Below are 427,287 nucleotides of genomic sequence, written 5' to 3' on the forward strand. Positions count from 1 at the left end.
ATTTGAAGGGGATAAATTAACTGTGGAAAGGGTACAAAGACGGATGACAAAGATGGTTTCAGGACTGTACAATTTTGGTTATGAGGATCAGCTGAGGGAATGTGGACTGCAGAGTTTGGTGGATAGAAGAAGGAGAGGTGATATGATTGAGACTTTTAAACTGTTGAGAGGTGGTTACAGGGTTGACACTGGGGAGTTCTTTCGCTTGGTTGAACAGCGGGAAGGAGTGATGACAAGAGGCCATCCCTGGAAGTCACGAAAGGAAACTGTGAGCAACAGTGTGAAGAGTGGTTTCTTTGCATGGAGGGTGGTTGAACCGTGGAATGCATTGCCTGATGGAGTGGTCAGAGCGAGAACGGTCAATGAGTTTAAGGAGTGGTATGATAGACTTTGTGTTTCTTGGGGGGGGGACCTCCCCTCGATGAGTCTTGACAGACTTTATGTTCTTAGGAAGGACCTCCTGCGATGAGTCTTTTGACTCCATGGAGGCCTGAATAATAATAATAATTAACCATGAAGACAGAATTTAATATTTTAAAATAATTTTTAAATAAACTTCTTTGACAGTAGAAATATTTAATTATTTTATTATTCAGACATTGCCAAAAACAGTCTAGTGGCTAAGACTGACCTACTAGTTCATAGCTTATCAAATGCCAAACTACTGTTTGACCACAGATCCAAGACCCTAGTCTGGCAACTTGCCAAGAAGAGTCAATTCATGTTAAAGGGGAAAAAGAAATAAGCTGAGGTATGAATTGCTCACCAACATGCAAAATCACATGCTTTATATGTAAAATTTTCCAACTGTTATACAAGCAAAACAGTTTAAAAACTACAATGTTCATAAAAGAAAAGTTAATTTTCCGACGTGTAATAATAAACAACTCATCCCATGAGACAGATTGATTACCCTATTATCGGAATGGATTCTCCTTCTTCTGACATGCACAGAAGTGTCAAAGGGTCTCGTATCTGTGGGCATACAGTAATGATATTTGAACCTAGTGTGGTAGTCATCCTTTTCATCGGTGTGCCAGTACTGAACATTATGTAGCAGAGTAAAAAATCCTGTGCTCTTAAACATAACACCAACATATTATTGAATGCTCAGACAAAGGAAAAACATTGGTATTCATCAGCATTTCAGGTTATAACCAAAGGATAAATAAAATGCTGAGTGAAGAGGTTACTTAATGTAAACTGATACAGACCAAATGTGGAACAAACATTTGAAGACCAACAATATCATTAATAAATGTGAACATGTGAATGGCAGAATTAAAAATGAGATTAAAGTCTAAATACCTAGTGACTGTGGATACAGATGACCTAAATACACATGGAAAACAATGTGCTAATGTACAATGTCCAAATACTTAGCTACTATATGCAAGTCATTGGTGGGAAAAACATCATCTTTTATGAAAAACATCATAATAATAAAATGTCAGTTGATTATCGTAATTATCGTGTAGCAGCTGATCTTGTACGGATAAAACGTAATAATTTTGAGCAAGACTTTCCACACCATGGAATAAAGCATATCCAATTGTCGTGATGGGTGCTGACAGCAACATTTTCATGTGATCTGTCAACAATCATGATGGCAATTTCTTCAATTACCCATGGTGGCACTGGTTTCCATCCTGTACCAGGTCGAACTTTCGAAGACCCTGTTTCTTTGAAATTCTGAATCACCAATCTAACTGCATTAGTTCACAGAAGACCTTTATGCAAGTTCTGGCAGGTTATAAATTCACAAAGAATGGCTGATAAGCATTCATAAAAGTAAAATAACTTTACAGGTGACATGCAATAAGGTAATGTGAAGCACATGCTGAACACAACTATCAGTAGAAATGCATTTGTGAAGTTTTCCCTTTATATCTCTTATGATGTGCAAAACAGGTGTTCAACTTCATTTTATGCAAATTTTCAGCTTCCTGGACAATAACAGTGCCATATTCCCCGTGTCACTGATTTTTTGAACTAAAATTTTTTTTCATAAAATTCTTTTCTGATGCCCTGATTAGTCTCCCTACCAAATTTGGTGACATTCTGGTTGTTAGATTGGGATACATAAGGCTCTGAATAGGAGAAGTTTAATTATGGCCATCCTACACTAGTAGAAAAAATTCTCTTCCATCCCTGCCATGAACACTGAAGACAATAACACAGATACATCCTATTTATAAGATGAATCTATCAACACATGATACAGAGGTATGGTATCAAAGTGACATACAACCCATTCAACTATACATGATCATAACCACATTCAAAAAGAATCCATTAACAGTACACATATTCTGAAGTTTATTAAATCAGTTATTATTATTATCATCCCAAGAACCCCATGTAGTCACAGACTCATCTAGGAGGTACCTTTGTCGTACACACAGCTCATCATACTGCACCTTAAACAAATTCTCCTTAAACATTCCAATCATTCACAACTCTGCATACAGAAAACCTGCTTCTTACTCTCCCCCTGCTCACACCATCCTTATATAATTTACAGGGATGACCGCTTGTTCTCTGCCAATCTCCCATCATTTTATGAAAAACCTCTTCAACGTTAATCCTATAGCAGCCAACCCTTACCAAATTGTGCATCTCTATAATATATCATGCTTCTTCCTCCTATCCACTAGACTCTGTAAATTGCATCTTCTCAACCTTTTTTCGTATTCTACATTCCAGAGATCAGAAAGTAACTGAGCCAATCACCTCTGGACTTTTTCAACATCTCTCTATCCTTTTGAAAACCATGGGGCCAAATCTGTGCATAGGCCATAATCAGAGGCCTTATAGCACAATTTTGGCAATAAATCCTCTACATTTCAGATCCTTATCCACAATCACCCCAAGATCTATTTCCTCCACCTCAAACAATATATCCCTGGCAAACGAAATAGCCGATACACGCGGTTGGCAACTTTTCTCGGCTGAAAGGAAATAGGCACAAGATTGTCTAGAATCTATATTCGGTTGTATTTATATGTGAAACCAAAATTCAAAATCAATTTTGGTGCAATAAACAAAAGATTGTCACAGACGTCTTTGTATGTTAAGAGGTTAAAGACATGAAAGCATGCTCAGAAGTGTCTTTAAGATACAGCATAGAAATCCTATGGGAGTCAGCTCTTCTCGTGAATTTGAAGAAAAATGGTTGAAAATTTTGTTAATGTAGCTACTGAGAGCAAAGGTTTGCTTGATGGTAGAAATTTCAATGCAATTTCCCACTGTTATCCATCTATCAAAAAACACCAGCTAATTGATTTCCAGTAATGTGGTAAAGAAGCCTGAAACACCTAGAGGGCATGTCCCCAGGTACTGGATAGGAGAACACCTCTCAGATATGAGTAGCAAGTGGGAAATGATATACCTACTATGGACTAATAGGCAACAGCAGCATCTGATCCATACTGGATGGCTGCTAACTGCATCTGTTCCCCATGTTAGGGGCAGCTAAAAGAACCATTAAGGTTGGCCAGATGAGTACTGATGAGCTGACTGTAAACATAAAACATGATTGAAATCTGGTGCAATATGGAAGTGCAAAGGAAAAGTACAACATACTAGCTCAGACATACTAGCCTGGATAAACAAGATCTGCATACCCAACTTTGTGATAGGAGTTGGATCACTATGAGATGCCTACTGAAAGAAGTACAATAAGATTAAAGCCAGCAAGAGAAATGCTATCAGTAGGAAAGTGGAATGTTCATACTTTATGGGCTCCTGGAAAGGCAAAAAAATGGAGCAATACCGATGTGACATCTGTTGGATTAGCTGAGATGTGCTGGACAGAGCCATGGGAGAAGTATAAATAATAATATTTATATAAAATTAATATAATGGTATTAATAATAAATACTGGTAATATTTATGCTGGTACTAGTATAGAACATGGAACAGGATGGGATTTCTTCTTAGTAAAAGAGGAAGAGAAGCATTATTAGGATACAACAAAGTAAGTGAACAAATAATAATAGTAAGATATGCAGCAAGACCATTTAACCACAAAGTAGTCCAGGTCCATTCACTACAGAAAGCACTGAAAAAAAAACAGAGTTAGTCTACAGGGTGTTTCAAAAAGAATGACCTGATTTCAAATAATTATATTTAATAATGAAAATGCGGTACAGTTACAAAATAAATTACCAAGTATGAAGGTAAGGCCTAAAGTTTCACTCACCACAATTACAAATGCTCAATGTGCCCTCCACCTGCTGCATGGACAACATCAAGCCGATAGCTGAATCCATCCCAAAAGTGTCTGAGTGTCTTCTGTCACAGAATTTACTGCAGTTGTGATTTTGGTTCTGAGCTCATCCAAGTCAGCGGGTAATGGCGGAATATAAACATAGTCTTTTACGTATCCCTATAAAAAGAGGTCACAAGGTGTGATGTCTGGAGATCTTGAAGGCCAAGAGTGTAGTGCCAAGTCATGGGGTCCCATGCATCCAATCCAACACTGAGGCAATGTTTCGTTTAGAAACCGACGAACTTGGAGGTTCCAATGTGGCAGTGCTCCATCTTGCTGAAAAATGTAATCTTCAGATTCTTCATTCAGCTGCGGAAGTAGCCAGCCGCGCAGAATTTCAAGATAGGAGTTTCCCTTAACAGTGTTTTCCTCAAAAAAGAAAGGGCCATAAACCTTTCTAACAGAAACCGTGCAAAATACATTAAGTTTTGGTGAATCACGTTCATGTTGTACAATTTCATGTGGATTCTCAAGTCCCCATATGCGAACATTGTGGCACGAAACTTTACTGCTTAGATGAAAGGTTGCTTCATCACTAAAAATCAACCTTTGTAGGAAGGTGTCGTCCTCCATGTCCTCTAACAGATTAGCACAAAATCTGTTAAAAAAAAAAAAAAAACTCTGGGCCAAGGCCATTTACATGGTACAAGTCACATTCTTTTGTGGTTCGTGGTTGCAGAGATATTCAATTTTCAAATCGGGACATTCTTTTTGAAACACCCTTCGGAAATAATCTTGAAATCAGTACCAAAGAAAGATATTATTATTATTATTACGTGACACCTCTAGGGAGTCCAAAGACTCATTGATGGTGGGCACATACTCAACAGCTATCCATCTCCACCACTCCATCAACTGCAAATACCTGCATCTACACCAATGCCATCTACCGCCGACCACCACTAGTATTTTCACAGACAATCACAAATATCCATGTCCACAGCAGGATTCGAACCCGCAGCCTTTTGGCTGGAGAGCAGATACGCTAACCACTCGGCCAGCCAGGCCAGCAAATATACTAATATACTAATCATTGGAGGAGATTGGAAAGAAAAAAGAAAGGATGGGAAAGAATAATGTGTAAATATGGATATGGAGAAACAATAAAAGAGGAGAAAGAATGCTTGAATTTGCCTTGAAGCATGACATGGTAATTTGGAACATAAAATTTCAGCAAAAAGAACTGCAGGAAGTGGACATGGTCATTACTCAATGGAAGAACAAAAACATACTAAACATATCCTGCTCATGATAAGCATGATATGGGCCACATCACTTCAGCAATATCAAATATTTCAAGAAGCAGACATGGAATCAAATCACAGATTAGTAATTGCCAATATCAAGTGGAAATTAAAACAACAAGTGATGGCACAGTTTTAGAATTAGAGAGATATGTGGACATTAAGTGAGAAAATCACAGGAAAAGTGTATAGGAAAGTGCTTCAGAAGAACTAAAACCCATTATGGAAAAGGAACTGGAGGATAGAAACAACAAAGTGGTGTGTGTGTGTGTGTGTGTGTGTGCGCACGCAATCAAGACAGTAGCAGAACAGTCCCAGAGACACAGGAGCTAAAGAGGAGGTGGATCGTAAAGGAGACATTAGAGACGATTCAAGAAAAAAGGAGCATTAACCACACAGCCATATGGATAAAATACACACTCCTCATACACTTTGTATCCATCATATATTTCAATGTAATATCAATGGTATTACAATTTTAATGTGCACTTTGCATCCATAGTAACCTTTATGTCTACAGATGTCTTGGCTGGTTGGATGGTTAAAGATTAGAAGAAAGAGCTCTGTAGATATGGATAAACAATATAGAGCAAAATGCAATGAAGTAAAGAAGGTGGTTAGAAGAGATCAATCAAAATTGTTATAGGAACAGTGTGAGGATAGTAATAAATACAATGGTGAATTCAGAAAAAAAGAAGTACCGTATTTGCCGGCATATAAGATGCACCCCTTTTTTGTACACATTTTTTAGGAAAAAAACTTTATCACTGAATATTATAATGAATTTACAGTATTTCAAATATAAAGTAATAAGTAGGTCTACTTTCAACAAATACCTAATCTAACTAGGAAAGAGTACCCACCTTTTAATCTTCTTCGTCAAAACCCAGAAATTCATCTCCAGAGCTAAATAAAAGACACTAGAAACCTCTTTTAAATCAGAATCTGAGTCCTCATACAACAAATTGTCCTCTGTACCATCCACTGCATTACTAATGCCACACTTCTTAAATGATTTAACCACTGTCTCGGTTTTCACAGTGTCCCATGAAGCTTTGACCCACTCACAAACTTGCGAAATGCTAGGCCTCTTCCTTCTTCCTGATGGCGTAACCTCAAAATCTGAAGATTCATCCAGCAGTCTTCTGGATGCAGTTTCCACTTCTCCTTCATAAATCCCTTAAATGGTTTATTAATACAGACATCTAACAGTTGAAACTGACTAGTTAGACCTCCTGGAATTACAGCTGAGTTTTCAATTCCTTGAGTTTATTTTTTCTTCTTCTGTTCTGTGATAATGAAACTGATCCCATACTAGCAGGGCAGGCTTCTTCAACAGAGCACTTAGACCGAATGTTATCTATCCATAACTGGAATACTAGAATGTATTCCAATAACTGGAATACATAATTAACGTAACTGGCATGCTCTAACACACCGCAAGGAAGCAAGAAAGAAATCGCTTAGTTCGGAACAGAGAAAATTTCCAGAAATGAAAGTGATAAAAAACTGAGTATCAGCAAATGAGACATACCCTGTTTTTCAGACCTATTTTCAAAGAAAAAAAGTGCGTCTTATACGCAGGCAAATACGGTATATAAGATGATCAGAAATATCAACACGAAACGGAGCTCAAAGCAGAGAACCATAAAAGAAGAAATGCTGAAATCTTGATGAACACAAAAGAAATGGGGGGGGGGAGAGACAGAGACAAGATACAGCTCAGAGTTATATAAAACACAGGGAGATGTGTAAGTTCAAAAGAAGTTAATTGAGGGAAATATCACTACCAAATACAGATGGAAAAACAAACATGTGAGAGTGTGTTGAGAAGTTGTGATAATCACCATGAAGGAATTGAGGTAGAACCATGTAACTTACATATTATTCTACATATTCCCCATGAAGTGTTATACACTTGTTAACAATGCTGCTGCATCATTTGCAATCCTCTGATAAAAGTTTTTCCCTTGTTGCACAAACCAGTCATCTTTGTTCTAGGTGTTTATCAGAACTTCATAGCCCCCCCCCCACTTGTGTACTGAAGGTTGTAAAGGCAGTAAAACATCTGAGAAAACCATAAAACCATAAAAGCCCCAGGAATGATGAGATCATCACTGGGGAGATGCTGATACATGGCGGTGAGGAATTGACATGGACAAGATCATCCTAATACTCATTACAAAAAAAAAGAAAAATAGATTGCAAAAACTAGAGAATAATTGCTCTAAGTTATTCAGCAAATATAATTATGATATTAACAGAAAAAATAAGGAAACTAATGGAAGAAAATCTGAAAGATGAGCAAACAGGATTTACAAGAGACAGGACTGTGTACCATATATTAATGTTGAAATTAATTGTGGAGAAAGCTCTATATAAAAATATTTATACCTGTTTTATTGACTTTCCAAAAGCTTTAGACAGTATAGATCAGAAAGTAGCATAAGTTGCACTTGAATCTTATGAAGTGGACAAGAACCTGATATATCAGTCTATTGCAGAAGATCAATGATATTGCAGAGGCTGCTGTGAGAAATTGTGGAGAAATAGGAACAAAAGCTTTTTGGACATATCTACAAAATGGATAACAGTAGAAAGATAAAAACCTCAAAGCTTGGTACAATGGATGGTAGAAACAGAAGAGGAGAGTCAAAGCAAGAGTGAGTAGATGATGGGAAAGAGTGGCATGGAAAGAGTTTGAAGGATCTGAGTCACCTGGCAATGGACAGAGAGAAATGGCAAAGAAAGGTGAAACAAACATCAGACACCAACGAGTATTGGACCCATGGACACCGATAACAAATGTGGCTTCTGCCATTCTTGTTCCACAGCAGATCTCCTAACCTTGATCATTACCTCTGGATGAAGCCATACAAGTTGATTTGCCAATTTCCTCAAAGTATTTGCTATTTTGCTATGCATCATCATGAATTCTTCCTTCTTGAGATTTCCCTACAGTGCAGAGTACTATAGGAATCTGTACTTTCATCTCCTCTCTTCCTTCTAGGAAATAATCTTCTCTCACTGACCAAAAATCCTGTGTTGCTATGTTGATGATGACAGTACAGCCAATTCCTGTTCTGCCTTTGACATACCTGGTAGTATATGATCATTCCATGGTTCAATATTTTCAATAATCAATGCCTGAAACTCTGATCTTCTTGAATATTCTTCAGTGTAAGAAGACAATCATAGGAACTATAATGCCACTAAAATGCAGTCCTATTTTATTTCTCACAAGAAAGATCTCATTTTACTTTCTCTTAATTATGATAATATTCAAACTGCTAGACAATTTCTGGAACAAATGTATCTCCATCAGAGACTTCTTCAACTTTAAAAAAGCATGCTATTGTTTTTCAATGAAAATACTACTTCTCACCTGTACAACTAAGACCATAAAAATCCCAAATCTGGCCAACCTTGGAATATTGTTCCCGTATTTGGGATTGACTAAAAGGATAAATGGTACTAAGAAAGCAAATCTGTTCAAAATACTATATAGCATAGAAAGGACATTATTCTAAGCAATAATTTCTTTCTATAGATATAAATCAGCTGTGAGAACTGAAGACTGCACAAGAAGACAGTTTGAGATATGATCAGATGCAAGGTAAAGGATGTATAATAAACACTGTTTTTCATCATCATCTATATGAAGAAAATAGCATTAAATCTGATATCAAAACTGAAGATATTAAACTCAGACTGAGAGAGGAAAGGTTAACAAAACAAGTGTGTAATAATGGCAGAAAAATGAAAATCAAAATATAAGATCTAATAATGTGAATCAAGCATGGCACATGTGTGTAAGAAGAGCTCCAGATTGAGATAAGTATTCTCGGAATAATTAAGTATATATGAGTTTGAGTAAGAGCCTGTAAAAGTTGTGCGCTACCATTATTATTAGTGTGGGGGATTTTGTTTTGTTAAACTTAATTACAAGTTCGTTGTTATTATTAGACTTTAGAGTGTTAATCAGCAGATTAAACATGGCGGCTGCTTTGTCATTCCATGACTTTAACTTAGATTTCAGTTGTTTTGTTAAGTGTGAGGTGTGTTATATGTATTCTTTTGATTACATAAATGATTTGTGGATATTTAGGGTGGATGGAAGGAGGGTGTGTGTGAAGTGTGACCTGAACGAGGAATTGATGAATGCAAATATGAAATTGATGACAGAAAGTGTTAGTAGCGAGAATGTCACGAGAAAAATGAGTGCCCATTCGAAAGAGAAGGATGGTGTGGAAGAGAGGTGAAAGAATGTTAAAAAAATCATTAAAAAAGAAAACGAGTGATTTAAAAACCATAACGGATGTCAATAAGGATGAAAGTGAGGCGAGTTTCAGTACTGAAAGTACGGAAACACAGAAGGATGAATGAGAGTGAAAGTGAGAAGAGAGTGTCGAGAGTTAGAAAATTAGAAAGAATGAATGATAGAGAGAATGTGACGAGAGATTCGGAAGTTCGATTGGATTGGATGAGGAAAGAGATGAAATGGAAGCAGAATGAAATTAAGAAAATTTGGGTAAAAACTATTAAAACTAATCATGATGGCAAGAAAGAGTTAATCAAAGATGAGCAAGTGGCGTTATATGGCGACTCCATTATTAAAGGTGTGCTGGATGATAGGATGCATAAGGTATGATTACCAGGCGGTAAAATGAGTAGAGTGATTGAGGCATTGGATATGAGGAGGGAGCGAACAAAGGAGTTGATGGTTTTAATCAGCACGAATGATTTGACAGAAGACAAAGAGCAAGTCAGAATAGATGTCAGGATGCTGCTTATCCTTCTAAGCAGCCTCCTGAAGGAACGTGATTATGAGGCAGAGAGCAAGGATTATGAATGATATGCTGGCTGCAATGTGTGAGGAGATGGAAGTACAGTTTATTAATGTGTGGAATGAGTTTGAAGGAAGAAGTGAACTGTATGGGAGCGATGGACTGCATTTGAGTGGTTATGGTGTAAGTCGCTTGCAGAGACTGCTGCTGGAAGGTAGAGAAGTGAGTAGAGTGAGAGAGAGAATGAATCAGATCAAGCAGGAAGTGATGTGGAAGAGCAGGAGAGTAAGACAGGAGAGATTGAAGAAGTGGTTATGAATGAGGAAGTGAGTGGTATGAGTATAGAAAATGAGAGAATGGGTGTGCAAGAGGAGCAGGGAAATGGGGAGGCTCAGGGTGAACAGAGGTACACAGCGTGAGAAAGGTGGATGCTCCAAGAGAAGGTGAGAGCATGTGTAGACAGGAAAGAAATGGGATGACCTGGGATCAAGAGGAAACAGTTGGAATTGAAAAGAGTTTTAAAATGAATAAGCAGAAAGGGAAATGGCCCCAGTCGAGCATGGAGAGATCACATCGAGTGAGTGGTATCAGTGGAACTAGCTGTAGATCCAGATATGAGCTGTTGTGTTTGTATACAAATGCTAGAAGTATAAGAAACAAGGCAGATAAAATGGTTGCATTAATAGTGTCTGTTCACCCAAAGATTGTCGGAATAAGTGAGCATGGTTGGAAGAGGACGACATCCTGACAGGAATAGAGATGGAAGGGTATGATGTGTTTCATGAGGATAGAAGGGGTAAAAAAAAGGAGGGAGAGTGCTATTGATGATAGAGAAAGAGTTATGTCCATATAAAGTAGAGATGCAAGAGGGAAATAGTGCTAGTGGTTTTGAGGCAGTATGGTGTGAGATACAGGTGAATGGAATGAAATACTTGGTTGGATGTTGTTATAGACCAGGTAATGTGAATGGTGGCGATAATGAAATGTATAATCAAATTAGTCAAGCAAATAAGCAAAGGGTGATCATTATGGGCGATTTTAATTATGGCAATATAGACTTGAATGATGAGATAGCAACTGGAAGTAAAGAAAATGAGTTTGAGTTTTTGAGGGATAACTACCTCAGACAGTATAACAGAGGACATGCGAGGATTGAGGGTCTTGGATTTGGTCGTCTCATCAGAGGATGTAATTATAAATGAAGTGTCAAATCATCCACGAATTGGTGAGGGTGACTATGAGGTGATTACCTGGATGGTTGTGAGCAGTGCGAGGACCTCAGTGAGAAAAGGGTATATGTGGAATTACAACGGGGGTGATTATGAAGAGCTCAGGAGACAGCTTGCAGGTGTAGCATAGAATGAGGAGTTAGTTGGAAAAGAGATCAATGCAGCTTGGGGGATTTTCAAAGACTATCTAGTAGATACAATGTCAAATAATATTCCACGGGAGAGAAGGTTAAATAAAGTAGGTGTGAGATGGATGAATAAAGAGATTAAGCATGCAATACAGAGAAAAAGGGCATTGTGGAGGCAGCATAAGAGAAGTGCAAATAACCAATTCCATGAGGGCTACAAAGACCAGGCAAGGAGGGTGACTTGGTTGGTGAGGGTAGTTAAAGAGAGGTATGAACAGCAGTTAGCTAATGAAGCCAAAAAGAATCCTAAGAAGTTCTTTCTATACGTAGCCAGCAAAAGAAAGAATAATTATGGAAGGATGACATTAATAGGAGAAAATGGTATAAAGACAGCTGTTGCAGAATGTGTGATGGAGATACTTAATGAGCAATTCATAAAGGTCTTTCAATCTTGAGAATGTGACTGGAGAGATTGAGAGCAGTAGATGATGGGAATGAGAGACTAACTTTAAGTGAGCAAGAGGTGTATGGGGAGTTGAGTAAACTAGATGTTAATAAGGCTGTGGGACTTGATAATATATCACCACATATTCTGAACGAATGTGCCAGGGAATTGATACCTGTCTTGACATATTTTTTTTAATACAAGTCTTGCACTTGCTCAAGTTCTTAAGGAGTATAATGAGGGCAAGATTGTGCCACTTCATAAAGGAGGTGATCGAACTCAAGCATCAAACTATAGGCCTATCTGTGTCAGGCGTTGTGGTTAAGTTGTTGGAGAAGCTTGTGAGAACTAGGATCCAGAGTTGGGTTGACAACAATGGTATTATCTTTTATGGACAGCATGGATTTGCTAAAGGGAGGTCATGTTTTAGTAATCTACTTACTTATTACAATAAAGTGACCACTTCCTTGGACAGAGGAGAAGGATACACAGTAATATACTTAGTTTTCGCAAAGGCTTTTGATAGAGTACCGCATGATAAATTGATAGTCAAACTAGAGCAGATGGGGTTGGATATTAGATTAGTATTGAATTGGAAACTGGCTATTTGATAGGTATCAACAAGTTGTGTATGAGGGAGCAATATCCAGGAAAAGGAAAGTCACTAGTGGGGTGCCTCAGGGGTCTGTTTTGGGGCCATTACTGTTTAGCTTGTATATTAAAGATATTGGTGAAGATTTGGATGGAGATATTCAGTTGTTTGCAGATGATGCAAAGTTGGGACGAACCATGAAGAGTAGTGAAGATGTTGTGGCCTTACAAGAAGACTTGAATAAATTGAGTGATTGGGCATGGAAATGGAGATGTGAGTTCAATGTTGCAAAATGTAAGGTTTTAAAATTTGGTAAACAAAGATGGGATGCAGAATTTATGCTTGGCGAGGATATATTGTTGGAGGTGGAAGAAATAAGAGATCTGGGGGGGATAGTGGATAAGGATCTAAAATTTAGGGGACACATCCAAAATTGTGAAGACAACACAAAGGCTTCTGGGAATGATGCGGAGGACACGGACGTGTAGAAGTAGGGAGATTCTGTTCCATTGTATAAGGCTTTGAATAGGCCACACATGGACTATTGTGCACAGATTTGGTCACCTGGTTTTCAGAAGGATGAAGAGATGTTGGAAAGGGTCCAAAGGTGATTCACTAAGGTAGTTTCTGTCCTCTGAAATGTCGAGTATGAGGAAAGATTGAGGAGATGTAATTTACAGAGTCTGGTGGACAGGAGGAATAGGGGAGATATGATAGAGACCTACAAGTTGGTAAGGGGTTGTTATAGGGTCAGTGCTGGAGAAGTTCTACAGAAAATAGTGGGAGATTGGGGGGAGAACCAGAGGTCATCCCTGGAAACTGTATAAAGAGAGTGTGAGTAGGGGAGTGAGAGGTTTTTTTGAGCAGAGTTGTGAATGATTGGAATGCCTTGCCTGAGAGTGTAGTGTCTGCAAGGAGTTTGAATGTGTTCAAGGCACAGTATGATGAGCTGTGTGTGTGATAAAAGGACCTCCCAGATGAGTCTTTGACTCTATGAGGTCTTGTCGTAATAATAATAATAATATTGGAGATTTGACAAATAAATGGATCTGAGAAGAAAAATAATAATAATTGGGTGCCAGTAATATGTAAACTTAATTAAATAGTGCTATCAGGAAATAATGATTTATTTATAACTACTTATAGAGGTTTCTTAACTTTACCTGTCTGGTTGATGGGAATTATTTAAATTCCAAATGCATATAACAGTTTTCTCTTCAAGTGCAGGTATAGAAAGCTATAATGGTTAACAAAAATATAAAAGCTATGAAAGTTGTAAAAATCTCCTATTTATATACCCACCCATCCATCCAAACACATATATGTTACAACTCGGATAAAATCACTAAGCAGATGTTTGTAATAAGTATAGATTCATAATATTATCCATATTAGCTTACCACAAGAAATAAATGTTTGACCTAAGTTGAATTCTTCAGGACAATTAAGAATAATATATCATACATTTTTTAAACATCTGTTTACAAACACAAATGAAATAGCTACAATTACTAGATTTGGAATGTTTGAAATAATCACTGAGGCATCATTTTAAGTTTATCAATCACTGTGTGTGCGCGCGCGCATGCAGGGAGGATTCTGTTGCTTCTTTAAAGTTATTAATTAGCATCAGTTTCAAAAAAAATCAGGAAACTGCAGAATTCAAACAATGTTTTTCCACTTGAATTATAGAACATGATCTTGAATAAATAATGGCCAACTCACATAGTGTGCATGCGTGTGTGTTTTGTTGCTGATAAAGTAGCAGAAGTAGATAGCATAACTTGTATTATATTGCCTGATGATGGTAAACCAAGCTGAAGGTCACCATCATTTTATATATATATATATATATATATATATATATATATATATATATATATATATATATATATAAACCCATTAAACAAGTAACTTCCTTTCAATACTTGCGACAATTATCACAGCAGATGCGCAGAAGAAGTGAAACCAAGAATAGGCAAAAAAATAAAGCATTTTATGATAAATATCACATACTCACATCAAAGCAAAGTGACATCGAATGAAGAAAAAGACTAGTAAAGACCTTTGTCTGGGGTAGTCGCATTATATGTGTCAGAAACCTGGACAGACACTCCTTAAATAAGATCAGAAATATATAAAATCTTTCGAGATGTGGTGCTGGAGATGATTAATAAAAGTGAGTTGGAAAGAAAAGAAAACCAATGACAAATTTCTCAAAGAAGTTAGAGAACAAAGAAGTATATTGGAGACCATACAGAAGAGGCAACTCAAATGGATAGGACACCTGTTTAGGCATAACAATTTCCTCAAAACAATAATAGAAGGGAAAATTCTGCATAAAAGAATGAGGGGAAGATCAAGAATGAACTTCAACTATGTGAAGATTCTGGAACAAGGAGATATGAAGAAAATTGCCAAAAAGAGGAACAAACAACACGAACAGTGTGCTACAGCCCCAGTCCATGAACCGAAGGACCACACAATGATGATATTGCAAAGGATAAGAAGGTAACTGATGGAGATCTAGCATTTATTCAGTAGCAGAATCCAGTAGGTCTCTAACTGGCAGCATGCTGCAGGACTCTATATTTGGGCTACTGCTCTCTACATTAATGATATAGAAAATGTTCAGAGGGGAACTATTCAGTTCCAGTCAATGATGCAAAACTGGGGAGAGCAACAGTCAATTCAATCAACAGCAAGCCTGGTTGGTCGAGTAGATACCATACCTGCTTTCTAACCAATAGGCTGTGGGTTCGAATCCCACACTGGGTGGATGTTTGTACTGCTCTGGACAGAGCTTGTATAGCTTCTTCAGTTTATAAGACTTGTCTTTTTTTTTTTTTTTTTTTAAGGGAGAAAAATCGCACCAGTTTAATGTAGCGCAAAGTGTAAGGTTATGCATTTTTGGAGTGAAAAGATTACAGCTATGTTCCACATTACACTCCAGAATTTTGGGATGTTGACAGACAGGGAGTTGAAGTTCAGAGCACATACTACAAAAGTGGCTAAAACAGCTAATAGAATTACTTTGATAAGAAAAGTATTATACCTCTTTGTAAGGCATTATACATACCACTGTGCACAGATGTGACTACCTGTGCTCCTTAGTGAGGAAGAGGTGGAGAGGATTCAGAGGCAAGCAACCAAGATAGTGATAGGCTTATGGAATGTTCCTTATGAGGATAGGCTGAAGATTTGTGGGTTACAGAAGTTGGCTGATAAGTGAAAAGGGATGATATGACAGAGACATACAAAATATTGAAAGGTTTTTAAAAGGATTGATACAGAGAAAATTTTTCAATACAGATCTGGTTGGGAAGAATTGGGGGGGAGTCATCTCTGGAAATTGAGCAAGACTATGGTTAGCAAGAGTGTAAGGACTTGATTTTTGCTTGGAGAGTGGTGAACGAGTGAAATAGGTTATCAGAGTACATTGTGGGTGCCATTTGGTGAAAGAGTTCAAAGCAAAGTATGACAGATAGTTTGTGAATGTTGGTCAGTGCTTGTTGTAATGTTCAGCACCTCCCTCAATGAGTCTACAGACTCCATGGAGTTGCCTGTGGAATAATAATAACTGAATGATTACACAGTGCTGAGGAGAAAAAAAAATTAAACACTATTTAATGCTACTACTTAAATTCCCTACTGGCCATGTCTTATGTATCCATCAACCAAACATGGATTAAAAATGCAAGATACTGTTAAAAACACATGGATACAGAGTATACGATGCTTGCTATATTTCATCCAATGTGGCCTGCTAGGTAGATAAGACAACTTTTGTAATTGCAACAGAGACATCATGAGTTTTCTTTATGCACAGGGCCATGATGGGATGGCAATCATGCAACATATAGCTTCTCTCAGCCAAATCATCTCCAACTTCCTGTAGTATGGCATTTTTTTTACAAACAAGGTTCTGGTGAGGCAGCAAATATTGCTGCCTTAAAAGCATATCTATCCTAATTGGAGGAAATACCAACTGGACAGCTAGGTGATAGATGTCTTTCATCGCACAATGAAGCACCACTAACCAGCTTACTGGAGGCATGAAGTGACATTGATGTGTTTCATCTCTAGAGTAGACCTGGCTTTTTCCCTTCTTCCTACACAAGTGGTTTAGGGCTTTCTAGTTTAGGGAGCCAGTGCCTCCTCCATTTGAGGTACAGCAATAAAGCAGTTTCTGCAGGACAGTTGCCAAAAAACACACAGGACCAAACCTGTTGGTAACTCATCAGCAGGCTTCCTGATCAACTGGCAAATAATCAAACTGCTACTTATTTTGCCAATTTGTGCCTGAAGGGTGTCTGTCTGTCTGTCTGTCTGGGATAGCAGCTTGAAGGGGGGGGGGGGGGGGCACTGTCTGAGCCCACACTTGGATTAGTCTCAAATCCTTTACTTCTGCTGCATGCCTTTGCTCTATAAATTTACCTATTATTTTACAGACTACTATAAGGGGGACCGGAAAGTAATCAATTTTTTGAACTACATTTTTAATATAAATTTTATTAAAGAACAAATTAACATTATTCAATTCTATAATCGCCATCGTCAATTATAACCTTATTCCAACGATCTACTAAGTTTAGAATTCCTTTTTTTTGAAAAAAGTTTTTTCTTTGGAGGCAAAATATGGTATCAAACTCCTTTGTATATCATCTTGCGAACGGAAGGTTTTATTTCTTATGCTGTGTTCTAAGGACCTGAATAAGTGATAGTCACTAGGGCAATATCCGGCGAATATGAAGGATGTGTTAGAAGTTCCCATCCCAACTGCCTAATTTTTTCTTGAGTCATTCTTGCAGAATGTGGTTTTGCATTATCTTGCTGCAAAATTACCCCTTTTCGATTGACAAGTGCAGGACGTTTGATTAACAATGCTTGATGTAGTTGCTCTAATTGTTCACAGTAGATGGCTGCTGTGATAGTCTTACCTTGTTCCATGAGTGAATAATTCCATGAATATCCCACCAAACACACAACAGAACCATTTGTGGATGAAATCCATCTTTAGGTGTTGGAATTGGAGTTTGATTTGGAGAAAGCCACTGTTTTTTGCATTTATTATTCTTATACAGCACCCATTTTTCGTCACCAGTTATGACTCATTCCAAAAAGGGGTCATTTTGTTGTCTGGTCAACAATGAATTGCAAATCGCCCATCTCTGTGCTTTATTGTTTTCTGACAGTTCATGCAGTACCCATAAACCATGTTTAAGAACCTTGCCACTCTTATGTAAGTGCTCTTGGACAGTTGACCATGATGATAAGTTTCTCTGCTAATTCTTGAATGGTTTGTTTTGGATCTGATTCAACGAGAGTCTTAAGAGCATCAGCATCTAGAGTAAGAGGTCTTCCAGATCAAGGATGATCAGAGAGATCAAAATTTTTTTCTGCAAATTTCCTAAACCATCGCTGACATTTGTTAACCTTCAATACATCTCCATAAGTTGAGCAAATGATTTTGGTAGCCTCGGTTGCATTCTTTCCTTGGTGAAACAAAAACAGCATACAATGACATAAATGGTGCTCTTCAACTTTAAAGTCTGCCATGTTAAAAAAAATAATCTAAAATTAAAAAAAAAAAAAAAAAGATTTTTTAAATAGAAAAGTAATGCTAATATTTAAATAAAAATCAAATTTAATAATTTATGTGTTATTTAAGAAAAAACAATTGGCTAAAAATTACCTATTAAAAATAATTGATTACTTTCCGGTCCCCCTTATATGATAAGCAGCATAAAAAATTCTGACATGGTAAAAAAAATAAAAAACTTCCACTAAACTGGGAAAAAAAAATCCCCAAAAATACCAAAAATGTTCCAACAAATTGAATTAAAAAAAAGTCCAACAAAATATTATAATTCCATGTAATAAAAACTTCCAGATTGACATCACCAAAATCTGATGTCTCAACACCAATATCAATGATTTGCACTACCACCTAGACATCCAAACCTGATATGTTATTCACCATTGAACGACAAATAGCATCCTCTGATATCCCAGTGTCTAAGATTATAACACTGAGAATCCCCTTTATATGATCTACTTCACTCTTCCGCCACTCTGACATCCTGATGGTATAGTGGTAACATCTCCTAAAGATAAGAGACCCCTCTTGGCATCAGTTTTTCAGTATAGAGAACCGAGGTAAATCTCCTCCCACTATTCTACAAACTATTTACAGTCTCCCATGAAATTTCAACAGAAAGACATCAAATAAGTATGGCATTTATCCTACAACATGGAAACAAGCTTTTATCAAGCTGGTTTCCAAAAAGGGAGATAAAAGTCAACCATCAAACTACTGTCCAATCATTCTGACCTCAGTACTCTCAAAAATAATGGAAGCACTCACCAACAGCCAACACACTCTCTCTCTCACTAATTCTAATCCAGTTTTCCTATCTGCAACCATCCTCATAATACTTTAATTGTCAACAATGCAATAATGCTTTTAATATAATGATGAAATTATTTATATCATCATTGTGGGACAGATTTTAAAATGTTTTCAATTTTTGTCTGTTTAATTCTTAGCCACCACCACAGGGATGAGTACTGAAAGGTAAAACGAAGTGTAACATATGCCATTCAACGATAAATGAGGGATTTTAACTGTTCCGGAATATGTAAAATATTTTGCAATTTCTTGTGCATTATCTGATATTTACATTCACTCTGTGCAATGAAAGTGGGTTTGTTTGTTGCCTTACATGATTATTATTATTATTATTATTATTATTACGGGTATCTCCATGGAGTCAGTAGACTCATCGCGGGAGACCCAAACTAGCAAAACAATATCTGTCATATCTCTTCTTGAATTCATTTACAGATGAAGAGCTCACAACAAAGTCAGGCAATGAATTCCACTCATTCACCACCCTCCAGGCAAAAAACCTTGTTCTGACACCTTTGTTAACCACACTCTTCTTTAATTTCCAGAGATGACCTCTTGTTCTTCCATCACTATCACACAGCTGAAACATTTCCCCTGCATCAATCCTATAAAAACCTTTTAGTAATTTGAATGTTTCTATCATATCCCCTCTTCTTCGCCTATCAACCAACCTCTGCAATCCACAAGCTCTCAATCTATCAATGTAGGGAGCATTTTTTATATCACTCACCAACTTGGTCACTCTTCTCTGAACCCTCTCCACAGCCTCCTCATCTCCAAGGAATCCAGGTGACCAGACCTGAGCACAGTAATCCAAATGTGGAAGTATCAATGCTTTATAAAGGGGAATAATAACCTCCTTATCTCTGGATGTCAGTGTGTTCCTCAACAACCAAGTAATCCTATGTGCAATCTTGGACACCTTAGCAATGTGTCCTCTGAACTTCATCTCCCTATCTACCAATACCCCTAAGTCCCTAGCCTCATCAATCTCTTGGAGTACCTTTCCATCGATGTAGTACACAGCTGGTAATCTTTTAATCCCAAAATGCATGACTTTACACTTTTCCACATTGAACTGACATCCATTTTCTTTTGCCCATTTTACCAGCTTATTTAAATCCTCCTGCAAACTTTCAACATCAGCTTGATTTTTTATTGCACTACACAACTTTGCATCATCAGCAAACAACTGAATATCTCCCTTTAATCCGTTTCCTATATCATTTATATACAAATTAAACAACATTGGCCCAAGCACAGAGCCCTGAGGCACACCACTGGTCACCTGCCTCATTCTGGACTCGGCTCCTCCATACACCACCTTATGGTATCTCTCCCTGAGCTATTCTCCTATCCATATCACCAATTTAATATCCATTCCCATCTGCTCCAATTTGCGTAACAGTGTTCTATGGGGTATCCTGTCAAAAGCCTTAGCAAAATCCAGAAGTACCACTGTGTAGCCAGTTCCTTTGTCCAACTCTGATGTTATTCTATTATGAATAGTTAATAGATTGCTAAGGCAGGATCTACCTTTAACAAAACCATGTTGGCCTCTATAGAGTATCATATCCTGATCCACCCATTCTTGAATTTTGTCTTTAACCAACTTTTCCAATACTTTTACCACTACTCCTGAGATGGTGATTGGTCTGTAATTCAATACCGCAGTTTTAGAGCCACCCTTATGCAAAGGAACCACTTTGCCTAACTTCCACTCCCTAGGGACCATACCAGAGTTCAAACTTAAATTAAATATCCAGGTAAGAGGGGTTGACAATTCATTTGCACATTCACGCAACACCCGAGCTGATATTCCATCTAAGCCTACCGCAGTGTTGGCATTTAAGTTTTGCAATATATTTAATACTTCTGATTCTTTAGCTTCAATTCTCACATTAGGTATTGCTATAGGTATAGAGATATCCTCACTTGGGTGATAGACTTTTGAGAAGTGATCACTCAGTAACTCGACTATTACATCTGATTTTGTCACCTCAATACCATCAGCACCCACTAAGGTTATCCTTCCGAAGTCATTCTTCCTCTTACTTGCCACATAGCGGAAGAACTCTTTGGGATTACCTTTGATCTCTTTGGCTAAGGTCTTCTCATAATCTGATTTAGCTTTTCTTACTATGCTGGTAACCTTCCTAGCTTGAGCCTTGTACTGCTCATGGGTGTTCTGATCGCCCTTCTCCTTGTAATTTCTCCATAACATTTTCTTTTTTTGCAGTTCAAGCTTGATACTACTGCTCATCCATCTAATGCCTGCCTTGTTTGACCTCCTGACCATGGGGACACAATCTGATATTGCTTTCCTCAGATACCCGCTGATTTTATCCCAAGCACTGCTAACATCTTTCCCTTGCAATATGTTCTGCCATGGGATGGCTGCAAGCTCACTCCAAAGCTTGTTATAATTGCCTAACCTGTAGTTCCGTACATACCCCTTCTTAATAGAAAAATCCACAGATTTTGCAACCTCCCAAGTCAATACCACATGATCGCTTTCACCAACTGGAGGTAACGAGGACACCTTACTTATGCATATAACCTCTGAACCAATAACCAGGTCCAACACTCTCACACCACGTGTCCCTTCAGTTACGTGCTGTTTCAAGTAATTATCTCGTAGAAGATGTATGAACTCCATTTCCTTTTTGCTACGTGATATTTCCTCCTTCCAATTGATATCACCATAATTAAAATCCCCCATAATAATCACTAAGCCTTCACTCATTGCACTAAGTTGCTGATGCATGAATTCAATATCTCCCCCCGTACTCCCTGGCCTATAGCAGCATCCAACTGTATATTTGGTTGCGTTGGTCACTATTTCGCACCAGACTGCCTCAAATGAACTCTCATTTACATGTCTATCATCATGATATACTACTTTCTTTGGCTGCAACACATCAGCTATCATCAACAGTACTCCTCCTCCTGTTCTATCTTCTCTATCCTCCCTGAAAATACTGAACCCATCACATTCAATTCCAGTGACCACATCTTCTGCTGACAGCCAAGTTTCACTAATGCCTACAACTTTTGGTGAAATTTCACTGACTAATGCCAAAAATTCTTCTCTTTTTTCGAATGCTTCTAGCATTGGTATACAAAAATTGCAGATTCCCTCTAGATCTTGTACCGGCTTTAGAACTGATATATAAGTCACTAACTACCGTAGTCCTATGCCGATTTTTATCCCCTCTCTTCTGCAATTTATTCTGCCTATAAGGATCAAGAAATACACAATCAGTGCTAAAGTTTCTCTCTCTTACACTCAGCCTTTTCAATATTAGTTTCCCTGCCCAATAACTTCAACCTGTTCAGAAAACAATAACTTCTTCAATCGCTTATGTCCTTCCATGTTAAGATGCAGACCATCTCTAGCATACAACTGCCTTTTCCCTTCAAACACACTCCAAACATCAACAAACTCCAGACCTCTTTTTCTGCACATTCTTGCAATTATATCATTCATTATCATTGCTCGTCTACTTAACTCGTAATTGTCAAAACGAGGCAGCACACACACTATTCTCCCATTGACACTTTTCCTCTTCACAATATCTAATAATGTTCTTAAATCTTTTCCTACCCGATTTATACTACCTCTCAAGTCATTCGTACCCACCATAACTATCATCTTGTCTGTTTCATGCCCTCTCTTTATTGCTAAAGCCACTCTTTCTATTGTCCTATCAGCCAAGCACTCCTCATGCATACCACTCTCCATACCCTTAATTATAGAATCACCATATATTTTACCACTCTTAACTTCATTCAAGTCCACACGCATGGCCTCATTCTCTACACTATTCAGCATGACTCTCCCAGCTTCATTACTCAACTCTCTATTACTTACCCCCCCACTCTCACTACATCTCATTTCTTCTAGGCCACTTGTGGTTTTATTATGTTGACTCCCAATCACTCCCATACTATTTATTACTGAATCATTCACCAAAGACTCACCCATATGTAATCCTGTTCTAGTTACTTCAGCTAAAGTAATCTCTATAGTCCTAATTTCTCTGTTTAACACATTAAACTCAGCTTTAACTTCCAGTATCTCCTTACCGATCGCTTCCACTTCCTCATGAAGAAGATGAAGGTCATTTTTCATTTTCATAAACTCCCGCCGAAGTTCTTCCGCTACGGTCCCGATGTCAGCTTCCACTGTATTTACATTGTATCATGTTCGTTTTACAAGTTTTGTCTAAAGAAAATATATATAAAGAATTGTCATCATTTGTGTAATTACTAAAATTTCTTTATATGTAATAATTTTATTACATCATCATCATACGTATCAAGGATTTAGGCCTAGCAGCATGGCCTGTTCCAGCCTTAGAAGTCATTGTTGAATCGTTTAAGAGGACATCCTGGTTTTCTTTTTCCTAATGGCTTGTACTTTAAGGCTTGTTTTGGTAATCTTTCTGTTTTCATTCTTTGAACATATTCCATCCATTTATGTTTATATTTTTTAATTTTTTCTATTACTGGTTCTTGGTTTAATTCTTTCATAATATCTTCGTTTCTTTTGTGATCAAATAGGGTATACTTTGCAGTTTTTCTCATAAACTTCATTTCTGCTGTTGTTAATCTTTGTTTGTCTTTTTGTTTTATTGTCCAGATTTCGCTTCCATACATTAAGACTGGTAAGGCTAATGTATTGTATACTTTTAGCCTGGTTTGTTTTTGAACTAGGTTTGGTTTAAATATAGAGTTAATTACACCTGTTATTTTTAAATATTTTGCAATTTTTACGTTTATATCTTTTTCATTTTCATATGTGATTATACATCCTAGGTAGTTAAATGAATTCACCTGTTCTAAGATCTTGTTATCTATTACTATTTCAGTTCTTGCTGGATCTTGTCCTTTAAAGGCCATAGTTTTTGATTTTTCCGTTGATATTATCATACCATAATCTTTGGATATCTCATTTAGATCTAAAATAGCTTTCTGTAAGTTATCTTCAGAATTTGTAATTATTATTTGGTCGTCTGCAAAGAGGAGAGTGTTTAAGTTAACTGTAGGTGAAAGTTTAATTCCTTGATGTAAATTTTTACTCCATTTTATTATTACTTCATTTAAGTAGATATTAAAAAGAGTTGCTGAGAGGGGACATCCCTGTCGGACCCCTTGGTTTATCTCTCTTGTATATGATAGCTCGTGATTTAATCTTTTATAAAATGTAATAAAATTTGTAATTTTATTACAAAACTGTATTAATCAATGTGTTGCATTAAGATCGATGTGATGCATTAACATCGAGACATTATCATGTCTCGATGTTAATGCATTTCCAAATATGGGAACTTCGAGAGACATGCATGTGTACTACATGAAGTCCAGGCCTGTATAAGCTCTCATGTTAGAAAGGAGATCGTCTTAGGGTTCTTAGCTGTCTCTTCCCTCAGTCTACTGTCATGTGAAATCTAATGTCGGTCATCGTAGCATCTAGCATGTGGAGGTCAGTACAAGCCGCCATGGAGAGTTCAAGGAAGAAAGCATTTGTCAAACGGTCGAGGCCACCACATTGCTGAATAATGGAATTCAAAGAAAATCGACGACAAAGACAAAGAAAAATGTTGTGAAAGAAAGAACAGGCATACAGACAGAAGAAAGGACTGTACTGAATGAATATAATGCATGGAATTCAACTCGTTGTGAGTACTTAGAAGCAAACTGCTGTATATAGTAAACGTAAGTTATTATTCATCAAGTAAATGCTTAGCTAGTTAAATGTTTGGTGAATAGGAGTTACTAGTAAATTGTCTTAACTTGTGTTTAGGTTATAAGATAGAAACACTTGTAATTATCTATGACTTGTAACTTCATTGAATCCATGTTCATATGTGGATTGAAATGTGTAAATAAATTTCTTGGTTTAATTAAATGGTTTGTGAAACAACAAATTGAGACTGATGCATCAATGCACTAATCCAAAAACTTATGAACCTACATGTATTTGATGAATGAGAAGCAAGATATTTATAATATGCTAAGTAATAAGTTTAAGCCACGACTGATATAAGGTAAAAGTCAGAGTTAATGGGGAATAATATCTGCTTTGTCTTAGCTCAAGATTCTTACAAACTTGCACTCAACGAGTAGTTTAACTGGTGCTGTTGTTAATCAAATAAATTTGTTGAAAGCCAGAGCATAAAGTAACAGTTAAATATAACTCAAAGGTGCAGACAAAGTAGATGTTAACAGGAATATGTGCATGTGTGCTGGCCAATGTCTATGAAGATCCATTCTTCCTCCATAATGTTTGGTTCTCGGATGAAGCACATTTCCATCTAAGTGGTCATGTAAACAGATGAACAAGCAGGTTTCTTGGTTTCTCAAGACCTGGATTTGTTCAAGAGAAACCTCTTCATAGCAAGGTCACTGCCTGGTGTGCAGTTTCAGGCCATGGATTATTGGGCCCCTACTTTTTTGAAGAGGGTGATGTAACCATAATCTTGAATAGCAAGCACTACATTGAGAATGTGTTGGACGGAGCAACCTGTCACACATCACATGGTTCTAGAGCCTATTTATCAGAAAACTGAACCCGGTAAGCTCATTTTGAGGTTGACAGAATTTCTGTACCCTTCACGTTCTCCTAATCTCATATCACTTGATGTCGTTTGGGGGTACATTGAAGGAATGGGCATTCCACTATGACCTGCTTTCAAACCTTGATGAACTAAGGGCTAAAATTACACAACATATACGGCCGATGTCCCAACCCTTGTTCTCCAAGATGACAGAGAACCTTTGAATGTGCTACTAAACCTACCTTGAAAGACAAGGTGCCCATTTTGAGCACATAATCTACTGTTGTTAATGTTTTATTTGACCAAGATTCCACCCATAGTTGTGGATGTACATGTCCTCATGAAACATATATTTCTTTTTTAATAAACCCATTTACTCCATAACATATATCACTGTAGCCATACTGTATAACACAAAGATAACACTAAAGTTTATTTTTTTTTCTTTTGGAAACTCCTTTGTTATACTTGAGCACAAAAAATTTCATCTCTTCCTTGTTAAAAGCATTTAACTGAAAAAAAAAAAAAAAAAACTATACAATCTTTCTTAACAATTTTATTGGTGCCAGTGCAGAAAACATCAATCCTTACAAATTTCAAAGTTTTTTGGGTTTTTTTTTGCTTTCTCTTCTTTGTAGGTTCACATACTTTGAAACTACTGGCACGATTTGAGCCATTCCTCCCTTGGAGACAAAGAAGAAGAAACGTCATTTTTTGTACATCATTCCTACATCACACTAGCATCATTTCCTGTTCATCATCAGAAATGTCATTGACTCATTTATGGTAGAGGAGAGGAAGATGAAAGATGGCCAGGTGACAGTTCATGTAGTGATGCATGTACAACATTCCTTCCATAAACTGTTATGTTAAACTAGATGGCTGTTGAAAGAGTCCAAATTTTCAATGTCTGATATTTCTAAAACTACAAAAGAGTGACAAATTGTTCTGTTGTTCAGAAGGTAAAGAATTACATGATATAAAAATTTTGAAATTTCCAGGGGAATAATGTTTCCCATGGTATCCTAGCCTGATACCAATAAATATTGTGATTTACAATAGACCATAAGCTATACACATTTCTTTATACAAATAATTATTAAAAAGACAGCCACAAAAGAATGTGGCAGTAGATTTGAGCAGCGCTAAAAAAAGTGTTTTTTAATCAGTATATAGTGTAGCTTTTGTCGCAAATTGTGCTATATTTTTTCAGTGATACAAGTGCCTTTCAGTAGTCTTGCTATTGGAGTTCAGTTGTTGTTTATTGTGTTTATTTTTTGGTTTATTCTTACCTAGAGGGCAAGGTCAGAGTCAGAAGTGTTCGGAGGCAGCAAAGAAGAAAAATATAAGTTTTCGTTATTTAGTATAGTTGTATAGTACAGTTTATACTTATAGCTTATACTTACGTGATATTAGTATAAGCTATACTTATATCATGTAAGTATAGCTCACAGTAGAGGGTATAATATAGTAGAGCGTTTAGTATAGTTGTAATCAGTGGTGAGCTATGGGAAATTTTAACAAAGGGCCCACATCGTCGAGAAAAAAAAAAAAAAAAAAGTCCTAACTTAGCCCTTATAATACTTATATTGTGACTTTGTAGAGCTTCTGACAGATATGATAATTCCTGTAGGATATCAATCGTTAATGCTAGATCTTTTAAAAATTCCAAACTGAGAATTCGGTTTAAAACGCCCTTATACTTATTGTTGGATGCAAAATGCTTGCATAAAGCTGAGTAATTTCTCCACACAGCAAGAGCCATTCATAAACTGCAAGTTTCCCATCGTGGTCCAAACACACAGCCGATCTTTAAAATTTCGATACCAAGGTCTTTTGCAATCGTATTTAATTCTCGTTGATTTTTTGGTGATTGATGATAAAAAGCATATAATTTATCCATAAATATTTCAAAACAATTTATTTCTTTAATGTTTTTTATCGAATTGTGTAATGTAAACGATGAGCGCAATACCAAATCACGATGTTGGGAAATTTTTGTAGAAGTTGGATTGCAACAACTGATTTGTTTCCTAACATTACACCAGCTCCATCAGAACAAAATGCAATGAAATGATTTTTTATATAGTTATCAGAAAAGCCATATAAATTTAAAGTAGCATGTATACATTCCACAGTGGTATTTTCTAGTTCTACAAGATTATTAAACAAGAAGAACAAGGGAATCGCAAATTTGAGAAAAATTTAACAAAGGGCTCGCATGAGCCCCTGCTAGCTCACCACTAGTTGTAACAGTTCCTAGTACTCGGCACTATTTGAATGATGGCGGCAGCCACAGCTCAAATTACTAATAGCATGTCACCAAGAACTCCCCCATTCAAGGACTACATTTTACACAGCAAACTACAGGATTGTGTAGTATGCAGCCCAGCAGTTGGATATGTAGCAGGTGAGAGAGAGAGAGAAAGAGAGATGTGGGAGTACATATATACAGAAAATGTAGGAAATGGGAAGAACTTTGTCAGTTGGAGATTAGTGTAACAGACCTTGTCAGCAATGCATCAGAGGTGGGAGAATACAACCTAGAGAGACAAGTAGTGTGATAGAGGGTGAGGATAACAAGTGAAATATAAATGAAAAAAAAAAAAGTGGTGAGTGTGGAAAGTTTGAATCATTATGAAGTTTTTGGAGATGGTCTTAGCTGGGAGAATGAATGGTGAGTAAGAGTGAGCAGCTTGCAAATGCACTGAAAGAGGTGGAATGTCTCAGGAATGAGTTGGGAAGTGTGAAAGATGACATTAAGTGAATGGAAGTGATGAATGCAAGGTGAATCAGAGTAGGAGTGAGAGAGAGTCATGGGAATGATAGAAGAGGAGAGAACAGAAACAGTAGAAGAGAGGGAACAAGAAGAATGCGAGGGAGTTCTGGAACCAGGGATAGAGATGCCAGGACAGCAAGTAAGTAGGGGAACACAGAGAGAAAGTGTTAGAGGAGGGAGAGAGAGAGAGTTAATGAGGGATACAGGTGAGCAATCAAGGAATAGAGTGGTAAGAGGTGTGATGTATGGAGACTCAATGATCCGTGGTGTGCAAGATAGGATGCCTGAGGAGTGTTTGCCTGGAGAAACAATAGAAAGTGTGGATATGTGGCAAGTAGGCAATATGGCAATTAATGCCATATTGCCTACCTGATATATGGCAATTAAGCAGGGTGAAAGGGTGGATGAGATGATTGTGATGGTGGGCACCAATGACATGAGAGGCAGTGTGAATCAGGTGGTGAGAGATCTGAGATTCATGCTTGAGGTTGTACTGAAGAAAACTCAGAGAGGAGAGAGGAAAGAGTGTGTGTTGTCCAGGTATGATAATGATAAGCTGAGTAGAAGAGTATTAATAATGAATAGCATGGTAGCCAGAATGTGTCAAAAGATAGGCTTGGAATATGTGAATGCTTGGAGGGCATTTGAGGACAAAAAGGAACTGTATGCAAGAGACTGCTTGCATTTGAATGAGAAAGGATGTAGGCATCTGGAGAGTTCGATGTTCTCTGAACGAGTTACAGAGAAACTAGAACTATCAGGGTGGATGGTAGTAGGAGGTGGCCCCTTGTGGGAATAGGTGCTTGGGAGAAGGGGGAATACATCAGGTAATGCTGAGTCAGTGGATAATGATAGGTATAGAAAGAGTGACATTTTTATTCTTTATACTAATGCCAGGAGTATCTGGAATAAAGGAAATAAATTGGTGGCACTGATAGCATCAGCCTATCCGAAGATTATTGGAATCTCTGAGACATGGTTGATGAAAGATGATATAATAACAGGAATAGAAGTAGCAGGGTGCAGCATTTTTCAACAGGATAGGAAGGGAAAATGCAGTGGTGGAGTACTACTTATGATAAGTGATGACTTATGTCCTCTCAGAGTGGAAGCTCTGGATGCCCCATGTTCTGAAGACAGGATATTTAGTGGAGTATTGCTACAAGCCAAGGAGAACAGAGGGTGAGGAACAGGTGTTTAGACAGTTGAGCTTGGCAAGTGCAAGAAGAATAATTGTTATTGGAGATTTTAATTATAGCAGTATAAGTTGCAAAGAGGAAACTGCACAAACAGCTCTGGACACCCCATTGTTAAATCCTGAATGAATTGTTTCTTTAATAAAGAAACAATTCATTCAGGATGTAACAAATATGTTATACCCTGATAAGTTGGAACATAAAATATTTCATCTTATCATTGTATAACAGAGCGAACACACAATAAGAAACATTATACCATGCTTGCCTCTGAGTATAAAAATAATGCATTGTAAATATATCAAATATTTCATACTATGAGAAAACAAATAAGTATGCATTTTGTACCACTCACAAATTGGATAAATAATAATGAAAGTGTAGACCTTTAGCAAAGTTTAATAGAGCATTGTGTACTAAGAGATATAGAATGTTAGCACATGTTCAAGATGGGGGGAGGTGAAGTCCAAAGGTCACGGAGCAGCAACGCGAAGGAGCTGTTCGCCCCAAGCAATCACGTGCCGTCAGCGCACTCGGGATATAGCGGAGAAAGCTGGATGCCGTGATGTGAACCCACATGAGTGCATTGGGTGGACATCGCGGAATGCGAAAATCGCTGAGAAAGAAAGGTGAAAATATAAGGGTCTAGCACTCCTGAAAAGAGGCTTTTTGTTCCTGGATCTCCTGGTGTTTGTCTCGCGGTGTCGTGAGCAGGTGAAGGGTGGCAGTGCCTCCATTCCGGAGGGTTTCAATAGAGGCAGCTGCGGAACTAGATGTAGTATCTCCATGGAAGGAATAAGCCCGGCCGTCAATAGAAAGCCAGATTGGAGCACATGGACATTTCGTCTAAGAAGAAGCAGATTCCGGTAGGCCTTTAACGTGATGCACCAAGGAGAGATAAGTAGACTTTATGTATATTTTGTTGATTGTGAATGAATGATCTGTGCCACATTGTTAAACCAGAGGAAGGAACATTAATGATAATAATTAGGACTGAACTGCAGTGATCTAGAGAGGGTTACCTTAAAATCTTGCCGTCTCCTATTGTGATAGAGTTACATAATATGTTCTAGGAGGTTAAGAATATGTTTAAAGTAAGGAATTGCTATCAATGAAGGGATTGTAAAAGATATAAATGCTATCTTGTGTGGTTTGATTGAACTACTAAAAAAATAAAGAGTTACTGTGATAATCATGCATGATTAAGGTATTTAAGGGAAAATATAAGAAATCTTACTTCGGAGATTTACAGTTTAATCAGTTTGAGTATACTTATATTATTGTATTGTTCTAATTCTATCCTGACTGTCAGGAACTCCCTTAAAGTGGGAATTAAGCTTATTGTATTGTATGTACACATTTATGATATTGAATAAATCTTACTTTTGTACCCAACTAAGACTATCTGTGATTTCTGGAATCCAATGCACCGCTTATAAAAAAGTACTACGAACCTAGGTGGGAGACTAGAATAAGAATAGATTTTGGCCACCTCTGCATAATTACGTGGTATCACTTAAGTACTGTCTTGAGATCACCTCTTGATTGACAATATTGTTTAATCTAAAAGTGCTAAGTGGCTCAGCGAAATATACATTTCTTAGTATTTTACGAGGGGTTGATCTCAGACAATCTGATACTCTGGTATTGGCTCGATCTCGAGACAATTCGTTTGTCCCCCAGATGTACCATGTGATACCCGAATGAGATTTTAACGGGGATTTGACCCAAAGACCAAAGGATAGATATATGAGTAGAAAGTACGACATAACACCATGTCCTGAAGACAGCATATTTAGTGGAGTATTGCTACAAGCCAAGGAGCACAAAGGGTGAGGAACAGGAAATGTTTAGACAGTTGAACTTGGCAAGTGCAAGAAGAATAATTGTTATGGGAGATTTTAACTATGGAATAATTGTTATTGGAGATTTTAACTATGGCAGTATAAATTGCAAAGAGGAAACTGCATGTAGTAATAAGGGAATGGAATTTCTAGAATGCTTGAGAGATAAATGTCTTAGGCAACATGTAGTAGAAGGAACATGAGGTTCAAGAGTTTTGGATTTGGTCAAAGAATCAGAAGAGCTGATTATAACTGAGATGGCATCTCTGCCCCCAAGTTGGAGAGAATGACCATGTGGTCTTGACTTGGAAGATCAATAAACATGCAGGAGTATCAAAAGAGAAGGGAATGTATGTGGAATTATAAGGCAGATGATTATAATAGTCTTAGATATCAACTTGGGGGCAGTTCCATGGAGGGAGGAATTGGAAGGAAGAGATATCATTAGTGCTTGGGAAATTGTGAATGAATATTTGTTAGCAGCAATAGCAAAAAACTCTGTCATGGGATCATGAGGGGATCTCATGCCAGTCCCAAGCCTGGATAAAGGAGGAGGGTCGGTCAGATGAGTGTCGATGCTATGACCGTAAAGAAAAAAAACAACTGTTATCCGATGCCTATACAATCAACAGCTACAACATGCTGGCTCGGGCATCGCCCGGATAAACAAGGCCCGTGATACCAATCGAGCGATCGGGGTTGGATCGAAAAGTGGGATACCAAAAGGAAACAGAAACTGAAACTAACAGAACTGTTATCAGTAGGAATGTGGAATGTGCGGACAGTCTGGATGTCAGTATTTTCTATTCTTTTCAAAGGAGAAGATAGCATCTTACATTACAAAATAGATGTTTCCTAAAATGCTTGACCGAAACAAACAATCCCAAAGGTGATAACCCAACAACCAAAGTCTTACAGGCAGGGTGCTAGTCTAAAGAAAATTATTATTATTAAGTGACACCTCCAAGGAGTCCAAAGAATCATAGAAGGAGGGTCACCTATTATACAACTCTCCGTCTCCACCACACAATTGACTGACTACGGCGAACTGCATCACCAACACCATCTACTACCCACTACCACCATTTTCAGAGACAATTTCAATATTTTCAGAGACAATCACAAACATCCATGCCCATGGTGGGATTTGAATCACCAACCTTTTGGCTGGAGAGCAGATACTTTAACGATTCGGCCAACCAGGCCAGCACCAAAATTCACCAAAACAAACCAATAGCTATAACAAACTATTCCTGTGGTCCTTATGAGTTTGCAATTCAGAGAGTCAACTGTAATAATGATAGTTTCTGAATTTAAAAATATCTATTTTTAATTTTTGTTATTCTTTTGTCTCATGATCTACATTAATTCCATCAAAATAATAACCTAGATACAGATTTTATTTCAGACATTTAAATTATATTTTCTAGTTACATTAGCCAGGTTAATTGAGATGAATTCGTTACTGCTACTTACAGAAGATATAGAACCATGTACTGTTATCAGATAATAAGGCTTAACAGAAGAAAAGGATAACAAATTGACAGGAAGTCCTAAGGAAAAGAAATAGATAAACATTATTAACCAAATACTGATTTATTACTGAATATAACACTCTAATTTGATATTTACATTAAAACACTTACTGTATCTGCTGTAGCCGAAGGGCAAGTTTTGAAAAATTTTATTTAATACAGAATAAAGTTACTTTTCTTCACAGAGTATTTATTTATTTATTCTTTTGAAAATAAATACAAGGGTGGTCTGAAAAGTTCTCGGCCTCGACCATAGATGGCAACACTATCAGCAAGATTTTTTTTTCTAAGTTGGTAGTACATCTGTGATAAGCATCCATGTGAAATTCCAAGTCATTCTATCAACTAGTCTGTTTTATACAGTTGTCTGAAGGAAAAGTGTTGTCTTTATCCCTTGAAATGGATAAAATTCAGTATCGTGCGGTTATAAAATTCTTTGTAAAAGCAGGTTTAACGGCAAAAGAAATTCATTCGAAGTTCATAATAGTTTATGGGTACTCTTCACCTTCATTTTCGACAATTAAGAATGGGCTGCTGAGGTTAAACATGGCCGTACCAGCCTTGAAGATGATCCACATGAAGGATGTCCAAGAAGTGTAACAACACCAGAAATCATTGTTCAAGTGCACGATATGGTATTGGATGATCAGCGAGTCAAAGTGCATGAAACTGCTGAGACTATAGGTATTTCAAAAGAATGTGTAGGATATATTTTGCATGAAGAATTGCAAATGAAAAAGCTTTGCGCAAGATGGGTGTCGTGCTTGCTCACAGTAGATCAAAAACGCACTAGCATGAAAATCTCTGAACAGTGTTTGGAGCGTTTTAACAAGAATAAAACTGATTTTGTGCATAGATTTATTACTATGGATGAGACTTGGATTCACCATTACACACGAGAATTCAAACAGCAGTCAAAACAGTGGACAGAAGCTGGCTGTTCAGTACCAAAGAAGACAAAGTTGGTTCCATCAGCAGGAAAGGTCATGGCATCAGTGTTTTAGGATGTTAAAGGCATTTTGTTTATTAATTATCTTGAAAATAGTAAAACAATAACCAAGGAATATTATTCCGATCTTTAAACCAGACTAGACAAAAAAATTCGTGAGAAAAGATCCGGTTTGCAGAAGAAAAAAATCATCTTTCATCAGGACAATGCACCTGCTCACAAAGGTGTTTTGGCAATAGGAAAATTAAGGAATCTGCACTATGAATTGTTGGAACATCCACCCTATTCCACAGATTTGGTTCCCTCTGACTTCTATCTCTTTCCAAAACTAAAACTCTTCCTCACTGGTTAGCGTTTTTCTTTGAATTAAGAGGTGACTGCAGTTGTAGAGGAGATATTTTGCAGATCTTACTGAGAACCACTACAGGGAAGGGATAATGGTGCCGGAGCATTGCTGGAATAAATGTATTAGTCTTAAGGGAGATTATGTTGAAAAATAAAAATCATTTTGAAATTATAAATTCGCTTTTTTCATTGTTAGGCCGGAGAACTTTTCAGACCACTCTCGTATACTGGAAGTATGGGTGCTGAGAAGTTAAAACTCTCAACATCTGTAAAGAAAACTGAACATTGCCAACAATAAATGAGAGATGCTAATCTTAGTATCATATATTTGAGAGTGGATATCAATGAAAACTTATCAATAAAGCAATTTAAAAATAAATAAATAAAATGGACATTTTATCTCTCTTTAAAAAATTATGATTTTGATTTCAAAGTAAGGACCCATTTATAAGTTATATTAACTTTCAATAAAAACTACTGCAGATGCCATGTCTTTTAAGCATAGCTAATGCTGCTTTAATATCACTTTCGTAACTCCTTTACAATTTTTTTAATGTAAACATCAGGTGAGTAGTACATAGGTTGAACAGCTTAAGCAATGTGAATTTTTCAAGAATTACTGAGTTCAAAGCAGTTCTGCTAGATGTGTAATCTTTGATCAACACCGAGAAAAGCAAATATACATAATCTTCAGATATGTCTTTTAAGTATAGCTACTACTGTGACATCACTTTCATAACTCTTTTGGAAATTATATTTTCTAATGTAAACATTAGAAAATGTAAATGAATGAAATAAGATACTCGCTGATGTTTACTATGTAAACATAGTAGAGTGGAGAGTAGAAGCTTTTCAGTAGCAGAGAACAGAATGATGAGAAAAAGAGTAAAACGTGAGGATACACAATTAGTGTACAAGTACTGGTAAGCAAGTGATAATTACTTGATAGTAGGTAATGAAAGAGTTGAAAGCAGAGTTGAGGTTAAGATGGGAGATAAAAGTGTATGCAGAATAAGATTAGATAAAGGGTGATGGAAGAGTACAAAAAATCAACTGAAAAGACAATGAGGAAAAAACAGATAATAAATTTTTTAGCAGTGGAATGGAAGTGTACAGATATTATTAAGAGTTAGTGAATGAGAGGGTGCACAATATTTGTTTTCCAAGAAGTAAAAGGATAAGTCAAATGAGCCTTTGAATATGAGTGGCAAACAAACAGGAGAGTTGGCAGTTTGTAGGAACAAATGATTTGGATCAATTAGAGATTAAAAAAAAAAAAATGTGAGAACTGATACCAGAAGGTCCTAAGAGAAGAAAGAAAGAAAGATGAGAGAGAATGTGCTACTACCTATTATAGTAATGGGTTCATGTGGTAACCAAAGAAATTAGTCATGTTGTTAGAGCCACATAAAGAGAAAGGAGTGCAGTTTATTAATGTGTGGGATGAATCTGAGACATAGATAGCACTGCATGAACATGGCGGACTGCGCACTGGAATGGGTGTGTGATAGCTGAAAGGCTAATGATAAGATATGAGAAAGCTAAAGGTAAATGAGAAATCTCCAAGGAAAGAAAAAATATGAAAGAACAGGACAGCAAGATAGATGAGTGGAAGGAGTAGTATGAACAGAGCATGATAGTAAGAAGAGTGAAAGATGAAAATGAGACAAAAGGCATACAATATGGACAAGAGAGAAAGAGAAGGGAAGAGAGTTGATGAACAAAAGAAGCAGTAGGGAATGTATGCATGAGGGTTATCAACATGATGATGAGGGTGGCTCAGGATGCATGGATCAGTTCGGGACTGGCAAAACCAAAATGGTTGTGATAAAGGGAAGGAGTGATAGATGAGAAGAAACATGGGGTTTGGAGATTGGTGAGTGCTCAGAGATTGAAAATTGAATTACTATATTTATTTATGAATGGAAGAAATATCAGGAATAAATGGGAGGGAAGGGGGGAAAAAGCCTTATAAACTATACAAGCTCATCCAAAGTAGGCTTTGGATCTCCCCCCCCCCTTTTTTTTTTTTCGAAAAGTCCTAGGTTTGAATTCCATCTAAGATATGAAGAACCTTTATCAGAGCTTTTTAAAAAAGTGAGTTAGCAGGTTTCATGTGGAAATCACAAGGTTTTGCCTCACAGAAAAAACCTTATATCATGATTTTTTCATCCCACAACTGGGAAAACTAACTAGGAAAAAGAACACACACTATTTACAATAAAAATATATATCTAAGCAAAGACCTAACCATTACCTTATCCTAAAATTATGATTATGAAAGCTAATCTTCACGGGCCAGTAAATACTGACAATATATATATATATATATACACATATAAAGAGAGGGCGTCAAGGCTATTTGTTATTTGTTCTAGTGATGGAGCCCTTGCTGTAGAACCTTTGTCCACACCTTTTTTTTTTTTTTTTGGCCAATGACCATGATTCCTACAAAATAGATAAAATTTGGATCAATTAGAGATTTAAAAAAAAAAAAAAATGTGAGAATTGATACCAGAAGGTCCTAAGAGAAGAAAGAAAGAAAGATAAGAGAGAATGTGCTACTACCTATGAGAGCAATGAGTTCATGTGGTAACCAAAGAAATGAGTTATGCTGATAGACCACATGAAGAGAAAGGAGTACAGTTTGTACTGCAAATCGCCCTACTTGCCCCCTCCTCAAACACACAAGATCAAAGCACCTCTATTCCTACCCCATACCATATTTTTTGAATAACGGCTTCACACAAGTAAGAGAAAGCTAAATATAATTTATTACTCCTCTAAATTTCACTCAATATATCATGAACTTCTTTCAGGGAGAAGACAAAAACTGGTAACAATATTTAAGTTCTATATACAAAAATGAGCCTACTGCATGCATATAATATCATGTGCCTCAGTCACAACTGTCCAGTAGGAGAAAACACTATTAGAGTTCAGAGACATGAGAGTAGACATATAATTAATTAATTTTAAAATAATAAATAAATAAAAATTGAAAAAATTGAAAAAAAAAAATAAAGAGAGAGAGGTATGGGAATGCTAGAAGAGGAGAGAATGGAAACAGTAGAAGAGAGGGAGGGAGAGAGAGTTATGGGAATGATAGAGGAGTGGAGAATGGAAACAGTAAGAGAGAGGAAATGAGAAGAATGCGAGGGAGTTCTGGAACAAGGGACAGAGTGATGCGAGGACAGCAGGTAAGTATTGGAACACAGAGAGAAAGGGTTAGAGGAGAGAGAGTGAGGGATGCAGGTGAGCAATCAATGAACAGAGTAGTTAGAGGTGTGATGTATGGAGACTCGATGATCTCTGGTGTGCAAGATAGGATGTCGGAGGTGTGTTTGCCTGAAGGGATGATAGAAAATGTGGCTATAGCAATTAAGAGGAGTGAAAGGATGGATGAAATGATGCTGGGCACGAATGACTTGAGAGGCAGTGTGAATTGAGCGGCGAGAGATCTGAGATTCTTGCTTGAAGTTATGCAAAAGAAAATGCAAAGAGGGAAGACTGTGTGTGTGTGCTGCCCAGTGTCAGAAGAGAGGATTGGAATACGTGGATGCTTGGAGGGCATTTGAGGACAGCAGAAAACTGTATACGAGAGACTGCTTGCATTTGAATGAGAAAGGACGAAGGCATCTAGAAAGATTGCTGTTTTCTGAGAGAAACTAGAATTTCCAGAGTAGATGGTAGCAGAGGTGGCCTCTTGTGGGAATGGGTGCTTGGGGGACGACATCAGGTAACATTGAGCCCAGGGGGGGGGTCGAGAGGGGACAATGATAGGTATAGAATCAGTGACATTTTTATGGGCTATACCCGTATTTCTCAAGATGTGGTCTGTGAGGATGGGACAGGTGGTCTGCAGGCAGACTTAAATTAATTAAATAAATATATATATTTTTAATTATCCAAACAAAACAAATTAAAATTGAATAAGTAAGTAAAAATTACTGTGTTATAAAATGTGAGCAAATTACTGAGGCATGATCTACCCTCACAAAACCATGCTGTCCCCCATACAGTATCCAATTTTCATCTATCCAATCCAGTATTTCCCTCTCGACTATTTTCTCCAAAACCTTGACAACGATTCCTGATATATTGATCTTTCGGTAATTTACAACAGCAGTCTTGGAGCCTCCTTTATGCAGTGGAACTATTTTCCCTTCTTTCCACCCCCTTGGGACTAACCCAGACCCAAGACTCAAATTAAACGAAATGGTCAAGGGCACTGACAATTCTTTACCCGCTTCAAGTATGACACGAGCTGGTATACCATCCAATTCCACAGATGTATTGACACTGAGGTTTTGTAATAGACTATTCACCTCCACTTCATTCACCATAATTCCCGTATAAGCTGTTGGTTCTTTCATTCCTGCAATGTTACCACCTGGATGATATACTCTTGCAAAGTGCTCACTCAGTAATTCTGCTATATCAACTGATTTGGTTACCTCCCTACCATCAGCATTCTTTAAAATCATTCTGCCGTATACATTTTTTCTTTTACTTGCAACATATCGAAAAAACTGTTTGGGATTCTCTTTAGCCTGCATGGCTAATGTTCTTTCATAATCCGCTTTTGCTTTTCTTACTACACTCGTTACCCTTCTAGCCTGCGCTTTATACCGTTCATGTGCCTGCCGATCACCTTTCTCCTTAAATTCCCTCCAGAGTTGTTTCTTTTTTTTTGCAGCTCAAGATTAATGGTGTTATTCATCAATATACACGTATACAATAGAGTATACATTTAACCCCTACGTGATTTATTATTTGGACTCTAGGTATACAGTCAGCCATTGCCTCCTGCAAACACTTCGTAACCATCTCCCATGCACTATCAACATCCCAGCCCTTGCAGTTTTGCATGCCATGGCACTGAACCAATCTAACTCCTAAGCTTGTCATACTTACCAGCCTGATAATTCACATGTACCCTGTCTTAATTGTAAATTCCACACCTTTAGCCACCTCAAAAGTCAAGACCCTATGATCACTCTCACCAATTGGTGGAAACGTGGTCATATTCATTATGGCCTAATTCTTAGATGCAATTACTAGGTCAAGCACTCTCTGACCCCTAGTATTTTCTATTACATGCTGTTGCAGATAGTTATCTCTTAATAACCACATAGAATCCAATTCTTTCCTCCCATGTGTCCTCTCCTCCTTCCAATCAATGTTATCATAGTTGAAATCTCCCATAATAATTCCCTCCTTCCATTCATTTCTTCTATTTGCTTATGCATACTATCTCCACCATCTATTCCATCACCTGGTCTATAGCAGCACCCAACTGTATATTTTGTTCTGCTAGCCTGAATCTCACACCAAATAGCCTCAAATGTGCTCTTTTCTCTATCCTGCAGTTCAACTTCTATTCTCCTTGGCTGCATCTCATCAGCTATCATCAATAACACTCCTCCCTCCATTTTATTCTCCCTGTCACTCCTGAACACACTATACCCCCTCACATTCAATCTTGCTAGCTATATCATCTTCTGTCAGCCATGTTTCACTAATGCCAATAACTTGTGGTCTGGAAGTGCCAATCAAGGCCAAAAATTCTTCCTTCTTGTTTCTAATACTTCTGGCATTAGTATACATGAATTGCAGAAGCCCATTTTTCCCATCCCTATTTTGATGTCTTATACTAGCTATCCCATTCTGATTTGTATGGCCTTTGTACTCACTCGGGCATATTACACACATTCATACACTCAATTATCTCCCTAAAGTCTGCATATCTACTCCTCCCCCCACACTTAGTAACTCTAGTTTCCCTGATTCTGCACATCCACTTCATTCAATAACACATTTTCAAGTCTCTGTACACCAAATCTATTCAAATGCAAACCATATCATCGTCGCTTAAGTCATTATCCATAAGCAATTCGGCTACATCATTCTGGCTAAATGTATCAAAACTTCCACCAGTTTCATCTGCCAAAGTAATGATTTCTGCTGATAATGTAGGTGTTTGAATGGTTGCATTGTTTGCAACACATCCAGGCCAAGCTGCTTTCCAGCAGGCATTTAAAGTTTGTGGTCTTTTTTCAGTGATAACATATGCAACATGATTTAAGCAGTCCGAAATAGAAAAATTTTTCCAAACATCAGTTATGTTACTGTTAATGATTCGTTTTCTAGTTTATCTAAAATAAATTGAAAAGTGTGCTTAATGTAATATTTTTTAAAAGTAGCAATTATGCCTTGATCTAATGGCTGAATAATGCTTGTTGTATTCGGTGGAAAAAACACTACCTGTGGAAATATAACAAGATTCTCTTTCAGATAGTTTTATATCAAATGCAAGGATGCATATTACTCTATTCTAAGTCATCATCTACACGAATCACATTATGAATTGACATTAACCGCCCAACCAGCCTTGACATATATACCTCAAGGTTGCCATTGATGTGACCTGCCCATTCAAATTGCAATGTCAATGATATTCCATTGAAATAGCATGAATACAATGCACATGGATATTTCAGTGATGAAACCAGATATCAAAATCAAATATATTCATAACTCAGTACTTTATGCATACGTTGTACTCATAAAATACTTCAAGCCTTTAGGACTATTTAACTGCATTGGATAACTACTGTAACAAATTTAGTAGTAGGAAAATCAACATGAAAAGACGAAACTATCAAAACAGAGTGTGGCAAACATCAACTGTATTCTCACTAGAGGACCTGCAGAACAAGTAAAATGTTTTCCAATATATGGAAATATGAGGGTCATTTCAAGTTCTGCACACTGTACTCCTGTTATTAAAACGAACATTTATTAAACAAAATACATGTACAGGTATCAAGACACTTCAACAAAAACCACAACAATAGCACTGAATCATAGTCATCATCATGCATATCAAGGATTTAGGCCTAGTGTGGCCTGTTCTGGCCTTAGAAGTCATTGAATCGTTTAAGAGGTCGTGCTGGTTTTCTTTTTCCTAATGGCTTGTACTTTAAGGCTTGTTTTGGTAATCTTCCTATTTTCAATCTTTGAACGTGTTCCATTCATTTATGTTTATATTTTTTAATTTTTTCTATTACTGATTCTTGGTTTAATTCTTTCATAATTTCTTTGTTTCTTTTGTGATCAAATTATTATTATTATGTGACATCTCCAAGGAGTCCAAAGACTCATTGAGGGAGGGCACCTACTCTTCAACTCTCTGTCTCCACCACTCAATCCACTAACTACAGCAAACCGCATCATCATCTACACCAATGCCATCTACTGCCCACCACCACCACCAGTATTTTCACAAACATCCAAGCCCATAGTGGGATTTTCGAATCCACAGCCTTTTGGCTGGAGAGTGGATACTCTAACCATTCAGCCAACCAGTCTAGGTAGTGGCCCTTCCCATAATGCCTAGCATTATACATGTCCAAAAGTGGGAGGGGGAGAGTGCTTTACATTATGGGACTAATACATGATATGAAGTCATTAGTCTCTATATAGAAGTAACCCAACTGTGAAGATAACTCATGCACACCTTGTTTGCTTATGCTTGAATAAAGGCTTAAACCAAGAATACAACTTCCTGGCATCTTTAATTTATACTATAACCAACTAAAAAAAACTTTTCAAAGTGTGTGTGTAACATTTTTTTAAAAAAATTCAAGTTCATCCCTAATTATCTCAACACATGAATCAGTCTGACCATTTTATTAGAACTTTCTTCTAAATAGAATGTTGACACACTATTTTTATGGTGGTAGCCATGATATGTGGCCCAAGAGTGAGTATATGTGTGTGTTTGTATATCTAATGAATATTTATTTCTGTTCAAGTGGAGTAATCCTACCAGTAAAATGGAGCTTATCTAATATTAAAGTTCATGCTTAACATGTTCAAATGGACTGTGTAATACTTTGATCTCAAATACATTTAAGAGAAATAATTATGTCCCTTGGGAAAAAAAAAAAAAAAAAAACACTTCATCTTAAATTAAGGTTAGTCTTTGGCTCTTGAAAGTTAAAGCAGAATGTTTAACTTGAGTATTGATACTTGGCGGTAATATTGAAGTACATAGTGGTTTAATTAACCTTTATGTTGTGGCAATGATAAAGCCGCCATTTTGGAATAACAAACTATAATTAATGAATACTCCAATATTTTACCTTTATCATGAAAGTATCTTTAGGCAAGCAAAGGGAAATGACAAATAACAGACTGTATATACTGCATAACTATATAGGCAGCCTTCAGACAATTGTTTATAATTTAGGAAATGTTGTAGAGCTATAATGAATTCCAAAAAAAATCTTTCACTAATAAGTGGTATATTATTATTACCCCAAGACCTCATTAGAGTCAAAGACTCATCTGGGAAGTCCTTTTATCACACACACATCTCATCATACCGAGCCTTAAACACACTCAAACTCCTTGCAGCCACCACATTCTCAGGCAAGACATTCCAATCATTCACAACTCTGCACGAAAAAAACCTGCCTCTCACTCCCCTACTCACACCCTCTTTATACAGTTTCCAGGGATGACTTCTGGTTCTCCCCTGATCTCCCACAATTCTCTGTAGAACTTCTCCAGCATTGATCTTATAACAACCCGTTACCAACTTGTAGGTCTCTATCATATCTACCCTCTTCCTCCTCTCCACCAGACTCTGCAAATTACATCTTCTCAATCTTTCCTCATACTCAACAAATAGAGTATACTTTGCAGTTTTTCTCATAAACTTAATTTCTGCTGTTATTAATCTTTGTTTGTCTTTTTGTTTTATTGTCCAGATTTCGCTTCCATACAATAAGACTGGTAGGGCTAATGTATTGTATACTTTTAGTCTGGTTTGTTTTTGAACTAGGTTTGGTTTAAATATAGCGTTAATTACACCTGTTATTTTTAAATATTTTGCAATTTTTACGTTTATATCTTTATCAATTTCATATGTGATCATACATCGTTAAACGAATTCACCTGTTCTAAGATCTTGTTATCTATTACTATCTTAGTTCTTGCTTGATCTTGTCCTTTAAAGGCCATAGTTTTTGATTTTTCTGTTGATATTATCATATTGTAATCTTTGGCTATCTCATTTAGATCTAAAATAGTTTTCTGTAAGTAATCTTCAGAATTTGTAATTATTATTTGGTCATCGGCAAAAAGGAGAGTGTTTAAGTAGCAGAAAGTTTAATACCTTGATGGGAATTTTTATTCCATTTTATTATTATTTCATTTAGGTAAATATTAAAAACGTTGCTGATGTTGGATTCTGATTATATAGAGATTGGAGTAATTATTATTTGTATCAGAATCCAACATGATCTTCCATCACATAGGCTAGACTTGTAAATATTATTTAATGTAAACAACTTATTTTACAATTTAATATTCATATACCTACCTTTAATTTTATCTAATATTTAATTATTTAATCAAGAATATATGTATTAATAGTAGAAAAACTCTGTGTTAAAATATTATCAAGCTATTTAGCTTATTTCTATGTTAATATAGAATTTATATTTGATAATTTAACTGCACATTAATTGAAATGTAAATATTCTCTATTTATTCCTATTTGTAGAAATTTAACGTTATGTAATAGCTCAATTTTATTATGTTTTGTTTTGTTGTCATGGAGATGCATGTAAGTAAGCAGCACGTTTTTGGAACACCACGTGAGGAGAAAGCTTATTGAAAAGAGTTTTAGTTAAAGAAATCATGAGAACAATTTAGGCAGGAAGAACAGATATATATAAGCGATGAACGCTGAAATTATAGGGAATAAGGAAACAGAGAGAGAGAGAGGATTGGCATTAGGTTGGAATCGGAGCATTCGGGAATCACAGTGCGATAATAGAGAGTCGGCAAGTCACTCAAGCAGCTAATTAAAGTCTACTAGTTGAGAGGCGGTTAGCTAATAAGTTGTAAAATAACAATTATAGCTACGGAAGACAGCTGAATGACTACTAAATGGACTAGCGATACTTGAGTTGAGATTTAAATTCAGGGCCGACCTTTCAAGGACATACAGAACCTTGAAGCAAAGCACAGAGTTATTAGCGAATAGTAGAGGCTGTAAGTTGAAATTTACCGTTAGCTGTGCTTAGAAATATATTGCCTAAAGAATTAAATAAATGCAGGAAGAATTAACAGCTGTGCATATAAAACCTCAAGTTAAGGAATTATTGTGTATTGCCTTATTTCATGAGTGATCAGTAGTACTTTATGCAACAACGTTTGTTTATGTGTGTTTATTGTGACCGATGATTAATTCAGTTATTGCTTAGAAGATTTATTTTAATGAGTGCCGTATACTGCTCAAAGTGTCTACAGTTATAAAGAAATGTTTGTGTGTGAGTTTATGAAGAAAGAAGATTATCAGTAAGGTTATTCCAACCATTAAGATTTCTAAACAGAGAAGTGTGTGAGTTTCATCCTAGAATTTCCTTATATTAACAGTAATTATTGGTGAGAATTAACTGAAGCGTAAAATTAAAAGTGTTTGTTTGTGAAGAGGTGTTACTGCAATTTTATTGTATTTGGAACTTAAGGAACTGTGAGAAAACTGTAATAGAGATAGCAGAATTACCATTGTATGACTGTATTGTCAGGAAGGCTGAAGTGTTTCTAATAACTTAATTAGTGATTTGAAGTTAAGTGTAAAATTTGTGATTTTAAAATTAAATGTTTGTTTTTGTTAATCAAAAGTTGTATTTTGCCTGAATCTCTTTTACTGCACCATTCATAAAATATTCGAACCAAAGCGGGAGTGATAAATAAGTTAAATATACTCAGCCAGTACATATAATATTAACACCTAAAAGGAGAGATAGTTGTGAGTTGGTTTATCTTCAATTCTTGAACTAATTCAGATATAAAGTGGCGCAGTCTTTAAATATAAATTTTCTTTATATTTGAATTAGAAATCAACTAGCAACCTTCTATTTTGTTTAAGAACATCATAGTAAATAACATGTCGGATCCAAGGTATAGATTAAGACGAAGTGGGATCCAACACTGAGTCATAGTGCATGATTCTATGCACTATGGCCACTGAACCTAATTCACATCATAAGAAGCAAATCCTCACATCCAAATTTTATGCTGAAAAATCCATGTACACATAACAATGTCCATCATATTGGAAGAGCATATAGCATGACATCACTTCATGGTCCAGGTTCAGTAGGCCTTGGCCATTGTCTTAGTCAAAGATGTCTTCTCATGGAGGAATCAGCAGTTGGCAGTGTTGGCTAGTGTCAATCCATGGATAGTGTTTATTTATTAACTAGCTTTCTCAAGATTCATCAGCAAATTGTCAGTCAGATTTTAGGCTTATCTGGTCATATCTTGTGCTCATAATATCATTTTTGGTCTATCATTTCTTCAAAAAATTGTCAATACTGGATCTGAGAATGCTTAATTGCTACATAATAGTGGGCATGTATTGCTACAATATGTAGCAATACATGCTGTTAGACTGCATGACTTCTGAGTGAACTGGTGATCTATTTTACAGACCAGAGAATTTGCATGTCGCATCCATTCCCATGTGATAAGAAGGATGTTTCCATGACTTCTGGTAAGACAGTGTAACCTACTATCATCACTTGCTGATGTATATCCTCAAGTGTTGCACTGGATGTTGTGATATCTAACACAATTAATATTTCATGACTAGTTTCTGATGAACAATCCTACATAAACAATAAGGAATGCAGAGAATCAATTTAGGTCATTTTGATCCACTGTCCAATCTTCACTTTCTCATGGTATGCAACATTATTAGGTATCCACATGGATGATGAACAAATAAGAATAGACTGTCACTTTAGGAGTTAGTCAACCAAACTGTATTCTATATTGGTTGAAATCTCATATGTGCATATACATTATTATGATATATTTCTTGAGGTATCATATTCCTGCTAATAATGATGTCTCCTGTTTCCCCTCCCCTCCCCCATGTTTTCCTGCCAATTTCTAGAAATAATTTTTTTTAATCAAATAAATCTGATATTTCATCCAGTAATGCCCTAATTTCTAATAATCAGTTTAAATTGCCTTACCTGGACAAAGAGGAATTGAATCTAAAACAAAATATCCTTTACTGAAAGAAATTATGCTTGGAGAATCAATTAGCTTCTGTGGACCAATTTCAAACAACTCTTCTGCTAAGAGAACCAGCAGCATCTTTCAGGGTAGGAGGAAAGAAAGAGAGAGAAGGGAAAAAAAGTAAACATGAACAAGAGAAAACTATAATTATCAAATAAAAGAAAATTAAAGTATATTTATTTATGTTATATATTGGCATAGAGAATCATGAACTCATTGAGGAGGGCACTTTGTAGGTCAAATGCCTAAATGCTTATATCTCTTCTTGAAAATGTTTACTGAAGACCCACTTACAAGCCCACTGACAGGCTATACCATTCACTAACTGCACACCCTGTAAATATATATATATATATATATATAACTACACACCCTGTAAATATATATATGGCATCATGTGCCCATTCCGGATGGGTGCGCTGTCTTGGCTTACACAACCCACGTTACAAAATTCACATCAGTTTGACCGCATGATTGCATTTTTATCAATGTATGAAAGTTTTAAGAGTGTACAGCACATCAGTGCTCATCTTAATTGGTCTAATGCAATTAATTGTAGGATAACTTTGAATATTTTAATTTATCAATTAATTCTAACCAAATCTGCACAGAGTGGGGGACAATGTGATTGTTTTAAGATGCTGTATATTAGAAAACAATAATGAAGGAGAATGCTATATTTAGTTGATATATTTGAATTCTTCAAAGGTGTAAAATCTGAAAGAGGAGGACGAGGCTTATCTCCTTCAACTACAATATTGTTTTCCATTGTAAATATGTCAGTTCCTTTAGACCAGCTGTTTTGCTTTGGAGTTCATGGATACGAATCTGTAATTCATTTGCAGTTGAAGTAAAGATAACCATGTCATCTGCAAAGTGTAAATGAAATATTCCAACTTCAAATCAAGAAGTTTGAATATTTCTTCTAGGCACACTGAGAATAATTTTGGAGATATTGTGTCACCCTGTCTTATACCTCTTTGTATTTCTATAGTAGAGATGTTTCCATTGAAATGAATTGCTGCTGTGGTATTGGTGTATGCTGATTTCGTGGTCCTGATGTATGGCTCCTCCACATGTTGGTTTCATAATGCTTTAAGTATTCAAAGGCTTTCTCATAATCAATAAAACCAAGACATAGCGGTATCTGATATTCATTGCACCAGTCAATAATTTGTCATACAACTTGAATATGATCCATTGTACTAAAGTCACTTCATATATATATATATATATATATATATATATGTAGAAAGTATTTTACCTTGGGTATAAAATGTTAAAGATACCAAGCTATTTTAAACCTGGTTTTACTCCATGGAGTAAAATTCCTATTTAAATCTTATAAAAATCTTATTTAAAATTAAAATTCTTATTTAAATTCTTATAAAAATCTTATTTACATCTATATCTCCTCCAGAGATATAGATGTAAATAAGATTTTTTTTTACCTTGGGAATAATGTATATTAGGGTTACCAAGTAATTTTATAAACTTGGTTATTTTACTCCTAATCCCAAGTAAGCAAACAGTTAAGTTTGCGCCTGAAACGTAGTTCAAGTCTAAAGGTGGTGCAACACCAGGGCAACTCATTGTAAAGGTGGGTAAAGCTCTGATCACTATTCTTAGTATTTTCCATAATGTAAAGCACATCTCACTAAGAGATGTATACTGCAATACATCTTTGCACTACGTTCAAGTGTAAATTATTCCAGAGATTATTCGAGATAAAAACACCTTTTAGCAATTTGCATAGGGAAAGTTGATAAGGCTCTGTATTACCAAAACCTTGGTATTTAGGGTCCAGCTACTCACTGAGGAGACCTCAAAAAAGGTTGAAACCAGTCTGGGTAGTGATCCCACCCATAATGTATTGCAGTATACATCTCTTAGTGAGATGTGCTTTACATTATGGAAAATACTAAGAATAGTGATCAGAGATTTACCCACCTTTACAATGAGTTGCCCTGTTGTTGCACCACCACCTTTAGACTTGAACTACGTTTCAGGCGCAAACTTAACTGTTTGCTTACTTGGGATTAGGAGTAAAATAACCAAGTTTATAAAATTACTTGGTAACCCTAATATACATTATTCCCAAGGTAAAAAAAATCTTATTTACACACACACACACACACACACATATATATATACATATATACTAATTAAGTAGAATTTTCATAGTACAATTATTTTCACGAAATCCTTTAATTACAAAGAATTGGATTCAAAAGAATGCAAAGAACCTTTTTCATGGCTCCTCAAATGAATTAGCTGATCTTATATGGAGGGCAAGATTTTTCATCCTGCGACCAAACAAATTAGTCTGGAGAACACATGTAATTTATACATAAAAATATATTTCAGTCTAAGGCTAACTATCTTATCCTAAAATTATGGTTATGAAAACAAATCTGGGTAGCCTGTGAGTCTTAAGCACCTGTAAGTAGGGCTTCTTCCCAAGAATTCGAATTCTGAGGAAAATTTGTAATTTTAAAATTCCAGATTGCCAGGAATAGTAGAAATGTTTCCTGCAAAACTGAAGATTTTTAATTAATCTTTTCTGAATTGAAATTCATTGTTCTCACCAAGTAAGAAATAAAATAATTGGAATATTCCCCAAGTTCACTATAATCCCAGTCTACATGTGTAGTGTGAAATTGAAGTTAGTATGACAATTATATAAATATTTAATTATTAATTATTATTTCTGAATAACCACTAATTTTGCTTACAAGGAATGGGTGCAATATTTAAAAAAAAAAAAAAAAAAAAGGGAAAAATCAGACAGCACATTATCAAATGTGTTCCAAAACATTGCAGTTCAAAGTATTATCATCAACAAGTAGACTTCATCATTTTGAACATATTAATGGCACGAAAAGAATGAAAAGCAGTGAAGATGATGAACAAATGCTATTCACTTCATGGTTGTAATATAAATTTGAAAGACAATACAATTTTCCAAAATGTTTCATTGCTGCAGTGCCCTCACTTGTAGTTGCAATTACATCTGTTTCAAAACAAATCTTGAAACATGTAATTGTAACTATTATTGAGGGAACTGCAGTAATGTTTCGGAAAATTACCTTGCCTTGCAACATTTACGTTACAACCACGCACCTCATCTTGCTGTGATAAAAGTACTTTATGTTAAAAAATAAAAAGATAGAAATAGCAATGATGTTAGCTAAAGTCTCAATGAAGATGATGATGTAAATACAATGATGATGAAGAAATAAAACAAATTAGATTCAGATAATGTAGAATATGCTTTATAGGATAATGTTTCATCTTCAATATCTAGCATAAGAAAAACTTGTTCAATTGTTTAAATATACTGAAGGTGATGCAGAGATTCTGCAGGAAGATTGAAATAGACTAGCAGTATGCAAAAAAGGTAAGTGGCCTCCTTAATGTGGCCAAGTGTAAGGTGATGTACTTTAGGAAGAGATCAAGAAGCTGTATACACAGTGTGTACTATACTGATAGAACTGAACTGCAGGAAACTGATTCAGGCCAGGGACTTGGGTGTGATTGTGAACAGGGAGTTGAAGTAGGTAACCAAAACAGCACATCAGATTATGTTTGTTGAAAAACACACTAACTAGCAGGGATGGAGAGGTTATTGTTCACCTATATAAATCTTTAATAAAGCTAAATCTAGACTACCGGATTCCGTAGTGATGAAGAAGTTGTGGAGAGAATCCAGAGGCAAGTGACAAAGATTCTGACAGGTCTGTGGAATGCTCCCTATGAGAATAGAATGAAAAAGAAATGAAAAAAAAAACCCGTTGATAGTTTGTAGGCTTCAAAAATTAGCTGATAGATGAAAAGAGCAGACATAATAGAAGCATTTAAGTTATTAAAGAGGTTTTATAGGAATGACACTGAAGACTTTTTTTTTTTTTCAGTACATGGCAAGAAGGGAAGAGAACAAAGGTCACCAGTGGAGTCTGTGTCAGAATGTGGTTAGCAAAGGTGTTAGGACTAGATTTTTTGCTTAGAGGGTTGCGAATGGGTTACCAGAAGTGGATATGGGTGGGTGCTTCATCAGTGAATGAGTTTAACTCCCCAAATGGCCATGACATCTATAGATGTCCAGCTAAATCTGGATACGATTCTGTAACACCTGTTGAATAACATGGATAAGAAGTGCAATTTAGTCTCACTATTTCATCCACCTCGGCCAGTAGGAAGGTTAAAGAGAAATATTATAGGTATTGTGTGAATGATGGCTAGTGGGTGAATAAAATGATTTCCCACAATGAATCTTCCGACTTCATGGAGATATCTGTATAATAATACTCCAACAAGAAATAATAAAGAGTGAAAAAGTACTACAAAACACACTGGAATATGTTAAAGGACATATTCCAGATAAGGGACACTCTCTTATTCCAAAAATTGCTGAAATATATATTAAACAATTTATTGTTTAAAACCTGTATGACTTGCATGCAGTTGAGGCACTAAGCAATCATAGCACAAATCTACTAACAAGTGAAGTAATTTTTAGATTCCTCTTTGGTAATTGGAAAAAAAATTCTGTTTCGAGTAAGAAAGTTTTGAAAGAATCTAAACAGCAAATTTTTAAATGTAGAAATGAAGTCTTGGTATCACTTATTGCTTCATGAGCTTAATAATGCTTTTTGTGTTATAGCAAATAAAAATGAAATTACATGATCAGAAAAACTGATAATGGAACAAATATTTCAGATAAAGGGGGTGCAGCAGCAGAATTTGAAACAGAAAACAATACAAATGAAAAATCCAAAATTATTAAAAGGAGATCTAAAAACAGAGTTAGTGAGAGATATATTCATTTTGAGGGAAAAAATAAAACTAATTCAATCGAACAAAATATTTTCATCATTAAAAAATGAAGTGAATTTATATAAAGCTATAGGTATACTGACATTGAACCCAAAAATTCTGTTAGATGCATTACTAATGGTTAGACCTACATCTTTTTTTTTTTTTAATGGAACTTGCGGCACAGTACAGATTACTGGAAACATGTATTCACAAGATTAAATAATAATAATTAGTTTATGAGCCTCTCTACCGGCCATGGTGGAAGAAATAGTGATACAAAATTGCACTTCTTATCAATATTATTCAATAGGTGTTAGAGAACCGTATCCAGATTTTGCTATAGACATCATGACTGGTTGGGGGGGGTGGTAACTTAAATTATTTTATTAATAAAATAATAATTATTATTTAATCTTGTGAATACATGTGTCCAATAATCTAGACTTACTTCAACCAGAAATGAAAAAATTATTCTACTTCACATTTATGTGGAACTAAAGGTTAAATAAGGAAGGTGTGAGATGGATGAATAAAGAGAAAAAGGGCATTGTGGAAGCAGCATAAGAGAAGTGGAAATAACTAATTCCATGAGGTCTACAAAGACTAGGCAAGGAGGGTGACTTGGTTGGTGAAGGTAGCTAAAGTGAGGTATTAACAGCAGTTAGCTAATGAAGCCAAAAAAAAAATCCTAAGGAGTTCTTTTGATATGTAAGCAGCAAAAGAAAGAATGATTAAGGAAGGATGGCATTGATTGGAGAAAATGGAATAAAGACAGCTGTTGCAGAATGTGTGGTGGAGATACTTAATGAGCAGTTCATAAAGGCAGTAATATAATATAATAAAAGCAGTTCATAATTTTCAATCTTGTGAATGTGACTTCATGGAGAGACTGAGAGCAGCTGATGATGACTGTAAGTGAGCAAGAGGTGTATGGGGAGTTGAGCAAACTAGATGTTAATAAGGCTGTGGAACTTGATAATATATCACCATGTATTCTGAAGGAATATGCCAAGGAGCTGACACCTGCCTTGACATATTTTTTTAATACGAGTCTTGCACTCGGTCAAGTTTCAAAGGAGTGGAAGGAGGGCAAGATTGTGCCACTTCACAAAGGAGGTGATCGAACTCAAGCATCAAACTATAAGCCTATCAGTGTGTCAAGTGTTGTGGTTAAGTTGGAGAAGGTTGTGAGAACTAGGATCCAGAATTGTGTTGACAACAATGGTATTATCTTTGATGGACAGCACGGATTTACTAAAGGGAGGCCAAGTTTTAGTAATCTACTTACGTATTACAATACGTAAGTATAACGTATTGTAATACTTCCTTAGACAGAGGAGAAGGATACACAGTAATTCACAAAGACTTTTGATAGAGTACCTCATGATAAGTTGATAGTCAAACTAGAGCAGATGGGATTGGATATTAGACTAGTGCATTGGATTGGAGACTGGATATCTGATAGGTATCAACAAGTTGTGTATGGGGGAGCGATATCCAGGAAAAGGAAAGTCACTAGTGGAGTGTCTCAGGGGTCTGATTTAGGGCCATTACTGTTTAGCTTGTATATTAATGATATTGGTGAAGATTTGGATGGAGATATTCAGTTGTTTGCAGATGATGCAAAGTTGGGACGAACCATGAAGAGTAGTGAAGATGTTGTGGCCTTACAAGAAGACTTGAATAAATTGAGTGATTGGGCATGGAAATGGAGATGCGAGTTCAATGTTGCAAAATGTAAGGTTTTAAAATTTGGAAAACAAAGATGAGATGCAAAATTTATGCTTGGTGAGGATATATTGTTGGAGGTGGAGGAAATAAGGGATCTGGGGGTGATAGTGGATATGGATCTGAAATTTAGGGAACACATAGCCAAAATTGTGAAGACAACACAAAGGCTTCTGGGAATGATGCGGACGACACTGACTTGTAGAAGTAGGGAGATTCTTGTTCCATTGTATAAGGCTTTGATTAGGCCACACATGGACTACTGTGCCCAGATTTGGTCACCTGGTTTTCAGAAGGATGAAGGGATGTTGGAAAGGGTCCAAAGGCGACTGACTAAGGTAGTTTCTGACCTCTAGAATGTCAAGTATAAAAGATTGAGAAAATGTAATTTGCAGAGTCTGGTGGACAGTAGGAAGAGAGGGAGATATGATAGAGACCTACAAGTTGGTAAGGAGTTGTTATAGAATCGATGCTGGAGAAGTTCTACATAAAACAGTGGGAGATCCCTGGAAACTGTATAAAGAGGGTGTGAGTAAGGGAGTGAGAGGCAGGTTTTTTCATGCAGAGTTGTGAATGATTGGAATGCCTTGCCTGAGAGTGTGGTGTCTGCAAGGAGTTTGAGTGTGTTTAAGACACGGCATGATGAGCTGTGTGTGTGTTATAAAAGGACCTCCCAGATGAGTCTTTTACTTCATGAGGTCTTGGGGTAATAATAATAATTAGTTGAATGGTGAGAGGATAAGGAACCATCCATTATCACACATAGTGTGCATCTAGTCAGAAAGCTGGCAATCCAAATATAGAAATCTTGAAAGAAAAAATCAAACAATGGTGGTTTGCTTAGTAAGCCGTTGTTGCAGACCCAGTCAAAAGCTTTGGAGATATCAAGTGCAACAACTTGATATTCAGCAAACTTCTCCATGTTATTTGTCCAGGGATGGGTGTCATATGTGAGCAGATCTCCTGTTGATCAGTAGCAATGGAATCCATACTGGTGGTCATTGATTAGTTGGCTGCCTTTAAGTAGTATAGGAGTTGGGAATTGACGATTTTTTCATTACTTTAGACAGGACCGATATAAGTGAGATAGGGCAGTTTCCAGATTGTGGGATAGATACCAGTGGAGTAAGAGAATATATACAAGTGACATAGGATAGGAATCAGTTCTAGTGCATAAACTTTAAGGACAATTGGAGGAATGCAAATATCAGGGGCAGGAGACTTTTTTGTGTCTAATCACTTCCTGACAAAAGGATATAGTGGTATATGTAGGGCATCTGGGATGGCTTGGGGCAGGGGGGGGGGGGCATTTACCATTGTCTGTTATGCATGCATTGGAAGCAAAGTGTGAAGCCAGAAGGTTGTCTTTTTGTATGGGTGGTGATACAATAGAGCCATCTGGGTATGATAGGGGTGGGAATAGTGTTGGGAAGAAGTTACGGCCAATTGCTTTGGCGAGAAACCAAAAGGCTCAGCTGCCATTTGGACAGGCTGCTAGTTTTCTGTTTTTTGTTCTTTCAAACTCTGTTTTGGCCCTTCTGGAAGCACTGATTGTTTTTTTTTTTTGTATCTATTTTGGGCTTCAGTATAAACTCTAAAGGAGGATGGGGATTCTTGATTTGAGCCAGTTATGGAATGTTTGGTTTTTCATTTGTACAGCCTTGGCACATCTTTTGGAGAACCAGGGTTTAGGGAATGGCAGGTCAGAGTACTGTGGGGAATGTATGATTCCATGCCAGTGAGGATTACTTTGGTGATAAGTTCAGTGCATATGTTTGGGTTGGATGGCTGGAAGCAATAGTCCAACCATGGGAATATGGCATAGAAGTTGTGGAGGCTGTCCCACTTGGCACTGCTATAATGCCAAACTACTCTTATATGGGAGTGGCTCTGTAAGCATTGTTGCATGGGGGAGGAGATGAGCACTAGATTGTGGTCAGAATTACCAGGACCCACTACTTTCACTGTGTATTTGGAAGGGTGATTGGTGAGGAAGAGATCTAGGGTGTTGGAGGAGTGATTTGGGTTATCTTCTATTCTGGTTGGCATCTGAACAAGTTGTAAGGTTGTTAGTGACGGTAAATGTTTCAGCATCTCTGCCTGCAAGATCTGTACAACTGGAGGAGGAGGAAAGCCAGCTGGTGTTGTGGACATTAAAATCTCCTAGGAGGATAATTTTGCAGTTGGGAAAGTAGGACTGGAGAAAATCAATTTTTAAGGAGAGGAAATTAAAGAGTTCAGAGTGGTTGGTTGCATTCGGGGAGCGATAAAGACAGCAAATGAATTTGACTGAGTGGGTAAGGGATATTTTCAACCAAAGAAGGCCAAAAGTTGGGCAACTGTAGGTTAAGTGCTCTATGGCAAGGCATGTCAGAGCAGATGTATGCACAGACGCCACCCTTGGGTCGAAAGGCATTACAACGTGTAGTTTGGAAGGTTGAGATAAATAGTGTTGGGGGAGGTGAGATTTGAGTTTCTGCCAGAAAGAGTAGGTGGGGTTTGGTAGACTGAAGGTGGTAGTGGACACTATTAAGGTTGGAGTTTAGGCCACGGATGTTGGTGAAGTGGATATGCAAGGTTCTGTGAGGCATATATTTGACTGCAAGGGTCTTGAACATTTCCTATGCAGTGCCTGCATATTGGTTTCCATGGTAGCTACTAGTGGCATCACTTGATTTTTGCACCAATTTAATTTGCTTGTAGTTGATAATCCAACTATGTCTCCATTTTGATGATTTTCTTCAGGTTCTCTTTGAAGATGACATCTTTTTTCCCTCTGTGCAAATGATAGGTCTGGTCGAGCACATATCTGCGATTTGGGGCAAGTGTCTTTGAACTTGTTGCTGATTGCTTTTATTAATTTAGATGTGCTTGTCGGAGTGTCACAAGTCACTTTTATGAGGCGTGGGAAGTTCATTCATTCCTTTTTCTTTTTTTTTTTATTTATGTGCCCGAAACGATGCCACATTCTTCTGCTAATTTGTTGATGTCTTCTTTTAATGATTTACCATTTTCCATCAGAAAGTTCAGAAAGTTTGTAATATTGTAGAGTTTATTCTTTGTCTTACAGTAAGTACAGTACATGTTGAGAGAATATTTTCTGTTATGAACAGTATGGGGTCAAAAGAGAAATCTAGATTAAGTGTTGAGACAATGAGGGCTATGCTAGTTGTAAGACAAAATTGTGTCATGAAGTGTGAGAAGTTTTATGATAAGGTATTCAAAGACTGAAATTTGCTGCATAAGATCACTTCATCAGAGAAATATTCATGCTATGATCATGGTAATACAGTCCCTCTCTACATCTACCTATTTATCATCTTACTTTTTTATGAATACAGAATATTACATAACTCCTGTCCTGTTTTTGCCATCCCAATGTCCCATTTTTGTCTCAAGGAAATATGATCAGTCTAGTTATGATGAACAATGAAGCCTGTAAAAATAATGTTCTCACTGGTTGAGTAAACTAACTGTAAAAATTCAACCTTCAGAGATAAATAATTAAAAACAGGTTAGAGTGTTTGGTGGAATTAGGAAAAATGTTAAAGGCAGAAGTTCAAAGTGTGGTAAGGAAATTTTGAACTAGAGTGGATCATAATGACGGTTTTCTAGGTTTAATAATCTCTGAAATTGACAATGCACATGCTATGAAAGGAAATGTGGAGATTGCAGTTTGGACAGTTAAGGCAAACAACAGTTGCTGAAGCTGGCTGCCAGTAGAGATTATTATTAAGTGACACCTCCAGGGAGTCCAAAGACTCATTAAGAGAAGGCGCCTACTCCACAACTATCCGTCTCCGCCACTCAATCCACCAACTACAACAAACCACAACTGCATTCATCATCATCATCTACACCAATACCATCTACTGCCCACCACCACCACCACCACTAGTATTTTCACAGACAATCACAAACATCCATGCCGAATGCAGGATTCAAACCTGCAGCCTTTTGACTGGAGAGCGGATACGCTAACCACTCGACCAACCAGTAGAGATTCTTTGAATAACAGATTAACGAAAAATTCACATGTATACTACAGTATCATGAGTGTGTACAGTATCATGTCTGAGGAATTAAAAAAAAAAAAAAAAAAAAAACGGCTGTATTTTAAAATTAAATTAAAATATATCTGATAAACTTATTTTATACAATCAAGGATAATAACAATTGAGAATAGTTTATACAACTGAGGATACTGTGTGTACAGAGGGATTCCAATGTAAGTATGTGCACTAACTGTTCCTTTGAATGTAATTCCTAGTATCGTTTGTAATAACTGTACTGATGACGTCTTAAGATACTTAGGATGGAATAATCTGCATATTATTAAAATTTCATTACGGTGGTATACGTGTGAATTTTTAGTTATGAACACTCCACAGGTTTCACTATATAATAGAAGAGCAAATTAGGTTTTGATGCCTATACATAATTTAAGTTTGAATTAAGGCTGCAAATATTGATAAAATGGAATGCAATTTATTTTTATTTTAACAGATTTGTTTTTAACCTCCCCACTTGCTGAAGTCAGCAGCCATCTTAGGATTTTCATGGATCAAAACATCATTGACATTTTGCTTTTCATGATGTAATTACCCTCCTCTGTTGTTAATCCCATAAATGGTAATTGTAGCAGATTAATGTTAGTGGATAAACTAATGGAGAGCAACCTTTGTGACCTTGACTTGAAGTATACTGTGTTACTTGGAATTTCTTCATTGTCCTTCAATATTTGAAGTTTTTGTCGCACAATTTATTTTACTGTCTGTTCCCAAAGATGAAAAAGAATTTCATATGTGTAAAAATAAATAATCAATCCTAAAATAAAACAGCCTTTGCAATGAATTTTCAGCAGTAGTGTTAAATTTGCTGTGTTTTATTTTTAAAATCTGTGCAATGGAACAAGACAATTTATTGTCTTTCATTTTACTGACAATAATGCAGAATTTTTTTTTTTTTGGCACAATTTTTAAATGCCTGCATTGAAAATCATTATGGTAAATGTTTAGAATTTTTTTAAATCATATTTATTAAAATAAATATGAACTTTTTTTTCTTTCCTTGCAAAATATCATTATATAGATCATAAACAGATCATTTGTAGAAATGAGTTTTTCTATTTTTATGAACAACAAATGATGTTAAACGGCATTACTTGCATTCTGATTGTGAGACTTTAATATCAAAAATTTATATGTAATATTTCATTATGAACTTGTTTGGCCTTTGCTCACTTAAAATTGCAACAGACCATTTTTTTAGTTTCTTTGCTGAACATTCCTATAATATATATCCAGTCTTAACCACTGTAGATATGATGAAAATAGAAAAAAGACATCCTATATGGATGAATTGAAACTGTATACTCATTTAGAAGATTTCCAATTGTATGCCCCCCCACACACACACCTCCTCTCCTAGAACTGAATTATAAACATCACAGACAGTATTAAAAATCTTTTACTTCGTTTTACCATCTTGACAAAAGAAATAAGGCAATAATATTGTTGTATCTGTCAAAGCAGGTACTTCATATTCCAGACTTCCTTTATAGCAGTTTTTTCCTACTTGGTGCAGGGTCTACTATGATTATGCAACTGTACAAAACCCCAAATGGCTTGTCGCAGAGTCTGATGGAAGCAATTTTTATGACTGTAGAAGTGTGTGTTCACGGGGCTCACATCTTGGAAGGGAACTGAATCCAGGTCTTTCTGACCAAAGGGCTTCATCTATACTGAATGAGCTACAGAGGCTCTATTTTTCATATTCCAGACTATTTCTTTGCAATCTACAATCAGCTGTTTGCTGAAATCATTCTAAGTTTTATAAATACTGTGCTATATTTTCAGCATATAAAAACTGTTTATATGTATGCCACAAAAAAAAAAGTTCAATAGTAGTGTTACTGCTGCTTAGTTGTCATTTCTAAAATAAGCTGTGCCACAGAAATATTAGATAATAATCATCTCAGCTAGAGGAAAAGGCTAAAAGCTTAGATTACTCTCACAGAAGCCACACTAAAAAGCCTCGAAATTGATGAGGCACGAGATTTAGGAGTGTTGGTGGATAATGAATTGAAATTTAGGGGACACATTGCAAAAGTGGCCAAATCAGCTCATCAAATCACTTGGTTGCTGAAGAATACGTTGACAAGCAGAGACAAGCAGGTTATTGTTCCTCTGTATCGAGCCTTGATAAGACCTCATCTCGACTACTGTGCTCAGATTTGGTCACCTAGGTTTCTTCTTGATGGGGAGGAGGTGGAGAGGATCCAGAGGCGAGTGACCAAGATGATAGCAGGTCTGTGGAATGAACCGTATGAGAACAGGTTGAGGATTTGTGGGTTGCAAAAATTGGTTGATAGGCGGAGGAGGGGAGATATGATTGAGACATTCAAATTACTGAAGGGTTTCTATAAAATTAATTCAGAAGATATTTTTGAGAACAGGGCTGGTTGTGGGAGGACTAGGGGACATCCATGGAAACTGGGCAAAAGTGTGGTTAGTAAAGGTGTTAGAGCTGGGTTCTTTACTTTTAGAGTAGTGAATGAGTGGAATGCGCTCCCTGAGTCTGTGGTGGATGCTGTGACAGTGAATGAGTTTAAGGCGAGGTATGATAGATACTGTATGAATGTCGAATAGTTGTGATGAAAATGATTTGGGGCCTCCCTCGATGAGTCTAATGACTCCCTGGAGTTGCCCGTAATAATAATAATAATAATAATAATAATAATAATAAAGCAGTGCAGAAGGCATCAACAATGTCTTGTTTTAAGTTAAGAGGATAATAAATCCCTCATTATTTTAAAGCCGGATACGAAACTTGGAGATCGAAATCTAAGAGTTTCATGCCAAAGAACTATCGGCGAGTCCAAGTGTAAGTCAACACCTGGGTAGTACAACACTAGGGAAACTCAGAGCAAAGGTGGAGCAAGCTTCGTCACTATCCTTAATATTTTCTCATAATGTAAAACACAGCTCCTCGGAGATGTATTACTGTTTTACATTATGAGGAGAGGTCACTACCCAGACCGGTTTCAACCTTTATTGAGGTGTCATCAGTGAGTAGGTAGACCTGGAATACCAAGGTTTAAGTGAACCGAACTTACATATACCCCTACTAACAACTTGCCAGACCAGTGTACCCATATATTATTATTATTACTACATTTCACATACGTTTATACGTTTTACATTATGAGAAAATATTAAGGATAGTGACGGAGCTTGCTCCACCTTTGTTCCGAGTTGCCCTAGTGTTGTACTACCCAGGTGTTGACTTACACTTGGACTCGCCGATAGCTCTTCGGCATGAAACTCTTAGATTTCAATAGAATTCGATCTCCGAGTTTCGTATCCAGCTTTAAAATAATGAGGGATTTATTATCCCCTTAACTTAATTTACGCCACCGGAAAAATAGCCTCCTGGCTTTTATCGTAATGTCTTGTTTTGTTTTCAGATTGATTAGCAGACATCCTAAACAGAAATAGATATTTCTATTACAGGATGATGCTGATATAGTATTTATGTTAAAATAATTATTTCTTAATTTATAATAATTAGTTTCACTTTTATTATAGAAAAATTATAAACTGTTTGATACATTTTTCTTGGAAACAAAGAAGGATTTGATTTTTAAAAAAAGGTGCATATGTAATACATACATAAGCATTCACCTTTTTTTTTTTTTAGGGGGGGGGTTATCAACCTATTCAACCTGCAAATATTTCAGATAATTTCTTTTCAAAACCATTCAATATACAATTGTTAGAAACATAAACACATTTCAGTATAAAATAGTAATAAAATATAGCTACTTCAAAATGGCCTATCTAAACTAGCAGTAAATGCATTTTTCAAAAGTGCAGTGATTTCTTCTTTGTACTACAAGAAAGTACCAAATAACAATAATAAGAAAAATATGTCATATTTTTCTTTTTCATCAAGGTTTAGGATGAAAGGTTATTTATAATGTTATTGGTTGCTTTTTGAAAAAAAAGTGCATATGACTATTTTTTTTGCTATTTTTGTCAAGTGAACATCGGAAATTATAAGAATGACATTAACTCAAACGTAGCAGAGTTGCAACCTTTATGACCTCTTGACTTGAAGAGTGAAATGTTTTACTGGAATTTCCTCTATTACAGAATTCCAAGAAAAATTTTGATTGTTTCTATGAGATATATTCACGTTGAAAGATTTGTTACTGAAAATATCATAGAACTTATTTTTGCACTAATTTCCAAAGCTTGTGTTAAAAAGTTATTTTAAAACATTCTGAAAAAAAGATGCTATCAATCAACATTTATTAAAATAAATATGGTTTGAATGTTACATTTTTTTTTTTTTTTTTTGCACTATTCCGATATATGGAAATATTCATGTCATTATTCCTACAAATTTAGATACACTCTTGTATCTAAAAAAGTTGTTCATTCTTGTTGTTTGTGAACAACTTTTCTGCTATTTTTAACAAGAAATTATGTTAAATTGCATTTGTTATTGTTATGAACCATTGAGTCATTTTCGACTCCTGGTGATTCTATGAACATACATTCTCCATTCAGATCTGTCCCGGACCATATCTTTTAGAATTTCCAAGTGCATTCCAGTTGCATCTTTAACTCCATCCACCCATCTAATTCTTGGTCTTCCTCTTCTCCTGCTTCCATCAACTTTAGCAAGTATCATCTTCTTCTCCAGACTGTCATTTGCTCATAATATGTCCGAAGTATGACAATTTTTGCTTGATAATCATAGCTTCGAGGGAGCAATCTGGCTTTATTCTGTTTATCACTGATTTATTGGTTTGCTTTGCAGTTTCATGGTATTCTTATTGAGCATCTCCAAATCCATAATTCAAATGCATTTATCTTCCTTCTTTCACACTTTCTCAGGGTTCAACCTTCACATCCATACAGTACCACAGGGAATACCATTGCTTGCAAGATTTTGATTTTTGTTGCGAGGCTAATATCTTTATATTTAAAGAGCTTGCTTAAATTTGTCATTGCTTTCTTTCTGAGTAATAATCTTCTTCTAACTTCTTCAGTACAATAACTATCTTGATCAATTTGGGATCCTAGGAGCAAAAAATTGTTAACTGCAACCATTTTCTCCCCATTTACTTCAAAATCATTAAGTTCACATGTTGCCATAATAAAATAAAATAAAATAAAATAAATATGGTTTGAACATTACATTTTTTTTTTTTGCACTATTCCGATATATGGAAATATTCATGTCATTATTCCTACAAAGTTAGATACACTCTCCTATCCTATCTAACAAGTTGTTCACTCTTGTTGTTTGTGAACAACTTTTTCTGCTTTTTTTTTTTAACAAGAAATTATGTTAAATTGCATTACATTCTTATTTTGAGGCTAATTTTTAAAGCATCACAAATTTATATTCAGCAGTATTTCAAATGAACTTGCAGTTGAAAAATGAAACAAATTATTATTATTATTACTGTTATTATTTATAGACAGCTCATTTTGCTAATAATAATCCAGTTTCTTAACTGTTATAAAACATATGGTGAAATTATCTGAGACATGTCCTATGTGGAACTGATTTAAATTTTTTGTTTATTTTAAAGTATTTCAATCACAACCCACACACACACATACACACAATTGCTAAGATCGTTCACAGTAACTGAATTATAAATATCCACTTTTTTTTAATCATTTCATATTCATACTTTTCACAGTGTATTTCACATTTTAGTAAATGAAATACAGCTAATTCTTGTTTTATGTTTTTTTTTTTTTTACATGGTTTAGAAAACAAAAGCAATTCTATTGTTACACTGTATATTTTGATTTAATACGGTTCAAATGGCACTTATTTTTAAAATTTCTGTTTGAATTCAGTTCTGTTAAAAAGGGTATTTCCATTATAATTATCATTTCCTAGTAGGATACATATGTACTTAAACTTGAATTTTTGGGAACCCCCCCCCCCTTGATGTTTTAAATATCAGGGATTACTCTACACCAGCGTTTCTCAACCTTTCTAAGCCCAAGGACCAGCAAAATGCATAAAACAATTCTACGGACCAGTGAGTTACAGAGGCGTAGCTGGGTGGGGGGGATCACCCCGGGACGGCACATTTTTGGCATTTAAGAAATCTTGCTATACTGTCTATAAAACAGCAACTGAGTGATGAAATAGACTTCAACAATGTCATCGAGGATTTTGTGAACAGTAAAGCAAGAAAAATAACATTTTAGAATGTTGGAATTAAAGTTTTACTTCAAAAATAAACAGTGTTTTTAATTTATTTCCCTATATGTCGTTTTGACTTTTTGTAATTTTTTTTAAAAAAAACCTATGTAGGAATTACCAACATTTTGGAAAACCTGGGCCATTTATAACATAATCAATCTAAAAGCATGTTTTGAATACATATGGAAACAATTTTGGAAGTAAACGATTAAAAATGTATCATCATTGAACAAAGTTTTGATTTTAATTAAACAAATAATATGATATACTTATGCTACTACTTACTTTAAATGAGATGGTTGAGCTTCTCGGCCCTTGCAGAGTTGCTGGATATCTGGCTCAATATTGGTCAACTTCAGTCAAAGATCGGCATGCACACTAAGACGATTTCTGTATTTTGATTTTATTTGAAGGAGCGATTAAAATCTTTTCTCCCAAAGATGGGTTGTAGAAAAATGCATGACAATTTTCAGTGCTTCTTCAGATAATTCGGGAAATTCACTTCTCACTGAAGGCAGAGATCCAAAATCGAGGCAAACCAAAATCACGGAATTACATTTTAAGCCCACTGTTACTTGGAAGCTCAATTAACTGTTCTTTTTTCAATAATGAAAGGTCGTTCTCGTAACAGCAAGCCTGAAATGGATCGCAAACCCACAGAAATTTCTTATAAAAGTTATTCGGAAAATATGTTTCAAAATTTCGTTTCAGATTTTTGAGGTGGTCACAAACCCCTTCCAGAAACTCAGAATCAACAAAAATATAATTTTCCACTAAAAAGGATTCCAAAATTGTCTGTCTATTACATAATTAATCCATAAAACCAGTTTTTTCTGGAATGCCTTTATTTTTTCGTAGGTATCCAGAACAGTTAAAGAATTCCCCTGAAGGGAGAGATTTAGTTCGTTTAATTTCAAATAAATGTCTGAAAGATAGGATAGTGTTGATAACCATGCTTCGTCAACAAGGAGTGATGCAAAATCAGAATTACGTTCATTTACAAATAATAAAACTTTTTGCCTTAATTGAAATAATCTTGTTAGTACTTTGCCCCTGGAAAGCCAGCGAATTTCAGAATGAAGCAAAAGTTGTACTGTATACATTCACTGCCCATTTCATTGCAGAGTACTGAAAATAACCTGTTATTTAACAGTCGAGCTTTAATAAAATTAACTAGCTTTGCAGCGTTGTATAGTACAGTTTTAAATTCTGGTGGCATTCCTTTGGAGGCTAACGCTTCCCTATGTATGAAACAATATACCCGATTCATATCCGGAGCTACTTCCTTGACCTTGTTTCTATGGTCAACTTCAGTCAACCCACTATGCCTGCCTGTAAGGGCACGAGCTCCATCCAAACAGAAGCCTATAAATTTTCCCCACTGGATCCCTTTGTGTATTATGTACTTATTGAGAGCATGAAATATTTCTTTTCCAGTTGTTCAGGATGGCAAAGTTCTACAAAACAGAATATCATCATGAATGTTGTTATCATGCACGTATCTTACGTAGCATATTAACTGCGCATCATTTGTAACATCGGTAGTCTCGTCTATTTGTAACTCATAATAAGGGCTCTTCTTAACTCTTTCGATTAACTGAGATTTCATGCCACCTGCCACATCATTAATTCTGTGATCGACAGTGTCATTTGAAAGAGGAATCAAATCAACATCTTTTAGTAACTTGTTACCAAACATAGTTTTTACCACATCTTTTATAGCTGGAAGTAATACATTTTCCCCGATAGAATGAGGTTTCCCTGTTTTCGCTATGCACAAACTTAAGAGATAGGATGCTTCCAGTGTCTTGCTATTAATGGAACCCATGGCCCGAAATAACATCTTTCCCATGATTTAATGTCCCTAAGCGTCGCTGAAAAAATTCAGTCAGCTTATTTTTCACATCACAATGTCTAGTTTCTAAATGTCTTTGGAGATTCACAGGTTTCATGCACTCATTCGACAACACTTCATAACACAAAACACATTGAGGTTTCTGTTCGCTTTCATCTCCACACCAAGTAAACCCGAATTCCAAATATGAACTGTTATATTTACTACTGTATTTTTTCTTTGAAATGCTTGTTTCTTCTACTTTAATAGTATCAGATTTACTCGCCATTACAACATGTGCATTACAATTATTGTTAGCATCATCTGTTTCATTTGCTCTTCTTTTCAAAATCCTAGTTCTAAGCCACTTTTCCATTATTAAAAAACGTTTTCGAAAAAATATAAATATATAAATACTGGGGTTAAATCACGACACACTTTGTCCAAGTATCACTTAGCACTTCTGAAGATATACCGAGCCTTGGATGAAGGAAGGAAACCTTCAATAATAAAAATCAATAAACAACAAGCAATTGGTTGAAATGTGGATAACACATGTTCACTTCAAATCTGACAAAATAGCAAAGGAAGGGGGAAGCAATAAAATTATATTGTTGTTCACTTCACCCATCTTTTACTATTCGTCACTCTGCACTACAAATTTAGCGACAGAATGATGAATAATAAAAGAGGGGTGAAGTGAACAACCGTACTGTTTTATGGCATCCACCTTTGAACATTCTGATGCTATTTGTTGGTTTTTAAGTCTCCATTTGATTTCAATAATTTTTACTTACTTATTCAATTTTAATTTGTTTTGGTTAGATCACTAAAAAATATATATTTATTTAATTAATTTAAGTCTGCCTGCGGACCACAGGTTGAGAAACACTGCTCTAAACAATAGAATGTAGACAAATGCCAAGTAGAACTTATATAGCAAAATCACAAAAAGTATTGGTGGCTTTAAAGCAGCTACGGATCATGTGACTATAATTTTGCAGCAATGCTTCAGGAGATTGTATATTAAAACCATTACTCATTAATCGATCCCTAAGACTGCAGGCAATGAAAGGCGTGGATTTTAACATATTACCAGTGCTGGAAGGCAAATAAAAATGGTTGGGTTACAAAAGAAATTTTTAATGAATGGTTTCATCAATGTTTCGTTCCAAAAGTTAAATGCTATTTGATGGGAAAAAAATCTGGACTTTACAGTTATTGATGTGAGGAAGAAATTTTCTATTTTGGATTGCATCAAACTTGCTAAGTTGGCATTATCAGAATTGAAACCATCAACTTTAAATGCATGCTGGAAAGCTACTTGGCCAGAGTGAGTGTGTGAAAAAGAAAAGCCATATACCTTTGCATTCAACTGAATATCCCAATATCATCAGATTAGCACATGCAGTTGGCAGAGCAGGATTTGATGATTTTTCATCTGCAGATATTGAAGAATTGATGGTTGACAAGGCTGTTACTGATGATGATGAGATTCTACTGACTGCAGGATTAATTAAAGGGCTTCAAACGGCTAGTAAAATTGCAAAATCGTTTTCTTACACATGATCCAAATACTGAATGAGCTGAACAGATTAAACATGAACTGATGTCGTGTGTGGTGCGATATGAATAATTATTCAAAGATCTAGTTCAAAACAGGATTTCAACAATTAATTATAGAGTTCATGGTAAAAAAAAAAAAAAAAAAAAAAAAAAAATCAACCTTCAGAATTATTGGAAATTAGTGCTAATTTAGTTCCTTTTACTGAAGAAAATGTTTCGCTTTTGCAGTATGAACAGGATGGCCATAGTGTTTCAAGTGATGGAAGTGATTTAATTCCAGTCTCACACCAAAGAATGCAGCTACTGTCAGAAAGTGATGGCAAATAAAATTTAACTAATAACCATATGTGTGAGTGTATTTGGACCTTTTCGAATTTATGTTTTATTAGCGACACACTATTTTATTTAAGAGATGCATATATATATATATATATATATATATATATATATATATATATATATATTAGGGTTACCAAGTAATTTTATAAACTTGGTTATTTTACTCCTAATCCCAAGTAAGCAAACAGTTAAGTTTGCGCCTGAAACGTAGTTCAATTCTAAAGGTGGTGCAACATCACAGCAACTCATTGTAAAGGTGGGTAAAGCTCTGATCACTATTCTTAGTATTTTCCATAATATAAAGCACATCTCACTAAGAGATGTGTGTGTGTGTGTGTGTGTGTGTGTGTGTGTGTGTGTGTGTGTGTGTGTGTGTGTGTGTGTGTGTGTGTGTATAGAAAGAATTTTACCTTGGGTATAATAAATGTCAAAGATACCAAGATATTTTTAAAGCTGGTTTTTACTCCATTTCCCAAGTAAGCAAACAGACAAACAAGTCAAGTTTGCGCCTGCACATATTGCAAGTCTAGCTGACCCTCAAAGAGTAGTGCAAGTCAAGGCAACTCATGGTAAAGGTAGAATAAGCTCTGATCACTATTCTTAATATTTACCCTTAATGCACAGCCCATCTCCTTGAGGAGATGTATGATGCTATGTATTAAAGGCAAGGGGTCACTACCCCCAGACTGGTTTCGACCTTTATTGAGGTCTCATCAGTGGGAGCCAGGATAGAAATACCAAGATTTTAGTAATACAGAGCTTATAAGTATTTTACCAGAACAAGTTACCATAAGGTGTTTTAACCTTATTAAATAAAAATCTCAGGATAAGATATAAATGTAGAAAGAATTTTACGTTGGGTATAATAAATGTTAAAGATACCAAGCTATTTTTAAAGCTGGTTTTTACTCCATTTCCCAAGTAAGCAAACAGACAAACAAGTCAAGTTAGCGTCTGCACGTATTGCTAGTCTAGCTGACCCTCAGAGTAGTGCAAGTCAAGGCAACTCATGGTAAAACTCATGGTAACTCATGGTATTACTAAAATCTTGGTATTTCTAGCCTGGCTCCCACTGATGAGACCTCAATAAAGGTCGAAACCGGTCTGGGTAGTGGCCCCTTGCCTTTAATACATAGCATCATACATCTCCTCAAGGAGATGGGCTGTGCTTTAAGGGTAAATATTAAGAATAGTGATCAGAGCTTATTCTACCTTTACCATGAGTTGCCTTGACTTGCACTACTCTGAGGGTCATCCAGACTTGCAATACGTGCAGGTGCAAACTTGACTTGTTTGTCTGTTTGCTTACTTGGGAAATGGAGTAAAAACCAGCATTAAAAATAGCTTGGTATCTTTAACATATATATAAATATATATATGTGTGTGTGTGTGTGTGTGTTTTGTTTGAAAATAACTTATTGTTCATATTGGGCTTTCATGTCTGGAACCAATCTACCATGTAAAGGGAGAATTGGATGTATATATAACTTCACTTTACCTGTCAAGACATGCAATGAAATAATTATTCTCTTATCTATATCCATATTTCATGGAAGAGAAAGACAAGGAAGATGAAGAAAATCTTGGCTGGCAGACATCAGTCAGTGGACTGGCATGAGCTCTGAAGGACTGTTCAGAGTGGGTGAGGATTGCTCAAAATTTGCCGAGTTGGTCGCAGACCTCCGATAGGAAATTATACTCAAAGAAGACGATATCCATACTATTTCCACTAGTATATCCACTACTTTCTTTTCTTTCTGGGTCCCAGTATTCAGTTGTTTAGGGAATAGTGATCACCTAATATTATTGTACTACTGTATTCTGAAGACATGTATCCTCATCAGTGGGAAGTAGACCCATGGTGATACAGATAGAAAACTCAACAAAAGTTATGTGTCCATATATAAGAAACAACATGGTTCATTGCCATATTATTACAATATTCTAGATTAGAAAAAAACGTAACAAGCTTTTTCCTGTTGAGCAAGAAAGTAAATTATACTTGACAAGAAATTAATATTCTTACTTTCGTTATCATTTTATTTAAACATGAGCAAAGAAAAGTTGACTTTACATTAAGTTGCTCTAGTATCTCAAAACACACATTGAAGATATAGCTGTAAATATTTTTCCCATGGATAACTTGATGTTTCTGATGACCTGTGCTTTTTGTGTTAGATGATAATATGAAACAGTAATATGTGAATAGACTTGATAGATGGCAATGAGTAGGCTACAATAAATAACCTCATGACATTCAAAAGGAATCGTTCAGTATGCAAAAAGTATAATTAAAAAAGACTTTCATTAAATGGCTAGAAAATATAGCCTTCTATCTGTTTTCCTTAATAATTCTACTTTCATGATGAAGATTTTAAGATTCAGTCTTCAAATTAAGTAGAGATGAAAACAACTTGAAATATTATCTGAAGTGATTATGTGCACTTATTCTTGGTTAGACATTGCTATAATATTAAATTTTGAAATTTAGATTAACATTCATCTTGACATTAATTTCAAAACACGAGGGGAAAAAAAAAAAAAAAAAAAACGATATAAATACTCACTTGTCCAGAATTTAATATGAAATTATTTAGCTGCAAAGCATCTGCTTTAACATGCGTTTTCCAGGTTGGCTGTTCGGTAGGTTCAGTACCTAAATCTCCTTAAAATAAAAATAAAAAATTATACAAAAGTCAATGAACAAATTGTGTCCATATATCTTTAATTGCCTTTCTCTATATAAGGAAAAAAAGTTTAATTTTGTGACAAACATGGCTGTGATGATATAATGTTTTTATGATAGTCAAAGGTTCTCCATTTAGTGGCCTACTACTTGCAAATATTCTAGATTCAAGTCCAACTTTTGCAAAAACATTCTTTATAATTGGGGGGGGGGGTATTTTAAAGCACCAAAGGCTAAACATAAAACAACTTATTCTGATCTATCACTTTGCTGCCCTCTCCCAATTCTCTCTCTAACTATCTATCTACCTACACACACACATACATCCATCAAAAATCATTGAACACCTTTCTGATCACAAGGAAAATGGATATGACAACAAAACACAAATTCTATGTTTATAACAGACATTGGCAGTTTACTGAAACATCATTTTGATTTTGTATTCTAAATGCTGAGCACATGAAAGAGATAAACAGTTTCAAAAAGAAATTACAGTCAAATGTCTTTTGTAAAAAATGAATGTAGATTTACTACAGCAGCAATTAGCAATGTGTTGAAGAAGTGGAAGGCTATAGACGGTACTGAACAAACCTAATAAAACAATAAATGAGAGGAACCAAAGCTCAAAAAGGCTGCTTACTTTACTTAGTATAACATATCTGAATCATCCAAGTTTGAAGATGCTAAAAGTCAAGCAATACCCATACATTTTTTCACGATGTGTAGAAAGCTGTGTGCATGAATTTCCAGGAATGCTGTAAGCACACAAACCTTTGTATAAAAATAAAATAAATAAATAAAAAACATCAAATGGCACAAATCAAGGCAAACAGAACCTAGACTGGAGCAGTGGACCATGGTATATGCTCTTCCAGTCTGATATACCTCCCAGAATATGGATCATGTCCCTTATACCTTTAAACTGGTTGAATGAGAATGATATACTGACTTGAAATGGTAGGATATAGAATTTTCCAAAAGGATAGAAAGATGAGGAGAGGAGGGGGGAGTATTGTTATAGTAGCAGAGGAATGGTGTCCTTCAAGAGTTGAAGTGGAAAATAGTAGTATATGTGAAGATTTTGAAGCTGTGTGGTGTGAAGTTGAGATCAACAGAATAGTATATCTAATAGGATGCTGTTATAGGCCAGGGAATATGGAGAGTATTAATTGTGAAATGTTTAAACAAATTAGCTGATCAAGTAAAAGGAAGATGATCCTAATGGGAGATTTTAATTATAGGAATGTGGATAGGAAAGAAAACATAGTGTATAGTAACAAGGAGAGTGAATGTGTTGAGTTTCTGTGGGTTAACTATCTGCAGCAGCATGTGATGGAAGCAGCACAAGGTTTATCAGTGTTAGATTTGGTGATATCCTCACAGGATCTGGTTGCGAATGAGGTATCAACACTGCCACCTGTTGGTGAAAGTGATCATAAGGTATTGGTTTGGAAGGTAGTCAAACAGGAAAAAGTTGTTATCAAGAAGGTCTATATGTGAAACTATAAGGTGGGTGATTATCAGAAGCTCCGTAATCAACTAGCATCAATACATTGGGTTCATGAATTGTGTAGGAAAGATGTTAAACAGTGCCTGGGAAATGTAAGGCAGTATCTAACACAAATAATGCATAACTGTATACCAAGAGTTAAGTGAATAAATAGAGTAGGGGTGAGATGGATGAACGGTGAAATCAAGTAAGCAGTGTTACAAAAGAAGTTATTATGGAGGAGGTACAAGAAAGTTCACAGTGAACAGATGCATGAAGAATATAAAGCAAGGAAAGAAAAGCGACAAGCATGGTTAGAAAAAAAAAGTAGAATATGTGAGAAGATTGGCCAGTCAAGTCAAAGCTAATCTGAGGGATTTTTCTGCTATGCAGCATCATCATCATTAAATTCCTGCCATGTACCCTCAAGGGGTGTACAGGATATGATAGTACTACATGAAAAATTTACATCATTACTAACTTTCAATCTATAATTTTCCTCCAAATCAGTCTGTTACTTGTCAAGACTTCAACATTATCAGATTTTATATTTCTATCGTCTAAGGCACTTTGTACCATATCAATCCACCTCTATTTTGGTATTCCTCTGGGTCGTTTTCCTGCCAACCTGGCAGAGAACACTTGTTTTGCTAATCTTTCCTCGCCCATTCTGTTTAAGTGACCATACCACCTGAGATTAGCTCTGCTAACACATTTCTGGATGCTGACAATGTCAAGTTCTTTCCTAATATCCTTGTTTTTAATATGATATTGCCATTGATGCCATTTGTTCACCCCTCTAACTCTCATATCTGCTGTCTCTAGTCTTTGGTAAAGTGTTTTACTTCTGGCCCAGCTCTCAGATTCATAAGTTAAAACTGGTTTGAACACTGTTTTGTAAACAACTAATTTAGTGTTCCGACTAATTTCTCTCTTATTCCATATGAATTTATGGAATAAATTTTGTTGATCCTGTTGTCTATTTCCATATTTAATTTACCATCTTCACTAAAAATTGTGCCTAAGCAGCTGAAATATTTTATTTGTTCCACAGGTTCTCCATTCACAATGCAGTTGACATTTTCAATGATTCTGCCTATTTTCATTTTCTTTGTCTTTTTATTGCTGACCTTCATATCATATCTATTACAACAGTTATTCAATTTAGTCAGAGAATCTTGTAGACTTGTAACGGATTTATTTAGAAACATAACATCGTCTGCATAAAGCAAAGAGCTGACATTAACATATTCATTTTTGATATCATGTTTAATACCACTTTCCTTCATAATGTGATCCATATAGATAATAAATAACAGAGGGGATAATGTACATCCTTGTCTCACACCAGATTTAACATTAAACCAACTTCCTGTACTTCCTTCAATTCTAACTGCTGACTTACAACTCAAATAAAGACTAAGTATTGTTTGATATAATGCCCCATTGACACCATATAACTGTAGCGTATTGAATAGCTTCTCTCTTGGCACCTTGTCACATGCCTTTTCCAGATCGACAAAACTTAAATACAGATCTTTGTTATATTCCCATGATTTCTCAACTATTAGTCATAAAGTGAGGATCTGATCCTCTCAGCTTCTATTTGGCCTGAATCCAGCTTGTTCTTCACCAAGCTTTTCTTCCACAATTCTTCTCAACCGTTTCTCAAATATACTTGCATAAATCTTACTCAGTAGGGAAATACCTCTGTAATTATCACATTCAGTTTTTTTTCCCTTTTTATATATGGGTACTATGAGAGCTCTACTCCAATCATCAGGAATTCGTCCCTCTGTCCAGGCCTTCTGAATTATGCAATGCAGCCACTGTAAGACTTTTTTGTATTTATTGCTCAGAAATATCTCACCAGTTTTTTTCTTTTTTGTTTCAGTCACCTCTATTATGTCGATCTGGTACTTATCTAATTCCTTAGCTAGCTCCATTTCTTTGCCATTCAGGTTTCTTATGTTCATAGTACTGATCTTCAACTCTGGTGATGTTGAGTTGGGGTGTGTTTTCAGATTTTGCTATGTAGCAAGCAAGAGGAAAAATAATTATGACAGGTTGATGCTGGTGGATAGTTATGGTAGCAGAGTAACCATAACAAATGATATAGTGGAATTATTTAATGAACACTTCATCAGTATATATCACAGTGGCATGAATGATGCTATGCAACATGTAGAAGGGAATCAAGAATTAGAATTAAAAGGTGAAAGAATTCGAGGCATATCAAGTGTTGCTCAGGCTAGATGTTAATAAGGCTGTAGAAATGGAAGACATATCACCATGTATTTTTAAAGAACATGCAAAAAAGTTAGCTGTGCTCTTGTGCTGGTTATTTAATGAGAGTCTTGCAGTGGGTCAAGTTCCTAAGGCATGGAAAGAAGGCAAAATAATACCTCTCCACAAGCATGGTTCGAGAACATAAATTTCCAATTATAGACCAGTTTATGTGTCATTATTATGTGTCATTATGATGTGGAAACACTAGAGAGGACCCAAAGACGAATAACCAAAGTGATATCAGGACTCTGGAGTGTCAGTTATGAACAGCGTTTGATAAAATGTGGATAACAGAGGTTGGTGGATAGCAGGAAAAGAGGCGATATGATAGAGACCTTCAAGTTAGTTAAGGGATTCTATCAGATTAATATAGAAGAAATAATAAAAAGAGTGAATGTTAAGATGGGAAGAATGTGAGGCCATCCCTGGAAGTTGTATAGGGATGTGGTGAAGAAGGGAGTGAGGAGTAGATTTTTTATGCAGAGAGGTGTTAGTGAGTGGAATGCATTTCCTGAGTGCATTGTGAGTGCAGGTAGTGTAAGTAACTTCAAAGCTCATTACAATAGACATGTTGCTGGTTGAGTGGGCCTCCCACAATGAGTCTATTGACTCCATGGAAGTTACCAGTTAATAATAATAATAATAAATCAACCAACCTTTGCTGGCAAAGGTTGGTTGATTGGTAGAGCCTCTGCTACTAATGACTCAGTTAAGTAAGTTTGAGTGCGGTTAGTAGTTGGAAGGGGACCAATCATTCGATGCTGTTGGCACACTCTCCCTCGATGAGTCTTTGGACTCCCTGGAGGTGTCAAATAATAATAATAATAATAATAAATATGGTAATTCTCCATGTAACAAATCAACAATTATGAACATACATACCAATACTCAAGACATTCATACCAATAAGCATTCATAGCAATGCTTATTGGTATAAACAATATCAGAGGAATACGATGATAATTATACAAAAATTTGCTGAATTATAAATATTTTGTTGAATATCAAACAGCATCTTCAGCACACAAATTACAACTACTGTAAAACTCACAGCACTTAATTAGGTTGTAGCAGAAACAATTCAAATTCTAACTGAAAAGGAACTGATGTCCTATTGAGGCATCCCTTAATAAGACAAGAAGAGACAGTTTATTAAGGCAGAAACAGCTTCATGGACTAGTCATTCAAACTTACATTTGCTTTGGTGAAGTTTGAGGGCCTTTTTCCTAAAGATCTTTAGGAAATTTCCTACAATCCCTAGAATTATCTGGTGCCTACCACTACCTTGCAGTTGAAACTTATCCTACTATAGTTAAACATGCAGGATAATTAACATCTGCTACCATTACTATTGTCACTCAGGACTAGCAGACCATGCTTTGGATACCCACCAAAAGATCCAATGGAAAAGGCTAATTTACTTTACCTTTAAATCAAATGAAAGATGATCTAGAAAACACTCATCTTCAGACAATGACCAAGAACACCAATCAGGTAGTACAATGTAGAACTTTATGCCTTCCTTTAATGTAAGTGCTGCATGTGAAAGTTTGCAAACCTACAGTATGATAGTTCTGTAGGTTCCGTAGGGCGACGTAATGTTTTTACATTTTTTTTAATTTAATTTTTTTTTTTTTTACATAATCTGGAAACCAGCTAAGACTAAACATAAAACTTTTCAAGCCATTTTAAGCCTCCAATAACTAGTGGAAACAATTCAAATCATACCAAAAGTGAGAATTAAAGTCCAAGTCTAAACATGTACCCTCTGGACTAGATAAATATTAAATTAGCCTTATGGACTGAAAGGTGTGTTAAAATAATGATCTTCCCAAATTTTTGTTAAATTAATGCAGATTGGCTACAAAGTAGTAGCATTATTTTATTCCATTTAATCACATGTGAAACTATCACATAAAACAGAAATGGCATCATAGTTTAACAGTTAGATTCTAAATATAGTTATCAAGTTATTAAGTTTAAAAACAGTTATCAAACCACATCTTAAATAGTGGCCAACTTACACTACTTGGTAAAGGCCTTAACTATGCAATAGCACCTAAAACAGTCAATAAATTGGAGTTTATTTGCCACATAAAAAGAGGCATTAGGTCCCTACCCAACAATATAGCCAATAAAATACGATTAGAAACCAGCAATGTTCTGAACAACAAGAAAACCATACATAACAATCTTACAAAAATGGAACTAGCAGCAATCAAGTCATTGAAAACCAATCAAGACATAATTATAATAAAATTGGATAAAGGCAATGCCACTGTTGTCCTTGACAGGTCAACATCCATCCATCAGATGAATCAACTAGTCTCCGATAACAGCACCTATCAGCTAGTAACCTATAACCCAACAAACAGGATAAAGAATAAAACAGAGAAATTACTTAAGTCCGTCACTTCATGGCCATCAGACACGGTTAAAAAACTTATACCCCATTATGCCTGCTCTCCCAGAATATATGTCCCGAAAGTACACAAACAAAATGTGCTGCTTCGACCTATTGTGGAAGCAATAGATAGCCCTAATTACCACTTAGCCAAGAAATTAGAGTCAACACTCAAGGAGTCGGTAGGTCATTCCCCCCTCCTACATAAAGAACGCACAACACTTTAGAAACAAAATTAAAAACATAACACTCGACAAAGATGACTTATTAGTCAGTTTCGACATTTTGCCCTTTTCACAAATGTCCCAATCAATGATGCAATTCTTCTCCTACGGAACAAATTTCTACCTGACATTACAGCCTCTTTGTCCATGTACTATGTTCCGGTTACTTCGTGTGGCAAAATAAATTTTACCTACAAAAAGGTACGGCCATGGGCTCACCACTATCTCCCCCCCCCCCCAATTGCTAACTTCTATACGAAAACTTTTGAGCAAAGTGCTCTTGATTCCTCCACTCTAAAACCTATAGTGTGGCTTAGATATGTTGATGATGTGTTTGTTATCTGGCCACATGGGCGACAAATGCTAAACACATTCCTTAGCCACCTGAACAAACAACATGAACGCATACAATTTACTATCGAAATTGAAAATCAGAACTCTCTCTCCTGTACCTGGATACACTGGTCACACATCTTCTTTCAGGCAGTCTATCCTTCACGATCTACCGCAAACCAATACACACTGGCCAATACATACATGCTAATTCATACCACCACCCATCACAAAAGTATGGAGTCATTAACACCCTTCAAAACAGAGCTATAACAATTTGCTCTAACCAGCAAGCTCTGAAACAGGAACTAAAAATCATCAGCGACACATTTATAAATAATGGCTATAACAAAAATACTATTAATAAAGTACTTCATAAAACATCATCAAAAAAGAATCTAGACTGCAGTAAAACCATAGCCATCCCATACATTAAAGGGTAATCAGAAAAAATCAACAGAATCCTACACCATTATAATCTCAATGCCACCTTTAAACCACCTACAAAACTTAAAAACATATTCAACTCCTCTAAGGCTCCTCTCCTCCCATTGGGCACATCCTGGAGTTCATTGCATCCACTGCACCTGTAACTTACTGTACAGTGGTGAAACAGGATGTACAACCCCTATACATAAGAAAGAACACATAAAACACATTAAATATAACCATTTTGGTGAAGCAGGCCTCTCAGATCACGTTCTCACCACCTTACACCAAATCAACTGGAAAAGTACCCACTCTTTACACCATACAAAAACTTGGTATGAAAGAAAATTTAAGGAAGCCTGCGAAATTCTGATAAACCACCCAAATATCAACAATAACAGTGACATGAAAATTCCAATAATCTGGATGGCACACATTCAGCCTACCTAATATTTAGTATCCAGCATACTTCAGGACTCTAGGCAACCTTCAGCTAGTATTGGAAATCATTCCATACCAACAGGTTGGAATTTATATGTATAATCATGGTGTTAATATACATATATACAGATTTGTTGTTGCTCTCAATTTATTTTACAACCAATTGGTTGATAAAGGAGAGAATCTGTCCTTAAGTGAACGGATGAGAGTTGCCAATTTCACATGAGGTTTAAATACAGTGCATAGTCGGTGTTTGTTAAGCATCCTAGATATCTTTTCAGATGTGCCTTTAATGTATGGGATGGTGATAGTTTTGTTGTAGTAGATGGGGGGGGGGGGGGGAAAGAGAATTATTTTGGGAGCATTTAGTATTTTATCTATCTTATGAGGATTATAGCCATTGGTCAGGAAGGTGTGACGCAGGTGAGAAAGTTCAGCAGTGAAAGCAATGCCATTGGAACAAATTGCTCTAGCTCTATGGGTTAGTGTTTTTAAGATACCATATTGTTGAGAAGGTGATGGTGTGATTGTTTGTGTAAATATCTCCTTGTATGTGTGGGTTTTCTATAAACCGAAAATGATAAGGAACCTTCTGGAAGATGTGTGATAAGTGCGTCCAGGAAGGGTAGACAGTCATTGGCTTCTAGTTCCATTGTAAAGTGGATTTTAGGGTGTTGGCTATTTAGATGCACTAAAAACGTATTCAATGTGTCTGGGCTATGTGGCCAAATGGCAGACACATCAACATAGCATAGCCAGAGACTAGGTTTGAGAATGGTTGTGTTGATAGCTAGCTTTTCCAGATGTTCTATGTAGAAGTTGGCTAAGGGAGGAGAAAGGGGGGGGGGATCCCATAGCTGTCCCATCTAATTGTTTGTATATTTTCCCTTTCCATGTAAAATAACCTGCCTGTACTGTGAATTTAAATAGCTGAAATATATCAGGGGGAAATTGTGAATTTAGTAAGTTAAGAGTTTCAGTTAATGATATCACCTCACCTCATATCAAGTCTCCATGAAGAATACTTAATCGTGTGGAAAGGCTTATGTGTTTGTCACACATGTTGATTGGATTTTAAGAGTATAGATGTGAACACAGATTGATAATAAATTAAGTTAATAAATAGTTTTTTTTTTTATCAATCTGTGTTCACATCTATACTCTTAAAATCCAATCAACATGTGTGACAAACACATAAGCCTTTCCACACGATTAAGTATACTTCATGGAGACAATACCGTACACAAGGCACGACAATTCGGTAAGTGGAAAGTAAAATTGGCGCGGAAACTGAACAGGTTAGCCTTCTTAAAAAGGTGCCGAGATACCAATTTAATACCAAACTGTATAAAAATTAAGAACACGTTTCACTTGGCCAAAGCCCAACGTATTTATAAAAGAGCAAGTTTAGCACTATTACGGGAACAGTTATATGCTACTTGCCGAGAAATATCAAAAATAAATTCTTCTATCAGTGCACTATGTGATATGCTATCTAACATTTTGAAACAGGAACTATGGGATATCTTGGATAGCATCTCCGACTCTACAGCCAGCGAAGAATTTGCCAAAGTTAAAAACCAGCACCAGAAGAAATTTAATATTCTCCAACAATGTTAATGCTACGCAGTGGCCGCAATTACATCAACATGGCATCATTGTGAACTTATCATCAGTAACCTTAACCAAAGAAACCACGAGTCGGGGACACAATTTTGCTGTTACTCCTAAAGAAGTTCCAAAAGCCAAAATAATGGCTTCCATTGAATGTGGGATATACGACCTGCCTCCAGCAATAGCCAATAATATTCGATTAGACATGGCTAACATCCTAATCCATTCTAAGACTGCCAAAAATAATATCCCACATAAAGAAATCATGGCTCTAAAAGAGCTACGCAATAATAACCACATTACCATTTCCAAATCAGAGAAAGGAAATGCAACTGTAGTGATGGATACAACAGAATATGAAAGCAAAATGCATGCACTTCTCCAAGACCAGTCAACATATCAAATTATTGATTGAGATCCCACCAACTCACAAAAGAATAAGGTGTGCAAGTAATTGAACAAACTCACTTCCTAGCCAAAAGAAACAGTCAACAAACTCAAACCCCTCCACGTTAAAACACCCAGGATATATGGAGCTCCAAAAATTCACAAACAAGGTACACCTTTACGCCCTATTGTAGAAAGCATAAACAGTCCCACATATAAACTTGCTAAACATTTAGCCAAATTACTAGCCACTTGCACAAACAATTCTCTCTCTTTTGTTAAAAATTTTACCCACCTAAAAAGTATTTTAGAAAACCATACCTTAAAAAGCTCAGACTTAATGGTGAGTTTTGGTAACACCACATTATTCACAAATAATGAGGTGATATGAGGTGAGGTGATACCATTAACTGAAACTCTTAACTTACTAAATTCACAATTTCCCCCTGATATATTTCAGCTATTTAAATTCACAGTACAGGCAGGTTATTTTACATGGAAAGGGAAAATATACAAACAATTAGATGGGACAGCTATGGGATCCCCCCCCCTTTCTCCTCCCTTAGCCAACTTCTACATAGAACATCTGGAAAAGCTAGCTATCAACACAACCATTCTCAAACCTAGTCTCTGGCTATGCTATGTTGATGTGTCTGCCATTTGGCCACATAGCCCAGACACATTGAATACGTTTTTAGTGCATCTAAATAGCCAACACCCTAAAATCCACTTTACAATGGAAGGCTCTGTACACACTTATCATCTTCCAGAAGGTTGCTTATCATTTTCGGTTTATAGAAAACCCACACATACAAGGAGATATTTACACAAACAATCACACCATCACCCTTCTCAACAATATGGTATCTTAAAAATACTAACCCATAGAGCTAGAGCAATCTGTTCCAATGACATTGCTCTCACTGCTGAACTTTCTCACCTGAGCCACACCTTCCTAACCAATGGCTGTAATCCCCATAAGATAGATAAAATACTATCTATCTACCACAGAAGATTACAACACAACTATCACTATCCCATACATTAAAAGTACATCTGAAAAGATATCTAGGGTGTTAACAAACACCAACTACGCACTGTATTTAAACCTTATGTGAAATTGGCAACTCTCATCCATTCACCTAAGGACAGATTCTCTCCTTTATCGCATGTAGAAGTCTATGAAGTGCCCTGTTCATGTCATCGAGCCTACTATAGACAGACAGGAAGAAGTGTGGACATCTGCCTAGGTAAACACAAAAAATATATCCGACACTTTTGCTATGGCAAGTCGGGTCTGGAAGACCATCCTTTGGATACCCTTGCACGCAAGATCAATTGGAAAAAAATAAAGGTACTGCATAGAAGCTTTGACAAGTCAGAGAGGTTGTTCCTGGAATCAACAGAAGCCCTGAAACATACTCCAAACCTTAACAAGTATGGCTGTATAAATCTACCAAAGATTGGGACAGTCATCCTAAGACCAAATTAATATCTTTTTTTTTTTTTAAACTTAGATGGCACCTAATTTGGACTTTAGTCTTTGTGTTGCAGGCTACAATTACTCATACTAGGTCCCAGTGTTACGCCAGATTGCAGTCGTCTCGCTAATGTAACAAACTTTGTTTGTATGCTCTAAAGATGCTGGATATAATACTAGCGAAATATTAGCGTTTAAGTTAATAAATAGTTATTTTCTTATCAATCTGTGTCCGCATCTATATCGTTAAAATCCAATCAACATGTGTGATGAACACATAAACCTTTCCACACGATCTTTGTCCATCATCACACTCAGGTCTTTTGTCTTGATCTCTTCCAAAATTTCCCCACCAAATATATAATTGGCATCCCATTGTTGCCTACTAAATTTCAGAACTTTGCAACACTGAACTGACAGTTACACTTACTTGCCCACTCACACAATCTTCAAGTCCATCTGTAAAACTACAACATATGCTTGATTCTTCATCACTCTCCCCAGTTTTGCATCATCTTCAAACAGTTGTCACATATATAAAATTCAACTGCATCTACAAAATCAATAACAAATATGAAATTTCTTGTAAAAAAAAGGGAATTATACAAGAAATATCATTTCATCTAAACTATTTAGGGCAGTCCTAGAAGAAATATTTTAAAATATTGAATGGAAAAATAGAGGAATTATAGTGAATGGAAAAGAAACTAAATAACCTACAATTTGTTGATAACATTGTTCTTTTAGTCAACTCGTAGAAGAAAAGAAATTATCAATGAACTGAATGCAGAGAATAAAAAAGGGATTAGAAATAAATAAAGACAAAGCAAAAATAATGTATAATAAATGCATAACCAAAAAGTCAGAGGAGATGGAACACTGGGAAATTGATATAGTAACTTCCTATATCTAGGATAAAAGGCTCATCGTGGGAGGCTGTGAAGAAGTTTCATGAAGAATTCAACTGGCTGGATAGCCTTTGAAACACTCAATCTGTCTTAAAAGTAACATGAAAGTGAAAAAAGGACTCTGATTAAAAAGCTCAGGACTATCTAAAGGAGAATGGAAAGATCATTGCTTGATTCACCTTACCCTTTTTCATCCTGAGTGCTTTCACTATTATTAATTTTTTCACCAGGAAACAAGATTTAGTCATGCTCTCATCAAGTATTTCTCTTATCATGGACCAAAAAATGTTTCTTCTCACTATATTCTCTCACTTAATAATGTGTTCTTGTTTCTTACCTCATGCTAGCTACTATTTTCTCTTCTAAGCTCTACAAATCAATAAGAATTCTGTAATTTCTAAAAGAAAGTGTCATTTTTGAAACTATAACACATTTTAGGAATGTTAGTCAAGTGAGTAATATTTATTATCCGACTAGTTTCACCGATTTTTGTTATCGGCATCTTCAGGGATACAATTGGTAAGCGATATGAAGGTGACAGACTAGGTTTTAACTGGCAGTTCTAATTCATACAAAATTAGTACTGTGCGTGAGACAAAACGCGTGTCGCGGGTACATGATTTATTTGTTGAGAGACAATGTAATTGGCATGAAAGTTCATTTCTTTGGTGTTTAGTGATCTAATTAAAGTTTTCCAAATCTCCAGCAGGATTACATAGGAGAAGCACATAGGCTATGTGCTTCTCCTATGTAACAGACAAGATATTTCAGGCCTTTCTTCCCACTTTGCCACTACCAACCATCTTATTCAGTGGGATAAGAGTCATATTCCCTATATAGAAGAGAACTACCATTCCAGAACCTTCAAGGAAGTTGCTATACTCGCCTGTTCAACAGGAAACCTAAATAAGAATCAAGGTCTAATCCTACCGTAGATTTGGAAAACTTTAATTAGATCACTAAACACCAAAGAAATGAACTTTCATGCCAATTACATTATGTCTCTCAACAAATAAATCATGCACCTACAACACGCGTATTGTCTCACGCACAGTACTAATTTTGAGAGTTTATTTTTCACTTGGTTAGACTATAATAAGTTCAGTTTAATCCTTTATCCAAGTGTGAGCAAACAAAGTTTGCGCCTGAAAGTATCTTCAGGACTGGGGTAAGGTAGTGCAACACCAGGCACTCGTTGCAAAGGTGGAGAAAGCTCTCTCATCACTCCTATCTCAGTATCTCCAATAATGCAAAGCGCATCTCCTTGCGGATATGTGTAATGCTATGTATTAAGGCAAGGGCCACTACCCATACCGGTTTCGACCTTTATTGAGGTCTCGTCAGTGGGAGCCAGGCCCAGTAGTGGAGATACAAAGGCAGAAGCAATGAGAGGTCATCCTAACCTATAGGAGTTGCCAAAGGGTGTGCCACCTTATTATTAAATTACTCCGGATTCAGAGACAGATGTTGAGAGTTTATTTTTCACTGGTTAGACTATAATAAGTTTAGTTTAATCCTTTATCCAAGTGTGAGCAAACAAAGTTTGCACCTGAAAGTATCTTCAAGACTGGGGTAAGGTAGTGCAACACCAAGCAAAATAATACTCTCAACATCTGTCTCTGAATCCGGAGTAATTTAATAATAAGGTGGCACACCCTTTGGCAACTTCTATAGGTTAGGATGACCTCTCATTGCTTCTACCTTTGTATCTCCACTACTGGGCCTGGCTCCCACTGACGAGACCTCAATAAAGGTATGGGTAGTGGCCCTTGCCTTAATGCATAGCATTACACATATCTGCAAGATGTGCTTTGCATTATGGGAGATACTGAGATAGGAGTGATGAGAGAGCTTTCTCCACCCTTGCAACAAGTTTCCTGGTGTTGCACTACCTTATCCCAGTCCTGAAGATACTTTCAGGCGCAAACTTTGTTTGCTCACACATTAAACTAAACTTATTACAGTACTAATTTTGTATGAATTAGAACTGTCAGTTAAAACCTAGTCTGTTACTTTCATATCGCTTACCAATTGTATCCCTGAAGATGCCGATAGCAAAAATCGGTGAAACTAGTCAGATAATAAATATTACTCACTTGACTAACATTCCTAAAATGTGTTATAGTTTCTAATACAAGTAGTCAAGAAAAAAAGTCACACAAAGTGTCATTTTGTTTTTAGAAGAATACAAACTATTATGTTTCAGTGTTGTGCAAGAATAATTAAGAGTGAAGTTATTTTAATGCAACCAGCCAAAACTTTAGGACATGATTACATTAGGAGAGATTACATACATTATAAAAGAGCATATATATAAGAGAGCATACATTATAAAAGAAGTAAACATAATGTATGCATACATTATGTTCCCTTCTTTTAAAGTGGACTGATCTAAAACCAATCTAAAATATTGTATTATTCTTTCTGATTGCTTTCATTATTCTTCTGTACTAACAATAAGCAGTACAACAACATGCACTTCAAAGTTGGGATTCTAAACTTATTTCAAATAAAATGTCCTGAAAACAATGAAAACGGACAAATTTCAGAAATTATGACTCTAAATACAGATCATTATAGGCAATTCATCTAAATCAGTAGAATGGAAAAAAAACTATATTTCATTAAAAAAAAAAAAAGCATACTCGGCAACAATATACCAGTAGTTTTTGTAAAAATCAAGTGGATATTAGATCCAGCATTATTTCAGAGCCGAATGTAGAAACTATGAAAGTTTCATAAAAATAAATTGACTATAGAATACCGAATATGCACGCCAGCATTCACGAATCGCCCTAACACGGATCACTTTAGAAAACATGCATGCTGCCCAGACATCCATATATTCGCTTTCTAATTTGGTCAATTTTTTAAGGTTTCACAGGCCAGTGATGGAAAATGTCATATTTTTGTGAATGATTATTTTGATATGAATATTATGCTAAAAAACAAACAAAAAAAATGAAGATGGCTGAGCAACCACAACAATCAAATTAAAATGGAATAAAATAGTAAGAAAAGCTTATACTGGAGTTTCATAATATTCTATGTCACATGTGAGAAGCTTTTTATGAAAATGATGATGACGGTAATTCTTATGTGAAACATAATTATATCACTTTAAATGACTATTTAGTCACTTTAGAATTTACCTTTATTAAATCAATAATTATTAAAATAATTATTGAAAAGATATGCCTCATGTTAAAACAAGAATAATAAATTAACATTAGTATTTAAATAAAATTACCTCCAACACATGCAGAATCATGAGGAGGTTGTTGGGTCCACTTATCTCTTGAATCAATCTCATTGGTTTGTATCTCTTCCTCATCATAATTTTCAGTCTGGATATGAACCTAAAAATAACACAAGTTGCACTTTTTACAGTTAATGGTGAGAATTACTGTCATAATCAGTTCAGATTGAATTTATGAATAATAAATTCCAATAGCCATTTTTAATTTAAAAATTCCTAGCTTATATATTATTATTATTAAGAGAGACCTCCAGGGAGTCGGGAACTCATCAAGAGAGGCACCTACTACACATACCAGTTATCATACTTGTTCCTGAATTCATTCACACTGCTTGCACACACAACATCCAATGGCAATCTATTCTGATCACACACCACTCTACGAGAGAGAAATTTAGATCTCACCCCCCCCTTCTTAGTGGCATTCATTCTTAGCCTCCAAGGTTGTCCTCTGTCTTTTTGTCACCCTCCATAACATAAAAAATTCCATCAACTGAAATCCTGTATAACCTTTTCAGAAGTTTGTAAGTCTCAATGATATCACTCCTCTTTCTCTTGTTTGCTAGTCTGAAGTCTACACATTCTCAATTTGTCTTCATAATCAATATTCTACAATCCTGATATTTTTACCACTCTCCTTTGCACTCCCTCCCTGTGCACAACAGTCCAAGCGAGGTCTTATCAAATCCTTGTAAAGAGGCAAAATGACATCCTTATCTTAACATGTCAAGGATTGTTTCAGCATTGTAATTATCTTTTGAGCTGTATTTGCAATCTTTGCTACATGGCCCCCTGAACTTCAACTTCCTAACAGTTCAAGATCCCTGTTAATAGTTCAAAAACTGTTTGTTATTAGTATTACAATCATAGATCTCAACTCTAACTGGATTCAAATTATCTGATATCATTTGCAGCATTCCCCCTTCTCTCCTATCTTGTCTATCCTTCCTAAAAATATTCTATCCATTACACTTTATACCAGTCTGATTCTGATAGTCAGGTTTCACTAATGCTTAAAATCTGAAGTCCCAACATACTGACTAAGGCAACAAACTCAAGCCCTTCATTTCTGATACTTCTAGCATTTGTGTAAAGAACATAATAAGGTACCTGCATGTTTGTTTGTATACTCTTGTCTGTAGCCTGCATGACACAGTTGGACAACTTGCAGATCTCTGTTCTTCTTTAGTGCCTTAGACCCTCTGTCCAAAAAAGAAATCAAACTTTTGATAGAAAATAAAACATAGGCCAATTATAATTATTCAAATCATTTATTTCAATCGATATACTCTCCCTCAGCTTCGATACAGCATTTGGCATGGTCAATTAATTAATAAGCTTTTATATTGGTTTTTGGGATACTGTTGAGGGTCGTGGTTATTGCTGCTTGAACATTTTCAATGGTGTCGCATCGCTTTCCTTTCATTGGCAAATGAAGTCGGGGGAAGAGAAAGAAGTCAGAGAGTGCTAAATCAGGTGAATACAGTGAGTGAGTGAGCCAACACACAAACTTGGTTTTTGCTCAAAAACTGTCTCACAATGTCAGAACAATGAGATGGTGCATTATCATGCAAAAGTGACCAGCTGCCTACATCATGATATTCATGGCATATGCGACAAATTCTTGCTATCCATCGCTTCAAAACTTTGAGATAAAACTCACCATTGACTGTTTGGCCAGGCGGAAGGAATTCTTTGTGGATAATGCCCTTGGAATTGTAGAAACAAATCAGCATTGTCTTTACTTTTAACTTCCCCAAACGACTTTTTTTTGGATGCCCCTTATCTGGTGGTCTCCACTCAGCACTCTGGCGCTTTGTTTCAGGCTCATACTCAAAACACCACGTTTCGTCACCAGTAGCGATCATTTGAAGGAAGTCCTTAAGAGCAGTTTTAATGAGGTCCTTGCAGCGTTCAATTCGATAAATGTTTTGGTCGTCGGTCAACTTGTGGGGAACAAATCACGAATTCAATTTACGAAAGCCCAAACTCAAAATATTGTGCACAGTTGATTTTGGAATTCCCAATTCATCTTCAATCAATCTCATGGACAATTTTGGGCTTTCTTTGATGAAATCACACACTTTTTGGATGTTTCACTCAGTCCAGTTTTTGGAGAGCCCAGCTTTTCGTCTTCCTCAAGCATCTCACAACCACTTTGAAATCACTTAAACCACTCGTAAACTTGAGTACGGAATAAGCATTCATCAACGTATGCTTTTTGAAGCATTTGATGTGCTTCAGTAAAACTTTTACCAAGTTTAACACAAAAGTCAATCGCAGCTCTCCGTTTGAAACTCATTTTCTGACCATTCATCAAAACACACTGTCACTCTTAGAAGCCGTGTTATAGAACACGGCTTCTAATGAAACAAATGTCATAAACAGTTGACACAACACTAATGAAAGTTACCGCTTTTGACAACAAAAAGATACAACAGGTGGCGCCACCAGTTTCTTCTATTTTCGAAAAGTTCAGTTTCTTTTTGGACAGAGGGTGTATATATGCAGACATTCTTGCACAGGTTTGATGGGCCTGAACCAGATGCACAGAAAGTCAAAATTGTTTTCTCCTCATAGTCATTTCCATGATAATGTCCATTCCCATCATTAACAAAGTTTTATAACATTGTCACTCTTACACACATATTCTCATTATTCCTTGCATTATAATTTAGCTTCCCTGACTCTCTGTGTTAGGTCTCATACCAGTTATTAGTTTTTCAAGACCCCTGATATCAAACACATTCAAGTGCAGGCTGTTCCTCTCATACAAATCCAATCTTCCCTCAAACTCACTTCACACATCCAAAAACTTGCATTCTTTCCTTCTATAAAGCTTACTTTCCTTTTACGAATTGAATCATTTGCTATCATATAAAAACATTTCTTTTAGTATGATATATAAGTTCTTGCATTTGAAAGAACTAATGATTAAGTGTATTATTTGGTTCCACCAAATTGTGTTTTGTTCTTATTTCAGCAACACATCCAGTTTGTTCATAATAATTCAGGCCATAAGAACAAGAAATTCCATAAACACCTGAGAGAAATCATGGATGAATTTTATCCTATATATGAAAGATTATTATTGTTATAATGATATCATTTGGCCAAAGGAGTCCAAAGACTGATCGAGGGAGGACACCCACTCTACAACTCTTCATCTCCACCAACCACAACTAACTTCATTTACACTAACGTCAATTCCTGCCGACCACCATCACTAGTATTTTCACAGACAATCACAAACATCCATGACCATGGCAGGATTCGAACCTGCAGCCTTTTGACTGGAGAGCGGATACACTAACCTCGGCCAAACAGGCCAGCCTGTTTGGCCGAGGGATATTTTTCTCGCAGAATATACAGAAGATGAAGTTCTTGAAGCACGTTTCTCTCAGATGCTTACTTAAGAATTCCTTGTTCTTGGCTTACAATAATTTTTTTCAAGTATACCATATATCATACCCTCCGAGAAAGAGAGAGGTTTAACTTGATGTGGTATCAGTAAAAAATTGTCCTTATAATAAGAAATCATTACTAGAAAAAATGTGTTAGATGCATGAGCCAGAGTCTTAATGATGGCCAAGCTTTTGACTACCTGTAGAAGCTTTCCATCTGGAAGAGTAATGTCTTGCAGTTTATAAAAGTTAACTATTTTAATTTCCTTTTCAAGAATGAGCTTTATTCTTAGGTAAACATTTTTTCAGTTCAGTTTCTGAGAATGGCTATAAAGAAAGATGTCAACAAATCGGTACCAACCAATACTTGGCCAGAGGAAAGATGCTGGAAAACTATTATTCAAAATGAACAAAAAAAAAAAAAATTGAATTAGGTAAATGGAAGTGTGAGTATAAAAAATAAAGGGTGGTTCCTTGATTTGCATGCAAATTCCCCTCTCTATGTGAAAACTAGTGTGGATTGCAAAATCAAATACATGGATGATATCTAAAAATTGAAGTGCAGCACCTAATGGAGCATTAGTAAAGGTGCTACATCAAAACTCATCACAGCTTTGATTGTTTAGTTGTGTTCTTTATTTTTTAATGCCATTTCCACTGATAAATGGTTGAACACTTATAACACATTAACAGACTAAGTGGGGTAGGGATAGATAATCCAGGAACCTTGCTCTCAAGACTAAACATGGAACTTATTAAAGTCATAATTAAATGACTATACACACAAAATTATGTAATGAAATAAAGAATTTAACATAAACGACTAATATTTTGTGACGAGCAGCTCATCACATCAGAGTGAAAACACAATGAGAACTGAAGCTACATGAAACAAGAAAGAACTTAAAGGTTACAAAGTGCTTCTGCTTGAATTTTCACTGATAAAGAGGGAAGTGGATGACACTCTCAGCTTTTCAGTTTATAAGAAGCCCATATTCACTAGAAAATACATTTTTCAGGACTCCACATTATGCACCACCCATCACAAAAGTTCAATGCCAAGCACTCTTGCCCATAGGGCAAAACACCTGTTCCTCTGAGGGCACATTCAGACAAGAATTACAACCTATAAAAAGAAAACATGATTCTGAATGGGTATTTTCCAAATTACAACACATCTTGGTCAGTTATTCTCCTATTAATAACCCATCATCATATACCAAGAGAATCACCATTGCTTACATAAAATCTATCTCTGAACTATCTCAAAAGTCATAAAAGAAATGTGAATTCCAGACAACCTTCAGGTCAATAAACAAGAATTCCTAAATCCTATTTCCATAAAAGACAATCTTCCACAACTAGCTCATCTGGGAGCGTACCAATTTCCTTGTTCCTCCAATCTTTCCTATTTTGGCCAAACTGGTTGTACAATAGACGTTCAACAATCAGAACATATGGAATAGATCCATTTACTCCAAGCTGAGAAATCTGGTCTTGCAGAATACAGTGTTTCTACTAGCCACAGATCCTATGGGACAATGCAAAATTTCTTCACACAAATTCTTTCAAATTTCTTCAAACTTAAGACTAGACTCTTGAAAGAATGTTATAAAGCTCTTCGGAATCAACTCAATCTTTATCAGAATAAAGGTCTAAAAATTTCTAAATTCTGGGAAATATTGACTGAACTCTCACCAATAATCCTACATTCAAATTATAACATGTATTTGTAAATGTGCATGTGTGTGTGTGTGTATAGGGGTGCAAAAGTAGATAAGCCTCCTAGTGGTGCACCCCGGGCAACGTGAGTTTCACGGCAAAATAGCCTACAATATCTAGAATATCTGGTAGTCAGACAATCCCATAGAATCTCCTGTCTAATTGATTATATTGCATTTACCCAAAATGTCAAATCAAATAAGAAGCTCAGGCTCTTTCCAGAACCAGCAAATGTGGCAACCCAGACCTTCAGCCCATATCTACCAATTAAATATTGAAAGCATCAGCTGGCCTAAATGTTAGTGTTTTTCTAAAATACTCAAAAAAAAAAAAAAAATGAAATAGACATAATTGTTATCCAGGAGACATGCATTGATAAGGAACAGGATTTTCAGAATAGGGGTAAAATTCCAGGGTATGATCTAGTGGGTGCAACACTCCACCAAGTATATGCCGTTGCCACATATGTTCAGAGTAAGATTGATAATGTCTGCCTCATATCAACGTCAACCCAAGGAAATATCCATACTGTGACTGTAAAAATAAGAGAGATCACAGTCAACGTATACAAACCTCCGAGTGTGATGTGGCCAACACATGTTAAAGACTCAGGCCCACCCTTCAGTTTATATAGGAGACTTCAACAACCACCATGAAACTTGGAAATATAGGACTAATGACTTGAATGGCGAATCTCTTGTCGACTGGGCTGAAGATCATAACTACCATTTGATCTTTAGTGCACCTTTAAGATAGGGGCACCTTTAAGCCTACGGCCTGGGATCAAGAATACAATCCAGATCTGTGTTTTGTTTCCAAGAGTATTAATGGTGGGTAAAAGAAAAGTCTTGGAGGACTTCCCCATAGTCAACATCGGCCTATATTCATTGAAGTGGGGATGCAAGTACCGCTGATCTCCTCTTTTCCTTGTCCTCGTTGGAACTTCAGCAAAGCAAACTGGAATGCCTTTGCTGAAGATCTGGACAAATGTCTCAGTTGGATACCACCCACAGCAAGGAACTATAGCAGATTTGTAAATGCTGTCACTACAGTCACCAAAAAATATATCCCGAGAGGTTTTAGAAAAGAGTATATTCCAGAATGGGATGAAAAGAGCGAGACCCTTTATCAAGAATTTTTGGATAGTGGAGAACAAGAAATCACCGAAGAATTATTGCATAGCCTCAATGATGCTCGTTGACTCAAGTGGACAGAGACGGTTGAGTCTCTGGATTTTAAGGACTCTAGCCACAGAGCAGGGGTCTACTACGAAAACTGGGCAAAGTTTCACCGATAGGACGCCAGGAAGTCAAAGTGTCTCCTAATCAAGTTGCAAATCGAATACTATCAATTGTCAACAGCACCCTGAAATAATAGCCATTATACTCGAGTTAAAAGAGATCTTGATAAATTGAAAGAGACATGAAATCAAGAATCTTGCTATTCTTTCCCCTTTCTTGTTACAGAAGTGATGGATGCACTGGAGGAAATGAAGCCAGATAAGGCTCCAGGGTTTGATGGAATGCACCCTAAGTTTCTATGTCATTGTGTTGAACATGTGCGTTTCTGGCTATCAAAGTTTTACTCTGATATTTTACAGACTGGACATTTACCTTCAGAGTTTAAAAGATAAAAAAAAATAGCTATTTTGAAGACAGGTAGAGAGTTATCGACCAATTGCTCTGTTAAGCACGTGTCTTAAATTATTGGAGAGACTTTTACTGAACAGAATAAGCCCCAAAATACTGGAACATATACCTATTCAACAGGCAGGATTCAGACCAAACAGAAGCACTATAGACCAGGTCCTATCTTTGACTACATATATAGAAGTAGGATTTCAGCAGCACCTTAAGATTTCAGTTGTCTTTATAGATCTCACTGCCAGCTATGATATGGTTTGCAGGACCTCATTTACAAAACTACTTCAAGTTACATGATGCAAAACAATAACTGCACTTATCAATAATATGCTCAGTAATAGATTATTCCAGGTTGTTATGGGAAGCAAAACAAGTAGAAGTAAATTGCTGAATAATGGGCTTCCCCAGGGTTCTGTCCTTTCTACGATGTTATTTAGCTTATATATCGCCGACATGCCAGACACCATATCCAGAAAATTTGGCAGATGATTAGACTCTGGCAACAAGTAGTGGCTCAAAAGAAACTACAGAGACAACACTGATGATTGACCTGGACTATCTTGGTAGATATTTCAGGAATTGGCATCTTCAACCAAATACCAACAAGTCCGAGACCTGCTGCTTCCACCTTGATAACAAATTTGCCAATAGAGAGCTTCAAGTTTATCTTAATGGACAACTTCTTCGACACAACAGTGTCGAAGAAGTTGTATTTGGGAATAACTCTTGACAGGTCTCTGACATTTAAAAAACACCTCGAGTGGCTGGCTGAGTGTGGTTAGTATCCACTCTCCTGCCAAAAGCTGCGGGTTCAAATTCCGCCATGGGCATGGATGTTTGTGATTGTCTGTGGAAATACTAGTGGTGGTCGGCAGTAGATGGTGTTGGTATAGTTGCGGTCAGTTGGTGGATTGGGTGGTGGAGACAGAGTTCTAGAGCAGGTGCCCTCCCTCAATGAGTCTTTGGACTCCCTAGAGGTGTCAAATAATAATAATAATAAAATGCTCCTAGAATTAATTTACATAAAATGAAATAGTCCCCTAGACCCACTGCTGCCCTTATGCCTTATAATTACTATCCCATTCTGGTTTGTTACCAGTTGTTACCAGTGATAACAAACCACTGGTACCTAAGTTGTTACCATTGGTAACAACTTAGGCATTTTTTGCACATCCTTACACTCATTTGCCTCACTGGTATTTGTGTACCTGCTTAGAAACCCCCCCCCCCAATAAAAAACTCTAGTTTCCCTGATTTCACATCCAATCTCACTTCATTCACCAACACTTTTTCCAGACTCTGAACACCAAATCCATTCAAATTTAAACTCAACTACCTAGTTTAAGTCCTTTCATCTATCAAATCCAATTCCTCGTGAATAACCTATGCATTGCCTCATTTGCTATCATGGCCCTCCTCCTTAACTCAATTCTGTCATACCATGGCAACAGACTCACTGTCTTAACTATCTCACTCTGTTTACTCAGTAAAGTGAGTGAGATAGTTAAGCTACTTTTAGCTGCTTTCAGTAACTCTTTCATATCATCCCCTCATACCATACGTGTCTCCTTTCAAATCATCATGCTAGCCAAAATAATCAACTTTAATTTTTACCCTTTCGCATTCTAATAGCCTTGCTAACATTGTTAATCTTTGAATTGGGGAAGCATGATTTCATAACTCTATCATCAACTCTTCATTCTTCACATATATCATAGAACTGTTCTTTTGATTATCACTTTTACTTTTTCTCTCTCTCTCCCTTGATCATGTCACTTTCAATTTTATCTTCCACCATGCTGTTGAGGTTCTTTCATACATTCCTAGAAGGAGACTGCCTGGAAGACCAGCCAAGAGATGGTTTGAGAATGTAACAGGCCACTAGGACTACTACTAGATATAATTATAATGAAAAACAAAATATTATTACGAATGAAACATCATCCTAGAGCCTGTGTGGCTCAGTGGATGTGGAGTTTGCACACCACAGTGCTTGACCACACAAAGGAAGACTTGTTTTCGAATCTAGACGCGGACTAGAGGAAATTTTTCTAAGCCTTTTTTCAATTGGTTCCTGAGTTAGTTGATTTCTTGCAAGGGCAAGTGAGTTTTTTCTCCTGGAAACTTGGTTTTTTGTCCCGTAAACATAGAACCCACACTATGTCAGGCATTAAATATATTTTGTCAGGTTAAGAACGACGAGATGCTAGCACATATTGAACCGTCTCTCTTCACTGCGTGCTGCTTAACTAGTGATAGCCTTGGGCCAGCTATCTCTGATTGGCTACCAGTGGAGATTGAATTGCACACTCAGTCTCAAAAAGTTAGATGGGGCTAAAACAGCCTCGCCTACTCCCTATATGGGAATAAAAAGGCATTAGCTGATTTGAGAACATCATCAAAAAAAAAAGAAAAAAAATTATGATTTCATGGAAATATTCAGATAATCTGGATTTGTCCAAAGTTTCTTGATATTTGAATTTACCTGAATTTGCTGTGCCTAAATTTTATCACAGAAATAATATAATGAATAAATTACTCATATAAATGAACTTTTACCAGAACTGATGATTTAGATCATGAAATTTATTCAGTGTGTACTAGTACCAGTAACCATACTATTAATTCCTGCCCCTATTTTATTACTATCATCATTTCCGATAGTCTCCATGAGGTAAAAGGCTTGAAATTACTAAACCAAATGATATATATATATATCTATATTAGACAAGCAAAACAAACTTAAATAAATAAAAAGGAAGATTGAATGCATAAAAATATATTTATTTATTTTATGAAGCTAATCAAATAAACTACTTACTTGTTTTGTATTAGAATGACCATAATGTTGAATGTAAAAATCATATTTAGCTGGTGGCATATCAAATAGATCAAAGTTCATCTGATCCAGATTTATTAACTCTAGTAATTCCATTCCACGTTTCCTATTCATAAACAGGGATTGCCTATATTCTACCTAATATTACTTTCCAAAAATAAATAATTATATACATGAAATATAAAATATATTATTGCAATTGAAAGAAAAAAATAACAAATATCCAATGTTATTTTATAGCCAACCCTGTAACCACCTCTCAACAGCTTAAAAGTCTCAATCATATCACCTCTCCTTCTTCTATCCACCAAACTCTGCAGTCCACATTCCCTCAGCTGATCCTCATAACTAATGTGTTGTAATAGATTTAACGGTATTGATATGAACACAGATCGATAAGAAAATAACTATTTATTAACTTAAAAGCTAATATTTCGTTGGTATTATATCCAGCATCTTCAGAGCACACAACACAAAGTTTGTTACAATTGCAAGACAACCACAATTCAATGTAATAGTGGAGCTAGTATAAGTAATTGCAGCGTGCAACACAAGACTAAAAGTCTTGTGTTGCATGCTGCAAAGTCCTAAGAGAGTGCCATCTAGGTCAAAAAAAAAAGTAGTTCAAAGTTTTGAAAATAGTAGTCCAAATAATAGTCTTAGAAAGTTTGAAAAAAATAAAATAAAGGTAATAAATATTAATTTGGTCTTAGGATGACTGTCTCCCAAATCTTTGGTAGATTTGGGAGACACAACCTCTCTGACTTGTAGAAGCTTCTGTGCATTACTTGATCCTGTGTGCTGGGGTATTCAAAGCATGGTCTGTCTGCCAGACCCGACTTGCCATAGCGACACTGTCGCTATGGCAAGTCGGGTCTGGAGGTGAATATTTTTTGTATTCACTGAGGCGGATGTCCACAGTTCTTCCTGTCTGTCCATGGTAGGCTTGATGGCAAGATCAGGGCACTTCATAGACTCCTGGATGTGATAAAGGAGTGCAAATCTTCCTTAGGTGAGCAGATGAGAGTTGCTAATTTCACGAGGTTTAAATACGGTGCACAGTTGGTGTTTGTTAGCCTATCCATGCCTCATAACTAACATTGTACTGTCCTGAAACTGTCTTTGTTTTCTGCCTCTGTATCCTTTCCACAGTTAATTTATCCCATTCAAATTCTGGGGACCAAATCTGAGAACAATAGTCTAAGTGTGGTCTGATCAGGGTCTTATACAACGGAATGATAACTCTTTTATCTCTGCAGGTCAGCATCCTTCTCATTATTGCAGCAATCCTCTGTGTTACCTTCACCACCTTTGCAATATGTCCCTTGAATTTCAGGTTTCTGTCAATCATCAACCCCAGATCTCTTGTCTCTCCTACTTCCTCCAGTATATCTCCTCCAAAAGAGTATGCAGCATCGCATCAATGTGTCCTAAACCTCACGACCTTACATTTTGCTGCATTAAACTGACATCCCCATTCATGTTTGCCTTCTAAAACAAATGTTTCAGAAGTATGAGAGAGAGCTTACAAGAATACAGCCTTCAGGATGAATTGTCTGAGGTTTTTTTTTTTTTTTTTTTTTTTTTTTTTTTAACTAGTACACTACTTAATTATTATTATTTAGGCCTCCAAGGAGTCAAAAGACTCATCGCAGGAGGTCCTTCCTAGGAAACACAAGTCTATCAAGACTCATCGCGGGAGGTCCCTCGTAGGAAACACAAAGTCTATCATACCACTCCTTAAACTCATTGACCATTCTCACTCTCACCACTCTATCAGGCAATGCATTCCACAGTTCAACCACCTTGCATGCAAAAAAACCACTCCTCACCCTCTTGCTCACAGTTTCCTTTTGTAACTTCCAGGGATGGCCCCTTGTCATCACTCCTTCCCGTTGTTCAACCAAGCAAAAAAAATTCCCCAGTGTCAACCCTGTAACCACCTCTCAACAGTTTAAAAGTCTCAATCATATCACCTCTCCTTCTTCTATCCGCCAAACTTGGCAGTCAACATTCCCTCAACCGATCCTCATAACTAACGTTGTACACTGGACTTCAGCAAACAGGAGAAAGAGATGATATGATTAAAATTTACAAACTTCTGAAAGGATCATATAACATATCAGTAGATGGAATTCTTGTAAACTTATACATTGGTTATACATAGCTTTTAAATTTTCAGGAAATGACAGTGTATACTAGAATATTAATTAAAACTTTAATTAAGATTTTTGTTAGTTTTTCAGATATACTCCAGATATAAGGAATAGTGATAGATTTTGAGTAATCTCTATTATGAAGGGGAGAGGGGGTTGGGGTAAATTGGTTTTAATATTTTTTGAATTTTTTGGGGGGGTTGTAGCCATTGGCTAAGAAGGTGTTAAGGATATGGTTAAGTTCAGTAGTTAGGGCATTGTTACCTGAACTGATTATTTTTGCCCTGTTATATTAGGGTTTTTATAATCCCATATTGTTGGGAGAGGGGTGGTGTGACTGCTGGTGAATGTATCTACCTGTGTGTGTAGGTTTTCTGTAAACAGAGAAAGCCAGGGATCCATCAGACTGGTGTGTAATCACAGTATCTAGGAAAGAGAGGCTGCTGTTGTTTTCCTTTTCCAAGGTAAACTGGATGCTGGAGTGTTGATTGTTTAAGTGTGTTGAGAAGTTGTGGAGTGTATCCAGTCCATGCAGCTAAATAATGAACATGTCATTCACGTAGTATAGCCAAACAGTGGATTTATGTGAGGCAGAGTTTAATGCTTTTTCTTCAAAGGTCTCCATCAAGAAGTTGGCCAGGGATGGAGAATCCATGGCTGTCCCCTCTATCTGTTTCTAGAATTTTCCTTGCGAAATGAAATAGCCTGAGTTCATGGTGAACTGAAATAGGGCTGAGATATTGGGAGGAAATTTGGCTTGGATGAGGTCTAATGTATCTTTGAGTGGGACATTGGTGAATAAGGAGGAGACATCAAAACTGACAATTATGTTAGTCTGTTGGAGTGAGAGGTTTTCTACACCGGCTTTAAAGTGGGCTGAGTTTTTTATATGTGAAGATATTGTCAGTATATTGTTTGAGCACTTTGGCTAAATGTTTGGCTAATTTATATGTGGGGGGAATCATTGCCATTCACAGTGAGATGTAATGGTACATTTTGTTTATGGGTTTTGGTAGTCCATATATCCGGGGATTGGGGAGGGTCTAGAGTCGAAAGGTTTTAGTCTGTTAGTCACTTCCACAGGCCAAGAGGTGACCTTCTTAAGGAGTCTATGGAGTGTTCTGATTTGGGAGTCGGTGAGATCATATTCTATAAGGAGGTGGGTAGACAATCTAAAAGCAAAGAGGCAAGCTTATCTGTGTAGTCAGTTTAGTTTAGAACCACACTGGCATTTCCCTTATCTGCTTTAGTAATTATTATTTTACTGTTGTTTTTCGTTTCCTGCAGAGTTTTGAATTCTTCTTTTGATAGGCAGCTATATGGTTGGCAATATGGTTGGGAAGAATACCAGATACCACGTTCTACCTGAGAAATAGAAACAATACAAGAATACAAAAACAAAAGCAGAAGTAATTTAAGATAAAAATGTTACAGCAAGACAGTATCAGAGACCAATATCAAAGACGACTTACAAATCATAGAAAGAAAGAAATGAAGATACAGATCTAGAAAATGGATGGCAAAACATTAAACAAATAGAAAAACAAGCAGCTTATAAAGTCATAGGAACAAAACTGCGAAGAAAAAGGAAAGGACTCAGAACCTGGAACCCAGAAATAGAATCTTTAATAAGAAAGAAAAAAGAAATGTACCTTAAATAGTTAAACGACAGAACCATAGGAAATGAAATAGAATATAAAAGAATTGCTGTTGCAGTGTGGTATATTTCCTGGAGGAGGTCCATATATTCTCCAGGAACTCCCTGATTCTTGAGTGCTTTGATTATTGCATTAGTTTTGATGGAATCAAATGCTTTTTCATAATCAATAAAGGTTAAACAGAGAGGCAATTGGTTTTCTTCTGCTTTTTCTATTATTTCTTTTTCTGGCCATCAAATCCCTAAAAAATAACAAGGACATTATTATCACAAAAGCAGATAAAGAGAATGCTACTGTTGTTTTTGTTTTAGATGGAACAACTTAAATAGAAAAAATGAACCATTTGGTATTGGACCACAACACCTACCAAATGATAGACTGCAACCCCACGAAACGCATCAAAAAACAAAAAGAAAACAACTGAATTAATTAAATCCATTAACACATGGCTAGAAGAAATTACCAAAAACTAATACCTCATTATGCCCATGCACCCAGAATTTATCACCTGCCAAAAATACACAAAACAAACACTCCACTATGTCCGATCGTTGAAGGAATCAACAGCCCGAATTACCACTTAGCCAAAAAATTAGCGACCACATTCAAGGAATTGGTAGGCCATTGCCCTTCCTACATAAAAAATACACATTTCATAAACAAAATTAAAAACATTACACTCAGCAACCAAGATTTATTAGTCAGCTTTGACATAACTGCCCTTTTCACCAATGTCCCGATCAATGATACTATTATGCTCCTACAGGACATATTTCCACATGACATCACGGCCCTGTTTGCACACGTACTCCACTCCGGATATTTCGTGTGGTAGAACAATTTTTACCTTCAAAAAGAAGGTACAGCCATGGCTCACCACTTTCCCTCGCAATAGCTAATATGGAAGACTTTCAGCAACAAGCTCTACAGTCAGCATGCCTAAAGCCTAATATTTGGCTCAGATATGTCGATGATATTTTCACCATTTTCCCCCACGGCCGCTAAGCACTAAATACATTCCTTAGCCACCTGACCAAACAACACAAACGTATCCAATTCACCATTGAAATTGAAAAAACAATTCTCTTCCCTTCCTAGACGCACTCATCATACATCTTCCCTCAGGCTGTCTCTCCTTCATAGTCTACCTCAAACCTACACACACACACACACACACACGCCAGTACATACACAAAAATTCTTACCATCAACCCTACACAAAAACTAGGTGTCATCAAACTAGGTCACCCTTAAACACAGAGCTCAAACTATTTGTTCAAATGAGCAAGCTCTAAACCAGGAATACAAGATCATCAACCAAACATTTATAAAAAATGGATACAGTAAAAAGACTATTCACAAGATCCTCCACAAAGATACCAGTAAGAACAAAAAAGATTTCAAGAATGCTATTGCCATACCTTATGTTAGTGGCATTTTGAAAAAAATATGCAGAACACTACACAAATACAACATAAAACCACCTTCAAACTCCCGACAAAATTAAAACACCCACTCAGTTCTTCGAAAGATCCTCTTCCACACCTAGCCCACCCAGGGGTTTACAAAATACAATGCACATGTAACCTACCATACATAGGGGAAAACAGAGCAAACCATCCCAATTAAGAAGGACGAACACAAATGACACATTAAATTCCTCCATTTTCGAAAAACCAGCCTTTCAGACCACCGTACCAAGTCCCTACATTGCGCCAAAACCTGGTTCGAGAGGAAATTTAAAGAAGCATGTGAAATGATCAAACACAATCCTAACCTGAACAAAAATTATGGTCTAACCATTCCAAGAATGTGGAGGACCCATTTGCAACCATTACAGCAACCAGAACAAACCAAAGTAAAATCTCCATACAAGAAGACTTGGTGAAGTTTTTTTTTTTTTTTTTAAACATTCAATATCAACCTGAACTGTACAAGTCCAGAAGAAAATCTTAGTATGGAAGGACTTTAGCAGGGTTTAGTGTGTAGTGCAGTTTTTTTTTTTGTATTTTTTTTACCACTAGAGGTAAGGCTACATAAAAGATCAGTTAACAGCATAGATTTAATTTACATTTTGTAGAGCGCAAGAGCATGTAGCTTGTTTTCATATACACATGTATTTTTCTGATGACGACCTTAATGCAGGGGTCGAAACATCAATTGTTATTTTATTAATAATAAGTAAAATAATCATTTCAACACGTGTGTTTTGTGTCTCTAAATTCGTAAATATGAATGGATTTTCTATTATCTGTTTTACTGCATGAATATGATCATTTGTGTTAAAGTCTTTATGGAATCCTACTTGTTCTACTGGTTGATCTGAGTTTAGAAAAGGGGTTAACTTGTTATTACTTTTTTGAGAATTTTGTACAGATTAGAGACAATACTAATTGGTCTATAGTTCTTTACTTCTTCTTTGTCTCCTTTTTTAAATAACAGTATCAGAGTAGCATTTTTCCAGTTTTCTAGTATCTTCTCCTCTTCTAGACATAGAGATAGTAAGTTTGTGACATGGTGAATTATGTTGTTTTCTTCCCATTTAATTAATTCTATGTGAATTTACTACTAGCAAATATTAATAGCATAGGAGCTGTTTCACATTGGTTTGATGATTTATTAATTATTATTATTATTACGGGCAACTCCAGGGAGTCATTGGACTCATCGAGGGAGGCCCAAATCATATTCATCACAACTATTCGACATTCATACAGTATCTATCATACCTCGCCTTAAACTCATTCACTGTCACAGCACCCACCACAGACTCTGGCAGCCCATTCCACTCATTCACCACTCTAAAAGTAACGAACCCCGCTCTAACACCTTTACTAACAATACTTTTGCCCAGTTTCCATGGATGTCCCCTAGTCCTCCCACAACCAGCCCTGTTCTCAAAAATATCTTCTGAATTAATTTTATAGAAACCCTTCAGTAATTTGAATGTCTCAATCATATCTCCCCTCCTCCGCCTATCAACCAATTTTTGCAACCCACAAATCCTCAACCTGTTCACATAAGGTTCATTCCACAGACCTGCTATCATCTTGGTCACTCGCCTCTGGATCCTCTCAACCTCCTCCCCATCAAGAAGAAACCTAGGTGACCAAATCTGGGCACAGTAGTCGAGATGAAGTCTTATCAAGGCTCGATACAGAGGAACTATAACCTGCTTGTCAACGTATTCTTCAGCAACCAAGTGATTTGATGAGCTGATTTGGCCACTTTTGCAGTGTCCCCTAAACTTCAACTCTTTATCCACCAACACTCCTAAATCTCGTGCCTCATCAATTTCCTGGAGTACAGTTCCACCAATGTAGTAATCTGCTGCTAATCTTTTCACCCCAAAATGTATAACCTTACATTTTGCCACATTAAATTGACATCCATTCTCCTTAGCCCAGACCTCCAATCAATCCAAATCTTCTTGCAAAATTTTGACATCATCTGCATTCACTATTGCCATTACCCTACCCAACTTTGCATCATCTGCAAACAAATGAACTGTTCCTCTCAGATCCTTTCCTATATCATTAATGCACAAATTAAACAGCAGTGGTCCAATAACAGATCCTTGTGGCACACCACTAGTCACAGGCCGTCTTGTGGACTCTACTCCTGAATAAACCACTCTCTGATATCTCTCAGTCAACCACCCTCCTATCCATCTCACCAACCCTATGTCCATATATGCTGCAATTTACTGATTAGAATTCCATGTGGTATCCTGTCAAAGGCCTTAGCAAGGTCCAGTAGAATCACTGTAAACCCATTATCCTTATCCAGTTCAGCCGTCACTGCGTTATAATATGTGAGCAAGTTACTGAGGCATGATCTACCCTTCACAAAACCATGCTGTCACCGATACAGTATCCCATTTTCTTCTATCCAATCTTGTATTTTCCTCTTGACTATTTTCTCCAAGACCTTGATAATGATTCCTGTTATGCTGATTGGCCAGTAATTTTCCACAGCAGCCTTGGAACAACCTTTATGCAGCAGAACTATTTTCTCCTCTTTTCATCCCCTTGGGACTGACCTAGACCTGAGGCTCAAATTAAACAAAATGGTCAAGGGCACTGACAATTCTTTAGCTGCTTCACGTACAACACGAGCTGGTATACCATCCGATCCCACAGATGTATTGACATTGAGGTTCTGTAATAGACTAGTTACCTCTACTTCAATCATCACAATTCCAGTATAAGCTGTTGGTTCTTCCATTCCTGCAATGTCACCATCTGGATGATATACTCTTGCAAAGTGCTCGCTCAGTAATTCCACTATATCAACTGATTCGGTTACCTCCCTACCCTCAGCATTTTTTAAGATCATTCTGCCATGAACATTTTTCCTTTTACTTGCAACATATTGAAAAAACTGTTTGGGATTCTCTTTAGCCTGCATGGCCAATTTTCTTTTGTAATCCGCTTTTGCTTTTCTTACCACCCTTGTTACCATCCTGGCCTGAGCTTTATACTGTTCCTGTGCCTGCTGGTCACCTTTCTCCTTAAATTCCCTCCACAATTGTTTCTTTTTTTTGCAGCTCAAGCTTAATAGTGTCATTCATCCATTTAACCCCTACTTGATTTATTATTCAGACTCTTGGTATACAGTCAACTATTGCCTCCTGCAAACACTTCTTAACCACCTCCCATGCACTATCAACATCCAGCCCTTGCAGTTTTACATGCCATGGCACTGAGCCAAGCACACACCTACGCATGTCATACTTACCAGCCCGGTAATTCCACATGTACCCTGTCTTAATTGTAAATTCCACTCCTTTAGCCACCTCCCAAGTCATGACCTTATGGTCACTCTTACCAGTTGGTGGCAACATGGTCATGTTCGTTACAGCCACATTCTCAGTTGCAATTACTAGGTCAAGCACTCTCTGCCGCTGGTATTTTCCACTACATGCTGCTGCAGATAGTTGTCCCTTAATAACCGCATAAAATCCAATTCCTTCCTCCCATGTGCCCTCTCCTCTTTCCAGTCAATGTTACCATAACTGAAATCACCCATAATAATTACCCTCCTTCCACTCATTTCTTCTATTTGCCTATGCATACTATCCCCACTCTATTCCATCACCTGGTCTGTAGCAGCACCCAATTGTATATTTTGTTCTGCTAGATTCTATCTCACACCAAACAGCCTCAAATGTGCTCTTTTCTCTATCCTGCAGTTCAACTTCTATACTCCTTGGCTGCAACTCATCAGCTATCATCAATAACACTTCTCCCCCGTTTTTATTCACCCTGTCACTCCTGAACACGCTATACCCGTCGCATTCAATCCCACTAGCTTTATCATCTTCTGTCAGCCATGTTTCACTAATACCAACAACCTGTGGCCTGGAAGTGCCAACCAAGGCCAAAAACTCTTCCCTCTTGTTCCTAATACTCCTGGCATTAGTGTACATGAATTGCAGAAGCCCATTAGTCCCAACCCTACTTTGATGCCTTATACTAACTATCCCATTCTGATTTGTTGTTCTTCGTACTCGCTCGGGCATATTATACTCATTCATACACTCAACTGCCTCCCTAAAGTCTGCATATCTACTCTCCCCCCCCCCTTAATAAATCTAGTTTCCCTGAGTCTGTACATCCACTTCCACATCATTCATCAACACTTTTTCAAGTCTCCGTACACCAACTCCATTCAAATGTAACCCATCCATCTTATATAAATCCTTTCGCCCATCAAACTCACTCCACACATCCACAAATTCCACACCACTCTCCATGCATAACCCATGCATAAAGTCATTGGCAATTATGGCCCTCTTTCTAAACACTTCACTGTCATACCGCGGTAAAATACTCACCAACCTAACTCTCTCACTCTTCTCTTTTGCTACCTCAAGTAATTCCCTCACATCCTCTATCATTTCCATTTTGTCTTCTTTCAAATCATTTGTTCCTGCCACGATTATCATCTCTTTCACCCTCTGTTTTTGTATTCGAATAGATTCGCTAACGTCCTTTATGTTCGCACCCGGCTGGTACAATTTCATCAAACTCTCAACTATCACACCTCTTAATAGCGAACCCATACAGCACTCGTTCCTTCATTTTATTGACGTTTACGAACATTCTATTATTTGTCGTCACAGACTTTCGCCGTTTATTAGTCGGTACATTCATCACACATTTTTCCATACGCTCTAGTTGCCTTTTTGCTCTGTGTATCGCTCCGTTCAAATGTGCAATTTCACTACTCGCATTTATCTCACCATTTTCATTATCAATCAAATCATCCATTCGTTCTGTATTTCTACCCTCATTTACACTTTCAATGACGCTCTCACACCTATCTGGCACTACCACGCAATTCTCTATCACACCGCCATTTTCTACATTCTGACTATCGTTAACGATATCACTCTCGCCACCCGAAACACGCTTCAGATCCTCATTCTCCTTACACTTTCTGCACATATTAACTCCACTATCACCACTATCCCACAGCACATTGCATAAATTCGTTTACATCAAAACTCTTAAACATAACAACCTGGCCGCCACATGTACGCTATCTTATCTTAAAAATAATAATGAAAATAACACAGAAAAACACACAAAAACTGCACAGATACCAAGAAACAAACGCAAACAATACTACATAAAATTCTAGTAAAATTGCCAATTTTAACACAAAATTACTACTAATCTTTTCAGGAGCTCTCAAAAGCCGACCATGATACAGTACTTCTAATATTTGCCTAATCAGTATAAGGAAAATAATAAAATGTGTTTCTATCTTTTGCGATAAAAAGATTGCAAAGTTTATTATTCTGAGAGAATGTAGATGCATTTAACTGTCAATCAGTAAACTTTTCATACTAAAAATCAATTATTTACCAGACATGATATTACATCTCTGAGGTCATAATTGGCACATATGGAACCTTTACTGTTCATCTATTATAAATACAGAAACCACAACTGCGGGAAAGTATTTATAGTGTTTGGAAAGTGTGTATAGAATGCCCAGTTCTACCTACCATCAAGAGGTAGCTGGCATAAACACACATTATTGCTCAGCTGACTTCAAAAGATAAAACTAAAGTGAAAATATCAGAAGACCATAAAATTTTAGCATTCTAAATCATTATAAATGCCACCCCTGATATTTTTAAAGATTTGTTCTGCTTTCTATAGAGAAAAACTATATAAGTGCAAAAACTAAGCATTCATTCTGCGAAGTATTTTTAACTAAAATTTTGAATTAACAATAAACAAAACTTAATTTAGAACATATGGCAAACTTTTTAAAACTTGGACACAAATGATTAATTGTTGGAAGTTTTACCACTTGGTTATACTAAAAATTAAAGATACAATGAAATTATATACTTAGTTTAATCCTTTATCCAAGTGTAAGCAAACAAAGTTTGCACCTGAAGTATTTTCAGGACTGGGGCAACTCATACATAGAAGCTAATGACTTCAGATCACTTGCCTTTAATTTGCAAGTGATTAATTTGGGACATAAAATAATTCTTTCATAATTAACTGAAATAAAATTCTTTAGCAACAAAAAATTGACCTTTAGCTAAGTGTAACTAGACAAAATTACCACAATATTATAATAATAATAATTTTTAGATGAATTTTCTTTTCTTTTAATGCCATTAATAAATTTCTTTTGCCATTAATAAATTATAATTATAAAAGCACTAGGAATATAAAAATATATGGTATATGATTTAGTCTAATATTTGTATTTAAAATTAGTGGTATATTGTAAGGAAATATACATTTCTTGTTTGCCAATAAATTGTTTCCACCATTTCATCCATTATTAATAATAGAGAGCATACCTGATATTAGTACTCAGTTTGAAATGAGCAAGCAAATGTTTATAATTCCAGCTTAAAACTGTAAATGTGTTAAATATGTAGTACACTAACATTGAACAGATTTATATCTTAGTTTACTGTAAAATACAAAGTGCAATACATGGAAATTATTCTAAAATATACATGTAACAGGCATGTAAGTAGCAGCTGCTGCTATCAGCAAAAATCTGAATAGTATTACCAGGAATATTGTTGGAGTATATGCTGCTCCTACATAAGCAATATTTTGTCACCTCTAAATTCAGGGCCGTCGCCAGATTAGATCGCACCCTGAGGCAAACAATTAAATATCACCTGTGATGAATTATAAAACAAAAATATAAGAAAATCTCTAATTGCTATTTTGTTTTTATCACAAGAGAAACATTAATGAAAAACAATTACATAATAATATTAATTAAATGTTTGCTCTACGGGGATATCACACAATAAAAGTGTTTATAAGTTCTTCTAAATTTTAATTATAAGCTATGTCTGCCTCTATCGATATAGTTGCTAGACCGACCAATCTTTCTTGGGTAGTTGCTGTTCGGAAATAATTTTTAATCAGTTTAAGCTTGGAAAAACTTCTTTCCACACTTGCTACGCTAACAGGAATTGTTAACAATATCAGGATGGTGGTTACTTGAGATAAATTTCTAGAAGATTTTGGTCATATATATATATATATATATATATGTTAAAGACACCAAGCAATTTTAAACCTGGTTTTACTCCATTTTTCTTGGGAAAAATGGAGTAAAACCAGGTTTAAAATTGCTTGGTATCTTTAACATAATTATACCCAAGTTAAAAATACTTTCTACATATATATATATACGATAAAATTTGGTGAGGACCACTTTTCTCTTGTATTATTTTTGAGAGAATTTTTAATTCTTCAAATAAATCTATTGTATCTACATCAGATGTTGTAAAATATCTTGTTACCCTAATACAGCACCTATCGCAATATGGCTGAACGAGAGCCCTTAAGCAGGACTATGAGGCAGGATGCTTCTATGCTACACCCTATCAACAGTACTGTCTAAATTCAAGGATATATGTTATAAAAGCAGTGTTTTTATAGTTGAGATACAATTCATTTTAACATTTAAAAATATAAGATATAATTTTTACAGTAAGAATATGATCACAATATAATTTTTAATAACACAGGCCTGAAAAATTCGAGTAATGAAAAGTTGTCTGGAAACTATTAATTGTTTCTAATTTATTTTTAAATGCTGATTTCAAATATCTCTTCCATTGTTCTCCATCATGTAACGATTTTTCACAAAATGGATCTCAATATTACAGTAAAATAGCTTTAAAATGCATTATATTAAGTAAAATAACAGTATTTAAAATTATCCGTAAATATTTTTGGAATGGAAGTATTGGAAATTTTTTTTTTTAATTAAAGTAATTAAAGATTAATCTTTAGTACATACTTTATATTTTGTTGTGGTGTCTTTTTCTTTTTCCTTCAAAGTTTCTTTTTGAGCTTTTTCTGTGAAATTCTTTACCTGGGTCGTCTCTATGCAACATCCAGCAATAGTTCGTCATCATGTTGATATTCCACCTGTCCTGATACCTTCTTTCCATCTCCTTGATGTCTTGGTTGAATCGCTCTCCTTATCTAAATGAGAGTTGAGAAATTGCACTTTTAAGCTCATGGAGCATCCCGAATCCTTGAATTTCTGTAGCATGTCTTCCACAATCATTTTATAGTTGGGGGTCCTTGTGATTTCCTAAAAATTTGATCACCACCTCTATGAAAGCTTAAGCTTTCCACACTTCTTTTTCAACAGTTGCCATTTCTTCTTCAAACAGTTTATCCTTCATAAGTTTCCTGATGTCCAGACCGATAAAATACCTTCTTTCAATTTTCATTATTATTATTGCATGATCCCTCCTGGGAGTCCAAGGACTCATCGAGGGAGGACACCTACTCTACAACTCTGTCTCAACCACTCAATCCATCAAATACAACGAAATGCAACTACCTTCATCAACTACACCAATGCCATCTACTGCTCAACCACCACCACCACCACTAGTATTTTCACAGACAATCACAAACATCCATGCCCACAGTGGGATTCGAACCTGCAGCCTTTTGGTTGGAGAGCAGATATGCTAACCACTCGGCCAACCAGGCTGGCTGTAGATAATCCCAGAAATTTTGCAGCAATGTATTTAAAACACTTTCCTTTTTTTGACAAAGCCTTGACAAATTGCTTCATCAATCCCAGTTTTATGTGAAGCCGGGGTAAAAGGAATTTTACCCGAGCAACCAAAGTTTCGTGTAACACATTTGTAGTTCCAGGTTCTAATGTAACTCTTTCTGGCCATTCCTTCTTGATCCAATGTTGCTCTTGATCCACTCGCATAAAAAGCACGGGTATTTGGTGTATCCTCTTTGCCGTCTCAAAATCATAGATACAGACAAGACAAGAAAATGTGTCTGTGACAACAGGAAAGTTATCCGTTATCTCGGCGAATCAGATTCAAAGTTAGCCACCTGCACTTTATCTGTATTCCTCCCTCCCTCTCCTATCTTAAGAATGAGAAGTTTCATGGAAATTTCTTTATTTACCATAAAAAGGCATTTCAAAAACGCACTTATACAATTAATTAGCTGTAAATAAAGGAGAATGAAAATAAATACCAATGCACCAAATTTAAATCCAAATACTACTAATAAAAACAATAAAATTAGAAATTTGGTAAAATTGGTGGGTGATGGAATTTTCTTACTATTATTTTTTTTTTTTAACTCAGCACTTAAAAATCTATAAGAATCAATTATTACCTCTCAAGACAACTTTTCCATCGCAGGCCGGTGTAATTAAACAAAATATAAATAGAATAAATAAATAACGAAACCGTTCAAGTGGCTTGGAAGAATCCCCTGTCTGAATATATCATTAGCATTAAAAAATGAAGTGAAAAGTTGCAATCTACATAAACAAATCACAGGAATTATAAATGATAAAAAAAACAGAACTAGTCTGCTCAGCAGTTTTATAATTTGGTTATGTGAGGCACTTGATTAATTGAAGTTTTGATTATATAGAGTTCACTGTATTAGGTACTAATAAGATATATTTGCCTTACCAGCAAAGGGAAATATTTAGTTGAAGATGTGGAAGTCAGGGATAAACTATTACAGGGTTTTACATTCTAAGGTAGCACAGCAGTACCAGTAATGGTAAGAAGTGAAGTTGAGAACTGTCTCAGTAAAACAGAAATCTCTCAGTAAAAAACTGAGAGATTTCTGTTGGAATCTATAGAAAGCAGAATGAAATCATTATCTACACATTCTCAAAATGGAATACGAATTAGTAATGTAGAAAAGGGTATCTCAAATAAAGATCCCAACTAGTTCTGATGAGGTCTTCACACTGGACATGAAGTTGCTTGTACCAAATTTTGTCAACACTGGTACAACTCGAGTTATAGTGAACTATCCAGAGGGTGCAGAGACAGTGCCACATTGTAGTTAATGCAATCACTTAGGGAAGAAACTGCTCCAAGGCTGAATGTTTTAACTGTGTAGAGAATCAGACATATTGCATCAGTGTCCAAATCCACCTGGAAATACAAAAGTTCTGAACATTGCATTACTACCCATCTCCCTCAGAACTTTTGCTGAAAGAGTGGGAGCATAATTAGAATATGTTAGGAATGCATATACACTGGAGTCCAGAAAAGAAGAGTTCCTGGATCTTTCAGAATTATTAATAATCAGAAATTAACCCAAAAGTTAAAACAGCAGGAGCCACCTTTTGCATTAGCTATGGAAGGACCATCAGTAGTTAATACTAATATTAACAAAATCCATCTAAACAACTGAACAGATAGAAGACCAAATGCGAATAAAGGAAACTCTTCGAAGTAGAAATCAGAGAAGAGGAAACAGAAAAGTCAGTAAGGCAAGATCACTGATAAGGAAAGATGAATTAATAAAAAAAAAATTGAGGATAAACAGAAGAAATTAAAAGACAAGGTTAAAAAAGGTACACAATCTAAAAGGCGAAGAAGTGATTTATACTGAGAGAATTTTGCTATTAGTATACCTTATTATTTTTTAAAAAGTTCTGAAATTCTAGTTTCAAAATCAAGAACAGCAACCATAATATAACAGCAACTATATACCATACCTCTCAAACAAAAATTTGTCTGAGAGGTATGGTATATAGTTGCTCTTTCATGGATTCACAATATTATCAGATTCATCCAAAATTAGAAGTTAGACAAGTACAAAGATTTCACAGCTGTGAAATTCTAGTACATCTGAGGAAACTTATATGCATTTTATATGGCTGAGACATGAAATTAGGTTGCTGTTTCTCCATGAGACATACTTCTGCAGTTATAAATATATAAACATCTTAACAGATACATATACCCACTCCTATCTTATTGGAGCTTTTAAAGTCCTATGTCGTGGGGAGTTCATATTCTTGTCCCTCCCCAATTTTTCCATAATATCTTAAGGGACATAGAAGGGTGAATCTTGATAGTATATAATAGGGTGTAATACATTTTATAAATGTAAATGCTCCATGCAACAGAGCAATTAAATTATGATGATTCAAGGAATTGCAACCATAGTTATATGATGCCCACTATATTATAGCAGTCAGGTACTGGAACTTTATTGAAAACTTCACATTGGACAAAATAAGAAATTATCCCAGAAGCGGAAAAGAAAGTTATGTAAAATTACAAGTTTGTCTTCACAATGCTCTAGAACCCAGATATTGAACTTTTTCAAGCCACTTCAGGGCTCCAATAATCTTGACTGTGGTCTCACACTGGGCAGTAAAACTATCTCCTGCCTAAAGATATTTGCAATATCCGTTCCCATTGATTGTTGGTTGAAGAGCAGATACATTAACTACTTGGCCAATCAGCCAGCAAACTTTTTCATCTAAGCTCCAGACCTAAATGGAATAATATTACCAGGGACTGCAATATATGGTTGAAATTCAAAGAAGCAGTAAAACAGACAGAATTGGATGTCGAAAAGAATGTGCTTTCATTAAAATGAAGAAGTTAAATGACATGTAAATAGAGAAGCTGGTCCTTAGAAAATTATTAAATATTGATTCTCGGAAAGAAGTCAACAGACACCATAGTGCAGGAACAAACAGCCATAAGATTTAGGATCTCCTTTTGTTGTAATGACTGCAGCATATACAGGGTGTTCGGGATAAATTTGACATATTTATAATTAATTATATTTTTCCGTAAGTTACATGTATTAACACACACTTCTCTTCATTTAAAAGTTTGGACCCTTCTTCATTCATATACAAGATGTCAGAAAGGATGGATAGCTGGAACCCACCTGAATCATGGAAGAGAATAACTTGTATCATGATGATTCGTGCCCGCCATCAAAATAAGGATATTACGACTGCTGCCCAATGCTCCCTGAATACAGTAAAAACAATCAGGCATGAACTAGAGACTTGCAATGGTGACTACGAGGATGTAGCAAGAAGAAAGATCCCTAGCAGACGATCTGATTGCGTTCGTACAGCAGAATTCCTCGCAAATCTGCAGGAACAGGTGTTGAAGAACCCTGGCATTGGAATTCGGGCTTTGTTCGTGGAGTTGCTAACTGTAGTCAAGCCCTGGATAACAAGGGTAGCCAATGGTAGGCCGTATGTATGGCAGCAGGATTCGGCCCCTTGCCACACCTCTGGGAAAAGTCAAAAATGGTTGTCTGAAAATTTCTACGACTTCACCAGTCCAAATGTTTGGCCTCCAAACTCCCCAGACCTTAACCCCATGGATTATTTTGTATGGGGCGCAGTTGAAAAAGACACCAATCGCACTTCCAGTAATACAAAAGCCCAGTTAATGGATAAAATTAAAACAGTTTTTGCGGCCCTTCCCAGGGAGACTGTAGCATCAGCTTGTTCGAGGTTCCGAAGCAGAATTGAAGCTGTGATCGATGCTAATGGTGGTTATTTTGAGTAAATCTTGTTGATAGTATTGTAATTAACTCTGCCTGTAATGTTTTTTTGTCAATTCATTAAATTTAATAGATACAAAGACGATTTTCTTTTTCCTTACGAAACTGTCAAATTTATCCCGAACACCCTGTATATAATAGGTCAGTCAAGTCTGTTGACTTCTTTCCAAGAATCAATATTTAATAATTTGCTAAGGACCAGCTTCTCTCTTTATATGGCATTTAACTTCTTCCTTTTAATGAAAGCACATTCTTTTCCACATCCAATTTTGTCTGTTTTATTGCTTCTTTGAATTTCAACCATATATTGCAGTCCAAGGCCAAACCAGGGAAAAACAAACCATACCATCACATCTCTTCTTAAGCTTCACGAACCCTTAAGGTTCTTAGCTGCAAAAACCGCAGTTCTCCAATTTTTCTCTATCCCTAGCCAACTCCTTCCAGTTTTGCAGGTTCAGCTCTTTGAAGTCCATTTTAGTGTTATCCATCCATCTTCTGTGGGTCTTCGTCTAGGACATCTTCCATTTGGGTGATACAAAAAGGTTCTCCTCACTAGCCTGTTATCCTCCATTCTTTCCAGGTGACCTAACTGTCTGATGTGACTAGCTCTGATTTCATTTTTTATTAGTAGCTTCTTATAAAGTTTTCTTTATTTGTTCGCCTTCTCCATTCATCTGTCACAGGATCTTTAATCGAGTCAAATATTTTTCTTAGGATTTTGTTTTCGAAGCATGGTAATTGATCTTCATCAGCTTTTATCATATTCCATGTCTCTGCACCATATAATACAACTGGTCTAATTAGCATTCTGTATATATTTATTTTAGATCATATGACCGATTTCTAGATTAGAGGAGATGCTGAAGTGAAAAATATGATTTATTACCTGCTTGGATTCTCATCTTTATTTCTGTTTGGATCTTACTATCTTTAGTTATTATAGAGTCTAGATATTTAATTGTACAGTGGAACCTCGGTTGTCGAACTTAATTTGTTCCCGAAGGCTGTTCGGAAACCGTATTGTTCGAAAACTGAAACCATTTTCCCATAAGAATTAATGTAAAATGGATTAATCCATTCCCGAACCCCAGATGATTGTTTATTTAAAGCTTTACAACAGTACTTCATGCATTAGATCGTATATAAACATAATGAAAATGCATAAAATCTTACATAAAAAGAATAACACAATAAAGATAAAATACAGACGAAAATTGATCACCTCTTTATTTTTGAGTATTGTACAGATTGTTGATTTTTGCCATACCAAACTGCATAGCAAGATCTGAGACACGAATGCCATTTTCATGTTTGGATACGATTTCTTTTTTCACCTCTATCTCGGTTCTAACAACTTTTCTTTTCACTTTGCTGCTATCACTATTCTTCTGCGGTCCCACGGTGGCTTAATTAATAATAATTTATGAAAAAAAAAAAGAAAAGAAAATCAAGAAAACTCACTGCAAATTCGAGCAGGTGTCTGCACTGAACGAAGGCTGCCACGTATCTGATGCTTTCCCTTCCCGCCTTACAGGTCAGCACGCAGAGCATGTGGCTGCCATTTGCCTGTTCGAAATTCTGTTCAGAAACCGGGGTGTTTTTTGTTCGGAAAATATCTTCGGAACAGAGGTGTTTGACAGCCGAGGTTCCACTGTATTGCGTTTTTCAATATCATGTCAGCAAACTGAATAGTTAATAGCTTATTGCGATTATTATCTCTAGATACTTTTAAATATTCTGTTTTATGTTGGTTAATATTAAGACCTATTTTTTCAGAAGAGGTTTTAAAGTTTATAAAAGTTTCAGTTATATCATCTGCATTTTCTTCTATGGTATATCAGTATTGTCTGCATACCCCAGGAACAATGCAGAACATGATACAGGACTTCTAATTGTTTCTTGTATTACCTTTTCCAAAGCTATGTTGAATACTATAGGTGATATTGCATCTCCTTGTTTTAAACCTGTGGAGATGTTGAATGGCTCTGACAATATGTTGTTAGCAAGGACTCTACATTGATTTTCCTGTACACACACGTTAACCAGTCTGATTAATTTTTCTGGTATTCCAAATTCCTTTAAGATTTTCCATAGACTTTCTTGATGTATGCTATCGTATGCTTTTTGGAAGCCAGTGAAGAGATTATGACTTTCTTTATTGTATTCTCAATTTTTCTCTAGAGTCTCAAGTTAAAAAAGTGATCAATGGTTGAATGACTTCTTATGAATCCTGCCTGATATTCGCCAAGAATCTCTTATGCATATGGAATAATTCTTTTTAGAACAATATGAGATGGATTTTGTAACTAGTATTTAAAAGTGAGATGCCTCTGTAGTTTTCACATTTTCTTTTATAACTTTTTTTTTTGTGGATGGGGATTATTATTGATTCTTTCTAGTCTTCTGGAAGTTTTTCATTTTTCCATATGAGTTTAATTAGTGTGAACAGTTTGTTAGTTAATTCTTTTCGTCCATATTTAATTTATTCAGATGTGATTTTATCAAATCCTTAATTATTTAAGGATTTGATATATTCTTAATTATTATTTTTAAGAGTAATTATTTTTAAGAGTTTTAATGCTTGTTTCTATTTCACTAAATGATGGCTTCGACTTCTGGTTCACAAGTAGAATAAATCCTGGGTAGGAATGTTACTTTGGAATTTTGGCAGTTTAGCAGCAGTTTGAAATATTCCCTCCACCTTTCAGCCATTTTGGTTGTCATTTGCAATAACTTGTCCTTTATTATCATTAATTATTGCAGTTCTTAATTGATAGCTTGTATTTAGTTTATTTATGCCTTGAAAAAAGTTCCTTGCATTTTTGTATGTATTCTCTATTTCAGTTTTATCAATTAATTCTTTTAGATAGCATCTTTTTTCTTGCCTAATAATTTTGCTTGATTCACTACTAGCAGAGCTATAGTTTTGATAGTTATTGTTATTCTGTTGGTTCTGAAGCTATTTAAGCTTAGCTTCTTTTTTCATTTCTATTGCTTCTTTTTTCATTTCTATTGCTTCTTTGCATCTATTGATAAACCATTTATTATAGTATGAAATATTTTGGAATCCTAAAACTTTTTCAGATGCTCTGTCTATACAACACTTAATTCCATTCCACAGAGTATCAATATTTTTAAATTTAAATTTAAAATTTCTATTTAAATTTAAATTTAAATTTCTAAATTTAAAATCTTTTAAGACCAAGTAGATTTTTTTTTTAATCTTAAAGAAACATATTTAATTTTTATGATTTATTATTTCTTTTTTTGTTATTTTTTATTTTGTTATAATATTATGTTATTGTTTTTCAGATTATCAATATTGAGTTTAGGATGTTTTTTTATTTTTATTGAAATAGTTTTTAAGTTTTATTTTCATTACTGATCCTACCAAATAATGACCTGAATCACAGTCAGCACCTCTATAACTTCTAACAGCTTGAATGTTGGTTATATTAAAGTTAAGTAAGTTTGAGGGCAGTTAGTAGTTGGAAGGGGTTCAATCATTCAATGCTGTTGGCATACTCTTCCTCGATGAGTCTTTGGACTCCCTAGAAGTGTCACATAATGATGATGATGATGATGATAATAAATCTTCTTTCTATTAAAATATGTTCAATTTGGTTGTGAGTTATTCCATCAGGTGATGTCCATGTTTGCTTATGGATGTCATTCCTCATAAATGTTGTACTACTTATTATCAGGTTCTTGGATATTGCTTCATTTATTAACCTTATACCATTATCATTTGAAGTTTCATGTAGGCTGTTATTTCCGATTGTTTATCTGTAGATTTCTTCTATTCCTATTTTTGCATTAACGTCTCCTGAAAGTATAATTATGTCATTATTTGGTATGTCATTAATTATTCCTTACAACAGCGGTTCCCAAACTGTGAGCCGTGGCCCCCTTGGGGGCCATTGGTTTTGTTGAGGAGGGCCATGAAATAATGAAAACAAATTTAAAATCTTTTAAGACCAAGTAGATTTTTTTTTAATCTTAAAGAAACATATTTAATTTTTATGATTTATTATTTCTTTTTTTGTTATTTTTTATATTTTAATGGAAAAAATCACACATTCATATAAGTTTCTTTTCATGCTTATTCATATAAGTTTCATTTCAAAGCAGAAATCTAAGAATTGCAGTTACAAATATTTCACCTGATATTAGTGTGTAGCTTGAAACACATTCAATTGTTTCAAAATGATACATCACATTAAATTGTTATTAAACTTCTTTAATGTTTTTAATTCTTACTTTGTTTATTACTAATCGTTTTACGTTTCATGTGCTTGTACTGCAAATGTACAATAACAATATATCCATCTATATAAAAATATGAGATAATGTGCCATGTCAAATGTGTATGTAAGATGCTAAAAACGTAATATTTGCATTTGATTTTTGCAATATTCGCTGTGTATGTTTTGTATTGAATATAAATACAATAAATATTATAATAATATATGTCTATATTATGATTTTTTTCCCAAGGGGGCCATGAAATATTTTAATTTTTCCAAAGGGGGTCCTGACATCCAGAAGTTTGGGAAGCACTGCCTTACAGAGTATCATAGAATTCATTCTTGCTATCTTGATCAGTTTCCTCTATGGGTGCATATGCATTAATTAAGACTATTTTGAACTTTTTTTGTTAGCAGTCTTATTTTACACGGCCTAAACTTATGAGTCCCATAGCCTTCCTTGTATCATAAATCCTGTTTCTAGTTCATGTCTTCCTGTGATATTTCCACCATATAATAACAAATAATCTCCTAATTTATGTTCACCACTAGGAATCCATCTAATTTCCTGAATTGCCACTATATCCATTTTATATTTTTTTAAGTTCATCACTTAGATTTTGAAGTACACCTGCTCTATATAAGCATCTGACATTCCACATTCCAAATCATAATCCTTTATTCCAAGCCACAGGTTGAGTTCCATCTGTATAAGATGGAACTCAACGAATCAGATATTGAGGCTTTTTTGGTACTTGGTTCCTAACAGGTAAGGTTTTTACAAGATGCGATTGTCGGCCTCATTTCAATCGCATCTTGTAAAAACCTCCTCATTGTCGGTTTTTACAAGATGCGATTGTTCATCACCTAACCTGGAAGACTTACACACTCTGGTAAGAGATGTTTATTGGACATCCACCACATTCAACATGTTGGCTGACAAATGGAGGTTTTTACATATTATCCTTGATAGCACCCTATGGTCACCTTTAGTGAATGTGGTAGGTCATCCACTGCTGACTGCTCTTGCAATCGACTCCCTGCACTTCCATCTCAATATGGTATTACTGATTTTTGACCTGTGATGGCTCAATTTTTCAACAATCTGTCAAACAGACTTGCAGTATGGCATCCTATCACAACGGTTCTTTCAAACTCGGTCAGTTCCCTTCTTGCAGCTATTTCACCCAGACACAGTTGCACTAACATGAGAGCATCATATTCTTGCAATTATACCGGCTACAAATACCTGACTCGTAATATGGCGTGATGCACCTTGACCATAGGGGTGTGTCCTGTGACTTCTTTCCATGTAGTGTATGTTACATTCCTTAAATGCTGGCCATGAGATAGTTGTAGTATACTGTGATGAAATACTCTGATCTTCTATATTTTAATAATATAGAAATGGTTTATTTTTGAATGGAGTTTTTATGACTAAAAAAAGTCTGCAGTAACAAGGATTTTAATTATTTTTTACTAGTTTTGCTCACATCCAAAAACTGGTGGCTTTTTCTAGATTTATATTTAGCACACAAAAAAAAAAAAAATCATTAAAAGGATCTTCAGTCTTGAGCTGATGACAGTGAACTGCATGCCACATGAATTTGCATTCTTATTTAGGATGGGTTTATTTTTCTTTTGTAAAAATATTTTGCCATTTGACACCGCCTTTGTTATCTCTCTCTCTCTTGATATCCTTCTTTATGCTACTTATAAATCATGAAGAAGCCACTAATGTTTTTTGTGTGAGCAAAACTACTTGGTTTTAATTAATGAGTTTTAATTAATGACTAATAAAAAAAATGTTTGCTAATGCCCAATATGGATACACCATTTTATTACTTGTATATGAAAAATATATGACTTCTGCACTGATTTAACCTCAGTGTTTTTCTGGGTCTAGCTTCGATAAGGCCTCAGTAAAGATTAAAACTGGTCTGGGAAGTGATCTGTCTCATAGCATTGTATATAGGAGAATCACTGCTCATCTAATATCTTGGTTTTCATGTTCATCTGATCTTACAGGTTGACATAGAATTTTCCAATGCATTACTTAAGGAATGCATACAATACACAAGATTGGAGCTTTAACAAATTGATAGCCAGTCTTTCAGCCTTCACACAGAATTATATTCTTCCCTTCTCTTCCTGCAAACATCTGGAATAGTTTAGACAGACTTTCCTATGAAAAATTGGAGTACATACACAGTGAGAGCAAAGAAAGAATGAAGAAGAAATTATTAATCCTAATCAAAGAAAAAAAAAACAGTCTAAGTGACAGATTACCACTTAATAAAATAGTCATTAACAAGTTTTCAAGAACATTATCTGATTTTGAAGTCAACATCTTTTTCACAAGGTTTCAATTTTGCAATATCGCCTAGTAGGATTCTGAAATTAAATATTATGGCCAATGGAGAAAAAAGCCTTCAAAGAGTTCCTAGAGATGTTGCAGATTTTCTTTGCATTCAAATAGCAACCATATTTCTACAAGCAAAATTATCTATTAATAACACCATGAAAACATTAAACAAGATAAGAACATCGTTGTACTGAATGCTGACAAAGTCAAATCAAGAGTAGAGTTAAATTCCATAGAATATATAGAAAAAATACATATCACTTCTGTACAATACTAACACCTATGAAAAATTGGATCACAACGCTATGGGACATTTCCATAATAAGACTAACAATTTGATTAAAAAAATATGCTGAACTTGTCTGAAGATACAAAAAAACATCTTAAGTCAAGACACCCTCTGGTTCCAGAATATATGGGGTTTCTAAGGTACATGCATAAACAGGACTTGCCATTGGGACCTATTGTTTGATGCAAGATATTCTTCAACTTCATCGCTATACTAATAACCAGAAAACCTGCCAAGCCCCCACATCGGTTAAACATCCTCTTTTATAAAGAATACCACACACACACTTCACAGAAAGCAAAGACAATACAATAAAATCTACTGATCTACTTGCAAGCCTGACATAATAAATCTGTTTGTTAACATACCAAGAATAGAAATTATGCAAATAGTATAAGATCTCTTTCCACAGACACAGATCTCTTTAAATATTACATTAATAGCACATTCTTCAAATTCTAAGAGGAATATTTTGAAGAGAAGGAAAGACTAGCAATAAGGTCTTACGAACCTCCCTTGTTAGCAATTTGGATGAAGAAAAAAAAAAGGCTTTCAATACCAAGGTACACAATCTAAGTTAGGTGGATTTATGTTAACAATATTTTCTCATTTTACCCTACTCTATTATCCAATTTGAAGAATTCGCCAAGTCCCTCAACAACCTTCACCCTCGAATTAAAGGCAAATAGGTCTCTGCCATCTTCAGATACACTTGTTGAGGTACTCGAACAGAACACACCCAATTTCTCAGCTTATAGGAAACCAACACATGCCAAACATTGCTTACATACCACATCCCATTACCACCTGGTGCAGTCAACAGACATTATCCATTCCAAATATGCAATAGGCTTACAGAATTTCCACTACTAACACAGATAAAAGAAACCAAGAGTTAGAACATCTGAGTTCCATCCTACCAAAGAATGGTTACAACAGAACATTAAGCAAAAAAAAAAAAAATATCGACATTCAAGACAATTGGATGAACATGAAATACAAAACTTTAAAGGAGCAGTAATTTTCCTATATATATATATACACAATTGGCCACACATAAAATAGTAAGGATGCTGTGCTAACAAAATATAAAGGTTGGTACAGCATCCTTACATCCTTCTATCCAATCAACAAGATTTAACAACTACCTGAAACCTCCCTGTTTGCTTCTTAAAAAACCAGATATCTAAAAGATCATCTGTAGGTGTGGTTTACACTACATAGGACAGACAAGCAGGCCAGGAGAGATACGCCAATCTGAATACTTCAAGGATGTCGAGAATGAAAGAAATACAAATCAGGAATGGCAGCACATACAACTGAAACAAAACATCAAGTATTATGGCAAGAAACAAAACTGCTCCACATAGATCACAGATTTTTTTTTCAAAAGTGTTCAAAGAATCAGCCAAAATGAAGAAACATCCTCTATGGTACAGCAAAAAACAAGGGATGATTCTACATCAGATCTGGTCTCCAATTCATCACAACATGTATGTAGTTACTAACAGTATACAGCAGTCCACGAACCAGTAAACAACATTATAGCAAATGTGTGCTTTCCATTGTTATTCATATTCTAAGATTTTTTTTAATGTATTTTAATTATTATTTTTTAGTTTATTCACACAATTCTCTTGATGATGTGAAACAAAGGATTTTCACAAAACTGGTTGAATAATCAATAAAATTAGTTTACTATCCCATCTGATTCATTAATCATGCAATAATACTGGCAAAAACATTCCTAGCATGTCTTCTCTCCACAGAAGCCTATACAATAATAACTGTAGAATTCTGTAGGGTTTGCTTCACTGCTTCAGCCAGTTTCTTTTCATTCATTCATTCTCGGCCAGAATGAATGAGGAGACTGCTAACTAATTTTGAATTGATCCTACTATTTTATATAGACCTATCAAAGGATAGAGTGGTGCAGTATAATAGAAATTTCTCTACCCTTGAATTGGTGATCAATTTACAATTAGTTGTGTTTTATTTTATGAAAGTGACTTATAACAAGATGGCGGATTCGAGCATGAATTTAATTACATTAATCGTAATTAAAACTGTGAATGAAACTATGTTGTGTATTTTGTTTTTTTTTATTCACATTTAACATTGCTTATTATATATTAATCATGACTTGTATAAAAGTTATTTATTAATCCTTATTTAAGAATTATTATTTAAGTATTTATTCTGAATTTAATCAGCTATTAATTTATTAAACAATAATATGTGTACATTTTATTATAACTTATATATATATTGTAACGTGAATATTATTATAGTTATCTGTATACGAAATGAAAGAGTTGATTAAGTAGCTCTAATATTTTATTTATTGTGTTTTTATTAACTCAATGTAGTGGTATAGCCTTATGTAACATTAACGAAAATGTTTACGTTTATTTGTTGTTATGGAAACGCATGAAGTAAACGAGCGCGAGTGGAACAGAGCATGAGCTTGGAGAAGCATAATAAAAAAAAATAAGAGGTAACAAGAGGGAGTTGAGACGGAATTTTTGAAGTGAAAGGAAAATGTTTACGTTTATTTGTTGTCATGGAAACGCATGAAGTAAACGAGCGCGAGTGGAACAGAGCATGAGCTTGGAGAAGCATAATAAAAAAAAATAAGAGGTAACAAGAGGGAGTTGAGACGGAATTTTTGAAGTGAAAGGAAGCAAGGGTATAAACTAGAGAAGTGGAAGTAAATGAAAGGTTCTCAAGGGCAGAAGTTAAAAAGGGAGAATATTTATAAACGAGCAAAGACGAAGTGAATATTATAGTTAGCTGAAGGTGAAGTCAGCAGCAATAATAAAAAAAGGAATTAATGCCGTAATCGGATAATATAAAAAGCTGGACGTTCAGTGAAGAATTCTGAATAAACCTAGTTAGTCTAGAATTGCGACTTATTTCTAATTTGCCCTAAGGAGAACTGCACAGTGTTTAATTGGTTAATAAGTGATAACAAGGATAATTAAAGTACCCTACAATTGATATCTAGTGAAGTGCGATTAATAGTGTTTTAGTTATAACTGTGGATAAGTCTTATGGATGTGTTCTTAAGTGAAATAAATATATTTTGAAAGTATACTCACAACGTAATAGATGTACTAGGAACTATTTCTGGTAAGAACTATCATATTGAATTATTTCAATGCATGAAGAATTGAGTATTAATTACGCTACGTTTAACCTAACTTTAACTGTGGAAGTTCTTCGAAATTGAGAATTGAAGATAAGAATTGCTTGAGAGATATTTACAGCTATTAGTGCCTGTGATGTTTTTAAGCTTATAGCATGGCTGAGAAATGTGTGGACACTGATTAGATAGGAAGTTCTATTATGTTTAATTAAGTGTAGGAACTTTGTGACTCAGAAACTGAGAAAGTGTATGTGAAGGTTTGGAAAATTGAACTAATGTGACTGACTTGACCTAATGTTTAACTTGATTCTATTGTTTAAAATTAGAAGTAGAATTTATGTATGTGTTGTATACCTTATATTAAATGTTTCATTTTGTTAATCTAATTATTGTGTTTGCCTGAATTCCCTTTTATTGCACCGTTCACAAAAATTCGAATCTTGCGGGAATCCCAAGTGGAAAACAAATACTTCAGCCAGAATGAACGAGGAGACTGCTAACTAGCTTTGAATTGATCCTACTATTTTATATAGACCTATCAAAGGATAGAGTGGCGCAGTATAATAGAAATTTCTCTATCCTTGAATTGGTGATCAATTTACAATTAGTTGTGTTTTATTTTATGAAAGTGACTTATAACAAGATGGCGGATTCGAACATGAAGAGAACAACGTCACGACAGTATGAATAATGAATTAAGAATAAATAATACGTTCTTTGATCATAAAATACAACATAAAATAACATGGGAGAATACAAGAGGACAAAAATCTGTAAATAAAGATGTGAAAAGCTTAATGAAAGAAAAGAAATCCACATTTCACAGATATCTATAAGACGTAGGTATCTGTGAAATAGATATATACATGAAATACTTCAATATATAAAGAATATAAAACTATATGAAATAAAATAAATAGTGAAATTAAAAAAAAGTAAACAGAACTACTAGAATAACTACTCCAAAGAATTAAAACATGATTTTTATGGTACTCAAAGAAAAATCTGGAGAATAATACATTGAAAAGAAAAAAGCAAATGAAAGTACAAAATTAACAAATACTGGATTGGATAAATAGAAAGATTATTTTCGAAATCTATAGGCAGAAAAGAATAAAGATAATATAATCAAAGATAATGGTTTATACATTAAAGTTGCCAATCATTCATATTCTTGGTTTCATCCTTTATCCAAGTGTAAGCAAACAAAGTTTGCATATGAAGTAACTTCACGACTGAACTACTTGTATATAGAGGATGATGACTTCAGATCAAATGCCTTAGTATCCCATAATGCAACATATATACTTTTGGACATGTATAATGTTATGCATTATGGGAAGGGTCATTACAGACTGGTTTCAACTTTTGAGGTGAAAAAGTAAAGGGGTGCACATCATAGGCTTAGGATAGTTTATATAGGGGAGCAAGAGAGCCTGATAGTATTAGGAACAAGAAAAGGCAGATAGATGGTATGACAGATAGAGAAAAGGCCTCAGCTCTTACATTTACTTAGCCAATGGCTATCAGTCTTCCTTTTTCACCAATCTCATATAGATGAACAACCAAATAGACCAACTGAAACTAGAGAGCAAAGATGACTGATACCCAAGTGGTTAGCTTTATCTGAGTTAACTGCCTTGAATTAACCTTCTCTGCCTGGGATTGCTCTCCAGTCATCCCTGAAAATTGACCATAAGACCACATTGAACTAAAAGGAACCATTTAAAAAACCTCTCATAGTAAAAATAGACAGACTTTTATCTCACCCTGGTGAATATTGTGTAATGTGGGTGGTCTACACTGCCTAGCCAAAAATTTGACATCTTCTAGAATCCTTCTTTCTAAATGCAAAAATCATCTGACTAAACAATAAAATTTCCACAATACAGTACTATAAAGCATTTGTATGTTATATTGCTGGTTTTCATATCCATGTTTCTTTCTAACCTTCCATAAATGGTATTTTAAATCACCAATTATAAAAATCAAAATTCTCTTCCCACTGCTGATAGGTAGTTTACTTCAAAAAAAGAACTTGTTCTGTTGTAAATTGCACAACACATTACATAATCTGTTCCACATACACAAGGCAAGAGTGTAGCTGTAGAATGAATGTTCTACTGTTTCCAATTGGTAACAGATGTCACAGATTGGATCTCTGATGTTAAAGTACCTCCACATTTGATGATATTGACTGGAAAGAGGCCATATGCAATTCTCCAAGCAAGATCCCTCCTGTTAGGGTATCCTTGGAACTTTAATAAGTTATTAAACAAAGTGTTGTCATCAGTATCCGCTGTGGAAGTTTGCAGAGAAAGAGGTTAAAGATTTCTTTATACCAAATTTTACATTTTTTAATGGAAAGTAATGTCAATGCCGGAATGTTGTAGCAATCTTAGAGTTAAGTAGAGAATATTACAGTATTCAAAAACAACCTCAACTTTTGAACCTTTATAATTATTCACTCCAAACAGCGGAAGATGAAAATCCAGATAGTACTGGAGAAGGTTTGCAAAATGTGTGATTGGTCTGTAACATTCTATGGATTTTTGAAGCTGTATTGCTTAAATAGCAGAATTTTAAGACTGGAAGCCCAAATTCTCCATGTTTCTGATAATTGAAGAAATTCCTTTTTTACTTCTTGGTATTTGGTGGACCAAAAAAATTGCATAGGCTTACTGTATAATTCTTTTCTTCAGCTTCTGTGATGTTAGTAATATTTATTATGTACAACTGAGCAAGGAAGATTATGGTTTTAAGTACTATGGCTTTAGAAGAAAAGGAAAGTGGCCCAATTTTCCAGTCTTCTAAGCAATGTTCTTGTATATAAATTCTTGAATGGTAATATTGGGTAAGTGGAGAACGGAATTCCAAGTATAATGAGGGGTTTCTCTTAGGGGTTGGTCCAAAAGGAATGCCTCCAAGATACCACTTTCCAAAAACTATATAACTGCTTTTCTTCAGCTTATGTGATGTAAAGGAACTGTTATTTCTTGCACAGCATGTGTCTTGTCTGCATTAGCAGTTAATCCACTGATCTTACTGAATTTTTCCAAAATACCAAAAAAAGATGTATACGGAATCATTATCCTTCAAAGTGCCCACTACATCATTAGCATATGCTAATACCTTATTTTCCTTCACAGTTGAAGGAACTGTTATTTCTCGCACATGTATATTGTTGATTTCCTGTAAGAAAGGTCCAAGAACCAATGCTGTTAAGTTCTGAATGAAACTGAAATGTAATACATTTTATGTTTCCTTCAGACTTAACATGCATTAACGTTTCCGGGGCCAATATTGAATTGATATATCAGATGAATAAAGCTAATTGTAATTTATCAGCAACACTAATAATTTGAGAAAATACTTTTCTGTATATCGTGTTGTAAATAATTAATGTAAATTTTCGAATGTTTAAGCTATGTTAACTTTGTGTAAATTCTTGTGTATTGCTGGGAGAAAGATAATCGGATTAGATACTGATGGCCAGAAGCTAAACACATGCACCGAGTAGGACACGCATGCAGGTTCCCCCCCCCCCCCCCCGTACAGCACGCTAGGGGAGAGTGGCACTAGGTGTGCTGGGAGAAGTAAGGTGTCGTGGGCAAAGGGAGAGAATATGATGATGTAGAAAGGAAGCATCAGGCACGGGATTTAAAAGGCTTTGCGGAGCCAGCTCGAGGCTTTTTTCCCCTTCCCCCTGCATTGGAGAGGTCTTCGAGCTAGAGGTCCTTCGGAGGTCATTGTAACATGCTAAAATGTCTATGGGCAGTTCGCTGGTCAACAAATAGCCCAGCGGAGCGGAGTTCCCGATCGCCATGGAGATCGCTAAGACATGCCGAGCCAGTCTACCAGAGAGAAGCGAGCACTTACCTTCTTCGGCAGAAATATGTCTAGTCTGGGCCTATCAGTAGAATAATGCAGATAAAGTCAACTGAAGAAGGATCCAAGAATCGGAAGTTCTGTCGTGATATATGTGAAGGCCAAATAGCTCCCCATCTTTGGTAATGTAGAAACTTTGATTTGTTTAGTAATTGTGTTAAAGAAGGAAATCTGTAATTGTAAAAGGGACATTAGGTTTTGAAAGCTATGATTAATGAAAGGACTTTAGAGATTATGTTTAAGAAAGTAGTGGAACTTTAAGTTTTGAATGAAGGAATTAGTGTGGAAGCACATAGAGCTAACTTTGTTGTTGATAAGTGAATAACCTTTAGCATTGTAGTGTATAAAATGCATGGTTGACCTTAGATAGAGTTTTCTACGTGAATTAATGTCTTTACATGTTATGGGAGAATTAGAAAAGTTGGATAATTATACTCATTCCTTAAAGTCAGTACAATTATATGTCAGTATTTGTTTGTAATGTGTAAACTGTCTGATTTGTGATTAAATGTTTTTCTTTAAGTTTAATTGATGACTTGCCTGATTTCTTTTCTATTGCACTGCTCATTAAGTTCGAACCACGGTGGGAGGGTGAATTACAAGGGAGGCTACGACATGCCTCCCTTGTAATTCATGCTGTGAATTAAGTTTTAGTTGTTAGATAAGGTTTAGAATTTATCAAAGGTGTTAAAGAGATTTAAGACAGTGTGCTAAACTGAGTTCTGGTTCCTTGATTTTGCACTGTTCAACAATCTAGGATTCAGGGTGGCACAGTACAATAGAAATTTTCCCTGAATCCGAAAAAGGAATCAGCGCCAGTATTGAAACAAAGGAATTGGTGTTATCCAACAGCAATCCCTTTGTCTTCTATCCACGTACACTACTCTTAACCATTGTTAAGAGTAGTGTACGTGTCTTCTATCCACGTACACTACTCTTAACAATGGTTAACAGTCCAGATTCAATATTGAGACTGCTTAAGCATTTAGATATATTAACTTGATGCACCGAGCAAGATATTTTATTGAAGTTAGGATAAGGAATTTATATGAGGGAATAAGTCAGGAAAAGATCATTATAAAAACGACGTATATATACATATAGAAAAGCGTAGGGAGATATTACAATGCAAAGAGCAATAGACTAAAAGGCCAACCTTGCTTGACTCCTTTTTATTTGAATTTTGACTGGATCTGATAGGAACCCATTAACCAGCTTTTTATCCACACCAATTCTACTGCTCAGAACTAACTCCATACACCTGTGTACTTTTAATTATGTATCTCATTTCTACTTAGAGCCTGTTACTGATAATGCAGAAAAATATTGTAGTCAATATTAGATAGAGAAATAGGTCTCTAGCTGCTGATTAAGGTTTGGTTTGGCTTGGTTAATGTGTGATCTCTATTAGGTTTTGGAATGAGGACAGTATGGCTTGCTACAAATTCTCTTCGTATGTGTCCTGATGAGAGAAAAGAATTAAACAGCATAACTAGAATGGGAAGAATAAAATCCCAGGCCTCACGGTAAAGATCTATCCCTAGACCATCAGGTCCTTGAAGTTTTCTTGTCTGACATTCTTTATAGGCTCTGGTAACTTCAGAAGCTGTAATGAGTCTGTCAAGCCCCATCTTGGATATGAACAGGAAAGGAATTAATGTTCCAAGAGTTATAATTTCCCACAGTACTATTGTCTTCGAACAGATTTTTATAGTGTTTTCGAAAGGAGTCAAGGATGTTTAAGGAAATGGACATGTCTTTATCATCAACACAGATTTGAGTGATAGTCCTTTCTTCGTGAAATTTAGTAAATTGAAGAATGCAACTGAAGGGCTATCTGCTAAGTGCTGTGTCTCATCAGTGGGAGCCAGACCCAGAAGTGATACCAAAGTTGAAGTAATGTAGAAGTCATATTTCCATATACAAGTAGTCAAAAAAGTGTCACACCTTATTACTACAATACACTGGAACTAAAATACTTGCTTATACTATAAATTAAAGATGTCAAGAAGTTATATTCTTGGTTTTATCCTTTATCCAAGTGTAAAGTGCAAGTGAAGTAACATGAGCAGGCTACTTGTATATAGAGGCTGATGACTTCACATCAATTGCCTTAGTATTCCATAATGCATAGCATTATACATGTCTTTAAGGATAGATATGTGTGTTACATTATGAGATACTAAGGCAATTGCTACGTATATGCATAGCATTATACGTGTCTGTAAGGATATGTGTGTTGCAGATATACAGATAACAGATCTATAATAAATACAAAACAGACTGAAGAAATTAAAATAACCAAAAGAATTAGACTCCCGCTTTATTTAATTTAGTGATGGATGAAATAATAAATGAAGTAAACAAAATGGAAAAGTATGAAATACAAATTAAAAATTAAGAATAATTCAATATGCTGATGATATAATCTTACTAGCGGAAAATGATTTGCAAAGATTACTAAATATATTCAATAGTGCAGCAGAAAAAATAAATATAAAGATATCAACAGAAAAAAATGAAAACCATGACAGCTGCTCAAGAACTCATATGATGAATACCAGAAATCAAAGAGAAAATAATTGAAGTTACTAAAATAAAATATTTAGAAACAGAATTAAACAACTATAGCATCACTGAAAATGAAGTACAAGCAATAAAAGCATGTAGAATATCTGGATGTCTCAACAGTCTCATCTGGAAGAATAAGAAACATAAGAACAAGAACATGAAACAAAAAATTAAGGAAACCGCAGAGATAGAATATTAAGAAAAATTGAAGGTGTAACAATATTAAACAAAATCAGAGAAAATTTCAAAATATAGCCAATAATGACTAGATCCAAAAACAGAAAGAATGAAGGATAACAGATGGGCAAGAAACATAAGGAGCTGGATGACAAAAAGAAAGGGAAGCAGACTGAACAGAAGATGACAGGATAGTCTTGAAGATAGCAGGCACTATAAGAAACTAGATTTAATATTGAAAGAAGAAGATAATCTCACAGCCAATATATTATATCCAAAAATAGAAAGAGAAATGGAAAAATCATATAGAAAGAATGATAACAGACAACACATGAAGAAAGGATAGCAGATGGTCTTGAAAATAGCAGCACTACAAGAAACTAAATTTAATAGTAACTTTAATAATAAATTTAATAGTGAAAGAAGAAGATAATCTCAGAAGAAGATAATCTCAGTTTCATTGTTCAACCTTAGTGTTCAATGTTGGTATTCTGTACAGGATATTAGCTATAAGCTTGAATTTAAAATTAACAAAACAAATATACTTACGTTACTTTGCTTATATTTTTTGCTTTCTCTTGTTGTTCTTTTGCCTTAGAAAAATTTATAAAGCTATGAGATGTTTTTATTTTCATCTCACTTTGTTCTTCCACTTTTGAGATATAAGATTTCTCAGGAACATACTGGGAAATACTAACATTTCCTGCCCTATCCTAAATTTTTAAAGAATATCATAAATTAATGATGATCAAATTTAAATTTAATATTCTGATTGCTTTTTCAAATAAATCAGTTAAATATGTAAGATATAATATAGTTCCTTGGTTCAGAAAAGAAAGAAAATGACACTATAGTTTACTTCTAAATAATGTTTACCTGGAAATTTAGAAATATTTCATGCAATCAAAGTACAAAACTTAATATGTTATAGCAAAAAAAAAGTAACCATCGTTACATGAGTTTACCATCTCTGATTTTCCTATTGTACTCTGTTTAGCATTAATCACTGTAGTATTCTGTATAGAATGCTCTTCATCACTGAATGATGACTCTGAAAATTCGTTACTTTCTTCATCTTCAGTTTCACTCTGTTCTGCTTCTTCAAAATCAGATTCATAATCCTTTAAATAAAAATAAGATATATTAGGAATTTTATTATTATTTGGCTATCTTCATAAAGTCCTAGAACTTACTATGAGAGGCCCACACTAAAACAAGTATGCCTTTCATTCCTCTTTTTAATCACTAACAGTGCACTCACAACTTCTATTAGTCACTCATTCACCACTATTGTACGCCCACACTACATGGAACCTAGTTTGGCAGATTGCCAAGAATAGTCAATTCATGTTGAAGGGAGAAAGAAATAAAAGATGTACAAATTGGTCACAACATGCAAAATCATGTGCGTTATACATAAATTTTCCAACTGTTGTACAAGCAAAATAGTTATTATTATTATTCCTGATACCTCCAAGGAGTCCGAAGACTCATCGCGGGAGGACATCTTCAACTGTCTCTACACCTTACCTCTACTACGAATCAACGCCATCTACCGCCCACCTCCAACACCACCACAACTAGTAATTTTTGTCTGTAAATTGCGTGTTCTGAAGGTCCGATTTGTATGTATGTGGGATGAAAAACCCGAGTTTCCGGGAGAAAAAACCCTGCTACCTCCGTATGAGATCGGCTAACTCACCATCGATTGAAATCGACCAGATAAAGATTCCTCCCGTCGTGACGAGAATCGAACTTAGGCCTATTCCAATCGAAGGGCGCAATGTACTGTCGTTCTTCCAATAGTTACTACTTTAAGAACTAGAATTTTTATAAAAGAAAAGTTAATTTTCCAGCGTGCAATAATAAACAACTTATCCCACAAGACGGATTGATTACCCTAATATTGGAATGGATTCTCCTTTTGACATGTGCAGAAGAGTCAAAGGGTCTCACACCTGTGGGAGTACAGTATCTGCATTCTTATTCAATCTTCAGGGATGATCACTATCCATCCCCTACCCAATTTTGCTGCATACTGAAAATTTCTTCTGCATTCATCCAATAATTATGGCTCTCTTTGTAATGCATATGCTTCTATCACGAGGTCACATCAAGACCACATAAAGAGAGACAATGACATTCTTATCCCAACATATCACTATTTTTAAACAACTAAATAATCTTTTGTACCATGTTTTGTGATATTATTATTATTATTATTTGACAACTACAGGGAATCCAAAGATTCATCGAGGGAGGGCACTTACTCTACAACTGTCTCCACCACTCAATCTACCAACTACAATGAACCGTAACCACACCAACGCCATCTGCCACCCACCACCACTAGTATTTTCACAGATGATCACAAACTTCCATGCCCACGGTGGGATTCAAACCCACAGCCTTTTGGCTGGAGAGCGGATATTTCAACCACTTGGCCAACCATGCCAGAAATATCTAGGGTAGTCAGAGACTCAAAAAGTGAAGCCACACCACTGTCATACCTTCTCTTGAATTCAGTGACACTACATGCATTCACCACTCCCAAAGACAATCTATTGTAATCATGCACCGCTCTATATTCATAGAGAAAAACCTCTCCCCCAAACCTCCATAAAATGAAAAATTCCATCTACTGATACTCTGTATGAACCTTTCAGAGGTCTGTAAGTCTTTATCATATCATTCTCTCTGTTGTTAATGTCTGTAATCCACAAATTCTCAATCTCTGCTCATAAACTACACTCTACAGCACCAATGTCATCTTAAACACTCTCCACAGTATCTACGTCACCTCAGAAACTAGGAGACCAGATATGCACACAATACTCCAGATGAGGTGGTACCAATGGCTTGTGAGAGGCAAAATAGCTTTCTTATCCTTACATCTCAATGTCAAGCATTGGCATGTAAGTAAATTTAGGGAGACAAAAACACACATGTTGAAAAGATTATTTTATTAATTACTAATAAAATAAAAATTAACGTTTTGACCTCTGTATCGAGGTCATCATCGGAAGTATATAAGTGTATAAGGAACCAAGCTACATGCTCTAGCCCGGTATACCGGTAAACTAAATCTACGTAGTTAATTAATCCTTTTCCCTAGTCTGACCTCTAGTGATAAAAAAATAAATAAATAAAATAAAATAAAAAATTAAAAAAAAAAAAATTTAAAAAAAAAATATATATATATATATATTATATTTACGGCTATTTTGCCTGCCCCTGTTTAAATGTCATTGGCTTTTTTACTCACGGATTCTTAGGGCATTATAGATGTATATTTACCAATAAATATATGTAGCATAAAGGAAGAGAAATTTATACATACCTCTTTCTGGGTGTTGTGGCTTTTCTTCTTTCTGAAATGTCCAAACTACTGTGGGCGGGGGGGGGGGGGGTAGGCAATGTGGGAGAATTAAATAGAAATGGAAACCCCGGGTTTTTTGAATAATATATATATATATATATATATATATATATATATATATATATATATATTACATTATTAGGGATGGGCAGAGCATTTTTTATATTTATATAGGGTGGGAAAGGGTGAAGGGGTTGAAAACAGCAACTGATTTTTAGAGGGGGGAAGGGGGTTGATGGGGTGCGGTCCGTTTCGACTATGCTTGGTCGTCGTCTGAACCTGAAGGTTGTTCAGATGACGACCAAAAATCCCACTACAAGAAGACAACCTGATGAAGTGTTGTAACATTCAACAGCAACTAAAGGAAATCATATTATAACAATCAGAACTGTACAAATCCAGAAGTATATTAATACATGAGGACTTTAGCAGTTTATTGTAGTTGTATTTTTTTTATTTATTTTAATTTTTTTTATTTATTTATTTTTAATTTTTTTTATCACTAGAGGTCAAGCTAGGGAAAAGGATTAATTAGCTATGTAGATTTAGTTTACCGGTATACAGGGCTAGAGCATGTAGCTTGGTTCCTTATACACTTGTATCCTTCCAATGATGACCTCGATACAGAGGTCGAAACGTCAAGTTTTATTTTATTAGTAATTAATAAAATAATCTTTTCAACATGTGTTTTTGTGTCCCTAAATTTATAAATATGAATGATGATCACTGTGTAACCTTAAAATAAAGAATTGACATGTAAGGATAAGGTACAACTCAGAGATAAATTGCATTGCCATTTATCTCTGAGTTGATGAATTGGATATGAGGTCAAGAGGTCAAAATGTCGAATGTTACTTTCTTAATGATAAGTAATTATTCTAACACATGTGTTGTGTCTCCATAAATTCTTCACTATGAATGCTGACCACCGTGTAACCTTAAAAGAAAGACTTAAGGTAGAGACATCAAATGTTACTTTCTTAACTACGCTATTGGCCAAGACGTCTATAGACGTCAAGGTTATCATGGATGCGAAGTGCATATTAAAATTTTAATACCATTGATATTACATTGAAATATATGATGGATACGAAGCGCATGAGGATGCGTATTTGATCCATAATGGCCAGTAAGGTGGTTAATAATATAAGTGAATAAGTGAAGGATAAGTATAAGTACAAATAAGGATAAGTGAAGTAATTATTCTTGCTTAATAAGATTGCACATCCATTACAATCCAACCCTATTTATTCTTAGAAGTCTAGAGATTGATCATTTGCATCTATATTGCATCACTGAAGTATTTTTAAATGCATCTCATGCATTGCTGATATCCTTCCCATATAACAACCAACACCATGGGACAAAAATTTATATACTCCTCAGTTGGTTATAATTTATTGCTTTGTAGTTCAGTATGCAACATTTTCTAAATGGAGTTTAGAAACATCTTTGTTCATATACTTAGCCTTCCTAGGTCAGTACAGCATGATCACATCACATCTTTAGCTGAAACCTTCTCTGACACTTAATCTGATGTAATAACCAGGCCTGCCTGGATGGCCGAGTGGTTAGCGTATCCACTGTCTAACCAAAAGGCTGCAGGTTCGAATCCCGCCATGGGCATGGATGTTTGTGATTATCTGCAAAAATACTAGTAGTGGTGGTTGGTGGTAGAGGGTGTTGGCATAGATGCAATTCATTGTAGTTGATGGACTGAGTGGTAAAGACGAAGAGTTGTAGAGTAGGTGCCCTCCCTCAAATAGTCTTTGGACTCCCTGGAGGTGTCACATAATTTTTTTTTTAAATTAATAATAATAATTTATTACATATGATACATACATTACATAGTTTTGGTTACATGTGATACAACATTACATACATTTGCTTACAAATGTAAGCAATTATAATATTAATTATCAGAATACACGTATCATACATGTATTCTGATAATTAATAATTTTTTTTCTTCGCAATAATTATTATGATAATTTATAACATATGATACATGCATTACATACTTTTGATTACATATGATATAACATTACATATAACATTACATACATTTGATTACATGTAATACATATTTTTTTATTTTTTTTTATTTTTATCTTGGATGAGATGTTATTTCTCAGCTGTTATCCTCGAAGCTTATTTGTAAGCTTATCTAAGGATGACACCAGTCAGTTATTATTTATTGGCTTGTTTGCTGTGTTGGGAAGCTATGAAATTAAATCTATGTTTTATAATTAAGATGACAAGCCAAACAGCTATATTTTCTGGCGAAGTTAATTAAATTAAGGGGATAAAAATCCCTTATTTTACTGGGCTGTAAAATAATAAGGGATTTTTATCCCCTTGATTTAATTAACTTCGCCAGAAAATATAGCCGTTTGGCTTATCATCTTAATTATAATATAATATATAATATATATGGGCACACCACTCTGGCATTCGTATAGTGAAGGTATGTAAGTTCTTTTCACTGAAACTTTGATGTCATCCAGGTCCACCTACTCACTGATGAGACCTCAAAAAAGGTTGAAACCAGTCTGGGAAGTGACCTCTCCTCATAATAATGCAAAGCAGTATTACATCTCCTAGGAACTGTGTTTTAACATTATGAGAAAATATCAAGGAATAGTGAGGGATCTTGCTCCACCTTTGCTTCGAGTTGCTTTGGTGTTGTACTACCAAGTGGTCACTTACGCTTGGATTCGCCAATAGTTCTTCAGCATGAAACTCGTAGATCGTAGTTTTCGATCTTAGAGTTTCGCATACTGGCTATAAAATAATAAGGGATTTTTATCCCCTTAATTTAAATCTATGTTTAATAGGCTTGATTTCCTCTGCAGCCGTTGACTGAGAAATTCGCACGCATGCACACACACACATACATGACAACTTGGAATGTCTTGATGCATCGCTGAACTGGAAGCCTGAACGAATATATTGTGTTCCATTGAGTTTGTATGGTATTTTGGGTGTGTGTTTCTTGTTCATAGTGTGTCCTTAGTGCTCTTTTCAGGCTATTGTAGTTTGTAAGGTTTCTGTATTCAAAAGGTAATTTGTTTATCATGTCTGGGATGTAGAAGTTTCGTGTGGCCTTTCCGTAGCGATTATTGTATTTATATGTGATATAATTAGTTGTCTGAGGTCTTGTTATATGGTATGTATTTCTGACTGTCCTGTAGTTGGCATCGAAATAATGTTTTAGCAAAGCTGCATAGTGACAAATGTTTTGCTGTCAGTATTTTGTGTTCTGACAGTGCAGAGTATATAAAGTCGTTATTGTCTTTTTGTTCCCAAAAGATCAGTTTTATCATTTTGTACTGTAATGACATTAATCTATTTAGTTTGTAGGGTGCACAGAAAGCATATATTGTTATAGCATATCTTAGTATATTTTGGCATCATCATCATTATCATCAACAACCATGGGTCCAATGTCCGTAGATGTCTGCTGCCATCTTGATATGATTCTTCAATTGCATTGTTTTGTGCAAGATGACTCAATTTGTGTATAGAGTTTCTGCACCATTTGACGATGTCATCGCCCCATTCTCTGTTTGGTCTTCCTCTTTTGTTCTTTCCTTCAATCATTTCAAACAGCAACATTTTTAATTTTCTCTCATCATTCCTTCTACATATATGGCCAAATAGAATTTCCTTTTGATTATTTTCTGGATCAGGTTTTCTTTTGGTTGTATTCGTAGATTTCCTCATTGTTCACTTTCTGTATCCAGCTTATTCTCAAGATCTTTCTATAGCACTTCCTCTCAAATGCCAATATCCTCCATTCAGATTCTCTCAGGAGTACCCAGGCCTCGCATCCATAGAGCATGCTGCTGAAGATACAGGCTTCTACAATGCGCAGTTTTTTGGCATAGTGCTTTGTATATTAGTGTTTTTAGGCGTGTGGGAACTGTGTCTTTTAACCTGTAGAGTTTGTCAGTTACTGTTCGGAGTTTGTTGTGTAGATGGTTTATGTGGCTATTCCAGTTCATATTTGCATCGAAGTAAATTCCAAGGTATCGTATTGTTTCAATCGGAGTGATTGTAGTGGTTTAGCTGTTCTGTGTGTTTTTTATGTTGGAGAGTGGACGTTGGATAGTTATATATTTGTTATCAACTGGTCGAGTCAGTGGATTTCTGAATATCATTAATTTTGTCTTATCTCAGTTTAGGTGTATGGAGTTTTTCGTAAGCCAGTCTGTAATCAGATTTATGTCATGTTGCACATTTGTTTGGGTAATAATAACAATATTCTTTGACTTCTATTCCTTTTATCATGAGATGCTTGAAAAAGTTGTCTCACAACAGCTCAATAAATTTAGTTTCTTTTTTTCCTGAGATTTCATTGCTATCTAATTCAATGTTCGTATAAAGTCATCCATGATGATTACTCATTTAGCACCTATCAGGTTGATTGGTGATGCATTCTGTTGTGACCAGTAACCAATCCACTAGATATGTAACAACACCCTACTAAGTATATGATCTTGTTAGAATCGACTTCACACCAGTTTGTTATATGTATTCCATATAACAAATTCACTGTTATATGGAATACAAATACTTATTGTCATAGCTATTTTCTGCTCTAACTGGACTCAAATCATTCAATATCATTAGCAGCACACCTCCTATGTTGTCTATCCTTCCTGAAAATACTGCACCCTTTACACTTGAGTATATCTGCCTCTAAGAGCTAAGTCTCACTAATACCTACAGCCTGAAGTCCCAAAGTATTCACCAAATCAACAAACTCTACCCTTCCGTTCCTGATACTCTTGGCATTTGTGTACAGACACGATAAGCTACCTTTAGGATTTTTTATATGCTCTGCTCTTTAGTCTACATGACCCAGATGGACAACTTTAGGATCCCTGTTCATATCTAATGCTTAGCTTATATAGATCTCAACTGGACTCATAAGTTCCAGTTTGGACTTTATAAATCCAAACAGATGAACACAGTCATCCTTTCATCATAATCACGTCCATTTAGATAACGTAAATGTTTTTATCATATCCCCTTTTTTTTTCCATTTCTTAACCAACTTTTGCAATACACAGACCACCGACCATCTTGGTCATTCACCTCTGATCCACTCTGCCACCTCCTCATTCCAAAGAAACCCAGGTGACGAGACCTGAGCAAAGTAATCCAGATGGTCATATCAAGGCTTTATAAAGAGGAATGATAACTCAATTATTTCTGCTTGTTAGTAGTGTGTTCTTCAATAATCAAGTAATCCAGTGAGCTACCTTAAAGTAGATACTTTAGCAATATGTCTTCTAAACTTCAGCTCTCTAACTACTACTACCCATATCCCTAGCTATCAATTTCCTGTAGTAAGAGGTTTGTCTGGGAAATTCCAAACTTTTTTTAAATAAAAATTTTCCTGTCTAACTTAGAAGCTATTCAGTCTTGTCATCTTCAACGTACTCTCCTCCACTTTTTATACACCACTGCCATCATTTCATCCATCCTTTGAGCATTTCTGCTTCTTTCAGGATTGGCACAGTTCTGCTAGCAATTTTTTCTTTATTGAGTCAAATGCCAATTTCAGGAATAAAATAAAAAGAGTTTGCTGGTGCAAAGTCAGGTGAGTAAGCAGGTTGTGGAATGACCGTTGTTTTGTGTTTTGCCAAAACTTGATGGATTAGTAATGATGTGTGTGTGTGTGTGTGTGTGTGGGTGGGTGGGTGGGTGGGTGGGTGCATTATCATGATGAAGCATCCATCGATTTTCCCTCCAAGCATCAGGCCTTTTTCTATCAGATAGCCTCACGAAGACATTGCATTAACTGAAGAAAATACTCCTTGTTCACTGTCTTGCCTTGTGGAAGAAATTCATCATGAACAATGCCCTAGGAATTGAAAAAAAAAGCTGTCATTTGACTGCGCTTGTCTTGATTTTTTGAGTTGAGGTGAACCTTTTGACGCCCACCGTGATGGCTGAGCTTTTGTTTCTATGTCAGAGCTGTAAACCTACATCTCATCACCGGTAATGATGTCTTTTTAAAAAGTTTTCATCCTCGTAAGCTTGACTAAAAAGCTCTCAGCTCACATCAACTAAAATTTTTTTTTATTGTCAGTCAAAAGACGAGGCACAAATGTAGCTGCAATGCGAAGCAAGCCTAAATTTTGGATAAGAATCTCATGACAAACAGTTTTAGAACTGTTTACTTCTTCAGCTACTTCACAAAACAGCAGTTAGAATGGATGACTTTGCTAACTTTTGCAACATTTTCATCAATTTTCAATGCTGACAGTTATCCTGAACGAGGATCATTGTCATCGACTGAAATTCAGTAATGTTTGAAATGTTTCCACCACTTGTATGTTTGAGTCCAGTCTAAAGCCTCATTCCCAAATGCTGTTTTAATATTTCAAATGTCTCTGTGAAAGATTTTTCCCAATTTGACACAAAATTGCTCATTTTAAAAATTGTTGATCATGAAAATTGCTCAACAAAAAATTGCCAGATGCACTGAGCACATGTCGACTCAAACAGACATGGTACAATAACTAGGCGAAATATCATTCTGGATTTTTTCGCTAGGCTATTATCCAAATGTTGCTGCTAGATTGCAGCATATGAAGCATGCAGCTACTAGCGCTTGTTGGTGCGATAATTCAAAAGTTTCCCAGACAAACCTCATACACTTCTCTCACTGATGTACATGACTTGTAATATTTGTATCTCAAAATGCACACTTTTCCACATTAAATTAACATCCATTGTTTTGCCATACTTTCACAGCCTATTTAAATTATCCTGCAAGCTCTCTACATCACCTTGATTAACTATTATCTTACCTAACTTTGCATCATCAGAAAACAAGTGAATAGCTCTCTCTTCAATTATTTCCTATATCATTTATGTACAAATTAAACAGCAGTGGTCCCAGCACAGAGCCCTACAACACACTACTAATTACCTGCCTTCTCTTGGATTCCGCTCCTCCATATAACTACTTTTTGGTATCTGTCCATCAGATAACCTCTTATTCACCTAACCAGTTTCATATCCATCCCCACTTTGTTGCAGTTTGCATAACAGAGTTTGCATAGCAAGCACTTTTGTAAAATCCAGCAGTATCATAGTGTAGATATTCCCTTGATTCAACTCAGCTATCACTCTATTATTGCATAAAAACAGTAAGTAGATTACTAAGGCATGACGACCCTTCCCAAAGCCATGCTGCCCCCTCATAAAATATCATATTCTTATCCACTCATTCCTGAATTGTTTTTTTGACCATCTTTTCCAGTACCGTCACTCCTGTGCTACCACAGACTTAGATCATCCTTGATACAAAAGAATTATTTTGCCCTCCTTCCACTCTCTCTTTCTTGGGACATTGCCAGTTTCCCCACATATACTCTTAAAATGCAAGCCAATATCCCATCAAATCACACAGCTGTATTTGCATTCAGATTCTACAATATATTAATTACCTCCAGTTCTTCAACCTCTGTTCTCATATCAGTGCCTGTCACCTCTGTCATAATAATATCTTCACTTGGATGATATATCCTTGCAAAATAATCACTCATTAGTTCAACAATTTCGTCTGTCTCTATTATCTCTCAACCATCTGCACTCATTAAAGTTATCCTTTCATAGTCATTCTTCCTCCTATTCCTATTTGCAACATAATGAAAAAAACTCTTTGGGATTTCCTTTTGCCTGTTCAGCTAATCTCTTCTTATAATCTGATTTTGCCTTCCTTACTATGCTGCACCTTTCTTGCCTGATTCTTGTACTGTCCATGAGTTAGGTGGTCATCACCTTTCTCCTTGTATACCATCCACATTTTTTTTTCTTTGTCTGCAGCTCATGCTTAATGATATTACTCATCCCTCTAACTCCTACCTGATTTACCCTCCTGACCTTGGGTATACAGGGACATTGCTTCCTCCAGATATGCTGTGAACATCCTTCCCTTACAGATCTTTATGCCATGGTACTGATTCAAGCCGCTTCCTAAGTGTATCATAATCACCAGCCTTGCACTTCTACATATACCCCTTCTTAACAGAAATTTCCATATGTTTTGCTACCTCCCAAGCCGACCACATGATCTCTTTCCCCCAATCAGAGGCAACATAGTCACTTTAGTTATGGATGGGTCTTCTGATCCTATAGCTAGATCCACTACTCTCATATCCTAAGTCCCCACCATCACATTCTGCTTCAATGCTGCAAAACATTCTTCATTCCTGAACTAATCATTTAAATCATTAAATGATTTAATATTAAATCATTTTTATAATTTAATCATTAATTAATACCATCTTTCAGCAAGATGGAGCATTATGCCATTATGCTGTGCATGCAACTGTTTCTTAATGATAATTTCTCAGATAAGTGGGCAGTAGAGGAGTGCCATTTTCTTGGCAATTGGTCATGTAATCTTAATGCCACTGGACTTTTGTCTATGTATCAAAACTTCATTCTCTGGATGATCTTAGGGTTCAGATTACAAATGCAATCTATTTGGTCACTAAGCAGCAGCTGATGAATGCTTTTACAGAGTTTGAAAGTCAGCTTGAACAATGTATTACACATGATGGCAGTTAGGTCACACTTTGAGAATAGACTTAAACTGCACAAAAAACTTCAATATTTAAGCTTCCGAATGGTGCTTACTATACATTTATAACATTTAAATATCCTATGTCATAAGTTTAAATACAGAAACACACACAAACTCAGTGTGTGTTTGTGTGTGTTTCTGTATTATATATATATATATATATATATATATAATATGATATAATATAATGTCATTTCTAGGAATTTGGCAATTCTTAGAAATGGCATTCAATCCAAAACATATAGATATTAAACCCAAGTATCAACTTGTTGGAATACATCCCAGCCATAATTAGTCAGATGTGTGTACACAAATGCATAAACATACTCAATAATGCAATGCACAATTAGAAATATTTTAAAAACAAACTCATTATTATTATTATTTTCTTGACCCCCATGGAGTCACAACCCTCATTGCAGGAGGTCAATAATAGTGAACACAAAGTATTATACCACTCTTCAAAATTATCCACAGTCTGCATGTTCATTACCCTCCCAAGAAATGTATTTCATGCTGATACCACTCTCCATGCAAAAAACATACTTCTTACTCTTTTACTCACCACCTCCTTTTGCAACTTCTAGGGATGGCCTCTTGTCCTTGTTCCTTTCCCTCATTCTATCATATGAAAAATCTCCTCAGTATTATGATAATAACCCTTCAACAGCTTAAATGTCTCAAGTAGCAAAAAAATTAATTCGAACAAGCTGAATTTTCATCACGTTTTTGGTTTTGGTTCAGTTTTTGTTTCAGCTCACAATAATTTTGGTTCTGGTTTTAGTTTCGGTTCACTATTTTCGGTTTTGGTTTTAGTTCACTATTTTGGTTGATTGCTGTGTGTTTTAACTGCCTCCATGATGTTTATTAATATTGTTGTGCATTTTCAGTAGTGTAAGCAAGTTGACATTCATAGCATTTATTTTCCATTTTGTGTAGCTAAAAAATAGATACATCTCCAAGAATGCACTCAAAAATATGTACTCTTTCACAGCACACACACACACCATGACTCAAAGATAAACTGCCAATGAGGGTGGTGTCGATTTGGGTACTGTTAATGTGATTTTAAAAACGTTTAAGGAGACAGGTGCCTTTTCTCTTGACAGAAAAGGAAAATGTCGGTGAAAAAGGAAAACTACACTTACTCAAGATTGTTTACTAGTTAGGAAAACAAAACAAATCCAAGATAGTCTTCTGCAGACTTAAATAGAAACTTGGCAGCTAGTGGGATTAATGTGTCTGACATGACAGTCTGTCGAATAGTGTCAGAAGCAGAGAGGACTGCCCACAGATCAAAAAAGAAACAAATGTTGACAAAGACTATGCAGAAAAGAGGCTCCAGCAAGCAGAACCGTACAAAGACTGGACTGTTAAAAAGTGGAAGAAGTCATATTCTCAAACGAGAACCATTTCTTTGTCCAAGGAGAGTGAGTACCCTATGTTTGCAAATCAGCAGCTGAGAAAACTTCTCCCCCCACCACCCCACCTACCTTCAACAAGCTCCTAAACTCCCAACTGACAGACCCTGGACTGTCGTGTTTTACACATGACAGTCTTGATGATATGATGAAAAGTGACCAATACATAAACATATTGGAGAAAATAATAGTCTAAAAGATCCAAAAAGACAAAACAACTCATCTTCCAACAGGATCTCACTCCAAGCTACACTTCAAAAAAAAAGTGAAAGAGTTTCTCAAAAATCACAACATCCAATTGCTTCAGAGACAAGGTAACTTCCATGAGATTAACCAAATAGATAATTTGTGGGCCACAGTGAAAAAGAGACTTTGAAAATTAAATTGTGATACAAAGGATAACTTAATATAATCCATTATAAAAGTATGGTTTCCAGATGCAGAAATAAGAAAAATGTGTTCTACATTGGTAGAGTCCATGTTTAAGCAAATTAAGGAACTTATTAGGAACAGAGGAGCACATAAATTATTAGATAAAGTTGGAGTTTAATTTTTGTACTTTTTTATTGCAAAATTAAAATTTTTCTTTAAAATTTTCTTTAAAAGGAGGGCACTAGGGTCGCTGAAGCATGCGGCAGGGGATTTGAGCTGTTGTTAAAAAAAGTGTTTTATAAAAGGTGTATAGTGTGAATTCTTTTGTGAATTGTGCTCCATTTTTTTTCTCAGTAACCAAAGTGTTGTTTAGTGGTTCTGCTTTAGAGTTTCGTTGTTACATATCGCGTTATTTTTGAGTTACTGAAAATGAGAGGTCACAGTCAGGAGTATTGGCGGCGGAAGAAAAGATAAGTTATTTGCTATTTGGTATAGATGAGCATACCGTTTATATATATGTATATATACATTTAGCATTTATATATATGTAAATATACATTTAGCGTTTATATATATATATACATATAATACAGTGTTTATATAGCATTTATATATAATTAATGATTACTTTAGTAGTTTCTCGGCAGTAAGGAATGATGGCGGGTTCAGCTGCATTCGCAAAAGGCATGTCACCAAGTCCTCCGCCATTTAAGAACTCTATTATAAGTAATATAATAAGGGACTTTGTGGTATGCAGTGCTTGCAGCATGTATGCGTCTCGGGAGTTTGATATGTAGCTGGTAAGAGAGGAGGGAGTGCGTATGTGTGCAAAATGCAGGCAGTGGGAGGAAATAAATGAATTAGATATATCGATAACTGACCTAGTTGCTCCAGGAATGGCCAATGAATATTGGAAGATGAGTAGTGTGATAGGAGGGAATGAAGAAAAAAATATGAATGAGAAAATAGTCGATCGTGTGGAAGGCATGAGTGACTGTGAAAGTTTCAGAGGTGGTTTTGTTTGGGAGAATGAATTTCGATTAAGAGTGACTGACTTGCAGAGAGAGAGAGAGAGAGAGAGAGAGATGAGCTTCTCATCTCATCTTGTGAATGAGATGAGAAGTATGAAAGATGAGATTGGGAGAATGGAAGAGATAAATGCAAGGCGAATCAGAGTAGGGGAGAAAGAGTGTGTTTTGGGAGTGAGAGAGTGTTATGGGAATGATAGAGGAGGGGAGAATGGAAACAGTCAGAGAGAGGAAATGAGAAGAATGCGAGAGAGTGCTGGAACCAGGGACATAGTGATGTGAGGATAGCAGGTAAGTAGGGGAACACGGAGAAAAAAGGTTAGAGGAGAGAGAGAGAGAGAGAGGGATGAAGGTGAGAATCAAGGAACAGAACAAAATAGAAAGAACACAATAAAAATAAAACTTTCAACATCAAGGAACAGAGTGGTTAGAGGTGTGATGTATGGAGACTCTATAATCTCTGGTGTGCAAGATAGGATGGCAGAGGTGTGTTTGCCTGGAGGGATGATAGAAAATGTGGCTAATGCAATTAAGAGGGGTGAAAGAATGGATGAAATGATTGTGATGGTAGGCACGATCGACTTGAGAGGCAGTGTAAAGCGGGCAGTGAGAGATCGGAGATTCTTGCTTGGAGTTGTCAAAAGAAAATGCACAGAGGGAAGATTGTGTGTGTGTTGCCCAGGTATGACAGTGATGAGCTGAGCAGAAATACTGAATCGCATAATACCCAGAATGTGTGAGAAGACAGAATTGGAATATGTGGATGCCTGGATGGCGTTTGAGGACAGAAGGGAACTGTATGCTAGAGACTGCTTGTATTTCAATGAGGAAGGACGAAGGCATCTGGAAAGATTGCTGTTTTCTGAAGGAGTCAGTGTGCCAATGCAGGGAAACTAGAATTCCCAGGATGGATGGTAGCAGGGAGGGTGGTCTCTTGTTGGAATGAGTGCTTGAGGGAATCGGGACGACATCAGGTAACATTCAGCCCAGGGAGTTAAGAGGGGACAATGATAGATATAAAAACAGTGACATTTTTATTTTTTATACTAATGCCAAGAGTATCTGAAATAAAGGCGATGAATTGGTGGTGCTGATAACATCAACCTGGCCAAAGAATATTGGGATCTCTGAAAACTGGTTGACGGAGGATGATATAATAACCGGAATTGAAGTGGTAGGGTACAGCATTTTTTGGCAGGATAGGAAAGGAAAACGTGGTGGTGGAGTACTGCTTATTATATGTGATGACTTATGTCCTCTAAGAGATGAGGCTTTGGAAGGCAGTGACAGGTGGTTTTGAAAGCATATGGTGTGAGGTAGAAGTGGCCAAAATGGATCTTTAGTTACTATAGACTAGGGAACACAGAAGGTGGGGACCAGGAGATGCTTAGGCAGTTGAGCTTGGCAAGTGCAAGAAGAATGATTGTTGTGGGAGATTTTAACTACCGCAGTATAAGCTAGGAAGAGGAAAATGCAAGTAGTAAGAAGGGATAGAATTTCTGGAATTCTTGAGGGACAAATGTCTTCAGCAGCATGTAATAGAGGATACAAGTGGTTCAAGAGTTTTGGATTTGGTCATAGCATCAGAAGAGCCGATAATAAGTGAGATGACATCTCTCCCACCAGTTGGAGAGAGAGTGACCATGTGGTTTTGACTTGGAAGATGAACAGACATGCAGGTGTATCAAAGAAAAGGGAAAGTATGTGGAATTATAAGGCAGGCGATTATAATAGTCTTAGGTATCAACTAGGGGCAGTTCCATGGAGGGCAGAATTGGAAGGCCAGGATATCAATAGTGCTTGGGAAATTGTGAAAGGTTATTTATTAGCAGCAGTAGTAAGCTGTATTCCACGGGTGAAGAAGAGGACACAATTTGGTGTAAAGTGGATGAGAAACGATATCAAACAGGAACTGCAGTTGAAAAAGAGATTGTGGAAGAGATATAAAGAGGGGGGGGGGATGGAGGACAGATACACGAAGAATATAAGATACAGGCTAGGAGAGTGACCAGAATAGTGAGGAAGGCAAAATTGGAATATGAGAAGAGATTGGCACTAGGATACAAAGAAAATCCTAGGGAATTTTTTAGCTATGTGGCCAGTAGGTGGAGAAATGATTGTGAAAGAATGACATTGCGGGATAAAAACAGGAACAGAGTGACTGATGCAGAGGACATAGTGGAGTTGTTCAATGAGCACTTTATTGGTGTATTTCATCCTGGAGGAGGTTTTCGTACTAGAGGGATAGGGCAGGTTCAGGGTTAAGAGGTGCAAGAGGAGAGTGTGTTCCAAATACTGAGTACTCTGGATACCAGTAAAGCTGTTGGACGGGATGGAATTTCACCACGGGTTTTGAGAGAGTGTGCTAAAGAACTGACAGCTCCGTTGGCCTGGCTTTTCAATTAAAGTCTGGCTGCGGGAAAGGTACCCAGGGAATGGAAGAAAGATAAGATAGTGCTGTTGCATAAGGGCGGTAACAGACTGCAAGTGTCCAATTATAGGCCTGTTTGTGTGTCATCAGTAGTTGTTAAGGTCTTGGAGAAATTAGTGAGGGACTATATACAGTGTTGGGCAGATGAGGGTTGTCTGTGAGAATCAACATGGATTTGTTAAGGGACACTCTTGCTTTAGTAATATGGTTGCCTATTATAATAAAGTGACAAGAGCAGTTGATGAGGGAAAGGCATATACTGCCATTTTTTTGGATTTTGCAACGCCATTTGACAGAGTGCCATATAATAAGCTGATATTTAAGTTGCAGCAGATGGGTTTAAATTTCGGGTTAGTCAAATGGATTCAGGATTGGCTGACTGATTGGTATCAGAGAGTTGTGTATGGTGGGGGATTATCAAGGAAGCAGAAGGTTACAAGTGGGGTTCCACAGGACTCAGTACTGGGACCTGTATTATTCAACCTTTATATCAATGATATTGTCAATGGATTGCAAGAGGACAGTCAGTTGTTTGCAGATGTGGCAGCCCTGCAAGAGGATTTGAATAAACTAGACAGATGGGCAAATGAAGGGTGGTGTCAGTTGAATACAGCAAAATGTAGTCTTGGAGGTTTGGGATCCATCGATGGGAGATGCATACTCGATTGGAGGAGCTGTACTGGAGGAGGTAGGGGAGACAAGAAATCTGGGGGTGATGATTGATAGAAAACTGAAATTCAGGGAGCATATTGCAAAGGTGGTGAGGGTAACTCAGAGGATTGCTGCAATACTGAGAAGGACGCTGACCTGCAGAGATAAAAGAGTTATTGTTCCACTGTATAAGACCCTGATCAGACCACACTTAGACTATTGTTCTCAGATTTGGTCCCCAGGATTTGAATAGGATAAATTGACTGTGGAAAGGGTACAGAGGCAGATAACAAAGACGGTTTCAGGACTGTACAATACGAGTTATGTGGATTAACTGAGGGAATGTGGACTGCAGAGTTTGGTGGATAGAAGAAGGAGAGGTGCTATGATTGAGACTTTTTAAACTGTTGAGAGGCAGTTACAGGGTAGACATTCTAGAGTTCTTTCACTTGGTGGAACGGCGGGAAGGAGCGATGACAAGGGGCCATCCCTGGAAGTTACGAAAGGAGGTTGTGCACAAGAGGGTGAGGAGTGGTTTCTTTGCATAGAGGGTGGTTGAACCTTGGAATGGATTGCCTGAGAGAGTGGTAGGAGTGGGAACGGTCAATGGGGTCAAGGAGTGGTATGATAAACTTTGTGTTTCCTAAAAACAATCTCCCACAATGAGTCTTTTGACTCCATGGAGGCCTGGATAATAATAAAATTGAGTTGTTTGCAGATGATGTGAAGTTGGGAAGGGTTATTAGTAATAGTGCAGATTTGGCAGTCCTGCAAGAGGATTTGAATAATCTAGACAGATGGGCAAATCAATGGCAGTGTCAGTTTAATACAGCAAAAGTCAGTTTAATAAAGTCTTGAAGTTTTGTATACATTGATGGGAGGCTGCATATTCAATTGGAGGAGCTGTACTGGTGTAAGTAGGGGAGACAAGAGATCTGGGGGGGTGATGATTGATAGAAAACTGAAATTCAGAGAACATATTCAAAGGTGGTGAAGTTAACCCAGAGGATTACTGACCTACACAGATAAAAGCGTTATCCTTCCATTTATTAGACCCTGATCAGACTACACTTAGACTGTTCGTTTTTGTAAAAAAAAAAAAAAAAACACTTAGACTGTTGTTCTCAGATTTGGTCCCCAGGATTTGAAGAGGATAAATTAACTGTGGAAAGCGTACAGAGGTGGATAACAAAGATGGTTTCAGGACTGTATAATGTTGGTTATGAGGATCAGCTGAGAGAATGTGGACTGCAGAGTTTGGTAGATAGAAGAAGGAAAGGTGATATGATCGAGACTTTTAAACTTTCAGTGGTAGTTACAGGGTTGACACCGGGGAGTTCTTTTGCTTGGTGGAACGGCAGGAAGGAGCGATGACAAGGGGCCATCCCTGGAAGTTACAAAAGGAAGCTGTGAGCAAGAAGGTGAGGAGTGGTTTCTTTGCATGGAGGGTGGTTGAACCACAGAATGCATTGCCTGATAGAGTGGTGAGGGCATGAACGGTCAATGAATTCAAGGAGTGGCATGATAGACTTTGTGTTTTCTAGGAAGGACCTCCCACGATGAGTCTTTTGACTCCATGGAGGCCTGAATAATAATAATAATAAATGTGAGTGTTTGGATTAATTTGTTTGCTACTGTATCACCACTTTGCCTTCTATCCTCCAAACTCTGCGATCCACATGTACTCAGCATATCATCAAAATCAATGTTGTATAGTCCTCACATCATTTTTGTTATCCATCTTGGCACCCTTTCCAAGGTTACTTCATCTTCCTCAAATCATGGATACCAGACCTGAGCACAGAAACACAGATGTGGTTTGATCAAAGTTTTATACAATGGGACAAGCACACTTATCTCTCATGGTCAATGTTCTCTTCAACGGTGCCAGAATTCTCTGAGATATCTGCACAACCTGTTACTGGAACTTTAATCTCTATCCACAATCACCCAAGATCTCTTGCTTCCTCCATTTCTTCCACCATAACTCCATCAAGTCATCATCATCATCATCAAATTCCTGACATGTACCCTCAAGGAGTGTACAGGATATGATAGTACTACATGAAAAATTTACACCATTACTAACTTCCTATCTACAATTTTCCTCCAAATTATTCTATTACTTATCAAGACTCCAATATTATCATTATCAGTTGTCATTACCGTATCAATGCACCTATATCTTGGTCTTCCTCTGGGTTATTTTCCTGCCAACCTGGCAGAGAACACTTGTTTGGCTATTCTTTTCTCACACATTCTGTTTAAGTGACCATACCACCTGAGATTAGCTCTGCTAACGTATTCCTGGATGTCGACAATGTCAAGTTCTTTCCTAATATCCTCGTTTTTAATATGATATTGCCATTGATGCTCTGATCACGCCTCTGATCATCTTTCTCAGGACTCTCATATCTGCGGTCTCTAGTCTTTGGTCAAGTGTTTTATTTCTGACCCAGCTCTCAGAATACACTATATTGTGTATTTTGTTTTTTTCGTTCACATTTAACATTGTATATTATATATTAATCATGACTTGTATAAAAGTTATTTATTAATCCTTATTTAAGAATTATTATTTAAGTATTTATTCTGAATTTAATCAGCTATTAATTAATTAAACAATAATATGTGTATAATTTATTGTAACTTATATATATATTGTAACGTGAATATTATTATAGTTATCTGTATGCGAAATGAAAGAGTTGATTAAGTAGCTCTAATATTCTATTTATTGTGTTTTTATGAACTCAATGTAGTGGTATAGCCTTATGTAACATTAACGAAAATGTTTACGTTTATTTGTTGTCATGGAAACGCATGAAGTAAACGAGCGCGAGTGGAACAGAGCGTGAGCTTCGAGTAGGATAATAAAAAAATAATAATAAAAGGTAACAGGAGTGGGAACGGAAATTTTGAAGCGAGAGGAAGCAAGGGTATAAACTAGTGAAGTGGAAGTAAATGAAAGGTTCTCAAGGGCAGAAGTCAAGAGGGATAATATTTATAAGTGAGCAAGAACGAAGCGAATCTTATAGTTAGCTGAAGGTGAAGTCAGCAGTAATAATAACAAGAAATTAATGCCGTAATCGGATAATATAAAAGACTGGACGTTCAGTGAAGAATTCTGAATAACCCCAGTTAGTCTAGAATTGCGACTTATTTCTAATTTGCCCTAAGGAGAACTGCACAGTGTTTAATTAGTTAATGAGTAGTAACAAGGATAATTGAAGTACCCTACAGTTGATATCTAGAATTGTGAAGCGTGATTAATAGTGTTTTAGTTATAACTGTGGAGAAGTCTTATAGATGTGTTTTTAAGAATAATAAATATATTTTGAAAGTATACTCACAACGTGATTGATGTACTAGGAACTGTTTCTGGTAAGGACTGTCATATTGATTTTTTCCAATGCATGAAGAATTGAGTGTTAGTTACGCTACGTTTAACCTAACTTTAACTGTGGCAATTCTTCGAGATTGGGAATTGAAAATAAAAAATTGCTTGAGAGATATTTACAGCAATTAGTGCCTGTGTTGTTCTTTAAGCATATGGCATAGCTGAGAATTGCGTGAAAACTGATTAGATAGGAAGTTCTATTATATTTAATTAAGTGTAGGAACTTTGTGACTCAGAAACTGAGAAAGTGTATGTGAAGGTTGGAAGATTGAACTAATATGATTGACTTGACCTAATGTTTAACTTGATTCTATTGTTTAAAATTTGAAGTAGAATTTATGTATGTGTTATATAGCTTATATTAAATGTTTTATTTTGTTAATCTAATTATTGTGTTTGCCTGAATTCCTTTTAATTGCACCGTTCACAAAAATTCGAATCTTGCGGGAATCCCAAGTGGAAAACAAATACTTCAGCCAAAATGAATAAGGGGACTGCTAACTAACTATGAATTGATCCTGCTATCTTATATAGACTAATCTAAGAATAGAGTGGCGCAGTATAATAGAAATTTCTCTACCCTTGGATTGGTGATCAATTTACAATTAGTTGTTTTTTTTTATATGAAAGTGACTTATAACAAGATGGCGAATTCAAACATTAAGGAAAGACCGTCATGACACCCAGCTCTCAGATTCATAAGTTAAAACTGGTTTGAAGACTGTCTTGTATACACCTAATTTAGTGTTCCGACTAATTTCTCTCTCTCTTATTCCATATGAATGTATTCAATTGACTTCCTACCATACCAGCTTTGTTGATTCTGTTGTCTATTTCCACATTTAATTTACCGTCTTCACTAAAAATAATACCTAAGTAGCTGAAATGTTTTACTTGTTCCACAGGTTGCCCGTTCACAACACAGTTCACATTTTCAACAATTCTACCTATATTCATTGTCTTTGTCTTTTTAATGCTGACCTTCATACCATATCTATTACAACAGTTATTCAATTTAGTCAGGGAATCTTGCAAACTTGTAGTGAATTTATTTAGAAGTATAACATTGCCCACATAAAGCAAAGAGCTGACATTAACATCTCCAATTCTGATATCATGTGTAATACTCCAATTCTGATATCATGTGTAATACCACTTTCCTTCATAATGTGATCCATATAGATAATGAATAACAGAGGGGATAATGTACATCCTTGTCTCACACCAGATTTAACATTAACCCATCTCCCAGTACTTCCTTCTGTTCTAACTGCTGACGTACAACTCAAATACAGACTAAGTATTGCTTGATGTAATACCCCATCGACACCATATAAGTGTAGCATATAGAATAACTTCTCTCTTGGAACCTTGTCATATGCCTTTTCCAGATCGACAAAACTTAAATACAGATCTTTGTTATATTCCCATGCTTTCTCGACTATTTGTCGAAAAGTGAAGATCTGATCCTGACAGCCTCTATTTGGCCTGAATCCAGCTTGTTCTTCACCAAGCTTTTCTTCCACAATTCTTCTCAACCGTTTCTCAAGTATATTTGCATAGATCTTGCCAGGAACACTCGGTAGGGAAATACCTCTTAATTCTCACATTCAGTTTTATTTTCCTTTTTATATATGGGTACTATTAGAGCTCTACTCCAATCATCTGGAATTCGTCCCACTGTCCAGGCATTCTGAACTATGCAGTGCAGCCACTGTAAGACTTTTATACCACCATACGTCAGCATTTCTGGTCAAATATCATCAACTCCTGCTGCCTTTTCACATTTCAAGCCGTTGATGGCTTTTTCTACTTCAAGTATGGATATGTATTCCTGACTGTATGCCTATTGAGTGTTTTTTTTTTATCACTGTGCTATCACTGCTTGTTTTATTTAGCAATTTTTCGAAGTAATTACTCCATACTTCAAGGATATCTTTTTCTCCTGTTTTCCTGTCACCTTTATCATCTCTAACTCCTTTTACAGCACTCTTTCCTCCATTTCTAAGCTTCTTCAACCACCTCCAGAATATCTTACCACCTTCTTGATATTTATTTTCTATGTTCTTGCCACAGTTCTCCCATGACTTTTGTTTAGCTAGTTTTACACAGTGTTTCGCTTTCTTACATTTGTCTCTGTATTCTCTAAGAGCACAAGCTGACTAATTTGCCAGGAACTTTTGATATGATTTCTTCTTTTCCTTCACTGCCTCTTTAACTTCCTGTGTCCGCCATGGAGTCCTGATTTTTCTATCCGTGCAGACAACTTCATGACATCTCTCTCTCTCTGGCTGAATCAATCAATGTTTTCTTCAAGGCTTGCCACTGAATCTCCAAGGTTTGGTTCCTGTTCTCAAACTTTTTCATTTTTAATTCAATAATATTTGTGTAATTTAGTCTACACTTAACATTTGAGAGCTGCTCAACTTTTATTCGCTTTAAAACTTTCTTACATGTTATTCTTTTCAATATGAAATTCAATTTTATCCTGCTCAAGACTAAATAAATGGCTTCCAATTTCAAATCCTCTGTACACTCTGGTGTCCTGCACCAGGGAGAAAACATCACTATCAACAATAACATAGTCAATGAGACTTTTCTTATTCCTTGCCTCTTCTCTCCATGTGAATTTGTGCACATTTTTATGTTGGAACATGGCGTTAGTGATAACCATTCCATGTCCTGAGCAGAAATCCAACAGGTACTTGCCATTATGATTAGCTTTGCTCTTTTCTCCAAATTTTCCCAAAATATTTTTGTATGTCTGACAATCATTTCCTACTCTGCTATTCAGATCCCCAACAAGGATCAACTTTTCCTTTTTCATTGTGTCAGTTGCTTTTTCTAAAGAATCAAAAAATTCCTCCACTTCTACCTTAGTAGAACCTTCTGTGGGACCATAGGCACAGATAAGTTTCATTGTCCAGTTCCCCATTCTCATATTTACCCACATCACTCTACTTGTGACAGCCTGCCATTCAAGAAGATTAGCCTCGTATTTTGTGTTGAATACCATGGCTACTCCTTCTTTTCCTTGATTGTCATTGCCTGAATATAACATTTTGTATTTATTGCTCAGAAAGATCTCACCAGTTTTTGTTTTTTTTGTTTCGGTCATCCCTATTATGTGAATCAGGTACTTATCTAATTCCTCGGCTAGCTCCATTTCTTTGCCATTCAGGCTTCTTATGTTGATAGTACCGATCTTTAACTCTGGTGATGTTGAGTTGGGGTGTATTTTCAGATTTGTTCCAGTAACTGACTTTTCGCTGTTCGCCCTGGTTCCCTGGCGAAAACAACAGGGGCCTTTTTAACCAGGCGACGCCCCAGCCGGCATGAAATTTTGTCATGTTGTACCATCATTTTTTATTTTGGTTTAACCAATAAGAAGATAATTTGGTCGGCTAAATCCCAAATTGCCAGCCCTTCTTCGTTTGTTCAGTATCCAGGTAGATACCTAACAGGGTACACCAGAAGAAGGTGAGGCTTGGACATTAGGTCAGAAGCCCTGGTCAGTTCTCCACATTCCTTTAAAGGCTATGTGGAGGTCTCCTCTCAGTTATACAGCTTTGACCCTTAAGAACTCTGTCAAGTGAGTATGAAAAATCCCTTCTAAGGATCCCAAATTTTAAAACCTTACATTTAGTTGCATTAAACTGGCATCCCCATGCCTTTGCACAAACTTCCAGCTTATTCAAATCCTCTTGAAGAGCCAAAACATCAGCAATATTACTAATAACTCACATCATCTACAAACAATCAAAGATCTCCCTGAAGTCCTATGACAATATCATTGACAAAGACCGAGCAGCAATGCTCCCAGGTCTGAACCCTGTTGAACTCCACTTGTAACCTTCCTACTCCCTGATACTTCCCCCTCCCCACAGAGCTGTCACCAGATTAGATCGCACCCTGAGGCAAACAATTAAATATCGCACCCGATGGATTATAAGACAAAAATATAAGAAAATCTCCAATTGCTATTTTGTTTTTTTACTACAGAAACATTAATGCAAAACAATTACATATTAATATTAATTAAATGTTTGCTCTATGGGATATTGCATAATAAAACTGTTTATAAGCTCTTCTAAATTTAAATTATAAGCTATGTCTGCCTCTATTGATATAGTTGCTAGACCAACCAATCTTTCTTGGGTCATTGCTATTTGCAAATAATTTTTAATCAGTTTAAGCTTGGAAAAACTTCTTCCTGCACTCACTACACTAAACAGGAATTGTTAACAATATCCTTAGGGCGGTGGTTAAGTTGGGATAAATTTCTACAAGATTTTGATTATATATATATATATATATGATAAAATTTGGTGAGGACCACTTTTCTCTTGTATTATTTTTGAGAGAATGTTTAATTCTTCAAATAAATCTCGTGCATCTACATCAGGTGTTGTAAAATATCTTGTTGCCTTAATATGGCACCTATTGCAATATGGCTGAACGAGCACCCTTAATTAAGCAGTGGCATGAGGCAAGCTGCCTCTATGCTACACCCTGTTGGCGGAACTGCCCCCCCCCCCCCCATACAACTTTCTGACGTCTATCAGAGAGCCAATCACCAATCCAATCCACTAATCTACTTGTCATGTAAGACCCTGTCAAATGCCTTGAAAAAAAAAAAAAAAAGACAATGTATGCCTTATCTTCATCCACTGCTCTTGTTACTCTAATGTAAAAGGTAACCAGTGCACTTTACTTTAACAAATGCTGGCCTATATAAATAATATTACCCTCATCTTCCCAATTCTGTATATGAGTTCTTATTATTTCTCCAAAATCTTAACACTACAAAAGAAATAGAAACAGGCTTATAATTTGATACCTGCATTCTACCACCACTTTTATGCAATGGTACTGTCTTACCCTCCTTCCACTCTCTAGGAACCTGCCCCATTGTAAGACTTTCATTAAACAGCCAAGTTAATGGTACAGTCAGTTCCATAGCACATTCCCTGAAAACATGTGGTTATAAAAATAATCATAATTTATAATTATGAATCTTTTTACAATTATTTCTCTGTTAGTATATTATTAGTTTTAGTTTCATAACACATACATTGGCACTTGTGATGTGCCTGAGGGTACATGGCAGGACTTTGATGATGATGATGATGAAGAAATGAAATATAAACCACTGAAATTGATGTACTTACTAGATTCTGATAAGTGTTACTTTCAATCCTGTTATTGTAATTTAAAATTATTAAGTGTCGTGTTTTGAAAAGACATTCCCATTACACTAACGGAGACGACATGTCAGCCATGATACATAACTTCTTGCTTGCAACTTACATGGAGTATGCATGCTCACCGAGGAGTTTGATGCATGATTGACAGCTGACAGAGAGAGCTTTCGATATCAAAGTAATGGAAAAAAACAAGAGAGAGCTAATGGAAGTTTAAGAACGGAGACCGGAGAAATTTTGTTCTTATGAAAGTAAGTTTTTACACGACAGACAGGAGAATATTAATAGAAGATTCCGAAAATGAATTGTAGAACTGTGAGTCTTTAAACTGGATGAGTTGAGATGTCAATTAGTATTTGGTAAATAAAAGAAGATATTGCAATTGACATTCTAAAGGAATGTTCGAGGAAATGCTGATTGGAAAGTTTCATCTGTCTTAAGGACGCCAGATCTATTTGTTATTTCTACTGGAAAAGGCAATGGAATTAATGCAACTTAGATATGTTGTTTATAAAGTAATAGAAGAATTGTGCAGAAAATATCAAGAGAGCTTGCATTAATACACTGCTGCCATACTACGAGTTGCCCTAGCCGAACGTAATAGGAAAAGCATGAACACTAAAAGCAGCCATATTGGTCCATTTTGATAGGTTTCACTAGTCTTTTCCTATTAGGTTCAGCTAGGGTAACTCGTAGTATGGTGGTGGTGTATTTCCACAAGCTCTCTGGTCAATTTTAGCACAAAACTTTTATAGTTTCTGTATTTGGCTTTGAAATGATGTTGGATTTAATCTCCACTTAATTTATATAATTTTGCATTGCCAAAATGAAGCCTTTGGCTCTTTATTTTAGTAAATACTTTAAGCACTGACTGAGAGTTTGCTTATGGAAAATACACCTCTCAGACGCTTCAAATTCCCTAGTACTGAGAGTTTTTTCTCTCTTATGTTTCTGCCTGGTCTCTGACGAAAACCAAGACTAGTGAAACCTATCAAAATGGACCAATAGAAGGCAATATACAGCTGCATTAGTGTCCGTGCTTTTCCTATTAGATTCGGCTAGGGCAACTCGTAGTATGGTGGAGGCAGTGTATTCCCGCAAGCTCTCTAGTCAATTTTTGCAAGAAACTTTTATAGTTTCTGTATTCAGCTTTGAAATGATGTTGGATTTAATATCCACTTAATTTATATAGGAAGCCATTGGCTCTTTATTTTAGTAAGTAGAAGAATCTTTTTTTTTTGGTACAAAAAATTAGTAAATTGTGCGTCAAATTAAGCTGAGGTAAGAGTATTTATACTTCAGTGAATTCAGAGTATTTATGCTTCGGAGACAGGAGGAATAATATTGTGTGCTACATAAGGGTGATAAGAAATGGACCAATAGAAGGCAATATACAGCTGCATTTAGTGTCTGTGCTTTTCCTATTCGATTCGGCTAGGGCAACTCGTAGTATGGTGGAAGCAGTGTATTCCCGCAAGCTTTCTGGTCAATTTTTGCAAGAAACTTTTATGGTTTCTGTATTCAGCTTTGAAACAATGTTGGATTTAATATCCACTTAATTTATATAGGAAGCCTTTGGCTCTTTATTTTAGTAAGTAGAAGAATCTTTTTTTTTGGTACAAAAAATTTGTAAATTGTGCGTCAAATTAAACTGAGGTAAGAGTATTTATACTTCAGTGAATTTAGAGTATTTATGCTTCGGAGACAGGAGGAATAATACTGTGTGCTACATAAGGGTGATAAGGAAGGTTCCTATGGAAAAGAAAAAGAGAATTTTATATTTTCGGAAAAGGCCCTAAAAAAGAAACTGACTATGAACAGTTTGTTATTGTGAAAAACAAGGTGTTTAATCCAGTTGAAGTGATTAAGTATATGTTAAACAAACCAGTAATAGAATGAGTCAGAGAATGGGTGATCTCTAAAGTGTAGGTTTATTTTAGAATGCTTTGTATCCAGTTAATTTTGTAGTTAGTTATGTAATTTTATTTGAAGTGTACATATTGTTTTAGTTTTATTAAATGTTTTTTTTTTTTTTGTCTTTGGCCTCGAGTCAGTGATTTTCCAGATTCTAAAAAAAAAAAAAAAACAGTTAAATGTCAATGCACCAATCTGAATTGAACCCTTGTGAAATAATAAACACTTGGAGTATAAAAATAATCTTTACAGAGATTAATCTTCTTTACATGGTGAAATGCCATCTAGTCCTGCATTATTGACATTTAGATTATTCTGTATTCAGAATACATCCTCTTCATTCAGTTCTAACACTTCACCTCTAACTATCCTTCTAGGAATAAAGTCTGCAGTACTAGGATAGAACACTCTAATAAAGTGATCAATAGCTCAGCTATGTCATCTGCTTCGGTCACCCGATTTCCATCTCCATCCTGCAAGATAATCTGTCCACTATAATTTTTACTCCTACTCACCACATAGTGAAGGAACTCCTTGAGATTCTCCTTGGATTGCAGTTCCAGTCTCCTCTCATATTCTAATTTTTTCTCTCTTTACAATATCAGTCACTTTCCTAGCCTGAGCCTTATATTCCTCATGCAACTGTTCTAAACATCTGCCTTTATATGCCTTCCATAATCTTTTTTTCTTCTGCAATTTCCCTTTTATTCCTTTTTTGTCATCCAATTGACTCCAAATTGCTTTATCTTTTTCACTCAAGGCATACAATCTGTCACTGCTGTCAACGATTTTTTCTTATGTATCTCCCATACAGTAGCAATTCCTCTTCCTTTAAATTCTTTCATCAATTGCACTGCTGCAAGTTGGTTTCTAAGTCTATGATAGTCACCCCTTTATAATTCCACATAATTTCCTTCTGTTTTGATATCTCCTCCTGCCTAATTCATTCTCCAAGTCAGAACTACATGGTCACTCTCACCAATGGGGGGGAAGGGCAATTATGTGCCCTCTCAGTCACAATCAGATCCTCTGATGCTATGACCAAATCCAGAACTCTCGATCCTTGTGTTCCCTCCATTACATGCAGCCTAAGACAGTTGTCCCTCAAGAAATCCAAAAATTCAGTTCCCTTATTACTGCACGCTGTCTCCTCTGCCCAGTTTATATAGTTGAGGTCTCCATAATGATCGCACACTTTGCACTTACCAAACTAATTTGCCTAAACATTTCTTGCTCATCACCATCTATATTCCTTGGTCTGTAGCAACATCCTACTAAATATCTTGTGTTATGAAGATCTGTCTCACACCATATGCTCCCAAAGACGTGTTATTTCCATTGAGAGATAATATTCTCCACTCTGAGAGCACACAATTCATCTCTTATCATGAGTGACAATCCACCACCATGTTTACCTTTCTTATCCTGCCAAAATATGCTATACCCTTCAATTTCTATCCCTGTTAGAATATCCTTTTCAGTTATCCAAGTTTCACTGATACCAACCTTTGGAGAGACTGAGTCAATCAATGTCAAACTCATTCTCTTTATTCCTAATACTTCTATCATTTGCATACAGAAAAACCAGTGTATTGCCAACCTTCTTATGGGCATTGTTACTCCTGAAAATTAACCCAATGAAGGGTTAATTTTCATTTTCAGGAGCAAATAAAAATCATCATTTATTCTGCTACTTTCATGAGCTGAACATATTCTCCATGTTTTTGTGTTTTCTTTTGACATATACAATTTTATTAAACACACTTACTCAGCAAATAAATATGTTTAATTCTTCCTTAATTTAGTTGCCTTCGAGTCTTTTGCATTAAGTCTTATGCAATATTTCTGCATTACAGTACTTTATTTCTTGTTTAAGTTTAGTGAGTGAAGAGTTATGAAAGATGGTTATTCCATTTTTTTTTTTTTTCAAAGTTCTTAGAATTCAACTTTATTTACATATGTAAAACAGTTCTTGTATCAAGCATTAAACAACACTGACTTCAGTTTAATGTTTATACAGACATGTATACTGTGACAGCTCATTGGCAGGAGGAGGAAGAAGAATAAGTTCGACCCACCACTGAAAACTAAATAAAAGTATAATTAAGAAGCATGTAAGATGGGTTCTTCTCTCATAATGTGTGGCAAAAGTTTAGAATAGGCTACCAGTGAATGCTATGAGTGTATCTTCAGAGAATATTTTCAAAGAAAGAAAAACTAGTGAATTTAGATACTGTGTGACCTGGAAAAAGCTCCCACAAAAGACTCTAGAGGAGGCTGTATAATAACAGTACGTACTATTAATTAACACAGAGAAAAATTAATTAATAGAGTGATCAATGCTGAGGAACAACTAATAAATTTTAACACCCAAAGATAAATGGAAAGAGTTTCCTTTCTTTAAAAGGCTCCAGAAACATGAACTATTCTATAACAAGAAATTTTTTTTTTCTCCTTTCAATAGTGATCAGCAGGGTCACATGTTTTATATTAATTGTAGTAGATCCCTGGTCTGCATCATGTTGCCCTCTTATATTTTGTGCACAAGTCAATATGCTTATTTGTGTATGATCGTACTGTTGAAAATATTATTATTATTACGTGACACCTCCAGGAAGTCTATGGACTCATCGAGGGAGGGCACTTGCTCTACAACTCTTTGTCTCCACCACTCAATTCACCAACTACAACGAACCGCAACTACAACAATGCCAACGTACGTGTGAGATTGAGGCTAGCAGAACAAAATATGCAATTGGGTGCTGCTATAGGCCAGGTGATGGAATAGATGGTGGAGATAGTATGCATAAACAAATAGAAGAAATCAGTGGAAGGAGGTTAATTATTATGGGAGATTTCAACTATGCTAACATTGATTGGAAGGAGGAGAGGACACATGGGAGGAAGGAATTAGATTTTATGCGGTTATTAAGGGATAACTATCTGCGACAGCATGTAATGGAAAATACTAGGGGTCAGAGAGTGCTTGACCTAGTAATTGCATCTGAGAAATTGGCTGTAACGAATATGACCATGTTGCCACCAATTGGTGAGAGTGATCACAGGGTCTTGACTTGGGAGGTGGCCAAAGGTGTAGAATTTACAATTAAGACAGGGTACATGTGGAATTATCGGGCTGGTAAGTATGATAAGCTTAGGAGTTTGATTGGTTCAGTGTCATGGAATGTAAAACTGCTGGGGCTGGATGTTGATAGTGCATGGGAGGTGGATAAGAAGTGTTTGCAGGAGGCAATGGCTGACTGTATACCTAGAATCGGAATAATAAATCAAGTAGGGGTTAAATGGATGAATAACACTATTAAGCTTAAGCTGCAAAAAAAAAGAAACAACTGTGGAGGGAATTTAAGGAGAAAGGTGACCGGCAGGCACATGAACGGTATAAAGCGCAGACCAGAAGAGTAATGAGTGTAGTAGGAAAAGCAAAAGCAGATTATGAAAGAACATTAGCCATGCAGGATAAAGAGAATCCAACAGTTTTTCGATATTTTGCAAGTAAAAGAAAAACTGTATATGGCAGAATGATTTTAAAGAATGCCGGTGGTAGGGAGGTAACCGAATCAGTTGATATAGTGGAATTACTGAGTGAGCACTTTGCAAGAGCATATCATCCAGGTGGTGACATAGCAGGAATGAAAGAACCAACAGCTTATACAGGAATTGTGGTGAACGAAGTGGAGGTGAATAGTTTATTACAAAACCTCAATGTCAATACATCTGTGGGAATGGATGGTATACCAGCTCATGTTGTACATGAAGCAGCTAAAGAATTGTCAGTGCCCTTGACCATTTTGTTTAATTTGAGTCTTGGGTCTGGGTTAGTTCCAAGGGGGGGGAGGATAGTTCCACTGCATAAAGGTGGTTCCAAGGCTGCTGTTGAAAATTACCGACCGATCAGCATATCAGGAATCGTTGTCAAGGTCTTGGAGAAAATAGTCAAGAGGAAAATACAGGATTGGATAGATGAAAATGGGATACTGTATGGGGGCCAGCATTGTTTTGTGAAGGGTAGATCATGCCTCAGTAACTTGCTCACGTTTTATAACACAGTGATGGTTGAACTGGATAAGGGTAATGGGTTTACAGTGATTCTACTTGACCTTGCTAAGGCCTTTGACAGGATACCACATGGAATTCTAATCAGTAAACTGGAGCATATGGGGATGGATATAAGGTTGGTGAGATGGATAGGAGGGTGGTTGATGGAGAGATATCAGAGAGTGATATCTCTCCATCAACCACCAGGATTATTCAGGAGTAGAGTCCACAAGACGGCCTGTGACTAGTGGTGTGCCGCAAGGTTCTATTCTTGGACCGCTACTGTTCATTAACGATATAGAAAAGGATCTGAGAGGAACTGTACATTTGTTTGCTGATGATGCAAAGTTGTGTAGAGCAATAGTGAGTGCACAGGATGTCAAAATTTTGCAGGATGATTTGGATAGTTTGGAGGACTAGGCTAAGGAGAATGGATGTCAATTTAATGTCGCAAAATGTATGCATTTTGGGGTGAAAATATTAGCAGCAGTATATCACATCGGTGGAACTGTACTCCAGGAGATTGACAAGGCCAGGGATTTGGGATGTTGGTGGATAGGGAGTTGAAGTTTAGGGGGTACATCGCAAAAGTGGCTAAACCAGCTCATCAAATCACTTGGTTGCTAAAAAATACTTTAACAAGCAGACAAACAGGTTATTCTTCTGTATCGAGCCTTGATAAGACCCCATCTAGACTACTGTGCCCAGATATGGGTGCCAGGGTTTCTTCTTGATGGGAAGGAGGTGGAGAGGATCCAGAGACAAGTGACAAAGATGATAGCAGGTCTATGGAATGAACCTTATGAGAACAGGTTGATGATTTGTGGGTTGCAGAAATTGGTTGATAGGCAGAAAAGGGGTGATATGATTGAGCCATTCAAATTACTGAAGGGTTTCTATAGGATTAATTCAGAAGATATTTTTGAGAATAGGACTGGTGGTGGGAGGACTAGGGGCCATACATGGAATCTGGGCAAGAGTGTGGTTAGCAAGGGTGTTAGAGCTAGGTTTTTTACTTGGAGAGTGGTGAATGAGTGGAATAAGCTGCCAGAATCGGTTGTGAGTGCCATGACTGTAAATGAGGTCAAAGGTGAAGTATGATAGATACTGTGTGAATGTCGAATAGTTGTTCTTGAAATGATGTTAGGGCCTTCCTCGATGAGTCTATGGACTCCTTGAAGTTGCCCATAATAACAATAATAATAATAACGTTATTTAACTTTAATTCTTAAAAGTTATTTAACTGTCAAATTTTTTTCCTTTCAACAACTCTTATTTCTATTCATCCTTTGTTTTTCAGTTTGAAACAAAGGAATGATCATTTCTTCTGTTTTCATTTTTCATAATAAAAGTTATTTTGCATGCATTTTACAAAAAAATAACATTTACCTTAAAATAATTTATACAGAAAATGCAAAAATACAAGTATGAGCATTCATATATGGTTGTAAAGAACTAATATGAATTATGCATATGAGGCACTAATAAAACATGTAAATTGGTAAAGAAGAAAAAGTCTTCTCTACCTGCCTTCATGTGCACCAGCAAACATTTTTCATCTGGATAATACAAGTGTAATAAAAAGGGAAGAGAGATTTAGATAAATCTGATTGCAAAGAAAGAAAGCATAATTTCTTTTCAAAATAGTAAGCATATCAAACACTTTCAACTGAAATAACATAATTTGAATCAGATTTTTAAGCAGCAAATTGAAATAATCAATCTGAGATACTCATCATCATCATACGTATCAAGGATTTAGGCCTAGCATGGCCTGTTCCAGCTTTAGAAGTCATCGTTGAATCGTTTAAGAGGACGTCCTGGTTTTCTTTTTTCTAATGGCTTGTACTTTAAGGCTTGTTTTGGTAATCTTTCTGTTTTCATTCTTTGAACGTGCTCCATCCATTTATGTTTATATTTTTTAATTTTTTCTATTACTGGTTCTTGGTTTAATTCTTTCATAATATCTTCGTTTCTTTTGTGATCAAATAGGGTATACTTTGCAGTTTTTCTCATAAACTTCATTTCTGCTGTTGTTAATCTTTGTTTGTCTTTTCGTTTTATTGTCCAGATTTCGCTTCCATACATTAAGACCGGTAGGGCTAATGTATTGTATACTTTTAGCCTGGTTTTTTTTGAACTAGGTTTTGTTTAAATATAGAGTTAATTACACCTATTATTTTTAAATATTTTGCAATTTTTATGTTTATATCTTTTTCATTTTCATATGTGATCATACATCCTAGGTAGTTAAATGAATTCACCTGTTCTAAGATCTTGTTATCTATTACTATTTTAGTTCTTGCTGGATCTTGTCCTTTAAAGGCCATAGTTTTTGATTTTTCCGTTGATATTATCATACCATACCAGAATTTGTAATTATTATTTGGTCGTCTGCAAAGAGGAGAGTGTTTAAGTTACTGTAGGTGAAAGTTTAATTCCTTGATGTAAATTTTTACTCCATTTTATTATTATTTCATTTAAGTAGTTATTAAAAAGAGTTGCTGAGAGGGGGCATCCCTGTCGGACCCTTTGGTTTATCTCTCTTGTATATGATAGTTCGTGATTTAATCTTATTTGTATTTGATTATTTTCATATATACTTGTGATAGCTTTTAGGATATTATTTGGTATTTGTCTTTCTTTTAATATGTTAAATAATATGTTTCTTTTAACTGAGATACTCAAATTCAAAATAAATTGTGAAAGATGTGAGAAACAGGAAATAACACTAAGTAAATAACAACATATGGTATTTATAATTTATATGGTGTTGTGTGTGGGAGAAGGGGGATAGAGAGAGAGAGAACAACTTGAATGAAATACTTCAAAGCAAATATGTATAGATATTCACAGTTGATATGAATATTGAGATCACTATTAGCTAGCCTGATAAGGCAAGTGGTTAGCTTACCTGTACTCCGACAGGTCGGAGATTTGAATCCTGCCATGGGTGTGGATGTTTGTGATGGTCTTTAGGTGGAAGATGAATTTCATTACCCCGTGTGAGAGCACCCTGCTTATGCTCATAATATAATAGGTATGACATTGGTGAGATGAGGTGGAGAGCAAGGATTATGAATGATATGTTAGTGGAAATGTGTGAGGAGAAAGGAGTGCAGTTTGTTGATGTGTAGAATGAGTTTGAAGGACAAAGTAAACTGTATAGGAGCGATGGACTGCATTTGAATGGTTTTGGTTTGAGCCACTTGGAGAAACTACTGCTGGAAGGTAGAGGAGTGAGTGCAGAGAATGAATCTGATCAAGTGGGAAGTGATGTGGAAGAACAGGAGAGTAAGGAAAGATTGAAGTAGTGATTATGAACGAAGAAGTGGGTAGCATGAGTTTAGAGAACAAGTGCACAAAAGAAGGAAATGAGGAGACTCAGGATGGCCAGGGAGAACACAGAATGAGAAAGGTGCGTGTGTAGATAAAAAAAGGAAGGAGATGACCTGGGATCAAGGGAAAGCAGTTGGATTTGAAGAAGATTTAAAATGAATAAGGAGAAAAAGAAATAGCTCGAGTTAAGCATGGAGTAGTCACATTAAATAAGTGGTATCAGTGGAACTAGCTATAGATCCAGGAATAAGCTGTAGTGTTTGTATACAAATGCTGAAGTGTAAGAAAAAAAGGCAAATGAAATGGTTGCATTAATTGAGTCTGTTCACCGAAAAATTGTTGGAATAATTGAGACATAGTTGGATGAGGATAACATTCTGACAGGAATAGAGATGGAAGGGTATGATGTGTTTCGAGGATAGAAAGGGTAAAAAGTTAGAGGGCATACTACTGATGATAGAGAAAGAGTTATGTCCATACAAAGTAGAGATGCCAGAAGGAAATAGTGTCGATGGTTTTGAAGCGGTATGGTGTGAGATAGAAGTGAAGAGAATGAAATATTTAAATAAATGTTGTTATAGACCTGGTAATGTGGACAGACCATAAAAGTCATTCTTGTGAATGTGAAATCATGGAGCATTTGAGAGCAGTTGATGATGGGGAGGAGAGACTGACTGATGAGCAAGATGTATATGGGGAGAATTGAGCAAACTTGATGTTAAAGCTGTAGGACTCGATAATATATCACCACATATTCTGAAGGAATGTGCCAGGGAGATGACACCTGCCTTGACATATTTTTTTAATACAAGTCTTGCACTCAGTCAAGTTCATAAGGAGTGGAAGGAGGCAAGATTGTGCCACTTCATAAAAGAGGTGATAGAACTCAAACATCAAATTATAGGCCAATCTGCATGTTGTGGTTAAGTTGTTGGAGGAAGCTGTTGAGAACCAGGATCCAGAATTGGGTTGAAACAATGGTATTATCTTTGATGGACAGCATGGATTTGCTACAGGGAGGTCATGTTTTAGTAACCTACTTACTTATTACAATAAGGTGACAGCTTCCTTGGGCAGAGGAGAGGGATACACAGTAGTATACTTAGATTTTGCAAAGGCTTTTGATAATTACTACATGATAGGTTGATAATCAAATTAGAGTGGATGGGGTTGGATTAGTGCATTGGATCAGAGACTGGTTATCTGATATGTATCAGCAAGTTGTGTATGGGAGAGAAATATCCCAGAAGAATTAAGTCACTAGTGGTGTGCCTCATTAACCTGTATGTTAATATTGGCGAAGATTTGGATGGGGATATTCAGTTGTTTGCTGATGATGCAAAGTTGGGACAAACTAAGAAGGGTAAAGCAGATGTTGTGGCCTTACAAAAAGACTTGAATAGATTGAGTGAATGGGCACAGAAATGGGTATGCAAGTTCAATGTTGCAAAATGTAAGGTTTAAAATTTGGGAATCAAAGATGGGATGTAGAATCTAAGCTTAGTGGATCCTATCCACTATCATTCCAAGATCTCTTCCTAAGAGATCTTGGGGTGATAGTGGATAGGAGCTGAAATTTAAGTGACACAATGCCAAAATTGTGAGGAAAACAAAAAGAATTCTGGGAATGATGTAGAGGACACTGACTTGTAGAAGTAAAGAGATTCTTGTTCTATTGTATAAGGCTGTGATTAGACCACACATTGACTACTGTGCACAGATTTGGTCACTTGGTTTTCAAAAGGACGAAGAGATGTTGGAAAGGGTCCAGTGGTAAACTGACTAAGGTAGTTTCTGATCTCTGGAATGTCGAATATGAGGAAAGATTGAGAAGATGAAATTTACAGAGTCTGGTGGATGGGAGGAAGAGGGGTGATATGATAGAGATCTACAAGTTAGTAAGGGGTTGTAAGAGGATCAATGTTGGAGAGGTTTTACATAAAACGGTGGGAGATCAGTGGAGAACCAGAGGTCATTGCTGGAAACTGTATAAAGAGGGTGTGAGCAAGAGAGTGAGAAGCAGGTGTTTTGCATGCAGAGTTGTGAATGATTAGTATCCTTTCTTTTAGTGTTGCACGGTGATCAGCATTCATTTTAGAAATTATGGACTTTATAACCGTTATAAATAACTATTTTAATTTCCTGATGTTTTGACCTTCATATTAAGGTCATCATCTGGAGTATATACAAATATACAAGGACATGTGAACTGTAACTCAGCTTGTCCTTGTATATACTCCAGATGATGACCTTAATATGAAGGTCGAAACGTTGAGAAATTAAAATAGTTATTTATAACACAGTTGTAAAGTCCATAATTTCTAAAATGAATGTGAATGATTAGAATGCCTTTCCTGAGAGGGTGGTGTATGCAGAGAAGTTGAGTGTGTTTAAGGCACAGTATGATGAGCTGTGTGTATGACAAAAGGACCTCCTAGATGAGTCTTTGACTTCATGGAGTCTTGAGATAATAATATTGAATGCAAGGAGTTCCAATATGAGTCAAACAAAAACATTTTAGTTTACACGGAAATCAAGTTTTTTTTGTCACAATGGTGGATGTGTCACAATAGAATTTCCTGAATCTTCTGAATAAAAGCATGTTAAAATACTGTTTACATAAAAGATTAAATTTTCATAGATATTCTGTTTGGTATTTATAATAGGCAGACAAAGGGGGAAAGCATTAGTAGTTCAAGACTGAAATGAATACTATAGAAAATTAACTTGAATGCTACATGACTACTCTATATTGTCCTCTTGCTAATGATCTTGCTATGAACCAGATTAGGAAATTGAACATGCATAATTATAGATAATGTTTCTAATTGGGATGAAATCAAGTGTTACCATGGGCATCCTCCTTATTTATATGGACTACTAAATGTCCACAAAACAAATATTCCATTACATCCTGTGGTGCACTGCAATGGCTCTCCATGTTACAAAATTACAAAATATCTTTCCAAATTGCTTTCGGCATTCACAGGAAAATCCTCTTCATTTATCAAAAATAGTTCTCATTTCAAAGAAAAGATACTAGAGCTTCATCTTTGCCCAGGTGGTCTCCTTTTTAACATCCTGTTTGACACTGCCATTCATTGTGGCTACTCCACATGCCAAAACACACTTTACCAACAAACTGAAGCTGCATCACATACTAGCTAACTACTTCATGGAAAGATTTGAACAACAGATACTGAATGGCATCCTTTCTAACCCGTGATTATGGTTTAGACAAGTTGATGATGTTTTTGTGGTTTGGTATGGGTCCTGTACAGATCTACAAGAGTTTGTCAATAAGATCAACACCTTTCACCATCATCATATCTAGTTCACTCTTGAGCTAGAAGAGAACAACTGGATTGCCTATTTAGATATCCTATTACTTCATCAGCAGATGGCAGCCTTCATTTCTCACTATTCAGAAAGAAAACACATACTGAACTTTACATTCATCCTTTTCCATACCCTCATAATTGTCAAAAATTGGGCACCATTAAGACTTTGGTACATCGTACATTCTCTCTACTCTGTTGAATTGCTGCTCTCTCAAGAAATAAATCACATCACGTCTACCTTCCTTACTTAATGGCTTTACTGAATCACATGTCAACAAGATAAGTATAGAGCTTCCTTGTTATCTGCTTCTCATCATAATAGTGATACAAAAGTGGTTCATCATGTCACCATTCATTAAAGCATCTCAGAAGGTATAGCCAAACTACTTAGATCTGTTGGCCTACAAGTATCCTTCAATCCTATCAACAAAATATCTACTTTTCTACATTCAGCTAAAGATAAACTTCCACCTTTAGCACATCCTGGAGTATATCAAATTCCTTGGCAGTGCAGATTAATATTTCAACCACACAGGTAGTTCTTGAGTTGTGCATCACGATGATCATTGAGACTACATTAAGTTCAATGAGCCAGAGCAATCAAAACTTGCAGAGCACACTATCACTCCCAAACACAGAGGTCTTTGGAAAAAAAAATGAAGATTCTCCATAAAAGTAATAACTTCTTAGAACATTTATGCAAAGAGAGTTGTGGGACCTTGCTACATCGATCAAATCTAAATAGAAACAATGGACTTAAATTATCCCACTCATGGGAAATAGTTCATCACAAATTTATTATAATTATTTTTTATTTGTTTATTTATTTTTAATCTTGTCAAAGTTATTTTTACTAGAAATTTAATGTAATTGGACTATGACACCATACTTCACGTACATGCAGTTTGTACATTTCGTTGTTGAATGTACTGGTTTGTTTTCTTGTTGTTCAATTTGAAACTCATACTAAAGATGATCTTGATAATAGGGCAAAAATTTTATACTAATAAAAAATATATATGCAAGTTAAATCCATTTTAAGTTATTATCATCTTCGTCAAATTCCTGATACATACCCTCAAAGGGGGTGTACAGGATCAATAATTTTCCTCCAAATTAATCGGTTATCTGTCAAGACTCCAATATTATCAGATCTTATAATATATTATTTTAAAATATAAGATGTTATTTATTAATTATTATTTATTAATAGAGGTTTATAGGGCAAAATATAAAACTGAATGCTGCTACAGACCAGGATATCATCCGAAGAGAACTTTAATGTTTCTGATATTAGTGTATGCACATAACTGTTTACTGATTACATTTCTAGTCTTGTATTTCTTAAGATCTCATCTAACAAGCTATAAATTCTCATATAAGAATTCAAAACTAAAATAAAAACAATGATCTTTTTATTCTCTCTCTTCCACTTTTATAGGGGCAAGTCTTTTCTAATATTATTTAGAGAATGTCTATGAAAACAAAAGTTTACATATTCAATCCACAAAACACATAAAATTCATGATGAAGAGGTAACTGTGTTGAATCCATAAAAGAAACATAAAATACATGGGAACAACATAGAGAGAGAGAAAAAGAGATTTAATTAACTATAATTAATTATATAAATATTTTGGTTTTGCATCAACAGCATCATCAGAAAATATAATATAAACTGTAACACACATAATATAATATAAACTGTAACACACATTAACTAAATCCTAACTTCCTAGTTAGGATTTAGTTAATGTTCTAGTCAGAAACCTAGGATAACATGAGAGCCTAAGAATTAATGTTTACTATAGTTTAGGAAGTTTAATACATTCATATTTATTTAAATTAGAAAAAAAAAGTTTCACTTTTTTTTAAATGAAACTTTTTTGAACTTGCGGCAATGAAGTATGTATATATATATATATATGAAAGAATGATCATTAACTCGGTTAACATACATATTTTTATAAAGAATTGAATGACTAGAACTGAGATTTAAGTAAAAAGGTTTTAACATAAAAACACGACTAGTTTCAGCTTGTAACAGCCTTCATCAGGTGACATTATAAAAGAAAGAAAAAACACTAAAACACTGAAGCTTAAATAAACTATGAACATCATAGAGAGTCTCTATACACAATTGACATTAAATCGTTGTGGTTGTATTTAAAGCTGTTCTTTCGTTAGTTGTATTGTTGGGAAAGTGCATGCTAGTAGCATCTCGTGAACGCCAGTACATGATTATAGCTGAATGACAATCTGGGAGGTTGTAGCTCAAGTTATTATTTAGATGAACAGGACTGAAGATGATTTCTCTAGATTCTACGATTTTTCTCTCTAGTTCATCATTGCAACAGAAGATGTTAGTAGATTTTTCCCAGCAGACTTTGTGACTTTGGCTTTCATCATTAGGATTAGCCGAGAAAAGGATATGACTTGATAATGCACTGGCTCGTTGTCTCTTGTAAGTAATGTCCCTCATGTGTTCTTCCATATGTAATTCGACAGATTTGTCTGTCTGCCCAAAATAAGGAATATCACAATCACACAATATTTTATATACACCAGGGTATTTGAGTTGATAATGACAAGGTTTTGGGTGGCTTATTAAGAAACAGATCTTTGGAAGTGGAGTGAACAAGGTTCTGATATTGTATTTTCTTAGAACTTTTGCTAATTTATGTGAAACTGTAGTACTTAAGTAATAGATATATTGGCTTTGAATCTATTTGTTTCTTCTGAGTGATGTCTAGGAGCATTAAGAAGGAATCTTTCAACGATTCTCTTGGAATATCCATTAACTTCGAAAGAAGTTTTGAGATGGTTTATTTCTGTAAGAAGTTCATTTGGGTCATCCAGAAGAGAATGGGCTCTATGTCCCAAGGTAGAAATTATTCCAAGCTTATGAGGAGGGAAGTGATGGGACTGACTATGCAGATATCTGTTGGTATTTGTGGGCTTTCTATATATCGATATTTTGAGTTTACCAGAAGAGCGAGTCAGTTTGACATCAAGAAAAGGCATGGAATTATCCATTTCAAGCTCGGCAGTAAACTTAATAATATTTTATGTCGGCTATTGAGATGTTTGAGGAAAACCATAACGGAATCATGTCCAAGGCTCAAAATAATGAAGACATCATCTACATAGCGTTTCCAAACTTTAGGTGTTAAAATAAAGGAAGAGATAGCCTTGGTTTCAAAATCCTCTAAGTAAATATTTGCGAGTACAGGGGATAAAGGATTACCCATAGCCAGTCCATGATTTTGCTTGTATATAGTATCTTGAAATTTGAAGTAATCGGACCTGATGCAATGTATAAGCAAGGCTAACATTTTTTTGGATAACTTGTCCTTGAGTAATGTTAGGACTTCATTTGTTGGGACATTAGTGAACAGAGAAGTTATGTCCAAGCTAGCCATGATTTCATCTTCATTAACTGTAATATCTTAATCCATTCCTCTTTGGCTTTCCTGCATTCTTTTTTATTTCTTTATTCATGCTTTTATATTCAGGTTTGGTTCTTTAACTTTGCCCTTTCTTCGCCCTGATAGGTATCAACAAGTTGTGTATGGGGGTGCGATATCCAGGGAAAGGCAAGTCACTAGTGGAGTGCCTCAGGGGTCTGTTTTAGGGCCATTACTATTTATCTTGTATATTAATGATATTGACGAAGATTTGGATGGAGATTTTCAGTTGTTTGCAGATGATGCAAAGTTGGGACGAACCATAAAGAGTAGTGAAGATGTTGTGGCCTTGCAAGAAGACTTTATGGGCAAGCAAATGGGGATGTGAGTTCAATGTTGCAAAATGTAAGGTTTTAAAATTTGGAAAACAAAGATGGGATGCAGAATTTATGCTTGGTGAGAATATATTGTTGGAAGTAGAGGAAATAAGAGATCTGGGGGTGATAGTGGATAAGGATCTAAAATTTAGGGGACACATAGCCAAAATTGTGAAGACAACACAAAGACTTCTGGGAATGATGCAGAGGACACTGACGTGTAGAAGTTGGGAGATTCTTGTTCCATTGTATAAGGCTTTAATTAGGCCACACATTGACTATTGTGCCCAGATTTGGTCATCTGGGTTTTCAGAAGGATGAAGAGATGTTGGAAAGGATCCAAAGGCGACTGACTAAGGTAGTTTCTGAAATGTTGAGTATGAGGAAAGATTGAAAAGATGTAATTTGCAGAGTCTAGTGGAGAGAAGGAAGAGGGGAGATAAAATAGAGACCTACATGTTGGTAAGGGGTTGTTATAGGATTAAGGGTGGAGAAGTTCTACAGAGAATAGTGGAGATCAGGGGAGAACCAGAGGTCATCCTTGGAAACTGTATAGAGGGTGTGAGTAGGGGAGTGAGAGGCAGGTTTTTTTTCGTGCAGAGTTGTGAGTGATTGGAATGCCTTGCCTGAGAGTGTGGTGTCTGCAGGGAGTTTGAATGTGTTTAAGACACGGTATGATGAGATGTGTGTGAGATAAAAGGACCTCCTATATGAGTCTTTGACTCCATGAGGTCTTGTTTAATAATAATATCCTTGATGTATGTAACAAATTCTGTAGTGTTCTTGATAAAGGATGGTGACTTGCCTGAAAAACTTTTTAGGTATTTGGCAAGATATTTTGAAAGGTTGTACGTCGGAGAATTGATACCTTCTACAATTGGATGTAGTGGGGTGTTCTCTTCATGGATTTTAGGAACACCATATATGCGAGGAATTAATGGATGGAGAGAGCGTAGAGATAAGCGAACGTTTTGGGATAATTCAGTTGTTGTTTTTAATAAGTTGTTTGTAAGATTTTGAAGTTCACGAGTTGGATCTCTCTCTCGGGTACTGAGTAGGTATCATTATGTAGTAATTCAACCATTTTATTCTGGCAATCTTCAGAGTTGAGGATGACTGTTGCATTGCCTTTATCCCCAGGAAGGATAATTATATCTCTGTTGTTTTTAAACTTTTAATAGCCTTGCGTTCTGTTGAAGTAATGTTATCTGCAGGTGGTTTTGCGTTATTGATAATAAAGATTGATTCAATACATATAAGTTTTGCATCTTGTGGAGGGAAAAAAAGAAGTAGCCTTTTCTATTTTTGTAAGTAGTGTCTCCTTTGGTATAAATTTTGGGGAAGGAATAAAGTTTAGACCTTTACTAAGGATGCTTTTTTCTACATCTGAAACTATATATTGATGTGTGGTTTTGAGAAGTTCCTATTATTTTGTATTCTTTTTAATGTTTCAAATTTACTTATAAGATTTACTTTGTTATTATATTGTATTGTAGCTGCTTGAGATTCACAGTATGTATTAAAGGTGTGCCAACTTTCATTATCTAGAGATTCTTCCAGTTTCTCAGTTAAAGTTCTTTTTTTTATTGAAAAGAAAAGCGAGAGTTCATTTAGTATCCGAGATTCTTTCAGACAGTAAATCTAATTTAGCTTTATGATAGATTCTCCTCGCACGTTCAGTTATTATATATATACATACTAGCACGCACTTTCCCAACAATACAACTAACAAAAGAACAGCCTTGAATACAACCACAACGATTTAATGTCAATTATGTATAGAGACTCTCTATGATGTTCATAGTTTATTTAAGCTTCAGTGTTTTAGTGTTTTTTTCTTTTTTCTTTCTTTTATAATGTCACCTGATGAAGGCTGTTAAGCCGAAACTAGTCATGTTTTTATATTAAAACCTTTTTACTTAAATCTCGGTTCTAGTCATTCAATTCTTTATAAATATATATATATATATATATATATATATATTTTTTTTTTTTTTAATCTGATACTGTGGCAGTGCTCATCTTTCTCTTTTTTGTTTCAACTTTTTATATTAGTTCTTTAAGGTAGCAATAATTCCAATTTTTGATGAGAATCAACTTTACTTTCTGTTTTTCTCATTAGAGCATCTATAAATGGAAATCTATTATCCTTTTCAATATCCAGAGTAAACTTAATTTTCGAGTGACACTATTAAGAAAACCAACAAATTCATCTAGGTCTTTAGAATATGTTTCCAAACAATAATGCCAGCCCCTGGTTGGCTGAGTGGTTAGCATATCCACTCTCCAGCCAAAAGATTGCGGGTTCGAATCCTGCTGTGGGCATGGATGTTTGTTTGTGAAAATACTAGTGGTGATGGTGGTCGGCGGTAGATGCCGTTGGCGTAGATGATGAAGGTAGTTGCAGCTGGTGGGGAAGGAGAGTTGTGGAGTAGGTACCCTCCCTCAATAAGTCTTTGGACTCCCCAGAGGTGTTATATAATAATAATATCATCCATGCATTGGCTTTAAGGTAACTTGTGATAGGACTTCTTCAAATTTTTCCATGTTTAAATTGACAATAGGAGGAGAAAGCAGGGAGTCCCTTGCAAAACCATATTTTTTTAAATCACATACATTTATAATTCTAAACAACTGTATATTACACATTGCAATTTAATATATTAGAAATACTAAAAAACAAAACAAAAAGTATAATATTGTCCTGATTTTTGACATACATTAAATAACTATTTAAAATAATTAAAGCATGAATCTGATTGTGTGAAATCAATTATATATTTAAGAAATATGAATAGGTTTTAATTTTTGCTTATAAGCAAGCTATATTTATTAACTTACCTCAAAATCTTCTTCATAGTCATCATTAGCACCACCAGGTTCACTACTGATATCTAGTTCTCTGTATGATTTCTTTGGACATGGAATAAAACAAAACTTTCCATAAAATTAACAAATTACTTTATAAACAGAATTTTTCAAAGTAAAATAAATTAATTATTTACTCTCTTCTCTATACATCAATCTAATTTGCTTCTTATTATTAGCCTGTTATTGCTATTTAGGACCTCCATAGAGTCGCTCAACTCATCATAGGAGGTCCATTTTAGACAATACAAAGTCTATCATACCACTCCTTAAACTCATTCACCACCTTACAACACAATTCTATGGTCCAATCACCCTACACACAAAAAAAGCCACTCTCGACCTCCTACTCACCTCCTTTTACAACTTCCAGGGATGGCCCCTTGACCTCTTTGCATTTGTTATATTATATGAAAAATCTCTGCAATGTCAATGCTATAAATACCCCTCAACAGTTTAATTATCTCAATCATGTCAACCCCATGATGATGTCTTATTTTGGCCAAACAGGCAGGACAGCGAATATCAGAATTTCAGAACACAAGGACTACATCGGTTTCACCAGTATAGCCACTCTGGGATTGCAGACCATGCTCTGGATACTCGACACAGAATACGTTGGAAGAAAGCCACAGTAATATACCGCAGAAATTTAAATTTGAAAGACAATTCATAGAATCAGCCTCAGCCCTAAAAAAACGTGTCAAACCTCAACAAATTTGGATGCATGAGGCTGCCCCAAATTTGGTAGATGTACATCATGAGAACATCAGCCCAATGGCCAAGAATATCTAATATAGTAGATGGTGCTCCCTAGCAGACTAATATAGTCTGCTAGGGAGCACCATCAGGACTTTAGGAAAAACAGTAGTCTCCTCTCTTCGACCTCATTTGCTGTTTTAGTGCCTGCGTGCACGTGTCTTAATCTTAAGTTCCCATGAAGATGGCAATGTGACGTTGTCGAAATATAGGAGGTATATATTAAAGTTTATTTTAATTTATATTCCAGTTTATGTTGTGAATTCCTTAAGTAATTTAATAATCATGTACGGCCAACGTATAAGCCTTTCCACAAGAATGTCACCTCTTTGTCTTCTATCCACCAAACTCTGTAGTTTCGATGCCCTCAATCTATCCTCATAGCAGTCCAGATATAAATTTTGCTATGTGCCACTGTATCCTCTCCATGGTTAATTTATCCTCTTCAAATCCCGGTGACCAGATGTGAACACAATAATTTAGGTGTTGGTCTGATCAGGTCTTTATACAATGAAATCCCCGATCTTTTATCACTACTGATCTATTTTTTTTTAATAATGCAGAAGTCCTCTGGATTACCTTTACCATCTTTACAATATGCCTCCTAAATTTCAATATTTTACTAAATATCACCCCAAGATCCCCTTGCCTCTTCCACTCCTCTAGTATATTATTATTATTATTATTATTCAGGCCTCCATGGAGTCAAAAGACATCACAGGAGGTCCTTCCTAAGAACATAGAGTCTGTCAAGACTCATCGAGGGGAAGTCCTCCCCCCCTAAGAAACAAAGTCTATCATACAACTCCTTAAACTCATTGACCGTTCTCACTCCCACCACTCCATCAGGCAATGCATTCCAAGGTTCAAACACCCTCCATGCAAAGAAACCACTCCTCACCCTCTTGCTCACAGTTTCCTTTCGTAACTTCCAGGGATGGCCTCTTGCCATCACTCCTTCCCACTGTTCAACCAAGAGAAAGAACTCCCCAGTGTCAACCCTGTAACCACCTCTCAACAGTTTAAAAATCTCAATCATATTACCTCTCCTTCTTCTATCCACCAAACTCTGCAGTCCACATTCCCTCAGCCAATCCTCATAACTATCATGTACAGTCCTGAAACCATCTTTGTTATCCGTCCTTGTACTCCTTCCACAGTTAATTTATTCCCTTCAAATCCTGAGGACCAAATCTGAGAACAATAGTCAAAGTGTGGTCTGATCAGGGTCTTATACAATGGAATGATAACTGTTTTATCTCTGCAGGTAAGTGTCCTTCTCAGTATTGCAGCAATCCTCTGTGTTGCCTTCACCACCTTTGCAATGTGTCCCCTAAATTTCAGATTTTTATCAATCATCAACCCCAGATCTCGTCTCCCCTACTTCCTCCAGTATAACTCCTCCCATAGAGTATGCAGCATCCCATCGATGTTTACCAAACCTCAAGACCTTACATTTTGCTGCATTAAACTGACATCCCCATTCATTTGCCCATTTATCTAGCTTATTCAAATCCTCTTGCAGGGCTACCACATCTGCACTATTACTAATAATCCTTCCTAGCTTCGCATCATCTGCAAACAACTGAATATCCCCCCTTGCAATCCACTGGCAATGTCATTGATATAAAGGTTAAACAATATAGGTCCTAGTACTGAGCCCTGTGGGACCCCACTTGTAACCCTCTGCCTCCTTGAAACTGCTCCACCATACACAACTCTCTGATACCTATCAGACAGCCAATCCTGAATCCAGTTGACCAATCTGACATCCAGACCCATGCGCTGCAACTTAAATATCAGCTTATCATGTGGCACCCTGTCAAATGCCTTCTCTAAGTCTAAGAAAATAGCAGTATATGCCTTTCCCTCATCTAATGTGCTTGTAACTTTATTATGAAAGGCTAGCATATTGCTAAAACAAGAGCACCCTTTCACAAATCCATGTTGACTCTCACAGATAACATTACCCTCATCTGCCCAATGCTGTATACGGTCCCTCACTACTTTCTCCAAGATCTTAACAACTACTGATGACACACAGACCGGCCTATAATTAGACACTTCCAGTCTGTTACCACCCATATGCAATGGCACTATCTTACCTTCCTTCCATTCCCTGGGCACCTTTCCCGCAGCCAGACCTTCATTAAAAAGCCAGGTTAAAGGCACTGTCAGTTCCCTAGCACATTCTCTCAAACCTTGTGATGAAATACCATCCAGTCCCAAAGCTTTACTGACACATCCAGAGTACTCAGTATCTGAAACACACTCTCCTAATTTAATTTAATTTAATGCCTCCATTATACCACTAACGTTATGCTATGGTGCTATCTTATCTCCCTTCCACTCCTGCTTGGGAAGGCAAATAACATACACATTATCAGTAGCCAGGCTTTCAGCAAAAAGCCAGGTCAATGGAGCTGTCAGATCCTTAGCACATTATCTTAAAAGATGCAGTGAAATTCCATCCAGTCCCAATCCTTAAAGACTTCCAGAGTATTTAGTATTTGAAATACATTCTCCTCACACCCTTCTAAACTTTAATCCTCCCCATCCCTCTGAGAATAAAATCAGATTTTCCAGATGAAATACCCAAATAAAGTGATCATTATACATCTCCACTATGCCAACTGAACTGGTCACTTGAGTGGTCCATTCCACTTCTTCCTAACAGGATCATTCATTCACAATTATTTCTGCTCCTACTGGCCACATAAGAAATAACTGAATTTCCTTGGACCATAGTGCTAGGCTCTTCTAATATTCAACTTTTGTCTTCCTTACTATACTATATTAGTCACTTTTCTGGCTTTGATCATATTCCTCATGTAACTTCTCTTCACCTCTCTCTCTCTCTCTTTATACTTTTACCACAACCTCTTTTTCACCTGCTGTTTGTCTGATTTCATTAGTCATCACTTTACACAAAACTGTGTTATCTTTTTCACTTGAAAATACAATTTGTAACTGCTGCTGATAAATATTTTTAATTACTCCCATGTACTACTGATATTTATCCCCTTTTAATTCTTGCATCCATGGAACTGTCACCAGCTGATTTCTAAGATTATTATAGTCACTTGCCTTATAATTCCATATAAATCCCTTTCTCTTTAATACCTCATATTTATTTAGTCTCTGAGACAAGACTCATCAACTGGAGATAAGACTGACACCTCAGTTACAATCAGATCCTCTGATTCATGGATCCAAAATTCCTGATAACTGTGTCCTTCTAATACATGCTGCCTGAGACACAGGCCTTCAAGAAGTGCAGAAATTCCATTCCCTTATTACTGTTGTTTCCTCTGCCCACTTTATATTGCTAGAATTAAAATCTCTCATAATGATCACTTGCTTTGCATTTGCCAAAATTATGTGCCTAAACATTTCCACTTTCAAAAGTAGAAGGCCTTCATCAGGCCTCATATGGATTATTGTGCACAGATTTGGTCACTGGTTTTCATGGTGATGAGGATGTGTTAGAAACGGTCAAGAGAAGATTTACAAAGGTGGTAATTGGTCTTTGTGGAGTATGAAGATAGACTGAAAGAATGTAATTTGCAAAGCATCATGAATAGGAGGGAGGGGTATGATTGAGATATATAAATTGGTCAGGGATTGTTAACAAGGAAGAAAAGTTTCATAGAATGGGAGAGAGGTAAAACAAGAGGCCACCATTCCTGTAACCTGTAAAGGAGTGGGGAAAAGGTTCTTTTGCATGAAGAGTTGGTGAGTGGAATGCATTGCCTGTGTGTGTGTGTGTGTTGTGAATGCGAACATGTTGAATTAGTTTAAAGCATGATTAGATGAGTTTTGTGTGCAATACCTCCCACAATGAGTCCCTGACTACATGGAGGTCAAATAATAATAACATAATAACAATAACATTTCCTGATCATCACTCGCTGTGTTTCTTCCCTAGCCCATTGCAAGATCCCACAAAATATCCTGTCCTGCCCGCCTTACACTTTCAAAATTATTAGTGTCATTTCCTCCAAATTCTTCACTCCATGAAGACACAACTCATCACTTATCATAAGTAACACTCCACTATTCTATTTGCCTCTGCTGAATTGTGTTTATTTGTTAAACAAAGACAGTCCACCTAAGATTCAACAACAGCCATTATATCAAAAGGTAATACAATAAATTATTTTAAAAAACAATTGGGATATGCTATTGCATTCGTAGAAGAAAAAAAGTAAATGAAAATCCTCTGTGCTTTTTCATTCTCCAAAAGGTATAGGTAGTGCTCTTCTGTCTCAAACTTTTGGGGGAAAATCAGTAGGTAGTTTGTTCTACCACTTGCAAGTACTTCCATTTGCCAATCTTGAGTACAGTTTGTAAAAAGGCAACTTTTACTAATATTAGGAAAAAGAATTATTTATGAATAGAAATAAGAATTCAGATAAGTTGGATGGCTTTTAGTAAACTGAAAAAATCCCGTGCAGTAAAATAAAAGCAGAAAATAGAGCCAAACTTTTCAACCAGTGTGTCATCCCAAGATCAGAGATATGGACAAACTGAGTGCACAATGGAGAGAGCTGTGATAAACATAAGGAATGAAGGAATGAATAAGGAATGAAGATATAAAAAAATATAAAAAAAAGAAGTGTAGGATATTGCAGAAGATATTTTAAAATTAAAATGGAGATGGGCAGATCATATTGCATGGATGAAAAGCAACAGACAAAACAATCACCCAGTAGTATCATACATATTCCATATTAATGTAACCAATGTTACCATGAATTTTGTGTAGTTACTCTTATAAATAGGTTAGCTATGAAGGAAAACAAATGCCTAGACAACCAGACAGAAGATGGAAGGATGCAGTAGTAGAGACAGTTGGAGAATGTTGGCATCAGGAAGCCTTCTACAGAAAAAGATGGAGACAAATGGGGAGGTATTCTTTTTCTTCAGTAGCTTCTCTAAGTTGGAGGTTAGTTATCATGGTAAACCAGAGTGTCTGTTCTTCTGCCATCCTTTTGATTTCATAATAGCTCTTGTTTTCCATCCATTTCTATACATCATCAACCCGAGAAGTTACTGGTCTATAAGGAAATCTTCTTCCCTCTAATTTTCCCTCCAATATTTCCAGAGACATTTTCCCTGCTGATCTGTGTCCTGTCATATTGCAGTTTTTTCTCTTTATAAGGTCTTCCATGGGTGCTCTTTTGGTTCCCATTAACTTTATTATTCACTATTTTAACCTCCCATTAACCTCTTCATTACTTATTTTCTCTTTCCAAGAAATCTTCAGTGCTGACCTATAGCACCACATCTCAAAAACCTGCAATATCCTGATTATGAATACATAGATAGTATTATTAGATAGTAATCCATACATAGGATTGTATTATTCTTATTTTAGTCTGTTTATTTATTCCAGGGGTCATTAGTAATTTATTATTTCAAAATGCTTCTTTTGCCTTAGCTATTCTTGATTTTATTTCCATAACTGTTGTTCCATCTTCTGTAGTCATTATTCCTAAATAATCATTAGCCTTTACGCTTTGAATGAATTCCATTCATGCTTTTAATTTGCATTCTGTTGCTGTTTTTTGCTTATTACCACATACTTGGTTTTAGCTGAATTTAATACTAAACCACAATTCTGACTCTTTTTTGGTCAGTATTTCAACCATATTTTGTAACTCTGCTTTTGATTTTGTTATGAACACCAAATCATCAGCAAAAATATTTCTACTGCCATGTATTTTTATTCTCATTTCAATTTCTTCAAATTCTTTCATTATCACTTTATTAAAAGGATAGTGTATCTTTTGGTTATGGCAGATGATGGAAAAGTTTCAAGAGAAGTAACGGGAGCTACATCTGGTGTTTACTGATCTGGAGAAAGCGTACAATAGAGTGCCAAGGCAAGAAGTCTGGAGGTGTCTGAGGGAGAAGAAGGTACTGGAGAAATATGTCAGGTTGTTGCAGATGTACAGAAATGTGAAGACAAGAGTTCGAATCTGCCTGGGGGAGAGAAAGTTTTCAAGTGACAGTTGGCTTGCATCAAGGGTCAGCATTAAGTCTGTTTCTGTTTAATATTGTGATGGAGGTGGTGAGAGAAGACATGCCTTGGACAATGATGTATATAGATGACATAGTGCTGTGCAGAATCAAGAGAAGTGGCAGCTAACATGGAAAGATGGAGAAAAGTACTCGAAGAGAGAAGTATGAGGCTGAGCAGAAGTAAGACAGAGTATATATGTTGCAAAGTGGATGGCAGCCAAGAGACAGATCCGGAAGGAAATGTCATCAGGAAGGTTAGGAACTTTAAATACTTAGGTTCAACGGTGAAAAAGAATGGAGAGGCTGAGCAGGAAGTGGAATGCAAGATAGAAGCTGGATGGCAGAACTGAAGAGAGATGGCTGATGTGCTATGCGATAAGAGGGTGCTGATCAATCTAAAAGGCAAAATCTACAGGACAGTAGTGAGACCAGCTATGGAAACTGTGGCCCTGAGGAAAAATAAGAGATGAGAATGCTTAGGTGGATGTATGGTGTGACCAGAAAGGATCATCTGAGAAATGACTATGTAAGGGGAATGGTGAAAGTTACGGACTTAGGAACGAAGATACAGGAGGCAAGATTGAGATGGTTTGGTCATGTGATGAGGAGGGAGGATAAGTATGTGGGAAGAAAGGTCATGCAGATGGATGTGCAGGGGAAGAGGAAGCGTGGGCAGCCTAAGAAGAGATGGACAGAGCTGGTGGAGGAGGACTTGAGGATGAAGAATTTGGATGTGGTTACAGCCCAAGACAGGAGGATGTGGAGGAGACTCAGTAAAAAGAGCAATCCTACTTAAGTGGGACAAGCTGCAGAAGAAGCAGATTGAAATGATAGTGTATATTGAAAAGTACAGGGGATATTATACACACTTGTCTCACTCCTCTTGATATCTGCTGTTTCATTATTAATTCCATTTATAATTTGTATCTTCAGATTCCAGTATAATTCTATTATTATTATTCTGAGGTCTTTTGTATCAATTTGAATGCCAATGTCTCTCCTCATGAACTTTTCATGGCTTACTATGTCAAATGCTTTTTGAAAGTATAAAGCATAGTTAAGGCTGATCATATGTTATATTTCTACTGATCATTCAATAATACTTTTTAATTCATAAATTTCATTAATTCCAGTATCTTATAACTGCCACCTCAAGCATGGCCTAGCAACTTATATCTGGCCTGGTCTCAAGGATATAACCCAAAGTGTTACTGATACAGAATACTCCATAGGCATTAAAGTTCAAAATATCACCATCTAAATGTCTACAAACCTCCATCGCAATCCTGGCCTGATCAGATGGACCAACCTCCTCCTCACCCTACTATCTATGTTGGTGACTTCAATTCCCATCACACTATGTGGGGCTATTCCTCTAACAACCGGGATGGTAATAATCTAGCTAACTGAATGGACACATATAATTTGTATTTGAATTATGATGCCAAACAGGACGGCACTTTTTACTCAGCTAGATGGAACAGAACCTACACCCCAAATCTGTGCATAGTCACTAAAGACTCCGAAGCAAACCTTCTTCCATCAACCAGAACCATCCTCAACAGATTCCCTAATAGTCAACATCATCCTACATTAATAGAGATAGGAACATCAATCCCAATCATCAGCGGAACACCAATTGTTACATGGAATCTCCGCAGATCCAACTGGTCTGCATTTCAGAAACAAATCGAGCAAACCATTAGAGCAATTCCACCCACTCCTAATTGCTATCCTAGATTTGTTAAACTACTCAAATCTGCAGCAAAAGCCTCTATCCCTAGAGGCTGCAGAAAACGATATATCCCATGTTGGAGTAAAGAAAGTGAGGAACTCCTAGCCAAATATGAGGAAACTGAAGATCCAGCTATTGCTAAGGAGCTCATATCAACCCTGGATAAAAACAGAAAGGAAAGATGGATCTCAACCATCAATGAACTTGATTTCGTCACATCTAGTCGGAGAAGCTGGTCACTTCTGAGAAAACTAGGTGGATCAGAGCCCACGACACACAAAACAACAGAAATAACTCCTGATCAAATGGCTAACCATTTACTGAAAACCTCAGTAAATGGTTAGCCATTTACTGAGGTTTCAGTAAATGGCTTGGTCAACATGGCCAAAAATGGCTGGCTTCCCTTTTCTTAGAAATCATCATGACTGGTGAATTATCAAAGCTGTGGCAAGAAGCCAAAATAATTGCTGTGCCCAAACCAGGGAAAGATCTAAATGAAGTGAAAAACCTAGGACCTATCTCTTTACTTTGCACCACCATTAAGCTCTTTGAAAGAATTCTCCTTAAAAGAATTCCACCACTCATTGAAAGAGCACTCCCGACTGAACAAGCTGGCTTCAGGCCAGGAAGAAGTTGATGTGACCAGGTCCTGGCCCTAACAACTCAAATTGAAGCAGGCTTCCAGAAGAAACCTAAATCGGGAACCACTTTCATTGACCTAACATCTGCTTATGACACTGTCTGGATCAGGGGCCTCCTCCTAAAACTAGGAAATATTATAAAATGTAAAAAAACTCTACAACTTTTTGAATCTATTCTCTCCAACAGAAAGATCCGGGTCCATATTGGTGGAAAAAAGAGCAGGCCCAGATTCCTTCACACGGTCTTCCTCAGGACTCTGTGTTATCCCCTACACTTTTTAACATCTATGTGTATGATCTACCACATACCAGATCAAGCAAGTTTATGTACGCCGATGACCTAGCGATCTTACATCAATCCACCTCCTTTACCAACTTAGAATCAACCTTGAATACAGACCTGAACACTCTGGAAGAGTACTTCAAGCAGTGATACTTGAAGCCAAATCCAACGAAAACAGTGTCCTCAGTATTTCACCTGTACAATGCAGAGGCGAATCGACAACTCAACCTCTCTTTCTGTGGAAAAATGGTAGAACACGAGCCTCACCCAAAATACCATGGAGTGAGCTGGACAGAAGCCTAACCTATAAAAGGCACATCATCAACCTCTCCAATAAAATTAAAACCTGAAATAACATCATTTCAAGGTTTGCTGAAACAACCTGGGGTTGTGGTGCAGAAGTCCTAAGGTCATCTCCACTAGCCCTCGCATTCTCTGCAGCAGAATATTGTGCCCCTGTCTGGGAAAGAAGTACACACACTAACATTACCGACACCCAGCTGAACTCTACCATGTGCACAATTAGTGGGACAGTGAGAAGCATCCCTCTCTCCTAGCTACCTGTTCTATCTAACATTGCTCCACCACACATACGGAGAAGACAAGCCTCGATTAAGGAATTTAATAAAGCAATGAGCAACCCACTACTACCCCTACACCAAACTCTCATAAATCCACCTAGTCTTTGCCTAAAATCTAGAAAGCCTCTCTGGTCAATGGACGAACTCTCTTCAGCTGCGCTGCCATCAATATCTGACATATGGAGAGAATACTGGTCCAACAGCTTCCTGGTAGAAGATCCCTGTGCTCTGCAGCCTGGTTTTGGTCTTCCTAGGAAGATTTGGTCATCCATAAACAGGATCAGAACTAGTCAGGGCAGATGTGGCTATCTTCTACATAAATGGGGGCTGTCAGATCATCCTTATTGTGATTGTTCTCCAGTGGCTCAGACGATTACTCATATTGTGTACGACTGCCCAAGGCGCCAATTTCACGGTAGTGGCCTACAAGACATCCACAAGATGACAGATGAGGCCTTGAATTGGCTTTCCAGCCTGGACCCTGTAGTTGGTATGGTGGTGGCGGCGGTGGTTATGGAGGAAACAGAAGATCATGGTCCTGTCTCACCACGAAGACGTTATTCTAATAGTCACTCTCATATTCCTCATCATAGTATCAGCAGAACTCCTGATGTTTGAAGATGATGATACAGTGTGAAATGAGCCTCCTCTAATGGATCAAGTTTTCTTACATAAGACACAGCTGCTCTCTACTTAAACCTCGGATACAGCCACTTTTATGTTGTGAAGTGTTGTGAGAACATGCAATCTTGTTATACTTGGTGCAGCAGGACAATAATTGTCCCTGGCTTAATTATGACAAGTTACTTTTGCTTTATATTTAAAAAAAAAAAAAAAAAAAAAAGAAAGACTTAGTAAGCAGGTTGTGCCTTTTATGTAATGAACTTTTATATGTTAAGATTTTCATCATTTGTTTCAGGAAATTGTGATTGTATTTTTCACTTACCAGTTTCATGTAGCCATAAGAATAAATAAATTAATTAATTTACTTCTTCCAGGAATGAATCTTTTTTTTTTTTTGTTCACTTATGTGGCATTTAATTCTAGAAAACATCTTTTTTTTACTATTTTCAACAGTATTTTTGAAGCATGGGATAAAATACTAAAAATACTAACTGTTCTGTTATCTTTACATTCTGCTGCATTATTCTTTTCTGGTATTGCCTGCAACAGATATCAATAACCCTGGAAGAGATGGGGAGCACAGAAAAGTTCCTCAAATCAGTGACTAGAGTGAAACTTATAACAAACTTTTCTTATGCAAACCTCACTACAAGACCACAAAGGCATTTTAGATACAGGTAATACAATTTAGGTATTACGTGTATTACCTAAATTGTATTATTATTATTATTCAGGCCTCCATAGAGTTAAAAGACTATTACTTGTATACAATACAAGTAATACAATTTAGGCAACAGCAGTTACTTAAAAGTTAATCATTACTGAGCACAACAAAATAAGCAACCAAGTGGGAGAACACAAACAATTAATAGACATGATATAAGTCTCACAACCTGAGTTGCTTTGACAACAATCCCAACCAGTGCCTGAGCATCTCATAAGTACTGGCTGGAATTACTGTTTAGTAAATTTATCTCTCCCTACTTGATAATTCTAGTAGTATTGTAGTGGCCAAAAATGGCCATTTGGTTAATAAATGATTCATCTCTCTCTCTCTGTCACACACACACAAAGGACTAGCTTCAGCTGCAGTGTCACAGATGCCTTTTCTTCGGGTACTTCCATGGGTGCTTTTCCATAGAACTGGCATCCATAATTTCTGCCAAGCCAGCAGCAGCTTTCCAATAACTTTTCCATCTCTGATGGCTTGAATAGACTTCCCCATGAAACACTGGCCATGGACTACGACCTTCAGTTGTTCAGTATATTAACAGATTATATACAAAACATTAACAGATTTCTCCTCTTAACTGCTACCAATCCACACACACACACACACAGAGTATTAATATGCGATGCTAAAGTAATACTTAACCTCTAAGTGACCACTCTTATATTTGTAATCAGCAAATAACTGTGAACATGAAGACTGGAGGAATTTAAATGACAGCAATATACACTGCTTGGTAAGAAGTCAGTGGACAACCCCATGGGCAAGATGCACCATGCCATGCCATGTAACAAGTCATGTGTTTGTAGCTGATATAAGTTTGAGGAATATGATGCTCCCAAGTCAGTGCAACTGTGTGCGAGTGAAATGGCTATGAGAAGAGAACTAACAGAGTTTGAAAGAGGCATTTTAAGAGACCTGTATGTTTGGAAGATTGTTGACAGACTGAGCCATCCCAGGTCAAGTAATTATATTCCAGTATACGTTATGAATTCCTTAAGTTATTTAATTATCATGCAAGTGCTACTTGCAGTGGGTGACACATCACACTCACCAAACATGACCATAGGGTGCTACGAAGGATAATATGAAAAACTGCCATTCATCAGCTGACACGTTGAATACGGAGCTCTGAACATCAACTAGAACACAAATCTGCACAAAAATATTCAGAACCAAGGCTTACCACATGGGTTTCCATAGTAGGACTGCAATATACTGTACAAGATCTCAATTACCCGAAATAACATATAGAGTGATCTTGAGTGGTTTCTATGCAGTGGTGCAAAGAGCATGTACAGTGGGATGTGGAAGCTTTGAAAGCCATGTTATGGAGCGATAAATCGCACTACATCCTTTACTGAGCAGATGGATAGGTGAAGCAGGTGCACATGAACGTCTCTTACCAGAGTGCATAGCACCAATGATGAAATTTGGAGGTGGCTGTGTGAGGGTATGGTTCTGTTTTTTCCTGGTTTGGCCTCAGACATCTGCGCTGCAATGAACATTGAACTCTGAGAGGTATCTGAACATTCTTGGACAATGTAATGCTTCCTACTTTGTGGAGTTTCAACAGAACTGACCATTGTCTCTTTCAGCAAGACAAGGCACCATGTCATAAGGCTGCTGCTGTAACTGCAAGGTTTGTGGACATGAATGTCACTCCCCCCCCCCCCTTGAATGGCATTCATAGAGCCTTGATCTCAGCCCTATTGAACATATCTGTTGGAGTGTCAGATAAGGTCAAGGGATGTCGACCTCACAACAGTCCAGGGCCACATTACATGCCTACAGGAAGAATGTTCAAAAATTCCCACTGATCGCTTTCGTACACTTGTGGAAAGTATGACCTGCAAGATTGCTACAGTCATCTCAACAAAAGGAGGTCCTACATCTTATTAAGGTGGGGCACCATGGCTCGTGGTTCCTCACACTTTGGTGTCTGCTGACTTCTTTCCATGCAGTGTATATATGAGAGATGGGGAAGGGAAAAGAGAGAGAGAGAGAGAGAGAGAGATACACATAAAAATTCAATCATCCTAAAATCATTTATTTTTGAGCCAAAATTATATACACAAAGAATAGCAGTAGAATTAAAAGAGTCAAAATATTAAAATAAGCAATTTAATAAATAATTGCTGTAAAAAATTATAGCATATGTAAAATATATAACATACACTATATAGCATATATACATATATTTAAAAAAATTTTACCATGGCTCCTCTGCAGAAGAGCAAATGGTAAAATCTTACCATCCACAAAAACTGTTACAACCAAAGAACATTATCAAATTCAACGAACTGAAAGAGCCCAACAATGATGTTGGGCTCTGTCACTTATAGTTAAAATGTAAGAGATAAACAATAACTATGGAGAAAAGAATATTTGTTAATTTTCTCAACGTTTCATTTCTTGTAACAGGTTAGGAAAAACACAAAAACATATAAATTAGTTGAATACAAATTTTACAACAAAGCTGACATGTCTGGGAATTAAAAAAAAAATTATTATTCAGGTTTCAGATGATTATCTAGATAGATTACACTTAACATGCTGATGTGAATAGCTTGAATACTGTATTCTAAATTCCTGAAGGTATAAAAGTAATGAATTTAAGGCATCCTAGAATTACTGGAAAAATAAAACTTTAAGAAAGTCACTTTGCTCTTTGTTAAATGTTTTTAAGTCAAGTATAAATTCCACGTGGAGACTATTTGTTGATCAATTATATAACTGAATTTAAATCTGTACTAGTTTTGCATACATTATAATACATTTCATCAGGAGCAGGAAATAAAAATTGCAACTGAAGTAAGCAATATAAAGGTTAATGTAACAATAAAATACAATATTTGGGGGGGGGGGGGGGGGGGGAACTAACAACAGCGAGTGCATACAATTCATTATTATGGCTACTGACATAATTAGAAGAGTTTCTGAGATCCACACATACCGGGTTTTAGACAAAAGATGATCAATCTAGGATAATACCTTATTTCACTCATCTGTTTCTTTTTTTCTTTTTATTTTTTTAACATTTCCAATGGCACACACACTCTCTCTCTCTCTCTGAATGCTCCAACAAAGAAATTATAGTCTATTTTTGTATACTACCAAAGTACTAAATGATCTGGATGCGCTCTAGTCCTGATTTATGTTTCTGATCATTAGCCTTGATGTGTCGGCATATATTTCATAACATAACAAATTCTCTCACATAATCTCACATAACAAATCCACATGAACAAGAAACCCTGTATACTCCTGGTTTTTAGAATGGTGACGTTTTGGAAGTCGAAAGAGAAAGCTTGTCCATAAGACCATATCTAAGAGAACAATAACTGCCCCCCCCCCCTCTCTCTCTCTCTCTCTCTCTCTATATATATATATATATTTATTTATTATTATTGTCATCATTTACAGCATTTCCATGGAGTCCAGAGACTTAATGCAGGAGACCCAAATCAACCATCATACATACAAATACTATCATACCTCTATTCGAATCCATTCACTGTCAGACTACTCACAACCAATTCTGGCAATCAATTCCACTCACTCATCACTCTCCATGCAAAAAATATGGTCTGCACACTCCTACTAACCACACTCTTACTCAACTTATGTGGATGGCCCCTAGTTCTCTATTTGTCATATATTGAAAAATTTTACTTCCATCGATTTTATAAAACTCCTTTAATATCTTAAGATATAAAGATTCACCATTCATCAAAACTTCACCATTCTAAAAACCAGGAGTATACAGGATATAAGATATAAAGAAGAAACAGAAGAAGAGGAAGACAAAGAACAGATAGGATGAGAAATATTAAGGACTGGACCTTTTTGTCCTATGAAGAATGGAGAAGCACAAAACTGTACATGGTGGAAGCTCATGGTAGTCAACCTCCTGGAAGGAGATGACATCTGACAAGACAAGAATATCTTAAAAGTTCTATCATGTCCCCTCTTCCATGAATATCAACTAAACTTTGTAAACCACAAACTTGCAACCTATCCTCATAGGGAGTATTCCACAGACCTGTCACCATCTTGGTCACTCTTCTATGAATCTTTTCAACCACCTCCTGGTCCTCAAGAAACCCCAGGTGACCAAATTTGTTTGCAGTAGTCAAGATGTGGCCAAATCATAGCCTTATAAAGAGAGATAACTTCCTTATCTTTACTTGTTAGCATGTTTTTCAGCATCCAAGTAATTCATTGAGCTATTTTACCAACTTTTGCAATATGCCCTCTAAACTTTAACTTTTTGTTCACCATTATCCCCAAGTCCCTAGCTTCATCAATTTCCTGCAATCCAACACCATAACAATATGATACACCATATGCAACCTTTTTAACCCAAAGTGCACAACCTTACATTTTGCAACATTAAATTGACAATCATCATACTTTGCCTACAATGCCAATTTATTTAAATCATCCTGCAGAATATCTACATCACCTTTATCAACCATTGATCTCCTCAGTTTTGGATCATCGGCAAACAACTGAATATCCACTCTTAAATCTTTCCCTATGTCATTGATATACAAATTAAGAGGTAGTGACCCTCGTACTGAACCCTCAGGTACTCCACTAGTCATGATATACTTCTTAGACTTCACTCCACCATATACTACTCTCTGGTGTCTGTCTGTCAGCCATACCCCTATCCATGCTAGTAGCCTCCTATCTATTCCCATCTGCTCCAGTTTTTGTAATAGTTTTCCATGTGGTATTCTGTCAAATGACTTGGCAAAGTCAAGCAGTATCATGGTGCAGCCATTACCTTTATCCAATTCTGTTGTCACTTTATTATAAAATGTGAATAAGTTACAAAGACAGGACCTACCCTTTAAAAAGCCATGCTGCCCACTATAGCATATCACATCCCTATCTACCCACTGTTATATTTTACCTTTCACCAACTTTTCCAATACTTTAACAACAACTCCAGATATATTAATTGGTCTGTAGTTTGCTACTTTTGTCTTGGAGCAACCTTTATGCAATGATACTTAGATTGAACAACTTCATCAGATGCAATGCCACTTCTCTTGCACATTCACGCAGTACACAGGATAATATGCTATCCGGTCCCACTGCTGTGTTCACATTCATATTTTTTACTATGCTAAATACCTCTTGTTCATCTACCTCAATGTTGATATGTATCTCTGTAACATCAGCAACTGCAAAGTCACCTGGACGATACACCTTTTCAAAATGATCACTCAGATATTTCTTTTGGTTCGGTCATCTTCCTACCATGAGCATTGTTTAAAGTCATTCTACCATAGTCATTTTCCCTTTTACTTGCTACATAACAAAAAAACTCTTTTGGGTTTACTTTGACCTGTTTCACCAATTCTTTCTCATAGTCTGATTTGGCCTTCCTTACCATACTAGTCACCCTTCTTGCCTGCACTTCATACTGCTCATGAGTATGCTGATTTTTTTTTAATATATTTCCTCCATGATGTTTTCTTTTTTTTGCAGCTCTTGCTTTACATCCTTACTCATCCACTTAATTCCAACTTGTTTTATCCTCCTGACCTTGAGTATGCAGTCTGATACTGCTACCTTCAAGCAACCTCTGACAACTTGCCATGCAATACTGACATTCTTTCCTTGCAGCTTCTCAAGCCATGGCACTGTTCCAAGATGGCTCCTAAGTCTCTCATAATCACCAGCCTTGTAATTAAACATAAACCTCTTCTTGACAGAGAATATATATATATATATATATATATATATATATATATACACTTTTTTTTTTTTTTTTCCCTAGTGCCATCTGCTTGTCTTAGAGAGTCCTTTTAGAATGTTCTCAACCATGTTTTTTTTTTTTAAAAAAAAAGAACAAAGAAAGACAAGACAGATATTTGATGGAATTGTAAATAATACCAATTTTTTGTGACAGATGACCCATATGCATTGGTTTTCTATAGACTGAATAGCCAAGTTCATCTTATTTGGAGATCTCCCAGAGAGTGTTAAAAAAAGGCAGGTATTTATTGTTTTTTAATTTGATAATGAACTTAATGGAGAGATGAATGTTGTAAAGATGGACAACAAAAACAGTCTCGTAAACATTTCAGAGTTGGGTCATATGAAGAACACATCATCCACATATTATAGCCAGAGTTTAGATAATTCGTAATTTTCAAGGATCTGAATTTTTCAAACAATTCCATGAACAGTTTCTCTAAAAAGCAGAGAAAGTAGTGAATCCATTGCTAGACCTTCTTTCTATCAGAAGAATTTGTCTTGAAAATGGAAGCAGGTGTTGCTGATGCAGCATTCAAATAATGTCATAGTATCCAGTGGAAATAGTTCTAGTAGTCCTATGGTTTGTATGGTTACTAGTAGGTCAGATAGTTCTATTACAAAATCCTTCATTTTTTTTCAATAAATCGTGCTTTTTTTTTTATGTAGGTATCTCTCTTGTCTATATGTAGGATTATGCTCTACAAGGTATTTAGAGAGAAGAGGGATGAGTGAATATTGCATCCATAGCAGAGGTACATCTCACTCGGGTATCTTAGGAGGTGTGTAAATTCTGGGAATTATAGGATATCTAGATGTGAGACTTTTCTTGATACCATTAAGCCAGACAAGGTCTTTAAGTTGTCAGTCATGCTGTGGGTGTGCTAAGTAGATTGCAGATGCTGGCAACATTGAGTAAATTTTGCATTGTTTCAACATACTCTTCCATCTTCATGATTACCTTTGTCCACTTTTAATACTATGATGGTCTTGTCATGTCATTTTTCTGGGGTGCTAAACCATTTCATTTTCAAGATATTTCTTCATAGCCACTTAGCTCGGAGGAGTACAGGCGTTGTTTGGATAAGGATTAAATCTGCAGTCGCTTTTGGTAATTTCCATAGTCCCTTCATATAATATCCCTGAGATTGACACAATGATGTCAATCTCAGGGATATTATATGAAGATAAGGCAAAGTTGAAACATGAATGATAGTAAGTTCAGTACTTGTAAGCATTTGCAAAACTGTATTGATCAGCTAATAGTTTCTGAATTTCTTTCTTTAATTTACTCTTAATGACCATGGAAAGTGAATAAGCTTTGTTTGAGAAGAGTCTACCTACAGCGTTCCTCCTGTACAGTGGGACAACCTCCAAACTTCTATTCCTCATTCCCATGGTCCTAATACTGCTTCAGTGCTCCTAATCTAAACACCTGCTCAGATTTAATAACAAAAATTATCCTCACAGGAATGAAGGACTTCATCCCTTATTTCACTCCAAATTCACAGCCTACTATCCAAGTTTTGGTCCTCAAAAAAGTATGCCAACATAGTAACAGAAAAAATTTTGGTCTTGGGTTCATATACCACAAATGGCTAAAGACCAAAACTCCAGCTGCTCTCACTATGCCTATGCTGCAATTCACAACAGCTGTAAAAGAATCATCACCCAATCCAAATCAGACTTCGAAAGGATCAAATGTTACAAACTTGCTGCCTACCCAAATGGCATTTGCTCCTTCTAGTCTCTTGCCAAGATCATTAAGTACAACTGTTACCCATCCAGATTTTCACCATCCTCACATACAGATAGTACTGTAGTCACTTCACCTAAAGACAAGGCTGACTTATTGGCATCACTCTTCTCTTCCAATTCCTGTACTGATCACCTGGGCAAAGTTCCCTCCACTCCACCAAAAACTGATCTCCATGTGACTCAGTCTTCTGCCAGAAAGAAATTTGAAGAATCTTTAATAGCTTTGAACATAAACAAGGCATCTGGTCATGATGGTATTCCAGCTACTGTGTTAAAAACTCATGCCCAAGAACTAATACCCTGGCTGTATTGTCTCATCAATCTATCCTATTCAACTGGCATCTACTCTACAACATGGAAACAGGCACACATCCACAACCCATACCAAAGAAAGGAGATAAAAGTCAACCAATGAACTACTCTCCAATTGCTCTCTAAAATCATGATCATCAACAACCAACTCTTGAGTCACCTAGAGGCCTAACAATTAATCAGTGACCAGCAGCATGGATTCCACCACTCACAATCTACAGCCTATCATTTAGCTTTTCCCACCCACCTCTGGACTCAAGCCATGAAAAAATTTGAAAAAACTCACTAGGTTACCCTCAACATTTTGAAGGCATTTGATCGGATTTGATCTATTCTATGATCTGCCCTCCACACTGTGCAACTGGATCACCAACTTTCTCACTGGTCGCTCACTGCATGTCATGACAGATGGGTTCCTCTCCTCATATTTCCCCACCAATGTAGGAGGTACCCCAAGGTTCCATTCTTTCACACACACACTCTTCCTTTTGTATATAAATGAAATGCTCTTACAGACTTCCAATCCTCTCCATAGCTTTGCCAATGACAGTACACTCCATTCCTCCTTTTCGCTTGACAAACCTTGTAGTGCTAAGTATTAGAATCCTCAAGATCCACTATGACCAATGTCCTGAATCCTGATCTCCTAGCTAAGGATAACCTTGTAGACTTCAATGCCCCCAAAACTCAATGCTATCTGATCTCTCTTAAGAAAGAGTGCATATCCCTCCTCCTTACCTTCAATAATACCCAGATATCAAAACACGATCAGATTTCTCTTCTTGGAATGACCCCACCAACCTTGCCTTCATAGCCACTTGGCTTGGAAGAGTACAGGTGTTGTTTGGATAAGGATTAAATCTGCAGTCTCTTTTGGTAATTTCCATAGTCCCTTCTCACGGCTCTTAGCACACTCTCTTAGCAATGATGTCAATCTCAGGGATATTATATGAAGATAAGGCAAAGTTGAAGATAAGGCACAGTTTGACTATAGCTTCTACAGCTGCCAAATAACATAGTGTGCTTTTTTACACAAAACGCCACTTTACAGCTACTATCTCTATACAAATCCCGAATCCATTCAACCATATAATACTGCTTTCATATTTGGATTGGTGCACCAAAATTCTCTAAGATTGCTTGATTCTATCCTGAAGAAGGCAATCCAGTTAATTGATGATTCTCTTTCATATATCCACTTCAATCCCTTTCTCACAGATGCTCACTTTTTGGCTGGTGCGAGTTCTACAAATACTTTCATGGACAGTGTTCTGCTGAATTGGTCACTATTATTCCTTCACTTTCCTCCAAAATCATTAGAACAAGAGCCACTGCAAACCATTACCCTTTTATAGTTCACCTTGAAACTCACCGAATCAACGTCGCTGATTCCTCTTATCTACTTCTGTTCTTTGGAACAGTCTTCTCCTCCTCCACTCTGCCTTCCTCAAAGAATACAACCTTCAGCTGTTAAAAAAAAAAGGGTAAATAGATTCCTCCTTTCTTCTCATCCTCTTGCCTGATCTGCTATAGGTCTTGTGACCTTTCATATGGGGGTCATATATATATATATTAAAAAAAAATATTTCAATTTTTTTAAAATATAAAAAAATTGATTTCAGTAAATGGAACCTAGTAGCACTTATACATTCCTTGAAGAGGACAAGGAGTGATAAGTGCTGGTAGATTTGCAAGGATCGCCTCAAATTAAATTTATGGTGTGATCTTAAAAACTGAGGGATTGTGTCATTATCTCTACATCTGATGAGGAATATCTGTGTCTTAGTGAATATTTTTTACTTGATGTGTAGCTTCTCAAATTCATTCACTTTTTAGTAGCATCAACTCACCATGAGTTGATGGGGAACTGGACTTAAGCATTTACATTTAAGTCTGATTTAAATTCCACATGGACTATATGTTGATAGATTATTTTATTGAGTTTAAATCTCTAATAGTTTTGTATACATTATAGTACACTGCATCAGGAGAGTGAAAAAAAAATTACGGTGACTGAGTTATCAACTGAGTAACATCCAGCTCACCATGAGTTTTGCAGTTGTAGAGCTGACCACAATCAGACAGACCCATTGGTGGTGGATAGTGGATCACCCCCCCCCCAGATATGGTGGGAGGAGATAAGCAGGGGTGGTGGAATAGCCTTTGGCAAGGCCTCTCAAATAAAACACCACAGAACCCTAAGATGACAATGTATGCCACCATTAAATAAGCATGCCCCTGAGGAGGTACCTGAAGATAAAACCACAGCAACTGTCCACCAGATAAGATGCAGCTACATAAACGTCTGCTCCATGTCAGGAATGGCCTCTGTTTCGTGATTGATGATAGTCTGCACCAGCCCCCAGCTAGGAAGTAGCAACTTCTGATTAAAATCTCACCTTCAGGGGTCCATGTGCCAGCTATGGTATCCTGGACACTACAAGAAATAAGTGTACCAAGAGTTTCAATCTGACATTTCTGTGGATGGAGAACTGGACTTAAACATTTACATTTAAGCTTGATTTAAATTCCACGTGACTATTTGTTGATAAATTATTTTATTGAGTTTAAACCTCTACTAGTTTTGTATACATTATAGTACACTGCATCAGAAGAGTGGGAAAAAAAAATTACAGTGACTGAATTAAGCAACCAGAAAATTAATGGTAACAGTAAAGGAGAATATTTGAAAAGGACTAACTATAATGAGGATGTGCAATTTGTATTGCAATATGGCAGCTAGTGGCATGATGAGAAGAGTGCCCACGTGTGCACCAGAATAGAATGTTGCAAAAAAAATCAGGAGTAGTAGCTCATACAACAATCACAAATCATCAAATACTTTTGGCAGTGCAGAAAAATGCCTTATTGACTGCAATTTCTTTGTCAGAGCATTCAAATGCTGGGTATATAACCGTGGGGAAGAGGTGGAAAATATAAGAGATTTGGAGGTGATGGATAGATAAGGACTTAAAATTTAGGGGACACACTGAAACTATGATGACAACACAACAGATAATGACAATGACGAGAAGAACACTGATGTGGAGGAGATTATGGTTTCATTGTATAATGGGGATTGATCAGGCTACATATGGATTATTATACACAGATATGGTCACTTGGTTTTCAAAAGGATGAAGAGATACTGGAAAGGGTGCAGAGACAATTGAATAAAGTGGTTTCTGGTCTCTGAAATGTTGACTAAGAAGAAAGATTGAGGAAATGCATTTTGCAGAGTTTAGTGAATAGGAGGAGGATGGAGAATATGATTAAGATATATAAGTTGATAAAGAGTTATTATTAATGTGGATGAGGGTTTTTCATACAAATTGATTTTTGCACAAAGAGTGGTTAGCACAAAGCCAGTGAATGCATTTAAGACACTGTATGATAAGCTATGTGTGTAATTGTGAGACCTCCCAGAGAGAGCCTTCTGACTCCATGGAAGTCTGATGATAATTATGAACTGCTATCGTTGATTAATGTATATTTTACATGATCACTGATTTTAATCTACTAATATACAGGGTGATTCAAAAAAGATGGACTCAATTTTGTAAGTCTATATATCAAACACAGAGCTAGTGACAAATATGATGTAAAGTATATATGATTATACTCACAATAAAGTTTATAGATGTTCAATGTGCCCCCTCCCCCTCCAGCCACACGGATAACATCAAGACAGTAGCTGAATTCATCCTGTACCCAAAGAAAGTTGTTTTGCATCACTGAGTTCACTGCAGTTGTGATACGGTTTTTTAGGTCAACCAAAGTTGTTGGCAGACATCATTCATAAACTGCTTCTTTTATGACCCCCCCCACAAGAAAAAGTCACAGGGTGTGTGAGATCAGGAGATCTTCAGGGCCAGAATTGAAGTGGCAGGTCTTCATTCCTGATGCGACCTATCCATCATTGAGGTAGAAATTCATTGAGAAAATCTCAAACATCAAGGTGCCAATGGGGTGGAGCTCTGTCCTGTTGGAAAATGAAGTCTTCTGAATCTTCATTTTTGAAGAAGAAGCCAGTTTTCAAGCATGTCCAGATACATTACCCCAGATACGTTACCTCACGAATGCAAAACATTTGGTGCTGCATAGTAGCCATTTTGCTCACAACTGATGCTGCTGCACGGCTGTGCACTATCAAGCACTCTAACGGTAGTATTTTAAACTTTAGGACCTCCTCTTTCAAATGTTATGTATATCATTCACATACAATGTATAGTTCAGGAAATATAGCCGTACGAAATTGAGTCCATCTTTTTGAATCACCCTGTATTAGTAACAACCAATTATCACCAAACATGATGTTATCACAGATAATTACTATTGTTAAATGACAAGAGTTATTATAAAGGAATGCTAAGTTATACTTTACATGAAATTCTATCCGTTACCTAATTCATGAAAAAACAAAACAAAATTTGGCATATGAAGTAACTTACCAACTAGATTACATGTGCAGCGTACAGAAATAGTTGTTACTTCACATCTAGTTGCCCAGCATTTCATAATGTGAAGCACACTTCCTTTCAGACACGTATACTGCCTTTAACCCATCAATGTTCTTAGAGGAGCAGTATAAAGCCACCAACATTTTGTTAAACATTAGTTAAATTGTTAAATATTTTCAATGAAATATGTCTGACTGCTAACTGTGCATGGTGGCAATTTGATGATTTAATTATCTCTGTTGAATAACCATTTGTGTTGCATGTGTCACATTATATGTAATCTAATACAGCATGCAAAACAAATAATGCCAGATTTAAAATCAGGATACTTTTAATTTTTAATTTACTAATTAAAAGACAGATACCTTGGTATTCAACTGATGAATAATTTCATATGTTCCCAAATCACCGTTATTCTATATTACAGCAAACATTAAGATTTTTAAAACCCAAATAACTCTAGGTTTTATATATTTTACTTCTGCCTGATGAAACTGCATCAAAAAATTAGAATTTTACTGTATCAGGTTAAGAAATGTAATTTTGGTCATGCATAACACAAACCTTGCTAGTCACTTGCAGATCTTCCTCTTCTCTGTAAATTAAACAGTAAAATTATTTAACATTCTATCTAAAGATAACTTTCAGATTAATTTAGAAATTATAGAACTGTAAATTGCAATTCAAAAGATATTGATCAGTTAACTAAAATATGTGGTTAGCATTCAATATTATTATTGAAAATCTCTTCAGAAGAAAATTTTAAAATATTATGATAATCAACATTCTTGCAAATGGCTTTTATTCTCTTATTTACCAACCAAAAGAGAGAGATGGGAGAAGAGCATAATAAAACTAACAGGGAGTGATAATCATTGTACATATGCATCGGCCATACAATCATAGAAGAATACATAATTACTCTTTGGTCATCCATAGATTCTTTTTTGCTATAATATACACTGAATCTGCAGCAAATAAATTAAAAGAAGTTATCTTGGTAAAGTTCCAGCTGAAGCTGTTTATAATTCTTCAATATGTCTATTGGGCATATATTAGGCAATGTGTAAGTCATACAATGCTGATTTTCAAATGATGATTCTATCTCATGTGATTCCGATGTTACTGCTTCTGTTTGAATTTTTTCTGGCACCTCAGCAACTCAGATATATAAAGATCCATGACAAGAGTTAAAAATTATGCAAAACCAAGGTATAAATTATAAGTCGAGATTAAAAGTATATACAAAAAATATAGTCGGAATAATGTGAAATCAGTAAATAAAAGATTTCACTTTAAAAGATGTATATATATTTACATGAAATTATACAGATTAATCTTTTGTAAAAATTTAAATAAAACATTGTACATCAGATGGCCCAGGGTGGTGATTAAAAATGCTAAAATAATGAAATATAATTACTTATCTCATACTTGTTTTTCTTCTAAAACAAAATAATTTTTTTCCGAAATAAAATAATGTGCAACTTTTAAAAAAAAATTTATTTCTTCTTTCATATCTACTCAGCAATATCAGTTCCTTTTCCATTTCCTTGAAATATAAAGATAATTTTTAAAGTTCCTTTTTTCCTTGCAGAAACCTCTTCCTTATCCTTGAACATAAAAAGAATTCATCTCTTTCAGGTTTATAGCGCTTAACCAGAATGTGTTTTCTGCATAACGCATCAGAAGGAACTGTCTGATGCGTTATGCAGAAAAACTATATATCACTTTTATATGCCACAAATCGGCTCTATTTAAAAGAAATTCATCCATTATTTTTGAGATAACTCTTCATTTCCCTCATAATATTCTTTTCCACCTTTTTGGAAGAATTACTTTAAACTATATTTCTTTCCAAAACTTCCAACTTTTGAGAACATCATCTGTGTTCTGCAACAGCTTTTCTATTATTCTCTTATATTAATTCAACTTTCTCTTCAGAAGTACAAACTTTGTGTGAGAATGCTACTGCCTGATGTCGAGCAATATGGAGGTGACATGAAAGTCACTTGTTGTAAACAAGATTACAGTTTTTATAATGGTAAAAATGTCATGGGAAAATTCAATACTTTCATCTCTCAAGGTTTCATTATGAAATAAAAAAAGCTAAATTAGAGTCCTTTTCATAAATAAATATCACAATCAAACAGTTTGCAATGGGCCATAACTATACAAACATATCTTTTATATGTAACCTTAGTAAAAAAATTTCTGATTACAAGAAATAATGAATTTTCATTATTATTATTACCCAAGACCCCATGCAGTCAAAGACTCATCTAGGAGGTCCTTTTATCAAACACACAGCTCATCATACCGTGCTTTAAACACACTGAAATTCTCTGCAGACACCACACTCTTAGGCAAGGCATTCCAATCATTCATAACTCTGCATGAAAAACCTAATTCTCACTCCCCTACTCACACCCTTCTTATACAGCTTCCAGGAATGACCTCTGGTTCTCCCCTGATCTATGACTATTTTCTGTAGAACCTCTCCAGTATTGATCCTATAACAACCCCTTAATAACTCATAGGTCTCTATCATATCTCCTCTCCTCCTCTTGTTCACCAGACTCTGCAAGTTGCATCTTCTCAATCTTTCCTGATACTTGACATTCCAGAGGTCAGAAACTACCTTAGTCATTCGCCTCTGGACCACCTCCAACATCTCTTCATCCTTCTGAAAACCAGGTGACCAAATCTGGGCACAATAGTCCATGTGTGGCCTAATCAAAGCCTTATACAATGAAATAAGAATCTCCCTACCTCTACAAGTCAGTGTCCTCTGCATCATTCCCAGAAGCCTTTGTGTTGTCTTCACAATTTTGGCTGTGTGTCCTCTAAATTTCAGATCCTTATCCACCATCACTCCTAGATCTTTATTATTATTACATCACACCTCCAGGGAGTCCAAAGACTCATCGAGAGAGTGCATCCACTCTACAACTCTTCGTCTCACTACTCCATGAACCTTCATCATCTCCCACCACTAGTACTTTCTCAGGCAATCACAAAACATCCATGCCCATGGCAGGATTCAAACCCTTTTGGCTGGATAGTGGATACGCTAACCACTTGGCCAACCAGGCCGGCATTATTATTTCCTCCACCTCCGACAATATATCCCTACCAAGCATAAACTCTGCATCCCATTTTTGTTTTCCAAACCCTAAAACCTTACATTCTGCAACAATGAACTCACATCCCCATTCCAATGCCCAATCACTCAATCTATTCAAGTCTTACTGCAAGGCCACAACATCCTCTCTACTCCTCATGGTTCATCCCAACCCTGCATCATCTGCAAACAACTGAATAGCCCCATCCAAATCCTCACCAATATACTAGTCAAACAGCAATGGCCCTGAGTCACACCACCAGTAACACTCCTCCTCCTGGACATCACTCCTCCATACACAACTTGCTGACACCCATCAGACAGCCAGTCCACACTCTCCCTCAATGAGTCCAAAGACTCATCGAGGGAGAGTGTGCCAACAGCATCAAATGACTGATTGCCTTGCAACTACTAACTGCACTCAAACTTGCTTAACTTTTCGCTTGAGCCATTAGTAGAAGAGACTCTACCAATCAGCCAACCTTTGCTGCCAACTTAAATACGGATCTTTGTTATATTCCCAAGATTTCTCAGCTATTTGTCATAAAGTGAAGAACTGATCCTAACAGCATCTATCTGGCCTGAATCCAACTTGTTCTTCACAAAGCTTTTCTTCCACACTCCTTCTCAACCGTTTCTCAAGTATACTTGCATAAATCTTACCAGGAACACTCAGTAAACAAATACCTCTGTAATTCTCACATTCAGTTTTATTTCCCTTTTTATATATATAGGTACTATGAGCACTACTCCAATCATCTGGAATTCGTTCCTCTGTTCAGACCTTCTGAACTATGTAATGCAGCCACTGTAAGACTTTTCTACCTCCATACTTGAGCATTTCTGGAAACTGTATATATGACATGACCGAATATCATCTACTCCTGCTCTTTTTCACATTTCAGGCCTTTGATACCCTTTTCTGCTTCAAGTATGGATATGTATTCCTGACTGCATCCTTGTTGAGTGTTTTTTACCACTGTACTATAACTGCTTGTTTCATTTAGCAATTTTTTGAAGTAATTACTCCATACTTCAAGGATATCGTTTTCTCAAGTTTTCATATCACCTTTATCATCTCTAATTCCTTTTACAGTACTCTTTCCTCAATTTCTGAGCTTCTCCAACAACCTCCAGAATAACTTGCCACCTTCCTGATATTTATTTTCAAAGTACTTACCAAAAGTCTTCCCCATACTTCTGTTTAGCAAGGTTTACACAGTGTTGTTTAGCTTTCTTATATTTGTCTCTGTATTCTCTAAGAGCACAAGCTGACTTATTTGCCAGGAACTTTTGATATGCTTTCTTCTTTTCCTTCACTGCCTCTTTAACTTACTATGTCCACCATGGAGTTGTGATTTTTCTATCCTTCCAGACCTCATCACATGCCTCTCTGGCTGAATCAATCAGTGTTTTCTTCAGGGCTTCCACTGAATCTTCAAGGTTTGGTTCCTGTTCTCAAACCCTTTCATTTTTTATTCAATAATCTTTGTGTAATTTAGTCTACAGTTCACATCTGAAAGCTGCTCAACTTTTATTCGCTTTACAATTTTTTTACATGTTCTTCTTTTCAATATGAAATTCAATTTTATTCTGCTCAAGACTAAATGGTGATCACTTCCAATTTCAAATCCTGTGTACACTCTGGTGTCCTGCACCAGTGAGAAAACATCACTATCAACAATAACACAGTCAATGAGACTTTTCTCATTCCTTGCCCCTCTTCTCTCAATGTGAATTTGTGCACATTTTTATGTTGGAACATGGTGTTAGTAATAACTAATTCATGTACTGAACAGAAATCCAACAGGTATTTACTTAGCTTTGCTCTTTTCTCTAAATTTTCCCAAAATATTTTTGCACGTCAGACAATCATTTCCTACTCTGCTATTTAGATCACCAACAAGGACCAACTTTTCCTTTTTATTATTATTATTCATGACACCTCCAAAGAGTCCGAAGACTCATCACGGGAGGACACCTATTGTACAACTCTCCGTCTCCACCACTACACCAAACCTCTACTACTAATCATCAACATCAGCGCCATCTACTGCCCACCACCACCACAGGTAATATTTTTTGTCTATAAATTACATGTGTTCTGAAAGGCCGATTGGTCTGTATGCAGGATGAAAAACCCAAGTTTTCCAGGAGAAAAAACCCTGCTACCTCCTTATGAGATCGGCTAACTCAAATTTTTCATTCTGTCAGTTGCTTTCTCTAAATCCTCAAAAAAATTCCTCCACTTCTACCTTAGTAGAACCTTCTGTGGGACCATAGGCACAAATAAGTCTTATTGTCCAGTTCCCCATTCTGATATTTGTCCACATCACTCTGCTTGAGACTGCCTGCCATTCAAGAAGATTAGCCTCGGATTTAGTGTTGAATACAGTCATTCCTCGATTAACGAAGAGGATGCATTCCTCGAAATTACTTTGTTAAGCGAAACTTCGTTCTCAGAGGTAAAAATACTATGGCCATAACAGGGATATGTTCGCACGTAAATAAAATGAAAGACTTTTATTTTGAAAAAAGAAAAGCTTTATTAAATAAAAAGTCAATATTACATACCTAACAAAGATAAAATCACGACATTTTAAAATACAAATCTTAAGCTGATTGTTTATGCTTTTTTTCTCTTTCATTTAACAATTGCCTACATGGATTTATTGCAATTAACACTGATCGCTTAACAATAACACTTCTTCCTAAATCAGAATCATTTTCACTAAAAAAATTTTAAATGTTTTCAAAGTCATTCAAGCACCTTTTTAAATCTTTGGTTGCTAGCACTTTTTCAATAGGAACTTCTTTAATTTCATCTTCATTTTCTTTGGCTTTGTTGCTAAGTTTTTTTAAATCTTCTACTGAAAAACCATCATCTTCTGCATTTAATAAATTTCTTACATCCTCTTTTTCAACATTTTCGAAGCATAATGATTGAGCCATCTAGATAACTTAATTTCTAATCTTTTGAATGTTATTTTCTTCTTCTATATATATATATATATATATATATATATATATATATTAAAGATACCAAGTATTTTTAAACCTGGTTTTACTCCATTTCCCAAGTAAGCAAACAGACTAAAAGTCAAGTTTGCGCCTGCAATTGATGCAAGTCTAACTGATCCCACAGGTAGTGCAGGAACTGTTCCTGCACTACCTGTGGGATCAGTTAGACTTGCATCAATTGCAGGCGCAAACTTGACTTTTAGTCTGTTTGCTTACTTGGGAAATGGAGTAAAACCAGGTTTAAAAATACTTGGTATCTTTAACATATTTATACCCAAGGTAAAAATACTTTCTACATATATATATATATATATATATATATATATATATATTTTATAAAGAATTGAATGACTAGAACTGAGATTTAAGTAAAAATGTTTTAATATAAAAACACGACTAGTTTCTGCTTGTAACGGTTAGTAGTTGGAAGGGAGCCAATCGTTCGATGCTGTCGGCACACTCTCCCTCGATGAGTCTTTGGACTCCCTGGAGGTGTCAAAATAATAATAATAATAATAATAATAATAATAATAATAACTTCTAGCCATAATTTGCACCAAACTGCATTTAAGCATTTCTGAGTGACTTCTTTCCAAGAGTTATTAATGTTTTCAATTGTGTCTTTAATGGTGTAGTTTTTCCAAAAAGTTTTAATTGACATTTGCTCTTTTCCTTCTAGTTCAATTAAATTGCTTAATGTACCACGCAGATAATAAGCTTTAAATGTTGCTATTACTCCCTGATCCATCGGATGAATCAAAGAAGATGTGTTTGCTGGAAGAAAGACAACTTTGACAAGAATGCATGTGTCTAACGCACTATTAAGATCAGTAGGATGTCCTGGAGAACTGTCCAACAACAACAAAAGAGCTTTTTCTTTAAAATTATTTCTCTGGCAATACTGTTTCACTTCTGGGACAAAAATGGTTAACAAACAAGTAAATAACTCCTTGGTGATCCACACATTTCTATTAGCTTTCCATATTACAGGTAAATTCATTTTTATGTTACCTTTTAACGCCCTCGGATTTTTCGAATGGTAAACTAATAACAATTTTAATTTAAAATCGCCACAAGCATTTGATCCAAAGTAACGTTAAATGGTCTTTGGCTGCTTTGAACCCAGCTGCTGATTTTTCTTCAATAGAAATGAAGCTTTTTGATGGTAGCCATTTCCAGAACAAACTGCTTTCGTCAACATTGAACACCAAATTTGGTGAAAATTTCATGATCAATTATTTCCTTTAGTTTTACTGGAAACTTATTCGCATCTTCAACATCTGCACTTGCAGCTTCTCCTGAGTTTACACTATGAATTCTGGTCGGTTTTTTTAAATTTCTCAAACCAGCCATGAGAAGCCACAAACTTTTCTGCAATTTTTTCAGTTTGTTTAGATTTCAGGTGATTAAACAAAAATAATGCTTTTTCTTGAATCACCATTTGAGTTAAAGGCATATGACGTAACATATCATCTATCCACAAACTTAACATTTTCTCCATTTTTTCTAAAATTGGACTCCTTAAGTGAGCTAAATTTGCTGCTGTAACATCTGTACAATTCTGAGCAGACTGTTTTATTTTTTCTGATTGACTAAGTATGGTTGTTAAAGCTGACTGTGCTAATCCTAAAGAATGTGCCACATTGGATTTTCTTTCACCCTTTTCAACAAGTTATATGATATGTAATTTAGTTTCTAAAGAAACTGCTTTTCTTTTCTTTGATTCTGACATTTTAACTAAATATTAATATTTACAAAATCTACAATAATGCTATCAGAGAACATACATCATTTATTGCAATGCACCACACTGAAACACGCCCTACGAAGTGTAAGCAATGACTAAATTATGCAGATGGCACATGAAACAGTTAAAACAGACACACCCACTGCTTGGGAGTAGGCGACGAGTAGCCGTTGTTTGCCAATCGGATGATTGCCAGGCATTGACCTTAAAATTTTAATATTTTTAAGTAAAATGGGGCGTGAAATTGCAGACTTCGTTACCAGAGGTAATGTTAATCAAGGTATGACTGTACTATGGCTATTCTTTCTTTTCCTTGATTGTCATTGCCTGAATATAACATTTTGTATTTATTGCTCAGAAAGATCTCACCAGTTTTTGTCATTTTTGTTTCAGTCACCCCTATTATGTCAATCTGGTACTTATCCAATTCCTCAGCTAGCTCCATTTCTTTGCTATTCAGGATTCTTATGTTGATAGTACCAATCTTGAACTCTGGTGATGTTGAGTTGAGGTGTGTTTCAGGATTTGTTCCAGTAGCTGGCTTTTTGCTGTTCGCCCAGGTTACCTGGTGTTTTTTATTTATTTATTTTATTTATTATTTTTTTTTTTTTTCGTTTCTCTTATTATCAGTCACACTCCGAGTTGTAATCGTTGCTTGAGCTAGTTTTATCACCTTTTAATCCTTTAGTCTACAATTTCATTCACCCCCCTCTCAAGGTCCTAACTATGCTGCTTTCACGTGTGTGTAGTATAGATTTAGGAGTTGCATCTGGCTGAAGCCAATTCCTTTGTCTAATTAGCTGGCTTTCTCTAACACTGATCTTTAAAAATTTATTTGTGTAACGACTGCACCATTAAAGATCGCGCAAAGGAACTGTTTTTCTTTCCTAAATATGTAAGAGAAATGCTCAGCGGAACATGGAAATATTCAGCACTAAATCAAGCAACATTTGAAACTTACTATTAGTCAGTCATGGCTACTTTTAACTCTAAGGACACACAGGTTCTAACTTTTATGAGAAGTGCATTGGTAAGTCGAAATCAGGCAAGTCATTTAACAAACAAAACAATTTATTCAATGGCATCAATGGCAATATCATATTAAAAATGAGGATATTAGGAAAGAACTTGACATTGTCAGCATCCAGGAATGCGTTAGCAGAGCTAATCTCAGGTGGTATGGTCACTTAAATAGAATGGGAGAGGAAAGATTAGCAAAATAAGTGTTCTCTGCCAGGTTGGCAGGAAAACGACCCAGAGGAAGACCAAGATATAGGTGGATTGATAAGGTACAAAGTGCCTTAGACGATAGAAATATAAGATCTGATAATGTTGGCGTCTTGACAAGTAACAGACTGATTTGGAGGAAAATTGTAGATAGGAAGTTAGTAATGATGTAATTTTTTCATGTAGTACTGTCATATCCTGTACACCCCTTGAGGGTACATGGCAGGAATTTGATGATGATGATGAACAATTTATTCATACTAAGACACAGAAATTACAAACTAAAGGAAAAAGGATTTCACACACATCAAACTTATCAGGCTCTTATCAATTCTGCCAAGTAACAATGGAATGCATGTGTCTGGTTCTCGAATTACTTAAATCAGCACTTCTAGCCTATAGCTTAAAGACAAAGACTACTATTTACGCTCACATATATATGTCAGACATGTGGTTAGTTTCATACACACTTTAAAACAATTCAACTTAGACCATTAACAGATTATGCATAAACAAGCTTCACAATTAATCTCCCTTCCAACATTAACAAATGCTCATAACTCTGTAGATAACAATCTCAAAATAATTTAGAAGTATGGTTTTCCGACTTCACCTAGATACATTATGCTAGCAAGTATATAATCAACATTCCCTGCTGTAATGTTCACAATCCATAAAAGTTCTACATTAATCTTACTTATCTCTTTGTTTGTACAAAGAGATAGCCCAGATTACATATTGGTGGTTAAATAATTTAGCAATTCATTCTAATATTCTAACAGGTTACATAAAACACTTATGAAAAATTGTTAATTTAACTACAAGTATTTTGCATCGACTTTCTTTCTCAAGTAAAATCGGTATATAAGAATTTTATACAAAATTCTTTCTATATAAGATTTTACACTGCCGAAAACAACGGGGGCGATGTTTAACCGGGTGACGCCCCAGCCAGTATGAAATTCTGTCATGCTCTACTATCATTTTATATTTTGGTTTAAGCCAATAAGAATACAATTTGGTCGGCTAAATCCCAAATTGCCAGCCCATCCTTGTTTGCTCAGTATCCAGGTAGATACCTAACGGAGTGCACCACCAGAAGGTGAAGATTGGACATTAGGTCAGAGGCCCTGGTCGGTTCTCTGCATTCCTTTAAAGACTATGTAGTGGTCTCCTCTCAGTTATACAGCTTTGACCCTTAAGCACCCCATATATATATATATATATATATATATATATATATATATATATTTTATAAAGAATTGAATGACTAGAACTGAGATTTAAGTAAAAATGTTTTAATATAAAAACACGACTAGTTTCTGCTTGTAACAACCTTCATCAGGTGACATTATAAAAGAAAGAAAAAAAGAAAAACACTAAAACACTGAAGCTTAAATAAACTATGAACATCATAGAGAGTCTCTATACATAACTGACATTAAATCGTTGTGGTTGTATTTAAAGCTGTTCTTTCGTTAGTTGTATTGTTGGTAAAGTGCGTGCTAGAAGCATCTCGTGAACGCCAGTATATGATTACAGCTGAATGACAATCTGGGAGGTTGTAGCTCAAGTTATTATTTAGATGAACAGGATTGAAGATGATTTCTCTAGATTCCACGATTTTTCTCTCTAGTTCATCATTGCAACGGAAGATGTAAGTAGATTTTTCCCAGCAGACTTTGTGACTTTGGTTTTCATCATTAGGATTAACCGAGAAAAGGTTATGACTTGATAATGCACTGGCTCGCTGTCAATTCTTTATAAAAATATGTATGTTAACCAAGTTAATGATCATTCTTTCATATATATATATATATATATATACAGCAATCCCTTGATTAATGCATTCTTTAAAACAGGCACATTAATCGAAAACACACTAATCGAATATAGTAACCTATGGGAAAATGTATAATTTCTTCCTCGGATTTCTTTTTTGACCTTTAATTTTAGAGGGAATATCCTTCCCCATCCTTGGAATGGCTGGACCTAGGAACCTTTTTCGAAGTGACACCGGAACAATTCAGGAACAGAGAGCCAGAGCCAAAAGTCTAAAAATTAGGGTATGTCTCAGGACCTAGTTAAAGGAAAACCATGAAGCTGAAAGTCAATAAAATATATTCAGAATATAAATTTATTATTCTGCTTCTTAACAAAGAATTGAGCTAACGTAGTTTGGTGGGCATTCTGTTTCTATTTTTTCATACAACTGACGGTATGGCCCTATTGCCTCTTCTGCAAATTTTACAGGTTCTCTCTTCACCAGGGTCAGTCTCTAAGCATTGCTGCTTATAAACCTTGAAAAACTATTTTCAAATTTAACTGGTAATTAGTTTACAGAATTAACAACGCATATAAAGTATATTAATTAAAGGTAACTTTAATGAATAACTTCTATATTTCGGCAACGTTGCATTGCCATCTTCAGGAACATAAAGATATGGTATGTGCATGCAGGCACTAACACAAAGCAAATGAGGAAGAAAGCAAGAAACTAATATTGTTCCTAAAGTCCTAATGGTGCCCTCTTGCGGGCTAATTTGGTAGTCTTGGCAGTTGGGCTGAAGTTCTCATAATGTAAGTCTCCCAAATTTGGGGTAGTTTCATGCACCCAAATTTGTTGAGGTTAGGAACGTTTTTTAGAGCTGCTGAAGATTCTTTGAATAAATCTTTCGTATTTAAACTTGCTGCGATGAATTATTTTAGTTTTCTTTCAACGAATTTTATGGTAGGTATCTAAGGCATGGTCTGCCAGCCCAGAGCGGCTGTACTGGTGAAACCGGATGTAGTCTTGGTGTTCTGAAATCCTGATATTTGTTGTTCTGCCTGTTTGGCCAAAGTAGGACAATTTGCAGCTGCAAGGGACGACCTGGTATACACCAGGTAGGCTAGGGAAGTGGTTGGTCTTTGGTAGAGCGAATAAGGGATGCCAACATTTTATATGGTCTGTAACAGGAAGTAAGGTCATATTTTTTGAGGATATTGGTTATTTTCTCAGAGGTGCCCTGGATGTAGGGGATGGTGATAGACTTGGTGTAATCTTTATTGTGGAGGGGGGAGGGGGGGTTGTGATTTACTGATTTTAGAATTTTTTGGATTTTTTGGGGGTTATAGCCATTGGCTAAGAAAGTGTTGAGGATGTGGTTTAGTTCAGTAGTTAGGGCCTTGTCATCTGAGCAGATTAAATTTGCCCTGTTATATAGTGTTTTTATAACCCCATATTGTTGTGAGGGGGGGGGACTGCTGGTGAATGTATCTGCCAGTATGGGTGGGTTTTCTGTGAACAGAGAAAACCAAAGATCCATCAAGCTGGCGGGTGATTAAAGTGTCTAGGAAGGGGAGGGTGTTGTTCTCCTCTTTTTCTAAGGTGAACTGGACTCTGGGGTGTTGGTTGTTTAAGTGTGTTAGGAAGGAATGGAGTGTGTCTGAGCCATGTGGCCAAATAGCAAACACATCATCCACATAACGAAGCCAAATAGTGGGTTTTTGTGGGGCAGAGTTTAAGGCTTTCTCTTCAAATGTCTCCATAAAGAAATTGGCGAAGGGTGGGGAAAGCGGTGAACCCATGGCTGTCCCCTCTATCTGTCTGTAGAACTTTCCTTGCCAAACGAAATAGCCTGAGTTCATTGTGAACTGAAATAGGGCTGAGATATCGGGAGGAAACTTGGCTTGGATGATTCTAGGGTTTCTTTGAGTGGGACATTAGTGAATAGGGAGGAGACGTCAAAACTGACCATTATGTCAATGTGTTGGAGTGCGAGGTTTTCTATACTGGCTTTAAAGTGGGCTGAGTTTTTTATGTGTGATGGTGTGTTGCCAGTGTAGTGTGTGAGCGTTTTGGCTAAATGTTTGGCTAATTTATATGTGGGGAAATCAATGCCATCCACATGGGACGCAATGGCACATTTTGTTTATGTATTTTTGGGAGTCCATATAATCGGGGGGGGGTCTAGAGTTATAAGGTTTTAGTTTGTTAGTGACTTCAACAGGCCAAGAAGTGACCTTCTTAAGGAGTCTGTGGAGAGTTCTAATCTGAGAGCTGGTCAGTTTATATTCAATGGGGAGGTAAGTAGTACGGTCTAGTACTAAAGTAGTTAGCTTACCTTTGTAGTCTTTTTGATTGAGCACCACAGTGGCGTTTCCCTTATCCGCCTAGGTGATTACTATTTTTTTGTTGTTTTTCAATTCTTGTAGGGCTGCATATTCGTTTTTGGATAAGTTGGTTTTTGGAGGTTTGGCTTTAGTGAGAACACCGACTACATCCAGTCTAACGTTGTTGGCGATATGGTTAGGCAGGTTGCGCATGATTTCTTCGGCAGGTATTCTTTTTGGAGCTAGGGCGAAATTGTGACCACGTGAAAGTGAGGTGAGTGCTTCAGGCTTTAAAACTTCCAATGAGAGGTTGACTACAGTGTTGAGTGGTGGCTGTGGTAAGGAAGTAGAATTCTTTGTCAGATATTCGTATTTTTTCAAGTGCCGACTTCGTATTTTTTCGACTTCTTTTTTGCCGATGCGCATGAGACGTCGTAAAGTATCGACCATAGATCACGGCTGAGTGTATCCGAAAGCTCTTCCTCTAGTGCCCGTAAGGTTTTGTTTTCGTCGGCAAGGAGAACGGCATGGTCTGCCAGCCCAGAGCGGCTGTACTGGTGAAACAGGCAGAACAACAAATATCAGGATTTAAGAACACCAAGACTACATCCGGTTTCACCAGTACAGCCGCTCTGGGCTGGCAGACCATGCCTTAGATACCCACCATAAAATTCGTTGGAAGAAAACTAAAATAATTCATCGCAGCAAGTTTAAATATGAAAGATTATTCAAAGAATCTTCAGCAGCTCTAAAAAACGTTCCTAACCTCAACAAATTTGGGTGCATGAAACTACCCCAAATTTGGGAGACTTACATTATGAAAACTTCAGCCCAACTGCCAAGACTACCAAATTAGTCCGCAAGAGGGCACCATTAGGACTTTAGGAACAATATTAGTTTCTTGCTTTCTTCCTCATTTGCTTTGTGTTAGTGCCTGCATGCACATACCATATCTTTATGTTCCTGAAGATGGCAATGCAACGTTGCCGAAATATAGAAGTTATTCATTAAAGTTACCTTTAATTAATATACTTTATATGCGTTGTTAATTCCGTAAACTAATTAACAGTAATGTCTGACCAACGTATAAGCCTTGCTACTAGAGTCGTGATAATCCACGGAGATGCTATCGCACGAAAGGCCCGTCAATACGGCAAATTGAGGTTGAAGATATCGAGGCAAATAAATCGACTGACGTTCCTAAAACGCTGCCAGGATAACAAATTGATCCCTAATTGTGTTAAATTGAAGTACCGTTTTACTTCCGAGAAAGCTCTGCGCATTTATAATCGCACTAGCTTCGCCCTGTTAAGAGAACAAATTACCGCGACGCGTGTTCTCCTTGCCGACGAAAACAAAACCTTACAAGCACTAGAGGAAGAGCTTTCGGATACACTCGGCCGTGATCTATGGTCGATACTTTACGACGTCTCATGCACATTGGCAAAAAAAGAATTCGAAAAAATACGAAGTCGGCACTTGAAAAAATACAAAATCTGACAAAGAATTCTACTTCCTTACCACAGCCACCACTCAACACTGTAGTCAACCTCTCGTCGGCAGTTTTAAAGCCTGAAGCACTCACCGCACTTTCACGTGGTCACAATTTCGCCCTAGCTCCAAAAAGAATACCTGCCGAAGAAATCATGATCCAGATAGAACGTGGGATTCGCAACCTGCCTAACCATATCGCCAACAATGTTAGACTGGATGCAGTCAGTGTTCTCACTAAAGCCAAACCTCCAAAAACCAACTTATCCAAAAACGAATAACCAGCCCTATAAGAATTGAAAAACAACATAAAAATAGTACTCACCAAGGGAAACACCACTGTGGTGCTCAATCAAAAAGACTACAAAGGTAAGCTAACTACTTCAGTACTAGACCGTACTACTTACCTCCCCATTGAATATAATCCGACCAGCTCTCAGATTAGAACTCTCCACAGACTCCTTAAGAAGGTCACTTCTTGGACTGTGGAAGTCACCAACAAACTAAAACCTTATAACTCTAGACCCCCCCCCCCCCACGATTATATGGACTCCCAAAAATACATAAACAAAATGTAAATGTGCCATTGCGTCCCATAGTGGATGGCATTGATTCCCCCACATATAAATTAGCCAAACATTTAGCCAAAACGCTCACACACTACACTGGCAACACACCATCACACATAAAAAACTCAGCCCACTTTAAAGCCAGTATAGAAAACCTCGCACTCCAACACACTGACATAATGGTCAGTTTTGACGTCTCCTCCCTATTCACTAATGTCCCACTCAAAGAAACCCTAGAATCATTCAAGCCAAGTTTCCTCCCGATATCTCAGCCCTATTTCAGTTCACAATGAACTCAGGCTATTTCGTTTGGCAAGGAAAGTTCTACAAACAGATAGAGGGGACAGCCATGGGTTCACCGTTTTCCCCACCCTTGGCCAATTTTTTTATGGAGACATTTGAAGAGAAAGCCTTAAACTCTGCCCCACAAAAACCCACTATTTGGCTTCGTTATGTGGATGATGTGTTTGCTATTTGGCCACATGGCTCAGACACACTCCATTCCTTCCTAACACACTTAAACAACCAACACCCCAGAGTCCAGTTCACCTTAGAAAAAGAGGAGAACAACACCCTCCCCTTCCTAGACACTTTAGTCACCCGCCAGCTTGATGGATCTTTGGTTTTCTCTGTTCACAGAAAACCCACCCATACTGGCAGATACATTCACCAGCAGTCCCCCCCTCTCACAACAATATGGGGTTATAAAAACACTATATAACAGGGCAAAATTAATCTGCTCAGATGACAAGGCCCTAACTACTGAGCTAAACCACATCCTCAACACTTTCTTAGCCAATGGCTATAACCCCAAAAAAATCCAAAAAATACTAAAATCAGTAACCCCCCCCCCCTCCACAGTAAAGATTACACCAAGTCTATCACCATCCCCTACATCCAGGGCACCTCTGAGAAAATAACCAATATCCTCAAAAAATATGACCTTACTTCCTGTTACAGACCATATAAAAAGTTGGCATCCCTTATCCGTTCTACCAAAGACCAACCACTTCCCCTAGACCTACCTGGTGTATACCAGGTCCCTTGCAGCTGCAAATTGTCCTACTTTGGCCAAACAGGCAGAACAACAAATATCAGGATTTCAGAACACCAAGACTACATCCGGTTTCACCAGTACAGCTGCTCTGGGCTGGCAGACCATGCCTTAGATACCCACCATAAAATTCGTTGGAAGAAAACTAAAATAATTCATCGCAGCAAGTTTAAATACGAAAGATTATTCAAAGAATCTTCAGCAGCTCTAAAAAACGTTCCTAACCTCAACAAATTTGGGTGCATGAAACTACCCCAAATTTGGGAGAGTTACATTATGAAAACTTCAGCCCAACTGCCAAGACTACCAAATTAGCCCGCAAGAGGGCACTATTAGGACTTTAGGAACAATATTAGTTTCTTGCTTTCTTCCTCATTTGCTTTGTGTTAGTGCCTGCGTGCACATACCATATCTTTATGTTCCTGAAGATGGCAATGTGACGTTGCCGAAATATAGAAGTTATTCATTAAAGTTACCTTTAATTAATATACTTTATATGCGTTGTTAATTCCGTAAACTAATTACCAGTTATGTCTGACCAACGTATAAGCCTTGCTACTATTTTCAAATTGTTTCTGTGAAACCTCTTTGGGCTTGTAAGTGATTAAATTTTCTTCATATTCTTCAGGATCTTCCCACTGTGCATCTAAATTTAAGGCTCGCATATTGCTAGCAGTAATTTCATTCAACTTTGAAACTTTAAAACCAGACTGAGATTTCTCTGATTTGGCTAGAAAAGTCTAGGAAGGCATTCACTTCCAAAAAAGGCCGGTTTTATTGATATTAAATATTCGTTGTTCACAACAGTCTGTAAAAATAACCATAATTAAAATTCTGAATATTTTTATGAATTATAATAAATTTAGTTTAATCCTTTATCCAAGTGTGAGCAAACAAAGTTTGAGCCTGAAAATATCTTCAGGACTGGGGTAAGGTGGTACAACACCAGGGCACTCCTTGCAATGGTGGAGCAAGCTACCAACACTCCTATCTCAGTATCTGCCATAATGCAAAACACATCTCCTTGCGTATATGTCTAATGTTATGCATTAAGGGAAGGGCCACAACCCAGACTAGTTTCGACCTTTATTGAGGTCTCTTCAGTGGGAGCCAGGCCCAAGTGGATATACCAGGCAGAAGCATTAGCAAGTCATCTCTACCTATAGGAGTTGCCAAATGGTGTGCCACCCGTTTTTAATAAATTACTCTGGATTTAGAGAAAGATGTTGAAAGTTTATTTTTCACTTGGTTAGAGTATAATAAATTTAGTTTAATCCTTTATCCAAGTGTGAGCAAACAAAGTTTGCGCCTGAAAGTATCTTCAGGACTGGGGTAAGGTGGTACAACACCAGGGCACTCCTTGCAATGGTGGAGCAAGCTACCAACACTCCTATCTCAGTATCTGCCATGATGCAAAACACATCTCCTTGCAGATATGTCTAATAATTTTTATGAATTGTTTATGTTAAAATGTTTATTAGTTTTAGTTTCATAACACGCAGCATTGTCGGCACTTGCAATGTGCCCGTTATGGAAATTATTTTGTCAAAAGTGATATGTAAAGCAGTTAAAAATTTATGTATTTACTGGATTTGATATTTGTATTACTTACAAGAATTTCATTGTAGTTTAAAAATATTAAGTTTTGTGTTTTTATGAAGACATTCTCTCTTGTCACTAACGGAGACAACGTGTCAGCCATTATTTATACCTAACTTATTGCTTACCAGTTTCATGGAGTGTGCATGCTCACCGAGAAGTTGGATGTGTGATTGACAGCTGACAAGGAAAGTGTTCAGTATCTGAGTAACGGCTGTAAACAAGATAGCGTTCAGAAGGAATTTAGAACACAGGCTGGCAGATATTTAGATTCGGAGAAACTTAAGATTTTTATGTGACAGTCGGAGGAAAATTAATAGTATATTCCGAAAAAGGAATTGTGGAACTATTAAGTTTTAATGTGGAATGAGTATGTGGATAAATAAAAGAAAATATTGCTATATGCGTTTTAAGCGGAATATTGGAGGAAACACTAATTGAAAGATTTATAGTAGATTCCGAAAAGGGAATCGTAGAACTGTAAGTTCTTTTTTTAATTGGAAGAGTTAAGACTGTCAATAAGCAGTTAGTGAATAAAAGAAGTTGCTATTTACGTTCTAAAGGAATGTTCGAGAAAACTCTGATTAGGAAGTTTCATCTGTATTAAGGACACCAGATCTGACTATTATTTCTACTGAAGAAAAGAGACAGAATTAAATCAGGAAGAATTAATGTGTGCTACATAAGTGATGGTAAAGGATCCTGTGAAAATGAAGAATAGAGTAGTATAATCTTCGGAAAAGGGCCTTGACAGGAAAGAAACTGAATGTGAACATTTTGTGATTGTGCAAACAAAATGTTTAGTCTAGTCTAAAGTGTAAGTTTATTTTTAAAAGGCCTTGGATCCAATTACTTTTGTAGTTATGTAATATTTGTTTGAAGTGTATATATATTGTTTTTGTTATATTAAATTTGTTTATTTTGTATTTTGGTCTTGAGTCAGTGATTATTTGGATTCTGAAAGAGTTCAAGTCATTGCACCAATTGGAGTGAACCCTTGTGCATATAATAATATATAAGTACACTCAGAATAAAAAAATAATAATTGTTAGAAACAGAGATCATCTCTATGGTAGGATTAATATTAAGATAATATCTATGAATATTCTCTATATAAAAATCCACACATTATTAACAATGGCGCAGTCGACAGGATATTGCTAGCAGTAATTTCATTCGACTTTGCAACTTTAAAACCAGACTGAGATTTCTCTGATTTGGCTAGAAAAGTCTAGGAAGGCATTCACTTCCAAAAAAAAGGCTGGTTTTATTGACATTAAATATTCGTTGATCACAACAGTTCCCTTTTTACACAATTTTCTTCAAAATCTCTGGATATCTCCTTATCTGCACTTGCAGCTTCGCCTGTTATATATAATATGTAGACTATTTCTTTTTTTGAAATGCTCAAATCACCCAGCACTAACGTGGAATTCTTCTTTTCCATCATTGATAGCCCCTTTGTTTCCAGGCTACAGAAACAATCTTTTTGATTTAATAAGGCCAGTGTTTAGCAGGATTCGTTTTTGGTTACAATCTTTGATCCATGTAAAAAGAAGTCTCTCCAATTCAATCATTATAATACTTTGATTTCAAGTGCATGCATGATGAACTTGAAGCAGCCTTACCTTTCTCTTTGTATTCAGCAGTTGATTCACCCATTTTTGTGTTCTTGTCCTATCTTTGCTTTGGACTTGCCTTGTTCATTTTTCTTTATTATTTCAAGTTCTTCTTCCAATCAGATTACTTTTCAAATCATTTTCACACTTCTATTTTTTGCTCACTAATTCTTTTACTCATGATTAAAGGTTAGGAAAATAATTTAAAATAAAAAAGTATGGAAAACAATTGCACGAGATATGATCAGCAAAATGCTGCAAAGCAGACGCCATAAATTTTGGCAGTAAATTTGGAACATATTGTACGTGGAAATAGTGTTGTATGCCACTAAAAAATAACTCTGTAAAATGTTTCAAATCGGTAACTAAATTATTTCATCCTGGTGAGTGACTTTTTTAAAATAGTTATCCATAAAAAATGTATATAAGCGCACTAATCGAATTTGGATATCGAAAAAAAATGATGCAATATTATTCAATCATTATGTCACAAGTATCCTTAAAATATCAAATAATTACTACTTCCCAGAAAAGTATGGCATGATCACTGTCACCGACTGGTGGTGAATTAGTTATATTCTTAATAGAGACCCCTTCTTATGCTATGAACAGATCTAATGCTTTTTGACCTCAAGTTCCTTCTTTCATATGCTGCTTGAGAAAGTTGTCCAAGAAATTAATAAATTAATCAAAAACGCACTAATCAGGGGCCCATTAATTGAGAGATTGCTGTACATGCTAAACCCTAGTGATAAGCACTGGACATGGCATCTCTTGTTGATTGATAACTAACTGATAGCTAATTCATGAATAAACAACTTTATATCTAAGGGAGGAATGAACTTGCATTCAACTAAGTTGCAAATGTTCATCTCAGAAGGTGAAAACATTATTAACCATAACATTACAAATGGTCTTGTCAAAGGATCATATCATCACTCATCAGGCATTTAACATAATGATAATTTCATTTGTGTGTGTATTAATCCTTAGTGATAAGCATCTCTTCTAGTGAACAAAACTTTGTTCACCAGAAGAGATACTGTGTCCAGTGGCTTATTACAAGTATTATCTTTGCAAACATCACTATTAGCAAATGCTTGTGTTGACTAACTCATCTCTGACTGAGAAATTTTACCTATTAATATATATATATATATATATATATATATATATATATATATATATATATATATATATATATATAGTTTGTTTGTTTTTCCTAACTGGATAGAGGCTATGATTCTGTATTAATGTAGCCTGGAAGAGGAAGTAGAAGGATGGCCATATATGTACAGTACAATGGCTGAAGTCAAAAACTCCAGCTTATCACTTGGCCTATACCACAGCCCAAAACAAGTGCAAGAAAATCACCAACAAATCCAAAGCAGATTTCATTAAATGCTAAATGCAATAAGCTTACCTCCTATCCAAGTCAAGCCTTTCTGGTCCCTTGCTTTGGCTGTTCACTTCCTGATAGTATCATGGTAACATCACCTAAAGTAAGGCAGATCTTTTGACATCAGTCTTTTCCTCTAACTTCTACACAGATAACCAAAAAAATCAGCTCCTATAATATTGCAAAACTGTTCATGGCATGCCTCCTCTTATCTTTTATCAGAAAGACATAAGAAAAATCCACAATAGTCTTGACATAAATAAGTCTCCTCGTGTAAATAATATCCCTCCAAACATGCTCATGTGCTCCAGAATTAACATTCACCTTGTATTACCTATATAAGCTGTCATCTACCCAACACTACGGATGCAAGCCTTTATCCAGCATGTCCCTAAAAAAGGGGAGATAAATATCAGCCATCAAAACTATCTTCCCATCCTCACCTCAATTCTCTCACAAATGATGGAAACAGTCATCAACAACCAGCTTCTTTGCTATATGGAGATCCATCAATCAATTAGTGATCACTGTGCCTTTTAAATTCAATTCACATCATGAGAGAGGAATCTTTACATGTGTTTTTTTCAACTGAAAGTGAGTTAGCTAATTTCATACATAGGTAGCAGGGCTTTTTCTCCTGGAAACTCAGGTTTTTTCATCCCACGTACAGGACAAATTGGCCTTCAGAATATACAATTTACAGACAAAAAATACAAGTGATGGTGTTGGGCAGTAGATGCTGTTGTGTGTAGATGATGATGGTAGTAGTGGTTCTGTGTAGTTGTGGAGAGGGAGAGTTGTAGAGAGTAGAGTGCACGTCCTCGATGAATACTTGAACTCCTTGGAGGTGTCACAAAATAATAATAATAATCACCAATATGGATTCCACCATTCCCATTCTATAGCAGACCTCACTCACATTACACATTGACCTTTGGACACAGACCATGGAAAGATCTCGAGAAATATGTGATTGCTCTTCATATTTCCAAGGCATCTGATCATGTCTGGCATCACATCTTATAGTCTACCTTCTGCCCTCTGTAACTGAACTGCAAGTTTCCTGCATAGTTATTGAGGCATGTTGCAGATGGCTATCTCTCATCATAATTCCTTATCAGTGCTGAAATACCCAAAATTCTGTACTCTCGCCCATGCTTTTCCTCCTATACACTAATGACTTCTCTTGCAAATGTTATTCACAGTTTTGCAGATGACAGTACTTTCCAGTCTTCTCCTTCTTCATTCAGGAAACCTTTTAGTATTCAAAAGATTCAAATTTTCAAAATCTTCCATAACCAATGTCATAACACTAATCTCACTCTTCTGAAGTGTAGTGAAGACCAGGGCGATCCATCTAACAATGAGCAGTCTCTCACACTCCAGTCACTTTTCTGATGTGCATTCCTGTTTACACCATTTTACTATGATAGCTATGAAAAAATTAATTACATAGTGGATAAAATGTAACAAAAAGGGAAAAGATTATGTTGAAAAATAGCATATGACAATATATTAGAGACCTCAAACTATCTTTTATTTTTTCATTTTTTACTGACATCTCTCTTTTGGATTGAAGTTATCATGATGGCCACATTGCTTTCAGAATGCTCTTTGTACATATTAAAAGATAGACAAATTGCTGCATGAATATAACCTTCATAACAACTTTAAGACACATATCAAATTAGTAACTCTTATCTATTTTTCTGAGAACAATATTAACACCCCAACCAGCCACGAGGTCTATAGACGTCCAGCAAAATCTGGATACGAATCTGTATCTCCTATTGAATAACATGGATAAGAAGTCCAATTTGGTATCACTATTTCATCCACCATGGCTGGTAGAGCAGTTTATCAAAGGCTCCATTTCAAATTACAAAGTTATCCTTTACAAATTTCTACATTCATATTATAAAGAAATAACAAATAAATCAACCTTGATTCAGTATTCTGAATCCATTTATCATCCTTTGTTGCATAACAGACATTGGTAATCTAGTAAAATATTCAAATTATTAAAAACTAACTAATAAACTAACCTTGTTTCACTATTCTGCATCCACTGCTCATCATCTGGTACATAATGGGCACTGGCAATCTAGTAAAATAAAAGTAGGATCAACAAAAATTTCTCTAAATACAAAATTTGTTATTCTTGATTATATCACTGGAAAATAAATGGTTGGTAAATTATAGGATTTTGTTCCACTTATTTTATTGCTTTTTTTTTAAATCTTTATTCACAACCTGAGATGACTGGCATAATATAAATTATCAATAAAACAAAACTGAATAAAAATAACATGAATGATACAAAATGCAACAGTGTTTAAAAACTTAACTGTTATTGCTGTTAATTAGGAAAGAGAAATGTGTTAAAATAAACTGTTGTTTAACAACACAATAAAAGAAATTTGTAATATACTGCAAACCCAAGGTAATGAAAATGTGTGACAGTTTGAGGGGGAAGGGGGGCCTACAGGTAATTTTGTAAAGAATAAAAAAAGTGACAAAAAGCTTGATTTAGTCCGCATGGTTAGCCTAGTAGCTGTGCACTTTGCAACCACATGCCTGGGGAAAGAGTGTCCTAGGTTTGATTCCCGTCGATGACATGAGGAACTTAAGGATCTTCCTCAGCCATAGCTAAGTTAGCGGGTCATGGGCGTGGACAGTAGGATTTTTTCCCCAGTTTATCCCGGGGTTTTTCATCCTGCAAAGCAGGCAAACCGGCCTTGATAACTCAACACTATGAACATAGGATACACCGGGGTGTAGGGCTGACCACCTTATCCTGTGAACGGTTTGAGGTCCAATGCAAAGTAAAAGAGGGTAAAAGGAAGATGAGATGAGAAGCTTGATTCAAGGGAATAAGAACTCCACATGACAAGGAGAACCAAGATACTAATAATTTGCATCTGAATTACTCACTACATACTACTTTTCTTAGGTCCATAAATGATTTCACACTTTTAGAGTACAAAGGGAGAGAATAATGAGAAGGATATATCTTGAATAATGTTATGCCAAAAAAACAATAAAATAAAGCAAAGCATTTTCTAAGAATATTCTGACTACAAAAACACAGCAGTACATATTTTAAATTCCCAAAATAATCTGAAAAAATTTATTAATGTAAAAAAAATTCAGTTACTGAATTATAGTTGACTTGTTGATGAAGAATAATACAGAAATAGAATGTAAGGTTGTCTAGCATTTTCAGTGAATAAAAAGGATGAAAGAACTGCAAATGGCAAGACTAAAAGTTTAACAGGAAGATCGAGATATTTTTTATATATATTTTTAATTTTGCATATTTTTTTTCATTTCATTTCTCATTCTCATCAACTCACCTTTCAAGTCTTGCATCCTGGCAATTACAGTATTTGTTAGTCTATTATTCATTTCCCCATTCCAACATTCCTTTGCTTTCACAGTGCTGCTGGCTTTTGTTTCTTCAGCTTCTGTAGTTCCACTCACGTCTGCATGGTCAGCCAGTACCTATGCGCTTTGCAACCATATGCCTGGAAAAGGAGTGTCCTGGGTTCAATTCCCATTGCTGACGTGAGGAGCTTAGGATCTTTCTGACATAGTCAAGTTAGCTGGTCTTGGGCATGGATTGCAGAGTTTTTCTTCCTAGTTTATCTGAGTTTTTTCATCCCGCAAGTAAGCAAAATGGTCTTGAGAACTCGACGCTTCTACAGACATAGGATACACCAGTAGGCATAGGGCTGACCACCTTATCCTTGTGTACGGTTGCAGTTAAATGAATTGAAAAAACCCTTGACACCACAAAGTAAAAGAAAGAAAAACGAAGAAGTTCCACTCACTTCCATTCCATGATTTATGCAATCATTTGCTCCTGCAATTGCTTCTGTTCCATAATTCATATGGTCATTTGCTCTCACAATTATGTACTCTTCCATCATCAGCCACTTTTGCATTTAACAATAACTACTAGTCCAACAGAACATCATACTTTCAAAATATCCATATCCTCTCTCATGTGCTGATCAATCTTTCTACAAACACACTCTTCATATTCTGCCATGTATACATGTAGCATTCATGATAACATCCATCCTTGAAAAATTTGATTTTCGTGCAGATAAATTTTTCCAAATTCCCGATCTTGCTTGTATTACCATTTTGTCGTCATTTACCGCAAGCTTCAAAAATGGTAAAAATAAAAGCCTGTTTCAAACACAGAAATCTCCACAATCACTCAGTTACGCTAAGCTATAAAGAATAAACAAAACTACACCGAAACACAAATCCAAATCGCTACCTTACTACAAAAATAAAACATATTTGCAACAGCAACTTTTGCAGCTTTCACGAAGTGGCACTCTAGCACTCTTATTGTGGTCACGGTATTAGGTATTAGGTCAAGGTATAAGGACTGGATTGATGGATACCAGATTCTTTATGATGGTCAGCATAGGTTTGTGAAGGGCAGGTGTAGTTTAGCAATCTGCTTGCATTTTATGATAAAGTGATAAATGTGTTGGATAATAGATTATTTTTGGTTTGCAGTCGATGGCATTGGTGTAGTTGTGGTTCGTGTAGTTGGTGGAGACAGGGAGCTGTAGAATAAGCCCTCCTTCGATGAGTCTTTGGACTCTCTGGAGGTGTCACGTAATAATAATCTGCAAATTTTATTTGCCAGCCTGGTTGGCCGAGTGGTTAGCGGATACGCTAACCACTCGGCTCTCCAGCCAAAAGGCAGCGGGTTTGAATCCCGCCATGGGCATGAATGTTTGATTGTCTGTGAAAATACTAGTGGTGGTTGGCAGATGGTATTTGTGTAGATGATGAAGACAGTTGGGGTTGGTGAAATGGATGGTGAAAACAAAGAGTTGTAAAGTAGGTGATCTCCCTCAATGAGTCTTTGGACTCCCTGGAGGTGTTATGTAATAATAATCTCTTGCCGGCCTGGCTGGCCGAGTGGATAGCGTATCTGCTCTCCAGCCAAAAGGCTGCAGGTTCGAATCCCACTATGGGCATGGATTTTTGTGATTGTGAAAATAGTAGTGGTGGTGACGGACGGTAGATGGCATTGCAGTTGGTGAACTAAGTGATGGAGACAGAGTTGTAGAGTAGGTACCCCTCCCTCGATGAGTCGTTGGTCTCCCTGGAGGTGTCATGTAATAATAATAATGCCCTAAGGCCTAGTCTGCATCCTTTGATCCACAGCTTATCGTAGCATGTTTTCAGTGGTATTGTATCCATAAAAATCGGACAAGATACCAATGGATTAATGTACTCTTTACAAATTAGAGTTGCTTTAGTCTTTCCTCCAATTCCAGACAGTACTTGATCTGGCATGAAAGGGCTTCCGAGAATGAAGGAAAGGGATACTGCTTACCATTGCGAGAAGGTTCTTGAAAGGGATAGATACTGCAATGCTGGGTAGTGGTGCTGGGAGGTATTATGCTTAATGGATATGCACTGAGCTACAAGTGCTGGAAAAAGGAACTACGACTGATGAACAATATTGCAATGTAGCTCTTCAATGTAATGTTTGATTGTTCCATGATTCTGCAGGAGAATTTATTTTGATGGATGACAATGCAACATCACATTGAACATGAGCAGTGGAGACACTTCTGAATATTGAAGATATTAAATGATTCATGTGGCCAGCACGCTTCCCAGATCTAAACCCCATAGAACACATTCAGGATGCAATAGGGAGACATAATGGTGCTCGAAATTCCCCTCCGGAAAACAAACAAGGCTTTATCCTTGCTCTGAAGAAGGAGTCAGCCAGTCGGCATGACAATGTGAAAGCTGCATCACAGTTCGGAGTGGACATATTTCATACTGAAATGTCTCTCCACACAGTTTTCTGTAAGCACTGTACATTAATTCCTTGACCCTGTCTTCAGAAAATTTGTAACTTTTGCCAAAAATGCATTGCAATTTATTTTCTATGAAATTTATAACACATTTTTTGTGTAAAATAATTTTTTACTATGCTGGCAATAAATTATGTCCACATTTGGCTGTAGTCATGAAAATCTTTTCATATACAGGTTACATTTTTTTCAAAAAATATAGTTCATCCTTAGCTTTTGGACAACAGCATATTTGTTAATGATATTTCACATGGATTGACTGGAGAAGTTCATTGATGATGCAAAGTTAGGTAGAATTATAAAAAGACTTTTAGCTTGGAGAAATTATTGGGGGTTGTAGTTTTAATATTAATAAATGCACTTTGGGATGTAGAGATATAAGGCTGTATACAGTATTAGTGGCGATGTGATTCTGGAAGTAGAAAAGATTCGGATCTTGGGGTAATGATAGACAGTAGACTAAAGTTCCAAGAGCACATTTCAAGTGTTATTATGAAGACGGAACATCCTATTGTTGCTATGATAAGATGTACATTGACACGTAAAGATAAGGAGGTGATGGTGGTGGTGCTTCTGTAAAAGGTATTGGTGATCAGATCCCCACATGAACTGTTTTACTCAAATTTGGTCACTTAGTGTTCATTATGATGTGGAGATACTAGAGAGGAACCAGAGACAAATGACCCAAGTGATCAGTATATCCATACAGATGTTCTACAGAATTTTGTTTATGTAAATTAGTGTAAACTTAAATATTCTGTTTCAAATTACCAGTTTTGGTTGTTAGTGCATTTATATCTTGAGAATTGCATGATTAATTGCTTATTTTCGTGTACACACACACACACACACACACACACACACACATATATATATATATACAGTTGTGCACTGTTTACATATTACATTTATGTGTTAACATTAACATTTTATTAAGTGAATGTAATAGAAGATTTGCTTGTTGTTTACTGTATCCAAAATAAGTATTATATCAGTGCACCAATTATATTATATAATTATATTAGGTCATTGCATTAATCGAACTGAATTCGTGTATATTAACACTTAGTAATAACACGTTCTCATTACAGAGATATAACATAATTACAAAAAATAAGTACGAGGGTGGTCTGAAAAGTTCTTGGCCTAACAATGAAAAAATAAATTTATAATTTCAAAATTATTTTTATTTTTCAGCATAATCTCCCTTAAGACTAATACATTTATTCCAGAGATGCTCCAGCACCATTATTCCGTCCCTGTAGTGGTTCTCAGTAAGATCTGCAAAATACCCCTCTACAGCTGCAATCATCTCTTGAATCGAAGAAAAAAGGTGACCAGCGAGGAAGAGTTTTAGTTTGGGGAAGAGACAGAAGTCAGAAGGAGCCAAATCTGGGGAATAGGGTGGTGTTCCAACAATTTGTAGTGCAGATCCCTTAATTTTCCTATTGTCAAAACACCTTTGTGGGCAGGTGCATTGTCCTGGTGAAAGATTTTTTTTTTTTACTTAAATATAAAGAGCCAATAGGCTTCATTTCAGCGATATAAACATTTAAATTAAGGGGATATGATTCCAATCTTTGAGTTTCTTATTCAGTTTTAAAACAATGTGGGATTTAATATCCCCTTAATTTAAATTATGATTTTTTTTTCTTCTGCAAACCGGGTCTTTTGTCATGAATTTTTTCATCTAGTCTGGTTAAAAGATCAGAATAATATTCTCTGGTTATTGTTTTACCCTTTTCAAGATAATTAATAAACAAAATGCCTTTAGCATTCCAAAACACCAATGCCATGACCTTTCCTGCTGATGGAACCGACTTTGTCTTCTTTGGCGCTGTTTGGATTCTGACCGGCTTTTGACTGCTGTTTGGATTCTGGTGTGTAATGGTGAATCCAAGTTTAATCCATAGTAATAAATCGACAAACAAAATCAATTTTATTCTTGTTAAATAACTCCAAGTACCATTCAGAGATTTTCAGAGTTCCATTAATAGTGATCTTTCAGAAAGAAAGATGTTTTTAAAAGAGTTTAAATTAACAGTTGTGGAAGAAATTTGGAGTAACTTTAGGGTTTAATAAATTAAGTTTCTCATATAGGAAGAGAAATGTATACTGGATATTAAAAGTTCCATTAGTACAGTACTGATTTAATGGCTGTTTCAGAGAAAAGATACAGTTAGTTGATTTTTAAGTGCTTTATAACTTTTCCTTGAAAATTCATCGTACAAGAAGAGGAAAATGATTGTGAATCTTGAAGAATAAAGTGAGAAGAAGAAACACTTATGTGCAATCTTTTTTAGATACTATTAAAGAAGGAACGATAGATAGTGTTCAAATTTGAGGATTTTATTGTCAGGTTTGAACGTTTTGTATCTCTACGAATTGGAAATCAGCTCTAAGAATAGGAAGACTTTTTGACTCTTCATGGTTACTGTTGTATTTATTCATCTGGAGTTATTTCTTTGCATTTGGTTGACTTTCTTAAGCCATCTTACAAATTCTTTGCTGAATCTTCTCAGAGGTTTTTTCCTCTGAATAAAGAAGTCTATGAGGTTTGTTTGTTGATGAAAAATACTAAGGATACCGAAACAGAAGATCTTCCTCCTTTGGATGCTCTGTCTGAAAAGACCCTCAGCAGAATAAATTCTGAGGATGATAAGCATATTGTATCTAAATGCTTAAAGCATGTGAGAAGGAAATTCTTTGATACTGTTACTGAAAGCATACTTAAGTTGTCTTGTAGACATGTGATAAAACACTCTGTGATAGTTATTTCAGAGAAGCCTTTTTATTATTATTATCCCATGGTATTATTACACCAGATCATAGAGGTCAAATTCATGTACTTTATACAGCACCTTTTCTGGGTTGTTATAAAGTTCCCATTTGGAAATATTCATACAATTTAGTAAATGCATTGCCGATGCTTCCTCGATGTTACAGATTTTGCAGATGGGGAAGACTTTCATGTCAGTGCTAAACTTGATTGGTCTTGTGTAGCCGGTCTTGAGGCAAGAGATCATGGTAGTGGCACAGCGATTAAACTTGGAGTTGATGGTAGCCCCTGGTTTTTCTGCTGGATGCCAATGGTGTGTGTCATGTTCTGGAGAATCGTTCTTTTTATGTTTTCTTTTTGAGTGGTTTTAAAAAGATCGAAATCTGTGGTATCACTTGATGTTGCAGCCATTTTTGCTACTTCATCTGCAGTTTCATTTCCCTTTAATCCCACATGGGATGGGATCCATTGGAAAATTATTTCGGAATCCTTATGCAGTTTATGTTTTTTGCTATGTCTCTAAGTATTTCTTGATGGCTAGTGTAGCAGTTCTTAATAGTTTGAAGGGCTGCTAAGGAATCTGTGAAAAATATAAACTCCTTTGGGTTTTGTTTATCCAAATGTTGCAGTGCTGTGTTAATGTCTATTTATTCTGCATGGTATGAGTTGTATTCCCAACATGGAGAGAAGCCTATTTTTATAAAGCAGTACCAGAGCCCTCTCAAGGTACACTAAAAGGTTTAAGACCTTGCTTCTAAAATATTTGGAGGCTGGTATTATTCAACATTCTCAGTCATTATGGAACATTACATTTATTTCACTGGAGAAACCTAATGGAGATATCAGATTTGTTCTTGACATAAGCGCCATAAACCAAGCAACTGAGTCCATTAATTTTCTATTTTGTAACATTCAAAAATTGTGCATGGTGCTAAAGTATTCTTAAAGACCTTAATAATGGCTACTATCAGATACCATCGAGAAAAGACAATAAGAAGTACTCTGCATTTTCTATACCTTAGTCCAAGTATGAGTTAACCAGAATACCTCAAGGTGTAAGGAACTCTGCATAGTCTTTTTGGGCACTAACGAATTTAGTGTTCTTGGATTCTTTTTTCAAGAGAACATCCAGTCTGTCCAAAATAGGAGAGATCACAGTTGCAAGGAATTTGATAAACTCCAGGAAGAGATAAAGTTGAACGTTTGTCTTTAGGAGAAGGAAAATGAGAAGACAATTTAATAGAAAGGGGGAAGGTAAATCCCTTTATGTTTTAAAAACATAAAGGGATTTACCATCCCCCTTTCTATTAACATGTTCGCCGGTAAAATAGCCTTTCGGCTTATTAAATTAGAGAAGACAATTTGTTAATAGATGAATACGTAGCTGTTAAATCATATTTCTTTAAAATTCTTGCGATAGGTTCTGAAATACCGGAGATATAAGGAATAGGCACTCGACGTATTAAAACTTTGTTGTTTTGTGGAGGATTATAAGAATTCAGAAGACGTTGAGTACTTTTTTCAGAAAAGCCATTGAGTTTCATGTGTTGTTGGATAATAGAAAGTTCTTTCTGTAGATAATCAAAAGTAGAACAATTAGTTTTGGCTCTTCTGATGAGGTAATTTATAATTCCTGTTTTTTGACATGGATGATGGGCTGATTCTTTAAGAATATAACGACCTGTGAACGTTGGTTTCCTGTATACTGTAGTTGTAAGAATATTTGAAGGTGACCGGATGAGGAGAACGTCTAAAAAAGAGAACTGGTTGTTTTCTTCTATTTCCATAGTAAACTTTATATGATGATGCAAGGAATTAATACTGTTTAAAAAAGAAGGTAAAGAGTTTTGCTGTGAGGCCAAATAGTAAAGATGTCATCTATATATCTTACCCAAAAAGATGGTTGAGAGAAAATAGATGAGAAGAGGACTTTTTCTAAATGTTCTAAATAAAAGTTGGCTAAAGCAGGAGAAAGAGGACTTCCCATGGCCGTTCCTTCTACTTGGCTGTAAAATTTATTTTGACATAAGAAATATCCAGAATGTATTACGAAATCGAATAGTTTTATAATGTCTTGAGGAAAGATGTCAGCAAGTAATTTTAAAGTTTCCTTGATAGGTACATTGGTATATAAAGATTCAATATCAAAGCTAACCATAAGATCTGTAGGTTGTAATGAGACATTTTTTAATTTTTCTAAGAAATCTGAGGAGTTTTTTTAAAAAAGAATTAGAGTTGCCAATGTAAGATTTCAATAATTTAGCTAGATATTTGGCTATACGGTAAGTAGGAGAATCAATACAATCTACTATTGGACGAAGAGGATAGTCAATCTTATGGATTTTTGGAAGGCCATAAAATCTAGGAGGTCTTGCAAAATGAGTTTTAAGTCTTTCAATTGTGTCTTTATCTAAACTGATGACTTCATCTAAGAGAGAATTTAATTTCTTTAGTTGTCTGTTGGTTGGATTATAATCAATTTCATCACTTCTGATAATATAGTGGTGACTTTTGCTTTGCTCGTAATTGACAACATTTCATAAGCAGTGTTTGTTTATGTTGTTTTAAGGATACTTGTGACATAAGACTGAATGATATATGCACATAAACACAAGAAAGATATTTAATTAACCAAATATTTCGGTCTGGAAATAGTAGACCATCCTCAGTGGTATTAGAAGAACAGTTTTTAAAAAAATAATAAATAAATAAAAAATACAAGCTAGAATACTATTATGGATTTTTGGAAGGCCATAAAATCTAGGAGGTCTTGCAAAATGAGTTTTAAGTCTTTCAATTGTGTCTTTATCTAAACTGATGACTTCATCTAAGAGAGAAAATTTAATTTCTTTAGTTGTCTGTTGGTTGGATTATAATCAATTTCTTGATATGTGGAGCGATCTCGAAGCAAAAGAGAAAGTTTTCTTCTGTAATTTGCTGAGTCCATAACTACTGTTGCTTTTCCCTTGTCAGCTTTGGTGATAATGAGGTGAAAAGGAAAGTGTGGAGGCCTTGCTCCATCGTCCCAACCTGAATCGTAATGACTGTATATCTGTATCAAAAATCTGGGAAAGTCTAATCAAGATTACTCATTAATTTTTTTTTTTTCCAATCATGTCTCTACTTCAAAATATTCCGTTTTATACTTAATACTTAGTGATATAACATCACGCGGCGTGTTCTATTTTTAATGATCTATTGTTAGTATTCTAGCTTGTATTTTTTTTTTTTAAACTATTCTTGTAATACCACTGAGGATGGTCTACTATTTCTATTATGAGCAAAACAAAAGTCACCACTATATTATCGGAAGTGATGAAATGAGCTTACCCCAGTGTTGAGAAGATTGGGATATCAAGAACTGTTCTAAATTCTAGTTGTTTCATAATGAAATTATAATTAAATAACTTTTTCTGCACTGTGAAGAAAGAACTTCACAGGTTCTTTCTTCTGTTGGACTTCTGCTCAAGTCCAACACTGGAAAGAAGTAATGGTTGGCACATGATGGTGGTGTTAGATCCTGAATGAAAGAATCTTACAAAGAAATCATTCATTCAGAATCTAACATACTAAACTTCACAGACAAAGAGAAATACCTGCACATCAGCTGAGATTAAATTTTATACATATGATTTTATACATATGTGACCTCTTCACATATGTATAAAATTGCATTGATTTATGTACCATATAATTTAATCTATTGTGATTATTCTAAGATCAAATTAGAGAATGTCTTAAAAGAGGAATTTGTTAATATTATTTAAGCCTCACTTTAGCTGTATAGAGTGATTGTGAGTCACCAGATAGAAATTAAGTAACAATTCTTAGAAGGTATACTACTACACGGTAACGCCGGCGGCAGTAGCTTACACGGAAGGTACGTCGACGCGAGTTCCATGAATACAAGAGCATAACAGCAAGGGATGAACCCATGGGGAGAAAAGATATAAGTCATGTGCAAAAGGGACTCCAAAAAGGGGGCGCTCGATCGAAGAATATAAGGAGATGAGCACCATTTCGGCTCCTCTCTTGTCTATTTGTTTTCCTGGTTCATGGTTCGGAAGTTAGCTGGTGGTTCGAGTAAAATTACAAGGGGATGAAGTGTCAGTGCTATGATGTCGGATGGCGAGCTTTCATGAGAATGCTGTAGGATTCCACGCAGAGTTGAAGATAAAATTTCCAGCCCTAGCAGAATCGAACCCTCGCTGAGAAGTCCCATCGAGAGGAATAGAGATGTTTCCTGAGACGCAAAGAATCGAGTCCGTGATCGACAGTAATTATGAAGATAGCGTAGCCTCTACGCTGCTGTAAGGACAGCCAATAAACAAGAGGTGACCAGACGTATACGTGGTGCTGAAAGACATCAGGAAAAAGTTCGGCAAAGTAGAGTTACTCTATTTTGTGTTTAGAATTCCTTAGAAGAGAGAAAATTATATGTGAATGTAAATTATGAACATTATTCTAAAGAACTTTGTGGACAGACTCTAATTAGATAGTTAACCTCCTTCTGAGAATAAGAAGAATTGTTTGGAAGAAGTCTTTTGTGTTGTATGTGATTGAATTAACTTAACGAGATTAGGATTTGTATTTTTAGTAACTGAGTAACGTTAAAATGTTTGTTTATATTATCTTATGAATAGCTTGCAGAAGGGAATTTTAGCTTAACATACCATTTGCAATCTATCCCATTTTGCAGTTACTGTGTTTTACGATGTTTTTTAACCTTTGATTTAATTTAGAGTATGTTAATCTCTTAACTCGAGTTTCCTTATTTAGTATTCAGTCAAATTGAATGTATGAATTTTTTTAGTGTATTTGTTTTGATATTCCAATAAACATGTCATATTTACCTAAACCTGAGTCATGCCTGATTACAATTACAAACTACCACTTATAAAAATAGAACCTCTTTTGGTGGGAAGGAATTAGAAAGTGTATATAATTATAGATTTAGGTCACGACTGCAGTCTGAATCTATACGGCCATGTTAAAGTAAGATATTGTGCAAGAACGCCTCAGAATCTAGTATTGTCTCCCTGAGCAAGGATCTTTTCTGCTATAGGCTACTGGCTGGCGCAGCATAATATAAATTTGCCAGTATCCCAAGAGAAAACAATCCTAGATGTAAATATATTAGGCCTGATATCTGAAGAAGTAAATTAGCGATTGAAAGATAGAATAGGAAGATATAAATCAGTAAAAAATAAAAGCAACGACGCAACAGTGGACTTGAGCAGAAGCTTTTCAGTTGCATTTCCAAACATGTGAAGAAGTGAAAAGAACTGTCAAATAGAAGTTTTATACATGTTAGTCTTTCTCCTATGTCTGAAGAAAGAATAAAAGTTCTGTAGCAGGCAAGAGACTAAGATTCCAGTTTTGTCCATATAGGAAAATAACTGTTGATAATAATGTTGTTGGAAATTGTAATTTGAAGAACACACTGGCACTTGCATAGTTAAGTAGTTGATTTGATGTTGTATATATTTGTGTTTTTTGCAAATTAAAGATTTTTATTTTGGTTACAAGAGTGTGAAAACTCAATCTCTTAATGAACTAAATGAGTTTAAAAAGGGTAATTTAGATTTTCCCCCATATACTTTGAGTGTATGAGGGAAAAAAAAGAGATTCAGTTCTCACACCTACAAAGATACACAACTGCTGACAGGATTTTTAATAAGAGAATTTTAGGTAATTAAGACACTGAGTCTTGTAAATCATTTTGTGTGATATTAGTATATTTAAGTGATTGAGATAATGAATAACTCAAGTGTAACAAGGGAAAGTTCTGGATCTTCATTAAACTTGGGTTATGTTATATAAAACTTTAAAGGTGAATCTAATGAAAATATACCCTCACTCACTCACTCACACACACACACACACACACACAGGAAAAACTAGAGAGGATCCAGAAACAAATGACCAAAGTGATATCGAGACTCAATTATGCAGAGCGGTTGAGGGAATGTAGATTGCAGGATTTCGTAGATAAGAAGAAAAGAGTTGATATGATAGAGACCTTCAAGTTAGTTAAGAGATTTTACCAAATTAATACCGAATGATTATAAAAAGAGTGGAAGATAAGATAGGAAGATACAAGAGGCCATCTCTGAAAGTTGCATAAAGTTGTGGTAAAGAGGGGTGTGAGGAGCAGTTTTTTAAATGAAGATTGGTTGGCGAATGGAATGCACTGCAAATGTAGGAAGTGTAATGATTTCAAGGTTCATTTTTAAGAGAAGTGTTGCTAGTTAAGTGGGCCTCCCATGATGAGTCTACTGACTCTGTGGAGGCTACTGTAATAATATGGTAACTTGCCTGTCAACGATATATCATGTGGACTGACTGGAGATCTTCAGTTATTTGCTGATGATGCAAAGTTGGAAAGAATTATAAGTAGCACTGATGATGTTAAATCCCTTCAGAAAGATTTGAATAGCCTTTTTTACTTGGACAAAAGAGTGGGATTGTAGTTTTAATATCAATAAGTGCAAGGTGCTGCACTTTGGAGTGCAGAAATATAAGGCTGTGTACTATATCGATGGTGCCGTACTGCAGGAAATGGATAAGAGTAGAAATTTCGGAGTGAAGGTTGACAGTAGACTGAAGTTTAGAGGGCATATTTCTAGTATTGCAAAGGTTGCACATTGTAGTGCTGCTATGATAAGAAGTACTCTAACATGCAAGAATAAGGAAGTGGCCACTTTATAAGACATTGGTCAGACCACACTTGGACTATTGTGCTCAGATCTGGTCAACTGGTTTTCAATGTGATGTTGAGACATTGGAGAGGATCCAGAGACGAGTGACTAAGACAATATCAGAAGTTTGGAATGCTGGCTATGGAGAGAGGTTGAAGAAATGTGGATTGCAGGGTTTGGTGGATAGGAGGAAGAGAGGTGATACGATAGACACATGTAAGTTAGAGGATTTTATCAGATTAATCCAGAGGGAGATTATAAAAAAGAGTAGAAAGTGATAGGGGAAAAACTAGGGGTCATTCCTGGATGTTATGCAAAAGTGTGGTGAAGAGGGATGTGAGGAGTAGATTTTTTACATGGAGAATTGTCAGTGAATGGAACGCATTACCAGTGTGTTGTTAATGCAAGGAATGTTAAGGATTTTAAGATTCTATATGATAAATATGTTGTCAGTTGAATGAACCTCCCACAATGAGTCTGTTGACTCCATGGAGGGTGTAATAATAATAATATTAAAGAAACTTTGCATTTAATTAATAGAATGAAAATTTAGAGATGTGGATATTTTGATCAGAAATTCAAAACTTTAAATACTCACTAGTTCTTTATAATTCTTGCTTTCCCTTGATGAAACAGCTAAAAAAATAAATTTAAAAAAAAACAGGAAAAATGAAAATACTTAATCCATATAAATGTAAAGAAATAATTATTAGCTGATGCTAGAGATATCAGCCTGATAACCAAATTAGATAATATATTTGAAAACTGACTGCTATAGTTAGTCCAGCATGCTATACTCTAAAATACAGCAAGGTGAAAGTAGTACAAAGCAATGCAAAAAGTAAGTCAAAGTGAAATAAATCTTTCTGAAATGCTATCATGGTAACTGAATAATGTAAATATGATTTTTGGCATTTAACTACTGCATTAACTTCAGTGTGAGAGAGAGAGAGAGAGAATGAAAGAAAGAAAGAAATGTGTAGGATATCTGCTATTTAGTGTTAACAGAATAGTGATGGCTAATTTTAAATGAATAAATAAAATGCAAAATAATCTGATATCACTAAATAGCAGATATTCTACACATTTTCTAAGGCATACCCTTAAAAAAACGACAAGCAGTTCAAATAATAATAAAATTATATTATGAAGGACAAAACCTACAAGCATTTTTTTTTATTCTTCTGTGTATATTTGACCTGAGAAAATATTTCTTCCAAGATGTTTCATAACAACAATTAGACTCAACTGATTCTGATAATGGCATACTAATAGATATGGAAATATTATCTTCTAAATCCTGATTTACAAATGTGCTCACCATCAGGATTACTGTCTAATTGTAAATCCTCCTCAAAACTTTTCTGGGTAACAGCATCAACAGAAGGGATTTCTGTAGAAATCACCTACTCCTTATTAATACTTCTCAACTCATGAATTATATTCTGAACCCTTTGATTAAAAAGTGTCTAAATCATAATCTTTATTCGAATCATTCTCAAAGCTTTATAACTTCCAATTATGATTTCTTTTATCATGATGCTAATTATTACACTTTTGACTCCAGTTAACATTACCACCGTGTTTGCGTTTTATAAATAGGTTAAATTTATTGTTACTAGAAAAGGAAATAGGGCTAATGTACACATTAGGAGTGGCAACCTTCTCAGGTTCATAATTGAGTTTTCCACTGAGTCTTCTATTGTAACAGCTCAAGACAAACAGTCTACTACAATATTTTGTAGCATTTAAATTAAATTCTTGTACTTCTAATGCACATCCGAAAATCTCTCGACTCTTATCCTTAAAATTGTTCAGAAAAGATTCTGAACATAAAGTAAATATTTCATCTTCTTTAAGGGATAGCAATGCAAAATGGTGCAGTCAAAATGATGCTAATAATATAGTATACTAATAATACTAATAATACGATCCAAAACAGAAGCAGCAAACTATAGAGAGACCAATTAATATCTCAGGGATGGTTAATAAAGTATTGGAAAAGTTAAAGGTAAAATCCAATTGTGGGTAGACAGGAATACAATACTTTAGTGGGCAGCATGGTTTTGTAAAAGGTAGGTCCTGTCTTAGTAATTTATTCACATTTTATAAAAAAAAAAGTGGAGGAAATGGATAAAGAAAATGGCTACACCATGATGCTGCTGAAATCGCCCCCCCCCCCGCATCCAGGTACTATGAAGCTAGTACCATGGATGGGGGAGGGAAATAGTTGAGAGAGACAAACACCAGAGAGTAGTATATAGTGGAGAAGAATCTAGGAGAATGAGAGTGACTATTGGAATGCCTCAGGGTTCTGTTCTATATTATTATCCCAAAACCTCATGGAGTCAAAGACTCATCTGGGAGGTCCTTTTATCACACACAGCTCTTTATACCATGTCTTAAATGCACTCAAACTCCTTGCAGACACCACACTCTCAGGCAAGGCATTCAAATCATTTACAACTCTGCACGAAAAAAACCTGCCTCTCACTCCCCTACTCACACCCTCTTTATACAGTTTCCAGGGATGACCTCTGATTCTCCCCTGATCTCCCAATATTTTCTGTAGAACTTCTCCAACATTGATCCTATAACAACCCCTTACCAACTTATAGGTTTCTATCATATCTCCCCTCTTCCTCCTGTCCACCAGACTCTACAAATTACATCTTCTCACTCTTTCCTCATATTCAACATTCCAGAGGTCATAAACTACCTTCGTCAGTCGCCCTTTGGACCCTTTCCAACATCTTTTCATCATTCTGAAAACCAGGAGACCAAATCTGGGCACAACAGTCCATGTGAGGCCTAATCAAATCCTTATACAATGGAACAAGAATCTCCCTACTTCTACACGTCAATGTCGTCTGCATCATCCCCAGAAGCCTTTGTATTGTCTTCACAATTTTGGATATGTGTCCCCTAAATTTTAGATCCTTATCCACTATCACCTCCAGATCTCTTATTTCCTCCACCGCCAACAATAAATCCTCACCAAGCATAAATTCTGCATCCCATCTTTGTTTTCCAAATTTTAAAATCTTACATTTTGCAACATTGAACTCACATCCCCATTTCTGTGCCAAATCACTCAATTTATTCAAGTCTTCTTGTAAGGCCACAATATCTTCACTACTCTTCATGGTTTGTCCCAACTTTGCATCATCTGCAAACAACTGAATATCTCCATCCAAATCTTCACTAATATCATTAATATACAAGTTAAACAGTAATGGCCCTAAAACAGACCCCTGAGGCACTCCACTAGTGACTTTCCTTTTCCTGGATATCGCTCCCCATACACAACTTGTTGATACCTATCAGATAGTCATTCTCCAATCCAATGCACTAGTCTAATATCCAACCCCATCTGCTCTAGTTTGACTGTCAACTTATCATGAGGTACTCTATCAAAAGCCTTTGCGAAATCTAAGTATATTACTGTGTATCCTTCTCCTCTGTCCAAGGAAGCAGTCACTTTATTGTAATAAGTAAGTAGATGACTAAAACGTGACCTCCCTTTAAAAAATCCATGCTGTCCATCAAAGATAATACCATTGTTGTCAACCCAACTCTGGATCCTAGTTCTCAAAAGCTTCTCCAACAACTTAACCACAACACCTGACACACAGATAGGCCTATAGTTTGATGCTTGAGTTCTATCACCTCCTTTATGAAGTGACACAATCTTGCCCTCCTTCCACTTCTTAGGAACTTGACCCGTGCAAGACTTGTATTAAAAAATATGTCAAGGCCAGCATCAACTTCCTGGCACATTCCTTCAGAATACGTGGTGATATATTATCAAGTCCCACAGCCTTATTAACGTCTAGTTTACTCAACTCCCCATACACCACTTGCTCACTTACCGTCAGTCTTTCCTACCCATCATCAACTGTTCTCAATCTCTCCATGAAGTCACATTCACAAGATTGAAAGACCTTTATGAACTGCTCATTAAGTATCTCCACCACACATTCTGCAACAGCTGTCTTTATACCATTTTCTCCAATCAATGTCATCCTTCCATAATCATATTAGGGCCAATACTCTTTAATTTGTATACTAAAGATATAAGGAAACATTTAAGGGGGAATATTCAGTTGTTTGCTGATGATGCAAAACTGGGGAGGGTAATAGTTGTTGCTAAAGGATTGGAAATTAGGTAGATATCCTGAAGAATGATTTACATAAGTTGGCATCGTGGGCAAATGATAATGATTATCAATTTAATGTTGCAAAGTTGTAAAGGTTACATACTGTGTATCAAGATGATACTGGATTGCAGGAAATTAGTGAGGCTAGGGACTTGGAGATAATGGTGGGCAGAGAACTGAAGTTCAGAGGATATATTACAAAGTTGGCTAAAGAGCTCAAAGGATTACTTGGATGTTTAAACTCACAATAACAATAAAGATAAGGTAATTATTCCTCTTTATAAGGCTACAATTCGGCCACATGTTGACTAATATACATAGATTTAGTCACCTTGGTTTCTAGGGTATCGGGATGATGTGGGAGGAGAGGATTCAGAGATGGATTACCAACTTGGTTACAGGTCTGTGGAATATTCTCTATGAGGATAAATTGAAGGTATATGAGTTGGAAAGTTTAGTTGATAGGTGGAAGAGAGGAGACAGGACAGGAACTTGTATGTTACTAAAGGAGTTCTTCTATGAGATTGACACAAAAGAAATTTTTCAATACACTCATCATGCATTGAAAAATTTCTTTTAAAGGAATACGTATAAGGGTACGCAGGCTAGATTTCTTGCTAAGAGTGAGTGGAATGAACTGCCAGAAGTAGTTGTGAGCATCCTGACAGTGAATGAGTTTAAGAAGAAGTATGATATGTACTGTGTGTATAAAGGTTAGTTGGGTCTCCACACGATGAGTGTTCTGACTCCATGAAGATATCCATGTAATAATAATAATAATAATGAGTGCTTTGGGGAAGGGGAAACAACATCAGGTAACATCGAGTCCGGGGGGGGGGGGGTCGAAAGGGGACAATGATAAGTATAGAAGCAGTGACATTTTTATGCTCTATACTAATGCCAGGAGTATCCGAAATAAAGGAGATGAATAGTGGAGTTGATAGCATCAACCTGGAAAAAAATTATTGGGATCTCTGACACGTGGTTGATGGAGGATGATATAATAACCAGAACTGAAGTGGTAGAGTACAGCATTTTTCGGCAGTATAGGAAAGGAAAACATTGTGGTGGAGTACTGCTTATGATAAGTGATGACTTATGTCCTCTAAGAGTGGAGGCTTTGGAAGGCAGTGACACAGGTGGTTTTGAAAGCATATGGTGTGAGGTGGAAGTGGACAAAATGGATATTTTGGACACTTCTACCTCACGCCTTATGCAAGAAGAATGATTGCGGGAGATTTTAACTACAGCAGTATTAGCTGGGAAGAGAAAAATGCAAGTAGTAAGAAGGGAATAGAATGTCTGAAATTCTTGAGGGACAAATGTCTTCGGCAGCATGTAATAGAGGGAACAAGAGGTTGAAGAGTTTTCGATTTGGTCATAACATCAGAAGATATGAACTATCAGAAGAGCTGATAATAAGTGAGATGACATCTCTCCCACCAGTTGGAGAGAGTGACCATGTGGTTTTGACTTAGAAGATGCAGACATCCAGGTGTATCAAAGAAAAGGGAATGTATGTCCAATTATAAGGCAAGTGATTATAATAGCCTTAGGTATCAACTAGGGGCAGTTCCATGGAGAGCAGAATTGGAAGGCCAGGATATCATTAGTGCTTGGGAAATTTTCAAAGGTTATTTATTAGCAGCAATAGTAAGCTGTATTCCACGGGTGAAGAAGAGGACACAATTTGGTGTAAAGTGGGGGTGAAAAATGATATCAAACAGGAATTGCAGTTGAAAAAGAGATTATGGAAGATATACAAGGAGAGGAGGTGGAGGACAGCTACACGAAGAATATAAGACGCAGGCCAGGAGAGTGACCAGAATGGTGAGGAAGTCAAAACTATATGGAATATGAAAAGAAATTGGCACTAAGATCCAAAGAAAATCCTATGGAATTTTTTAGCTATGTGGCCAGTAGGCGGAGAAATGATAGTGGAAGAATGACATTACGGGATAAAAATGGGAATAGAGTGACTGATGCAGAGGACATAGTGAAGTTGTTCAATGAGCAGTTCATTGGAGTACTTCATCCTGGAGGAGGTTTTAATAATAGAGGGATAGGGCAGGTTCAGGGTTAAGAGGTGCAAGAGGAGAGTGTGTTCCAAATACTGAGTACTCTGGATAACAGTAAAGCTGTTGGACTAGATGGTATTTCACCACGGGTTTTTGAGAGAATGTGCTAAAGAACTGACAGCTCCATTGACCTGGCTTTTCAATAAAAGTCTGGCTGTGGAAAGGTACCCAGGGAATGGAAGGAAGGTAAGATAGTGCTGCTGCATAAGGGTGGTAGCAGACTGGAAGTGTCTAATTATAGGCCTGTTTGTGTGTCATCAGTAGTTGTTAAGGTCTTGGAGAAATTAGTGAGGGACTATATACAGCGTTGGGCAGATGAGGGTAATGTTATTTGTGAGAATCAACATGGATTTGTTAAGGGGCGCTCTTGCTTTAGTAATATGATTGCCTTTTATAATAAAGTGATAAGAGCAGTTGATGAGGGAAAAGCATATACTGTCATTTTTTTTGGATTTTGCAAAGGTGTTTGACAGGGTGCCACATGATAAGCTGATATTTAAGTTTCAGCACGTGTGTTTAAATGTCGGGTTAGTCAAATGGATTCAGGATTGGTTGACTGATAGGTATCAGAGAGTTGTGTATGGTGGGGTAATATCAAGGAAGCAGAAGGTTACAAGTGGGGTTCTGCAATGATCAGTACTGGGACCTGTATTGTTCAACCTTTATATTAATGATATTGTCAATGGATTGCAAGGGGAAATTCAATTGTTTGTGGATGATGTGAAGCTGGGAAGGGTTATCAGTAATAGTGCAGATGTGACAACCCTGCAAGAGGATTTAAATAAACTAGACAGATGGACAAATGAATAGGGGTGTCGGTTAATGCAAGAAAATGTAAAGTCTTGAGGTTTGGGATCCATCGATGGGAGGATGCATACTCGATTGGAGGAGCTGTACTGGAGGAGGTAGGGGAGACAAGAGATTTAGGGGTGATGATTGATAGAAAACTGAAATTCAGGGAGCATATTGCAAAGGTGGTGAGGGTAACTCAGAGGATTGCTGCAATACTGAGAAGGACGCTGACCTGCAGAGATAAAAGAGTTATCATTCCGTTGTATAAGGCCCTGATCAGACCACACTTAGACTATTGTTCTCAGATTTGGTCCCCAGGATTTGAAGGAGATAAATTGACTGTGGAAGGGGGTACAGAGGCAGATAACAAAGATCGTTTCAGGACTGTACAATATGAGTTATGAGGATCGACTGAGGGAATGTGGACTGCAGAGTTTGGTGGATAGAAGAAGGAGAGGTGATATGATCGAGACTTTTAAACTGCTGAGAGGCAGTCTCAGGGTAGACATTGGAGAGTTCTTTCACTTGGTGGAACGGCAGGAAGGAGCGATGACATCCCTGGAAGTTATGAAAGGTGGGAGGCCTGGATAATAATAATTTATTGTTTAACATGTTTTCTCTCTCTTAATTACTATGTAACAAGTTCCAATAAAATTAAGATTTTTTTTAATATTTCTAATTATTCTAGATTTTTTTGCATGCTGTTAACATGCTTTTGCCATTCCTTTTTCCTGTTTGCCATCCACTGATTTAGTGGCAACAAGGCAAGCTTTAATGTTCATCTCTTGATTTCTTATCAAATTTTGTTTTCCCCACAATTTTAATAAATGTTTTCATTTGTTTCAGATGCATGAGTTAAAACTGGTCATATACATTTATACAGGGTGTTCGGGATAAATTTGACAGTTTCGTAAGGAAAAAGAAAATCTTCTTTGTATCTATTAAATTTAATGAATTGACAAAAAAACATTACAGGCAGAGTTAATTACAATACTATCAACAAGATTTACTCAAAATAACCACCATTAGCATCGATCACAGCTTCAATTCTGCTTCGGAACCTCGAACAAGCTGATGCTACAGTCTCCCTGGGAAGGGCCGCAAAAACTGTTTTAATTTTATCCATTAACTGGGCTTTTGTATTACTGGAAGTGCGATTGGTGTCTTTTTCAACTGCGCCCCATACAAAATAATCCATGGGGTTAAGGTCTGGGGAGTTTGGAGGCCAAACATTTGGACTGGTGAAGTCGTAGAAAGTTTCAGACAACCATTTTTGACTTTTCCCAGAGGTGTGGCAAGGGGCCGAATCCTGCTGCCATACATACGGCCTACCATTGGCTACCCTTGTTATCCAGGGCTTGACTACAGTTAGCAACTCCACGAACAAAGCCCGAATTCCAATGCCAGGGTTCTTCAACACCTGTTCCTGCAGATTTGCGAGGAATTCTGCTGTACGAACGCAATCAGATCGTCTGCTAGGGATCTTTCTTCTTGCTACATCCTCGTAGTCACCATTGCAAGTCTCTAGTTCATGCCTGATTGTTTTTACTGTATTCAGGGAGCATTGGGCAGCAGTCGTAATATCCTTATTTTGATGGCGGGCACGAATCATCATGATACAAGTTATTCTCTTCCATGATTCAGGTGGGTTCCAGCTATCCATCCTTTCTGACATCTTGTATATGAATGAAGAAGGGTCCAAACTTTTAAATGAAGAGAAGTGTGTGTTAATACATGTAAATTACGGAAAAATATAATTAATTATAAATATGTCAAATTTATCCCGAACACCCTGTATATACTTGTCTTAGTTAAAATGTTTAAATTCTTATTTTCCGATGTAATTCTCTATAAACATTCAGAAATCTTGTCTTATAATATGATTGCTCTTTTACTGCAATTTGTTTTATCACTTGTTCTATTATTTTTCTGTTTATTTCTAACTTACACCACCTGATTGATTGGCTCACTAACCACAAGTGTCTATTATTCTTTCATCCATTAAAATACTGAACAATAGTGAACTTAATCTTATCAAATTATCTAATTCCTTTCTTCTTCTTATCATTATTATACAGGTATCTCCATAGAGTCAGATGACTCATCACAGGAGACCCATTATTCACACAAAACCTATACCTCTCCTTAAACTCATTCATTGGCAAAGCACTCACAACCATCTATGGAAACCCATTCAAAGCTGATCAAATCTAGGCTTTAACAGATTATTGACCAATTCGAAAAAAAAAAAAGTTTATTAGAATCTAATCATGAAATATTATTATTATTATTATTATTTCGGGTGACTCCAGGAGTCCTTAGACTCATCGAGGGAGGCCCTAAACATCATGTCCACACAACTATGCGATTACGTTCTCAGAGTATCTATCATACCTTGCCTTGAACTCGTTCACCGTCATAGCACCCACAACAGACTCTGGCAGCTTATTCCACTCATTTACCACTCTAAAAGTAAAGAACCCAGCTCTAACACCCCTGCTAACCACACTCTTGCCCAGCTTCCATAGGTGTCCCCTAGTTCTCCCACCACCAGTCCTGATCTCAAAAATATCCTCTGAATTAATCCTATAGAATCCCTTTAGCAATTTGAATGTCTCAATCATATCTCCCCTCCTCCGCCTATCAACTAGTTTCTGCAACCCACAAATCTTCAACCTGTTCTCATATGGTTCATTCCATAGACCTGTTATCATCTTAGTCACTCGCCTCTGGATCCTCTCCAACCTCCTCCCAATCAAGAAGGAACCGAGATAACCAAATCTGGGCACAGTAGTCGAGATGAGGTCTTATCAAGGCTCGGTACAGAGGTACAATAACTTGCTTGTTTCTTCTCGTCAAGGTATTTTTCAACAACCAAGTGAGTTGATGAGCTGATTTAGCTACTTTTGCAATGTGCTCCCTAAACTTCATCTCCCTATCCACCAACACTCCCAAGTCCCTGGCCTCATCAATCTCTTGGAGTACAGTTCCACCAATGTGGTATACTGCTGCTAATCTTTTCACCCCAAAATGCATAACCTTACATTTTGTCACATTAAATTGACATCCATTCTCCTTAGCCCAGAACTCCAATCTATCTAAGTCATCCTGCAAGACTTTGACATCTTCTGCATTCACTATTGCCCTACCCAACTTTGCATCATCAGCGAACAAATGAATTGTTCCACTTATATCCTTCCCTATATCGTTAATGAACAGATTAAACAGCAGTGGTCCAAGAACAGAACCCTGTGGCACACCACTAGTCACAGGCACACCACTAGTCACTAGTCACTCTACTTCTGAATAAACTACTCTTTGATATCTCTCCATCAACCAACCACATATCCATCTCACCAACCCTATATCCATTCCCATATGTTGTAGTTTACGGATTAGTATTCCATGTGGTATCCTGTCAAACGCCTTTGCCAGGTCCAGCAGTATCACTGTAAACCCATTTCCCTTATCCAGTTCAGCCGTCACCTTGTTATAAAACTTGAGCAAGTTACTGAAGCATGATCTACCCTTCACAAAGCCATGCTGTCCCCTGTACAGTATCTCATTTTCATCAATCCATTCCTGTATTTTTCCCTTGACTACTTTCTCCAAGAATAGGAGAAATATTAACTGTGTTAAACTGTTATAATATATGGTATCCCACATCATATAACAGAAAATATACCAAGGGTATATATATTAGAAAACTATGACAAAAGAGAACTTGCACATTGTTATTACGAATACTGAACATGTATCCAGTTCATGTGATGTAGATTGCCGATTCCTGAAAAAGTCATCAAAAGATTGCCATGCTTCTGAATTAATAAGGACTTGATTTGGTATACTTATTTTAATATTTATGTATGGTTGGATTTGCTACAATGAGTCAATGCATTTCATGGAATGAAATTTAGGAGCCTGCTTTAGGAGATCAAATAATATGCCAAAAGTAAAGACAATACCCACCCACTCAAAAATTGAAAATTAATAATATATTATCTGTAATTTATATGATGGAAGGAAAAAAAAGGTACATTTCACAGAAATGACACTATTAATTTGTTAAAGAACTAATAAAATAGAAATCAGTTACTCACTCTTTGTCTGAATGTCTTCTACATTTTGATTATCAATTTTTTCTCTCGATAACTTTCTGATTGTACTAGTACGAGGTCTATCCGTGAATTTTCGTTCTTCTTCTTTAGATTTTTCAATTTTTCTTTTTATTTCCTCCTTTTCTTTATGTTTAGACTTTTCAGTATTATCACTTTTTGACTGTTGTTTAGTAAAATTTCTATTCTTTATGTTATCAGATTTCACCTTTGAAGAACTTTTAGAATTACCTTTACTAGGATTGCTTTTTGGAGATTCTTTTGATTGACTCTTCTGCTTTACAAATGTAGCTTTGGAGCTATCATTGACTGTAGGCACCTTTCCTGCCTTAGGCTTTCCATAATTTTGCTGGTCTCTCTCACTATTTCTAGCTTTATCTGGAACTTTATTTCCTGTTCTCTTTGTCAAGTTATCTTTCCTGTGTGGAGATGGCTGTGGCTGTTTTGTCCTGTCAAGACTGCTAGTAGCATGTCTAGACTGGACTTTTGATTTATTTTTTTCATTATGAATTAATTTTTCTTGCAACCTTGATGATCTGCTCTTTGAATCATTAGTTACTCTATCTGTACTTTCAGATCTACGATTCTGTACTTTATTAGTAGCAACTGAAGAATTAATATTTGCTGGTCGTGTAATACTTGCACCTCTCTCTGGTCGTGTAATACTTGCACCCCTCTCTGGTCGTGTAATACCTGCACCCCTCTCTGGTCGTGTAATACCTGCACCCCTCTCTGGTCGTGTAATACCTGCACCCCTCTCTGGTCGTGTAATACCTGCACCCCTCTCTGGTCGTGTAATACCTGCACCTCTCTCTGGTCCTGTTTTTCTACTACGATCTCTACTGTTAATTCTCTATGCAAAATAAAATAATTCAGTCAAATATAGCAATCTTATACACTATTACATAATGTGTTCTAAATACAAATGTTTATTAAAAATTGTTAATTCTTTACCACAAAGATTAATGAAAATTAACTATTATTTAGATTATTATAATAATGGCTATTATAGCCTGTTTTTGTTTAGGAGTGTCCCATATTTTAAATACATTGGCTATTATTACTCAAAAAAGGGGTATATATATTTTAGGGCATTATGGGTGAGTATAGAAGGCAATTATAGCAGAATAAAAAAGATGGAAAATTTTTTTTTACATACCTTGTTTTGCTTCCAGGATGTCTTCCAATTTCATGATCCTGCTTAAGGTTGTTTAAAAGGGGGGGGGGGGAGCATGGGGTGTGTTTTGATGTGGGAAAATAAATTTGGAAACCCGGGTTATGTATTAATAACATATGTATAAATATATATATGTCATTGTGTTCAAGGGTGCATTTTGTGGGGGGAAGGGTTTACTTATGTGGAAACTGGGACAGGAGAGGGGTTAACAGGGTCCAAATTTATTTTCCCATGTCAAAACACACCCCCACGCTCCCTTCCTCCTTCCTCCCCCTCTTTTAAACAATCTTAAGCAGGATCATGAAATTGGAAGACATCCTGGAATCAAAACAAGGTATGTACAAAATTTTTCCACCTCTTTTATTCTGCTAATTGCCTCTATACTCACCCATAATGCCCTAAAATATATATACCCCTGTTTTGAGTAATAATAGCCAATGTATTTAAAATAAGGGACACTCCTAAACAAAAACAGGCTATAATAGCCATTATTATAATAATAGTGTTTAAGAGGAGTAGCATGGGAATTTTCCCAGAAACTATACCTAATATATTCATTTTAAAATTTTTTATGGAATTTACAACCGTGTTAAAAGACATTTTATTATCCCAATGTTTCAATCTTCACATCAAAATCATCATCTGGAGCGTACATAAATATACAGGACAAGCTGAGCTACATCATTCACTGTAAGCTAGAGAAACAATGATCTGATCACATGTTATTCTACTGGCATGACCTCTGGTGAAAAAAAAAAATAAAATAAAAAATAAATTTTTACATCAAGCTAAATTCTATTTTACAATGACAGGAATAAACATTCTTTAGATGGTTTTCTTTCAGAAACAATTGGCGTCCTATTTTTTGTATTACAATTCTTATTTCTGATTTACAATGCTGGATTTTCTACAGTCCTGTTTATAGTTGTTCTTGTTGAGTAAGGTCAAATATATACCCTCCATATGTTTGGGATTTTTAGACCATCATTGTTGTTCAGATTGCGGTGGTTGATAATAATCTCACAGGCTTCCTTGAATTTCCGTTCATACCATGTTCTAGTGTGATGTAGACAGCTGGTGGTTTTCCAGTCAATTCTGTGTAAGGTATTCAAGGGCATGATCAGAAAGGCAGCTTCACCATAATTATTATATTTAATGTGGCATTTATGTTCTTTTTGTCTAATAGGAATAGTGCGTCTTGTTTCTCCTATATATGGTATGTTGCAAGCACAATAAATCCAGTATACTCCAGAGTGAGCTAGTGGAGGGAGTGGGTCTTTGGATGAGTTGAGTAAGCTTTTTAATTTTGCAGGAGGTTTAAAGGTGGCTTTGAGGTTGTACTTTTGTAGTACTCTGTTTATTTTGTCTGATATTCCTTTAATAGGGAATGGTTATAGTTTTACTGTAGTCTGGTTTGTCTTTGTTTTTTTGTTGTGATTTTGTAGAGAATTTTGTTAATAGTGTTTTGGCTATATCCGTTTTTTGTAAGTTATTACTGATAATTTTAAATTCGTCTTTCAGTGCCTGTTCTCTGGAACAGATCGTCTGAGCTCTGTTTTTTAGCGTGTTAATGACACCTAGTTTTTGTGTTGGGTGGTGGTAGGAGTTTATGTGTATATATTGTTCCGTATGTGTCGGTTTTCGGTAAACAGTGAAGGAAAGATTGCCCGATGGAAGACGTGTGACAAGTGTATCTAGAAACGGAAGTGTGTTGTGTTTTTCAATTTCAATTGTGAACTGTATGCGTTTGTGTTGTTTGTTTAGGTGGCTAAGGAATGTGTCTAATGTCTGGCAGCCATGGGACCAGATCGCAAAAACATTGTCAACGTATCTAAGCCAGACTTTGAGTTTTCGAGGGAAGGAATCTAGGACAAGTTGCTCAAAATGTCCCATGTAAAAGTTAGCAATGGGGGGGGGGGGATAATGGCGAGCCCATGGCTGTGCCTTCTTTTTGTAAGTAGAAGGCATTTCGCCATACAAAATAACCCGACCGTAATCCATGCGCAAAAAGCAGCGTGATATCTGGAGGGAATTTGTTCGGTAGGAGAAGGATTGTGTCATTGATTGGGACATTCGTAAAGAGGGCAGAGACGTCAAAACTGACTAATAAATCATCTTTTTCTAATGTAATGCTTTTGATTATATTTATGAAGTGTTGTGTGTTTGATATAGGAGGGGGAATGACCTACCAACTCCTTGAGTGTTGCCGCTAATTTTTTGGCTAAGTGATACGTCGGGCTATCAATTCCTTCAACAATAGGTCTTAGTGGGGTGTTTTCTTTGCGAATTTTTGGTAGCCCGTAAATTCTTGGGGAGCACACGTAGTGAGGAAACAGTTTTTTGACTGTATCTTCGGGCCATGTGGTAATTGACTAAAGTAGTTTCTCTGTTTTGTTTTTTGTTCTGTTAGTTGGGTTGTAGTTAACTAATTTGTATGTGTTATTGTCAGAGACCAGCAGATTCGTTTTTTCTATATAAGTGGTATGGTTTAAAATGACAGTGGCATTTCCTTTATCGGCTCTGGTTATTACTATGTTCGAATTTGTTTTAAGTGTTTGTATGGCAAAACGCCTTCTGCTTACAAAAAGAAGGCACAGCCATGGGCTCGCTATTATTCCCCCCCCCTCATTGCTAACTTTTACATGGAACATTTTGAGCAACTTGCCCTAGATTCCTCCCCTCTAAAACCCAAAGTCTGGCTTAGATACATTGGCGATGTTTTTGCGATCTGGTCCCATGTCTGCCAGACATTAGACATACTCCTTAGCCACCTAAACAAACAACACAAACGCATATAGTTCACAATTGAAATTGAAAAACACAACACACTTCCGTTTCTAGATACACTTGTCACACGTCTTCCCTCGGGCAATCTTTCCTTCACTGTTTACCGAAAACCGACACATACGGAACAATATATACACATAAACTCCTACCACCACCCAACACAAAAACTAGGTGTCATCAACACACTAAAAAACAGAGCTCAGACGATCTATTCCAGAGAACAGGCACTGAAAGACGAATTTAAAATTATCAGTAATAACTTACAAAAACACGGATACAGCCAAAACACTATTAACAAAATTCTCTACAAAACCACAATAAAAAACAAAGACAAACCAGACTACAGTAAAATTATAACCATTCCCTACATTAAAGGAATATCAGACAAAATAAATAGAGTACTACAAAAGTACAACCTCAAAGCCGCCTTTAAACCTCCTGCAAAATTAAAAAGCTTACTCAACTCATCCAAAGACCCACTCCCTCCACTAGCTCACTCTGGAGTATACTGGATTTATTGTGCTTGCAACATACCATATATAGGAGAAACAGGATGCACTATTCCTATTAGACAAAAAGAACATAAATGACACATTAAATATAATAATTATGGTGAAGCTGCCTTTCTGATCATGCCCTTGAATACCTTACACAGAATTGACTGGAAAACCACCAGCTATCTACATCACACTAGAACATGGTATGAACGGAAATTCAAGGAAGCCTGTGAGATTATTATCAACCACCGCAATCTGAACAACAATGATGGTCTAAAAATCCCAAACATATGGAAGGTATATATTCGACCTTCCTCAACAAGAACAACTATAAACAAGACTATAGAAAATCCAGTATTGTAAATCAAAAATAAGAATTGTAATACAAAAAATAGGACACCAATTGTTTCTGAAAGAAAACCATCTAAAGAATGTATATTCCTGTCATTGTAAAATAGAATTTAGCTTGATGTAAAAATTTATTTTTTATTTTTCACCGGAGCTCATGCCAGTAGAATAACATGTGATCAAATCATTGTTTCTCTAGCTTACAGTGAATGATATAACTCAGCTTGTCCTGTATATTTATGTGTGCTCTAGATGATGATCTTGATGTGAAGATCGAAATGTCAAGATAATAAAAAATGTTTTTTAACACGGTTGTAAATTCCATAAAAATTTTTAAAATGAATGCTGATCACCGTGTAACCCTAAAAGAAAGGAATACCTAATATATTATTTAGATACTGGTCAAGTGTAGATGAATAACTAATTTAATTACCAACTAGTTTTGCCAGCTTATGCTGTCGGCTTCTTCAGGGTACAATCATGAAAGCAAAGAAACGAAAATTACAAGCTATACGTTAACTGACAATTCTATTTCAATAACAAAATAGTAGTGAGCATGAAACGATACCCATGTTACGGATATATGATTTACTTGTTGAGATGCATTTTGCAGTTTGCACTGAAGTTAATTTCTTGTGTGTTTAGTGATCTGATTAAAGTCTTCCATATATCTGGCAGGTTCAAACCCTGGTTCCTGTTGAGGTTATTTGTGGAACGAGGGACTGTAGCAGCTTCTTTGAAGATTCTGGAACAGTAGTTTTCTTCTATATATGGCATAAGATTTTTATTCCATTCAATAATGTGGTTGGTTGTAGAGAAGCGGGAACAAAGGCTAGAAATATCTTGTCTGTTGTTTCTAATATAGCTGATGTGTTCCCTTTGTCTCACTTCGAAGCTTCTAGACATCTGACCAATGTAACTTAGACCAGGAACAAGGGATGTAATAAACTCCTGCATGTTTGTAGAAAGGATTGAAATCTTTTGGTGATCTTAGAAATTTCTGGATAGTTTCAACTGGCTTGAAGGTCACTCTAATATTGTGTGGTTTTAGCAGGCGAGCTAGTTTTTTGGAGATGGTACCAAAGTATGGAATAGTTATAGTGGTTATTACTATTACTATTATTACGGGCAACTCCAGGGAGTCATTGGACTCATCGAGGGAGGCCCCAAATCATATTCATCACAACTATTTGACATTCATACATTATCTATCATACCTCGCCTTAAACTCATTCACTGTCACAGCATCCACCACAGACTCAGGGAGCGCATTCCACTCATTCACTACTCTAAAAGTAAAGAACCCAGCTCTAACACCTTTACTAACCACACTTTTGCCCAGTTTCCATGAATGTTCCCTAGTCCTCCCACAACCAGCCCTGTTCTCAAAAATATCTTCTGAATTAATTTTATAGAAACCCTTCAGTAATTTGAATGTCTCAATCATATCTCCCCTCCTCCGCCTATCAACTAGTTTCTGCAACCCACAAATCTTCAACCTGTTCTCATACGGTTCATTCCATAGACCTGCTATCATCTTAGTCACTCGCCTCTGGATCCTCTCCACCTCCTCCCCATCAAGAAGGAACCAAGGTGACCAAATCTGGGCACAGTAGTCGAGATGAGGTCTTATCAGGGCTCGGTACAGAGGTACAATAACTTGCTTGTCTCTGCTTGTCATCGTATTCTTCAGCAACCAAGTGATTTGATGAGCTGTTTTGGTCACTTTTGCAATGTGTCCCCTAAATTTCAATTCCTTATCTACCAACACTCCTAAATCTCGTGCCTCATCAATTTCCTGGAGCACGGTTCCACCAATGCAGTAAACTGCTGCCAATCTTTTCACCCCAAAATGCATAACCTTACATTTTGCCACATTAAACTGACATCCATTCTTCTTAGCCCAGACCTCCAATCTATCCAAATCATCCTGCAAAATTTTGACGTCATCTGCATTCACTATTGCCCTACCCAACTTCGCATCATCCGCAAACAAATGAACTGTTCCTCTCAGATCATTTCCTATATCATTTATGAACAAATTAAACAGCAGTGGTCCAAGAACAGATCCTTTTGGCACACCACTAGTCACAGGCCATCTTGTGGACTCTACTCCCGAGTAAACCACTCTCTGATATCTCTCCGTCAACCACCCTCCTATCCATCTCACCAACCCTATGTCCATTCCCATATGCTGCAATTTACTGATTAGAATTCCATGTGGAATCCTGTCAAAGGCCTTGGCAAGGTCCAGTAGAATCACCGTAAACCCATTACCCTTATCCAGTTCAGCCGTCACTGTGTTATAATACGTGAGCAAGTTACTGAGGCATGACCTACCCTTCACAAAACCATGCTGTCCCCGATACAGTATCCCATTTTCTTCTATCCAATCTTGTATTTTCCTCTTGACTATTTTCTCTAAAACCTTGACAATGATTCCTGATATGCTAATTGGTCAGTAATTTACTACAGCAGTCTTGGAACCACCTTTATGCAGTGGAACTATTTTCCCCTCTTTCCACCCGCTCGGGACTAACCCAGACCCGAGACTCAAATTAAACAAAATGGTCAAGGGTACTGACAATTCTTTAGCTGCTTCTCGTACAACACGAGCTGGTATACCAGCCAATCCCACAGATGTATTGACATTGAGGTTATGCAATAGACTACTCACCTCCACTTCATTAACCACAATGCCCGTATAATCTACTGGTTTATTCGTTTCTGCAATGTCACCACCTGGATGATATACTTTTGCAAAGTGCTCACTCAGTAACTCAACTATCTCAACTGATTCAGTTACCTCCCTACCATCGGCATTCTTTAAAATCAATCTGCCATGTACATTTTTCCTTTTACTTGCTACATATCTAAAAAACTGTTTAGGATTCTCTTTAGCCTGCATGGCCAATGTTCTTTCGTAATCCTTTTTTGCTTTTCTTACCACACTCGTCACCCTTCTGGCCTGTGCTTTATACCGTTCATGTGCCTGCCGGTCACCCTTCTCCTTAAATTCCCTCCATAGTTGTTTCTTTTTTTGCAACTCAAGCTTAATGGTGTTATTCATCCATTTAACCCCTACTTGATTTATTATTCGGACTCTAGGTATACAGTCAGCCATTGCTTCATGCAAGCACTTCTTAACTACCTCCCATGCACTATCAACTTCTAGTCCTTGCAGTTGTACATGCCATGGCACTGAACCAATCAAACTCCTAAGCTTGTCATACTTTCCAGCCCGATAATTCCACATGTACCCTGTCTTAATTGAAAATTCTACACCTTTAGCCACCTCCCAAGTTAAGACCCTATGATCACTCTCACCGATTGGTGGCAATGTGGTCATATTTGTTACAGCCAAATCCTCAGATGTAATTACTAGGTCAAGCACTCTCTGACCCCTAGTATTTTCCATTACATGCTGTCGCAGATAGTTATCCCTTAATAACTGCATAAAATCCAGTTCCTTCCTCCCGTGTTGGGAGGAAGGAACTGGATTTTATATTGGGTGTCATCATGTTGTTTTTGTGGTATATCAGAGAAGAGAATCTTTTATATAGAGAAGAGAATTATGTTAACAAGTCTTCTAGGGTAGCCATTTAGGAGTAGATGCTTTGATATTTTATTTAATTCCTCTTGTAGATCATTATGGTCCGTGGTGAATTGTATAGCTCTTTTCTTTAGCATATGAATAATGCTGAGTTTTTAGGAGATGTGGTGTGATGAGCTAAAGTTTAGATAACATCTAGTATTTGTTGGTTTTCTATAAACTGATAAGTTGACACTGTTATTTTCTTTTTTCTTTATTATGATGTCTAGGAATGGTAGTTGTTTGTCCTTTTCAAGATCTAGTATGAATTTGATAGTATGGTGGAACATATTGCTTTTGTTTAGGTAATCTAATAGCTCTTCCTTTTTGTGGTTCCAAATGATAAAGATGTCATCAACAAATCTGAACCATGCCTTAGGTTTTGAATTAATTTGAGATAAGATTTTATCTTCAAGATCTTCCATAAATAAGTCAGCACAAGAGGGTGAGAGGGGGCTGCCCATGGCCAATCCTGTTAATTGTTTGTAAATTGTATTTACAAACAATTAACTTCTCTACAACCAACCACATTATTGAATGGAATAAAAGTCTTATGCCATATATAGAAGAAACAACTGTTCCAGAATCTTCAAAGAAGCTACTACAGTCGCTCGTTCCACAAATAATCTCAACAGGAACCAGGGTATGATCCTGCCAGATATATGGAAGACTTTAATCAGATCACTAAACACACAGGAAATGAACTTCAGTGCAAACTACAAAATGCATCTCAACAAGTAAATCATATATCCGTGACACGCATATTGTTTCACGCTCACTACTATTTTGTTATTGAAATAGAATTGTCAGTTAACATATAGCTTGTAATTTTCATTTCTTTGCTTTCATGATTGTACCCTGAAGAAGCCGACAGCATAAGCCGGCGAAACTAGTTGGTAATTAAATTAGTTATTTATCTACACTTGACCAATATCTAAATAATAGTTAATTTTTACAAATGTTTATTATCAAAGAAAGAGCCATGAAGCTTCATTTTAGAGCTTTAAAATAAATAGAAATAGTAAGATATTAAAGATCCAACCTTATTTCAAAATCAAACAGATGTAGAAATTCTGAAAGTTTCAAAAATTTGATAAGGTAGCTTATGAAGATATAGTTCTCATCATCAGAGTTTCCTTAGCTTGCACTGTTTAAAAGACACAAGCAATGCCCACTGGGCATTTCCCAGGTGTTCATACATTCACCTTTTATTAGTAAAGCAATCCTATGTCAGAGAGTTGTATTTTTCATAAGTGAATTCTTAGACAGTGTGTAATAGTAATTATCTAAGAAAGCACCATATGGCTTCATTTGGGTGATGTTAATAAAGAGAATTATGGGATATTAAGGATCCAAACTTATTTCAAAGCCAAATATATATGTAAAAAATGAACGTTTCAAAAAATTGACCAGAGAGCTTATGAGAATATAATCCTATTAGATTTTTTGTAAATCTCCCAAATTTTTGGTAAATTAACAAAGTCATACTTTTTGAGGTCACAGAAATGTTTCACAGCTGGTACTGATTACAAAAACATTCTCTCCAATTTATGACTTCAGTTTGGTTTTCTTCAATCTAATCCTTTGTAAAGGGACATCTAAAGAATGCTCTGTCAGTCCCACTCCACATAAAAAGAGGTTCTCAGATGTCAACAGATTTTCTTACCTGTCCATAGTACAGGGCACTTCATACATGCCTAGATGTGAGAATGGAAGGCGTTTGTCCTTAAGTTCTAGCTCAGCAATACATTATCCTTACAGCACACACACACAGATCCATCTATCTTTGCCACAAATTTTTAGCTAATGGCTATAACTCCAAAAAATAGATAAAATATTAATCCTCCCCTCCTCCCTCTCTCCCTCCCCTAATCCACATGACCACAGCATTACTGTTATCATCTCTTGTATCTTAGGGCACATCTGAAAATATAGCCAGAGTATTCAATAAACATGAGCTCCACACAACATTCAAATCATATATCAAACTAGTAACCATCATCCATTCACCTATGGACGAACTCCATCACATTCAAGAATGTATGAGTGCCCTGTACTTTTGAATTGACTTATTACAAGCAGATGGGAAAAGAAAATCTGTTGACATTCAGAAACATAAGAAATGCATTCACCACCATCGTTATAGCAAGTTGGGACTGGCTGATGACCATTCTTTAGACACTCCTACATACAAAATTAGATGGAAGAAAACCAAACTATTACAAGTCATAAGCTATTATTATGATTCAGGCCACCATGGTGCCAAAGGCTCATTGTGGGAGATCCTTCCCAGAAAACACAAAGTCGATTATACCACTTCTTGAACTCATTGACTGTTCGTGCTCTCACCACTCTTTTAGGCAATGCATTCCACGGTTCAATCACCCTCCATGCAAAGAAACCACTCCTCATCCTCACAGCTCATTTTGTAACTTCCAGGGGGGTGGCCCCTTGTGCTCAATCCTTTCCCCTGTTCAACCAAGTGAAAGAACTCCCCAGTGTTAACCCTGTAATAACTACCTTTCAACAGTTTAAAAGTCTCAATTATATCACCTCTCCTTCTATCTACCAAACTCTGCAGTCTACATTCCAACAACCGATCCCCATAACCAACATTGTATAGTCCTGAAACCACCTTTTGTTTTGTTATCACTTCTGTACCCCTTCCACAGTCAATTTATCCCTTCAAATCCTGGGGACCAAATCTGAGAACAATAGTCTAAGTGTGGTCTGATCAGGACCTTATACAACGGAATGATAACTATTTTATCTCTGCAGGTCAGAGTCCTTCTCATTATTGCAGCAATCCTCTGAGTTACCCTCACCACCTTTGCAATATGCTCCCTGAATTTCAGTTTTCTATCAATCATCACTCCCAAATCTCTTGTCTCCCCCACCTCCTCCAGTACAGCTCCTCCAATCGAGTATGCATCCTCCCATCGATGGATCCCAAACCTTAAGACTTTACATTTTCCTGCATTGAACCGACACCCTATTCATTTGTCCATCTGTCTAGTTTATTTAAATCCTCTTGCAGGGCTGTCACATCTGCACTATTACTGATAACCCTTCCCAGCTTCACATCATCTGCAAACAATTGAATTTCCCCTTGCAATCCATGGACAATATCATTAATATAAAGGTTGAACAATACAGATCCCAGTACTGATCATTGTGGAACCCCACTTGTAGCTTTCTGCTTCCTTGATATTGCCCCACCATATACAACTCTCTAATACCTATCAATCAGCCATTTGACTAACCTGAATCCATTTGACTAACCCGACATTTAAACCCATGTGCTGAAACTTAAATATGAGCTTATCATGTGGCACCCTGTCAAATGCCTTTGCAAAATCCAAAAAAATGGCAGAATATGCCTTTCTCTCATCAACCACTCATCACATTATTATAAAATGCAATCATATTACTAAAGCAAGAGCACCCCTTAACAAAACCATGTTGACTCTCACAGATAATATTACCCTCATCAGAGACTGTTTTCAGAATCACCAGTAGCTATAAAATATTCTTCTAACCTCAACAAGTACAGCTGTATTATAGTAATCTACTGTTTATTTGACCCTTCAATTATCAAAATGCCATGTTCTGACAATTAAAGAATCAGATAATTAAAGTACAATTACATGGTGTTGTACCAGAAGTCAGTTGACATGCAAATGTTGGTTGTTTGAAGGGTTGTTGTTGTTTTGAAGGTCAGATAAACAACAGATTACTGCAATTTATCAAAAATCTGAGAGGTGGAGTGTTGTTATAAGGCAAGCAGATGAGTTAGGTGATGCACAAAAAATTATTCTTATGGGAGATTTTAACTACAATATAAATTGGGAAAATAAAACTGTATGTAGTAGTAAGGAAATGGAATTTCTGGAATTCTTGAGAGAGAGAGAGAGATAAATGTCTTAGAAAGCATGTAGTAGAAGAAACACAAGGTTCAAGAGTCTTAGATTTGGTCAGAGCATCAGAAGAAAGATCTGATTATAACTGAGATAGCATCACTGCCCTCAGTTGGAGAGAAAGAGACCATGTGGTTTTGACTTGGAAGATGAATAGACATGCAGAAATATCAAAGAGAAAGGAATGTATGTGGAATTATAAGGCAAGTAATAATAATAGTCTTAGATATCAGCTTGGGACAGTTCCATGGATGGAGGAATTGGAAGGTCGAGATATCATCAGTGCTTGGGAACTTGTAAAGGAATATTTGTTAGCAGCAATTGCATGCTATATACCACGAGTGAAGAAGAGAACACGATTTGGTATAAGGTGGATGACAAACAATATCAAAAGGGAACATGAAGGTAAAAAAGAGATTATGGAAGAGATATAAAGAAAGAGGTGGAGAGCAGAAGAATATAAGATCAGAACACGATAGGGACTAGTATGGTAAGGAAATAAAAACTGGAATATGGAAAGAGAGTGGCCCCGAGATCCAAAGAAAATCCTAAGCAATTATTTCATTAGTAGGAGGAAAAATTATTGTGGAAGAATGAAATTGTTGGATAAAAATGGGAATAGAGTGACTGATGCAAAGGACATGGGGGAGTTGTTCAATGAACACTTTATTGGGGTGCTTCAACCTGGAGAAGTAGTTTAAATACTAGAGGGACTGGGCAGGTTCGAGGTTAGAAGTGCAAGAAGAGAGTATGTTTCAAATACTGAGTAATCTGGATGTCAATAAAGCAATGGGAATGGATGGGATTTTGCCACAGGTTTTGAGAGAAAGTGCTAAAGAACTGACAGGTCTGTTGACCTGACTTTTCAGTGAAGGTGCCCAAGGAGGTGGTAGCAGACTAGAAGTGTCAAACTATAGACCAGTTTGTAAATCATCAGCAGTTAAGACTCTGGAAAAATTAGTGAGGGATAACATTACCAGATAAGGGTAATGTTATCTATGAGAGTTAGTATGGATTTGTTAAGGAGTGCTCATGTTTAAGTAATATGATTGCTTTTCATAATAAAGTGACAAAAATGGTTGACGAGAGAAAAGCATATTCTGCTTTCTTTTTCTTTTTTTTTTTTGATTTTACAAAGGCATTTGACAGGATGCCACACAATAAGTTGATATTTAAGTTGCAGCACAATGATGGTGAAAATGTCAGGTTACTGAACTGTATTTGGGATTGGCTATCTGATAGGTATCACACAGTTATGTATATGGTGGAGTGGTAACAATAAAGCAGAAAGTTACAAGTGGGATCTCACATGGCTCAGTACTGGGAGGACATTAGTATTGTTTAACCTTTTTTGTATTAATGGCATTGTTAATTGATTGCAGGGGGATATTCAGTTGTTTGCAGATGATGTGAAGCTGGGAAGGGTTATTAGTAACAGTGCAGATGTGGTAGCCTGTAAAAGACAATAAACTGAAATCCACGTTCATTTGACTATTATTATTATTAAGAGAGACCTCCAGGGAGTCAAGGACTCATTAGGGAAGGCCACATACTACATGCACCAGATATCATACTTAGGCATATAATGCCATTTTTTTGGATTTTGCAAAGGCATTTGATAGGTTACCACATGATAAGCTGATACTAAGTTGCAGCACATGGGTTTAGATGTCGGGTTAGTGAACTGGATTCAGGATTGGCTGTCTGATAGGTATCAGAGAGTTGTGTATGGTGCGGTAATATCAAGGAGGCAGAAGATTACAAGTGGGGTTCCACAGGGCTCAGTACTGGGACCTGTATTGTTTGACCTTTATATCAATGACATTGTCAATGGATTGCAAGGGAATATTCAGTTGTTTGCAGATGACGTGAAGATGGCAGGGTTATTATTAACAGTGCAGATGTAGCAGCCCTTCAAGAGGATTTGAATAAACTGGACAGATGGGCAAATGAATATTGGTTTAATGCAGCAAAATGTAAAGTCTTAAAGTTTGGGATACATCGATGGGAGTCTGCATACTCAATTGGAGGAGCTGTACTGAAGGAAATAGGGGAGATAAGAGATCTGGGGGTGATGATTGATAGAAAACTGAAATTCAGGGAGCATATTGCAAAGGTGGTGAAAGTAACCCAGAGGATTGCTGCAATACTGAGAAGGATGCTGCCCTGCAGAGATAAAAGAGTTATCATTCCATTGTATAAGACTCTGATCAGACCACACCTAGACTAGTGTTATCAAATTTGTTCCCCAGGATTTGAAGATAATTAACTGTGGAAAGGGTACAGAGGCAGATAACAAAAACAGTTTCAGGACTGTGCAATGTTAGTTATGAGGATCAGCTGAGGGAATGTGGACTGCAGAGTTTGGTGGATAGAAGAAGGAGAGGTAATATGATTGAGATTGCATGGAGGGTGGTTGAACAGCGGAATGCATTACCTGATAGAGTGGTGAGAGCAGGAACGGTCAATAAATTCAAGGAGTGGTATGATGGACTTCGGTATTTCCTAGGAAGTTCCTCCCATGATGAGTCTCTTGACTCTATGGAGGCCTGAATAATAATAATAATAATTCTTGAATTCATTCACACTGCTTGCTCTTACAACATCCAATGGCAATCCATTCGAATCACACACCATCCTATGAAAGAAAAATCTAGTCCAAACCTCCTTCTTAGTGGCATTCATTCTTTGCTTCCAAGGATGCTCTCTTATCCTTTCCTCACATTATATAATTAAAAAATTCTATCAACTGAAATCCTGTATGACCCTTTCAGAAGTTTGCAACTCTCGATCATATCACTCCTCTTTCTCCTGTTTGCTAGTGTCTGCATTCTACAAATTCTGAAACTGTCTTCATAATCAGTATTCCATAATCCTGATATCATTTTAAACTTATCTCTTAATAATAACATTCTCCAATATAAGAGAATCATAACGGAAACCAGAAGACCAGACTGTGTACTATAGTCCAAGTGAGGTCTTATCGAGGTCTTGTAAAGTGGCAAAATGATATCCTTATCATACATGTGAACATTTGTTTCAGCATTGCAATTATCTTTACAATGCTACATCACCTTAAATCTTGCAGACTCACATCCCACATCATATACCACTTTTTGATATATGTCAGTCAGCCATCCTCTTATCCATGTTAATATTTTATAATCCAAACCCATATTCTCCAATGTATGCAACAGTCTACCCTGCTGTATTCTGTCAAAAGCTTTAGCAAAATCCAAAAGTATCGTTCTCTTTGTCTAGTTCGGTGATAACATTGTTATAGAATGTGAGCAGTTGCTAAAACATGATCTTCCCCTTAGTAAATTCATGTTGCTCATTGCAAAGTAGAGATTCACTGTCAACCCATTTCTGAATGCAAGCCCTAATCAATTTTTCCAGAATCTTCACTACCACTCCTGAGATATTAATTGGTTGACAGTTGGATACATCGGTCTTTGCACCACCAATGCAATGCAATCTTATGCAATGGAATTACCATACATTTTTTTCCATTCCTGCAGAAACTTTCCTGTTTTGAGACTCATACTAAACAGCCTGGTCAAAGGAATAACCATTTCAGATGAACACACTTTTAGAACACGTGCTGATATCCCATCAATCCCTATTGCTGAATTCTTATACAGTTTGTGCAACAGCTCTAATACATCGTCCTCACACACCTGAACTTCTTCATCCAGTGAAGAAGTAGCAGTGAGCTCAATGTCGCATACACCAGATTGATAGCTTTTAACAAAATGGGAACTCATTAGTTGAACAACCTCTTCTGCATCTGTAACCCTCACACTATCTGCATTTAAAACAGTTATTCTTTTGTATTCATTCTTTCTTTTACTTGCAGCATATCAATAGAATTCATGTGGGCTGTCTTTAGCACACAGAGCCAGTTTCTTTCATACTCAGACTTTGCTTGTTGTACAACAGGTTGTGACTATTCTAGCCTGCTGATAATTTTCATAATGCACATCATCCTTATGCACACGGTATTCCTTCCACATCATCATTTCTTGCGAATCTCTTGTTTAACAACATCACACATCCATTTGACTCCATGTCCTCTAAGAGTGGAGACTTTGGAAGGCAGTGACACTAATGATTTTGAAAGCATATGGTGTGAGGTAGAGGCGGGCAAGACAGGATATTTAGTGGGGTGTTACTACAAAGCAAGGAGAACAGAGGGTGGGGACCAGGAGATGTTTAGACAGTTGAGCTTGGCAAGTGCAAGAAGAATGATTGTTATGGAAAATTTTAACTACAGTAGTATAAACTGGGAAGAGGAAGATGCATTTAGCAATAAGGGAATGGAATTTCTAGAATTCTTGAGGGAGAAATGTCTTAGGCAACATGTAATAGAGGAAACAAGAGGTTCAAGAGTTTTGAATTTGGTCATAGCATCAGAAGAGTTGATAATAACTGAGATGACATCTCTCCCACCAGTTGGAGAGAGTGACCATATGGTTTTGACTTGGAAAATGAATAGACATGCAGGAGTATCAAAGAGACAGGAACGTATGTGGAATTATAAGGCAGGTGATCATAATAGTCTAAGACGTCAACTTGGAGAAGTTTCATAGAGAGAGGAATTGGAAGGCCGGGATATCATTAGTGCGTGGGAAATTATGAAAGAATATTTGTTAGCAGCAATAGTAAGTTGTATACCACGAGTGAACAAGAGAACACAATTTGGAGTAAAGTGGATGACAAACAATATTAAACAGGAATTGCATGCGAAAAAGAGGCTGTGGAAGAGATATAAGGAGACAGGAGAAGAGAAGATGCCTGAAAAGTATAAGACGCAAGCCAGAAGAGTGACTAGTATGGTAAGGAAGACAAAACTGGAATATGAGAGGAGATTAGCCCTAAGATCCAAAGAAAATCCTAGGGAATTTTTTAGATATGTGGCCAGTAGGAGGAGAAACGATAGTAGAAGAATGACATTATGGGATAAAAATGGAAATAGCGTGCCTGATGCAGAGGACATAGTGGAATTGTTCAATGAACACTTTATTGGAGTATTTCATCCTAGAGGAGTCAGTTTTATTGCTAGAGGGATAGGGCAGGTTCAAGGTTTAGAGGTACAGGAGGAGAGTGTGTTTCAAATACTGAGTACTCTGGATATCAGTAAAGCTGTGGGACTGGATGGTAATTCACCATGAGTTTTGAGAGAATGTGCTAGGGAACTGACAGTATCTTTGAGCTGGCTATTCAATGAAAGTCTGGCTACTGGAAAGGTGTCCATAGAATGGAAGGAAGGTAAGATAGTGCCATTGCATAAGGGCGGTAGCAGACTGGAAGTGTCTAATTATAGACCAGTTTGTGTGTCATCAATAGTGAGTAAGATCTTGGAGAAAGTAGTGAAAGACCGTATGCAGCATTGGGCAGATGAGGGTAATGTTATCTGTGAGAGTCAACATGGATTTCTGAAGGGACGCTCTTGTTTTAGCAATATGCTAGCCTTTTATGATAAAGTTACAAGAGCATTAGATGAGGGAAAGGCATATACTGCCATTTTCTTAGACTTAGCGAAGGCAATTGACAGGGTGCCACATGATAAGCTGATATTTAAGTTGCAGCGCATGGATCTGGATGTCAGATTGGTCAACTGGATTCAGGATTGGCTGTCCGATAGGTATCAGAGAGTTGTGTATGGTGGGGCAGTTTCAAAGAAGCAGAGGGTTACAAGTGGAGTCCCACAGGACTCAGTGCTGGGACCTATATTGTTTAACCTTTATAGCAATGACATTGTCAGTGGATTGCAGGGGGATGTTCAGTTGTTTGCAGATGATGCAAAGCTGGGAAAGATTATTAGTAATAGTGAAGATGCAGCAGCCCGGCAAGAGGATTTGAATAAGCTAGATAGATAGGCAAATGATGGGGTGTCGGTTTAATGCAGCAAAATGTAAGGTCTTGAAGTTTGGGAAACATCAATTGGACACTGCATACTCTATGGGAGGAGTTATACTGGAGAAAGTAGGGGAGACAAGAGATCTGGGATTGATGATTGATAGAAACCTGAAATTTAGGGGACATATTGCAAAGGTGGTGAAGGAAACACAGAGGATTGCTGCAATAATGAGAAGGACACTGACCTGCAGAGATAAAACAGTTATCATTCTGTTGTATAAGACCCTGATCAGACCACACTTGGACTATTGTTCTTAGATTTGGTCCCCAGGATTTGAAGGGGATAAATTAACTGTGGAAATGGTACAAAGGTGGATAACAAAGATGGTTTCAGGACTGTACAATGATAGTTATAAAGATCGGCTGAGGGAATGTGGACTGCAGAGTTTGGTGGATAGAAGAAGGAGAGATATGATTGAGACTTTTAAACTGTTGAGAGGTGGTTACTGGGTTGACACTGGGGAGTTCTTTTGCTTGGTTGAACAGCAGGAAGGAGTGATGACAAGAGGCCATCCCTGGAAGTTACTAAAGGAAACTGTGAGCAAGAGGGTGAGGAGTGGTTTCTTTGCATGGAGGGTGGTTGAACCGTGGAATGCATTGCCTGATGGAGTGGTGAGAGCGAGAACGGTCAATGAGTTCAAGGAGTGGTATGATAGACTTTGTGTTTCTTAGGGGGGGGGACCTCCCCTCGATGAGTCTTGATGGACTTTGCGTTTCTTAAGAAGGACTTCCCACGATGAGTCTTTTGACTCCATGGAGGCCTGAATAATAATAATCACATCATTTAAGTATTGTTTAAATGCTTCCCATGCATTGCCAATATTCTTCCCATATGGTAACCGATCCCATTGCACTGAACTCAGTATACTCCTCAGTTGGTCATAATTTCCTGCTTTGTAGTTCAGCATGTAATCTTTTCTGAATGTAACATTCATAAACTTAGTCACTTTCCAAGTGAGTACCACATGATCACTGCCACAACCAGAGGCAGAATAGTTACAACTTTAACTGAAACACCCTCTGACACTATAATCAAATCTAACACTCTTTGACCTCAAGTTCTTTCTGTCACATGCTGCTCGTGGAAGTTGTCCTGCAACAGCTCAATACATGCATTTTCAATTACTAATTACATGAAGAGCCAAAGCCTTCAATTCGGCGACATGAACTTATTTAAGTTACGGGATATTATATCCCATATTGTTTCTTAGCCGAATAAGAAACTCAAAGAGTTTCGTGCTGAATATAGAGACTATATAAAGTTCGGCGATTCCAAGCGTAAGCAAATACCTGGATAGTGCAGAACCTGACCCATTTGGTAGTGCAAACTGAGGCAACTCATAGTAAGAGTGGAGCAAGCTCCGATCACTATTCTTGGTATTTACCCATAATGTGAATGGAGCTTGCTCCATTCACATTATGGCCTATGCGCCATAACGTGAATGCGCCATAATGTGAATGTCCTATGCGCCAGATAACAATAAAGTTAATTTGGGAAAGCCAGGCTACTTCAATTATTAACATCAGTTAATATCTGCCTTGAAAAATACAAAAACTGCATCTGCATTCATTTGTATGGCAAGTTAGGCTTAGCAGACCATGCTCTGGATACACCTTCACATTCATATTACACAGAAGTCAATAATGGCTCTGACAAACTATTTTTAGAATCAGCATCAGAATGAAGAACTCCGCAAATCTCAACAAGAATGACTACATTAATTTGTCAGAGCTCGGGGAGAGTCATTCTGAGAACTAATAGCCTCACTTCTCCAAATTAACTTCATGGTTATCTGGCCCACAGAAGGCACCATGTGAGAACATCAGTTCTGTTTTAGTTACAGTCTGAATTGTTTTCACAATTATTTAGTTCAGAGTTCAGTGCTTGTCAAACAGTTATAGTAGGTGCTCTGAAGATATATATCTTATTATTATTATTACTATGTGACACCTCCAGGGAGTCCAAGGACTCATCGTGGGAGGACACACTACTCTACTTCGCTAGATACATCTCATCCTCTCCACTACTACCTAATTCTCCAACTACGACACTACTACCATCAATGCCATCTATCGCCCATCATCACCACCAACAACAGTATTTTTTATCTGTAAATTGTGTGTGTTCTGAAGGCCAATTTGTCTGTATGCGGGATGAAAAATCCGAGTTTCCAGGAGAAAAAAACCTGCTACCACTGTATGAGATCGGCTAACTCACCTTCAACTGAAAAAGCCCATATAAGGATTCCCCTTGTCACGACGAGAATTGAACCCAGGTCTTTTCCAATCAAAGGATGCAATGTTCTGTTCTTCTTCCAAGATCCTGGGTAGAAAGCCAACAAAATATCAGTAAGCTCAATAATGTATTTTTTTTTTTTTTTTTTTTTACTCTCTCAGTGTTGTTTATAGTGTGAAGTGCTATTATGAATCATCAACAACACCTCAGCCTTTCCACACATATTTAGATGTGGAGTGGCATTTATAGTTAGCAGGAATATGAAAAATACATTTTAGGATACAATCCAGTGTTGGACAGAATAATCCGAATCAAAATAAAGGCATATCCAGTGAATGCCATATTCATATATGTGTATGTACCCACTACAAGTGTAAGTGGAGGGAGAAGAATTTTATGGTAGATTGCAACAAGTAGTATATAATACTGATAAGGTAGATAGGCAAATTTTCTATTGATAATTTGCAATTTGAAATAGAATGCAAAAGTTGGAGAAAAAAAGAAGAATGAGATACTACAGGAAATTCAATTTAAAACTGATGATGTCTCAGGGGCATTTCAGAAAAAGTGGCAAAGATATTACAAAAGCACAATCTTGTGACCACCCAAAAACCACACAAAAAAGATAGCAACCCTTATTTGCCCCCCCCCCCAGATACCCTACAGCTGCAACCTTTCCTATTATGGACAAACAAGTAGGACAGCCAACATCCAGATATCAGAGCACCAAGATTACATCAGATTCCACCACTTTGGCTGCTCAGGATTGGCAGATCATGTCCTGGGTGCCCAAGCACAGAGGAAAAAAAAAAAAAAGCCACCTTACTCCACCAAAGCAAATTCAAGTTTGAGAGGCTTTTCCTCGAATCAGCTGCAGCTCTCACCAACTATCTCAACCTAAACAAATATAGTCGTATTAGACTCCCTCTCATATGGGAACCCCACATCCGCAGATAGTCAGCCAAGCAACCAAGAACACCTAACCGAAGCCAATAGGTGACGTAATTGTAGGACGTCTTCCTGTACCTCTCCAGTTTTTCTTCTTTATTACTGAAGTGTGCCTGCTTAAACAATATATGTTACTTGGATGTTGCTATAGACCTGGTAATGTGGAAGACAGTGACAAAAAAATGTATAAGCAAATTAACCAAGCAAATAGGAAAAAGATGATCAATTACGGGTGATTTTAATTATGGCAATACAGACTAGGATGCTAGAATAGCATCCAGAAATAAAGAAAGTAAATTTCTCGAGTTTTTGAGGCACGTAAGGCAGAATGTAACAGTCTTGGATTTGATCATCTCATCAGAGAAGATCATTATTAATGAGAGGTCAAATCCCCCCCCCCCTCCACAGACTGATATGAAAGACATGAAGAGACTGACCTCATATAGCTGGCAACCACCCTGGTTACCAGCTATATGAGGACTTCTGTGAGGAGAGGATATATATGGAACTAAAAATGTAGTGATTATGAAAAGCTTAGAAGACAGTTTAGAACTATAGTGCAGAATGTGCTGTGAAGCAAGGAGATAAATGCTGCTTGGATGCTATTCAAGAACTATCTAGCAGAAGCAATGTCTAAATGTATTCCAAGGGTCAGAAGGTTAAAATTAAGTAGGTGTGAAATGTATGGATAAATGAAGCAAGCAATCGGTAGGAAGAAGCATTATGGAGAAAGCACAAGATGAGTGGTAATAATCAGTTCCATGAGGAGTACAAAGAACAGGCACAGAGAGTGACTGGCTTAACCACCCAACCAGCCAGGACGTATATATACGTCCAAGTTACCATGGATGCGAAGTGAATATTAAAATTGTAATACCATTGATGTTACATTGAAATATGTCATGGATACGAAGTGTGGAGGAGTGATGTATTTTATCCATATTGATGGCGACATGGTTAATAAGGGTAGCAAAAGTGCAGTATGAGCAACAGTTAGCTAATGAAGCAAAAAAAAAAAAACTAGGGAGTTCTCTCTCGTTATGTAGCAGCAGAATAAAGAATGATGATGGAAGGATATTGGTTGGTGGAAATGGTAAGAGGATAACCAATGTGGAGGATATAGGTGAGATTGGCTATCTGAATGGTATCAACAAATTGTGTATGGGGAAAGCAATATTTCAAATGAGGAAAGTTACTAGTGGTGTGCCTCGATGGTCTGTTTTATTGCTGTTTAAATTATATATTAATGAATGATATCGGGGAAGGTTTGAATGGGAATATTCAGTTGTTTGCAGATGATGCAAAGTTAGGAAGAACTATGAGGAGTAGAGCAGATGTTGTAGCTTTATAAAAGGACTTGAATCAACTGAATGAATGAACATGGGATTGGGATTTCCAGTTCAATGTTACAAAGTGTAAGCTTTTAATTCAAAAAACAAAGATGGGATATATTGGAGTGTGGAAGAATAAGAGATATGGGGAACAGATGGTGGACAGGGACCTGAAATTCAGAGGACAAAAATTGTGAAAACAGCACAGTGAATTCTGGTAATGATGCAGGAGACAATACCTTATAGAAGTAAGCAGATTATGATTCCATTGGATAAAGCCTGATTAAGCCACACACGGACTACTATGCACAGATTTGGTCACTAACAAGTACGGATATGGAAGTATTGTTTCTCTTTATAAGGCTTTGATAAGGCCACATCTGGTCATCTGGATTCCATGAGTGAAGAAGTAATGGAAAGGATCCAGAGAAGTGATGAAGACTTCTTTGGTCTATGGAAAAGTTCCCTAAGAAAGAAATAGTAAAACATGAGATTGCGTGGTTGGAGAAATGCATGTCAGATGTATTAAACGGAAGCAAAAGAAGGGGAGAGAAATCAGAGTATGAAACATCGAAAGCATGAGAATAAGGATTGAATTTTGAATCGTGATTCATTGATAAGAGCCTTCATAGCTCAGTCAATATAGATGAAGCCCTCTTGGAAAAACCTGGGTTCAATTTCGACATAAAGTGAGTTAGCCAGTCTCATACAGAGGTAGGGGATTTTTTTTGTCCCCCAGAACAGGCAAACTGGCCTGTAGATCATGTGTTCACAGACACATGCATCTACAGATATAGGACACACCGGGGAGGAATAGGGCTAACCACCTTATCGTTGAGTACAGTTTCAGCTGTAAAGTCTAAGAACAACCTTGACACCATAAAAGGTAGAAGAGGAAATATATTAAGTAAGAAAGATTCATTGATAAGAGGAGTGCTTCAGGAGAGTGACGAACTTGTTCTCCTCCAATGTTAAGGATTATTATTATTATTTAGGCCTCCAAGGAGTCAAAAGACTCTCGTGAGAGGTCCTTCCTAGGAAACACAAGTCTATCAAGACTCATCGTGGGAGGATCCTCTTAGGAAACACAAAGTCTATCATACCACTCCTTAAACTCATCGACTGTTCTCGCTCTCACCACTCTATCAAGCAATGCATTCCATAGTTCAACCAGCCTCCATGCAAAGAAACCACTCCTCACCCCTCTAGCTCACAGTTTCCTTTCGTAACTTCCAGGGATGGCCCCTTGTCATCACTCCTTCCTGTTGGTCAACTAAGCGAAAGAACTCCCCAGTGTCACCCTGTAACCACCTCTCAACAGTTTAAAAGTCTCGATCATATCACCTCTCCTTCTTCTATCCACCAAACTCTGCAGTCCACATTTCCCTCAGACGATCCTCATAACTAACATTGTACAGTCCTGAAACCATCTTTGTTATCCGCCTTTGTACCCTTTCTACAGTTAATTTATCCCCTTCAAATCCTGGGGATCAAATCTGAGAACAATAGTCTAAGTGTAGTCTGATCAGAGTCTTATACAACATAATGATAACTGTTATATCTCTGCAGGTCAGCGTCGTTCTCATTATTGCAGCAAACCTCTGTGATACGTTCACCGCCTTTGCAATATGACCTCTGAATTTCAGGGGTCATATTGCAAATCACCAACCCCAGATCTCTTTTCTTCCCTACTTCCTCCAGTATAGCTCCTCCAATAGAGTATGCAGCATCTCATCGATGCGTCCCAAATCTCAAGACTTTACATTTTGCTGCATTAAACCGATACCCCATTCATTTGCCCATCTATCTATTATTATTTATTATTACATGACACCTCCAGGGAGTCCAAAGACTCATCGAGAGAGGGTACCTACTCTACAACTCCGTCTCCACCAACTACAACAACCCCATCTACCAACCATTACCACCACCACTAGTATTTTCACAGACAATCACAAACATCCATGCCCACAGCGGGATTCAAACCCGCAACCTTTTGGCTGGAGAACAGATACGCTAACCACTCGGTCAACCAGGCCGGCAGTCTATCTTATTCAAATCCTCTTACAGGGCTACCACATCTGCACTATTACTAATAACCCTTCTCAGCTTCACATCATCCGCAAATATCAGCTTATCATGTGGCACCCTGTCAAATGCCAAGAAAATTGCAGTACATGCCTTTCCTTCATCTACTGCTCTAGAAACTTTATTATAAAAGGCTAGCATAACTAAAACAAGAGCATCCCTTCACAAATCCATGTTGACTCTCACAGATGACATTACCCTCATCTGCCCAATGCTGTATATGGTTCCTATCTGATTTCTATAAGATCTTAACAACTACTGATGACACAAACTGGCCTATAATTAGACACTTCCAGTCTGCTACTGCCCTTATGCAGTGGCACTACCTTCCTTCCATTCCCTCGGCACCTTTCCCATAGCCAGACTTTCATTGAAAAGCCAGGTCAGTTGTTTAGCACATTCTCTCAAAACTCATAGTGAAATACCATCCAGTCCCACCGCATTACTGACATCCAGAGTACTCAGTATTTGGAACACACTCCCTCCTCCTGCACCTCTAAACCTCGAACCTGGCCTATCCCTCTAGTATTAAAATTTACTCCACCAGGATGAAAGACACTCCAATAAAGCGTTCATTGAAAAATTCCACTATGAAATTGCATCAGTCACCCTATTCCATTTTTATCCCACAATGTCATTCTTCCCCAATCATTTCTCCTCCTGCTGGCCACATAGCTAAAAAATTCCCTAGGATTGTCTTTGGATCTTACAGACAATCTCTTCTCATATTCCAGTTTTGCCTTCCTTACCATTCTGGTCACTCTCCTGGCCTGCATCTTATATTCTTCCTGTAGCTGTCCTCCACCCCTCTTCTTATATATCTTCCATAATCTCTTTTTCAACTGCAGTTCCTGTTTGATATCGTTTGTCATCCACTTTACACGAAATTGTGTCCGCTACTTCACCCGTGGAATACAGCTTACTATTGCTGCTAACACTTACACAATTTTCCAAACACTAATGATATCCTGGCCTTCCATGGAACTGCCCCAAGCTGATATCTAAGACTATTATTATTACTTGCCTTATAATTCCACATACATTCCTTTCGCTTTGATATTCCTGCATGTCTATTCATCTTCCAAGTCAAAACCACATGGTCACTCTCTCCAACTAGTGGGAGAGATGTCATCTCAGTTATTATCAACTCTTCTGATGCTATGACCAAATTCAAAACTCTTGAACCTCTTGTTCCCTCTATTACATGTTGCCTAAGACATTTGTCCCTCGAGAATTCTAGAAATTCCATTCCCTTATTGCTACATGCATTTTCTTCTCTCCAATTTATACTGCTGTAGTTAAAATCTTCCATAACAATCATTCTTCTTGCACTTGCCAAGCTCAACTGTCTAACCATCTCCTGGTCTCCACCCTCTGCTCTCTCCTTGCTTTGTAGTAACACCCCACTAAATATCCTATCTTGCTCATCTCTACCTCACACCATATGCTTTCAAAATCATTAGTGTCACTGCCTTCCAAAGCCTCCACTCTTAGAGGACATAAGTCGTCACTTATCATAAGCAGTACTCCACCACCATGCTTTCCCTTCCTATCCTGCTACTTCTATTCCTGGTATTATATCCTCTTCAGTCAACCACATCCAAGTGATCCCAATAATCTTTGGCCAGGCTGATGCTATCAGCACCACTAATTCCTCTCCTTTATTCTGGATATTCCTAGCATTAGTATAAAGCATAAAAATGCCACTGTTTCTATACCCAGCATTATCCCATCTAGACTCCTCTAGGCTCAGTGTTACCTGATGTCATCCCCCTTCTCCCAAGTACCCATTCCCACAAGAGGCCCACCACTACCATCCACCTTGGGCATTCTAGTTTCCCTGCATTGACACACCGACTTGTTCAGAACAGCAATCTCTCCAGATGCCTACGTCCTTCCTCATTCAAATTCATGCGGTCTCTCACATACAATTCTCTCCGTCCTCAAATGCCCTCCAAGTATCCACATATTCGAATCCTCTCTTCTGACACATTCTAGCTATTATGTTATTCAATATTACTGTTCTTCTGCTCAGCTTGTCACTATCATACCTAGGCAATGCACACTATCTTTCCTCTCTGCGTCTTCTTTCGTACAACCTCAGGCAAGAATCTCATATCTCTCGCTGCCCAATTTACATTATCTCTCAAGTCATTTGTTCCTACCATCACAATCATCTCATCTACCCTTTCACTCCTCTTAATTGCCATAGCCACATTTTCTATCGTTCCTCCAGGCAAACACTCCTCATGCATCCTACCTTGCATACCACGGATCACTGAGTCCCCATACATTACACCTCTTACCACCCTGTTCCTCGATTGCTCCCATGCATCCCTCACTCTCTCTCCTCTAACACTTTCTCTCTGTGTTCCCTTACTTACCTGCCTTACTGACATCACTCTACTCCTAGTACCAGTGCTCCCTCACATTCTTCTCATTCCCTCTCTCTCCTGCTGTTTCCATTCTCTCCTCTTCTATTATTCCCATAATTCTCTCATTCCCTCTCTTCCACTGTTCCTATTCTCTCCTCTTCTATCATTCACATAATTCTCTCTCATTCCCTCTCTTCTACTGTTCTCATTCACATCTCTCTCTCTCTCTCATTCCCAAACCAAACCTCTCTCATTCCCTGTCTCCTACTGCTTCTATACTCTCCTCTTCTATCATTCCCAAAACTTTCTCTCATTCCAACTCTGATTCGCCTTGCATTCATCTCTTCCATTCTCCTAATCTCGTCTTTCATACTTCTCATCTCATTCACAAGACATTCCACCTCCTCTTTCAGCTCATCTATTACTCTCTGCAAGTTAGTCACTCTTATTCGTCATTCACTTACCCAATCAAAACCATCTCCGAAAACTTCACAGTCATTCAAGCCTTCCACACTCCTGACTCTTATTTTCTCATTCATATTTTGCTTGTCATTCTCTCCTATCACACTAACTCGTCTCCCAACATTCATTTCCTGTCCCTGAAGCAACTAGGTCGGTTATCAAAATATCTAATTAATTGATTTCCACCCAATGCCTGCATTTTTCGCATATACACACTCCCCCTTCTCTCACTCGCCACATACCCAACTCCCGGGAAGCATACATTCTGCAAACACTGCATGCCACAAAGTCCTTTATTAGGTTACATATAATAGAGTTCTTAAATGGCAGAGGACTTGGTGACACGCCATTTGTGATTGCAGCTGAGTCCGCCATCATTCCTTACTGTCAAGTAACTACTAAACTAATCGCTAAAAATGCAGAGTGAAGGCTCATATAAATAATTTAGAAGGTGACAAGCATTGTATGTCAGAAGATATGAAAGTGTTGTTAGTACATGTGAAAAAGAAGAGTAAGAATGTAAAAGTTGAGAATCTGTTGCCATGGTATGATAGCGGCAAGCTGAGATGGAAGGCTATAATCACAAATCAGTTAGTGCAGACTGCGCTGGAGGAATAATGTGAAGTTTGTGTGAGATGAGTTGATGAAAGGAAGGATTTGTCTTGACAAAGTGTTGCTCGGTGAGGGTTCAGAAGTGCAGAGTCAGAGAAACTAGAATTCTTGGATGGGGGGGGGGATGTAGGTGAGCATTCCAGGCAACCTTCCTCTTCAAGTATCATCCATCCCCCTTAGAAGGAGGTTAGCAACCATGTCACAGAACTTTCTTCTTTCATTTGATGTTCTGGAACACTTATGGTAATTCAAGCCAGTCCAGTCCTTAATGTCTTCAAACCACATTCTCCTTGGTCTACCTCTACCTCTTTTTCCATCCAGTCTCGCTTCTAATATTAACTTTGAATGTCTTCTTGTCTAGTTAGATACATATAATATTTAAGTTTTCATTCTTTAATGATTTTCATTAATGTTCTTTTCATTTTTGCTTTCTTTAAAACACCTTCGTTTTCTCTGTCCATGATATTTTCAACATTCTTCTGATGGTCCACATTTTGAAAGCTTCTAATTTTTTTTCTGCTTCTTTATTTAGAGTTCAAGTTTCACTGTTATAGAGCAGGCCTAACCAGATATAGAACATTATTAATCTTTTTCTTACAAAATTAATAACGGAAAACTCATGTACAAAGATTATTTAATAGTATAATCTTTGCTTGTGTGTCACAGGCATCTTCAGTACATTTTAAGCTCAAATTAAACAATAACTAACAATTCCAAAAAGCACTGGTGTAAGTAGCTGGAGTAAGATAACTAAAAAGGTGAATAAATTTCCTAACAAGAAAAAAAAAAATACATACAATAAAAAGTTAGGAAAGATTAGTTGATTTATAAAGTATATCTCCCATAAAGGGGATAGACGTAATCCGTCGGATCTGTTTAAGTTAAGAGAATGAAGTAAAGTTTCACATGTTTCTTTATAAAGGCGTTCCATGAGGAACCGACTTTTGTGAAGGACTCTTGTCTTTCTCCAATGAACTCAATGGCTAGTGAAGATGGCATGTTCTGCATGTCCAGACTTTTCAGGTTTAAAGTATTCAATATAAGATTGGTGTTCTTCTAGCCGAATAGAGGCAGCTCTTCCTGTTTGTCCGAAATAAGATAATCCACAGGAGCACGGAATCTGGTAGACACCTGGATAATTAAGATGTGGAAGCTTGACCTTAGGAGAAGTGAGAAAGGTGGAGATTTTTCTAAATGGTCGAAAGGCAACAAAAATATTCAGTGGTTTTAAAACTTTTGCTACACGTTCACTAATGCCTCGTACATAAGAGAGAAGAATGCACGTTATTTCTTCTGTATTTGAAGAGGAAGACATATTAAAACTACTCAAAGCTCTTTTAATGAAGCAATTCTTATAACCATTAGTTAGAAAGGAAGAAGTTATATATTGCAGTTCTTTCTGTAAAAGTTCGTCTGAAGAACAAAAGGAGTGGCCCGATGAACTAGTGTTTTAATAATTCCTGCCTTTTGACTGGAATGGTGATGAGATTCAGGATGGATAGAATAGCCTGTATGAATCTTCTTTCTATAGACTTAGAAATGTAGGTTATCATCTGGTTGACGAAGAATTAGATCTAAAAAGGCTAACTGCTTATTTGATTCTACTTCTAGGGTAAACTGGATCCTAGGATGAAGTGCATTTAACTTAGTGAGAAACTGTTGAAGTTCATCAGAAGAGCCATTCCACACAGCAAAAATGTCGACATATCTAAACCAATGAATAGGTCTGGGAGAAATGTTGTCAAAGATACGTTGTTCAAAATGTTCCATAAAGAAATTGGAGATAGCAGGAGAAAGAGGATTGGCCATTGCTGTTCCTTCAATTTGTTGATACAACTTATTTTTAAAGGAAAAATAACCAGAATGTATTACAAAATAAAATAATTTTACAATGTCTGAAGGAAATTCCTGTTGCAGTAATTCAATGCTTTCAGAAAGAGGCACATTTGTAAATAAAGAAACAACATCTAAACTGGTCATGATATCAGAAATGTCCAAATGAAGATCTGAAATTTTATTTTTGAAATCTGAAGTATTTTTTATATAAGTATCAGTTCTTCTAGTTGAAGAGGAGAGTAAATTTCATAAAAATTTTGAGATTTTGTAAGTGGGGCAACCTATACAATCTATGACTGGTCTCAACAGAATGCCTGGTTTATGAATTTTCGGAAGACCATACCATCTAGGTGGATGACCGAAGAAGGTTTTAAGTTTTTTCTTTTGATCTTCATTCCATGTAGATACATTATCTATAAGAGAATTAAGTCTCTTCAATTGACTCCTGGTAGGATCCGATGTAAGAGGCCTATAAGTTGAATAGTCGCGAAGTAATAGAGACATTTTTCTCTCATATTCCTTCCTATCTTGAATCACTACAGCCTTCCTTTTGTCAGCTTTCATAATAATTAAATTATGGTTGTTCTTCAGTGATTTCAATGCTTTAAACTCAGAGTAAGAAAGATTAGGACGAGGAGGCTTGGCCTTAAAAAGAATTTTCGCACATTCAAAATGTAACCTGTTGGCTGTTTTTTGGGATAAGGATTGAATACCTCTGTCTATATTATGAAAAAAATCCATCAGGGGCACCTTATTCGGCGTAACGTCGAAATCATGTCCGTTTGATAAAACAAAATGTTCACTGTCTTTTAGTGGACGTCCGGAAACGTTTATAACTACTTTATCTATATCAATAGCATTATTACTGGATCTAGGTAGGCCGACCAGTGATTCAAATTTGCGTTTTAGCTTGTCACAAGAATCATTAAAGACCTTTAGGTAAGAATTCGAAGATATGCGCACTATAGTATTAAAAGTTTCAACCGTTAAAACAGATTCTAGAGCATTTTTGATGTCCATAATTTCTCTATTTAAGAGGACAAGAGATTTTTTAGCTTCGTGTAGCTGATTATTTAAAAGAGACTTACTAGCTTTTAAGTAGATCCGATGAGCTCTTGGGGACCTAAAAGCTTCTTTTACTTTACAACAGGTAGGAAAAACCTGAGCCATCTTACATCATTTAAGGAATATTAATCTGTTAATGCATTTGGCCTTCTTTACTGATACTTTACCGTGTCTAGCAGATTGTTTGGAAATAGACTCTCCGTGAAGTCTAGCAATAAGTTTTAAAAGAGGTATACCGTGAGTAGACATATCGATACAAAATTAATAATGGAAAACTCGCGTACAAAGATTATTTAATAGTATAATTTTCGCCTGTGTGTCACAGGCATCTTCAGTACATTTTAAGCTTAAATTAAACAATCAATAACTGACAATTCCAAAAAGTGCCACCTAAGTAGCTGGTGTAAGATAACTAAAAAGGTCAATAAATTTCCTAACAAAAAAAAAAAAAATGCATACAATAAAGATTGAGGAAAGAGCCGTTGGATCTGTTTAAGTTAGGAGAATGAAGTAAAGTTTCACATGTTTCTTTATAAAGGCATTCCATGAGGAACCAACTTTTGTGAAGGACTCTTGTCTTTCTCCAATGAACTCTATGTCTAGTGAAGATGGCATGTTCTGCAAGTCCAGACTTTTCAGGTTTAAAGTATTCAATATAAGATTTGTGTTCTTCTAGCCAAACAGAGGCAGATCTTCCTGTTTGTCCGAAATAAGATAATCCGCAGGAGCACGGAATCTAGTAGACACCTGGATAATTAAGATGTGAAAGCTTGTCCCTAGGAGAAGTGAGAAAGGTGGAGATTTTTCTAAATGGTCGAAAGGCAACAAAAATATTCAGTGGTTTTAAAACTTTTGCAATACATTCACTAATTCACTACTCAAAGCTCTTTTAATGAAGCAATTCTTATAACCATTAGATAGAAAGGAACAAGTTATATATTGCAGTTCTTTCTTTAAAAGACTGTCTGAAGAACAAAAGGAGTGGGCCTGATGAACTAGTGTTTTAATAGTTCCTGCCTTTTGATAACATAGACAGAGGTATTCGATCCTTATCCCAAAAAAGCCAACAGGTTACGTTTTGAATGTGTGAAAATTCTTTTTGATGCCAAGCCTCCTCGTCCTAATCTTTCTTGCTCTGAGTTTAAAGCATTGAAATCACTGAAGAACAACCATAATTTAATTATTACGAAAGCTGACAAAGGGAAGGTTGTAGTGATTCAAGATAGGAAGAAATAGGAGAGAAAATTGTCTCTATTACTTCACGACTATTCAACTTATAGGCCTCTTACATCGGATCCTACCAGGAGTCAATTGAAGAGACTTAATTCTCTTATAGATAATGTATCTACATGGAATGAAGATCAAAAGAAAAAACTTAAAATTCTTTGGTTGTCCACCTAGATTGTATGGTCTTCCGAAAGTTCATAAACCAGGCATTCTGTTGAGACCAGTCGTAGATTGTATAGGTTGCCCCACTTACAAAATCTCAAAATTTTTATGAAATTTACTCTCCTCTTCAACTAGAAGAACTGATACTTATATAAAATATACTTCAGATTTCAAAAATAAAATTTCAGATCTTCATTTGGACATTTCTGATATCATGATCAGCTTAGATGTTGTTTCTTTATTTACAAATGTGCCTCTTTCTGAAAGCATTGAATTACTGCAACAGGAATTTCCTTCAGACATTGTAAAATTATTTGATTTTGTAAAACATTCTGGTTATTTTTCTTTTAAAAATAAGTTGTATCAACAAATCGAAGGAATAGCAATGGCCAATCCTCTTTCTCCTGCTATCTCCAATTTCTTTATGAACATTTTGAACAACATATCTTTGACAACATTTCTCCCAGACCTACTAATTGGTTCAGATATGTCAATGACATTTTTGCTGCATGGAATGGCTCTTCTGATGAACTTCAACAGTTTGAATCTACCCTAGAAGTAGAATCAAATAAGCAGTTAGCCTTTTTAGATCTAATTCTTCGTCAACCAGATGGTAACCTACATTTCTCAGTCTATAGAAAGAAGACTCATACAGGCTATTATATCCATGCTTAATCTCATCATCACCCCAGTCAAAAGGTAGGAACTATTAAAACACTGGTTCATCAGGCCCACTCCTTTTGTTCTTCAGACGAACTTTTACAGAAAGAACTGCAATATATAACTTCTTCCTTTCTAATTAATGGTTATAAGAATTGCTTCATTAAAAGAGATTTGAGTAGTTTTAATATGTCTTCCTCTTCAAATACAGAAGAAATAACGTGCATTCTTCTCTCTTATGTACAAGGCATTAGTGAACGTATAGCAAAAGTTTTAAAACCACTGAATATTTTTGTTGTCTTTCGACCATTTAGAAAAATCTCCACCTTTCTCACTTCTCCTAAGGTCAAGCTTCCACATCTTAATTATCCAGGTGTCTACCAGATTCTGTGCTCCTGTGGATTATCTTATTTCGGACAAACAGGAAGCGCTGCCTCTATTCGGCTAGAAGAACACCAATCTTATATTGAATACTTTAAACCTGAAAAGTCTGGACTTGCAGAACATGCAGTCTTCACTAAACATAGAGTTCACTGGAGAAAGACAAGAGTCCTTCACAAAAGTCGGTTCCTCAATTAAAGCCTTTATAAAGCAACATGTGAAACTTTACTTCATTCTTCTAACTTAAACAGATCAGATGGCTTACATCTATCCCCTTTATGGGAGATATACTTTATAAATCAGCTAATCTTTCCTAACTTTTTATTGTATGCATTTTGGGGGGGGGGGATTTATTGACCTTTTTAGTTATCTTACACCAGCTACTTAGGTGGTGCTTTTTGGAATTGTCAGTTATTATTTAATTTGAACTTAAAGTGTAGTGAAGATTCCTGTGACACACAGGTATCTTCACTACGCTTATGTGCTTACTCAGTAATTGAATTACTGAGTAAGCATTTTGCAGTGTACCATCTAGATGGTGATGTTATAATGCCAGATGTGATATTGACTGATGGAAGAATAGAGAATGAAGAAATGAAGGTGCTTAGAATATTGCAGAACCTCAATGCAAACACAACCATGGGATTAGATGACACATCTCCACTATACTGTAAGAATGTGCAACAGAATTATCACCTCCTCTGAGAAGACAGTTTAATTTAAGCTTCCATACTGGGAGGGTGCCAATGGAGTGGAAAGAGGGAGCTTCTTTTATGCAAAATAATCCCATTGCATAAAAGAAGCTCCAAGACAGAAGTGGTAAATAATAAGCCCATCTTAGGAATGCTGATTAAAGTACTGTAGAAATTGGTAAAAGAGAGAGAGAATTCAGAACTGGATGGATAGAAATATAATATTTTCTAAGAGGCAACATTATTTTGTGAAGGGTAGGTCATACCTTAGTAATTTGCTCACTTTTTATAATAAAGTGACAGTTTAGTTGGATAACAGAAACAGCTACTCAGTGATACTGCTGAACTTTTAACAGGATTCCACATAAAACTCTGTTGCATAAATTGGAGCAAATCCAGATAGATATGAATCTGTTGATTTATTATTATTACTACCCAAGACCCCATAGAGTCAAAGACTCATCTAGGAAGTCCTTTTATCATATACACAGCTCATCATACCGTGCTTTAAACACAACACACTCAAATTCTCTGCAGACACCACACCCTCAGGCAAGGCATTCCAATCATCCATAACTCTGCATGAAAAAAACCTGCTTTTTACTCCCGTACTCACATCCTCTTTATACAGTTTCCAGGGACGACCTCTGGTTCTCCCCTGATCTACTATTTTTCTGCAGAACCTCTCTAGCATTGATCCTATAACAACCCCTTAATAACTTGTAGGTCTCTATCATATCTCCCCTCTTCCTCCTGTCCATCAGACACTGCAAATTTCATCTTCTCAATCTTTCCTCATACTTAACATTCCAGAGGTTAGAAATTACCTTAGTCAGTCGCCTCTGGATCCTTTCCAACATCTCTTCATCCTTCTGAAAACCAGCTGACCAAATTGTAATAAGTAAGTAGATTACTAAAACATGACCTCCCTTTAGTAAATCCATGCTGTCCATCAAAGATAATACCATCGTTGTCAACTCAATTCTGATTTCCTTAGGATTTGTCAATCCCAGAAAAGAATTCCTTAGGATTCATTTTGGCTTCATTAACTAACTGCTATTCATACCTCTCTTTAGCTACTCTCACCAACCAAGTCATCTGCCTTGCCTGGCCTTTGTAGTCCTCATGGAATTGATTATTTCCACTTCTCTTATGCTGCCTCCATAACGTCCCTTTTCTCTATATCACATGCTTAATCTCTTTATTCATCCATTTCACACCTACCTTATTTAACCTTCTCACCCTTGGAATACATTTACACAATGCATCTACTAGATAGTTTTTGAAAATCCCCCAAGCTGCATTGATCTCTTTTCCAGCTAACTGTTCTGACTAAATTTAACACATGTGAACCACAGTAGTAGGTTTTTTATTATGTAAATATTTCATCCTAGGTATCTTAGGACATCATCAGTACAGTATGGCAATACTAGGAATGACAAAAAAAAAGGGTGCATACGTACAAAGGAATCCAAATTGCATGCAGTGGTGCGTTGCAGCCTGAACTTAAATTAAATTAAATTGAATTAAAGTACTTAAATTAAATTAAAATTAATTACAGTTAAGTTATTATTTTACACAATTTTGTATGACAATTTCCCATACTTTAGGGATGGCAAGAACATCATTGAGGTTTAGATTTGGTCTGTGGAGTAGAGCTTCAGCACTTTCTTTACATAAACGTTCATATTTATATGAAGATCTGTGTAGAAGTTTTGTAAAAGATAAAACTGTCTAAAAAAGACAAAACTTCTACACAGATCTTCATATAAATATGAACGTTTATATAAAGAAAGTGCTGAAGCCCTGTTCCACAGACCAAATCTAAACAACAATGATGTTCTTGCCATCCCTAAAGTATGGGAAATTGTCATACAAAATTGTGTAAAATAATAACTTAACTGTAATTAATTTTAATTTAATTTAAGTAATTTAATTCAATTTAAGTTCAGGCCGCAATGCGCCACTGCATGCAATTCGGATTCCTTTGTACGTACGTGCCCTTTCTTTTGTCATTCCTAGTATTGCCATACTGTACTGATGATGTCCTAAGATACCTAGGAAGAAATATTTATAATAAAAAACCTACTACTGTGGTTCACGTGTGTTAAATTTAGTCATGAATTCTCCACAGGTTTCTCTATATAATCAAGCTAACTGTTCATTCCATGCTACACCTGCAAGCTGTCTCCTGAGCTCTTCATAATCAACCCCCTTGTAGTTCCACATATACCCTTTTCTTACAGAGGGCCTCACACTGCTGGCAACCACCCAGATAATCACCTCATGGTCACTCTCACCAATTGGTGGATGATTTGACACTTCATTTATAATTACATCCTCTGATGAGATGACCAAATCCAAGACCCTCAATCCTTGTGTGCTCTTTGTTATATACTATCTGAGGTAGTTATCTCTCAAAAACTCAAGAAACTCATTTTCTTTACTTCCAGTTGCTATCTCATCATTCCAGTCTATATTGCCATAATTAAAATCGATCATAATGATCACTCTTTTCTTATTTGCTTGGCTAATTTGATTATACATTTCATAGTCACTACCATCCATATTTCCTGGTCTATAACAACATCCAACCAAGTATTTCATTCCATTCACCTCTATCTCACACCATACTGCCTCAAAACCACTGGCACTATTTCCCTCTTGCATTTCTACTTTGTATGGTATGGACATAACTCTGTTTCTATCAATAGCACACACACACAAAGCACATCATATCCTTCCCTCTCTATTCCTGTCAGGATGTCGTCCTGTCCTCATCTAACCATATCTCACTTATTCCAACAATATATATTTGTATAGAGAGTAGGTCATCATCATCATCAAATTCCTGCCATGTACCCTCAAGGGGTGTACAGGATATGATAGCACTACATGAAAAATTTACATCATTACTAACTTCCTATCTACAATTTTTCTCCAAATCAGTCTTACTTGTCAAGACTCCAACGTTCTCAGATCTTATATTTCTATCGTCTAAGGCACTTTGTACAGTATCAATCCACCTATATCTTGGTCTTCTTCTGGGTCGTTTTGCTGCCATCCTGGCAGAGAACACTTGTTTCGCTAATCTTTCTTTGCACATTCTGTTTAAGTGACCATACCACCTGAGTTTAGCTCTGCTAACGCATTCCTGGATGTTGACAATGTCAAGTTCTTTCCTAATATCCTCGTTTTTAATATGATATTGCCATTGATCCCATCTATAATCTAATCTTTCTCAGGACTCTCATATCTGCGGTCTCTAGTCTTTGGTCAAGTGTTTTACTTCTGACCCAGCTCTCAGATCCATAAGTTTGGTTTGAACACTATCTTGTATACAGCTAATTTAGTGTTCTGACTAATTTCTCTCTTATTCCATATGAATTTATTCAATTGACTTCCCACCATACCAGCTTTGCTGATTCTGTTGTCTATTTCTATATTTAATTAACCATCTTCAGTAAAAATCGTGCCTAAGTAGCTGAAATGTTTCACTTGTTCCACAGGTTCTCCATTCACAACACAGTTGACATTTTCAATGATTCTGCCTATTTTCATTGTCTTTGTCTTTTTATTGACCTTCATACCATATCTATTACAACAGCTATTCAATTTAGTCAGAGAATCTTGCAGACTTGTAGTGGATTTATTTAGAAGTATAACATCATCTGCACAAAGCAAAGAGCTGACATTAACATCTCCAATTTTGATATCATGTTTAATACCACTTTCCTTCATAATGTGATCCATATAGATAATGAATAACAGAGGGGATAATGTACATCCTTGTCTCACACCAGATTTAACATTAAACCATCTTCCTCTACTTCATTTCTAACTGCTGACTTACAACTAAAATAAAGACTAAGTACTGCTTGATATAATGCCCCATCGACACCATATAACTGTAGCGTATTGAATAGCTTCTCTCTTGGCACCTTGTCATATGCCTTTTCCAAATCAACAAAAACTTAATTACAGATCTCTGTTATATTCCCATGCTTTCTCGACTATTTGTCGTAAAGTGAAGATCTGATCCTGACAGCCTCTATTTGGTCTGTTTCCGGCTTGTTCTTCACCCAACTTTTCTTCCACAATTCTTCTCAATCGTTTCTCAAGTATACTTACATAGATCTATTTGCCAGGAACACTCAGTAGGGAAATACCTCTGTAATTCTCACATTCAGTTTTATTTCGCTTTTTATATGTGGGTACTATGAGAGCTCTACTCAAATCATTGGGAATTCGTCCCTTTGTACAGGCTTTCTGAAATATGCAGTGCAGCCACTGTAAGACTCTTATACCACCATACTTCAGCATTTCTGGTCGAATATCATCTACTCCTGCTTCCTTTTCACATTTCAAGCGTTTGATGGCTTTTTCTACTTCAAGTATGGATATGTATTCCTGACTGCATGCCTGGTCAGTGTTTTTTACCACTGTGCTGTCATCACTGTTTATTTCATTTAGCCATTTTTCGAAGTAATTACTTCATACTTCAAGGATATCTTTTCCTCCTGTTTTCATGTCACCTTTATCATCTCTAATTCCTTTTACAGCACTCTTTCCTCCATTCTAAGCTTCTTCAACAACCTCCAGAATATTTTGCCACCTTCTTGATATTTATTTTCTATATTCTTGCCAAAGTCCTCCCATGACTTTTGTTTAGCTAGGTTTACACAGTGTTTAGCATTCTTGCATTTGTCTCTGTATTCTCTAAGATCACAAGCTGACTTATTTGACAGGAACTTTTGATGTGCTTTCTTCTTTTCCTTCACTGCCTCTTTATCTTCCCGTGTCCACCATGGAGTTCTAATTTTTCTATCCTTGCAGACAACTTCACCACATGCCTCTCTAGCTGAATCAATCAGGATTTTCTTCAAGGCTTGCCACTGAATCTCCAAGGTTTGGTTCCTGTTCTCAAACTCTTTCATTTTTATTTCAATAATCTTTGTGTATTTTTTTTGTGTCTACAGTTCACATCTGAGAACTGCTCAACTTTTATTCGCTTTAAAACTTTCTTACATGTTATTCTTTTCAATATGAAATTCAATTTTATCCTGCTCAAGACTAAATAGTGATCACTTCCAATTTCAAATCCTCTGTACACTCTGGTGTCCTGCACAAGGGAGAAAACATCACTATCAACAATAACATAGTCAGTGAGACTTTCCTTATTCCTTGCCTCTTCTCTCCATGTGAATTTGTGCACATTATTATGTTGGAACATGGTGTTAGTAATAACCAGTCCATGTCCTGAGCAGAAATCCAACAGATATTTGCCATTATTATTAGCTTTGCTCTTTTCTACAAATTTTCCCAAAATATTTTTGTATGTCTCACAATCATTTCCTACTCTGTTATTTAGATCCCAACAAGGACCAAGTTTTCATTTTTCATTGTGTCAGTTGCTTTTTCTGAAGCCTCAAAAAATTCCTCCACTTTTACCTTAGTAGAACCTTCTGTGGGATCATAGGCACAAATAAGTCTCAATGTCCAGTTCCCCATTCTCATATTTGCTCACATTACTCTACTTGAGACAGCCTGCCATTGAAGAAGATTAGCCTCGTATTTTGTGTTGAATACTATGGCTACTCCTTCTTTTCCTCGATTGTCATTGTCTAAATATAACATTTTGTATTTATTGCTCAGAAAGAGCTCACCAGTTTTTGTCCTTTTAGTTTCAGTCACTCCTATTATGTCGATCTGTTACTTATCTAATTCCGAAGCTAGCTCCATTTCTTTGCCATTCAGGCTTCTTACGTTGATAGTACCGATCTTTAACTCTGGTGATGTTGAGTTGGGGTGTTTTTTCAGATTGTTCCAGTAGCTGACTTTTTGCTGTTTGCCCTGGTTCCCTGGCGAAAACAACGGGGACCTTGTTTGACCGGCGATGCCCCAGCAGGCATTAAATTCTGTCATGTTGTACCATCATTTTTTATTTTGGTTTAACCAATAAGAATACAATTTGGTCGGCTAAATCCCAAATTGCCAGCCCATCCTCGTTCATTCAGTATCCAAGTAAATACCCAACAGGGTGCACCACAAGAAGGTGAGGATTGGACATTAGGTCAGAAGCCCTGGTTGGTTCTTCGCATTCCTTTAAAGGCTATGTGGAGGTCTCCTCTCAGTTATACAGCTTTGACCCTTAAGCACCCTTAGAGAGTAGGTGATAGACATATATCACAGAGTTGTTTATGGAAGAATCCAGTCCAGTCCAGAAGGCAGGTGACCAGAGTGTAGCACAGAGCTCGGTACTTAATTTGTTTAATTTGTTCAGCAATGATGTAGAAGTGATTTGAGAGGAAATATTCAGTTGTTTGCTGATGATGCAAAACTGGGTAAAGCAATAGTAAATGAAGGTGTTGTAGAGATCCTGCAGAATGACTTAAATACATTAGCGGCATGGGCAAAGGTAAATTCCTGCCAGTTTAATGTGGCCAAGTGTAAGGTTATCCACTTTGGGAAGATGAGATCACAAGCTGTGTACTATGTTGATGAAACTGAACTGCAAGAAATTGGTGAAGCTACGGACTTAGGGGTGACTGTGGATAGGGATGGGACTTGAAGTTTAGAGGGCATACTGCAAAGGTGGCAAAAACAGCACATCAAATTATGTGGTTATTGAAGAACACACTAACAAGCAGATATATGGAAGTATTATTCCTCTTTATAAGGCTTTGATAAAGCCATATCTGGTCATCTGGATTCCATGGGGATGAAGACGTGATGGACAGGATCCAGAGGAGTGACGAAGACTTCTTTTGGTATATGGAAAAGCTCCCTATGAGAACATATTGAAGGTCCATGGACTTCAATAAAAACTAACTGACAGGCAGAAAAGAAAAGACATGATTGAAGCATATGTTGTTATTAAAGGTGTTTTACAAAACTGAGACTAAAGAATTTTTTTTTCAGTACATGGAGAAGGGAGAATGAGGGATCACCCATGGAAATTGTGTGTGTAGTTAGCAAAGGAGTAAGTTTTTGCTTGGGGGAGGTGGTGAATGGGTAGAATGAATTGCCAGCAATGGTTGGGAGTGCTTTGTCAGTGAATGAGTTTAAGGAACATTATGACAGATTTGTGTGAATAATGGATCTCCCGTAATGAGTTTCCTGATTCCTTAGAGGTACCTGTATAATTATAATAATATTGGAAAGGGTTCAGAGGTGATGAAAATAGTTTCTGGCTTCTGGAATGCTGATTATGAAGAGAAGTTGAAAAATGCAATTTGTAGAGGCTAGTGGATAAGGGGAGGATATGATATAGACATATAAACTGGTAAAGAGTTTTTATAAGATTAATGTTGTTTCCCCCATCCCACCCCAGCCTCCCAGAACAGAGGTGAATGCCTCTAGAAGCTGTATAAAGAGGGCGTGAGCAAGGGAGTGAGAAGCTGAGTTTTTGGAGAGTGATGAATGACTGGAATGCACTGCCTGAGGGCATGGTTGACTATAGGGAGTGTGAAGGTATTTAAGGCATAGTATGCTGAACTCTGTGTATGAGAGAAAGGGACCTCCTACAATGAATCCTTGATTCCAAGGAAGTCTGAAGTGAATAAAAATAATAATATCAGTAAAGCTAAAGTGATGGTCTGGCAATATAGATGAATTTATGATTGATGAAAAAACAGATGGCTGAAATTTGTGATTTACTTGGGTACAGAATAAGAAATGATGGTCAACGTGAAGATGAAATTTAAAGAAGGATAGCCATGACGGGAAAAAAAGAAAAGAAAAAAAAACTATGTAAAACTTGAGAAAAATTATGAAATGTTAGACAGAAAACAGGCCCACATAAGAAAACAACAATAATCAACAACAGCAATGGTCAAATACTAGCCACTAGAGATGAAACAGCAAACAGGTGGGGAAAGTACTTTTAATCCCTAAATTGTGATGAACCTGCTGAGTCTTTTAAACAGAATTATTATTATTATTATTCGTGACACCTCCAATTATAATTACAATTATAATTATTACACCCTGCATGGAGTCGACAGACCCATAGTGGGAGGTTCATTCAAATGACCACATATTTATCATATAGAATTTTGAAGTCCTTAACATTCCTTGCATTAACAATGCACTCTGGTAATGCGTTCCACAGTAATCAACAACAGCAATGGTCAAACACCAAACACTAGCCAATAAAGGTGAAACAGCAAACAGGTGGGGAAAGTACTTTTACAAATGCCTAAATTGTGATGAACCTGCTGAGTCTTTTAACCAGAATTATAATTATTATTACACCCTGCATGGAGTCGACACACCCATCATGGGAGGTTTATTCAACTGACAACATATTTATCATATAGAATCTTAAAGTCATTAACATTCCTTGCATTAACAACACGATCTGGTAATGTGATCCATTCACTGACAATTCTCCATGTAAAAAATCTACTCCTTACACCCTTCTTCACCACACTTTTACATAACAGGAATGATCTCTGGTTCTTCTCCTCTCACCTTCTACTCTTTTTATAATCCCCTCTGGATTAATCTGATAAAATCCTCTTACTAACTTAAACATCTCTATCATATTACCTCTCTTCCTCCTATCCACCAAACTCTGCAATCCACATCTCTTCAACCTTTCTCCATAGACAGAATTCCAAACTCCTGATATTGTCTTAGTCACTCATCTCTGGACCATCTCCAATGTCTTCACATCACACTGAAAACTAGTTGACAAGATCTGAGCACAATAGTCCAAGTGTGGTCTGACCAGTGCCTTACACAGTGGCACAACCACTTCCTTATCCTTGCATGTTAGAGTACTTCTATCATAGCAGTACTACGATAACCTTTGCAACCCTAGCAATATGCCCTTTAAAGTTCAGTCTACTGTCAACCATCACTGCCAAATCTCTAATCTCATCCACTTCCTACAGTATGGCACCATTGATATAGCGCAACCTTATATTTCTGCACTCCAAAATGCAACACCTTGCACTTATTGATATTAAAACTACAACTCCACTCTTTTGACCAAGTAAAAAGCCTATTCGAATCTTCCTGAAGGGATTCAGCATCAGCAGTGCTACTTATAATTCTTACCAACTTTGCATCATCAGCAAACAACTGAAGATCCCCAGTCAGTCCACATGACATATCATTTACAAACAAATTAAACAGCAGGGGGCACGGAGCAGAACCCTGAGGTTCCACTGGTTACCCTTTTTTTTGAAACACTGCTCCAGCATACACAACCTGCTGGTATCATTTAGAGAGCCAATCTCTGATCCATTTAACCAATATACTGTCTATTCCCATCCTCTGCAGCTTGTACACCAACTTATCATGATCAAACGCTTTTGCAAAGTCTAAAAATATCACTGTATATGATTCCCCCTTATCCAACATACTCATTACCTTATCATAAAATGTGAGTAAATTACTGAAACAGGACCTACCCTTTACAAATCCATGCTGACCTTCATAAAGAATGCCATGTCCATCAACCCAAATCTGTATTGTATTCCTTATCTATCTTGAATTCCTTGAATACTTATCACCCAGAAATATTTAAACCTATGACCAAGCTGTTTAATTTAAGTCTCAACTCTGGTAACATTCTGAAGGAGTGGGAAGGCAGATGAAGACTATTAGAGTTCAAAGGAGCAAGCAAATTGGATAGTTTCTGTAACAAAAAATTCTGAGATTAGAATCCAAGAATATTAGGATTACAATTTTAGAGGTCTGATAAGCCTGGTCTTGTTTTCCATGCTATTCACACTAGATGCAGGAATAAAACAATTCTTCATTCCTATAGAATTCATAAACAGGTCACCTGTTTCTTGAAATGTAAATCTTACTTTCTCATCCTAACCTTAACCACTCTGACTGCATACAATTTTAATACTGATTTTTTAGTACCGATTTAATACTGAATTTAACGCTGATTTAATACAATTTTTAATACTATTAGGGGTTTTTTTTTTTTATAGAAACTATACAATTCATTCTTTTGAACTTGAATTGTACATCCTTCTTTCAGATGAGCTCTAACCAAGACATCCAAACTAGTAAGCAAGCATATGCTACATGACTTCTATCTTGTAACTCACATTTTTAATGTAGTTAAGTGATCTTTTCTCTCTCTCTGGTGATGCCCATGTAGCACTGGATGAAATATATTGGAGTTTTAATAAATTATGTATATACTTTTGTACGAGTATTAACTAAGATAATAATATGTCCAGTACATGTTCCTTTAAAACATCTGATCACTTTCAGCTGTATAGCACTTATTTTCCACATCTCTGACAGAATTCAAATCCAAACTTAGTAACAAAATAGCATGTGTTTCTGAATACATTATATATTTGTTAATTTTACCACAGAAGAATTGAGAACAGTGTAAATTAAATAACATAAAACAGAAACTTTTGACAGCAGCAGCATATGAAACGAGCTCTATCTTCAGTCTGAAACGTGCTACAGAAACGAAAATCAATTTTATTGTTAATCGACAAAAACAAATCTAACTGAAAGCACCTGTATCTTGGAACTGAAACATGGTGGGGAAGCATAAATGTTTCTAATATAGCCTAGTCAATGTAATGAAATTGTGCTGAATTTCGATTTGAAGAAAAGGTGGTTTCACTCCAATATGTTGATATTCTCTACCTTAACTTTCTAATCATTTTCTGTTAATAATTTTTTTAAAAAAAGGAGGGGGAGGGGTACAAATGAGTTAGATGCAAGTAAGAAAATGTGTGTTACAAAACCAATATGCTTTATTTATTTTATTGACTTCTTTGAATACGAATCAAATTTTCTAACGGAATTTTCCGTTTATTATGCATTTCTGCGATTAAAAAAAATCTTTATTATGTTCTTGTATTCAAACTATTTCCTAGACGATAATCACTAATTTCTTGTTCAATTATAGCAATAGTCTAAAAAAAAAAAACGGCGTTTCTAATTATCATTGGAGATCCAATTTCTTTCAGGATTAAATTAAAAATCTTCGTATAATAATATGAAACCGTAATATTATAACTTACATGGTCAGATGGCATTGCTATAAATTCAATAGCAATACATAATCACGATTGGAAATAGCAACAAACATTCACAACATACGAGCGCAATTATGCTTAGTAATAATTTTTCAGATTATGCTCTACTTCATCTTCGGCTATTATACTATATATACCTCCAAGTGACATTTTATTTTATTTTATTTTATTTTATGTTATTTTCTTATTTTTGCAAGCCACCCGTTACCAACAGCAACCAAACTACACAATCGAATTTTTACGCAGGAAAATATGAGAACATCTTATACGAAGTAAGGCCCCCTCTCTGAAGCCAAACCACTATCTTCTCAAAATGGTGCTAAATAAATTAAAATATTAAGATTTTGCGACTGTTCACAAAGTTTACTATTATAAATGCAATGAGCATATTTCACGTCAGGATTAAAACTACATTTTTCGACTGCATTCGTTCATCAGTTCAACTACTAGCTATCCAAGAGACTTAAGAATCAAGATGAAATCCTCATAAAAGGCAAGCAATACCGAGGAATGTTGTCTTTTGCAGCTTTAAGAAAGAAAGATTTTTTTTAATAAAAAGGGGTGGGGGTATTTCTAAGATATCTAAATCATTGTAGGTATTTTCAAAGTCGCTTGAAGTTGGATGCTGCGAAATTATACTTTTTTTTTTTTTTTTTGTATAAATTCCAATATAGGAGACTGGAGATCACCCTGTCATTATTTGAATCTAGACGCTTTTGCTGTATACTCGAATTAGATAGTCCACTGTTCCTTCTTTAATTTTATACATTTACTGGTTTTCAGAGATTTTCCAATTATGTCAATTCATAAATCATCCACCTACCAGTAGGTGGCTGATTTATTATTTTTCAATCTACTCTCAGTGGTTAATTTTTATATTCTAGCCTTGCCTTGCTTCTGGTGTTGTCAATAGGTTTGGAACGAAAATTCTCCGCTTGACTTCGTTTTACCATCATTCAAGTTTCTCTTCTTCTTCTTCCATGATTGTTTGCCTAACTTACAATAATCCGTTCAGCAACTTTCACAAAATAAATACAGGATTTTTTTTTTTTTAATTTGATACATCCGTTTTTGGTGTTCTCAAAAGTAACCAGCTGATTCATAGTAAAATTAGATAGCATCGTTTTGCATAGTTTTTATTCCTTTCAAGGATTTTTCTTCCAACTGTTTGTAGAGGTCCATGCTGTAGTTGCTCAGTAAGGGAAAGTGAACCCTTTAACCCATTTATTGCTTAGTTTCTGTGAAGTATAGCATCAAGCACTCCTTGTTCACCAAGACAACAACCAATCAGACATAGTGATTTATTTAGTTCACACTATTTTGAATAGCGTAAGGCAATGTTATTCTATTATTATTATTACATGACACCTCCCAAAGACTCATCGAGGGGAGGGCATCAAGACTACAACGCTCTGTTTCCAGCACTCAATCCACCAAATACAACGACCTGCAACTACTTTCATCGTCTACACCAACGCCATCTATTGCCGATCACCACCACTAGTATTTTCATAGACAATCACAAACATTTATACCCACGGCGGGATTCGAACCCACAGCCTTTTTGGCTGGTGAGCGGATACGCTAACAACTCGGCCAACCACACTTCCACCTATCTGGTTGAGGCCTACTGGATAGACTGTAGTAAATCACCAAAATGAAATCATGCCTCTTGGAGAGGTTTATTGTTTTTATTATTAACGTTTTTGTGGTCTGAATCAAGATAATTGGGATGGTGTACTGCGCACAATTTTTGTGTTGCTATACAGTTAAATCGAAAACAACGAAAGGTGTGTGTGTGTGTGTGTGTGTGTGTGTGTGTGTGTGTGTGTGTGTGTGTGTGTGTGTGTGTGTGTGTGTGTGTGTGTGTGTGTGTGTGTGTGTGTGTGTGTGTGTGTGTGTGTGTGTGTGTGTGTGTGTGTGTGTGTGTGTGTGTGTGTGTGTGTGTGTGTGTGTGTGTGTGTGTGTGTGTGTGTGTGTGTGTGTGTGTGTGTGTGTGTGTGTGTGCCTTCTACCAATTGTTCCCACTTACCCCAAAAGATCACTTTTAGATTCAAGATAGGACTCTGAGCTGGATCAAATGTTTATTACATTCTATCACTTCAACTCCTGAATTATTACTATTGTGATATGTACATCACCCATGTCGATATCATAGTGATAACAATACAGTTCGTATTAGTTATTAGAATATAGTGATCAAAATACGCTATCACGATACAGACTTGTTCATAATGTCAAAATAATGTGTATTTTGTAAAGCCAATCGTACAAAACATACGCCATTGCACGTAACGGCGGGAATGATACACTTTAGGAATATAGTGATTTTCCAACAGCTGCCATATCAAATCATCTGATGTGGAGAATGTAGTGGTGATGTATTTCTCCATTCCATATATTACCTGCAATCCACTGTCCAAGTGGATAAGGTTTCTATCACATCACATCACACAGTTCGAACATCTGAATTGACTGAACTGTTTTATGTACACAACAGCATTTGTGTGGAAATCAAAACTGTATTTCAGTATATACACTAATTTAGTACAAACCCCAAGTGTTCTTAACGCATGTTTAAGAAACAGAAATGGATACCCAACTCTTTTTCTATTATGTATTGTTTGTTGTGGTTTACCAGCCTTTTTTCATGGATTGCTTTTCACCATTTTTTGTGATTTTACAATGCTTTATCTTAGATACTGGCGCACGAATGATGAGTTGCATTTAAAAATAAACTATGCATTGCTTTGTATATAATGTTCCATTTTATCCAATATAAATGAGACGTTTTAGACAGCTTTTGACAACTTTTCTCATTTTTTTCTTTTCAGATTTACAATATCTTAAAATACAGACAATTATATTTTCCATGATTTCACATCTATATTTCTCACTGTAAAAATCTGACAGTAACAAACCCTATTTGGACTGAACTCGGCTTGTTCTTCTCTAATTCTCTTTCACAAATTTTCAAAATATGAAACATGCTTGTATAAACTTACCTGGAACACTCATATAGAAATTCCTCTCGATTTTTACATTCAATTTATTTACCTTTTTTTTAGAGATGAATACGAAATTTTCACATTAATCAACTGGAACTTGACCCTCTGACCAAGTCTTATGAATGATGCAATGTAGTGACTGTAAAACTTTTAAACATTCCATAAGCGTCGCACAACTGAAAGAACAGTCACTGCGCACTTTGAGTTCATTTCTCGTCGTGAAGACGAAAGTCTTGATATAAGCCTTTTTAATTGAATGTCAGTTGACCAATCACATAAGAATGTTTATTCTCCTGGAAACTGTATACCAGAAAATTGGTCCCAGTACACAAACAGTTTACAGACAAAAATTACTATTAATGGCGCAAGATAATGTTCTGATTGATGGATTGTGGTATTGCATATGGACAGAGGGTTAAGTAGAGTGGATGGTTTGTTCTATGGAGTGGGCTTCCCTCCCGCATCCTTGGACTTCTTTAAGATATCATATAATATTATTGTTATTGTTATCACATTGTGGAACTTTTGTATTTCTAGTAACTTTTTCTACCTTTTCCATTAATATGTACTCTTGATTAGGTGTGGTTCAATTTTGATTTAAATGGGCACATTTTTAATGACAATTTTTTTAAATACTTCAACTTAGATTAATAATTTCACCCAGCTGGATGAAAAATTAAGATCTGTTATTTATTTATTTATTTCAAAATGCTTAATATTGGTGTCAGATGAATAATTTACTGTGGCAAAGTTAGGCTAAATGAAATTATGTCTGGAGTACATCAGCCGAAAACGGTAGCTTGTAAATCAAAAGACGAATCAAATTAGCTAGCTAAAGCATTTAAGCGCATGTAACTTTTGATTCGCCTATCTATTTTTTATTAAGGTACTACCATTCTTAATATTTATTTGAATAACATTAAATTAGTTTCACGAAAACCATCATGATGTTAGAGAAACACAATATTGTATATAAACATTTATAAGGGTTACTTGAGTGACTGAGTCAAGTAAATGGGAGAAGATATCCACATAGCCTTTTGAGGAGTGTTGACAATAGCCGAGACTTCTAACTTAATGTCCAATTCCCACCTTCTCATGATGCGACCTTCCCACCTTCTATGTGGATATCTTCTCATGGGAGAAGATATCCACATAGCCTTTTGAGGAGTGTTGACAATAGCCGAGACTTCTAACTTAATGTCCAATTCCCACCTTCTCATGATGCACTCTCGTTAGCAGGTATCTGCCTAAATACTGAGAGAAATCGGATGGGCTAAGAACTGAGATTTAGACAATCAAATTGTTCTTATTGGCAAAAACCAATATACAAAATAATTATGCCACCGGTTTAAGCTCATGTATTTATGTGAAATAAACACATGCGCTTTTTTCTGCCGGTTAGTGCACTTGACACCGCCAAAGAGTCAAAGGAGTCATCATGGGAGGGCACTTCACACCACACAACACATTGTCTACAATAAGACGTCCAGCTGCAAACAACGTAATGATCTAAACGCTACGCCACTATTCATCAATTACACAATATGCTATCTACCGCCACTAGTCATATTTTTGTCTGTAAATTGTATTTGTGCTACGGCTGGTTTGCCTGTTAGGGAGACGAAATTCCTCAGTTTCTGGGAGAAAATAAATTGCTAACTGCATGTGAGATTGGCTAACTCACCTTCAGAAGAAAAAGTCTATATAAAACTTTTCTCGTCAAGATGAGAATTGAAAAAGGCGCATGCCGCTTTATTCTCCCAATTGTAAAACAGACATGAAATTGGAAGGACCACAAAGGGGAGAAATATTTCTCACTCTCCAATGAAACATCCCAGAGTAGTCGAAGTAGTTTCTATTCAAGTCAAATTTAAGACTGGATGATATTACTGCGAAGGTAATTCCGATTTCTGTATTTTCTCTTTAATCTGTCGTAATTTGTTAAAAATCCCAAGTAATGTGTGTACTTGATGTATGAAGGTGGCAATCGTTTAGAGTAGTGGTTTTATTAAAATCTTGCAAAAAATGTAAAAAAAAAAAAAAATCAGCTAACGACTTTTATTCCAGTATAGGGAATAGGCGAGGCCGTTTTAGCCTTATCTAACTTTTGGAGACTGATTGCACATGACGGTGGACAGCGTGATGTTGGAAAACAGATAGTGTTGCATACTGTCCTCCACTATTGAGTAGATGATTCAATAGTGGATTCACCATGTGCATCCATTATTGAGTCATAGGCTTGCAACTTCTTGCACACACATTGGAATCCATCCCAATAACCACCAGTTTGTGAGAGAAAAATTTATATATCATCCCCTTCTTAGCGGTATTCATTCTCAACTTCCAAAGATGTCCTCTCACCCTTTCCCAACCCTCCCTGAAAAAAATACCATGAAGAAGTTTGTGGGATTTTCTGTCTGCTGTTGTCTGCAGTCTACAAATTATCAATGTATCTTCATATCAGTATTCTACAATCCTGATAAAATTTTTACACTCTCATTTGCACTCTGTCCACTGTATCAGAATCACAACGGAAACCAGGAGAATAAACCTGCGCACAATAATCCAAGTGAGGCCATATCAAAGAATTGTAATGAGATAAAATAACATCCTTATCTTTACATGTCAAAGTTCGTTTCACCATTGAAATTATTTTTTGTGTTGTATTTATAATCTCTGCTACATGGCACCTGAACTTCAACTTCCCTTCTACTGACACTCCCTGATCATTTTCTTCTAGCATAATCATACCAATATAATACACCATTGGATATCTAATCATGCCAAAGCGTATGGTTTTACATTTACTGATAGTGACCAGACATCCATTTTCCAAAGTCCAAAACTCCAGCTATTCAAATCATTCTGCATGTACTACATATTAGCCGCACTAGTAATGTAGTTACTCTGAACAAGATCAAGATAAGATAAGGAATCGTGACGTCATTGTGTGATGCTGTTCATGACATCATGGGTTTGGAATGTTTGGAATTTTTCTGGGGACCATCTGTGTATGTGACGTCACGCTGTTTGTTTTGTTCGCATAGGAATAGGGAATAGTCAAGATCATTTAGCTTTGTGTAACTTTTGGAAATTGGACGGGACGCCAACGCTAATCTTATCCAATCAATAATAGATGGTCCATAACCTCAACATTACATATTATTGTCTGAATTAATGTGATTTCTGCTGTATTTTTTTATATGAATGGAAAATATAACAGGGACACAATCGAAATCCGTCACTAGCATTTTTGTATTATACGTTTTAATATTTAGTTATTCCTGTAAAGGTCCAGGAAAACTATTGCCTAAATAAAGTTATTAGAAACACAGTCTGTGTTTAATTACGTTCATCATTAAAAAACTACAAGTCAAAGGAGATGTTTTGCACGTGATATAAAAGCAAATTCATCAATAGTATTAGATCATTTGCCTTATTATTATTATTATTATTATTATTAGTAGTAGTAGTAGTAGTAGTAGTACGTGTAGGCAGACGGATGCACATAAGCTGTATCGCTGCTCCTGGTTTTATAGGTTTAAAGTGTTATTTAACTCATGTTTCCAACTTGAAAATGCTACTATTTAATTCTACTAGTCACGCTGAAGGCAGGGACGTTCAAATTACCAAAATCGGAAAAGTAAGATTCAAATTTTCAGTGTTGGAAGTTCATACAGTGTACTGCAGTCACCAGCCAACGAAGAACAAAGGACGTTGCCATTTTAAAAGTCGCACTATAGTCGCTAACGGTAAGAAAGGCTAAAGGTCACCGAGACAGCGAAGTTCAAGCAAAATGAGCAATAAGCCATTAAGCGATGAAGGGGACGGGCCGCATTGTTCCGGATGTAACAAAAAACAACACTTCCACTGTTCTGGAATCTCAGAAAGCATGTGGAAAGCAAAAGGAGCCGTGAAACGGACCGAATGGCGATGTCAACAGTGCCGTGAGAAAACGAAGAACAAAGACCAGACACCAAAGAAAAGTAACGACGTACATCAAGGTAAGCCGCTTCCAGATCCTAAAATTACAGATAACTTTGATTCATTTAAACTCATGGTGAAAGATTTATTAAATGCACACATGGAACAAATTAACAAAAAATTCGAGGAGTAGGAACATTACATATAGTTCAATAACGAGACCTCTGAAGAAATGTTAGGAACCGTGCGAGAAATAAAGACGAAATTAACGATGGTGATAGAAAAACGCAAGAAACACTCCAACGCGAAAATCAAGAATTGAGGAAAGAAGTAAACATACTCAAGTGTCAAATGGAACACATGCTACAAAAAGAAAGAAAAAAAGAACTTCAAATTGAGGGAATAATGAAAGAAAATACAGATGACTTAAGCAACATAATGCAACTGATCGGCAGCAAAATTGGAATTCAAATCGCAACCACAGATATCATCTATATCAACCGAGGCCCACAAAAAAATAAAGAGAGACCGCCACCAATCATCGCTCGTTTTACCAACAGAAATCTGAGAGACTCCATTCTTACAGCAAGCAAGAAATCAAGGCCGACAACAACGATCCTAACTGAAAAGAAACTCCCAACACCAATCTATATAACGGAACACTGGACTCCATACTTCAAAAATCTTCTATACCAAGCAAGGAAGACAAAAACAGAGAAAAACTACAAGTTCCTGTGGACAAAGAATTCCAAGATATTTTTGAGAAAGAATGAAAACACTCGAGTATACATAATTACAAGTGAATCCGACTTACACAGCCTACCAATATAAAACACAAGCTTTTCACATCCTTAAGAATAAGATTAGAACTTATTTAAAAACTATATAATGGAGATCTCAAACATAGGCGAACATATCCAGTCAGACGACATAAACTTCAAGGTCTTTGACTCTTTGAAGAAATGGTCAGACAATATTTCCACCAACACGAACTTCACTATCATACACACAAACATCAGAAGTATAAAAAAACACTGGCTTACATTGAAAACACAGCTCAATTATACCATGATAAACATAGATGCGCTAATACTGACCGAAGTTGCAATAAACGACACAGAAATTTACGAATACAACATAAATAATTATCAAACCTACAACTTATGTAGACCAAACAAAAGAGGAGGTGGCATTGTGGCATTTATCAAAGAAAAATACAATGTGACAGAAAAACAAACTCACTTCAAACATGCGGAAACACTAATTTTGGAAATCACAAATAGCTACAATAATATCAAATACACAATAAACACAATATACAGACCCCCCAGATAATAATCCACTCACTTTTCTTCACGAGTTAGAAACATGGCTAAGCGGCATCGAACTGCGTACAACACACAGGCTCATCCTAATAATATTATTATTATTATTATTATTCCTGATACCTCCAAGGAGTCCGAAGACTCATCGCGGGAGGATATCTTCAACTGTCTCTACACCTTACCTCTACTACGAATCAACGCCATCTACCGCCCACCTCCAACAACACCACAACTAGTACAGGGTGTTCGGGATAAATTTGACATATTTATAATTAATTATATTTTTCCGTAAGTTACATGTATTAAATCACACTTCTCTTCATTTAAAAGTTTGGACCCTTCTTCATTCATATACAAGATGTCAGAAAGGATGGATAGCTGGAACCCACCTGAATCATGGAAGAGAATAACTTGTATCATGATGATTCGTGCCCGCCATCAAAATAAGGATATTACGACTGCTGCCCAATGTTCCCTGAATACAGTAAAAACAATCAGGCATGAACTAGAGACTTGCAATGGTGACTATGAGGATGTAGCAAGAAGAAAGATCCCTAGCAGACGATCTGATTGCGTTCGTACAGCAGAATTCCTCGCAAATCTGCAGGAACAGGTGTTGAAGAACCCTGGCATTGGAATTCGGGCTTTGTTCGTGGAGTTGCTAACTGTAGTCAAGCCCTGGATAACAAGGGTAGCCAATGGTAGGCCGTATGTATGGCAGCAGGATTCGGCCCCTTGCCACACCTCTGGGAAAAGTCAAAAATGGTTGTCTGAAATTTTCTACGACTTCACCAGTCCAAATGTTTGGCCTCAAAACTCCCCAGACCTTAACCCCATGGATTATTTTGTATGGGGCGCAGTTGAAAAAGACACCAATCGCACTTCCAGTAACACAAAAGCCCAGTTAATGGATAAAATTAAAACAGTTTTTGCGGCCCTTCCCAGGGAGACTGTAGCATCAGCTTGTTCGAGGTTCCGAAGCAGAATTGAAGCTGTGATCGATGCTAATGGTGGTTATTTTGAGTAAATCTTGTTGATAGTATTGTAATTAACTCTGCCTGTAATGTTTTTTTGTCAATTCATTAAATTTAATAGATACAAAGAAGATTTTCTTTTTCCTTACGAAACTGTCAAATTTATCCCGAACACCCTGTAATTTTTGTCTGTAAATTGCGTGTGTTCTGAAGGGCCGATTTGTATGTATGCGGGATGAAAAACCCGAGTTTCCGGGAGAAAAAACCCTGCTAGGAGACATTAATATAAATACTCTTGACCACGCTTCCTCAATCGCTAACACATATCTTGATATACTAAGTCAGTACAACATAAACCCTACCATTAACTGCCCAACAAGAGAAGAAATACTCAATAACTCACTAACACAATAATGCATTGATCATATCAATATAAGGGCTCCCATCCATACATATACATCATCAGTAATTAACGTAAAAATTGCCGATCACTGCGTTGTCTCAACTTAGTTTTATTACGTTTCCTAACCCCTTCCCACCACCAAAGAAGTCGACAAAACTGGATCATACTAAAGAGCATTGTCTACAACCAAGTAAAAAATTCAGACCGGAATTCCCTACTTAAAATAAACGATCGTGTAACATTATACGAGAATTTTCAAATAAAGTTCACAGAAATATACAAAAAAGCAACTAAACCTACACAAACGAGGCGACAAACAGACAATACTCTATGGATAAATCACGACATACTAAATACTATTACTGTAAAAGAAAATGTATGGAAAAAACTTAAAAGTCACCCAGAAACACCCATTTACAAACCTTATACAAAAACACAAGAAATCAACTAACAACAAAAATTCGTAGGGTAAAAAGACGCTACTACTTCCAAAAATTCATGGAATATAACGACAACAACAGTAAGCAAACATCGGCTACACTCAACGAATTAGTAACCCGAAAAAAGAAAACTTCAGCACAAGATTTTATTGCAAAAAGCTTCGGTCAGGACACAAACCAAGAGGAACTAGCAGACTCATTCAACCATGCTTTCACAAACAACATCACACAACTCAAAAAAGACAAACTACCAACGATCAACGAAAAACTACCGTCACAAAGTCAAGAACAAAAGATGTATTTTCCACCCATAACAAAACAGGAACCGAAAGAAGCAATCCTACAACTAAAACCAAAGACCACTCTAGGAATAGACAAAATAAGACTCACAGACCTTATGACACACTTTGAACAAATAAATGCAATACTTCTGAAACTCGTGAACATAATATTCGACACAGGCATTATTCCACAACAACTAAAAACTGCAGTAATTACGCCAATATACAAACACGGCAAAAGAAACGATACTCAGAACTACAGACCAGTAGCTACATTACCAGTCATCTCAAAAATTCTAGAAAAAATAACACACAATAGACTACAGAACTATTTACAGAAGTACAACTTCATCTCACAAAACCAATATGGCTTTCAGAAAACAAAAGGCATCATTACTTTATTAGAAGACATCGCCGACACAATAAACAAAGCTCTCGACAAAAACAAGTACGCCATCCTTATACTGCTGGACCTTACCAAAGCATTTGAGTATAGTTTGGTGAGTAGTATGTCATGTTCAAGTGTGTCAAATGCTTTGGTAAGGTCCAGCAGTATAAGGATGAGAGGTAGTTCTTGAACACTGCATACATGGTTCAAAAACTACCTCTCAAACAAAACACAAGTAACAAAAATAGGTACATGTCACAGTCGGAGTATACAAGTATACAAGTAATACAACATATGCATTAACGATGTTCATAACATATCCATAAGAAGTCAAATATTTCAATACGCAGATGACACTGCACTACTAGCAATCCACACAGACATTAACACAGCTCTCTGCAAAGCACAACAAGACCTAAATGAAATCACAACATACTTCCACCAAAACGCAATTCTAATCAACGGCACCAAAATACAGATGTTGATAATACACAACCCAAGAATCATACTCCCTGCATCACTATCGATACATTGTCACACATGCCACTGCATTAACAACAAAATTACCTGCCAATGTTCCGAAATCAAACCTGTAACACACGCAAAATACCTCGGTCTCTATATAGATTCCCACCTTAAATGGACAAAACATATAGAATACCTACATACTAAACTCCGGATCATCGCAGCAAAACTCTTCCAAGTTAAAGACATTATTCCGGCCAACATAAAAAACCTCCTATATCACAGTATCTGCGAATCCCTACTCAGATACGGAATAACAGTCTATGCAAATACATCACGCAGCCACCTAACAGAATTAGAAACACTACACAGGAAAATCGTGTCAACAGTGATCTGGACACCTTACACGCAACAGTCAATATCTGACAAGTACATGGCGATACACAGAATTCTGAGCATTAAAAACCTGAAACACTACATGACATTAACAAGGAATTACTTCAACATCACCTATCGAAACAACAGAGATACATATCCTATAACACGACCTACAACAACTCTCTACATCCCCACACCCTTCAACAACTAATACGATTCTTTTGTGAGATCACATCAGATACCGACGCAACTCAACAACCTACCAAGAAAGTTAAAACACGTAGATAACTACAGAACATTAAAAAACGAGCTCTGGAAAATATACCAACAAAGTTAAGAAACCATTAACACTAATATACACATCGCAAATCACCAGCATCCAATGCCTACATCCCATACATAAACAGTAGCAACAACACAAATAGTGAAGGTAAATCCCATTCTCCTCATAAAAGCTAACCCAAGCTTCGAAGTAGGTGGGATTAACTTGCCTCACTCATCTACAAGTTCTCCTTATAAGTAAATGCAGAAATTTGTATGTTTTATCACTCTTTCTCAATTATTATTATTATTCTGTATACTCTGTATTCAAAAATTCTGTATAGTCTTTATTGTTAATATTAGAAGAACATGTGTTGTAAATACATAATATAGAAGTAAAAAAGTATTATTAAAAATTTTAATTGAAATCCAATGTAGAAAATGCAGCACTTAGTGCTGAATTCTGTAAAATTATAAGTTGCTATGTCACTCCAGATGTTTATTGTATGTGTAAATATTTTAGCAATCAATAAAATATTATCATTATCAAGTCTAAAAAAATAAAAAATAAAAAATTATTATTCCTGAAAAACACGCCATACAGATTACCGAAAAATTCAACCAATAAGAGGAATTTATTAAATTTAATAATAACTCGTTAGACGATGTATTACAGACAGTTGGAGAAATTAAAAACTGCGTTAAAGAGCTAACGGAAACACAGCATAATCTAATTAAAGAGACAACGGAACTACGACAGGAACTAAACTCTTTAAAGCAACAGTACGAACTCTTAAACCAACAGCAGTATAAAAATGATCTCCTGATAGATGGTCTCTCGGAAATTCCGTAGAACATCTTTTAGATGTTCTACGGAACATCTAAAAGACACCGTAATATAACTAAGCCAAAAAATTGGCGCTCCCATTGAATCAAAAGATACCCAGTCAGTACATCGGTTACCACAAAAAAGGATAAGAGAAAATAATTCTTGTCCTCCTCCCATTGTGGTGCGACTCACTAACAGCCCAACAAGAATTACACTTATAAAAGCAAGCAGGATAAAAAAAAAACCAGTAGTCAAAGATCTGAAAGGAGTCCATGACAATACCCCAATATTCTTGTCTGAATACTTAACGCCATATTATCAGAAACTATTCTACCAAACAAGGAAAGTAAAATTACAGAAAAAAATTACCAGTTTATATGGATAAGAGACAGCAAAATATTCCTTAGAAAGACACAAGACGCAAAACCAATCGAAATAAAATCCATAGAAGATCTCAACAGGCTGCCACATTGAGAGGAATTTTGACAACTCGTAAAGAAGGAACAGTACACCAACCAACATGAATGCAGACCATCAAGCAGACGTAATCACCTCGGAACATGATACTTGCCACATTCTGAAATCAATAACAGATGGAAACAAGTGACAATCCCCAAAAAAGACTATCTATTCAAAACATCAACATCAGAAGCATTCAAAAATACTGGCTGACCCTGCAAGCTTATCTGAAGGATGATATAGACGACATTGACATTTTAATAGTGACTGAAGTATCTACAACAAACGAAGAGGCAACCATCTACCAAATGCCACACTTCCAACAACGCAAACATTGCAGACAAACAAAACGAGGCGGTGGTATAATAATATTTACCAAACATAAACTAGAAGTAACAGAAATAAACTATAAATTAGAATACGCAGAAAACATATGCATCGAAATTAAAAACATCAAACAAGAAAACTCCTTGATATTAAACGCAATATACAGACCACCCAACTTAAGCACCACAAAATTCCTAAACAGATGGCTTTCAGCCACGGAAGTAGGCGCCTCAGAATCCCTGATAATAATAGGAGACATTAATATAAACATTAGAAACATAAATAACAATACCTAGACCTATTATCGGCATATAACATAACCTCATCCATACAGTCGTATACACGAGAAGAGATAGTCGGAAATACACCTTCATCCTCTATTGACCATATATACGGGCCCCTCCAAACAGCCGCACTGCGGCCGTCATAACATGCATACTGGCACACCATTATTTCACAGCATTACAGTTAAACATTGAACCAGAACCCATAAAACTCACTGATACTACAAAACAGTATTATAGCATTCTAAGCGAAACAATAGTAAATAATGAAATCAGAAAAACAGACTGGGTGCAGATAGCATCTTTAGACTCTGCTGAAGCTGTATATAATAATCTTAAACTTGCATTTAACAAAATATATAACAAAGTATTAACAAAAATAAGAATACGCTCCCAAACGAAACAGAATCCATGAATAACAGACATACAAAGAAAAGATGCCCGATGGAAACAACTTAACAAGTCGCCAAACAATATCGCTTTAAAAGCTGAATACAAAAGAAAAACGGAATCTCCTAACAAGATTAGGACGGCAAAAAGAAACTATTACAGCAACAAGTTAACAACAGCTCAGAATGACATAAAGGAAACCAGGCACCTGATTAATGAAATGCTGGACAATATACACAGAATCACTGCCTCAGAAACAATAAAACACAGCTTTGCCTGCGACCCCAAATCCCTCAAGCAGTTGGCAAACAACTTTAATCAGCACTTCGTGAACTCTGTCCAAAAACTACAAGAAACAACCTTTCCTCACACAAACGCACATTCTCCACTAGGTCCACGAGCAACCCAGTCGATGTGGTTCCCCACAGTAACAAAAGAAGAACTATCACTGGCAATTCAACAAATTAATCCTAACAAACGACCGGGGATAGACGGAATCAGACTCAAAGACATCGAGAAACACTGAACCAACCTACTTCCAGTAATACAAAAACTGTTAAATAAAATCTTCGAAACGGGACATATACCTGAAACGCCAAAGACTGCATTAATCACACCCATACACAAATATGGTAAAAGAAACATTATAAGTAATTACAGCCCATCGCCACGTTGTCTGTAATCAACCAAATCATGGAACGCATCGTGCATCACAAACTCTCCACATACGTTGAAAAATTTCAAATCATACCCAAAACACAATATGGCTTTCAAAAAAATAAAGGAACAGTAACACTCCTGGAAGATTTCACAGACCTAATAAATGCTGAATTGTATAAAAAAAAAGAATAACATTAGTGGTATTCATTGACCTAACAAAAGCATTTGACACACACTAACACACAAAACCTTGTTAACGAAACTAACGCATATGAATTGGTGGTCGTCCACTGCAGTCTGTTTAAAGCATACATGAAAAACAGAAGGCACACCACACGTATAGGATAAGCGTACAGCAAAGATGTATTGGTAACCTGTGGAGTACTGAAAGGAGCTGTCCTATCTCCCATTCTATTTAACATATACACACACGACATAAGCCACCTTCCCATGAAAAGTAAAATCTTCCAGTACGCATAGTATCCATTCACAACAACGCAAACATCGCTTACACAAATATGCAACATGACATCAATCAAATCACTAACTGGCTAACCGAAAACGGCATATATATAAACCCTGGAAAAACAAAGGTAATGATATTCAAAAACCCCCAAACCCTAGAAACTAAATATCTCACTATCTGACATTCATCCTATCATCCTATACACAAAGCGCAGAACCTAAAACCACAACTATCACACAGGTGAAAGCAACATGTTATCTCGGACTTCACTTCGATGCTGATCAAAGTTGAAACAGTCATACAAACTACCTACGTACCAAGCTTAGGATAATAGCAAGCAAACTATATAGATTAAAAGACATTGCCCCAATCCACATAAAAATAGTAATGTATAAAGCATTATGTGAAAACATTTTAAGATATGCAATCACATCATATACATTCTGTGCAGAGTACAGACTTAACAGATTACAATGGTTACATGATAAAATGATAAAACTGATATTCTGGGAACAACCCACACTTATGCAGGAAGCACGAACACAACACAAAATATTTAAGGTGAAACACTTATGCCACTACACAGTCATGTGAAAGCATTACTATAGCCCAACCTATAGAGTAATCAGAACAACATATCACATAACAAGACCACAGTCAACAAACTGCATAACATATAAGTACAACAATCATACGGCAAAGCCACCTGAAACTTCTACGTACCTGCCATGATAAACAAACTGCCGTTCAACGACAGAAACCTATGAACATAGAGAGAGCTAAAACAGGCGCTATATAAATATTATAACGAGAATGAAAATTAGAGAAATTCCTGTTTCTCTCTCTCACCCTCACACACACAACCTATGGCAACCCCCCCCCCCCCCTCTCAAAAACCATCACTACAAGAACATAAACAAACAAACACACCATGTCTAAATCCAACCCTACTTGCACAAAAAAGAAAAAAAAAGTTACACTGTAATAGCAGTTGAATTCTTCCAAGCACGTATCAACAAACAGCAAAATCAACACCTGGCTTGCGACCAGTATAGAAACATAACCATGAAACCACAGCCATCTATTATCTTCCTGAGATAAGCGCTGCTAAGCTTCGAGGAAGAAATCAGAAATGCTTGATAATGAAAGAATATAATACATTATACAGAAAAGAAAAAAAAAGAATTAAACCTGTTGTAAATATGTAATATTATGTGTTGTAAATATGCAATCAGAATATACAATCATAATTTCAATCAAAATAATAATAATAATAATAATAATAATAATAATAAAATTGTTATTTAAAAATATTATTAACTGCAAGTATCTGTTATGCACAATTGTAATGTGTTATAAATATATATATATATATATATATTTATATATATTATTTTGTTTCTCATATTAAAGATATTTCCATCGACGAAAATGACATTCTAGATAGTTTTGACATTATATCTTTGTTTACTAACGTTCCTACGGACGAGGTACTTACATTACTACAGGATAAATTATCCAAAAAAATGTTCACTTTATTAAAGCATTGCATTCATTCTGGTTACTTCAGATATCAGGACTCCATTTACCAACAAAAACAAGGCCTGGCAATGGGCAATCCTTTGTCCCCAGTGCTAGCTAACATCTTCCTTGAAGATTTTGAAAAGAAAGCCATATCTTCCTTCTCATTTAAACCAAAAGTTTGGAAAAGATATGTTGATGATATATTCATTATTTGGAATCACGAGCACACATCTCTCACAGATTTTCTTCGTCATCTAAACATCCAACATCCTAATATAAAATTCACTGCTGATCTAGAAAATAATAACTCCTTACCTTTCTTGGATGTTATGCTTACACGATGCTCTGAAAGATTAAAAATCTCTATGTACAGAAAACCTACGCATACCAATAGATATCTGCATAATCTTTCTCATCATTTCCACCACAAAAACTTGAAACTATATCTACCTTAGGACACAGAGCACGTTCTCTCTTAAATGAACAAGATGAACTACAAAAAGAAATGAATCACCTCACTCTTATTTTTAAACAAAATGGATACTCTGAAAAAACACTTAAGAAATTTCTTCTGGATCCTCCTAGGCAGTGCACAACAGAGACTATTAATTTTAAAGGTAGCATCTCCATTCCATACATTAGCACAGTCTCCAAAAAAATAGTTAAATTCCTTAAAAAATATAATATCAAGACCTTCTTCACCACACTTCCTAAAATTCGTTCTCTAATCAGCCATCCAAAACCTACTCATCACAACCTTAAGTACCCTGGAGTATATAAATTGTGGTGCGATTGCAATATCCCATACTTTGGACAAACAAACAAATCTATTGAACAACGGATAGAAGAGCATAAGAGAGACATCTCTTACAAAAGAACTCATGCAACTGCGTTATCCAGTCATGCTCTTTTTTCAAATAATCCTAATGATGACCAACAAAGCCACTCCGTTTGCTGGAATAGATCAGAAAATATCTTTCACTGTGATGATGAGTTTGAGAGGAAAATTGTAGAATCAAGGGAAATCCTGCTGAACCCGGTCCACTTAAACAACAATTTAAGTTATAACATCCCAGATAGCCATGCTGCAGTTGTCAATATTGGCGTTCACGTGAACCTGCACGCACAATTGCAATAAACAATGGCACGCCAGTTGGAACAACTTGAAAAAATACAACGTTTTTATGTATCGATTATGTGAGGCAATTTGTACCTGTAATTTCAAGTTTGTTTAGATAATTCAATGTTTATTAGTATTCCTTTATAAATATCTGAAGAAGGCTGCTATATGCCGAAACTAGTAGTATTTATCATTAAAATCTTTATATGTTATCTCGGTTTTATAGTCATTAAATCTATATTTTTTTCAAATGTACAACAACCGAGTAAAAGCTGATCACCATATACAGTATATATATATATATATATATATATATATATATATATATATATATATATATATATATATATATATATATATATATATATATATATATTCATTTTTCTAAATTAATTGACTTAAAACCCGAGAATTATAACACAATGACATTTATTTGAAAAAAACGCAACATGTTTCGGCAAGAATGACTTCATCAGGCGATAAGAACATGGAAAGATATTAAAAGACACGAAATTAACATTGACACACTCTAAAGCTATACAATTATAAAGCCATAATATTCGACTGTAAATTACAGTTATTATGAGCTTGAACTACAGTCCGAGTTAAAGTTCTATTGTTGTACACCTGTGCGTGTGTGGAATCACGCGATCTCCAGTATCTAATAGTAGAGTTGAAAGAGTCAGGCAAATTATAGCTAAGATTGTTATTCATGTGAAAAGGGTCCAAGGTGATTTCTTTTGACTCGACAATGCGGCGCTCTACTTCATCATGGAAAATGTGTAGGTTTGAAGTTGATGTCCAGTTTATTTCATGTTGGTGGCTTTCGTTGTTCGTGTTTATTGAAAACAGGACATGGCTTGACAGAGCAGTTGCTCTGGTTCTTTTATAAGCAATGTCACGCTGGTGCTCTTCGCGTGTAGTAAGATAGATTTCTCTGTCTGCCCACAATAGAACTTTAACTCAGACTGTAGTTCAAGCTCATAATAACTGTAATTTACAGTCGAATATTATGGCTTTATAATTATATAGCTTTAGAGTGTGTCAATGTTAATTTCGTGTCTTTTAATATCTTTCTATGTTCTTATCGCCTGATGAAGTCATTCTTGACGAAACATGTTGCGTTTTTTCAAATAAATGTCATTGTGTTATAATTCTCGGGTTTTAAGTCAGTTAATTTAGAAAAATGAACATATCTCAACCCCGAGTTAATAGTACTAATCATCATATATATATATATATATATATATATTTTTTTTTTTTTATGAAAAAAATTGAATGACTAGAACCGAGATTTAATTAAAAAGGTTTTAATATAAACACACTACTAGTTTCGGCCTGTAACAGCCTTCTTCAGGTGACATTATAAAAGAAAAAACACTAAACATTGAGGGTTAAAAGACTATGAACAATATAGACAGTCTTTATACATAATTAGCATGAAAACGTTGTAGTTGTATTTGAAGCTGTTCTTTCATTTGTTGCATTGTTGGGAGAGTGCGTGCTTGCTGCATCACGTGAACGCCAGTACATGATTACAGCTGAATGACTATCTGGGAGGTTGTAGCTTAAGTTGTTATTTAGATGAACAGGATTGAAGATGATTTCTCTCGATTCCACAATTTTTCTCTCTATTTCATCACTGCAACGGAAGATGTTTGTAGATTTTTCCCAGTAGACTTTGTGACTTTGGTTATCATCATTAGGATTAGCTGAGAAGAGGATATGACTTGATAATGCTCTTGCTCGCTGTCTCTTGTAAGTAATGTCTCTCATGTGTTCTTCCATATGCATTTCGACAGATTTGTCTGTCTGCCCGAAATAAGGAATATCGCAGTCACATAATATTTTATATACGCCAGGGTATTTGAGTTGATGATGACAAGGTTTTGGGTGGCTAATATATATATATATATATAGATAGATAGATAGATAGATATAGATATATATATATATTTTGCTTACTTGGGAAATGGAGTAAAAACCAAGTTTAAAATTGCTTGGTATCTTTAACATAATTTTACCCAAGGTAAAAATACTTTCTACATTTATATCTCCTCCAGAGATTTTTGTTTAATAAGGTTAAAACACCTTATGGTAACTTGTTTTGGTAAAATACTTACAAGCTCTGTATTACTAAATCTTGGTATTCTAGCCTAGCTCCCACTGATGAGGCCTCAATAAAGGTCGAAACCGGTCTGGGTAGTGGCCCCTTGCCTTTAATACAAAACATCATACATCCCCTTCTTGGAGATGTGTTTTGGCATTAAGGGTAAATATTAAGATTAGTGATCGGAGCTTGCCCCACCTTTACCACGAGTTGCCCTGGTCCTGCACTACCTGTAGGATCAGTTAGACTTGCATCAATTGCAGGTGCAAACTTGACTTTTTGTCTGTTTGCTTACTTGGGAAATGGAGTAAAAACCAAGTTTAAAATTGCTTGGTATCTTTAACATAATTTTACCCAAGGTAAAAATACTTTCTACACACACACACATATATATATATATATATATATATATATATATATATATATATATATATATATACATATATTATATATATTATGTGGTGATCAGCTAATGATAAATTGATAATAACTCCTTACCTTTCTTGGATGTTATGCTTACACGATGCTCTGAAAGATTAAAAATCTCTATGTACAGAAAACCTATGCATACCAATAGATATCTGCATAATCTTTCTCATCATTTCCACCACAAAAACTTGGAACTATATCTACCTTAAGACACAGAGCACGTTCTCTCTTAAATGAACAAGATGAACTACAAAAAGAAATGAATCACCTCACTCTTATTTTTAAACAAAATGGATACTCTGAAAAAACAATTAAGAAATTTCTTCTGGATCCTCCTAGGCAGTGCACAACAGAGACTATTAATTTTAAAGGTAGCATCTCCATTCCATACATTAGCACAGTCTCCAAAAAAAAATAGCTAAAGTCCTTAAAAAATATAATATCAAGACCTTCTTCACCACACTTCCTAAAATCCGTTCTCTAATCAGCCATCCAAAACCTACTCATCACAACCTTAAGTACCCTGGAGTATATAAATTGTAGTGCGATTGCAATATCCCATACTTTGGACAAACAAACAAATCTATTGAACAACGGATAGAAGAGCATAAGAGAGACTTCTCTTACAAAAGATCTCATGCAGCTGCGTTATCCAGTCATGTTCTTTTTTCAAATAATCCTAATGATGACCAACAAAGCCACTCCGTTTGCTGGAATAGATCAGAAAATATCTTTCGCTGTGATGATTAGTTTGAGAGGAAAATTGTAGAATCAAGAGAAATCCTGCTGAACCCGGGCCACTTAAACAACAATTTAAGTTATAACATCCCAGATAGCCATGCTGCAGTTGTTCAATATTGGCGTTCACGTGTGTATATATATATATATATATATATATATATATATATATATATATATATATATATATATATATATATATATATATATATATATATATATATATTATATATATATATATTTATATTATATTTATATATATTTATATTATATATATGTATATTTATATTTATATTTATATATATTTATATACACACACGTATATTTATAACTATTACTGTATCTATGTATGCAATTTATCTGAGACATAATAAAAAATTTAGAAACATTGTTATTTCATACATAAGATGTAAACATGCAAAAAAAATCTGTAATAATCACTCTCGAAGTAAAAAACCAGTCTACACACCCTTGCTAACCACACACTTAGACAACTTCCAAATGTAACATCTTGTTTTCCCCCTACTCCCCATGTATTGAAAATTTTCTTTTTTGCCAATCTATAGAATCCCTTTATTAGTTAATAAAGGGATTCTATAAGTTTATAAGTTTCTATCATATCCCCTCTCCTCTGTCTGTCAAGCTCATTAAGGAAGAATTACCTGTCCTTCAAAATGACAACTTCTCTTCATTTTTTTTAATCTAAAAACTTAAGTTCTAAAGTAATTGTAAATATTCAGGTGAATATCCTTTAAAAAAAAAAAAAGAAAAGAAAATATAAAAGTGCGTTTTAGACCAAAATGCAATTACGAATTGTTCGTGCTTGTTTTTTAAATTATGCAGCGCTAAACATAGTTCGTCTGTTTGACTTTTATACTTGTCCACTTCTCCTGTTACCTGACAGTAGTATCACATGGAGAAAAGCACCCAACTAAAGCTGGGAATGGAGAAAAAATGCAGATATATTTGTAGTGCAGAAAATAAAATAATAATAATAAAATCTTTAGTACGTATACCTAGTGCTGGATTTACGTATAAGCTAAAAAAGCTACAGCTTAGGGCCTTCGCAATCTGCCGGGGTCTCAAATAAAAAAACAAAAAGACCAGCTGATGTAATTTAAAACAGCAGGGGGCCTCTGAGTTTTGTATAACTTAGGGCCTCAGCAAGTCTAAATTCGGCCCTGCGTATACCGCAAGCAGATATTTGTAAATAGATATAATTGTCGGTAGAGTACTATACTACAGAATTGGTTAATTCGTCTGTTTAGTGAAGGAAAAATCTTCTTTTCTGAGAAAAAAAAAAGCCTGCTACCTCCGTACGAAAAGCGACCAATTCATCTTCAGTTTAAATATCGTTTTAATAACATCAATAAATATGATTTTAATTTAATTTGCACGTGTCTCCTTCTTCAACGAAACAGCTCCTCTTCCACAGAAGTTTAAGTCAACGTTTCTTATTCATTAATGTTCTTCAAACATATCGAATATTCTTCAGATAGCTCTATTCTATAATAGTAAACAATAAATACACGAAACATGTTTTTCTGCAGAGAACTGCAATTTCTATTTTCGAAATAAATTACAAAGATTTGTACAGCATTTAAATTGTCACTTAACTCCACAATCCTATCATGTACTCCATCATTCAATATGGCACTAAGATGAAATTTCAAAATGTCCTATTTTTGATGGAGAATGGGTGAATATTATAAACGCAGAAAACGTTCGTTGTCATGCTGGAAAATCAGATGCTAAATCCACAGTACAAGCCAATAAATTAGGTTGAACATAAGAAACCCTGCAGGAAATATAAACCTGCATTTTCGGTCAATACCATTTGCGATATCCTGAGGTGTAAGTTTGATTTCGTCCAATGGCCAAGGACAAGTGATGTCACCAGCATTGCTGCCCAAACTCTGAAGTTCAGCTAGAGACATGCATGATCTGCTTGTGGGCATCTGTTGGCCTTGATTCCGTGACTCGCCTTCTTTTCCTTTCTAGGAAAGAAAAAACAGAAAGTTACAAATTTAACATTTCATGAAGTTCAATTAAAATTGTGAAGGAGAAGAATTTGCAAGAGTAGAATTTGGGAAAACAGTAGTTGGCAGTTCCTGCATTCAACTTTGATAAGAAATTATCACCTCAAGAAATTACTGTATGACCTCTTTTCATAAACATTTAAATGTTTATGAAATTTGTGTGTGTGTGTGTGTGTGTGTGTGTGTGTGTGTGTGTGTGTGTGTGTGTGTGTGTGTGTGTGTGTGTGTGTGTGTCCTCCCAGTAGTATCCTTGTCAGGTGGAATTTCATTCACAACATAAAAAAATTGTAGTGGTAGGTTGCATATGTCATCTATGGCATTAGACCGCCCGAAAGAAAAGCGCCGCAAGTTCTATTCTAGTCACTGACTAGAGGAACTTTTACTAATCCTTTTTACGAGTTCTGGAACGGGCATGCGGGTTTTACTCCCCTAAACTCGTGTTTTTCGATCCCTATACTCAAGAAAATCGACCATAGAGCCCACACTGTTTTCAGCCAGTAAAACATAGTGTTAGGATTAGGGACCACGAAATTTCGGCACTTGTCAGCCGCATTGGTGTCGTGTATAATTAGTGATAGTCCTGGGCCATCTATTTCTGATTGGCCACTCATGGAGATTGAACTGCTCCCTCAGTCTCCAAAAGTTAAATAGGACTAAAACGCCTTTTAGTCATCTCACCGCCTTTTTCATTGCCCTATATTGGGATGAAAGGCGTTAGCTGATTTTTTAAACATTTACATGGGTGTCAGTTTAATGTGGAGAAATGTAAAGTTATGCATTTTGGGATAAACAGATTACAAGCTATGTACCACATTGATGGAACTGTACTCCAAGGAAAAAATTAAGCTAGGAATTTAGGGGTGGTGGTAGACAGAGAGTTAAAGTTTAGAGGATATATTGCTAAGATTGCTTGGCTATTGAAGAACGTACTAACAAGTAGCGATAAGGAAGTTATTATTCCTTTTTATAAGGCCATCCAGATTACTGTGCTCAGGGATGAGAAAGTGGTGGAGAGGATTCAGAAGCGATTGACCAAGATGATGAGTGGTCTGTGGAACGTATGAGGATAGATTGAGGGTGTGTACTGTAAAAATTGTCTGATAGGTAGGTGAAAAGAGAGGATGTGATACATTTAAGTGACTTAAAGAGTTTTATAAGACTGATGCAGGGGCAATATTTCAGCCTTGACTAGAGGTGGCAGAACAAGAGGTCATCCTTGGAAGTTAAGTAAAAGTGTGGTGAGTAGGAGCGTGAGGACTAGATTTCCTGCTTGGAGAGTTGTGAATAAATGGAATGGGTTGCCAGAGTCAGTTATGAGTGCTTTGTCTGTTAATAGGTTCAAAGAGAGGTATGATGAATTGTGTGGATAGTTTGGGTCTCCCCAATGTTTTCCGACTCCATGGAGGTTCCCGTACAATAATAATAATAGTAATAATTGCAAGGAGTACACGCTAAAATTGATTTCACGTCAATGATTTCACAAAGTAATTTTGTCTCATTGATTACGTCTGGAATTTCGTTGTTCAAGCACACCATAATCGATCGCCTTAATTACGAAATTTGAAATAATTATTTATTTAACGTTGCTTCTAATTGTAATAAGTCGTGCCTTCTAATTATGATTGTTATGTCACTTACAAACTATACTTTTCATTTCGAGTGTTATATGAAAGTCGCGATAAGGAATCTCCAAATATTTTAGATTCCGTTTACTAGAGCTATTCAGCTCATTTTCTGTTAGAACGAAAAATGACTAAATGAACTAAAATGAAAATAATCAATATATGTTATTTCTTTTATTAACAAGAGTTATTGATTATGTAACAATATAATCAATAACTCTTGTCACTCTTTGACTGTGAATCCTATTAATCTAATATAGAAATAACAATAATAATAATATTTTTTAATCACCGAATCCCAAAGTTTACTTATGAAAATGCTTCGATCCTATTTCTTTATTGTTCTACCTCATATAAAAATTTATCGAGGCAAGAGGAATCTCTCATGATATCAAAAACAGCTGTAAGAAATGACTACAGACTCACCTTTGAGAATATGCTGAATATCGAGCCTCCTCCTTCAGTATCCACAGAATACATTGTTGCAGTGCTCTCAACCCTCTTCATGCCACCTCTTTTTCTCCGCTTGTCTTTGTGATAGATGTAATTCACCATGGCATATTCAACGAGGGAAGCGAAAATGAAAGCTGACAAAGGGTGATAAAATTGAGTTATTTTATTACTACTACTACCGCATATCACTCCTATCAAACATAAATAATAAAGTACTTGCCAGACAAATATCTCTTTCATCACTATCAATAAACAATATCATCAATTATTAAAGATACCAAAAAAGTATATACTTAATTTAATCCATTATCCAAGTGTAAGTAAACAAAATTTGCGCCTGAAGTATCTTTCAGAACTGGGGCAACTCGTGGCAAAGGTGGTATAACTTCTCATCACTTGTCTCAGTAGTATATAATTAGTATATAATTTCTTGGTATCTTGAATTTATAATTTCCAATATCATTGCTGTTTTAGTAAGAGAGTATTGTAATAAGTATCCCGTAAAGTAGTCTGCGACTAATCTTTACAATAATGTTTAATTAATTTAAAGATGGTTAGTCAAGAAGCTCTCCACTTGGGTGGAGAGTGATTAATATGTTGGTAAATTTATCAATAAGTTAAGTAAATAAAAAGATCACTGATTGGAAACCTTTATATGTGGCTCTCAAGCTGCATGAGTTTCCAGGCTGGGTTGTCATACTTGTCGTGGGGGGGGGGGAGAGAAACAAGATGAAGTTACCTGTAAGAAAAAAAAGTTCTCTTCCTCCCGTTGTATTGAATAATAGCTAATTCAGTCTTGACCAGTGGTTATCGCTTTAGAGACGATCAAGAAATACGGAGGACCGGAGTCCAAAAATGTTTCAGACGTTCTCCACTAAAGAAATTCGATATTGAGAGCATGTATCATTATTCAGTAATATGGATTTCAATAATTTTTTTATAAAGGATTAAAAAATATTTCTTAAGAAATAAAGATAGATCGCAGGCATGGGCTTGAGTTAATAGCATTTAAAACGAAATGAAGCTAGTGTATTATGCCTGTTAATTGCGTGTGCTCTTCTGGATTACCTGTTTTACTGTTGAAGTCAGTAAGGCAGACTTATTTTTGCGACCAAAGGCATGGAGCTTGCTATTCACCAGACTGCGAATCCAGTATTGGTTTGTTGTTTATGACAACAATGTGTGTGTGTGTGTGTGTGTGAGAGAGAGAGAGAGAGAGAGAGAGAAGGGAGGTATTCTGATTTCTGTCTTACCTCATCGTTACTCGAAAAAGACATCGGGAACGTTCTGCGAATCCTTGATCCTTGGCGGAAGGGAAATGCAGATCATTATAACCATGATCACTAAGTTGCCGTGGCGGTTCATTTTATTTGATAAAAATTGCGATTAATTGCTTAAAAATAAATGACGTACTCCAAGAAATCTTAGCCAGAACACACGATTGTCCAGAAACTTACATGATCAATATAATAGTGACTCTGAATATTTCCCTAGCAAAGACATAAACAAGCTCTGCTTAAACAGGAAATGGCAATCGACCCAATCAGTATGAGCAAATGTATAGGTCACAGAAATTAGGACCTCCGATTATGAAAAAGTAACATTAAGAAATTCCCTGAAAATATCGTATAACAACGTATCGTCACAATGAAGTTTACAAAATGTTTTCTAATTATTTTAATAATAATTATGCCACGGTATTTGTGGAGAACTGCTTTGCATGATTCCGAATAAGATCATTAATCAAAATTAGTCTTCACCCTTGACTAACACGCCATACATTTAGATGGGACAATTCCTACTACCTACACAGGTAAGTTGATGGGATTAATCAGGTAAGGACAAAAAAAAAAAAAAAAAAAAAAAAATTCATGCAACAAAGCAGAATACAGTACATAATAATAATAATAATAATAATAATAATAATAATAATAATAATAATAATAATAATAATAATAATAATAATAATAATATTCTGTAAGAAGAATAAAAAAAAAGATGCATAAAATAAATTAAGCAATCTGTACCCCAGAAAATTAATGCAGAAATTAAAGTGCCCGTTAAGTAATGAAACAACAATTATATCAAAACAAAGAACTATATTGGAATTGTCAATTACACAGATTCAAAATAATCTCCCTCCAACTCCACACAATGTTTATATCCGTGGTACAGGCGTTCGAAGGCAGTGGAAGTCCTGAACGGGAACCTCCTCCAGTTATCTAGGTCACACAGCGTTGGATGACCTCAATGTCGCTGATGCGCTCCTCTTTCAAGGTACTCATCATCTTTGGGAAGAGAGAAAAAGTCTGCGGGAGCCAAACCTGGCGAATAGAGGGGGGGAAGAAGGGGGGGACGTTTGATCACACAGATCAACTTCGAAGCCAGAAACTGCTTCACAGGCAGCGCACAGTGCATTGGCGCATTGTCGTGCAACAAAACTCAATTGTTGTTGTGGAACAGTTCTTTCCTGACACGTCGTATGCGGGCGTACAAACGTTGGATTACTCCTAAATAATACTCACAGTTCACTGTGGTACCCTTAAGAACAAATTTGCGGTGGATAATTCCAGCAGCGTCGAAAAAGCATAATGATGACTGTGTTGATACGAGATTTTTGCAGCCTGACTTTCTTCTGTCGGGGAGTTCCACGCCATTCCATGCTCTGGCGTTTCGTTTCCGGATCAAAGAACTGTCATCGTCAGTAACAATTCTTTGACACACATCACGAACTCGATCAACTTCATGGATCAAATTTTAACAACATGCAACCCGGTGTTCTCTCTGTTTGTGTGTCAATGCGTACAGCACAAACCTCGAACAAATCTTCCTGTTGTGCAAATCTCTTTCTAACATTAATGTGGTCGTTTCCTTACCAACACCATGCCGTACAACGAATAGCATAGTGGTTATTCCCCTCTCGTGAGCAACAGTTTCCCTAGGTCTCACCACATTTTCATTTGTCCATGGAGGAACTGGCCATCCACAGTGTGGTTTACCCTCCAGGGACTCCCTCCCCTCTTTAACTGTTGAAAATCAGCAGAATACCTGTGCACGGCTCACAGTCATCGCTGTAAACTTTCTTAAATACATTTTTGTAGCCGTTTTTCTTAATATACAGTAAAATTTTATCACAGCTTTTTACTCCATGACACAACTTCTGAGACACACTCCGCTCATACACTCTTACTCAGGGCCGTCGCCAGATTAAATCGCGCCCTTAGACAAATAATTAAATATCGCCCCTGATGGAGTATACGACAATAATATACGAAAATCTCCAATTGCTATTTTTTTTCCATTACAAGCGAAACATTAATGCAAAACGATTACATAATAATATTAATTAAATGTTTGCTCTACGGGGATATCGCACAATAAAACTGTTTACAAGCTCGTTGTTGAAAGATTTTTAACTGGTTATATTATAAATTAACGATACCAAGAAATTATATACTTGGCTTTATCAATTGTAAGCAGGAAAATTTGGACCTGAAGTATCTTTCAGGACTGGGGCAACTCGTGGCAAAGGTGGTATGACTTCACATCACTTGCCTTAGTATCCCATAATGCAAAGCACATCTCCGTGCGGACATGTATAATGCTATGCATTGTGGGAAGGGCTGGGTAGCGAAACTGATCTGGGTAGTGACCCTTCCTATAATGCATAGCATTATACATGTCCGCAAGGGGATGTGCTTTGCATTATGGGATACTAAGGCAAGTGATATGAAGTCATACCACCTTTGCCACGAGTTGCCCCAGTCCTGAAAGATACTTCAGACACAAACTTTGATTTGCTTGCACTTGGATAATGAATTAAACCAAGTATATAATTTCTTGGTATCTTTAATTTATAATTTGTTTATAAGCTCTTCTAATAAATCCTTCTTGGGTCAATGCTGTTCGCAAATAATTTTTAATCAGTTTAAGCTTGGAAAATTTTCTTTCCGCACTTGCTATGCTAATAGGAATTGTGAACGTAGCAACGGCGCCTACCTCAATATGGCTGAACGAGTGCCCTTATTAAGCCGCGTCGTGAGACATGCTGCCTGTATGCTACACCCTGTCGACGGTACTGCTCTTACTTCAACGGTTACCACACGAAAATGCTGCGTCACCCAAATCGAAAGTTGAGCCTGAGATTACAAGACACTCTAGCGGTCAAAACTATAAACAAGTTTGTTACTTTTATTCAAAGGGCTGTCCTATAAAACTCAATCTCATTACTTAACAGGCACACTGTGTAATTTAAATGGAAAAAATATATTTCTTTAAAAAAATATATTGTTGTGTAACAGAAGAGCTTACCCGTACAAACGACATTCCACACATCGAGTGCATGCACGTATGACACCTTTGGCAGTTTTTCTCTCAACGCTTTTTCGCTAGTGACTAGAGTAAGCATACTGGTCAGTCCGAGAGTGACACGAGCAGGAGCTGCAGGTATCTCCACCCAGAAAGATGACCAGGAAGTTACCACTATAAGAATACTCGGAATATAAATGTCCATCAAAAAGTGACCAAACTCTCTTTTAAGGTCGAATTTCGCTACAATTCGGCTAAAATTACCTAAAAATTTAAAACAATGAAACGGTTAACAGGTCTGAATATAATTATTTTTAAAAAATAATATAATAAAATAAAATAAAAAGCAAAAGATAAAAGAACCATTGCCTTTATGTTATTAGTGAGAATGCCTGACTTTATTCACGTCAAACAACAAGTTAGTTAAACTAGGGTGATGTCTGGGATGTTTTTATAATGTTTTTCCATTCAAGGTATACATTTTATGTTCCTTTTAATTTGCATTTACTTTCATATCTCCGTAATACCTTGAAAAAGCCAGACAGTTTGCTGGCGAAACTGGTAGGTTTTAATAAATGTTTATTTGTAAAATACTGGTCTGTATTAATAAAAGTGTATTTCTAATGTTTTTCCATTTTAATTTCAAAAACTTTTTCAACTGTGTATTCCCAAAGGGGCTTCGTAAGTTAGGAAACCGGAGTTTCTACAGAAGCTCAAGTGTCCAGCTTTTGTAATTCTATCATGCTTTTGTTTGTAGTCTGTATCAATAATCAAGCTGCAAGAGCTAATCACGTGGTCCAATGTCACTTCTTTATCTCTGCACAGTCGACATTTACTATCATTTGAAATTTTTTCAATCTTCACCTTGACTGCATTCGGTTACAGTGTTTGTTCTCGAGCAGCATGTATCAGATACCCTCTGTCTGTTCCTTGATCGGGCCTTGCTGAACGGATTATCCTGTTAAACTATTGCCAACTTTCTCTTTACTGTCCTTTAAATATGAACCACGGAATGTTTCATTTTTCCAAACTGATTTTCCCCTTTTTTCTCCTTATATTGCTTTTTTGAATCTAGTGTGTACATTTACTGTATTTCTTTGTGAGCTCAAGTTAGCATCTTTTCTGTGCTTACTTTGATGCTATCTTCAATCTTTGTTGTTATCGTTATACAAATTTTTTTGTGAACGGTGAAATCAATCTACAGATATCAGTACGCAAATGACAAGCTTGCCATACACGAAGACCCATCAACAGCTTTGCAACATTAAAAGGCAGACTTTAACATTATCACTAATTGGTGTATTAATAATTCTGCCATATAAAACAATAATAAATCTCAACTTATCATCTTCAGAAACTTCAAATGACTATAGATCTCTCAAATGTCATATCTCATATTACCTAAAGCAGGGGTCTTCAACGCATGGCCCGCGGAGCTGTTTGCCGTGGCCCACCGGCCATTTTGAAAAAATAACTACTTAACATTAAAACGAGATTAAATAAAAAATAATTTCAATGAAGCCCGTGGGCCACTAAACTATACTGCGGTATTTAGAATTGTAAGATGCTTTCCAGATTCACAAGGAATGCTGTGCATTTGATACCTTACATGAAATCTCCTATAAAATAAATATTAAATAGACATGCTTCTTCTTCAGCCATCTACCAGCGCCAAGCGGTACTTCAGTACTAGTATTAACATCTCAGGTAGATGGCTGAAGCAGTAATTCGTTCGAGTGCGCTGCCTAGTGCCTTCCAGATATATCTCGAAGGTTCTCGATACTTCGTTATTTTCATATAAATACAAGAGGATCTCATCCACAGTCAGTCAGTCAGTCGTGAAAAGTGTGGTATTCATGTATAAACGCACGCAGGTTCGTCGTGTCAGCCATAGCCTATTGTGGTTTTATTTGCCAGACTTTTTTTTTCATTAGTGTGAGACATATTCAGTGGATAATAACCGTTACACGGTCATTTTGGATAATTTTTTGGGTTCACCTGCCATCACCATGGCATCTACGAGTAAAAAGCGTAAATCAAGTGATTCTTGTCGGGCTTTTAATGAAAAGTGGACCAATTTGTACTTTTTTATGCCAATCGACGATAAGCCAGTTTAATTTGTCGTGAGTCAGTGTCAGTATCGAAAGAATACAATGTAAAACGACACTATGAGACAAAATATGCATCCAATTTCGATCACTTTGAAGGGCGACTTCGTGTGGACAAAGTGAACCGTGTCCAAATTGATTTAAAATGCCAGCAGGGTATGCTTAAAAAGAAGAGGGAAGAGAGCGTAGCGTGAGTCAAAGTAAGTTATGTAATAGCTGAAAAAATTGCTAAAAAATCAAAAGCCTTCTTGGACGGCGAGTTTGTGAAACAGTGTCTCATCGTTGCTGGGGATATTCTGTGCCCAAATAATAAGGAAGTGTTTAAAAAACCGAGTTTGTCTGGGGTAACTGTAGCACGACGTGTCGAACAACTTGCCAATGACATTGAAGGAACTTTAAAAAAAAACAGTCGTCCGAATTTACGTCATATTCACTTGCTTTAGATGAGAGCACAGATGCGAAGGACACAGCACAACTGGCTATCTTTGTCCGTGGCATTGATCAACAATTCAATGAGAAAGAAGAACTGCTAGCGCTCGTACCTATGCAGGGAACGACGAAAGGCACTGATATTCTGGAAGTCGCCAAGAAAACGCTCCTGCGTTTCGACTTCAGCTTAGCCAACCTCGAGGGTGTGGATCTGATGGTGCTCCTAATATGGTGGGAAAGAACGAAGGGTTTGTTGCGCTGCTACGGAAAGAACCAGAACTAGAATGAAAAGATTTCGTCCATTATCACTGTTTAATCCACCAGGAGAATTTGTGCGAAAACTATTGGATTTGAGAATGTCATGCAAGTTATTGTGACTGTCGTCAACATTATTAGGGCAAGAGGATTGAATCATCGTCAATTCCAAGAGTTTTTGACCCAAGAGTGCGAAGCGGTACACGGAGATGTGGTTTATTATAGTGATATGGGTTGGTTGAGCAGAGGGAAGGTTCTTAAAAGAGTCTTTGACTTATGGAGCGAAATACAGCAGTTCATAAAAACCAAGGGGAATCCGATTGCGGAATTTAACGATCCGAAATGGATGACAGACTTTGCCTTTGTGACCGGCATCTCGTTGCATATGAATGACCTAAATACGCGGCTGCAATCCAAAGATAAACTGGTGCACACTCCTTGATCACATCAAGCTTTTGTGGCCAAGCTCAAATTTTTGGAGGCACAACTCGCAAAAAAAACGTAACTCATTTTCAGCTTCTCATTGAGTCCAACTGTTCGTCTCTTGATGAATACGCTACAAAATTAGCCGTGTTGCGAAGTGAGTTCGAAGAGAGATTTAGTGATTTTCGTCTTCTTTAGATTTATTTTCAATGCCATTCAGTTTCAATGCTGCCGAAATGCCAGGCTCAGTGCAAATTGAGCTGCTTGAATTCCAAAACAACTCTTTTTTGAGAGAAAAATTATTCAATGTGTCCTTGCTTACATTTTACAGAGATTACATTTCTGAGGACGCATTCCCTCTTCGCCGGCATGCTTTGAAGATGTGCGCTTTGTTAGGAAGCACATACTTATGTGAGCAGTTTTTCTCCAGAATGAAGAATGTGAAGTCCAAAACATAAACTCAGATTACGGACCAACATCTCGAGAATACTCTTTTTCTCGAGATGTTTAAAAATATTTAAAAATTAGAAAAAATATTTTAAAATATTTTTAAAATTTAAAAATATTTACTCTGCATATAGCGACTTCCAACATTGATGCCAACATCGAAAAGCTGGTCAAGGAATAGCATTGCCAAGTTCCCATTGATTGTAAAAAATGAATGTTTTCTTCATTTAATTATCTTTTTTCAAGTATTGATTGTATTTAGTTATCATGAACCCGACTCCTACCTACGCTCTTAAAGCTGAGTTTGTTTATTTTTATAGGATTTTAAGTAAAGTATCAAATGCACAGGGTTCCTTGTGAATCTGGAAAGCATCTTACAATTCTAAATACCGCAGTATAGCTTAGTGGCTCGCGGGCTTCATTGAAATTTTTAATGCGGCTCGCACTGTCTGAAAGGTTGAAGACCCCTGACCTAAACCGAACATAAACATACCCTTGCCCAGCGATTCAGGAAATAACAACCCTCAAATACTTAGGCTTGCAGGCAGTGCAAGTGACTAGGCAAACCATCTACATCTGAGAAAAATCCATACTGAGATATGGTATGACTTCCTACGGTTCTCACCATAATACACTATTTAATGAAGAAACTAAACTCATTACAAAACAGGCTGACGGTAACTACTAGAACTGTGCATTAATAAAATAGCTCTGCTCATTTCCAACCATCGGTATATGCCGAGGTAACTCGGCAGTTCTGTGTTCCAGACCTATTAAACAAACTTTCCTGCATCATTAAAAATAAATAAATAAATAAATAATAATTTCATATGCTGTCCTAAAGAGGGCTTTGCGATCTATCTTTTTGTTTTCCTTTGACTGTAATTTTGAGCATTTATTTTCGCATTGTTCTAATATTTTGAACCAAGTTAAAAATTATTCTAATTTTGTGAATGTTTTCAAATAACAGTTTTCTTATAATTTATACTACTCTTTTATATGCTTACACGGTTATATAATCTAAAGTACGTAGATTTAGATTATGCTAATTCATATTTGGTAATAATTGTTTTCTATGCAATAAATTACAATTGCAAATCATTCAACACATTTTCTTTGATTATCCTCATTTGATTTTCTTTCCTCCCTAGAGCTGGCGAGGAGTGAGGGGTCTTGGGTGATATTGTTTCTCTAAGTCTTACCTAGCACTTTCCAGAATCATTCACAAACTTGGAATACGGGAATCAGGCCGAGCAGATACACACTGTGAAATCTGCTTTTCAAGCTGCTATGCCTGATAGCATAACGGAAGAGGAGCTCAATCCTTCTGACACAGAAGATCTGGTGCCTCTCTTTTTGATAAAAAACCAACAATGAATGGGAGAGACTTAAATCCTGCAATATGAACAAAATCTGCAGCAATCTAATACAACAGTCCAACCAAAGCACTTCCTTGGAAAATCCTACATCATCCCACCAAACACTATTTCACCGGGACCTACCATATCGCACAAGAGCGATCAAACCGTACGCAGATATTCAGCGGAGAATGTGGCATAATGCACTACCCACTCCAATCATATTAGGAAAATTCAACCTAGATGTTTCAGATAATTGTCTGTTCTGCTACCGAGCAGGAATAGTACGATATACCTACTTAGAATGTTCCGTCAACATCCAGTTAATCCGTTCGTCCTGGCCTGGCCAGGACGAACGGATTAACTGGATGTTAATCCGTTAACTGGATTAACCAGAATTGGGTTAACTGGGTTAACCCAATTCCGGTTAACTGGGTTAACCGGAATAAGGCCAGTTCCGGTTAACCCAGTTAACCGGAACTGGCCTTAGCCTGCGGTTGTCTTCATACAGAAGAGGAATATCTCACCTTGTCCACGATGAGTCGAAAAAAAAATCATTTGATCTGCAACTGCCTCTTCATCACTGCAAAAACAGTAATATACAGTTTTTATCTTCGACACACAAGACCAAACAGCACAACAGTTTCAGAGAGACAGAGAGGAGGTGGACCATCTCCTTGCAGCCTTCAAACAAAAATATCATTGATCATCATCACCACATGCATTACAACGCCCTAGACCTTTTCCACGAAGACTGGAATCTACGGAATAAACTCCCGGCTAAGCAGGGCGACTGCATCGCAATCCACTTTTCAACATAGAAGTGATATCATTGCTCCCCCTCCCAAAGAAAGGGAGAAGAAAGAGATTTTCGTGCTTAACGTGAATAATGATCATCCCTTACTTTCATGTAAATATGTAATATTGTCTTATAACAACTGTTATTTTCGTGTAAGGTATAGTATCATGTCAAAATAATTGTGATTGGTATGAAAAGTAACATCGTCTTATAACAACAGCTACTCATGTTATAGATTACAATCGTTGCAAAATAAAATGATCAAACTGATATTCTGGGAACGAGAGGAGCCTGCATTCAAACGGGTCCCCAAGGACAGAACACAAAATATTTAAGGTAAAATACTTACGCCACTACACATTCATGTAACAAGACCACAATCAACAAACTACATGACACATAAGTATAATAATAACAATCGAAAAGCCACCCGAAGCTTCTACATATCCGAAATGATCAACAAGCTGCCATTCGGGAAGAGAAACCTAGGGAACTAAAAGTATCAGGTACCCGTTTGTTACTGAATTTAACTATTTATTTACACTTTTTGTGACGCTTCTTTCACATCTCATATTATACAGCTTTTCACCGAATTTCATAAAAATTCATCGTACAGTTTTTGCGTTATTGTAATTTTTCTTTTTGTTCCTTAATTTATGAAAACCAGCTAGACATATCAGTATATTTTTAGCATTGTATAAATATTCGTTGTACCTTAAATATAAAGAGCCAATAGGCTTCATTTCGTCATATAAACATTATTTAAATTAAGGGGATATTAAATCCCACATTGTTTTAAAACCGAATAAGAAACTCTCTGATTCCAATCTTTGAGTTTCTTATTCGGTTTTAAAACTATGTGGGATTTAATATCCCCTTAATTTAAATAATTCATTGTACCGCTTTTCAAATCACTATTATTGTTTAAAATAAGAATATGCTGTATTTATTATGAATTGATTTTAAAAAATATTTCATTCTTTAAGTATTTATTTATTTAAAGAAAATAATCCCACCAATTTGCCAATATTCTTCACGAGTGATCTCCAGAGAATAATTAGTGAGGTCAAATCCTGTCAAATAAAAATTGTTGTTCAGTTCCATCGGTTGATATTCGGACCATTTCAAAAGGAGATGTTCCTCGGATAGCGTACCTGAAATGAAAACAACAAAAAAACAGTAAAACTTCCTTCAGATTTCAAGAAAAAAAATCCAATTAGATTTTCAATATAAATATTACGTTAGCAATTATATATAATAAATTTGCAACATTCTTTCTTTTAATTATCTGCTTATGTCACAATATTTAATTTCCTTTTCCGTAAAAGAAGTCCTGTAACTCAATATCGTCAATACCGACATAAAAAGTCTGGAACATACGGCATCACTTTCCAGGTTGTCATGATAAGATCTCTCACAATCTAAACCGAGCTAACAATGCAAGTTGAACTCGAGACAATGCCTCGAGTTCAGCTTGCATTGTACAAAGCTCTCCGTCAACAGACGACAATAAGCCATTAGAAAAAGTGTGGTTTTGGAGTGATGCATCGCGATTCTCTCTCTCTCTCTTTCTGTCTATCGATTATAGATGGACTCGTCCAGGAATGTAACTTCCATTATTATTATCATCATCAGATCTTTACTTAATCTTCACTTAAGGATGAACAAAATGCTGCCCAGGAGGACCCAATCACTTCAACTTTGGAAATCACCAGACTGTCAAATGCTAGGTAGACTAGAATGGATTAATACCAGGAAAACGTTTTCATAAATATTAATATGTGTTTACATAATTCCATATTCTTGTGATCTACCTTACATAACTCAGGCTTGCAGAAGTTTTGAAATAAGATATAAAGCTCATTTTAGAAATGGCATACAAAAGAGAAACAAAATCGGGACTTGCTAATCATTATTCCCACACAAATCACGTCATCATAGATTGAGATAAATTCATCATGCCTTAGCTTGATTCTCTAAATTGAATAACAGCTCTAACAAATTTAGCATGAAAATCAGCGCTATAAAAAAACTAGAACTATGAAAACGGACAGGAGCATAGAAAAATTAAAACTTAAAACTTACAGAAGCATAGGAAAAAAACGCTTTTTTTTTCCTCCAAAGTTATGAGTATCAGTTGGAGGTGACATCACTAAAAGATATCTGCAAATGATGAGCTCATCTCCACTAGCCTGAGCAGACATCTTCTGGAGGAGAGGGTGATGAGGGAGAGCATTGCAGGGAAGACCCCTGTCACCCTCTTGACTACCCTTTCACTTCCACCACCTAATGCTATTTTTTTTCCCATCCCAACAATTTCGGACATATGAGTGAGGGAACTTGTCACATGGTCTAACATTAAAAACTCTGTTTGAGGATAAAATACTTAACATAATAAGGACAAATAATATAGAATACCCTTTGTGCCACAGAGATAAGGTTTGCCTAATGATGTCACAAAGTAAGATAATCTCACATCAATATCATACCCAAGAGCATGTCCGTGAATCATCTGCACGAAAGTTTCATTTTAGAAGGAACGGTCAGGGTTAAGGGTCAGGTAAACTATAAGCAAAAACAAACGAGTCAAGTGTCTTTGCAGTTATGGGAATTCGTTCATCCAGTGTAGATATCGTATTGTGTTGTGGTGTTTTGTGTCCAGTAAAGTAAAGTAAAATAATGTGTGAGCCACAAAAGTCATTGAAATTTTCTTTCTTCAGGAAAATAGCACGAGATAAAACTCTTCACATAGCTCTAAAAGGATGGAAACTGATTATTATTTTAGAAGACACATATATTGTGATGTATTTATCCAGGACCACTTGGGAAAAGTTATGCAGGAAGTGGTCTGATATCCTCGGCTACTTGCAAAGAAGAGTTGACTATGAAATGGACCTCGGTGAGTGTTATATTCTGAAATGCCAAGATGGGGAACTAATACTTGATGATACAGGAGCTGATGGAAGTAAATTTTTTTCTATTAGTTGTGAAGAAGCTGAGAGATTTTCACCAAAAATGTACGACATTGATAATCATTTACTGTTTTTGGAAACTGAATTACCATCTATTCGTATCATGGGGAAAATTATCGCTAATCATTTAAATTCATCAATTAGACATTCAAGATTTTATCCAATTCGATAAAGATTCTTTATATTGGGACATTTACGAACATTTTACAAAAACTGTTTGTGCATATTTGCTGACAAAAGAATACACAAAATGTTTAGGGAGACATGGTGTCATTTCCAGACTGACACAATATCAAATGTATGGAAGTGTGGTTACCATGGTATCCGATTTAAAAACTCTTTTGCATGACCAGCTATTTTGATGTAATGTAACCAAGAAACAGTGAGTAATGAAAATTTTATTCATTGAACTCTTTGGAAAATGTTGAGTGTAAACTAAATATTGTGAAATATTTTTAGGTAATTACATGTTTCGAATTTTTTTCTGTGAATATACTTGTAAATAGTATTTCAGCAAAATAAAATATGCATTTCTAAACTTAAATGAACAAAGATGTGTGCTTTTGTTGTTGTGTTTTTCAACAGTGAATTTTTACTCCGTTATTCTGATTAGAAATTGATATTTAAATCCATAACTTTATACCATAATGCAATTCTGTTTAATTATCGTAAAAAATCACTACTGTGAAATTAATGCCAGGAATGGGGGGAAAAAGTAGTGAAAACTAATATCCATGTAATTGATTATTTTAGAAATTGTCTAATTCTACCTATTGACATTGTTTGAGTTATCTGAAAACATTTCTTTCACATAATCAAAAATCCGAACTGTTAGAATTTGGTGGTTTTACAGAGAGACAGAAGATAATTTAACCCAAAAACGTGACTCAAAGTCTTAAAGTTTGGTATAGAAAAAATGTTTGTACTCTCTAGAAAACACAAATACAAATTTTAACTTTCCCCACACAAAGTAAGATAAATACACACCAACAGTATATCCAATAGCATGTGAAAACATGTCATTGGGTCATCTGCGCAAAAGGTTCATTTTTGAAGGAACGGTCAGGGTAGGGCATAGTAAGGGTAAACAGTACCATAAGAAAAAACCATAGAGTCAAGTAACTTTGGACTTAAGATAATCGTTCATCCACTGCAGCTGCTGTATTGTGTTGTGGTGTTTTGTGTTTCGGTAATGTAAAAATAATGGGTGAACCACAAAATTCTTTGAACGTTTCTTTGTGAAAAGTTCTAATTGTTTAGAATTTTTTAACAGAAAGTTAACATAAAATATAAGATCAGAGCTAATAATAATAATAATAATAATAATAATAATAATAATAATAATAAAATAACTATTTATTTGTGGTGCCATATAAATTGATCTAAGAAGAATGAAGGAAAACGAATATGAAAAATCGACATTGGGTGAAAAATACGAATTTTCAGTTATCATTGGGATAATTGATTGCCAATTTCTTTTGCATAAGACTTCAAATTTATTTCCTAAAGAAATTTGTATTTCTGATAGAATTATTTTAAGATATGCATTGACAAAATCACCTTGTAGTTGGAATGAATTACCTGAAAGAGTTAAAAAACAGAATTCTTGGTTAATAAAATATAACCATCAGCTGAAGTGGGAAATTGGTTCACTAGCTCTGGACAAACTAAGAAATTGGATAATAGAATCAGCATGCAAATATCAAATATTGCTTGCCAAAGGAAGACAAAAATCAAAAACATTAACAAGGTTAATAGGGAGGCCTCTTCTTGATTTAAATGAAATTGGATACCCAGAACGTGAAAACATAAGGTGTACTTTTAAATGCTTTTGGAAACATAGCGAACGTTTCTGAGCTTTTAATAATGCTCAAAAATATATGTATTGGTTTCAAAATAATAAAAATGTGACCCTTAATTTTACTGCAGTAACAAATTCCCAACAATCACAAACGAAGAAACTTTCAGATGAGAGTCACATTGTCAAAAACTAGATGATGGCAATTCTGCAACCATGAGAAGAACCTTTGAACAACAGTGCAAATTTAATAATAAGAAGATTAAGGAAGGAACAAAAAAAATTGCATTTTTCACTTTATTTATTTTCTGTATGCTAGAGTCAGTAAATACAATTTGTAAATAAAATTTTCACTCAAATAAAATGTGTAAATTAGAATGAACAAATTGGGTGTAATTGATGTGTTATACAAATTTAAGTAAGACCTTTTTTTGTGTGAAATTTCATGCCACAAACTAACCGGAGACTTCTTTTTTTGAAAATCCACTCAGTGAATTAAAAGTCTTATTTGTTCATGCAAGCCCTCAAATATTTCAAGAAGCTGTCAACTCTTGGAAGCAAAAGGAATTGGGTATTAAATTAATAGCTAGAATTTTAGTGGAGAAGATTTCACAGGAAAAGTCATAATTTTGCTATTATAGCTATAGATACCTCCAACAGACTAGGAAAAACAGTCATACTGATAGTACGACTGCTAGAATTTGGTTATTTTACAGAGAGAGAGACATTAGATATTTTAAACCAACACGTTACTAAAACTCTTAAAAAGATTGCTGTAGAAAAAAGGTATTGTAGTGTGCAGATAACATCAAGTGAATCAACATGCATATATCAAATAGTACTCGTCATTGGAAGAGAAAAATAAAAAAAACATTAACGAACTTAATAGCCATACGTATTCTTCATTTAAATGATACCAAATGATGAAAGCAATATTTGCATGAATTTCAAAACTCTGAAAAAGCAGATGAATGTCTTGTTTGCTGTGATCATAAATATTTATTTGAGGGTAAACGTTTTTTTTTCTTTCTTTCTCTCTTTCTGAGCTAATTTTCATTTGAAATAAGAATAATAATTATTTATTTGTATTGGAAAGAATATCTAATGTAATAATTGTGTTAAAATATATTTAAGAAAAATGTTAAGAAAAATATGCAACGCTATGGTTTTTATACTACTGAAAGTCGGCAAAATATCCTAAATGACTAAATTTGATTATTATTGCTCAATGTCTGGATGTTCTGTTGATAGACCGGCGATGTTTGGATGAATAATAAAATAAAGACATAATTTATAAATTATTACATATTTATTCCATACAATTTATTTTCCCAGCTGATTGATTCTGAATAGTTCATTTTTTACCTCTTATTTAATAAATGTATTCTTTTATACGTAATAAGCAGCTTCTATAAAGCACGAGGCTCGGAAGCTGTACCTCCTTTTGCCAAGGACAGCACCGATTATTGCCCTTATTTTTGTGTGGTATTCTTATCAGGGTCAGTAGCTTGCTGCAGTAATCTCCAACATAGTAAGGGATACCATCATGAAGACTGGAATTTTTTACAAGCAGTATAGGTATCTCGAGAATCTGTCTGTTGATAAGGTACCTTATTTGTCAAAAAAACCAACAGAAAACATAACACGTCGTGAAGAGAGGAACTTGCTTCAGGCTTTTTCATTTGAAGGTGAGTTAGCCGATCTCACATGCAGGCAGCAAGTATTTTCTCCGGAAGCTAAGATTTGTCATTTCATCCCGCAAGCAGTTTACAGGCAAAAATGCACTATTAATTGGGGGAGGGGGTAGATGGCATTGTGTTTTAGTTGACGGATTGCAGCGTTATTAGTAGATGGAAGATTAAGGTGCAGGCGGTGGGTTGTGTTACTTCCCTCCCGTGATAAGTCCTTGGATGCCTTTTACATAATAATTATTAATAATAATAACGTATATTTTGTTTTGTTTACATTTATTTCGAGGCCATTATTATGAAACCATTTATTTAATTTTATTTTTATAAAATTTTATAATATTTTTATAAAATTTTCTATAAGTTTAATTTAAACTTACAGAAGCATGAAAAAAAACATGCCGCAATCTCACGAAGCAACTGGTGAATCCTTTGATAGTATGAAATGATTTCTGAAATCATCAAATTTCTCCTACTCTAAGAATCATTAAGACAAAAGAATTAAATATACCATAACTGAGTTGAAAGTTCTCTACTTTTATTCGACAAAATTATTCTGAAATCTTTATTAATAGTTATGATTTTCAAGCATCAGTTGTAAATCTACAACTAATTAAATGTCGAGCTCCTAAAATTATGATTTGAAGCAGACAATTTAGACCAGAGTTATTGTGAATTGTAATCACTCGATAGTTTTCCATTTCTTTCATTGCTTTTTGAGGATTTTGAAAGCTAGAAAGCTGTAAATTATGAAAATTCGCTATCAAATATTTGCTTTATCACATCTCTTTCGAAATTCATGAAAGTACAGTCTGTATGTTAATTATAATAATGAAGTTAATAATGATAATTAAGGCTTAAAATTTATTAGCTTAATTATCATGTGTGAATATTTTTGATTGATTTTAATAATAATAAGAAGAATAACTGACTTACTACTTTCAATTTCAAGCCTGCATTGCTGCTTATCCAATGGATATCGATAGAATTCCATTTTACACAAAGGTCTCAGCTTTACTCTAGTTAAAATTTAAATAAAGAAATAAATAAAAGTGGAATGAAATTATATAAATTAACACTACATTTTTTCTTAGATTTTACCTATTTTCATTGAGAAATAAAGATAACAAATTTGTTCTATTCGTTGCAATACATCTATGATAACTTCCACCACACTCACCTTTTCGTGAGCAAAACTGTACCATTTGGCTCGATGCTCACCAGTACTGTTCCCTCAGCATCCTTGGATAATGAAGCAATTTCTTTATTATTCACTACGTGCACTGTCGGTGCCCAGATTTTTTCTGCGTGAAAATCGTCTCCTATAATTCTAGGAATATTCGGAGTTGAAGTAAAGGCAAGTCTGGGATCTAACCACATCTGGCGATAAAGAAGCTGCATCGTGTACATCTGGATATTTTAGGTGAGAAAAGTATTTATTCACTTTATGTAACATTGCTAGAAAAATTAGAAATTTTTATTAGAAATTAGAAGGAAAATAATTTTTCTACTGTAAATGACAACACAAGAAACAATGACTTACAACTTTCCTGTGGATTCACGAAAATGTTTATAGTGCGTATTACATTTAGATTTAGATAATTTAGATTATTTTAAACACATGCTGAAAGAAATACTTCATTCCCACATGGAGCAAAACAATCAAACATTTCAGGAATGGGAACGCTATTTAATGGAAGAAGTGCTTGGAACTGTGCGCGACATCAAATCTAATCTATTGGCTGTAATGGAAGAGCAGCAAATTCTTTAAGTGCGAGAATGGAGAACTACAAAAACAAAATCTCAAATGGAAACACAGAAAAAAGACTGTAAATTGACAGGATACCTCAAAGGAAAGTGTATTGAAGAAAAAACAGAAAAAAGACTGTAAATTGACAGGATACCTCAAAGAAAAGTCAGATCTAAACTCTCTAATACACTCGATTGGCACAACAATCAATGTATCGGTCACAACCACAGACATCGCCTCCGTAAATCGAGAACCACAACCAAATAAAGAGAGGCCATCACCACCACCAGTAATCGCACGTTTCACCAGTTAAAGCCTGAGAGATCACATCTCAGCTACAAGCTAGAAGACAAAGCCAACAACATCAACCCTCAACTCCAAGCTACATGACAGCATGGACCCCATATTTCCAAAACCAAAAATTCTTGTATTTGTGTATTCCTTACTCGATAAAATCAATCAACTAAGAACTGACAGGTGTTTATGAGAAAGACGAAATATCCACATTCATGTAATCTCTTGAATCCGACCTAACCAGTGTGTAATCCCCTCCCCCCCCCTCATCATACAGAGAGTACGTTTTGCACCATTTCTGACACTCACGTGGCTACCATAAATCCAGCAAACATATTCAGCTGGAAAATGTTAACTTTGCTTTTTTCGAATCGTTAATTAACTGGATAGACAATTTTTCTACAAAATCCGAATTCCCCTTATTATACACTAATATAAGAAGCATAAAGAAATACTGGCTTACGATGTCATCACTGCTCAACTACATGCTAACGAATATCGATGTTCTAATCTTAACCGAAGTTTCTATAAATGATACGCTGCATATAACATTATCAATTTATGTAGACCACGAAAAAGAGTAGGCGGTATTATGGCGTACATAAAATGAAAAACACAGTGTGACTGAAACCATAACCTCTTTCGAACATGCAGACACATTACTCTTGGAAATCACGACTAATGACAGATGGATGCAACCACAAATACACGATAAACGCAATATACAGATCCTCCCCAAGACACAAATCCACACAGCTTCCTTCAAAAATTAGAAACGTGGCTAAATGACATCAACAATCGCACAACAGAGACTCATCCTAATAAGTGACATTACCATAAACATCCTTGACGATGGTTTTCCAATTACTAAAGCATATATTGGCATATTAAACAACTTCGTCCGAGGCACTGCCATTTCATTTGTAGTTTCTCGTAGTGCACGAGTTGACATACTGACCAGGCCCACTGCTGTATTGACATTAATATCTTTCAATATACTGAGTACCTCCAGTTCATCTATCTATCTATTCTCACATTAGTCTTTGTCACCTCAGTAACTGCAAAGTCACCACCTGGATGATATCACTTTGCAAGGGATATCATCTAGGTGGCGATATCACATAGTAATCGAATTATTTCTTCTGCTTCTGTAACTTTCCTGCCATCAGCACTGAGTAAAGTTATCTTTCCATAATCATTCTCTCTTTCTTACTTGCTGCGTAGGTAAAAAAAAAACTCTTTTGGATTTACTTTAGCCTGCTTAGCTAATTTTCTCTCGAAATCTGATTTAGCCTTCCTTCTTGCTTGTGCTTTATACTGCTCATGGCATGCTGATCACCCTGTTGTTTATATTTCTTCCATAATGCTTTCTTTTTTTGCAGCTCCTGCTTTATATTGCAAGTCACCTACTTAATCCCTACTCGATTTATCCTCCTAATCCTGGGTATGCACTCTGATACACTCTCAGTTTAACTTTAAATCCCAGACAAAGAACCTTGATAACAGCTTTTCCACTGAATATGAATTTAAAAGTCTTTATCAAGTTTCTTCGCAAAGTTTCTCTTCCCAGAAACTATGGTTTGCATTAATGAAAAGAGGTGATGTGGCCAGGAGAACACACGCACACACGCACACACACACAGAGAGAGAGAGAGAGAGAGAGAGAGAGAGAGAGCAGTGAGATAAAAACTGAAAAAGACAATAAAGAATATTTTTGAAAGCTACTCTTGTAAGTAGCTTGACAATTCAGACCTATGACTGGAGGGATCGCCTGACTGTGTATATGTGTGTGTTCACGAGGCCGGTTTGCCTGCTTGCGGGATGAAAAACCCTGCTGTCCACGTATAAGACCGGCTAACTTGGCTATGGCTGAGGAAGATCCTTCAGCTCCTCATGTCACCGACGGGAATCGAACCTGGGACACTCCATCCCCAGGCATATGGTTGCGAAGCGCATAGCCACTAGGCTAAACGCGCGGACTAGGTTGAGATAATAATAATAATAATAATCACATTTATTAATCGAAGGCATTATACATTATGAAAGAAATCGTTTATTCTGAAATGCACCATAGGTATTTAACAATTTCATGAGCCTCGGCATTGCACTTTCAAATTTCCATTGAGAGGATTATTCTTCCCTTTATTTGCTTTTTTTCTTTATGTTGCTCCTACAGGAGATGAAATTCGTCTCTCACCTAAAGACAATCGAAAACATCCATGCTCAAGTGGGATTCGAACCCGCAGCCTACTGGGTTTATGTATTTATTTCAACCACATATACTTAATTAAATTTAAATATTAAATTAAAAAAATAATTAATTAAAGATTATGAATGGTTTAAAATATTTAAAAAAGAGATTTAAAGAAGTACTTACGGTGTGTATTTCATCAATTGAGGCTATGCTATAGACAAAGACGCTGGTATTAACTACCACAACTTCACCTGCAAAAGACAAAGAAATATTGGATTAGGGAATAATGTATTGTTTTTGACAAAAGCTGCAATGCGGAACCTAAAGTGATGTTAAAAAAATATGTCGCAATATTTTCTTTATAGTATGTGGTCGAAACTAATTCCCTGCTCTCTAATCTGCTATGATGTAGCTGCGAGTACTCCTATTTGGATGGTATTTCGAAGATAATTAAAAATGTTAGCCAGAACAAACTGGCGACATTTATTTCTTCCTCGGCTAGAAAGGCCTGATCTGAATAAAGTCATTCTACTAACGATGATGTAATCGGTCTCATGTGGAGGCGGTGTGAAGAAATCCTAAAAAAAAAATAATAATAATAAATTCAAAATTTTCATTCCACAAACTGGCAAGCGAAAAGCAATTACCGTAACAGGTGTAATATTCTGGCCTCATAGCTTTAATTGTTTTTGTTGTAATTGCAATCAGATCAAATCAAATAGAGATGAAGGAATCTCATTTCAAAACCACTAATTATACAAGAATTCTTTCTTTTAATTGGTTTAAGAATGACATGCTCATGTCATGACGGTCGGTATTAAATAGATCTTTAAAACACACTGCGAAAGTTCTACATCAGTCCTTTAATTTTTTTTTTTTTTTTGAATAAAGAAAAATAGCGGTGGGGGGGTGAAAAGCTGAGAATCAACTCTTGAATGACGATCTGGTTCCAGCACATATTCTGGAGAGAGAGAGAGAGAGAGAACGAAGACATTCAAACTTCTTGCACGTCAGTTTTATTGTCCACACTTGTCATTCCACTGTTCGGATGTTTGCTGTTCAACCAGATGAATTCGTCGACAGCGAAATGCGATGTCGTCGCGTCCTGTATAAAGGTCTCTTCGCAAGCATTCCATCACCGAACTCAGTTCAGAAAGAAAAACGATTCTAATATTCCAAAGTAACACTGATTGTCTTATATGTCACTTCAAACTTCTTTTACTTCTGAAATCACCAAAGAACCAATAATTTGGTTCTGTTTAAAATGTTTCTTCTATCCTAAATCACTCCTCCGTCTGTTTGTTGTGTAAAAAGTCTGACCAATACATACATCGGAGTACATCCTCAAAACTATTGCTCCACTGATTACAGCTTCCAAACATAAGGCGTGTTTATTTATTTTTTTTCCCTTAATTCCAATTCCATGGTCAGAACTATTCTGCGTTATATGAAATATATTATATATACACCCTCTGTCCAAAACGAAACAGAACTTTTCGAAAATAAAATAAATTAGTGGCGCCACCTGTTGTATCTTTTTGTTGTCGAAAGCCGCAATCTTCATTAGTGTTGTATCAACTGTTTATGACATTTGTTTCATTAGAAGCCGAGTTATAGTGCCAAGAGTGACAGTGTTTTGACGAACGGTCGGAAAATGAGTTTCAAACAAAGAGCTGCTGCGATTGACTTTTGTGTTAAACTTGGTAAATGTTTTACCCATTGGCGCACCCAGGGAGGGGGCCAAGGGGCCCTGGCCCCAAAAAAACGAAAGAGGAAAAAACTTAGAAAAATTTCCAAAAATCTTTTCCTAATTAAAATTCTTTTTTTTTTTTTTTTTAAATTTATGTTGTGTCGTGTCTTCTATTTCTCTGCTACTGATGAATTAGCGGTCACATAAGGTGGGAATACCCTCTGGCTCTCGGGAATCACGGCCGTTTTGAACGCAAGGCTAAGAAGTAGTGCTCGGGCGATACTTTGTTTGCCCGAGCCGGAGGACCAAAGATCACGGATATCATATATTGGCGATCATTGCAGATGCTCAGTCATAGGTCGTATGCAATGCGTAGTGTGTACTGTATTCTCAAATCGTCTACTCAACTCGCCCCCCCCCAAGATTAAATCCTGAGTGCGCCACTGGTTTTACCAAAATGCATTAAATGTTTCTAAAAGCATACGATGATGAATGCTTATCCGGTACTCAAGTTTACTAGCGATTTCAAAGTGGTCGTGAGACGCTTGAGAACGACGAAAAGCCAGGCCATCCAAAAACTGGACTGAGCGAAGTTAACATCCAAAAAGTGCGTGATTTCATCAAAGAAAACCCAAATCGTCCGTGAGATTGATTTAAGATGAATTGGGGATTCCAAAATCAACTGTGCACCACATTTTGACCGAGAGTTTGGACCTTCGTAAATTGAATTCGCGATTTTTTTTTTTTTTTTTTGAATTCGCGATTTACACCATCTCATCGTTCGAACATTGTGAGACAGTTTTTGAACAAAAACCAAGTTTGTGTGTTGGATCACTCGCCGTATTCACCTGATTTAGCACCCTGTGACTTCTTCCCCCCCCCCCCCCCGACTTCATTTGCCGATGAAAGGAAATCGATTCGACACCATTGAAAACGTTCAAGCGAACAGTAACCACGACCCTCAACAGTATCCAAAAACCGATATATAAAACTCATTTAACGAATTAATTGACTGTGTCAAACGCTGTATCGAAGCTGAGGGAGAGTATATTGATTCAAATAAATGATTTGAATAATTATAATTGGCTTGTGTTTTATTTTCTATTAAAAGTTCGGTTTCTTTTTGGACAGAGGGTGTATATTACGCGAATGTATGCCAACTAGATAGGTTGGCTCCCACGCTTGGATTCTCCATGTATTTATTCTAACTGGTTGGCAGTCTTTCTGAATAATTCAAGTTATGAACTTTTTCTTTCTTTCTTTTTTTAATTTTTAATTTTTATTTTCCTGTATACTCGGGAATATAAATAATACAGTGATATTTGGGACTTACTCTAAGGTAAACAGATTTTTTTTTTTTTCCTGGCGATTTCGAAGGAGGGAACGCTATTCTTAAAAGATGTATTTTTTAAAAAATAAGTACTGAATTGGTACATATCTCATTTACAAAAGACGGATCTTTACACCACTTAAATAGACGCGTTAATCAACAGGAAGTGCCATTTCTCAATGAGTATCTCAAAAAAAAAATAATAATAATAAAAATAATAAATAAATAAATAAAAAAACCCAAAAAATTTATTTAATTGTTGTAATAGCTCAAAATGGCGAACATAATCCAGAAAATTAATTAAAAAATATAAACAAATTAGGAGAAAAATAGACTGGAAAAAACTTGCTACCAAAATTTTTCTATAGGAATTTATGAATTTCTTATACATGCATTGGCGTATTTCTTTTAGACATTTTCATGAGCAAAAACCTGAATTACGTTCATTGAAATTATCATCTTACCTGTGTCTACAAATGGTCGTACTCGACGATTATATTTGTCGGTGTGGGTAAGATTATCAAACAGTTCCTCCTGGTGTTTCCATGTGTCATTATCGTGGTTTAAGACCAAAGGTGATGCCGAGCTGCGAAAAAATGAAAACAAAATATGTTCATAATATGAAAAACAGATTACTGAAATGAAATGAAATCCAATTCGCATCTGCTAAACAGCAATTTTCAAACCATTTTTGCATTATTCTCTATAATCATAACGATTTAATTTGTTTGAAATTAAAATCAGGTTTGAAGACTTTTATGCCGCTATGCATGCAAAATCTTTCTCTCGTCAGCATATATTTGTTTCGCAGATAACAACTGCGACAAAAGATAACCATAAATCCTTATTTAGCATAGAGATAAAACCTGAAATATGAAAAAAAAGTAGAATAAATATTATGTGGATGACAGTTGTGTTGAAGATTTAATACCATTTTAAAAACGATCGCTGATTTCATACAAAAGCACCTAATCTTACCTCTCTTACGTTTAGTTGTTTTATGCCACAAAAGTGGAGCATACCCTTCTTCCTGAATTTTATATTTTTTATGTCGGAAATATTCATAGAGAAAACATAATTCAAAATACGATATAGTTGCACAAGAGAAGAAAACAAAAAAGAGATGCAATTTGATGGTATACGCGTACACAATTCTATTAAAATTATAGAGAAATTAATTCCGATATTATACTCGTAATGCTAAATAACTGTTCTACACATAGACAGCCACTTTAAATGGACTAAACATGCAGAATACCTTCATAACAAACTATGCAAAACTGCTGCAAAACCCTTCCAAGCAAAAGTCATGAAGCCAACCGACGTAAAAAATCCAAATATCAGAATTTGCGAAACAATATTAAGGTACAGCATTACTGTCTACACAAATATAGCAAATCGTCACTTATGAAATTTAGAAAAATTTCAGCCAAGAATCATTTCAACGGTGCTTTGGAGACCACACACACACGCACGCACACACACACACACACACACACACACACAAAACGCAAAATCCCGAGCTTAAAAATCTAAGACACCATGTACTATTACTTAGAAACTATTTAAATAACTCTTACCATTTTTATTTTATTTTTTTATTTCGTATGGTGATTCAACGGCCGTGAGCCCCTATTACGGGGAGGGACCTCAATCATCAAATCATCACCTCAATCCCCCTATTTCTATCCAGGATTAGGACCGGCATAGCTGAAAAATTCAGACCTATGGCTGGAGGGATCCACTTAGGCAGTGCTTTTTCTGACAGGACGCAACGGAACGCAGTACCGACACCTTTTTCCTTAAGTTTTTAAAAATTTGCGATGTATTGACAGCAAAATGTATTATAAATATTCCGGTAGGTGGTACTGTGTTCACGAATTGAATTTTCAGTTTTGATTACTCATAAGTTGGTACCCTGCTTTCCTGTTTCACAGGTTGGTACGTAACCGGAAACAGGAAGTTGTGTTCACTTCCGATTGCGTCCAATATCAGTTTATCAGTTCTATATTCACTCTGCAACAGGCAGGTTCACTTGAGTTTTTAATTAATCTAAGTTAAATCAGTGCAATCATTGTTCAAAATGAGTAAAATAAGTAGTTACTTTATGCCAATGAGTAAAAAAAAAGGAAGGCTGAAGAAGCAGAAATTGTTGAATCTACTTGTGATCCTGTAAAACAGAAAACCTGCACCGAAAATACACTTGGTGAAGAGAATCACGAAACCAAGACGAAGATCCACGTGGTCAAAAGGAAGCGGATTCTGATAATGACTGGCCAGAACGTTGGACATTTTTGCAGAAAAATGACTTCCGCGAGAGAAACGAGTGGTTGTATTCAAGAAATGAATGTTGGGCTGCAAAGCGTGTCGTGATGTTGGAAGTCTTGCCATCGATAAACTCATGGGAACGAAAATTTCAGCGGAGTGGGCAAATGGTAAAATCAGTCATTTTGGAGAATCTCGCAAACAACAGTTAATGTCATTAAGAAAAAAAAGATTTATAATCATAAAGAGAGTGCAGCGCACAAAGCGTGCCAAAAAATAAAATCTCAAAAAAAACCCGAAACATTAGAGAAAGTTATCCTAAATACTTTCTCTCATAATAAAGACGTAACAGGAAAAGTATTTCGAACCGCTTACAAAGTTGCGAGGAGAAATCAACAATTTATGAACTTAATACGAAAGAGATTTACAGGAACTTAATGGCCTAGACATGGGATATATTCTTCATTCTGCAAATGCTTGCTTTAACATTGTGAGCTATATCGCAAATGAAATGAGAAAAACATTAATATACAATACAGTGAACTCCAAGAACAAAATACTTATTGATGAATCGATAATTGTGAGTAACACAACAACATTGATTATTATTGTTCGCGTAGTTCTTCCTGAACTTTCGGCTTCTGTGAGTCCTTTCCTAGGTTTGATCGAATTATCAGGTGTAACTGCTAGAGGAATTCTAAACTCTTTAATTAGTCATCTTGAGTGTTTAGGATTATCTGAAGATTACGTAAAGGAGTATTTATTGTCTGTAACTTGTGATGGTGCAGCCGTGTTGTTTGGTGTGCGTATTGGTGTACAGAGGCTAATGCAAGAGAAGTTTCCTAGTGTTATTTTCTGGCATTGTGCTAGCCATCGCCTTCAATTGTCTGTTAGTGACACAGTGAACAATGTGGCAGGAGTGAATCACTTTAAGAGTTTCATGGACAAACTTTATGTGACTCATCGTGCTTCACCTAAGAATGCTAGGGAACTACAGGCAAAATGGGCAATAGATAATGGATGTCAGTTCAATGCGGAAAAGTGTGAAGTTATGCATTTTGGGATTAAAAGATTACCAGCTGTGTACTACATTGATGGAACGGTACTCCAAGAGATTGATGAGGCTAGGGACTTGGGTGTGCTGGTGGATAGGGAGTTGAAATTCAGAGGGAACATTGCTAAGGTGTCCAAGATAGCACATAGAATTACTTGGTTATTAAAGAACACACTAACATCTAGAGATAAAGAGGTTATTATTCCTCTTTATAAGGTGCTGATACGTCCACATCTGGATTACTGTGCTCAGGTCTGATCGCCTGGATTCCTTGGAGATGAAGAAGTGGTGGAGAAAGTTCAGAGGAGAGTGACTAAGTTGGTGAGTGGTGTAATTGATAGATTGAGAGTTCGTGGATTGCAGAGGTTGGTTGATAGGCGGAGAAGAGGGGATGTTATAGAAACATTTAAATTACTAAAAGGTTTTTATAAGATTGATGCAGGGGAAATGTTTCAGCTGTGTCATAGTGATGGAAGAACAAGAGGTCATCCCTGGAAATTAAAGAAGAGTGTGGTTAACAAGAGTGTGAGAACTAGATTTTTTTGCTTGGCGGGTGGTGAATGAGTGGAATGCATTGCCCGACTCAGTTATGAGTTCTTCGTCTGTAAATGAATTCAAGAAGAGATATGATAGATATTATTTTGATAGTTTGGGTCTCCCGCGGTGAGCCTACTGACTCCATAGAGATAATATAAGACCCGTAATAATAATATAATAATAATAATAATGATAATTTATTGATTGCTAAAATATTTATACATACAATAAACATCTTGTGTGACATTGCATCTTATAATTTTACAGAGTTCAGCACTAAGTGCTGCAATTCCTACATTGGATTTCAATTAAAATTTTTAATAATACTTTTTTGCTTCTATATTATATATTTACAACACATGTTCTTCTAATGTTAACAATGAAGATTATACAGAATTTTTTGAATAATTTTTTTTTCAAAGTTTGAGAAAGAGTGATTATACAAACAAATTTCTGCATTTGTTTATAAGGATTACTTGTATATAATAATAATAATAATAATAATAATAATAATAATATCATAATATTGTAATATAATTTATGAACATTATTATGCATAATGTAATAATATTACTATGTAATATATGAAAATATAATGTAATAAAAACATTAATATTACTAAAAATGTGTGGAAATAATGCAGTGTTTGCACTAAATAGGAAATATAATATTTTAATTCTATATATTTAAAAAAATAGATGTGAGCAGAATGTTAAATGTAAAATACATTATTATGATTATTATTTTTTTTGTTTGTTTGTTTATTATTGTTCTATGTGTTTATCAGAACTTTTCTGTTCTCCCCCTTCGTAAGGTACATAAGCCAAAAAATGACTCTACATTCAGTTGTTGTGATAATAAAGCAATTATATAATAATGCTATGGTAAAAGGTACCATTTTATGATTGTCTGATCATTTCCTTATTATAATTACAATTATAATAGCTTGGAGGTATTTAGTTATTTATGTACCTGTTATGTTATATTTTCTTATTATGTTGCATAGCAGAAGCGTAAAATAATACTTTATGCTTCGATTATGAAGCACGTGATGCTTCGATCGAAGTATCAACAAACAGTTCGTACTAAACTAGTGACGGAATCCTCTACGTCTTTATCCATTGCAGTGAATGTACCTTGTTTCGAGTGAAATGATCCTTCTCGTGTCTGCGATCTTCACTGCGACATGAGATTTGTGACAGAACATAATAAAAATCGCCCGTTGCATATTCATGAGAAGTCACATTGAAGTACAATATCCATACTTTATGCTGATTCAGTCAAGAAAATGTTGACGAAGAAAAGCTTCCAGTGTTAAATAGAAGTTCGTATTTTTATCGCTATTTTTGTAAAAAAGTTGTCTATAATAATTACTAATCAAAGTGTCCGTAGCGCAATTGGAACGACGGTATATTGTGTTCTTCGATTGGAAAAGGCCTAAGTTCAATTCGCGTCGTGACGAGAGGAATCTTTATATGTTTTTTTCTTTCTTTCCTTCTCAACTGAACGTGGGTTAGCCGATCTCATACGGAGGTAGCAGGGTTATTTCTCCTGGAAACTCGGGTTTTTCATCCCGCATACAGACAAATCGGCCTCGAGAACACACGCAATTTACAGACGGAACACACTAGTGATAGATGGCGTTGGTGTAGGTGATGATGGTGGTTGTAGCGGTTCGCTGTAGGCAGAGAGATATGGAGTAAGTGCCCTTCCTCGATGAGTCTTTGGATTACTTCGATGTGTCATGTATAATAATAACAATCTATACTTTTTCAGCAATTCTAGAATTCTTATCTGATTTCAGTAACTGATGGTGTTCATTTATTGTACAACTACAAGAGGGGAAAAAATGATATTTAAATGAGTGGGAAAAAACTGTTTCGACACCAACATACCGAAATAGATGAAAAGGCAACAGCCTTCGAATCAAAATCTAGATGGCTAGCAGAACGATTGAATAATATAATTTGAGTACACTTTGAGTGAAGTTCAGAATACCAGGTGTGCATTTGATGGTGTGCAGTTGTCGCCAACTGCGTACCATCTACTAGAGGGCGATAAGGATTCGAACGATACAAACAACGATTACTCAAAGTGAACACCTTTATTTATAAAGGGATTCTCTTTGAGCAATCGTTATAAAGGATATAGTTGTATAAATAAGACATAGTTTCCGACCTGGTTTGCCAATTGGTTAGAGCACCGAAAATCTCCAACCAACAGCTGCAGGTTCAATCCTGCTTTGAGCATAGTACTGGAGAACGGTTTAGGTGAGAGATCAAACATCGCCTATATTTGGTCTCTAGAGCGGGGTTCCCGGGTTTTATAATAAATAAATAAACAACCTTAATGCACCCTGCTGATATACTATAGGTTCACAACCTTTCGTCGATAGGGATCACATAAAAATGTCACTTCCTTCAAACATCTTGGCAAATTGATTACTCGAGATAATAAAATTAGCATGGAAATGCAAGTTAGAATCTATACTTACAATGGATTTTACCATTTACCATCATCCAAAATTCTCTCAAAGAGAGCTAAAATAAAAATGCACAAGATAATTATTAAACCTGGTGTTTCATATGGAGCCAAAACCTGCAGCATAACAGACCAAGATGCAAAAGTCATACAGATTTTTGAAAATAAAATCCTTACGAAACTTGTAAGACTTGTAGGACTTGTAAGAGATAACACAACACGTGAATGGAGAAGAGGATATAATCAAGAACTGGATCGACTCTACTAATTACTGAAATCAGAGCTTGCAAATTGAGATGGCTCGGACATGTACAAAAACTGTCGGTGAGGCGAGAATGGCTAAACAAGATTTCAAGATGAGGCTTGATGGAAAGCGACCTAGAGGATACCATCCAAAAAGACTTAGAAATCCTGGATTTTACTGAAATAGCTCAAGAGAGAAAAGATGGAAGATGCTGTGATGAAACAAATAACTTTAGATGTTCAGTAAGCTGGAAAAATAATTCCAATCATTTAATTGAAAATCTACTGTACAGTAGAATATCTTGAATTTTTAGAGGGAAAAAGCCAAACCTAAAACACTTAGTTTTTATGTGGCTTTTCTGCTTTCGTACACGGCATTATTCTTGTAATGCTATTACACACGGCATAACACAATCCCTCTCCCCAAAGTATCCAAAAGTTCATGTTACAATTTATTTTGAGTTTTGGATATACTTAAGCTATTCAAAACCACCTTCCTGTCCTATGAAGTTTCTTGTACTTAACCGCTGGAGTTTTGAGCATTTGTTGCCATATTAATTTTTCTAAATGACAGGCGGGGGGAGGGGGAAGGTAAGTAATAGCTGTTTGAATAAGCACAATATTAGGATATGACGGGAAATGGAACAACCACCAGATCTGTCAGAAAGAGGATGTACAGCGTGTATGCAGACATATTCAAGATCATCATAAAAATTATCATGTAAATTCAGTTTTAATCTGTACTTAAACAAATTAGATTATCACTTTAAAGGGTCTATTATACGAAATCCCCCATCTTTTTTGTTCATTAAGATTAGTTTTATTGACCACGAACAGCGAAAGATTTGACTTGAACTAGGGACCTTCTTAGGGAACGATACAAAAAATGACAACACACCGATATAGGTCATCCTATGTATTACACACGCTCCGGGCTTGCTCCTAACTTGCCAGTTGTTAATAGGCTACTATGATACACAAAATGGTTTATGGCATATAGTAAAGTTAATAAGCGGCGCAGATAAGATTCAGATACTGTGATTCTAGCAAATATGTCCTCTTTAGCTGCAGTCATTATCATAAAATGTCACAGGAGTCCCAGTTAAATATTAACTGTGGCAATTTTACAGCGATAGAAATGATGTGTCGCTAATGATATAACCGACTTGTTTATAGTTAAACAGTGAGGACTGATGTAAACACCGGAGCGACAACTAAAATTCATAAATTATATAGGCTATCAGGACAGGATATGGACTTTGCATGGAGATGTAAAGCAACAGTTCTTTAATTACATAAAAACACGACATTATTGCCCGCGTCTGAGTACAATTACCCAGAAACAACGCATCTGGAGTGCGCTATCAGTAACTAAAGGGTTGACAGTTGCAGTTGCTCCAGAGGTTGACATCGTTTTTGGTGACCTGATTTCTAGATTTTGCTTTGGGCAAAACAGAGGATCAAGGGCGTGATATCGACTGGTAATAACATCAGTCTGTACGTTCGAAGTTGTCGATGAAGAAGTTAGAAGAAGATATAGTTTCAAAACTATAACATACATCCACCCGGGACTGGGGGGGGGGGGGGAGAAGAAAAGCAACTCTCATACCTAACGATAGTATCCAAGGTCTGTGTTTCTGCACACTATCTGACAAACAGCAACCACTGGAACGTGCAACGTATGCTCAGACTTGGCTCAGATTTTCAATCAAGGCTTTTAGATCTTTATCTGTTGACAGCTTATAGATTAGGGATTGGTAAATTGGTATTTTTAGTCTAAAATAATGGTATACGCTATTCGCTTGATTAACCATGCTGGCAAGTGCAAGAAAAACACAAGAATGTTTCATTACAAATTAATTCAGCCCGATTACATGTTTTTTGTGTAAAATTGAATTTGTAATGCACGTAAGGTGATATATATCCTCAAGAAATCTGTCTTAGATTTGAAATACTGTACATGCAGACAGGTATGCTGAGTCAACTTTTGTGTTCAAATATAAATGGATTTAATTCGTGCCCGATGAGAGGATAAATAAGTAAAAATAAAGCTTTTCACATGTAAAAAGTGCAAATATTTTTAAGTGCGCAGCAATTTTTAAGTATTATTTTAACCTTTCGAATGTTTCGGTTGGACACTCGCCACTTCAGCACTATTCCCCGAATGAATATTCACCACTCGCTTTTCTTTAGGGATTCTAAATATAAAATACAATGCAAGAAATGCATGAAATTTACTTTTTAAATGTAAGCATAAAAGAAAATTGCTTACGTAGCACGGTAACGTACAGTTCTGAAAATTTTATGTAGCCTAAATGCATTTCATTGTGTTCGGGGTATTTTTGAAGAGGTCAAGTTCCTGTTGAGTGCTTATCTTTTTTAAAATAAATACCTGATTAGATTTCAGAAGCAGTTTGTATTTCCCATATGATGTAGATAACCAGGTAACGTCTGTTAAGAAGGTATATGAAGGAAACAACACGATGTGAAGCTTAGCAGAGTGTTAAAAAAAAAAAAAAATCGAATAATGTTGACTGTTCGTAAATTTTCACTGGTCATAAATTCTCATTCCAAAAATAAAATAATAATAATAATAATTCTCGGTAATCCTCAAGCCTCACGAATGTTTCCAGGGTGGGTTCTATAACCTTTTTTTTTTTCCGGAATAAAGTGCTTATCTTATGTCTAAATATATATTCCCTGTGTGTAAATTGCGTGTAAACAACGTATTGAACAAATACGAAACTAGCTGGAACTGAAATGTGCATATTTCACTAATCACATGCAGTTTGTTTCTTGCTGCTAGTGCTCATTTCGTATAAATGTTTAAAATTGCAACCAAATTCCAGAATTCCTATGATGCAGTTGGAACTAAGAGAATAAAGCTATAAGGCCAATGTGTTATATATGTTAAGCGCGCCTATTTTCTTTCCAGTTTGCCTGGCGGTGGAATGAAAAATCTTTTCTGGAAAGAAAAAACCCTTCCACTTTCGTATGAAACCGGCTAACTCATCTTCAAATGGGAAAAAAAAATCTTATAAAGATTCTTCGCGTCCTGGATGGCATTCAAACTTAGGTCTTTCTGATCCATGGGCAAATGTTCAAGTTATCCTGCTCTACAGAGGGGCTCCTATGCTGTATGTACAAGTATTATTATTATTATTATTATTATTATTATTAACACCCTACCTCCGTGGAGTCAGAGCCTCATCGTGGGAGGTACTCATCCAACCTCGTCTTAAACTGATTCAATGTGTCCACATTCACAACACACCCAGGCAATGCATTCCACTCACCAACCAAATTCCATGCAAAGAACCTGCTTCTCACTCCTTTGCTCACACCCTCTTTATACAATTTCCAAGCAATGGCTTCTTGTTCTACTTCCCTCTCCAATTCTATGAAAAATCTCTTCCATATCTACCTGATAACAACCCCTGACCAGTTTATATGTCTCAATCATATTCCCCACCCCTCTTCCTCCTATTCACGAGGCTCTGCAACTTACATTCCCTCAATCTGTCCTCGTACTCCACATTCCAAAGACCACCGACTACCTTTGTGAATCTTCTCTGTACCCTTTCCAACATATCCTCGTCACCATGAAAACCCGGCGATCAAATCTGTGCAGAATAATCCATGTGAGGCCTGATCAAGGCCTTATACAATGGAATCATAACCTCTCTATTTCTGTATGTCAGGGTTCTCCGCATCATTGCCATTATTCGATATGATGTCTTCACAACTTGTGCAATGTGGCCCCTGAATTTCAGGTCCTTGTCCACCATCACACCTAGATCCCTGCATCATCATAGAGCCAAGGCTCCTCCCCCCCCCTCTGGGTGCATCACTGCATGAGATCAGAGTGTTATATTAGAAAAAGGGGGATGTCTTCACACTCTTGAAGTCCAGAGTAAGACACAAATAAAGTTGAAATCAATTCAGGTTATTCATAACAACGAGGGATGCTTCTACATGGGAAATTTAATATTGGTTAGTGTTAATGACAGACACATAATCTCGATACGCGATGTTATTAATACTGATTGAAAATTTTGTAACCATAACAGGTTCATAGGAGAGTGAGTAACCACTAGAATTTCATAGCTGTTACCTCTGTAGGCTTATTGGATGAACTCTCAACAGGAAGATAATACAAGTTTATGTATATTCTTAATTACCGGTATTTATTCATCTCCCTGCGTCATCAGGAATTTGAATAACTGACAGACTCTATAATAACTAAAACTTGGATTTCGTATTAATTTATGTCTTTCCTGATATTACGCGTCTTAAGAAGCCACTTGGTCATAATAATTCAGCGTCTACAAGCAAAAAAGGCAAGCGATATTCCTTTCCATACAGAAAACCTTATTTTTCTTAAAAAGAAACTGCATACGTGGCCTTTCATTTTTATGTGAAGGAGTGTTTATGAATAAAAATCCATGATCAGTGTTCGACTTTTTTCTTTTTCTTTCTTTCTTTTTTTTTTTTTTTTTTTTTTTGAAAAAAATAAAATAATAATCTAAAGGTCATCACAGCAGATGGTGAATTCTTGCTGGAAATTTTCACCTGCGTTTGCCCTTTTCTGGTCTTTTATCCGGTACTGTTTTACGGCACATACATATACATGTAAGAAAGATAATTTTCAGGGGTAAGAAAATACAAGATTGCGTAACTTTCAACAACCTTGCTCAGCTTCACGGTATCAAAAATATCACAGAGATGGAAACTAGAATTGTTGTTGTGATGCAATATTACCGACGTATGTTAACAAGGCTCAATATCAAATAACGTCATCCACCGGTGCATTAAGCCTTTCTCACATTGCTAATCACGAGCATGCACCATCACTTGTCTTTATGATCTATATTATCTGTGAAAAGCTTCAAAACTCCCACTTCGAAGAGATCTTATTTTTTTTAAACTGCCTTATATTATTTTATTTCAAGTATATGAAAACTATTACAAATAATTCATTTATAAAAATATAAGTCCGGAAAAATTTTCAGGTACTTCTGCATGCGTTTCACAACTATATAGTAAAGGTGGAATAATTGAAGCCATATAAACCAAGAGTTTGCATGCAGCATGAATATCCCATTGATCAAGGACTCTTTAACTGACCAGTCCAAAAGCTGCACTGGTGGATTACAAAGAATTTTCATATCGTTTGCTGAGAGTACCGACGTACGGAAGATGGTTCACAGTTTTCTGGATTTCTCCATCCAGCTGCATTATAAGCACTTTCGCTGAATATCAATTGGGTGAAGTGTGTGTCTTTTTGATGCTAGCACTTACTCCAATTCGTTTTCATAAGCTTCTTTGAGACATTAACGATGACTTGAAAAGTTCAGTTTTGGAATAGCGAAAATTCTATTGCATGATGGAGTTCTCGAAGTGTAGCGTTGATTGCGGTCTAAAGCTGTCAAAACCATGGTTGCCAAGTGAATAGCAAAGTGAATAAAACGACAGAAAGAGAGGTTGGTTCGGACGGGGGGGGGAATTAAAGCTAGATATTGATCGTGTCCTTGAATATGGCTTTGATATACAAATAGGTCTTTTTTTTTTCTTTTTTTTTTCTTCAAGAAACTGTTATAATGTGACCAAGAGTAAACCTGAGCAGGGAATGAAATTCTCAATACCTTAAGTGATAAATTTTAGCTTAACCTTTGAGATTAAAATCATTGTCAACGACATAAATATACAGTTTGTCCGAAGTTTCCTTTCACCTGAATTCGCATCCATTACTGAAATGGAGTATGATTGAAAATAATCTACAAATGAGAAATTGATTTCTTAATAAGTTTCGAAACACTATCTAAAACATCTTACTAAAATTTGCTTCTATCACATATACGAATGAACAAATGCTATAGTAATAAAAATATTGATAGGGTTGCAAAATCACATCAGTGACGTATGTGCAGGGAACAGGTTAAGGGAAAAAACAGAAATCTGTTGATGTGCTTCTTGAACTTCTTGGAGATTGTGGTGAGATTTCTCTTTTGTCTTTGTCCTTACCAAAGACAGCATAAGAGGAATCTGTTCTAAAGAAAGCAGAAGCAAAGTGAATAAAACAAAAGAAAGAGAGGTTAGTTCGGACGGGGGGGGGTTGAAGCTAGATATTGATCAGATGTTGACCAGTAACTGCTAGTGTTCTCATCTGTTTCGAAATATCGAAATATTAGAAGAAAGTGGAGGATTGATGGGGTGGGCTTTTCTATCCAAGGACGAGTTGTCTCCTGGTTAGAAGTTTGCATGCATTGTTAATACATTCAGTATGATTGTGTGTGTGTGTGTGTGTGTGTGTGTGTGTGTGTGTGTGTGTGTGTGTGTGTGTGTGTGTGTGTGTGTGTGTGTGTGTGTGTGTGTGTGTGTGTGTGTGTGTGTGTGTGTGTGTGTGTGTGTGTGTGTGAGAGAGAGAGAGAGAGAGAGAGAGAGAGAGAGAGAGAGAGATGTGTCTCATATAAACACCATCTTATTTACAAACTTACTTATAAACACCATAAGATGTTTATAAACACCATAAGATAGTGTTTATAAGATGGTAAATAAGATGATTACAATGTATTTCTGTCTGTCAGTTGGTGTGCTCTCCTGGCCAATTTGCCTTGCGAAGCAAAACACCCCTCCATCTTCGCATGAGACCGATTAACTCTCCTTCAGTTGAAAAGTCCTGATAAAAGTTTTTCGCGTCCTTGACGGAATCCGAACTCATGTCTTTCCAATTAATAGTATTTTGGAGAGAAATTCTAGCGAATTTGTAAGTAATATTACTATTGCGTACACCAATCTAAAACAATCTCTTTATTCTCGTCTAAAACAGACCAATCAGCCAGATAAGACTCTCAGTAAATTATGGAAATATGATTACCATACATTAATTCATTGTGAAACTTTAGTTTTGAACGTCAATAAGAGTCACTTGGTCAAACTTAATACGTAAAGGAATACGATGGAATGAGATCTTGAATATAAATAATTTGGAAAAAAACAAAGCGAAAAAGAAAGAAATATTCAAATAGTTTCTACATTTAAGAACGGCTGTAAATGTGATAGTGCATACAATGCGACTACTTCATTAATATCAAATAAAGTCAGTACGTTGTTTACGAAGCATTTTCTATTTTTAACTAGTAGTCTACTATCATCACGAGCGTGCACCATCACTTGTCTTTATGATCTATATTATCTACGACATTTTCCAGATCACATCTCGGGTCAGTACGTTCGAATCAGTGTACAAAGTCTCGGGAGTTCAATCACCTACATTTGCTACTAAATGTCATCATTATTAGGGAAGTTAATCTTCTTATCTAGGATGTGATGCAAGGATTGTTTTACAAATTTTTTTTGAAGGCAACGTACGTGCTTCTCATTTTGCGTCGTTCTTCTCCCTGTTTGCAACAGAAAATCGACGTCAAGCTTCAGAACTGAATAATGAATAAATAAAGTTGCCACATAACTTTATTTATTCGAACTTAATTAGTTCGAATCACATCAAGATTTCTCAGATTTCTCAAAGCTAGCCTTATCCAAAGCGTTTCTGGGTATGGCTAGATCGACTAGCGAAATTTATTTATTATTTTTAATTTTAATCATGCCAAGAAGAGTTCAAAAACGCCATCGTACAGCAATCAGAAGCGTGCGTACCTTTTATTTTGAAATATCTACTCTCGAATCGCATCTAGGACTCCCGGAATATGACTTTTTTATTGAAGGTGAAATAGCCGATTTCAGCCGGGGATATCAACGTTATCATCTGCAGACAAAGCTGGCAACATAGGCTTGTTCTCTCCCACAGTTTTAAATGTCTCTTCGTGATCCACCATGATGAGACTCCTTGATGGATTAGTCGAATGTAAAACATTTCATGCAATACTAATCATAATATCCGAGGGCGGTGGAGGTATCCCCGCCTTGGAGATACATATCAGGAATTGATGATGATTATTATAAATAAGAACTATTGCTTATACTAAAAAACTGAATGAACTAAGAAATAATATATTAGATGGACGTTTGCAGAGCCATGAGGACCCTTCCCTCCATCCACATTTTCTAATTCACAAACCTGAAGGTATTGTTCAATGCATAGAATAGCAGTGGTATGGACATGAGAAGACCAGCAGACATAAGGATGGAGTGGTTCCACTGTATACGGTCTTATCAAATCACATTTGCACATATTTAGTCACCTGAATTTTGTCGGAAGGGGTGACGATTATTATTTTTTTGGGGGGGGGAGGGGAGAGATTATAAAGACTGGTAACGAAGATCATATTGTGAAGTTTGGTATGCTGAAGAAGAGGTGCTAATATGATTAAGACATAAACTGCTGAAGATTTTACCGAGGGGGTAACAGGACAAAGGATTATCTCTAAAAGTTGCACAAGGAAGCAATATGGAGGGTGGGTTTTTGCATAGAGACAAGTGGCTACATGAAACTACATGATGAAATGGTGGAAAGAGACTGTAGACGGTGAACGTGTGGAAGGACTGGTACGATAGATTTTGTGCCACCCAAATTGATCTTTTACGATAGGTCGTATGACTCCATGGAAGTCCTACGATCATGGGGATGATGATGATTTTCATTTTCATTGCTGGTGTTTATCAAACTTGAGTGTTGAAAGTCTGAAATGGTATAACTCTAAAAATATTGAACTTCTGAATGGAGATCCTTTATTGAGAAGGTCAATATTTTTAGAATTATACCATTCTCTTTATGACTAATCTCTTTTTCACGCTCATAATACCATGGTATATCTTTTCGCCTTTTCGTGAATGGAACTGTCATTTAAAAATATATGAATATATACTGAAAGTATCTTCAAAGTGAAATGAAAGCATTGATCGAGACGGGAGGAGTTAAATGCATTATACAGCAGCATCACCATTATCATATGTTGTGTGATCTCATCGTTGCCTCACACTTTTGTATTAGATTGTACTGTGTCATTAATATATCAATTAAACAGGAGAGACCCAAATGTCGAACTCGATATTTGGCACCTTCACTTATCACCCTTGCTTCTCTGAGACTGGCTATGTTTTGATTGATTAAATCATTTCCAAAGTAACTAAATATAACATCCAAACCGGCCAGGTTAAAAAGTGGATAGTATATCTCGCATCCAGTCAACAAGCTATGAGTTCCAATTTCTCTGCTGGAATGGATGTTTGTGACTGTCTTTAGGTGGCAGATGAATTTCGCTCAGAGTGAAACCACTTCCCTGCTTACCGAAGGAGCGAAGTGGCTTCAAGAAGTGTTTGGTCTCTTGAGTACGGTTTTCATTATCTCATTATTATATAAGAATTATATAATTAATTATATCAATTAATCATGCTGTGAGATTAGTATATTATGTCTGTTAACCGTGTGTGTGTGTGTGTGTGTGTGTGTGTGTGTGTGTGTGTGTGTGTGTGTGTGTGTGTGTGTGTGTGTGTGTTTCCAGTTTTTCTGTTTTGGGGAATGAAAAGTCCAAGTTTTAGGGATCAAAAACTCTGTCCACATCAATCTAAAACCGGTTAACTCGTTTTCATTTGAAAAGTGTATTAAAAGTTCCTCGCTTCATAGAGAGAATTCGAAACCAGGTTTTTCCAACCGATTTACAAATATTGACACCTATTAGAACTATCGGAGCCCATCAATCTCTTATTTGTTTCCATTCTCCTTAATTTCAAAGGGAGCAGCTTATCTACTGCTTTTGAAAAGTCCAGAATTATCTAAATATAAATATTCACCCCCCCCCACACACACACACACCTCCTGGTTGTTGCCACCTCATTGCAAGCGTAATAAAGCTACCACAGTTAACTAACGTCTCCTTTCACAGAGATCGATTCCTTTTCTTTTTCTCAACTATTCTGGACTTCATTTATACTAAATTTATCCTAAATCTTTGCCACTCTACCATATCTTTTAAACTAAACGACCTTGGTTGGTCGAATAGGATGGATCTCTGCTTTCCACCCACTAGGCAGTGAGTTGAAGAATCGATTGCTAATGTCTTTAGGTGCCAGACAATTTTCGTTTCCCGGCATGAGGCCACCACCATCAACAGCAACATCTTGCTTACTGAAGGCCTGGAATGGCTTGAAAGAACATTATGCATGTCTGGGGAACAAGGGAGACGAATTATGTAATATTTAGCTCACCAACGGCGCTAAAGATTCCACACTCATACAGCCTTTCATGAGTATCCAGAGAGTTCACCGAAAAACAGTTAACCGAAAGACAATTCATCGAATGCAATTCATCGAACGACAATTTATCGAAAAAGTAATTCACCGAATAAACAATTCATCGAAAATCAGTTCATCGAACAACAGTTAATCGAAAAAGCAATTCCTCGAAAGGCAATTCCACGGAAAAGCAATTCACCGATCAGCAGTTAATAGAAAACACAATTCATCGAAACGCAATTGATCGAAAAACAACAATTCATCGAAAATATAGTTCACCGAAAAATGAATTATAAGGCATGTGGGGTGAAGATGTGTGTGCAATTTTTTTTTTTTTTTTAATTGTTTTTGTTTTTCATTTAGGATATGGAAGAAAACATGTTAATGGTTTTGAAGAAATTCGAAGACACAGAGGTGCGGGTCATCAGGTTTTTCGTGCTGCAAAAAAACGTCTGCAACTCAGATTCACCAAGCATTGTGTGAGAATTTAGGGGACTGTGCTTTCCAGTATAACCAACAATTGAAAGCTGGGCATCCTGAGACACAGATGCTCCCAGGTCAGGGAACCTTCCACAGCGATCACACCTGAAAACTTCGATGCAGTGCATGCCATAATCCTTGATGAACAAATGCCAGCCAAAAACATCTCAAAGACTCTGGAGACATCCAGAGAACGAGTTGGTGTTATTATCTACCAAACTCTGGACATGCAGATACTCTCAGTAAAGTGTCCCCAAAGGTTTGAATGTTGATCAAAAGAGAAATCGTGTGCTGTCATCTCAAGGGATTTTTGATCATTTTGAGAAATCAGGTGCAAATATTTTAGCTCGTATTCTGACAGTTGATGAAACATGGCTTCGTCACTATGAACAGAGAATATACAACAGTCAATGGAGTGGAGACACAAAGGTTCTCCATGGCCAAAGAAGTTTCGAACCAAAAAGTCAGCAGGCAAAGTTCTTGCCATTGTCTTATAGGATATGGATGGTGTAATCCTTACCAAGTACCTCAAAAAAGGTGAAACTATTACAGCAGCCCTGAAACTAAGCAGAGGCGTGTTGCTTTTGCAGGACAATGCACCTGCTTATGAAATCCAACAGACAATATACAACTTGGGATTTCAATGTCTACCTCAAACACAATATTCACCAGACCTGGCCCCAGGGTTGGCCCTAGAAATTTTGACGCCCCATGCGGTAGCATATTTTGCCGCCCCTTCCCCTTAAAAAAAAAAAAATAAAATAACTCTTTTAATGACGTCTTAGAAGCCATGCTGTTAAGCTAGGCTTGAACATCTCTGATCATAAATTCTAAATAGCAGCATTAGCTAAAAATTCATAAGTTAATGAAAAATGATCATAAACTATATTTTTTGAATATAGTATTACAATAACTCGCTAACTTAGCAGAACTCGCAGAAGTTTTCAATACAAGAAGCTGTCTGCACGGTTCAGTTACAAAATTTGGTAGAACGAAATGTCTTAATATTTGAAATATTTCAAAAATATATTTTATTTATTATTTATTTTTATATTAATTACGTTTTTGGTTTTGCTTTTCTTTGCAAGTATATTTTATTCATCTCTTTGAAGTTCTGTGTCTGTTAATGCTTTTTGTGAAAATATAAATTAACTATAAGACATTAAATAATCCATATTAATACCAATCATGCTTCAATAATGTGACAAAAAAAACTTACCTGTTGGCCAGCAAACACCAAAGCACGAAGCAAAACAATGACAAAACAACCACATTAAAGATGATTGTACCACAGTTGGCCATTCATACACGCACCAACACAGAATTAACCTCAGCAACACAAAATTCGAACACCGAGGCTATTCCAACTGCTTCTAAGCAGGGGCTAACGTATTCCCCTAACTTCTAACTGAAAAAAGAAACGTTTGAAACATCGTGCTCCCTCAGAGTTCGCTTATCACTGGTGCCTGAAACAAAAGGCTAATGTGCGCATGCACATCTGGTACCTACACATGCTGACTCAGATTAAGAAGTTTTTACAAGAAATTCCTATCTAAGCCATTATTTGTCAAGTTGTGTAATGCAAGAGTTAAACCTTTATCAGCAATTCGTAGTTTGAAGAATAAATCAAGTTTTAATATGCGCTTCTATACGGCTTGGAGAATTAATCCCTGGATACATAAACCTATAAGGCGTACTCTATCTAGTAGTACTGTAAAGATCAACGCTGACGTTTAGTGCATTTATTTATATACAACATCACTTGGAGTTAACTGTAATATATGAGTAATTTTTCAACCCTAAGTCATGAAACTGTAAACACCTTAACGCTTTTGTAGGGATGCTCACGGAAACGGTATACTTCGGATGACATACAATTTTTGTTTCCAAATCCCCGGAGTTTTTCTTGTCAAGAAATGCGCTGATATAGAAAGTTGTATCCTCAAAGTCAAGTTTTGTTTCTGTGCACGCAAAAAAAAAAAAAGGTGTGAAAGCTTAATTAATTTAACTTCGTGATTTTAATTATTAATAACTGAATTATTAAAAAATCAATTTTATCTTGTTTTGGAAATGAACAGAGGTTTTTTTTTATTTTCTTTTTTAAATAAAGACTATGTAAGTTAATAAATTTAATACTTTTAATATTTCATTTCAACTTCTGATTGAAATATTATGCGATACTTAGCAAACACATGACGTTGAGTTAGCCAGTCTCATGCGGTGGATAGTTTTTTTTTTTTTTTTCAGGGAAACAGCAAACAGGCCAGACATACATGCAGTTTATATTATAGTCATAATAAGTTGGCCTCGTAGCAAACGCTCCCTATAAGCTATGGGGCTGAGCATTGCCGTTCGCATGCCTGCACACGAGACTCAATTTTTTAACTTACTTTCAAAGACGAAGCGCTAACAAAATAAGTCCAAAGACAACACCAACAAAGACTGAAAGGAACCGACAGTAGTGCATTGTAAGTAGTGCATTTAATTACATAAAATATAATATAAAAATACATATTATATTTTATGTACAATTATATTTTCTGTTGAAATTATTACTCAATTTATTTTCATAATTTTGAGTGCTTATCTTTTATCTTTTATCTTCTGTGGCTTGATGGATGTCAGTCCCGTGGACTTTACTCCCTACATCGCTCTGAAATTCTCTGTTTAATGGAGAAATTTTTGAGCACTTGGCTCGCCCTTATTAAGGCTGTGTTGAAGGGTTTCAATCAGTGATCAGGGCCGCCTTTGGGCGTTTATGTTTCCATTTGTCTTTTTCATCATAATCTGATGACTCACGAATGAGCAGGTTGGGGTGGAGTGATGCTTGAGTAAAGTACTTGGTTGCTGTCTTGCAGGTTTCCATCTTGATGGAGAATGGTGTTTCTTACAAACCATGGGGCATCAAAGATCATTCGGAGGCATTTGGTTTGGATTAATTGCAATCGTTTGATGTTGCTAGGAGAGGTGTGACTCCACGCCGGGGAACCATAAGACAGTATAGGTCTGATGATTGTTTTGTATATTCTTAATTTGTTTTCTGGACTGACTTTGCTTATGCGGTTGAGTAGAGGGTAGAGCTGAGCTATTGTTGAATTTGCTTTATTGCAAGCATGAGAGATGTGGGAGTTGAAACTGAGACGGTTATCTAGTATGATTCCCAGGTATTTTACTTCTGTTTGCCATGGGATAACAGTGTTGAACATCGTGATTGCTCCATGATGGTCTGCTTTCTTCCTTGTAAATAGTATGGCCGTATTTTTATCTGCATTAACATCTATTCTCCATAATCGAAACCATTTTTCAAGATTTTTAGCTGCAGTCTGTAATCTTTGGGTGGCCAGGTATGGTTTGAGCGTCCTGGTGAGTATTGCCATGTCGCCCGCATAAAATGCCATGATGGTTGATGTCGTACTTGGGACATCAGAGATAAAAATGTTAAAGAGTAGTGGTGATAACAGGGAGCCTTGTGGGACACCTGCTGTGATTCTTCTTGTAGTTGATTTGAGTCCACGAAGTTTCACTTGAAATTTTCGGTCTTTTAGGTAAGAGTCTATGATTTGAATGAGGTTTAGTGAGTATTTTGCAGTAATTAGTTTGTGGATGAGGCCTTTGTGCCACACTTTATCGAAGGCCTTTGCCACATCTAGGAAGATTGCACCTGTATGCTGTCTCCAGTTGTATCCAATAGCGATGTATTCTATGAGTCTGTGGATTTGTTGGGTTGTACTATGTCCAGTTTTAAATCCAAATTGTTCTTTTGGGATTACACCTAGATTCTCTGTTTCAGTTTGGAGGCGTTTAAGAATTACTTTTTCTGCTATTTTCCCCAGGCTCGACAGGAGGCTGATAGGTCTGTAATTCTGGGGGAACTGGGGCGCCTTCCCTGGTTTGTGTATAAGGATTACATCTGCTTGCTTTCATCGAGTGGGAAAATAATTGAGTCTTAGCGTAGCATTAATGATTGCCACAAGATGCATTAGTTTTATGAGGAAGTACTTTAATAATTTTGTTTGAAATCTGATCAGGACCTGGTGCTTTCCTGTTATTGAGGTTCTTGATAATTTGGTGTATTTCATTTGGTGTAGTGTAGTTTGAGTTGTCACGGGTGGCGGGACGACGAAGTGCACAGCGTACTTGCTTGTGGATTTTTTCAATGAAGCGCAAGTCCGCATGGGTGTAGTTTGGTTGAAATTGCAGCTCCAATGAGTCTGCAAAAGCTTCAGCTTTTTCATCGTCTCGGTAGACTATACCTTTTTCTCCATGTATTGGTTTTATGTTGAGGTGATCGCTGCGAAGGGCTTTAGTCATCTTCCATAGCGAGTTATCTTCAATGCTTAAGGAGCTTAGTTTTCTCTCCCATTGCTGATTTTTATGGTCTTTGATTGCATATCGGACTAGGTTTATTGCTCTGTTAAGCTCTTTTTTATCCTGGGGTGATAGTGTTGAATGGTACCGTCGCCTAATTTTGTTTTTGCTTCGGATAAGTTTTAGGATCTCTTCAGGGAGCAGGTTAATTTGGGTTGGAACGGTGACGGTGGAGGCTGTTGTAAGGCCAGATTGGATTGTTCTTTCTAGTTTATTGATCGCTATGTCTACTTCTTTGGGTGAGGAGATAGTTGGAACAGGGCCTGTGGTGTTACTGAGAATTAAGTTGAGCTTCTTGAGGTTTATGTAGGATTGTTCGGGGATGGTTACTGCTTCTCCGCCAAGGCTAAGCAGAACTGGATTGTGGTCGGAGCTAAGATCATTAATAACTTGCAACTTGAAATGATATGGGGTGTTTCTGAAAATGGCGATATCTAGCACATCAGGCCTGCCCATTGGTCCATAGTGAGTTGGTTCGACAGGACCTGCTATGGTGATGTTTCTTGACATAGCAAATTTGCGTAGGCTCTTCCCGTTGTTGTTGGTGTTTCTACTATTCCATGCAGGGTGTTTTGCGTTTAGATCTCCTGCCACTATTGTTGCTTCGTTTGTGTCAAGGAGTTGGGAGAGGTCTGAGGCTAGAAGTGATTTGCCTGGAGGGTTGTAGACTGAATATAGTTTTAAACTGCCTGTGTTTTTTGTTTGTATTTCATTTCCTGTTTCTTCCAGGTTTATGGTTGCTGATTTCTTGATCTCATTGTATCTAATGCTATTTTTAACAAATATAGCAGTTCCGCCCCCTCTGGCATTAAGTCTATCTGATCTTAGTAGTGTGTAGTACTTTATTTTGGGGTTGTCACAGGGTCTAAGGTGCGTCTCATTGACCAGAAGGATGTCTATCTTGTATCTTTCAGTAAATTCTTTTAGTTCTAGGAGGTTGTTTTTTAGCCCGTTAGCATTCCAATAAGCAATCTGTAGTGAATTATTTAAATTGACCATGTTATCCATTAATCATAGAGAAGATGACTTGTGTGCTTTTGAGGAATTTATTGGTGTCAGCCTGACTGGGATTTGTTTTGCTAAAGGTTGTCAACATCTCTCCTAGTGTGGCAGCTAGGATTGTTGCAGTGGCTTGGTTGCAAGATGCCGGTTTATTATTAGTATAGACGGCAGAAGCATATGACTTTTCAGGAGTAACAACCCGCGTTTTGCTTTCCGGTGTAATTCTCTTCTGATTGGGCATGGGTAGAACCTCTCTAGTTTTCTGCAGGTTGAGTGGATAAAGTGAGCATCCCTTGTAATTTGCTGGGTGTGGGCCGCCACAGTTTGCACACTTAGCAGGTGTGGTTCGTGGCTTGACGCAAGTGTGCGAAGGGTGGTTGTTGCCGCATTTGAATTCTGCTTTGCATAGCTTTTGTGCATGTCCATACTTTTGGCAGTGATGACATTGACCAGCTGAAGCCTTTCTTCTGAGAGGCTCAATCTTGATGACCAAACTGCAAACTACTTTAAGATCGTAAATCTCTTTATGCTCTTTACTGATCTCAACCAGGACCAGAGGCATAGGGCGATCGGTACATCCGTGAAATTTTAATCGGCTCTAGGCCTTGTGATTTCAGATCAGTAGCTATTTCTTCGGCTGGAATGGTCTCAGCCAGCCCTCTAATTACTACTTTTAAGTTCTTTTCGCTTTTAAGCTGAAATGTGTGATAAGGAGCATTGAGATCATCCAGCAATCTGGTGAGTTGGCGGTAGTCCGAAATACCTTCAGGTTGAATTCGGATTCCTTCATCTGTGCTCTTTGCTGATGTAAATTTGATGTTTACGTTCTTCATCTTGGTTGTTATTAATGACCATTTTTCTTTGGTTCTCAAGATTATAGGTGGGATCCTCTCTTTAGGTTGTGCCCTGGATTCGGTCTCTATTCTTACGTCAGGTTGTGCTGTTAACTCCATTGGAGTTGTTTTTTCCAGGGATTGAAGGACTATTTCAGGCTCTGTTGCTGGCGAATCTTTCTTACGTTTTTTCCTGCTGACAACCTGATAATCTAATGAGTTATCTGAGTCCACTAGGGTCTGATCATTAATCGGTGACATGATCTCTCTAATGTTATCTTGAGAAGTGCAGGGGAGAGGGCCAGGGGATTGGCAGTCCTCTGTTTCTACCTCCTCAACCTGGTGGATTGCCACCTTACCTGGCCATTTCCTTTGTAGCAGGCCTCCTACATGTTTAAAGATAGCCAATAGCTGTTTGAAATCAAGCTCGTCATATGGAGACTCCATAGTTGAGAGAAACTAACAGTTTCCCAGGTAATCCTGTAGACTGAGAGTCTACTAGCAAATCCCGTAGACACACAAAGGTGTCTACCAGCAATAAGATGTGGCGGTATAAAATACAACAATGGCTATACTAGCGGCAGTAGGCCTAGCGTATCGCCCTTGTAAATTCAATAGACTTACCTCGGTAAACCAGTATTGAAAATAAAGTGCCTGTTTATGGCAGCAAGTAATTAACTGATATTATTAATGTATATGAGCATAAATCTCTAAAAAAACATATCAGTCAAATTCACAATTCACCATCAAAAATACACGGCACAAAACACTAACACGCGAGACGCCATCTTATCTAATCATTGAGTGCTTATGTATGAGTATGTTCTTTTTATACCCTGGTGTCCAAAACCTACACTATTTCTGAAGACTACGACCACAAATTCAGACGAATCAGCTTGTGGCCATTTGTATAACTGACAGTTTCCAGTAGAAGGCGGGTACACATTGAAATTTTCGAATCGCGCGCAAACCGGTTACCTGGTATCACTCAATAAAATAAAAAACAAAAAGTCTGAAATTAATTAATTGTGTTTGAAAGAAGGTTTGTTCATGAGGGAATAAAGTTGCAAGCGCGGATGTCCCGTATTGTCTCAAAGTCATCATCCAGATGATTTCACTCGGGGAAGAATTATTGGAAAGCTTGAAGAAGGCCGTAGAATTACTGATATTGCCAGAGAGTTTGGAAACTCACATAGCGTTGTATCCAGGCTCTGGGCAGAGTTTCAAACCAACGGAATGGGTTTCAGATGTTCGCTAAGAGGTCGCCCTCGCTCTACCACGGAACATGAAGACAGATTTCTGGTTATAACAGCAAAACGTAATCGACTCAACACAGAAGGTCAGCTTACAAGTTGGCTGCATTCAAGCACAGGTACGCGGATATCTCGACAAACTGTGGCAAGACGTCTGCGACAAATAGGCCTATACGCCCGAAGGGGCATGTAGTCCGCGTCAAAATTGGACAAGACACCAGTTGGCTAATGTATTCTTTACAGATGAGAGTCGTTTTAGTCTTTCCTCTGATTTTAGATAACATTTGATTTGGCGTGAAAGTGGTACTGCTTACCATCGCGAGAATATTCTTGAAAGAATAGATATAGCGGTGCTGACGTCATGGTGTGGGGAGGCATTATGCTTAATGGACGCACCGATCTCAAGTGCTGGAAAAAAGGAACCATGACTGGTGAACGATATTGAAACGAAGTTCTTCAACGTCATATTCGTACGGTACTATAAGCGAAAAATTTCCTTTTTATGGATGAAAATGCCATGCCACATCGTACATGAGCAGTGGAGATACTTCTGAAGCCCAAGGATATTAATCGAATCGAGTAGTCTGCAAGCTCCCTAGATCTTAGGCCCATAGAACACGTTTGAGATGCCCTAAGGAGACGTATTGCTGCTCGAAATCCCCCTCCAGAACATAAACAAGGCAGGGTTGTCCTTGCCCTGCCTTGTTTATGTCCTTGTCCTTGCCCTACCTTGAAGATTGAATCACCAAGTGATTCAATCTTCTCACTGAATCACTTGGTGCCAAGCAGGGTACGATGTTGTGAGAGTTGGACATATAGAATTGATCGCGGTGGACATATTCCATCCTGAAATGTTTCTCCACATAGCTTTCTGTAAACACTGTACATTAATTCCTTAACTACGTCCTTAGGAAATTCGTAACTTTTTCCTAAAACGTATTGCAACTTAATTTGTACGAAATTTGTGACACATTTTAGTACAATAAATTTATGTCCACATTGGGCTGTAGTCATGATTTTTTTTCCATATACAAGTAAAAAGATAGTTCGTTCTTAACTTTGGGACACCAGTGTATATGTATCTACATGTATGTACTATTTAGTTTATGTAGGTACTGTTTTTTTTTTTTTAAATCCAGTCTATGATTTTTCAGACCAACTCAACTGCTACTCAGAAGACATCATAACTTTCGTATTTCCTTCATGGCTTAGAAGGAACGCTGCTCATTACCTTGCTTGCTTCAGCTATGATTGAAAAACAACAACATTAGCTTGACAAACGTATTTTGAATCCAGAAGGGAAACGAAAAATAACACTCTCGGATTATAGCTGTCATTTCTATCCAACGGAAAGTGAGTTCACTAGTTTCTGACGGCAGTGACAGAATTTTTTTTTTTTTTTTTACTTCTGCAACTCGTATTCCTTTCCTCTCATATATGAGTATAAGTAAGTCGTATGTTAAACATATGCATTTGAGGACAAAACCCACTCGCCCACTGGCCTCAGATGTGGCATGCACACCTTTTGTATAAACAGACCTAAGCTTGAATCTTCTCATTGATATGCAGAATGTTTCTATGAAAGTAAAAGGACTTTTTCATTGGGAATTGCATTAGCCACTCGTGTATGTAAATAAAAGGACTTTTCTCAGGGAAACTCAGATTTTTCAAACAAACAAAAAAAGGCTCGGAGAATGCCTGCTATAACAGTCACAAAATCAGACGTGCACAAGATCCCGCAACACGTGTCAGAGTTCAAGGGCCTAGGAACTTATATGTGATCTGAGGGATTAGGAATCTGGATCTAGATAGACTTACGAAGACTTATCTGAGGAGTACATAAGCAGAGATGAAGTATCCTCTTTGCTTCTGTGCCCGTAAAAATTACAGCCCCCCCCCCCTTCGCTCTTGCATAATACTCGTTTATGTACAGAAGATAAGACTAAAAACGTATCATTTGCTATTAAAAAAAAAGAAAGAAAGAAAGAAAAAGAACAAATGAAAGAAAGAGAAAAAAATTACAAGAAGGGATAAATATCCAATATTGTTTCGTAGTCAAGTAGAAGAATAATGTTGGTCTATTCGAACGTCAAAAATTTCCAAATTGACCAAGAGTTTATTAGAAGGCATAGCTTTCGTGAAGTACTGTGTTACTACTTTGTTAAAAAAACAATAATCAATACTCTCTATAGCGCTAATTAGAAGAACAGCAGGTTATTGCATCCTTTGACTTGAAAAGACTTGAGTTCGATTCTCGCGAAGAAGTAGGATCTTTATAGGGACTTTTTCAAAACAACATTAGTTAGCCGATTTCATAATGATAACAGGGTTTCTCCTCCAGGAAACTAGGATTTTCCACCCCGCATACAGGCAAATCGACCAGAGAACACACACAATTTACGTACAAAAATACTATTAGTGATTAGTGGGCAGTGGATGGCGTGGTGTGCTATAGAGAGAGTTAGCAAGTGCTGATGGTGGTTATGTGTGGTAAAGCAGTGATTCTTAACCGGTGGGCCACGGACCACTAGGGGGACGCGAAAAATTTATAGAACGTTTCTAGTTTTTAAAATTTTGAAATCTCTTCAAATAATTATTTTTTGCTCATTATTTTACTTTGTTCCAAACTTGTATCGTGTTGTATTAATAATCTGAATTATGCAGTTTAATGCAGTAAATTCTTTTGTGGTGGCGCCACAAGTCGACTTTTCGCTGCTGCCTACTGGATGTGTGAACGTCCAGTAGGCAGCAGATTTAAGATTTAATTCCTTGACAGAAGTGATTCTCTGGTTTTAAACAATACTAGTACGAATGCACAGAACTTAAGTGTTACTTGAGTGCAATTACTTTTCGAAGCTTTCAGTGCTAATACTGATTTGTTATTTCTTAAAATTCATCCCCTCATAACATGAGCAAACAAAAATCATTATTTGATTTCCTAAATATAAATACAGTAATATTTAAGTAAAGTTAATTTCTGTTTTCGGATTTTTTTTGTCATCATAATCAGGAAGTAAAATCATTATTTTAAAAAGTTTAACTATTATTATTATTATCATTATTATTATTATGTTACTACAAACTCGGGGAACGCGACTACTAAAAGGTTAAGAACCACTGTGGTAGAGTGCTCTTTCGCAACATACCCTTGGACTGCTTGGAGGCGTCGTGTAAAATTTCTTATCTTTTTCTATTAATATGTATTATCATAATACTCTAGCTTACAGAAACGTGATTTCTTTTTCGTTAGCCATTCAGTTTTTGTTATATGCAAAACGAAAATTATTATTATTATTATTATTATTCAGAATCTGACGATGAACTGAACAGACAACAAAATACCGGTGAGTTTTATAATTTGAGTTCCGTAAATTTATTACTAGAAAAAGGTTTAGAAAATATAAAAGCCAGCTTGGTAGATCTTGTCCAAGAACTATTTGATAAACAGAATAAAGAAATAACAAAAAAAATTAGCGAATATGAAGAGTTTGTTAAATTTAATAATTCAACAGTCGAAGAAGTCTTACAAACGGTAAAAGACATTAAAACCAGCATTAATGCATTAACTGAGAGGCAGCACAAATTGATAAAAGACACATCGGAACTCCGTCAAGAATTTAATTCCCTGAAACTACAATACGAAGTTTTAAATCAACATAAACCAACATAAAGAAGACCTTGTCATAAACGGTCTTCCAGAAACTGAATCTACAGAAAATCTCAGAGACGTAGTTTTAAAGTTAGGCATGCAATTGACATCCCCCTAGAGCATAATGATATTCAAATCATAAATCGGTTTCCCAGGAAGAACAAAACACAAGGCTCGCCACGACCCGCACCAGTCATAGTACGTCTGACAAGCAAGGCTACAAGAGACAATCTCATAAAAGCCAGCAGACTGAAAAAACCAGTAGTCAAGGATTTAAATGCATCGCAATACAATACGCCAATCTTTCTATCTGAGTATTTAACACCTTTCAATCAGAATCTTTTGAACCAAGCAAGAAAAGAAAAAACAGAAAAAAAAGTATCAATTTTTATGGAACAAAGACGGCAAAATATTCTTGAGAAAGTCACAGACTTCAAAGTCTATACAAATAAAATGCTCGGAAGATATAGATAGGTTGCCAGAGTGAAACAAAAGACTCCAACTTAGTTCAATAAGAAGATCTCAGCACAACAAAAATGAATGTGAATCATCAGATAGATGTAATTACACCAGAATACATCAGTAATTGTACTTTCGAATCGCTTGATGCATGGAAACAACACACAATACAAGCGAGAGGTCTCTCAATCTTGCATATTAACATCAGAAGCATCCGAAAACATTGGTTATTATTATAGGCTTATCTGAGGAATTACACTAATATTATTGATATATTGATTCTTACAGAAGTATCCATAACTAATGACGAAGCGACTGCTTTCCAAATTCCAGGCTTCCAACAACATAGATCATGCCGCCAAACAAAAAGAGGGGGTGGAATATTAATATTTATCAAACAAAAATTAATAGTAAAAGAAACGGCCTATCAATTTGAGCATGTTGAAACCCTTTGTCTCGAAATCACTAATACCACCAATACACAGCATCCCATAATACTAAATGCTATTTACAGGCCACCAAACCTAAACATGATAAAATTCTTGCACGAACTCAATCGCTGGCTTCCAAGCCAAGAAATATGCTCAACCGAATACCTAATGATAATTGGCGACATAAACATAAATATTGCAAACGAAAACCAGAACAACACTGTACAATACCTAGACACGCTATCCATGTATAATCTAATACCAACAATAACATCATGTACTAGAGAAGAAATATTCAGAAATACTATAACTGCCTCCTGTCTAGATCATATAAACGTCCGAGCACCACCAAACAGTTACACTGCATCAGTCATATAGTGCAAAGTAGCAGACCATTACTTCACCGCTCTAAGCCTGCACACCAAAACAATGTCCATGCAATTCCCCACAGAAGAAATGCAACAGAAAACAATAATAGACGAAGAAATAGTCAACCACGAAATCAGAAAAACAGACTTGGAACACCTGGCATTAGATTCAGCAGATACCTTATACAACAACATTAAACTCACACTGGAGGAAAATATATAAGAAAGCTACAAAGAAAGTCAGAATTCGTTCAAAAACAACACAAAATCCTTGGATAACACAAAACTTTATCCTAGAAATACACAGAAAGGACGCTTTATGGAAAGAATTAAAGCGATATCCAAATAACACAGCTTTAAAAACTGAATATAAGATAACAAGGAATGGCCTTACAACACAAATCAGAAATGCAAGAAGAAGCTACTACAGAGACAAACTAACCTCTGCACAAAACAACATGAAACAAACCTGGCATCTGATCAATGAGATGCTAGACTTTGTTCCCAACACCACCGCCTCCAAAACCATAAAACACAGCTTCATGAAAGACGCAAAACCTATCCAACAACTAGCAAATGACTTTAACCAATACTTTGCAGACTCCATCCAAGAACTGCACAGAAATATACCCCGAATCACAAAACGAGACCCTTCACTTGGACCACAATCAAAACAGACATTATGGTTCCCAACCATAAAAGAAGCAGAACTTCTCTCAGCAATACATCAAACCAAACAAAGGCCCAGGAATAGATGGTATCAGACCCAAAGATATAAAGCAACATGCAACTAGTTTAAGTCCAATCCTACTAAAACTAATAAATAAAATATTTAAACAGGAGAGATACCAAGTATGCTAAAGACCGCCATAATTACACCCATATACAAACAAGGAAAAAGAAATTTAATCAGCAATTACAGACCCATAGTAACATTACCAATTATCAATCAAATTATGGAGCGGATCATACTGAAGAAACTCACAGCATACACTGAGATCTTTAATATTATCCCCAAAACGCAATATGGTTTTCAGAAAAATAAGGGAACAACATCTCTCTTGGAACACTTTACAGACGTAATTAATAGCGCCTTAGACAAAAACAAAATTGCCATGGTAGTCTTTATAGATCTAACCAAAGCATTCGATACACTCACACATCAAACCTTGTTAGAAAAGCTGAGGCATGTCGGAATAGACGGGCCTCTTCACAGGTGGTTTACAAACTACCTTGAAATTAGAAAGCATATCACACGTATCGGGTCAAATCGAAGCAGAGATCTACCGGTAACCTGTGGAGTACCACAGGGAGCTGTACTTTCCCCAACTCTTTTCAACATTTACACGCACAATATTAATCAGTTACCACTCAAAGGTAAGATATTCCAATATGCAGACGATACAGCAATAATATCCATCCATAATAACGCAAGCATAGCCCAAACAAAATGTAACATGACATAAATCTGATCATAGACTGGCTTACGAAAAACTCCATACACCTAAACTCAGAAAAGACAAAATTAATGATATTCAGAAATCCACTGACTCGACCAGTTGATAACAAATATATAACCATCCAACATCCACTTTCCAACACAAAAAACACACAGAACAGCAAAACCACTACAACCACTCAGGTTAAAACAATACTAATACCTTGGAATTTACTTCGATGCAGATATGAACTGGAATAGCCACATAAACCATCTACACAACAAACTCCGAACAATAAGTGGCAAACTCTACAGGTTAAAAGACATAGCTCTCACATGCTCTAAAAACACTAATATACAAAGCACGTTACATCGTTAGATGCACTGCCGCTTGTGCAGTGTATCATAAGCTTGTGCGCGTTATTTCTGTGAGATATGAAACGTTTATTATTGGTGTATGTACGTGGTCAACTATTTTTTGTAAATGTTATTTTATTTTGTAAAAATAACATATAATTATTTATTTATTAAGATACAAGGCTGAATTATGACGAGTGTCGCTGTTGAAAATCTGAAAATAATTATATTTTTTCAATTATCGTTACACGAAACAAATGCACTGCGATCTAACGCCGATATTCGTTTGCGCTTGTCATTGCTATTGATACGAAACTTTTATTATTGGTGTTTGTTCGTGATGAGGATGAAATATTTTTAATATGTAAATTTATTTATTAATAAATTCGTTGCTGATTAAGAAAAAAAGTTTTTTGTTTTGTTTTGTTTTGTATATGCAGCACCCCCACTTAAAATTTTCACCGGCCGCCACTGCTACTGACCAAACTATACTCAGTCGGGATAAGAGGAACACTGCATACTTGGTTCAGGAACTGTCTCTCAAACAGAACACATGTAACAAAAATAGGCGCATGTTACAGCAGGGGTATACAATTAAAACACGGTGTCCCACAAGGCGCCATATTATTACCTACCCTATACAACATATACATTAACAATATTCATAACCTTGCCACACGAAGTCAAATATTTCAGTACGCAGATGACACTGAGCTACTAGCAGTTTGCACAGACATGAACACGGCTCTCGCCAAAATACAAGACCTAAATGAAATCACAACATACTTCTACCAAAACCCAATTGTACTCAACGGCAAAAAGACACAGATGTTAATAATACATAATCCGAGAATCACGTGCCCCGCACCACTATCGCTACACTGTCACACATACCACTGCACTAACAAGAAAAATACCTGCCAATGTTCCGAAATCAAACCCGTAACACATGCAAAATACCATGGTCTTAACATAGATGGCCACCTTAAATGGACAAAACATATAAATTACTTACATACTAAACTCGGCATCATTGCAGCAAAACTCTTCCAAGTAAAAGACATGATTCCACCTAACATAAAAAAAACTTCGATATCACGATATCTGTGAATCTTTACTGAGGTACGGTATAACGATCTACGCAAACACATCAAACAGCCACCTAACAAAATTAGAAATATTACATAGGAAAATTGGGTCAACAGTGATTTGGAGACCTTATACACAACAGCCAATATCCGACAAGCACATGGCGATACACAGAATCCTGAGCATTAAAAATCTGAAACACTACATAATGTTACTAAGAAATTACTTCAACATAACCTATCGTGTCAACAGAGACACGATAACAACAACAGAGACACATATCGCATAACACGACCCACAACAACTCTTTACATCCCTAGACCCTTCAACAACGCATACGGTTCTTTTGTGAGATCGCATCTGATACCCATGCTACTCAGCAATCTACCAAGAAATGTACCATATAGACAACTACAGAACCATAAAACGCGAACTCTGGAAACTATACCAACACAGTTAATATACCATTAACACTTATATACATACAGTGGTTAAATTCCAAAATAATGTGCTCTGAGACCCTTAAAGTAAGGATCATAAATGTGTGGCTATTGCTAGATTGTTGCAACATTTTTTTTTTAAATTTTATTTATTTATTTATTCTGGTGCAGTTAAAGTCATCAGGCCTTCTCTTCCACACCACCAGAAACATTAAATACAAATACAACGAATTAATATTATCGCATTTCAACTGATGGGATTCCTGTGTTTCTGTGGATTCGTTCAAGACGTCTTTCTCTTCAGAAACTACACACAAACTATCATTACAAACTCGTTTTGTATTATTGCTGTCATCCGAGCTATTTTTCCATTTAAAGAAGATACCAATGTACTTATGCATAGAAATAGTAGGCCTACATAAACACAAAAATATTACACGATTTGCTTTGTGCTTGTCCCAATCACGAGCTCTGATAAACAACTGTGAATCTGCTGTTCTGTTGTTGGTTACACATGACTCACCACTGGTATTCAGCAGAAAAACCAGGAGCTACCATCAACTCCAAGTTTAATCGCTGTGCTACTACCATGATCTCTCGCCTCAAGACCGGCCACACACGACCAATCAAGTTCAGCAATGGCATAAGTCTTCCCCCTCTGCAAAATCTCTAACATCGAGGAAGCATCACCAGTGCATGTACTAACTTGTGTGAATATTTCTAAATGTGAGCTTCATAACAACTCGGAAAATGTGCTGTAGAAAATATGTGAATTTTACCTCTATGATCTGGTGTAATAATACCATTGGATAATAATTAAAAAAAAAAAAAATGTTGGTTAAGGACTGTTGCTGACAGTGTTGCCAACCAGAAAAGACAAAATATCGGTACGAGTCTGTCAAAATTCCGCTGCCCTACGCTGCAATAATGTTTACTTGTCAATCGCTGCAAGTCAACACATTACATGAAGCTCCAAACCTCCCCGTCCCTTTCATCACGCGTTCGTAAACAGGAGAGGGTACGATCATAAATCACCAGGAGTTCAAAACTACTCGATGGAACATAACAAAGAATGTATTATAAATATTATATATATATATATAAATTATTATCGTACGTATGTATGTAATTTATCTGAGAGATAATAAAAAAATATTATTATTATTATTCATGTATGTATATAATTAACAGTACCTTTTGTAAATTCGTTTTTTTTTTTTTTTTTTTTTTTTTTTTTTTTTTTTTTTTTTTTTGTCGCTGGCTGGGTGGATTTTTATTGAATTATTATTTGCGACTCGTACAAAAAATTGTCGCGTCATTTCGGTTTTCGTTTTTTTACATGAAGGAACAACTTCGTGCTGGTGAGAAAGAATTTTATAATTCAATACGCAGTGTACTGAAATATATCTGGTTATTCACTTTTCGTTTCACTTCAGACTATTTTATTGGAATATTCGCGATTATAGTGATGATTTCAATTTGGCTGAATGCAATTTATTTTATTTTATTTATTTTATTTTTTTTTTCGCGTGGTGGTCTCAAACATGTATGCGACTAGAAAATATTAGTTGATTGTGTAGTAAGTCTGAGTATTGGCTATTCTTCTTTGTGTATATTTTCACGGTATTAACTCGTAATATCATTGCGTATAAAATAAACTGTAATTTTATTAAGCGGCTAATATTTCTCTGGATTCAAACAGGCATTCTCGGAGAATAAAAGCACTTCTTAGGCAACACGTCACGACAATAACTAGCGGAAACAATTCGAATTTAAATGGGAAAGCCACAACCAACATTCTAGCGTAACTGTGCCAACTGGCTAAGGTAGACATAGGCTAACGGTCTTACAAATTGTCATTTGATTAAATAAATTTTTCTAAAACTGCGAATAAATTAATACAACCATACTCTCTCTCTCTCTCTCTCTCTCCCTCTCTCTCTCTCAAATCCTGTGTCCAAAGCGTGATCTGCTAGTCCTGGCTTGTCATAATGGTGATAACTGCAGATGTATTTCTAGGTGGAGGTTAAGTTATCCTGTCTATCCAAAGTATGGCATTTTAGAGGTGGGCTACATTTATACACTTCTGTAAGTCAAAGGATGGAGTTGTTCCTTATAAAGATGTTTAGAAATGTGCGGTTTAAAAGCGGATTGGGGATTTATGTAGATAACTTTTTGGGGATAACTTTCAGACGTATATAACTGTTGAGGAAGAGTTTTGCGATAATCTTGTAATAGGTGATTAAAAAAGTGTTGTGTTGTATCTGTTTTATAGGGTTTATAACCATTAGCTTGGGGGGGGGGGTGACGTAGATAGTCGAGGTCAGTAGGAAAAATCATTATTATTAGTATACGGGCACCTCTATGGAGTCCGAAGGCTCATCGCTGGAGACCCAATGTTATCCGCTCGATTCAGCATACCTCTCCTTACAAAGTATTCACAACCGACTCTGGCAAATCATTCCACTCGTTCACCACTCTCCAACCAAAAATTCTAGTCCTAACACCCCTACTGACCACACCTTTATTCAACTTCCAGGGATGACCCCTTGTTCTGGTCCTTCTAGCGAAGGCCTGAAACATTTCCCCTGCATCAATCCTATAAAATCCTTTAAGCAACTTAAATGTTTCTATCATATCCCTTTCTTTTTCTCCAATCAACCAACTTCTGCAATCTGCACATCCTCAATCTATCCTCAGAGGACACATTCCACAGGCCATTCACCATCTTGGTCACTCACCTCAGAATCCTCTCCACCGCTTGTTCATCCCCAAGACACTCAGACTTGATCCCCAAGTTCATCCCCAAGACACGGACCAGACTTGAGCTCAGTAATCTAGATGTGAGCGTATCAAGGCCTTATAAAGAGGAATAACAAAATAATAAAAAATTCTAATGCTACAAAATTGTAGTATTAGAACAAATTGGATCTCTATATTAATATTTTGATGATATGTTGTTGGGAAACATAATGATCAGATCATGCTCTCTCTCTCTCTGTGTGTGTGTGGGGGGGGGTGTTAACTTTCAAATACTCCATTTGCGCCAAAATTTGTCTACTCCTCTACATTTCGGTTTCATTTGGATCATTTTAGGCACAAAATGATGCCTAGAGTACGAATGCCAAAATCGCTCTCGGTTCAATTTTTCATATAATGAATGCGGTCACGATATAATAATGCTCATACGAAATGCACTTTTTTTATGTGATTTTCTGCAATCCTTTTCTTGTTGAATACAAAAATCAAACAACAGAAGTTGTACAAAATGCTATGATATTTCTGTAGCTAGATCTGACCTGTGGCTTTTATTTGGTTATTTTTGTTTTAGGCTATTTCGTGAATTCTGCACGTCGTTAACGGTGCTGCTAAACCAAATGGTCGATTGTGCGACTTTATTGTAGGCTTAGCTAATATTCAGTGACAGGAAATACTAATGGTGCCATCTCTTGACTAATCATCAAAAACATTAAATTATTTACCGATTAGTCTCTGTTATTATATGTGATTTGATTCTCCCTTATTTCCATAGAAGGTTAAGTGCCTCCATCATGGTATATCACTTGGCATTATTAATGCAATGATTGCCATTTCACTGCAACATCCCTTAAGGAAACTTGCATTACATCTGTAAACTGCATGTGTTCTCGGAAACAATCTCTGTGTGAAGCAGACCAACTCGACGCACATCTAGTTGAAAAGCCTTTATAAAGGTTCCTCGCGTTTTAGATGACATTCGAGCACAGCGTTTCCAACCAAAGTGGTTCCACAAAGGTCAATAGCATAGCGATCAAGGTCAATAGCAGTATACAGTATACGCATTCATCGAAATAAGCATTTTAGCATGCTCTTATAATTATTTACATGCAACTCAGTTGGAAATTGCTTAAGGTTGAATTTTGATATTGTGGATATTGGCGTTTTTTGCAAGCACCATTATATCTGTGATAAATTGTGTTGTTTTACAAAAAGTTCTTTGCGTGAAGATGAATTTGGAATAATCCGACAAATATGCCCAACGTTTTTGGGCTTTCATGAGAAGTCAATCCGTTTTTGGATGAGACACTCTAGACGTACTTTTCTTTGCCCTAATCTGCAATGCAAATGATGCGAAAAATTTTAATAAAGCTCATAAATACAATCCTTTGCCAATAAATATGACTCCGAAGCAAAATTAAAACACATAGATGTCGTGCATACTGAAACACGTTTTCAACATATCTTTTGAGTTGTATTTGCAATCTTTGCCACATGGCCCCTGAACTTCAACTTCCTATCTACTAACACTCCAAGACCCCTAGCCTCGTCAGTTTCTTCAAGCATAATCCCACCAGTATAATGTGATATTAGATATCTAATCACTCCAGAGTGATTGATTTTTCATTTACTGGCATGGAACTGACATCCATTTTCAAATGCTCATAATTCCAGCCTATTCAAATCATCTGCAAGTACTGCATATCAGCAGCATTCCTGATTACCCTAATTATCTTCGCATCATCAGCAAATAGCTGTATGTCGCATTTCAAATTCTTCCCAATATCATCAATGCACAGATTGAATAACAGTGGACTAAGCACTGATCCTTGTGGTACACAACTAGTTATCTTAAATCTTGCAAACTCACATCCCCCATATACCACTTTATTCCATTCCCCTTATCTAGCTCAATGTTGCCATTATTACAGAATGTGAGCAAGTTGCTAAAACATGGACTTCACTTAGTAAATCCATGCTATTCATTGCAAAGTAGAAATTCTCTGTCAATCAATTTCTGAATCTGAGCCCTAACCAACTTTTCAAAATCTTCACCAACACTCTTGAGATACTGGTTGGTTGATAGTTGGATACATCGGTCTTTGCACCACCCCTGTTCCAAGGCAAAGGGATTACTATGTCTTCTTTCCACTCCTGCGGAATCTTCCCTGTTCTGAGACTCTCAAATTATATAGCCTAGTTAAAGGAATAGCCAGTTCAGCTGAGCACACTCGTTCTGATATCCCATCAGTCCCTGTTGCTGAATTCTTATTCATTTTGTGCAACAGCTCTAATATCTCCTCCTCATACACCTGAGTTTCTTCATCGAGTGAAAAGGTAGTAAGAGTGAACTCAATGTTGCACACACCAGGTTGATAGCTTTTAACAAAATGGGCGCTCATTAGTTGAACACCCTCTTCTGCATCAGTCACCGTCGCACCAACTGTATTCAGTAGAGTTATTCTTTCATATTCATTCTTTTATTTGCATCATATCGATAGAATTTCTTGAGCAAGTTTCTTTTCATACTCAGGCTTAGCTTTCAGTACAACAGTTGTGAACCTTCTGATCTCCTGCTTATAATTTTCATAACAGACAGACATCATTCTTATGCACACGGTATTCCTTCTACATCATCCTTTTCTTACAAATCTCTTGTTTGATAAGATTACACATTCATTTGTGTCCTACTGTATTTATTCTTCGAACTCTTAGGACACATTTTGATATTGCATCATTTAAGCATTTGTTAAATGTTTTTCCATATACTGTCGATATTGTTACCATGCAGAAACCGCTACCATTCCACTGACCTTAGTATGCTCTTCAGTTGGTCATAATTTCCTGCTTTGTTGTTCAGCATGCAACCTTTCTTGAATGGAACATTCATAAACTTAGCCCCTTCCTAAGTGAGTACTGTATGGTCACCGACTGGAGGCAGAATAGTTACATCTTTAACTGAAACGCCCTCTGACACTATAATCATATCTAACACTCTTTGACCTCGAGTTCCATCTGTCACATGCTGTTTGTGGAAGTTGTCTCGCAACAACTCAATAAATTCAGTTTCTTTCTTCTCATTAGATTTTACTGCTACCCGATTAATGTTTGGATAATTAAAGCCTTCCATTATGATTATTCTTTTCACGCCCATCATCTTTATTTGGAGATGCATTTTTTCATCACCTAGCAACCGAACTACCAGGTCTGTTGTTACAAACCTGGTAGTTCGGTTGCTAGGTGAAAAACACCCCACTATATATTTGATCTTGTTAGATTCCACCTCATGCCAATGGCTTCAAACTCACTGCCAGAAAAACTGTTACTGGTATAACAGGCATAGGTCTCAATAATAACTGGTTCCAGTCATCCGATATCATTCGCAGCAGACCCCCTCCTCCCCTGTCTATCCTTCCTAAAAATACTGTACCCTTCATACTGAGGGAAACATACTGCCGTTATTGGCAGTGAATCCACGCATTAGCACATGGAAAGATGGTGGCGGAAAACGATATTGGCCAAGCAGTTGTATGAAAGGTTCTATATGAAACAGCTTTACTTATACGATTTCAGTGGATCATTGGCTTTAATCATACCATATCAGAGGATCATCATCGTGGATTGGTATTCTGACAGTGATTTCTGAAAACAGTGTTTCTGTTTCGTGTGTTTGTCACATACGAGGCGATGTTCATTCGAAACGGTAATATCAATTATCGGAACAGTTAGACGTAGCCCATTCAAAATCTAGATGCAGCTACTCAATCCAAACAGTATCAGCAATTTGCAATCAACATCTTTGAATACGGATTAACAGGGACGTAGATTTAGCCAGAGTATCCATCCATGAATGACCCAACGGTTCATTTTGGACTACGGGAGAAGAAGGTTTAGCCAGACAAGTGAAAAAGAAAAACAAGTGATTTCTGCATGATGGAGATCTACCGCACTTCATTTGTGATAGGCCCGAAGATATCTTTGAAAGATCGATTGGTTGAGGTGGACCAATTACATGGCCTCCTCAGTTACTTGACCTAAATCTTAAGGATTTTAATATGTGGGACAATGTGAAAGCGTTGTCCTATACCCTAGAGGAGTGGTTCTTAATCTTTTAGTAGTCGCGACCCACCTAAGTATCATAAAATATTTTCGCAGCCCTCCTAGTTTGTAGTAGTAGTAGTAGTACTACTACTACTACTAATAATAATAATTATAAAACTTTAAAAAAAATAGTGGTTTTACTTACTGATTATGACAAAAAATCAGAAATTTAGGAAATTTATATTTAGGAAATCAAATAATGTACTTTGTTTCCTCATTTAATAAGGGAATAAATTTTAAGAAATAATAAATCAGTATTACAGCACTGAAAGCTTCGAAAAGTAATTGCACTCAACAAAGTTGAGTTCTATGCATTGGTACCAGTATTGTTTAAAACCAGAGAATCATTCCTATCACACGTACACACGTCCAGTAGGTAGATGTCACTACTTGCAGTAGGTGCCAGCAACGAAAAGATGACTTGTGGCGCCACCACAAAAGAAACTACTGCATTAAACTGCATAATTCAGATTACTAATACAAAACGATACAAGTTTGAAACAAAGTAAAATAAAGAGCAAAAAATAATTATTTTAAGAGATTTTAAAATTTTGAAAATTAGAAACGTTGTATAAATTTTCTGCGACCCCCCCCCGGTTAAGAATCACTGCCCTAGAGGAGAATATTGAACAATGTGTTGAACAAGCACACGCTGTCATCTCACCGCTAAAAAAGCACTAAAGTTAGTAACGGTGAATTGCGTTTCGACGATCACGTGAAGCAGTAGAAGTCATTTTGAACACTTGTGAGATACGTTCATCCTATATTTCTTTTGCCATTTACCAGGAATTTACTGTGTACACTTTCCTTTTCACAGAGAAAACCTTATTTTTCTTAAAAAAGAAACTTGCATGCGCGGCCTTTCATTTTTATGTGAAGAGTGTTTATGAATAAAAATCCATGATCAGTGTTTGACTTTTTTTTTTTGAAAAAAATAAAATAATAATCTAAAGGTCATCACAGCAGATGGTGAATTCTTGCTGGAAACTTTCACCTGCGTTTACCCTTTTCTGGTCTTTTATCCGGTACTGTTTTACGGCACATACACATACATGCAAGAAAAATAATTTTGAGGGTTAAGAAAATACAGATTGCATAACTTTCAACACTGCAGATTACAGACGTTCATGATGCAACTATAAAAATCTGTACCGCGGAAATTCAAGTTTTCCGCAACCCATGTTTATTGGGACCATTTCGTAGTTTGATTTAAAGATGTATTGTTCATCTCCGAAATGCGAGATTCTGGATTCATATTTATTAGGACCTTATTGTTAGCTTCGAGATGGACAATACGCCTTTAAAGTTTGAATAAAATTGCAGAATCATTCTTAAAAAACAGAGAAAAAAACATTTAATAAATTAGCACTCGTTATTTCGTTCAGTTAATTATATGACATATACGAAAGTTTCAAATGTACCACTGTTTTAGGCCAAACATTGATTTAACAAAATATGTTTGCAAGTTCTCAATGTAATCTACATTGAGAACCTGTCATTGCCGGTCTCATACAAGAATAACATGGCTGTTAACAGACATATTAGATTGGCCTCATCGACCATAATTCAAAATACCCAAATAAACAGCCATAGAGGTGCTGCACAAGATTATTGGGCAGCATCTTGACAGGTATCATGCGCTTGATAAGTTAGATAGTTTCAAAACAGAAACTTCGTCAGTGGTAAAAAGCGTTTCCCAGGGAGTGGTTCTCTCAACTCATGGAACAGGTAGAAATATGTAGGGCTCATGTCAGGACTGTAAAGAGAAGAAGTGGAGAAGTACTTACCATGCATAATTTCCATAAGATCAGTAACAAGTATTGCCATGCAAAGTGTCGGATGTTGCATCGCTCGATATCCTATTTGAGTCAGAGTCTATCTGTATAATGTTTTATTTCGCTGAAAAAAAAATGCCAGAAATAGAAAACGAGCACAGAATGTTTTTACTCAGACCTTGGTTTATAATCGATGTGGAGATTCAAACTCTTATAACTGGTCGTGTATGCGCTGTTCAAAAATTTAGAAATGATCCTCGTCTAAACATGCGTATTCTTGCAGTCACAAACTGTAATGGCGAAACACAAGAGTTAAGTATATTAAATGTAGCAATAACGTCGGATGATGTGATTATGAACAAGGCCGATCATCTGTACTCTTAGCCATAACGCAGGATTGCAAGATGGCTGTTTTCAGAGCTTGGTAAATAGAGGGAGGTGGGTGATGTGATATATGAAAATTACCAGCCCAAGGAAAATTTTCAAAGGGTTGAAGAAGGGGATGGAACAGGAATAAGTGACCATTTCTGGAAAATGAATAAAAGTGTGGTGCACAGGAAGGTTATTCATTACTTATTTGCATGAAAGTGGTCTATGAGTGCAGATATTTAATCCATTTAAGCCAAGGCATAGTAGATATTGTACCCATTAGATGACTTCCTATTCTCCAAGAGCTGTTTGGGAAATAGTCAATAGTCGTTTGTACTATTCATACCGGTGGCGTACCCTAGGGGGCCAAAAGAAAAAGGGAAAAAAAACTAGAAAATTTTCCAAAAATCTTTTCCTAATTAAAATTCATTTTTTTTATTTATGTTGTGTCTTCTATTTCTATACTACTTATGAATTAGCGGTCACATAAGGTGAGAATACCCTATAGCTCTCACGAATCACGGCCGCTGTGAACGCAAGGCGGACGGAGTAGTGCTCGGACGAACCAAGCGCTACTTCGTTTGCCAGAGGAGATCACGAGTATCATTGTATTTGCGATCACTGCTGATGCTCAGTCATAGGTCGTGTGCAATGCGTAGGGTGTATTCTCAAATCGTCTATTCAACTCGGTCCCCCCAAGATTAAATCTTGAATGCTCCCCCCCCCAAAGATTAAATCCTGAGTGCGCCACTGATTCGCACAAAAACATGAAATCTGCTATTGTATTTTTTATGAGAGGATATTACTAGGCATAACGCATATTCCTATGCCAATCAGAAAAATACATTTTTTTAAAAAAATGCAGCATAGTTCATGAACAACAACAGTCATAAATAGTTATGATTGTCTACATAAATGTAGACAATCATAACCCTGCTTCATTCAGGCATCGATCCAACAAATACCCACTAACAGTTGCATTTGATTAAATTTTATGTTACTTTAAGGAATGCTAGAAGTATTTTCGATATTGCTGTGTAACATTAAATAAATAAATTAACTCTTGATATTTTTCAGGAAGTCCGTAGAGTAAATCTTGCTACTTGTATTTAATTATTTATATAGATTAAAATAAGTATCGAAATGTATATTTTAAAATATTCTTACGACATCAAAAGAGTCGTTGTTACTTCCGCAATGGATAGTGCCATCTAGCGACAGTAGTAGTAGTTACAAATATATTTACATAGCACATTTACTGTAGTTGGATATGAAATCATATTAAAAACAAATGCGCACTAAACATCCTTCCAATAATAATAATAATAATGAACTATTGTGTATGTGTGTGTGTGTGTGTGTGTGTGGTATTTTAGAAAATGAACTTAATGAAAAGAGAGAGAGAGAGTACCTTAATATAGCACAGAAATATTAGTTCTGACATGTCGTGGGTGGGCTTACCCTGTTAATTTTACTGTTGATGATAACTGGATGTTTTCCAAAGTAGGAAGGCGAGAAATGTATCCGGTTAAAAATATAAATTTTCTAAAAATAAAGATGTAGGATAGATTCCCCGCAAAGAAATCTTTTAAAGCCCTACCTTTCTTACCGATGGTAGCGAAGTGCAACCGAGTGGCTCTGGGCCAATGAATAGGCGATTTTGGTGTGGGAAGAGTAACGTGCAACTTGGATCACTTCCGGTGTTGGGAAAAACATGAAAATCATTTTCAACAGGATACAACTAAAAAAAAGTGGCTTTCGTAATGAAAATGTTTCTGCATGAGCAGTGTGCTTTATAAAGTGATTAACGATGACGTTGTTGGCGGTTAACATGTTCATTCATTTCAAATAGAGTTTAAATAAAGAGAAAAAAAAAATCCTAAATACTGAGCCAATAAGAAATCCGAGCAAGAAGCAAAGTGACGCGCTGTGTTCTAACGTACAGCCTTAGTAACACGTATGATGTAATGGTGCAAGGTGGCAAAAGGAAAGAAATGTGTTTTGTTTGTATTCTCATTAAATTACTTGCAACATTCCTTAGGGATTAATACCCACCTTATAAATGGAATACGAAATGCAATTTCAAATTAATTAATCAGTTAATGAAACTTTTAAAATTCTCTGGGGAAGATAATTTTTTATTAAGCCATATTTTCTTTTGAGAAAAATAAATACGCTTAGAAACTTCAAGCGTAACGTGTTAGATATCTGGGGACTAGTTATAAAAATTTTCTGCTGAGGGAGAATATGCTGTTTGAGGATAATAAATTCTAGTGCGTTAGGGACATATTGATATTCAGAACATAATAATAATGATAATAATAATAATAATAATAATAATAAGGAAGGAATCTCGAGAATTATAGGGAACTTTTTATGGAAAATATCATTGTGCATATAGGTGAATGTGGTTTAATGAAATATTTTAACCACGGAGCAGACTAGATTTTAAGGAAATAACGCTTTTAAGAAAGTTAGCAACCATAGGAGTAGCGAAATCATTTTTTTTTTTAAATCAAAAAAAGATGGGAAAGACAAATTGATTAAAAGTAAAACCTTCTCTATCGATTTACTAAATTAGGGGGAGGGTGATCTAAAAAGAGAAGGAGAAAAGTTTGCTAGCTTCGATATGAATGAACACTTTGATAAAAATTACCAAATAATAACAAAAACTATACAAAATAATACCAGAGACTGGTGAATTAACTAAAGAAAGGATAAAAAAAAATATTCGAAGAAATCTTAAACCTTCTCAGGAAGAGAAGAGAAGAGAGAGGGGGAAAAAAAAACCTGTACAAGATAAGTAGAATAGAGTGAGATATGCAAAACAATAAGGAAATGAATGACATAAGAAATGAAAAATTTAGAACAAGTAAAATGAAACTTAGAATAGCAATGGGTAAGAGTATAAAAGGATTGAGAGGGGGAGATGACAAAATAAATTATTAGCCCTTAAAGATGAAAACGGAGTACTGATTAAAGACAACAACAACAAAGGGATCTTGAGAAGGCCAGGAACGTTTTATATCAAAGTGACCCCCAAAACCTGAATCAATAGGAAAGCAAAAATTTAATACTCCAAATGGAGGAGAAAGAAATACGTCCTGATATTTTAAAGATGCTGACTGGGTACATATTTTTGTAATGACTGATAATGATTGTTGTAAAAAATGCATATACGTGTATGTTGGGTAACTGTTTTAATATATTCCTTGTCACCCTTTTGAAAAATAATAAAAATAAATAGCCTCATTCTAACTCTTTTGTATTATCTTACGTTTTAGGCAGAATGCATAAACTTTAGCATAGTTACAAAAAAAAAAAAAATAGCATAGACAGGTGGCAAAGCAGGACACTGATATATGTTTACTTCCTATGTTTACTTAAATATAGTAGAAGAAGAAGTTAAATGAAGTATTCAACTTAGCTGGATAGCCTTTAGAAAATATCAAAAAGGCTATACTCCAAATGGAGTATTTCGAAACAGCACATTTCGATCTGCGTAAAAGAAACATATTCCACAGCTTTATGCTTCCGATCATGATATATGGAAGCGAAGCATGAACTTTGACCAAAGATTGACCGACCAGTTCAGGATTACCTGGAGAAAAATGGAACGATCACTGCTTGGCAATACCATTCAAGACAGAAAGTGCAATATTTGTTTAGAGTCTAAACCAGAGAGAGACTAACAGCCATTAAAAGATCCAAGCAGCAATGAATAGGTCATACTTCGACAAAAACAAAAATGAACGAAAAGATACCTGAATGTTATTCCAGAGATGGGAAGACCAAAGAGACGTTGGGAGAATGGGGAGTAAAGAGATAGACAGAACAGCTTATGATAAGAATTTGGGTGGGGAAGTCTTCGGCTAGCAGTGGCTGATAGAGGAAAGAAGATTTATGAAAAAGTTTGAAAACATATATATATATATATATATATATATATATATATATATATAAGAATATCCCAAAATTAATATATATATATATATATATATATATATATTAATTTTTGAATATTCTTCCCTATGTCACGATTCTATAAAAAGAACACTTTTGTATAAATACGAGTTTATCTTTAAATATTTCATAAAAATTCATTATATATACATATCCATACGTATATTTCTTAAGACCGTAGTTTCTAGGAAGGGATAATCATGACATAAACACTACATACTCGGCCGTGGTGTTTATGTTATGAACCATGAAAAGCATTTACTTCTACCATCAGCTGAATAGGAATATAATATTTTTCAATTGAAAAAAAACTTAAGTTTTTTCTTAAGATTGACAATCATTCAGACTTCGCAATAAATATTCCCAGCAAAACATTTTTAAATACAGTAAAACGTTTTAAGTGTTGCTTTAAAACATGTACCATGTTTTATTTATGGATTATAATAATTCATGTGTATTTACTATTTCGTGGAAATATTTTTGAAGAAAACTAAACATTTGAGAAATTTCTAGATATGTTTACATATCATTAATTGGACAACCGATAGATGGCAGGACCTTCTGAAGAGATAATGGAGTCTTTGAAGGTTCATTTCATGCGAAGGCAATGAATGAATATTTGATATGAGGATTGGTCCACAGCAATGAAATATGTAAAATACGTTATTTGCAATGAATGAAAGATTTGATAAAAAAGGCACATGTGATACTTATCTAAACTTCATATTACGAACCTAGATAATCAATTTCAGTGGCGGCCGGTGAAAATTTTAGCGGCAGTGCTTTAAAAAACAACAACAAAAAAAAATCAGCTAACGCCTTTTTATTCCCGTATACGGGAGTAGGCGAGGCCATTTAGCCCTATCTAAGTTTTAAGTGGCAGTGCTGCATATACAAAATAAATAAATAAATAAATAATAAAATAAAATAAATAAATAAAATATTTAAAAAAATTCTAAGCAGTAACGAATTTATTAATAAATAAATTTACATATTAAAAATTGCTTTATTAAAAATATTTCATCCTCACCACAAACAAACACCAATAATAAAAGTTCCGTATCAATAGCAATGACAAGCGCAAACGAATATCGGCATTAGATGGCAGTGCATTTGTTTCATGTAACGATAATTAAAAAAATATAATTCTTTTCATATTTTCAACAGTGACACTCGTCATAATTCAGCGTTGTATCTATAATAAATAAATAATTATATGTTATTTTAACAAAATAAAATAACATTTACAAAAAAATAGTTCACCACGCACATGCACCAATACTAAACGTTTCATATCTCACAGAAATAACGTGCGTAAGGATACTAAAAATACACTGTGTGGGAATGACGTAACGTGCAATGACAAGCGCAAAGGAATATCGGCGTTAGATCGCAGTGCATTCGTAATCAAAATCGTTAATCGAACAATTCCAAATATTAACTATTCAATCAATGTCAAAACATAAGCTGTAGACAGGGCTGGCAGAAGCGGGCATGCAGAGCATGCAGTGCATGCGGGTGCCGCTACGAAGGGGGGAGCCGCCGCAGGGGCACCATTCATAAGTTCATTTTTAAGAAACAAAATTTTTATCATGAAAACAAAAAATTATTTGAATGATCAATATTAAAATAAATAAGGTCGGATACACTGAATAAAAATTTTAAAAAATTGTATATTGCCGCCTCTTTGATCAGCCGGCTGTTTACAATTTTGCAGCAAGAGCAGGCTAAATGCTTGCCTGCAGAATGTTGTGTCCACTACAGTTTATCTAAAGTGAAATGGTGAACGGTTTTTATGTGCAGAAACGAATTTTAACAAAACATTTGTTGCTAGTTAACCAGTCATATGGTACGCATCTCAGTAGGCTACTGACAGTAGCGCGGTGCGGACTATTATTTCGTCTCTGTGTCGTCTTGTGTAATAATTTCTTGTGGGTATAAAATATAAATGGAATCAAAAATTTAAAAAAAGGTTTTTCCGGTGCACAAAATCGTAAGCGTCATGCTGCGAAAGTAGCAGATGTTAAGAAACAAACTGGGGCTCTTAATAAATGTGTTAAAATATTAAAATATTCTGATGCAGATTGTAACCAACTCGATATATCAGAAATCAGAGTTGAAAAACCGTGCACATCAACCAGTTTGCATGAAAGTACTATTGCAACTATTGAACAAGATAACAAGACGCAGGATTTAAGTGAAAAACAGGAGAAGATTTAGTTGTAGTTGATCACGAAACTAACACATTGTTAGTCTCTGTAAATTTAGAAGATCCAGGTGAATGGGGAAATATTGACGAAAAATTACGAGTTGTTTTAATTGAAATGGGGCCTGTTCAAAAGAAAAATATAATATATCCCAGAGATGCATATGGTCGTAAATTTGGCGACACGTATTATAATAGAAAAATGGAAAACGGGGAGCTCGTGCCAAAAACATGGCTTATTTATTCCAAAACTTTAAATTCTGTTTTTTGCTTTTGTTGCAAACCTTTCACACTTGTCGAATTAAGTAGTCTTGTAGAAGGTTATAACGATTGGAGAAATGTAAGTACAACTTTGCATATACATGAGACTAGTTTAACTCACATGAAATATTTCTTAAAATGGAAGGAAGTTGCTAATAATTTAAAAAACAAAACTACTATTGATTGAGAGACTCAATGGAAAAGAAACATTGGATGAGTGTTTTAGAACGCTTGATTGAAATTATAAAATTCCTTGGTAGCCAAAATATAACTTTTCACGGATCATCTGATAAATTATATGAAAGAAATAACGGCAATTTTTTAAAATTAGTTGAACTGTTTGCGAAGTTTGATCCCGATATGGAAAATCATATTGAAAGGACCCTACAACGAAACAATAGAGTACACTATTTGAGTAAGACAGTCAAAATGAAATATTGGAAATTTTAAGTAACGCAATCAGGGATACAATTTTATTATCAATTCGAAAATCTAAATATTATTCCATAATTTTAGACTGCACACCTTATGTAAGTAAAACAGAACAAATGACCATTATTATTCGCTTTGTTTCCTGTGACAATGGAATTATTAAGATCAGGGAAAACTTTTTAGGTTTTGCAGATATATCAGATTCCATTGAAGACATGCGAGATCCAGGGTATGACAATGGGACAAATATGAAAGGGAAAAAATATGGTCTCCAAAATATGCTTTTGAACAAACATCCTCGAGCTTTTTTATACGATGCAGCCAAAGTGAATGCAGATACAATTAGTTTCTTTGCAATTATTCAAGAAATATACAATTTCTTTTCATTCTCTTACAAACGTTGGGCAATCCTTTTAAAGTTCGTAAAAAAAAATTAACATTGAAACAGCCATCAGAAACGCGATGGGAAAGTAAAATAAAACGATATCAGTTAGGAGAAATTTATGATGCACTTTTTGAAATTTTAAATAATGAAAATTTTAATAAAGAATCTCAGCATGAAACACAAACAGTATGTGCTAAAATAAAGGACTACAAATTTATTTGCTCTTTTATAACTGGGCATGATTTACTTAACAGAATAAACCCTGTGAGTAAAATGCTTCAAGACAAAAATATGAACATTACACTTGCTTTAGAATCTATCGAAAACTTAAAAATATTCTTACAAGAGTATCGATCAGATACAAATTTTAAAGAAGTTCTAAAACAGCAAAAGAACTGAGTGAAGAGGTGGACGGAGAACAAGAATTTTTAAAACTGGTACGGAAGTCCGACGACGAAAGAAGACACGACAATTTGACTACGAGCATCATGACGAAACGTCACAATCGCCAGAAGATAAATTTAGAGTGAATGTGTTTTATACACTTCTAGACGTTGAAATGTGTTCGTTAATAGAACGTTTTGAACAACTAAAAACATATTATGATAATTTCAATTTATTGTATAGATTACTACAAATTAATAACGAAGATTTACGAAAAAATTGTGACGATTTAGAGATTCTCTTGAATGACGGCGACAATAAAGACGTAAATGCAATAGAATTATATGACGAGTTATGTGCTTTCCGAGATATTTTTCGGAAGGATAATTTAAATATTCAAAACCCTTTCGATAATCTTAATTTTATTGTGTCCAATAATTTATCTTTCCCTAACTTTTCAATTGCTTTAAGAATACTATTAACCTTACCTGTTAGTGTAGCGAGCGGTGAACGTTCCTTTTCCAAGTTGAAATTGATTAAAAGTAGATTTTAATTTAAAACCTACTTAAGAACAAGTATGTCACAAAAAAGACTTGTTAGTTTGGCGTTAATAGCTATTGAAAATGATGTATGTGCGGAATTAGACGTTAAGACCATTATTTCTAATTTTATGAATATGAAATCAAAAATCCTAAAATTTTAATTAAAAAAAAATTCAAGTATATTTATGTAATTTAATTTATTTTCTGTTATTCTGTAAAGATGTTATTTTTCGAATACTTATATTAAATGTTCTAATTATTTCCGAATTATTTTCTTATTTTCCCATCTATCTTGAGTTTCTTTTATTTTCCTAAAAGATAGTTCCACTTATAAAAATTGTTACAAGTTACTAAGAATTTAGTAACTTGTAAAATGCAAGAATTTTTTAAACTTTAGTTCAAATAAATTTTAACTTTAATTAAAATTCATTTCAATTTTGAAAGCGATTCGGATCGGTGAGAAGGCTATAATCCCTGTATCATTATATTCAACGATTAAAGTGAAGTGGCTTTATCAAAATTTGCTTTAACTTTTGAGAATTTTTTGAATATAACAGGGGGGCGCTTAGATAGACATTGCATGCGGGCGGCAAAGACCATAACGCCGGCTCTGGCTGTAGATTTTAACATATTGTATTGCATTTATATAATGTTGTAAGCATTGTTATTATTTATAAACACAAACAAAATTTAAATTTTTCATTTTTTCCTTGGGGGGGGGGGGGGGGGGTGCTGCAGTGTCGCAGTGCTTCTGTACGGGCCGCCACTGGTCAATTTAGAGTCTAATAAAACCTGAAATTTGTGTATATGAATGTGTCAAAATGAGATGTTGCAATAACTCTTAGTTGGATAGAATTTAATAAAAGTGGGGAATTAAGATGAACACATTAAGCATATCCATCGTGGTTCAGTAATATTCAATGGAATATTTCTTGACAAAACTTGAAAAACGGATTCCAATTAATATTAATAATTTCACACTGAATAGATAGAATTTAAAGAAATGCACTGCTTAGGCTATTGCAATTTGTCAATTATTTGATTTGGCTTCAGTCAGATCATTTGGCCATTCAGTCCGTACATAAACCAAACACTTGATGTATCTCTCATGTACGTGCTATAACTGGCACATTTGCCTGAAATATAATGTTAATTTGTTACGTATTATACATCGTGAAAGTTCTCGAGAAAACGATGGAACTATCAAGAAGTGAAATTCAACTCTGAGCAAAGAGGAATTAGTCTTCTGGTATGCAGTAAATCTGGTTGGCAAAACTAGGTACGAAATTGTTTGATAAAAAATTATGTCTAACGTATGGCAAAAATCGCTAAGTTCAATGGTTGTAATAATTAGCGGTGTCACTATACAAGAAGACTATTACGAAACACGCTTTTTAATTTATTTATTTATGTATGTATGATTGCAATCATTTTTTTACTTGTTATGAGTTCTTAGGCAACAATTGTGCTGAAGGTCGCCATTACTTCCAGGAAGGCATTGTTTTAATAGGATCCATGCAATGTTTTTTTTTTTTTTTTTAATTACAGTTAAACATCGGTTGAATTGAATTTCAAGAAAGAGATGACTCATGTGTCCTTGTCTTTTTCACCTGGCAAACCAATTTTTTCCCTTTTTCTTTCATTTTATTATTTTTCATACGTTTCACGCCTCGAGGGATTATCTGAACTAAGTAATCTCTCCCTTCGGTAAAACCACGATAACCAGACAAACTCATGCGATTGTAGAGAGGGAACATAGTCCAAATATGTTTACGTAATATCTCCCCCCCACACACACACATCCCCACAATGGGTGTGTAGATAGGAAACATTGCCAGTAAAAACTTATTTAGCCACGCAGTTAAATGTAGCAAATCAATTTTATAATATTACACACTTTTGCTTGCTTTAACTGGAATTACTGCCGAAACAACTAAAGCTGTGACACCAGTTTAGTATATCTATTAATTGAGGGAAGGGGGGGCTCCATTCGGTTTACCTTTGTGTTGTGAAAAATCAGTTCCCCAAAGGAGAAAAAAACCCTTCGGTACAAATTCACTTGACCTTCTATTTAACTTCAGTCGCAATCTCATAAGAGGAAACGTAATGCATTTGGGGATTTATAAACCCATAACAGATACGAACAGAAAACGGAAGTTTGAAAGTATTTTGGTGTTCTTTATATTCCATGTTCACCTACCCACGATCCATTAAAGAAATTAATATATTATTATTATTATTATTATTATTATTATTACGAGACACTCCAGGAAGTCCACAGACTCATCGAGAGAGGGCACCTACTCTACATCTCAAGAATTAGTAGCACGCTAGCATAAGAATATTTTAATATTTGCCAAATCTTTCAGTCTGAAACTAACAGAGTATCCTCAGTGGCTTGATAGGAACAGTTTTTAAAGGTGGAATACCAACAATCGATCATTCAAAAGCAGAACGAGCCGCGTGATGTTACATTGCTAAGCACTAAAAAGAGGTAAATTTCATTAGAGGGATGAATAAATTATGGGTATTAATTCACAATTTCATATATAACAATCTTAATTTATAAATTTAAAAATGCTTAGCAATGTAACATCACGCGGCTCGTTCTACTTTTAAATGATCAATTGTTGGTATTCCACCTTTAAAAACTGTTCCTATCAAGTCACTGAGGATACTCTGTTAGTTTCAGACTGAAAGATTTGGCAAATATTAAAATATTCTTGTGTTAACTTGTTGATAATTCTTAATTTCTTGTCACAAGTGTCTCTCAAGAATAGTACTCTACATCTCTCTCTGTCTCCAGCACTCAATCCACCAACTACAACTAACCGCAACTACACCAACGCCATCTATATATATATATATATATATATATAAACAAGAAAATATTTTATAGAAAAGCTAATTCTTACTGCAGTAATTTTTCTATGCCCATTGGTATAGCTGAGGGGGGAAGGCACTTTGCATTTAAGAAATCTTGCTATAAGAACAGCAACTGAGTGATGAAATAGACTTCGACAATGCCATCGACAATTTTGCTTAAGGAAAAGCAATAAAAATAACAATTTAGAATGTTGATATTAAAGTTTTACTTCAAAATAAACATAGTGTTTTAATTTATTTCCCTATACGTTGTTTTGACTTTTTTGCAGTATTTTTGGGAGGGGGGGGGGGAAACTTAGGAACCGCCGCGACGGCAAAAGCTCTAGCTACGCCACTGTCTATGCCTGTAGTTATATGATAACTAAATTTTGATAAGATTCAGGAATTGGTCGAGTCTAAACTACTGTGGTATTGATGGCTAACTCAGACGTCGTTAGAATATGCTTATCATTAGAATATGCTTATCGAGTCTTGTATTGGAATGAAGTAAAATGGCAATGCAGTCGGTATCATACGGGTCAAAGTTCAAAGATTTTTTTTTTTTAATTTTGATCACAATTTAACTTTGAGTTCAATGAACGTTAAAATATACAAAAAATATAAATTTTTTTTCCATTTTTATATTTCTCTCAATCATAAAAATATCTCATAAAAATATGTGTGATGATTTCGCAAAGAAATATTCAGTTTTGGTCCTTTAACTCACCAGATTGTAGGTCACATGTGACACATTGTAAACATCCATTATGAGATACTCCCGTGACAGTTCTATCCAAAAATAGTTACGTTGACCCCTATAAATAAATCATCGTAAGTCTATCCGTATTTAGCGATCCGTAGCTGCCTCGTTTCTCAGTAAGTTCAAAAATGAAATTGTATCCATCGCATGTTATTCGTAGTCGTGCGTGTGCCTCCTCTGCCTTGCGGTAAACAAAGTTCCACCGAAGCCATAGTGTTAAAATTGTCTAAAGAGGGATGAAGAACTGTGTAATAACTCTTACTTTTTTTTTTTTTCTTGGAAGAAGGGGAAGTGATAGCCTTTCTAAAATTATTTCATTACATAAAAAGTCATTGGAATAGTCGGATTCATTACATTTTGTGTATAATTATTTGCAAAACACGTTGCAAAATATTTATTCGTCAGGCTCTGTCTTGGATCCCTAGTGAATTAGCAGAAGTTCTCAAATGAAAGATAACGAAAATGACACACGTGATTGTTATTAAAGTAACAGACACTCGCTTATAATTTAAGAGGCAGAAGTATTGCCCCGACAAGAAAGCAAAATTTCCTTTCAACAGGTTCAACTTACGAGAGTGGCTTTCAAAAATATTTTTTATTATCTTTTTCAGTTTTTATCTCTCTCTCTCTCATTCAATCTTGATTCGTACGCGCTTCACATTAAGAAACGAAAGTCGTGTAACACTTTTCCCAAGTGTGCTGTCGTTAATGTTTCATCACGTTAATAAAATGAGTGCACTACATTTAAATTAAACTTAAATATATATTTAAAATCCACTGGAACTTGTAAAATATATTATACAACTATTATTATCATCGTCTAGTGAGGATTTCCCATCCTTTTTCTTTTCTTTTTTTTTTTTTTAAATTTTTTTTTCAGCAAAAGTTCTTTGGCGTAAGTTGAACTCGAAACGTCTGGAAGCGGTAGCAGCACACCTTAACATGACTTCTTAAACATGAACACTAATTTTAGCTGCTAAAAACGAAACCTGTTGTCATGGAAACACATCATATGCATCTCGAGCAAAGAAAACTATTTGAAGAGAAAGAGGAGAGATGGATATAGCATCTTACGCTATACAAAAGTCGAGTCGAATACTTAAAAGAAGCTGCTTTTTCTGTATTTCATATACTGTGTATATATATATATATATATACCCAAGGTAAAATACTTTCTACATCTATATATGTATCACGTTTGTTGATAATTCCTTATTAAATCTATACTTTTTCAATATAATGTAACTTTGTTCTTTAAATCCAAGAGCGAAAGATACAACTTACCATATTTCGAGTGTTACATTCACTTAAATTTTTTTTATTATTATTAAATTATTTCGATAGCGAAAAACGCCCAAATAACGTGTTCTCGCAAACATACATCTCTGCAGGTCACCTCGTTCAATTGATTTCGATTAAATTTGGAACATAATAATGTCTAACGATTCTTAGTGTTCTCTGAAAAATTTCGTCAAGCAGTCTTTCTCAAAAGATTGTGAAGATGTGGGGAAGCGGGGGGGGGGAGAAGATCCATCTTTTGCCGACATTTACAGGAAGTGTCGTTCATCCGATTTTGATCAATCTGGAATAGCGACATATTACGGTGTTTGTGCTCCAGGTAGAATTTCCGCCCAAATCTAATAACATTTTCCGAACAGATTTGGAAACACAGTCGTTTCTTGCGTTGTTTGAATTTCTGCACAATTGAGCAAAATGGAGTAAGGAAAGGAGGTGAGGATAAAAAAAAATCCCTCAAAAGCTGCTACTGGTGGCGTTATTTTTATGACTTGACACTTCTGAGAAGTCCAAGGACTCATCTTGGAAGGGCACTCCACTCCTCACAGCCCATCCTCTACACCAGCGTTTCCCAAACTTTTCCTACGACGGAACAATTCACAAATCCTGAAATTGTCACGGAACACCTTGGTTATTTTGTAATGTACGAATTAATAATGAATTGTTAATTTAGCTGATTTTTTATTATTAATTAATCATTACTTAAATATCAATTAAACATAAACATCATTATCCTTTCTTTTAGGCTTGCACGGTGATCCGCATGCATTTTTGGAAATTATGGAGACAACTACCGTGTTTGAATAAAAACTTTAGTTTAATATTACTAAAATTTTACAATTCGACGTTTCGACCTTTATGTCAAGGTCATCTTCTGGAGCGTACAAATATACACAGGAAACAAGCTATACTACAATCATACTGGTTCGTTAAAGACACTGACTAACCGCTTCGACTAACGAACTGACTAACGAACCAGTATGATTGTAGTATAGCTTGTTTCCTGTGTATATTTGTACGCTCCAGAAGATGACCTTGACATAAAGGTCGAAACGTCGAATTGTAAAATTTTAGTAATATTAAACTAAAGTTTTTATTCAAACACGGTAGTTGTCTCCATAATTTCCAAAAATGAATAAACATCATTAAATTAATCTGTGCTGATTTTCATTGGCATATCCGATTCTGATCACAAAACTTTATAATATTATTATAAGTACTTAAGAGTGAATGCAGACTTTAGCTTTCCCCTCCTTTTGTACATCTTGGAGATCGCTTTGTAGGCTGGTGGTGGATGAATCACTATCTGTTGCATCACAAACACCTTCAATAAGAGACGGTATATACAAAGTCCCTTGTCTCTTATTCATATTAAAATTTAAATCTGCAGGCCTATTACTTTTAAAAAAGTAATAGGCCTGCAGAATAGCAGTACGGATTCGAAACTTTTCCCCTACAATACGAACTTGTGAAGAAAGTATTCAGTATTACTAGATTTGAGAACCGGATACAGATTACCTTGATGTTCAATTTTAGTGGAAAATTTTCTTTCTACTTCCTTGCTGATTGGTCACTAACATTTGCAACACAGACGTTATTTCTTCCAATTTTGAGAGCAGAGGTTACTCCGCCCATTGTTGTAATCGGCTTGCAGGCAATTTTTGTGATCGGTCATAAACAGCGGTATTCTCTTTCCCGATTGTTGAAAGGTTTTGATGTGTGAAAATTAACGATAATTCATGAATACTTCCACGTTTAAAAATACACGGCTTGGTCACTAACATTTAAAAAAACTACTTATTGTATGTTATTAGGCGTTCTGGGTCTGAGTTTTTCGACATATTCACGAATATTATTCTCCTCAGAATATTCCCGCTATAAAATATTTATTCATGAAAAATGCTTAGAAAATGACAAATTCCAGGAGAACTTCTCGCGGAACACAGTTTAGGAAACCCTGCTCTACACTAATTAACCTCAAACACACAGCGCCATCTACCAGTCACTAATAGAATTGTGATTGCAAGTAAATTGCGTGTGTACTGTTGGTCGATAACACTTATGCTGGATGAAAATCCTCGATTCAGTAAGAAAATACTCTACTGCCTCCGTATGAGACGGAATAACTTATCTTTAACTTAAAAAAAAAAAAAAAGCCCGCATAAATAATCCTTTCGTCAAGATGAGACTTTCCTAATCGAAGGGCGCAACGATGTCCCATTATTCTTTCAACTGCACTATAGCCGCAAGTTATTTCTCCAATAATTTATTCTTCGAATGTTTCATTTACGTCATTTAAAAAAAATAATAAGTGGTAAAAACATTTCATACTTAAAGAAGTGCTAAAGAGACAGCAGTGGGTGCGATTATTGTTTTGCTGCTGAGAATGTAATTCCTCTCTAAAATTCGGGGAATCATAACAGCAAAATGCAGACTCCTAAATTTCAGCCAACTTTCTTTCTTTCTTTCTTTCTTTTTTTAAATATTATGCGCCTCTTGGTACTAGAATATGTAATTATGGACGCTGTGTGTTTTCTTTGGCTTTATTGACCACAAGATTTGACAGGGTAAGGATTGATGATATGGCATCTGGTTTAAAGAGAGAAATTCATTTTGCAGATGAAGCAAAGTTGGGAAGAATTATGAAAAATAAATATATAAATAAAAAACTTTAATGTAAGATCACTTCAGGAAGATTTGGATAGGCTGGCCCTGTGGACAGAAGAAAGTGGATGGCTCCTCAACTTCGAGAAGTGTAAGGTTTGGCATTTCGGACCAAGGAGACGGAATGCAGCGTACTATATATTAGTGGAAATGCACTGCAAGAGTTGAAGATGGTGAGGATTTGGGGGTTGCTGCCAAGAGAGGAATGAAGTCGAGAGGCGCATCAAAAAGGTAGCAAGACGACATGGATGACTGCGAGATTAATATTAGTAAGTCACGACAAAGAGGTGACTGTACCACTATATAAGACATTGGCTGGACCCCATTTGGACCACTGTGTGCACAGAGTTGGTCTCCCTGCTTAACTAAACACATTTCAGGACTGCGAAATGTTGACGATAGGAGCAGATTAAGTAACTATGGGTTGCAGCATCTGTCAGAGACAAATGGTGGAAGTAGGGGGGTGGGGTAAAGATAGAGGCATATAAGTTAGTGAAGGATTTTTATAGGATAGATAAAGGAGAAATTTTTCAGTAGATGGCAGGAAGGAAAAAAACAAGAGGTCATTCTTGGAAGTTGAATAGGATTCGGTAGGGAGTGAGGAGCAATTGATTTCGTGACGAGTGGTAAGCGAATGGAATCCAGGAGTTGAAGGAGTTGTATGGCAGCTTCGTGGGAGCGTGACAGATTATCCTGAAAGTTGTTCTCATTCTTTTAGTTTCTATTCAGAGTAATCTGTTTACTAAATAGATTTTAAATGTAAATATGATGTAAGTAAGCTGATGTTATGTGTCGAGAGAACAGAACCCTCCCACGACTAGTCTTTGACTCCATGGATGTGCCAATAATAATAATCACGGATGGGAATGAGAAACAAATTTGCCATTCTGGCCCATTCAGCATCGCGTCTCCGAAACGCCATCATTGGTTTCGATGACCTGTTGATTGAATTTTTTATTATTATTCCTTATTATTATTAAATATCATTAATTAAGTAATTATCGATGATTGTTAATAATTATTGATTAATTAATTATTAATATTAATAATTATTATTAAATAATTTATTGTTTTTAATTTTTAAGGGATAAATAATAGTTGATTGTTCGAAAGCGTCACTGATGGGAATTGAGTGGTCCCTAAAACTGAAAACCTGCGTCAATTTTCAACTCTAGTTAAGAGTAAACACTTTATAGTAGTGCGTGCGTGTGTATATGTGTGTAATGTCGATATTATCGCGTAGGTGTTATTGATTTCGATATAAACGGATGAAATTGCTATCACGAACTTAATATCATCACTATTCTTGCATTGTAGATAGATCAGGCCAACATGAAAAAAAAAAAAAAGCAGAAAAAGAAATAAAAGAAGTAAAGAAATTTTTGTATTAACAACAATAGCAAAAAAGGAGTATTAAATAAGTAGATGAGGCCATACGATAAATTAATATCACTCAATTATTTAACTATACATTAGTAAATATTCTTGCGAGAATCAATCACTGTCAGTTATTCATTTTTTAGTTCGAAAAATTTCAATTCCACTTGTTTCTCCTCCTCAGTCTCATGCAGAGATAACGAAACTTTATTATTATTATTAAGAGAGACTTCCAAGGAGTCAGGGACTCACTGGGGGAGGCTACACACTACACGCACACCAGCTATCATACTTATTCTTGAATTCATTCACGCTGCTTGCACTCAACATCTAATGGCAATCCATTCCAATCACGCACCACCCTCTGAGAGAAAAATCTAGTCCTCACCCCCCCCCCTTCTTAGCTTCCGGGGATGCCCTCTTGTTCGGGGATGCCCCACCCTCCATAAAATGAAAAATTCCATCAACTGAAATTCTGTATGACCCTTTCAGAAGTTTGTGAGTCTCAATCATATCTTCCCTCTCTCTCCTTTTTGCTTTTCCTAGGAGAAACTTAATTTTTCATTTTGCCGCAAATACACACTGACCTCATAACCTTAGTTGCTTCGGCCGTCGTTCGAATCAGCCATGAAACCCAAAGGGTTTTCCCCTCCACTTTGGATCCTGCTTAAGGATAGGTTTGTTCAGAATTTATACTGAAGCAGATGTGACCATACGATGAATGTTCCGCCCGAATTTAAGAATTTCGAAACTGAAGTAGTCAGCCATATTGATGCATTGGAATCAGGAGCTATCTGGCAGAGGCAATGAGTGAGTGTATTCCAAAGGTCAGGAGATTAAATAAGGTAGGTGTAAGTTGGATGAATGAAGAGGCGAAGCATGTGATATCGAAGAAAAAGGCGTTGTACAGACATCACAAGATGAGTGGAGATAATCAGTAACATGAGGAGTACAAAGAGCAAGCCACACTTGGTAAGGGTAGCGAAAGTGCACTAGGAGCAGAAGGTAACAAACGAGGCTAAAAGAAATCAATCCTAGGGAGCTTTTTCGACATGTGAGCAGTAGAAGAATGATTATGAGAGGAGGATGTTGGTCAGTGATAATGGGATAATATAGTCGAGGTGTTCGATGAGCAGTTCATTAAAGTATTCCATCCTTGTGATTGTAACATAATGCAGAACTTGAATATATCGCTGAACATAAGAGTATCATTAATAAGATCAACATAGATCTTATTAATGATATTTTAACTTAATAACTGGCTTTTTTAAAGTTAAAATAATAATTAAAAAAAAAAAGAATGTGACTGTTGAGTGGCTAAATGAATTTAGACTTCATTCGAAAGGGACAAACAAATATTGCTCAATTCTTGTCGCTCTGCATTTCCTGTGAATTGTAATACGATCTGACAAGAGTGTCGTCTCATAAGAGCACTTGTAAGCTGGTTTTTGTCAATATACTTATCTTCGAAGCAGGAAGAGCATTTTAAAGTTTACATTCTCAGATATGTCATGGTTTATCATAGTGGCGATAATGAATGCCTACAAAATGTTTTTTCCAAGTACGTGAAAAACAAAAACAAGAGAAAGTATTAACATCTTAAACAAGAAAAAAGAACAGGTTTAGTGATAGTAATACTCAATGCTACTGTTTAATGTAATGGAATACATAAACCGCGGCATTACATTACGGCACTATCTTCCCATTGGAATAAAAATTAAAAAAAAAAAAGAAGAAGTGAGAACTGGTTCATCTACAAGCGTCCACGAAGCACCCTAAGGTCTGTTGCTTACATGGGAGGCTTACATCTATGGGAAAAAAAAAAAAAAAAAAAACGGACGCCTGTATTCAAAGTTGTTTCTATTTGAATTATAAAGAAAAGTGCTTCAATACTGATGCTGATAATTCACTAAAAGTGCCGATTGAAACACTGTGTAACTAGTTATTTATCGGAATATGAGTAAGGTTAAATTTTATTTTTATAAAGCTGAATTTTTGATTTATCATATTCAAAGTTTTCGCTAGCTTAACGATCAAGCCGGACATATTTATCTAGTTAAATAGTCGAGATTTTTAAATACTACTCTAACTACGTATAGTCAAACAATTTATACTTACTTTATGTATCGGTCACATAAATTATTCATTTATTATCATTATTACAAATTCACACGACAACATGCTTATTACAAATACTTCTTTGAGTCAAACATTCACTGAAAACATAAATACCAAATTGATATCAACATTTATCACTAAGCGTGAAAAATGCTTTGAATAAGTGCCCACATTTTTAAGAAGTGACATATTTTATAGATAAACTTCAATTACCAAATTCACTTTTTTCGGTTCAGTATCATCAGCCGAAATAGCTCAGTTGGGAGAGCGTTAGACTGAAGATCTAAAGGTCCCTGGTTCGATCACGGGTTTCGGCATTGTTTTTATTTTATTCATTAATAATCATTGTTTACAACTTCGTGGCAGTTTGAAACATTTTACGTAGAAAATGTTAATTGCTGTTACTGTAAACATTAACTTAATAGTTAAATTTTCTTTTTTAATATTTTACTCCAGAGTTTACAGCATTTCCACTGTAGCTCTAAATAAATTTCTGTTAAACCAGGTCATCTAGATATAATGCATTTAAGTGACGTTCAATCTACTTATTTAAATATATCGAACATTTATTTGGTACTGTTCCATAAACTTAACCCTTCCTTTAACTGAAGATTAATATATTTGCTAAAAATATTAAAGCTATTATAATATTTTTTATAAAAAAAAATATTTTTTTTATAAAAGAAAGAAAAGATTGCCGAAACCCGGGACCTTTATATCTTCGGCCTAACGTTCTCCTAACTGAGCTATATATATATATATTTTTTTTTTTATTAACAACTGTAACAATTATTTACATCGTAATGAATTATATATACAATATATACATCGAAATATGGGTTGTTATACCATCATTTATAAAGAAGTTTCATCTGTTATATTACTATGTGGATTTTTTTTTTTCTATTTTGTTTTCTTAAATTCGAGGTGAGGCAAACGACCTTAATTTGACGTCCTTCTTGGAAGCACATGATTCACGGTATTTCTGGCTACAACCTATGGAAAAGTGCTCTAACAAAGAGGATATTGCAACATCCTTTTCGCAAAAATCAAGATCGTTTGCTGTCATCAATGTTTGCCGTGCTTTGTTTCCGTCTTGTTATATTTGCGTCCGTTGTGATCAGCATCCGCTTGTATAACGCGCGCACACACACACACGTGTATATAAAACGAAGCAAAAGTGAACTCATATATCCTACTTCATCCAAGGAGCTTTCTTAGTTAATTATATTTTAAATTTAAAATAAGTCTTTATTTATACAAAGAATATCTATTATTATTATTATTATTATTATTATTATTATTATTATTATTATTATTATTATTATTATTATTATTATTGTTATTATTAAAATATTTAAAAAAATATAGCCAAGAAGATGTTGAGAAACAATTATAAGAAACCATACCTGAAGACCAAACATGTTTATTTATTTATTTATTTATTATTGTGCCATTCACGTGTGACATCACTTACCTTAGTTAGCAGGCTTCCGAGAAATCGAGTAGTAATGTCACGCATCACACCCCCGCCACAATCTTATTAAAAGAAGTATAGAATAAATAACTGAACTGTCCACCATGTGAATCATTAATCTCACAAATGGAGTTTCACTCTAACACTGAATATAATCATATCCACTAATGCTGAAGTCTTGTTTTCAGTTTCAGATGACTCATATTTATTTCCGTCTTCATCCTGTGCATCCATCTTTGAATTCACTTCTGGTACGAACTCTCCTGCTCTCTTGTCCATTCCTCATCTTTTGTAGTGCGTCGTTTTTGAATACTTTGACGAAGTAACGAGCTTTCAATTTCTTGATGTGTATTCTCCATTCTTTGGTTCAATTCTTAACTAGTCTGTTGCATAATTCCTTCAATGTTTTATTGTTAGTGTCGTTACGTAATATTAGTCTCAGTAGTTCCTGTTGGTATTGATGAATGCCTTGTGATTGGAAAGACTTGTGTTCGAATTCGGTATAGCACACCAAGAACCTTTATAAGGGCTTTTCAGCTGAAAGCAGAGATTCCCCCCCCCCCACCCGGAAACTGGGAATTATCATTTCACAAAAATTAAAAATAATAAATAAATAACATAAGTAGTAGTATACCTGTCACTTTGAACAAGATCAAGATGTAGATAAGATAAGAAAACATGACGTCATTGAGTAGAAGTCGAAAGGTGACATCCTTCTTATCTTATCTACATCTTGATCTTGTTTAAAGTGATAGGTAATTACATGTTCGAATTTTTCTCTGTGTTTTGTGTTGTTGGTGTGTTTTCCACAGTAGTGGTTACTCAGTTATTCTGTTTAGAAGTTGATATATCAATTCATAATTTTATCCCTTAATACAATTCTGATACTAAGAACCAAATAAGAATAAGGGTAGAGGAGAGGGGATGGAATGTCATTGTCATCCCTGTCTGTTCTTATCAGATGCAGATATGAAATATCACACACACTAAAATCACCAAATCGTACTGCTATCACTGCTGTGAAATTAATGCAGGGAACAAAAGGAAAAACGCGTGGAAAATGATCGGAAACATAAAGATTTGTGTTTATTTATGCATGGGGAAAATATTTACGAGTGCAAATTACCAAGTCGTAGTTCCCATCTGTTCGCTCAACAGTGTGAAATTAACAGAATAGGATAACAGGGCCTTTATAATAAGAAAACGCTAACACCTTTAGTCAAAACTTGCTAATGCTAAAGAAAAATACGACAGTTCTAAAGTATAATTTTTGGAAGTTGTAACAGAGGAATTAAGTTGAAAATTATAGTACCAGACCTAATATGTAACATAATAAGGGTGAAGCAAATAAAAACCATTCAAATGTAGATTCTAAAAAAAATAATAAACGTCTATTTTTGAATTAACAGTGAATTTACACACAATTTTTTTTTTTTTTTGCTAAGTTATTCTGGTTAGAATTTGTAATAAAGTTAACACTTAATTAGAAAAAAAAGTAATGAACTTTTTAAGATCTTAATTCCCACAGACTGTGAATACTCTCTGCCCAGATGATGTCATTATGTACAGAATGTTGCTTCGAGGTCACATCCACAACCTTGGGACATTGCCATGAGCCACGGTGCGAATGTTACAATATATTAAAGAAATGACCAGAATCCGATAAAGAAGAAGAATCGAGTGCATTTTCAGTTTATTTACTACAATTCGTTCTTTCAGGCCGCAGATCGTCTTGAGTGTGTTTGCTGTACTGTACTGTTTTGTGTATCCTGTAAAGTAAAATTTAAAAACGAGCGAATCCAAAACCCTTTGAAATGTTCTCTCTTCAGGAAAATAACAAGCCATAAACAGGAATTTGGAAATAGGTGTCTCTCAAGAGTCTCCATGAAAGCATGTATGAAATAATAAAAATATATTTCACAAAAAATTCAAGTGGATTTCAATGAGAATGTCCAAGCAGCCCACATACTCCACAATGCACCAAAACAAGCAAAACAAATTATTATAAAATTCAGCTCTAAGGAAATGAGAGATAGATGGCTAGAAGGAAACAATAACATAAAGTACAAAATAAGTACTAGAGATATAAATAGTAATTTTAAAGATGGCAAAATATACTTAAATGAACATTTGACTGCGAACATGAAGCATCTGCTGTATGCAGCAAAAAATATAACCATGATAAAGACTGTAAGTATCTCTGGATCAAGGAAGGCAAACTCTTCACGAGAAAAGATGACACTTCGCATATATGGAGGATAAAGTGCGAAGATGACTTCCAGAAACTTTAAAAATAAGGAAAGAATTCCTATTCATTGTAAAGAAATATTTTACGGTGGATAATAAAACATGGATATCAATAAAATTGCTTTTAGCTTGTGAAAATGAATCTAAAAAAAAGAGCTAGCGCCTTTTTTTATTCCCGTATAAGGAGTAGGCAAGGCCGTTTTAGCCCTATGTAACTTTTGGAAACCGAGTGGGCGGTTCAATCTCCACTGGCACCCAATCAGAGACAGCTGGCCAAAGGCTATCACTAATTAAGCGGTATGCAGCGAAGAGAGACGGCTCAACAAGTGCCGCCATCTTGTGGTTCCTAACCCTAATAGTCGTATTTAATGTCTGAAATAATGTGGGTTCTACGTTAGATTTTCTTGAGTTTACGGGACGAAAAACCCGAGTTTCCGGGAGAAAAATCCCGCTTGCCCATGCCAGAGATCGACTAACTCGGGAACCGGCTTAGAAAAATTTGTTCCACTCGCCGACTAGATTGGAAACCAAGAAATCTTCCTTCGTGCGGTTAAGTGCCGTGGTGTGCAAACGCTCGTCCACTGAGCTACACAGGTCTACAAAAATGAGCCTATTCTAATTTAAACATTAGAAGTATAAGAGATAAAATGGAACATCTAAAACATAATGGTGCATAAGGGATACATAAGGTTGGATAGCCTGATCTAGGTCATTAAATGACTTAGATCAGGCTATCCAACCTTAGATATCCTGAGGGCCTCATGAAAAAAAATTTATCCAAGGGCCACATCACAATGCGTATCTAGTAATTGGGTGAGCAGCAGCGCCACAACCTCGAAAGCTAAACAAACGAACAACACTAATTGCGCGCTCACGTTCCCCGTGAGTGCCCGGAGCATGCGCGTTGAAACAAAACGGTGTAAGAACGCTTCTTTGACACATCTAATATTTGTAAAACAAGTGGGTATATACAATGGCGGCTCGTGCATAAGCACTGGAGAACTTCAGCACCCCTAATTTTTCTCGATATATAAATATATTTATTAGTTTATTTATATTTGCTTGTAATATTTAATTTTATCATCAACAATCCTATACAATTCTCTTATTTTGTATAAAAAATAATAAAAATCCATCTTGTAGCACTTAGGAGAGTGCAGGATGCTAGCAGCACTGTGTTTACCACAGTGTCATATTGCTACGCGCGCAAGCACATGCACGTCATAGTGAGATGTGAGCTATTAGCGTAATGCGACCCTGTCCGACACGCAGTTCCACTGTTGTTTATATACATTTTGCGCCATTAGTAGAGTGTTGATAGTGCTTATCGTGTTTACTCCTTCTCTTTAAATATTTGGACATTACAATTAAAGACATAACAATTGTTATAGTTTTTATTTTAGAACATTATTGGGGTTATGATAATGGATTTTATTTTTAAGTAATTTTGAATAATACTGAAGTGTATAATTTTATCGATAATAAACAATATTTTTTCATGTTTAATTTTTTTTTTTTTTTTACCATAATTTTGATATTTTATCCAAACACGTATACACTGTAGTTACAGTGTGTATGTGTATTTCGAAAGTTGCAGCACTCCACGATTTCAAGCCACGAGCCGCCACTGGACCGTATATAGTTAAAATTATCAGCATCGAGATTAACGATTAGTGATAAAATTTAAATATCTAATACACATTTGATTCAAATTGTTAATTTATTTTTTCGCTTGTGAAAATCAAAAACCGCAGGCAGGCCGCATGCGGCATGCTGGCAGTGCTTTGGACAGCTGATAGATTATACTATAGATAATATATTCTGTGCTGCTTAGCGCAGAGGATGCAGGCGCCACTTCACTGTGTAAATTTTATTAAACCAATAACAAATAAATACATAGTAGTAAAACTACTTTTAAAAATACTAATCAAATCACGATGTGTTATAAATAGATACATCATATACAGTGGAACCTCGATTGTCGAATTTAATTCGTTCCCGAAGGCTGTTCGGAAACCGAATTGTTCGAAAACTGAAACCATTTTCCCATAAGAATTAATGTAAAATGGATTAATCAGTTCCAGAACCCCAGAAGAGTGTTTATTTAAAACCTTTACAACAGTACTTTATGCATAAGATCGTATACAAACATAATGAAATTGCATAAAATCTTACACAAAAAAAAACAATAAATAGATAAAATATAGACGAAAAAATTGATCGCCTCTTTATTTTTGAGTATTGTACAGATCGTTGATTTCGCCATATCGAACTGCATAGCAAGATCCGAGACATGAACGCCATTTTCATGTTTGGATATGATTTCTTTGAGGTTGGATAGCCTGATCTAAGTCATTTAATGACCTAGATCAGGCTATCCAACCTTATGTATCCCTTATGCACCATTATGTTTTAGATGTTCCATTTTATCTCTTATACTTCTAATGTTTAAATTAGAATAGGCTCATTTTTGTAGACCTGTGTAGCTCAGTGGACGAGCGTTTGCACACCACGGCACTTAACCGCACGAAGGAAGATTTCTTGGTTTCGAATCTAGTCGGCGACTAGAACAATTCTTCTCTGGCCCCATGAATAATAATATTAATTATAATTAATTATTATTAATTAATATTATAAGGATTAATATTATAATAATTAATAATATTTAATTATTATTATAGTGTATTATTATATAATATGTAATTATTATTAATAATAATAATAATTAATCATTAATAAATAATTATTATTAATTAATTAATAATTTATTTATTTTTATTTTTTCCATAAATTAATAATAATTTATGGGGGAAAAAACAAAGAAAATCAAGAAAACTCACTGCAAATTCGAGCAAGTGTCTGCACTGCACGAAGCCTGTCGCGTAACTGACGCTTTCCCCCCTTACAGCTCAGCACGTGGTTGTCGTTTGCCCGTTCGGGAACCGAAATTCTGTTCTGAAACTGTTTTTTGTTGGGAAAATATATCGTAATTTGTATCTCATATTATTATCATTATTATTATTATTGTTATTACGTGACATTTCCAGGGAGTCCAAAGATTCATCGAGGGAGGACACCTACTCCACATCTCTCTGTCTCCACCACTTAATCCACCAACGTCATCTACCGCCCGCGGCGGGCGGTGGATGACGTTGGTGAATTAAGTGGTGGAGACAGAGAGTTTGTGATTGTCTGTGGAAATACGTGGTGGCGGCCACCACGTATTTCCACAGACAATCACAAACATCCGTGCCCACAGGCGGAATTCGAACCCGCAGCCTTGGAGAGCTAACCACTCTAGCAACCAGGCCAGCATTATATATTCAGTTATAACACTGAAGCATACATTCTAAATAATACTAATAGGTAACAAGTAACGTTGATTTCATAATGAACTGTTGGAAAGACGAAAGTTGAATATGTACGAGTATAGACACTTTTTTATTTCCAAAAAAAATCATCCTTTTTTGATCAAAGCAATTCGTAGGGCAAGGCATTCAGCTGCTAAAGTTCTTTACTTAGAATGAAGTCTTACAACAAATTCATTTAAATAATAAAGAAATGCACAGCACCTGACAATAACTTTTGCAAGATGAAATATTGAATTAATCGGAGAAAAAAACGAAATTCGAATGACTATTCGAATTTCATTTTTTTCGTTCATTATCTGATTTTGCATTCCTGAAAATTTAGACGAGACCAAAGGTTTTTTTTTTTTTTTTACTTCAGTTCTCCTCTATGCAGGATAACCGGGATCATTAAATCCACCAATCATCATCTGAATTACTACGTATACTTAGTATGTATATACAAAGCGCTGTGGAATATTGTTTAATATTTTCCCCCCTCCCGGCACGTGAGAGTATTGGAATATTTTTTTTATATAAAGGATAAGGATATCTTCAAATGTAAGCTTCTCTATGAAAGGTTTTATTCTTTTGACCTCTCTTACCAGTCCCTGTCAGGCAAAAGGAAGCCCTGAAACATGTTTGAAAGCCTTTTGAACATCACATGGTTGTCATTAAACAATTATATTTGCTAGCACTGTTTAAGGAAGCAATGAATTTCGCCGTAACCCTGACCCTCTTTCTGAGGACGGAAGCCAGCGAATCCATTGCGGATACCATCCCCTGTGTGTGTGTGTGTGTGTGTGTGTGTGTGTGTGTGTGTGTGTGTGTGTGTGTGTGTGTGTGTGTGTGTGTGTGTGTGTGTGTGTGTGTGTGTGTGTGTGTGTGTGTGTGTGTGTGTGTGTGTGTGTGTGTACGTTTTCCTTCCAATAGTAACCCTACCAGGAGGTAATTATTTATATATTTATATAATTCACATGATATCAGTATTTATGTTACATTAGAACGCCTGGAAGTTGATCTTATTGGCAAATTTAATTAATTCTGAGTAATACTTTTTGATAAGTTGGTTTTGACACTGGCCACTTGTCTCCAGAAGTGATGACGTGTTGTATTAGAGACATCCGGATGGAGTCCGCTAGCTGACAGTCATAAAGTAAGTGATTCAACAGTCTGTTGAAGGTGCCGACAACAAATGCATGATGAGGATGCCAGGATATGGAATCTGTGCGGGTAGTGTCTTAGTTTTCCGTGTCCCATTAGTAGATGGTTAAACCTGGAGAAATGGCGTGTTTTTTCAGCCGCATCTGCTTCTGATACTTGGCAAGAATTCTTTTGTTGTTGATCCGTTTTTTTTGATGTTTTCCATTCTTCTTCTTCCCGCAAGTTTAGGCTTTCTTCTGTAAGTGTTTTATAACAGATTTCGAGTACTTTTGGTAACTTGTTTCTAGCCACTTCTTTAGTCTGCTGATCCGCTCTCTCTCGTTTCGTTTCGGGCGATCACCATTACGTATTAAGTCCAATAGCTATTTACAGCTAAGGAATTTGACTTCGTATAAACCTAATTAATGATTGATTTTGTCTTCATGGCTTGCTGTCTCTGTCAATTTGCCTGCTTTAAAGTAGTCAACAGTAGTTAACCAAGAACTGAAAACGGTACGAAGTTGACTAGTAGAAGTGTCGTTGTTGCTACTGTTATTATGTTGCTGGGATTTCAGGAGGAATTTGCATTCTCAACAGTTCAAACCACAATGTCAGTCAAGTAGCCGTTTATAAACTCCAGCCAATTTCCTACTTTATTTTCATTTTTTATATTTTTAAAAAAAAAAAACAGAATATGTTATTGTCTGAAATAGTGTGTTCTATTTCATTGAGTTTATGGGACGAAAACCTCGAGTTTCCTGGAGAAAAAACAGGCTTGCTCGTGCAAGCCAGAGATCGACTAACTCGTGAACCGGTTGAAGAAAGGCTTAGGAAAAGTTCTTCCAGTCAGCGACCAGATTGAACTTAAGTCTATCTTCAGATGACTTAGCGCGGAGGACGCAAATGTCACTTCCATTGAGCTATTTTCATTAGTTTTATCTTTTTTATTTCATTATTTTTATCTTAATTTTTATTTTAATTACTTTTATATTTATCATCTTGTTTTATTTATTTATTATAACAGAAAGTAAGGAAATCAGTCGACTAATAACCATTTAGTATTAACCCGTTTCCATCCTAACATCATTTTCGTCTGATTGCACCTCCAAAATTCTTACAACTAAAGCAATGTAAGAAACGCTTATATTCTAAATTTAGTAGAAATGAGTTGGACGACTTAATCTGCAAAGGTATCTGGAGAAGTGGAGAATTAAATGAGAAAAACACCTTATGTCAATTTTTACTGTTTTCAGTTCTAGGACAATTGGAGACGGATTGCCAAATTTGATTCACCCCCTTCGAATTTGGAACGCTGTGTCCTGTTGAATACCTCTTGTGTAGTAAAAGTAGCGAATCAATGATATTGAACCCGGAGAGTTACAATTACATGTCTAATTTTTGGTCTTTACTATTTTTGTAATACGAACAGAGACAGCTGTAACCCCGTACTGTCAAGAGTGGTCCACAGTACTTGGCTGAAGAGTCGTTTCCATCATCCTTAATACGTATCTAATGGTGAAGTAAAATTAAAATGACTGACCTTATTGGTATCTCTGTCGCCAATGATACACCAACGCTGTAATGACGATTTATTAAAGCAAGGTTTCTAGAAATACAGCGCAATAGCTGTACTTAATATGAATAATAATAAAGGGGGATCTAGCTAAATATTTGCATAATCATGATGTTTCAGTTAACTATTTTGCAATTATGTTGAAACATAATTCACAATAGTAATTCACAAATATTCACAATAGTACTATACTTCTACTATATTTACGGCTATTTTGCCTGCTTCTGTTTAGGAGTGCCCTTGATATAGTCTTATGACTATACTTCTACTTTTCCTTGAACCTATGCCTACGTGTTCACGCCACTGTTTCCATGACAACTGTCTGCTGTTTCGCCATGTTAATATGATTGCTACATACTTTTGAATCAGCAGGTAAATTTAATGCACTTCTAGATTTAAAAACTTCCGATTGTTATTAAAATAACAATAAAAAGTCAATTATAAGTTTTATCATTTGAAACTCGTATTAATAAAACGGTTTTAGCGAATATTTAGTTGTGATTATAAAAGCAATGACACGGGTTTAACCTAAATGCAGACGAAAACAGCGTAGTAGTATCAATGACGTAAATGATGTCATAATTTACGTGTGTTTCTAGGACGTGTAAAAAAAAAAAAAAAAAGGCGGGATGATGTAATAATAGAACAAGTTCTTCATAGGTGACAGCTGGGAGTGAACGAAATCATTACAGCTTTGGACTACTAATATTAAAAAGTTCATTTAAAAAAAAAAATCCTTTTTTCTGAGAAAAGAGGAATATTTTCCTTTCAAATTATTCTGAATAGCATGTTTTTTTTAAACTTTCACCACTTACACAAGGGTAATTTCCCTTGTTTCCATCGTGTCCTTAACGTTAAGGTTATCTCCTAAAATTCATCTCATATTATTATTATTATTATATCAACTCTCCTGGAGTCAAAGACTCATCGAGAGAGAGAGAGAGAGAGAGAGAGAGAGAGAGAGAGAGAGAGAGAGAGAGAGAGAGAGAGAGAGAAGCTTATACTATTAACAATTACATATTTAAAAATAATGAGTAATAGAATGGAAAAAACCAATTGCGATTCCTATCTTTAAAACAGGTAGTAGAGATGGCCCTAAAAACTATAAGGTATCAGTATACTAAATTCCTGTTACAAAATATATAGCAGAATTTTAAATAACAAACTAATAAAATATTCGGAAAACTTTATTTTAGAAGTACAGAACGGATTTAGAAAAGGAAGATCATGTATAGACACGGCCCTTTGCCTAAAATTAATAATAGAGAAAAGAAGAGAATACAATTTAGAAACACATATTGCATTTATTGACTTTGAAAAAGCATTTGACAAAGTTAAAAGAAACATTTTATTTAGCATATTAAAAGAAAGACAAATACCAAATAATATCCCAAAAGCTATGACAAGTATTATATGAAAATAATCAAATACAAATAAGATTAAATCAGGAGCTATCATATACGAGAGAGATAAACCAAGAGGAAACATCCGACAGGGATGTTTCCTCTTAGCAATTCTTTTTAATATTTGCCTAAATGAAATAATAATAAAATGGAATAAAAATTTCCATCAAGGTATTAAACTTTCTTCTACTGTGAACTTAAACACTCTCCTCTTTGCAGACGACCAAATAATAATCACAAATTCTGAAGATAAACTACAGAAAGCTATTTTAGATCTAAATGAGATAGCCAAAGATTATGGTATGATAATATCAACAGAAAAATCAAAAACTATGGCCTTTAAAGGACAAGATCCACAAGAACTAAGATAGTAATAGATAACAAGATCTTAGAACAGGTGAATTCATTTAACTACCTAGGATGTACGATCACTTATGAAAATGAAAAAGATATAAACCTAAAAATTGCGAAATATTTAAAAATAACAGGTGTAATTAACTCTATATTTAAACCAAACCTAGTTCAAAAACAAACCAGACTAAAAGTATACAATACATTAGCCCTATCAGTCTTAATGTGTGGAAGCGAAATCTGGACAATAAAACAAAAAGACAAACAAAAATTAACAACAGCAGAAATGAAGTTTATGAAAAAAAACTGCAAAGTATATTCTATTTGATCACAAAAGAAACGAAGAAATTATGAAAGAATTAAACCAAGAACCAGTAATAGAAAAAATTAAAAAATATAAACATAGATGGATGGAACACGTTCAAAGAATGAAAACAGAAAGATTACTAAAACAAGTCTTAAGGTACAAGCCATTAGGAAAAAGAAAACCAGGACGTCCTCTTAAACGATTCAACGATGACTTCTAAGAATGATTCAAGAATGAAAACAGAAAGATTACTAAAACAAGTCTTAAGGTACAAGCCATTAGGAAAAAGAAAACAGGACGTCCTCTTAAACGATTCAACGATGACTTCTAAGGCGAACAGGCCACTCTAGGCCTAAATCCTTGATATGCATGATGATGATGATGATGATGATGATGAAAAATAATGAACCAAGTTTATGGGAAGCAGGAAGCTGACTAGTTTAGAAACGGTTAGTTGGCTGACATTTCTCAAAGATTCGTGTAGTTATTTTGGTTATTGTGTTGTTAGAATTTCAAAGAGACATTTACGTTCACATCAATTAAAGCAATAATGCCAACCAAGTAACCATTTCTAAATTAAAGCCAATCTTTATGTCCTTTGATTTTTTTTTTCTGTACGAAGGGGGAGTTGGAAAGTTCTGATAAACACCTAGAACAAAAATGATATTAAAGCAGCTGATATAACCCAAAGAAAGAACATAAGAAAAGTTACCTTCATAACTCTGTTACTAGATTGTTCTTTCTTGTGGTTATATCAGCTGCGTTAATATTATTTTTGTTCCAGGTGTTTATCAGAACTTTCCAGACCCACTCATATTTTTTTAAACTTTTTTTGTTCGATAATACTATAAATTACTTCACGCCCACATTTTGTTTGCTTCGGTTGAACAACACCATCTGAACCGCTGTTGCAATTCTCCTTCAGTTTGAGTTCGATACCTTTTTGATCCAATTGTACCGAAATTCTCAGGGCATCTTAAGCAACAAAGCGACTTATATTTAAGTTTGAAGGAAACGGTTAATGATTTATCCTATAGAAGCCCTTTTATTCTCGAATATTTAGTAGATTTTACACTTCAAATTTAGCCACACTGTATCGTCATGATTACTTCTGTTGGAGATAAAATTTCTTGATCAATAAAAATATTCAACCTTAAACGAGTTAGATTAGGTTGGCTTTAGGTCCTAATAATTTTGAGGTGGGGGGATGGGAGTAGTCTGTGTAGTTTCTTACAGTGCTTAGTCTGGTAATTGCTATGACCGCTGAAAAAATTCTGATATAATAAAAAAAAAATCACAGTAATCAGCCAGTTAAACAAAAAAAAAAGAAAGAAAAGAAAAGAAAATGGCATTGAAATGTTTAGTAAAGACGCTGCATGTTACCGTACGATAGGCTTATCTGGAATTAATCTTTCCATATGTGCATAATCATCAAATTATTCTAATAATAGGTATAAACGTGTGAGTTAAGGGAAATGAGAGTCAAGGCAGTTTCGATTTTGGTGAATAATATGTAATTTTGGAATTCGTGCTATTGATGAAAGTCAGATATTTTTTCTATAAGCGTCACAGAATCATCGATTCCGTGACTAGTAGCCATTAATGCTATTGTAGTCACGGAAAACTGAAGGTTTCGTAGTACGGAAACCAGCGAAATTATAAATAGCCGAGCAGGTCTGCGTGTTAGTAGGATATTAAGGAAATCGTTTTTTTTTTTTAATTATTATTATTATTTTAATCTTAAATGTTTGGTTTGTTTCTGAGCATGTGTTAATTAACAGTATCCAAACATTTTATGAAAGATTTTTTTCGTTAAATATGAGAATTTTAATCTCAAAGACAATTTTTATTAGTAAAAACTATGTACAATTTAAATTAAAAATGAACGTTGCATGTTACAACTCCAAAGTTTTAAATTTTAAACATTTTACTTTATTGATGCACCTCAAAGTTTAAAAATGAGTGTTAAGTCCTATGGCAGAGTGGACATTAAGTTATTTATTTTTATTTTTATTTTTTTTTCTACCAGCTGGCTGTGGGTTCGTATCCTTCTGTGATGTTTCTAAAGTGTAGGTGGTAGGTGATCATTATTGCCCAATGTCACACTGTCACTTCTTATTGGTGACTGAATCGGCTTGGGAAATGACCACATGTGGTCTCTAAAGCAAGATTCCCAATAATAATCTTATTATTGGGAATCTATTATCCATGCAGTGGAGGATCCGAAGGAGAACGGATAGGACCTATCGCCCCCTCTTCTCTCGAGGAAAACGAGCAAAATAATAGTATAAAGTTTCGGTTAAATAACTAAAAAGACACGTATCTGCATGCTTTTTTTTTAATTATAATAAATTTGAAATTAACTATTAATTATATGAAGAGCCAGAGGCTTCAATTCGGCGACGTGAAATTATTTAAGTTAAGGGATATTACATCCCATAATTTTTCCAGTGTTCATAAACATATGACTGGTAAATACGGAAAGTGGATAAACATAGTACGCAGTAGAATAAGTGAGAAAGGTTACGAGAGAGAGAGAAAGCGCGCACTGCTAATTTAGTAATAAAGAATAAAAGAAAATGTTACAATAATGCAGCAGACAGCAATTGTTACAGTGCCCGTCGATTATTCCCGTCATGACGAAAAGAATGTTATATGAATTTTATTTTTTTTTAAATTGAAAGTAAGTCAACTGATCTTATGCTGAGATAGCACAGTTTTTTTTTCAGGAAACTCCGGTTGTTCATCCAAATTCATTCAGAGAAATCGACCAGAAAACACGCGCAATTAACAGACGAAAATACTATTAATAGGCTGAAAAGGCTACCAAGGGGTTGCGTGGCATGGAGTGCCCTCCCCTCGACGAGTCCTTGGATTCCCTGGAGATGTCACGCAATCATAATAATATTACCTGGAATGATAAGCATTTAAGTTTTAAATAAAAATCCTAAATTTTTGAAAAAGTATTTGAAAAAAAAGTTGTAAAATATATTAATTAAAGCTAAGAAAAACAAATATCTTAAATTTGCTCAAAATATATAATTTAGAAAAAATTTTCAACAAAATACTCAACGCTTTGAGCTGTGGCACTTTTCTTTTCTTTTTTTTTTTTTTTTTTTTTTTTGGAAATATATAATATTAATTTTTATTTAGTTCTTAGCGATCACATAATGCTAAACCTAATGTTAAACTCGTCTCGCTTTTCTTTATCTTAAATATACGTTGATAAGTTTTATATTGCATTACAGTTTAAAAATACTTCTAGACACAAAACGATATCATTTTCTGTAATGGTTTCAACTTTCATTTGTGATTTCACTGCTGAAAACAAAAGTGAAAGTTAAGGAATTTCTAGTTATGCTTCAGGTGTTAACAAATAAATTGGCTTAAACCTCCCTTGTGAAAACTTTTTTTATTATTAACTTCTGTCAAGAAAACAAACTAAGAAACTTCGTACTTACACTTGTCCGGAGGTGGGAGGGGCCCGAAGTGCTAGAGTGCTCCGGGGTCCCTACTACATTGTTTGAGTGAGGGGGCCCTTAAACTGGCTCCATTTTTCGGGACCCCAGCTAGAGCCTTGTGCGCCTGTGCATAAGTACTGCCCTGTATCTGTGATCACTAAATCATATTTCAAACCATAAGTTCAATAAATAAATAATAAAATCCATTTGAATCGTTCTGCATGCTGCTGGTTCGAACAGATTTATTGAATTAGCACTACACAATTCTAGCTTTGCTATTCTGTTATCTACTTTCCGTATTCTTACAGTGTAGAATCAAGGATGTTATGGTTTCCTTGTATAAGGCTTCGATCAAGCCACATATAGATTACTGGGCACAGATTTAGTCACCTGGTTTTCAAAAAGATGAAGATGCATTATAAAAACTCCAGATACGATTGACCAAGGTGGTTTCTGGTCTCTGGAATGTTGAGTATGAAGACAGATTGAGAAAATGCTATTTGAAGAAATTGGTGGATAAAAGAAGGAGAGAGAGCATGATCGAGACATATAAGCTGTTAAGAGGTTATTACCAGATTAATGTTGGGGAAGTTTTGCATAGAATGGGTGAAGATGGGGAGAGAACAATGGGATCATTCCTGGAAGCAGTATAAGGAGAGTGTGAGCAGGGGGGGGGGGGTTGCATTGACCGAGAATGTGGTAAACGCAGGCGCGGTAGAATAAACTGTGTGTGTAACAGTGGGACCTCCCACGATGAGTCATTGACTCCACGGAGATTTTTTTTTATAGTATTTTTTTTTTAACATTTTACCATTTTATTTATCATCATACAGAGTATTTACATATATATACAATAAAGTATACTATTACATTTTCTGTTCAGTACAAAATGTAGAGTACAGTTGTTGTTTTTTTAAATATAAATGTATATAATTTTTTTTCAATATCAAATTTTCAGTATCAGATGTTCAAAAATTTTGCTTTTTGAACATATGTATGATGATTAGCTTATTATTATACAGCCTTTTTATATATACACATTTTTTTTTAATATCAGTATCTTCATTATTGTTGTACACCTTACTGACTGTTTTGTTACATATGCTGCAGTCTTTGATTACTATAGTATAAAATAAATGTAACAATAATTGCAACATATAATTACGACAGTACATAATAATATTGTACAATGTTTAATAGCGATGTAAGTCTAGAATTAATAATCATCATATTAAATATTTTTTTTGTGAAATAAAAGCGGTTAGAAGTTTTAACTGTTTACATGAAGAAAGAACGTTATTATGTTACCCCAACACATCTGTTTAACTACTATCTAGTACTATATTCTTCGCTAACAGTACGCATGCACGTACGCGCTTTCATATGAGCACGTATGCATGCGCTTGCATGCTAAACGACGGGCACATGAGTAGTTAAACAGATGTCGGGTGGTAACATAACGTTCTTTTTTCATGTAAACAGTTAAATCCTCTAACCCCTTTTATTTCTCAAAATAAACAAGAAATATTTATTATGATGATTATTAATTCTAATGCAGCGCCTCAAATCGCTATTAAACATTGCACAATATTATTATGTACTGTCGTAATTATATATATATATATTATGTTGCAATTATTGTTACATTTATTTTATACGGTTTTTGGCGTGGACAAGTAGGGTTCCCCCCCCCCCCGGTTTATCCTGGGGTTTTTCATCCCGCAAAGCAGGCAAACCGGCCTTGAGAACTAAACACTAAAGGACACAGGAATATAATAATATTCCTAAATATTATATAATTATAATTTACCTGATTACAAATATTGAATTTGTAAATTATTAAATATTGAAAGTTTTTTTTTTTCATATGTATTCATATGTAGAATGGGGACCGAGCCCACCGAGTCAGCTGTGGAATAGTATTTATTTGTTATTATTATTTTTAAACGTTGATACTTGAATTTTGTTTACACGTGAATTTTAAATATTACCGTCTCGTATTTATATGATTTTTTACACTTTTAACGGCTTCATTGCCTTTTCTAGTTGGGGTAGTGAACATTGCGAATATATTATTCAAAACTGTTATATATTATGTGCATTTTCGGGTTTTTTCGTCCCTTAAACTCAAGAAAATCAGCCGTCGAACCAAGACTATTTTCAGACATTAAAAATATTGTGTTAGGGTTGGGGACCACCAGATGGCGGCACTTACTAGCCGCCTTCTTCACTGTGTGCCGATTAATTAGTGATAGCCTTGGGCCAGCTATCTCTGATTGGCTACCAGTGGAGACTGAACTGCCCACTCAGTCTCCAAAAGTTAGATAGGGCTAAAAAACGTCCTCGCCTACTCCCTATACCGGAACAAAAAGGCGTTAGCTGATTTTTTTTTTTGCTGATTAAAATTTGCTTATTTTATTTAGTCTTTATTGTTAGTAAGCTTTGCTTCTCTTCTTTGTTTCCTCTTTCTGTTTCACCTTTTTCTTCTTTGATTATTGGATTATAAATTTTTATTCAAAGAATTGTATTTCGAATAAAAAAAAAATTACAATTTCATAAATTAGGTTGAATGAAAAATTAAGAATATAATTACTGCTTGTTATTTGCAATTTGTTATGCCATGTTATTGTATGTAAACCATGCATATTTTAACCTGTTTATTGCAGCAAAATTCGTGCAGTACTTAGTACTAAATTTTGTATTAAAATGTAATGATATTATTTTTATCTCATATTGTTAATGTTATTGAAAAAATATTGTTACATTTTCGCTATCGACTTTTACAAAAAAAAAGTTTTAAATAAATCCAACTGATTTTTTCCCATATGGATGTGACAGGGTGTTTCTTCCATAAAATCGAGTTTTTCATAGAAAGAAACAGACAAAGTGGTCCGAAGAACACACAGCTACACACTACACTATCTTCACTGGGCATCTACAGATGCCATATAGTCACTCCGATGCTCGGTGATGTGCCATACCAAGCTTCGCCATGTAGTCCTGTTGTTTGCTTTTCTGGTGGCCTCAACTCTCTGAAGATCAGTCACTCCACACATACCATCCATCCATCTCATTGATGGTATACCCCTGCCTCTTTTTCCAGGAAGAACTTTACCTTCTGTTACTGTTCTAAGAAATCCCCCTTTCATCCTTTCTATGTGTTCAAAATATTTTAACTTTCTTCTGTCAATATCCTTATGAAGTCTTAAAGTTCTGCTGATCTTTTCTAACAACCATTCATTTCTACGCATTTTACTATATGATATCCTCAACAGCCTTCTGTAACACCACATCTCAAAGCAGATATCCGTTATTTATCTGACTTCTTTAGGTTCCAAGTCTCACATCCATAAGTTGCTTTTGGAAAAACAACTGCATCCAAAATCCTCAACTTTGTTTCCATGGAGATAGATCCATCCTTCCAGATTTTAGACAGGTATCTGACAGGTTTTAGACAGGTTTTAGCCATTCTTAACATTTTTTCTGATGTCTTCTGAACAGCAATTCTTCACATTAATAACGGATCCTATTACTCAAACTTATTGACTTCCTCAATTCTTTCTCCATTAAGGTACACTTGTTTCTCAAGAGCTTCTCTGTTTATATTTCATTTGAGATCCATAATCTTTGTCTTGCTAGGATTGAGTTGAAGTCCTCTGTTATTACTGGTCTTGTTAATTTTGTCAAGAATTGGTCTTAGTTCTTCCATGTCGTTACAAAGGAGTACTGTATCATCAGCATACCTCAGATTACTGATCAATCTACCTCCTATCCTAATTCCTGTCCTGAGCTCATCCAATGCTTCACGCATGATGTCCTCCGCATATATACTAAACAAGTGAGGAGAAAGTAAACATCCTTGCCTAACTCCTTTTCCAACTTGAAGCAGTCAGTCAATCCAACACCTGTTCTTACCGTGGCTTCTTGCTCCTTAAAGAAGTTGGCTATCAACCTGATAGTGTGTTAAGGAAAACCCATTCTTTACATTACTTCCCACAGTTTCACATGCTCAACACAGTCAAAAGCTTTAGAGTAGTCTAAGAAACACATTACCAGAGGGAGTCTGAATTCTTTATATTTTTCTATGATCTGTCTAAGGCGAAGGAGCTGATCTCTGGTGCCCTCACCTTTCCTAAAACCAGCTTGTTCCTCGGGCATCTCTGCCTCAACTTTGGCCTCAATCCTATTTAGCATGATCTTCAATAAAATTTTGCTTGCATGAGATATCAAACTAATAGTTCTATAATTCTTGCATGCCTTCATATCACCTTTCTTATGTAATGGTATGAAAACTGACTTCTTCCAGTCTCTAGGCCATGATCCTGTCTCCTATATCCTTGTAATCAATCTATGAAACACTCTTATCCCTCCGTCCCCTGTGGCCTTAATTAACTCTGCTAAGTTTCATCTGCGCCTGGGGCCTTATTGCTGTTGAGCTGCTTAACTGCTCTTTCAACTTCATGCCTAAGTGGAGGAGGTTCCAAATCAAAATTAAAATTTTCCTAGTGGGAGGGCTCCACATTTTCTCTATCTACTCTGCTGTACAGTTCCTTACAGTATTCTTTCCATCTGTTTCTGATTTCCAACTCTTCCGTTAGTAATGCTCCATTCCTGTCTTTGATGACATTTAATTTAGGCTTAAACTTGTGCTTTAAGTCACGAACTAAATGAAACGTCCTTTTGTAATTGTGCCTTCTCCTCTGAAACTCTATTTCTTCACATTTGTTAGTATAGAACTTTTCCTTGTCCTGCTTGATGGCTCTTCTGACTTCTCTGTGTAATCTCGTGTATTCTTCAGTCCTTGTGTCTCTTTGTTTTTCCAATCGCTTTCTTTTGATTAGTTCCAATGTTGAATCTGTTATCCATGGGTCTCTTGGTCTTCTTATTGAGCTGAGATACTTCTTCGCTGTATCCTGTATTATCACCTTGACTCCCCAAAGCATTTCTGGTGAGCTCTCTCCTCATTGGTCTCCAAAAAATCATCCATACGAATTACTCTAACATTCAATCTAGTGAGATGTGCCTGACCTGGAAGTTTTCGCAGTCTTAGACTAAGACTCCCAAAGCATTTCTGGTGAGTTCTCCTCATTGGTCTCCAAAAAAGAGCCAAAGTAAGACTAAGACTCTTAGTCTTACTTTGGCTCTTACTAGCTGATGGTCTGTACCATAATCTGCTCCAGGACAAGTATGCACATCAAAGATGCTTGTCTTCCATGGCTGGAGAACCAAGATGTAATCAATCCGGTGCCTTGACCTATCAATGTGAAATATCCAAATATAGTTCCGTCGTGGATGTTTCTGGAAGCAGGTATTGGTAATAACTAATCTGTTAGCACTGGAAAATTCTAACAGTCTTTCACCAAGGGTGTTATGTACACCCAGACCAAACATGCCACACTCCGGCCTGACTCTCATATTCTTTCCCAGGTTTGCATTTAAGTCCCCTAAGATGTACATTATGTCTCTCCTTGGTAGGCAGTCCAAAACACACAACTAACAGACATAAATACACTGAGCTCATTGCCGTAATTGTTTTGGATCGTCATTCAAAACATGAATTTTTGAAGGAAAAAAAATGAAATTAGGTTACTTGTGTAAAGGATATTATATTCATTTAAATTTCAGCCAGATTAAATATTCTGGAGAGCTTATGAGAATACAATCTTCGGCTTATGAAATTAAGTTTTTAAATAGCTACATAGTGTCTCGCTCTTATTACCTGGAGCTGCAATTTCACCTTGTGCCAGTTTTTCACATCAAGACAGTAGATCCATGATGATGATGATGTCTTGGGATACATCCAGGCCTACTGCTGTTATGCCAAACATTCCTAAAATACATGATCAGCAGCTTCCATTACAGGATCAGAATTTTGCTCAAGAGAAGGAAAATGGGTCAGTTATCGTTGGATATCCTCGCCAGAACATCATTGTGAGGATTGTTGTAGATGCTGCGCGACCAAAAATATCCAAAGACATAATATGAAACTACATGAAAATGACAGACAGGAATATATATTGGATGTGGACATGAAAGCAGAGTTGATGATGATGAAGCAAGATATGAACTGCACGAGAAATGAGATGAAAAGAATTAGAGACATACATGGAAGAACGAATAAGAACAGAAGGAAAGATGGGCATTCTAAAGATATATCAAATGATTCAAGAGTGGTTCTCTATGGAGATTCCATTATTAGAGGTGTGGTGCATGAGAAGATGCACAAGGTTTGTTTTCCTGGTGGTAGAATGGAGAGAATGATTGAAGCATTGGACATGAGGAGTAAGAGAGCACAAGAGTTGGTGGTTGTAGTAGGAACAAATGATTTGGATGGGAACAAGGAAAATGCCAGATTGGATATAAGGAGATTATTAAGGAGAGTAAAAGAAAACAGTGTGGTAGGAAAGGTAGTCAGTGTGTTGCCAAGGTATGATAGTGATGAATTGAGGAGGCGGGCAAAGATTATGAATGATATGTTAGCGCAGTTATGTGAGGAGAATGGAGTGCATTTTGTGAATGTGTGGGAGGAATTTGAGGGACGGATGGAATTGTATAAAGAAGACGGGCTGCATTTAAATGGTTTTGGTGTGAGTCTGCTGGAGAGATTGTTACTGGCAGGAGAAGTAATGACTGTAATTAATATATCTGAGGTGGTGCGAAGTGATATGAAAGAGCAAAAAAGTAAGGTAGGGAGAGGTATTTGTTCAGTTGCAAATGGGGAAGTGAGTATTATGAATGAAGTAAATGAGAGAGTGGAGGTACAATACGAACAGGGAAACGGGGGGAGTCAGGGTGGACGGGGAGAAACTTTATGAAACATGCGGGTGTTGAATTTAGAAGTGAATGCGTAAACGGACAAACACAAATTGAGATGGCCCGGGATGGGTGGAAAGAGTTTAGATGTGAAGAAAGTTGTAGAATTGGTGGTAATATAGAGGAAGTGACAGGAGAAGGTATTGAAGAGTTACATCGCAGGAGTGATGTTCTTAGGAGTTGTAGAAGCAGTAATGATTTATTATGTTTATTCACTAATGCTAGAAGTATTCGAAATAAGGGGAACGAAATTGTTGCTTTTCTCGAGTCTGTTCGCCCCAAAATTGTTGGTATAAGTGAGACATGGTTAGATGACGATGACATCCTGACAGGAATAGAGATGAACGGATATGATATTTTTCGTGAAGATAGACAGGGAAGAAAGGGAGGAGGAGTACTGTTAATGGTAGCAGATGAGTTGAGCCCATCTAAGGTGGAATTGCAAGGTGCAAATTGTGGTCACGGTTTTGAGGCCGTATGGTGTGAGGTAGAAGTTAACAGGAGGAAATATTTAGTTGGGTGTTGCTATAGACCTGGTAATATGGAAGGTAATGAGAAGGAAATGTATAGGCAAATTGGCCTAGCTAGCAAGAAACGAGTTATCATTATGGGCGACTTTAATTATGGTGATATAGATTGGAAGCAAGAGACTGCATCTGGGAGTAAAGAAAATGAATTTTTGGAGTTTTTGAAAGATAATTACCTTAGGCAGTACGTAACGGAGGGTACACGAGGATCAAGAGTATTGGATTTGATCATCTCATCAGATGATGTTATTATAAATGAGGTGTCAAATCTTCCACCAGTTGGTGAGAGTGACCACGAGGTGATCACGTGCAGGGTGACCAGTCATTCGAGGACGTCTGTTAGAAAGGGGTATATGTGGAATTATAAGACTGGTAATTACGAAAAGCTCAGGAAACAGCTTGCGATAATAAACTGGAAAGAAGAACTGGATGGAAAGGATATCAATGCTACTTGGGCCATACTCAAGAACTATTTGGTGCAGGCAATATCAGAGTGTATTCCGAGGGTCAAGAGGGTAAACAGAGTGGGTGTAAAATGGATGAATCAAGAGATAAGGTATGCAATATGGAAGAAGAAGGTATTATGGAAGAAACACAAAATGAGTATATATAACAACCAGTTGCATGAGAAGTACAAAGAGCAGGCGGGGAAGGTGACTAGCTTGATAAGGGTAGCAAACATGCAGTATGAGCAGCAGTTAGCTAAAGCGGCCAAAAAAAATCCTAAGGAGTTTTTTCGATATGTCGCCAGTAGAAGAAAGAATGATTATGGTAGAATGGGATTGATTGGTGAAAACGGAGGAATGATAACCGCTGCGGAGGATATAGTTGAGATATTTAATGAGCAATTTCTAAAGGTATTTCACTCTTGAGAATGTGACATCATGCAGAACTTGAAAGTTGTGGGAGAAGAGGAGGAGGGGGAACTGTTAGTAAGTGAACAGGAGGTATATGAGGAATTGAATAGACTTGATGTAAATAAGGCTGTGGGACTTGATGCTATTTCACCACGTGTCTTGAGGGAATGTGCCAGAGAGTTAACAACAGCTTTTGTATATCTTTTCAACATGAGTCTCTCACTGGGTCAAGTTCCAAAAGAGTGGAAAGAAGGTAAAATTGTTCCAATTCATAAGGGAGGTGATAAGAGTAAGGCTTTGAATTATAGACCAGTTTGTGTGTCTGGAGTTGTGGTCAAGGTATTAGAGAAGTTAGTTAGGAATAAATTTCAGAATTGGGTTGACAACAGAAAAATACTCTTTGGTGGCCAGCATGGATTTACTAAAGGAAGATCGTGCTTTAGCAACCTGCTTACTTTTTATAATAAAGTGACAAATGCGTTGGATAAGGGTATTGCATATACAGTGGTATATTTAGATTTTGCAAAGGCGTTTGATAAATTGCCACATGACAAGCTGGTAATTAAATTGGAACGGATGGGGCTGAACAGTAGATTGGTTCAGTGGATTGGAGATTGGTTGTCTGATTGGTTCGAGTTGTCTATGGAGGAGCGATATCCCAGAAGAGGGAAGTTACTAGTGGTGTACCTCAAGGGTCTGTTTTGGGTTTATTGCTGTTTAATTTGTATGTAAATGATATCTGGAAAGGAAGGTCTGAATGGTGATGTGCAGTTGTTTGCAGATGATGCAAAGTTGGGCAGAGCTATCAGGAGTAGTGTGGATGATGTAGCTTTGCAAGAGGACTTGAATACACTGTCTGAATGGGTAAGTAAGTGGGGATGTCAATTCAATGTCTCAAAGTGTAAGGTTTTGAAATTTGGGAAGCAGAGATGGGATGTAAAGTACACAATCGGTGCGAATATCTTGGAAGAGGTTGAGGAAATGAGAGATCTGGGAGTGATTGTAGGCAAGGACCTAAAATTTCGGGGACATGTTGCTAAAATAGCGAAGACAACACAGCGGATAATGGGAATGATGCGGAGGACATTGACTTGTAGAAGTAAGGATGTTATGGTTCCTTTGTATAAGGCTTTGATCAGGCCACATATGGATTACTGTGCACAGATCTGGTCACCTGGTTTTCAAAAAGATGAAATTGCGTTGGAAAAAGTTCAGAGGCGATTGACTAAGGTGGTTTCTGGTCTCTGGAATGTAGAGTATGAAGACAGATTGACAAAATTGAGGATAGCAGGAGAACAAGAGGTCATTCCTGGAAGCTGTATAAGGAGGGTGTGAGCAAGGGAGTGAGGAGCAGGTTTTTTGCATGGAGAGTGGTGAGTGATTGGAATGCTTTACCCGAGAGTGTGGTGTGTGCAGAGACAGTGAATATATTTAAGGCACAGTATGATAAACTGTGTGTATAACAGTGGACCTCCCACGATGAGTCTTTGACTCCATGGAGGTTTTTGTAATAATAATAATAATAATAATAATAATAATAATATTCATCTGAAGAACTATTTTTTATTTATTTATTTTTACTAAAATTTTCCAATAATTATATCATAATTGCATATCACGTACGAATAAAAATCTGGGCGTACTTCAGATGTACTGATTAAATATTACGCTCTGTACTTTACTCTCAACTTCTTTCTTTCTTTCATCCGTTGATTACTTACCAATGAGATGACCCTTCTCAGATATACCAAGAGAAAATGCCACAAATTTTAAGTAGCATAGAAACAAAAATCCGCATTTAGAGAGCTTTTACAACAGTTCATTCGTTTTGTAATATTTTATCTTAAAAATTTATTTCCTCATTCCTTTGTTATTAATAATTTAATTTGATAATTTTACATCGTTAATATTTACATTCCCTTTCTCTGAGTAATAAATTAACAAATTTATATATTTTGCTCTCTTTAAAAGTTATCCACTCATAATGCTCACATTCATCCAAAGGTTATATCCACATATTGAAATAATTTATGAATTCTTGATAACCCCTGACTGCATTTCATCGAAACAATTTTGATTGAAATTGTTTGGATGAAATATAAATTGAAAAATAATTATTTTAAAAGTGGTAACTTCAATATCAGGTTATTATTTTGAAAACATTTAATTATTTGTCAGTTTATACTATATGAAGTTTTTTTAAAAAAATATTGTGAATATGACTTTGCATACTTTTTGCACTAATGATAATAATATCAAACAAATAATTGATATTGCCTTGATAAGCCCTCGCTTGAACTATTGTGCGCAGGTCTGG

The 427,287-nt window shown here is 36.1% G+C and overlaps 2 protein-coding genes and 1 non-coding gene across 3 annotated transcripts; 1 reads left to right on the top strand and 2 right to left on the bottom strand.

The window, feature by feature from the left end:
• Positions 1–1,467: 1,467 nt before the first annotated feature.
• On the bottom strand, positions 1,468–246,332 carry LOC150094129 (uncharacterized). The gene is made up of 15 exons (XM_090412408.1): positions 246,308–246,332; positions 245,766–246,263; positions 235,234–235,271; positions 221,337–221,395; positions 198,911–198,941; positions 174,635–174,706; positions 129,828–129,983; positions 129,412–129,575; positions 94,496–94,619; positions 84,897–85,005; positions 69,527–69,624; positions 46,387–46,510; positions 32,969–33,045; positions 13,862–13,935; positions 1,468–1,705 (listed from the first exon to the last, which is right to left on the bottom strand). The coding sequence occupies exons 1-15, from the start codon at positions 246,330–246,332 to the stop codon at positions 1,468–1,470; spliced, it is 1,887 nt and encodes a 628-aa protein (XP_090268534.1).
• A 67,519-nt stretch (positions 246,333–313,851) lies between these two features.
• LOC150094130 (glycine receptor subunit alpha-1-like) lies at positions 313,852–358,976 on the bottom strand. Its single transcript, XM_090411796.1, has 9 exons — positions 358,742–358,976; positions 340,736–340,857; positions 337,435–337,502; positions 334,194–334,423; positions 333,950–334,032; positions 327,572–327,709; positions 320,740–321,000; positions 316,402–316,562; positions 313,852–314,311 (listed from the first exon to the last, which is right to left on the bottom strand). Exons 1-9 carry the CDS (start codon positions 358,822–358,824, stop codon positions 314,066–314,068), a joined length of 1,392 nt encoding a protein of 463 aa, XP_090267922.1. The 5' UTR covers positions 358,825–358,976; the 3' UTR covers positions 313,852–314,065.
• A 42,732-nt stretch (positions 358,977–401,708) lies between these two features.
• TRNAF-GAA (transfer RNA phenylalanine (anticodon GAA)) lies at positions 401,709–401,781 on the top strand. Its single transcript has one exon. It is a non-coding gene; the product is annotated as a tRNA-Phe (tRNA).
• The last annotated feature ends 25,506 nt before the right edge of the window (positions 401,782–427,287 follow it).

Source organism: Typopeltis vanoorti, chromosome 22 (genome assembly GCF_054136105.1).
Source record: "Typopeltis vanoorti isolate ZY-2024b chromosome 22, IOZ_Tvanoo_1.0, whole genome shotgun sequence".
Lineage (NCBI taxonomy): Eukaryota > Metazoa > Arthropoda > Arachnida > Uropygi > Thelyphonidae > Typopeltis > Typopeltis vanoorti.

What these genes read in the sequence shown, in the direction of transcription:
- LOC150094130 (XM_090411796.1), bottom strand. Translation starts at nt 358,824, where the DNA reads ATGGCCAACTGTGGTACAATCATCTTTAATGTGGTTGTTTTGTCATTG. An exon ending in TGGTGTTTGCTGGCCAACAG is followed by an intron (nt 340,858 to 358,741) that starts GTAAGTTTTTTT and finishes ATTTTTTCGCAG; the next exon opens with CTCGGCATCACCTTTGGTCT. An exon ending in ACAGTTTTGCTCACGAAAAG is followed by an intron (nt 334,033 to 334,193) that starts GTGAGTGTGGTG and finishes AATTTTAACTAG; the next exon opens with AGTAAAGCTGAGACCTTTGT.
- LOC150094129 (XM_090412408.1), bottom strand. Translation starts at nt 246,332, where the DNA reads ATGATTCAAAGAGCAGATCATCAAG. An exon ending in GCAAGAATTATAAAGAACTA is followed by an intron (nt 221,396 to 235,233) that starts GTGAGTATTTAA and finishes TTATTTTACTAG; the next exon opens with ATTGCCAGTGCCCATTATGT. An exon ending in TTCAATTCCTCTTTGTCCAG is followed by an intron (nt 33,046 to 46,386) that starts GTAAGGCAATTT and finishes TCTTTTCCTTAG; the next exon opens with GACTTCCTGTCAATTTGTTA.